The 576716-nt window shown below is 40.7% G+C and overlaps 2 protein-coding genes across 13 annotated transcripts; one reads left to right on the forward strand and one right to left on the reverse strand.

The window, feature by feature from the left end:
- Nucleotides 1–29399: 29399 nt before the first annotated feature.
- On the reverse strand, nucleotides 29400–390317 carry GALNT13 (polypeptide N-acetylgalactosaminyltransferase 13). Of its 12 annotated transcripts, none has more exons than XR_016280866.1 (17): nucleotides 390087–390317; nucleotides 362434–362680; nucleotides 252538–252706; nucleotides 219949–220115; nucleotides 214489–214696; nucleotides 210990–211160; nucleotides 183756–183873; nucleotides 164158–164338; nucleotides 130113–130252; nucleotides 120271–120369; nucleotides 109757–109891; nucleotides 100181–100210; nucleotides 88345–88528; nucleotides 71009–71076; nucleotides 64672–64786; nucleotides 59151–59307; nucleotides 33481–33554 (listed from the first exon to the last, which is right to left on the reverse strand). XR_016280866.1 is itself a non-coding variant. In XM_089520000.1 (15 exons), exons 2-13 carry the CDS (start codon nucleotides 362573–362575, stop codon nucleotides 96707–96709), a joined length of 1746 nt encoding a protein of 581 aa, XP_089376126.1. In that variant the 5' UTR covers nucleotides 362576–362680; nucleotides 390087–390317; the 3' UTR covers nucleotides 88439–88528; nucleotides 93790–93822; nucleotides 96694–96706. The 12 variants fall into 12 exon arrangements, 7 of the variants coding, with proteins under 7 accessions (XP_089376132.1, XP_089376127.1, XP_089376128.1 ...); XR_016280867.1 differs by lacking the exon at nucleotides 33481–33554 and adding an exon at nucleotides 57270–57354; XR_016280868.1 differs by lacking the exons at nucleotides 33481–33554; nucleotides 59151–59307 and adding an exon at nucleotides 29400–29795.
- Nucleotides 390318–567477: 177160 nt separating this feature from the next.
- Nucleotides 567478–569145, forward strand: RPRM (reprimo, TP53 dependent G2 arrest mediator homolog). The gene has a single exon (XM_089523313.1). The coding sequence runs from the start codon at nucleotides 567538–567540 to the stop codon at nucleotides 567943–567945; it is 408 nt and encodes a 135-aa protein (XP_089379439.1). The 5' UTR covers nucleotides 567478–567537; the 3' UTR covers nucleotides 567946–569145.
- Nucleotides 569146–576716: the final 7571 nt, after the last annotated feature.

The raw sequence follows: 576716 nt of genomic DNA on the forward strand, positions 1-576716 counted from the left end.
AACAAGGCTGCCTCCCTGTCCTCGGCACAGCAAAAGAACCATGAGAAATCTGGGAACAGGGAGAATCTGGCACATGGTTTTCAGGCTGCTGAATTATGTGGGTCAGCCAGAAAAAATCAGCAGTAGCAGAACATGTTACAAACCATCCTGGGCATAAATTACTGTTTAAAAACATTGAAACTCTGGACCATGCCAACCACTACCATGTCAGGATGCACAGGGAAGCCATTGAAATCCACAAATACCTAGACAATTTCAACAGGAAAGAGGAAACCCTTAAAGTAAACAAGATTTGGCTACCAGTCCTGAAAAATAGGAAGAAGAAGACTCAACAAATGTAAATGAGAAATCTCCCAGAGTCAGGGGTTTCCCAGCAGACAATGAACACTAATCAAGCAGACACTGATCCTCTTTTGCAGGCCCACCCTGTGGCCTGCCATCAGCAACAGAACAATGCACATGCAAATCACTCCTGCCTTTCCAGGTCACACAATTTATATTCCCAACTCCTTTCCAGGCAAGCATTCTCTGAAGATGCCAGCCACAAATGCTGACAAAATGTCAGGAAGAAATTCTTCTAGAACATGGCCACATAGCCCGAAAAACCCACAAAAAAACTAAAGAGTATGTTTCAGCAAAATAAATAAATAAAAATCAATAAATAACAACATGTATGGTTGAACTGAAACAACTAGATTGGGAAGACTTTGCATTAACAAAACATAATATTTTGAACCTTCTGGAGATTATCTAGACGTAGTTTATTATTTCACCAGCTTCTATTTTTCTTATTACACTTGTCCCTTCACATTTGATGGGGTTAGGGGCACAGGACCCCTGTGATTGTGGAAAAACTGCAAATAACAAATGTACTATGTTTTTACCTGAGAGAACCCCTCTCTAGGAATCTCTACGTCTTCCAGTGCAACTCTGTGGTCAACATGTGCCAGACATTGACCATAGAATTGTGCTGGAGGAGCTACAAATGCCTAGTGAAGTGTTCTCTCTAGGGGCTCATTCCCACATACATATAAACTGGTTTGCGATTGGCCTTCACTCCATGTTAGTAAATCAATTCCAAAAGGTCCGTCATTCCCACTATGAAAGTGGATCTTTTCATTTTCCCCTTGTAATAGCTTCTTTTTTGGCACGATTGCCTTTTTGACTAGTTTGTGCCACTTCAAAATGCATGTCAATCATCTGTGCGTCATCAGTGATGTAAGCAGCAGCCCAGGCAGCCTGGCTTGGGAACTATATATAAATTGATAGAAGATTTGATTCATGGGTTTTGCAACTACTTGCCTCGCTAATTACAAGTAGTTGTAAAATCAATGAATCTGATCTTCTATCAATTTTATTTTGTTAAAACATAAAATCACGTGTCCATAGGTCACACCACAAGGACAAAGGCAGCGCTGAGTGGGGGGGAAGGTGGGTCTACCAAAAACTGAGGAGGGATGGTAAACACCCCTCTGCCATTAGTCCCTCCTTCTAGAATGATGTGATTCAGATCTGTCATTCCTACCTGTTGAACACGCTTTGGAGTTGATTATTTTCGCAAGAACCACCATAGAAATAGTGTCAGGAAAAAGTGGGGGGGTTGTGTTTGCCTTGCTTCTTTGAGATTGAAACCCATCACAGTAGGATTGGAACCAGTTTCCAAATGGGAATGACAATCATATAACCCAATCAGCAATTCGCTTTAAAATATAGCCTAGGAATCTCTAGGTCCTTCAGTGTGACTTTTGGTTAAAGTTGACCATAAAGTTATGCTGGACGATATAGATATTCCTAGAGAGAACATATTAATAAAATCCGTGAATAATCGAATTTGCAAAAATCAAAGCTGCAGATTTCCATTTTTCCCTCTATTTTTCTGTTCATGCAGATCAGTAAGGGATTCTGGAGTCAGCTGCTATTTATCTTACTGGGCTTAGGCAGGCACACAGAGTGAGATCAGCTGGAGCAGGATGCCATTCTTTCCCAGCTGAAGCTTTATTGTATTGTTTACTGCAGACATGCTCCTGCACCCTAACACCAAAAGCCTGCCTTTTTTCAGCTCTCCTGTACCATCTTCCCAATGCTACAAAATGATGTTACTAAAAAAACCCCTTCCAGCTAGACAGAGGATGAGAAAGAAAAGGTGGCTGGGCTGGCATAAAATACTTTGTAAAAAGAAGTTTCTTTGTCAGAGACTTTATTAAGTGAGGTATATCTGTATATTATAATAAATTATCAGATACTAAGTTTGAATCATATTTTATATGCAGATCTTATGGAAGATATTAATTTCATTTTGTTGGTGCTATCCCATTAATGTTTTTTTCTTTTTCTACAGGTCTTTAGATAATCTCTGGCACCTCAGGGGCATCCCCACCCCTGGTGTCACCCGGTCCGAGGGGATGTCTGCCGGGGGTGGCGGGGGCCCAAAAGGTGTGCTCACCCGTCTCCTTTGCTGCAGAGGCAGCCTACTCCTCAGGGAGGAGCACACTTGCCCTTTTCACCCAGCAGCAGGAGGCATGCCCAACTAAGTGTCACCCCTCCTCTGGGTTGTCACCCAGTGTGGCACAACTACTGCACTCCCCCTGTGATGTCACTGTGTCAAATGACAAATATAAGATGTTCTCCAATGCAGTTCTTTCAGTGTCGTATGTCTGTGGCACCAACAAATTCTATCCCTCAACATAGAGTTGTTGGTTTTTTTTAAAAAAAAATTAAAACCCAGTTCACTGTTTTTCATATTATTTCTTAGAGATTAAACAGAGAGCCATGATAAATAGCTGTTACATTTGCATCACTAATTTAAATTCATTTCTTCCACGTTGCACAGAACAAGAGCTAAATGCTCATTTACCACCTAAAATGAAACAAGCAGATATTTTGCTGATAAAATAAAATGTTTATATGCAGTGTCTACAAATACAAGCAAAAGCATGGCTAATTATGCCTTGGATACATCAGTCAGTGAGGCTGTGCCATCAGAGGGCACAGTTGTGCTGGTGAAATCCCAAGTGTAGCATTGCAACAGGACTGAAGCCCTGAGGCATTTCATGCTAGGTTGCCAACAATTCTATCAGTAGAATTTGTGAGGAAATGTGGAGTTCTAACAACCAAAAACATATTCTAGAAGAGCAGCAGAAGTACAAAACTCTGTATTATTCTTGGCAGATGGTTTTTGTTGTTGTTAACTGCCTTCAAGTTGCCCTCGACTCATGGTAACGCTGTGGATGAGACATTTCCAAGTCTCCCTATCCTCAACTATGCTCAGCTTGTGCAGGTTCAGGCCTGTGACCTCCCTGATTGAGTGCAGTCTTTCTCACTTTCTGCTACCCTCCACCTTTCCTAAAGGTAAAGGTAAAGGTTTACCCTTGACATGAATGTCTAGTTGTAACCAACTGTAGGGGGCGATGCTCATCTCTGTTACTAAGTCAAAGAGCCAGCATTGTCTGAAGACAACTCTGGTGGTCATGTGGCCAGCATGACTGCATTGAACCCTGTTACCTTCCCACCAAAGTGGTACCTATCTACATGCATTTGTGTGCTTTTGAACTGTTAGGTTTGCAGAAGCTGGGACGAGTGACAGGAGTTCACCCCATCACGTGGCACTTGGGCATCTTAACCACTAAGCCACCATGCCCCACCTTTGCTAGCATTATTGTATTTTCTAATGAGTGATACCTTCTCATGACGTGACCAAAGTATGACAGTCTCAGTTTGATCATCTTGGCTTCCAGGAAGATTTCAGGCTTGATCTGTTTAATGAGCCATTTGCATGTCTTTTTAGCTGTCCACGATATCCTAGAATCATAGAGGAAGAGACCACAAGGGCCATCCAGTCCAATCTCCTGCCATGCAGGAACACAGAATCAAAGCGCTCCCTATGGATGGTCATCCAGACTCTGTTTAAAAACTTCCAAAGAAGGAGATTCCACCACACTCCAAAGGAATGTGTTCCACCATCAAACAGCTCTTACTGTCAGGAGGTTCTTCCTAACGTTGAGTTGGAATCTCGTTTCCTCTAGTTTGAATCCATTGCTCCAGATCCTATCCTCTGGAGTAGCAGAAAACAAGCTTGCTCCATCCCCAATATGATATCCCTTCAAATATTTAAACAGGGTTACCATATCATCTCTTAACCTAGCAGTTTATCAGACAAGGGAAATTGGAAGTATAATCCAATGGCAATCTGAATGCAATCATGGGGTTTAACATTATTGCGTGATAACCCACTACACACAAAATCAGGCAATGGGAAGTCAGTCCAAACACAATCATGTGGTTTCACTTTATTGTGTGATAGACTGCCACATGCAAATTCGGGCAATGGCATGCTATTTTCGGACAATGAGAAGCCAGTTCAAATGCAATGCGTATTCACATAATTGCGCAAAACTTGCGACTTTAAGTGAATGCGTTCTGGCCCCACTTTCTTTTCATTTGAATTTAAGAGAAATTCCTCCCGTTTGATAAACTCCCACCTCTTCTCCTTCCTCAGCACTCTTTTCCAGCACCACACCTCAAAACAGTTTGTTTTCTTTCTGCCCACTTTTTCATTTTAGTTCATATTATATTAAATGTGTATAGAGAAAGAGATTTATAGTAGATATGTTTTCTATACAAAGCTATGGACTACCAGTTTTCAGAATCACCAGTGACAATGGGAGTTGTTATGCCTGTACTGCAGCCACTCACTTGCAAACCATAAGGGCTCAAGCTCAGCTCAGGCTTGCATCTTTCTGAGGTCACTAAAATGAGTACCCAGCTTGTTGGGGGCAATTAGCTTACAGTTGTAAATCACTGCTTAGGTGGTATGAAGTGGTATATAAATGAAGTTGCTATTGCTATTTCTAGGTAATAGGCTTGAAGTCAATTCATTGTATTGGAGTGGGACATTTAATGGAAGCCTGCTGTCTTTCTATAGTCAACCATACTCTCTTACTTGGAAACTACAATTTTTATCGATTTTCATTGGGAGAATACTAGAGAGTGTTATAAAGTTGCCCCTGAATTCCTCCTAGAATGTAAGTGTATTAGAAATTTTATGTTTGAAACATTTGTAGGCAGCCTAACTGGACTGTTCTAACAAGATTTCTTATATTTTCAAGGTTTTATCCAGGAATTTTTAAAAAAAGTATATATGGCAGAGCAACAAATATTTTATGCTTGTATGAGTAACCAGCTAGCGTAATGAAATGTAACTTGGAGTTCCAAACACATACTTAAAAACTTGGTGTACAGGTTGAGCATCCTTTACCTGAAATGCTTAGGACTGTTAAGTGTTTCAGATTTGGTCCCCCTCCCCAGATTTGGGAATATTTGCATATACATAATTGGAGATGGGACCAGAGCCTAAACATAAAATTCATTTATGTTTCGTGTATACTGTATACATATAGCCTGAAGATTATTTTATATTTTAATAATTTTGTGCATGAGACAAAGTTTGTGTACACTGAGCCACCAGAAAGCATAGATATCACTATCTTATGAAAAAAGTTTTGGATTCTGGACCATGTCAGATTTTCACATAAAGGATACTCAAGCTGTAGTATTTTCAAGTAGATCGTAGACATTTATATTTCCCCTTCTTGTCTCTGAGTTACACAGATTCATGCTTTTTTAATTTCCTTTGTGTTCAGACAGTGTCTAGAGATTGCAAAATAAGGAAATCAGTAAGATAGCTTTAGTAATCATTCAGAGAAGGGAAAACGATGTATCCTCCTACCTCAACCCCCCCTCCTCAGTTCTAGTAAAACACATGAACAGGATTTCCATTTAAGGTTGTTTATTCACAATCAAAGCTTGTAAATTGGATTCTTAGAAATGCATCAGTACTCTTACAGTACTGTTGTCATAATGACGTTGTTTTGGAAATATCTTTAAGCATACCCTTTTCAGGCAGTGGCTTGCTCCAGTTTTCCCTTCTGTTGTTGATGTGCTTTAAGATGATTAACTGGTTCATAATCACCAGTAACTGTTACTTTGTCAAAATATAAATCCATTTCAGTGAAATTAAACTCGCTGTGTTTTTGTTTGTTTGTTTGGAGGGGGAGTTTGTTTGTTTGTTTTACAATAAGATAATGTTATAGACTTGAGATGGATGGAAGAACATTTCCCATTTTATTTAGCAATAGCTCCTGAGAGATTGCAGAGCCAATAAGGAAGTAATAAGCAAGCTATGCTGTGAAAAATTATTCATTCCTATGAAGCAGAGCATGGAATTTGCAAAAGAAGAAATGGCTCAATGAATGGGAATTATAGAACATTTCTTTTGTCCAAGATTATATGGAGTCCAGTGTCTTCATTTACATTCACAAATCAGTGTGCCTGTTGAAATGGGCTCTCCAAAGAACTCAACCTTAGAGAGGCTCATGTAAAAGAAGGTAGTTTGTCAAATAACAAATTACAACTTTCTGGCATGGATTTTGATGATAAATATAATTTTCAGCTGTGCCCAGAAATTATTCATTAGCAAGTAATGTGTTCCCTATTTTTCAAGGACCTGCACATTCTTGTTACTATTTGTTAAATCTTAAGATGCTGAGCCTCATACAGTACATGCTGAGAAACAAAAAATCAGATGTAGGCTGAATCCTTGTGGTTCCAGTCTTGTATGGTTTGTTTTTATAGTTTAGTTATCCTTTGTTGTTATTAACAGCTATTGAATTGACCTCAGCTGATAGTGACCCTGTGAATGAGACACCTCCAAGACCTGTTCTCAACCGCTCTGCTCAGCTTCTCAGGTCCAGGCCTGTGACCCCTCTGATTGAGTGCGGTCAATCCTCTCTTTCTACTACACTCCGACTTTCCTAGCATTATTTTCTCATGAGTCATATTGTCTCATGATGTGACCAAAGTACAACAGCATCAGTTTAGTCACCTTGGCTTTCAAAGACAGTTCAGTCTTGATCTGTTCAAGGACCCATTTGTTTGTCTTTTTGGCTGTCCGTGTTATCTTCAGTTCTCTTTTCCAGCACCACATCTCAAATGAGTTGCTTTCTTTCTATCCGCTTTCTTCACTGACCAGCTCTCACATCTGTACATGGTGATTGGGAATACTGTGACTTAGATGATTATACCTTTAGTGTCCAGTGTTATATCTTTGCACTTTAGGATCTTGTCTAGTTCTTTCATAGTTGCCCTTCCCATTCCTAGTATTCTTCAGATTTCTTGACTGCAGTCTCCATTCTGATCAATGTTTGATAATGATAATAACAATAGCAATACATTTTATTTATTTCTCAGCCCACCCTCCCTTAAGGATTGAGGCAAGAATTGACTGGATGTATCTGCCAGATCCAAAATATGAATATATATATATATAATTTTACTATTTTGATTTCCTCATCATTTAGGATGAATTCATGTACCTATTATGTGGGCCTTATTTTTGTTTTCCTAATGTTCAGTGTTAAGCCTACTTTAGCACTTTCTTCTTTGACTTTCTTTAGTAATTTATCCGAGTCTTTCATGTTTTCTGCTAGTAGAATGGTGTCATCTGCATATCTTAAGTTGTTGGTGTTCTTTGCTCCTGTCTTCACATCTCCTTTCTCTGAGCCTAAACTGCTCTGTGTATGGTATTTTCTGCATACAAGTTGAACAAGTAGGATGATAGAATGCAGCCTTGTCAGACTTTTTTGCCAATTGGGAACCATTCTGCTTCTTCTTATTCTGTTCTAAGAGCAGCCTCTTATCCTGAATACAGGTTCCACATGAAGACAGTCAGATGTAGTGGCACTCTCCCATTCTTTTAAGAGCATTTCATAACTTTTTATGATCTATCTAGTCAAAGGTTTTGCTGTAGTCAATGAAGCACATGCTGATTTTCTTCTAGAATTCTCTGATAAGCTCCATTATCCATCATATGTTTTCAATGTGAATTCTCTATAAATTGTCCTTTACACAGAATTTAATTATGCACCCAATGGATGTGGCTCATTATGTACATGTTTAATAAACACTGGCCCACAGACTAGTCATAGCAGAGCTTCTGTACCTCACAAAGCCTTATGTAGATTAAATTTGATAGACTTTTACATGTTGAAAATCTTAAGGCTGAGTTTCTTATTGTGAAGATACTGTACACTATTGATGTCTCATAGAAAAAGAAAATAGGGGAAAAAAATAAAAGTACAAGAACAGGAAGAGCATACATTATCACAATATTGATTTGTTTTTAAAGTGAAAACATTTGCTATATTGGCAAAGGATAATAATAAAAATTTGCATCTTTCTACCATATAATCCTTTGTCTCATTTTGGCATGATGGCAATTGAGAAACCAAAGTCAGAGATGCCTAAGTTAGGAGACGTAACAGAAAACCTCTGGAAGACACTGGAAAAATAATTGGTAGGACAAAAATCAGCAAGGTTGCTGATTTGCAAAGCTTGGAAAACATATTTTGACTACTATTCCCCGAATCCCACAGCCAGCATTTCTTGTAGTTCAAAAAAGTATCTTTTCCAAGCATTTCACTTTGGAAGTTATAATGTAAGCAGAAACATGTGCACAAATCAAGTGTGCACATGTAGATAGTGGCTGCAGCTCAGGACGTTTGTCAGTGTAAATGCCACCCAGTGAATACATCTGACTTTACTGCTGTTGCTTCTGAATCAGTTTATCTTTTAATAACCCATTCCAAACAACCTAAAATTACTTGGTTACTAAGGGCTAGACTTTCTTGATTATGTCTAATGTTTCAGCCTTTGGTGAAAAGGGCATTGTAAATAAACATTATTATTATTATTATTATTATTATTATTCTGGAATGGTGCTACAAGAATTGATTATAATTCAGTGGATATATTCAATTTGGCTTGTCGCAGCCACTGTTTTAATAATCGATATCCGTTTTTCTATTCTGGCTTTTTCCCATTAAGTCACATAAGTCAAATTCATCTAAACAGAGAGGGAACAAAATCAAAGCCATACATCTCTGCTAGCCAGAGTTAAAAGTTATTCAAATAGGGAATTGAAGCCAGGAATATAAAATACAATTTTAAATGTTTATCAAAGTATGTAATCTATGCAGAGATTTCACATTCAGCAAGAAAGCAAAAATTTGATGCTTGCCAACAGTTTTTTGGTTTAGTAACATGAAACCATTGGCTATCATTGTCTCATTCTCTCCATTTTGTAGAGCGATCTAGCTGGAACTTTGAGATATCAGAATGAAATTTAGTCAATAGCTTCAAGACATAATTCTGTATTTCTTGAATGAATGCCAGCTTGACCCCTCTACATTCACCTATACACACAGAGTCATTTTTTAAAAGTTGGAGGGTTATACAAAATATAATACAATATGCTATAGAAATCTAGATAGTGGGAAGCATGTACCAGATTTTCAAACTGGCTCCTAAATTCATAAAGTAATTTCAGCTACAAGTCAAACTAAGCTACACTCTAAAATTTAGCTCATCATGTAATAAGCTGACCTTCAATGACAACCAGCCTTAGTCTTGGGGTGTCCCTTTCCACAAACATAGAGGGAGTAGAAATGGTGGGTGGATAGAGCAGCAGAAAGCCCATTATTTTGTTCACACATTTATGGAGGTTTTTGAAAATTTTCAACAGTCTCTAGTGTGCCAGTGAGATCTGTAACTAGGGAGGGGAGAAATATTTTAAAATGGTTGAAAAATGGTTGAAAAGCATGTTACTAGAGTTTTGAAAATCCTGACAGGAGGGAAACTGTACTGACAAGAATCTTTGCTGTTTGGGATTTTGGACAAAACCCAGGCATGGTTATCTGGGCAAAAAAACTGTGTGCATTTTGTGCAGTTTAAGTCTCCAACTGCACATTTTCCTTGCCAAAACATTTTCTGAGAAGAAAATGCTGTTTCCTACATAGAAAATGCTGGTGGCAAGGACAGTGGAGGTAAGTGGAGGATTGATGAATAAGCCTAGTCTCCCTGAGCTATCAAGGTGCTCTTGAGAATTTTCTGATAAAGAAAACTGCACTCATATTAAATTGAAATCTAAGATCGGTCATCTTTAAATGAATGTTCAAGACATATCTCTTAGTTCAGGACATATCTCTTAGTTTCAGCTGGTAAGTCAAGCATCAGCTAGGAAGGCCTTTGGAAAGATCTGAAATACACTTGGAATAATTATAATATTGCAATAAAACTATAGTAATGCAAGACTTCTTGAACATTGTGCTATAATTAGTAGTATCTCTCACAAGTCTTTTGAAAGCATTAGAATTCTAATGACTGAAACTCTAAGGATTTAGGGGAGGAATAGAAAAAAAAATCAAAATTAGAGTCAAAACAAAAATGTTTTTCAAAGAAAACAGAAGCTTTGGGAAAAAAAGCAGTCATTCCTAGTCATAAATGCATCCATATAAATTAGAAGTTCCACTAAAGTCAGACTAATGAGAAAAGTTTTTGATTAACAATTTCAACAGCAATATGTTAAGTCAAAAATAGATGGTAGGAATATTTTTTTAAAAATAAATATTGATGATTTACAATGCCTGTAATGCAGATGAAAAAAGAAAAAGTCTGTAAAGAATGTAGACATGTTGTTGTTTCTGTTGTTGTATGACTTCAAATCATTTCCAACATGGCTATGAGATTTTAAGGAACAATTTGATCCAAATGATTATTTTGCCTTTTCTTTTGCACCAGAAATGGTGTGGGGAGAAAATACCAGCAAAGTTTTTCTTTTTTTAGTTTTCAGCTTTACCTCTTACTGGCCCAGCCTGCCAAGGGAATTATTTAAAAGGTGAATACTAAAAAGTAACAAGATATTACAAAAGGAGTTGTTGATGTTAACGTTTGTCCTCAAGTCATTTCCAGCTTATGATGATCTTCAGACAATCCTATCACGGGGTTTTCTTGGCATCTTTTGTTCAGAGGGGAGTTTGCCTTTGCCTTCCTCTGAGGCTGAGAGAGTGTGGCATGCCCACGGTCATCCAGTGGGTTTCCATGGGTGATCTGGTTCAAACTATGGTCTCTTGGAGTCTTAAGGGTTGTACAGATTGTCCCTAAGGGGCAGTGGGAGGCCACCCCTTTGCTGGATGGATAGGGGCCGCAGCAACCTCATGCCATGGCCTCAATCCAGCCTCTGGAAGGAGCAAAAAGGAGCTGCAAAAAGTGGCTCCTTTTTGTGCCCTCCAAGGGGCACCATAGCCTCAGCAGTAAGGCTCTATGGTGCCCCTTTGGCACTGTGTCATTTGGATTCAATGCTGCAGGTGCGTCATGATGGCGCAAGCCGTCTGGAGTGGCGCATGCCATCATGATGCCATGGGGCGGAGTTAGGGAAAGTATCTTCAGGATGCTGAGCCTGACTCCACCCACAGGCCAGCACAAAGTGCCGGTTTGTACAGGACCTTAATCTGAAAATCAAAAGGACTAAAAAGGTAATGCATCCAAAATCTATGGTTTTATGTTAAATTGTTGAACACAGTGTTTTTTGGTTTTTGGTTTTAATGTAATACAACAACATTTCTTCTTTCAAACTCAAAGATCAATTCATATTCCCAGTTGCAAGGCGACTTGGCTCTTGCCACTGTGGCATCACCTGGCTAACTGGCTGGCTAGCCCCACATTATTCACCTGTTTCTTTCAATACTGAACAAATCAGCCACTGAAGAAAACTGCATGCTCCAGGAGAAATACCATCTTATATTTCTCTTAGGTTGTTGTTGTTGTTGTGTGCCCTGAGTCACTTTTGACTTATGGTGACCCTAAGGCAAACCTGACATAGGGTTTTCTTTACAAATTTCTTCAGAGTGGGTTTGCCAGTGCCATCCTCTGAAGCTGAAAGAGTGTGATTTGCCCAAGGTGTTTTTTTTTTTTTAATATTCAAGTGGGAATTTGAACTCTGGTCTCCAGAGTCATAGTCCAATGATCAAACCACTACACTACCCTGGCTCTCCCCAGCTGCTCCATAGAAACTCCACCACTTTATCATAAACCTTTTTACTTTCTAAGTAAGGTCTATGCATCCCTGCATTCTGCTCAACTTATAGGTTGGAGCCCTTGAATCATTTCACTCATTTGCCATCTTGCACCCAATCACTTCCCCTTTCAAAGAGTTCTCAGTCCACCTATATCTGCTAACAGCTCACAGTTGGAGTGGGGAGCAGTTCACTTCACCTTGCTATTTGGGGGTGATATATCCATCTCCTTAGACCATGGGCTGCCTGGCTTTACTTCCCCAAGTCCTCTTTGGATCGACCACTCCTTTGCACCAAAAGCAAACTATCTTCTACAATCTCTTTTCTTCTCAGTTCCACCATTAACACACTTTCGTTGATTTTTGTCTTTATTAAAAACTGTTCTGCATCTGACCTTTCAGCTGTGGTATTTATTTATTTATCTATCATTGGGAAAATGTCCATGCTGTGTGTCTCTATTACATAGAAATGCTTTAATTGCTTTTGTCAGAAAAAAAAAAGGAACGTGTGACCCTCCAGGTGATGTTTGACTAAAAATCCTATCAACCCCAGATAGCATTGCTAATGATGAGGCATAGTAGAATCCCATCCAAATACATCTGGACGCCTCATTCTCCATCCTCTCTTTGTCCTCTTTATCAACATTTAACATTCACACTACATTCTGATTGTTGTTTCTTCTATAGATGAAAAGAAAAGGACATGAAAATTAAAAGAAGGACAGAATATCAGAGAGGGCCAGCCCTAGCTCTACTCTGTAGCAATAATATTATCTGTTATTCCTATTCAGGCGAAAGTAGCTGCATTACTATTGTGACATGTCTTTATTCTGCTGTAGAGTATATTGCAGAATTATGAAAGTTGCAACCTGCAACAGAGCTTGTAAAACCCAACTGTTTTGTATTACAACTCCCAAAATATTACAGCCAGCATGGTCTTGGGTTACACTGCTAGCAATTCTTGAAACAATGACCCTAAAAGTTATGTTCTGAAACTTTTGAAAACTGGAGGTCTCTTAATTCATTCTGTAACTGTATGTACACTATAATGGTATTGTACCTGGATGGTTGAAATGCACTATCATTTTAAGCACCTTTCCACCTCATATCAACAGCAGCAGGAAGTAGCTAGGAGACTTGCAAGACCTTCCTTATAATAAATGTGCTTTTTTACATAAGCTCAAAAGGTAAACATTATTAACTTGGTCTGCTTTACAAGAAATTGCATTTACTATATCACTAACAATATCAACATGCAGTGAACACTATGACAGACTCTCTTGTGAATGAAATGATACAATGAAGTCAGTATTCTCCCTGAATTATTCTTAAGAGATGAGTAATGCAGAAGAAAACTGAGGTGGTGTCAGAGAGACTACCTTATGGGTATGTGAAACACAACATACTAGCAGACAAGGCATTGAATAAGAGTGCTCTAGAAACCAACCATCACAGGAACTAAATGGTGAACATATGCTAAAATTCTTTTAAAATATGTATTTGTTTTAAGATTCATTGTTTGAAATCAGAGTAACAAGAATCTATTAGCAGGGAAAACTCATGCCAGAAAAAAACAATTCACAACCTGTTTTAAAATGGAAATTAATAAATGGAATAGATTGCTATTACAGTGTGCAAATATGTTTCATATTCAAGCACTCATTAATCCTCAGAGCACCCCAGGGAGATATTGTAGGTAAATAGACCCTGTTATCCTTTCACTTAAAAGTTGCAGAAAATCAAGCAGAATATTAGAGGGCTGCTAAACAGGCTTGGCTGAAATTGAGCATCAAAAATGTTTCACACCTAATATAAAATGTTTTTGGACTAATGTTAAATTTATTAGGAAAACTCTCACTTTCAGTGAGGCTTTTTGCTTGGAAAGGTCCATGTTGGATGATGACATAAAAAGAAAAAAAGCGGCTTTCACCCAATGTATATTGCCTCTTGGGAATCAATATGACCCAAACCCCATACTGGACATCTCCAAGAGGGATCCAGGAGAAAAAATAATGTTGAGAATATGTTAATATTGGGTCCCTGTATTAGAATCTGTTAATATAAACACAGCTGTCAATATTACATCCACATTTAAGAAGGGGAAGTTGGAACCATCTAAACATCAATATATCAAACAATATCCTTTTTACTATGAATAAGTTAACATGCTGGTGCACATTGGAAAACACCTCTGCTACAAGTGGGAGTACCTAAACAAATCTGGGATCTTTCATCCATAGCTTATTTAGCATACACCCCAAGAAGTACCCCCCCCTCCAGACAAGCATGAATACGAAATGTGGGTGTAATGCTTCGATAAGATGGAAGATTTATCATTGGCTTAATCACACTCCCTTGCACTGATACTGACTGGCCAGTATGCCTCTTGCACCAAAGAGGTGACAAGTTACAGTATTTGCTCCATGCAAGCTCACAAATGGATAGAGAACTTCTTGTGTAAAGGGGGAAAGTGTTTAATTTCTGATGCCGACAATATTCAGTGGATAATATGGAGGTCATTGGGTCAGCAAAATGTAGCCAGCAAAATAATCCATGTTGACACCACTTTAACTGCTATGGCTCAATGCTATGGGATTCTGGGATTTGAAGTTTTGTGAGATATTGAACCTTGTCTGTCAAAAAGCAAAGAACAAACTACAATTTCCAGAACTGTACAGGGATCTGGGAGTCCAAGTGGACCACAAGTTGAACATGAGTGAACAGTGCGATGCGGCAGCTAAAAAGGCCAATGCAGTTTTAGGCTGCATCAATAAAAGTATAGTATCTAGATCAAGAGAAATAATAGTGTCACTGTATTCTGCTTTGGTCAGGCCCCACCTGGAATACTGTGTCCAGTTCTGGGCACCACAATTTAAAAAGGATGTTGAGAAACTGGAGTGTGTCCAAAGGAGGGTGACTAAAATGGTGAAGGGTCTGGAAATCATGTCCTATGAGGAACGACTTAGGGAGCTGGGGATGTTTAGCCTGGAGAAAAGAAGGTTAAGAGGTGATATGATAGCCCTGTTTAAATATTTGAAAGGAAGTCATATTGAGAAGGGAGCAAGCTTGTTTTCTGCTGCTCCAGAGAACAGGACCCGGAACAATGGATGCAAGCTGAAGGAAAAGAGATTCCACCTCAACATTAGGAGGAACTTCCTGACAGTAAGGGCTGTTCGATAGTGGAACGCACTCCCTTCGAGGGTGATAGAGTTTCCTTCCTTGGAGGTCTTCAAACAGAGGCTGGATGGCCATCTGTCGGGGATGCTTTGATTTGCATGGCAGGGGGTTGGACTGGATGGCCCTTGCAGTCTCTTCCAGCTCTATGATTCTATGAATTCCATAGCATTGAGCTATGACAGTTAAAGTGGTGTCAAACAGGGTTATTTCTGGAGTGCAGATGAAGTCCCAGTGCCCAGCCCTGAAACAGATGATCATGACCTATGGCAATGTATATTTGTACTTGCTATCCAGTGTTCTGAACTCTGTCTTCATCTTCAGCACCTTGGAAAGCACCATTGGCATGGAAGCCTCCACATGGCCCTTATACGGTCAACTAGGGAAGGTCCAGCTCCTCATTGATTTGGTCTGGCCAGTCTGGAAAACAGGGAACTGCAGCATATCCTGAGTATATCATGTACATTATGTCCACTCAGGCAACAGTTTTCCAGAGTCTCAGGCACTTTTTCACATCACCTGCTATATAAACCCTTTAGCTGGAGATGTTGGAGATTGGGCTTGGAACCTTCTGTGCACAAAGCATGAGTTCTGTCACTGGGCTATGGCCCTTCTCAGAGGACAAATTAACATGAATTGAGAGTTAAACCCACTCACTACCACTCAGCCATTGTGGGTAAGGTGGTTTCATCATAGGCATCAGTCACAAGAAATTTTTGTGTTGAGAGTGTGCTGAGGCACAATCTTGATAGTGGACTGGATCTCAGATTAGACCCCAGATTTAGGACACAAGAGTATTAATTCCAGAATCCAATCTAAAGGGCAAACTAAGAACTAAAGGGAAAAGTCATTCGCTTAGAGTTTTAAAGCTCCAAATTAATAGTTCCATTATATAGATGCTCAACTAGCAGACATTGCTGCCATTCCCTTAATTTAAATTTAAGCAGATCTCTTAGAGCCATGGACTAGGGACACAAAAGAAGAATCATAGAATCGTAGAGTTGGAAGAGACCACTAGGGCCATCCAGTCCAACTCTCATCCAGTCCAACTATACATCTCCCATTTTTTCTGTGAACTAACACTATCTCCTCCATGCAGCTTCATATACATATGAGTTCTGTGAGTATATAGGGTTTTTAATGTATGTGTGTATGTGTGTGTTTGGATTTAAAAGTAGTAATAATATATGAAAGTTGTCTCAGTTTTGGAATGTAAAATAGACCAATTAATCCAGCAGGCACTTTTCCAAATATTTTTTAACAAAAGGTGAGAACTTAGCACAAGTGCTGAGAAAATGAAGATTTTCAAGAATCTTTTAAATGACAAGCAATGGTTTAAGCAATACCACAGCGGGCAGAGCTCATGTGTAAAACCTAGGTGGGATACAACTACATTGTTCTGCTTTGCATTTTACTTTGTTATGCTCAATGGCAATTGTCTCATTCCTAAGCAGTTTTCTGAAGCAGAGCTGGACCAAGCTGATCCAGCCTAAAACAGGTTGCGTCCACACTGCAGAAGTAATCCAGTTTGACACTACTTTAACTGCCATGGCTCATTGCTATGGGATTCTTAGAATTTTAGTTTTGTGAAATATTTAGCCTTCTTTGTAACAGAGATCTGGTGCCACAACAGACTACAAAACCCAGAATTTCATAATACTGAGCCATGGCCGTTAAAATGGTGTCAAACTTGATTATTTCTGCAGTGTGGATGCAGCCCCAATTTTTGCTCTCCAGTTGGATTGCATTCAGGATTGGCTGCATTTGGATTGCTTGGGTAACATCACAAGGCTTTATGAAAGCAATGGATGGACATAATTGCAATGATTTTTATAGATGTCTGTCAAAAGCTTTCACAGGGCCCCAGCCTTGTCAAATTGAAATGTGTTGTAAGAAAAAGTTTATCCTTCTCTTAGGACACTGCTGAAATAATCCAGTTTGACCCCACTTGAACAGCCATGGCTCAATGCTAGGGAATTCTGGGAATTATAGTTTGATCTGGCACCAAATCAGAGCTCTGGTGCCACATCAAGCTACCGTTCCCAGAATTCACTAGCATTGAGCCATGGCCATTCAAGTGGTATAAAACCAGATTATTTCAGCAGTGTGGATGCAGCCGCAGCTCCTCTTGTTTAGTTGCAAATTAGGTATTTGGTTATTCCAGCCATTGGTCACAAACTTGAGTGATGAAATGCCTACCTCACAAGGGTTATCCTCCATTTCCTCATGTTGCCTTAATGCAATTCTCAGATACTGTAAAATTCTGATGAGCAGGAGGAATTTACTGTCTGTCTTTTTTTAACATCCAAAGAATGAGACTTAATATTGCAACTACTACTACTTTTAAATGTCAACAACTGAAAACACAATTTCCCCTAGTGTAAAATCAGACTTCATATTTGGTGGCTATGAATTGCAAAGATTTAACTTGTTACTAATAGCAACCATATTTGTCGGTGTCAGAGCTTGGAAGCTATCTCTGCTATACCTCCCACAGTGCAATCTATTCATTTTCTAATCCATGTTATTCGCTAACCAGATGTCTACTGGGTCAATCTTGTTTTAAAATTGTTTGACAATCTGTACATATAAATATAGCTTTCTGTAAGCTAAGTATTTTGCTGTGCTCCCTCACCCAGTTCCATTTTAACGGTTTCAAAATTTCAACCAGTTATCATTTTGGTTCCTGAAACAAGAGAGATGCCTATTCAGAACAGCACCAAAAGCTCTCCGTTGTTTGTGCAGCTCCAAACCATTACACAAGAACCTCTGAAGATTTCCAGTTAAACCCAAGAAGTGTCAGCATTCAGTGTACCCTGATTCTAAGTGCCATATTTCAATGATAAGGCAAAGTGTTCCCTAAAACAGGACATCTCAAGTTGTTTGAAGTGAGGCACCATTAAAGGTCATATGCAAGTCAGTCCAATTATATGACACCTCATTACACTTGTCCCTAATGTATTTAGTGGTGGCTGAAACTGATGTGGGGAGTAGGGATGTAATACTTCATTATATTTTTGTTGTTGAAAGAAACAATTTTAACAATTTTGTTCATGTTGTAAGAATGCTCCCCCCCCTCCCCGCACATGAAGTTTTCAAAGCCTATTTGCAATTGAGGACATTCTGTACAAAACTGGCATGTGGTAGTTTTGCACACAAAACAGCATTTTCTGTGCAGGAAACAGTATCTTCTGTGCTGCAAATAATATTTCTACATAGAAATATGCTGTTTCCTGTGCAAAAAAATTGTTTTCTGTAAAAAAAAAATCAACCATGTGTGAATTTTGTGCAGAATAAGGGCCTATACAGATGGGTGGCTCCACACCTCCTGTTTTTACCGCAGAAGGAGGCTGCAGTAACCACATGCTGCAGCCTGTGAAGGGAGCAAAAAGAACCCATTTCTGGGTGGGTCCCGGTAGAGGTACCATAGGCTCGCTCACACGCCATGATGCTCCTCCTTGTGCACAGCACCGTTTCGGTGCTGTGCCTCATGGACATCATCATGGCACATGCCATGTGGACAGATCCATGCCATAATGGCAGCTGGGCAGAAGAACAAGGGCTTTGAGCGTGTGAACGCTCAGCCCTAGCTGAACCCTAGTGCATGTACAGGCCAGCAGAAACTGCTCGTCTGTACAGCCCCAAAGTCACAAATGAGAAGTTTCTGATCAGTCCAGGATTCTTCTCATCGGGCTTTCTCAACACTTGAAAAACATGTTTTTGATATTTTTTAAAAAATATTTTTTTAATATTCTTTCCCTCCACAGTGGGGAGTTCCAGTATTATCTGAGTCAATGTGGAATGTGCTTACAAACATTCCTCTTGTCACATGGAGCACTGCCATGTTGAAGCATTTGTTGGTTACTTCCACAATGGTGAACAAAGAGTGACTCTACAAAAGATTACACACATTATACTGCTGAGTTGTCTGTGTTACGAAAAAAAAAATCATAATTACAGTAATACTAAGTTGCAATATCAGCTGTGTTATCACTAGCCAGTAATAACTCAACAATTATTGAATTCAAATTGTTTATTATTATTTTTGCATACAAAAGAGAAGGCCACCTTTAGCAGAAGAATGCATTTCTCCCCAACCCAATGTCACTCAAACTTTTTAAAAATACAGGAACAATATGGAGGTCAGGATGTTAGCATTTTTGTTGCCTTCATTATTTTCTGTAGGGTAATTTTCCTAAGGCTTCAGCTTTTGCTAAGGAAACTAAAATATTTAAATATCAAAAATGTCAAAGCCAAGCCTGTTAGGGTCTAGCTTTAAAATAGCAGAGTAGCAGAAATGTGCTCTTGTCTAACTATGCTTCCCTAAGAACTGAGACTGACTCAAAAACAACAAACATGTAGCTTGTAGTTTAAAACAAAAGTTTATTAATGGTTTTAATCTATATATACATAATGGCTATATCCTAATCTAGCTAGTGAATAGTTTGTGTAAAGAGTAATATTGATCTCACCATCTTTCCAAACAAAGTTGAGAGAGGAGGAAAAATGGGAAGCAACAGCTCAGTTGAAAATATTTCAAGAGAATGTTGGTTAGTCCTAAAGGGGGAATGACCTAAGTTACATGGTTAGTTTGAATGAGAGAGAATGTGGGGAGAGTTTGCATGCAGGAATATCTATCTAAGGAGGGGGAAAGAGAATGAAAAAATCTTCTAACATCTCCCCCTCCCCTTCAGTTATTTTCCTGCCCCCCTCCCCCAAGAGGGCAATGGCAAGCAACAAATGTGATGATCAGCAAAGAAAGGAGAAGAATGAGAAGGAAGGAAAGAGCAGGAGAAGTTTGCTGTATGGTGCTATATATGCAGATGTGAAAATGACTGAGTCTGTGAGAGACAGGGAATGACTGGAAATATTCTGAGAGGCTCTGCTGGCTATTTTCTGCAATACAGCGCGTTCTCAGCTTACGCGGGGATCTGTTCCGGACCCCCCCCCCCCCCACATAAGCTGAATTCCACGGATGCTCAAGCCCCATTGGAATGAATGGGGCTCATGCATGCGGTGGTGTGGTGGTGCGTGCGCGCCACAGACACGTGCCCCATTCATTCCAATGGGACGCACCACCCCGCGCAGCTTCCCACATATGCTGCGTATAGCGTACCCGCATATGACGCGGGCGTACTGTACATTATTTTACAGATTCTGAGACTGATCAAAAAGAGTTGTAAACATGATATCAGAATTTAGTTAGCCTTTGGATGCCTATATTCACTGGTTGTTAGCTTGCATGCTTGCTTCCATTTGCTTTTCACACCCTCTTTCTTCCTCCATAACTACAACGTACACTCATTTTTCTCTTCTCTCTCTCCTCCTTTGCAGCGTGTATTTGATTATGGGGTGAGTGGGGCATGATCATGCTGTGCCAATATGTCACAGCACACTGATGTGCCATATAAGCAGCCGATCAATCTTGTGATAGAGCAAATATTGTGCTGGCAGCTGGGCAAGGCTGTGGGTGATTGGCAGTTCCATTCTAGCCTTGAAAAAACATCTGGACCAATCCAAGCTAAACAAGTTTGAGGCCATTCCCAAGTGCCCAGTAGTTCTCTAGACAAATGCTTGCCATATTCATATTATGGTTTTGGAGCATTACAGACCTAGAAAGCCTGGCCTAGGTTGTCTTTACGCCTCTGTATGTTTTCTGAAGCTTTAAATCATTACTTCCTTCTACAGTGAACTTGAAACTTTGACAAGGACCTGCTGTTCAGTTCTTATTTTGTAAAATATAGGCTGCTAAAAATATAGTCCATTATTTTGGAGTGTAGTAAGCCTCTGCAGAGGCAGGCCTGAAAGAAATCATTCCTTTTGTGTGTTTTCCTTCCATCTCTGATAAGTTACCTTTAGCTCTCATTTTACTGAAGTTTTTTTATTATTTATTCAAGGGATCTAAAAGAGAAATTTAATAACAATCCTATTAGGTTAGGATTATGTGGCATAAAGAATAGTGTTTGGCTTTATATTCCCTTTCCCTGCGTAGAAATACAAATGAGAAGGTTATCACAGAAATGAGAAACCTATAGTCTCCCAGATGTTGCTGGATTATTGATCCCACAATGAACTCCAATGAACCATTGGTCTGATGGGTGTTAGAGTTCAAAACAAGGAAGGCTAGAGGTTACCCATCTCTGTTTTTATTGGACTAAATGAGAAGAACACAATAGTAGACCACAAGTACCCAGTTCCAGCCACATCATCTTTTCTGAACCATTGGAGGGCTTTGGTCAGTCAGTGCAAATAATCATAATACTGAAGAAGATGGATCAATCGTCTGACTAGATGTATCCATGTCTAGTGAAACTGTGTGTCATTTTCGTAATACAATGGGCCCTTGATATCTGCTGGGGTTTGGTTCCAGGATCCTCCATGGTTACCAAATTCCATGGATGCTTAAGACCCATTAAAAACAATGGCATAGTACAACAGTGTCTCTTATACAAACTGGCAAAATTAAAGTTTGTGTTTTGCAGTGTGTGTGTGTGTGTGTGTGTGTGTGTGTCTGTGTGTGTGTGTATCAAAAAGCAAACCTTGATTTTGCCTATATATATGATGTTTTCAAGCTGTGGATGGTTGAATCCAAGAATAAAGACTCTTTGGATACAGAAGGCCAATTGCATTACTAATATAAGGTAAAAGGAGGGTGGGCATGATGTTAGAATTTAGCCTTTAGTTATCCTTTGGATGTCTATAATCACTGAGTGCTAGCTTGCATGTTTCCTTCCATATTGCTTTTTGCACCCTCTCCTTCACCATAACTCCAAGTTACAGTTATTTTTTTCTCTTCTCTCTCTCTCTCTCCTCCATTACACCATGTACTGTATTTGACTGGGGAGAGGGACACCATGATCATGCTATGCCAATGTGTCACAGTGCACTGATGTGCCATACAGGCAGTCGAGGAGAACAGTCTTAGGGAAACAACCAAGCCCATCAATAAAAAGGCTTATAAGATACCATCAGTCTTTGAAAAAGTAAACAGTACATTAAATTTTGGCCAATCCACTTCAGAAATTCAAATGCCATTATTGTCTTCTGAATAGGTCTAAAACTGAAGGGGGGGGGGAATACACCACTATTCCTACAAACCTCCCACTTAGATTTTGTAGAGTGTGCTTCTGGTTGAATAGAGAAGCCAATGATTATTAAAGGCCCCACGATATAAAGCAGGCTATCCCAGATTAAGGGAAAATACCATTCCCCGTACTCTGAATTAAGAGCACCATTTTCCTCCAAAGGGGATGAAATATCACTATATTTTGAGTTTCCTGGGTTACATATTGGATACTTATATTCATACAACTGAGTCTTTCTTTTACAGAGGTTCAACAGTGGCTTGTTGTGTGCCTTCAAGTTGTTTCCAATTTATGGTAGCCCTAAGGCAGCCCAATAACAGGGTTGGTGTTCATGTTTGCTTTCAATCTACCTGTACTGGATAAATCCATAGTGAGTTTTCCTGGGGCATTTGCTCCTTCTTCTCCCATTATACACAATGAAGCACAGCTTTCTTGTTTACCTCATTGTGCTGTGCTGACTCCATTTAGAAGAACTCCTGCTGTTGAATTCTCCTCCTCCTCCTATTAGAATAGAAACCTACTACCCTGTAGCAATTAATCAGCTTTGAGAGACCTTTTCTCAGCCAAGCACATTGAATGGCATGTTGAAAGCATATGTGGAATGCAACTTTGCTTCCATCCTGGTACACCCCCCTAAACCTCCAAGGTCCCATATTTCCCATGATGCCATGCTGCAATTTTGCCCCATTTGCTTCCGGTACTCTCCCCCACTTCCATTGCTGCTGAGGGAAAATGTGGTTGTTTCCGGTGCCACTGGGGAAAGGGCAGAGAGCTACTGGGGAATGAATGTATTCACGTTTTAACGTGGACAGGAGACATGCTGGCGAGGAGAGGGAAAGCAGCTGTTTCCGATGCTGCTGGGGAAGGTTGCTTGTGTGACTGCAAAAATGGACCATATCTCCCTGAAAAAGAGTGCTAGTTTGGGTGCCAAAAGGAACCATATCTCCCATAGAAAGGCTCCTTGTGTGACTGGAAAAAAAACGGACCATATCTCCCAGAAAAAGAGTGCTAGTTTGGGTGCCAAAAGGGACCATATCTCCCAGAAAAAGAGTTTGAGTTTGGGTGCCAAAAGGGATCATATCTCCCAGAAAAAGAGTGCTAGTCTGGGTGGCAAAATGGACTCTAAAGCCCATAGAACCTGAAGCTGTCATTCACATGAGGCTTGCATTCACATGGAAGTGGAACTAGGAAGTGGCCCCCTTCTTCACCCCGGAAGTGCAAAGGTTCACGATGCGTTCAGACCCCCACTGAGCCTGTGCAAGGGTCCCAATTAAAATTGTTTAATCCGCATGGTATGCACCGGTGTGGTAATACAATTTGCACTCACTCCACTTTGCGTGAATCCGTGACTTGCCTTGGATTAGATTCCTTCGATTTGGAAGGGCAACGGAAGGGCAAACAGGTGTGATAAAATATGTGCGTTATAACGTGAATTCGCATCGCTGAAACAGAGTCACGCCAGATCTGAGCTGCAAAAACCTCAGTGTAATAAAAGACAGCTGCCTTCAACAGCAGTTTGTCACACAACTTTTCTATGAGAAGCAAACATAGTGCCTAGTGGGATAAGTATATTATGAAGATGAAAATGTTTTCCTTTCCTCCACGTATCTCACAGAAAATGTAACTTGCATTTTTAATATACAGAGTCTGTGACAGATACGCAGTCAACTGAATACACAGGAAAATATGCTTCAGAAGACTCTGATTATGGTTCTTCAGGAGTAGTGTTTTGTGGCTTTTCCTAACTTATTGTTGCTTCTTCCTATTATGTTCCCACATTCCTGGCCTTGCACTAAATCTTTACACAGTCAAAGCACTCCCAACAGATGGCCATCCAGCCTCTGTTTACAAACCTCCAAAGGATGAGATAAGATAAATATTTATTATGGTCACAGACCAGCATAATCTAAGGCTGAGACTCCACCACCCTCCAAGGCAGTGTGTAACAGCTCTTAGCCTCAGGATGTTCTTGCTCTGTGTCCCAGCTTCTGGAGCAGCAGAAAACAAGCTTGCGCTTCCAAACAGAATTCTGCCCTCCACAGTGAAATTTAGGTTTTTCTTATTCAGATAATAAAATATGGTGCTGTACACATAATAGTTAAACAACTTTGGGAACTGCAGATTTATTAAATGTCTGTAGCAGTGTGAATGATAAGCTGCACTGGCTGAAATGTCCTTATGTACATAGTGTTGAGAGTCTGGCCATCTCTGTCCTGTATCAAGCTTGCCTTTATCCTTAATATGCATAGACAGGAATGAAAAGGAAGAGTTCGGTGAACTGGTTAAGTAAGAACTAGGCATAAAATGGCAATTTCCATAACAATGTGTTAAACTGAAGCATATAAATTTCAGATAAAACCATGCCCATCTGACCATAAATGGCAGTCTAGAATTTAATAGTAATGTCCAGAATGTCTTCAAAATGTAAGAAAGATGATAGGGATTTTTTTTAATGCTCTCAGAATTTAATTCCAAGTGTGCTCTGCTGCTCTTTATTCCCCCCCCCCCCCCAACTGTCTCTACCACTGAAGGTTTAATTTCATTTCCAGGGGTATGTTTAGAGGAGCATATTATAAACATAGAAAGTTGCCTTGGAAGAATGAATGAAAAGCTGCGATCTAATCAGTATTTCAGCTATGAATTCCACATTAGAGTCATTAAACAATTTTCTCCCTTGCTAATGCTCAGCACTGGGAAGCAAATTTCTATGTTTTGATTAACCAATGTAACTTTCACACAATTGCTTAAATTGTAATAAAGCTGATTACTCATCACAACAGATTAATGGGATATCGATTATGAGACAGGGTAAACAAAATGGCAAATTGCAAAAGACTTTCAGAAAAGGGAGAAATGAGGATACAGTCTATACACAGCTATAACTGCAAACCTATGGTCCCTGAAAGCCTATCCCAGATGCTATAGAGTGAAGAGGAAAGTCCACCCAGAGAAATCCTCTTTGAGCAGTGGCAGAGATCTCAACTGTTCAGGCTATTCCATCACTGGTATCTCATCATTACTGAGACTGAACAGGGCAGTCTGGAGTCTGTTGGGAAAAGCCAAGGCTCTACAGATACTTAGCTTCTTCCACTCTCCCTCCCTTCAAAACAACAGCTTGTCATGTTTCTGAGCAGGTGAAACTGCCAGGTATAGTCTGTCTTGTTAAGGAAAATGCAACATGGGACATACAGTAAAAGAAATAAAACATGTATGTGAAAGTCACAATGACTAAGCAAGAGCAATTAAGAAGCCACACAGGTGAAAAAGCTAATGTAATTTAGAAGTCTTGAATGTCAAAGACAGAATTATAGAATGTACAATTGGAAACACCTGAGATTCATTAAGTGTACAAGGTGAAATGATGAAACTCTTAAGTATGGGTTGAACTATGTGAACCAATCAAAATGAATGTACGCGCCCACTGGGTGGAAACTGACTAGTGGGTTGTGATTAACAATGGCTATAATAATTGCTATGTTTGCCAATGTATTTTGTTGGTAGTTGAGTAGTTTGGAGATATTATTGAAGATTGTAGAGATTGTGATTTATAGGGCATATAGTATCTGTATATAGTAGAATAAAGTAGATCTTTTATATAAGACTACTGAGTTGTCTGGTGTCTTGGGTGAAGATACAAGTGTCAGCAGAATCCTGGAGAAGTTTGGAGACATCTGAGGAAGAAGAGTGAGAAGGCTTGGAGAGTTTGTCAGGGTCTTCAGCCTATTCTCTGAAACTCTGCTGCTTGGAAGAAAAGCATTAACCACTGACCAAAGCTGGTCAGCTCTGCTGCATAACAAGGTGGTGAGTTAGAGCCAGAGGTGAAGAGCAACAACTCCCATCATCCCTGACATGTCTAGTTCAACATCATAAAGGATTAGTCAAGCAATTCTGTCCAAATCCAAAAAAGGCCAATCCAGATATAGGTTTGGTCAGGAGCCAAGTCCTATTTGGAAATAAGTACAAAGTGGTGAATTCTAACGTGTAGGTGCAAGTAGTTTAGACTTAGCAAGCCAGTTGGGAAATACACTAGCAGTATATGGTGAGCCACACGTGTTTGACTTCAGGTGGTTCCACCTACGACAGAAAGACTCTTAACCTGAAAAAGACTTCAGTTCCTGAGGAGTCTTTTGCTTGAGCCAACCCCTTGAATTGACAGCCTCCAGGAGAGTCCATTCTTTTACTAGGAGGGGACTCAGCCTCCTCATCTGATTCTGGTAGTGTACCCCTCAGTCCAGGGGTGCAGTATCCTAAACTCTTGAGGGTTCCTGTTCTCATGGATACTCAGCTCTTCACTTTCCTTGGGCTCAGGAGGCCTGAACTGTTTTTTTGCTGAGCAAGGAAATGGGACAGCCTCTTGTGAACCAGCAGGGCTTAAGAGGAGGAGATTCCTCATGGACTCCCTCACCACAGCCACCAAGGAACTGATCTTCCCAAGGCTAACAGCCATTATCCCTCCCCAGTCTCAAAGCATCCTCTCTCAGATAATGATTTTCAGTTAGTACACGTATTAAACTCTTATCACAGAAACAGTTTTCAAACAGATATTTTTCTTCTCCCTGATTTCTTAACTAGTCATGAAAAATGTTTCACCCCTGGGGTTTTGAGGAAGGTTATTTGGTGAAATGATTCACAGAGACACACTTCCCTGAGGTTTTGTGGCTAGTCAAATTAGCAACTATGACTTCTCCTCGGGAACATTATAGACTTTTAGAACAACATATTGAAAGCTAAACATTTTTCACCTCCTCTCCCAGTTCTTAACTCATCTGTCTTGTCTCCCTCTTCCCATCCCTTTCCCCATTCATTTTTTAATAATGGAATATACTGAGGAAGAAGTATGGTTGTTATCCCTGCACTCCACTTTCATTTTAAATATTGAATGTCTGCCCAGCTATGTCACCTGAAATGTCCACACAGCTCTAGGACTTTCATGAAAAATTCATCCCTTGCCACAGCAATTTGATAAAGCCCCAAACTGGCAGCTTTGTGCACAACACAATTGAAAACCTCTCCCCACTCCTCCAGTAGCAGAAAGAAGAGCAGCAAATGCCAAACAATTTCTAAAAGGGAAGTATGCCATCTCCTGTACAGAGAGAGAGAGAGAGAGAGAGAGAACATACCCCCCCCAGTCTTCTTTTGAAATGCATACTTTTTCTACAACTCAGTTACGAATCAAGTGCAAATGAAAAATAGACATATGAAAAGAATCCCATTTCTTATTAGGTAATCGGGTAATAAAAAGAATGTTCTTGTTAATATTTTGGAAGCCTGGTCTGAAGCATCTCTTGTAAAGTAACAAAGAAATAAGCTGACTGAGAAAAGAAGTCAGTGGTTATTGTTTTGCTGGTCTGTTTTTTGGACAGTTAGAAAAACAGAAGTGGCTCAGCACATTATATTATTCTTGAGTCACAGCTAAGAGTAAGATAAGGTATTCCAAAATCCCTTTCTTATTGCCCAGTTAGACCAACTGTTGTCACTCATACAGGAAGTTACATTCCAGGAATTGTACCATTAGCAGTAATGATACTTCACTCCATTGGTGTCATGACACACCAGTGAAATTACTATATACAAAGATAAACACAATAGGTTGACCAGTCAGTAAATCCATTGAATCAGTGTGATTTATATAAGTTCTTTCAGGGGCAAAATAGATGGCGGGTAAAGGATGGCTTAATGTCACCCCTTTGAGCCCTGGATCAGGGCTGCGGCAACTGCATGCTGTGGCCCCGTTCCAGTATTTTTCCAGGCCAAAAAGAAGTACCAAAATGCTGCTTCTTTTGGCCCAGAAAAAGGGAGCCCTTGCCACTGTGACGGCACTTTTTGGTGCTCCTTTTGGTGTATGGCATGTGAATGCAACACAAAAGGAGCACCACAGCACCACCTGCCATGTAGTCAGGTGGGTGGCATGATGCAGGCATTGGGCGGCATCAGAGCATGCATCATCCAAATGCCACACTCCCGATGCTGGCGTTTATTGCCAGTATGTACAGCCTCTTATTCACATTGGACAGTTGATTCAGTGGGTCTTTTCTATGTAAAATTCAAGCCATACTGTGCATTTTCTATTTTGTTCTTGAGAGAGCTCCATGTGGGATGCAAATAATTTTAGAAAATCTTTCTGTTAAAGCATAAGAGAAAAGTTCTCAATACTTAGGTCTTTTCTGCATGGGCCAAAAGGACCATTCCTTCTCCCCTGGTTTTGGCAGTGTCCTGTTCAGACAATGCTGGCCTCAACCCTGATTCTGGTGCAAATACACCAGAACTGGAGTATAACACTTTTAACACAAATTATTAAACTTACTTCTTATTCCATATCTTCTGGAAAGGTATGGAGTCTTCCGTTCCTGCACTAGGGCAGTTGTCTGCATAGGCACCTGCTGAGTCATCTGCCTATCTTTTACCAGTAGCTTGCTCTGAGATCGGTGGTGATGGAGGTACTACGAAGTTCAGCGGGATGCCCATGCAGGCAGCCACCATGTTGTGGGAATAAAGGGCCAGGTCACAGAGGAGTTTGGAGCAGTTTGGAGCCCAGGATACTCCTGGGTAGAGTATGTTGGCCAGTGCAGACAAGGCTTTTGTTTCATTTAGGCATGATCAAGGACCAGAATTGAGATTAGACATATAGAGGCAGAAAGCAGGCATCACATACAGTAACTGGAGTCGCTAGAACCCATCACTATTAGTGAAGGCTGGACTCTCCAGTCTCAAAATCAAAGCTTGAAAATATAACCTTTGGGACTACAAATCCCAGAATCCTTGGGTGAGTATGGGTACTACTCAACTCTGTGATTTGTAGTCTAAAACTCTAATATCTTGAAGCTCTGCTGAAAGTTAGATGATAATTTTGAAGTTGAAGGCTTTGACAGCCGGCATCCAATTTTTGTGGGTTTTTCAGGCTATGTAACTCTTCTGTGGGAAGATATTTCTGATGTTTTACCAGCATTTGTGGCTGGCATCTTCAGAGGAGAAAGCAAGTTATGGTATTTGCGTCTTTGCAGCATAGTAGAAAGGTTAGTAAGCAGAGTAGATGTCTCACATAATCTTTAATGCTTTTTATAACTTTTTGTCAAATAGGTCTTAGTGGTACATTGTTTTTAATTTAATGTGATCTGTTGTAGGCACTGTACTGTGAGCAAGGTGAGATGAAAATTAAACAGAGACAGACAGACAGACAGACAGGCCCAAACTACTGTGAATCCAAGGACTAGTCATAGTGTGTAGTAAGCACTGGATTCAGATTTTAGTTATTCCTGCTTTTCTGTTACAGTTCTGAGCAACAGCTTTTTTGTCTGATCCATTCAATGCTTAGGAACATGAAGGGAATAACAAAGAATGATGAAAAGAATAAGATGAAACAGAGCCAGCTAGAAGGTTTACTGAAAACATGCTTGATGGTAGAAAAGAACTGTTACAGAAGCTCTTTCTGTAATTTTAAACTCCTGTGGCTTTGAAGGAAGCCAACCAAGCTGCAGTTGACTGAGCTGTAGTGGATTATTTCTGGTAGTGCTCTCATGGCAAGACTTTGGGACAAATGTTCAGGGCTCCATCCAGCAGAATGATCATGAGAGTCTGCAAATGCAGCAAGACTTGATTGCCAGGTTTCTAAGTGAAATAATTAATATTGTGATCTAAAGAGAGACAAACCAGAATATTAGGTCCATAATATAAAATTATCTAAAGAGATTACTAGACACTGCTTTTAAACTGTGATTACACCTGGGAAAAAAGGGCTTTGGCAATACTTATCACATGAGACGGCCTCCAATTCATAGCTGCTGCACCCCCCCCCCAACAACAACAACAACAATTAGGGCATCCGTTTTCATTAATGGAGGGAACCTATCAATGAGTTGTCAATAGTGTCAATAGTACAAATTCTCAAGTGCAAAACATCACTGCCAGGGCAGTTGCGTTATGTTATTGCTAGTCACATGATGTCAGCGTGCCTTCCTCTCCCTCTGTCCTCACTCCCTCTCACTATTCCCAAGTAGCCCAATTATCATTTTGTCCTTATTTCTTTTCTTTTTACAATTTTCTTTACTGACTGCTGTAACAGAGCTCTGGAATTGTGTGAGTTAAAATAAACATTACCAAAATGAAGCATGAGGCAAGGTGACAAGGTTAAAAGGGACTCACAAAGAGAGCATGATAGTAGCCCCAGCCCTGCAATTCTAAAGACATGTGATATTGGCTTCTCTGAACATGGTATGTTTCCATTTCTTTTCCCCAACACTATTGCTGTGAGAATGGGGTTTGTGCAGTAAAGCCCTAAGTGTACTACTGGTAATTTTCTTTAGTTAAAACAAGTTTCCTATTTTGGATTACTGCAGCCCGGAGACCTGAAATTAGTTTACTTTTATAAATGTTCTTTAAAATTGACCTCAGTGGTTAAATAATATTCATTGGGCAGAAAGAAAACTTAGGGGCTGAACTGACCTCCCCTTTCAGCTCCAGATTGGGGCCATGGCAACTACATGCCATGGCCCAGATCTGGCCTTTCCATGGCATGAAATGGAAGTGCAAAAAAATGGCTCCTTTTTGCACTGCGGAAAGGGTGCCATAGCTACCAGTGCTGCAGCTTTTTGGTGCTCCTTTGGTGCTGCATTATCTGGATGCAGCACCATAGGTGCGCCGTGATGCCACCCATCAAGTGGTGGGGTGCATGGCATCACAATGCTATGGGGGTGGAGTCGGGGTGTGCATCGTGTGGATGCCACGCCCCCATACCACCCTGATGCTGGCCTTTGGTGCTGATCTGTTGTGGCCCTAAGTGAGAAAGTTTTACTATGTTACATTTGCACTAAAAGTCTTTTTTAAAACACTGCATATTAAATAGGTTTACATTTGAGAAGGGACATTCATGATAATTACAGTCTGCCCTCCCTATCGGCAGACTTTCCATTCACAGATTTAATCATCTCCGGAAGGCAAGTTCCCATTTTGGTTAATGGTGGTGTGTGCATACAACCACTCTAGTGGGTGTACATACACCACATCACCATTGCTATCAATGGGACTTCAGCATGCATGGATTTTCATATCTGTATGAGGGGGTCCAGAACCGATCCCCCACACATATGGAGGTCCAACTTTACCTTAATTCCAACCTGGTGTTTAAAGCTTTATTACATTATTGCAGTACAAATGAAAGTGAAAAATCCTATCTTTGATTTTACTTGCCTCTGTGCCTGTTTGAGCTTGGGAGAGAAGTAACCATCTGTGTTCATTATGGAAAATCCCATTTCAGAATATGTGTCTGCCCCTTACATGCAAGAATTGAGAAATTTCAACACAGGACTAGCAAAAATTCTCAGCTTGTATTTGGGCCATTGGTGTTATATCTTTGATTTTAGTATCTGATGTCCTCTACCTGGCTTTCTAATCACCTGTAGCATAAATACTTGCTTTTATACAGTATAGTCATTATTTAAATAAGCATAATTGGTACTATTGTATTTAAATCAATTGTCCTCTTCCAACAATTCCAAACAGATCTTCCCTTTATCTGGAGTTTGCTTTTTCTATTTCTTTTTTTACTTGATTGGAATGAAACATGAGAGAGCAACCTTAACCTTAGCACCAAAATAAATCTGGCCCTTTCAGCATTGCATTGAAAGCTCAAATCCTACACAGGGTTTAGGGAGGGAACTAGTGGTTTTGCATATTTGAAAAAGCTCCCTAGGGAACAGTTCCTTCTCTTACTTGATGTCTGATAGGTGGAAAAGCTTGAAGACCTACAAACAGCAGGTGGTAAGGCAATAAAGTATTCTTTACAGGGCCTCCTTGTAAGGCAATAATGTCTTCTTAACAGGGTCTTTCCTTCTTCTCTTCACTGTTTTACAGTAAAGATGTGTATGGCACTCTGGTTTCACTTAAGATAATGTTCTGCTTTATCTCAGACCAATCTGAAGCAAATCTGCATTGACTCTGATTCTGAGCCAGGTAAATGTCCAGAAATCCAAAAGTTCACATCTCCCATAATGAGAGATACCTATAACATCTTTATCATGATTGGCACTGTTTTCAGATATAACCTGCATCCCAGAAGAATAGTAAAAAAAATAATTAAAAAAGTTGATACAATAAAATGTATTAAAATTGAGATGATAGCTAGACAGACAGACAGACAGAATACAGTAACCATTGGCATTTGGTTCCAGGATTCCCCGTGGATACCAAAATCCATGGATGCTCAAGTCCCATTAAACAAATGGTGTAGTTAAATGTTGTCCCTTATATAAAATAGCAAAATCAAGTTTTGCTTTTTGGAATTTATATCCTATTGGAATATTTTCAAACTATGAATGGCTGATTCCATGAATGAAGAATACATGGATATGGAGGGCCAGCTGTATATTCTTTGTGGACAATTGCTACAAAAATGACTGTCAGCACTCAGATAGCCCTGGATAACACATCTGCGAAGTTTCAGAAGGACACATATAATAGTTATGTGGTAGAGAAATTTTTGCAGGTGTGGAGGGTGATTTAATTCTTCTTCCTTCACTTTGGAGACTATTTGAATGAAAATGGCATGCATCTAAGAGGTGTCCCCAGGCAAAAAAGTTACAAAGGGAAAAGTGCAGGGCCTAGATAGGTATGGTACATGCAAACTGGGAAGCCCCCAGTTATACAACAGGTTAGGACTGTCAGAAACTGGAATTGGTCAAAAAGAAGAACCCATGGAGGGGATATGACAGACTTATGATGGCTTGCTTGACTGCCTGCACAAACCTGCATCCAAGCTTGTTGCTTTCCCCCAATCTCAACTTGCTTTACAAGCAACTCATGCATGCACAATCAATCCCAAATAATCCTCTGTAGGCAAGAAGAACTTACAAAACAGTGAAGTCCTTGTTGGATTAATGGAAACTGTTCTTAATTTGCAAGCATTGAAACAAGAGGTCATCAGAGTACAGGATGCTGAAAGGTGGGGGGTTCCTGTACTTCTTTAAAAGACTTTCACATTTATAAAGCATGGCTATATTGGGAAAGGAAAACTGTCAAAGCCATCATCAGTCCCCAAAGCAAGGCCAGGGATTAGATGGTGGATCTGACAGTCAGTTTCCCCACTCACCCCATTCTCCCTTGCTCTGGGTGTTTTTGATGTGAAATAAATGTTACAGGGGACATTTACTAAAATTCAAAGCCTGAACAAAACTTCAGAATCTTCAGTTGAAAGGAAAACCTACATCTCCCAGGAAGTGCCCAAAACAGTCTAAAGAATCCTACTTCTCTTTGAACTTTAGTTGAATCCACTGAAGTGGATATGTTCATGTGTTCTTGGAATCACCTATTCTGTGATTTGAAAGCCTGTGGTCTTAGAAAACTTCTGAATTATGCCTTTCTTCGAGGTATTAAGTATGAAAGACTTCATGTAGAATTGCCTAGACAAAAGAAGCAATAATGAAGTTTAAATGCCAGAACATAAAAGCAAAGTATTTTTTTTCTGTGAAGCTAGATGTTCAAAGTGGAAAGAGAGTGTGTGAGAGATAGAGACAAACATACACCATTTACTCCCAATCACTTCAACTGTAGGCACTCATATCAAAATATCTTGTGAATACCAAAGTGTGGTACAAATTATCCAACCACCCACAAGCTGTTTTGAGAAACAACAGCTCTTTCCTGTTGTTAGACCCTGACCATCTTGTATGCAGCTACAAAAGGGCAATATGGCTAACCCAAGAAACAATAGGCCCTTGGTATCCACTGGTGTATGGTTCAAGACCCCCTTGGATACCAAAAGCTATGGATGCTGTAGTCCCATTAGATACAATGCAAGTAAAATAGTGTATATAAAATGGCAAAATTAAGGGTTGCTTTTTGGAATATATATATTATTTAAAAAAAAATATTGTCAAACCATAGATAATTGAATCTATGGGTAAAGAATCTGTGGATACAGAGGGCCAAATGTATTTTGCTGATTGAGCCAAATGAATAAATGTCCCAGTCCCCAAAGAGAAATTGACTGAGGGCATAAATGTATTATGTGAATTGCTACAGTTTTTTGCACAACCACATCGATACTTAATTGTCTTACCTTCCTTCTGCAAATATGCATTTATTCTCTCCACCTCTGCCGAAAGTGCTCAGCCATGGAAATCCATTTTAATCAGATGGGTGGCCATACATTTGATAATATAGATACTCATAGATACCTACAAATACTTTGGTAAAAACTGCAAATTCTTCTCTCAGTTTAGTTTATGGATTTTTCTGCCCCCCCACCCCCACCCCCAGACCAAAATCTCCCAAATTGCATGTAGTTGGATCACAGTCTATTTAACTCGAAGTATTTTAATCCTACAGACAAGCCCTGAATTGGCAACTGAACTTTATTTCAACATTGACTACAGGACAGCATCTTCTACTGGAGGACAGCAGAGTTTTGTAGGGCAAACATGGACTCCATCTAAACTGAAGAATTAATGCAGTTTGATACTGCTTTAACCACCATAACTCAATGCTATGGAATTCTGGGATTTATCGTTTTGTTAAACATTTAGTCTTTGTCAGAGAGCTCTGGTGCCATAGCAAACTACAGATCCCAGGATTCCATGACAATTAAAGCAGTGTCAAATTACATTCATTCTGCAGTATGGCAGCAGCCATAGAAATATATAGCAGTACCATCATTATCTGCTCATCTTCCATGGTCACCTGCCAACTGAGTTGGCTGGTTGATTCTGCCTAATGGTAGGGCCAGCCTGTAGAAGGCAACATCTCATGAAATATGGTGGTGAACTAGCTGACACAGCTTGGTTTGCTAAGGGGAGAAAAAAGAGACACATAACACAGAGCCCTGTAGAACAATACTGATCAAAGTAAAAGAATGCACTTTATTCCCTTGAATATCCCCATCCTGCAGACACATGCTGGGATGAGTGGCACATGAACACAATGGCTACTGCTTGCGTTGCTATGAGAACATTGATTGTATTTGTTGTCGCTTACGTATTGCAAGCTTTTCACTTGTTGGCATTAATGGGGTGGAAAGAATAAATACAGTCCTCTTTAGTACTCCCTAGTACCCTTGATCTCAGCAGGAAGGATCCGTGAGGATTTTGTGCATCAAGGCTTTTGTGCATCAAGGCTTTTGTATATTCTGTGGAAGGAGGAAAAGGTGCATAAAGAAGGTGGTCTCTTAAACTTTGCATAGACTGCAGTGTATGCCAAATATGTTGACTGTGTTGACAGTCCAAACCCCAGAGGGGAAAGTGGGATTTGCATTTCCTTCAACATTTTTTTATCATCTCTGAACTCAAGAGGATATATATACTGTTTGCCTAGCAAGAGCCAAACAAAAAGTGGTATGAATTGTGTGGCTGTAGTCAGTCCAAGCTTTTTAAAAGTCCAGATAGCAACCATGGTGGGAGTTGATTGTTATCAGCTTTGCACTTGCTGTGTCTCTCTGTGTTGGTGTCTATGTCTGAGGCAGGGTAATGTCTTTCTATTCTTCCCTTACCACAAATGCTGTTGTAGAGAAAGATTGCCCTCCTGCATTTCTATCAAGAAGGAAGGTTCCATTGATATTAGCTTCAGCAAGGCAATTTTTCAGAGGGCAGAAAGGGTTAAATTCTGCTTTTTCATCTTCTGTGGTCCCGCTGCTCTTTGGCAAGGGGTACACTAAAAACCCTGCACATTCATTTCCTTCATGCAATTATCTTCATGTCTAGTTTGGTCCAGCTGATGTTATTTTTAGCCTGCAGTTTGATCTGCCATTCCTGCATCATTCAATTTTGTTTTAAAAGGGGGGGGGGTGTTGAATATTTATTTATTATAAGCTGCCCTAGAAATATTTGTAAATCAAAGGCAGAGAAATTAGAATAAAATAAAAATCTATGTGTGTATGTGTGCACATACGTACACACACACCTGTGGGGGAGATCTTTTATGCATCGTAGAATATGGGTTCTGGCCACATTTTTATGATGTGACAAACTGCCTTTTAAAAAAAAAATCCCAAACATAGCTTGTAATGCCACAAATTATAGTTTTACAAACAGCTGTCCCTGTTAAGTCCACATTCACAAGTCTGTTTCTTGGTGGAACTAGATGCTCATGTGGAGCTAGAGAAAGGAGTGGGAATTAATATCCAAAGAACTAGGACCTCTCTTGACCAGTTCAAGAAGGAGTTAAAAACTTACCTGTTTCAACAGGCTTTTCCCCAGCCTTCCCCGATGTAGCCCTCCCCTCTCTTACTGTATGTGTTGAAGTATCTCGAGCTAGCTAGATTTTGTAATTTGTAATTCGTAATTGCTATTGCAATTTTTAATGTAATGTATTTGTTGTTTTTATTGTGTTTTATATTGTATTGCTATGCTGTATTGGCACGTGTATGTAACCCGCCTTGATCACAGGAAAGGCGGGCTAGAAATAAATATTTTATTATTTATTTATTTATCACATGGAGGAAACTGGGGTAAAAACAGGGATTTAAATGGACATTAGCCTATGAATTTCTTGCTGGTTATTACCTGTTTATTGTCAGGATAAATCCTCTTTAATCGAGACGTCATGTGAAAATCTTCACCACAATCTCGTGATTTTCTCAGGCTAATGTCTGTTTAAACCCCCACTTTTCTCTAATTTTCCCCTTCTGATAAATTCCCTACTAATCACAAATGAAATTTGATACGAAACACCTGATTAGTAAAAAATGAGATATCTGTGTTTAATAAAACACCAAGCATAGATAGTTGTAATCAAATGTTAGATAAATATTTCCATGCCATGAATTTTCATTTTTTCCAGCATTAATTCCATTTATATAACTCTTTAATAGCTGCTCACATGCTCCTCTGAACTTTCTATTTGCATTTTTAAACACCACAATATTAAATGCATCCAGATGGAATGCTGATCATAGAGAAGAAGAAGTGAGAAGTATCTACATATGTGAATGGGGAAAACTATAATTGTTCATCCTTATGTTTCTTGACAGCCAGAAAATCCCATTGGAAAAGCATTTATTTATTTATTTAACACCCCCCCCCCCCTTTCCTTCCTTCCTTCCTTCCTTCCTTCCTTCCTTCCTTCCTTCCTTCCTCCTCCTCCTCCTCCTTCTTCTTTTGCAAGAAAGACAAACCTTTCTGCACAGAAAAGGTGGGGACGTGTGTTGTACAAAACTACATACTTTTCCTGCACAGAATAATTCCTTTGCAACACTTTGGAATACTCAAATACAGGGACTGATACTAGGGAAGAATGCTTAGTGTGGAGAAAACTATTGTAATTATGGACAAAATGGTGGAGGATTTACATCCCTTTGCACAAAGTAATGCTATATATATATTTTTTAAAAATAGCTCTTTTAAAAGTTCTGCATTCAAAACATGTTTCCTGTGTTCAATCCTTTAGGTCTGCTTGGTTTTAACAATCTGTATTTTGGTTTCATGAAGGTTATCAGGATATTGGTTATGTGCCCTTAGCTAAAGATGCAATTTGTGAAGGGGTTATGGCTGAATAGCTCTAAATCAGACCCAGTAATGACAGGTATCACAAAGTGTCCTGTGTAATAACAGTAATCACATTCAGTGAGAGTGAAATGGTAGGTTCAGACCGCCGGTGTGTGCATGAATCTGAAAGGCCATTGGGGCAAACCCTGTCATCATTGTAGCTCATCAGATGACTTGATGTCTAAATAAATCAAGTGACTAGTCAAAAATGAAATGACTAGATCAGTCCAATCATAAATCAAATGACTAGAGTTGCCTTGGGTACCATTTTGGGAGAAAAGCGGGATAGCAGTAAAATAAAATAATCACTGGACTAATAATTTATAAAACATTCTTCAAGCTTTGCTGCATAGAACTTCATACTACTTAAGTAGTTAATTAAAATCTGAGACCAGATAGAGTCCAGAAAAAAAAAAGGGGGGGGGGGGGAAGGCAGCAGAATATCTGTGCCTTTTTGAAGAGCTGTACCTTCAAAAATCATCTCAGAATCCAAACACATTTGTATTCTCCTAGCTCTGTCAATAGGGATGGGACTATCTAGAGCACCAAACTCAGATCTTGGAAATGTCACTTTGTTTATAACTTCCAGAAATCTCATGCCATTATGAGAACTGCAGTCCAAAAAGTAACTTTTCCCATGGTTGTGTGGCACACCACAGGGCTTCTCTGGAAGTTCTGGTGGCTTTCTTGCACCAGAAGAGCATTTCTATTTCATCCTAGTCAACTATAACTTAATATAGTTGGATTTGAATTATTATTTTTTAAAATGAATTCTTCTACATTATATTAATCTCTACTGGCCACTGATTTTTAGCCTCTTGTGCTGAACATTATTGTTGCTTGCGGTGAATTGCCTTAGTGTTTTTCAAACTGAAAGAATGATCTATGTGTTTAAAAATGTAAATCAAGAAATGTTCTTTGTATTCCTGGATATATTTCTATCCTGTGCTGATGTAAACAATTTTCTAGAGCAAGGAAATTGGATTCTATTGCCCATGTATATCTTGCACACATTACATTGTATTGCATAACACACTGAGGTTGTTTGTATCAAGGGGATGGACTAGGAACAATACTTAGATATAGCATGCATTCACACCATACTTTAAATCCTTTCTTTGTTAACTGTTAAGAGCTGGTAACTTTTTTGTGCATACACAAAAGCAGGCAAGCTAGGATTCATAGGAAGCAAGCTGAATGCTATGTGCAACAGTACGTTCAATGCTTTTTGTGTACTTGCAAAGGAAGGAAAAGGAGGGGGTTGCCCCATTTTCCCTTGATTTTCTAACCTGTTTGCACATGTCTGGGCTGCTCTTTAGTGGTTATCCTTGCTCTGCTGTGACTTTCTACAAGCCCTTGCTGCCCTTTCACAGTTAGCAGGAATTGGTAGCACTGTGTTGCCTAGCAATCCACACTGCACAGCGGCAATAAACAGAGCCTTTCCCCACATGCATCTCAGGCAGGACCAGCATGAGATAGACACCTGCAGCAGCCTCTATTAGGGCCCCAACAGATATTTCAATTAAGTTTTAAGGTTAGGCCTGCATTTGTATTAAGTGACCCTGATGTTTTGCACAGACTAGTGAGTTCAGAGCAGCATTGGCTCCAGTGTAGTGGCTGTGGGACAAATGGATTGGAAAAGCAACCATGGCTTACCCATCAGGAGTATTATCATCAGCTGTCCCTCATAATAAAATATTTCAAAATGTCACAGCTCCCAAACTCCCATAAACACAGATAGGGGGAGAGAGGGAATCAGAGATTGAGGCATGAGGCTTTCCCCACTCCACTGTAATTCCTACAAAGCCTATGAATGGCATGTCTGCATGGACCAATTAAACCAGTTTCTTCTTGCCCTCACAACAATCTGTCTATACAACACAGGGCCATATCCCCAATTCAAATTCATAGTATCGTCACAGTATGAGGCCAGTTCTGCACCAAATCCACCCTATCCTTGCCTAAAAGCATTTTTTAAAATTCCCATTTTGCTCTGGATTTTTCAGGAAAATCTGGGCACTTGAGAGTGACACCAGTTCACTGTTTACACATAGTTCCCATTGTGCCACGTAGCCTCTGAGGTCACAATGAGGGGTCCAGCCATGTGATGGAAACTATGAGGGAGTAAATTATACTGGTGTTGGTGGTGGCAGAGTGGGATGTGTGCTTAGACAGTTGTCTGACATTGCTCTGGACTGCAGAGGTGACTGGAAGTATCCAAGGCAGCTCCAATGCAGCCTGGAGCATTCTGGTTGGGGAGACAAGCCCAAAGTTGAAGGCAATCTTCCTTCTCCTCTGTGGATCTTACATCTGAGTAAACATGCACAGAACTGAACTGCAACATGGTGCAAAGGCTGTGTAAAAGACTCAGATGTTAAATGGCTTCTGAGCTCAGTAGACCAAGAAGGCCAGCACTGACATTGTTTCTCTAAAACAAAAATTGTCAACAAAAGTTGCTATATCTTAGACTACTTACACTGCTAAGATTCTTAGTTTGTCAAAGTTTGCAAAGGAACAAGTGTCCCTTCAGTTTGTTAAGCCAGATGAAGCTAATTTAAACCCCAGTATTAAAGATTTACAAACCCACACAATTCAGTGTGACAACAGAAGAATTTAGAAGAGGCCCATGAAGCCCATGGGAATGGGTTTATAAGATAATTGAACTATTCTCTTCTAGACTGATAACAATCCAGACAAAACACTCTCTGTCATAGTCTTCATATTATATTTAGTGTGAATTAATGCAAGTGGAATAGGATATCTGGAGTGAAAAGAAAGGCAAACATTAAGCAGCTTAAAAAGGAGGAAGGGAGGGAGAAAAAAAATGAAGTGTGGCAGCACCTTTAAGACTAACTAGATTTTATTTTAGCATGCACTTTCATGGATATGAACCTACCTCTTGGGATACAGTATCAAGTGATATTTAAGTTCATATTTATATGGTTGTGGGAGTGGGGTAGAATGTAATACAGTTCAAAAAGATGCAAATCATGCCCTAAATTTTCAGAGTGTTGTGGGAGGTGATACAGGTCTTTCAAAGCTTTTTCGTGTTAGTGTTGATGTGTGAAAGTAATAAATCTGCTTACTAAAAGCAGAGTTACTTTGTAATCGATACTGTACCTGTTAACACTAAATCCAAATCCAAAATGCAAAATAGAATCCCCCAGCCAGTATGGCTGAGTTTGGGAATCGTAGTACAAAACATATAATTTTTCCAAGCTCTGCTCATCAACCCCAAACTCAGAGATAGGTGAACACTGATATGTGCGTAAATTTTGTTCCTGCGTGGCATTTCCCAGCCACTCCAAAGGAGCAAGATGATGTCTGATAGGAAAGGAATCCATATTTGCATGGACTTTCAATTAAAATAATGGAGAAGCCTTTCTGGAATTGACCTGTTCAGTGTCCACACTGGAGGTTCAGCTTCTTTGGAGCAATTAGTGCTCTCTCTCTCTCTCTCTCAAAATTTCTTCTTTTTTAAATAAAGCTAAAGAAAAGCTGGTGCAATTAGGTTTCCAAGGATCATTTTAATAGCACAAATAAATGAAAGCCAACCTTCTATCTGCAGTCAGGTTGTTGAAAATGGAAAAGTGAATTTATGTCTGAAGCAGTACTTGGCACTTCACATTAGCAGTACAATTACTATTTGCATGTGTATGTTTTACTCATTCTGCAGTGTGTTGGTGATTAAGGCAGCCACCTGGTTCATTTATTCCTGGCTCTGCCCAAGAATAAGTAAAATTTCTATATGCAAATGAATGCAATAATATTTTCCCCCAGCTGAGACAGCCAACAGCCCTAGTTATGAGCCTTTGCATGTCATGGATTCTTCAAATCAACAAAGCATTTGGTTCCACAAGGATTGCAGAGATGCTTCCTGAGAAAGGAATCATTTTTCCCCTCATTTCAGTTACCTTTAATTTATCATTTCTTGCTCTTCTAAATTTTATGGCTATTATTGTTGTTTTGGGCATTTCCCCCCTGAAGTATCTGGGGTAATTTGTCAAAAAATTAGCAGTGCATGCTGAATAATACCAGTGTGCTGGCATCTCTCTTTGGGTTCATTAAATAATGTGGCATTCTGACTGGCACCCAGATCTTGTTGCTTACTACTGAAGCTGGTGCAACAATTCAGTTGAGACTTCTGATTGCATTATATTGTGTGTATGTGTGACTTATGGTAGTGAGTGTGTACCCTGAAACAAAAATGGTCACTGCTTTGCACTTTTAGTGTTTGATATATTAATGATAATTCCTCTTGTCACTTGAAGAGAAAACCATTTTTACTATTGCTAAGTAAGTGGTATAGTAAGTACTATAGGTTGCTTTTTGCATAGCACAAGTATGTAATGTATTTGTTGTTTTTTCCTGTTAACTGCCTTCAAGACAACTTTGACCTTTTGTGACCCTATGAACAGAGACCTTGAAATCACTGTATCCCCAACTGCCCTCCTAAGGTCATGCAGACTCAGGGCTGTGGTTTCTTTGATTGGGGCTGTCTATCTGGAATGCAGTCTCCAGCTTTTCCTATTGGCCTTTACTAAACATTACGGTCTTTTCTAATAAATCCTTTCTTCCTATAATATGGCCAAAATGCAACAACCTTAGTTTAGTAATCTTTGCTTTTAGACAGAGTTTGGACCTGATTTGCTCTGGTTTCCCCTTTGACAAGGTTGTCAAGTCATGACCAACTGTGGAAGGCAGAGCTCATCTCTGTTCCTTAGCCGAACAGCCAGTGTTGTCAAAGATGACTCTATGATCATGTGGCCAGCATGACTGCAAAGAATGCTTTTACCTTCCCATCAAAGTGGTATGTATTTATCTACTTGCACTTTTACATGCTTTTGAACTGCTAGGTTGGCAGAAGCTGGGACTAGTGATGGGAGTTCACTCCATCACATGGCACTTGGCCTCGAACTGCTGATCTGCCAATCTTGCAATCATCAAAGTCAGTGTCTTAACCGCTGAACCACCATGTCCCAGATAAATATGTACCACCTCAGTGGGAAGGTAACAGCGTTCTGTGTAGTCATGTTGGCCACATGACCATGGAGTCATCTTTGACAACGCTGGCTCCCTTGACTTAGAAATGGAGATGAGCGCCACCCCCTACAGTCAGACACAACTTGACAATCTTGTCAAAGGGGAATCCTTTACCTTTTTCTTCACTGCCCAGCTTTCACAACCATAAATAAATATGTGAAATATGATACCATGGACAACCCTAAGTTTAGTATTTAATTATGGACTCTATTGCACCAGCTCCGGTGCCTGACTTTCCTCTTCTGAATTTGAACCAAATTTGGAAGTTAGGATGATTTTATCGCATGGACATTTCCCTCAAAATGGATTCCTGTTACCTTCAGTGTTGAATTTGGGTTCCGTAAGTAGCTTTGGTTCCATTTTTTCCAATTTCGAAAAAATGGCTGCTGAAGTGACTTACAGGGCCTGAATTCGACACTGGAGGCAATGGGAAGCCGTGTTGAGGGAAAAGGCAGTGTGATAAAAATCAGCCTAACATCCAAATTTAGCTCAAATTCAGTAAGTCAGGCACTGGAGGTGGTGTGATAAAGTCCTAGATCTTGACTAGTTCCTACATAGCTGCATAACAGCATATTTACCTGTAGTGTAAATCATCTGTGTTATGAAGAAACTTTCAGACATGTTATTGGGACAGAAGTTGAACAAGTAACACTGAAAGAATATACAAATACTCTACTAACAAAGGTGAGAGTAAAAACACCACCACTAGAACAGATGAATGAGGACTGAGCATGCTCAGTGAACATGGAATGATACTGAATGTGGGATAGATAACTAGGGAGGGAGGAAAAGAATGGATAGAACTTGAAACCCTGGCTGGCATCCTGCATTGCAGTTACAGATCCATAACTCTTCTGTATTCACCTAAGGTACATATTCACAATTGTGGCACTATTGCCAATATCGGAAATAACCCACAGAACCCATCTTAAACCCAACGGAGCTCTTGCATGCAATGGAAATCTGTGTTGCGGGCAAGCAAGGTGTTTCAAAGTGATGTAGCTAGGCCTTTGCCACCCAGAATTTTCTGCTCATTGCAGCACAGCTTGGGGCAAGAGGGGATTTGTTGAGCCATGGCTCGAATGCAAGAGAGTGTTAGCTGCTCACCATGTGATCCTACCCAAGAATTTGCACTGGGGTACACTACAAGCTTATGGATAAATTTCTCCTTGATTGCATCTGCACTGCAGAAATAATGCACCACTTTAACTGTCATGGCTCAATGCTATGGTATTCTGATAGTTTTGTAAGATATTTAGCCTTCTCTGTCAGAGAGCTTTGGTGCTACAACAAACTACAAAACCAGGATTTCATAGCATTGTACCAAGACAGTTAAAGTGGTATCGAACTGCATTATTTCTGCAAAGAGAATTTTGTCCATAAGCCTTTAATGTACACCAATGCAAATTCTTGGGTAGGATCATATGGTGGGTGTGGATCAAACTAAATACATGCATGCCTTATGTCATGTCATACCAGAACAGATATTGGGATGGGACTACTTAAGGCTGAACAGCAGCCATTTCTGGGTCTGCATCATAGTCTCTCCCTCAATGTATAATTTGTTCCTCTTTAATCTCCTCAATTAATCATTTTTGTTAGGCTCCTTTATGAATCTAGGAAAAACATATCCAATTACTGATTTAAAGAAGAGGAATATCTGACAGCCCTGCTGCTTGGGAAACTGTCTTCCACACTTATTACTCGAATAAATTTCCAGTACCCTAAAGGCACCAGATCCCGTCTGATCTTGGAAGCTAAGCAGGGTTAGTCCTTGTTAGTACTTGGATGAGTTACTGCCAATAAATAGCAGGTGCTGTTGGCTATATTTCAGAGGAAGAAACTGGCAAAACTACCTCTGAAGATTTCTTGCCTAAGAAAACCCTATGAAAAATGCATGGGGTCATCATAAATTGACAAGTGATTTGAAGTCTCTCTCTCTCACACACACACACACATAAACACAGGGAACCCACTCCTCTCTGTTCTTCTCCCTTTGGTAATGGCAAAATCTTCACCAAGTCCAAAGGGAGCAGAATACACCTTGATGTTCCCATAAAGTGATTTATGGTTTCTACTTGTCTTATCCTCCAACCATTCAAAAATCACAAAGCAGCAGTCAGCTCTGTAAGTACATGACTGTATAATCCAATTGGGATAATGCTAGCCTGAAGATAGCAGTAGGCTTTAATAACAACCTCATTATATTCCACACTACCGATTAACAGGACAGCTTCATAATCAGTCATGGTGCCCACACTGATCATTCTTTCATTGCTTTTGGGTAACTATCTTTGGTAACAATTCAGGAGTGTGTGCTCAGGAGGGAAGAAGAGAAGATCAGATGGCTGTATACTAATTTTGATTTCCCCATCCTGTGCTTAATATCATATTGAAACAACAGTCCTCCTCCTCCTCCTCCTCCTCCTCCACATTTCAGCAAACCCAAATGTCTTAATTTGTGTCCCTCAAAAAATTGTGACAGGAAGTCATGCCATTTTGAGGGGAGCTGCAGAGGAAAATGAAGGTTGGGGGGCAATGCAGGGTCCTGGGGAGTTCAGTGAAGTGGAGGTATTTTCCCATTTTCCCAACACATCCCATGATATGTTTCAGAGTAAAAATTGCCAGAAGAATACACCTTTCTTTAAAAATGATTTAGTTATGGAAAATTGATTACTTTGTGGAGAGCCCAAATAACCTAGTGGCAGCTGTGCAGAAAATAGTTCAGTTGCACCATGAGGACAATTGTTGGCCCAAATTTTTTGCCACAGTGATTTCATGAGGGCTTGGGTCACCCCAGTGTAGTAACTCATGCTGTCGTCCGCACTACAGGTAAGTACACTATGGGTAAGTGTTTTCTTGCCTGGCCAGTAGGCTCACCAAACCTGGAAGGCAACCCTTTCCCACCTGTGACCACTTGAGAGTTGGGCTTCTACTATTGTCTGGCAGCTTTTTCCAAGTCTGGTGGGTCTGCTGGGCAAGCAAAAAAGGAAGGCAACTCACTTTCCTTCCTGGCCAGTAGGACCACTAGACCTGGAATAGCAATAGCAATATCAAGTACATTTCTTTACCACTTGTCAGTGAACTAACACTCCCTAAGCAGTTTAAAATTTGTAAGCTATTTGCTTCCAACAAACTGGGTACTCATGGAAGATTGCAAGGCTGAGTGGGCCTTGGAGCCCCTGACATCAAACTCACAACCTTGTGGCTTGCAGTACAGGCATTTAACCACTGTACCACCAGGGCTCCCTTCCATTCAGGAAATACAAAATCCCTTCCCACCAGTAGCACTGCTGGGGGTGGGCTGCTCCTGCCACCCAGCAGCCTTTTTCCCGTTTGGTCAGCAGCCCCATCAGACCCAGAACAAGCTTGCAGGTGACAGCAACATCCCACCAAAACCTGCAGCCAATATACACATCTTTGAAGTGTCATTTGATGTGGTCCTCAGCCCCCGTTCTCTGGTAGTGATGTCCCTAATGGTCTGCATTGCATACCTTTGCACATACTTAGCTATGTAACAGAGGAACTAAGAAACATTGTTAATAAACTGAAAATATGTATACCAGGGCACCAACAAGACTTTCCTGATGAGCACTGGACTCTGCCAATCCACATCAGCATTCCCTAGCCATTGTCCTAATGCATGTCAGTCCCATTGTACACTGTTCCCAATGTGCATCAGTCCCATTGCTCATTGGTCCTGTTTTGCATCAGTCACTTCACTGACTTCCCTACATAGTTATGTAATAGCAGGCCCTTGATGAATACTTACATTATGGAACTGCTCAGTTCTATCTTCCTCAGATGTTACGTCCATTTATGAAGATATAAGTCCCCAAGTGAATTCGAGCCATGCTTGGTAATCCTCCCAATGACATTAACAACATACCTACAGTTGGATGCTATTTAAATTCCTGTGTCTCCATGGTACAGAATCCTAGGATTTTTTTCGTTTCACGAGACACCTAACATTCTCTGCTGGAGAGTTCTAACACACATTTCTCTGAACTACAGTAGTAGAACTCTCTAGCAGAGAATTAGACTACACAGTGACTCCACGGTGTTTGGTTTGCGTCCAGGTTACCTACAGGATCACCTTCTCCAGTATAATCTGCCCTGTACGCTAAGATCCTCTGGCAGATATTTACTCCAGTCAGCCAGGACTAGGTTGGTGACTGTCAGCCAGAGGACTTTTCTTCAGCTGCCTCTAGACTGTGGAATAACCTGTCAGAAGAGATTTGACAGCTGAAAATGCTGTCTGAATTTAAAAGAGCTTTAAAGTCCAGTCTCTTCTGGCAGACTTATTCAGATTGCTTTTAAATTGTAAATTTTAAATGATGAATTTTAAATGTGGATTGTTTTAATATATGTATATCTTATTTGTCCTTTTAAACTGATGTGTATTGTAACTGATGTGTTTTATCTGATGTGGTGTGTCTGTTAATTGCTGTTGTTTCCCATTTCAATCCATAGGGAGAGGCGGGTAATAATAATAATAATAATAATAATAAGTATTAATATTATGTGCAGTTGTGTAGTGTGGTGTGTATATACCTGTGTAGTGTAGATATATTCTATAGTCCTCCAGGTGAATATGCCTCACTGGGTTTCATGTGCTTAAAAGTAGACTATTGTGTTTTCTTTCATTAGGTGTTGCATTAAGGCCAGCTTGGGGGTGGAGTCGGGGCAGGATGACCACACAACGCACACCCTGACTCTGCCACCATGGTGACATGACATTATACACCACACCACATGGCACACAGCATCACGACATTCTTCTGGCACTGTGTTTAGATTCCGCAGTGCCAAAGGAGCACTGTAAAGCTGTGGCATGGCAGCTATGGCACCCTTTCCAGGGTGCAAAAAGGAGCTCCTTTTTGCGGCTCCTTTTTGCACTGCAGAAAGGCCAGATTGGGGCAGTAGCTCCAATCTGGCTCTAAAAGGGGTGGTCTGCACAGCCCCTTTGTTCCTAGCAGCAACAGAATCATTTATATTATAGAAAATTACCAACGGTCTAGTGACAAGTAAGGTTTTGAGGATGCCAAGGGCTTGGATTTTTTTTTTAATGTTTAACTCTGAAATCATTGATGCATAATTCTGGTGCATAAACAAATCTGACAAATACCCTGACATTCCAGTAATATGGACAAGCAACCATATGAAAACTATGCCCTTTGAAGAGGGATTTAGGGAACTGGGTATGTTTAGCCTAAAGAAGAGGTTAAGAGGTGATATGATAGCCCTGTTTAAATAATTGAAAGGATATCATAATGAAAATGGAGCAAGTTTGTTTTCCGCATCTCCAGAGAATAGGACCAGATTCCACCTCAGCATAGGAAAGAACATCATGACAGTAAGAGCTGTTTGACAGTGGAACATGCTCTCTTGGAGAGTGGTGGAGTCTCCTTTTTTGGAGCTTTTAAAACAAAGGTTGGGTGGACATTTGCCGAGGGTGCTTTGATTGTGTATTCCTCCATGGAAGGAATGACCCATGAAATCTCTTCCAACTCTATGATTCTATGATTCTAATGTCCAGGAATGCTTTTACAGTACACAAATAATAGCACTATGACTCCACTTTAACTTCCATGGCAACATCCTGGGGTCTGTAGTTTGTTCAGAGGAACCGGATCAATACTCTGGCTGAGAATTCAAAAGCCACCTCCCTATTTAATATTTGATGTATAAGGGAATAAGAATGGAGATGTATTGATATAATAATATTTGTACATTTTTATATATTAATAAAGTTTTTTTTAAAAAAGCCACCTCCCTAAAATACCACTCCCAGGATTCCACAGGATATAACCATGACAACTGAATTGGAATTATAGTGCCATAAGTGTGTTGTGTGAAAAGATCCTTGGTCTACAGCAAGTGGAACCAAATACTACATGTTTTTATCTTCAGGTTTTTCACTCATCCTAAGGTTAAAGTAAATATTTAAGGCTTCAGTCTTAAGAAGATCTCATACATGAGTGAGTCCCACTAAAGAAAGTGCATAAGAAATGGATAGAAAATTCTCTGGGGCAACCGGATGCAAAGGGGCCTCCTTTGAAGCAGCCTGACAAGCCATTATTTTGGGTTTTTCTTCCTCTGAGTGAGGACAGGGTAATGATTTTTTTATTGCCAGCTAGTCCCATAATGCATGAAAATTCTATTCAGACCAGGAGTGATTTTCTGCACTTTAGCTTGTTCCAGATTGTTGGCGTAAAGCAGTCAGAAAGGTATTCAAAGCCCCTTACAATCACAAAATGGCAATCATGTTATTTCTAGAGGTTAGGAAACAATTTCTTACATATAATAATGGAAGCCAAATTCAATTACAAATTGGGGCAAGAAAATTGTGGATAGCGAAGTCATTAGACTTTGGACGTGGGCTGGGCTTTTTTCATTTTTCTTTTTATCCTATTCACTAAGGACCTGGCAGTTCACTGACAGCCTTTACACTAAAGCCTTATGAAAAATCATATGTATTATTACAGCAAAGTTCAATATGCGCCTTACACATTTGGTGCCAGTAAGCCCTTTTAGTTGCACATATGCTAAATTCTGATTACTTCTGTTGTCTGATAAAATGCCCCTTTCCCCCAGACTTTCTGTTGGAGCTTTCCAGAAGCATTGCAAATATTCCTTTCTGTTCCAAACGATAAGCTGTTAAGGACAATGCACCTGGCAAACAAAACTGTTTCCGTGAAGGAATGTCTGCAATTACAAATGCAAAGAGTTATATAACACAGCATAAAATGTCCAAAAAATCCTAAACAAACAAATCAAAACCCATGTACCTCTTCTCTATGGTTGGTTTACATTTGCTGGATGTCCCATGTGAACACCTTGGGAGTCCATGTAGTACCAGGGAACTGACAAATGGACAAATCTGATCAGCATGTCCCCTTGAGAGAACCAGGGCTTCCAAGTGCAGCTGAATACATGTGGTTGCTGCAGTTTCCATGACAGTAAAGGTTCCTTCTTGAATTGTTCTAATGGAGTCATTTGATGAGTATTAGTAGGGATAAAGAATATATTGCAATTTCATTTCATTCCTATATGAATTTATCAGAATTTACATATTTATTTATATTTGAGATGGGAAGAATTTGAGATATGGAAACTTTGACTAAAATGAAACAGACAGATTTGTCCTACCAAGCAGAGGGCTGAACTCCTAAAAGGCCTTGTAATAGATCCCCTTTCTGGGTTGTTCAGTGACACGTACCCTGGGCTCCTCTTACCCACCTTGACCCTAAAACCTTTATATCACTCCCTCGGTTCAATATTTGGGCCCTAAGATAGCTACTGTATGAGCCAACATAGTCCAGTGACTTCAGTGGCAGACTAAGGAGAACAGAGTTCAAATCATCGCTCATTGACAGAAACCCACTGGGTGACCTTGGACAAGTCCTGATCTCTAAGCTCTAGTAGACTTTATTTTATTTATTAGGAGTATTTATGTCCACCTCTTCAGCCATAAAGGCTCTCAGAGTGGCTTACAAATGCTTAATTAGACATTTTTCTGCCCTCAGGCTAACAGTCTAGTGGTGCTACAAATTTAACTTACAATCTAGTGGAATGGCAATGGCAAATCTTCTCTAAATACATCTTGCCAAGAAATTCCTGTGATAGGGTTGGCATAGGTCAGAGTCATTGAAGGATAATAACAACAAGATGGCTAAGCCACTTCACAAGGATATGTGCTTTATGTTGGGTTGGAGGCTCTAAATTTATGACAACTTCTTTCCTTTGAAATCTTTATCTCAAGTGGTATATCCACACTGGTTTGACACCACTTTAATTCTCATTATCCTACACAATCCTGAGATTTGTAGTTTGGTGAGGCACCAGACCTCTCTGACAGACCAGGCTGGACACTTCTCCAAACTACAAATCCCAAGATTCTACAGAATGGAGCCATGGCAGTTAAAGTGGTGCCAAACTGCTTTCATTTTGCAGTATGGTAACATCCAAGATTTCTCAGGTAGAGATGTAAAAGCAAACCACAGCAAAGATTCATTGAACAACACAAGGTTCAAACAACAAATATGTAAGCTGGATCTATACTTATTTCAATGTAACAACTTATTTTAAATTCAGTGTAAGCATTAGCCTGAACTCTTTTCTTAGCCATAGGGGCTATACAGACAGCTCCCAAGGGGCAGTGAAATGCTGCCCCTTTCCTAGCTGGATCGGGGCCATGGCAATTGCAAGCCACAGCAACTACATGCCACAGCCCCATTCAGGCCTTTCCGCAGCACAAAAAGGAGCCACAAAAAGCAGCTCCTTTGTGAAAAGGGTACCATACTTGGCAGCGCCATGGCTTTTCAGCAATCCTTTTGGTGCGTGTCATCTGGACACAGCGCCAAAGGAGTGTCATGATGCCATCTGCCATGTGGTTGGTGTCAGAGCAGTGTTGGGCCATGCATCATGCAGACACTACACCACCACTCTGTCCCAAGTCCGGCATTTAGACTTCATCACTAACCACTCCCTGAAAGCTCCCAGCAAATTAGAATCTACCATCCTACCCCTATTTCAGTCTAACTAGGGATGGAAAACATTTTCAATAATATTTGAAAAATGGCCCAAACCCATGTTTTTAAAGGTTAAAAAAAACAACAACAACCCTGACACGGAGCATCTTGGAAAGCTGAGAATCTTTGCAACTCCAAACTTATTCTGTACAATATTCACATATGATTGTCTTGTATAGAATTGGTTTTTTTTCCTGCACAGGGAACAGCTTTGTTTTGCGCAGAAAATATAACAACAAGAAAAAGAACAATATTTTATAATATTATTTGTATAATATTGTGCACAGGAGAAAGCTGTTTCCTGCAGGGAAAATGCTTTTTTCTTTGCAAAGCAACCATTGTGTAATTTGCATAGAATAAAGGGCTAAACAGACTGGTGTTCTACACCGGTGTGGAGCATGAGGCATGCATGACGACTATCTCTATGCTGGTGTCATGCTCCATATCCAACCACACAGCAGGGGGGAGGCATCACAGCACTCCGTTGGTGCAGTGTTTAAATTGCTGCACCAAAGAAGTGCCAAAAAGCCGCCACTGTGGTGTCAAGGGCGCCTTTTGCCAGCGCTAAAAGGAGCAGCCATTTTCTGTTTCTTTTAGCATTGGCAAACTCTCCCCTCTCCCTCTCGCTATTCCCAAGTGGCATGATTGCCTTTATTTTTTGTCTATGCCTTTGTCTATTTAAAAACCCTTAAATCACATTAATATACTTCATAATTCTTTAAAAATAAAAATAAAATAAAAACTGAAAGGCGCTCTGGGTAAGGCATAGGGCAGGGAAGTGGAGTTAAGGAGGAGTGCAAAAGAAAGTGCAATAATATGCAATAATAGCTGCTCTGAAACTTACAATCTATGTTTCCATTTCCTATAACTAGTGCTATTGTGATGAGAATGGGACGCATGCAACAATGCCCTTCACCTTTGGGAAAGAAAAAGACCCTTATAGTTTAAAAAATTCAAAAGAGGAAGAAGTTGAGATGAGCATATTTCCCCATCTTTAAATACAAACTATCTCACTGCATGATAGGACTCTAAATGTTTAGCGAGTTTGTGAGGTAGCACCCAGGTAATATAATATTACCTGAAATTCAGATATCTTGGAATATTGCAGGAAGCTACATGCCTCCTATGTCATTGCAAGATTCATTTCTTCAGTATTGAAATAATTGGAGCTTCAGCTCTGACAGTTTTGCCTCTGCCAGGCAGAACCACATACTGCCCTTGGCTGGTTCAGAAACAAACATATCCAAAGGAAGGGTTAGTTGTCACTAAAGGGGAGAAAACCATAGTACTGGAGGCAATGAAAAACAATATTTAACAATGTTATATACCACTCCTGACCTCAGGAGTCCAGAAATACATGTGAGCATCTCAGCAGAACCCAAAGGTTCAGTGTGCACTTCCAAAAATGTCTTGTATGACACCTCTACAAGCCTCAGAGTGACTCAGGCCCTAAAGTGAAGTCTGGAATTGGAAGAGAAAGAATATCAAGTCTGTTCTCAGATATCAGGCTTCCTTTGTGCTTTATAGCTTATGTGGGCACAAGGGAAACATAAAATTTTGCCATTTCCATCCAATATCAGTTTCCTGGAGAGCTCCATGCCAAGTTGGAAAAGCGTCAGAGATGAAAGTGATAAAGTGGTCTTTCTATCCACTTTTCTTTAGTTCTGATATCAATTGGGGCTGAAACTATGGACATAATACAGTATTTCCTACTAGAGGTACCTCTGGGACCTTTTCTCCTCCCCAAAGCTCCCTCTAAACCCCCCCCCCCATCTTAAAGGTTGAAGAATCACTGCTATTTCCAGACAGAGATATATTCAAATCCTGGGGCTCTTTCACTACACAAGTATGGCCTTGTGATTCTACTGATTTTACTTTAATTGCCATGGCTGCATCCTATAGAAACTGGTTTTTCTAGTTTAGAGGCACTAGAAGAGCCAGAATGGTGCAGAAGTTTGAGTGTTGGACTATGACTTTGGAGACCAGAGTTCGAATTCTGGCTTGGCCATGAAAACCCATTGGGTGACCTTGGCCAAATGACACTCTCAGTCTCAGAGGATGACAATGGTAAATCCCCTCTGAGGAAATCTGCCAAGGAAACCCCATGACAGGTTGATCTTAGGGTCACTATGAAGGTTATCGCATGGGGGCAAAAAAGTCCCCCGATGTGTTCTAACGAGCACGAGCGCGGGCACGCATGGAGCGTGATGGGAACCCGATGGGGCCCAGAACCCTAGTTTACCGCACGGTGGAACGCCGCCGCTGCCGCCGGGTATTCCCATCGGGTTCCCGATGTGTTTCAAACGCTTTTGAAACTGTTCCCAGAAATGGCGCCTCCTGGAACACATCGGGAACCCGATGGGAATACCCGGCGGCAGCGGCGGCGTTCCACCGTGCGGTAAACTAGGGTTCTGGGCCCCATCGGGTTCCCATCACGCTCCATGCGCGCCCGCGCTCATGCTCGTTACAACACATCGGGGGACGGTTTTGCCCCCATGCGATAACCTTCTATAAGTTGGAAATGACTTGAAGGCACAGAACAACAACAATAACAACAGCTCTCTGGCTGTGAATCCAAAATGCCTTTCCCTAAACTGCAAATCCGAGGATCCCATTGGATGTTGTTAGGGTAGTGGAATACATGACTATAGTTGTGTAATGGGAAAGATCCCCAAGAATGGTGGTGGTGGTGGTGGTGGTGGTTCTGATCAGAGTGAGGTTTCTTTTCATTGAATTGCACTGTTTTCCTTCCAGAACTAATCACCACATTAATTCTCTCAAATATGCACCTGTCTCAGCAGACACACCATTTTAGCCTAATGTACACAGTTTAGGCAAAAAATCTAATCCAGACATGCTTGCTGTACTAAATACATGATTCAGTAATATCACACTGAATTCAAATTGGAATAACGGATTACAAATTAAGTGAAACATACAGACCACTGGTGCATCAGGCCAATTCACAAGTGTTACTAAGCTGTACCAAATGACTACTTTGACTTGTGTATTCTGCTTGTGTATCATGAAATGTGCTCATAATACTCTTATTATCCTTTATTGTATTTGATCATTAGCCACTTGTAAACTTTTGTAAAAAATATGGAACGTAAATATGTACATAATGTATTTGTATATGCAGTTTGATTAACTTTTAGTCAAAGTGCTATTCATGTACCAAGTGGACACCTACTTGGGGGGAAAATCCAGGTAGAATCTAACTTGGGTCCTGTCCACACTACACAATTATGACACTACTATTCTCCTTTAACAGCCATTTTGTAGTTTGGTCAGAGGCACTAGAGGAACTCAGTATGTTCAATATCAGATATTTTTTCTAAAAATGTCTTACATGTATTATTGCATTTGATACTCAGTTGCACAACCTCTTGTGAAGATAATGTTGCAGGGGATCTGGGACAATGTAAACTATTCCTGTGTGTGTACATTAGTGATGTAAATTCTTGATTGCTTTATCTTTGTACGTGAGGATAAATAATATCTGTAGTGTTTTCCCTACTGCCAAATTCAGTATTTTTGTGCAGTTTACACCCAGTATTCATGTATACCAAGGTGTTTCAGGAAATCATTCTCTACAGAAATGTACCTGCGGTTTTTGCACACCCTCCCCCCCGATGTTCAGAAGAACATGATTTTGTGCAAAAAGTCTTTTTGTGTCTATGCAAAGCACCATTCTGCACAAAAAAGAACCCATATATGGCCCCGGAAACATGAGATGGGTGCAAAACTGTATCTTTTGCAAGAAAAACAATTTGTAAAGCAATCACATTAATGTATTTGTATGCAGAAGGCTTTCCAGTGTGCATCATCTGCAAAATTCTCACCTCTACGTTATTCGTCCTGAACAGATTTTCCAAGTTTTGGGAAAGCCATTTTCAGTGAATACATGAATAGGTAAATATTTTGCATCCCTAGTGTACACACACACACACACACACACACACACACACACACACACACACACTATGTAACACATTTTAAGTGTACTGTTAAAATAAACAAAGAAAGCAATCTGAATTTTACATTTCTTAGGGAAACAACTATACTTTCAGTCAATGGAAAACAGAATGCTATATATACATGATTCATAAAATGTGATGTAAGACATTACCCACTTGGGTTTTTCCTGTATTCTGTTTCAATAAAGCTAAGGTTATTTGGCCTTTAACATACAGATATTGCTCAGTAATTCAACAGGAAAGAAAGCTTTATCTCTCAGTGAGAAGTGTTTAGAAGAGAACCTGTAGGCAGAATTCTTAGCATTCTCTGAGCCAGCCATTTCCATTTTCAGTAATTAGGTTTCATATTTATTCAAGACATTAAGATGAGTCCAGCAAGGTTTTCTGGTAATAATAATATTCTCTAATTATATTAGAAAAGCTTGGAGATCATTCACTATGGTGATGATTTTGTGGTGTTTTATTCTTAATCATGGAAAAAAGGGGGCTAGCAATGTTTTGTTTTAAGTGACATTAATTTGCATCAAATTAAAAGCTTTCACCATCCACTCAACATTCTAATGGATTCAGACTTTCCTATGTATTAGTACTTCTCAGAAAAGCTCTTTATGTGAGATTCAACATTCAACTGGCACTTCCATGAATGAAAAGCGGCTGGAAAACTCCTCTTTGTTCATGGGATAATGGTGGGATTATTGCGATATTGCATGGCGTCGTCTAAAAATCTTCACCAAATTGCGTGACACTGATGGGAGCATCGTGCTATGCTCCCATCTCTTTTGCCCATATGAAAAAGCCCTAAGTCTTGAATTTAACATATAAGTCTACGAAGTCCCTGCTTCAGTATTATAAAGTCTGCATCCGCACTGCAGAAATAATCTTGTTTGATACCACTTTAACTGCCATGGTTCAATGCTATGGAAATCTGGGAATTATAGTTGGTTGTGACACCAGAGCAGAGTTACCATTCCTAGAATTCCATAGTATTGAGCCATGGCAGTTAAAGTGGTGTCAAACCAGGATAATTTCTGCAGTGCAGAAGCAGTTAAAGTCCTTTTTATTATCCTAAATCTACCACCATTCAGCTTCAGTGGATGGCCCCTTTGAGTTGTATGTAGGATTATGAGAGAGGCAGAATTTTTTTTTCCCAGTTTTGCTACTTTCTCCACAGTATACATCATCCTATACACTTCTGCATGTCCCTTATTTCTCAGCAGAGCTATATTAACATTACAGCCTATGCTTACAAGGCAATTGCTCTGTTCTCTCCATCACTCTGGTTGTTCTTTTTGGTGAACTGTAGAGGAAGAAGAGGGAGTCCCTGATGCTTTTTCTGCCACAGTGGCAGTGCCATGGCCTTGGCCACTACCTGGAGGAGTGGGTTTACACAGGCTGCAAAAAGCTAGAGAATTACCTCTTGCACCCTTTTCAAAACAAGACATAAACATTCAATAAAGCTCATATATGTTACTAGCAGGATCCTGGCCAACATGTGTGAACAATATACCTTCATATAAGCTTATGTTATAATAATGCTAACTTATGCTTTAATAAATCTGTTATCTTTAAGGTGCTACATGCCACTTTGTCATTTTGGGTGTTCCAGTCAACAGGCTAATGCTTCAGATAATAATCCATTGAATTTCCTGAAGAAGAAAAAATTGTTCAACTAGTAGAGTGCTTTTTTGGATTTAGACAGCAGCTTTGCATCCCACTTGCCACCTGAAACAGCAAATCTCCTGCAGAGTAATATACTTACCAAGATGACTATGAACCCCATTCCACCAAATTAAGATGTAAATTCAAGATGTAGCAGCATAAATGGTGTTCTGTTGCAGACCTCATATGGTATTAAACCTGTACATTACAATCCTGTTTTAACTTTCTTCCACGGAGATAGTTAAAATTCCCTTCACGTTTACTACTCTGTTAGTTAAATCATGCATTTGACAGCCGTACAAGAATGGCAGAGAAGGCATCAACAGAATACATGGAAAAAAACAGAAAAGGAATTTTTTTTTAAAAAAAATATCACTTAGAATGCAGCTTCTCTGGATTTTAGACAGAAGTAAAAGAAGCCCTTTGATATTTTGAAAGGTAGAGCTGAGTCAACACAATTGTCACTGACTGACCCAGGATAAAATCAGTTGCCCTCTTGTGACAAACCTGCCAAAAAAAATGACACGAAGAAATACGCTTAGACAACCAGCTGAATGTGATGTTTTTAGACATGGCCTGACATAACACATTGGCTTGAAGAGATTTTTTTAAAAAACTATTTTGCCAAATTTGAGCCCTGTTCTTTCAACAGTTCACATCACAGTCTGTGCCTCTTCTCTACACTCACTGTCCTGAGAGAGTATATGCCAAATTTGGCTTTTCCTTTTCCCTACATGAAAAATAATTCTATTAAAACTAGCACTCCTCCTGTTCGCTTTGTTGCAGGTTTGATAAAGGTCTGGCTACACAGGATTGTTTTAAAATAGAAAAACTAGGGGAAGGGACTGCAGAGAAACATAATGGAGCCTGCTGCTATCTGGGTTTGAGAGCAGAGAAAAATATAAAACTATCAAGAAGGAACACCTTCCACTTCAGCTGGCCCCCATTTTAGGATTAGCATCCATGTCTGTATTTAACATGTATACCTTTGGAAAACCAGGCATGAGAAAAGAGGCTTTTTTGACACTGGCTATATTTCTACGGGCACATTAAGAGCTTGTCTAAACAGGCCGAATAAAGTGGTTTCATCTTGTTTTCACGTTGGGCTGTCAAGAAGACATGTGAGACAATTTGGGCTGAATCTGGGCCTTTCCAGTACCTCAGAGCTTTAATCTGGAAGAATATAAGTGGGGATTTATTCTGGACTTGATCAGAAAATCTAAGCATGTTGTGTGTGGACTGCACTTCATAATGATGTCTTTGGTGGGGCTGAAAGTGGGATGATTCCTTGGTGGGCAGAACTGGTGAGGTCTGGCCAGCTTGGTATGTGTCATCATATTTTCCTACTGCAGTATATGTCCAGCCATGAGATCAGTGATGAGGGGTTAGATTGGGACACCCCTCTCTCTTTCTCCCCTTCACCCAAATGTCACATTCATGGTTATTGCATTTACTCTTCCTCCCTCCTCCAATCCCCTACATCATTTACTCATTCACTTGTATGGAGATCTCACATACTACCTCCCCTTGCCCCCCTCCCCCCACGCATACATTGCAGATATCTGCATGGGTGAATGAGTGAATGAGAAGGTAGATCATTGGAGGGGGGGAACTAAAAGCAGTAACCATGAATATGACTCATGGAGCAGGGGCGGCGGAAGAAGAAGGAGGGATGTCCCAATCTAAACTCTTACTGCTGATCTCATGGCTAGACATTTTCAAACATAAAAGATACATGAAGTACAATTTTATATTTTCTTCCTTTCTCATGTGTATGTACATTTAAAATTCCCTCCCTTATTTGCTGGTGTAGCAAACGGGGAAAGGGAATTGGATGGGGAAGTATCTAATCAGAGTGATCCAATAGATTGGAAGGCAAACCATAGGGGCTATTGGCTGTGTTAAAGTGTGCAAAAATGCAGATATTCCCTTTTGCCCAATATGTTAGCCAAAAGATTAGGCAAAAGCCAGAGGACTGAAAACACAGGACCAAGGCTTTATTTCTTTTGCAAAATCAAAGTGACCAGGCAGAGTATATAACTCAAATTAGCCTGGTGCCAAAATAACAGCCTTTCAACTCTTTTACACCCATGGAAGACCCATTTTACATCACTACTATATATGGATCTCCACAGAAGTACACACTATATATGGATCTCCACAGAAGTACACTACAACCATCACCATTAAAGGAGATTCTATCATACACACACACACACACACACACGATAGATAGATAGATAGACAGACAGACAGACAGACAGACAGACAGACAGACAGATAGATGTAGATATAGATATTACCAAAGAAGGTGTGGAAAGGAAACCAGCAAACAGAATACATCATCCATGGATCAGAAATACTCCAGCCAGTTGTCCTTCATGGAAATAGTTTATGGAATTTTCACCCTTTATCTCTTTGTTAGACAAAAGATGACTTCTGGTTCCAGTTAGACATATCCTTGAAAGATAACAATTTCAACATTGTTATTCTCATGACATCATGACATCATCTGATAGGTCGATGCATACTTGGAAGGGGAAACGAAACAAGTTTACCAGGGTCAAATGTGTAGGCGGTTGGGCTAATGTTGCTTTGAACTGCTTTGTGGTCTCAGCAGGGTCCAGAAAACTGCAAGGGGAGATTGATTTTTTCATAGGTATCTACATACCCTAGGAACTCTTTGAAAGAGGCATGCTAAGAACTGCTGATAATACTTTTGGATATTAACTCTATTCTGATTCACATTTTACTTTAATTTGACCTACTGAAGTCTTTTTACACTTCGTTGCTGATTTATTGTGGTTTTCCATTCATTTCCACCATAGTTTGCAATACGTACACACACACTTTTCAATTTAACACTCATGTTAGGTTTTACGTTTAGGCTCTCTTTGTGGCTGCTCACATAATCTGGAAGGAGGCTAAGGTGGTTCAATCTTCTCTGTTATCCTTGTATTGGCAAGCACAAAAGGCCTTCCATGGTAGGATTGCCAGATTTTAGGACACTGCCTTGAGACCCTAATGTCATGGGTTACCTCTGGGTATAACATATGGGAGTTCAAATAATCCATTTTTGTGATGTCACTTCTAGGCAGAGACCAAGGCTGCATGCAAACCTCTTTTCACTCAGAGTGACTTCTAGCTGGCTGTGCAGGTTGCTGCACTTTGCAAAAGTAAATTAGTTTAAATCAAACATTGCGATTTGCAAAGACACATAATTTAGAACTTAAAAATATGCCTTCTCTATGTGTGTGTATGAATAATAAGCTTGAGCTATGATGGGTTAATGCATAATAATGCTTAATGATATTGCCAGGACCTATATCCATGACATCGCAAGGGGCTAATCCTAGGTCTCAGGTTTTGACCCAGAAATCTCAGGGCTGGAATATTTTTAACCTGGCAACCCTATTCCATGGACCTTTGGCTACTGGTCTTCTTCATTCTGGAAGGGTTTTCTAACTGAGTAGGTGCTGCATTTCCCCTGTGTTTGGATTGTGTTTGAAAGTTTTTATGGTTTTATTCATTTTTATGGTTTTATTCATTATCTATTTTAAATGTATTTGTTCCATGCTGTTCTATTCATGGGAGAAAGGTTGGATATACATCACACAAAATATCTAAATGTATCAATAAGAGTTTTTCATGCTCAGTCAAGCTTCAAAATGTCACACAGTTGCAGCCATAAGAACAATGCATCTAACAGATGCATTAATTATTCAACATGAATATGCTATACCATGGTCAATTTCCAGATTCACCAATAATTTAGAGCTGTTTGTCTCTTGGTGTCAAAGTGGAGACACTAAGTCTCAGAGGTGTCATTTCACTGGAATATATAAATGTACTCTATGCAATGAAAATTATAATTCCATATTGTAATTACTCAAGAAATAAATCTGTGTGTAAAACTGTACATAAGGCTCCTCCACTGCAGGACTTTGAAATGACCCAGAAGGTTTGTTTGTTCTTTATTGCCTTCTCTAGAAGAGGTTTTTATTGGGCTGTTGAATGTATGATTTTTGTCTGTAACTATAATGATGAATAGGATTTTTTTTTGACCAGACTGGATGGTTCTTGTCAGTGTTATGTCTGGCTCACATCATTTATTAACTGAATAATTATGACTGAATTGCTTTGAGATTATTGGCACATATATTGCATGCTGACTTATTAGAATCCTCTGAAGGGTGTCATTTTATCTGGAGGAATTTAAATGTCAACTGGGGAAAAATCAGTTTATCCAAAGTAAGTAAAGCCTATATTCTGTGAAAATAATAGAGACAAACTATTTTGAAGTGTATACACAGAATGAAATGGACAAAGAGATACAAACACACCAATTTTATAATTACATTTTGACTCCTTTCTAATTTAGGGCAGGTTCACCCATACATGTCAATCGCATGTCACCTCATTGCCTCCTCCACTGAGGACAGGGATAGGCCACAAATGTCCAAAGGACTGTATGTGTCCTGCTACCCATTTTTGCAGACTCCCAGAAAACCTGCCACTGCTGCTACTGCTGAAACTAACTCTGAGAGGAAAAAAATGATTTCCCTTTAAAACAAGGTGCACACTTTCCATGCAACTGGTTTACAATAGAGACATGCTCCCTAACCTTAACCCTAACCCCAAACCCTAACCCTAACCCTAACTCCCTGAAACTTCATAGTAGTGTGAGCCTAGCTGTAACTATGTGGTTTTACTGAGGGATGAGGAGGTTAATTTTAGATTATTATTTTAAACTTTGTATATTTTAAATTTTACATTTCTATTTTTAAATTATTATTTTTTTTACTATTTTAATTGTATGGTTTTAATTGTTGTTTTAATGTGTTTTATATATGTTGTTAGCCGCCTTGGGTCCCACTTTGGGATAAAGGTGGGATAAAAATAAAATAAGTAAATAAATAAATATAAATCACTAAAATTCTTCCCCCCTCCCCCAAAAAAATGTCTTTTCCCACATTTGAGGAACATCGTAGGTCTGGGGAAATGACTTTTTTTAAAAAGAAGAAAAGAAAAATAAATGAACTATTAGTTGACTTCTGGTTGACTTGCATTAAAAAAGGCCTCTCTGGGGTAAACTCAGAACCTCTGGTGAACATTTATTTCAACTCTCCAGGACTAGGCTGGCAACTGTCACCCAGAGGACATTTTCATCAGCCGCTTTCTGAATTTAAAACAGAATAAAAGGCCAATCTCTTCCAGCAGGCTAGGGTGCAGCGCTAAAACCAGTTAAACTGGTTCTCCCAAATCCACAACATTCCCTGCATCTTTTAAAATGAATTGATTCAGCGCAAGTGTGAATGTGCTGTTGATTGGATTCAGATCCCTGTGGCACAGTCACCCCTGTGACACAACTCCATTTTGATTCGATCCTATTCATGAGTGTGAATGTGAAGTGGAGTAAACTGAAATGGGCAGATTCGACTGCGGTTTGAATAGTGTCAACATCTATTTGGCATTAAATCGCTTCATCACTTTAACTCAAAAATCAGTTTATTATGTAGTGTGAATGAAGTCTATAGTTTTTAAATTAGGATATTTTAATTTATGTTGGATGATTTTAATGTGTCCTATATTTATGTGTTCTTACAGTGTTTTTACAATTTGGCCCCATTTTTTTAAAAGATAAAAAGGATCAGGGGTCCTTGATATTCCCATGGGGGTCATTGTGGTGGCTCACCCTCTGGCAGCTTCCCACCTCTGTTTTAAAGGGGAAATGTGTGAGGCTTGTGCGTGCGTGTGTGTGTGTGGTGTATTCCACTTCTGTCACAGAAATACACTGCAGACAAGGCGAGTTCCATCCCCTAGAAGTTACACACCCCTGGATTGGGATAATGTAGAGACATTTTATGTGAGTTTGCTTAGTTATGGTACTGATGGTTTCTAACTTTAAGACAATTGTGTATTTTGACCAGCTTTTTCAACTCCCCCCTCCCCCCCCCCCCCCCACACACACCAGGTTACTACTTTGTTGATACATTCTAAGCTCAAGGGGCATCTCAGGAAGCCCTGGGATGGCCTCACCAATTTGCAATTCTCTTCTCATTCTGACATCTCTACACATGGAATTTCTATACTGATAAAGCATGTAATATAAGACATGCTGGCTACTGCCACAGGCTGTGTAGTTTTCCTGTCCCAACTTCAGCTCCCCTCCTGCATTCTCCCTCGTCATCCCTTGATGTTTATTTCCTCCCTTTTCATGCCTCTTAGGCTACATCCAAGAGATGAATAGACTGCTGTACAAAATAAAAGAAGAAAGTACATTAAATATTTTATTTTTAAATTACAAGCAGGTTTGTGAGGAAATTTTAAATAGTTTGTCAGATCATAGAATGGCCGCAAATCAGGAGAGGGGTGAGCAAGGCAACAAATCATTTTTTAAAAAAACACAGAAGTAAATATTAGTATGCAAAAAAGCCTTTGTCTCTTTTGAGAGTATCGAACGTTCATCTCTGCAGTCTTCCACCAACATTTCTTTATACCAAGGCTGACCCAGGCTGACAGGTCTTGTCCTGCAGGATGTGAAGCTACAACTAACTCTAGGCTGCAGTCACTATAATATGATGGGAATTAGAATCTGTTTGCAGATAACTACATCTTTCCCTGTAATGAAAATAAAAACAGTACCCAACATTTCTGGTTTCAGAGTACCTGTAGGAAGCAGTAGTTATTTTTTTTTAAAGTAACATTATTATTAGAACTGAAAACTATTATTTCAGCTTATTCAAATATAGTTTGCCTCTCTGATAATAATGGATTGGACAACACCAGCCATTCTAGTAAGGCAGACACTGAGGCTGCATCTGCTCTGCAGAAATAATGCAGTTTGACACCACTCTGACTGCCATGTCTTCATCTGTGGAATCCTGGAATTGGAATTTGTTGTTACAGAGAAGGCTAAATATCTTACAAAATCACAAATCCCAGCATTCCATAACAATGAGCCATGACAGTTAAAGTGGTGTAATTCTGCATTATTTCTGCAGTGCAGATGCAGCCTGAAAAATAGTATATGTTCTTAGGTATCTATTCAATTTACTCTTTATTTATATACTATCTTTTAAGGTAAGGGTTAAACCAAACCGTTTACAAACTGGGAAGTTATAATAATAAAATGCAGTTGACTAAAATCACATAAAATATTTAAAATAACTACACTATAAAAGATAATCTTTAGGTCTTTCATAAACAAATAATGACAGTACCTCTCTTGCAGATTCTCAGAGTCTGTGTGGATTTCATGCTGTTAGTCAATTAGACATAGGACACTGTAATTATTTCATATTCTCATTTGTGACCATGAAGCTATTATTATGACCACAAATGGTCCTGAAACCTACCTAAAAAGCCAGTCTGCCATCAGGAGCAGTGGACATTTGTTCTGCTGCTGAGCAAGGTGTTGCAGGATGACATGACCAGGCCTCTCCTGCCAATGGACATTGATGTGAGGAGTAAAAGTAGGAACCTCTGAGGGAATCATTCACCATTGTTCATTACAGCATCACTTGTTGGTTGGAAGGAGCTGGTTACATGATCTTGAAGCAGCACATACCTCCATCACTCTGGCTGGCCGTCTAGCTTTTAAGTTGGTTTTCATGGGTCAGATGGGGAGTTAAAGCACACCTATAACATAGTGGCTACACATTTGATGCAGGACCTTAGTTATGTGTATCAGCATAAACATGAAACCTCAAACCATTACAATTTCTTCCTAAGGTTTTACAATATTCTTTCTCCCTTGATTTACATTTATATCTTGCCCTTCCTCAAATGAGCCCAAGGCAGAGTATGCCATTCTCTTCTTACCTGTCATGATGAGAGAAATTGTGTTTCTGTAGTTTCCTGGCCCAGTGGGGACTATAACCCAGGCCTTTCTTTTCTTTTCTTTTCTTTTCTTTTCTTTCTTCACCTTCTTTTTTATCTGTGGAAGGTGCATTCAGTTTAGCATGAAATGGAAAAGCAACAACAAAAGTGTCATTGCAAGCAGTGGCTTCAAGAGGACCTCTGGTTTTGTACGCATGAAGTTTCAGACCAAAATGTACTTATAATGCTATTGTATCCTGGCTGTTTTTATGACTTGTGGGCTTCCTGCATACCTGCCATACCTTGGTTTCTGAAGCAACTATTTGCCACTGTGGGTGAAGTGATAAACAATAGTTTGCTGAAGCCAAGAACTCAGAAAAGGAATTGGAAGGTGCAAAAGTAGAGGGATTACAGGAGTCTGAAGTCCTTATATGTGACCCAACCCAGTGAATTTGGAGAGCTGGTGGAACTGAGTGGCCGAGTGCAGGCAGTTCAAATATTGGCTCACTAGATAACCTTAGGTAAGGAAGGTTTTTCCCCCACCTCAGCAATAATTTCCACTTACTCAGTCAACAATGTGAGAGTTAGTAATCTCTTAGTTAAAACAAAACATTCTTTCAATTAACCTTGTACTCACAAATGTTGTAATGGCTGCTGGAACAACATGAAACAGATGACAAGGATCTCAATGGTGTTATTCTGTATTTTTTTGGGATGCTACCTTCTGTGGAAGGACAGTGGTTGAACACCCATCAGTTGAACACCTTTGTTTTGAATGGATGGCTGGGTGAAATAAATAGAAACCTTCAGTAGGTGGGGAACTGCAAACATTTTTTTGTGGCTGGTGGAGTTGGGCGAGGATCAGAGCAGTATGTGGGTATATCCAATAGCCAGACGCAGACTCGTGACATGTTCTGTGGGGATCCACAAGCATCATACCGATACTTAATTTCCCCCCTCCTTCACTGTCCACCAGCCACAGAATGGGTGTTCAAACGGGTTTTCATAGCAAAACCATGAATCTGAAGGGAGCTGGGATTTGGTTGTTGGGGAAAGTGGAAGAGAATACTAACCTCAGTAGTGAACCAAAAAAGATATACAGAAATATAAGATAGATGTATGCCTGCATTGTAACTGATCCTTGTGGGCTTGTGGATTTAGATCAGGATCTGTCCAGTCATTAGAGTGAGACAATTGCTTCAGGTGGCAGGTTTTGAAATTGTAAAAATGTAGGAAATGCACAGTTAACAAAGCCTCTGTCAGTGATGCTCCTATTTATAAAGTCTTGTTATACCCATTTACACCCCCCCACACACACTTTCTTTCTTGCCTTCTGTCTGGAAGGGTCAGGTTGCACCACCTTGTCTCCAGCTTTGAGCTGGGAAATAATGAGGCCCCCGCTCATTGGAATGCTCTTCCTGAAAAGATTAGACTTTGTCCCACACTCAAAGCCTTCAAAAAGGCATTGAAAACTTATCTTTTTCAGAAAGCATACCCCCCTGATTCTCTCTAAAGATAGAATACCCTAAGGAAGATCAGGATGTCTAATTCAGTCAATTGTTTTTAAATTGTTGTATAATGTATTAGATTTTATGAAATTGTTGATGTAATTGTAGATGTAATGTATTTTTGTAATCTACTGTTTTGTATTGTGACATATGTTCACACAATTGCCATATTGTGAACCGCTTTGATCAAGAAGGAAAAGTGGTATACATATAAAGCTATTATTATTTTATTATTATTATTATTATTATTAGTGTGCAAAGAGAACATTTTAGGGCAGTAGAAAGATGGAGTAATTCTCTCCTCCACCTTCTACCACTTCTCTCTGTCCAGCTTTGCCATTCAGTTTTGGATCACTGAGGGTGCAGATGTGTCCATACAGAGATTAGAGAAATTTGTCCCTAATATTTTTAAAGTAAACCATAAAACTTTCTGTCTTCATTTTATCTGTGGAAAAAACCCTCCTCTGAATGTACAGCATTATTTATACATATTGGAACGGCTAGAGAGAAGCCTTCCATTTCTTTCTGCTGGCCTAATTCTTTATGGATCAAGGTAATTATATTTATTCCTCCCTTCTTTCTTCTGTTTGTTGAAAAGAGGATTGTTTCATTTCTTTTACTCACTTTCCTTATGAAACTGACAAGGTGGCAGATTTCCCTACACAAATGCAACTCCACAAATGGAGAGTGTGTTTAAAGAAGGGCAGAAGATAAAATCTATTGCTTTGTATTTTCTTAGCCACTCAGATTCTGTTAGGCACATTCTCTTAGAAAATTGAAACAAAGGAGTTTATACCATTAATAAATAAGCCAGTTTACCTCTTCTGACTTGAATTCAGAATCCAGGATGCCGCCAGATGTTATCATACCTAAATTGCCGCCTTTCTAGCTGGGATGCCACTGCCTGGATGCATCCCAGGTCGAAGCCTCACTCAGCCAGCCAATTTTTGAAGTCGGAAGTTCCCCAAAAATCTGGCAGATGAATGGAACGGGAACTTCCGGCATCATCGGTGGCATTCTGGTGTGTAGTACCATAGGTGATATCCCCATTCCGTTCCCTTCCCGCACCCTTCCATTCCACGCCGGGCCCGTTCCCCAAGGCCTGTACGATGAGGTCCAAACTTCCTTGGTGTTACATGGAAATCAGAAATAGAGTTGGGTGTCATCAACAACTATACTAGTGATACTTGATTCCAGAACTCTGGACAACAAATCTCAGCAAAACATCACTGGGGACAAAACCTGAATGAATGGAACACACATGTTTATATTAATACAGGGATTGCATGCACATTCTTTATATCCCAATGGCCATGGAAGGGGGAAATCAGAAGCTATATTACAAGTCTTTAGTGGTTGGATATGTTGAACTATTATGCTATGCTGCACCATACAGGATTCCAGCCTTTGTGTGTTCCTACCTGAAATGCCATTAGATGGCAAGCAACCAGGGAACATATGGACTAGAATAAATTAAAGAAAAGCTGGGGAATTAGCTTCTCCTCTAATGAGCAGGTTTGCATATTGTGCTATCTGCTGACACTATTGTTATTTTCCCAGCTATGACAACTTCAATGTGACAACTTTAGATACAATCCAGCAAAATAAAATATAGTATCTAGATATGTTTGACCAATTGACAGCTGCAAAGTTCAGGAAGTGAACGGTTTTTTTTCCTGTTAATGAAAGATGACCAGAAATATGCCCACTATAGAAATTGTGATGATGATTAATATCAGAGAGCAAAATGGCCTGGCACAGGTTGGGGGCATCTATATATCACTATAACAGCAAAGATGAATTGAATTGCTAAGATTAAATATCTAGTGACATTGAACAGATGGTGTGGCTTAGATGGACATAAGTGAATTCATTACATACAGCAGTCAGGTGACAGGCATCAAATTAACTTCACTAAATTGTGTGTGTGTGTGTGTGTGTGTGTGTGTGTGTGTGTGTGTAAGAGAGAGAGAAAGCAGGGAGAGGAGAAATCAAGGTCCCTGTGTGAACTGGTGTCTGTTTTAAAGGACTGCAAACTTCATGGTTTATTATATTTCAGGAGTACATTGCTGGCAACCTGTCAGTGAATTACAATGGCATAAATCAGATTTATGATCATAATTCACTTTTTTCATCACTGCAGAGATTAGAATTCTTTTCTGACTGTATAACAACCAACATCCTTCCAAAATTTTACCCTGAAACCAGTGCAGCTCCTCTCAGCACAACTATTACTGGCTGTGCAAGAGTGAGGAGATAAGCAAGGATTCATCCAGCTATTGTCCTGTAGATGGATATACTGCAAGGACATTATCTACAGATAATTCCTCAGGACCTCTGAAGGTCCCTGCAAATGCATGTTGTAGTGTGTCTAGCTATAGGAAAATAGCTGGGGGGGGGGTTTCCTACTGATCTCCTCACTATCTGACAACACAGAAATAACCATTTTGGGGAGGGTCACACTGCTTAAAAGAAAATGTGGGGGCAAAGCCTCAGAAAACATAGCTATAGAGACATGTGTGGATATCTCTAAGTGCAGAATCTTGGCCTATGTTAGAGCAAAATTAAAACCAGAACTTGGAAACATTACATTTTTTGGATCAGAAGTTTTAGGATCTCCAGCTCTAAATGGCTTGGGTCCAGGATACCTGAAGGACCGCCTCTCCCCATATATTCCGTCCCGCACCCTCAGAACATCTGGGCAGCAACTCCTGAAGGTGCCAGGGGCTAGGCTTTCTTCCGTCACTAAGCGGACGTTTTCCATCGCCGCCCCGGCCCTCTGGAATACGCTGCCCGCTGAGCTCCGCTCGACTACCTCCCTGGCCCAATTTAAGAAGGATTTAAAGACCTTCTTATTTCATCAAGCATTCCCCCCATGAACATCTTTTTAGGGCCTCCCTCCTCTTCCGTGGCCATGAGGAAGGGCTAATTGGGGTTTTATCCTTTTTATTGTTTTTATTGTTTCTTTGATGCACTGTTTGCGCGCGATTTGTTGATTTATGTATTTTTCACTGTTGTAAACCGCCCTGATCTATGGAAGGTTGCGGTATATAAATAAAACTTTTATTTATTTATTATTATTTTAAGTTAAAATTAACTGTAATATATATCAGGGTGTGTCAAAACTGGCCACTTTATCCAGGGCCAGTCCTGAGCATTATGCCTCGGGCCAGCCCTGAACTGACCACGATGGTGTCCATATGCACCAGACCAATTCCAGTGTGATGCCACATCAATGTGGGCCAGCTGAGGCAACACTACATTGGCACTGCTGGCCCATCCCACTGCAGCCTCACCAGCGAAGCAGCTCCCTGTGAGAGCAATTGCTTCTGCTGAGGTCTGAAGAGGGTCCTCACCATATGGTCAACAGGCAAGGGGTTGGTCTACTTCATCTTAACTGACCACACAGATGCCCTGATGGTGTTACCAGAAGTGACAGCTAGATTCTTGCAGGAAGCTATTTCATCAGCAAGGCTGCAGCAGTGCTGACCTGTTTTCAGAGCCTCAACTTCCTCGTGGGCAGGAGCTCAGAGTATAGCTTGCCTGGCACACTGCCACTTCTGCTGAGGACAGAAACAGGCACCTCGACTCCTTGTTGATCACATTTCCAGGTGCCCATTTCTGTCCTCAGCAGAAGCAAAAAAATTTCTGGAGGGAGGGAGGGGGGAATATATGTGACCTTTCAGCTCTTCCTACCCGTAGTTTAAAAGACATAGTGAGTTATGGTGACCAGTGGGGTCTCTCACTTGATGCAGACAGTTTGAATTTAGCAAGTTGTGAATATAAACACTTTCTGAAACACTCCATCCTAAATAAGGAAAACTCAGGACCTCTGAAATGTATCAGGAGATAGGCAGGAGAAGCAAGGTCAGTCTCCCTTCCTCTGTCTGGCACCTAACTATGGCAGCAGCATTTTGTGTAGATGTATCCCTGGGCATTATAATTAGTCAGTATTCCTGAGCTCACAGTATCGTCTCTGGAGTCCTGGGACACTACACTTCTTAAGGCTACCAAGGATGCATCTATTGTGGCATTTCAGATGCTGAAGAGAGGGATGGAGAGAACATGGGAGGCAGTTAGGAAGACACTTCACCAGGGTTCAGGAAAGGAAGTCTTTGATGGCAATTGTACTGTTGGCAATCACCCAATGCCAGATATGTTTGTAAGAAGGGAAGGAAGTGATATGAAAGGCATCTAGGGATTCACAGGGCTTGCATAGGAGGCAAATTTCTTAAAAACAAATGGAAAATGAATTGATCCAAGGAAACGTCACCCATTAATGCCTAAAAGCTACTAGGGATTCAGAGTCCTCACTCTCTTTCCATGTCTTTGTGCTTGTTCTCCCTTGTTCTCAGGGCACTGACATTTCCCATCTGCTCTTTTGCCCTGCTGCTTTCATTCCAGTACACCCCAAAGCCCTAAGGGGGTATGTTTTACTTCAGGATTTATATTTGTGATGTATCACTTAGAACAGTTCATTTCAACCAGTGGGACTACCGACTACCCTCTGTCACACTGTGAAGTGCTGCTGTGTGAAAAGTATTGATCTAACTCTGAACCATTCCTCGTCATCTCAGAGTTGTTGTTATTAACCACCAAGTCAACTTTGATTTAATGGCAAACTTACAAACCTTCAAGATCCCTGGTCAAATTCAGGTCTTGCAACTGTAGGGCTGAGGCTTACTTTTATTATGCCCAAATGACTCCAGATTTCAAATACCATTGAACTTCATAAAGTGAGATAGTGTTTTTGAAAAGAAAAAAAACTTTTGGGATCCAAGACATTTTTTTTTTGGGGGGGGGGACTTCTAACACTTTCCCCTAAAACTTACTTCCAACTAGAACGACAGGTGTGTTGCTGATTCTTTTGACTTCAGTTGATCAAGTTTTTCCAAGGATCCTGTAATGAAGATCATAAGGGAAGATACATATGGTGAGAATGTCATCCATCTTTCCTGGCAACAAAATAATATGGGAGTGAGTATGCTTTTTTTTTTTTAAAAAATCTATACTAAGCTGAACTCTGCAGAAGGGTGTTGTTTTTAAATTTTGAATAGAGTGTTTATCCAGGAACAGCCATTATGTTATAGCGGTTTGAGTGCTGAATTAGGACTTTGGCAAAGCAGTGCTCATGAAATGGAAAACCACTGGGGGACTTCAAGCAAGTCATACTCTCTCAGGCTCAGAGGAAGTCAATGGTAAACATCTTTTTCTTTTATAGAGAGTGTACATATACAGCAGCTAGCTACTATGGTTAAGGAGCACTGACACCAATGGCTGTAGGAAGTAAACTAAACTTTTATTTTAGGAACTCCATTAGAGATAAGAAAGCTCTGTAGGGATGTTAGGCTACACTAAGCTAGAACAGGCAGAGGACTAGAGTAGTGAAAGATGAAAAGGGAGGCAGAGAGAAGAGGTGGAGTGATCCCTAAGAATATCAGTTTAAGGTCACATCTGCACTACAGAAATAATGCAGTTTAACAGACTGCTTTAATACATATGGTTCAGTACAATGGAATTCTGTGAATTGTCATTTGTTGAGGTGCCAAAATTCTCTGACAGAAGCCTCATACAGACAGGCCAAAATAAATAAAGCTGCTTTGGGTCACTTTAGAGGCATGCTGTTTCAATGATGCATGCGTAGTAAGAGTCCGGAAGCCGTGCCAAAGCCAAGATCCAGTCCTAAGGACTAGAGCACAGCTTTGACACAGCTTCCGGACTCTTAGGACACATGCATCATTGAAACAGTATACCTCCAAAGCAATCCGAAGCAGCTTTATTTTGGACTGTCTGTATGGGGCCAGAGTATGCTAAGTATCTCACAGTATTGTGCTATGGCAGTTATGGCGCCGCCTCCCTGCAGCCTCCTCCGCCCCAGGCCTCGCTGCCCTCCTTTTCCTCCGCGCAGCCATGCGCGGTGGAGGAGGAGGAGGACAGCGAGGCCCCAGGGTTGCCCAGCGGCCCTGCTGCGGCTGGGCTTCTCCCGGTTTTTGGCTGCACCCGTGCCGTGACCAGGCGGGTGCAGCCAGGACCGGGAGAGGCCCGGTTGCAGCCGGGTTGTGGCGGCCCTGGGGCGGGGGGGAGAGGCAGGCAAGCTCCAACTGCCTGCCTGGAAGAAGACAAGCCCTCCCCCTTCAGCCACCATCTTGGGGGGGGGGGAGAGGCAGGCAAGCTCCAACTGCCTGCCTGGAAGAAGACAAGCCCTCCCTTCAGCCACCATCTTGGGGGGAGAGAGGCAGGCAAGCTCCAACTGCCTGCCTGGAAGAAGACAAGCCCTCCCTTCAGCCACCATCTTGGGGGGGGGAGAGGCAGGCAAGCTCCAACTGCCTGCCTGAAAGAAGACAAGCCCTCCCTTCAGCCACCATCTTGGGGGGGGGAGAGGCAGGCAAGCTCCAACTGCCTGCCTGGAAGAAGACAAGCCCTCCCTTCAGCCACCATCTTGGGGGGGGGGGGAGAGAGGCAGGCAAGCTCCAACTGCCTGCCTGAAAGAAGACAAGCCCTCCTTCCGACAACCATCTTGAGAGGGGGGGGGGAGAGGCTTGTTATGTTTTATTTTGACTTTGTTTTGTACTTCCTGTTGTACACCGCTTTGATCTAATTTGGAAAAGCGGTATATAAATAAACTTTATTATTATTATTATTATTATTATTATTATTATTAAAGTGGTGTCAAACTGCATAATTTCTGCAGTGCAGATTATACTGTATCTAAGGGAGATTGGGATGGGTTGATAAAACATAGGAGATTGTAGGTCATTGAAACACTTATTGACCCTATCACTGCTGCTTCTAACTTAGACACACTTAACTCTTTAAATACTAAGCTTTGTTGCATTTCCAACACTTTGAACAAATCTTGACAAGAAAACTCTGCAATAGGTTTTCTGTAGAGTTGCCATAAGATGCAAATGACATGAAGACACAGAACAACAATTTATCCATGAACAATAACCACCAGTAGATTCAGAGGATAGTACAGTAGTTGTAGTTGCTTCCCCATTGCAAGTATTCCTCCTGACATTTCACTCTTTCTTGGAGCTCAGATCTAGGTGTGGCACACATCTTGGAAGACAAACCAACATACTCCTCTAAACTGCCCTGCTGCTCTCAGTGTTAATATATATTTCAATTGCTCTTCACATAATTCTGCATATGGAGTGGAGAGTGTGTGGGACATCTATCCTTTCCTTAGGCCAGGCTCAGGACACATATTTTTATTTATTTCATTTGTAAGGTGGCTCACAGATAAAAATATTTTTTTAAAAAAATTACAATACAATTTTTATTTATTTATTAAAAATCTGAGTCTTAAAGTGAGTCTTTTGAGAGAATCTGTAGGCAGTGACAATTTGACAGAAAATGTATATATGTGCTCATTTTCATTTCTACCCCCAAGGTTTGGGAAAAGCACAATTGTACAAAACAGCAAATGGACATTCTGTCAATTTAAGCAAAAATTCTTTGCTTGAAAATTAACACATGCTGGCACCTCTGCTGACAGTCACAAAAAGCCAAGGAAAGCCTCAAGAAACCAATGGAAATACTTACCTCAGCTGTTTCTGAAGCAGTGGATTTTACCTTGAGGGTTCTTCATGGTATTCTTTTACATACTAAAGTCTTTATTTGCTATTGTGGTGTGCTTTCAACTCATTTTCTGACTTACATCGACTCTGAAACAAAGTTATAATGGGATTTTCTTGGCAAGATTTGTTGAGAGTGGGTTTGGAATTGTTTTCCTCTGAGGCAGAGAGAGGTCACTTTGGGAGATGTTCCCCCATGCCCAAGTACAGATTCAGACTCTGATTTTCAACATTATAGTCCAGTGTTCAAATTACAACACCGTGCTAGCTCTCTAAGTCTAAGTCTCTCTAAGGCTGCATCCACACTGCAGAAATAATCCGGTTAGACACCACTTTAACTGTCATGGCTCAATGCTATGGAATTCTGGGATTTATAGCTTTGCTCTGGTGCCACAACAAATTACCGTTCCTGCAGTTCTGCAGTGGAGATGTAGCCTAAGTCTTTTGTAAGGATTGTGAATGCAAAATTTTAAGTGGCTTTTCTTGAACTTTATGTCAAGAACCAACAATATTCAGGTTATTCAAGGCCAGGATATTTGGGGCTTCTTTCACTTCTCAGCCTTCAATATGACAATGGCTGTGTTTTAGATGTGCTGCTTAGGAGATAGGTTTGAGGGACATTTTGGGCATTGTGTGGATGGTAGAATATTTTGATTACCACAAAGACAAAAAAAGTGAGCTGCAAAGGTATAAGTATTATTTACACCATCATAGGATCCAGCCATCATTTAAGGGGTCATTCCCACTGGCAGGGATTCGCTTCTGCCCTGGTTTTGAAAGCGATTCAAAAAGGCCCCCAGTTCCCACTATGAAAGGGGATTTTTCCTTACCCTAGTCCAAGTGATGTAATTTGCCCCGATTTTAATCCCCACTCACAGCACCGCTTCATAAGCCCCTGTCAAACATCTGTGACGTAAGTGGCTTGGAAATTGGGGGGGGGGGGACAGGTTGGAGGCTGAGAGAGTGTGATGAGTCAAGCCAAGTAGGAACCAAGTCGTGGAGCCCACCACCTGCCCCGCCCAGCTGAGGAGCCCTCCTCCTTGGCCCAAACCCACCACTCCTCTACCCAGAGTCAGGGGGTTCCAGCCCCGGAGGGAGGCAGTGGACTAGGAGCCCACCCTGTCTGGCCTCCCACACGCTGGTGCCAGAGTCACACCGCACACCTGTTGGAACAGGACCCGGCTCTGGCACTTCTGGCACCTGCACCTACAGCACCACTGCCCTGCCGCCTCCTGCTCTGCTGAACCCTCCGCTGCTGAGGAGTTTGCTGCCTTCCCTCCTCCTGGCCAGGCACATGCCGGAACTTACGCCCACACTCCCCCTTGTTTCCCTTCTTTCCCAACAGGGTCCCAGCCCAGCCAAAGTGCAGCTTGACTCCAGGACCGGCATGAGGGAGGCTGCACTGGCATGAGGAAGGCTGGGCAGGGTGGGTTCCTGTTCCACCACCTCCCTCTGTCACACCGGTGCTGGAGTCAAGCCGTACTCTGTCTGGACCGGGCCCCGGCTGGGATAGAAGGGGAGGGAAGCCATGGGCGTTGGTTCTGGTGTGCACATGGCCAGGAAGAAGGGAGGCGGCAAGCTCCTCAGCGGTGGAGGGTCTGGTGGGGCAGGAGGCAGCGTGACAGGTGGTCCTGGACGTGTGGGTGCTGGTGGAAGTGCAGATGGGAGTGGGAGGCCGTGGCGGTGGAGAGCTGCTGAGGTCATGGCGAAGGAAGGCAGGAAGGGACACGGGAAGAGGACGACGACAGAGGACACAGCAGCATGTTTTTGTTTTTTCTAAATGATGAATCATTCATTTCTCGATTAATCATTAGAATGGCTTAGCAACTATCTGCCTTGTCGAGTAGTTGTTAAGCCATTTAAATGATTTTCCAATGAATTATATTTAAAAAAAAACCAAAATGCAAACACCCGTCACACCAGCAAAGGCAGCACTGGTGCTTGGTGACATGTCAAAAAATCTGGGAGGGGTGGCAAACACACACCCCTTGTCCCTCCCCTCCACCATGAATCGATTCTGATCCGGTGTTCCCACTTTTTGGAATTGCATCAGAATAGATTCTGATGGAAAAGGACCTCTGAAAATCTAGTGTCAATAGCCCAGTTTTTTTGTGTTTCCTCCGCGTTTTTCCCCACTGGAATCAATGAAATGAGGATCGGATTGGTTTTCCAGTGGTAACGAAGGTCATGAGCCCCAAATCGGGATTCGGAGCTTATCGTAGTGGGAAGGACCCGTAAGAGAGCATTTCTAAGCCTTATGTTTTAAGCTGCACTTTAATCAGAGCATTGTGGATTCAGGTTGTTCCTACCCAGTTCTATAGGTCAGAAAATCAGTCAGTAGCTTAATTTTAATTTTAAAAGTGTGTAATAAACCTGGAGAAGTGCAGATTGCAAACCGTTTGCATACTGCCAGCGCAATAAAATCCATTTTTGACTGTTAAATGCTGTGTCTATCCTGTGGGCAAATTCATGGTGCAATAATCTCCCTATATGATGATATAGGATTTCGGTGATTATAAATGAAGATCTATATCTAATCCTGCTATTGCAGGAGTAGCTGATAACAGAGCATCAGAAGGTTATTTTAGATTATGATTCCCAGAATATCAGTAGGAACAAGATGAGTAGGATTCTGGGCATTGTATTTCAAAAGAGTATATTTTCCAAGCTAAAAATGGTCCATCAAACCTATCCACTTACACAACCTACACTGCACCATACACTAACGCAAGTAGTTCTTTAATTTACAATGGAATGGGCAGCACACACAGAAAACTGTGCTATGTATTAAAATAAATTGACACATGCCACAGTTACATCCCATTTGGATTACTGTAACATGCTCTACATGGGGCTGCCTTTGAAAAATATTTAGAAACTTCAACTTGCCCAAAATTTCAGCCAGATAGTTAACCAGGGCTGGATACAAAAAGCACACAACTCCCTTATTAGAATAGCTCTGCTGGCTGCCAGTCTGCTTATGGGTACAGTTCAAAGTGATGGTTATGACATACAAAGCCCTATATGGCTCAGGTCCAGGTTATCTGAAGGACCATATCTCCTTATATGAGCCTGTCCATGTCAGATGGCTTTAGATGGTAGACATCAGAAGCTGTAGTTTTTCACTTGAATCTGCTGCCTGGGCATAAAATGGTGTCAGCTCATTCCATTCTCGAATTTTTGAACCCACCCTTCCTCTGAAGTATCTAATGAGTTTGATATAGGTTAGGTGCAAGTTATTTGAAGGACTATATTCTCCCATATGAGCCTGCCCATGTTTTGAGGTTTTATGGTGAGGCCCTTTTTCTCTATCCACCATCCTTGCAGGTATACATGGTGGGAACTCAGGAGAGCATCTTCTCAGATGCTGGGCTCTGGAGCTCCCTTCCTAGAGAAGCAGGCCTGACACCTTCCTCATAGACAGGTGGGCTTTTGTTTCAGGAGGCCTTTGGGGTTGGATGCTCAGATGGAAAGGGTCTTTCATGTGCTGGGTTGTTTATATTTGCTGCTCTCCCTTTCGATGGCTATGATTTTAACTGCTTTTAATTTTATTGATAATTATATTTTTAATTTTGTAAGATGCAAGCGTTTTTAGCTGTATCTGCTTGAATTTTTGTAAGCTGATGAGTTCCAAACTGGGGAAAAGGCAAGAAGTAACAACAACAACAACAACAACAACAACAACAACGATAACACTCTCATTCTAATGATTTTTAAATTATGTTTTCACCATGCATATCCCCAAAGATTTGGCCTCAGTCTAGTGCAGGGTGAAACTTATTCAGAAGTTCAGAATTAGTGTAAATATGTGGAAAAGGAAGAAGACTCATGCTTGCTGACTCTCCCCATCTTCCATGGATTGATCAGTCCTTTGTGCACTGAGATACAGGCTCACAACTGTCTTACACAACTCTGACTCCAACAAATCCAGAACTGCCAGTTGCTGATCATCCCACACAAGACTGTTCAATGCATGATGGCTGGAACAGACAGGACAGGAGACATAACCCCTCACTCCTCGTAACTATGCACAGATCCCAAATGTCTTCAGAGACCTTAATTTTTTCTAAGTCCTTTGAAAATAATGAGATTTAGAAATTAGTTGCAACTTTAAAATTTGTGTGACTGTGGGACTTTATTGTGGATATGTTCTACCATATAGTGGAATAAATAGTCTTTCTGATTTTTCACATACTTTTTTTGTTTTGTTTTGTAAAGTGAAGTGAGCTCACATCTTCAGGATTTAGGTGACAATAAATACACTAAAAGCATCTATATTTTGTTTCAGAGTAAATAAAACTGGAGCTCTAATCATTTTAATATCATGATTGGCATTAAATACATTTTCAGCGTGACAGAGGAGGAAACAGTTTCTACATTTGCTGCCCCAGATAGATTATTTTCTGAGTCATCAAATGATATTCATGCTATAATTAACAGATATCTTCAGCTAATTGCTTCTTTTCTAAGTACATTAATGTAGTGATTCAAAATCACCCATCAGCCTCATTCATGGGAGGATTACAGTATTTAAACTTCAACTCAGCAGAAATAAACATATAGGCAAACACCTTTTCATAATGTATAATAGTGTTTTTCTTTAACTGAAGCTGTTGATTTACAAAAAAGCCCTTCTCCCAAGAATTGCACAATCAAGGCTGTCAATCTGATAAAATTATGTTCTTAAGATATCAGCACAGTTGGTTTTATCGGAAACAAATTAAAAAACTGAAAGCAAGGACCTCAACATAAAGGAAAGGATAAATGAGGTGGTGCTGGAAAAAATGCTGCTGGAAACCTGCAGGAAGAAAAAGAGTCTGAAACCAATTGCTGGCCCCAGCTAGGGGAGACTGATTGAATAAATGGGATTTATGTATGTGTTGATTTACCATCCAGCAGTTTATTCAACAGGTCTGTTCTGGCCGGGAAGAGAATCAGATTTTAGTACAGGTTTTCTTTCTTTTATGAATCTGAAATTTTACTTGTGGCTACCTATGGTTTTTTATGTGATTGTCTTGATGCGCAACCTGTACTCAGAACAAGAGACTACTGTAAAAACAGAATATGAAGAAACAGCATATTTTCCAATAGGAAAGCAGGTCTGGTGGGGTTGCATTCTATCACCATCCCTGTTCAACTTGTATGCCTAAAATATTATACATAAAACAGGATTAGATTCAGAGGAAGGAGATGTGAAACTTGGAGGATGGAACATCAACAATTTGAGATATGCAGATGACACCATACTACTAGCAGAAAATAGCAAGGAATGGGAACGATTACTGAGGAAAATAAGGGAGGAAAGTGCTAAGGCAGGTTTAATGCTGAACATTAAAAAAATTATTACATAAGAATGATTTTCATAAGCTTAATACAGAGATGAAGAAATCTAAATAGTCAAAGATTTTCCATACCTTGGATCAGTCACTGATCAGAATGGAGACTGGCATCAAGAAATCAGGGGATGAGTAGGACTTGGTAGGGCAGCTATGAAAGAACTAGACAAGATCTTGAAGTGTAAAGGTGCATCTGTTGGTATTTAAAACCTTTTTTTTCTCTTTTGAATAGGGAGTCAGCATGGTGTAGTGCTTTGAGTGTTGGATTATGGCTCTGGAGACCAAGGTTTGAATCCTGCTCAGCCATGGAATCCCCCTGGTTGATTCTTTCAGCCTCAGAAGCAGGCAATGGTAAGCCCTCAAACAAATCATGCCAAGAAAAACCCATGAGTCGATATAAGTCAGAAATGACTTGAAGACACATGACAACCACCTCTTGAATCATACACTCCTAGACCACATGCAACATAGAAAAAATGCTTCAGGAAGTTCAACTCTTTTTAATAGAAAGGCAAGATGATTGTAATGGAAGTACTAGAAATCAAGTGAAGGTTACTGTGGCCTTCCAAATGATTTTGGCATGCAACTTCCGCCAGTCTGAGCTGGCATATTCAAAATGGATTGTGAGAATTGCAGTTCAAAAACATGGAGAGGGACACAGTTGTCCACCACTGCCTTAGGAACATGGAAGTAGTTTGGCCCTTTAGATCCCCAGCTAGGAATGTTTTTGTAAAGTTCATTTTTTAAAAACATCTCTAGCCAAATCCAAAATGAGTAGAAAATAACCAGAAAATGTTTCTTTTTCTAGAAGTGTGTGTGTTTGCAATTCCCAGACTTGTCCTTCCACTCCAGTCCCCCTCTCTCTGTTGTCTTCCAAAGACTTGCTAATGCTTAGTATTGGCTATTGCAGAAATATAAGGGATGCACTGACTGGAATTGTTTACCATTGAATCTAAATCTCTGCGCCTTTTGTGCAGGTCAGTCCTAAACAAGCAACTCAACAACTGTATTCTGTTAATAAAGATTGCACTTGGGCTTATCATACATTTTGAATCCAAAGTGTGAAATCATCTAATCAGAGTTTGTCATTGTTCATTACAATATCCCTTTTTTGTTCAGAAGCATGCTGGAATGGACTCATTTTGTCTCTCACCCCGGGTCCTTTCAGTCTCCTGAGACAGATTCAATTTGCATCCTATTCACGCACTAATCTTTTATTTTCCCAATACCCCTTTTCGTCATGAGCAGGAATTATCCATTCAGAGTAGAATATGGAAAATGGCTCCATGGTGTATATGTGTGTGTGTGTGTTTTACCTTCAGCTTATTAACATAAATTGTCAGTTGAGTGTGTGTTAATTTTAAACATGGAAATGTGACAAGATTTTATTTTTTCCACATTTTTATGTAATTAGAGAGTATTGTTACAAGGCTGTAGATGAAAACCACCCAAAACTAAGCGTCCTGATGATTGCTTTATATAATTATCAACATTTGTATCTTTGCCTGTTCACAGGGAAATAAAAAGAACATTGCACATCTTTCTAAAAATACTTCCACTGTTTTGGACAGTTTATATCTCTGCTGTGGTTACAGATTTGAAGTGATTATTGATCAAAAAGTTGATTTTACAATAATGTCTATGAAAATATTTGTCTAATCTACCTTATGGACAGTGCCTTAAGTACAGTTGGCCCTCCTTATACACAGATTTTTTATACACGGATTCAAGCATCCATGGCTTGAAAATATTAAAAAAAGTATAAATTTCAAGTATCAAACTTTGATTTTTCCATTTTATATAAGGGACACCATTTTGCTATGCCATTATATTTAATGGGACTTGAGGATACACAGATTTTGTTATTCACGGGGGTTCCTGGAACCAAACCCCAGCAGATAACAAGGATCTAGTGTATATGGCTGGGCATCATGAATATACAACAGGGGACCATGAGAACCTTGGCCTTCTGCAAGAGTGGAATTACCTTTTTTGTCATCTATAACTCCCTCCTTCACGCTGCATCACGACAAATCCCCCCCCCCCCCCAATGTGAGGAACCCAAAAAGCAATTTTCATGTGCATGCTGTCATATACCTTCCAACTGTCCTGAATTGGCAAGGACAGTCCCAGTTAATCATCTGTCATCTCACTTTTCCAGCTACTTTTACGCTGGCCTTTGAATTTTAATTATGGAGCAGTTTGTTGTTGTTGCTAACTGCCCTTGAGTCAATCTTGACCCATGAAGATCCTGTGGATGAAACATCTTCAAGACTCCCTTGTCCTCCACTGCTCTGTTTAATTCCTGCAAATTCATACCAGTGATCTCCATAATAGAGTCCATCCAACATATGGTCTTCCTCTCTTTCTACTTCTCTCTACCTTTCCTAGCATTATTGTTTTTTCCTGTGAGTTGTACCTTCTCATAGTATGTCCAAAATATAACAGCCTAAGTTTGGTTGTTTTGGCGTCTAGGGACATTTCTGGCTTGATCTGTTCTAGGATTTATTTGTCTGTCTTTGAGGAATACAATGGCCTGTATGATTCTAACTTTTGTGCTTAGTTGTATATCTTTGCATTTTAGTGTGTGTGTAAAGTTGTGTGTGGTATATTTTTTAAAATATATATTTTTAATATCTCACTGGAAATTTTATTTCAAATATGTTTTAAAACTTATTTTTAATCTTCTGGCAGGCCTACCCAGTCAATTTTAAATCATGACTTTTTAATTAGCACTGTATTTTAACTTGGTTTTATGTGTTTTTTAATTGTGTTTTGTGTTTTTATATGCTGTACACCATCTCAAGTGTTGAGGAGAGATGGAAAAGAAATAAAATTTATTATTATTATTAATATTAAATCACATTCAAAATAGTTTTGTTATTTAATCTTTTTTTAACTTTCATGAAATAATGTTTTACCTTTATATTTTTCAAAATATTGTAATCCAACTTCAATCCCATTTTGGGAGAAAGGTGGGGTATAAATTCACTATATAAAATCGCCTCCTTCCCTGTTAGTTCAGACATATGCAAACTGCAGCATCCACTTCTAGCTTATGTGTTTTCTGAATTAATAAGTTTTGACTTCTTGAAAACAACCTGATGTTACGGGGCCACATGTGTCCAGGAATTAATCCATTAAATATTGGAGGGTATGCATTTGTGTGATTAGATTCCTGTACACTTGATAACTGGAAAAAATGTGGATTTCATTGAAAAGTACTGCATTTTAGATGATGCAGAGTTTTTCTGTTGGGGTAGTACAGCTAAGATAGCTTGCTCACCTATTCTTCACATCACAATACTGCAACTGTACCAGAAACACTGAATTGGGCCAGCATTTCTTGACAAAAAAGAATGCAGACTCACAATACTCAAGTCCCTCTTTCAATCAATACACCGTGTTAACAACTTACACTTCATACACTTCAGCTATTGAGAATGATTTGGAACACACTCAGATAAGGAGTAAATTGATATAAAGTACAGCTCAAGGCCTAGAACAAAGACAAGTGACACTAGAATAAAACTAAACTGGCATATTTTATTTCTACAAAATGTATAAATATTTAAAATTTACAGCAGATTTAACATTTATTAACTGTTACAACATCAGAAATGGTGTAAATCTTGATCTGCAGCCCACTGTTAAAATGTAATAACTGTATTTGTGTCCCAGGCACTGACTTTAGAAAGATTTGAGCAATTCCTTGAGTAAAGGCTCTCAGTATAACATGGGAAATACAATACACTGTCAAGTCCACAACTGTAATTTAAAGGACCACCTTATATATCTTTTAGGCATACACTTAAGATATTTTATATCTACACCTAAACTTGTGGGCATGTGAAATATGAACATGCACATCATACAAGTATACCCATCAGGAGGCTAGGATTAGCAGTTACTCCCTGTGCGAGTATACTTGAGGCAAACCTGGATTTGCCACCCTGTAATACATATTATGGCTCAAATGAAGAAATAACAGTGATGTTGAGAAGGGGCCCTATTTGTGAAGTAATGTACTTATCCAAAAATCTGCTATTTGATAGAGAAAATGGACTTCAGTGTACCTGCAACAATGAAAATGGGATTTCAGAAGCATATGTGCATGTCTGAAAAACATTTTTACACTAATAGTTCACATAAGCTAATTCAAAACACATTGCTGGCGTTCATTCAACACCTTGAAATCAAACAGTAGCTTATACTGAGCGGCAGTTTAGATGTGGTGTAATCTCACCAGATGTGTTCATACAGTAATAGCAGCAGACTGTTTTTAAAAAATCTATTCCATACATTGAAATACAAGAGAACGTGTATGATGGCTATTCAAATACATTTGGAATTCACACGTCATTGCTACCACAATGATTAACAATTTGGATGTCCTGTTGAAAATACAAATGTGTTAAAATTTTCCAGTTTATTGTGATGCAGAAAGACTTAGAAGATAGTGACATTATAGAATTCTATTTCAGATTCAGCCCCTAGACCAGGGATATGAATTATGTTGTCTTCCAGATGTTGTTGGCTGACAACTTCCACTGTTTATCACTGTTGAGATTGCTGGCTATGGCTAATGGGATTTGTAGTTCAAGAACAACTGGGGGGCATATTTTATGCACCCTTGCTACAAACCATTACATCCTAATATGTAGCTTTACACATAAGCACGTTCACCATTATTTGCCTCATCTGAGACTGTATTTAGCATCTACAAATGAGATGCAACTAAAATTTATATGATCAGATATGATCTTCATTACTTTCAAGTAAAAGAAAAAACCCTAGACCATGTTGCTTAGCAGTACGGTACTAATCTCAAAACATTATTTAACTTGTTTTCAAGCTAGATAAAAATACAGTATTTGGGTCTCAAGAATCCAGAAATACTCTTGAAGATAAACTGAATTCATTAGCACTGGCTCAAAAGTCCTGTCTAAGCACAATACCTTACCCAGGTGGACCACGGACAGAGAATGTATAGCCCTCTACATATTGTTAGACTTCCAGCATTCCGCACCATCAACTATGCTGGCATTGTGGATGTAGGCTGCATGCTCTCCATCTCCAGAAAAGACTAACATGAGGATGAGAGATGGGGCTGAGCATACCAACTGTCCTCCAAAGTCTTTGTGCGTATCAGGCCCACTTCCCCATGTTGAATAGCAAAATTTGCAGAAGTGTACTACTCATGTTAGTTTGAATGCAGAAGTCTCCACTTGACCAGAAATCCTGTTTTGTCAAAGCTTCTGATCATACAAGTGATTCTGCTCATGTTCAAGTGAGCACAGACCTCTTTATACAGGGACCGAGAGTTTCATGAGAGTTATTTGGGGAAGATAGTCAGGTCAGAAGTAGAAATCAGTTAGGTTCAGGATCAGAGTTAACTAGGAGATGAGTGTGTGAGAATGAGATTTGAATACACTGAATAATCAATCTGTGATGGTAGGTTCAATTCCTGTTTGACAAATAATTATTTTTGTATTCTACACTTGAGCCTTTGAGAATGCTGCACAAGGAATACTAGAAAGCTTGAGTTCAGACACATGATGTCTGTGGTGTCAGCAGTTAAGCAAAAATGGTGTCTGGAGTTTTGTCCCCCAGTATAGCTTTCCCCCCTGAGGCTTTGGGTATAGTACAGACAAAGAGGGAAACTGGATTGGCATAGCCATGGGCTATTTTCATCTGCGAACTAGCCTTTTCATCTGTTTTAAAAGGTTAACCATTTACATTTCTAAAGTTCAACTATAGCTCCTGATCAGTGGTGACATCCCTTTTTACACACTCATGTGAGTAGAAAGTTGAGTGCTGCTGGGCTAATCCTACTCAGTTTCCACACCTTTACTTGAGAGGTGAAGGAATAAATTTTCCAGGATGCTAAGCCAGGTGCAGAGCAGAAGCAACCAGACATGGTGGCTGGGTTAAAGAGAGGAAACAGCTCTTTGGCCCACCAAGAATATAAAAATTACAAATGTGGGCAGAGGGGGGAATCCAATTCCTGCTGGACTATGGTGAGATTCATTGTTTTGAGTAATCTTCAGTGAGGACAACCTAATAAGAATGATGCAAAGCTCCATTGCTGCCTTTCTACTAGGGACTTTCTAAATTCATTATTGAACAGAATAGTATTAGAGTACACTATTTTGTGGCAATGTTTTCTCTGCCTTCTGAGTAGGTCACAGGTCTAACTCTCTAGAGATCTGTCATCCATTTGCAAGAGGCCTTAGTGATGTAAATATTGTTAGTGTTGGCATATACGTTGGTGGAATGGACCTTCAGGAGCCAGCCTCCAATACATTACTGCCTCTCATGTGCTATCAATGCTTTGCCATCACTGGTCTGGTCCCAACCAACAGCCAAGGTTCTGAAAGCAGACCCCATATTATGAAAAACTGCCCTCAGGAGCTAAAAGAAGTGCCCTAAAATCATCCTTCCAAATCAAACCCTAAGTCTGAGCAACTTTCTACACTGAATATCAGTAATGACTCTGCTTGCCATGCTTCATCTTGTATCAAACCTTCTGTGACTACATCTACTAGATCTCCTATTTGACCGTTGCTTACCTATGCCAGATTTCAACTCCACTGCAGCTTGTTGCAAAGGAAGATGCAGAGCAAAACTACTCTAGCAAGATTGATAGTCAAACCTATGACCAACTTAAAATGAAGAGACCTGATAGACAACTCTAAAGGTACAGAGATAATCTCACACCTCATCTTGTGAGATTTTTGTCTTTTAGAGGAAAACATTGGCACTTCTCTAAATATTAATACAAGAATTATAGAGACCTACCAAAAGGTTATCCCCATCAATGCTATCTCTTAATCCAAATCAGGTTCCCTCCCCGAAAATATGCAAGGCCCTTAGCAAAGGCATTATTCTTTTTCCAAATTCCAGAAAATGTTTTCTATGGGAATAGGATTAATTTATCTGAACCTTAAAAAGGTAAAGAAAAAGGTTTTCTGAACCTTACTGCTGCCAATATCTCCCTGTGAGTGCCAAGTGAAGAAATCATAACAGGTCAGTTTGAAAATTTAGGTACCGTGCACTACCAATTAGGGTGCCACTGGTCCTGTGTGAGACTGCTACTAAACTTGGATCTTTCATTTGGGCATCTGGTTTGTGAGATCAGGTAAAAGAGAAATTCCTGCCATGCTTTACTTCATTCACTCTGACTAGCAACCCCTCATCTCTTTTGTCTTTTTCCCCCTCTGTATCATAAGAATATCTGGCCACAAGCCCTGCTCAGACTGTGGAGATTATTGCACCTGCAAATCCCGCCAGGATAGACTCAGGATTGAAAAGAAAAAAAAAAACTGGTGTTATTGCATGCAGCTGAGCATGGGTGAGTACAACTTGTCTGCAGCCTGGTCTCCCACCGTACTTATCAGCTGCTTTTCAAAAACTGGAGCTGGCCGTTTTGGAAAAGCTGCCGGATAAGTGCAGCTGGGGTCTGGACTGTAGACAGATTGCACTCGCTTGGCCTTGGCTACATGCAACAACACCTGTTTTTGACTTTTGACCCGCACCTATCCTGGTGGGATTTTCAGGTGCGATAATCTCCTATGTCTTCTGCCTCCAACTCATCTGTTTCCTACTGATTACTGGCCTGCTTTATGTAGACAGATGTTTTGCCTTTCACTCCACTACCCTGTAACACTTAGCTTGCCACTCTGTATCTTTTACTATCCTAGTATATTGTAATGGTGAGTGAATGAATGAGAATGGGCAATAGGCATGTGAATATTCCAGACAGATAATATTACTAAAGGACAAAACAACTTGGCAGGTTTCATCCATAGGAAGAGTCTATATGTGATCTTCTCCCAAGGTCTAAAGCCTTGTGTTTTAGTGAGAAAGAAACAGGTCCAGACAAACACTCCTCTACACCATGGTAGATTGATACCATTCAGCTGAGTACGAATCACTTTGGCTAGCTCAGTGTGACATGTAGCGTTATTAGATAAACCATATGTAAATTTAGCTGAAGTGACGCATCTTTTATGCATTTCTACACCTAATATCACTTGTGACAGACCAACATGGAAACTACTGCAGATTCCAAAGTCACAACCAGATTGCTCTTACAATGAAAAAAGGCATAAAGTTATGCCATATAATTGGTTTTCTTTTCAAAGAACATCCTGTTCATTATTTATATTTCTACCAAGCCTTCTAGGTAAACATGGCTTTCAAAGCTATCAGTTTATTATACCATGGTTTTAATTAAAGCACTGCTGTCACAAGTAAAACTTTCATACTTGCACATCTGTTTAACTTCATAATATTTGAAGACTTAATAAGGATTGAAGGGTAGACATTTTTGGGCAGGATCTTCAGGTATTGTTATCTGCTGCATATGTCAACAATAATAAAAATGATATTAAAGAAGAATTGTTACAATCATTAAGGAATGGGACTAGTTAATATAACAAGGTTCAACTTGAACTCAAGTGTCCAGTGTAAACATGCCATGTTTTCAAGATATTCAAGAGAAGTAGACTGGCACTACTATTTTTCACAATGGCTTATACTTTGCCAGTGGTACATGTTATTTCTGGACAATATCAATTCCATTTCATGATGTGATTTTTTGCTGCTATTTTAGTTTTACATCCCATCTGCCAGCATATCCTTCATTAAGTATTGATTTTACAAAGAATAAAAAAAATCAGGAATGACTTTTTTTCCCTGCTACTATACATGAAAAACATCTGTTATGTACAGAAAAATTACCATCAAGAAATCCTTTCCTATATGCTGGTTATGTCCGATTAAAAATACTAATTCTTCCTTTGTTGCCATGAAGGACCAGTACACGCACATCATCTTAATGAAACAAATGATATAATCTTTCACAACGCAAGTGAATTTCATAAGGCATTTAACATTGTCACTTTCAAGCAACATTACATGACAACCAACAGTTAGCCCACTATCCCACCTTAAGATCTTGGAGTTCAGCCTTTCAATGTTTTTCGTGAATCTGATCTTCTTTTGAATATGTCCTGGTAACAGTGTATGTCATGGTATATAAAGCGCTCATGTGTTCAGCTGAATGAGTAAAAAAGTTTGAGGGGGAAAAAGTGCAAACATGCTTTTAAGCCATTAAAAAAAATGTTCTTCCAACAAGTAGGCTTTTAACCAAGCATTCAAAACCTTTCACTTCATCAACAAGAGAAAGGAATGTATATCCTTTTATCTGATCTAAATGAGTGAAGTATAAATGGTCTAGAATCTTACAAGGCCTGAAGAAACACAGAAAGTCTCTCCTTCCCTCTTGGCTTTAGGCAACCAAGGTCATGTTACGGAGGAGCCACTGCTGAGATCGGCTTTCGCTGCAATCTTTCATGGTAGGAACCATTTTGTCATCCTCAGACGGCTCATCAAGACACTGGTTGCTGTTCACATGTCTCAAGGTAAGCCGCTGTAAAAAAATACAATCATCATGAAGAAGATGATTTAAGTTTTGGACAGTTCACATATTTCTCCAGAAACTATGACCACCTTGCCAATGGAATACGATTGCTCCCCTACAACCCAGTGTTTCTCTTTCCTGTACTACATTCCCAGAGCACAAGTGAGCCATCCAGCTGCGGCTCCTGATACAGAAAGGTAATTTTAAAAAGGATCTTGGGATGAATGGATGAGTGATGGGTCAAGTTTAGGAATATGTTGTGTACCACAACACTTCCAAGCATAACTGGTAAAAATAGCCAACACAGATCCGTGAAGGTACAATGCTATACCTTCATTCTGATCAGCATGACATCAACGTTTTGGAAAAGCTGGTTCCTAGTTGCTTAAGGTAGACTTATGGCTACCTTAAGGCCAACCTATTATGATATTTTCTTGGTAAGATTGGTACAGAAGGGTTCCTCATTGATTTCCTATATGGGTGAGAGTGTGTAACTGGCCAAGATCATTGAGTGGGTTTCCATGGCTGAGCAGAGATTTGAACCTGTTCTCTCAAAGTCCTAGTCCAGCGCTCACACCTCTACACCACACTTGGTCCTTATTAAAGCAACTCAAATGTTATTACAGTATTGATAATTTAGGTCTGATACAGATGGGCAAAAAGCACTGTCCTGGGGCTGAAATTAGGGCTCAGGAGAGTGGAGTAAATTCTAGGTGACATATCACCAGCTGTAACTATGGGATAACTACTCCCCATTTTAAAAACTGGAAAGATATTCAGTAGAAATATTAGATTAGATTTCAGAGTTCAAAATAGTATAACTCTCCAAAGTTGGGTTCAAATAAAATATTAACATTAATTTAATTGATATGTTTTAAACAGGGAATATCAAAAAGACAATGGTAACTGATACTTTATTCTATTGCACTGTATGGTTTTTAAGATGTTGTAACCTGCCTTGATTCCTTGAGAAAAGGCGGGCTATAAATATTATTATTATTTATTATTGGCATTATTTTCTTTCTCAACAAATTTTTAAAAAAGAGTTTTCTGATAAGCAACATACATCTTTTGATCCCCACCTCCAGCTTCACTGTTGAAATGATCAGTTATTTCTTTACAGTTACTCACTAAAACTTGAGGCACATGTAAAAACAAATGAAATATTATTTCCATTTTCTTATTAAGTGAACTGACATGGTTCTGGTCAGTTCTCAGTGAAATGTATTGCCTATGCCCTGTTTTGCTGTTTTTAGATGAAATAGTGTCAGCTTGTCTGGTATGGAAGAATTATCTCTCTTCACTAAGTCTTATCTCACCTATATCCATATCACTGAGGTCTAATCTGGACAAAAGAAATGGTGCAGTTTGACACTGCTTTAACTGCCATGTCTCAATGCTAGGGGATTCTGGGATTTGGAATTTTGTGAGATATTTAGCCTCCCTTGTCAGGGAGCTCTCATGCCAGAACAAACTATAAGTATATTTACTGAACTTGTCACCTCATCTCCACACCCACAAAGTTTTGATTTCTATGGACATTTTCACACACATAGTGCTATATAATAATAAATAATAATAAAAATTTTATTTGTATACCGCCCTTCCATCGATCAGGGCAGTGAACAACATAACAAAATCATATACAATAATAAATGACAGCCAAATAACAATATACACATATTAAAAACAAATTAAAAACACAATCAGCCGACCATCTTGCCGACAGGAGAGGAAGGAAGGCTATCTGGAGCTTCATTCGGGGAATGCAGCCCGAAATAGGAAGGTTTTTAAATCCCTTCTAAACTGAGCCAGGGAGGAAGCTGAGTGGAGCTCTGTGGGCAGCGTGTCCCAAAGGGCCGGGGCTGCGATGGAATATGTCCTCCTCGTCGTGGAGGTAAGTCTAGCCCCTGGAACCCTGAGTAATTGCTGCCCAGAGGTTCTGAGGGTGCGGGGCGGAATGTATGGGGAGAGGCGGTCCTTCAGGTATCCTGGGCCCAAGCCATGTAGGGCTTTATAGGTAATCACCAACATATAAGTCTGTCCCTTGACTTTTCATTCCACTCTATGCATCTCAGGAAGTAGGCTCAAGTCTATGAAAGCTCATGCTACCAACTTCTCTCTTTCAGTTAGTCTCAAAGGTGCTACAAGATTCCTTTGCATACTGATTTTTCATACTGACACAAGTATGAAAGGCACTGTTACTGATACCGGATGTGTGCTTTGGAATTGCTAAGGAACAGGAGAGGTGTTTTTAGATATTCTGTACTGGGACAGTGTCCTGAATCTGGGCCTTCTATGTGCAAAGCATGTTCACTACAACTGATCTGTGGTCATCACTAGGACAGAATGTGTTGAAAGGCAGAACATAACAAAAATGCTTCCTGTAGCAACCACTGTATTCAAGGCCATCAGTTCCATTTCAGAAAGTATTTTATAATTTATAAAACACTCAAAGATCTCAACAGCATTATGTACTTTAATCTGTTGAGTTGCTGTTCACACTAAAAATAGTAGGAATGAGATTTATAAATCAAATCTCTTTTGTACTGTGGTTTTGCTTTGTATAATAGTGACACAATGCTGAAAGTAGATGGTGGCATAGGAAGAAACATACTAGTGCCTGAATGTTGTAATCAAAATGTCAGCTCAGTATCTACCTTGCTCTTTAATCTCTTGCAGATACTCATTAAGACAGATTTGTATTTCTGACCAACTAAGTACTTGCTGAGAGCCAGCATGGTGTAATGGTTTGAATGTTGGACTATGACCCTGGAGTTCAAATCGCCACTCAGCCATGGAAATTCACTGGGTGACCTTGGTCAAGTCACACTCTCTCAGCCCCAAAGGAAGGCAAAGAGACCCCCCCCCCCAAAAAAAAAAAACAAACCTTGCCAATAAAACCCTACCATAGGTTTAGAGTGGATATAATACACAGAACAACCACAACAACAAGTTTGTTTCTTCTTTGCCTGTTTGGGACTGCAAGCATTGGTGGGGGGTATTATTCACCTGGTAGGGCCATCATACAGCTGTGACTTTATATGACTTGACAGCTTAGTTGTTGCCACAGTAATATGAAGTCACAAGCTTCTTCATGGCTTATAACAGGGATGGACAACACATAGGCCATGGATGACATACAACCCCAAGGATTATTGTGGCCCCACAAATGTTGAAAAGAAAACCCCATGATAGGTTCACCTTAAGGTCGCCATAAGTTGGAAACAACTTGAAGGCATCAAACAACAACAACACATTGTCCTTCTGTGACTGCACCACTGTAAATGGTGGCTGTGTTGTTGCCATACCTCTAAAGTTCTGCTATTTGTGCTTCTCTGCTTGTTTTTGCTTCTTCTGCAAGCATAACTTTCCTACAAGTATTTGTCAACTACCTTGTTTGCCTTCTCTGTTCCTCTTCCTTCATATTGGCTTCCCGCATCATAATTTCTTATGGGACAAGCCTGACAGCTTTCTACACCAAACAGCTACTGGAACTGCTGCTGAATGTCAGTAATAGCAGCCAAGGGGTGAGGAAGTGCCACACTGAAGGGCAGAGGAACAGTAACCAGCCTTAAGACAGTGCCCAACCTGGCTTAAAAATTGCCAGGGGGCTTGTTCAGATATTAGTTCACGGAAATACCATTGTTTTTCAGTCTTTGAGTCCAATGGCTTGCTAAGATCTTCACTAGGCAAAAATCAGTGAAGAACAACAGGTGTACCCATCCATCCTCAAAACAAACAAACAAACAAAAACCAGGGCCAATGGCAGCTGCAGTGGAAATTTTGATTGGAAATATAATGTGGAAATAAGGGTGAGTACTGCCTCATCAGTCCACTAACATTGTTTCTTTTATGTTTTGAAAAAAAGAAAAAGAAAAATACACCAAGGGATATCTGTTTAGCTTATCCCAATGGTTTATATTTGCTTAATTTGCAAAGATTTCCAATAGCAAAGATCTGTTTTCAGAAAAACAGTTCAGCAAAATTTTGGTGGGTGTTTTTTTTTATTAAAACCCAGAAGCAGGTGGATGTGTAATGTTATAGATAGTGTTAAGGAAAGGTGAAATCACATATTAGGATGCCACTGTAGAAATATTTTTTCTTTTCAAAATGAGACCCTTACCTTAAAATAGTTCCAATGACAGGACTGCACAAAGACCTAACCTTTCGTGAAATGATTACACTTTATTTTTCACTAGACTGGCAAGTGTCACATTTTGCAATTTCATGTGCTGTGCAATTTCTACAGGGAAAGCTCTTTAAGGAACATCTCCCCTGAGGTTTGCCTCTTACTTTAAGCAAACTGTCATTCAATTCCCAAAGAAAAGCCTACATCTGTTATATTAAATCACTCAAGGCCATTTCATATTTTTTGCAGTCCTGTAAAAACGGCATTTTCCCTCTATTGAGAGCTATGAAAACAACTTGTTTGCCAACAATTCAAGATATCTTAACATAACTATCATGTTTCAGCTTTAAGTTCATGAGTGAAATCATGAATCTTCACCAGTTTTAAGTAAGCTTACAGACTAAGAAAGCTCATAGATGCTGTACTGTCTCCCATTAATTGTCTCTTTGGATTTGTCGCATAATTTCATATTAGACAAATCTGTTGCTGGGTTTTTCAGTGATCTTCTTTAAGCACTCATTTTTCCAGTTCTGTCATTACCACAAAGAACTTTCTTTGTCTGGTCAACAACTGATTACATTAGGAAAATGTTACCAACAAAACCACCCAATCTAGAATTTTTCATTTTTCAGTATCAAAATTATTATAGTACAGACACCTCAAGCTGTTTAATAATAATAATCTCTGTTCTCATACTCAAATGGATACAAGATTGTGCAGAAGAATACTACTATTATATTACAACACAAAACTATTGCAAAAGAGTTTAATTATTCCCACTGTTTTAGCAATATATGTTCAAGTGTTTTTATCTTTATGTCTTTGTGAGAAGAGGCTGCAATGCTTTTCTATACTGAAACAAAATTAGAAGACAAATGAGCACTAGTTTAATAAAGAATATTGTAAATGCTTTTGAAATTTTAATACAAAAATCAGAGTGATAACATATGAATCAAGGTATACATCTATGGGGAAGCTGGGTTTTTTAAATACACCATTAGCCAGTGCTTTTCCTTTATAAACAACATCAGCATTGTCAGTCTCAAAAAATATAAAAAATTATCAATATTTATATGAGACACCTTTCTTCTATCTATCTATCTATCTATCTATCTATTATTGAATTATATTTACTTACAGGATGTCTTGGCTGCTCTCCAAATACTGCTTCCTGAGTGGCACACATAACAATTCCACAAAACATGTTTTAAAAAAATCACATTAAAACTGATATTAAAGTAATAAAGCTAAAACAAGCACAAGCTAAACATAAAGCAAGGACCTACTAAAAATGATGGGCCAGCTTCCAAAGAGTTTCTTACAGGCTTCCAAATAAACTATGAGAAACCAAACTAAACAAACAGTTTATGGAGGAAAACAGGAGAACTTTCTACCAAACACTGAAAATGCCTTTCTTGGATGAGGTTAAACGGGTTTCTACTTAAAACTGCATTGGAAACACAACTTCACTGATGAATCTCAAATTTTTGGACACATTTTCTATGAGAGAAAGTGTTCTCTGAGATATCTTGGTCTTAGGGTGCATGTACACTGTAGAAATAATGCAGCCTGACACCACTTTAATTGCTGTAGCTCCATCCTAAGTGCTGTCATTCCAGCCTGGGATTTCTAGTTTTACAAGATCTTTAGCCTTCTCTTCCAAAAATGCTGATGTCTCACAAAACTATTAATCCAAGGATTGTGTAAGATGGAGCCATGGCAGATAAAGTAGTTTCAAAATGCATCACTTTACAGTATAGATGCACCCTCAGACCAGGAGTGGGAAATCTGGCCTTCCGGATGCTGTTGGACTACAATAGTGCGGAATGCTGGGAATTGCAGTCAAAGAACATTTTGGAGGGCCACATGATTCTTACCCATTTTAAACCTAGGGCCTAATCTTAAGGTATCGGTATCTTGAACTGGACTGAAAAGCACATTGGCAGCCGATGGAGCTGTTTCCATATAAGTGTCACATGCATATGCCAAACAACCCTCATTATTTGCTGGTTTTTTTGGTAGCATTCCTTATGGGCAATGTCATAGACAAACTGTAGATCAGTTAGGTATTGATATAAATTATCTGGTCACTATCTTCAAGCAGATATTACAGCCAGAGTATCAGCTAAAAGCAGAAGCGGACATTCAATGACATAGCTGTCCCTTGTGCATCCTGAAGAAAGGCTGTGTCCAGAAGTACCCCTGTATATTGGATTTCATTATTCAAAGACAGTAAAATACTGTTTGGAAATAGCCTCTCCCTTATATGTTATTCCACAAGGGTTCCCCCCAATACCATTACTTCATTTTGTGTGAAATAAGCCATAAAAGGAATTCAAGCAAACAAGTGGTTGTTAAAATATCAAAATAGAGCAACTCTTTAAAGGGGGGATCCTGAACCTTTAAAAGGACAACACAAACAGATACAATTGCATTTTGGTAAATTCTTTTCAATGATATATTAACATTTTTCATAATCTTCAAACTCTTTTTATTCTGTGATTTGGCAGGCCTAGCTCTAATGATTGTTATTTCTTGTATGGTGATTGTTGGAATGAGTTCACAATAAGAAGCCTGTGGGAGTCTCAGGAGCAGACTGATAGGAACTCTCAGCAGATGCAAACCTCTGGGGGGAAAGTTGTGAAGCCATGTTTTTAGAATGCTGCTTTTTCTATAGCAGTTAGCCAGTGACAAATAAAGTGGTCTAATGGGTAAATTTATATTTTATATGCAAAGGGATCTTGTAACACCTTTGAGAAAAACTAAGTGAAAGAAGTTATCACATAAGTTTTCACAGACTTGGTCTGCTTCCTCAAATGCATGGAGTAGGAGGAAGTACACCAAGTCTATGAAATGTTATGCTCAGTTAGTCTCAAAGGTGTAACAATTTTCCTTTCTATACTGATATTCCAGACTAATATGACTATGTCTTTGAATTTTGTGCATTTTATAGTTTGCATACTTTAACTGAAGTTCCATAGCCTCAGATTTGAGTCAAGCCAAGCTCTTATCTGGTTCATACATTTTTAAATACAGACTGGTCATTGCTTCTACGTGGAACCACCCATGACTGTAAAACTAAACAACATTGCTACTGCATAGGCTAAGGTAGCATGTAATTATCTTCTTGGTTCCATTGACCCATTCACATCTTTTGTAAAATCAATAACCTTCAGTAAATATGCAAGCTGACCCACATTGCTCCAACATGGCAAATAATGTTACCAAGCAACAAAATGTCACTTTCCATATCCACTAACACCTTGGCCTTATGTTCCACTTTGCAGCATCAGCAGACCATGTGAAAGAGTGCAAGATTCCCAGGAGAAGCGTGTTTTATAATTTTTTGCACAGCTGTATACATCAATTTATTTATTTATTTAATTTATACCCAACCTTTCTCCCAGTATGGAACTCAAGGTAGAAAATAAAGTATATGCAAAAGACTATTTATAATGGTTTAAAAAGCTTTTTTCCAGTGCTGCTGAACTTGTGCTGAACAACAGCAGTGATTATTGTCCTTTAAGTGGTTCTCACTGTTTGTTGCACTCTCCTGCAGTGTGTGCAGCATTGTATGGGCTGTGGTTCTTGACACCAGTGCACTGCAAAAACAAATGTGAATATTACCTTCCCCCCTCTCCAATGGAAAAGGCAAAGGATGTCATTTTGATTCTTAAATCATGGCAGCAACAGCAGAGCATAGGACTGGTCAATTAATAGCAGCTGCTACTTACTAAGAACAACGTATTTTTAAATACAACACAGAACTACACTTTCTAGTTCACAGACAGTGTTTGGAATAAAGAAAGATGTGGAGGGAAAAGGGGAAAGAGGTATGGCACAGAAGGCAGTTAACAGATGGTTTTCACTTCAGCTGCTTTTAACAAACTCAGAGTTTGGGAACATCAAACAAATGCCATGGTTAAGCTGCTATTTCTATGTCTTCACACTATGTATAAACTAAACTAATCATGGGAAAGGAAAAGAGAAAGAACAAAAATCAAATCAGCTGTCAGATTATTTTTTTCCCCTTGATACCAACCTCCAGGCATGTACTAAAGAAAATAATCAGTGGGGCTGGAAAAAATATTCCTAAAAACCTCCTGCCGTGTGTAGTTTCTCAGCAGCCACCTTTGGAAACGGCTGCCATTACAAGTCTCCACAGTGGGGCCACGAGTGCCATCTTCTATTCTGCTTATGGTTAGACATGACTGGGTAATGATATGAAGAAATGTGTGCGTCTGTATGAGAGAAAAAGGGCAAAATGAACAGTAATAGCAAAACCAAGGAAAGGAAATCTCCATCAAGCCTTAGCAATGAAAAGGTAAACAAACCAAAATAAAGTTATGCTGTTAGGTAAAGCTGTAAGGTAGGGCCTAAATACCCTGAAGGCTCCTGATCCCTATCTGATCTTGGAAACTAAGCAGAGTCAGAACTGGTTAACTCTTGCATGAGAGACTGCCAACCGATACTAGGTGCTGTACACTGTATTTCAGAGGAAGGAACTGGCAAAACCACCCCTGAGTATTCCTTGCCAAAGAAAACTCAGTGAAATTCATGGGGTCACCATAAATTGACAGGCAACTTGAAGGGATATGCACACAAAGCTGCAAGGTTTCATCTCTAAGTAGTCCCAGTAATTAAAGGGTTTCAACACAATTGTTAGAAATGAGAAGATTGAATAAATGCAAGAAATCCAAAGATCCTGAGAGCCACATGCAGATTTCCATTCTCTCTGGCTGCCATCCAGGTGGCCTCATTTCAAGTGAAACTGTTATGTTATTCTAGCTGAAAATCAAGTTGCTATTCAGCAAAATTATGTAAGAGAGAGTAGGTCTTGACTCTAGGATTTTTTGGCTTGCATTGGTTAAAACACCAGGTGGGAAATCATGAAGGGTGGTGGTGGTGGTTGCAAGTATGTTTTCTCTTGCTTTCAGAAAGAGGGTACATTTTATGAAAGCTCTTCCATGTAAAAATTCCCTACAGATAGGAAACAAGGGCATAACAGAGAGTATTTCTGCCTAATGTTTTTATTTGGGTTATGTGGAGCATTTGTTAAGATTAAGGCACACTCAAAATGTTCTTGTGGTGTGCAGAACAGCCTTCACTGTCTTCTGTCCCACCAGCATTACCTTACTTGCTAGAGAAAAAATCCTAGAGAGTGGATTCTCCTTGTCATTTTCAGGCCTCACTCTGTCTCTCCGAGACAGCAGGAAGCCAGAAAATGATGCTCGGGAGAAGGCATGTGCCTCTGGTTCCTCCTCCTGGCCCTCTCCCGGCCTGTCTGAAACAGATGGAGGCAGAGAAAAGGGTGGGGAAACGAGGAGCAACTGGCACATGCCAGTTGCGCCTCCGCAGAGACCTTTTCTGGCCTCCAGCTGTCTCCAGAGAGACAGCTGGAGGCACTGGGGCAGGGAAAGGTCTTTGGGGAAGAGAGACGGCCATGTGCCCAGTCCTCTTCCTCCCTCATTGCCTTCCCCTTTCCCCAAAGAGTTCCTTCCAGGGATGCATCAGGTCTGACAAACCCCCTCAGAGAGGAGAAGGGGTTATGGGCCCATTGCTCCTCCCCTACGGGCCCCTACCTGCCCCCAGCTGTCTCTGACAGACAGCTGGAGGCCAGGGGAGGGGCATGAGGAGGAGGAACGACGACACACCTCAATTCCCCCTGGCTTCTGGCTGTCTAGTGGGGAGGGGGGAGAAGTCCTGGCCTGGAACAGCATGGAAGTTTCTTAGTGGTTCTGATAGAAGCATTTCACCAGAAAAAGCAGATTTCACCCACTGTATCTGCATCTTAATCAACTGAATTTTTATGCACTGTTTACTATATATATTCAAGACTATGTGAAGAGGTTGCACTGACAGTTCACTGCACTTTTATGTATTACTTACTTTTTGTAAGGAAAGCTAAATGGAAATAAATGAAGCAACCCCTACCAAGCAACATTGAAGAACACTGTTCAAGAACATTAGAGCTGTGTTGCAGTGCAATCTTCCCACAATTTTTCTAAATAAAACACATTTTATTAAGTCTAATAAGTCACTACACCACACCATTTGTTTTACTAGAGTATGTTGTAGAACAATAAGAAAACTGAGAGACCACTGTCCTTATAATGTCACTTTGAGTCAGCAGCTGGAACATCAATTTTCACTTTTATTTCATTATGTGTCTGAGGTGCATGTTCATGTTTTTTTTTCCTTTTTCCCTTCCCACTAGTGGAAAAGAAATCTCATGTGAATAAATTAATGGGAAAATTTAATAACCTACTGTATTTAAATATTGTACACATACATTCAGTGTATCCAAAAGATAATTATAAACACAGTAACAATAATTTTGCACAATACTTTAGACTGTAATGGGGCATAATGAAATTTTCTGACTCCATTGAGTTGTAGGGAATTAAATGAAGCCCATCTCAGATCCATATATAGTCCTCTTACACTGTTAGCTTAATCCTGCCAATTCAGAGGAAATTATGAATCCATGAAATCACTGAACTTTCATCCTAAAGATAAAAGCAATGTTACGGAAAGTAAACAGACTACATTCGAGGTGAAGTACTAAAATATATGCCAGATTTATCCACAATCTTTATGCCCTGGCTATTTTAATTCAAAAACCAATACAGAAGCGCTGTCAGTTATTTCAGTAATTTTCATCATTAGGTGCATAGCTAGTTAGCACATGAGCCAATGCAGTCAGTCAGCCAGTGCATGCTTACCAAAGATTATTGACTAACCTGTCTTAACAAAAATAACAGCTGGTTGCTTAAAGTAAAAAGACGTGTTGGCACAACCTTTTCTCCACTAAAAATCTATTAAAAACACTGCTAAACTTCATTTGCAAGTACCCTGAGTTGTAATTAAGATAATCTTCTGATTTGCCAGGCATTTTCACTTACAACTTTTCTACACTGCTATACTGTCAAGCAGGTATCAGTGCTTCCTAAACATGATGGGACATTCTGGCTAATTGCAGAATCCATACAAGTGTTATTGGCATTACCATTCTGCTTTCTGAATTAGAGAAATTTGAGTTTATTTCTCCAAAGCTCATGCTGCGAAATTTGGTGTTGATGTGCTCAGCAAAAGGTTTAATCTGCATGGTCAAAATCTATAGAAAATTTGCCACGCATTTATTTCTGTGGGTGCAGGAAAAGGCCATAAATGAACCTTTCCTTAGTACTTCTGATTACAGATTATAGAAAAAACAGATCTGTGCAGTTCAAAATGAGTATAACCCTAAAGCCTAATATGTAGTGCATGATTCTTGTCACTTGGATGACATCTATTTACAAACAAATATGCTTCCTTTTGTGACTCAAAATCCAAATGTACTGAAACAAAATATTTTCAAATTCTGGCACTATGCTATGAATAACAGGAAATCTAAAGCCTGCCACCATATAAGAAAGTCTACAGAAAGCAACTATATGAAGACCTTATGTACCACTACAGCAGTAAACATACAAGCACTCTATACTACTCTAGAATCAATTACAGGGGTTGCCAAATTTCACACTTACCTCAAAGTTGTATTCCCATTTACCTATGTACTGGCAAAAGTAAAACACATGACACACAGTCAAACCATGACTTGGGAAAATATACAGAGAGCTTATGTTTCTTTCAGTTTGATACACTAACAACTCTGTTTAGACAATCAGCCAACTGTATGTAACCCAATGTCTGTCAAGCTCGCTCACTACCTCAAAACTCACTTTCTATGAAATCTTATATTTTTATTAGTACAGTCGGCCCTTCTTATACAGTGGATCCTTGTTATACGCTGGGGTTTGGTTCCAAGATCCCCCGTGTATAACAAAATCCGTGTATGCTCAAGTCCCATTAAGTATAATGACATAGCAAAATGGTGTCCCTAATAAAAAATGAAACATCAAGGTAAATTTATACTTTTTTGGAACATTTTCAAACCGTGTATGCTTAAATCCGTGTATAAAAAATCCGTGTATAAGAAGGTCCGACTGTACACGGATTGTCTATACACGGATTCAAGCATCCATGGTCTGAAAATGTTCAAAAAAAGTATAAATTTCAAATATCAAGCCTTGATTTTCCAATTTTTATAAAGGACACCATTTTGCTATGTCATTACAGTTGAACCTCACCTTACGCGGGGAATCCGTTCTGGACCCCCTGTGTAAGGCGAATTCCGCCTATGCTTGAGCCCCATTCAAGTGAATGGGGCTTGTGTGCGTGGCCGTGCAGCAGCGCACTGCAGGCGTGCACCCCATTCATCCAAATGGGATGTGCTGCCCCTTGCGCCTGTGTATTCCTGCGCGGCTTGAGCACGTAAGCTCAAAGCTGCATATAATGCAAGTGCACTGTATATTTAATGGACTTGAGCATCCACAGATGTTGCTATCCATGGGGGATCTTGGAACCAAACCCCAGCGTATAACAAGGGTCCACTGTAGTAAGTTCAAAAAATGTGGCGAGAGAGAAAAAAATCTCCCTCAACCTGTAGTCATATTTTCCATAAGAAAGCAATAGCAACAAAATTACTCTCTGACTTTATGTGGGCAAATTGGCAGTAAGATCTTGAACAGATTCATAAATATTGTTTGACATAAATTTTGACTGCCTCGCTTTGTATGCACCGATGAAGTACACAGAAGAGTTGTTTTTCCTTCTGTCTAAGGTAAAAAGAAATTTGTTAAAAATCATTTCCTTGCCCTCGATCCATTAACATCTTCATCAGATCAATTTAAAATCTATATTTCAATGATTAAATACCAAAACCTTTGATTTTTGAGCAACAATCAAAGTATCAAATTATTTTTCTACTTTTGAGGGTAATACTGGGTTTATTTTGGCCATTTTTAGTAATTTAATATTTTTTTAGATTTAACAATTTAAGAATCAACAATTTTGTCAAGGATTAATCCAAACCTTTTTTTTTCCCTAATGTTTTAATGTTCATTAATTAAATTTACTTTAAGATGTTAACATTCGTGCCATAATGTTTATGTTTACATCACTAAGATGTTGGCAGGGGATCCTTATGAACATCACAAAGCATGCCATAGGCAGGCATACTCTATAGTTACCAGAAAGTTACTTTTAAATGTAAAATCTCTGCTCCTAAAACTCACCTGTTTCTGAATATGGAAAAGAACATTTGGTAGAACTTTTAATGGCTCACAAAGAATAAAATAAAGACTAAAACTCCTAAGTGTAATAAGCAAAAGAAAACGTTTTCCTAATATGGGATCCAAAGCACCTTGCAATATAAGTTAAAACAAGCTAGCTAAAATACTATATACCATATATACTCATGTATAAGTCGACCTCATGTATAAGTCGAGGGCAGTTTTTGGATCCAAAATCATGGATTTTGATATGACCCGTGGATAAGTTGAGGGCAAACACTGGAGGATGTTACAAAAGATCTAAAGGGGGGGGGGGGGACAAAGCACCACTTCCCTCCCTATATCTCACTTTCTGGACCTCTCCCAAGCATCAGTCTCAGCATGGAAAGTGGGAAACAAACCTCAGTGTGCACGTGCGCGTGCGCACGCACACACACACACACACACACACTCTTCCCTTTACCAAAAGCATCTCCAAGGCACATGGCTTGTGAAAAGGAGGACAGACCCCACTGTCTCTCTGCTTGTCACCCCCAGGACTATAAGGTTCAGGGCTTGAAGAAATAGAGGACAGGCCTTTCTCTCTCTGCTTTTCACCCCCAGGACTCCAAGGCTCATAGCTAGCAGAAATGGAGGACAAACTTTTCTCTCTCCCTCCTTCTCACCCCCAGGACTTTCAGGCAAAACGGGGTACAAGCCAGGGCATACTTTCTGTGTGTTCCTTTCCTCAGCAAGTCAGCAGCAGCTTGTTAGGTCTGGCTGCGCGTAGGGTAGGATAAAATGTAGGGCAAATTGTAGGTCAAAATTTAGCCCAAAATATAGGACATTAAAAAAATGGAGGACACAAACAACTAAAAGCAAAAAATTAATATATATTAAAAACATTAATATAAATCTTTATATAATGGAGAGTTTGTTGCACCTCTGAGACTAAATGCATCTGAGGAAGCAGACTCTTTCAGTTAATAATAATAATAATAATAATAATAATAATAATAGAATTAAGGGACATGTAGATTTTGGAGCACCTCTGAGACTAAATGCATCTGAGGAAGCAGATTCTTTCAGTTAATAATAATAATAATAATAATAATAATAATAGAATTAAGGGACATGTAGATTTTGGAGCACCTCTGAGACTAAATGCATCTGAGGAAGCAGACTCTCTCAGTTGTTAATAATAATAATAATAATAATAATAATAATAGAATTAAGGGACATTAGGAGGCAGTGGTAGAGAAAGACCAGGGTTTGATCTGTTGCTTGGACATGAACATACCCCACTGGGCTAAATCACACTCTCTCAGCCTCAGGGGTGGCAATGGCAACCCCTCTCTTTGCAAAGCCCTAGGGAAAGTCCTTCTCTCTCACCCTCAGAGGATGCAGTGGCAACCCCTCCCTGAAGAAACCTTGCCAAACCCTGGGGAAACCCTTCCTTCCTTCCTTCCTTCCTTCCTTCCTTCCTTCCTTCTCCCTCCAGAGAGAGTCCGACTCCTACCAGGCTCTGCCTCTCTGCCTTCCTCCTCCACAGCTCTCCCTGTAGTCCTCCTGGCATGGCTGAATGGAAAGCTCCTCCTCCTCCCTGCCTGGCCAATGGGGATGGAGGAGCTGGGAGCTTGGCTGCAGCCTCTCCAAAACCGAGGCTGGCGCCAGGGCTTCAAACAGGGAGCCCTTACAAGGCTACAGAGGAAGGTGGGCACTTCTTTCACAAAATTTATTAGCATTAACTCATTGACCCTCCCATAAGTCTACCCAGGATTTTGGAGTTCATTTTGGAGCATAAATTTTTCGACTTATAGTTGAGTATATACGGTAGTAGAAAATTTAAAGAAATGCAAACTGAATCTCAGAAGTCCTTCATGCCAAAATCTGGTCAAAAATAGAAAAGGTAGCAAAACTCTGCATAAGCACTGCAACACTTCATACTTGGCACCAGTCACAGTCCACATATAAAATGAAAATACAGAGAACAGTATAGATTTCAGTTTGATATGTTAGTTTTCAAACAGGAGAAGTGTTCACCTTTGTGAGCCCTTCCACAGTCTGATGAAGTATATAACCCAGATAATGGGTATAATTAAACAACCAGGCAAAAGAAAATCTAAGCCTTCTACAATTAGTCTTAATTTTATCAAAACCAGTCTTCAAATCCCATTTCAGAGACACTGATTGAAGCCCATGTTTTATGCTGAGTTTGATTATAAGTTATGTATGAGACCAAATGTTTCAACGACATGGTACACTATACATAAACTTCCCTGATTTGTGTGGAAAATCTACATTCTCATTCTATAATTAGTGTCCTCATTCTTTTAATATTTTTAACAGACATCTTTTTATTTGGGAAAATATGATATATATATATATATATATATATATATATATATATATATACACACACACACACACACACAATACATTCCATATAAAGCCTAAGGAGTTCATTGTATAATGAGATCCATATTTTTCTGCCCATTTCAAATCCCAACAGGGATATACAAGCTCTCTTTAGCTCTCAACAGACAGTTTAAGAATAAGATATATTAGGTACCCCCTAAAATGGACAAAATCAAATCACAATTGACATCCTTCTAACATTCTTAAAGCTTAAAGACATTCTTAACAGTTCTTATTATCAGGATGTTCTTTCTGATGTTCAGATGGAATCTCTTCTCCTGTAGCTTGACTTCACTGCTCCATATCCTAGGAGATTATCACACTGCCTTTTTTCATCCTTCCCTCCCAATATAGTCACAGGCTGAAACCTTTTAAGCACAGATTTTATCGCACACCTCCGTGCCCAGGCTGGAGACATCCCATACCCAACTATGGCATCCAATCCTGATCCAGACTTCTCCAGCACTTTTTGAAAGAATGGGGCTTTCCTGTGCTTTGCAAAGTATGAGAGAAGTCTGTATCGGCTACAGGATGTCATGCCTCCGACCTGGGCACAGAGGTGTGCAATAAAATCCATGCTTAGGTTTCAGCCTATGCCTAGATCAGGAGGTAAGGATATAAAAGGGCAGTGTCTCTGGTGCAGCAGAAAACAATCTTGCTCCATCCCCAATATCCCTTCCCTTCAAATATTTAAATATGGCTATCATGTCACCTCTTAACCTTCTTTGCTCTAAGCTAAACATACCCAGCTCCCCAGGCCTCATAGGACATTGTTTCCAGTCTTTTCACCATTTTGGTTGTTCTCCTTTGGACATGTTCCAGCTCCTTCTTGAATTGTAGTGTCCAGAACTGGACACAGTATTATAGGAGAGATTTGATCAAAGCAGGCCTTACTAGTGGCACTTGAATGTCACAGTTTTGACTCCACAACAAAGTTGGCTTGCTTTATTTTTTACTTTGCCATCTTGTCTTTCTTCCGGTGACTCTGAGATGAAGTCACTGGCCCAAGACAGCAACAGTGAGTTTGATGGTCATGTGGGAATTAGAGCATGGATATTCAAAGTATCACTTCAGTACTCTAACAGTTACATCACACTGGCTTTCACAAGACCGCAACAAAACATATACACAGCTCTCACATATATCTGTAACATTGATGTACTTAAGTTGCACTAATGACATTTAAAAGTACTTTGAGTTTCTTGCATCACTTCAGTACTGAAGTAAATTGGACTGCTTGTAAACAAATAACAATGTAGAATACTAAATATAGAGAGACACTCCCATTGTCATGATGATCAGATACAGGGACGTAGCCAAGGGGGGGGGGTTCTTGGGGTCCGGACCCCCCCCTTCCATTAGAAAAATGAATGGTGTGTGCTGCTGCGCTGCTGCACTCAAGCCCCATTATAATGGTGGCACTTAGTCTGGACCCTCCCTTCCCAAAATCCTAGCTACGTCCCTGTCAGATAAGGTGAAATTTTTAGTTTTGTTAAACTTTATTTACATAGTATGTACCAATTAGGACCTAAATACCCAAAAGTCCTGGTTAGTATTTGGATGAGAGCCTGCTAATGAATATTGGGTATTTAGGCTATAGTTCAGAGGAAGGATCTTGCAAAGCCACCTCTGGGTATTCCTTGCCTAAGAAAACCCTATGAAATTCGTGGGGTTCCCATAGGTTGACAGGCAACATGAAGGTACTTACACAATCAAATACTCACCCACACACCAACATTCATGTACATGTACACACATTAACAGATCACAATAAGAACTTGGTATTTGCTATTTCTTATGGCCTAATTATAATGCAATGCTTAGTTGTTTGTTTGTTGTTGTTGTTGTTTGCCTGTCTTTATTGAAGCCCTGTCTGATACAAAAAACCCTGTTCTGGGCTTTTTTGCCAGCCCCCTGGACAGGTTGTTCTCTGAAGGTCTGTGGGGGAGTTTGTCTCTACCCTTTTTAGAACAAAGCTGAAATTCGGAAAAAACTATTGCAAAAGTGAACAAAAAGATCACTATCATAGGAATCCAAGAAGCATGCATTTCCACAGATATAGCTTCCCACGAAATATTGGGGATTTTTATTAAAATATTGCCAAAGTAGGAGCCCTTTTAATAATGCAAATTAATAATAATTCAATAAAAGGAATAACATCTTACTAAATAAAAGAAATAATGAACTGTTTCTGCAGAGATCTCTTAACTACTGGAGTGAAACCATGTGAGATTTCTTTCCTCCTGGCTCCACCTAATGGCTAACACTCATTTTACAAGACAATTGTTCATTCTTTTCGCTGAAACCTTTTAAAACATCTTAAAACAACAACAAATCTACAATCAAGTATGTTTTCAAGTGTTTCCATCAAAAGTATTTTCTGTAAACTCTTTCTGATAATAATTTCAAATGAATCTAAACATTAAAATCTCATGGTATTATTAATAGGGTCCATAGAAAACATAACTGCAGCCAACATTGCTATATAAATAGGTGCTGGTACGAACAACCTATTCACATCAATCACAAAAAGGAGATGCCGGGCAAGTGCTGGTTCTCTACTGTGGCCTAAATAAATAAATAAATAAATAAATGCCTACCTACCTACCTCACAGTGAAATACCACTACAACTGTATTGTGTAAAATGGTTAATTTTTCCTGTCTTTGTTAGTCGCAGCCTGTGACATGGAAACAGTGTATCTGGCTACATCCATATGGCCAGGCACTGCCTTTCCATATCATAGGCTGCAATGGCGGTCTTCTTAGTAGTGATAACAGTAGATGTAAGGCGTGGCCGCGCATGGGACCATTCAGTCTTCTAGCTGTTGCTGTGGAGTTTCAAGGAAACTCCGTGGCAAACAGTTTGTCTTTGTAGACTGCATTAAGGCCCCTTTGACCTGGGATTAGGCTAAATCTACTGGATCCATGTTTACTCTGCCCAGTCCTGGCCTGGGGCTAATGGCCTGCATTGTCCATACAGGACAATGCAAGGCTGGGGGGAACACGGCCCATATGGACAGCCCCATAATAATAATACAAATTTTTATAGGGATAAAATTGTACAATGTGTGTCTGTGTATGCGTGGTTGTGTACAAAGAGCTACATTTATTGCATTCCAAGTACTTTGCAAGTATTTGATCAAAAATTGGAAAAGCGGGATATAAATAAACTATTTATTATTATACTATTTGTGAGTGTAAAATTGCTGATCCACTCACAGAGGTTTTATTTGTAATGGTGTTACTTACCGTATATACTAGTCTATATGTCAAAACATTAAGCCCAAAAATGGGCTTCAAAATCCTAGGAAGACTTATATATGAGTCAGTATGGTAATACTGCTCTGTGAGCCTTGGGAAAGCTGTGGAGAGAGGAAGGAGGAGAGAGAGAAAAGGAGAGAAATTGGAGGACTGTGTCCTCCTTTTTGCAAGCAATCAGCCTTGGGGAATGTTGTGGGGAAGGGAGGTTAATTGGAGGTTTGTGTCCACATTTTGCATGCCCACACTGTGACCCTTGGGAGAAGTCCAGAGAAGGAGAAGGAGGAACTGGTGTCCCCCCTCCCCCTGTTTAGATCCTTTGTTACATGCCCCTGAGTTTGACCCTCAACGTATACACGGGTCATATCAAAATCTATGATTTTGCCCCCCAAACCTGCCCTTGAATTATTCATGAGGTTGACTTATGAATGTTTTCTGTTTTGTAATCCGCCCTGATTCCTTCGGGAAAAGGCAGAATATAATTTATTATTATTATTATTATTATTATTATTATTATTATTATTCTCATGTATAAGTCTAGAAATTTAGGTAAAAATAATTTACCCCAAAAACCTGAGTCGACTTATCCATGGGTCAATGTAAGTATTGTATCTTAACTCTTATTTAAAAGAAGGAACCATCTCCTGATGAAAAGCAAGAGTATAATATGTGAAGCTCCCGACCTCCTTTACTCTCTCATCCATCCAGTCTTAAGACTAAGCGCAAAGAGTTATGTCTGCTGGACTTTTGTAAGTTCTTTGACATTGTTTTACTTTGCCTCATCTTTTAGATCCTTTGCTATATGCCCCTAAATTTTATCCTTGACTTATCCACAGGTCATAGCAAAATCCATAATTTTGGTCCCAAAACCTGTCCTCGACTTATACATGAGGTCAACTTATAGTCGAGTATATACGATATATAAGGTGTTCTATTTTGCAACAGCCTTGAAATAGTAAACAAGTGTTCATTTATTATGGGCTTATTGATAAGCATGTAGGGATTACAAACCTTAGAAATTATTGGGTGGATCTATTTTCAGCATGTATTAGAATGCATAGTCCTGCTTTCAGGGTTTTTTCCCCCTGGTGTCAAGTATGCAGTTCAACATTCTCTATCAACTAGTGAAAACATATTTCCTTAAAATCTCACTGTGTGTGTATATGAAAAGCATAGCCAAGAAGATGCCCTCAATCAATTTTAGAACTTGTAGTAGAATAAAAGAGAAAATTTTAAGTCTGTACCTATGAAAGTATCAAGGCATTTATAGATTCATAACTCAAAAAGCAGCATCTTCCGCAGTGTCTGTACAGCTATGAGACCAGCAAAGATGCTGGGGCACACAGTTCATATACTGTATGCCTGGTGAATCAAGATCATCAGGGGGATGGAGCACCAGTACTTTTCACAATAGAACGTTCCAAACATTTGACCCAACTAAGAATATATTACAAAATATTACAATATATAACTGTCAGTCCTCTATATCCACAGATTGTCCACCCATGGATTCAACCAACCATGGTTTGAAAATATTTATTTAAAAAATTAAATAAAAGCAAACCTTGATTTTTTTCATTTTATAGATGGGACACCATTTTACAACAGCACTGTAATAATGGGACTTGAGCATCCACAGATTTTGGTCTACATGGTGTGTGTGTGTGTGTGTGTTCTGGAACCAAACTCTAGCTGATACTGAGGGCTTTCTGTATTACAATAATATATTACAATGGTGCTTGGAGAGCTGAAAACCTCAGATACAATCATGAAATCTGATGTGAGAAAAAGACTTGCAGAATTTTATGGGATGGAACAATGGAAATGTTCCTGGCCAAAAACTGCAAACCTAACAAATAATGGTTCTACACTGGCCAGAATACTCCAGACTGATCCTGGAGTATTCTGGACCCAGAGCTGCCCTGAATTCCACCCATTATCTCTGCACACACATGCACCCTTAGACTCAAAATTAAAAGTCTGAATATATATGTCCATCGTAAAGCAGGCAATGCCTTAAGGGTTAGATACATCCTGAAAGGTTTGTATTTAATGTGTGGTCTGAAGGAGTTAAATGTCAATGGTAAGGTGGGGGTGGATACAGGCAAGGTGGGTTTTTTTGTGAATATCTTGAAATCCTGAGAGTGGTTCATGGTGCCCAACCACAGTCTTTTATAAATTAACACAATGAAAGCTGCTGCACATTATTTCAAATGGTTGATTCTGGGTTAAAGAACATTTGGTACTATTAACTTGAAACCCACAATACAATTTGAATAGGATTAATCTCAGTAAGTTTGGTCTCCTCCTGCTGTATAAGGAAAAAAAATTACCTCAGCATCATATTCCCAAAGTTGATTTCCTCTCATGTGGTGGCACTTCAACATGATCACAGGGCCATTGAGCCTGGAGACATCCAAGCATAAATCATCTGTACGAATCTCTTTGTCAGCAGTGTATGAAAATACCTGGAAGAAATAAAATGATGATTTTGGCAACATTATGTCAGTGTGTGTGTGTGTGTACCCATATATCCATTATATGCCCATAATTATACTTAAAACATAAAGATAATAAATGATAGTTCTTTCCCACTTAGCCTGTTGCCCAATCATGACGAATGAAAGACAGTGTAGATAACAATATCTCTGATGATTACTCATGTTCATTTAATATATTCTCATCTAATAATCTAATACTGATCTAATAATCACTAGGGATATACAGCTTCCTAACTGTGAGTCCTCCACAAATGCTTCCTAGAGACCTGCATTTGGTGAGCATAAGGGTAACATTGTCCTGCCAACAGAACTACCTATAGTCAGGTTGCCTTTGGAGAATAATGAGCAATTTCCTCAGTACCAAGAGGACTGTACACTGCAAAATGTTGCAGTGAGATGTTTAAATCATAAGGGTTATAGACATTTTAAAATGTCTACTTTGCAGTTTTGAATAAGAAGATCCTCAAAGCACATTTCAACATAACTAATATATGAATACATAAATAAAGTATTTTAAAGGAAAGCTGTGATTCTTAATATACCCAGCTTGAATCCACAGGCAATACATGTCAGGGAATATGTATCGTCATAGTTGTTACTCTTGGTTTACTACTGTAGTACATTTCACATACAATCCTGTATCTGAAACTGCGTATGAAAGCCAGTGTAGTGCACTCTAGTGGACCCTCCAATTTGAAAAGTTAGCTGTTGTTTTATGAAGGCTGACCAGGGGCTTAACTCTGTGTAAGCCTTATTAATAAGGACTAAGCCTTATTAAACTTAATGAAAGAAGCTCTGGACTATTTTCAAAGGCAAATATATATGGAATCCACCCGAGCCATTTAACTTTGAAGTAAAGAAAATGTGGATGTTTTACTTCAGTTTTGGACACCTAATCTCTTCAGACTGTGTTAAAGATGAAAAATACTCAAGGCCACTATTGAAACTAAGAATTAATGTGATGAACACTGAGAACAGGAAAATCAATGTGAATGAAAATTACTGGAAATTACTTTCAGCTGAATTCCACTGATTATAGGTATTTCTATTACATCCATAGATTTGGGAAATTGCTGTAATTCAATAGTACATAAACAAAGGTTCAAACTTAGGGAATTGTTATTGTGAGGATAAAATACAGACACTTTTTGATCCAGTGTGAGACCTTCAGGTCTTCCAGGTCTGCAGTAAATAAAGCAGTTTGAAATCACTTTAATTTTCATGACTCCATCCTGTGGAATATTGGGATTTGTAGGATTTGGTGAGGTATTCAGCCTAGTTTGTTAGGTGGCTCTGGTGCCTCACTGAATTACAAATCACAGGATTCCGTAGAATAGAGTTATGGGAGTTAAAGTGGTGTCCAACTGCTTTATTTCCGCATTGTAGATACACTCAATGTAGATGGATACACAAGTACAGTTCATGAGTGCTAATCCTAAGAGTGGCACAATTAAGAATGTTACTTCACTGTTTTCTTGTTAAACTTAATAGTCTAGTTAAATGTGCAACTTAACTGTTATGCGTATATGATATGAATCATTAGGGCTCGAGTTTAAATCTTAACTTAGCTATGGGCATGCTAAATGAGCTTAGGCAAGTCTAGATTCTTCCAGCCTTGGTACCCCATATAATAATACTCATAATATTATGAATACTACTGACCTACCTTAGGAGGCTATTTGTAAGGATAACATGGATCATGCATTGTGTATCCTTATGTCAATAGCAAGTATTTTATGTCAATACAAAGTATTATTATACAGGTCCCAAACAGTCTACTTACTCACTTTCATATTTTGTTTACTGAAGAATTTCAGGAGTAGTAACAAAGATAATACATGTTCAAGGAATAAAAGGAATGTGTCTGTGGCAAATGGGTGGGTGTACATACATTTATTTTATTTGGTCAATGACGAAGAAGATTTAAAAAGTAAAAAGCATAATATATAAGTGCAACAATAAATTTCAAGTGACCCACAATAAAATAGAATAGAATAAAAAGATATATAAAAACACTCTCCTGTGATTTTGTAAATTTCATGATTACATGAAAATAAAATAAAATAAAGTGGACCCTTGTTCATCATCATCATCTTTATTATTAATGCTTGAGCCAAAGGCCATTCGCATGATAAAATATAAAATATAAAATATAAAACCAGTAACAGCAATTTAGAATTATAAAATGTTATATGCTGGGGTTTGGTTCCAAGATCCCCCGTGTATAACAAAATCCATGTATGCTCAAGTCCCATTAAATATAATGACAGAGCAAAATGGTGTCCCTTATAAAAAATGGAAAATCAACATTTGATATTTGAAATTTATACTTTTTTTGAATATTTTCAAACCATGGATGCTTGAATTCGTGTATAAAAAATCTGTGTATAAGAAAGGCCAACTGTAGGCTAAGATCCTTTGTACAATTAGCAGTGAAGCAACGGCAGTATTTTAGGGATGCCAGCTTTACTATGTCCATTCTTAAGTGTCATCTTCGCATCCCTTGTGCTTTTACAGTAATGTCTAGAGGCAACATGCTGACTAAGGGCCAGCATGGTGCAGACATGGGCGTAAAACTCATAATTATGAATATATATATGTCATGATGTAGTGGTTTGAGCGGACTCTGGAAATCAGGGTTCAGTTCCCCATTCACTCAGCCATTGAAACCCACTGGGTGACCTTGGGCAAGTCACAAACTCAGTTCCAGAAAACCCCATGATAGGTTTTACTTAGGGTCTCCATTAGTTGGAAATGCTTTGAAGGCACACAAGAACAACAAAATAACTGCTGTACACTTATTTAAAATATTTACAGGTTGCCTTTTAGTGCAGAGTTCTCACATGGCAAAGACATAGTGAGATGAAATACTTTAAGAATTTGATGAATAAACACTACAAAAAGATGTTAAGGAAAGGTACCCTGGCACAGATAAGCTTTGTGGCTTCTTTGAAGGCTTATTCTTCAGGACTCAGCCACTGTTCAGTCACAACAGAATTCCATAATTGTGGGGTCACCAGTCAGAAGGTGCTGGTGGCATAGTGGTTAAATGCTGGTACTACAGCCACAAGATTGCAAGTTCAATCCCAGGAGCTCCAAGGTTGACTCAACCTTTCATACTTTTGTAGGATGGTAAAATGAGAACCCAGTTTGTTGGAGGCAATTAGTTTACAGATTGTAAACTACTTAGAGAGTGCTGAGTTCACTGATAAGCGATACAGAAATGTACATGCTATAGGTATTGCTATTACTCATAAAATATTTTCACACTTGCCTGCATCATTGCAAAAACGTCCTCCAAACGGAGCTAAAAGGGAAAACAAGCCCCTGTGTCTGAAAGCCTGGAACGCTCCTGAATTGCCATGGAAATGTGCCTCCCTCCTTTGCGTGCCTGAATCGTTCCTGGGGAGAGGAATTCTTCTGAACATTAAGTTTGCGTTAAGAGAAATTCCTCTCCCTGTGAGGCGATTCAGACATGATGAGAAAACATCAAGAATAAACTCTTCTAGAACATGGCCTCATAGCCCAAAAAATCCACAAAAAATATGTATAATGGTTGTCCAAATTTTTCAGGTTAAATCTTGATTTTAGTGAGGGTCTTACTACTGCTTTCTTAAGGGCCCTTCCCTCAAGATGCATTTGGAACTTCTAAAGTCCAAGTCCTCAAACCTATCCAAGCAGCTTTTAATAGGCAGGGGCCTGAGAATGTTCTGTTTGTTGCTTGATCTCAATTTCTGAAGTGACTTATTTTCCCTTTATTCAAGTGAAACAAAACAAAATTTATATGAGTAAACAAAGCCCTACAAAAATAAAATACGATAGGAAAATGTAAAATGTTTCTTTTAAGAAAAATTTATAATCCAACAGAGCATGGATATAATCCTATGTTATAAGAATTGTTATTGTGTGCACCAATTGCTTTGTATTGTGGAGGTTTGAGCATTGGACTATCATTTGGGAGACTAGGATTCGAATCCCGGCTTGCCTATGTAAACCCACTGGATGGCAATGACACGCCCCACCCCAAAGAAATGTGCCAAGAAAACCCCATGATAGTGTCGTCATAAGTCGGAAACAACTTGACACAGCACTAACAACAAGAATTGCTGGGAGAATCCTCAAAGAAAAAAAGTCTAAAGACTGACCAGAATCCTTGTACAGTCAGTCCTCTACTTTCAAAGGTTTCAGATTTGCAGTTTTGTCTATTCGTGACTTTGTAACTGCTGCTTATCAAGGCCAGCCTCTTCACCCTCTGCTGCTCACCCTTCCTCCATTGTGGCAGCAAGCATGAGATTCAGAGTGGAAAGACTTTGGAAATGAGGAGAATGCAAACTTTGTTAAAGTGGGGAAGATATAGTGTTGCTTTTGTCTGGCTGGGATGAAGGGGGAATAGAAGGAGAAGAGAAGGTGGATACTTTGCAGCAGTGGTTGCAAACATCACATTGAAAGTGGAAGTGGAAGCACTTTGGAAATATGGTGGGAGAGGACTTTTTATCATTTATGTTGGAGGGGTGCTAACATATTTCTAGTTTTTCCACTTTCGTTGGGGCCTTTGGCCCCTAATCCCTATGAATGTGGAAGGGTGACTATAATGCTGTAACAAGGAACAAATTTCCCAGAAGAATGTAAACACTGTTTTGGAACATTGTACAAGGAGGTATTGAACATCTCCATGTGCAATGTTTTTCTTCAGTCTGAATAATGGCAGCCTGCTGGTGTGGAACGAAACTCCTCCACTCTATTGACCCAAACAGCCACTGACTGGGGGGCATGTAGCAGAGCTCTACCATACCACTGCCCTCACTTTCAGTTTAGAGCTGTCTGCCGCTCTTTCCTGCCCCTGCCAAAATCACTGCTTTTCACTGAGGTGAGCATGGAGAATGTCAAACTGTTCACAAAAGTTTATGTTCCATTATCAGCTTGCTACAATAGGATTTTGACCAATACACCCCAAGCTGCACATCAGAGTTAAAGATGGATCCTAGTCAGAAAAAAAGTGAATACAAATTAAAGCAACCTATGTGATGACTATTTTAATTATTTACAAGGCTCCCAATTAATGTGAATGCACCCCTCAATTGATTTAGAGTATTCTAATCAAAGCTACAGGAAAAGTGTTCTCTCTTAATTGTTGAGAGCAACCTTTTGCCAGTTAATTGCTGAATGCAGCCTTTGGCAAAGCATGAAAATTGAACTTGATTGCATTACCAATTAGAAAGTGCATGTAAATCATACTAAGTTACCAATTAGTGTGTGTGAGAAAGGGGAAAAGTTAAAAAGCAGCTTTAAGCCTGTTCTACTTGCTCATGCTCTAATATTTGTTATAATTCCACACAGCAATCTACAAAATATTTTTGTGCATGGTGAAAAATGTATATACTTAGATGAAATGCATTTTATATTGGTGCCTAATACATATCAGCATAGCAAAATGCTGCAGTTCCTGCATCATCATTCATGCACAAGATAGCAAGCTGTTACATGAATAGGTTTATACAGAGAAGACCACTGTATCTTTACATATGAGGGGAGAATTTTAGCAATAGCTACTCACCTAGACAGAGTAAAACATGTAAAGGAAAAAGCCACATTTAATACAATTCTCTCTCTTGCATATTTTGAACCAGAACCATGTGTAAGATGGAAACTGTGGTGCATAAAGGCAAAAGGATACCAGGTCTTTAAAAATCATCTGGCTGTCATTGACTCCCATTTCAATTACATGCTGCTTATTTCAGTTTAATCATGCTTGGCAATCGGTGCTGTGGAAATACATCGCTTCATTTCAAACAAAGCTATATATATTCTTTGCACCTGTGCAAGTTTGCATATAAGTATGGTGTTTCTTGTATTACACTAAGTTTGGTAAGATACAGTTCTTAGGTAGGAATTTTTTATCACTGATGTACAGCAGTATGGAATACTGTAACATAGAGTTACAGTATTCCACACTTTAACACCCAACACAGGATTGTTGACATTTCATAACTACTACTTTCCCCTTTCTAAACTGAATGTACCTTTGGAAAAATTCCAGGCCCCACCTGGAATATTGTGTCCAGTTCTGGGCACCACAATTAAAAAAGGACATTGAGAAACTGGAGCATGTCCAGAGGAGGGCGACTGAAATGGTGAAAGCTCTGGAAACCTTGCCCTATGAGGAACGACTCAAGGAGCTGGGGATGTTTAGCCTGCAGAAGAGAAGGTTAAGAGGTGATATGATAGCCCTGTTTAAATATTTGAAAGGATGTCATATTGAGGAGGGAGCAAGCTTGTTTTCTGCTGCTCCAGAGAACAGGACCCGTAACAATGGATGCAAACTACAGGAAACGAGATTCCACCTCAACATTAGGAAGAACTTCCTGAGAGTAAGGGCTGTTCGACAGTGGAACACACTCCCTCGGAGTGTAGTGGAGTCTCCTTCCTTGGAGGTCTTTAAGCAGAGGCTAGATTGCCATCTGCTGGGGATGCTTTGATTTGGATTTTCTGCATGGCAGGGGGTTGGACTGGATGGCCCTTGCGGTCTCTTCCAACTCTATGATTCTATGAAAAAATTAAAATAAATTGAATGTATCTTTGCTGTCTAACAGCCTGCAATATCTCTGTTTGCATTTTTAATATTATGTAAGGAAATTATTTTTATGATAGTTTTAATTGTTTTGAGAAAAGGATGTATAGGAAATGAGAAAAAAAAATCTACAAAGCTCTCATAAAAACAAACCACCATATGCTGATTCCAACACAAAACAAGGCATGTGTCATATAACTCCCTCCCTTCAAAGTGGCTGGAAGCTTCTTTATTTTGCCTGTCTGTTTCACCCCTAAGAAAGACATAAGTTTATTGCAGGGGCCCTAAAATGGGCCAGTTGTGTTACAAAATGTGCGTGCGCGGGTGCACATGGAATGGGATGGGGTTAAGAACTGTATTTTACTGCATGAGGGAACACCGCTGCTGCAGCCAGGCGTTCCAATCGCGTCCTCCCTCTGTTCCAGAGGGTGCGATTTCTGAGAACTGTTCCAAAGCATTCTCAGAAAGTGCGCCCTCTGGAACGGAGAGAGGACGTGATTGGAATGCCCGGCAGCGGTGGCAGTGGCCCAACGTGCAGTAAAATGCTGTCCCTAGCCCCATCCCGTTCCGTGCACTCCTGCGAGCTCACACGTTCTCTAATGCAATGGGCCCATTTTAGGGCCTGTGCAATAAACATCACAGACTGATTTAATTTATTGATTTAAATTGGTCCTCTGGGAAGAATCTGCTACAACCTAAGAAGACCAGACTTTCAGCGGTGACCCAGAGGAGCTTCTCATCAGCTGCCCCCAGGCTCTGGAACGACCTGCTGGATGAAATTCGCCATATTACCACTTTGGAAGCCTTTAAAAAGGCTATTAAGATAGATCTCTTCCGGCAGGCCTTTCCAGATTAGGTTAGATCCATTAGATTTGCCTCTCCTCTATTGATACCGATATCAAAATTGATTGATACCATCGCCCCCGTCCTCCCTCCTCTAGAGGAAGACTCATTTCTAGCGCTAATCAGCCCGAAATTATAGTGTATTCATATTGGACAGTTTTAAATTTTTTGATGTTTAATCTTTTTTTAGGGGTTGATCACTTTTTTATGATTGGGGGGAGGGGTTGGGTTTGAGGGTTCTTAAATTGTAATTTTTAACTGATGTTTTATTTATACTGTTGGAATCCGCTTTGATTCCTTTGTGAAAAAGTGGAATACAAATAAATATTATTATTATTATCATTAAATCAAGATTCCTACTGCAATTTCTTCAAATATTTTCTAATAATAGTGCAAATCTGGCCATTAAATCATCCCCCCCCCCCCAATTAAACATAGTTCATTAACTTTTTTTTTACCTACCTTTGTTGTGTGGTATATACATTGAACATGATTTTTCATCCTTTGGGAGGGAATACCTTAAAAAATATTTTTACCTTTTCATGAAAAGCAGCCATAACAATTCATGAGATTTAATACTGGTAATATAGGAACTTGTGCACTAGAATCTTCTCCTTTTAATAATAAAGTATTAATTTATATCCCGCCTCTTCCTCTTTGGGGATCAAGGCAGGTAACAACAGAGGTTAATACAATACAAAATAGGATTTAATCAAAAAATCAGATTTGTTCTAGTTTGGACAAAGGTCAGTCTGGGAAGGCCTGCTGTAAAAGAGTTGTTTTTATCACTTTTTTGAAAGCCTCAAGAGAGGTTATTTGCCGAGTCTCTTCTGGCAGGTCGTTCCAGATTTTTGGAGTGGCAGTGGGAAAGGTCCTCTGGGAAGTCATCACCAGTCTGGTATTCCTCGACAGCAGTAAATTTTTCCCAGAGGACCTGAGTGTGTGAGAAGGATTACATGGGAGGAGGCGTTCCTTCAAGTAGGCTTGACCTAGGGCTTTATAGGTAATAACCAACAACTTGTACTGTGCCCAGAAGGTAACAGGCAGCCAATGTAAAGATTTCAGGATAGGTGTAATTTGGTCAAACCTAGATTTTCCTGCGACCAGTTTGGCTGTCATATTTTGTACCAGTTGGAACTTCCAAACATGGCACAAGAGTTGTCCCATGTAGAGCGCGTTACAGAAATTGAGATGAGAGGTTACCAGCACATGTACAACTGTTTCTAGGTCCCGCGGCTCTAGGTAGGGTCATACCTGGCGTATCAGCTGAAGCCGATAACAGGTGCTCCTGGCTGGTGCATCAATCTGAGATTACAGTTGAAGTGATGAATTCAGGAGCGAACACAGTCCTTTAGGGGAAGTGTGACCCCATCCAGGACTGGATTGGGGTTGCCTATCATGAGTACCTCTGTTTTGTTTGGATTCAGCTTAAGTCTATTTTCTCTCATCAAATCCATTCCTACCTCAGACAGTCATTCAGAGGGGAGATGCCCTCCTTGGTCACTGAAGCAGTCCGAGATATAGATAAACTGTTTCCAGTACTGCTGTTCACTTCAGCCAGTTTCATTAAAAAAAACAAAAACGAAAACGAAAAACACTTCCAATTGCCATGAAATGATGTCGCCACCATAGTTACTGACTTATGTGATCTTACAGTGAATTTATTATGGGTTTTTCTTGGAAAGATTTCTTCAGAGGAGATTTGCCACTGCCTTCCCCTGAGGCTGAGAGCATGTGACTTGCTCCAAGTCACCCAGTGGGTTTTATTCTGCACTGGGAATTGAACTGTGGTCTCCAGGGTTATAGTCCAGCACTGCTTTGCCAGGCTTGCCATTTGGTCTTGATGCTAAAACATACAGGATTTATGTGAGGAGTGGTATTGTCAAGTGGGTTTTATGAAATTCTGGATTCCATTTACTTCTCACTACATCTTGAATTTCCTTTGTCCAGAATTCCAAAATCTGAAATATTCCAAAATCCAAAATAGTGCACATGGTTGGCTGAGATAATGACATCTTTTTTTTCTGATGGTTCTGTGTGAATAAACTTTGTTTCATTCACAACATTATTAAAAATAATATGAATAAAATTACTTCCAGGCTATGTGTATAAGGTGCATATGAAAGATAAATTCCATACTCAGACTTGGGTTCCATCTCTAAGATATCTCATTATGCATCTAAAATATTTCAAAATTTGAAAAACTCCAAAATCCAAAACATTTCTGGTCCCAAGCATGAAAAATTGGCTCAGTGGAAGACAGAATAAGCACAATACAGAGAACTGCTAATTCAAAGAAGATTCTCGGAATGGAAAGTGGGAAGCCTGTTCAAATCTAGGGCTGTATCCAACAGCAGATGTTTGAAGCCCTTCCCCATATGTAAGAACCTACTTGAGAAAGCTTAGAACCTTTCTGGAGTAGGGTTTGGGGGCGCAGGAGTAAAGGGAAGAAAGTCCTGTTTGTATTGTGAGAGTAGTACTGGATTCGGCCCTCAGTAACAGGAAAGAAAAGGAAATAATGGTTTGCTAAACATAGGTTGTTACAGGGGTTTTAGAGCCTAAAAAGCAATTATATTTTAACAGCAATAGGACAAACTTCCAAAGAAGAATATGGACTCTCATCGGAAGCTTTCAAGAGCGGCACAAGATATCCCATGGGTCTTTTTCACAAATACTAGTAATTCCTTGCAAACCACACTGCCATTTTGATGGTGGCGGTGGCAGGCGGGGAGATGGGGGAATCTTAATACATGAATAATTTTTTCCTCAGTCTAATCCAGAATTTAGTAGGAAATATTGTGGTCTTAATTTCTATGTATTAAGTTGAACCAATACTGCTTTTGGATAAGCACCTGCTTGATTTCACATTTGGCTACAAGTGCTGAACCTTGAAAGATATTTAAAAATTTATTTTCAAAACAGGTTTAATTTTTACCTGGTTTCCTCCCATGCCATGGCAGTTGAATATGCCCACTTTTTCATTTTCTTTGCGTCCCATGTTATCCAAGCATTGGTTTGTTTCAACATTTCTGATCTGAGGGGAAATGTAACCAAGGAATACAAAATTTAAAATGTTTATAGATTTAGTTTTTTTAAAACAACAACAAACAAAAACAAAAATAGTAACTAACCCACCACTGAAGTAAGGGTAAGAAATGTCATAATCCTGTCATCAAGATTAAGATGTGTCACCAGAATATACTAACCTATTCACATAGAGGTTATTGTTTTAGAAACTGGTACAAAAGAATAAAAAGCCCACCAAACAGTGATACCTTTATTGGCTAACCAAAATGCACAATATACATGTTGCAAGCTTTCAAAGCTTCACTGGCTTCTTCATCAGGCAAGGTGTTACAAACCAAACAGGAGGGAGGAAAATGATGATGCTAGTTATAGGCCTGCATTTTGCTGTTTTTCTTAGTTAAGATGGTATGGAGGGGCATGTCCTACAGGCTAGCAGCTCCTCCTTATGGCCATGTGGCAACTGGTAGATTCTCAAAGTCCAGGAGATTTAACATATATTTGCATCACAACAAAGACACTTCATTTGCAAAGATTCTTTACAATTTTTTACCAAAAATTATTTACAAAGAATGTTACTTTGACAATAAAGACAGGGAAGGAGAGTGGTGGCAGGCAAGAAGGAAAGTGATGTGCTGCATCTTTCTTGCAGGCACCTCTTCCACAACTTCAGAAAGCATCATAGCAGGACCCAGATCACACATTTTATCCAACACAGCTGGAGGGTTTTTGTTGTTGTTGTTGTCGTCCCAGCATCACTGTTTATTGCCATTATTCTGTATAGAACACTTTGTCACTGTGCTCTCATGAGCCATGAATATTTTCCATGAGAAAAGCTGACACCATCATAAAAATTTAGTACAGCTGTGAAAACACTTCATGCAGTTGTGATGATCTACATGGCAAAAAGCTTGCACATGAATGAGTTATGAAAATAAGTGTATCCTTAAAAGATGCACCTCTTCATTCTGAGATTCTCAGATGAAGCCAAGATTATTGGTGTGGCCCTATAGACTGGTTTAGAATAGTATCTTGTGAACCACCCAATACTTGTCATAACAATATTTTATGTTCCAGATGCTCCTACGTCTCCTACTCACTAGTGCAGCTCTAATGCTGGTTTCAGGCCAGGGAATAGTCCTGAAATGTCCTTGGTTGCTCTTACTGACAATCAGCTCTAGGGGAAAGATAGAGTGCCACCTATTAGTCATCCTGGGATTCTCAGCAATTTTTGACTGTTGTGATCACAACACTGTTGTAGTGGCTCTGTAGTTTGGGAAATTGAGTCACTTTGTTACAGTGGAGTCACTCCTACCTAAATGACAAGCATAGGTAACACTCATAGTCTCAGAGAATGCACTGTGGGAATCCACATAATTGTTATACTGAGGAGTGTCACTACCCCCCCTATGCTACTTAATATGATGCTGCTGGGAGAAGTAGGCCTGATACAGACAGGCCAAAATAAAGCTGCTTCAAGTCACTTTGAAGATATGCTGTTTTAATGATACATGCATCCTAAGAGTCCAGAAGCCACACCAAAGCCATGCTCCAGTCCTAAGGACTAGAGTGCAGCTTTGGCATAGCTTCCAGGCTCTTAGGAATCATGCATCATTGAAACACCATACCTCCAAAGTGACACGAAGTAGCTTTATTTTGGCCTGTCTGTACAGGGCGTAATTAAGATTTTTGTGCCTGGGTGCTATAAACATGTGATGACACTCAACTGTACTTCTCCTTGCCACTGAAGTTAACTGGGACATGTAGGTGCTCAACCAGTGCTTGGATGCTGCAAGAGGCTGGTAAGGGGATATAAACTAAAGATGAGTTCCAGGACATCAGCTCTGTGGACTTATAATTCTCAGGAAACCCTGGATGGGATAGTGCTCATGCTGAAAGATCAGGTGGACTGCTAAGGAGTGTTCCTGAATTCATCTTTGTCACCAGAGGGCAATACGCTGTGGGAAGACATGAGACAGGGCCTTCTCAGCTGTGTTGAATGCCCTCTCCTTAGAGGCCTGATTCAAACCAACACTAGGTTCATTCTGCTAACAAGTTGCTGTGGTTACTGTTGTGTTTTTTCAGGTCATTTCTGATTTATGAATCTACCATGGGGTTTTCTTGGAATGATTTGTTCAGAGAGAATTTGCCTTTGCCTCCCTCTAAAACTGAGACAGTGTGAATTGCCCAAAGTCACCCAGTGGTTTCCATGGTGGAGCAGGGAGTCAAACCCTGGTCTCCAGAGTAGAAATCCAATATTCAAACCACCATCCCAAGCTGGCTCTCACAGACACACGTGGACTGTTATAATTTTGTAGAACTGTTTTAACCTGTTAAATTGTTTAAAGTGCTTTTAATCTTTTTAAATTGTATTGTTTTAAATTTTAAATTGTTTTAAATTGCCTAAATTGATTTTTGTTGAACATTTTCCTTGGAGTTCAATATATAGCATATAAATATTTTTCATAAATAAATAAACAAGCAAACTAATAAATAAATAAATGCTGTTCAAACTCCAGGGGTGCATCTACACTGAGGAAATAATGCAGTTTGACACCACTTTAACTGCCGCGACTCCGTTCTACAGAATACTGGGATTTGTAGTTTTGTGAGGCACCAACACTCTGGCAGAGAAGGTTGAAGGCCTTGTAAAACTACAAATCCTAGGATTCCTAAGAATGGTACTATTGCACTTAAAGTGATATTAAATTACATTATTCCTACAGTGCAGATGCACCCAGTCCAGTCAAAAGATCATGACATAGAAATGTGAAGAAGGGCTGGTGTTACCCCTTTCTACACAGCTGTATTAAGATGGCTGAAACCCTGGAGTTCCAAAAATTGGGGTCTCTTTCTGCACATGTGATCTATTCTGGAAGTGATGACTCGGAAATTGATTAAATAAATGAAATACAGAATGTAACTGATAGTATCATAATGTGTGTACCCATTTTCAGCTCTGCAACTTCAGAGAGATTAACAGCTTGATACTATGTAGTTTTCCTCATTTATTCAAATAACACACAATGTACTGATGATATGAGAAACATTGGGAGATTTAGGAAGTGAATGGAGAAGAAAAGACTACATCTTTCTTCAACACTGTGATCCCCTAGTTTGTGAGGGGCCTAGGGCAATTTCTCAATTTGAACCAATTTGAGGTGGGGTTCCTGCCCATAGGGCACCATGCTGCATGTCTTCTGAGATATTGCCTCCATGTTACCTATAGTTCTGACTGTATAATTATAACCATGCCAAGGAAAGGGAAAAATAGCTTGAAAGGGGAAATTTTAATGAAAATCTTTACTACTTGATCATGATTTGCTTATTAAGCAAAAATTGGACAAGGTTCATTAAACTAGTTAAGGACGTGTTTCCATTCAATTTCATGGTTTTAGACACCTTGCTTTAAAAATGTTCATTTCAAAATGTCAGAGAGATATGCAACAAGCTAAAATGACAAACTACCATGTGATAATTTTTCTGACTATCTGGGCAGTGATAAGCCAATAAAAACAGACTAGCTTATCCTGAATAGGCTTTTAAGAGACCTGTAAATTATGATAAGTGCTGCAAAGCAAGGGAAATTAAGTATACTTTTTAAATGTCCTGACTGCATACTTTTCAAATCATCAGACTGAACCTTTGGTATAGAAATGATTTGTAGTGTGGCATGTCTACTGGATATGCAAAGTGAAAATCAATTGATTTACAACATCAGATGATGTTGATACAACTTCAATCTTCTATTTTACTTTTGGTTATACATAGCCACAGTATTAACAGAGAAATCTTGGGTCCATTCACACTATAGAATTATAGCACTACTGTTCCACTTTAACCTCCATGTCTGCATCCTATGGAAGTCTTGGATTTATTGTTTGCCAAGGAATTGGAGTGCTCTGGCTAAGAGTTCACAGTGACTCTCCCTAAATTTTCAAACCCAGGATTCCACAGGATGGAACCAAGTGGAATCATAGTACTGTACAATAATTCTGTAGTGTGTTAGAATTGTCTCTGTGTTGTCTCTGTATAGTGACAAAATGCAAGACAAGTGTAAGATAGGCAGGAAGATACTAGTGATCATAGCTCCTTGCAAACAGATGGCCAAAACCTTTGCCCCTAGTAATTTCAGATAAGAGAAGTAAGGTAGCAGATAGTGGTATGAGAGATAATTGTGCAGTTGGATCTCCTACTTTTTTCTGTAGACCTAGGATATTGTTGGAATTAACCTTCCAGCAGCCCTGGCTAGTATGGCCATTGCATAGAGATGACTGTCACAAGCAACCTCCTACTTGGGGCCTGAATATTTGAAATACACTGTTTATCCATCTGAGCCTGCATGGAATCCTTGGCAGAGGCCCTGTTGGGTGTTCCACTACCCTGAAAGGCTGTGTAGCACCCAGGTTTTTAAAATAATAATAATAATAATTTTAAACATCTTTTAAAATTTTCTTTAAAAACATCACAACTTACCAAATTTTCACTTTAACTACATGAAACTATGTACATGTAAATACATTTAAACTAAGTACATGATACTGTAATTTAAAGGTATAATTTTAATTTTGTTAGTTGTTTATGACCCAACTACTGCCATAACATTCAGTGATATATGGGAATTACGATTCATGAATAACATTAGTACAAAAACATTACTAAGGATTCTGTATGGTGTGATGTGGCAGGGGGTCAATGGGGCAGTGACACTATGAGTTAATGCATCAGATGATGCCAATCCTAGTGAAGACACTGGTTCATGGAGATTATAGCCTAAAAACATCTGGATGGCCACCCATTCTGCATTCCTCTCCTAGATAAACACATGCTAGTATGATTTATTCTATGGAAGAAATACAGTGTGCTGTACAACATTCTCTCTGTTTATTGCATCCTCTCTTTTTGGCATAGCTATCAAATATTCAAATATAATAAAAATTAATCACACTGGAATTCAGTGTAGTTAACAAACAGGCTGCAAAAACTGATGTTATACAGACAATGGAGTCCTCACTACCTCCAATCTATATCATCTATTTAAATCTTGACATATTTTGTTATAAAATAAAGTAGGTGAAATTGCTGAATTTTAACAGGAAAGAGGAAAAGCAAATGTATACATATCTATTCAGATGTAAGCTCCACTTATTTGGGGATAAGCATAACATGTAACATATAGACTGGATAGCAATAAGACAAAGGAGAGCCAGACCAATATCTCTTGAACAGGAAAACAATTACAATAATTATGCATAATGTTCCTGTTCTAATTTGGGTCAATAAACATTCTACTATAAAACTGAAAACAAGAATAATTGGGTTTTAAAACTCAAAAGTAGGACAAACAACAGAAAACAGAAAAATAATTGATAGAGGGTGGCTTGAATCTTTACTACCTCTGTCTCCCAGCTACAGTTAAGTTTTTATTACCAGAAAATACCAGAAGAGAGGACCAAAACAATTTTAGTGTGAGTTGCCTGGAGTATTTATGGTTGTGATTAATTATAGACATTGTGGTTGATTAACGCACCTTCCCCCCACCCCCTGTGTCTGCTTAAGAGAATGGCTGGTTTTGAGTTCAGGAGATATTGAAAGCTTGTTCACTATTTTGTGATCACATATGTTGTGAAAGATCAGTAGTTTGATGGAAAGCATGGCACGGTGTGTTACAAAAAGCAAATCGTCTGGTAGGGTAGAGTTATATCTCTAGCTTGCAATGGACGAGGGTATTCTTGGTGGATAAGGCAAATGGCTTTACCCAGCCTTTTAATGGCTGTACCCAAGTTGTAGATGTGTGTGACAAAGAAGACCCATCACACACCTAATGGCCTTCTGTAGGAAAGATGTACCTTTACATTTTAGGGAGGCCTTTGAGTAAAAAATGATTGCTCTCTTCTTGAAGATGTTTTAATAGTTGCCATAAAATAATTTTTGATGGTTGCTCACATTTTGTAATTTCTTCTCCTGTTTCTTTTAGTATTTTTTCAGCCTTATTGGTTCACTGTTATAAAACTATATTTAATTGAAAGTGAGTCAAAACACTGCTGTCCATACAGCCCACTCCCATGGTGGGCCAAACATCCATAGGCTGTTCACACCACTTGCATCAAGCCATGCTGTTTTTTTTTTTGTTTTGTTTTTTTTTTTGGTTGCCTCCCCACCATGCATGTACACCATCACACAAACACACCACTTGTAGCCAAATTACCTCTCCCTTCTTGCCCAGATGCCATTCCACTGGACGCCCCCCTGTATGATCAGCCACATAGTTGCACATGAAATGCACTGCATGTACAGTGCATCAGTGCCCTGGTGTGCCCAGTGATACATTGGCAAAGCACAATCATGGGGCCCCCATATACATTCACCCCCACTTCATCCCATGCCTCCTCTTGGACTGTCTGGTTTGTGTATGTTGTAATTACATCCACGGCACCATTGGCAATCACATTTTTGCTTTGTCCTAGTCCTGTACTGGTACCGGCTTTTTATATGCCTGTGCAAATGATGTGCATTTTCTATCTTGAGCGAGAGTACCCAGCTTCTTTTTGCTCTGGTTTTTAGCCTAAAAGCTTCACTTTGCTTTCAACCCACTTTTGCCTCATGCATTGTCTAAGCACCCTGCCTTCAAAGCACTTGGAAGCAGCTTTATTTGACCAGTGCAGACTACACCCCGTGCCCCAATTCCCTCTTACCTGGACATAACTGCATTTAACTCAAATGGGACTTACAGGCAAGAATGCATGTATAGGATTGTGCTTTGCAAGTTTCTATATAATGCATATATTCTACATATAAAGCTTGCTCACATTTCTTCTTCTTCTTTTATTTGATTCAAAATCCCTAAACCCTATAGCTGTATTGGAGAGAGGGAAATCCCCCATAGGCTTCATGGACAGATAGCAGCTGAAACTGACATCCAAACCAACGCTTACTCTACAGATGCTCCTTGAAATTCTCCTCCTGTTTCCATGGAAACCCAGCCCTCACTGGTAAAAATAAGGTGCTTTAATGACTGTTTCATAACTCCAGTTACCTTGGTTTTGCCCATCTGACTGTTATGTGGCAAAACTCTGATTATTTCACGGTTGGTAAGCATGTTTTTATAATTTTTGCCAAAATCGTCTTGAAATATTACTAGGGTTTTTGTTTTTTTTAAATCTGCTTTGGCTGACAATCACAGTGTATTTGACCTAGCACTATAAGTTATAATTTCAAAAGTAGAGACTAATGTTAATTGTGCAATAAAAGCATGCCTCCTGAAATACACACTTTACTACTAGAAGCATGTATTCTAATTTAAAAATTGAAGAACATAAAAGACAGCTGAATATTACAATACCAGACAATATTGGCCTCATCTGCAGTGCAGAAATAACCCAATGACAGTGGCGTACTTATATTTGGTGTCACCTGGTGTGGTGGGAGCAGGGCCAAAAGTGGAAGGGGTGCCCCCCCCCCCGCACCCTAATACTGCTTGCTTTGGCCTGGCTTTCCCTCAGGAGAAAGCCAGGCCAAAGCAAGGAGCCAGCTGGAGTGCTCCTGTGCCCTGGATGGCCGTTTCCGCAGCTCTGTGGCCATTTCCAGCTGGCTCCTTGCATTGGCCTGGATTTTACCAGGGTGAAGCAAAAAGGATAGAGACGTGGGTACACTCCAGCCGGCTGGAAATGGCTGTACAGCCGCGGAAACAGCCGCCCCAGCCATAGGCTCCTTTCCCAAGGCCTGTGTAAAGCAGCCACACAATCCGGGAAAGCACTGTTTAGCTGGGGAAACAGCCATCTGCCGCTTACCCAGACTGGGAGACTCCTGCAGGGGGCAGACCAGGTGTCACCCTCCTTTGGGGTATCACCCAGCGCAGTTCATACCCCTCCGCACCTCCCAGTGATGCTACTGTCCAATGATACTGCTTTTACTCCCAGGGATCAAATCTATGGAATCCTGGGGTTTGTAGTTTGCTGTGGCACAAGAGTTCTTTGGCAGAGGTGGTTAAATGTCTCATAAAACTACACCTCCCAGGATTCCATAGCATTATGTTGTGGCAGTTAAAACTGTGACAAACTGAATTATTTCTACAATGCAGATGCAGCCTTTGATTACTCTAAAATGGGAAGCAAATTGACAACAGGCTTTGGCAGTTTCAGCCAGATCCAGAAGATGACAAATGCTATTCAGAACTTAGAAAAAATATTAATCTGCAGGGGGTGGCAATGAAGGCTGGAGACAGGGATATGGGGGTGCTATATTAATTTGAAATCCCAATTAAAGAAATTCATTCAAGCCAGAAGACAATTGGGCCCATTTCTGTGAATTAATGTAAGCCCAGGAGACTTTACCTATCACTATCTGATATAAGAAATATACAATGACTAATGTTCCCTTTAGATAAGCATTCAGGAATTTGGTTTCTATGGAACCATTTCACAGAATCATAGAATTGGAAGGCAGGGGAGAGGGCCCCCAAAAAGTATGTGATGTAATAATGCTAATATTCAGTTAAAAAAGTATTATATATATTGTATACTATTATGGACCATAAAACATATAAATAAAGGGGGAAAAAGAATTGGCAGCAACCACAAGGGCCACCAGTCCACTCCTCTGCCATGCAGGAATATACAATCAAAACACCCTTGGCAGATAGCCATTGAGCCAAAGAAGGAGACTCCACCACCCTCCATAGGAGTGTGTTCCATCGTCAAGCAGCTCTTATTGTCTTCCTAATGTTTAGGTGGAATCTCTATTCCTGTAGTTTGTCTCCACTGCTCCATGTCTTCTCTGGGGCAAGCTTGCTCCATCCTCAGTATGACATGTGGGACAGGGCTATCATATCACTTCTTAACATTCTCTTCTCCAGGCTAAACATACCCAGTCCCCTAAGCTGCTCCTCATAAGGCATGACTTCAAGTCCCTTCATCATTTTGGTAGCTCTCCTATGGATATGCTACAGCTTGTCATCATCCTTCTTCAACTGTGGTTCTCAGAACTGGACACTATATTCCAGGTGATGTCTGACCAAAGCAGAATAGACACTAAACTCCTACTGATACACCCTAGGAGGAGGAGGTGAAGATGAATTTTGGCAGAGGTACAGTATATAAACAGAAATACAGTCTATAAGTTTCCAATGCTCTAGGGTTATTTTTGTTTAAGGAGCAGGTCTCTATGGGTTAAAATACATTATATACTACAAGCAGTAGTAGCTGGTGGCTTCTAAGTCAGTAAGTTGATGAATTCAGTCCAGATTTAACTCATAACCTTATCCAAAGTGCTGAATCCAATACCCAAGTTTGGTTCAGCTTCTGAGTAGATCCTTCAACATTTGGTCTAAAAGCCAGAGTGGATTCATGCCCCACTAATGTGGAAGCCATGCCAGTGACCTCATGAAAATAAAATCTGAACACACTTGCAGGAATAGAATTTTAATTTATTTTATTTTTTAAAAAAGGTTCAAATATACATTGTAATTAAAATGTAAAAGACTAAAGGAATATAAGTAAATATAAGTATTGTTTAAGATAAGGTTTTTAAATATATTTTTAATGGATGGTATTTAACTGGATTTAATTATTATTGTTAAGGGTTTTTTTCTAGCTGTTGTTGTTTTAGCACTGTGAGCTGCTTTGGGTACCACATCGGGAGAAAGGTGGCATATAAATGGAATAAATAAATAATAACAAACTTAAAAGGTCTAACATGTCTGAGATTTTTCTTCTTTTAAAAAACGTATTATTACACAAAAGAAAAATTTCATACCTCTCCAAGGGAGAAATATCGTCGTGGAATCTGGGAATCCGGATAGACATTTTCTAGATACCATGAAAATGGTTTACATTTCAGGTTCTCTCTAAGTGCTTTTCTGACTGATACATCTCCATAGTCCACTTTGACAACTCCTGGGTTTTTTTTGGAGAAAAAAAAAGTAACATCAAGATACTTTCATACCAAACTGAAATGACAATTGCTTTGCTTTACTTTTTAACAGTAACCTGTAAACAAATTGGTACTGCTGACTGAGCAGTTTGAGAAATTGAGAAATGCATGCACTCATTTCACTCTCTGTTATGTTCTTTTACTGTCCAAAATACTTCTGAGAAGAGAGGTCTTTTATAACCAATTTCTTATTCATAGATTGCATGCTATAATGACAAGTTGTTTTGTATTCCTTTCTCAATGTCTCATTCCAACTGGCTCCCTTTTTTTTTTTAATTCTCAGTGCATCCCTACATGTCAAATGTATTCATATGAGCTTATTCCTAGGAAAATGTTATAGGACTGAACTGGAGCCTGAAGTATATTCAACTCTTAAAGGTCTATCATGATAACTTGCAGTTGCATGCTCTATCTTGATACAGATATCAATTGGATCTAGCTGCTCTAGGGTGCAATGTGAAATAGCTGTTACACAGTGTAGTGCCACAGGGTAAAGTGCATCTTCAGCTCCTAAACCCAACTAAATAAAATTACTTTAATTGCCAACATAAAGTACTTGTCTGGTTGCACCTCTAAGAGGACAACCAGTTGTACAGCGTAATACTAGTATAGTTGCCTGGTAAGATGTAGGCTATTGCTAGACAGGGATACAAAACCTCTACTGATACACAAATTTTGTAGTGGTAGCAAATCAATAGATCTAATCTGTGCTGAAATACTGAGGATACGTTGCATAGAATCTTAGAATCATAGAATTGGCAGACACCGCAAGGGCCATCCAGTCCAACCCCTTGCCATGCAGGTACTCTCAATAAAAGCATCCCTGACAGATGGTCATCCAGCCTCTGATTAAAGACCTCAAGGGAAGGAGACTCCACTACACTCTGAGGGAATGTGTTCCATTGTCGAACAGCCCTTACTGTCAGGAAGTTCCTCCTAATGTTGAGGTGGAATCTTTTTTCCTGCAGCTTGGATCCATTGTTCCGGGTCCTGTTCTCTGGAGCAGCAGAAAACAAGCTTGTTCCCTCCTCAATATGACATCCCTTCAAGTATTTAAACAGGGCTATCATATCACCTCTTAACCTTCTCTTCTCCAGGCTAAACATCCCCAGCTCCCTAAGTCGTTCCTCATAGGACATGGTTTCCAGACCCTTCACCATTTTAGTCGCCCTCCTTTGTACATGCTCCAGTTTCTCAATGCCCTTTTTCAATTGTGGTGCTCAGAACTGGACACAATATTCTAGGTGGGGCCTGACCAAAGCATAATACAGTGGCACTATTACTTCTCTTGATCTAGACACTATACTTTTATTGATGCAGCCTAAAATTCCATTGGCCTTTTTAGCTGCCCCATCACACTGTTGGCTCATGTTCAACTTGTGGTTTACTTGGACTCCCAAATCCCTTTCACATGTAGTCTTGTTCAGCCAGGTGTCCCCCATCCTATATCTGTGCATTTTATTTTTCCGCCCTAAGTGCAGTACCTTACATTTCTCCCTGTTGAATTTCATTTTGTTAGCTTTGGCCCAGCTTTCTAGTCTATTCAGGTTGTTTTGAATTTTGATTCTGTCCTCTGGAGTATTAGCTATTCCTCCTAATTTGGTGTCATCTGCAAATTGGATGAGTATACCCCCAATTCTGTCATCCAAGTTATTGATAAAGATGTTGAATAGCACTGGGACCAGGACAGAATCCTGTGGGACTCCACTGGTCATATCTCTCTCCAGGATGAAAAGGAGCTATTGTTGAGCACCTTTTGGCTTTGGCCAGTCAACCAATTACAAATCCACGTAACAGTTACCTTGTCTAACCCACATTTTACAAGCTTGTTTGCAAGAATGTCATGGGAAACCTTGTCAAAGGCCTTACTGAAATCAAGTTCTACTATATCCAAAGCATTCCCTCCCTCTACCAAGCTAGTAATTTTATCAAGAAAGAGATCAGATTTGTCTGGCATGATTTGTTTCTCTGAAACCCATGTTGACTCTTTGTGATTATGGAATTGCCTTCTAAATGTTCACAGACTCTCTGTTTAATGATCTGCTCTAGAATCTTTCCTGGTATTGATGTCAGACTAACTGGACAATAATTGTTGGGATCCTCTTTTTTTCCCGTTTTGAAGATGGGGACAACGTTTGCCCTCTTCCAGGCTGCTGAGACTTCTCCTATTCTCCAGGAGTTCTCAAAGATTATTACCAATGGCTCTGATATTACATTTGCCAGTTCCTTTAAAACTCTTGGATGTAGTTCATCTGCTCCTGGAGACTTATATTCGTTTAGATTAAGAGGGTATTCCTGTACTATCTCTTTGCTTATTCTGTGCTGAAATTCCCCTATTCTGTCCTCTCCTCCATTATCCTAAGGTTGAGCACCCTTTGACTTTTCTGAGAACACAGAGGCAAAGAGGGTCTTGAGTAATTCTGCCTTTTCTCTTTCTTCTATTAGCATTTTGCCATCTTCTCCATGTAGTGGCCCTACCATTTCCTTTTTCTTCCCTTTGCTGCAGACATATATATATATATATATAAAAGCCCTTTTTATTGTTCTTAACCTCTCTAGCAAGCCTGAGTTCATTCTGCGCTTTAGCTTTTCTGACTTTACCCCTACATAGGCTAGCTATTTGTTTGAATTCCCCTTTGATGATTTCCCCATTTTTCCATTTCTTATACAGTACATGTTCCGTTTAAAAGTTAGCTCAGTTGAAAGTTCCTTAGACATCCCTCCTGGTTTCTTGAGACACCTCCCATTTTTCTTCCTCACTGGAACTGTTTGAAATTTTGCCTTCAGTATTTCCCTTTTAAGAAACTCCCATCCATCCTGAACTCCCTTCTCTTTTAGTATTCCTGACCATGGGATCACCCCCAGTATTTCTCTAAGTTTACTGAAATCAGCTCTCCTAAAGTCTAGAGTGCATACCTGACTATGCCTGGCTTCTCCTTTCCACTGTATTACAAACTCCAGGAGAACATGGTCACTTCCACCTAATGATCCCACCACTTGCACCCCATTAACCAAGTCATCCTTGTTGGTTAGGATCAGATCTTAAAATAGCTGTCCCCATTGTTGCCTCTTCCACCTTTTGGAAAATGAAATTGTCTTTGAGGCAAGTGAGAAATTTGCTAGATCTTGAGGATTTGGCTGAGTTTGAATTCCAGCAAATACCAGGATAGTTGAAGTCGCCCATCACTACTACATCTCTCCTTTCTGAGTGTGTAGTCATCTGTTCTAGAAAGGCATAATCAAATTCCTCCATCTGACTGGGGGGGTCTGTAGTAGACTCCCACCATAACATCCTTTTTGTTTCCCTCCCCTTTAATTTTTATCCAGATGCTCTCCACCTGGCTTCCATGACTGATGTCCTGGATCTCTTCATTGGTGTAAATATCTCTGACATATAGTGCTACTCCTCCTCCTTTCCTGTTTGACCCATTTCTCTTAAAATGGTTATACCCCTCTATTTCTACATTCCAGTTCTGAGTCTCATCCCACCAGGTTTCAGTGATGCCTATTATATCATATTGGCTTTTTTGTACTAGGAGTTCAAGTTCATCTTGCTTATTTCCCATGCTCTGTGCATTAGTGTAGAGACATCGCAGACCATCATGGGTCCTGTTTACTTGCTGCCTGTGCAACTTTTTGGTCTCCCACTGTTGGATCCGCGCACTATTTGTCTTGTTTCCTATATGTCAGTTTGACTATTTTCTCCATCCCTTTTGCCTTCCATAATATTGTCTCCCTCCCCTACGAAACTCAGTTTAAAGTCCTCCTGATCAAATTCTTGAGATTGTTCGCAAAAACATTTCTTCCAACTGGCATGAGATGCAACCCATCTGTTGCCAGAAGTCCCTCCTCATGGAACTGCAGCCCATGATCAAAATATCCAAATCGTTCTCGGCGGCACCATCTGTGGAGCCAGTTGTTTACATCTTCTATTTTCCTCTCCCTTCCTGGACTATGCCCTTCAACTGGCAAAAGAGACAAGATGACAACTTGTGCATCCATTTCTTTCAGCTTCCTACCAAGAATCTCATAATCCCTTCTGATGTTCTGAAGGCTGTGTCTTGCAGTATCATTTGTTCCCACATGGACCAAAAGGAAGGGGTACTGGTCAGTAGGCTTGACCAGTCTTGTCAGCCTCTCTGTCACATCACGGATCTTTGCCCCAGGGAGACAACACACCTCTCCAGACATCTTGTCAGGCCTACAAATCACTGCTTCTGTACCCCTCAGCAAGGAGTCCCCCACTACGACCACACGCCTGCTCCGAGGCTTAGCAGCGGCTGTTCCTTCTGGTGGAACTCTCAAGCTCCCCTGCTCTATCCCTGAAGTCTGTCCATGCTGCTCTTCCTCATCCTCCTTGATAAGGGAATGAGCTTCAAATTGAATCTCTAAGCTGCAAGCTCCCAGAACAATCCCTTGTTGGCCTATTTCTCTGTGTGACATTCCTCCAGCTGTCTACCTCCTGTGTATGTCATCTTGTGGCCTTAGAGGGAGCGAAAGGACAGGCCCAATGTCACTGGGCCTGAAGAGAAAGAGCCCTCCCCTCCCTCCTTCCAACTGTCATCTTCTGGCCTGGGAAGGAGTGAAAGGACAGGCCCAATGCCATTGGTCCGGGCCTCGATTAAGAAAAAGAGCCCTCCCTCCAGTCTATATATATCCCAGTTATCTAGTGAACTGAATAGTTTGGAATGAGCAATATGTACGGAATTCTGATGACACTGTATTTTAACCTGCAAAATTGATGGCATAAGAATGTGTCTCTGTTTACAAAAATAATTTCCACTGGGATCCCATTATCTTTACCACCAGACTATTCAATGTTGTCTGAATCTGGACTAACACTGGAATCTCACAGGATGTGGGGAAGAAACACTTCTAATTGCTATATTTGCGAAAACACTCAAGACCTTACAGAAAGCTTTGCTTGCATGCCTGTTTATTCTTCGAGTTCCACTGTATATAATTTCCTAATTGGAAATGTGTTTTAGAAGTGACGGTACGAGAACAGACAGTCAAGTATTGTAGCTTTCACACCACCAGGCACTGTTAACATAAACCCATTCTGTTACACACACACACACACACACACACATATTTTCCACCAGATCAGCTTTTTGACAGCATGTGAACCCTGATGAAAAACATCAGCCTGACAGATCTGATGTAGACTAGACTACTTTGGAGGATGGAAAAAACATTTTTATTTGAAATTGGAAAATGTATAAGTGCATATTTTCCCCAAGTTTCATACTGACAGGGCAATACAAAATGATATAAGCCACAAGGGTGATTTTACAGATGGCTACAGATGCATCAAGGTTATAAAAAAGCACTTAGTCACAATAGTACTCCATAGAGTGGCTATACAATTGCAAGGGCTCTTAGCCTGTGCAGCATGCCAAAGACAAGCAAGACCAAGTGGAAGCCATACAAGTGTGAAAATACCAAAACTGTTGTTACCCGCCTAGATCCTCGAAAGGGAAAGGCAGGATATAAATAAATATTTTTTTATTATTATTTATTAGAAGACCCCAATTGCACTGAATCTTAATAGCGAAGTACATTGTTGGACCTTGGCTTATATGCTTATGGAAACTGGCAAATCACAAGGGAGATAAACAAGTAGGCAGATAAACCAAAAGCATTTAAAGGTAATTTTGCTAAGGTCAATGGGATGGGACTCACAAGTCATTCTGCATATAGCTGTATATCTATTTGGAAAAGATGATCAAATGGGATAGTTATCACACCTATCACCATGAATTATATTTTCTGCTAAACAAAATCCATGAATGATAGAGTGATTTCCACAGGCATTTTATGTTGGCACTGTAGGGATCTTTAAACAGAAGAACAGCTTGTTCAATTTCAGTTTCAATTTCCACCTGTAAATTGATGAAGATCTAAACTAAGATGAATTCAAGAAACTGTTCTTTCATATAGTATGATTAGTGGCGATCAATTGATAAACCAGCTCTTGGAGATTATCATATTTGATAGGATTTGTCAGCTAGAAGGCAGGAGCTATTTTCTACATGCAGATACCTTGATTTCTGAAAAATGAGCAACCATGAGTAATGGAGGGCCAGTATGAACAATTCTTTAAAAAACTGAAATTTACAAAGTTACTAAAACCAAATGCAGGAAACAGTTCTGCCTGATTTGGGATTAGTGCACATAAATTGCACAAAATACTTGTATACTGTGGAAAAGTTCAAAACGAAATTGAAAACCCTTGACAATGAAAATGGTAAGCCCTCAAATAAGTTGTTTCAGCTCAGCTCTAGTTAAAAAAAAGAGAGTAACTTGCAAGTAATTCAGTGTTTGGAATTAAGATTACATATACACAAGGTATCCAGCAGATGGAGCCGTTTTCCCACAAGAAGCCAAGATCAAGCAAATCAAGACATCTAAAATTTTCTGATGATTTTTGATAGCAAGTATAAATGGTTTCCAGCAAAGAATGAGAATATATCTCCACATCTTGCTTATGAAATAGGTTCCAGTGAAATTAATAAACTAAATACTGCAGACTCTTTTGAGACAAAAGTTCTGCATCATTTTGTAAAAGAAATGTCAGGGTATACATGAACATCTACTCATTTCAGATTCAGATATTTAGTCCTGTAACTAGTATTAATAATAGCACCTTTGTTAGAATACTAGTAGGCATTGTAACAGTTGGGAAATATACCTATCCTAGGTTTCATGCTTCCAATATAATATGCAAATCAATAGCCTATCTTCTTCATTAGAAATGAACAGACATCAAATACCCATCCCAGCATATCACACATGCTTTGAACATTAGCCCAGTAGCAACAAATTCAGATCAGTTGCTTATCTACTATCTCCCTTATTCATAAAATGCAAATCCAACCAGAAGGGTTCCTGATGTTAGTTGCTTTCTTCCATGTATGAACTAACAACAACAACAACAACTTATTTATTTACAGCCCGCCCAATCACAAGGAATCTGGACGGGTTACAGCAATAAAAAATACATACAGAATACAATAAAAATTCAACATTAGCCCCTTCCTGCTCCCTCACTCCCTCCAGGCTCGATGATAGTATGTTGCCCTTGCTTACCCAAACCTATATTAGGTACAAAAACCTTAACAAAAGCTTAAAATCTCAAAAATAACACACCCACAGATGAATCACTTTTTATTTTTGGCTGTCTGAATATTTCATGGGCCAAGGAGTGAACAGATAAATATAGGGCAATTTTGTTGAAGAGTTATTTCCAACTTATGGTGACCTATCATGGGGTTGTCATTGCCATCTTACGAGACTAAGAGAATGTGACAGTGGGTTTCCACATGTGAGTCAGGATTTGAACCCTGGTCTCCAGAGTCATAGTCAAATGCTCAAACCACTGTACCATGCTGGCTCTAATGGGGCAATATAGACGTTAATAAGATGCCCATTAGTTTTTCAATATGATATCATCCTTGAACCTCAGCACTTCATGTAACTCAGATCATAATCCTACGTATATTTCATGTTTTTCTTGCTAACTGCCATCAATTCAACTTCAACTTATTGTGATCCCATGAATGAGAGCCAAGGGAGTTCATCAGACAAGTGAAATTGGAAGTATAATCCAATGGCAATCCGAACGCAACCATGGGGTTTAAGGTTATTGTGTGATAGACTACCACAAGCAATTTTGGGCAATGGCAAGCTATTTTCGGGCAATGGGAAGTAAGGTCGAATGGAATTCGAATTCACGTAAATTCGCTGAACTAGTGAATTCATGTGAATGTGTTCTGGCCCCACTTGCTTTTCATTTGAAATTAAGAGAAATTCCTCCCATGTGATAAACTCCAAGGCTTCCTCAATTGAGTCTATGCATCTGGAATGCAGCCTTCTCTTTTCCTACTGCCTTATCAAGCATCATTGTCGCTTCTAGGGAGTCATGTATTTTCATGATATGGCCAAAGTACACCAGCCTCAGTTTAGTCATCTGGGCTTCTAGGAAGAGTTCAGAGTTCATTTGCTCTAGGACCCACTTATTTGTTTAAGCAAGCAATAATTGAAAGGTCATTACTCTCAGATAAATAGATAAAGGACTGCAACCTGTTTTTTTTAAAATCTGAACAAGGTTTATTAGGTATATTAAGAATTAACATCATATTATAAAAATAAAATTCTTTTGAATCTTACATGGTCTTGACATCTATTCCAGGGCCTACCATATGGTTCCCATGTTTCTGCTATGGGAATAACCTATTCTGCCTGTTTCTCTTTGAACTGCATAGACATCTCTGCTGCATCTCTGCATTTCAAATCTCATTCCACCGATTCCAAGTCTAGCTCAAACAAATAGGAACGCACAATAATTTCATATGGTTTCTTTGTTGATAACGATGTTTAAAAAGGCAGCAAATTTCTTCATTGAACACAATGGAAGAGCTTGATTTTTTAAAAATAGGAAAAAGCAGAACTGACAGATTCGCCCACCTGGCTTGAAATTTTAGCTCTAAAAATAATCTGTCTCCAAATCCATCTTTATCCAGCTATGTTGTGGGTGGAATTAGAGCTGCCACTCTATAATCCACTCTGTACTGGGAATAATTTTACGTATTAACTTTGCCCTATAATATCTGTAACTATTTTAATAATTATATATACCAAAACTTAACAAATTCACAGATTTCTTCCAGAATTCTCAAGAAAAAACTCAAGAGAACTTTAAAAATAGAGAGAAAGTCAAGGTGCCAGTTTGCTCATCCCAGTGAACAGATTTGATATCACTAATTTTACTGCTCTACCTAAATTGGTTTCCATCACATAAAACAAATTCAATAAAAGTTTAATGACAACTGTATGATCTATTATTAGTGATATCTCATTAATCTAGTGACAAAAGGCATACTCATACTGGCATTCTCCCTAGATGTGCTCATTACTTTTACTGCCATTGAACATACTGAATGACTAAAAAAACAAAAACCCTGCTTTATTCTTCATAGGTTTGTACCCACCTAAGTGCTGTTGGCTTTCCGCATTTGCAGCTTTGACTTTTGTAGATTTGATTATTCATTGACTTGATTAATATATTCTCTCTGAGAATCTACAGGTTCAAGTGTGACACTATGGTCAATATCCACCAGAAGTTGTGCTGGAGGACCTAAAGATGCCTAGAGAGGTAGGCTTTTTTCCTGCAGAAAGTGACCACAGAGTTGTGCTAGGGATCTAGAGACTGCTAGAGAAATAAAAAAAAAGTAGTGCCTTTTTAATTTGCATTTTTTCAACTTTCATGGGGGTCCTGTGCCACTAACCAGAACAAATGCAGAAGGCCCACTTTATTAATGAAAAAGTACCACTTGTCTAGAGTTACTTGCTGGAAGACTGATTAAGAAATGTCTAATTTACTGAGCTATATTAGTCCAGTTTTGCTCTGAAACCAATATTCCAAGTTCTTACCATTTGCTGAAAGGCCCGCTGAGAAGCCTATGAAATTTGCAAGGCACCCTTTGGAATCTTCACTCAAAATTGTTCTCTTAAATCTAACCAAATGCTTAATGTGATTTCTTCCTTCTAAATCATAACAACTAAACAAACTGTGAAGTCGAAGGCTTTCATGGCCAGCATCCATATTTTTTGTGGGTTTTTCAGCTTGTGTGGCTATGTTCTCGAAGAGTTTTTTCCTGATGCTTCACCAGCATCTGTGGCTGGCATCTTCAGAGAAGATGAATCTGTCAGCTCTGCTTTTTTTCTATTTTTTAAAAATCAAGTTCTTCCATTGTGCAATGAAGAAATTTGCTGCCTTTTTAAACATTGTTACCAACAAAGACACGATATGAAATTATTATGCATTCATATTTGTTGACTGCTGTTTAAGCTAGACTTTGGAATCGGTGGAATGAGATTTGAAATACAGAGATGCAGCAGAGATGTCTATGCTGTTCAAAGAGAGAAACAGGCATAATAGGTTATTCCTATAGCAGAAACATGGGAACCATATCAGAGGTCCTGGAATAGATCTCTCAAAAGAGTTTTATTTTTATAATCTGATGTGAATTTTTAATATACTCAATGTCCAGAAAGGAAGTCTACATGGTTTCTCTTGCCCCATCTCTAGTTGCTGTGGTTCCCTAGTTGGTCTTTTTTTTATGGAGTGAATTGAACTTATCCCTTTTTGCACTTCTACAGAGTTTTCTTGCTATCTCCTATGTGCTTGCAGAATAACCTTTTTCCCCCTCATAAATAATGATGTTGTTTCAAGCAGGTCAATTAAACATTATTTTTCTTCAGAAATCATTCTGAAGAAAGATTCTCCTGTTCTTTGTTGAAAAAATTTTGGCTGAAACAATAGAAGACCCTCATTTTTAAGCCTGTAAGTCCACTCTCAAATGTTTATTAAGCCATCTTTTGTGTATTAAGATTTTCCATGGCAATTTACTAAACATAAGTGTTTTTTTTAAATATCTGTGATTGCACATTGTAACTGAAACCCCAAACAATTTTAAGGTACAAGAAAAACAGACCCATATGTTATATTGTGGATCTGGAACACCTTCTGTGTGGTCTGTTTATGTGACACTGATCATCTTTATAAAGGGAAACAAAGTGGGCTGAAAGCGTGATGTAGTTTCTTATTCAGCCATGCTGGTGTGGGAAGGATACAATGCCATCTACCCAACCCACATGGGGTTTTTTCATTTTTTTAAAAAAAACAAACGAATTTAATGGAGAGGCTTTATCCAACATAAGATGCTGAGGCCTAAAGTACATGTGAGACCACACAAACCTGTGTATTACCTACATTAAGGAATACACTGCCAAGGGAGTGGAGGTGTGGTTTAAAAAACATGAGGGGAGGCAGTGGTGAGCAGGGTTCAGCACCCTGTCTGGTTATACAGTCAGCCCTTCTTATACACGGATTTTTTTATACATGGATTCAAGCATCCACAGTTTGTAAATGTTAAAAAAATATATAAATTTCAAATATCAAACCTTGATTTTCCATTTTCATAAGGGACATCATTTTGCTATGTCATTATATTTAATGGGACTTGAGCATCCACAGATTTTGTTATCCACGGGGGATCTTGGAACCAAACCTCAGTGTATAACAAGGGTCCGCTGTAATAGGTTCAAAACACACTGCAGAAGTAATCCAGTTTGACACTGCTTTAATTGCCCTGGCTCAGTGCTAGGGGATTCTGGGAATTGTAGTTTATTGTGGCACCAGAGCTCTCTGACAGAAAAGGCTAAATGTCACACAAAACTACAGTTCCCAGAGTTCCCTACCACTGAGCCAGGGCAGTCAAAGCAGTCTCAAACTGGATTATTTCTGCAATGTGTTTTGGACCTTACTGCTTTGTCCATCTCTGCAAAGGATCTCTCTGCCTAAATGGTCTGATAACAAGAGTAAGTCTCATTAGAAGACAAGGAATTGAGAGGAAAGGCTGTAGCCCATAAAAATATTGGCACTTTAATTGTCCCTTCCGTTTGTTTTCATTGTGATTGGGTAAGAGCAGGAAAGCTGCTGCCTTATGTAGAATGGTGGCCAATTTCATTTCTGATGCTTAACTTCACAAAATAATTAATTCTTGTATGACAGTTTGTTACATCAGCCTTTCTCACCCCATTTTACACACACACACACACACACACACACACACACACACCTGACTGCAAATACATGCATTTTCAAGCATCGTTCTCAAGTCATTCCCCGTTATTATAACTACTACAAGAATCTCTCTTTTTTTCACTTATAAGAGCCTGTACAATTATTTTGATTTGTAAATTAGAAGGGTCCCCAGAAGGAAGAAGAAGCAAGGCCAGACCATTCCTCTCAATTATTACCATCTTGAGGTATTTTTTGTGCTGTTACATTCTGTAATTTTCTGCAGTGAATCAATGCACACAGGGCAAAAATGCAGTTCTTAGCATAAAGTCAGGCCTGCAACCCTGTTGACTTCCAAAATGGGGTTGTTTTTTGTTTGTTGTATTAAGTTTTATTTGATGGTTCAAGAAGAAGATAGAATCTTGGAATAAGATAATTTCCCCTAGGATTTGAAATTCTTTTAGAAAACAGAGTATTGATATTACTTATTGGCTTATTTATATTCCACCTCTTCACCAGCTTTTGAATTCAAGGTAGCTTACAAAAGTGAAGACAAATATAGATAAAAATTCATAATACTAAAACATGTAAGCATGATGTAGTGATTTGGGAGCATAGGACTAGGACTCTGAAGACCAAGGTTCAAATCCACCCACAGCCATGAAAACCTACTTGATGACCTTGGGCAGAAAACCATGCGATACGTTCAATTTAGGGTCACTATAAGTTAGAAACAATTTGAACACACAACAACAAAAAAACATGTAAATGTTAAAATATAATTAAAGTAATCATAGAATTAAGAGCACTTTAGTGTAGACAATACAGCAGATTATCAAAAACTCTTTCTCCATAAACAATCAGTTCCCAAAGCCTTGATGAAACATGTTTTTGTCAGCTGCTGAAAGGATACCATGTGGCATCAGTCAGTGGGGTCCCTAGGGTTGGTGTCACCCGGTGCAATAACTCATAGTATCAAACCCCCCCCCCCAATTGACCTCCTAATTTCACACCATACAGAATTTTTAGTCATGTTTTTTGCACTAATGTTATCTGTAAATCATAATTCCCATATACTACTGAATGTAATGCTAACAGTGGTGACATAAACCACTAGCAAAATTAAACCACTGCTGCTCAAAAATCTGCTGCATAGCCTAAAAGTATTTACATATACATAGGGGATTATTACACGGAGGCTTACCATTGCTAAAACATGGCTAAATCATTCCCAAAGCACATGGGTGTGACAGCCAATCATGTTTGCCTCCTGTGATTTATTTGTCATTGAGGCGTCCTGCTTCTTTCCCATCATCAAAGCGTTCATGGAGCAGCCATTTTTCAACAACGGAAACTTGTTATTGGAGTGCCTTTCATAGAATGGCTTGACTGGTGCCAGTGGCGTCACTAGGGCTTTGATAACAGGAGAGGAGCAGGACAACTCAGTGACAATTAAATCACAGGAGGCAAGCATAATTGGCTATCACACCTGTGTACTTTGGGAATGATTTAGCCACATTTTAGCCACGCTAAGCCTCTCTGTGATAACAATCATCCTGAATATTTGGTTAAAGTGCAGTGTTTTTAAAGAAAATGTAAAAAGAATGTTTTTTTAAAAAAATTCAAAAACTTTTAAAAATTAAAATTTTGAAATTTTGAAATTTTAATTTAAAAAAATTCTGGGGGCCCTCGTTTCTTCTTCCACAGAGCTTCACCTCACTCCCACCATCTCTTAGAGATTTTTTAAATTGTGGCAAATGCCACAATGTTTCTGCCAAAACAGGTTTTTGAGGAGCAGTGATGTCACCTGGTGCGGTCTGCATCCTCTGCACCCGCTAGTGACGCCACTGGCACCAGTCAAGCCATTCTATGAAAGGCACTCCAGAACCTGGGGACAGCCACCGAGAAGCCCTCTTCCACATTTGCTGTTGTTGTTGCTGTACCTTTAAGTAATTTCTGATGTACGGTGACCCTAAGGTGAGCCTATCATGAGGTTTTCTTGGCAGATTTCTTCAGAGGGGGCTTGCCATTGCCATCCTCAGAGGCTGAGAGAATGTGATTTGCCCTGGGCGATCCAGTGGGTTTTCATGGCTGAGCAGGGGTCAAACACTTGTCTCCAGAGTCGTAGCTCAATGCTCAAACCACTACACCAAGCTACTATCACATAAATCTCTGAAGGTGCTGGAATTGACAGAGTGGCCTATTTTTCTGATTAAAAGAGACCAACAGCAATATATATTTGTCAGCTGCTGAAATATACACACACACACGCTGCAGGAGAGATCACACATTATTCTGGAGAGTAACTATATATATAAACCCCAAAGGCAAAAAAGATAAAGGTTCTCAGTTTGAAGGTCTTGGTTTACTAAAATGAGATCCTATAGTTTTTCAGAATGACATGCTGTTTTGTCTTCATGTCATTTATTTTCATCATGTGACTTAATAATATCCAGTTATCTACATTCTCAGGCTTCATCTGCACTGCAGAATTAATACAGTTTTACACTATGTTAACTGCCTTGGCTCCATGCTTTGGAATCCCTAGAATTTGTTATTTGTTGTAGCACCAGAACTCTCCGACAGAGAAGGTTAAATATCTCACAAAAATACAAATTCCAGAATTTCAAAGTATTGAGCCATGGGAATTAAAGCAGTCTTAAACTGCACTATTTCTGCTGTGCAGATGCAGCCTCAGTTCGCTCTTGCCCACAGACTGGGTAAAAAATTCTATCCATCTGAATTAAAAAACTCTAATGGACTTGCTTTCACTGGGGAGGCAGTGGAGATGAAGAGTGCCACTAAGTTTTGTAGAAGTTAAAGCACTTCCTTTATAAGATATGACTAGGTAAATATGTCACCCAACCAAACACACTATTTTGACTTGTTGAATCAAGGAAAATTGGTTGCATTTATGAAGATCCCATCCAGTCCCATTTAGTTAATAAATACAGTTAATAATAAAAAATGTGCCCTACATTTGAAAATGTTGTCCTACATTTGTCCCGGTTTGGAGGTCCTGACTTATGGCAACCCTACCCCCAGGGCCATTTTATTATTATTATTGTTATTATTATTATTATTTGTGTTATATGCGGATGCTACAATCAGAATGCCTGCGCTACATTTCCCTTTCATTTCCAATTGTTTCCATGGGTCTACTTTAGTTGGAACTTACAGGTCACTCGCTCTCAGCCTCAGTGGAAGGCAATGGCAAACCTCCTCTAAAGAGACCATAAGCAGGACGAAGGGTCAATTAAGGGCAGGTCAGAGGGAGGGCAGGAACGGAGCTCGCACCAGGCACCTCCCCCTTTTTATATTTTTACATTATTTTTGGCAGTCTATGTGCATGATTTTTGCTTGAGGTAGATATATAAATAGATAGAATGTGGCTAGCTGCTTGTTCACTTTCCCTTTCATTTCCTCACTTCCAGCAAAGGAGATGTTGCAAAGAGTACTTTGGAAGACTTTTTTTCCTTTGCGAATGAATGCTCCAATGCGAATATTACAATGTTTCTCTTTCCAATTTGGCAAATTGATACATGCTTTTGCTACTGTCTCTAAGGAATTCAGGGGTAGCCTAGAAAGCAAAAAAGAATGCATGGCATCGCATCCTTTTCTGGCATTCCAAGGTGAGGAATTAATTAATTAATTAATTAATTAATTAATTAATTAATATTATTGCATGTGTATGAGGCATTCTGGGGTGGCAAGGAGGGGGGTACAGGATGCAGAGATGGCATTAGCTTGCATTTGTGGGTTGAAAACGGGGCCAAGGGCAGATCATAATCTGAACTGACCCAAATGCCCACAACACACACACACACACACACACACACAGAGGAGGTTTTTAATTTGACAGAATCTGTGCATACAGGTGCCTTTAAAAAAAAAAGGAGGGGGGAAGGACACTTCCGATGGGCCAATGAGTGCAGGATCGTTACCTATAATGATTGCGGAACTAAATTTGATTGACAGGAAAGGCGCCTTCAATTTAACCTGCTTTTTCTGAGAGGGCATTCAGGGTTAAAATACCCTGATTGGTAGTCAGCACTTGCTTCCAGAGGGATTCGGGGAGGAAGAAATCGAAGCTTCCCAGTTCCTTCCAGTGCAAATAGCTCAGTGTGAATAGGCCCTAAGAAAAGACAGTCCAGAAAAGGCATCTACTTAAGAACAAAATCTTCCCTGTCTTTAAAGAAAGACACTCATCCCTCCATATTTGCGTCTCTGATATTTGCAGATTTGATAATTCATGAATTTGATTAATATGTTCTCTCTAAGAATATCTAGGTCCTCCAGTGCAACTCTATGGTCAACTTTAACTAAAAGTCACACTGAATAACCTAGAGATTCCTAGAGATAATACACTAGGCATCTGTAGCTCCTCCACTGCAGTTCAATGGTCAGTATCTGTTGGACGTTGACCACAGAGTTGCACTGGAGGACCTAGAGATTCCTAGAGAGGTGTCCTCTCAGGTAAAAACATGGTGTTTTTGTTATTTGCATTTTTTCCATATTCACAGGGGTGTTGTGCTTCTAACCCTAGCGAATATGGAGGGACAAGTGTGTATGTGTGTACACACACACACACACGCACACACACAACTTATCCCTCTATATTCACTAGGGTTAGAAGCACAAGACCCCCGTGAATATGGAAAAAACACATATATAATTGCTTGAACTCTTTGGTTCTACTGGCATCATTTGTCCTTCCCCCTCCCCTGCTTTGTACTGTCAGGGGGTAAGCAGGGTCTGAAGGAATGTAAGGCTCCAGTGCAATCTTGGAGGGTTTCTGTTTCCATCTGGAACTGCCCAAAGTGCTGCAAATTCAGACTGCATTGTCTCAGCATGTTCTATAGGCTTCTTCTCAGTGTCAGGACAAGAGAAATCATTAGCAAGGACAACACAAGAATTAGGTTGTCACTCACAAGGATTGTAAAGGCCTAAGGCTGGATCTTTAACCACATCCAGCCTTCAGAAGTGATTTGACAGTTAAGTGAAAGTGCTACTTTGGTATCTCCATGGATTTTAAAGTAGGTTACTGTCCAGACAGACCTCCCTAGCTGTTTTGGAGCACTTCCTGATATTAAAAAGTACTTGGTAATCTGAAGATATCATAAATCCATCAGGTGAAACCTTTTCAAATGATCAGTTAAATCTCAGAAATTATTGGACTTGACTTATTACTACATTCTGCTTCCCATAATAGATGCTCTTGCAATCAGAGTTTGGTAATGAACTTTAGACTTTCAACATCTTATTCTCTTTGTTGACAATATCACAGGAAGTGAGTGGGGCCAGACCTGTAGTGATGTAATGAATAGATAGTACTGGATAAGAGTAGATATAATTAAAAATATGAGCTCTTTGTGAGTTCAGTTTTCATTCCTTTCTAGATTCTAGGAAAGCAAAGTATAGTTTCAACAGATATTCACCACTGCAGAATAGGAAAAGAAATACATCAAACATAGCACATGTTGATCACATCTGATATTTGGGACAGTTTGTTCCTCCTTAGGCCTTCACATTGACCGTGAGTCAGTTGTTGCTGTTGTTTGTGTGCCCTCAAGTTGTTTCTGACTTATGGCAACACTAAGGCAAACCTATCATGCCCCTGAGGCTGAGAGGACGTGACTTGTTTAAAGTCACCCAGTGGGTTTCATGGCTCAGTAGGGAATTGAACCCTGGTCACCAGAGTCGTAGTCCTACACTTAAACCATTATGCACACTGGCTCAGTATGCCTAGTTAATTGCTGATGCTATGACAAATTTCTGTTTAGATATGTTCTCCCTGCCTGTTCAACTTAGCTGGAATAAGCATTTCTTTATTATATATTTCATGGAATATTGGGTTACAAGGATACTGATGTAAATGTAGAGATTTGCATTTCAATTTTATACTTATACTTCAAAAGAACATACAGAGTACGTTTACAAGTAAAAATAAGAATTTTAAAAGCATCAGAACTTATCCGAATGATGCATAAAGTGAAGCAAATTTAAAAGATATGAAAAAATGCTGAAGCCAATGCAATTAATATTTAGCAGCATGTAAATTGTTCACGGAAAAAAGGGTGGAAATATTCAATGCAGTTTGTGGCAGATACTGATGGCTTAGGAGAGATCATTTTCATCAAGCCTAAAGGACAAGTGCATTTGAGACATGATTTGAAAGCAATTGCTTGAAGAAAGCCTGTTTCAGCTTCCCAAATTCCCAGGCACAGTATTTCAACTTACTGTAAATCCCCAGTTTGGACTAGTTCAGGTTAATGAAGACAAAATTTACATTTAGTAGCCAGAGGGGAAGAATATATCAAGCAGGAAGTCACTCATTTTGTAAAAATCTAGTTAATAGCAAAGACGTCCTTCCCCACACCCATCACAAGGCAATGAAGTGTTTAGTATAAAATGGTAACTAGAATTGGATGAAGAGGAGGGTGGGGAAGAGTCACAGCTAATGAACAAGGTCACCCTTTTCTCTGGAATAGGATGTTCATGGCCCAAACTGTGTTACATCTTTATTACCTGAGTGGTAGTTTCAATGTGAACAATATAGAGAACAACAATTTATGCAATATTTAAAATACAATTAAACCAGTAAAGGTTAGCCCAGGAGCTAGCAACCTGGTGCTCTCCAGATAGCATCACAATATAAATGAAGCCAAACAATACAATACAGATACTTTAGATGGATGTTCTTCAGACATTTTATACAAACAGCTTAGGTTTATAGCTATAAACAAATACAATAAATGTCCATACAATAAATGTCCAGTTAGAATGAGCAATGGCCAGGGAATAAGGGAGTTGTAGCCCAAAACGTTTTGTGTAACCAAGGCTGCTGCCATACTACAAAATTCATGCAGTTTGACATCACTTTAACTTTCATGGTTCCATCCTATGCAATCCTGGGATTTGTAGTTTGTTGTGATACCAGAGCTCTCTGACAGAGAAGGCTAAATATCTTACAAAACTACAAATCCCAGAGTTTCATGGCACTGAGAAATGACTGTTAAAGCACTGTCAAACTGCACTGATCCTGCAGTGTATGTAAATGCAGCCCCTATTGCTGCGTCTGTGTCCATAAAATATAGAGAAGATAAAATGCTAACCTGAAAAAACACAGTTAAATTAAACAATTAATTTCAACTAAAAACTTTCAATGAAATGTTGAATCAAGTTCTTTAAATCAGTTACTAGGCAGGGAATTCCATGGTTGGAATACAACAGTATCTCTAATAACTGTAATTCTGATGGCAGCAAGAAAGCAGATACTCAAAAATTCATTTCATAACCCTAGGTGGATTGATATGGGTGGAAGCTGTGGATTGTATTTAATTTCAAACCACTTATGGCTTTAAAAAACTTCAAATTTGCTTGGATTCCAAGTGATTAAGCAGAATATAAATAATAATAATAATAATAATTAAATTGAGCCTGGGATCAATCACATATCCAGCACAGCTGGCACAAAATGGGTATAATATAACCATTTATTCCTCAGTTTGAATGTTGAACACTATGGACACAAGGTGACTTGCCATCCTTAACACCATCTTTGAAATAACCTCTACTAGCTCAGGTTGGAAGGACTGTTAGTTGTCCCAATTCTATCTAATAATCGAAACACATCAGGCACACAAATTGGTATCGAAATAAACTGTTCTATCATACTAAATATTGGTACATAAAGAGAGTAGCATGGTATAGTGCAGTTCTGGAGACCACCTGAATTCCAGCTAGGCCAGGGTAACCTACTGGGTGATCTTGGGCAAGTTACATTATGTCAGCCTCAGAGAAAGTCAGTGGTAAACAAAGAAAACTGCATGATACAGTTATCTTAGGGTCACTATAAGTCAGAAACAAACTGAAGGCAATCCACAAAATAACAACAACAACAATAATGACAGGCAACAATTGGTAGATTGTTGGATGGTAGATAGGTATCCTTTGGACAATAGTTTCTTCTCCTTACAAATGGCTGATGCTGCACCTGAAAAATTGGTACATGCATCTACACTATGCCCTCTATCAAGTCAGCTTTCTGTTGGATATCCTTCCTGAATCAGCTTGCAGAAGTAGCTTCTTTTTCATTTCCTGACTGGACATTTTTGAGTAGCACATGTTGATTTAGAGGGACTGCAACATGTCCAGCAAGAGGTTTGACGAAATGGGAGAGGGAATGAAAATAAGTCAATGTCTACTCAATATGCCCCTTATCTGAATCACTTCCCTGCTGTAAAGCCCAATGCTTCTTAATACTTTTGGGTGGCGCCTTTGGCCGTCAGTTAAGTACTGTACCCAGTGACTTCTGAAACAGTCTGAAGAGACCTTTTAGCTAACTGCCCAATGCAACTCTATATTTCCTTGAAGCAAATACCAATTTTATCACTAACTGCATCATTAACCACTTGGATAGGCAACTGCTTTGTAATGTCCCTCATCTCAGATACCAACCTGTTCCTCATTGTATTATTTTCTTTCTTTCTTTCTTTCTTTCTTTCTTTCTTTCAGATAGTCTATATAAATACACATCATTTGACACAGTATACACTGTGAGCCCTGGATGACTAGCTCAGTTGTTCATTTAGTATTTCGAAGTCCACTGGTCCATCTCATATGTTGTAACAAAATTTGGAGGCTGTTCCCAATAGGGTTCCCCCAACCTTAATTTAAATATCCATACTGAATGTTTAACATTTTTTCACCCATATACACATTCAGACCATAAAAAGCATGCATAAATGTATTTCCAAGGAAAACAATCTTTCTTGAAGCTCTTCAGTGAAAATCAAATTTAATGAAATTCTAACTAGATAAATACAAAAGGCTTGGTTTATATTGAGACTATAGTTTAAGGACTCCCCAGTTTTTCACACATTTCCCCCTCCATGCACATGCTAGGATGCATGCACAGGCTATTGATTCTTGCAAGATCTAAGGCCTATTTCCCATATCATAACCATGATTTCCCCCTTTTCTTGAAGCTATATCTAATTCAGAGCATGTGCAGCTTTCACTGCAACAACAGGTGAGCATGAAAATTGCACATACTCTTCTCAGTGGCCAGTTATCTAGCAGTGATCCTGCAGGTGGAAGAAACATGAAAACAGGTGTCTACAGAGCATTAGAGCTGCATCTGTGCTGTGAGCAAATCAGCCCCCCCCCACTCCCATTTTAGTACACTGAAAATGGAGCACTTTCTTATCTCAGGCAAATGTTACAAAATTGTGTGTGTCATCTTATTATATGGCTTACATGGCAGATAAAGAATCAAACTCATACACAAATCTTTCATACTTTTGAAAAACACAGTTCCCTGGAAGAGCTGGAAATCAGTTTCAGGCAATGTAATTTCATAAAATGAAGTGAAATGAAGGAAATTGTCATACACTTTTCAGTCTCTCTGTATTTTATAGGAATGTATGATAGCTGTTCACATGAAAGAGAAAGTGTAACAAATAGATTCGTAGTATAAAAGAGAATTTTGACCAATGCAGTTTTCACACTGGCATTACAAAGTACTTCTAGTCTTGTGTGTGAACGAGTCGCATGCCATCAGATTGCAAAGCTATTCACTTTGAAATTCATACTTTTTCATGAGTAATGCACTCAATCCAGGGGACCACTGCAGTGATATACTGAATGTGGCATGTTTTCCTCTCCCAAGCCTTTCATTTCCATCATCAGCCAAACTCTGAATATAAAGTTAATTTTAATAAAAAAAAAATAGCATGAAACAGGAAAAGGTGTTTTATATGCATTAACTTGTTCTTATATCTACTTTCCATTCTGGGAAAGTGAATAATAGTTTTTTTTTATAATTTAGAAGTAGGCAATGTTTTGTCTTCATACATTCTACCTACCTAAAATTCTGAATTCTAGTAAATAAAACTGTTTGAATATTACCATGCAGCCTCCAGCTATGCTAAAAACCAAATGTATATCTAACCAGGTTTTTCTCTCTTTTCCCTCTTACTCTTGTGTCTTCTTTCATGTCTCTCTACATTTTCACCAGATTCCTTAGGCTGTTGCTCATCTACTCTCCCTTTTGTGGGGGCATGTCTTCAAGCAGATGAGAGGTCTTGTCCAGGAGGCCAGACTACAGTTGGCCAAATTCATCTCATAGGCTAGTAGTTCCCAAGCCCTACCATCTTTTTCCTTGATGCAGTTTTAAAATTAGGGATGAGAAAGCTTATGCAATCTGAGGTCCTTCATATCCCTCAGAAAGAAAGCAGCTAGGGAATCCATATGAGATGTGGGTAATACCAAAGCCAAAAATAGGTCAGTACCCCCCATTCTCACACATCTATACACATCCCATTTATCATCAGCCATACCCACTCACACACATCCATACATGTCCTTTCACATTCATTTATCCATACATGCACTCATTCTTATTAGTCTCTGCTATTTTCTCTCTGTCTCTCTAATCGCCTCTTACTTCATGACTTTTTTTCCTTTCTTCCATTTTTAGTGTTCAATTTTCTCCCTCCTACTCTTCTTCCCAGAAATTTAGGCTTCTTCATGTTATTACTTGGGACCTTTTCCTTCTAAGCCTAACTGTTGCATGATAGAATGACAGACTGTTGACAGTCATAATACAACATAAATAAAGTACTACTGGCATTGTTTTGAAAAGAGATAATTTTAATTGCAATTAAACATTGTTTTCCTACACGTATCCACAAGGGAAATGCTCAGCAACTGCTCAGCAAATAAATTTTGAGTGTGTGTTTGGAACAAGTGAGTAATATGTTAAACAGGAAACAATAGACCAAATCCTACTCTGTAAGAATTCCCATGATCCTAGCAGCATTATTTGAAAAGCCATGTGATACATACACGAGATCTCATCTTACGACTAACATTTTTGATGCAGTGAGCCCGCGCCATACACAAGCTTCCCTTCTGTGGCTTTCAGCATATGCTGAAGCTGTGGCACAACGTTATGAATAGCATGTGTACGCACCTTATTATTTTCAATGGGGTGCGAGCACACGTGATTTTCCCCTTACGTAAGGGAAGGGAGGACTATACTTGGGATTGCTTGCATGCACAAAAAGAGATTCTGTATGAACAATCTTATTTATTTATTAAAATATTTATATGTCCCAATTACTTTAGGGGTAGCAGTTAGTTTAGAAAATGTAATTATTCCAATCCCTACCCCATCCTAGAAATTCCACAATAAGCTATTAGCAAAATAAGTAGAACACACATAAAACAGCTAGCTACTTCATGCAGCTTAATAAACCAATTTAAAATTAATCTTTCCATTGATTTTATGTGTTTATTTTTCCAGGCTTCTGATTAGGACATTTGAAATCCTTATAACTGTCCTATTAATATACAGTAGTTATAAACATGTCCCCATGTGGTATGACACAGTTTCTCCCATCCATATCTCAACTGTTTCAAAATAAACACATGTACCATCATACCAATAAAAATTAAATCAAGTACCTACTGTGCAAATAGAAGGTTATAATAAAATTAACATTAATGTGCCTCATGAAATATTCTAGAAGATGGGAAATGTCTTTAAAATGCACTTAGATTCTAGACTCTGTAGCACTATATCAAATTTACAGGCAGAGGTAAGCTTCCAGAAGTCTTAAGATACAAATCCCTTGCAAGCCTTAAAGAATAAGCCATCAGTTCCTTCAATCAGTAGAACATCAGCAAAACAAGAGATCAACTCCTTTCACACATATCTTTACTTTATTTTGAAAATGGACGTCAGCAAATTTAACTTCTGCCTTTAATTCATGAAGCAGACTGGTAAATTACAGTTAATATGGATTTTCATTTTCCCCAGTTAATCTAAATATACCTTTCCCAGATAGCTTAATCATACTAACGTAGAGTTAGCATGCGCTATGGGGAAAGTGATAAATATAGATGCTTGTGCTAGGCAGGGTAATTGCTTAGCTCTTGCAAAAGCTAAGCAAAGTACTGACAGTCCTCAAGCAGCTTCTTTTTGCAGCTTTCATAAAAGTAAGATTTAAAAGGAATTTTCTCTATGGTAGTCGTGCCAACCTATTAATAGTCAGTCAACTTAGTGCTTACTATTTGTTTACAGGGATTAATTCTAAACCTCTAGAGATTGTAAATCCTCAGGCTTTCTAGTCAATGGCTTGGACCCAGATTTTTTCTTCCATTAATGAAAATCTCTACCATTCATGGAGGGAATTGGAATCCCATGGAGATTTCCTTCTAAAAGCATGGACAAAGTGTAGCTCTGAAGCCACACATACCCTGCCCCCCCCCCCAAGTTGCTTTGCAGCCTTGACATCCTCAGACTGCCTTTTTTCACACATAAAGGATAAATTAGGTCTCCTGAAATTCACCAGAAAAGGCAGGAGGCCCTCTCTTCATACTGTGCTTTTTTTAAAAGCCAGTTTTTCAAGACTGGAATTGGCCACTTCTATTATTATCTTCTTTTTTAATGGCATTATTTGCCAGAGTCTGTGCAGCAACCAAAGGTTGTCAGGGCAAAAAACTGGCTCCTGGACTGAACAAAACTGCCCATGTTTGTGCTAAATAAAGGTGGGAGGGGTGGCGGTTTTCTCTGATCTGTGCTGTTCTACTGAACCCTTTAGAAGAATATGGGATGTGGCACTGAGGGCTGCAGTGTTGGGGAGAAGGAACTGAAAACAGTTTCCTTTATCCAACATCAGCAGAACTTTGCTGAGTCAAAGTCTGGATCCAATCCCATAGTCTGAACTACTCAGCTACTGCTGTTTTTAGTAGTAGAGTCCATGAATTTCAATTAAGGTGAGCTTTTTACAGTTTACACCAATCTCATCACAGTGTACAAGTGTATATATTCTGTATGGCCTAAATCCAACAGCCAGTCTCCACTTACATAGACCCAGAGAATCAATGGGATTTATGTAAATATTGACCCACCACTCAGTAATTCATTCAATGGGCCTACTTGACCTGGAACTAGTGATTGGATTTAGGCCACTGGTTTCAATTTAAATGCTTAATTTTGGGAGACCCGACAGCAGTGGTATGATGTTTTCTGTACAGGTATGACAGGTTAAGTGCTGGATACATGTACTTGACCATGGAACATAAATACTATTTCCAAGGAAGATTGGATTCTATACTGAAACCTGCCTCAGGTTTTTATACAATGAAGCCATAACCATATAACAGTACATTTCCAACAATGATAATTTCAAAGTCACACAATTTTCAGAAGGGTCTTTCTGAAATCTTTGAAATTACGCACAAGCACAAGCTAAAGGAACAAAGATTGCTTTGAGACAGGCACAAGGCATTCCAAGGGAATATACTGTGTTATACACAAGTAATGAGGGGGAAAATATGCCTACACATTCACCAGCAGAAAGCAGAACAGATATAGAATCAGAAGGAGACAATTATCCCAAGCACCCATTTCCCCTTGAGTTATAGTTTCAATTTCTTTTTCTCTTTTCACCATCCAGTCTGATAGAACTGCTTGCCTCAGAAAAGATTTGAAAGAATAAACGTGCAGTAGTAAAGACTGCAAAGAAAAGATCCTTGCCTAGAAGACTGCCTCTACAGTTTCTGGAAGCATCTTAGAAGAATTGCAATAACAAAAATAAAATAATAATAATAATAATGTATACTAACTTTTCCAAATATAGTAATTTTTCAATCCATAACACAGAAAGTCCAAAACAGTGACTGGAAATCATTTTGAAATGAAATGACAAGGATGAAAATGAGCAAAGAGATCCAGCACTCCACTCTCCTATTGTACGTATAAATCTGACAGGATTCTATACAGACACCCACCTCAGGTTTTTATGCAATGAAGCCATAACCATATAACAGTACATTTCCAGCAAAGATGGTTTCAAAACCACAATTTTCAGAAAGTTCTTCCTGAGACCTTTGAAATCACACACATACACATAGAATTATCTGTTTCTCTTCTCTTTGCTTGCTCTAACCAGTGTGTGCCTTTTGTAGGTATGTGGTTTTGTGAGGCATGAAATGTAAACAATTCTGGTTAGTTAACACTAGCCATTGTTGTTATTGTGTGCCTTCAAATTGTTTCCAAGCTATGGTGACCCCAAGGAGAACCTTGTCTGAGGCGACCCAGTGAGTTTCCATGGCTGAGAGGGGATTTGAAACATGGTCATCAGAATCATAGTCCAACACTGCAACCACTACACCATGGTGGGGATCAGTATTAGTCATAATGTGCCCTAGCTACATGCCAGTCCAAGCTAGGGTTGCACAAAAACAGGAAACAAAAGAATAGATTAGATCCTGCTTAGCAGAGGAGGGAACTCAAATCCATGGCAAGTTTCCAGTCTAGTATGGGTAGGGATCATGTGGCCCTTAAGATGTATTTAGATGACAATTCCCAGCCTCAGCAGACAACATAGCCAATGCCAAAGAATCTTGCAAGCTGCAGTCCTGTCACATCTTGACCACCATATGATTCGCACCTTTGCTCTAATCTGTTGTTCTTGTTGTGTGCCTTCAATTAGTTTCTAAGTTATGGTAATTCTAAAGTGCTAATCATGGAGTTTTCTTGGCTAGTTTCTTCAGAGAAAGTTTGCAATGGTCTTCCCTTGAGCATGTGATTTGTCCAAGATCACCCAGTGGATTTTATGGCCAAACCCAGGAAACAAACCCTGGCCTGTGCATTAACAATTGGGGAACTTGACCTTAACACCATATTTAGCCATTTATGTCCCAGAACAGATGGGCAGGAAGGAGCAGCCCAAGGCCATTCCAGCCATAAGTGGTTCAGGACCACAGTGACCTCACAACCCACTCCAAAAGTGGGTCATTGCCACTGGCCCCAACCCACACTGCCATTATCCAAGCTCCTTTTTGCTTCAGTCTAAAGGATTGGAGCATGGCCTCAGCATGGCTTCTGGTCATGTCGGAGACATGAGGTGTATAAATGGTACATGTCCAAAAGCTGCTTCTTTAGGCTTGTGTGTTTTGGGCCTAAGTTGCCTCCCCTCCCCCCTCCCCAGCAAATGAATTACCCACAGAGAAGGAAAGTAAGCATTTTGTCAGGAATGGACTGAGAAAATTAATTTTATAGCATCACCTACAGTATCCTGTGATACAGGATTCTATGTGAAAAGTGGGGGAATTTTTTTCCAATTATGTGATATTCAAAGTAATCTATAAAAGCACTGTGAAATATTGTTGTTGCTGTTACATGACTCTGACTTCAACTAATGACGATCCTGTGTATTAGACACCTCCAATCCCCCCCTGTCCTCAAGTGCTCTGCTCAAGTCCTGCAGGCTCAAGCCTATGACCTCCTTGATTGTCTTTTCACCTAGTATGTAATCTTCCTCTCTTTCTACCACCCTCCACCTTTCTTAGCACTATTTTCTTTTTTTAATGACTCATGCCTTCTCACAATGCAGCTGAAGTAAAGCAGCCTCAGTTTAGTCATCTTGGAGTCCAGGGTGAATTCAGGCTTCATCTGTTTAAGGACTCATTTCTTTGTTTTTTTGGCCATCCACATTATCCTCAGCACTCTTCTGCACCACATCACAAATTAGTTTATTTTCTTTCTATCTGGTTTCTGCACTGTTCAGCTCTCACATCCATAACATGGTGATGAGAAATATAATGGATTGGAGAATCCTCACTTTAGTGTTTTATGTCTTGGCACTTTAGGATCTTGTCTAGTTTTTCCATAGTTGCCCTCCCCAATCCTAATAGTTTATCGCACAGGCCCTGGAATGGGCCTGTTGTGTTACAAAAGGGAGCGGGATGGGAATGGGAGGCGGCATAGAATGCAGTTTACTGCACAGGAGAATGCCGCCACCACCGGATGTGTCCATTCTGTTCAGGATGCATTCCTCAGGGACCGATTTTTGGGAACTGTTTAGAAGCACTCCCGAAAATTGGTCCCTGGGGAATGCATCCAGAACGGAATGGGAATTTATGACGGCGGTGGCAGCATTCTCCTGTGCAGTAAACTGCATTCTATGCTGCCTCCCATTCCCATCCCACTCCCATTTGTAATGCGCCAGGCCTATTCCAGGGGCCTGTGCGATAAACTTAATTGTCTCCTTCTGATTTCCTGACAGCAATCTTTGTTTCGATCAATGGGTGATCCAAGGTAGGGTCATTTTTAAAGCTATTTTAATTTCCTCATCATCTAGGTTGGACCTGTATAAATATTCCATGGTACTGGAGAAAAACAAACCTTCCAAATATTTTCTATTCATCTTGTTGACAAATGAAAGATTGTATGTTTTAGGAATTATGAATCTCCTATCTAGAAAGAAAATTTGGTATGCAATCAACAATTTATTTGTGTTCATAATGACTATTTTAAACACATCTTTTTGGATAACAATGTTTAAAACAAAATATATTTTATGGAGCAAAATCCCTACTCAGATATAAAATATGTATTGTAGACATCTCGCTGGCTGAATATATATATTTAAGGGTGTGTGGGGGGGGGGGGGGAGGAAATATTCAGCATGACTCATCTTCTTTTCAAATTGTTTTTAATATTCTTACTAGAGTTGCCACTGCATTTTGCACCAGGGAGAACTCAGGGTATGTATAGATGGCGTCTTTGCTAAGGCATGTAAAGAGTTACACAGAGAGACCCTAAGGATAGAATGAATATTCACCAAATATTTGAAAAATTTGTCAAAACCATGGTTCTTTAGTGTCTGGAATCCCTGAAGAAGAGAGTCTTGGAGTGACAACAATCTTTACAATTCTGGCTTCATTCTGCAGAAAATTCAGAGGTATGTTTTTGTGCATGTAATTTCTTGTCTTCTGTGTCTACTAGTTGATTAAAATCCCTTGTTCCACCATAGCCATTTCTTCACATCCTTCTGGGCTTCTTGAAAATTGGCTCTGTGGGGTTTCCAAGCACTCCAGAGACAATTTGTGGGGATATATTGGGAAGATGCCATGGGGAAGGAATCATACCTATTCTTGTTCCCCTGGGTTTCACTGTACTACCTGGAGAAGTCAACCACTGCATCATATTCAGAGTGCTTAAATATGAGACTAATATATATATCTAAAATTAGGAATTTAGATCTATTTTATTTGAAAAGCATTAATACAATTGAAAGTGTAGTTTTAAGTATTGGAAATGATTCCCACTTTGTGTCGTTAGAGGCAGGCTTACACAAGGGCTGACAAACGTGTTCAAGGACTGCAGCAGCAGTCCTGCACATTTTACTTGGGAGTAAATACAAACAAACCTATTGAGATATACTTCTTTATAAGCATGTGACTCTAAGGTGGAAAAGCAAGGAATAAAAAGGGGAAGATAACAAGCAAAAGATTGAGTGACATTTACTTTAATTTACTCATTGTAAACACTTTCAAAGGAACATGGTTTCATAATTAATCATTGTCTCAATAATCCTGAAAGTTTTTTTTTTTAAAAATGTTTGGTATCTGCTTTGTTAGCTTAAAGTGTTTGCTTTGTTTCTGAAGTAATTATTGAATATAACCTTTGCCCTATGTCTCAGAAAACTGATGCTGTTCTAAACTAAGTATAATTAAAAACTTAATCAAAATAGAAAACCATCACAAAAGCAATTACAATTGAACGTTGCATTACAAAACGTGCAGTTATTAGCTGAACCTACTTTCCTAGCACAAAATTAATATTAAATTGAAGCTTTCTGATAAAGGCCTCAAAGTAAACAACAAAATAATATCTACATTTGTGAAAGAGAAATACATAACAATAAAGAATAAGAAAATTAGTTTTGGCAGATTAGGGCCAAATGAAGCGGCTTCTGGCTGCTTTGTGGGCATAGCGTTCAGACAATGCACGTCCCCAATGTGGCCAGAAGCCATGGGGAGAGTTGGAAAAGCTGGCACAAAAAGGAGCTTTGAGATCAGGCCATGTGGTCACCACAGTCTCTGCCCGACCGTGGCCAGAGCAGCCTTTGGCTGCTCCTTTTGGCCAGTCTGTTTTGCCCCAAAGAATTCAAAATCCTTCTTTTGTATAGCGGTAAACATACCTCTCCAATGAAAATAATAGGCTAAGAAAAAATGATTATCATAGGAATTAAATCCAGAACAAGTAGGACTGTGAAGCAATATAATTCAAATTCAGACAGAGTGGCATTGCCCCCAGACAGTGAAAGCAGAGTATAATCCTAAATACATATGTGTGCATGAGATACAGTTCTATAATCTTGGACATCTGTTGCTGGACAGGACTATTGACATTTTAGCGCTGATCAGCATTAAGCTTTTGAAGCTTTCATGAACACAGAAAAATGTTAATAATGTTCAAGGGGGTTCTTCACTTCATGAGAGAAAGTTTATGGCTGTATTATATTTGTCTTCATGATGGCTGCAGAGAAACATAACAAGGCTATGCTTTTCTTTCACATATTCACCCACTTATTCTTTTTTAAATAGCCTTGGTTCATAAAGCTTGTTACACGTTATAAAAATTTCCCTAAATTTCATAGCTTCCACTAGTCAAGAAGAAAGCACCAATTATTAGAAAGCCAGCTGTACAAATAAATATAGTTGCTTTATTTCTGATCAAAGCTACAATTTGAAGTTTTAAATTCTTGACTTTGATCAAGGCAAGAAAACACCTTTTCCATTCGAAAGAGTGAAAATTCAGTAAAGAGCCATTTCAGCCTTGAGTCACTTTACTTCAAATTATCTACTACATTAGTTAGCTGGAAGCTAAAATAACAGTTTTAACAGAAAACTGAACTTTCTTCAGGTTCTATAAAATGAATTCCATATTTATAATAATCGCCAGTGTAACATAGATTAAGCTGATAAGTAACTGAATACAAAAGTAAATACCATATTAGCCATTCAATCATAGGCATATGGTCTCATTAAGGAGGTCCCATTAAAAACAACTTAGGCGGGATACAAACCGCCGCTTTGCGGCGCTTCCCCGCTGCCGCCGTTTGCTCCGCGCGGGAGCTGCAGCAGTCAAACTGCGCGGCTCCCGCGCGGAGCAAAAAAGAAGCTCCATTTCGGAGCTTCTTCTTGCGGCGCCTCTATGACATCACGAGGCGCCTGGCGGGGACTCGCGATGTCATAGGCGCCGCGACACGTCTGGACGCTATGCGTCCAGTACGTAAAGATGACGGCGCCCATGTGGAAGGGGCGCCGCCATCTTGTACATATTGTATACGTACTAGGGTTAGGGGGGTGCGGAAGCACCGCCCCTTCCTAACCCTAGTACGTATACAATACGTACTATGTGGCGGTATGTATCCCGCCTTACTATCATGTATAAATGAATTTAAAAGGAAGTTCTACAACTGGCCACAGGCATTTGTTATATCTATACTTTTCAGTATTTTAGTCAATACTGCATAAAAATGATCACTTACATCATTTATAAATATTTTTACCCTCATTTCTTAGACCAAGTCACTGATTTTAAAAATTAAATATTAAGGTTCCATATGTTTTATTGGACCTTTTATATTTGTATGCGGTCTCTCATAGTAATGTTTATCCTTCTCCTCCCTCACTACATAACTGTCATCCTCCGGCCTATGAGGGAGTTGACCAGGCAGGCCCAGCTTCATCAGGGCTAGCCTGGAAGAAGAGACTCCTCCTTCCATAATTGCCATCCTCCAGCCTGCAAGGGAGTTGACCAGGCAGGCCCAGCTCCACCAGGCTTAGCCTGAAGAAGAAGAGCTCTCCCTCCAGTCCATCTGCCTTGGTCCAGGCTCAGAGGGAAAGAATGGTAAATGAGTTCATATATTTTCCCAGGTCTTACTATCAATTGAAAGGGAAAGTTCCCTTCTCCTTTTGTGTCATGTCTTTTTAGATTGTAAGCCTGAGGGCAGGGAACCGTCTATTATCCCCTCTATTGTAAGCCGACCAGATTCCCAGTGATTGGGCAGCATATAAATAAATCCTATTATTATTATTATTATTATTATTATTATTATTATTATCATTATTATTATTATATTCAAGGCAACTTTTAAATTAGGAATTTAATACAGTCGCCCCTCTTTTTTCGCAGGGGATCTGTTCCTGACCCCCTCCCCCCACAAAAATGGAAAGTCTGCAATATTCAAGCCCCATTTATTTGAATGTGTACCACGCCATGGGTGTGCCCATTTTGTCCCCCTCCATTTACTCTCCGTGAATGGGTGAGGGACGCGGATATCATGTCCGCAAAAGCGGAGAGGTGACTGTACATGCTATATGGATGTGTTTGTAACTATATGGTACAGGATACAAATGCTCAAGCCATGCTTGTGTGGGTACTATGTTTGCAAACTGCATATATTTTCTTTCAAAGATTTCTTGTTATTTAGAAGCTTACTAAAACCTCTGCTTCTTTACGGGAGTGGGGAACCATGTAGAAATAGCTTTAAAGCAAAGGCATGTGAAAATAGTTGTTCCTCTTGAAAAATACAACTCCCTCTAGTTGTCCAATGATTGCTATCCCTTTGTGGTTACTTGCAGAATAGGATAGACATGTATGTAGATTGCACCTAACTGTACGTGGCAGTCATATATTGTAGTCACAGATAGTTAATGGTGTTATCACTGATAATGGCCAACCTCCTCTGAACAAATCTTGCCAAGAAAACTCCATAATAGGTTGACCTTAGGGTCGTTGCAAGCGGGAAATGACTTAATGGGAACAACAATGACAATATTGCTTTAAATATTGCACACAATTCAACTACCCATCCAGTGAATTCTTGTGCCTTACATGGAGAAATATGGGACAAAACCTAACTAGCATCTTACTGAGATCACAGAAATGGGAAAAGAAATTTAGACCATGGGTGCAACATTCCTGCCCTGTTACTTCACAAATGCAGTAGATGTTTGTTTATAACAAGAAGGTCTGATGTCACACAAACAAAAGGAAAAAACAAACTTCTCAAGAGTCCAGTCATGAGGAGAAAGGAAGAATTGTTCAACAGAAGTGAATCTGAAGCTTGTAAAGCTATGATACTGAAGACAAAAACTTTCTAGAATTGCCAGTCACTGATTTATTTTGTGAGTTCATCCCTAGCTATAGAAATACATTACCAGATCTAAGTCAAATGCATAGCCAGAACAAGAATGTCCAATGCAAGCATTGCTTTAAAATTATTTCATCAAAATATACCAAATCATAGCCATATTTTCACCTAGCAAGGTACAAGTAGTGGAATACAGTCAAATATAGTGTGATGGAAAATGCTGTTTTGGTTTATGTGTTTCCAGGTCAGTAGAAAAAATGCTAACAGTGATGAAAGCAGCTTTACTTATAACATAGCCACAAACTGGAAAAGTTTTATTTTGATCTGGAGGAAAAGCGGTATACAAATAAAAAATATTATTATTAAAAATATTATTATAATGATTTAGGACTGAGAATGGAAAACAAATTCAACTGGATTTTCCAGCTTCGGGTTAAAGTAGCTTTTTGGCACTTCCAGAGATTCATGGTGGGAGAAAAAACATACCCCAATAATTTGCACATGTGTGAGGCTTATGGGGAATTTCAGAAAAATAAAATATACACAACACTCTGAGTACTTTATGAAAGGCCAACTACTAAATGTTCATATAATTGAAAAAATATGCACGTTAACTGAAATATGTAGAGAAATTCACACATCAGGGAAAATGTGTTTAAATGCACAATTAAATTCCATTATTTATAAATAAATAAATAATAATCAAAGTTTCACAACCGGATATGAAAAAAGAAAAAAAATGAAAGTGAGCTTCAGAGAAACAAAACAAAACAAAACAGAGCTTTCCCCATCCCTGAGCATAAACGGATAAGATCAGAAGAGTCCACAAAGACTGCATGGTGCCTTGAAAGAGTTCTAAACAAATCAAATTCTGTCTGACATATTTATTAGTTTAAAAGCCTTTTTCTTTATTGCTTTTCCCTCTGCATTTGTTATTTGGTTGGTTAGATTTTCTATGTGAAAACTAATTACAGAGCCTATTTTAACTTTATCAAAATCAACAGGACTTTTTAATGATGCACTGTTAATATTAATTATACTTAATTCTTTTTTTTAAAAGTCTAGCTCATGGAACAGGGCAAGACTATCCTTAAATTGCCCTTTCTGTACTCCCAAGACCAACAAATTCAGGTGTCTCTACTGCATCCTTGAAATATTGTAGTGTTTGTTTTATCTACAAAATTATAAAAGTTGGTAGGAACAAAAACTGAAGTATTAAGTACCATTTAAATTCAAAACAAATATCTTTCAAGGCACATATGACACATTTACTTTATTATATATCTTTCATAAAAATTATTGAGACATATTTCCTTACCTGGGGATATTATGTAGAAGAAGTCTTTAAATTCATCCATCCATACTTCTGCAAGTCGTCTATTGTTCTTATTAATTACATGACCAGTACCACCAGGAAAGGTATAAGGTGTAGCCTTTCGAAAAACGTGGCCAACATGTGAACATGTTACAATCTCAAGTGAGCCTCCACATTGCCAGATCTGAAATTTAGGTAGTAAATAAAAATCAATCAACCTATTGTCAGACATACAATGAAGGCTTAAGTATTAAGATATTCATCATACTAGGATAACATTTAGTAGGCAAAGCTCAAGCAATATCCTTGAGACATCTGAACACATTACACTATATTTACTTGGGAATTATCACTCTAATTTTTCTAGGACTTAGCGACACGTAAATTGACAACTTAAGAGAATGCTGCCAGCAAATTCTCAACTCAGGTCCAAAACACACTGCTGAAACAGTCGAGTTTCAGACCGCTGTAACTTCCCTGGCTCAGTGCTAGGGAATCCTGGAAATTGTAGTTTATTGTGGCATCAGAGGTCTCTGACAGAGAAGGTTAATTGTCACACAAAGCTACAATTTCCAGAATTCCTTAGCATTCAGCCAGGGCAGTTAAAGCAGTCTCAAACTGGATTATTTCTGCAGTGTGTTTTGGACCTTAACCATAATTTAACTTTTGAAATCTCCAGATACATGAGTCCACTTCATGTCCCTTTTACCTATATGTTGAAAGATAAGTCAGGTAGAAAAAGAGAGGGGTGGGGGGTTGGGGGACAAAAAACCCAGTGTTCTGTTGAAGGAAAGGGTCCAGCAGTTAGCCAAATATTGTTCACTTTAAGGGTAAGGAAAGAATAAACCCTTAAAGTAAACAAAATTTGGCTACCAGTCCTGAAAAACAGCAAAATCAGGACTCAACAAATGCAAATGGGAAACCACCCAGGGTCAGGGGCTTTCCCAGCAGACAATGATCACTAATTAAGCAGACACTAACCCTCTTTGCATGTCCTCCCACCCTGAGGCCTTGCCATGAACAGAACAGTATACAGATTATCACCCCTCCCTACCCAGGGTCACACAGTATATATATACACACACACCTAACTCTCTTCCATGCTAGCATTCTTTGAAGATGCCAGCCACAGATACTGGCAAAACATCAGGAATAAACTCTTCTAGAACACAGCCACTTAGCCCGAAAAGCCCACACTCCCTACATATTTCCTAGTTTAGAGGCAATGTAGGGACTGTGAAAGTCCTTCAGTTCCTCCTTCCTGGACACCAGCCACTACCACTGATAGGAGGTCTTTTCCCTTGTGGATGGGGAAGCAGTTGTCTAATGGTCCCACCTGACCCCACTCATGAAAGCAATCTCCAGTGCAAAGGGTAATTGCGATTTTAGGCTGCATCAATAGAAGTATAGTGTCTAGATCAAGGGAAGTAATAGTGCCACTGTATTCTGCTCTGGTCAGGCCCCACCTGGAATATTGTGTTCAGTTCTGGGTACCACAATTCAAAAAGGACATTGAGGCCTGTTACAGACAGGCCAAAATAAAGCTGCTTCAAGTCACTTTGGAGGTATGGTATTTCAATGATGCATGCGTCCTAAGAGTCCAAAAGCTGCACCAAAGGCACGCTCCAGTCCTAAGGACTGGAGTGCAGCTTTGGTGTGGCTTTTGGACTCTTAGGACTCATGCATCATTGAAATACCATACCTCCAAAGTAACTCAAAGCAGTTTTATTTTGGCCTGTCTGTAACAGGCCTGAGAAACTGGAGCGTGTCCAAAGGAGGGCGACTAAAATGGTGAAGGGTCTGGAAACCTTGCCCTCTGAGGAACGACTTAGGGAGCTGGGGATGTTTAGCCTGGAGAAAAGAAGGTTAAGAGCTGATATGATAGCTCTGTTTAAATATTTGAAGGGATGTCATATTGAGGAGGGAGCAAGCTTGTTTTCTGCTGCTCCAGAGACTAGGACCTGGAGCAATGGATGCAAGCTGCAGTAAAAGAGATTCCACCTCAACATTAGGAGGAACTTCCTGACAGTAAGGGCTGTTCGACAGTGGAACACACTTCCTCGGAGTGTAGTGGAGTCTCCCTCCTTGGAGGTCTTCAAACGGAGGCTGGATGGCCATCTGTCGGGGATGCTTTGATTTGAATTTCTTGCATGGCAGGGGGTTGGACTGGATGGCCCTTGTGGTCTCTTCCAACTCTATGATTCTAGGGGCTCTGCTTCTGCCTGTCATTCACTGGAGGGAGTGGGAATATCAGTCAGTTGCTTCTCAATCAACAGGAGAATAGATCCTCATCAATTGCAGCAGCTGCTGCCTGGTAAGTATGGATGGGAGGTGTGATGACTGGTCCTCCAGTCACCTGAGGCTTCTCCTGAACTACAAAGGGTTAATCTGGGAGGAGGTACATGCTAATAAGAGATGACATCACATGCTAATGAGCTGTGGCATCATAGCTGATGCAAGGTCTAACTGACCAATCAGAGAGTAGGACCGCGAGATTCAAGAACTTTCTATGGGAAATCTTCAAAAAGGCTTGTGCAGCCATGTGGGCCCTTGATCCTCTCCTGAGGGGGGGACCAGATGATGTCTCTTGGAGTCTGGGGGACACAGACTCAGGGGAATGCAGGTCGAGCGGCAAGGGGCCCTCCCTGCATCCAGGAACTCAAAAGGACTATAAATCCCATCTTCCGTGAGTAGTTAGGAATGTGGTAGCTAGTGCGTTTAGGCCTTTTGTTATTTTCAACATTGGCTTGTGTGGAATGAACTCTATAACTATGTTCTTTGGACCTGCAAGGCAAGGGGGCTTTGCAAGAGTGATATAAATTCTTTCTATCCTATTCTATCCCTTTTCAAAATAAACTTCTTTCTTAAAAAAGCATCTGCTGTCTCTCTGCTCCTATACACGTGCCTTAACTCGGCTACTGATTGCTCTGGGTGAGCAAGAAAGGAAACTAGATCTCTCTCTGTCTATCCCTCACAAGTCCCAGTGTGTGTGGGGGGGGGAGGAGTTCATTCACTGGGTGGTGGCAGCGAAAAGTTCCTTTTTTTTTAAGGGATCCCCTGAGAGTAATAGTCACGCACAGGGCTTTGCCCTCAGGGTTCATCACAGGAGGGCAGGTAGACACTGCATAGCTATGGAACTAAGGTGGTTATGAATTTATATCAGGTTTAGTGAATTCCACCCATCATCATCATTTCCAATTTCTTCCTGAGTTCAACACTCAAGGCAGATTGCAAAAATTAAAACAAATACTCCTAAAAACATCAAACAAAATGCATCATATAAAAGTTTAAAGTTTAATCAAACTACCAGTAGTGATAAAACCAGCTAAAAACATTACCATTAAAGAGATAAGAAATAAGCATTATGCAAGAATTTTTCTCCCTGAGCAAACAGTCACTGAAGGTCTGCACAAACAAAAATGGTCTTTTCCAGCCTATGGAAGGATAGGAATGAGTACACCAGTCTAGCCTCTCTAAAAAGCGGGTTCAGAGCCAAGGAGCAGCCATTTTCTATGTACCACGAGATGTATCGGTGACGATGGTGGAATGGGGAAACAGCCTACCTTGAAGATCTGAAAAATATTGACAGACTCATATGGTGGAGTGTGTCTTCCAGATAACTTGTACTTCAGCCATATCAAACACATCAGACACTTCAGACAGAGGGAGTGTGGGTGCTAAAGTTTTAGAACAAAATAGATGAGGTCCTTTTATACCCAGAAAGCAAACTGGAGTTAAGCCTGTAGCTTCCAGGGACTACCACCTAAAATCTGCTCAAGAAACTGGCCAAGCCTCCTGATCGGTTAGGGTGAGGAGGAGCTTCCAGTGATAACAATAAGGACAACATCACCAGTCACAATATGGCTGTACTCTCCATCTACTCTCTACAAAACAGGGAGCCTGGGTAAGCAGGGATCATGAACTTCTTGTTATACATATGTTGTAGAAAAAACAAGGTACACAAATAGTATAGATGACAATGCTTCTGAAAGAACAGAAGTGCTGTAATTTGCAGACTTTAACCCCTGATCTCATATCTTTGATGCTGAGTATCACAGATTCTGTTGACAGTTTTCAAAGCCCTGCAATGTTTGGGCTCACAAATCACATGGAAGTTCAGAACAATGAGTTTCACATTATAGCAGAAGCAGGCTGATATTGTTTTTACTTCTTTCTCAAGAGTACTTTATTAATAATCCAGCCTTCAGACAGCTGTCACTTCATGATTTTGTCCCATTAGAAACTGTGTCAATGACTGCCTCCTATGCTGGAATATATCATAATGTATCAGAAACAGATTATGAGAAAATGAAAGGTAGTCACACCAAATACTACTCCAGGGATGTACAAATTCTCAAATCTGGTGGTGGGGAGTTGCACAGGATCCTCAAAACTCACGGGGCCATTGGAGTGTGGTTCTAATGATGGCATTGCTTGAGGAGCAAATTGTGCTAAAGATGTGTAATGTATTTTGCTATAAATTTCAGAGAGAAAAGAGGAGCAATTTTGGAGGCTTTTCAAAAATGTTCAGTTTTGTCATCCCTGGAAGATGAGCAACCTGACAAGGCCTGCAAAAATGCCATTGGGGCACATTAGGCTACATGGTGTCCACTCAGTGACCACTTATATAGTTGCTCAGCACCTGGTTCATGAAAAATTGTGTTTCTAATCACAAAGATATGGAACACTCCAATGGAATTAAGTACTGTACACTGTGGAAACCCAAATGGTTAATGTCACTGCACCATGTAACAAATAGAATAGAACTTGATGGTTCTACCAGATTTAGAAGAAATGTTTCTTCTCCCAATACTCCTCTCATTATCAGTTATAGATAGCCCATATGGCTTTACAGTATGTCCCACTTTTAACCATATCAGACAAAAAGCCATGAGATTTATGTAATAACATCAACAATTGCTACATAGCCAAAAACAGAAAACAAAAACAAAAACACTGCAATATATTGGGGAAAACAAACTTAAGCACAATTGGAGCAGAGCCATTGAAAACAATGGGACTTCATTAAGACCAATAGATTTCAGTAGGGTTACTTTAAGTATAACTGGGTCTGATTCAACCTAATATTATACAAATAACTCTATTTCATATTTTTCATTCATTTGTTCAGTTTTAATATCCCATTCTTTTGCCAGAAACTACATTTCTTATAGAGCTGCCAGGTTAAGTTGATTACTATTTAAGAAACCTGTTTTATCTGCTTGACTGACAGGGCATATTTAAAAAAATAATTAGATTTTAAATTCAAGAATTTACAAAAACTGTAGTAGATGTAAAACCAGTAGAAGCATTTCTCTGCTCTGTGAAGATAAAACGTTTCTAAAATGATACCTACAGCAACATGTACATGCATAATGTAAACAAGAGATCTTATTTATTTCAGAAATACTCCTTTTATTCATCCATACTCTTATAAGACATTTACTATGTTTGCATAATTGCAGTGTTTAACTCCACACAGAAATAGAGAACAAAAACCCTTTTAAAAAAAGTCTTATCAGAAAGCTGATCTATGCTCTTAATGATTCTTTCTGTACTTTTCTACCATCCTGTTGCTACAGAGTGATGAATAGTGTGCCTGTACTACTGAGAGTATTATGACGACAATAATATGATGGAAGATATAATAGGTAGTGGCTGCACTGTCAGCAGATGCAGTGAATCTACCTTGGGTTTTAGTCTGAATTTTAAAGGAGCACTGAAGGTGCTGGAGCTATTTTGGGGATATTTTCAGGATCCTGGATAGCTTCTTCAAAGTTGGGAATAATATTTGAACTGAATTTGCCACTGACATGAACGGACGTTTTCAGTCCATTTCCTTCCCCCGTCTCCCTGTTACTGCACAGTGAATAGGTGATTTCCCTGAATTATCCACCAAGAACGCTAGATCTTTTTTCCTTGGGTAGGCATAACCTATTCTTCACACTGTTAAATATAGATACCATTCAGATTTTAATAAAAATAACAGTGTGTCACATTTGAGATCATAGATTGAATTTGTTACTTTGTTGGCCATTCAGTCATTTTGGAAAAATCCTTTAGGAGCTCTTTGCTATTTGTTTTGGATAGTGGTTTGAATGCTGTACTACAACTCAGGAGGCAAGGTTCAATACCTTCCTCTGGTGTCACAACAAACTACAGCCTCATTCCCACTGATGGTATGACCCGCATTCGATCCCAGGTCTGCCACGGGGAAAACTCTGATTCCAAAAGGCCCCCCGTTCACACTATGAATGACAGTTAAAGTGTTGTCAAACAGGATTATTTCTGCATGGCGGATGCAGCCTTAGAAATAATAATAATAATAATAATAATAATAATAATAATTTGTATCCCGACTCCCGAGGCAGGTAACAACAAACATAAGAACAATAAAAACAGAACACAACAAACCACAAGTAAAAATATAGCAAAGCATATAACATCCAATTCCCTATCTCCCTCCCACCTTAAAATAGCATTAGAAATAATAATTCCCAACTGGAGAGTGAACATTCTGAGGAGGTCAATTTGAGAATGCCAGAACATATAAACAGAAACATATAAACAAGCCTGGACTTCTCCTAGGCATACACGCTGCCTCCTTCCTTCTCTCTTTCCTCATGAAGGACAAATTCAGAAACTTTCACTATTGTTTTTAACTAACCCTGATTTTCCCTTGGCCAGTTTTTAAACACAAGCTATTTTTTTATGAAGCCAACTCATGTAGACTGACCATAGTTAGTGGTTAGTTGGTTAGTGGTTAAACTAAACAACTAACACATGTTGGCAAAATGTACACCTATTCTTGTAGCAGATATGGAGGAAGATGCTGCAAAAGTGAGAAGTTAATTGCTACAGCTGGCTATTGAGTATGATCAATAGCTAAACTTTCACAGGACAGAATTAGGCATAGTTGTGAAGGTTCTCTGTGGTCCCTCTCTACTCCTGCTGGATAGGATCCCTCGAGGCCACCTTTTTATCTAAAAACAAATCTTGCTGCCACCACCTGATGGTTAACTGATTATACCTTAGCAATGCATGAGGACATTGACAGGAATTCCACTAGTATTTGCAAACCCAGTGAGGAACTACCTAAGTTAAGGCATGTGAAGAGGAATGCAAAGAGGCAGTGTACTTTAAAGAAAAGCTTTATTCTAACTAAGGAAGTTCTATAGCAACAGGTTATCACTACATGAAGGACCATGTACATAAAGTACAAGTTACAGAATACCGTATGTTCAGCCAAACCAGTAAATCAAATCAAAATCCTGACTTCACTGACTAGGACATGTTCCTAACCTTACTCACACCCCAGATGGAAATTGTAGTCCTTTGTGTTTTTGGATAGCTGGGAGTCTGGACTTCATAGTTCAGCTCCACCAGCTTCCTCATGGTTTGCTTCACAAGAGTCAGAGACTAACAGCTGCCAGACAAACAAAAACCTCGTGTTGCATCCAGCCTTTTTCAAACCTGTCTCTGAGAAACATCTTGAAAGTTCACACTTCTCCCCAACTGCTCATTTCAATGGACACTTGCCATCGCATCAGTTGTGATGTAATCCCTCATTAAAATATACTTCCTCAGTGAAGGACAGGAGAGATCCTTTTATGGCTGCAGGAGAATACTGCATACAGTGCAGCTGTGGACAAGTACACATAGGGACCACCAAACAGTGTTCACACATGAATCAAGGAACATGAAAGACACTGCAGACTGGGTTAGTCAGAAAAATCAGCAGTAGCAGAACATGTTATAAATCACCCTGGGCATAATATGCTATTTCAAAACACTGAAATTCTGGACCATGCCAACAACTATCAGGTCAGAATGCACAGGGAAGCCATTGAAATCCATAAACACCTGGACAATTTTAACAGGAAAGAACAAATCCTTAAAGTAAACAAAGTTTGGACACCAGTCCTGAAAAACACCAAAATCAAGACTCAGCAAGTGCAAATGAAAACCACCCAGGGTCAGGGGAGTTTCACAGCAGACAATGGATCACTAATGAAATAGACACCCTGAGGCCTTGCAATTCACTTCCATGCCAGAATTCTCTGAAGATGCCAGCCGCAGATGTAAATGTCAAGAATAAACTCTTCCAGAACACAGCCACATAACCCGACAACCCACAAAAAACTATGGTTATTTTGATGCTTGAAATTGAGCCAAGTAGTAATGTTGCTGTTATAAGTGACTAAAGATACAAATTAAAAATAAATTTCACACCTTTCAACATCTTCCTACTGGATTACCTCTAGGTCTACTGAAATGCTGAATATAGCAAAGCATCTGTTTTCAGCTAAATGCTGATCTGTGAAAGCCTTAGACATCCAATCTGAATGTTGTTATATTTAAGTAAGAAAAAGCCTGTACAGTTAAAGTTGATTTGCATTAATGCAAATTTTGCTATAGTAACTGCACAGTTTACTTAATTAGGCCTAAGACAATTCAGCATATGTTCATTAGTATACCAAGAAAACACTGGGATAGCCATGACAATATCAAAACCAGTATTCACATCCCACAGTGCCTATCTCTTTAAATTGTTGCTTATCTTTTCTAAACTTTACTTGTTTATTTTGACTTTGCAGTAATAGACTTTTGTCTATTACTAATTCCATTTGTGGGGTTTATTTGCTTTCTCTAATAGATCCTGTTTCTTTATTTTTATTTTATTTTATTTTTGCCAACATCTCATTTATAATGGACCAGTGTCTCCATCTCCATAATGCTGCTATGGAAATCTCTCAGTGAATGATTTGTTACTTCTAGGTGATGGATCCACCCAATGATTTCAATATTATCTATATTTGCGCAGTAATTTGATTATGGTTCTGTTATTGCTACAGGTAGTTTTTCTTTATTTTGAGTTGTTGAAGGCTTACATGCCCTTTTGAAATATTTGATTCTTCTGCTTAAATTAGGAAACCTTACCAGCATGTATAGTTACTTTTAAGATGTGTTTGAGATTAATTAATGTAACTGACCAAAAATTACTGAAACAATTTCTAACATCTCTACAGTGTTCATCTTTTCTTAGAGCCAGCTCTCCTAGCTTTCTGGAGTTGGGCCAGTTGGACTGGAGTTAGTACAACCTTGTAGATTGAAGGCAACATTAAACAAACTGAAGCACTATACAATAAAACCCATCTATTGGTGTCTGGCTGCATCTGCACTGTAAAAATAATGCAGTTTGACACTGCCATCATTGAATGCTATGGAATTCTGGGGCTTGTAGCTTGTTGTGGAACAAAAGCAATTTTTCATAGAGAAAGCTAAATAGCTCACAAAACTACAAATTGCAAGAATCCATAGTATGATGCCATGGCAGTTAAAGTGGTGCCAATCTGTATTATTTCTTGAGTGCAGATGCAGCCTATGAGGTGTACCCACTTCTCCTTTAAAAAAACAAACTAGCAAACCCCTTTTATTTGTGGGTGAATCTGGAAGAAATCTGAATGTCTAAAACACTTGTTCTGAGGACTCTACCCTGACAAATTTAAGGTGAACAAGTCCAAGAATTATTGAGTGTTAAACAACATAGAAAGAATTTCAGCAATGGAATACAAACGATTGTGCCAAGACACTTAAAATGGTGCTGCCTAATATGCTATACAGAAAGACACGGAAAACACACTAAAGAAATACGGTCATGTGAGCACAAGAAAGAAAAACATGAAATGTAAGATTGGAAGAGATTTTTTTCAGAGTTGAAAAGTAATTTTACTCCTAATTCTAGGAGAAAAGTCAAAACAGATTAAAGTAAACATTAAGGGATGTGCCCAATCAAGAAACTTATTAACATGGGTTTTAAAGGATAAGCCAATGGAAGACCTTTTGAAAGACTGGAAACTGTTTATGGACTTTTGGTACAATAAGAAATCTAACAATATAACTATTTGTGGCTATGGCTATTAATAATTTTAGCAGGATTATTTAGTTGGATCTGTAATGGTAGAATAATTTCCCCCTTTTAATTTTTATTACAGTTTCAGGGTAGAGGGGGGTCAGAGCCCTACAATTTATCAGTTTTATGACTTTTTTCTTGTTTTTTGCTCTTTCTATTTATTTATTTTCTTTCTTTCTTCTTTTTCCTCTTCTATTTCTGTTCTTCTTCTCCCTCTCCTATTTATTTTGATTGTATAGTATTTTATTGTACGTTAGTGTTTGTGTTAAAAATAATTTAAAAACAAACAAGCATAGGCGCGTTACAGACGCGCCAAAGCGGCGTAGTAGGGTTGACTCGGTGCATATTAGGGTTGAGAAGGGGCGTCCCTTCCGGACGCCTCTAACCCTAATACAGACCGAGTCCGTACAAACTGGCGGTGCCCGTTCCACACAGGCGCTGCCATCTTGACGTAGCAGATCCGCACGGCGCATATGATGCCGTGAGTGTGCGACATCATAATTGCACCGCAAAGAGAAGCGCCATTTTGGCGCTTCTTATTTGCAGTGCGGAGGAGCTGCGTGGTTTGGACGATGAGGCTCCTCCGCGTTGCAAATGACAGCAGAGGCAGACCGCCCGTTTTGGGTGATCTGTAACGTGCCATATAGACCCAATCCCATTGCTATCTTGGCAAGGTTTATACAGAGAAGTTTGCCATTGCCTTTTGCTATTGCTTTGCTGACTGAACAGTGATCCAAAACTACTATACCAATCTGGCTCTTTGTCCAAAAACCTAAATTTATCTCGATACTTAACAGCCCTGACAGGTCTAAATACATTCACAGTACTTTCATACAAAGGGAACTATGGCTTCATACTGGAGAGAGGCAGGCATATTTCTCTGAGGGAGGGGCTTTGTAACTACAAATGAACAAGTTAATTTTTATTGCCTGTCCATTACTGCCTTTGTCCCCAGTCAAGCTCATGGTCATAGGTGATGTGGCCTAACTTTTTTATGTATACAGAGTGTTCCTTAATAGCATTTCTAGAAAAAATGTAGATCATCATATGCTACCCAATTCCTTCTCCTATAGAACTCTCATCTCAGTGCAGAAGCCTATGAGCTTCAAAAGCCAGTGTTATGGTTTATTTTCTGTCTTTTAGCCACTTTACTTAGGCTTTTACCCCACATGGACTTTGGTTTTATGGTCAAAACACAGCTACTGCTATAATTCTTTTGAACAATACTAGTACCTTTCACTTTTGTTAAGCAATGCATAAACACACAGCAAACATAGGACAGGATTATTGCTAAAAGGTACTAACAACACATCCAGTAAAACCATTTTTAAAATTCCATGAGTAAAGTCTGCAGAATAAAAATCTGCATTTCCAACTACTCAAAACACAAAAACAAACTCTCAGTCAATGGGGATAAAAATTCTGCATGAGAATGAACTAAGCAAAGATTTATATGCCTAAGCTTATGGATGAACTGCATTCATTCTTAGGGATATCAGATTTGAAATGCTTAGAAAATGTTGTATTTTGACAGCACTTTCAAAAATACAGAGAATTAGGATATTTCACATTTTCTAGTACAGGGATATGTCAGTTAACAAACTTTGAGTTCCAAAACTGGGAGGGAGGCAGAATACAAATAATAACAAGATTTTTCAAAGGCTTTTTACATCTCCCTACCCCTTCCCTTTTTCCCTCATCATCCTTGGTCTAGTTGAAAGTTTTTGAGCATCATCAACCTTGAAAGGGTGGTAAAAGGAGGGCTAGAGAAACACATATTTTTACTGTTTGGTTGCAGCAATGTCTTTGTAGTAAATTATGCAGTAAACTTAGAAATACAGTTGGCCCTCTGTTTTTGCGGGGGACCGTTCCGAACCCACACACAAAAACGGAGGCTCATTCATATCCATGCCCCATAGGCTTGAATGGGGTGCATGTCCATGAGCGTGCCCCATTGGAAACAATGGTGGTCACCTCTCTGTGAGTATTCAAGATTGTGGATTCCAGATCCGCATGTTAGGAGGGGTGACTGTAGTCACATTCTACACCCCTATTCTGTCATTTATGACTCTGGTACAAAATTTTCTTTTAAAGACTAAAATCATACAGACACCCCCACCCCTCCAAATGCATGAAAACATTTTTAAAAATACCTATCTTCAGTACAAGATCCTAAAACCTTGTACTACTCTCAATATCTCAATTTTCTCCTTCAAAGATGCTCAAACTAATGACAGGAAATGAAGCATCTTCATTCTATGTTAAACCCATCCCATTAGTGGACGAACCATTATGTATGTGGGAAGGCAAATGTGCATGCAGACTAAAAGGTTCTCATGGAGTTGCAATTTACCCAATTGGCTACAAAAGCAGTAGGCTATATTTAAACTCTGTTTTTTTTCTTCTTTCTCAGTTCTGCTTATTCTCATTGTTCCATCCAGATCCCAAAACAGGCACTTTTCACAGACATCTCTATGAGATACATTTTAAGACTCCCACTGATAATTTGCTGTGCCTCTCTTCTTTCATTTGATTGAGCTGTTTCTCTCTCTCCAAGAACCAGCCACTGTGCTTTTGTATTCCAGGTGTAATTTGTTGCTCTTTTTAAAGAAAAACAAAAAGAAACCTGGCCACTGCAAGGAGGACAAATGTTTCCTCTCCAGTCAATTTATTACTTAGATTCCCTAGTCAAACAAAAGCACAACTAGGCTGCAGCCCCTGCCAACAACTCACACTGTCACCGAGCAGACAAGGAAAAGGGAGGGACTGACAAACTTTGGTATATAATTTAGTTTTGCTAAACCCACATGGAATAAATTTCATGCAAGGGCTTTTATATTTTTAGGGTTCTTAAAAAAAAGCACCACGGTGAATGCCTCTAGAGCTCCACTTATCCCAAACTTTTGAAATGATTTAGGTTCCTTGCCCTGAGAAAGAAAGTGAATTACATAATTCACCCAATTACAATGCTCTAGTGCTTAAAATTCTTGTTAATGCATATAATACACAGTGTTTTGTTTGCTGTTGCACAGCTCAATGTTCTGCTTTTGTTTTTGCATACTGCAGTAAGACATCCAGGAAATAAGCTGCTTGTTAAACTTCCCTAAAGGTTTCAACCATAGGATTTTGGAGATAAATCAATGGTGATGCAAAGTAAGACACACACACACACACAAAAAGACATGGCATTGAGTGAGTGGGTCTGGGGCTTCAAAGCACTTCATGAGGGCACATGAGGGCCTACTCTTCCCACAGTAATGTAAAGTAAAACTGCAATCCTACCTCTTGCTTATCAAAATCCCACTGAATTAACTTGGTGGACAGATATGCACTAAAATGCAGTGTAAGTTACCATGACCCTTATTGCACAAAGAAACAAAGCTGAAATGAAACCAGAGAGTAGTGGCTTTCCCCATGCCTTATTGCATGACACTGTAGCACTTCAGTACTCTCCCCAAAGTAAACAGTTGTCAAAGCGAGTCTTTTTATCTAGCCAGAAGAATCAGTTTGACAAAGGTTTCACTGTGACAACTGTCTCCTGTGGCAACAGAACTGAAGTGCTACAACATCATGCAGTAAGGCATGGAGAAAGCTGCTACCCTCTGGCTCAGTTTCAGGTTTGTTTTCTCATGCAATAAGGCGCCAAATCTTCAGTACAGAGGCTTTAAAAAGATGGTATATTTATATAAATAAGAACATATTTCAATCAACAGGCTTTTTTTTAACTATCAGTTTTAACATTCATGTTTTGTATATATTTTTACTGTATTGCTCTTTTAAACTATAAGCCACCTTGAGTTCCAATACTGGGAGGGAGGCAGAATACAAATGATAACAAGAACATCAACACAAGCCTGCAGTGATTTTTTTTTATTGTAGCTGTTTTAATGTATATTTGGGTGCTGAATTCTAAAAGCACAATAAAAATATTGAAACACACAGAGCTCCTTCACAAATTTGCTATTTTTATCAATTCAAATGTCACTGAGCTTGATAAAGTGCAGACACTGATGTCCCAGTGCAATTTCTTTTAGTGCTTTTGAAGGATTTTTCTGTTCTTGATCAGCAAATTAAAGTGTTTTGGAAATTAGTTAGAAGACTTTAACCCCTTTCTGACTCTTTACAGGATCATTTCATTCTGTCACATATCACAACATAGATACATTAAAGCAAGTTGTGAAAAACCTGTATGCGATACAGCAAATCTGAGTTCATTTTTGGATTTAGAAAGCCAAATTCCAATAAAACCAGCATAGATGTTTTAAAGATTTCCCCCCTCAAATTTGCAGGCTTTTGTAATAAATTTGATTGGAGCAAATATGGGGATTTACAGAGACTGATTGTTGATAGCTGATGGCTGATAATTCATCTCCAAGATTTTCTATTTTCTCTAAGGTCTTTCATCAGCGGTGTGCATGAATTCAGGACAAGGTCAGTTCAACAGTGAAAGATTATCTTGTACAACACCAGAATGTATCCTCTTTTCTTTATTCTAAATCCTTGTCATAGACACAGGATACACATGCTATAGAAAGGTCAAATCTCATCCCCCAAAGTTGTTCACAGATCACATTTGACTAGGATCACAAATGCAATGCATTCTCCACACACCAGCAGATACCTGTACTCTGCATGTCTAAGAATGTGAGGAAAGGTCTGTTGGATGAGTCCAAAGACCAAGCAGGTCCAGCATTCTGTTCCAATGTGCCCATTCTGTCCCCAAAATTAATCAAATAGGGGCTGTGCAGACAGCCACCCCTTTCCAGGGTGCAATAGCTGTGGTGCCACAGCTTTAGGACACTCCTTCAGCACTGCGACATATGGACGCAACACCGGAGGAGTGCCATGACTGTGTGGTGTGGCATGTGGCATCACACCGCCCTGGGGGCAGAGCCGGGGCATGCATCATATGGATGCTACGCCTTGACACTGCCCCCAACCTGGCCTTTAAGGCCGGTTTGCATAGGGCCATAGATACTTATGGGAAACCAGAAGCAGAAATATGGGGAGGAATAGTGAACTGAATCAGTCACCTAAAATATTTAAATAAATATAATACTCTCTGTGTATGTGCATACAACATGAATAACAATAACTATTGCTTAATGCACTATTTTAAAATCAAAATATTTTCTTTCAGAATCACTGTATGAAATTTGTTCATAACCAACCTCTCTAGGCAATGTATTATAGAGTCAAATCCCAGCATCCTCATAACAGAAGACTCATGTGGTCATCTTGAGCCAAATGTAATTTTTTTGCCTAAACTATTTCACAAGGTTGTTCTTACAATAAAAATGGGGTGGGAATGGATAAAATAATGCTGTTCAAATTTACCTGGGATTTAGTCCCACTGAACTGACTGGGACTTACCTCTGAGTAGATAAATGTATAATTGCATTGTTGATGTAAACAGAACATTATTCTGCTGGAGGGGAAAAAAACCCTCACTTGAAGTAAGCAGACAGTAAAATCTCTCTCAATGTTCAACTTGTACAAATTACAGGTTTTTTCCTATGACACTATGTAGCCCTGGCACATGTAGAGGATTAGTAAAACAAAAGGAAAAGGATGGAGAGAAGAAAATAATAAACTAAGCCATTAGATATAAAGTTTATGCAAATCTCAGAAACAAAAGATCACTGATGAAAAATAAGAACTGGGGGGGGGGGGGGGGAGAAAAAATTAAAAGCAGAATCCTCCTCTGCAATACTGATCCTATTTTAGGGAAATTAGAGGTGGGGGTAGAATCTATGTGTCTATGAAAAAGAGACTGAAAGGGTGCACAGTTCTAGCGGTGCTGTAAGACAATTTCCTCAAGGAAAGCCTCTCTTAACTGGCAGAGCTCTCACTTCCCCCTATTTTTTATGGGGAGTTTAAGTTATTTTACTTATCTCAGGAAGAAATGTGGAGTCACACAGCACAGAATGTTTTGTTCCAAAGCTAGGAGAGGCTGCAATAGTTTGCTTTTCCCTGGGTCTAATGGGAAGTACAAGATTCAGCATAAGACAGAGAGAAGGCTTCTCTTTACTTGCTTCTGAATATCTGGAAATTTGACAGGCCTTTGGTTATATTCAACATGACCTAGAGGCAGGACAGATGCACTTTTTGGCAACTAATTGTCTTAGGCCAGCTCTGAGTTTACCACATGATCCAAGATAAGACCTTTCAGACATCGAACTATACACAAATCAATCTAGCCTAAAGAATCACATACCCACACTCTGACAGTCTCATGCTGTATCAGAATGAGAATAAGGAAGGCTTAACATGCCAGAGCTATCTTTCTTGGTCAGCTACATTCAGATTCCTCTACTGTGGTACCTGCACAGTTCAGAAAATACAGTATTTTTCCAGTATATCAAAGGTATGTCTCAAAAGATGAAGTCTGCCTGATTTTATGGTGTTTAAGTTCCTCAAAAGGTATTTTTACAGCCTAACCACCATCCACGTACAATAATTTAAAACGTTGATTAAAATGTCTGGTCAAAATGGAAAGAAAATATGGGAAGGACTGCACAGTAGGAATCTGACCCTCAATAAAAAGCTTAACAGAAGGATACAAATGCTAGTCCTCCAAGCAAATCAGCACAGGATTAACTATAATAAGACACAGGATTAGCTACTCTTCTAAGTGGCAAGCAAAAGCTGTTCTGCCAAAGAAGAGATGACTCAATGCTTCTCCTTGTTGTAGGTGATAATCTTTGCACATCTTTATCATTCTGTGGCTGTCTGTCCACCAAGAGCACAATGAACTTTCTTTAGAACTACAGGACCGACTAATTCAGTGGTCAGCTGGGCCATGAACTGAATTCTCTTTCAGTAAAGTCCAACATTAATTGATTTGAAAAATTAGAAAATAAATTTATATAATTAAAATAGCTGTATTTCTACCAATACCTAAAATGATAGTAACTATTATTATTAACTATAAGAACAGCACCAAAAGATATATGGATCTGCTGACTAAACTGAGTGCAAAATACTTTGCACAGCAAAAGGGATATTTTTATGCTCAAGGGAGTTTTAACAGAAATGTCCAATACAAAGTCAGATAAGTGTACGTGCATTTGATAGCATTCAGGGCAGTGACACAAAAATTGGTTTGAAAATACGGTTCTCTTTGTGGTGTTTCAAGATGAAAAAATATTTTCCAGACAAAATACCATTCAGGAACTCTCACCCAGACAGATATCTAAATGTTTGGGGGGATGAGTTGGATGGATCTAGAACATGTTTCCTATCTGCATCCCTGGCACTGCATCCTACAAACTTTGCCGTAGATGACAGACATCTGTGAAGGTGCACCTACTCCTATCTAACTAAATATGCATAGCATTCTACTCATATACATTCTGGTGTCCCAACTATTTCAAGAAAACCAGTATGACCCAACCACCTAATTTAAAACATCTCTTGTAATCTTCACAGCTACAACCCATTGAAAGACCACTCCAAGCTAAAGCATTTTTTACTTCTATGTACAGTGGGAGCTTGTTATCCACTATGGTTTGGTTCCAGGATCATTTTTAAATATGTATTTTAACCTGTTTTTCTCAATCCCCACCCATACAGTTGTAAATGTATTTTATGTAAATATATACTTTTCTAAACGTATTTTACCCTATATCACAGTTTTAATTATTATTTTTGTCTTTTTGAACTAAGAACTTATACATAACATTTTGAAAAGTGTAAAAGTCTGATCTTTCAATCCTCCCCTCCACATCTGTGTTGTGCTGCCCAGATCAATTCATATTAGAACCTACAGAAATCTAAGTCTTAAGTGTACCTAATTCTATAGAGATATGAGAACAAGGCACTGCCAAAAGGCATCAATTGACTGTTTCAATGAGTCATAATATGTTCTTCAGAAGTTTGCCTGAATACTAAACTTCTGACACACAATTAACTAGCGTAGTAATTTTTACTTATCAAGCCAGAACATATTCACTCAGGCTTCAGTACAGTCAGCCCTTCATATCCCAGGATTTTGCATCCACAGATTCAACTATAAACCACTTGAAAATATTTTTTTAAAAAAAATCCAAAAAGCAAACCTCTATTTTGCCATTGTATATAAAGTGGACCATTTTACTATGCCTTTATATTTGATATGACTTGCATATCTATGGGGGAACCTGGAATCAAACCCCAGCAGATACCAAGGTCCCACTGTACTGTATGTATGAAGGGGAAATTGGCCAATGCATTAGTCACAACAGACATACCAGAAAGGTAGAATATTGCATGTTGCATATTTGTCACACACACACACACACACACGTTTTCTTATTTCTTATTTATTTTATTAGCTACACTTACCATATACTCATCTATAAGTCTAAAAATTTATACCTAAAACTGATCCCAAAATCCCAGGTCGACTTATTTATGGGTAAATATGGTAATGTGATAGCAGCTCTTTCAAATTTCTCCATGGAGAGTGTTTTTTGTTTTATTTTGGGGTTTTTTGAGCCAAGCAGAAAGAGTTCTGGGTGATTAACTGCTGGAAAACAAACAAATAGTCTGAGGAGTGAAGGGTGAAAGCAAAGTTGAAATCCTGATGCAAAAAGCCTTAATTAGAATCTCTCTTGCTTTGCGCACACATATACACATTGAAGGAGCCTCCAAGTTTTACCCTCGACTTATCCGCAGGTCATGGCAAAATCCATAATTTTGGCCCCAAAACCTGCCCTCAACTTATATATGAAGTCAACTTATAGTTGAGTATATAAGGTATACCTTGCCTTATCCACCAATGAGCTCAAAGCACTACTGATCTTCCACTCACTTCACTTTATCCTAACAACAATCATGTAAGGTAAGCCAGGCTGAGGAAGAATGACTGGCCCAAGTGAGTTTTATGCCTCAGAGCAGACTATAGGCTAATTTTTCCAACACACCACCTTACATGCCACACTGTTTCACACTACTATGCCTAAAGTTCGGTTTTCTAATTTTCATTATATTTAAGAAGTTTATTTGTAAAATAAAGGAATATCCACCACATAGGTTACATTTTGTTAAGGGAAGTAAGCCTACTGATGACCAAAACTGAGCCCATTTGCTCCAGAGTATGAATGAAATCTGTTTTTAACCAATGATGCAATATGTAAAGCACAATTTTAAAATGTCCTTTATAAATCTGTAGACACATCAACAAAAATATTTGGAAACTTTGGTTTCAGGAGCATGGTGGGTTTCAACATTTTTTATTTAATTACTTCAAGAATACATTGCTTTTTTCCTTATTTAAGTGAAAGCTTTGATAACACAATTATATTAATCTGTATCATGCAATTTTCAAGTAACCAAAGTTTCCAAAGGTCCCACTACATGCATAGAAAACCTAAAACACACTTTAAAAATATGGATAAAATCCAGATGGATTGAAGGGATTGTGATTCTCTACCTTTCAGATTTGTTCTGGAGAGTTGGTAGATCCTCCAGAGCAAAATTTAAGGGTGAACAGAGGGCAGGGCTAGGAGGGCATTGGAATCACCAGCCCCCTAATATGCCGATCAAAGCTTCTGTAAACATTGATTCGATTCCACCCATAACTCTGAAGCAAAATAAAAATTTCATTTTAGATAAAACAAGGATTCCTGTCTTTAATTCTAATATCTTTACAGGGAAAAAAAATACTATTCCAGTTATCAGAAAAGGAAGTAAAATAGAAAATTACCCTAAAAGACATTTCAAGATTTTCTCCACCCCAGATATCCATTCCTGCATCGTAAGTTCCTATCTCTTCAAAGTAGTTTCTGTCAATAGAAAATAGGCCACCAGCCATAGTAGGGGTCCTAGTTGAAAACAAAAGAAAAATAAGAAAGGGAAGGAGAAGAAAAAGAAAAAAATACCTTTTGAAAGATACGGTGCAGAATTTTGTATGTGATATTACACCACAGCATATATTTTCCAGACATTTTAGACATCACCATATTTCATTTGATGTAAGTGGATGCTGTATTGATAAGTTTTATCATTTTAACTGGCAGCATGTGGAATCTCTGGCCACGAATGTATAAATATACACACCAGTAACTGGCCAAATAATGCAAGCATTTTGATTTTTTTAAAAGAAAGAAAGAAAGAAAACCTTATTTCTGTAAAATATATATCATCATATGTTTGGGCATGGAATGGCATGCTGCTAAATGCAATCTACAGCATTTTAGAGGGTTCAGAGGTGAGGGTGTGATGCCTTTATTTCTGTCCTCAGTGTTCTTAAGATTGCATGCACAAGCATTTTAAAAGAGCATCAACTTCTTTCCGCAAGAGATAAATCTAGTTAATGTGTTTGTCTCTAGAAATGTCAATGTACCAATACCTAAAAAAATCCATGATATGTTTAAACAATTTAAATTTAGTTTGATTTCAAAATATGTTTAGAACTGCATGCTCTGCAATAAATACATTGATTTTCTGTTTAAAATTCCCACAGTGGAGTAATTAAATGGGGCACTAATGTTTTAGTCCAGTGATTTGGTTGCTCAATGATTTGGTCACTTGGGCAACATAAACATGTACAGTTGAGGATGCACTAATCGGCCTTAGTCATGTGATATTTCTTGATTATATTCATTGATCTATCCAAATGAACACACTATACCTTTTATAGTATAGCATGTTGGACTGACTGAAGCTTTGGTACTGGACTGACTGAAGCTTTGTTATGAACCTGGATTTTATTATATGACCACTGCTTTTGCTACCAAAGGCTTGGTAAGACAAGCTTCCTTTCTCCCTCTCCTTCAGTGCTTGAAATGCTGAACTTGTAGACTTCTGGTTTGGTTAGCCATCCAAGACCAAAACAGGACAACAACAAGGAAGCTGGATACAGCAGCAGTAAAGAGAGATATTTTGACATTATGATGATTCATTGCACATGCTTATCTATGAAATGGCGGGGTGGCGGTGGGAGAAGAGAAATCGAAGGTTGATGTATATGAGTGAGTTGTTATAAGGTGACAGTGCTCTCAAAACAGCTTGCAGCCAGAAAACTGGACCTTTTTACAGGTCTGCAGCATTATCACTGCAAACAGCCTTTGGGCACATACTACAGTTCTCCAGCAGAATGCAGCACCCAGAGGGTCCAAGTTGATATCACTATTGTGAATTTAATACACTTTTATTTACCATTTGGAACATAATTTATAAACTATCAGAATATAAACAAACTTGTAATGTGGCTCCTATGTCTGACCAACTTCATTGCCCTGGGCACACTGAGCTGCTATAGTACACATGGTAGTCCTTCAAGGAAGTTCTAGCTTAACCTGTTGAAATAACAGTTTACCTCAAAGCTGCCAATCCTGGCAATCATCTTAGAGCCTTATTGCATTATGACAGTATAACAGCATACCAATGCAATAGCACCATCAGCAAGCCCACCATACTACATGACACTATGTGCCCTGGCATCATACCAGCATTGCAAATCCACATTTTTGCCCTCTGAAAATAATCTGTCTCTCACGCTTCCAAACAGTAGGGTTTTTTGGTGTGGAACTCTGATCCACTTTCCTCCATGAGAATTCCATGACTGGGTGGGATATGGGTGGGTTGGGGGTGTGGCGAGCTAGTTCCTCCCTCAGATTTCCCCAGGAGAGTTGAGCAGGTGATCCACAGATTACTTCCAGTGTTTGCTCCAAGAAGATCAAGTTGGCATGTTTAAAATACCCTCCTGTTCTGTCACACTAGCATCTATAGCACACATTTAACAATGTCATGGGGGAAGGGAGGTACATAGTAGGATCCAACAGGATTTGTACTGTTTGAATCATACTGTGCTGGTTTACTTTGGTGGATAGAATGATGTTGCAGAAATGAAGCAAGAGGCAGTACAGTCACCCCTCCTTTTTCAAGGGGGATCCTTTCCGGACCACCTCACAAAAATGGAGTTTCACCTATATTCAAGCCCATTGGCTTGAATATAGGTGCGCAGCTGTGGGATTGTGTGCATGCGCCTCATTCACACACCCCATTATTTAACTCTCCCTTGCGCATAAGCGAGGGATGCAGTTTCCAAAACCACGAGAAAGGAGGGAGGACCGTACAACTCATATATAGTACATACCGTGAATTTCTTAAGCAGATTAACATGGCAAAAAAGTAAAATGCAGTAAGGCCCTTAGTATCTATTAGTTTCAACCCAGACTGTATCACTCCCAAACATAACAACATTTTTCTAAGGACTGGCTGTTTCCTCTAAATCCTACTGTAGCTCAGAGTCAGCAGCAATGCAACAATCAAAACATATGAAGACTATTCAAGAACTTCTATACTCCCATGAAACTCATCTATTTTATTTATTATATATTTTAAAGAAAGGCTGACAGGATATAAATTATAACAAATAAAACGTTTAATTTAATGGAAAAAAATTACTTCTATCACATATGGGCCTTTCACACGATAAAATCATAGCACTTTGATTCCACTTTAACTATCATGGTTCCATCCTACAGAATCCTGGGATTTGCACTTTAGAGAAGGATTTTTTTAATTTTATAAATTTTTATTTAATATTCTTAAGGTTATACTGTGTGTGTGTGTGTGTATGTATTATATATTCTCTTACATTCTTACATTCTAATACACTATTCTAATACACTATATCTAAATACCTTTAATATACCACCTCAGTGCTCCTCTTCCCTAGAACAATTCCTATCCTTATATTCCATCCAAAATTTCAGCTCCTTTCACGAAGGTAATTTTCCGTCTTCTTTTCTCAGTACTTTTTCGATAATTTTTTTCCATATATGATCAAAGTCATTTCTTTTCCATAGTCCTTTTTTCATGTTCAATATACATGTTAATTTGTCATTAATCGCTTTAATTTCCATATTTCTTTATACCAGTCCTCCAATTCTACATTCATTTTCATTTTCCAGTGTCTTGCTATAATTAATCTTGCTGCTGTAAACAAATTTGTTACCAAATCTTTTTCTTCTTTTTTCCATTCCTTTTTTCCATATAATGACAAAAAAAACCCTATATTTGGTTTTCTATCTATTTTTATATTCACAATATTTTCTGTTTCTAATATCACTTTTTCCCAAAACAGTTGCACATATTTACATTGCCACCACATATGGATATATGACCCTATTTCTTGACAACCTCACCAACATTTTTTTTAGTTATTCTTATCAATATTATGTCATCTCACTGGTGTCAAATACCATTTCCAAACCAATTTGTAATGCTTTTCTTTAATCTGAACTGATAGATTTTTTCATATGTCTTTGTTCCCAAATTTTATTCCATTCTTTATCACATAGTTTAGATCCTAATTCTTCTTCCCATATTCCTTTCAGAATATTTTCTTTTAACTTCTTTCTTTTATTCTCAGTCAATATTTTCTAAATTTTACTAATTATTCCTTTCATATTCTAATTTTCCTCAATTTCTCTTCCTTTTTGAATTATTTGTTCAAACTGTGTATGCTTTTTCCTTTCTACATTTCTTTTCTTCCAATTTTTAAACCATTGTTGTATTTGCATATAGTGAAACCAAGACATTTTTATTCCCATAAATTTTTCTTTTATATTTACTTTTTCTACCCTTATATCTATCCAATTTTCTATTCTATCTATTTTCCTTTCCTTTAATTCCTTATCTAACAAACCTCTCAAATTCTTTGGGAATTTCTTTTCCATTATTATTGGTATTATCATTAAGTCTTCATTCATTAATTCTTTTTTGTATTTACTCCATATTTCTAGTATATTTTTCATAAGTGGATTTACAATTTCCTTAATTTCTTTTCTAGTAAACTACCTGAAAAAATATTCCACATTTTCACATCTATTTCCTCTCTATCTAATTCTACCCATTCCAAATCTGATACCCCTAACGTACCTTCTATCACATATCTCAATTGATTGGCCTCATAATAGCCTCTTGTATTGGGAAGGACTAACCCTCCCTTACCAAAATTGTTTGTTTAGTCTAATTCTTTTCCCTCCGTTACAATATATATTCAGTAATTGTTGCCATTTATTCAGTTCGGTTTCCGACACTTTTAATGGTATCATTCTAAATAAAAAAAATAATTTTGGTAATATTTTCATCTTAATTAGTGCTATTCTTCCAAACCATGATAACTGGATTTTCTTATATTCTATCAATTTTTTCTCCATTTACTTCCTTAATACTGTTAAATTTTTCCCTTCCAAATTTCTGATTTATTCCAATTAATCTGAAGCCCTGTCATTTCTCCAGATACTTTTAAATGTTCTTTTATTTTCCCCATTTTATCCATTAAATCTTTAATAGTTAATAATATGTCATCAGCAGATAAACTAATTCTATGTTTTTTTCCAATCCTATTCCTTCTAAACTATTATCTTTCCTTATAACATCTGCTAACATCTCGATCACTGTTGCAAATAATATTGGTGATAACGGGCATCCTTGTCTTTTGCCTCTCATTACTTTTATTTCGTTTGTTATCCCATCGTTAATTATTACTGTTATTGAATTATTTGAATATAATTGATCTATTAATCCACTTATTTTTCCCCCATTCTAAATCTTTTCATAATTATTTTTAATGTTGGCCATTCCACACAATCAAATGCTTTAAATATATCTAATGCCAAAATCCCTGCTCTTGATTTTGTTTCCCCCATTACATGTATTTTATTTAAAACTCTTCCTACTAAATTAAATATTTGTCTTCCTTTCACAAATCCACGTTGGTCCTTTCCTATATACTTATACATACATTTATTCATTCTACTTGCTATTATCGCTGTTAAAATCTTTGTGTCTTGATTTATTAATGATATAGGTCTATATGACCCTGGGTCTGTTTAATCTTTATCTGTCTTTGGTATTAATATTACTAATGATTGATGCCACAATGCCAGAATCTTCTCCCCATTTATTATTCCATTATACAGCTCTAACAGTTTTGGAATTAATATCTTTTCAAACACTTTATAATATTCTGATCCCAATCCATCCATTCCTGGAGTTTTCCCATTTTTCAGTTTCTTAATTACCTCTGTTATCTCTTTCTTCTCAATGGGTTGTTCCAGTAATTCTTTATCTTTTTCCTTTATTGTTTGCCCCCAATTTTCTTCCACATACTTCTCTATTTTATCTATGGGATTCTCTGCTGTTTGATATATGGTAGTTCTTTATAAAATCCCTCAAAAGGTTTTAGTTTTTCTTTCAACAATCTACATATTCTACCAGATTTATCCTTAACCATGTTTATCATACTTTCCATTTTCTTTTTCTGTGTGGACCTGGCCAACGTTTTTGAATTTTTATTACTATATTCAAAAAATTCCCTAGAGAACAATTTTTGTCAGAAAGTCCTAGTGCCTCCCCAAAATTTGCTATTGTTGTTAACTGCCCTAAAGTCAACTTTGACCTCAAGCAATCCTATGAATGAGGCATCTCTAATACTCCCTATCCGCAACTGTTCCTACACACTGTGTCCTCTTTGGTTGAGTCTTTCCATCTAGCATGTGGTCTTCCTCTCTTTCTATTGCCCTCTATCTTTTCAAGCATTATGGTCTTTTCTGGTGAATCGTGTCTTCTCATGATGTGGCCAAAGTACAACAACCTCAATTTGGTCATTTTGGCAGTGTACAGACCACCAGAAAGAGGCGCCTCCCCGGTGCTTCTTTTTGCTCTGCAGAAGTGCCGCAGCAACCAAATTGCATAGCACTGCTGTAGAGCAACAAAAGGAGCGCCTGGAAGCGGCTCCTTTTTGCGGCACTGCTGTGACACCGCAAAGCACCAGAGCCGGTGCGATGACGTCACGGCTGTGCCGCACCGTCTGGAAGCAGCACAGCTGTGATGTCACCGCTATGTGCCCCATCTGGTGGGCATGCCGCAGCTGCAGCACCCTCGTCACGTGCAAGGGTTGCTGTGCATGTGGGCGCTCTGACCACCAGGCAACCCTCACATGTGACAAGGGCGCCACAAAGGCCCATCTGTTCTGGGCCTTTGGCTTCTAGAAAAAGTTCAGATCCAATTTGTTCTTGTATCATTTGTTTGTCTTTTTAGGGATCCATGGTACCTGCAGAACTCTTCCCCAGCGCCACATCTCAAATGAGTTGATTTTCTTTCTATCAATTTTCTTCACCGTCCAGCTTTTGCACCCATACATACTGATGAGAAATATGCTGAACACCTCCCCAAACTACAAATCCCATAATTTCTTTTTATTTCTTTTAGGTTGACTATACCTGCCTGTTTTGCAGCTGTTTCAGAAAAAAATGCAGAGAATGGCCTAAATTTTAGTCCTAACTAGAATAAGCTCATTTTATCCACTGGATTTCTCTTTGTGTTGATACACCACTCAATAATTAAATGAGTGGGTTTACTCTGGTTGGGACCCACCCACAGGATGCCAGCCAGTAACTACTGAAGACTGATTTAGAAGAGCCGTAATGTCTTTAACAAAACCATTTTAAATGTAAGTGATTTGATTATTTCAGACTTTGTTTTAGTTAACAAAGACTGAAATAAAAGAAGACTGATGCTAAATAGCAGTGAACTGCATAGTCTTGAGTTGAATTTTAAATAGCAGAAATGAATTTGCTTTAAATGAATTTGGAATCTTTGTTTGCAATCTTAAGTATTACTCATTAGTTTTTTTTTTAAAATGACATCCAGTAGTTTCTGTGCACTACAGATATGATAAAGGAGCTATCTGTCAAGCTCCCTGTACAGGAATAGATGACAGAGAGTTCTGTTTTACAACTGTCTCAGCTGACAATTACCTGCAGGCTTTTACAATACAGTCACTGAATTAATTAACCTTTGCCATAAATTCTAGCAACTTGAGCAAAGTCTGATGTTTTTGCTGCTAAAACTCTTCAATAGTACTATATGACAAATGAAACAGCTGCTTGTTATTCCTAAGGCATACAATGGCTATTTACATCGCCTTTCATTCTAAATGAAAGTGAATCCCATTGTCTCCCCCAATGGTCATGAAGAAGCCATAGTATGCTACTAAAAATTGCTCATATCTATATTTTTGAATTACAGACTACCCATGCATAAAATACTGTATTTATACAAATACAGTGAACTAATTTAGAGAATTATCACTGCAGGTGCATTAGCAGTGCAAATAACTGCTTATGACTGTGATGCATTTATGAAGTTTGTATCATGGAAGCATAGGACTTGAGGAGAAAGAAGCATCACTCCTCTTCACCATTACAAGTTATTTTTGTAGTCCTAGAAACACAGCACAGTATTCCATGAGTTCCCTTCTCCTTATACTATACCAAATATGCAGCAGTTATTTGTCTGGTAAACCAGCTCTTTTGGATATGTCTGCACAATTCTGCCATAGAGGTGCACTAAAATTTCCCTCATCTGATGCACCAGATCTACTAAACCAATGGTGCTGAACATGGAGCACAACATTTAGAACAGGGTAGGCAACTCTGAAGGTCAGTACTAACCCATCCCCACACTGCCATACCCCTGAAGTTTGTCAGTTTGATAGCAGCACAAGAGCTGCTCTTAAATTTCCTCTTGAATGAAGCAAGCCTGGGTAAAAACAAATGATGCAGAGAGCATACATATTGTTTTAAAGCTGTTCAACAACAGTTCTTGGAGGCTTCCAAGAGTAATAATTTGTAATAAAGCAAGATACACATGTGTCATGTACCTTAATGCAGAGTTGCATTTATGCAGATAAGTATTCCCAGGCCCCATCTGGGCAGGCCAAATAAAATGTCCTCCCCCTGTCTGCTTGGTGGCAAGACTAGATGACACACAACCCAAACCCTGATTCTGGCGCAAACAGACCAGACAACATCTGGCCTGCTCAGCATCAGAACTGGGATATACCCATTTTACAATACATTATAATACCTCCCTATTTGCTCCTGGAGGAGATTGGGGCTGCTCTGTGGGCAGGATACTATGGACGGACCCCAGAGTATCCTGGCCAGTGCAGACAGGTCCCCAATGGCTCCTCCCAGACTTTGAAACTGCCTTACTAGGGAGGCCAGGATAGCTCTGTTCTAGCAATCTTTCTGTCAGTAAGTTGAAACATTCTTGTGCCATCTGGCTTTTAGAAGCTGAATGGGATAGAATTTTAACAATGTGCTGTGTTGTTTTATGGTCTGTGTAGTCTTTTAATCAATTTTAATGTTTTAACTATATAGAATGTTTAATCATCTTTTAAATAACTTTTATATTTGTACTTTTTTGAAGTGTGTGTATGGGTTTTTAAAATCTGTATTGTTTTTAAATATGTTGGAAACTGCCTTGAAACTCATTATAGGGGGGAAAGTGGGCTATAAAGGTATTATTATTATTATTATTATTATTATTTGTTTTTATTTATATAGCACCATAAATTTACATGGCACTTTACAGACATCATCAATTGAACATTAAAACCTGTCAATAGTGCACAATTTAAAAATCATAAAGTATAAAACTATACAGTAATTAAGAAAATTATACAATTAAAATACAAAATTATAAAAACAGATAATACATATTTATTAAAATCTATGTTATACAACAATATTAAAATTAATTTCCAAATAAATTCTTCAGAGAATAAAAAAGTCTTTAATTCAGATTTAAAGCTAGTAAGAGAAGAGATAGTCCGCAGATTATTTATTATTATTATTATTAACCTTTATTTATAAAGCACTGTAAATTTACATAGCGCTGTACATACAGTCTTTTTAATTAGACAGTTCCCTGCCCTCAGGCTTACAATCTAAAAAGACACCACACAAAAGGAGAAGGGAGTAGTGGTGGGGAAGGGGATGAGGTCCAGCAGTTCCTCTCTACCTCTAAGGCCTGGACCAAGGCAGGTGGACTGGAGGGAGGGTTTGGGTTCATAATGGATGGTTAATCTTCATCCAGGGAGGCAAGCGACAATTAAGCAAGGCCTGGGAATGCTTTTCTGAACAGAACGTTCTTCAACTCCGTTTTGAAGCTGGTTAAAGAAGTGATGGCTCTTGTTCGTGGGGGAAGAAGGTTCCAGGAGTGAGGGGCATCGAGTGAAAAGGGGCGAATCCAAGATGGGGCAGAGGAAATCCTGGGCTGTGACAGCAGACCTTGACTACCAGAACGGAGGGCCCTAGTAGGAAGGTGAGGAGAAAGAAGGTCTGATAAGTAAGGAGGGGCCAACCCATGGAGGGCTTTAAACGTGGACAGCAGGAGCTTATACTGAATGCGGAAAGGGAGGGGGAGCCAGTGAAGGGATGCCAGCAAAGGAGAGATATGGTCACAGCGGTGGGCGGATGTGATAATGCGTGCAGCTGAATGCTGGACAGAAATTAAAGGACGGAGGTGAGAAAGAGGAAGCCCTGCCAGAAGGATGTTACAGTAATCAAGTTGTGAGATCACTAAGGCATGGACCAGGATCTTGGCAGCAGAGGTGGAGAGAAATGGTTGGATTTTGGTAATATTGTACAAAAGGAATCTACAAGCCTTGGCTGTGGTCTGGATCTGAGGGATACACAACATAGAAGAATCAAAGATAAAACCAAGACTGCGGGCTTGCTGGACTGGTTGAATAGAAGTGTTGTTCACAGAGACAGAAAAGGAGTGTTGAAGGGTGGGCTTAGGAGGAAAGACAAGAAGCTCCGTCTTGGACATGTTGAGCTTCAAACGCCAATGGCGCATCCACTGTGAGATAGTTGTGAGACAAGACGAAACTTGCTGTTCAAGCCTTGGAGAAAGGTCAGGGGCGGAAAGATATAACTGGGTGTCATCGGCGTACAGATGGTAGGAAAAACCAAAAGAGCTAATGAGTTTACCTAAGGCCAGTGTGTAGAGAGAAAACAGAAGGGGACCCAGATGATTAGGAAGGTGGTTCCAGGAGTACAGTGCAGCAAGTGAAAAAGGACGAACCCGAGGTAAGGAAGAAGAAATCCTCAGCTGGGTAAGAAGTGTCAGGAAAAAGCCACATGGGTTATATAGTCACAAGAAATATAATATGTATATGGATATATTTGAAAGTAACATGACACAGCAAAAGCAATTGAAATGTCACATAGGTGTTGCATATAATGTAATTAGAAGGTCCTAAAAGCCAAGGACATATGTGGCAAGGACAAAGTGAAAAGGTGCAAATTGATATCACCTGAAAGTCATTGAGTGGACATTAATGTATGATGCAATGTGAGGTAAAGATTGAGCCAAGTATTGTATGTCAATCATAATGTATGTACACGCCCAGGAGGTGGCAACTGTATAATGAATAGAGAGACAAATGTCTATATAAGCAACAATGTATGGCAATACTTTTTTGTGGGTATTGAGGAGTATAGTAGTGTGGGTTTTGTGAGTAGTGAATTGTTTTGTGCATAGTGTATATATTAGAATAAAAGTCGTTCTTTAAAGAAGACTACTGTGTTGACTGGTGTCTTGAGAGCAGAACAAGAACCAGCAGATTCCAGAGAAGATTAGAAGACATCTTCAGCCAATTCTCAGAGCTACTGGTCAAGCTGATTGTTCTTCCGCTAACCAGGGGGTGAGAGTGAAAGCCAGGAGAAGAGCTGCAACTCCCATCATCCCTAACAAGAAGCCCTGAGCTTCTGGACCATAGATCTCAAACAGGATGATAAGATGAAATAAGAGCTGACAGATGGGGAGGGAGGTAGGTTGTGTAAAGTTTTAAACGTTAAGGAGAAGCTTGTACCAAATCCTAAAAGGAATGAGTAGCTAGTAAAGAGATTTCAGAAGTGGGGTAACATGATCAAAGTGGCAAGCCAAAAAGATAATATTAGCAGCAGAATGTTGAATGGAGACCACAGAACTAAAGTGGGACAATGGGAGCCTTGTCAGAAAAAGACGGCAGTAGTCAAGGCGGGAACTAACCAGGGCATGAACTAAGATCTTAGCAGAAAAAAGCCGACAAAAAGGTCTAATATTTGCAATATTATAAAGAAAAAAATCGGCATGACTTACCTACAGCCTGAATCGGGGGAGCAAAGGACAAAGAAGAGCCAAGGATAAATGCTTCCTTCACAGGATGAATGGGGACATTATTAACTATAATAGAGAATGTATAGTGTAAAGTAAGTTTTGGAGGAAAAATGAGTAGTTCTGTCTTAGCCATGTTAAGTATTAGATGGCAATGAAACATCCATGATGTGATAAAATAATAATTGTTTAAACACTGGGAGCTTTGCTGATGACGTGCAGCTGGGATCCTCAGTGCAACATAAAGTTCTTCTATGTGGCCTGCAGGACTGGTGTTGCCCTCCCTAGTCTAGACTTGTCTTGCTAGTTGCGGCCACCTCATGAAAGGTTCTTTTTGCTGTGTGCCTTCATATTGTTTCCAAGTTATGGTGATCCTAAGGTAAACCAATCACAAGGTTTCCTTGTCAACATGTGTTCAAAGGGGGTGTTGCCTTTGCTTTCCTCTGAGGTTGAGAGACCATGACTTGGCCAAGGTCACCCAGTAGGTTTGACCTAGGATGGATTTAAACCTCAGTTCCCCAGGATGTAGTGCAACATTCAAACCACTACTAACTACACAGATTAGATATCCCATCAACATTGTAATGCTTTAGGAGGTACGTTTTTAAAATTACAGCCTTCAGTACCCCTCAATGTTCTGTAGCCCTTATGGTTTGTGGCCATATTTCTAAATTTATTGTGGTCATCATTTATATTTATTTGGGGTTTCATCATTTTAAATATATTTTTCATTTTGTTTTTTCACTGCCTTGAGTTGTCTTGCAGAAAAATAAGCGTGATATAAACTTTTAAACTCAAATTTAAAAACAAGAAAGACAATGTTTTGGTAGTTCCAGAACACTTCAACGCCTGAGATTTGCTGAATACACAGTTTACAACCTGAAAGAGAATAATTTGAAAGTGGGGGTAGTGTTATTATAGATCTTCGATTATCAGTGGTGATTCATTCTCCTAATGTTCCATATAGGGAATATCTGTGTACTTCATTCTTTGATGTTTATAAATAGCATTCTTATTTTTCAAGGGATTTTGGAATAATTCCAAAATCAGCATCCGTGTGTGTGTGTATGGTTTGTGGGGTTTTTTTTTTGGTGGGGGTGGGATTATTTTGGATCCAGCAGTTAAATTTATGATTATATGGCTAAGTTGAAAGTATGTCAGGGTCTGAAAATAGCATGTAGTGTCTTTAAACTCCAGCCCTGAATTTCCTGAAAGGATTTAAAGATTTTAAAAGAGACAAAGCAAGTAGTAGAATATATTTATTTAGCAAAGAGGAGGAGGAATGGAGAGAAACTACTTAGATAAATGTATAATTTAAGATAAACCTCTAACGTTTAAAAAGGAAGCAGGGGATGTAATGCAGAGAAGAATACTTCCAAAATCTCCTGAGCAAGAAGGACTCAGAGTGCCTTCTAGTAGTTTCGGGAATTCCCTAGACAGATCCACACACAGATTTCCAGTTGATTATCTGCAGCTCTTCCCTCTAATGTCTACCCATTGCAGTTGTTTGGTCTTAATCCATCTATGGAAGACTCAAAGAGGTGGTATGCATTTTGAGGGGGAAGGAAGACAACCTATGATCCAGTTACATGACTGCTTTTTAATGGATAAACATTCACTCTCTAAAAAACTAATAGGTATATTTCATATGGTTGCAAACAGAGATAAACTCACAACAACAACATATATGCCTTTGAGGTGACAGCAGAGACAACTAGAGGATCCATTTGGGACACGTATATTCATTCTTGAATTTTCGGCTCATCATCCTGCACCTATAGTGGCCCCTTCATATTTGCTGGGGTTAGGGGCACAGGACTACTATGAAAGTGGGAAAACAGTAAATAAAAAACACTATTTTTTTATCTGAAGAACACCTCCCTAGGAATGTCTAGCTCCTCCAGCGCAAGTGTGTCAACAACATCTGCCAGAGGCTGACCACATTATTGTACTGGAGAACCTACAAATGCCTAGAGAACTTCTCTCTCTATGAATCTCTAAGTCCTCCAGTGTGACTCTATGGTCAACAACTACCATATATACTTTTGAGGTGACAACAGGGACAACTAGAGGATCTATTTTGGAAGAAATTTTGGGAGTCCCACTAGAGGACCTAGATATTCCTAGAAAGAACATATTAATCAAATCTATGAATAATCAAATCTGCAATAGTCAACGTCACAAATCTGTGAGGCCTGTCAAATGTTCAACGAAAGAAGTTAACATCAGCACAAAATGCAATAATAACACACAGATGGCAATCCAAAATACCCCAAATAACCCAAATCATCAGATAAGTTCACAGCTTCACACTATTTTGATGATATCATTTACATTTTAACCATTTTAGGTTGTTTGGTTTCTGACTGTTTAGTATAGCTACATTTTTCAATTTTCCCTGTAATATTGAAGACTTAAATTTGGTTTTTAAATGTCAGTTGGGGTCTTGTAGTTGATAGAAGCAGTCATATATATATTAAATCCCCTGAACTGGAACCTGATTACCTTGGGGATTATGTAAACCTGTGAATTCAAGATAATAGCACTCATGAAGGCACAGTTGCATGTTACTTTTACTCATCAAATTTTCACCACCTCTCCAAAATGAGTAATAAGCAATGCCTTGTCTGACTTGTTCTTTTCTTTCCCTCTCCCAGGGAAGGCTGTGGATACCTTTAGAAGCTCAAAAAACTAATGGTAACCAATGTACAGATTATATGTGTGGCTCTCTTGAAAAAAAGTTCTTTTCAATGTGTAATCATGGCTAGGGTTGTATGCATGCAAATCACCTGCTGCTGAGAAGATATTGCCCTTCTTCTGTATTTGGGGGCAATTTGAGGGATACTTTTAAAAAGTTATATTAGCATGATGATAGTATAAAATTCTACAGAATTGGCTGCCTCTATTTAATATTCACAAACTAAATTTATCATAGATCACTTTACACTCCAAAGTCATGACTACATGAACATATGTAGTCTGCCAATGGAAGTTAGAAAAATGTTGACTTGGTATTTCTGGTGATGAGTTCTGAACTCTTGGACTAGCCTCCAAGAAGGTCTTCCCTCAAGTTCCTTTCAAATATTTTTCAGATACTAATATTAGAATACCATTTCAAAACTTGAGCAGCTTGCATGTATTTGGATGAGAGGGAGAAGGAGACAGGGGTGGGGTGGAATGAAGCTGAGTGCCACCAGTGTATTGGTAACTCCTAGCTCGAAACATGGATGACCTCCCCCCCCCCCCCCATTTTATGCAGATGTTAAACACAATGGAACCCTAGAAGTTACCACAGGCTCACTGACAAGGTACTGACCAATAATTCCCCCTTAAAAAAACATTCTGAAAGGAGGAAAGGAATTGCCATAATATGATGACTTCAAGTTCAATTCCATTTAGGGGTTCAGATACTAATGGGAACAGTATGAAAAGCTTTGAAAACAACTAGCACAACCAATAAGGACAGAGTCAGCCTGTGGGCTAAAAACATAGATCATGCACCAAGTTGATCAAAGCCATCCCTTTGACACTAACAGGACTGAAGCCATATTGATATAGATATTCCAAGTAATACACTTCAACTAGAACCCAAGAATGGAATATTGAAGATGGACTGGAAATTATTCCATACTTTAGCCTTTGAAGAGATGGTTTAAAACAACAAGAGTAATCCAATGACCACCTCTTAAGGAAAACAGAGTCTGACACTATATGGTACAGAAGTACTCATTTCAGCTCTTGGTCACTTTCTTCCCCAGTCCTTCAACAGCTTTTATAAGCAAACACACAGTATAATCTTGTCAAGAATCATCCCCAAATCTTTGTGTTGTACAAACTGAAAACTATTGATATAGAACTGGAAAAGCAAGTGCCACATGTACATCAAATGCAAGAGTCAAGATTACATCAAATGGACTTCTACAAACTGTGCCATCTGGGTCAACACAACTGCAGATAAATCCATCACAATAGACCATTAATTGTTCTTCACAACTACCTTGTGTTCCTAGATGTATCAGTCCTGAGGTTATTTAAAAAGGCACTATGGCACAGGTCCATGCAAAAACAATGCTGTTAGAGGAGTGTAATTTCTCCACCGTTGTCACTGCTATGGAATAGGCCTTCATATGGGATACAGCCCATCTTCACTTAGTCCATCTTCTAATTCTCACACAAGGATCACTTTTGTCCTATTTATTTTCTCATCCTTAGCTTTCTCCCATCAAAACTGAAAGCCAGGTGGAGAGCATCTGGATAAAAATTAAAGAGGAGGGAAACAACAAGGACGTTACTGTGGGAATCTGCTACAGACCTCCAAGTCAGATGGAGGAATCAGATGATGCCTTTCTAGAACAGATGACCACACACTCAGAAAGGAGAGATGTAGTAGTGATGGGTGACTTCAACTATCCTGATATTTGCTGGAATTCAAACTCAGCCAAATCCTCAAGGTCTAGCAAATTCCTCACTTGCCTCAAAGACAATTTCATTTTCCAAAAGGTGGAAGAGGCAACAATGGGGTCAGCTATTTTAGATCTGATCCTAACCAACAAGGATGACTTGGTTAATGGGGTGCAAGTGGTGGGATCATTAGGTGAAAGCGACCATGTTCTCCTGGAGTTTGTTATACAGTGGAAAGGAGAAGCCAGGCATAGTCAGACACGCATTCTAGACTTTAGGAGAGCTGATTTCAGTAAACTTAGAGAAATACTGGGGGTGATCCCATTGTCAGGAATACTAAAAGATAAAGGAGTTCAGGATGGATGGGACTTTCTCAAAAGGGAGATACTGAAGGCACAATTTGAAACAGTTCCAATGAGGAAGAAAAATGGAAAGTGTCTCAAGAAACCAGGATGGATGACTAAGGAACTTTCAACTGAACTAACTTTTAAACAGAACATGTATACGAAATGGAAAAATTGGGAAATCACCAAAGGGGAATTCAAACAAATAGCTAGCATGTGTAGGGGTAAAGTCAGAAAAGCTAAAGCACAGAATGAACTCAGGCTTCCTAGAAAGGTTAAGAATAAGAAAAAGGGATTTTTTGGGTATGTCTGCAGCAAAAGGAAGAAAAGGGAAATGGTAGGGCCACTGTGTGTAGAAGATGGCAAAATGCTAACAGGAGACAGAGAAAGGCAGAATTACTCAATACCTTCTTTGCTTCAGTCTTCTCAGAAAAGGCAAAGGGTGCTCAACCTGAGGATAATGGAGCAGAAGACAGAATAGGGGAAATTCAGCAGAGAATAAGTAAAGAGATAGTACAGGAATATCTGGTTAATCAAAATGAATATAAGTCTCCAGGAGCAGATGAACTACATCCAAGAGTATTAAAGGAACTGGCAAATGTAATACTCCCGGAGAACAGGAGAAGTCCCAGCAGACTGGAGGAGGCCAAACATTGTCCCCATCTTCAAAAAGGGAAAAAAAGAGGATCCCAACAGTTATCATCCAGTTAGTCTGACATCAATACCAGGAAAGATTCTAGAGCAGATCATTAAACAGAAAGTCTGTGAACATCTACTGTAGATGGCAATTCCATAATCACAAAAAGTCAACATGTGTTTCAGAGAAACAAGTCATGCCAGACAAATCTGATATCTTTCTCTGATAAAATTACCAGCTTGTTAGATGAAGGGAATGCTGTGGATATAGTATATCTTGATTTCAGTAAGGCCTTTGACAAGGTTCCCCATGACATTCCTGCAAACAAGCTTGTAAAATGTGGGCTAGATAAGGTAACTATTACATGGATTTGTAATTGGTTGACCGGCCAAACCCAAAGGGTGTTCAACAATGGCTCCTTTTCATCCTGGAGGGAAGTGACCAGTGGGGTCCCACGGGGCTCAGTCCTGGGCCCAGTGCTATTCAACATCTTTATCAATGACTTGGATGACAGAATTGGGGGCATGCTTATCAAATTTGCAGATGACACCAAATTAGGAAGAGTAGCAAATACCCCAAAGGACAGGATCAAAATTCAAAATTACCTGAATAGACTAGAAAGTTGGGCCAATGCTAACAAAATGAATTTCAACACGGAGAAATGTAAGGTACTGCACTTAGGGCAGAAAAATAAAATGCACAGATATAGGAATGGGGGACACCTGGCTTAATGAAACTATGTGTGAAAGGGATCTGGGAGTCCAAGTAGACCACAAGTTGAACATGAGTGAACAGTGCAATGCGGCAGCTAAAAAGGCCAATGTGATTTTAGGTTGCATCAATAAAAATATAGTGTCAATAAAAGTACAGTGTCTAATAGTGCCACTCTATTCTGCTTTGGTCAGGTCCCACCTGGAATATTGTGTCCAGTTCTGGGCACCACAATTCAAAAAGGACATTGAGAAACTAGAGCATGTCCAAAGGAGGGCGACTAAAATGGTGAAGGGTCTGGAAACCATGTCCTATGAGGAACGACTTAGGGAGCTGGGGATGTTTAGCCTGGAGAAGTGAAGGTTAAGGGGTGATATGATAGCCTTGTTTAAATATTTGAAGGGATGTCATATTGAGTAGGAGCAAGCTTGTTTTTTGCTATTCCAGAGAACAGGACCCAGAACAATGGATGCAAGCTACAGGAGATGACAAGAGGTGTTACAAAACTCCTGATCTATCAGCTTTCTCTGGGTAGCCATTTTAACCATCCCCCACAATCCTGCAGAGCTTCAAGAGTCCTAGGAAGGTAGATCCCCACCAGGTAAAGTTCCTCCACCAGCATCCCATCCCATAGGATCGTCAGATCATGATTTCCCCCTTTTGAATAAGATTTCAACATCATATGAAGACTTTTTTTCCCTTTTAAAACACCTAGTCATAAAACACCATGTCTCGCGTGGGGGCCGGGGCGCTAGTGTACCTGGCAGCGGTGCTGGAGTACTTGACAGCAGACGTGCTGGAGCTGGCCGGGAATGCAGCATGTGACAACAAAAAGAGCCACATCGTGCCCAGGCACCTCCAGCTGGCTGTCCACAATGATGAGGAGCTGGGCCGCCTCCTGGGCTGTGTCACCATCGCCCAGGGCGGCGTCCTCCCCAACAAGGACCAGCATGCAGAAGCTGGTGCCGTAGGGACCGGGAAGAAGAAGCAGCTGCCCAGCCAGGCCTTGTAGGAGTACTGAGTGGATGGAGAGGAGGACTTTCCCAGAGGAAGAAGCCCAGCCAGGTCTCAATGGAACGCTGAGCGACAGACGGAGAAGAGGACTGACCCCATGCCCCAGACAGGACTGGCCTCCTGTTTGTCTGTTTGTGATTCTCTGCTGCCTTCTATTTTGGCTTTTAACATTGTTGCTCTACTATTTACATTCTTAACTATATTGAAAGGCACTATATTGAAAATTTTAAATACAGGCTTATGAATGCAAAATGTTAATATATTGCTTCCTTCACACACATACACACTATATGCATCTATTCAAATAGTAGAGGTTGATCAGAGTGCTTCAGCTATTATAATAAATAGCAACATATCTACTGCAATATTAAACATTCTATTAAACTTTATCCAATCAGACAAACCACTTTTATTTCAGAATTCAGAATTTATTTCAAAATTCACAAAGAACTAGATACTAGTTGATACTGTCATCAGAAAAGTTGTAAAAAATTTTGGCCAGAATCCAGTATCACTTACTTAATTAAGTACAGAATTCAAATACATAGCTGTATTAGTCTGGAATATCAGTAAGCAAAGGGATCTTGTGGCACCTTTGAAACTGTGCCTTTGAAGTTGTTAGCATAAGATTCTGTAGATTTGGTCTCCCTCATGAGATGCATGAAGTAAAATGATGACCAGGAAGGACTTTTTAAAATCAGACTATATGAATAGTCATAGAAACACAAAACTGTGGGTATGGTGATGAGGTGACATGTTAAGATTTAAATATGGCCATTAAGGTATAAAGACAGGAGGAAAGATGTTGCCTAAGGCCAGGGTGGGTGGTTGACCATATTAATGGTGGAGAGTGTTTTGGAATTTGGTGTGTGTAGGGGTGTGTGTGTGTGTGTATGTTCCTCTCAGTTTGTTCAGGGACCACTGCCCTGAAGTCAGGGGTGGAATGCCCAGGAAGACTGAAGTGTTCTGCAACTTGTTTTTGTATATTCCCATTCCTAATGTCTGATTTATGTCCATTTATCCTCTGATGCAGAGACTGGCTGTTTGCCCAGTGTAGAGTGCTGAAGAGCATTGTTAACAGAGAATGGCATATATCATATTAGTTATGTATAGCTAACTAAACAATCTCTCCTGGCCCAACAACCCCCCCCCCCCCCCAAATAAACCTGATGGAAATGCCATTCACTCATGCTTTGATTGCTGGTAGAATGAACCTCTTGGTAGAATGAACCCCTTGTAGCTGTTGCATGATAAAATAGGTTGCAGGTAATAGTGTTAGTCAGGACTGTTCCTGAATATACAATAGAAACATTACCCAGATTTACTCAACCATAACTGTTTTATACTCATGGTTGCTATTTAGTTGCAATTTTGATGCTACTGCCACAGTGCCCCCCAACCTATTTTGTTGGGTATCAGTTGCTTGGGAAGAAGGAGGCCCATTCTGTGACCAGAGCATGAGTGAATGATGTTTCCCATAAGGTCGGCCGGGGGGGGGGGGGTGTTGAATCAGGATAGGGTTTTTAGTCCAGTATACTTCGGGGCCATTCAGACTACACTTTATCCCAGATCAGAAATCGATTCTTTCACATGAAGTTCATATTGGCTCCTAATCTCCCACAAGCGAATCAGAGGCTTGCACAAGTGTTTCATGGCAAATGCCCTTTAGCGCGGGTCATTTGCAATCAGGGCAAAAGCCATCTCTTTTGAAAAAAAATGGGTTCTACTGAATATGGACTTGCCCTCGATCATGATCGGGGAAAGCTCAGGGGAGGGATTTAGATCAGAGGGAGGGCAGTGGGCAGGGCATTCCTTCCCCTCATCGGGGCAAATGAGGAGGAAGGAGCCAGAGGAAGGATGCATCAAAGGGGAATCTGACAGGAGGCAACTGACAGGAGGTAAAAAAGAGGGAATCGGGGTGACTGATGGGGTCAATTCAGGGCAGGTCAGAGGGCCAGAGCAAGCCAAGCCTCTGCTCTCCAGGAGGGACCTTTCCCTTTTGGTTTTGATTTTTTAAAATTATTTTTGGCAGTCTATGCGCATGTTTTTTGCTTCAGGTAGATATATACTAGATAGAACGTGGCTAGCTGCTTGTTCACTTTCACTTTCATTTCCTTGCTTCCAGCACAGGGGAAATGCTGCAAAGGGCACTTTGCAAGACTTTTTTCCTTTGCAAATGAATGCTACAATGTGAATGTTACAATGTTTCTCTTTCCAATTTGGTAAATTGGCAAATTGATACACAGAATGCTTTTGCTACTGTGAACTTTATCGCATGGGGCTTAAACCATTCCCCAGCGCGTTCTAATGGGGGCGAGCAGGGGCGCACATGGAACGCGATGGGCCCCGGATGGGGCCCAGAACGCGACTTTACCGCACGGGGGGCCGCCGCCGCCGCGCGTTCCCATCGCGTTCCAATTCGGTTCCAGAGGGCGCCATTTCTGGGGACGCAGTTCCCAGAAATGGCGCCCTCTGGAACCGAATTGGGACGCGATGGGAATGCGCAGCGTCAGCGTCGGCATTTCCCCATGCGGTAAAGTTGCGTTCTGGGCCCCATCTGGTGCCCATCGTGTTCCATGCGCGCCCCCGCTCGCCCCCGTTAGAACGCGCTGGGGAACGGTTTAAGCCCCATGCAATAAAGTTCCGTGTCTAAGGAATTCAGGGGTAGCCTAGAGAAAGCAAAGAATGCATGGTATCGCATCCTTTTCTGGCATTCCAAGGTGAGGAATTAATTAATTAATTAATTATTGTTGCATGTGTATGTGGTATTCTGGGGTGGCAAGGAGGGGGGGATACAGGATGCAGAGATGGCATTAGCTTGCATTTTGAGGCTGGAAATGGAGCCAAGGGCAGATCACCTGTAGCATTCAGGGGATTTTGATTTTGTTTTTCTTTTAAAAATAATGGATGGGACAAAAATTCTGCTATTCTTTTTGTATTGGTTACATGTTTTGGGATTGAAGTTGTTATGAGAAATGCTATGAAAATTGTTTTACTTGTGTGTGTGTTCCCTTACTATGGCCCTGAATGTACTCTCACTGCAAGCAGCCGTGAGGCATATCCCACCTGGTCAGGTAACCAAGCTGCCATGGACCCAAAAGCGAGATTTGAAACAGAGATCAATCAAATAGTTTGGGAGTTGCAATAGAGAAGAATTCACACTTCCAGAAGACAGGAAGAGGGAGCTGATTTACAGAAGCAAATTAGGTGTTTCCTGCCCCCAAGCCAGAGAGGGCTAATTTACAACTCTATTCCCCATCTTTGAAACCCTGTTTTAGTGACACTTTACCATGCAGATTTGGCCTTTGATGTATGATAGACAATCATTTTGCCTAGCCTATAAAGGACTTTAAATTTTCTTTGTCAGAAGAAGAAGGAAGGAGCTAGTATGGAGTGCAGGGGACCTCACGTCTCCCTGTATTTCAAACTAGTTCCACCTCATGCTGCCTTCCAAGAAGCAGGTGAGTTCTACATTCATCATGAGATCGCATCTTCGGAGCACCCATGTCTTTAGGTAATTATCCCTTAGGTGAAGGCTGTTCTATCACTCCATAGATTGCATGCGTGAATGTGTGTGTGCTTGCATGTGTGTAAGCGTCTTTTTTTCCTTTAATAAAATACAATTCATCTGAAGAGTTCTGCCTGTATTCCTCTATTCCAGCAACCTCTGTATAAAAATGGGAAACGATTCCAAAAGGGTTGCTTAAAATTGAGCTAATAAAAATTCCCCTAAAGAGACCCATTGCTTTTCTTTTCTTCCTTTTTTGTCTTTGCAAACAACTTTGATTACAATGGAAAACCAAAGTTCCACTGCATGGGAACATGTGTTTATTGATGTTGGATGTTCAGCTATGCTGGATGTAAAGTTATACTGTCCTATTTAAAAGTTTATGATCTTTATTAGGTTGTATAAAGTAAGAGATGTGTTACATACTGTGGTTCCACTAAAATGTCTATGCATGTATATAATGTTACATAACTCAAGTGATCTGTTGGGAATGGAGAACCAGCATGTAGGACATTGGGGTGCAAAGGGTGACTGGAGGTGGCTGACAGGTAGGCACTGATACTGATACAGGTAGGCTTGGTGGTCAGGGAGGTAGTCAGAGGATGATTGTTGGTAGTAAAGGTTGTGGGGTCAGCACTGGTTTATTATTTTGGAATTTTGATTGTGGGAGTGGAGTTAGACTAGGAACATCAAGGTGGATGGGATAGGCATGAATATATCAGTATACATACACTCTGTAATTTAAAAGAAAGAGACAAAAGATCTATATTGTAACCATATGCTGCTGAACACAAATTAAATCTGATTTTTCTGAAGCACATTTGTTAAAAATATATTAATAACTGTTTCACATCTACATACATCCTAAGGTATGCTTCAAATTTAGCCAGAGTCATAGTATCTATGATGGCAGCTAATACTAAGGAGGGAGAAAAACTTTACAGGGGTTTAAACTAATAGCTGTGAGCTTTATAGGGAGAACGGATTACAGGGGAGTTGAGCCTTGTCCTGGGATCTAAGTCAAATAGCTAAATTGTTATAGGAATATATAAAGGAATCCCTGACTTGCATTGCCATTCTGTTCGATGGAAAATGGAAATAAAAATCCTCTTTCTCCTAATGGAAAAGTGTTGGTGAAAAGTGAAATTGCCACACTGGTATTCTCACTGGGGTGAGAAAATACAGCAGATTAAGATGCTTGGTGAAAGTTTTATTTGCCTTCATGAGGGTTAATTACTAACATACTTTATTTTAAAGTAAATTGGAATGGTCAGTTTAGTACAGACTCTGCTTGAACACTAAGTGAATATAACATTTACTTGTATGGAGAACAAGTTCCCCAATTGTTAACAGAGGTTTCTGGCAGCCATCCAGAAAAACATCCCAGTTTGGTTTTCTGAAATGTCAGAAGAGAGGATACATTTGCTCCTACCCTCTCCCAGCTGCTCTTGCTGTAGCAGAAGCAGTCTGTTATGGGATAAGTGGAATTTGAATTCTAAAATTCTTCCCCACAGACGAACTAGCATTTACTAGATCAGGCAATATCTACAAAAATTAAAATTCCCAAGAGACATGAAATAGTTCCAATTCCATTCTTTTCAGTGGATCAGATTGTTCTCCATATCCATGTGTTCTGTATCCATGGATTCAACCAACCATGGATTCACATTTCCCCCCAAAAAGCAAACCTTGTTTTTTGGGGGTTTTTTTATTCTTTATTTTTTTGTCATTTTATATAAGGTACACCATATTACTACACCTTGTATACGAGGGGATGCTGAAAAGTTCTCACCCCAACTCGCTTACCAAAATCTGAGCATAATTTTGTCACTGTATCTTGAAAGAGTGTTTTTCTGTATTGTAAATTTCCAATTTGCAGGAGCATACCTCTAATTTCTGAATTTTATTAGACCATTGATGGAACCATATTAACAAAAACAACTTCCTCTTCCTGCAGAAGAAAACTCCAAAGGAAATCCATGAGACCACGATGCAAACATTGAGTGACAAGTGTCTGTCATACTCAATTGTGAAGAAGTAGTGTGCCAACTTACAATGTGCAGATTTTGAGACCCAAGATGCAGCTAAGTCTGGGAGGCCTTCAACAGTGTCAACGTCTGAAATTGTTGAGCCTGATTTTGGCATATTGGTGAACCTCACCAGACATTAGAGCAGTGATTCCCAAAGTGGGTGGTACACCCCCTGTAGGCAGTGAAAGGATCTAGGGGGTTGGTGAGGGGGAACTTGAGCAGTAGGGGGGTCATGAGGAAAAAAGGGGAAGCAGGGGAGCCTTCAATCAAAGTATTGTTACGCAAGAAAGACAAGGGGAAAACATCCTTTAGAGCCATGGTGGGGATGAGGATTGTGTGAAGCTTTTTTTCAAGGTCCCTTAGATCCACTGCACAGCACTGGATCATGTGGTGGTGTCTCCCACAGTTTGCCTGCCTCCCATAAGCTCGCTCCCTTAGCTCTTTCACTAGTAGTGGTGGTTGGGAAACTCTCACGAGGCTTGGGTACAGGGCATCATTTCTGTGTCTTGGGAGTGGTGCCATTTTGGGACAGACTATAGAAGAGTTAGAGCACATGGCAGTGGGAGAGAAGTAATGGCAAAAAGGAGCTTTCAAATTGGGGACCCTGCTTAAATTCTGTGAGCTTTGCTGAGACTTGGCTAGCAGGTTGGAGTTGCACTGCTGCTCCTGTTTTCTTTTATCAGGTAGGGTGAGAAAAGAGGTAGCAGAAGAAACTATTTTTTAAAAAAAATTTTAAGGAGAGAGGACACTTGAAGCTATGTGGGGAAGACATGTGTCTGGGGATCTTATCACACAACTTTTATAACGTGACTTACTGCTCCTGAATTAAAGCCTAGTCCTATCGCATGGATTTTATCTCCCAATCCGCCATCTGAGTACAGCCCAGCTGCAGACCATATCCCTTAACATGCTTTGGCAGCCATTTTTCAAAGTCGGGAGCTTTCTGACTTTGAAAATGGCCCCCAAAACACATTAAGGGACATGGTCTGTGGCCAGGCGGTACTCAGATGGTGGATTGGGAGACAAAAGCCATGCAATAGGAACAGGATGCAGCCTGAATTTGGTTTTAATTTGGGAACAGTAAATCACATTATAAAGCTGTGCGATAAGCCCCTGGGAAAGGAATATCTGTGCTTGATTCTTGAATGGAGTGGCTCCTGTAGTTAAAATCTCTCCCTTTCCCTGTCCACACCTGTCTCCAGTCCAGTGCATGTGGTTTCTGAAAAACCCCTACACCCAAACCGACTGTACCCTTCTTGTCAAAGGATTGAGAGTTCCTCATTCCTGAGGAGAACCTTTTCCTTTGCACCTGGTCACCCTGGGAGCAGCAACCGAGCAGTGGCTGAGCAGCAACTGAGAGGCCTTTCATCAACATTGGCCTTTGCCACAAGGCTGGCACAGATGAAAGGCTACTTAAACGTTGCTCAGCCAGCTGCTCGGCTGTTGTTCCCAGGGTGACTAGGTGCAAAGGAATCAGCAACTGAGTTTCCAATCAAGCAGCATCCGAGAAGCCTCTTGCCTGCACTGACCTTTGCTGCAAGGCCGGCACAGGATTTTTGCTCATTATTCACCCAGCTGCTTGGTTACTGCTCCCAAAGTGACTGGGTGCAAAGGGAGCAGAGACAAAGATTGGTTGTTTTGAATTTGCAGAATAAAAGACCTAATATCAAAAAATATGCACTGGGAGGTGGTAGGGTTGTTGCCCAAGAGGAAAGGGGGTAGTAGCCTGAAAAAGTATGGGGAACTACTGCACTAGAGATATCCCAGGAACACACACTGGGTTTATAATTCATGAGCAATTTGCTATGTGCAAGCAGTCAGCCAAGCAGGTGCCAAAATGTTGGAATGCTGACCAAAAACTAAATTGAATGTATATATCCAAGTTGATTTTACAGCATTTTGAGTGATCTAGTGATAATTTTTTGGAACGAATCATCACTGTTCATGAAACATGGTTACATCACTATGACCTGGAGACTAAACAACAGTCCTTGCTGTGGCAGCAATCAGGTACTCCACAGCTGAAGAAATTAATGACTCAAAGGTCAGCAGGAAAGGTCATAGTTTTGAGAGATAAGAAAGGTATTTTGATGACTATCATTAGAAGAGCCAGCAGTTAATGCAGAATAGTACTCTAACTTGCTGTGTTAATTTAAGGAGGCATTGAAGGAAAAGTGGTGAGGAAAGCTCTGGTTTTCTTCTTCTGCAGGACAACTCACCTGCTCACAGGTCTTGCAAAACGGTGGATGTCTTGAATAATTTAGGGTTTGAGTGCATAGGCCATGTACCCTACTCACCAGATTTTGCACAATCTCACAATTTTGAAACCTTTAAAAGCATCTGAAATAATTTTTTTTGAATGATTCAAAGGTGACAGCAGCAGCAGAACAGTATTTCAGTGATCAGACATCAGATTTTTTTTTTTTGGAAGGGTTAAAGAAACTTGAAAAACAATGTGCCAAGTGCATCAGTCAACAGAGTGAATACGTACACTTCATGGCTCTAGGTCATTCCTTTCTTAGGCTGAGAACTTTCCAGCACTTTCTTGTATAATAGGATTTGAGCATTCATAAATTTTAGTATCTATGGTGGGGCCTTGGGATCAACCCGCAGCGGATATGTATGTTTATGTATATACACATATATATTTGCATATGTATTAGGAATACTGTATATACTCATGTATAAGTCTAGAAATTTTAGTCAAAAAATTGAAGTCAAAAACCAGATTTGACTCAATGTCAGTACCGTACTTTAACTCTTATTTTTAAAAAGGTACCACCCCCCGTTGAAAGGCAAGGGTATAATCTGCTCTGGAAGCACTGACCCTGCTATAGTCTCTCATCCAGCCAGCTTTTAGGATGAGCACAAACAGTTATGCCTCCTGGAATTTTCTTAAGTTCTTTGGCATTGTTTTCCTTTCTTTCATCTTTTAGGTCCTTTGTTACATGGCCCTAAGTTTTACCCTCAACTTAAACATGGGTCATATCAAAATTCATAATTTTGGCTTCCAAACTGCCCTCGACTTGTACATGAGGTCGACTTATAGTCGAGTATATACGGTATTCTTAACAGTGACCCTGGCATTAATCTTCCAAAAAAACAGTGAAAATGTTTAACCAAATGCAATTGTACAAGGTAATTTAAACCATCTTTGACAACGTAGCAAATTCATGTTCATCTTCTTGTTTTCATGGCCTATGTGATGCAATATCCTGTATGCATACAACTAATTAGATTTATAAACACACACACACAGAAGTATTTCTCACAAGCACAGATGAAGTAGGTTGTGATTTAAAAAAACATATTTATCCCTACCTCTTACCTCACAGGCAATGTTCTGTCTCCTTTCCTTCTGTCCATTTCTCTCTGAGGAACAGGATACCAACGAAAGTTAAGTTTCCAGTTAAATCCTCCATAAGTCATGTCTGAGCCAGCCATATATTCAAAAGTGTCATCGCTGATCACATCAATAATGGGGCAAACAACAATTTTCCTATTAAATAAATAAATAAATAAATAAATAAATGTGCAAACATACAGTTTCCACAGAAGGAATTTTCTTTGGCCCACTAATGTATATGAACAGTTGCCAGCAATACTTTCCCAGAGCTTTCTTCAAAAACCAAGAATCACTTGATTGACAATCTACTTCAATCATCTTTCTGCCTTTAGACAGAACTGCTTACAATTTAGTAAGAGTAAAAAAAGAAGATAAAATAAAGATATGTATCTGTGTGTCTGTGTATTTTACTTTTTCCCAGTTTAGGACAATCTGCTTCTCACAATTTTTAGCAGGGGTACTTAAAAATTTTAATTTACATTGAAGTTTCCAAACTCTAGTCCTCCAAGAGTTTTGGACTTCAGCTCCCAAAATCCCCAACCACTGGCTCAGTTGCTGAAACTGCTGGCAGTTGAAGTACCAAACACCTGAACAACTAGAGTTTCAAAACCACTGCTTTAACATCAATAATAAAATTCAGATGTAATCTCCTGACAACCAGAGCAAATAACACCACCATTCAAGTGCGGTAAGGACAACACTCTTCTAATAATTGCACCACTATATCTTGTAGACCTGTTCAGTGGGATGAAAGAAGAGGACAAATCTCATTGCTACCTTCCCACTCCCTTGCCTGGTGCTATATTGTTATAACTTTCAGTTATACTTTTCTCTGAAGAAGGATCAGTGCACATAGCCTGGCACTCCCAAAAAAGGAAGCTCTTTCACAATACAACGTGCCCACAGATTGCCATATGAGGACTTGAGGTCACGTGGGTGGCGAGCCCTAATAAGGTAAATGGGGCACGCTCCACAGGGGCACACCCCATTCAAATGAATGGGGCTTGAGCATACTCGGGATGTGACTTATGCAGGGGGGCGGAACGGATCCCCCACATAAGGTGAGGGTACACTATACACAGCTATAATACTATGATTCCACTGTAACAGCCATGGTTGCATCCCTCTCTCCATCTTAATTGCTACCACCTTTGCCTGAGAGGGAGAGAAGAAGAGGCAAGCACAGCTCCACCATGCCTAGGTCCAGAGGCAGATGAAAGGTTGGCCCTCCATTTTAACTGCTATTACCCTAGTCTTGGAGTGATAGAAAAACCACAGTACAGTGTGCCCTTCTTTTACACGGGGGATCCATTCTGGACCCCCCCTCCCCTGCGTAAAAGAAATAGCACATATGCTCGAACTCCATAACAAGTAATGGGGCTTGTGCTTGCAGCGGGGCGGGGCGGGGCGGGGTGAGCATGCCATGGGCACACGCGCATTGTTTCTTCCGGCACACGGCGCCGCTTTTTACGGTGTATAATGCGCCCATGTATGACGTAGGCGCACTGTATCTACAGGACTTAATCTCCTTCACCACTGCCATTTCCTTCTCCTTTTCTGTCATGATCTTTTAGATTGTAAACCCGAGGGCAGGAAACTTAAATCATCAATCTGTAAACCACTCTGAGAGCCTTGGTGGCTGAAGAATGGGGGTAAAAATACTCTAGATAGATAGATAGATAGATAGATAGATAGATAGAGGAATCTTTTGGTGGAATGCTATGAATACTATAAAATCCTCTGGTGATGCTCTAGGGGAGCTTCTTTACAGGAATTTTAAATGCCCCTCCTTAAATGACAACCCCTAGGATTCCCTAGGATGTTTAACTCCATTGGCAGTGAAATCAAAGTGCTATAACTGGGTAAAGTGTGTCCAGGATATGTTCAGAATCATCTAGCAGTAATGATTCTTCATCCATTTAGGGATGCCTGCACTTTACAAGCAGATGTTCCCTACTGGTTAATGATAAATATTTTATGTATCATCCAGCTGTACTGGTTTAAACAGAAATGGGAGTATTTCTTTTTTTTACCCCTTCAAATTTAGCTACACCTGCTAGACAACAACCAGAAAGTCTAATAAGGCCAAACAAACTTGAGTAACTACACGTAAAAAATCCAGGTTATAAAATGGAAGGTCAAAATGCAGTGATCATGAGGAAAAGTCATTATTTACGTATTAGTTACTGGTTGCAAAAAACATTTTGCAAGAGCATCATTCTTTCCTCTGATAGCTCCTTGATTCCCTAAAAAGAGGCTTGCTTGGGCCCTTCTCCCTTTGTACTGGCAGGCAAAGACTTTTTTATTCAGATAGGCCTTTGGCTCACTGTTAATATGGCAGAAAGGGTATTTTAATGGGGCTGTGCTTTTATCTTTTCTATTATATTCTAAATGGGTTTTATAAATTGCTTTAACTTTGTATTTTTCAAATAGAATTGTTTGTTTTCTAACTTTTCTTCTAACAGGTCGCTGTTGTTGTTTAGCTATAGCTTATTTTAAATGGGATGTTAGATGTCACATTCCTTTTGAATTTTCAGTAAGTAATATACATCTGCCTTGCTCCACCCACCATCACTCCTGTGCCTCAAAAGGCAATGGAGGGCTCAGGTGGAGGAGGGCTGCCATGCTCTGCCCACCATGATAATGAAGGCTTTACAATCAACAACAACATTAATTAATAGCCACTCATCCTTTAAATATAAAAAAAATATTATCTAATATCTCCGCTTCCTTCTGTTTTGATTGTTTAACTAATGGTTTTAATGAATTATTTTATATTTTGACCATGTTATATTTAGATATTTTGTCATACAGTCCGCCCTTCCTTTACACGGGGATTCGTTCCGGACCCCCCCCCCCCCCAGCATAAAGGGAATTCTGCCTATGCTTGAGCCCCATTTAAAAGAATGTGGCTTGTGCATACGGTGGCACAGTGGCACACGCATACCACAGACGGGTGCACCATTACCCCTTATGGGGCATGCCGCCCATTTTCAGCATATGCTGAAAGTCACGTAAGGCACGTCCACATATGATGCGGGCTCACTGTATATGTAAAGGGGGGGAAGATTTTTGTAATTTTGTAAACCACCTTGATCTTTTGGAAAGGCGGTATATAAATAAAATTTATTATTATTATAGTATTTAAAATATTCAGCGTTTATTTGTTACAACACACTTTGACTACATATTTAAAATAAACAAACTACAGGTGAAAGAAATCTGTATAATATATTTTACAAAATTAACCAAAGAGGCTAAAGACACACATCTGTACTTTGGTTAGATCAGAAGAGAACCAAAGATGATTTGATCTTGAAGTGAGGCTTATATATTCAGCCTGGAAGACAATCTCTACAGCTAAATCTTCAATACCATAAAATAAATGGCTTAAAAATAAGCAGGTTCTTCTAATTAAGGTTTTCCTCTCTGATGGGGCCATAACACAAAGTGTTGTACAGCACCAGCTCTTTATCCTTACCTGTCTTCCTTTATCCTTGCCAACAGGGGTTCCAGCCAACCCAAAGTGCATTCACAGTGTGCATCCAGGAAAGTGATGACTTGTCCTTTGGAAGCCGCTGCTCCTCGAAGCCGAGCTCGAATCAGTCCCGACCGCTGTTCCATCCTAATAATTTTTACTGGCACTTGCAAAGTTTTCACATAATTCTCTAATGGGACCTTCAGAAAATCTGCCAAATGCAATTAAGGAAGGAAAATACAACAAAGTGTTTGTTCAAATTAAATCCACAGGCCAAAAGAATAGAGAAAAAAATTATGTAACTAAGATGCTTGGTGAAAGGGTAACCTTCCTTAAACATGCTTCAAAATGTATATGAAAAGGTCAGAGAATTCTGTGTGCAGGGACTAAAAAAAGTGGGAGATATTCTATGATTTCATATAATAGAAAAAGGGAAAAAAAGTTGGCTCAGAAAAAGCAGAAATCCAAAAAGCACTGTGCAACAGCTGAATTGAATTATGAGCACTGATTTGTTTTATAAGTCTGAAAGAACCTTGATGTACTAGTGGAAAAACAAGAAAACAGCTAGAAGAGACTTCCCCCCCCCCCCCCCAATTGTGTGTTCATGTTAAAAAGATATCTTAACCCTAAAACCTCCTTGTGTTCTGTATATTGTAGGAAGAGTACTTGGAAACGAAAACCTAAGATTTATTGGATACTCCTTCTAAAGTACAGTGGAAAAGGAAAGCCAAGCATAGTCAGATATGCATTCTAGACTTTAAGAAAACTGATTTCAGTACATTTTGGAAAATACTGGCTGTGATCCTGTGCTCAAGAACACCAAAACACTATGATCCTAAAAAAGAAAAGAATTCATGATGGGTGGGAGTTTCTTAAAAGTGAGTAATTGAAGGCACAATTTTAAACAGTTCCGATAAGGAGAGAAAGTGGGAGGTATGTGAAGAAACCAGGATTGATGTCTAAATAACTTTCAAGTGAAATTAGATTTAAAAGGGCCATGTACCACAGTACATTATTGTACATTAGATTTGAACATTATCTAATGTGCATTAGATTTAAGAGACATAGAAAAGGGGAATTCAAATGAATAGAAAGAATGTGCAGGGGGAAAAGTCAGAAAAACTCCAGCTTACTATGAACGTTAAAAAAATTAAATAGGGTTATGTCCAGAGGAAAAGGAAGAACATGGAAATGGTAAGGCCACGATGTGGAGAAGATGGTGATATGCTAATAGGGGACAGAGAAAAGGCAGAACTATTCAACACCTTCTTTGCCTTGGTGTTCTCTGAAAAGTAGAACAGTGCTCAACCTGAGGAAAATGGAGCAGATGATGCAGTAGGGAAAATGCAGCAGAGAACAGATAAAGAGGTAGTGCAAGCATACCTGGCTACTTTAAATTAATCCAAATCTCCAGTGCCAGATGAACTACATCCAAAGGTATTAAAAGAACTGGCAGAAGTAACCTCGGAACCACTGGCAATGATCTTTGAAGTTCCAGCAGACTGGTTGAAAGCTAATGTTTCAAAAAGTGGGTGGGAGGGAGGTCCCAAGTAATGACTGCCCAGTCAGCCAGACATCAATACTGGCAAATATTCCAGAGCAAATCATTAAAGAGACAGTCTGTAAGCACTTAGAAAAGAATGTCGTAATCACTAAAAGTCAATATAGGTTTCTCAGAAACAAGTCACGCCAGACTAATATTCTCTCTTTTTTGGATTGAGTTACAAGTTTGGTAGATGAAAGGAATACTATGGATGTAGTTTACTTTGATTTTAGTAAGACTTTGACAAGTCTTTAGTAACACTGATAAGGTCTCCCAACTGATCTGTAAGAGTGCTCACGAATGTTTAGCTTAGGGAAGAGAAGGTTAAGAGATGACGTGACAGACATGTTTAAATATTTTAAAGGATTTCATATGGAAGGAGGAGGAAGAAGCTTGTTTTCTGCTTAGACCAGGGCACGGGGCTGTGGATTCAAACTACAGGAAAGGGGATTCTACCAAACATTAGAAAGATCTTCCTGACAGTAAGAGCTGTTGGACAGTTGAATATGCTGCCACAGAGTGTGATGATGTCTCCTTTGGAGGTTTGTAAACAGAGGCTGGATGGCCATGTGTTGGGAGTGCTTTGACTGTGTATTCCTGCATGGCAGTGTGTGTGTGTGGACTGGATCACTGTTGTGACTATCCAATTGTATAATTCTATAAGAAAGAGCTGTTCTCACAACTCAAAGAGTTTGTGATATTTCGATGGTGGGAAAGAGGCAGACCGTTTAAGATGAACATGAATAATATGGTATGCTAAATCAATCCAAAACTGAAGAATAGCAGGAAGATGCTCCTGGACTTAGAACATCATCATTAGAACATGTATTTTTGTTGTTATTTATTGCTATTTTTGTTATTTATTGCTATTATTAATCGCTATCTTATTTTATTGTTATTGTTTAATGCATTGCTATGTTACGTTTGTTTTTCACTTCATGTTTATTGTTATTGCCTTGTATTATCCCCTCTGTTGTAAGCCGCCTGGATTCCCAGTGATTGGGCGGTATATAAATAAATCCTATCATCATCATCATCATCATCATCATCATCATCATCATCATCATCCTACCACTGATCAGTTAGAGAGCGCTTCATCATGTTCCCATATACACACTGTTCTGCAAACTAACTTCCCATGGTCTCAACTTCTCATTTTTTGGGTTGCAAGGAATTTGTTCTGCAATTAGAGCCTTTAGAGAATATAGGTTTTTCCCTTTCCTCAAATCTGAGGAAGTTCATGGCACTCATGTCTTTGAAAACCTTTAAAAATAGAGAGAAAGATTTATCCACTGTGACTGGCTGCTGACATCACTTCCTTTAGGAGATCATATTACAATGAACCAGAAGAGAAATCAACTAGCAAAAGACTCCTCCTACCAAAATATAAAGTGTTGGATATGACTTTTACATGTCAGAATTTAATAATTAATAATTAAACAATTTCTAGCACACATTTATGACATGACTGATATAATAAGCAAGTACAAGATTGAGATTTTCAGCTATCTTGTAAGAAAGACAAAAAAAGTAATTTTATCAAACATAATAAAAAGCAACATGCCCCTAGCAGATTTTTAAAAACCCATCAGTGACAAAAATTACTGCATTTTCAAACTCTTTCCTGATAAAAGGAGCTTATCACACAGCCCCTTGGGACACTCCCGGTGTGGAAAGAAAGGGGGCAGGATGGGAAAGAATGGGGGCTATCACCCATTTTATCGCACACCAGAATGCCGCCGCTGGAAGTTCCCATTCCGTTCCCGATCCACCCCAGCGGAGGCAATTTTCAGGAATTATAGCATTCCTGAAAATCGCCTTCTGTGGGATGGAACTTCTGGCGGCAGCATTCTGGTGTGTGATAAAATGGGCTATAGTCTCCATTCTGTTCCCATCCCACCCCCTTTTGTTCCACACCGGGAGCATCCTAAGAGGCTGTGCAATAAGCTCCAAAGAGTGTTTACCAGGGAATTCTAGCAATTGGGAGCATCTCCTTAAAAATGTCCTTTTCTGTATGCTTGTCACCTCCAAAGCAAAGAATAGTGGAAGGTCTCAGTTGAACGGAATGGACAGGTTCACATGGGAGGTAACAACCCTGCTCCAAGGCTACTGAGGCCTCTAGGAGGTTAGAAATACTTGGAATTAAATCCACCAACAATCTTGAGGACAATGTAACTGAAGTATCAGACTCAAACACTCAAATGATGATTACTAATTGGGATCCTCATAGATGCATTTTGGATCATATTGTTTTTGAAAACTCTACAAGGTCAGACCTATAGAGAGTAAGGTATCTAATTTCTTTTTTAAAAAAAATAATCTTTATTCATTTCCTCTTTAAAAATCACATGCATACATACAAAGAAGCAGAAATGTTGTTTAATTTAAGCATAGTACCTATAGTAGTGTACCAATGAAGTGGACAAGCTCCTTGGAAGCATGAGGAGAACAACTTGCCCCCTCAAACCTTGCTCTTCATGGTTGACCACCCAGGGAGGTGACACTGTAAAAACTCTACTACAGCTTATAATCAATACATCATTCAGGGACGCCATAGTTTCATCCAGCCTAAAACAGCTGGTGGTTAAACCACTTTTGAAAAATCCTCCCTGGACCCCTGGTGAGAGAGAACTATAGATCTATAGATCGGTCCCCTGTTACCTTTCTTGGGCAAAGTGATCGAAAGGGCAGTTGCCTCCCAACTCTAAGCTGTCTTGAAGGAAGCCAATTATCTAGATCCATTTCAAACCGGCTTCAGGGCAGGATACGGAGTGGAGACAGCCATGGTCACCTTAGTGGATTATCTCCGTCTGGGCGTCGACAGGAGAAGTGTGACCCTGTTGGTGCTCTTGGACTTCTCAGCAGCCTTCGATACCATCGACAATGGTATCCTTATGGAATGCCTGAGAAAGTTAGGAATCAGGGGCACTGCTTCATAGGAATATTATTTTATATACATAAAATGCTGAAAAACATCAGAAAAACATCTTTTTCTGTGCAGGAAGCAGCATTTTATGTATATAAAATAATATTCCTATGAGCCAGCATGGCATAGTGGTTTGAGTATTGGACTAGGACTGTGGACACCAGGGTTCAAATCCGTGCTTGAGCATAAAAATCCACTGGGCAACCTTGGGCAAGTCACAGTCTCTCAGCCTCAGAGGATAGCAATGGCAAAACCCCTCTGATGAAACCTGCCAGGAAAGCCCTATTATAGGTTCCCCTTAGGGTTGCATAAATCAAAAATTACTTGAAGGCACATACCACCACCGACAAAGAAATATTATTTCATGTCAGAAAAAAAAACCCTTTCCTGAGCAGAAAATGTTGTTTTCCATATAAAACAATCATAAGATAATTTTGTACAGAATAAACCCTAAGTACAAAATTTTCTGCACAGAAATCAGATTCGTCTGTATGTAAAAAAAAGAAGCCATTCTGTCTCCTCTTGGCAGAAGCAAGTTCCTCACTGCTCTAAACAGCTTCTTAATACAACAGTGAACACATCAGACATTAGAAGTTATCATTTGGACTACAACTCTCTGCACTGTCCAGGTAACACAGCCACAGGTCATGATGGCTAACGGACTCTCCTGAATTATATCTCCCCCCCCCCCAAAAAAAAAAAACCTTTCCCAAGCACTGGCAGAGATATAATGCTGGCAGAAGTCCTCTTTGCTTATGACCACCACTGAGTAGGCATGTAAAATGTCCTTTTCTCTCTGTTGCTATTCATGCTATTGTACCCAGAACACCCCGAACAATGCCACTACAAAGTTTGCACAGTACCACTACAGAAATGTCTTTTAAAAAAATAAAAAAATAAAAACATATTTGCAGTTCTAGAAACTTGCTGTAATACTGCTCCATTATTGTTATTATTTACTTCTTGATAGATTTTGATTTATGTTCATTCATACCTCTTTCACTGGCATCATCTACCAAGATAATCTCAGAAAGTAGATAGTGTGGAGAACGATTTATAACGCTGTAAATAGTACGAAGCAAAGTGCTCCAGGCTTCATTATGAAATACTATGACCACACTTGTGTTTGGTAGTTCATCAGGGTAGACTTTTGTCTTGCATCTGTCAAAGATGAAAAAGAAGGAAGCTAATTTATTCAGAAATTCATTCTGTGGCACTAAATAATGACATACAAGTTAATCAGGTTCCAGAAGCCAGGCCCCAAGGTTGCTGCACTGAAAGGAGAATGAGAATGGAATATTAATCTTCCCCAAACTGCAAGAAAGATTCAGAGGAGCAACAAGCAGAGCTGCACTGTAGGAAACCAGGATATGAGCATAAAGCCTCATGAAATCTACCTCTTAAGATATTTTATGGCTCTCAAATACTAAATATTACATTAATAATATCTTTGAAAAAGAAAATAAAAATATCTCAGTCTTGAAAATCTGCATAATAAACAAAAGAATAAATTGATACATATGTTTCTTCTGCAAAACTCTGACGTATACTGCATGCCTGCACTCTCTCATAAATATGTCCACACAAGCACAAAACACTTCTAGATTTTTCTACTCCCTACTAAAAGTGGGACTGAACTTCCCCCAGATTTGACTAGCAAGGCCTTGAGCTTTGCCGAACATCTCTACTACTACAAATCAATACCAAAGGAAACAGTTTCCAGTTTGACATTTATAAGAGCATTTTGTATGAAGAAAACCTTGGATCATCAGCATGTAATCATCTGCATGTGAAATTTTTACTACTGTAAAAACATTAAATCCAGTATGTAATATTCTTGCTATCAAATTGGAGAAAACCTGGGAAACTAGTTATTTCCTAGTGAATAAGGTGAATAAAAATTGAATTCCTACATAAATAAAGTGTCTACCATAAGAGGAATAGAAACCGTTGGTCCTCAGTTGCCAGAAGATGTTTACCACTTATACACACATAGGTTTTCAAAACATTGATGCTGTATTTCAGCATTACAATAAATCATGGTTTAGCATGACAGGAAGAAGCTGAGATGAGCCTTAGTTTCACATGTTTTCCACCCTGCATGGAAAACAATCTCTTCAGTTTTTAATGGACACTATTATCGCATTATGCCCAAATTCCATCCCATGGCTATTCTTAACTATTACTTTTGAAACAACTGTGGTTGTTGGAACTCAGGGCAGCTTACAACATTAAAAAGAACCCATACAGTTAAAAACATACAAAAATAGTATATTAAAATAGAATTAAATTGCTACAATAATTAAAGTAAATTCAATGCTAAAATCAAGTTTTAAAAGATTAAAATGCTTAAAATACCTTAAAACAATATAACAACACCCCATCACATGCCTTAAAAGATTTCTGTTTTAATAGCCTGTCTAAACAAGTAGGTCTTACCCTGTGAGTGGAAGAATAACAAAGAAAGGGCCATCCTGGCCTCCCTGGGCAGGGAGTTCCAGAGTCTAGGAGCAGCCACACAAAAGACTCTCTCTTGTGTCCGACCAACCGTGCTTGTGATGGTGGTGGGATGGAGAGAAGGTCCTCCCCTGAGGATCTCAGAGCCCAGGTCAGCTCATATAGGGAGATATAGTCCATTACAAATGTCAGACACTGTCAGACAATCCATTATATCTTATTGGATCTAGACAAATAAATAAGTTGCAATTAACCTCCCACCCAAAAAGAAAGGTCCAGACTCTTCCTCATGGATATGTTGAAGGAGAAAGAAAGGAGGGAATGAAGGTCAGAGATTCACCTAGGCATTTTCCTGCTATGATAAAAAGGCCAGTATGTGCTTTCTTACTTCCCTTCCATGCCTTTTCACTCCTGCTAAAGTTCTGAGCAGTTGTATACCAAGGGGTATACAATATGGTGGCTCTTCCTTAATGCCTACAACAATATATGGTTGTTAAGGAAGAATAATTATGCACTCATGCAAGTTTTCCCACTGCATTCCTGGATACTGTTTGCTGCTCCAACAATAGAACATAGCAAAAGAGAGCATTTCCAGAAAGTCTGGAAAATGCTTGGGATTCACCAGAGCCTTCACAGGCCATCTAGAAATGGGGAGGCACAGTATGTCAAGCCTAGGGTCCATGGACTTTATCCCACATGGCTTTTAAACCTTGATACAAGTTGGATATTTGGCAATACCTATTCCAGAATGCCATCTCCTTCTTGTTGTTGCAGCAATCATGGTTACCCCACCCCTTGCCACTAATGATGAAAGCCTGTCAATAAGCTCCCAATTGCACTGGTATATAGTAGACCTCAGGTATAATAAGTTGCTCCTGTGGCAGTTCCATGATTGTGTGGTCATGTGGTATCAGTGTCTCCTCCTCTCCCTTGTTACCCCTCCCCTTCACTATTCCAGAATAGCATTCATTCATTCATTCATTCATTCATTCATTTATGTTAAAGTGCATTAGCAGAACTCCAGAAATTTAAAAACTCAAACACAGAAATACACAAAAGGTATGCTGGGTAGGGCTTATGGCAGGGAGCCGAGATTAAAGATGAGGGCAGAAAGGAGTGTGTGGGACAGCAACAGCTTGGTTATTATTCCACTTTAAACAGAGGTGCAGATTGCTCCCAAACCAGTATATGTGCACTTCCTTTCATTAATGCAATCACAGCAAGAATAGGGGCCATGTGATAAAGTCCTATGCATTGGAACATCTGAAGGAAACAACACAAAACTGCTAAAGGTGAAGGGGGAATGAAACAACAAGAGCCCCACTGTCTCTTAGTAGAATTTTGGCTTTGGAGATTCCTTTCCTTTGTGTTCTCTCCTTCCCACTCCCTCAGGATTGTGCAGTCTTTCATTGCACCAGGCACTGTACAGGAGGTAGAAAACACATGTTTCTGTCTAGAATAATGGGTGGAAAGTAATTACACTATCAGGAATGCAAAAATTCCCAAGAATGCACACATGTGGATAACTGTTAGGTGTGCTTCTAGAACATTTTTTTCAATCCTAGCTGGCACCTAAAAATTCACTGTAGGTTGATTTATAAATGCCTAAGCTATCTGTGTTGATTTATCAATAGAGATGTAAAAATAAATTTATATTTTGAGTTACTTAAAATATTATAATAATAATAATAACTTTATTACGGCCATTTGGCCAGCACAATTAAAATATTAAAGTAATTTATTTCCCCTGTTTAGAAGAGTGCTACAGTAGAAAAAAGATGACTGTTTAATAGAGTGTAACTAGCAGTAGCCATAAAACAACGGAAGTAACAAACAAGAGAAAACATTATTTTTGTCTTCCTCAGGACATAACAATGGATTTTGAGTGGAAGCAATATTCTAGTGATTGAAGTTCTTTTCTATGGAAATCATAAATTTGTCAGATGCAGATTTATGAATACACATGAAGTAACTACAGCTGTTTAAATGTGAAGAAAACACATTTTCCACAATCAATAACATGAAAACAGAGTGCACTACATACCTATTTACTATTGTTCCCTTTGGCTATGTGCAAATTATGTGACCATAAACTGTTCCATTGTGATTTTATTCCTCTCAGAAATGTATTGATGTTTTTCAGCAATGCAAGGCTAGATAATACATCACATGAAGAGAACCAAAAGTTGGAGAAATGAGAAACTGCAGTGACGATGGGCAATTTAAGTAGTAACTGTTATCATTTTGGAACCAAACTGAACATGGTGGTTGAGGTGACTTGTTGGATTGTAACAGGATAATTTAGCTGTCAGTATTTTATTGCTCTACATTAAGAAAGTTAACAGCAGCAATAGGAACTAGGACCACAAATAAAAGGTTTGATGTACTCATTCTCTGAATGCTCTTTATAATTTACTAGTAACAAATCTACTATTAAGTCAATAATGGATTTAATGCACCTTAGAAAATGCTAGTTATTTCCCAGACATCTCAACTGTTAGGTTTCATAACTAAAGGAAAAATGTATACAGTCAGCCCTCCTTGTTCACCAATTTTTTATCTATGGATTGAAAATATACAAAAAATATATAAATCTAAAAGGCAAACCTGGATTTTGCTATTTGATATAAGGAACACCATTTTGCTATGCCATTATATTTAATGAGACTTGAGCATCCATGATTTTGGTATCCATAGGGGCTCTTGGAACCAAACCCCAGGGCATAACGAGACCCACTGTAGTTCTTTCTTTGAACCCTTTTACACAACAGAAATATAGCACTATGATTCCATTTCAAGTGCCATTGGTGCATCCTATGCCTTCCTAGGGTGTGTAGTTTGGTCAGAGGCACCAAAGAAGCTCTCTAGCTGAGGATATGAAATACCCCTCCCTAAATTGCCAATCCCAGGATCCCATAGGATGGAGGCATGGCAGCTAAGGTAGAATCATAGTGCTGTAATTGTGTAGTCTGAAATGGCAATTTGAAAAACAACAGAGAGAATCAGCTCTTGTCCTATCATTTACATCTGCTTCAGACATGTTGCTAATCTATTTTATTTTATTTTTGCCTTGCTCTTCTGCCATAAAAATCCTTTCAATTAGAGTTATAATGATAGTTAGGAGATATGGGGCTCATTCACACTATACAATTATAGTGCTATTGTTCCACTTTAACTGCCATGTTTCCATGTTATAGAATCCTGGGATTTCTTATTCAGAAAGGGGCATTTAGAAATTCTCACCCAGAGTGCTCCAGGCCTCGCCAAACTACAAACCCCAGGATTTCATAGGCTAAAACCAAGGCAATTAAATTGGAACAACTGTGCTATAATTGTGTAGTATGAACAGGCCCCAGAAAGAAGTAATGAGAACTCTACCTATTGCTCTGTGCTATGGATTATCACTTGCCTGATCTTGATGCCTTTAACTAAGATCTAAGCTGCATCCACACTGCAGAATTAATGCAGTTTGATGCTGTTTGGATTATCATGGCTCAGTGTTATGGAATTCTGTGATTGGTAGTTTTGTGAGATATTTAGCTTCCTCTGTCAGAGAGCTTTGGTGCCATAAAAACTACAAATCCAGGATTCCATAGGATGGAGCCATGACAGTTAAAGGAGTGTCAGAATGCACAAATTCTGTAATGTGGTAGAAGTCCTAGTCATTTATAATAATAATAATAATAAATTTATTTATATACCGCTATTCCATTCGATCACAGCGGTGTACAACAATTGCAATAACGATACAATAAAAGATAAAAATTGCAATAGATAATTAAAACTTACAAAACAGTGCACAGTATACATAAAATCAGCATTAAACCAAGCCAGCAATATACTCGAAGATGTTAATCATATGGGGGGGGGGGGGGCACACATATCACGAAACATCAGGGAAGGCTTGATGAAACAAAAAGGCCTTCAGTCTCTTTTTAAAGAGATCCAGGGAGGTGGCGGTGCGGAGCTCCTCGGGGAGGGTGTTCCAGATCCCAGGGGCCAAGATGGAAAATGCCCTTTGAGAGGTTGACCTATATCTTGTAGAAGGGATCCTCAATAAATTCTTCCCAGATGACCTGAGTGTGCGCGGCGGATTATATGGGGAGAGGCGGTCCTCCAAGTACCCTGGGTCCAAGCCATTTAGGGCTTTATAGGTTATAACCAACACCTTGTATTGTGCCCGGAAGCGAACAGGCAGCCAATGGAGATCATACAAAATTGGTGTTATATGGTCAGCCGTGGAGCATCCAGTGACCAGCCTAGCTGCCATATTCTGTACTAACTGAAGCTTCCGGGTTTGGTACAAGGGTTGCCCCATGTAGAGCGCATTACAGAAATCCAACCGAGAGGTTACCAGGGCATGTACCACTGTTTCAAGGTCCCCCCGGCCTAGGTAGGGTCGCAGCTGACGTATCAGCCGAAGCTGATGAGCAAATCTGATTCAAATAATGATTAAGATGGTAACCTTTCTCAGCATTGGTCATTGCTAATTGTACCAGTTTAGTTATAACACAAATTCATGGTTAAAGCCAACAAGGAAAGGCAAAACTGATGATTCATATCAGAGATGGGAGGGAGGAGAACTCATGGTCCTTTTCTAATTTGCTAACTACAATTAAGAGACTATCAGCATGATTATGATCTTGCTGGACAGTACCAAAAAGATCAGTCATGTGAATACTCTTTTACTTTTGAGGCTAAAACATAAAGTGAGAGTATTTATATAAAAACAATTCAAAGGAAATGGACATTGCCCAAGGCCAAGTATTTTAAATTAGGTTTTGCACAGTTGTTCTCAGAAAATTATGTTAAGAAGCAGAAATTCAGAACTGTTTTCAGTACCGGGAGTGGGGGGGGGGGGGGGGACTCAAGACTAGCATACAGGTCACTATGTATACAGTATGTATACTTTTTACACAGTGCAAAATCAAACTGTGGGATTTGGTACCCTAATAGTGATGTGTGCCAGTCTGGAGAGTGTCAAAAAGGGTCCAGATAAGTTCATGGAGATTAAAGTCATCAGTGATAACAAGGATGGCTATATATCCAATATCAGAGGTAGTATGCCTTTGTGCATCAGCTGCTGAGGAATGAGAGATGGATGGTGAGGTGGATAGTGTAGCTAAACATATGCCCTAGGACCTTATCGTCATGGCATCATTTGCGGGGAAGCCAGGAGGAGCCATTTTCTGAATAATGGGATATCCCGTTATTCAGAAAATGTCTTCCCCGAGAATGATTCTATAACGGGAACATAGCAGGACGCCTCAATTACACTTTAGAAGCACCAGGCATGATCAGACCCTGATACTTCTGCAACATTTGGATGACATTTCGACCACGTTTTGTAAGACGAATGAGTGAGTTCTGACTTAAACCCAGAGCTGAAGAACCGAAGAACCAAGGAATTGTGCTTTAAACATAGCTAAAGGAACAAACAAGATGGTTCCGCGCAAAGCACTGATGTGACGAAGGTATTTGGCAACCGAGGTGAGGAAAGTCTGAAAACTTGGAAGCTGAAGCGGGGTGCCGTCCAGGTGTGACGAACCATGACCGGGAAGAACCTTATCTCCTGAGTCGCCATGATGAGGAACTGACAGGACAATGGAGAACTTTGAACAGAACGAGTTGCTTTGAACATGGACTGATCTGAACAACCTGTCTGTCCTCCCAAAAGAGGAAGTTGAGTAATGGGCTGCAATATTGCAAGACTTCAGCAGCCAAAAGCCAGAGAGAAGAAAAAGTATAAAGACCCTGGACTTTCATCTCCATTTTGTTGGCACCATCCGCGGCAACGGTGTCATCCCCAGCCTTCGAGAACAACTGATCAATGTTCGGCGGAAGGAAAGTGTGTGTGAGTATTGTATGAATGTGTGAGTGAAAGAGCTCTTGATAATCAATGGTTGTGTTACTTGTGTGATTCAATAAATGTTACATGCATGGTGTTTAAAACCAAATTTGGTGTCTCAATGTCTTTCTCAGCCTTGCTGTGAATAGGTCCACAGGGGGAGAGGTTTTCATTACACGCTCTCAGGATAAACAGGTTGCCCTTACAATCTTGGGCATAACATATTTGGTGTCAGAAGTGGGATCCTAGAGCGTGGTGAGACTCTTTCTTTCTGGGGACTCTCATAGCTGGGGGGACAGATCTTGAGACTTGGTGCAAGGGGACGCCCTTGCTGGGAACAAGGGGCAAAGAGGGAACAGGTGGAGGTTTGGAAGCCTGTTTACACAACTTCTTTGTTCTTTGAGGGAGGAAGTCGGCGTGCTTCTTCCCGCAGTTGTAACAAAAAGTTTGGAGCCAAGGGCAAAGGGGGAACAGGTGGAGGTTTGGAAGCCTGTTCACACAACTTCTTTGTTCTTTGAGGGAGAGAGTCGGCGTGCTTTCTCCCGCAGGTATAACAAGAGCAGAGGGGGAACAGGTGGAGGTTTGGAAGCCTGTTTACACAACTTCTCTGTTCTTTGAGGGAGAGAGTCGGCGTGCTTTCTCCCACAGTTGACATAATGTTTGGAAAGAAAAACAGAAGGGGGACGGGGGAAGGCAGGAACTCCGTCTTGGATAACCTTTTTTGTACTGTGGATGGAGAGATCAGGAAGGTTTCTGCTGCCGATGATCTTACTAAAGAGAGTAAAGATTGGGGTTCGTTTTTAAAGAGGTCCCTTTTGAAGGGAAATAAGTACGAAATAGCTTTGAATAAGGTTTCAGAATGGTTTCAACAGGCATTGGAAAAACATGATCCCTGGGAAGCTTTATATAAGGGAGTTGGGATGTTTTCCTTTTATACGGCTTCTACTGACATGACAGAACAAATGAGGTTTGGATTGGTGTTAGCACAGGTTGGTCTCAATCATTTGAAGCTGCTAGTGAGGCAGTCTGCAGAGAAAGTGCGGGAAGAGGAATTTAAAAACTCCTCGCTCACCTTGCAGAACATTTCTAGAATGCAGGAGAATATTAAATTGGAAGATGAGAATAACAAGTTGAAAAGGGAAACAAAGTTGTTGCAGGCCAGTCTGGGTGCTTTGGAGGAAAAAGAACAGGAATGTAAAATACAGAAGCAAAGAGTGGATGTGTTGAAAGAAGTTTTGGTAGATAGTAAAATCCCATTGAAGAAAACTAAATGTGTAGCTTGTTGAGGGACTGGTAAAGACAAAAAGAACCTGTTTTGCTGGCAGTGACAAAACACCTCTTGCCACCCCTGACAAATGGGCATCACGGACAGGAAAGTTATGATTCTATGCTTCTCACAGAAAATTTGCCACAGCCACTGATCAAAAATGAAAAGAATATGTTACTTTAATGGACTCAGGAGCCAATGTTAGAACTTGGTTACCAGGGAGTAAATCCCTGCAAACAATATTATTGGAAATTGCCTTTGTTTTAAAAGAATTAACTCTTTCCTCCCAGCCAGCTTTCCTTCTGGACAGTGAGAAACTTAAGAACGCTATACAACCCTGCTGATAAGTTAACAGATCAGCAGAGAACATTTTAGCCTCATAGATGGACTTTTGATAAAAGTATAAAGGATAAGTCCTCCATGTGGAAAAGAAGGTGCTAATATATAAAGTTTTTTTTAATATGGTGGTTAGAAGAATAAAATAAAAACAGAATCCGCATTTGAACTTTGTTTGTCTTTGTCTTTAGTATAAGCTAATAAGTGTTTTTATATAATGAATAAAAGGCTGTTGTTGGTTTTTGTCTCTGTGTGTGTTTCTAACAAATTGTGTCATAAATGTGGGTTTGTGGTAGAGAATTTAAAAATGGACATGTGTGTGTTTTATGTTATTTATTGGAATTGCTTTTGTGTTGTTGATATATGAAAAACCATGGGCTTGGTTTAAAAATTGACTCTAGAGTATTATGTTTTACCTTGAGAAAATGACAGTGTGGCTGTGTGTGTGAGTGTGTGAAGTTAGCCGGCTACAGTGTGTGAGTGTGTGAGTTTATGGGTTTGTGTGTGTTCCCCTTTCCTTTGATATATGTTGTGAGTAGGACAAATCCTATTTTAAATTGCTGCTCAGTTCAGGATATGAAGATAAGACAATCGCATCAGAAACAAAAGGAAAAAAAAGGGAAATATTAATAAAGATATGAGGGCACAAGACGCTGAAATATAGACAGTTATATAGATGTTCTTTTGATGTTAATGTCAAAAGAACAAGAGGGGGAGGGTAAAGATGTGATACCCCTCCATATATATATAGTAATAGCAATTATAAAAAAGAGAGAAAGAGATGGCTTAAAAAAGGATTTGAAATTGTAAAATATTTATATGGATGGTATAATTTAAAGGTATACAAACACATAAATAAAATTTCCTGTTTGGGATAAAGTTCAAGACAAGGGAGCAGAGGCTCCATATTCGGTTTTAAAGACATAAAAACATACTTTCACTTTTTTGTTATTTCTTTTGTATTTTTATATTTGCTCATTATAATGTTCTTTTCAGAATATAGAAGGTACCAGGACATCTGATCTATTGTTGCCTCAACAGGTTTTGTTTAAAATGCAAAAGATATTTTTCTTGGATACTGTATAACCCATTTGATAGTTGTATTAGAACTTCTTACTCAAGTACAGTCAATTTAATCATTCAGTTTCTATGTCCTCCAAAATGCGTCCTGCTTGCTTTCTGCTTGCTTCTTGCCTCAGCTGTTCTTGATTTTCAGCTCCTGGTTATACTTGCTGTTGCTGCTGCTGTGCTGAACCTGAGCTGTTGATAAACCTGAGATGTGTAGCTTTATATGGGAACTATAGAAAAATATTTGTAGAAATAAAAAGATTGAAATGTTGGGTTCATACAGATTTTTAGTCTGGATATAAAATTTTGGGTTATAAAATAAAAGAATCAATGTGGCAGATAAAATTGATGGCATTAAAACAGACGGAAAAGAATGAAAAAAATTAGAAACCCTATTTGCAATCAAAACGTACAATTTGTATGAACTCAAATATAGTAAGAACAAATGAAACTGTAGATTTGGATCATGAAAAAAAAATGAGTTAAAAGAAATGATACCATTTGGAACTCAAGTGTTGTACCTCCATTTGGGACCAAAAGAGCATGCTCTGAGACCCAAGTGGAAGGGGCCATATATCATAATGGATCATATATGGCCTACCAATTATTTAATTGAAAAAGATGGAAAACCGAAATGGGTCCACCGAAACCAGATAAAAGTATATTGCGTTGAAAAATAACAAGCGTGTTTGGTTGTATATTTTCTTTTCTAGGATTAAATCACAGGAAGCAAGAGATGGAAAGACCTCCAAGGGGCAAATCGGGCTTAGCCCTTCAGGATCCAGAACCTATGAATAAATTTTATTTGTATAGAACTTATAATCAAAGTTATATGCCAGAAGACTTAAATCAAACTGAATTGAATGAGAGGTATCCAAAATACCCAATGTTTCGTGTAAATGGGAGTGTTATGTTTGGGTTGGGACAGGGAAGCATATGTTCGGGTGGGCAACCTCGAGACCTGAACATATGGTTCTTCTTTGACAAATGGACTACCAATTTTCATCCAAGAAGCTATCAATGTGTAGGGGTGGGATACTTAATTTTTCCAGTTCTTGTATATAAGTCTCAGGATCTCCAAGTTAGGCAAAAGCGGGATGCCTGTGGTGGGGTTTTAGGACCAGACTGTTCTGACACTATGATCATAGATATCAATTGTCAGATGGTACATCAATTGGGAGGGCTGTCAAAGGAGCTTTCACAGGAATCCTCACTTTGGGAGCATATCTGGGAATGATAGCACAGGAAAATTGGAAGAGCATACTGTGACCTGCCTATGGACTGGAAAATTCAATAAATGCTACTGGAGAAATAGTATGAATGTTACAATTTGAAATTGAAGAATTAAGTGAAATGATAATGAAGCACAGATCAGCCTTAGATTATTTGTTAGCTTCAAAAGGAGGTGGTTTTTTTTGTAAAATGATATTGAAGGAGATAAAGGAATAGAAGGGAATTGGTCTCTTTTCGGATGGCTAAGTGATTTGCGGCCATCTGCTGTATGGGTAAAAGGAAATCCTTATGGTAATAGCTATGGTGGTGGTTATGATTTGTGTGATAACTTGTTGTTTTCCAATTTTAATTCGCATATGTCAATGTAGTATCGTTTCAGTGATACCCAAGAAGAAAGAAGAAGAATTTGCCTTATGAATTTGCATTATGAATCATGATTGGGTGTGCTATTGTTTTCTTTTCTCTCTTTCTTTCCTTTTCACACAATATACCTTATAGTATTATCACACATACCTCATTATTACATTTAACCAATTTCTGTAACCAGCTTATGTAACCTTTTATAGCAATAACTTTGTGACAATCAATTTTGAATTAATTGATTATCAAGAGGGGGTGTATGTAAGACGAATGAGTGAGTTCTGACTTAAACCCAGAGCTGAAGAACCGAAGAACCAAGGAATTGTGCTTTAAACATAGCTAAAGAAACAAACAAGATGGTTCCGCGCAAAGCACTGATGTGACGAAGGTATTTGGCAACCGAGGCGAGGAAAGTCTGAAAACTTGGAAGCTGAAGCGGGGTGCCGTCCAGGTGTGACGAACCATGACCGGGAAGAACCTTATCTCCTGAGTCGCCATGATGAGGAACTGACAGGACAATGGAGAACTTTGAACAGAACGAGTTGCTTTGAACATGGACTGATCTGAACAACCTGTCTGTCCTCCCAAAAGAGGAAGTTGAGTAATGGGCTGCAATATTGCAAGACTTCAGCAGCCAAAAGCCAGAGAGAAGAAAAAGTATAAAGACCCTGGACTTTCATCTCCATTTTGTTGGCACCATCCGCGGCAACGGTGTCATCCCCAGCCTTCGAGAACAACTGATCAATGTTCGGCGGAAGGAAAGTGTGTGTGAGTATTGTATGAATGTGTGAGTGAAAGAGCTCTTGATAATCAATGGTTGTGTTACTTGTGTGATTCAATAAATGTTACATGCATGGTGTTTAAAACCAAATTTGGTGTCTCAATGTCTTTCTCAGCCTTGCTGTGAATAGGTCCACAGGGGGAGAGGTTTTCATTACACGCTCTCAGGATAAACAGGTTGCCCTTACAATCTTGGGCATAACAGTTTTGCCCTTCGTGTGATAAGGTCCCTACTGGCAGGCTTCTTATAAGCAACTATTGCCCACTTTGTGAAAAGGCTGTTGGATTAGATAAAGCTTTGGACCCATATAGCATGATTGTTTCTATTTTCTTACACCAGCCCAAAAGTTGAAGAATAAAGAATCTTTGTGAGGTTCTAAAATAACTTTCAAAACTAAATATAAACCAGGAATAAAGACAAATATAGTTTATGCTGAAGCACAGCTTTGAGAAGAGTGAGGGCATCTTCCTGATCTAATTAAAGATCAGCAAAATACTTTTTTCACTGCTCTGGTGGAATTCCCAGACCTCCTTATAAAAATGTATTTCTGTAAACAGGGCCAAAAAGGAAAGAAAAAAGGTATCCCTATATTTGGGTCCCTTGTTAATATAAAGCCTCTCTACCATTCAGAGGTTTCTTAAAGTCCATTTGGTTCTCATATTGGTTCTGTTAGGAAACTGCAAGTTAAGACTGCTTCTGTGTTGATTGATCAAATTATCACTGCAATTATAGAACAAACAATGAATGTGAGATAAAGGCACAGATGGGAATAATGTTGTCCTCTAGATGTTGTTGAACTACAAATCTCAGCAGCACCAGCCAGCAAAGCCAATGGTGAAGAATCCTGGGAGCTATAGATCAATTGCATCTGAGGGATGCTTGGTTGCCATCTCTGAACTAAGGGCTTATGTATAACATATTAATGAACTGTACAGTCACTTTTGCTTATATCATGCACAACGACACTGAGACAACTGTCTTGGAGGTTTGGACCCTCTTTCAATGAAGGGTAAATTGCTGTCTCTCAGGACTGCTCTGGGTGGGCCTTAGGATCCCTTCTAGCTCAATGACCCTATGACTCACATCTGAGTCATCAGTGTTCCAAAGCCCTCAAGAACTGAGAGAAACTAGCTAAAACATACTGAAAATCTAAAGAAACATGACAGGAAAAGAACACATCTTGTATATGATACTTACTGGAGGATAATTCTGAGTCATGATACTGTACAACTTCCTCTTAAGGTTTTTCACTACTATGCAGATTAAAAGGCTGTTGCAAGCTACCTCCTTTCTCCTCTGGCTCATGCTTAGTGAAAGCCCATGCTCCATGAAACAAGGAAAGAAAATGGAGTTTCCTAGGACCACTGAAGACAGAAAGATTACCTTCTGTTGTGATCTGGATTTTCCAGTCAGGTAATCACAACAAATATAACAATCAGAGGAAGAGCAAAATTCTATCTCCCATCAATTACAGTGCACCTGCGTTATATGTGGGCATGACTTACGCTGCTTTCAGCATACACTGAAAGCCATGCCGGAAGAAGGCTTGGCACGCCCTGGAAGGGGTAATCCCATGCACGCCTGTGGCATGCGCACCGTGCTGCAGGAACAAGCCCCATTATATTGAGTGGAGCTAGAGCATATGCAGAATTCCCCTTACATAGGGGGATCTGGAACGGATCCCCGGTGTAAGGGAAAGGCCCACTGTATTATTTAATCAGCTTGATTATTAATATTTTCCAAGCATAGTATCTAGTTTCCTCCTTTTGTTCAGTGGAGCTTATTCCCAAATTAATGTACATTGGACAGACTGCATAAACCTTATTTAATGAAATATCCAATAGATGCCTTTGTGTTTGTGTGCATACTCATTGAGCATACTTCTAAATAATAATTCAAAAAGGAAATGTGTCATGTCCTGCCTGTGCTCTGAGTAATTAGAGGAAGAGGATGAGAGCCTGAGGGCATGGCAGTGCAGTCCCATAAGGTGAGCCTGCAATCAGCACTGGGACCTAGCTCCCAGAAGCCACTAGTGCCAAGTTCACCATAGCTTCTTCCCCAGCGAAGATGACCCAGACTTTTCAGTACCTAACTCAGAGAGATGCCAGGAAAGGGAGAGATGTCAGCATTCTCTGTGGTTAAGTAAAAAGCAGTCCGCTAATAGGGAGCACCTGTGAGACCTCGATGGGTTATAAATGTCCCAGCACTTCTCCCTTGGTCCAGCATGGCTATTATCCATCTACTTTGGGAGAAGCCTTACTGTCACCTTGTTGCTGGATAGTTTGCCATCTGCCTTGAATTCTGCCTGGACTCTGGCTTTTCTTTCTGTTTAACACTTTGGACTGCTGTATAGGACATACTGCTGTCTTGTGAAGGACCTGGACTGAATTAAACAACCACTGCTTTCTTTGCAACCTTCTTGGAGCAAAGCTATTTCTCTCTTTTCTTTCTTAAGAGATGGAAGCTTGCAGCTGGGAGTTTAGCTAGTTTCCCAAGGGCAAAACAGGACAAAAGCTACCACACAGAAACTTTGATAGTCCTGATCAAGTCATGTGAAGGCATGCTCATCCCCTTTAGTCTAGTCTCGTGGGGTTGAGTCCCCCTTCTCCTCTCCATTCTGGGGTCCATGCATCTATACAATTCTTTCTGTATTACAGTTTCAGAAGAGGGAAGATACAAAAACAGATAACAGCTTTACAATAAAAAGTTTTTAAAGAAAACTCTTTTTCATATTTGTCTCCTTGCATCATAGGTAACAATTATTATTATTTCATAAACATTTTAAGTATTCCTCTAGTTATATTCATGGTAATCAGATCTAGTTGTATACATGAATATAATAAAAAGAAGATGAAATCCCACCCAAGTACTAAGGAAAGAGGATCCTCTGTCTAAAACTAAATATGCCAAAGCCAGAAGAACCAGCAGATTCCTAAGAGGATAAATGAATGTGAAAGTGCACAAGTTTTTAAAAAATAAAGTGAAAATAAATCCTGGTTGGTTTGAAGGAAATGTCTATTCTGGTTTTGTTTTTTAAATGAAAACCAAGTTGGGGATTTACAAGTTAGAATTTCCAGGCCTACATCGACCAGTAGCCCAACTAAAATGTAACAAGTGAATCTGTTAATAAATCAACACTTTTTTTCTTCTTTACTGATTCAATGGTCCCACTCTGCTTGGGAATAGGAATTAGATTTAGATTAAAATTCCCTTTACAGGTGAATAAGCCTGACATTAAAAAGGCCAACCAAGTATCTGTCGTTCCTCATTTAGTATGTAAGTCTATACTATTTGAAATGAAAATGTCCAGAGTCTACAGAACCATTATTTTTGTTGATACTTTAATGTATTTCGTTCAGCAATAGTTATGACAGACAGTAAGAGTAGTTCTTTGGAAACAGTAACTTCAGAGCTTGGAATTACTAAATCTTGCATGACCCTTCCCTTATTAACAGCACTATGTGGGGGGGGGGGGAGGCTGGGGGGATGATAAGACTTGCAAATCTTCACTAGGATATACCAGGACGAGGCTAATGCCAGGGCACATTCCCTAGTAGGGGAAATGATGCTTAAAGTGTTATTACCCAAACCATTTAGAGAAGCATGAGTTTGGATCACTATGAAAAACCCACACCCTCCAATGTTCCACACATGAAAACTAGGACATATGTGGCCAAGCAACACCAGAGTGTGGTTAAGATGACAAAAGTTATTAATGAGGAAGACCATATATGCTAGGAAATACTACAGCAGTTTTCTTTTGCCTGAGTCCCCAAGGAAGAGCAAGAATCTAGAAGTTTCCATTTCTTCATCTCCTCTCCTCTCATTAAGTTAATTGAGTGCAAACTACTTTTTCACTTTAAACCCATTTTACAGCAGCTAAAGTAAGCTGAGGACAAAGGGGAAGGTGAGAAAAAAGTGGAAAGAAGAAGGAGAGAAACTGAAGCATTTTAAAAGCATCTGAAAAAGTGGAACGCCAAAGTTGGAGGTTATGGGAACCAATTCACTTACTGCTACAAAGACATAGCATGGTTTCAGTGGTTAGATTACAACAGAAGCCTTACTGATGCATTCTGCAGAAATTCTGAAGATTCTTCAAAATGTAACCACAAAATGCAATAAGCCAATCTGGATGTAACTAACCAGCCTGAGGCACTACTGTCCACTACCAAAACTTATGTATTCATTATACAAAGCTAAATCTACAAGCACCTTTTAATTGTAAACTATTTTTCAGGATGTATACGAGCCTGTCGAAACCAGGATGATACTTTCTCATCATTGTCAGTGTAAGCGGGAGCAGCTGAACAAACTGTGACTATTCCATCCAAAGTTTGTTTACACTAGCATCTGAATCCAGCAATCATCCTTTTGGGCAATTATATTTATTATATCTTTTGAATCTTTATGCAACATTGAAGGCCTTTTGGCATGGTTTTTGGTTCTTATGAGAGCATTATAGAAATAGCCATCTATTTCAAGCATGTACCCAAGGCAAGAGTTAGTAATGTCTATTATATAAGAGGAAACTGTTGTAATATTTTAGTGATGAAACGTTAACATGTACATTGTACAATAATTTTGTTCAAACCCCAAGGATTACTCAAATTGCAACCATTTGTATTTTAAGCAATAATTTGCACACATGAGCAGAAAGGGAATTTAAAATAATTTAGAATCACCATCCCCCATTCCTCCCCATTTAGCCAAAAGTGGCATTTAAAACAAGTATATCAACAGTGACTTGTTGGATTTTGTTGAACCAAAATATGCAGTAGCCAATCAATTTTTATATCTAGCAAGTGATAGATGGAGAAATGTGTCATGAAAATGGCTCTCTTGTGATCTGTTATGCAGTATAAATAGGTCTGCAGTTTGAAAGAACAAAGAGACTTCACTCACACCCTCAGCTGTCACTGTTCATAACAATGACATACTACAAATGTGGGCTTGAATATCAAGCTTTCCTTAGGGATTTTTCAAGTCTAAATGCAGCATTAATTTTTCAGAAGTTGCTCTGTGCAAGAATTTCATTTACTTAAAAGCTCAAAAAAGCTTATGTGCCAGAATATGAACAAAGTAACAGATGAAGGAGTATTTCCAATTTTTAAAAAATAGAAAAAGTACCAGTCTTTAAGAGAATATATTCCTTGCCTCTGTGACATAACTGAAGTAGATAATTTAAAGATTCTTTCCACATTTTCTCAACCATATTGCTCCATAAAATAAGGATGGGCCTTTGATCTCAACAACACATACATCGGAAGAGATCCTCCTATTCATCAAATTAAACATAGGCCTGGTACAGACAGGCGCAATAGGACGCCTTCATCACATGTGAGGGGCGGCACTTCTAGACGCCCCTCACACAAGACAATGGCGTCAAAATGGCAGCACCCTGTACTGATGGGCGTTGGCATAATTACGTGCCGGACGCCTAGCGTACGCACGTCATGGCACCATTATGACAGCGCGAGTGCGCCATTGGCGCACTGCAGTGTCATAATCGTGCCGCAAGAAGAACTCACTTTTTGCGGGTTCTTTTTGGTCCGCGGGGAAGTCCTGCAGTCTGGAGGCTGTGGCTTCCCCACGGACCAAAGCTAGGCACCGGGAGACTGTCCTTTTTGGATGGTCTGTCCCACGCCATAGATGCTTAAAAAGAATAAAGGAAGATGGCACATTCAATGCTGGATTATACAGTTAAGAAACAGAGGGGAAGCACTTTTATGATAATATTCAGGCTAGTAAATGGTTAAGGACACACCTTCTTGTTTCACTTCAAATGTGTGGCCATACAACTGAATAGATACTAGTGGCTTATATAGGAGAGAAAGTAGGCAAGTTTCAATCAGGGAAACGGTTGGGGGAAGAAAAATGTTCATCCTTTAAAATGAAGATGACAGAGTGGGGAAGGTGAAGGCTGTCCCCCCCCCCACACACACACACACAGCAGGTGACACCACTGCCTCTTATGGTGATCCTATGAATGAGAGACCTCCAAGTCACCCTGTCATCAGCAGATCTGCTCAGGTCTTGCAGACTCAGGGATGTGGCTTCCATGTCTATCCATCTAAAATGTTATCTCCCCCCCCCACCCCACTTTACCAAGCACTACAGGCTTTTCTAATGTAATGAGGTCTCATGATATGTTCAAAGTACAATAGCCTTAGTTTAGTCATTCAGGTTTCCAGTAAGAACTTTGGCTTAATTTCTCTTGTACCCATTTAGTTCTGTTTTTGCAGTCCTTGGTATCTACAGAACTCTCCCCCAGCACCATATTTCAAATCAGTTGGTTTTTTTCCCCTATGGTATACAAAAATACCAGCATAGATGATGCTGACTTGGTATTCAATGATACAACTTTTTTTACTTCAGGATCTTATTTAGTTCACAATGGCCAGTTACAGATGGGCCTTTTAGTACGGAGTCAGTCCGTACTAGGGTTAGTAAGGTGCGGTGCTTCTGCACCCCCCTACCCTAGTACGGACTGAGTCCGTACAAAATGGCAGCACCCCATCTACATGGGGGCCACCATGACGACGTCACAACTGCGCCACCTCTATACGGGGTGGCGCGGATGTGACGTCGTCGCTCCACACGAGGGTGCTTAGTGCGCCCTTTGCGCAGAGCAGGAAGGAGCTCCGTTTCGGAGCTCCTTCCTGGTTTGCGGCGCTGCTTTGCGTCGCTGGGCGCAGCCTTCACACGGCTGTGCCCAGCAATGCAAGGGAGAAAGGGGCCAAGCGGCCCCTTTCTCCTCCTCCCCGCTGCCGCAGGGTGTCCTTGGGGCTTCAAGCCCCAAGGACACCCCTTTCCAGGCTGCGGGGAAGCGGCCTTTTGCCGCTTCCCCACGGCCTGGAAAGTGGCGGATCGGGGCCTCAGCGGCTGCCGTTCTAGCCACTGAGGCCCCAATACCCCGGAGAAAGGGGTGGGTACAGGCCACCAATTTTTGGCGGTCTGTAACGCACCAATGTATAGCAATCAGTGTCTTCACTGATTAATGTACATTGATTAATGTACATGTGTGGCCACTATTTTTTTTCCTTAAGTATTCAGCTCTAACTCTATTTTTGCATTTTCTTCTTTTACTAGTAGTCATTCCATTGCTGTTTTCTACTAATAATATGGTGTCATCTTCCTATCTTGAATTATTGAGGTTTGCTTTTATAGTTTTCACACTTTCTCCTTCTAAATATAATCCTGATTTCTGTATGACAGAAAAGTTTACCTGATGAAATTCTATGTGGCTGTCCCCCCCCCCCCCCCCCAGGCTGCATTTTTGATCACACTCGAACACTTTCTAAAATTCAGGATGGAGCAGGTTTATTTTCTGCAGCTTCAAAGAATAGGACCTGGAGCAATGGATTCAAACTACAGGAAAAGAGATTCCACTTTAACATTAGTAAGAGCTATTCTGACAGTAAGAGATGTTGAATAGTGGGATACACTACCTCAGAGTGTGGCGGAGTCTCCTTCTTTGGAGGTTTTTGAACAAAGGGTGGATGGCCATCTGCTGGAGGTGCCTTGATTTTTTTATTCCTTGGTGGCCCCTGAGGTCTATTCCAACTCTATGATTCCATGAAATGAATTTCAGGAGCCAGGCTAGAAACAACTGGCTAATGAACAAAATGCTGTGCCATTCTAAATAAAGCATGGCAATAAGCTTTATTTTCTTAGCACTGGTATCCTCACCTCACCCCAAATTTAGGAATAGGTTTAAGGCAGCACTCAGTGTTGCACTTCACAAACCAGGTAACAGATGTGTTGGTCTCTGAGCTTCCTGTAGAAATTGGATTTCTGTCATGGAGGCAAAAGCAAGAATCAAACAAAAATTCTGTGACAAGTGTTTTTTCAATCTGTGAAAGGAAGAAATGGGTTGATTTCAAACATGGCCATAAGCTTTCACTCAGAGATCTTAACCACTGTTTTTACTGTCTGCTAATGTGTACAGTTAACATATTTATTTTTTAATCATGAGTGCTATATCCTAATCTTAAAAACTGGAAGGACTAGACTAACAATAGGACTAACAAATTGACACATGCCGAAGTCACTTATCTATACAAATCTTGGGCTGAATAATTCTGCCTAATGTCTAAAGTATCCAACCAAAAGTATGCAATTATGCTTTGATAGGTATGGTCCAATACATACCCTGAAGACAAATGTGCTCAAGGAGAATCTGTATTACAGCTACACTTTTCTCACATTTGGCATAAGAAAAACAATAGCACAATTGTTAAGCCAGGTAAACTGCTATGAATTTAATAACCAAACGTGTACCTTTCAAAGCATGCTTTCTCTCTTACCTTAATCCAAAGGCCTTTGCAATGATTTTTATGTGTACAGGAAAAACTAGTAACCTTCCATTTTTGGAAATAACATCTCAGGTTGCCAAACAAAGCTTATGGGGGGGCTGTCCCCCCCCACCCCAAATAACTTTAAGTGACACACAGACCTCTGGGTGCATTTAAAATACTCTGATTACAAGGCTATACAATTCTGATCAAGCTGGTATAATATAATTTTCAACATGTAACAAAATGTGATTGAAAGCTACTTCTGATAGGATGTCTTATACACAAGCACTGATACCCACAGTACAAAATACATGGAAAAGTCCAGCTGACTACTTTCTTCTCTACTTTTTTCTCACAAGAGGAACTTTCCAAGCTATAACTCCCTGGTAAGTTTGTTTATTTATTTATTTATTTATTTATTTATTATTATTATTATTAACCTTTATTTATAAAGCGCTGTAAATTTACACAGCGCTGTACATACAGTCTTTTTAATTGGACGGTTCCCTGCCCTCAGGCTTACAATCTAAAAAGACACGACACAAAAGGAGTGGTGGTGGGGAAGGGGCCTCTCTAGTAGGATAATGCATATAAAATACATAGCAATACAGGAAATGATTCAATAAAACAGACAACAAAAGAACATCAAATAGCAAGTGACAATTATGCAATGCCTGGGAACGCTTCTCTGAACAGGATGGTCTTCAACTCTGTTTTGAAGCTGGTTAAAGAAGTGATGGCTCTTGCTCGCGGGGGAAGAAGGTTCCAGGAGTGAGGGGCAGCGAGTGAAAAGGGGTGAATCCGAGATGAGGCAGAGGATTGTATTGTTTAATACATTCTACCTTTTATGGCGATTCTTTTAAAGTAAAAATGTTGTTGTTCTTGTTAACTGCCCTCAAGTCAACCTCGACTCATGGCGACCCCATCCTCCACTGCTCTGCTCTGGTCCTGAAGGCCCAACTACAGTCCTCTCTGATTGAGTCTAGCCATTTGCAGCTCCAAGGAACCACAGCCAGCCTAGCCAATGGTGATGGATGTCGGGAGTTGCAATCCAACAGCAACTGGTGATCACATGACTCCCATCCCTGTTGTCAAGCCTTGAACCTGCATATCAGCACTGCCCAGGACTATGTTTGCACAGCTAAGGCTACTTGAACTGTTTGGGTGCTGTTTACTCCCGATGCAGGGATTTATCTGTTATAATAATAATAATAATAATAATAATAATACGTTTTATTTATATACCGCTATTCCAAAGATCATAGCGGTGAACAGCAAGTAAGCTAATTAGCAAGTAAGCTAATTTGCCCCCAACAGTCTGGGTACGCATTTTAGCGACCTCAGAAGGAAGCAAGCCTGAGTCGAGCTTGGGCCCTTTTGCTGGTCTTGAACTCGCAACCTTGTGGTTTTGAGTGAATGGCTGCAGTACAGGCATTTAACCACTGTGCCACCAGGGATCCTTTAGAATTTCCCCTTTATCCGATCTTCTCCAGAAACCCTTATTCTTTCATGTTGCAGCCTAACTGGTTATAAGATTAAAAGAGGAAAGCCAGGGAAGGAATTGAAGTTTGCTGAATGAAATAGGAGAAATATTTTCAAAGAGAAAACAGAAGTCTTTTGAGAGTTTGAGATGTGCTCTGGAAGTAGAACAGGGAGCATTATTTGTTCAGGTGAAACTACTCTACTGCAAATAATAATAATGATCCCTCCCTTTCTTTCTTGGTCCTAACAGAAAATTGAATTCAAAAGCTTATGTACTCTTTTATGCCATTTTGATTGGTCCTGATAAATATACTGCCCAACTATGGATTTTTTTCCTGTTTCCTGTATCTGCCCCAACTATGACAATAAAATTGCCTCTGTCTTGATTTTGTTACATTTCTCCAAATCCCACCCATTTTCCTTGTATCCCTTTTTTGTGTCATATTATTTAACTTTGGGGTTTGTTTTGTTCCTGCATAGAACTCTCTATACATTTATTTTATTTTCCTAACACTTACACTATCCAATATATTTTTCTTAGTCTGCATTTTTACCTATTCTCCTCATTGAGTGGTGTACTTATTTCTAGTTGTATACGTGTATTTGTATAAAATTTGAAAAAAGAAAATAAGCAATCCTCCTGATTACAGGAGAACAATAACAATATTCACATATGTTCATTAACAGTCTCCAAGATTATGAACTTGATGAACACATTTAAAAACAATGTATGCACATTTCTTTTTTCACCCATAGTTCCAGCCAGGGAGAGACAAGAGAACTGTGGAAATAGACGAACGGGCAGAAAACCCAGATGTACAAATGAAAAACTTTAAGCCTACTCAACTTCCTGCAATTTTGTGGATCACACATCTTCTGAGAATTGTTTGATGTACATCACAAGCCTGAATTCATCCAGCTGTTCATAGGAACAGCATGAAATGACACCATGACTTCTCACAGACATGAAATGACACTATGGCTTTCTGGCTCAGTATAAAGATGTTTCATATTTTCAAAGGGATGAAAACTTAGAGCCCCATCAGACTGCTGGGAAAATGAAACAAATAGGAGGAGGATTCAGCTGTGATCAAGATAAGATAATCAAGGTTATTAAGAGGGTGTTGTATATTTTAAAAAGAAATAATTATATATAGAAACAGCTTCATTTTCACATAGTACTGGCCGATCAGGCTACATACTGCTGTCCATAAACATTATTTCTTTGACCTTAAAATCAAAGTGTGGCTGAAAACAAGTATCACACATGAAAACGTATTCCTGTTCCTAGCATGAACTGGTCATCCAGTTGCTGTGTTCACTGTCACTATCAAGTTTTCTAAGCTGTGACAATTCAAACAAAAAGGGCACTGCACTACATGAAGGAAGCAATTTCATGGTTGAACAGCCTTGCACCATTAAGTCAGAAAATAGAGTTACAATCAGCTTGCAAGCTGGATTCTACTGCCAATGAGAATCACCATCAACTTCCTCTATGCACATGGGGAACTTTGTAAAAAGTAAGGTACAGTAAGAGTCAAACCCACCCCCTTCCCAACACCATCCTTTTAAAAAAAATTACCCTACCCTACTCACAGAGAGAGAGAGAGAGAGAGAGAGAGAGAGAGAGAGAGAGAGAATATATGCTTCTTTAACACACATTTGTTAAAAAAATCTCTCTTAAATTTTCATTTTCAAAAAGCCCTTCAAATATCCCAGTGGTATCCACAACTGATCATGTCTAGCATGTCATAATGCCAATCCTAAAATGGTGGTAATAATGGAGACTTAGGCTCAGAACGGACAGACCAAATGAAACAGCTTCCGGCTGCTTCAAACGATGCAACCTCCAAAGTGGGCCAAAGCTGTGCTCCAGTGCTCTGGACTGGAGCAAAGAAGACCTAGGATAACCCAGCTCCTGGCGGTTCAGGTTGGGTCCTGCAGCCATAGTTCACTTTGGGAGCAGGCAGTGAGGTTTGTGTGGTCCTGACCCTCTTGTGGCCAGAGCAGATTTGGGACACTCTATGCTTAAAATAGACCCACTGAAATCAATAGGATAACTATGTAATAACTAACTTAAATCCCATTGTGCTAGAATTCCCATTGGTTTAATGTGCCTACTCTAAACATAATAAAGTCTGAGTCCATTCCAAAGTAGTCAGAAATGTTTTTTGAATGTTCAAGGTATCCTCTGTTGTTTTATTAATACCTCCAATAACCCTATGCGGCAGTTGGTATTATTCTATCCTGTGCTGCGGATAGAATCCATTTATGAGATAGCCAGTCTTTTGTTTAAAATTACTTGGCATTACTCAAGGTTGTTGCTGACATTTATCTTCAGTGTGAGCTAGTGACTGAAGCTCTTTTCCCTAACAATAAATTTAACTACAGAGAATGGAGTTGGAAATGTTTGCTCTATAGCATTTTATGCATGTGTGGGAAAAAGAATGGAGTGGTACTGAGAGCTTGAACACAGAAAGCAAAGCCTGTTATAAAGAGGGAAAGAAGGCAAGCTGGAATTCCTAGAATAGCCATAATTTGACTATCAAAGGGCTGCTTATTCAGCAAAGCTTAAATTTACAGAACTTAGGCAAGCTTTCACAACTCTTCATTTTCAAACCATCCCTACGGTCATAAGCAAGCACAGATGTTCTCATTCTCCATTTATGCATTAGTTGGACTCCAGAAATTGAGGATTTGCCACATTGTTTTTTGTTCTTTTTTTTTGTTATATTCTGTGTTGCTCATATTCTAATGCTGCTTCAGAAAATATTTTTGTTAAAATCTTCTGTCTGATATTGACTCTATGGTAACTCACAAAGTTTATTTTTTTTACCTATTGCAGCAACAAAAATTGAGGAAAATGTATTGCTGACATCATCGTTGATTGATACAGGATTACTCTTATCTAATCACAAGATTGTCTTCATTTTTTGATATGTTTTAATCTTAGTGATTTTTTAAATTTTCTAAATCTATATGTAATTTATACCATGCTCTACTTTTTTATTGTACTCATTTGTTTTGTATGTGAATAGACGATGGCACAAGCATTAATAAATTAACACTGCTAGAATTGTCACATCCATGAGTTACAGTTTTTCTTTAAAAATCTAAAGCAGAATGGGAGTTTGTGGTGCCCATTCAACAAGTCTCTCTTCTGTATATACATATACAAACACATAGTCCAAAAAAGGATGCAAAGAATTCTCACAAATTGGTTTGCACTTGATGTGAAAGAGCATCTTGACAAAGCGAGACACCACCCCCGCAAACACATACACAAACTGTGGAAATGATCAACTGATGTAAGATTTTGCTATCCAAGGAATTTTTGCTTTTAAAAAAGTCATTAACCAAGAAAAATCACTGGTACAAAAACTCCTTTAATCTCACCCACAGAGAACAAAATTTTCCACTTATACATTCATGAATGCAAGAAATTTTAAAAGATGTATATACCTAATGCAAACATATAAGTCACCATTCCTTTTCTTGTATTAAGACAAGACCTGTAATGTGACCTTTTAACTTACCACTGTTCAGGGAAGGGAAAGGAAGAGAGGAATGCAATACTTGAGGATCCATTGTGAGGTTTTAACTTTAGCAGCCCAGGGAAATTATGGTTACAGGGACATAAGAAACAAGGACTTTTTGGCTGTACTGTAACAGCCATTACAAAAGTTCTCATCAGATCAGTTTTGATCCAGTTTCTTCACTAAATACTTAGATCAGCTTCTCTCAGCCTTTTTACCCTGGAAGAACTCTTGAAACTATTTACAGCTCAAAATAAAAGGTTTTTTTTTTCTCAACCATGATCTTTTGCAGAACCCCTAGTGACTTTTCTCAAAACCCCTAGTGACCTTTTGGGGAATCCTAGAATTTCAGGAAACTGTTGGGAAAACCATATTCTAGATATATGATACAAGGTATATCCAGTCCACAATGCAGAAATAAAGCAGTTTGACGTCATTTTAACTGCAATTAACCTACAGAATCCTGGGATTTGTATTTTGGTGAAGCACCAGACTTTACAGACCAGGGCTGCATCCGGACTGCAGAAATAATCCAGTTTGATATCACATTAATTGCCATGGCTTAATGCTATGGAAATCTGGGAACTGTAGTTTGTATGAATGCCTGGTGTGCTTCTTCAATCGTCATGGAATTGTCGCTCCCTCTAGCGTTCCTGAATTCTGCCAGTTATGAAAATCCTCACTGTTGCAACACAGAGCAGAATGCAGACAGAGAAGTTTAAAAATAAAAATGAAAGTAACATATGGAGCACCACACTGCTGTCTAAATCCCAGGTGACTGCTGTCCCCCAGAGAGAGGCTGTCCTTTGCTGTCAAGCTATCCTTAGACAAGCCTGATCCTCGCCCAGCTGGTCAATTTAGCCTTTTTTAGGCTCAGGTGTCTTGGATGTACACAATGAGAAGCATACTCAGAAGATTACATCTGCCACTAAACCACCTTGTTAATTCTTTCTTTACTGAAACTGCCTGTTTTCAACATGAAAGTCGGCATTATCTAGTTCCCCACGGTGAAAACTGAGCAACTTGAAGGCCTTCCTAGATGTTGCAGCTAACAAGGAGCAAGTGGAAGTAGTGCAAATACAGCTCACCTGCAATTTTAGCAATGAAGTAAGAAAAACAGCAGCAAAATCAGGCAAAGTAAGATAAAATACAGCTTGGGTGTACTGACAGTTCTTCCTTCCCTTTCAGAATTTTGTTACCAGTGAAGCAGAGGTAAAGACTGTAAGTCAGTAATAATAATACATAATGTCACTTGTGATATATTTACATGATGCAGAGCTTATCAAAGAGGTGTAGTCGGGTTGGGTAGAGCCTTCAAATTGTGCTCTTTTGTTTCTATGAAATCATGGCTCTCATTACTGGTTGTCTTCCAATAAGGACTGGAGAATTTCAAAACTGTCATATATGCACACCTGACTTTCCTTATAAGAATATTGCTTATAGCTTTTTTTATAATTGTCTTTCTCACATAAATTCATTAAGTTTCATTTTTAAAAAATGATTGTTTTTTCCACATTTATTTATTTATTTTCCCCCACCTCTCCCTACAGATCGATATGTTCAGTTAGTACCCCCTCCCCAAGAAATATGGATTCTAAAGCTCTAGTCATGCAAAATTTCAAACTTTAGAATGAAATCTGGTAGAAAAAACTATTTGTTGTGTGTTTTCAAGTCATGTCTGACTTATAGAGCCCCTAAAGTGATGCTATCATGAGGTTTTTTTGGCAAGATTTATTCGGAGTAGATTTGCCATTGCCTTTCCCTGAAGTTGAGAGCATGTGACTTGCCCAAGGTTACCCAGTGAGTTTCATGGCTGAGCTGGGGATCAAACCCTGGTCTCCCGAATCCTAGTCTCACATTCAAACCACTATACAACACTGGCTGTCACAGAAAAGCCTATAATGATCCTTACTCCTTGTTTAGATAATTTTTTTCATCAGTTTACATGTTACAATAATTGTGTCAGAAAGAGAACTGTATTTCTCAGGAATAAAAGAGGGATATTGGCAATAGCTTTTCCATATTTCTGCACAATTTCATCCAACTGCTCTCAGACACAATGCCCACACAGACACTAAAGTTACAATTGTACACGTACCTACTTGGAAGAAAGTCACATAGAACTCTATAGGATTTAGGTCTGATCTGCTAGAGAGGATTGTTAGTAGACCCACAAAGAAAGTGTCTACAAGGTATTTAACCCAAGTTTCATGGTACCACTTTTGAAAAGGACAAGACTGCTCAACCATCCTGTAGTTAAACTAAACAGTTCAAGCCAAATTTGTCTTAAGGCCATGTTGCTGGCTAGCACTCCTCCTCAAGCAAACACTTCTCCTCCCACTGCACATCATTAGGTATCATCCTCATTTCTATAGCTGGTATAGTGGAGCTGGACACAGAAACTTCCATTTTTGAAGAGGGGGTACAAACACAAGCTCAGAAGGCACCTACATGTAATCATCACTTCCTGCTGTAACCAGAAAGCAACAAGTGAAGTAAGCATGGTTACTAGACAACCATTCATCTAGTTCCTCCCACCACCACCCTCCCCTGTTATTAAGCTTTGTGATATCAAATTAGACTGCAAAATGTGAAAAAAGGGATAAGGAATGTCAACAAGAGCAGAATGTTAGCCACTCCCATATGTGAGGAACAACTGAAATAGAAGGTCTGTTACCAAAGGGATCTGGATTTGTATTGATTTGTCCATTGGCTAATCTAGCTGTTCACAGAGTTTAAGAGGTATGCAAGGGGAAAACTACTTTGAAGCAGACAAAATGACACCTGACAGGAACAACATGTGTAATTTCTTCCTTGCAAGCCTGATTTACTTGTATGATTCTTTAGAATGCATGCTGACACAACAGATTACATAATGGGATTGGTATTAAATGATAATGACATGGTGATTTTTAAAAATACATCCCCTTCTCTGTCTGTTCCTGCTGATCACACTATCTTCTTAGTCTGTATTAGCCGAGAAAGAATGTTCCTGTGACATGCAATGAATGTCTAGTAAATAGCAAAATTATCTCTCTGCAGATACAGGACACCTGCACTAGAGTTACTAATTTTTGATGGCAAGAAGAGTGTGCAAAGTGTAGCCTATATTATAGATGTATGTTTTATCTGGTTTAAATTTTGTATGATTTTAAATCAGTTTTGTAGTGTTTTAATCTGGTGGTTTTAAATTGATTTTAAAACTTTTTAATTTCTTGTTATGGAAACTGCTTTGGGTTCCATCCTGGGAGAAAAGCAGCATATAAGTAAGTAAGTAAATAGGACTTGTCAAATAGCGATGGAAGAAAGAGACAGTGCTGCAGGAGTGACAGTGGAGATGGCATTGGAACAACATGAATACATGGGGGCACTTTAATCTGCATTCCACACTGCTGGCATTTAATGTTCATGTTAAAAATATGTTCTTGTTGTTTTAAAGTGCAATGCACTGTTACTCCAATATAGTCTGTATACAGAAGGCACAATTTCAAACAGTTCCAGTGAGAAAGAAAAACGGGAGGTGTCTCAAGAAACCAGGATGGATGACTAAGGAACTTTCAACTGAGCTAAGTTTGAAACGGAACATGTATAAGAAATGGAAAAAGGGGGAAATCACGAAAAAGGAATTCAAAGAAATAGCAGGCATGTGTAGGGGTAAAGTCAGAAAAGCTAAAGCGCAGAATGAACTCAGGCTTGCTAGAGAGGTTAAGAACAATAAAAAGGGCTTTTTTGGATATGTCCACAGCAAAAGGAAGAAGAAGGAAACGGTAGGGTCACTGTGTGGAGAAGATGGCAAAATGCTAACAGAAGACAGAGAAAAGGCAGAATTACTCAACACCTTCTTTGCCTCAGTCTTCTCAGAAAAGGCAAAGGGTGCTCAACTTGAGGATAATGGAGCAGAGGACAGAATAGGGGAATTTCAGCACAGAATAAGCAAAGAGATAGTAGAGGAACACCTTATTAATCTAAATGAATTTAAGTCTCCGGGACCAGATGAACTCCATCCAAGGGTATTAAAAGAACTGGCAAATGTAATATCGGAGCCATTGGCAATAATCTTTGAAAACTCCTGGAGAACCGGAGAGATCCCAGCAGACTGGAGGAGGGCAAACGTTGTCCCCATCTTCAAAAAGGGGAAAAAAGAGGATCCCAACAATTATCGTCCAGTTAGTCTGACATCAGTTCTAGGAAAGATTCTGGAGCAGATCATTAAACAGAGAGTCTGTGAACATCTAGAAGGCAATGCCATAATCACAAAAAGTCAACATGGGTTTCAGAGAAACAAGTCATGCCAGACAAACCTAATCTCTTTCTTTGATAAAATTACCAGCTTGGTAGATGAAGGGAATGCTGTGGATATAGTATATCTTGATTTCAGTAAGGCCTTTGATAAGGTTTCCCATGACATTCTTGCAAACAAGCTTGTAAAATGTGGGCTAGACAAAGAAACTGTTAAATGGATCTGTAATTGGTTGACCGGCCGAACCCAAAGGGTGCTCAACAATGGCTCCTTTTCATCCTGGAGAGAAGTGACCAGTGGGGTCCCACAGGGCTCTGTCCTGGGCCCAGTGCTATTCAACATCTTTATCAATGACCTGGATGACAGAATTGGGAGCATACTTATCAAATTTGCAGATGACACCAAATTAGGGGGAATAGCTAATACCCCAGAGGACAGGATCAAGATTCAAAATGACCTGAATAGACTAGAAAGCTGGGCCAAAGCTAACAAAATGAAATTCAACACAGAGAAATGTAAGGTATTGCACTTAGGGCGGAAAAATAAAATGCACAGATATAGGATGGGTGACACCTGGCTGAATGAAACTACGTGTGAAAGGGATCTAGGAGTCCAAGTAGACCACAAGTTGAACATGAGTGAACAGTGTGATGCGGCAGCTAAAAAGGCCAATGCTATTTTAGGCTGCATCAATAGAAGTATAGTGTCTAGATCAAGAGAAGTAATAGTGCCACTGTATTCTGCTCTTGTCAGGCCCCACCTAGAATATTGTGTCCAGTTCTGGGCACCACAATTCAGAAAGGACATTGAGAAACTGGAGCGTGTCCAAAGGAGGGCGACAAAAATGGTGAAGGGTCTGGAAACCATGCCCTATGAGGAACGACTTAGGGAGCTGGGGATGTTTAGCCTGGAGAAAAGAAGGTTAAGAGGTGATATGATAGCCCTGTTTAAATATTTGAAAGGATGTCATATTGAAGAGGGAGCAAGCTTGTTTTCTGCTGCTCCAGAGAACAGGACCCGGAACAATGGATGCAAGCTACAGGAAAAGAGATTCCACCTGAACATTAGGAGGAACTTCCTGACAGTAAGGGCTGTTCGACAGTGGAATGCACTCCCTCGGAGGGTGATAGAGTCTCCTTCCTTGGAGGTCTTTAAACAGAGGCTGGATGGCCATCTGTCAGGGATGCTTTGAATTGGATTTCCTGCATGACAGGGGGTTGGACTGGATGGCCCTAGTGGTCTCTTCCAACTCTACGATTCTATGATTCTATGATTCTATGATTAGGGATACAAATCTTTGTTCAGTTAATTGTCTTGTCTTAAGTTCAAAAGTTTTCTCTCCAGTGCACAAAATGTGAGAGCATTTTTCAGTTATTATTATTTTATTTTTATTTTTTGCACTTCAGGACATCTTTGTGAAAAACTTGTTTGCAACAAAATAACTTTGTGTCTGTGTGTGCACATGCAAAAACACATTTTGGGGCAATTTTTCACAAAGTCCTAAAATATGAATTTTTTTCCTGTGAGTGATCATCACAATCCTCATTGAGAATGAGAAAATGTGCTAGTATTGTTTACTCTTGCAAATACATAGGTGTAGGTATAGAGACAGACAGACAGTGACATATGTATTCTTGGATATCCAATAATTGTTCCAGTCAATCGCTAAAGCAAAGCAAAGGAAGATGGACAGCCCACACCAGGTAACAAACAATAAAAGTATACCTTCATCCTCACAACTATTTCCAGATCTGTATATTCCCACTGTGTTGCCTGTTCAGCACCATTCAGTCATGTGTCTCCCACAGCCCAAGTTTCAAATTGGTCAACGCACCTTTGCTCTCTTCACCTAACCTGATCTCAAGCCAGTATTACCATGACCCATATAATGCAAGGGAATGGCTATTACTTTCATACAATATATGAGACTTCACTGTTAAGTGCTTGCTTGCTTAGAAGCAAGTTCCATTAGGTTTAATGGGATTTATTCATGTAATGCCTAAATCCAGCATTTTGTCCCTCCCAGTGAAGCTCTTGGCAGTCTCTTACCCTCCCACAAGCTATTTTGGGAGCACATGGGCTTTAAGAAGAAGGGAAGAATAATCCTCAATTTCTGGCAGCCTATGATTAGCATGAAATACTGCCAAGAGTCTTTTTAGGAATGTAACTTGAGACTCGTGCTCTACAGGAATTTTGTGAACTGTTCCCGGAAAGTGATTTTGTGATGAGCCAGAAGAAAGTCCAGGTTTTCAAACAATTACTTTGGAAGTAGGTCTTGATATCAGATTGACACTTCCAATCAGAAGTATCAAAGGATGGATCAATTTCTGAAACAAACTGGAAAGTATTTTATTGTGGCTTGATTATTGTAATTCACCAATGTATCTAGGAAAGAAACTGAAATCCATGTAAGGTCATGCAAAATGTTTATTTTTAAAAAATGCAAGGGTTTATATCCCACCTTTCTCCCACAATGGGATTTAAATAGACCACTCAGTCTTAAAAGGGCCACTAAACTATTCCCCCCATTTTCTTTTTATATTATAATACACAAGTTACCTTTGCATACCTATAATTATACATGCAGGCATGCAAAATAACATAGCTATGCATTGTCTAGATATTAATTCAATGTCAATGTGACAAATTTCAGGGGCAAAACAAATGCATAAACTCACCCCTCTAGTCTTACATCGGGCAAACTTCTGTTCAGCGCAATCATATCACTGGCCATAAGGTTAAACTGGTTGATTTTAAACAGCTCTTTCATTTTTTCCTGATCATCCTTGGGTATGACGACTGCCTTCCCCATCTCTCCAGGTCCTTCTTGGCTTCTTGACATAACAGCTATAAGAGAAGAAATTCAGTGAAAAGTGTGTCTTTAACTTTGCCATGCACAGATGTCACATATTTTTAGATTTTAGAACTCCAAAGTGATAACAGGTAATTTTTTTTACTGTAACTTTTGGCTTTTGAGCCAATATTTCATTAATATACAGATCAACACAGCTTATTTCGAAACCAGAGTTTTGGAAACACACTCACTGTTTCCAACATTGTGTGATGATGTCATGTCTGAGTGATTTATTTGCCACATCTATTTCCCACTCTCTACCATCAAGGAGCTGAAAATTCTATTCAAAAACATACTTTTTATAATTGCAGCATGTGATGTCCACTAGGTTGAATACATTGACTTTCCCATCTAACATAAAGTGCACACATGATGAGACAGGAAAAGCATGTCTACTAGCCCCGGCCCAACTTCCATACACACTCAGCATGAGTATGAAAGAGGCTAGTTAGGCACAGAGCTCCTCTAATGGATAAAGAAGCCTGATTGATCTAAGATTCCTATTCACAGGGAAATGTGCCAATATCAGTTCAGAATGAGTGGACTTGATCCCACATCTCTCCATGATGATCAAGGCCTTTATTTCCAGGGCTAATAGCAGCTCTGAGTGTTGTGGGAATCTGTTCTTGTTATTAAGTACCATCAAGTCAATTCTAGCTTGTGATGGCATGAATAAGAGGCCTTCAAGATACCATGTTATTAACAACCCTGCTTGAATCTTACAAACTTAGGGCTGTGACCTCCTCAACTGAATCAATCCACCTTGTGGTCATCTGCTTCTGTGTTCCACCAACTGGATTGCAAGTTACCTGGTCACTTTGGGGTCACATACATTCCCCCCTTTATTGGGTTCTCTTGCCTACTCCACACTAGATCTGGTGGAAAACTGGCTATGGGTCTAAAATAGGTTCTCACTTGGCAGATTACAGGGGAGAATTTATCAGATCAGTCTATACCTTGACACCCTTTTCATAAAGGGTTGTTGGAACAATCTCTATAGGTCCTGGGTGTGTGTGGAGAAGTAGTATTGATCTGTTGATTTACTCTCTCTTATAAACTCAGGATTTCTTGGGGGAGAGCGTACTGGTTTGCCTTCCAGTAAATGACCGTCCAGGCAGCAATCAATGTTTTTTGGATTCCACCCCCCCCCCCAAGTGTGGTCTTTGGCCAGAAAGGAAGGCTCGTCACAGGTTAATGCCTGAACCTCAGGTGGACCCACATCAGGTTTCTCCCCCCCCCCCACTCTACTTTGTTTATCTCCAGGTCCAAATTCAGTTAAATATGGAATAGGTCAATAAAGTAGCCCTTATTCAAACAATTTACTTGTGCCTGGTTTCATTATTTCATGGGTGGTCATCAATCCTTCTGCCTTCAAATTCTTCCTAACATTATCATATGTTCTAATGAGTCATATATCCACAAAATTCTTCAGCATCACAAGTGAGTTGATTCTCCAGCTTTCACATCCATATATTGAAATTCAAGATATTATGGTATGAATGGCCCTGACTTTAGTACTTAACAACATGTTTTTATACTTCAGAATTTTATCTAGCTGCTTCATAGCAAGGTGTTTTTATTTATAAAATATTTCTCTTTTCCCCCCTGTACTGCATATAATTAAATGCACACACACACAGAGATATATCAGTTACTAAAAAGGGTAGCAGTAATTTTATTGATTTACTAATTTAGTCATCTGCTAAACTGAATATATGGCATTGAACCCAGAAATTCAATAGCCCTGTTTTTGTTTACTTTAATCCAACATTAATCCAACATTGTTAGATAAAGTGGTATTGAATTACAAAACTCGGGTGCATCACTATCAGCTAACAGGATGGCTAGCTAGCAATATTTTTGACAAAATCACATAGTTAACACCAGAATCTTCACATTCTCCCTCTTCCTCAATATATCATTAGAGCTACCCTTCTATAAAGATAGTCAAATCTTCACTTTTGCTTTCTCCCACATTTGCATTTTTTTACGTTTCATGGTTTGTCAATCCTGATAATGAATAAAATGTATATTTTGGCAAGTTCTCAATAAAACAAAAACAAAAAAATCTCAACCATCTGTACCAGCCAGATTCAATATGCAGCTAATCCCAGCATGGAAAGGATTGACTGTAAAAGATGAGAATACTATCTGAAAAAAAATGAGACAGCAACTCTAATTCATGGTACAGTAGGACTGAAAGCCAGATTTCTAAGGGCTAAATGTCACAGGCAAATCTGTCCATTTTGCTCTCTTTCACAGAGTAGGCCCTTAGTATTCACTGGAGTTTGGTTCCAGGATCTCTCATGGATAAGAAAAATCCATGGATGCTCAAGTTCTATTATATACAATGGGGTAGTAAAATGGTGCCTCATACATAAAATGGCAAAATCAAGATTTTGCTTTTGGGGGAAAACATTAAAAAGTATTTTCAAGCTGTGGATGCTTGAATCCTTGGATACAGAGGTCTGACAGTACTCATAACATTTCAAAATTCTTTCCATGGAGTTTATCAATCAGTCTGCAAATTTTACACATTCCCTTTAACATGTAGTTTGACCTGAGGCAGCTGGGGAGTGGGGTGGGGGTGCACTCCACAGATTTTAAAGGAATGATCCAAGATGTTGAACCCTATCCTCAAAATAACTTCAGCAACCTAAATTGGTCCTTTAGAGTTTGGAATAAAATCCAGTGTGTTCACTGAACTCCTGACATGGAGGCCACTGATTATGATCATGAGTATGGACTATGTAGCAAAACAAATTATCCACCCATGAAAGGAAGGTATTATTGACCCATGAAAAGAAGGTATTAGAAAGCGTGAGGAAACCTTAACATATGAAAAGTACAGTACAAAGAAATATGAAAATACATGAAGATATTTATTGTGGGGGTTTCAACAGATTAGTCCAAGGAAAACTGACTTATAGTATTGCTATACTAATAGAAGGCAAGTGTGGTATAGGGATTTGAATGTTGGACAAGAATTCTAGGAGTAATAGTTGTTGCTGGTGGTGGTGATGATACTGGTATGCCTTTTAAGTCATTTGCAATTTATGACAACCCTAAGGGGAACCTATCAAAGGGTTTTCTTGGCAAGATTTGTTCAGAAGTTGGTTGTCACTGTTTTTCTCTGAGGCTGAGAGAGTGTGACTTCCCCAAGGTTACTCAGTGGATTTCCATGGTCTCTGATAGTATCAGCTTAGGGTTTCCATAATTCAGAAACAATCTTAGGATTGTCATATGTTGGAAATGATTTGATGGTACCACAGCATCAAATTACTGTACTGACAGACCCATACAACAAAGCAGTTCTCAGTTCCTCAGCTGTTGATAATAAACATCTCAGAATCCAGCTGACCAAAACTGTCCTCTGCTAAAAATCACAGCCAGAGGAAATATTTGATTGTTAGACAAGCGTGAAGGCTTCTGCAGCCTTTTCAATAGAAAAAGTGTTTCCTCTTCCAGACAACAGTTATACCCAACATCTTAAAAAGGCTGAAGAAGCTGTGTTTCATTAGGCTTAACCTTTGGCTTTATAATATGAAGAGCTGCATATATGAAAATTCTGAAGGGTATATTTTTAGGGAAGGAGTCGGTCAATAATAAATTTTGAGGGGAAACAAACAAAGCAGCCTAGAGAAATTTAAAAATTCCTCTAGTCTCTTGTTGCAAAAGTCAGTATTGTCAGCTATATTGTAGTTACAGATATTGCAACTGGGAATAGAATACATATATCCAAACTCCTATGTTAGAATGTCAGCTTGTTCAGGAATCTGTTATCCATTATCTGCCAGCTCAACTGCTGACATCTATTTATCTGTACAGATAAACTAGCCGATCACAGCAAACAGATACAGACTGACTGAAGTAAACCTATGCCATTGTTAGAACCTTTCAAGTCTCTCCACATTAGAGCCTAAGGCGGGTTACAAACCCCAGGTTGCGGCGGTCTCCTGCCGCCGCCGTTTGCAGCGTCCGGGAGCCGCAGCTGCCACACTGCGGGGCTCCTGGACGCTCCGAGGAAGGAGCGTGGAAATCGCGCTCCTTCTTGGGCCCCGGAAGTGGCACCGCAAAGCGCAAGGCGCGCTTTCGCAGCGTCACTTCCACCGCGACACGTCTGGACGCTATGCATCCAAGACGTCAAAATGGCGGTGGCCGTGTGGAACGGCCGCCGCCATTTTGTGCGCGCAGAACACGTACTAGGGTTAGGGGGTGCGGAAGCACCGCCCCTTCCTAACCCTAGGACGCGCTCCACGCGTACTTTCTGGCAGTTTGTAACCCGCCTAAGATTACTTCAGAGATTTTTTCTTTTTAAAAAAACACACTTATACAAAACTTCTAAATTCAGATGAGAAATATATTATGATGCAGTTTCACTGTTCGAAACCAAAACTGATTATATGGAAGAAGTAGAGACATGATTGTGAATGGGGATAACCATATTATCGTATCAGACTAGACTATCAGATCACCACATGTTCAATAATACTCACCCTTGCAGACAGGTTGGGGAAAACCTCGAATCCTTTTTCAGGAGAGTTTTTGGAGTGTTTTGGGAGGGGTGTGTGTGCATAAAGCCTGAATTCCTCTGAATCACTTGTGACTGGATCACAGCCTATTCAATTCAAATGAGGAGTATTTCAGTTGTGTAGTCAAGCTCTCAGATAAGTTGGGTAAGCAGGTGGGTTAACTCAAAACCTCAACATGGTAACAATGTTGTGGGTATTCTGGACTGTGAATCTGGTCCATTCATTAATTAAGTGTTAAGAATGAGCACAGCAGAAATTGCTCTTTCAGGTATATTGATCGCCATGTCTATTCAAAAAAGAGCTTTCTAAATCAGAAAATTGTTAGAGATATAATACTGCTAATGCTTCCTTAACACGTATGGTTTGGAGTTGTCCCACAGTAGCTATATTTTGGGAGGAAGTACCAGTAAATTTGATTTTGGAACAAGTACCAGTAAATTTGGTTTTGGAAAGTTCCTTCATATTCAGGGATATGCATGTTCTTGCGAATAATTTACCTATTCTTGGAAATTAGCCAAGGGCCAATAGAAGTTAATTTCTTATGCCCTTTTGACAGCTAAAAAATTAATACAGTGGTCCCTTCTTTTATGCGGGGGATCCGTTCTGGACCCCCCCCCCCCCATGTAAAAGAAATTCTGTATATGCTTGAGCCCCATTAGAAGTAATGGGCCTCATGCTTGCAGTGGCGTGGTGACATGCGCACCACGGGCACACACGCCATTGCTCCTTGCAGCACACGGTGCCGCTTCTTCCATCGCTGCTTTCGGTGTATGCTGAAAGCGGCATATAATGCACCTGCATATGATGTGGGCATACTGTGCTTCATTACTGGAAAGACAATTTTTCTCCATCTGTGATCCAATGGGAAGGACATCTAACAACATTTGCAATGTTGTTGGTTTTATTAAAAGATGTATAGCTCAAATTTACAAATGGATTTATATCTGGACAATTGGTCAGCTTTTAAAGAAACCTATGATTAATGTGTTGCCCTTTTGCATTTTTATTTTCCTGTTTTTGTTACATTATTATTCTAACAAAAGGAACATTATTGTATGTAACTGAGATCTTTTTTGGATGTAAATATATTTTAATAAAATATTAAAAATTTTAAAAGAAAAAAAAAGAATGAACACAAGTCAGGAATAAATGATCCAATGAGAGAGCATGATACTGTGTTGCCAGGAGGCAGAACACAAAGCAAACCAATGTCACCTGACTGACAGACTTCAGTGTGATATTAAGCTGCACCATTATTTTATTACATATTCATTTGGGCCAAATGCTGTGTCCAAATGTCCCATGGTCCTCATTTTCAGGAAGCAATTGCCTCAGTGGTAAAAAGGATACTTCAGCTCTTTTATGAACAATTCTGCGTTGGATCAGAAATATTCTAGTACTGCTTTATTTCTGTTGGAGATTCACTAATTGATCTTGTGCTAGTTACATTACTTGTTTTGGGTATCATCCACATTGCAGAAATAAAGCAGTTTGACACCAATTTAGCATATTCAATGCTATGTAATTCTGAGATTTGTAGTTTTGTTTGATATTTAGCCTTCCCTGTCACAGAGCTCTGGTGCCACAACAAACTACAAATCCAAGAATTACACAGCATGGAGCCATGCAATTTAAAGTGGTGACAAACTATTTTATTTCTGCAGTGTGGCTTCAAATAAAACCAATGACTTCTACAATCTGGAGGCTCAACCTTTAATGAGCATCAGATTCAGGACTCCTCTTCCTTCATATGAGGTCTTGGAAAGTTACTTTCAGGAAGAATGTATATAGTGACACACTGAAACTGTCCAAAATTGAGCAACAGTAGGATGATGGTGCGGATCCCAAGTTCTGCTTTAGATTAATGCATCATGCCAGTGAAATTGTTGCAAAATACATCTTTGGCACCCTTAATTTTTTTTTCCTTTTGTCTAGGACCACAGATCTTTTTTCTCCTAGTTCTGGGTAGGGATGAATAATCATGAAATAAAATACATACTTTTTTGTCCATAAGGTTTTTATCTTGTAGGCCATAATGAGCAGACAAAATAATTAAAAGCACAATAAGGACTAGCATAACTATGACATTTCTCCTCAGTCTCCCCCTCCAACAAGCATGAATTGTTATTTCTTCCCAAACAGAATTTCTGATTCTGCCTTCAACATGCTTTAATACTTATGAGAAGGAGGTTCCCCCCTCTGTTTTTATATCATCAAATCCTCAGAAAACATTCTGCTATCATCAAAATGCACAGCCTTCTGATTGCTGAAGTGTGAAAAGAAAAGAAAAAAAAATACAGCTCTCATCCTTGTCTTTCCCTTCATGCTAGATTTTTATTCTGTAAATCTAAAAGATCTTTGTTTCTGGGTAGAAGAAACCTTTGACTACAGTTCACCATCCCAGTCATAAAATAATTAGAATCAATACATGCTGTTGTGGTTGTCAGAGGGACAACTTTAAAATAATGATGTAGCAAATGCAGTATATTTAATTGTATGTAGATAGGAGTATGCACAAGATGCCTTTGTATACTCAGAGCATATTATTTTCCCACTTACTCTTTTAATTAAGTAAATAAACAAATAAATAATGTTTTTGCAAAGAAAGGATGAATGAATTAGACTTAATCTGCATCAGATTTTTAAAAGCTGAATCTTTACACTACATGTTTGCTATACCAAACATTTCCACCTTCCAAATTTCATTTTTACATCCAATTCTTCAAAAGAAAAAGAGGAGAGAGTGTATGTATTACCATTCACTGCCCCGCACAATCATTTGACTTTCAATATACATTAGCAGTAAAAATAGCTTTAAGGTAGCTTTAACTACTAGATAAGATTAATTATCCTGAAAAGAAAGAAGAAAAAATATTCTTATGAAACTGTGTTGATTCTGCCAACGGGCTGTGAAAAAATTGTGAGCTACTTACAAGGAGACATCAGAATGAAGATGAAGCAAGAGAAAAGGTTGTGTGTGTATGTGTGTGTGTGTGTGTGTTGGGGGGGGGGTTGTTTGTTAGGTTTGTTTTTGGCCAGGTTGCCAGGATGTTGGGAAAATGAAGGGCAAGTATGAAGTATAAAACTATCCATGGTAACCTTGCCAAAGGCAGCTAGAATAAATGTTAAGTAGGCCACAAACCCTAGAGGTTTGTAATCAACTTTAATTTTCATCCCTAACACATGCAATTCAGGCAAAGAACAAAAAGTAATTTACTTAAGCAACTGGGACATAGTTCTTGGGTAGAACACTTCTACTGTTACAGAGTGAAAAAGAAGCAAAATTTTCTCTTGGAGCAATCATGATACAAAATCCTATTGGCTAATGCAGTAGGAGTGGAAGCTGTAGCCTTTTGTATTACTTCCTTTCAGTTTCTTCTTCCTTCTCCTCCTGGCCCTACATCTACAATGAATGACCACAGAATTAACTATGGCGGGATACAAACCGCCATATAGTACGTATAGGATACGTACTAGGGTTAGGAAGGGGCGGTGCTTCCGCACCCCCCTAACCCTAGTACGTATCCTATACGTACAAGATGGCGGCGCCCCTTCCACATGGGCGCCGTCATCTTTATGTACTGGACGCATAGCGTCCAGACGTGTCGCGTCCTTTGTGACGTAGTGAGTGCGCCCCTGGCGCCTCGCTACGTCGCAAACGCGACTCCGAAAGAAGCTCCATTTTGGAGCTTCTTTTTTGCTCCGCGCGGGAGCCGCGCGGTTTGGCTGCTGCAGCTCCCACGCAGAACAAACGGCGGCGGCCGGGAAGCGCCGCAAAGCGGCGGTTTGTATCCCGCCCACAACAGGATCACCTTGATTAATTTCAGGTCCTGTTTGGAAGTATCTAAGTGAAACAAGGAAATTCCATTGACAATCTCTGAATGACCCACTTGATCTCATTACTTTCAGAACACTGCTGACAAAACCTCTAGTTTGTCCTTAGCATGAGGAAGGCAGGTAGAGCCTGATCCCTAAAGGATAAGACTCCAGGCTTCCATATACATGGAAAAACTTGAGAAAAGGTGGCCTACATCTCTGTAAGTGGTGAAGAACCACTTACAGGGGATGTCATGGATTTTTATTGTATTCCGTAGCTTATAGTTAGATCCAAGATGTCCTTAAAATGCAACTTATTTCTTGTAACTTGGCAGGGTGTTAAGCTATTGTCTGAAGAAGGATGTTCTATTATATGATAACCATTGTCCTACTTACTTTAGGATAAAACTTCTTTAAACTCTTTATTAAACCTAAGAACACATAGGTCTCAAGGGGGAGAAGGGACAATTTGTTTTACTTTGGTTTACTCATTATTCAGTCTCTCATTTAGAGAGGATGGAGAAGAGTTTACAGAGGGTTCATGGGTAGTCACTGGGAGCTCCTAGTTGAGCTAGCCCTCCATTTTTTCCCAAAGACCTTAGAGTGATTGGTGATCTACAAAGGCTTTGCCATCTCACCAGAGGATCTGTTGCAAGTGAATGCATTTGCTACATTCATTGTTATTTCAGTTAGTCTCCATGAGAAACTAAGGTCGGGTCCCCAAGTCCATACCTGTTCCTTTATAACAATAAAATATGTTTGTGGCTGTTCACTCTCTCTTTCTCTCTCTCTCTCTCACACACAGATGGCTTTCACACTGGTGCTTACCATGGGTTAAGCACCAGTAAAGCGCCAGTAAAATGTCCCTGAAAAGCAAGGATGTGAAAGCTGCTTCTGAAACATCAGTGAAGTGTCTCCTCGCTTCTACCATCCTTGAACAGTTCATGGAGCAGCCATTCCTATTAACAGGAACTTTGCGTTCACTGACGTTTCAGACGCACAACCAGCTTTCACATCCTCATGCTTCAGGGATGTTTTACCGGCGCTTTACTGGTGCTTAACCCATCATAAGTGCTGGTGTGAAAATTTTCAACGAGAGAGCGAGCAGGGGGATGAGAGGGATGTAATGGAAAAGACTTGTTTCTGAACAGAGCTCAGAAAAGCTGCTCTTGGTCTTTAACTCCGTAAAACACACAGCTGGCAGATTCTGGAAAATATAGTCCAAAAAGTAACTGTTTGATGTCCTTTTTCTGATTCAACATTTGCAGCACTGCTCACTTAATCTCTATCATATACAGCTATAGAAACATAGATAGAATTAGCTGAAAGTGAAGTGAAGCGAAACAAGGAGATTTCTCCAAAGAGGGGTGGACCCCTTTTCTTTAGTACTACTGATCCGCCTTTCACAATAAGTGATTCATACAAATTCCTCCATTTACCACTCTAAATGTGTCTCGGAATACACATGGAGCTCTGGATTTTGTGGACAGAGAAAAGATATACAATGGATACTTGATATCCACTGGGGTTTGGTTCCAGGACCCCTGCGGATACCAAAATCTGTGGACACTCAAGTTCCATTATATAAGTGGTGTACTAACATGGCACCCTTTATATAAAATGGCAAAATCAAGGTTTGCTTTTTGGATTTTTAAAAAAATATTATCAACACAGAAGGTTGAATCCATGGATGCAGAATCTGTGAAGGCCAACTGTATAAGACCTGCTGGCATTTCTAGCTCATAGTTCTGGAGATGTAGCCATTGGTACTTGTCTATAGTAGTTGTTTTAAAAAGGAGAGAATCTAATTCACAAGTGGAAAATATTTTATATATAATTAACATCTGACAAGTCAAGCAGCATCAATCTACACTGTAAAACAAACATTAGCAAAGTAGGCTATGGATCAAACTAATTTTTTCCAGGTTACAAAGGACAAACCGTACATATATTGGCCTCTTGGGAGAAGCCATGGAAGGGTCTATTGCCTTATTTTTCGAAAGGACTCAGCAAAAAAGAGGCACAGTTCACAGAGGCCTCTTTACAATCTTGAAAATCTTTTCAGGGATGTTTGAATTAGAATTGTGGCTGAATTTTAAGTAGCGAAGACTAGCTTAAATTTAAATTCTAGCCCTGAGTAGACCTATTGAATCAATTAAATTTACGTAAGTGTTGATTTACCATTTAATATTTGGTTCAATAAGAATATTGTAGTTCAGTCCTAACTCAAGTTAGGACTAAAGTACTGGAAGCAACCAAAGACTGTCTTTGTTAGTTCAAATCAAATTATGTTCTTTCCTGTCATCATTTTGTTTTGGTGCTCCAGGTCACTGCTCCAGGTTGCAAGATTACATTACCATAATGACAGAATACGGTAAAAGGATCCAGCCTTGCACTGTATGTCCAAGTGTTATCTGTGGCCAGGAGTCCCTTTGCCCAGCTGAACCCAGTACACCAGCTACCCCCCCCCCCCTGATTTTTGAGAAGTATTTTAATCATGTAGACAGTCCCTAAGTTTTTAACTGTGGCTGCATATATGGAACATGTGAGTCCTTATTGAAAAAACTGCTCTGGTTTTCAGTATGTCTCCAGGACCATTCCCCCTCCCCTCTCTATTTTTCTTCTTCTTCCTCTACTGGGAACAGAAAATGAAAATCTTCCTCTTTAAAGCTAATCAGAGATATCAGCTTGGGTTTCATTCAGTAATGGCTACACAATAGGACAAAGATGATTTTAATATTACTACAAATTTCCAAACACTTCAGCAGTGATTATATGCTTACATCAAGTACTACATTTTTGGTTTAGCGGGGGGGGGGGGGGAATGGGACACGTCTTAATGAACTCTGAAATATCTGTCCCTCTAGAAAATCTACTGCAAACTTGGATGATGTGTAAAATAGCTTTATTTTTGATTGCCTAAAATTCTTGTACAAAATGAGATAAAATGTTACATATGAGGTACACCATAGTTTTTTCTAATAATTTAATAATGTGGTATGTGGAGGTTTTATCAACACCTAGCCACTTTCTGAATCCAGAAAAGGAAATCTTTAAAGAAGTATTCCGCCTCCTGTTTAAAATGCATATCTTTTCTGAGTAGACTTCTACATTATTTTATATTTTTGGTTTAAACAAAATGTTAAGATCAATGGTTAAAAACTATACACCCCTGAATATGTTGTCCCATTTCCTCAGTAGCAAAAGAAACAGTCTTTCTAGCACTTCAGTCGTCCATCTGCTAGGAGTAATTAAATGTGCCTCTCCACAAATACCTATCTAAAACTGCATATATTTTTTCAGACTGTCTCATTATCTTACAAAACCTCTGATTTTTACCCTAATAGCAGGCATACTGTCTTTGTAATTTGAGAACTCAATGGATTCTGCTGTGGTATGTGAATCCTCGCTTTTCTCAAATCTTGGTAATGAGACTGGAAAACTGTAACAATTTTCTCCTCGCCTATGATACAGTGAAATATTTTCTGATGGTATTGATAAGAATGCTCGCCCAACAGTGCAAAGGTGCAATCATGTCTGCTTTATTGTGTGCACTTTAAAAAATTAAACAATTGGGGGGGGGGGTTGTTTGCCATCTTTCTCTGCTGACCATGGCCTGATACAGACGGACAAAAGGCGCCATCATAGGGCTGATTTTTGGGCTCGGGAAAGAGGAGCATCTGCACACTCCTGAGCTCTACCGCCCAACAGGCATCCACATGGGTGTCGCCGTGATGAGTTACATGCAGCACCGCCTCCAAATGGAGCAGCACTGCACGGATGTCATAATTGTGTTCAAGGGTGGCAATGGCGCTCCAAGCGTGGCCTAAAAAAGAACCCGCCAGGAGTGGGTTCTTTTTAGGGCTCCCAGAGGCCAAGTGGTTTGGTTGCTGTGGCCTCCATCCAGGGAAGAAAGGGGTGGCGTTTCGCCTCCCTTTTCTCCCCATCTGTCGAGACCCTATGTTTTAGTGCTTTGCTTCATCAAGGGGAAAGAGATAATTCTGTGCAGAGTTTTTCTGCATAAATTATGGAAAATCTTTCACATTCTTACACTATAGGTAAGATCTCTCACGGATGCTGGCCATTGCTCAGCATGCCACTGCTGAGCATTGTAAATGTGAAATTTTGTAAATATTCTTCACACAGAATCATAGAGTTAGAAGAAACCACAAGAGCCATCCAATCCAACCCCCTGTCATGCATTGGTGTATTTTAATATATTCAGAAAGAACTGATTACTTTTACAGCACTTGGAGATAAATGCTTGCTACTTCTGCTACTTCTGCACCAGCAAATGACTTGACATTATTTGTAACATAATACCATCATTAGATAAAGTGAAGATTCCTTGGATGGGATCTCTCTTAAAATACACCCACAGTATGCCCACCAACCATGTTCTTTGGACTTCCATTGGACAGTCCAGCCTCATATTGTAAAAGATCCACCTGTATTTGTTGTTCTTGTGTAATTTCAAGTTGTTTCCAGCCTATGGTGTCCCTAAGATGAACCTATCACAGGGTTTTATTGGCAGGTTTGTTTAGAGGGTGTTTGCCATTGTATTCTGTGGTACGTAGAGAGTGTGACTTGCCCAATGTCACCCAGTGGGTTTTCAATGGGGATTTGAACCCTGTTCTCCAGAATCATAGTCCAACACTCAAACCACCATGCCACACTGGCTCTCATGTATTGCATGGATATATCCTGCAATACACATTGCATGAATTAATGCTCCATTAATGCAATGTGTATTACAGGATATATCCAAACTGACAACAGAGCTGGCTATTCCCCCATTCATCACACCTCCCTGGCTGCTTATTAAAGAGGGTAGAATTCAGAGATACAGCCATGTTAATCTGAAATATCAGTATGCAACTGGATCTTAAAGCACATTTAAGACTATCTGAGCAAAAGAGGTTATAGCACAGTGGGGTTTTTTTGGTTGACATAGGGGCTCTGTCACCCTAAGGGGTGGCTCCATGTCAGTCTGTACTACAGCCTCATAGTCTACTTCCTCAGATGCCTTGGATCACTCTCACTTAGTCCATAGCTTGACAGAACAAAGTAGGCAAGAGGACCCAGATAATCGCTGAGAATTCAGAGTTTATTAAGCCGGCAGACCCCAGTGGTATTCCTATTCCAAAAGTCAAACTGGGGGCCCGAACAGAATAAAATGGCTACCTTTATAGTAGTTCAGACAAAGAGGCCTTTAGCATACATTCTATTGGCTTGTTCAAAGTTTAAACATACAGATTCTTCTTACAATCAGAGCAAAGATACATATAAATAAATAATAAAACTTATTTTTATCCTGCTTTTCTGTGATGAGACAATCAAAGCGGCTCACAACATATTAAAATATCCACATTTACAACATTATGTCCCAAATTCCACCCGCCCCCCCTTAAAACAGGATTAAACATGTTACAATTAAAATATCTATTAAAAACACAATAAAAAATACAACAAGGACAGAGCGGTGGGCTAATACATGATGTGGGGGGCAGTCATTCTGTGGCCGGGCACTTTTTATTCAGGAAAGGCCTGCCGGAAGAGATCCATCTTGACAGCTTTTTTAAAGCTGTCTAAGCTGGCAATTTGACAGATCTCATCTGGCAGAGCATTCCATAGTTTGGGAGCAATTGCAGAGAAGGCCCTCTGGGAGGTAGCAGTTAGTCTGGTTTTTAAAGGCTGCAATAGATTCCTCCCAGAGGACCTGAGGGTGCAGGGCGGATTATGTGGGAACAGGCGTTCCCTCAAATAGGTTGGGCCCAAGCCATGTAGGGCTTTAAAGGTTATAACCAACACTTTAAAATATACTTAGAATCATAGAATAATAGAGTTGGAAGAGACCACAAGGGCCATCCAGTCCAACCCCCTGCTATGCAGGAAATCCAAATCAGAGCATCCCCGACAGATGGCCATCCAGCCTCCGTTTGAAGACCTCCAAGGAGGTAGACTCCACTACACTCCGAGGGAGTTTGTTCCACTGTCGAACAGCCCTTACTGTCAGGAAGTTCTTCCTAATGTTCAGGTGGAATCTCTTTTCCTGCAGCTTGCATCCATTGCTCTGGGTCCTAGTCTCTGGAGCAGCAGAAAACAAGCTTGCTCCCTCCTCAATATGACATCCCTTCAAATATTTAAACAGATCTATCATATCACCCCTTAACCTTCTTTTCTCCAGGCTAAACATCCCCAGCTCTCTAAGTCGTTCCTCATAGGACATGGTTTCCAGACCCTTCACCATTTCAGTCGCCCTCCTTTGGGCACGCTCCAGTTTCTCAGTGTCCTTTTTTAATTGTAGTGCCCAGAACTGGACACAATATTCCAGGTGGGGCCTGACCAAAGCAGAGTACAGTGGCATTATTACTTCCCTTGATCTAGACATTATACTTTTATTGATACAGCCTAAAATTGCATTGGCCTTTTTAGCTGCCACATCACACTGTTGACACATGTTCAACTTGTGGTCTACTTGGACTCCTAGATCCCTTTTACATAACACTAAGATTGCCTCCTGATAATTTAATAAATAAACCACAAATATTTGTACACAGCTTTTGAAGTATCAAAATAAAGTGGCCCACAGAACACAGAATAAAAATGCATACAACTTAAGTGAAAATTTAATAAAAGGGTGAAGAGAGAAAACAGCACAACAAAATGGTATGCAAAGAAAAAGATTTTTACAGAGTAAAAGCTAGCAAAAATTACAAAAAGCTTGTAATATCATCAACTGATTTGATTCTAACATCCCGCATATCCCTCCAGCTTTTGAAGTACAATAACTGAGTCAAGAGGTAAACTTCTATATCCAGTCAGGGGAATAGCTGAACATGTGGAGGGTATTTAAAAACATTTAGAGTTTATACGGGACTGGTCCCTACAACCCTACCATCCCAAAAATGGTAAATTTGTGAAAAGTATGGAAGTGAGGAGAAAGAACACTGGCAGAAAGAGAGTTTGGGTTTGGTTTCTAAATGGTTTGAGGACTTCAGACTGGGAGATGACATCTCTAGTCACCCCTACACAAAATCCTGAAATTCTTTCAACCTTTAGTATATCTGAGACCCAAGCTGAATGCTATTTTTAATATATAGTATTCAGCTGTGTCTGAGCTTTTTTCCTCCTTCTTATTCAGAAACGTACTCTATAACTGTGCTAATTTGGCAGGGACACTTCCAAATAACCCTGCAGTCTCCCACTTTTTTCATCTGCTTTTAAAATGCCTCAGTTTCTCTCTTCTCCTCTCACTTCCCCTCTTTGTTCTTCCCCTATTTCAATTGCTGCAAATTGAGTTCAATATGCAAAAATAATTTGCCCTCCATTACATCAGCATTGGGGAGAGGAGGGGAGGGGGCAGAATCTTGCCCTTCCCAGGAGGCTCAGGCAAACACAAACTGCTGCAGTCTCTCTTACCTTGTGTGTTCTTCCCCATTAATAACTACTGCTATCTTGACCATTCTCTTATGTTGATTCACCACATATGTCCAATTTTCAGCTGTGAAATATTGGAAGTTATGCAAAAGTTTAGAGAAGCTGATATCTAAATTGTGGGTATGAGAAGTGTGTTGAATTTACAATGGAAAAACAATTCCAATCAAATGGATTGTGTTTTCTAATGCACAAATTGCAGGCACAAGAACTCCACAACAAAAAGGGGGCAAAGCCTTCCCCTCAGTTTGTCCCCATGCTAGGATTCTGATTCTATTATGCCCTCCAAACTTACTTTTGGGTAGGGAAAAAAGTGCTGTAGCCTGATGCTACATAGCAGTCAATTTAACATTCAGTTTTGCCTTCAATGTGAAGTATTTATGAACTAGTTGTACCTATGAAATATTTACCCTGACTATTAAGCCTATGGCCTAATTTCTTTATTCACAATACAAAGGATTTCCTTTTATGGAAAAGAAAATCCCTTTATATGAATGCAACTCTCCTTCCTTTTGCAGAACAAAAAAGTTAAGATCCAGGCTTGTGTCATCCTCCAAACAGTAAATGCTATAATCAATTCTGAGAAGGTTTAATAATTAAACAGATACATTTTCATCTAGCAGTTCTCTGTCATGACAAACTATGTGGCAAATAATGAAAATAACTTGCATTACTCTTTGTAACAAATTGTTATCTCAACGATTTATTAAAATAAAATAAAAAGTTTGTTATCACTAACATTTCCCCCACAAAGTACAGACATACATCCTTTTCAAATTCCTATCATCTCAAAAACATTATTATTTTGTATTTTTAAGTGCTAGTGTGAAATTAAAAGAATGCAAGCTGTACAATTTAGCATGTAGTTTACAAGTGCAAGTAGTCTTTAAGATCATTCCACTAAAACATCCTCATCTTCAACAGATTATAACAGCTCAAAACAGTTTATAACAAAAACATCAACACAGGTTACAGCATGGAAGACCTATCTTCATACTGCCATAAGAATGATGTCACAGACTTTATACTATTTTCATATAAGGTAAGACCATGGCTTTTGAGCATATCATCCTCTTACACCTCAGCTTGGTGATTTCTATGTGTAATCCATTGTGTTTGTGAACCTATTATCTATTCATCTGGAAGTAAGCACAATGAAGCTCATTAAGATATTGGAGTAGATGCACATAGGATTGCTCTGTAAATACAGTATGCTGCTCACCATATACATTCAATGTAGTGCACCAGACATAAAAGAAAGGCAAACTAGTGTAGTGGTGTGAGCACTGGACTACGACTCTGGAGATTGTAGTCTCTCCGCTTGGATGTGGAAACCCACTGGATGATCTTGCATGAGTTACACATTCTCTACCCCAAAAACACCTGTGTTAAGGTTTCCTTAGGGCCACCATGAGTCATAAATGACTTGGAGACACACAATAATAACAGCAACAACAGCAACAACAAGAGACAAGGCATGTTTTAAAACACAAGAGATCTATTTTCAAATCCCCAGTCAATCATGAAAGTCAATGGCTGATCACCAACATCTGTTTTTTTCAAGCTATGTCGCTATTATTATTTCTGAAGAACAACAGAAATGTGTTACCTTTTAATGCTGCAGTGGCACCAACCCCCACCATGGGTAAACCGATAACTCACCCCAAGGCCTCTCTGTTGTGAAGAAAATATATTCATTCTCATCTTAATCCCTAATTGTAATCACTTCCTTCTGTCCTATACAAAATCAGAGGAATGTGAAATTGACTAAACTTGATCGAGAGCAGCTTTTTGACAAGTTAATTTACTACTAAGGGAAACTTTAAAGTAAATACTGGGGGGTACAAGAGGCCCCAGGTGAAAACAGAGTAAAGCTCTAACTATGTTTTATTTAAAATTACTATATATGCAGAATTATCCACATAAAAACAGCCATCCTTTCAAAAGAAATATTTTAATACCCTGCAAATTCACATTCGTATGTGAAGAGCTATATTATTTGTCATAGGCAGGATCCTCTAGATAGGTGTGCAATTACATCAGTCAAGTATATGCAGGCATATTCCTACAATTCCATAGTGTGAATGGGGCCCATATAACTGGGAGAAATTTTAGGTGGGTCCCCCCCCCTTCTGACTGAACTGGTACTGTATCTAAATGTGATTAACAAGAGACTGCAGGAATGTCCTCATTTTGCTCTTCTCATAGCTACATCCCTGAGTAGGGTGTGATACTGGGAAAAAATGACTTCACTCTACAAGATTTCTTTAGCTGTAGCACTGTATAAAATCTCAGTCTAATTTAATCAATCCAGGATGGAATCCTGTTGGGTAATATCTATGTGTACATACAGTAGTTATGGTGCTATGCAGTGGATCCCATCTCCATTTACTAGGCAGCAGTTGCTGCAATCAAGGAGGGGATTCCTTTGTTGATCGTAGAATGATAGAATCCTAGAGTTGGAAGAGACGACAAGGGCCATCCAGTCCAACCCCCTGCCATGCAGGAAATCTCAATCAAAGCATCCCTGTCAGATGGCCATCCAACCTCTGCTTAAAGACCGCCAAAGAAGGAGACTCCACCACACTCAGTCAGCCCTTACTGTCAGAAAGTTCCTCCTAATGTTGAGGTGGAATCTCTTTTCCTGCAGCTTGCATCCATTGTTCTGGGTCCTATTCTCTGAAGCAGCAGAAAACAAGCTTGTTCCCTTCTCAATATGACATCCCTTCAAATATTTAAACAGGGCTATCATATCACCTCTTAACCTTCTTTTCTCCAGGCTAAATATCCCCAGCTCCCTAAGTCGTTCCTCATATGGCATGGTTTCCAGACCCTTCACCATTTTAGTCGCCCTCCTTTGGACATGCTCCAGTTTCTCAATGTCCTTTTTGAATTGTGGTGCCCAGAACTGGACACAATATTCCAGGTGGGACCTGACCAAAGCAGAATAGAGTGGCACTATTAGACACTATACTTTTATTGACACTATACTTTTATTGATACAGCCTAAAATTGCATTGGCCTTTTTAGCCGCCGCATCACACTGTTGACTCATGTTCAACTTGTGGTCTACTTGGACTCCTTGATCCCTTTCACACGTAGTCTCATTCATCCAGGTGTCCCCCATCCTATGTCTGTGCATTTCATTTTTCTGCCCTAAGTGCAGTATTTCTCCATGTTGAATTTCATTTTGTTAGCTTTGGCCCAGCTTTCTAGTCTATTCAGGTCATTTTGAATTTTGATCCTGTCCTCTGGGGTATTAGCTATTCCTCCTAATTTGGTGTCATCTGCAAATTTCATGAGTATGCCCCCAATTCTGTCATCCAAGCCATTGATAAAGATGTTGAATAACACTGGGCCCAGGACAGAGCCCTATGGGACCCCACTGGTCACTTCTCTCCAGGATGAAAAGGAGCCATTGTTGAGCACCCTTTGGCTTCGGCCAGTCAACCAATTACAAATCCATGTAACAGTTACCTTGTCTAACTCACATTTTACAAGCTTGTTTGCAAGAATGTCATGGGAAACCTTGTCAAAGGCCTTAATGTAATCAAGATATACTGTATATCTACAGCAGGAGGCAGCTGACTGATTGCCTTTCCCACCAGAGATTGCTTACTCAAGTGGGACCATCAGCCATCTGCTTCCTATAAACACAGGGCTGGTACATAACTCCCCGTTCAGGCCAGGCTGGAGGTGTACGCTTTGCCTGTGGAGGGAAACCCCAAAAAGAACCTGGAAAAACCAGGTTCTTCTTGGGATGCCACGTGCACATCACCAGTGTGCCATTGGTGCACTCATGATGTAAGCGATGTGCAGCAACGTCTATATGCAGTGCGTCGCTTACGTCAAGATGGTTGCCCCCGTGTGGGGGTTCTGGAGCATGCAGATACTGTGCGCTCCAGAACCCTAGCATCAGTGGTGGCACACCACTTTTAGCCCGTCTGTCCCGGGCCATAGTAACTGCTTCCTGGTAAGACGAGCTCAGGGAACTTTCACAATAGGGGCTATGTAGAGACTGTGAATACAAAAGAGTCACAAGAGTATGACTCTAGGCTGCATATTCTTAACTACCCTACAGGTTTCTACCCATGATTAAACAATAAGCTGCTTTTAACATGTGTGGTAACCATGAGTCATAACACAAAAAAGTCATGGAAACAAAAGCAGCAGCAAAACACTTGAGATCTCTCACTTCAAATAGCACATAACCTTGTCCAAGTGAAAAGGAATCAAGAATTGGCTTGATGTTCAGCCATAAACCAAATCTTCTGATGACATCATTGAAAAATATCAATTTCATTGTAATCTCTCAAAGCCCAAGGGACTCTTGGAAATGGATGCAGCACTGATGCAGTGGGTGTTCAAATATGACATGTGGGACTTGATTGTACAAAAACATGTGTCATCCTGTTTCAGTATTCAGGAAAGAGCAGTGGTATCTATTTTACAGCTTTTTTCTACCCCTGGAGAAAAAACAGGGGTATGCATGTGTAGCAAAGTGAGGTTGAGATTGGTCTTGAATTTGTAACACATAAATGTTGGTACTTAGATGGTATAAGGCCAAGGAATACTAGGTGCTGGAGATTATATTTCAGAGAAAGCTAACAGCAAACCGCTTTGGAATATTAATTCCCTAAGAAAACCCTATGAAATTCAGGGAGTCACCATAAGTTGACAAGCTGTTTGAAGGCATATACACAGAGAGAGTTAGATAGGAGCCAAACTGGATGGTGGTTGAAGGAAATAATCCCTCAAAAAATCAAATTCTGGTTTAAAGTGATATGTACTCTTCTGCTTCAGGGTAAGATCCTAGTACTGAAAAAACAAGCAGAAACTATTTTGTTGGTCAAAAAGCTCATGGTCTGTAAAGCAATTCACAAAAATGGACTCAAATCTGCTTATTCAATGGCCAATGTCACATCCTCAGCTTCAATTGTCCCATCACACAGACTGAATGAGAACAACTATACAAGCCAGGTTATTTGGATGGGTTTGTCAAAATATTTGATATATAGTGTCAGCTAATATAATGCAGGAAACCATTCAGAATGTATTAGATATGTCATGGTTAAAAAAAGCCACTTAACATTGGAACTCCTCTAGAAGAGAGAAAGAAACCTTCTTCATAGTAGAAGAAGCACCAAAAGGCTTGGTAGCAGCACCTAGCAGCATTTTTACCCCACAGCTCAAGAAATTTTTTCTCTAGGCCCTCATAGCTTCAAAGAGAGCATCCATTATCAATTCTCACTTCTACACATATTTGTATTTACTGCACGATGCCTTGTTGATCCTTAGATATCCACTTTGAGATACTAGCTGCCTGTCCTGTCTGAAAGTTTCCCATTAAGACCATCATCTTAATACTAATAATACCACTAGTAATAGTAACTTTAACTTACAGAGTGTCTGAGCTGAACATCCTCAGTTTTTAAACGGTGTTGTATCTTTCAGAAATACAAACAAGCTTCCACAAATATATTTTATGTACAATTCCATGTGCTACAGGTTACAAACGTAACTCCAAATTCAACTGCTAGTCCCATCTAGTACAGTGGTACCCCGGGATACGAATTGATCGCGTTACGAAATTTCCGGGGTACGAAAAAGTTAGATTGGAAAAAACTGTTCCGGGTAACGAAAGATTTTTCAGGTTACGAAATTCATTTCGGCGCGTTTCGGCGCGAAATTCAAATGCGAAGCGCGGCTAGCGGCTTTCCAGCGCTAACGGAAAGCCTTTTCGGGTTGCGAAATGTATCAGGTTACGAACGGCGCCGCGGAACGAATTAATTTCGTAACCCGAGGTAGCACTGTATAGACCAACTGACGTAAAGAGATTTAAATAAGTGTTGACTTACCATTCAGAAGTTAATTCAGAGGGTCTACTTCACTTGGAACTAACCTTTTGGATTTAGAGCACAGTGTTACCAACTTTCTCTTTTTCATCGTCTTACCCAAATGTGAGGGAAAACTATTATTTGTTTCAATGTCTTTTTATACACAAACTGAAACTAAAATCAGTTAAAATAGTTTAAAACCATGTACCTCTACAAACAGGAGAAAACTATAAGACCTGCAAGGCTTTAACAAAAGACATGTTTTAAGCAGGTTGGAATGAAGTCTGTGTCAAGTCTGCAATGGGAGAGCATTCTTCAACTCTTGGGCCATTCAGACTACCTTTTACCCCAGTTCAGAAACTGGATTAAAAGCGGGAAGTTCATACTGGCACCAGTTCTTTTACACTTGAATTTGAGGCTTGCACACCCATTCAGGGGCAAATCCCCCTTGGTGCGGGTCTTTTGAAAGCTGAGTTTTTCCTGTACCTTTTGAGAAAAACCGGGTGCTGGCAAATGTGAACTTGGCCCCGGTCATGACCAGGTCAAGTTCAGGAGAGGGATTAGGTTAGAGGGAGGGCAGAGGGCAGAACGTGCCTCCCCTTTGGAAGGCAGCTTTTTTTCTCTCTCTTTTTTTTGTAATGTTATTTTTGACAGACTATGTGAATAGTTCTACAGGTTGATACATACTGATAGAATGTGTCTGCTTGTGCTACATTTCCCTTTCATTTGCTTGCTGCCGACACGGCACCTCACTTTGCAAGTGGCATTTTTTAAAAATTATTTTTTGTGTGTGTGACAGAATATGCGAATCTTTTTCCTTTTAAATTTGACAAATTGATACAATGTGTGAATGCTTTTACTACATATGTATATGTAAGGCATTCTGGGGTCGCAAAGCAAGAGGATGCAGAGGTGGCATTCTGAGGTGAGGATAGATGGCATTTTGGGGTGGAAAACGGAGGCAGAGCAAGGAGATCCAAAGAGGATGGAAGGATAGATGGCAATTGGGGGTTTAAAATGGAGGCAGAGCAAGGAGATCCAAAGAGAAGGGAAACAGGTTGTTTTTGTGCTAATATATTTCCTGCACAAAAAGCACATTTTCTGCACAAGTAACACATTTTCTGCATAATTTGTTTGTGTGTGTGTGTCTGTGTTCAAAACATCATGTGTTTCTCTGTACAGAAAAATCACAGAACACTTTGAGTCCTTCGAATACTGGGAGAAAACTGTGCAAAAGGTATCACTGCTTATGATTTTTCCTGGCAGGGTTTTCTGGCTGCCAAAATAACAGAGCAAAAGAGAAACATGTTCTACTGTAAAATATTGACTAAAATCCTAATGATTACTATTTTAAGTGCAGTATATTGGACAATGTACCACTTAGTCACTTGTAGATAGATTTATGAATTTCAAAAACAACTACATTATTAGACCATATTGCTTTGAACACACACACACTCAATGCAATTTATCATAACGTAGCCCAAAAATGCCTTTTTGTGCCTTTCAGGTCATGTTATGATAGGTATTGTATATAAGCACATACACACTGGGAATAATATTTTGGCTACTGTAACTGAGGTGCATGCTGGATTCTTCTGAAGATTTTCTGGATATCAGGAAAGTTGTATTTAAAAAAATAATAATTGGGAAGTGAATAACAGAGAACATTATTTCCATCCTGGTCCCACTCTCATACCACTGAGACTCGGACAAAGACATAGAGCATATCTTTAAGGTAGCCACAATATCTTCTATTTTGTAGAATTCTTCTTTCAAGCATACTCTCAAAATAAAACACCAATGAGTCAGTACTTTGTGTATTTCCATGGTTTAAGAAAAACCTCTGTCCCCCTTTCCCTTAAGAAATTACACATGGGGCTCTCTGGAACAATAATAATGCAACTAACCAATGGCCATAATGCAACCACCCAACAGCTATTATACATGATACCCAAATGGAGCTTTTAAGTTGAGATGAATGCCAGTTGCCGAGAAAGCATTCAGAGGCCCCGTTCCCACTTGCCTATTTGCCCTGGATAGAACTCCGCAGATCCGGGTCCCCCCAGATCGAATCTGCTTGGAAACAAGTTCGTACTACCCTTTACCTCGATCGGGGCAATTTGCCCCTCTGAAGTTCACATTTGCAGTACCGCTTTAAAATGGAGCCTCCTTTGTTGTAAATCAAATTCACTTCCGCTTTCATCAAAGGTGACATATCCTACAACCAATCAAATGAGTGCTTCCTCCACCACCCGCCTTTTAAAAAAAAATGGTGGCAGTGTGCACATATTCTGTCAACTTGTCAAATTTAAAAAACCTCCAGGTGTATGTGTGTGTGTTGTGTGTATTTGGGTCATTACAGAGGTTAGCAAACCTAAACCGACCCATCCTAGGGTTTTCTTGGCAAGATTGGTTCCAAGGAGATTTGCCATTGCCTTTCTCCTGAGGCTGAAAAAGTGTGACTCCCGCAAAGTCATGGGTTTCCACAGCCCTCTTTGAAATCTCTTCACTTCCCTTCCAGCCCAAAGCATTCGCATAATCTGTCACAATAATAATTATTATAATAACAACAACAAATGTCGCTTGCTGGGAAGGCCACCTGAATGCCATCTCTGCATCCTCTTTCTTTGCTTTCCCTCTGATTGCCACCCCAAAATGCCATCTATCCTTCCCGTCTCTTTGGATCTCCTTGCTCTGCCTTCGTTATCCATCCCAAAATGCAATCTATCCTTTTCTGTTCAGAAAGGTCTTGAATACAGGGAAGATACATTGTAGAAATATCATCTTTGCATGTAAGGACAAAAGGCAACCTTTTTGTCTGTATTTCCTCTGGCTTGGTTTATGACATCTAATCCTCAGGCCTACAACTGTTTAGGTGAGCCCATGTCCTTTGCAGCTTCAGGCCTGGTCTAATAGCACCCTGAACACACTGTCTTTTCTTCTGGAAGTCAATAAAGATCTCAGCACTTGTAATAAGCCCTTGTGAATATGATCTTTCATTTCAAAGGGAGCTTCTCTCCTGTGACAGATGATGAAATGTGTCTGCAGGCAGAGAACAGGGCAATAACATTTTCATTCTTTGTAAGACATACTATGAGTTGGTTCTGTTATCCCTGCATGAACTGAAAGGGTCACTGAAGAGAAGAACTTCTAATTTTTGTTGATATTGCTCTGGGGTTATTTCTTAATGACACGATTTGTCCCCAAAGCATATTTTCAGAGTGCCTGAGGCATTTTTCAAAAGCACGCTCAGATGAAATTTAAGTTTTGCAGTTAGGTATAAAGATGACAAATTTGCCAATTCAAATGATAGCTTGTTTTCACACAGTTTTATATTAAGTACTACTGATTGAGAAAAGTGGCATTTTTAGTTTAGCATGCCTACTCACCTGTTCAACTTTTGTTTGTAACAAAATAGCTCCCATGAGTGTTACAGTAGTCAATTTTTCTTTCTTTCTATATATTTAAGACAATGTCTGTTTATTAAAGTTAACATTTGTTATAATGCAGTATGTGCCATGAAGATTGAAACAGCAGAATAAAAGTTGTGGGGGCTAAGCGGGTGGAGTAAGATATGGTTATGTGTGTGTACATGTGCCTTCAGTCACCTGTTGACTTATGGTGACCCCATGAATTTCATAGGGTTTTCTTAGGTGAGAAATGCTCACAGGTGGTTTGTCATTGCCTTCCTCTGAAATATAGGCTGCAGCACCTGGTATTCCTTGGCAGATTCCCACTAGTTCTGATCCCTGTTTGGAGAACAATTTGTCTAGATATGATGGGCATCTTGCTTTTGAAAATTATTGGTTTTAACTCCTATTTTGCCAGGGTAAACAGATATCCTGGTACCACATTCAATGGCTCTAATACATGACATGATGAAAGTCCACAAATAAATAGTGGCTGTATTGCTCTCCTATAGGTAGAAAGCTGATGGAGAAGTGAAGAGTTGAGGTGGACAGAACTGTTTATCTCCAGTTCCTGTGTTGTTATTATTCTATTAATTTCATTTGTTCCTGCCTGAATCTCAAGATGGCTCACAACTTATCTAAAAACAATACCAGTTTTAAAAAATAAACATCAATTACATACTGATTAAAAACTATACAAAAACTTCAGCACCACATACCATTAAAAGCCTATCCCTGCCAGTTTGTAAAAGCCTGATGGCATAACGTTATAACTTGCCCAATGGAAGGATCCTGACCTCCCTTGGGAAATGGTTCCAAAAGCATCAATTTTACATGCATTCATTAATTTCTGTCCCAACTCCACATTAAGTATTTACAATTTCTTTGTATTAAAATTTGCATGAAAATTTGTGTTGTAATGTAATAAGCATGCATTGTCATAAAATACACAAGTACACATATAAAGAGATGTACTGTACATTGTGAAATCGAGTGTGAAACTGAAAGACAAACTACATTCTAAACCACACATTAGTCCAGGAAGTGTGGATTTAGTCAGCTCTCTCTAAATTGCAAAGACCCTGAGTATTGTGAAGTCAAAGGCTTTCATGGCCGGTATCCATAGTTTTTTGTGAGTTTTTCGGGGTATGCGGCCATGTTCTAGAAGAGTTTCTTCCTGACATTTCGCCAGCTTCTGTGACTGGCATCTTCAGATGCTGGCGAAATATCTGGAAGAAACCCTTCTAGAACATGTCCACACAGCCTGAAAAACCCACAACCCCCCCCCCCCCAAAAAAACCCTGAGTATTGTTGGAAAAAACAAAAGGTTTCCTGCTGGGGTGACAGTGTGCTGGGGAATAAGAAGCCTTAGTTCTTGGAACCACCTCAGCCTAAAACTGATTCACTGGTGTCTGGGGGGTGGGTGAAGCAAATGGATGGCAAGGAGCAGCTTCGGCTCCTCTAGCCGCAATCAGCCAAGGACCACGGCGACCGCACAGTCCACTCTCAAAGCAGACTGCCACTACAGTCCCAAGCAGAACACTAGGAATAGCAGATTAAATCCACTCTTTTTTTCCAGAGGCTTCAGGCCACCTTTGGCGGCCTCAGCGCAATTTCCAGCTGCTTTGGGGGTCACCTGAGCACCATGCCCCTGTAGCAGCCACAAGTCACTTCTTTTGGCCCATATGTTTCAAGCCTTTTTCTCTACTTAATTCTGATATAGGTCCAAAATACACTGCAGAAATCAACCAGTTTGAGACTACTTTAGCTGTCCTGCCTCAGTGATAGGGAACTGTGGGAACTGTAGTTTTGTGAGATCTTTAGCATCTATGTTAGAGAGCTCTTGAGCCACAATAAACTACAATTCCCAGGATTTTCTAGCACTGAGCCAGAGCAGTTAAGGCAGTCTCAAACTGGATTATTTCTGCAGTGTGTTTTTGACCATAGAGACTGACAGAATCATTTGTTCATCTTCTTTGACCTCCTGGTACCACTACATAAAGATGCAGACAGGAATACTACACACACAATAAAGGTCATTATCATTTTAAAGATAGGGAGTTCAGAACTCTGGTAAAATTTGGATGAGGTAAACTCTGAAATTATTCCTACTAATTTACAGCACAGACATTTGTATATCTGATCAAATCATCCTATTTGACTCACTAGATAACAGACCCCAAATCATGTAAATAGCATGCAGGTGTAAGTATTCTGTATCTAGCAGAGAAGGTAGTACCAAGAACATGCACATAATTTCTTCATTTTTGGATGTATATTTAATAGGTGGTGTAAATTTAAGCTATTTAAAATTTCTCATTCTATACTACTAATCAATGGCGTGCCAGGGAACTGCAGCAGATAAACTGCACGATTCCCTGGGGCAGCAAAAAGAACCCACAAAATGTGGGTTCTTTTTGCGGTGCAGTTATGACGCCGCAAGGCGCCAATGGTGCACTTGCTGTGTCATAACTGTGCCGCGATGTGCGGACACTAAGCGTCCGTGACGTCAAAATGGCAGCACCCATCTGTATAGGGTGCTGCCATTTTGACATACCCAGTACGTCCTAAGGATGAGGCCTGATTGGACGCTACGTCCTTGGCCAACCCCTAAGATGTACTGAGGGCGTGGCAAAGGCCCGTGTAGAACGGGCCAATATTTCATCTTTAACTGGCAAATAAATGATGATATGAACTGAAAATAATTTCAGTGTACATACCAACTACAATTAAGCTGGATTTTTGTTCATAAATTAAACCAATAGCGATGATGCATATCAAGAAATGTTAATGCAGTATTGAATACTAGCTTTTATTTTAGCCTCTTCTATTTCCCAGTTGCCTTTCTGTTGTTCCAAGCACTGTGTCTTTCTTGACACTGCTTATGCATAATGCAATTCCTAATTATCATCACTGATTTATTTCATTTTACTCAAGTACTAATATGAAGCACAAAATCAATCCTTCCTTATTCATTCTCAAAAAGCACTCAGACAAAAATCCTGAATAGACTTATGTGATGTTGGGCTCAATACACACAACCCCAAAAAGGGGAGGGAGGAGAAAACAGATACATTAAACTTTCAACTTCCACATAACTGTGCTTCAGCTCCTCTTACCTATGTGAACAGGCAGCTATCAGTTCCAGTTATTTAAAAAAAAAATGGGGGGGGGGGGGGGAGACAGTTTCTAGAGAAGCAACCTTCCCAGACTTGAAGTTTCCTGTCAATCCCCACAACTGCAGAGGGGGTGGGATCATTTTCACCATCATCCACCCATTGCCATAAGTGGGGAGGAGGGGGTTCGGAATGGATCCGCCACATATACAAAGGGCCCACTGTAATAGCTTTTCCCATTTGAAATTACAGTGTCAGAAGAATGACAGTGGACAGGACCAAGGCTTGTGGGTTGCAGCCCACATTTGACTGACTAGCATAATCTGACAGATCTTTGAAAGCTTATTTTTAAAAACCTATAACTGCAGATATGCTGACTGGATGAATCTAGGAGTAACTTTTCCAAGCTCTGTGCTCACCCAATGGGGTTAGTTGTGAAGCCAGTACCACAGTCCTGTTAAGATCCAATATGTTTTCTTATTGCATTATCTTTGTCTCAGTGTATGACTTATTAAATTTCAGGAGAAGGTAGGATCAATGAGAAGTAGCTGTCAAATTAATGCAGTGGGTGGAGAGGAGGAAGAGAGTCATTTGTATCTCTTCTGTTGAGTACTAAATGGCACCAGGCCATCCCTTTTGCAGTAAGTAGCCCACCCACATCATACAGCAAATTGTCACTAAGTATGCTAATTTAAGCCTCCACACTGTCATCAAAATGAATGTTATGCAAGGATATTATTGAACTTTAATTTCCAACTTTGAATAATTATCGACAGGAGCTTGAAGAAAAGGAAGTTGTGAGACAAGACTTCTAGGCACCACTGATCTTCAAAATCTAGTCAGTGAGATATTTCCAGCCTTCTAATGGCCCTTATGCCATTTCTAATTGAAGTGTTTAGTTTCAGCTCCACTTCGCTCAGATATCATTTCTAGCAACTAGCCATATGGCGACATTTTGCAGTCACTCATCCTTCAGAACACTCACTCCTGCACTCTGATTCCAAATTTTGATGGCATGAAAACAGGAGGAAAATTTCCTTCAAGTTCATATCAACATCTTGCCAGATGGAACAACTGAATGAAAAAGTGGTTCTTTTTCATCATTTTTTGGGGGAAACTTAAAAATAAGAAATTAGTGAAAACAGAGCATTAGCAATATCACAAACAATCAATATTATTCTTGTGAGATGGATTCTGCAGCTTTTCCCTGGCAGCTAAAGAGGAGAATAAGAACAGAAGTCCACAGCAGCACCTGAAAGCATTGACAATTTTGTTGCACAGTTCTCTTGTTTTCCAGATTGGCAATAGATGTGAGGCCAGTATCACAAGCACAGTTGGTGGGAACAGAAGAGAGGCCCTTCTCAGTGGCTGCCTCTAGACTCTGGAACTCCCTTCTAGACTGGTCCCCTCCTTGTTAACTTTCTGTTGGCAGGCAATTTTTTTTATATTTCAATAGGCCTTTAATATAAAAAGTTTTTAAAGAACAGGGTAAGGGATGCTGTATTGACTTACACTCAACTGTCTTAAATAGTATTTAACTTTTTAACTGTTTTTGAGTAAGTATAGTTCTGATCTTGTTCTAAGACTGTAATTATTTTAATTCCATTTTAATGTTCAGTTTTTGTATGTTTTTAGTTTTATGGTTCTTTTCAAATTGTACGCTGCCTTAAATCCCAAATTTTGGGAGAAACACAGGATGATGATGATGTGTCAGAACCGTCACTACCTTTTCTCATCTTATTGCCTTTTCTTCCTTTTGTTTTATCTGATTAAGTAGATTCATCTGTGCTACATTATATTATAGCATAATATATTATGTTGTGTTACACCTTTTCTTGTGTCCATGTGGAATTACTACTTAATAAGCCCAAGAGAGAGCCAGCATGGCATAGTGTTTTATGTTGGACTATGATGGTGAAGACCAGGGTTCAATACCCTACTTGGCCATGTTTATCCTCTGGGTGATCTTTGGCAAGTCACACTTCCTCAGACTCATGGAAAGGCAATGGCAAACCCCCTTCTGAAGAAATTTGCCAAGAAAATCCCTTAACAGATCTGCCTTACAGTAACTATAAGTCAGAAATGACTTAAAGGCACACAACAACAAAATGCCTATGATACAAAATGTTTAGTTTTTTAAGGTGCCACAAAAGCATACACATCTACAGAAAATGAATACTATGGAGTGCTACTACATTATGCAAATTAAGTTAAGCCATTTGTGCAAAATCAGGAAAACTAGAGTTACTGATTTAAAATCTCAGTGTTTTATTTGCCTTGTGCCTAAAAACAAATTTCTCAGTTGCATTAAGGCTTAGGATATGAATGTGGCATTGATGAGAACACTTAGAATCCTATTACTGTTTAAAATAATCTGCTTGCCACTTCAATAGATCACTGCATGCACGATTAATAGCAGGTTTGCCCCAGTATTTCATAGAGCTGGAAGGCATTCTGATTTTGTCCTTTGGCATATTAGCTACACCCCTCCAAACTTGGCATTATCTGCAAATCTAATGGGCATTCCTTCTATGCCATTATTGAAATCATTTATAAAGTTGTTGGAACAGCACCAATGCCAGAACAGAGTCCTGAGCTACCATACCCCTCACCTCTTTTCAAGACGAGGAGGAGTCATTGTGGAGAATTCACATAAGTAGAAATGTGTGCTCCAAAAAAACAGAAAGATGACCAAAGCAGTAAAATAGAATGTCTAAAATGCTGTCAGTTATCTCATAAGGAGCCATTCTTGGGGAAGGTGATCGAGAGGGCGGTTGCACTCCAGCTTCAGGCGGTCTTGGATGAAACGGATTATCTGGACCCATTTCAAACTGGCTTTCGGGCGGGTTACGGGGTTGAGACGGCCATGGTCGCCTTGGTCGATGATCTCCGTCTGGGCATCGACAGGGGAAGCGTGTCCCTGTTGGTGCTCTTGGACATCTCAGCGGCTTTCGATACCATAGACCATGGTATCCTTCTGGGGCGCCTGGCAGAGGTGGGAATCGGGGGCACTGCACTCCAGTGGTTCCGCTCCTACCTCTCTGGGAGGTTCCAGATGGTGCAGCTGGGAGACGTGTGCTCCGATAAGAGGGCCCTCACAACTGGGGTCCCTCAAGGAGCCATTCTGTCTCCCATGCTATTTAACATTTACATGAAACCGCTGGGAGAGATCATCCGGAGACATGGGCCGCGGGGTTATCAGTACGCTGATGACACCCAAATAGTCTTCTCTATGTCTCCGACTGATGCAGTGACCGAGGATGGCGTCTCTCCTCTCGTGGCATGTCTGGAGTCAGTAATGGGCTGGATGAGGAAAAACTGACTCAAGCTGAATCCAGAGAAAACGGAGGTACTTGTGATAGGTTCCCCTGGTCCAGGAATGGCGGTGGTTCCACCTGTCCTGAACGGGGTCACGCTCCCTGTGAAGGACTCAGTGCGCAGTCTGGGGGTGCTTCTTGACTCGTCCCTTCACCTGACTGCTCAGGTGAATGCAACAGTCAAGAGCACCTGTCATCAGCTTCGGCTTATTCGCCAGCTGCGCCCATACCTGGCCCAGAGGGACCTTGAAACTGTGGTACATGCTCTGGTAACCTCGAGACTGGATTTCTGCAATGCACTCTACATGGGGCAACTCTTATACCAAACCCGGAAGCTACAAATGGTACAAAATATGGCAGCCAGGCTGGTCACTGGTACTTCCAGGGCCAGCCACATTACACCGGTGCTAAAAGATCTGCACTGGCTGCCCATTCGCTTCCGGGCGCAATATAAGGTGTTGGTAATGACCTATAAAGCCCTAAATGGCTTGGGCCCAGGTTACCTGAAGGACCGCCTCTCCCCATATATTCCGTCCCGCACCCTCAGAACATCTGGGCAGCAACTACTTAGGGTTCCCGGGGCCAGGCTTGTCTCCACGACTAGGAAGACTTTTTCCATCGCCGCCCCGGCCCTTTGGAACACGCTGCCCATAGAGCTCCGCTCGGCCACCTCCCTGGCCTAATTCAAAAAGGATCTGAAGACCTTCCTTTTTGGCAATGCATTCCCCGATTAAGTTGTCCTACGGACCTCCTTCCGCCGCACTGGCATGAAGACTGGCTAACTCGGGGCTTTTTGTTTTTTATTGTAATGTTTTTAATGTTGTAATGTTGTAATTGTTGTATGATGTTTTTAATATGATGTACACCGCCCTGATCTGAGGAAGGGCGGTATAGAAATAAAATTTTTATTATTTATTTATTATAAACCTGCACATAGTTTTGCAACAGATTACTTGAATTTAATTATACTTACTTTACTGGTATTAAAATAAACAGAATAAAAAGGCCTGAATCAAACACAGATGTTCTAGAGCTGTGCAATATTGCCATTGTAATTATGGTGATGTTAGAAACAGTTTCTTTGCCTCTCCTCATTTTTTAATATTATCTTCATTTTTTAATATTCCTCGTAGATTCAATTAATTAAAAAGTTTTATTTCTTAAACAAGTTCTACCCATTCTTGTTCCTATGACATGTAAAATTTGTATTAATTTCATTCACACTGACAATGTTAAGAGGTGGGGGAAGAAACATGTTTCTCTTCTTCAGTTGAAGAAGTGAGTAACTGACATATTGGGTTAACAAATGCCACCCAGAATGAAAGCTGGCATTTTGAGTGCAATACATCAAACACAAACCCATACAGGATATAAGATAACAGAACTGGATTTTCTCTCTCTCTTTTTTTTTTTTTTTTTTGCACATCACCATCATTGAACAAGCCAAGTAAGAAGAGTCACAAGAAGAGTGAAATGCAGACTTAAAACAGGCCACAAACACTTTCTAAGCTGAAAGAATGTGAAGAAGGTAGCAGATGAAGAAATGTAAAAGAGTGAACTAGGAAACAAAGAACCTCCACTACATCATGAGAAAGCGCAACTTATTAGGAAATATAATGATGCTAGGGTAGATAGAAGGCAGTAGAAAGAGAGGAACACTGCATGCCAGATGGATAGACTTAATCAGGGAGGCCGCAGGCGCAGACCTGAACCACCAGGACCTGAACAAAAAAGTTGAGAACAGGGTTGAGTCTCCCTTATCCTGAATTCAGATATATTCCAAAATCCAAAACCTTTTTCATGGGTGGTTGAGATAGTGACACTTTTGCTTTCTGATGGTTCAGTGTACACAAACTTTATTTCATGCACAAAATGGTTTAAATGATGTATAAAATTAACTTCGAGCTCTGTGTATACAGTATATATGAAACATGTATGTGTTTTGTGTTTACAGTTGGGTCTTATCTCCAAGGTATCTCATTATGTATATATATGCAAATAAAGGTATTCCAAAATCCAAAACATCTCTGTCCCAAGCATTTTGGATAAGAGAGACTCAACATGTACTTATCTTTTGTTGACAAAACTCCCAGAGTAGTTTAAAGAAGTCAAAATAATATCATGTACATCAAAACCACCAAAAACCACCAAAAGAGAAGCCCAGAGAAATTCAGCATTGCAAACTCATTAGAAGCTATCAATAAAAAACAGTCTTCAGTGTTATGTTGGTATGGCACGGTGATGTGGACGAAAGTAGGTATCTCGGTTCAGTGGCATCACTAAGGAGTGTGGGGGATGCAGGCACATTGGGTGACACCCCAGAAGGAAGTGTCACCTGGGGGGGATATACGCAGAGGGACTGGCATGACTACTGGGCAAGCAAGAAAGGGCACTTTCCCACTTGCTCAGCAGCCCAAATTAGTCCTAGATCCTAAATGGTCCCTAGGAGTGCTGCCCTCTCAGTAGCAGCTGCTGATGGGGACAGGGGGCAAAGGAGCCTTCAAGAGGAGCCACAGAGGACTCCAAGAGCCTTGGGGTGGGTGGAGGTGCCTTCAGAGGCACACACACACACACATTGCGTGTCACCAGCCGGAGCAATGCCACTGTCTGTGTTCTGATGTTATTCAGGGCAATGAAAGCAAATATTGCTACTTTTAACTATGCTCAGAAATTTCCTGGAAGCAGCCACCAGTCTCAAAAAGGAAGACTAACCATGGCCACAAAGGAACTATCTTTTCAGGCTGCTGTGGAGCACTATGTGCCATACATGCCATATGAACAATATTACAAGGCTTTCAATGAGCAACTCTCCTCCAGCCTGTGAACATGATCCTGTAAGAACACAACTCTGTCCAAATTGGATTGAAAACCACCAATTCAAAGCAGATCTCACTACAATTGCCCTATGCCATCATCTTGTTTGTCACAACACATATTATGTTCCTCTACAAGCTACTGCTACTTTTTGAATTAACCTAATAATTGCAGTTGTGTGTATTAAAAGGTGACACTAGTCAGTGCAAAAATCAATACACCTACATTCTCAAAACAAAACAATTAACTTTCAGTGTAGTGCCACAGTCATCTTATGCTGCATAACCACAAAAATTGTTTTTCTCCCAGGGAAAGAAGTTGTAACTTGGTCAGTAAAGGTCCATTGCAAGCTTGGCTAATTTTATGCAGAAAAAAAAGAATCACATTTGCATGCACAGAGTCTGTCTTAAAAGACAGCAAAGAATGATACTGCACATATAAACAGAGAAATCAGACAAAAGGAGTGTATCACTAAAAAAGCATACAAAGCAGGATAAAATATATATGTATACATTTAGAAATAATTGTGATAATTAAACAGCATTGTGTTACAGTGTGGAAAACTGACCACATGATTTGTGTGCCTGCTCACTCTGTTCCCTGCTCTCCAACTGGGCAGCTCTTCTTCATTCTTATGGTTCTTTATCTTTTAACTAAACTTCGGGTGCATCTACACTGACAGGAAAATCCAGTTTGCCTTTGGGTTATCCCAATATGAAGTGACCACAGACTTGTCTACACACACCAAGATATGTTATTGGACACTCTGGTCCAATAAATCATGGTATACATGGCCACATGGCTGTGGCTGATCAGGGTATTTTTTTTCTCTGCCTCTCATGCATGTGAATGTAGACATTTCTGAACTCCTCCCCCTATCCTCACACCAACGTCACTATGAACTGCAGAGTCACTATCAACACACACACACAATACAAATATCCTTATTTTCTGCTCAAAATCAGGATAAATCCACACTTTTTCTCTCCAGATTAAAGCCCTGGACAGCTCACTATGTAAACCAGGTGAGACCATTTTATTTGGCCTATGCAGACATGCCCTTGGTCTAGACAGTCTTGTAAACAAAGAATGCATGTAAACAGAGAACTGTTCTCTAGGACAAGGGTGTACAAGGAGTATCCTCTGGGCACATATGGCCCCTGAAGGCCCTGCCAATTTTTCAACATTTTTTTTACCCCAAACCCAGCCAAAGCAACTAAAACTGGCCATAAATTACTTCCCCCACTGCCCAAAACCTCCCACCCACCCCCCAAAAACACAGAAGATGCCTAAAATTCAGCCAGAATAGCAACCAGAAGTGAAACATCACTTTTGTTACACAAAACATGATGGTATGTCACACTGAGACAGTGTAAAGTCCGAACTTGGCCCCTGCTCCTATGCAGTTGCCCAGCCACAGTCTAGGAGGATAGATATCCTAAATAAAAGTGTGTATTACATGGCTGGAAGCACAGATTTGTTTCCTTCAGTTATATGTTACAGCTTTCTCACTTCAGAAATCAAGGTTAATACCTTACCCTACAGCATTTGATACCACAAGACAGTCTAAAGACCTTTGCAGCTGAAGAATGCTAGTGAATTCTGCTCTTACTTTGGCAAATAAAAGCAAAATTATAGCAACTACTCTAAGCAAATTACAAATTTAATAGCATGCTTTTCCATTGTTTCTGTCTAACCAACAACAGCAATGCATGGTATCTATAAAAATAAAATGGGACATTATTTATACTTAAGAGGGCCCTACAGAGTATAGGTTAGCTTTTGACCACCTGTTAGCATATTTTATAAAGTGTACAGATTGGACCTCTTGGAAACAGAAAAAAATGCAATTATTTCAAGGCCTATTTTCCTTATACAATTAAAATGCAATACAGTAGATCAGTAGTGTTTTCAGGAAAGAATTTGGCCAGCTGCAAAGCCTTATTCTATTAAACCCAATATCTTACCTAAAAATCATCATCTCCAGTTCTATATTAAAAAGGGGAGAGGAGGGACATTACAGGATCCAAGTATTGCACAAGCTATGTTTGTTTCAACATTTATTAGTATGCTAGTAATTAGTGTTCTCTCAGCAGAGCAAAACAAAAACGCTCCACACAAAAATTCAGCATATTGGCTTTTTTTTAGGCTTCCTTGGAACAATCATATTTAGAAATAATGGAATCTTGTGTTGAAATGTACTATATTCACAGGAGCTCAAGCAGAGCACCTCTTATTGCTGCTGGCATTACCCACGAAGACAGAGACGGAATACAAACTCCACATCAAATTTGGCAGGGAATAACAGGGAAACTAGTCAGCCTTCTGTGCAAACTGCAGAGTTGTCTGACCAAGTAAGAATGTGGCGGGCTTAATTAGAGTAGCATGCCCTCACAGGGAGAGAGCCTTGCTGTGTAGCAGGACTGCTGAGCTGAATAATAATAAAATAATAGAAAAACTTGAATAGGTAACCAATGGGATATGTAAGAAATTGGGTCCTGTGGGAAGAGGGGGAAAAATGCAACTCATTATATAACCTGAACAAATGTTAACCCCTGCATGACTTCTTTCTAAAAAAAAATGAGGGAGGGGCAAGGATTTTTTAAAGGAGGGGGTTAATGATTTTGCAGCCTCATTTGTTTTCTCTGCATCGTTCTTGAAGCTTCTCAGTTAGAAAGACAGAAACTGCATTTCAAGCAAGTCATAAGTAAGCACAAATATTGACAGCCATTAAAGCTGGGATTTTAGTTTTGGGAAATCTTAATTCTCATGTTTTCAAGAAGAGTAATTCTGGATGTAATGCAACCAGAAATAAGAAAACAAAGCAATACAGGCATAGCCCAGTAAGAAATCCTCCAACAAAGAAATTTCTTTTTATAATCTTTTTATGCCTCCCCACTCTCCTTTTTCCTCATTCTCTATCTTGCTGGAAGGCTTTTAACAGTATTGACATTGGGAGTATGGTGGAGCAAGGCAAGAGAAACACATGGGGGTGGGGGTCAGGTTGGGATATTTGAGTCTCTCGGTATTCAGGCTCAACCTCCATAGTGAGAGAATATGTGGAAGAACATCAAAAAGTAATACTGGGATTTAAGAAGCTTCTTCTACTGCTAGCAACTAATGCTAGAAGGTGCAACTGATGGGGGAGTTTATTGCATTGGCTTTGCTCCTGCCACAGATACAGGAAGTAACTTTAAAAAACTGGGTCTTATCTCATTTCCCCATCGCTGTGGAATACACAGTCTGTTTGCCACCTGGATTTCTCTGGGCTCCTCCCGCATGTTTTAAAGAACAGGATTTTCCCATTCTTGAAAAGATGTGGCAGAAGCCTGGGTTGCAAATGGGCTGCATACTCCCCAGCGACAGGGAAATGCGATAAGGTTCACTTGCTTAAAGTTACATCCCGTGTCTATCGTGGGAGCAAAGCCAATGAGATAAACTCCAAGATCAAACAATGAGTGTTTTCAATGGCACTTGAAATCTTTTTACACCACACAATTGTAGAGCCATGGTTCTGTTTTAACTACCATGGCAACATCCTATGGGATCCTGACATTTGCAGTTTAAAGGAGGGCCCTATAAGGAGCAACTTAGGGAGCTGAATATGTTTAGCCTGGAGAAGCCAAGGTTAAGAGGTGACATGTTTAAATATCTGAAAGGATGTCATACTGAAGATGGAACAATTTTCTTTTCTGCTGCTCCAAAGAATAGGATATGGAGCAATGGATACAAACTACAGGAAAGGGAATTCTTCCTCAGTGTTTGGAAAAACTTCCTGACAGTAAGAGCTATTTGGCAGTGTGGTGGTTTGAAGGTTTTTAAGCAGCGGCTGGATGGCCATCTGTTGAGGGTGCTTTGATTCTGATTTCCTGCATGGCAAAGGATTTGACTGGATGACCTTTGAGATCCCTTCTAACTATGATTCTATCATTCAGAATTAGCCAGATAGCTCTTGTGCAGTGGCTCTCAACCTCTGTGAGAGAAATGGATTTGAATCAAACACATAAGATTTAATAAGAGTTAGAAACACATGAATAGAATAGAAATCGTGTTAGACTATATAAACGTATGCTATAATTAAATTACATATATAGATAATATGAAACTACATGTATATTATTACAATCAATATATCTATTCTAATAGGATTGAGTAAAGGTCAGCTGAGGCCCTTTAACTGAAAGGGAATTTTATAAAAATATATAAGTTATTAAAAGAAAGAGTTTTTAGATAAGCTTTTTATAACATTGTTATTTATTAAATATTAAATATATTGTTTTATAAGAATAAAGGGGGGTTATATGTTTGATAATAAATAAGATACACTTATAAAATATGCTGGACTTAGTTATTTTAAATAGTTTTTTTTGTCTCTGTTAAGATTATCAAAATGGCTAAGTGTTCTGTTTAAATAAATAAATAAATAAATAAATAAGACTGCACCTGGAAGTCAAGGACAACTTTGCAAAGAAGGAGGCAAAACAGTTTTTGGAGCCAACTGATAAGAGAGCTCCATGCTCATTAAATGTCAAGAACACTATTTTTTGGGTGGGGTTACTAAAAGTCAAGGGATATCCCCTTTTGAGCATGCGTAATAGGGAGTGATGAATATTAGAACACACCTATGAATCTATAATGACTAATTTAAATGGTCATGAGATGTATGATGAGATATGTTATGGGTGGAGTTTTTACATACATGAAAAGGTGGTCTTAAAATTGATCACAAGTCTAGATCTGGCCAATAAAAAAATGAGATAGAAATATTGTAACAGAAAATGTCTTATAAATACTGTGTAAAACTTCAGATGGTGTGCCTCTTGCCTGAGACACCCCTTCTTGCAAGATTGTAATTAATAAATTGGAAATTTCTGCTTCACTTGTTTTGTCCTGATTAATTTGTTTTGGTACTTTGGTACTTAGAAAAAATCTGTATCTCATACTCTGGTCCTCCAAGTGTGTTGCACTTTAACTCTCAGAATCTCTGGCCTTTAGCCATGTTGACTTGGGTTTCTAAGAGTTGAAGTCAAAAACATCTGACAAACCAAAACCTTAGAACTAATGCTCTTGTGCCTCCAACCAAACTACATACTCGAGGATCCCATAGGTTATAGTGATGGCAATTACAGTGGAATCATAGAACTATGTTAAAGGTCCCCAGCCAGTGGGACTGATGATACTAAAAATATATCCATACAGTTGAAGACTCTGTTCCCTCCTGTCTCGGTTGATATTTGATGGAAGGAAAACTTAAGATCTGGCTCTGGAAGTCAAACTCCATTCCCACTTGGTTCATACATTCAGTCCCAAATTACAGGAACAATGTGCATGTGAACATGGCTGTACCATACTTTGTTTTCAAGAGGGGAGGGCTATGACTATACTTCAAATAGTCAAGGGCCACTCATAACTGAAGTAGTCAGTGTTTAATTGAAATCAGTATTGTTATTCTTTATAATTAGTTCACACTTTACTTAAACCATGTTGATATTGCTAAAATGGAGGAGTAAGCTATGTTCTCAAAACTGATTAGGAAAATTTTAAATAAATATCTCTTTATATCTAAAAAATATTTGTAAGTTTAAGAAATTATATTAAAAAGTCCCCTTTCTTAGAACTTCTAAAAAGGTGTGTTCACTGAAGTTTTGAAATGTGTGCTAGAATCCTCTATTATGGTCTATATTATATAACTTTATATATATTTAGCTGCATACTAGATATACTAAGAAACACTGTTAGTGAATGTCAAAGATGCATAACAGGACATCAAGCTTTAATGATATGCATCAGTACTCCCTAAGTGGTGTTCCAATGCACAGTGGGACCAATGTCCATCTGTCACATTGTGCATCAGTCACTTTGCCCCCTATATAATAACATAACAGCAGCTCCTTAGTGGATACTGATGTAATAGAACTACCCTATTCAAATTTACTCAGACTTAAGTCCTTGAAAGGATTATGGCCATGTTTTAAAAAAGTCTGTTTTGAATGTGTGAATTAGTCAACAGTTTAGCAGCTTAACAGTTTATTTGCCCTGTCCACAATGTATTATGAAAAATAAACATGCATGCTTATTGTGTATTAGGAGCGTTAACGTTTTGTGACTGAGAAATTAAATGATTTCAGTTCTGCAAAGAATATTTGCAACTAACAGATACTCATCTGAGAGATGGTGACTAGCAAACTTCATTCATCATTCATGTCATGCCAGCCTAAAATACATTATGCCATTAATGCAAATGTATTAAACTGTGGTTCCAATTATAAGATAGATGAGTAAGTAAAAGAGCAAGAGTGAATACATGGGCCTAAAATCTGCATTCTTTTACAGGCTTTGGAGGGGGGGAGGTGCTGTCCAATCATCCCCAAGAAGATCTGTATTTAAAATTTTATCCTGTACACATCATTCATTTCTTTTGATTAACTTGGATTTCCTCCCTTCATTTCATTGCCTGAATGAAGCTGCTGACATTGAGCTATTTAGACTCAATATTAATTGCATTAATTACTTATAGGGTTTCCAGTTCAGGATCATCCCAGTCTCCGAGGCTTCCAAGCCAAAACCAGAAACCTTGGGATGGCTACTGGCAATATTGTTAAGCTATAATAAGTATTATTATTATTATTATTATTATTATTATTATTATTATCCCACCCCTCTACACAACACAATCGGGGCAGCTTACAACATTAAAAGTACATTCCGTAACATAAATCCAAGCCCACCCTCCTTAAAATACAATTAAACCATTTATAATTTAAAACATACCTAAAACTATAACAATAATAACAAATAAACAGTGACTGTAGGCAAATCAGGGGTCAACGAATTAAGTTTTCTTTTGGTGGCCGGGCATCTATTCAGGAAAGGCCTGCTGGAAGAGATCCATCTTAACAGTTTTCTTAAGTATGGTGGATCTCTGTGCATTAAGCACAGTAGCTCACAGCTTGTCATTCAAACACACACAAAGAGAACTTGTTTTCCTGTTTGGAAATTAAGACAGAAATCTTAGTTAAAGGGGCTGTTCCCAGAGCAATGTGAAATGAGGGCATTATTTGTTCTTGTTAACTTAGGAAGAAAGGATAGGAAATATTTCATTTAGCCTATTTGCTTCTAGGCAGAAGGTGCATGCAAGAGTGAGCCCTGCTGTTGCAGTGACTGAAAGGAACAGAGAAAGCTAATTTAGGGATGAAACAGGCCAAATTAAGCAGTTTCCACCCACTTTGAAAGTAAGGCATTTAGATGACACATACCTCCAAAGCGGGCTGAAACCAGATTGAAGCCATGCTGTGGGGTTAAAACCATAGCAAAAAGAAGACACTACAGTCCAACTCAAGGCGGAAAATGTGCATCTTCGACCCTGCGTATTAATGCCCCAATGCAAGAGCAGTTCTGAAGGAGTGATACATTCTACCCCTAACTCCAAAGCTGTATATAAACACACCAGTGCAAGTGTGCATTAAAATAAGATGGAGCTGGTTCTTCCAAGTGGTCAGGGCAGCAACACAAAAAAGTGAAAGTATGGTACCTCCAATGGATATAAATGCAACATATACAACCCAGACAGTCCAAGAGAGGGCATGGGGTGAAGGGGGGTGAAGAAGGCATAATTGGGGGGCATAATTGTGCTTTGCCAGTGATTTACTGGGCACACTGATGCTCCAATACCTTGCACCAGTGGAGGATTGCAGGTGCAACTGTGTGGCTGATCAAAGGTGTGGTCATCCAATGGGATGGCATCTAGGCAGCAGGCAATCACCAGCGGTGTGTTTGTGCAACGGTGCACATGCATGGTGGGGAGGTGACAAAAAAAATTACCCAGCAGCATAATGTGGTCAGACCATGTGCATTCGGAGTGGCGAGTGCAGACAGTGGGCTTTTAAGTCACTTCCAAAAATGCAGGTTCGAGCCACTTCTTTCCTGCCCATTTGTTCTGAGCCTAAGTACATAGAGCCCACAGAGAGTCTTTACAATAACAAATCAATTAATCCTAGCAAACTACAGCAAGCTGGAGAGTTGCACACAGACCTTTCCTCTTACCCAGAGCTGAATAGTCCTAAACTGGATAATTTACACCCTCAACTCCTACCTGGAGATGACTCATGAAAACTGGAGACTCAGAGCCAGACCCTGAAATTTGACAACCCTACCTAATTATCTAATTAAGGATGCCGTGGTTTAGTGATTAAGATGCCAGTTCTGATGATCGGAAGATCAGAAGGTTGGCAGTTCAAGGCCCAAGCGCTGCATGATGGATTGAGCTCCTGTCATTAGTCCCAGCTTCTGCCAACCTACCAGTTCAAAAGCATGTAAATGCAAGTGGATAGATAGGTACCACTTTGGTGGGAAGATAATAGCAGTCGATGCAGTCATGCTGGCCACAGGACCACCAGAGCAGTCCTCGGACAACGCTGGCTATTCGGCTTAGAATAATAATAATAATAATAACAATAATAATATGGTTTACTTATATTCTGCCTTTTCCCAGAAGAATCAAGGTGGATTATAACAGAAATGATAATAAAACAATTAATATTACAACATAGAATAAAAATACAAAATATAAGCAATAGTCACATTATACTGTCCCCATACAACCCCCACCATTACATAATAATAAAACACAGTAACAGTTAATAGTTAAACCATTAAAACAATTTAAACAATCAAATGAAATAGGACAGCTAAGGGCAGACGGGGTTATCTTTCTTTATCATCCTCCTCTCACCTAATCACTGCCTAGATGACGTATCTCCCCTCTGAGTCCCACATAAAATAAGGGAGAAAGCAGCCTCCTGACTCCTCTGTCACCATTGAATCTGGCCCAGGTGGAAGAAGGCTCAACATGGAGAGAAGGGCAGGCTCAGCAACCTTGGAGCTAGCAGCCAGGTGTTAAAGGCTCCTTTGCGCCCTCTCATCTGTGCTGGAGAGTTGTAGACCAGCAAGGCAGCTTTTAAAGGCTCCTCTGTGCCTACTCAGCTGAAACGGAGATGAGCACTGCCCTCTACAGTTGGTTACAACTAGACAATCATGTCAAGGGACTACCTTTGTTAAGGAAAATGCAACATGGGATATACAGTGAAAGAAATAAAACATGTATGTGAGAGTCAGGGTGACTCAGCAGAAGCAATTAGGAGCCACACAGGTGTAAAAGGTAATGTAATTAGCAAGTCCTAAATGCCAAGGACAGAAATGCAAAGTGGATAATTGAACACACCTGAGAATTGTTAAGTGGACAATGTGAAATGATGAAATCATTAATTGTGGGTCGAACCAAGAGAACCAATGAAAGTGGATGTACATGCCCACTGGGTGGAAACAGACAACAGTGGGTGGTATTTTGCAATGACTATAATAATGGCTATGAATCCCAATGTATTTTGTGGGTAGTTGTGTTGGATAGTTTTGGAGCTGTATATAGTAGAATAAAGTAGATCTTTTATATAAGACTACTGAGTTGTCTGGTGTCTTGAGTGAAGATACAAGAGCCAGCTGGATCCTGAAGAAGTGGGAAGACTTCTGTGGAAGCAAGAGTGAGAAGGCTTGGAGAGTTTGTCAGGGTCTTCAGCCTATTCTCTGTAACTCTGCTGCTTTAGAGCAAAGCTTTAACCACTGGCCAAAACTGGTCAGCGCTGGTGCGTAACAAGGTGGTGAGTTTGAGCCAGAGGTGAAGAGCTACAACTCCCATCATCCCTGACAATTTAAATTTGTCATTTAACAATTTGTCATTGACAATTAAAAAAAAACCAATTTAAACAATCAAATGAAATAGGACAGCTAAGGGCAGACGTGGTTATCCTTCTTTATCATCCTCCTCTCACCTAATCACTGCCTAGATGACGTATCTCCCCTCTGAGTCCCACATAAAATAAGGGAGAAAGCAGCCTCCTGACTCCTCTGTCACCATTGAATCTGGCCCAGGTGGAAGAAGGCTCAACATGGAGAGAAGGGCAGGCTCAGCAACCTTGGAGCTAGCAGCCAGGTGTTAAAGGCTCCTTTGCGCCCTCTCATCTGTGCTGGAGAGTTGTAGACCAGCAAGGCAGCTTTTAAAGGCTCCTCTGTGCCTACTCAGCTGAAACGGAGATGAGCACTGCCCTCTACAGTTGGTTACAACTAGACATTCATGTCAAGGGACTACCTTTACCTTTTACTTATCTAATTACTTGTTATTTGCTTAATTTTTCTGAGTTGCAATCAGGGCACATAGGCAAAATATGGAAGCACACAGTGGAGTCTTTCATGATATCAGATTCTATAGAATTCTATGTATGTGGATGTCATGACCATATGGTCACAGAATTACACAGCTCATAAATCATGTGAAACACCTTAATATAGCAAGGATGAACAATATATACACATCCTTCATTAGAAAATATCTACAGCTCTTCAAAGAAATAAAGATGTTGCTGAATCAAGATTCTGTCATTGACCTTACCTTCTTACACATGTGTTTCTATTTTCAAAGCTACCTAATGCATGTGCTCTTTACATACAGCTAGGCTATACTCTCCATTTTTAGAGGGTAAGTATCCTACAATAGGCCTCAAGTCTGGTGCCCTCCAAGCACAGGATGGCCATTCATACTGTTTCAAAAAAAGAAGAAATTCACTACCAAAAAAGGGAACAGAAAAAGACGGGGATCTGCATAAAATTTGTGCATACATAGATGTGAAATTTGAAATAATTGCTATAATTTAAAAACACTTCTACATAGGATGGGGCCAAGTCTGTTCTCCAGGTGTTAAGTGTTGGTGCACCATCTCCATGCTCCTATTATTTCTCCATAAGGTTCTTTATCTTTAAAGTAGACTTGCCCTTCAAACTGAAGATGTACCAGAGAGGACTATTTTCTGTAAATCTAGGTACAGAGCCACTCTTTCAGAAAGAATCCCAATCTCCCTGCCCTGTAATTATTTATAAACAAAATGGGGCCACTGTTATGTTTTGATAGTAAAACAACTGTTTTCTTGGGAGAATACTTCAAGATGTGAAACTCATCCACAGAAGTATGTTATATTTCTTTTCAAACACGAATCCCATGGCTGACCCTCTGGTTAGCTGATTTGGTACTTTGCTTTAATAAATCCCTTACTGTTTACAACAGGGCATATTGTTTTAGTGTCATGCGGTTACTTTTCCAAGAGTTGCTTTGTTTTCTTGCTCTTCTGGTCCTGCTGACAAGTGATGATATCTTTTGAGAGCACAGCATCACAGCTTGAAAATCAAAGCTGACATATTTGAAATTCATGGCACACTTACAAAAGGAAACAAGGGAGAAAACAGAGATGAAAAGTTTGAGTCCTAAGAAAGAAACAGATGCCACTAGAAGAAAAAAAAGAGTAAGGGGGATATATTTGGTCAGGACAAAATGTGGGATTAGATTTTCCTTTTTAGTGAATATAAAAAATCAAGCATATCCTTAGAAAATACATTAATAGAAACAAAATGATTGGAGGATGACTGGGAAACATAGGCCCATAACAGATGGACCAAACAAAGCAGTTCCAGACACTTCAGGGGTGTGGCATTTACATGACATACACCCTCAAAGCAGCCTGAAGCTGCTCCAACACTGTGCCCCAATCCTTTGGACCAGTGCAAAAAAGAGCCAGGATAATCCAACTCTTGGTGGTGCAGGCTGGGGCCAGTGGCAGCAACCTGCTTTTGGAGCGTGGTCACCACAGCCTTGGGTGGTAATCTTCCCAGCTGTCTGTCTCAGGCCAAAGTGAATGAACTGATGATGACTAGGAAAACATGGCATCTTGAAACAAGCAGCCAACACAGATGGATAATTATCCAACAATAGCAAATGTGGCCATAAAAGTACATGCCTTAGTTACATCATATCTGTATTATTATTATAATACAGTGGTCCTTCCATGTTCACTTGGGTTAGGGGTGCAGAATCCCTACGAAAGTGGGGAAACCACAAACAAACAAAAAAAATTTTAACTTGAGGGAATTTCTAGGTCCTCCAGCACAAGTCGGTGGTCAACAAGTGGTGGCAACTGGCCAGGGAATTGTGCTGGAAGGGCTAAAAATGCCTAGAGAAATGTTCTCTCTGGGAATCTCCAAGTCCTCCAGCATGACATCTGGTGGACAGTGACCACAGGGTTGTGCTGGAGGACCTACAGATTCCTAGAGAGAACATATTAATTAAGTCCAGAAAGATGGCTAGCAACAAGGTTAAATCATAACACTACCATAAAATGACACAATATAACAATAACATGATAGTATAGCAATATAACAACATAACAGTCAGCAATACTGTAATGCCTTCCCAATGATACACGCCGGCAACTAGTTTTCAGAGAGAGGAATGCCATATTAACAGCTATAAAACCAAGTGCAACTTCAAAATAATTGTGTTTCAATACACAGAAGATATAAAACAAATGAGAAGTTGGTGGGGAGATAGGTAAGAAGGATGTAGTTAATATTTACGGTACATTAAACTGTAGCAGACACTCAACTATACAGCTGTAAAGTCCTACATTTTCATGCCGCTTCGAAACCTCAAACTTCCTATTATCTCTATTATATTTACTAGCAGAATCATTTTAATACTGTTTCAAGAGACCTAAACCTAATTCTCTTCACCAACATTAATCAGCAATAAGCAAGTCTCTTTTGATAAGAATAAAAAGGAACAAAAATTTAAATTTAAAATGCACGAACTGTTTGTGGTGGAGTGGTTCTCTCAAGAGGCACTAAATCATGGCATAAATTTTGCACAAGTTAAACAGAATATATTATCAAAGTATCAGCATGGCAAAGTTTTCAGCTGGGATCTCATCTTTTAAAACATTTAATCTAGGAGTTGTATCAAAATTTTCATTTTTTGATAAGACGCAACCTAAAAAAGGTTTTGTAACAATCTAGCAAAATATTTATCACTAAAATATGACTATAGAAGTAAATTTATAAATTTGCAGCAACATTTATTATTTCAATTTAAACTATGCACAGCTAGAATATAGGATATTATAAAATTTCCTAAATAAAGTTACCTTCTCTATGTATTGTTCCCTATAAAAAGTGGCATTGTTACAGGGCACAACTCTGAGGCCCAGCAGTTTGGGTGAGTTACCAAATGACTGCCAAGCCCCAAAGAACATCCCTTTGGCGGCCTGCAAAGGAAAACTGATTTTTCAAACTGCCTGAAAATAGGAATTTGTGGATTGCAGCTAGCAAGTCAAGGCTACAACCACATCATTTTGAATTAGTATATTTACTCAAGTCTATTGAGTAGCAGCAAGCTGAACTAATCAGACTATGCTGTGAGAGAAACACAGCCAATGATGGTGCCAGTGCAGTAAATGTTACCTCCTCACAACTCCTCTGCTCGCATTGAGTATACAGCCTTTCAAAGGAATGCCTGGTTGTTTGGCTTACTGATACAGTACTCACATGATTTGTGAGGATATACTTTAATTTAAAATGGCAACTGACCAGCTGCTCACCACCACAATTTCCTTTACAATGAAAGAATGCTAGGCAAGGAACTATTCTTAGACTGCATCTATACTGCAAAATTAGTGTACGGTAGTCTGACACCACATTAACTGCCATGGCTCAGTGCTATGCAATTTGGGATTTTGTAGTTTTGTGAAATACTTAGTCTTGTCAGAAAGCTCTGGTGCCACAACAAACTACAGATCCCAGGATTCCAAAGGATGGAGCCACAATAGTTAAAGCAGTGTCATGCTGCATTAATTCTGCAGTATGGCAGCAGCCCTAGTCAATAGGGAGGAAGAGTAAAGCTGCTGTCACCACTGCTGCTGTCACCACTGCCCAACCAGATTAAAATAAATCAGAGCATGTAGGCTTGTAAGAAATGGAGAGGAACTCTGTACTCCCAAAAGTACTTGGCATTGTCAACGGTGGCTGTGCTTCAAAAATAAGTTTTAACACAACCCTAAGGAAGCAGATGAGTGTTACTTGTCTGCATACTAAAGGTAGACAACAAGTACTAGAAAAAAGCATTCTGGCAAAAGGTATTATTTAATGTCTTTTAAAGGATAAAGTGGACTAACACAGAACATTATAAATTCAATAAACAGGATTTTTTCAAGGTGAAGAGCAGAAGTAGCTGACTTCTTAGGATGCAGCTGTAAACATATATACATACATTGGTATACATTCGCACACACATTCACAGGTCAAGCTGGTTCATCTTGTAGCAGCAACACTGGATTTATTTGTTAACCATTACAAAATCATCACAAGTAGCCAACACACATTTTTAAGATTTTCACAAATAACTTCATTACGAGGTTCAAAAGCTCTTATTCATAAACTTCTCCTGATCCCCTTTGATTTTAATTTCACGTCAAATATATCAATACTTTCTGCTTTAGATACCTAAATGCTCCAATTGCCTTGTCTAGGTGCTATTATTTTTTTAATCTAATAACCCTTCTGATTAGTGAAATGTTTGGTATACAGTTGGCCCTCTGTTTTCACGGGGGATCCATTCCACCTGCCCTCCCCTTACGAAAACGGAGATTAGCCTATATTCAAGCCCCATAGGCTTGAATGAGGCGCATGCCTGTGATGGCACACCCCATTGAAAATAACAGAGGGCACCCTCTCTGAATATTCAAGACTGCGAACCTCAAGTCCACGAGGAAGGAGAGGCGACTATATATGTAGGAATTAAACACGTATATGAATACAGCTGTTAGGAAAAAAGCATGCTGATTGTTTATAGATTATACATATATGTCTTTCTGTGAGTATCATTTTAGAAGAGACATTCTTTTCCATGTGAGAAAAGTAGAGGAATGTTTTATGAAGGTAATATCTAAAACCTTTAGAAGGTTTAAAAAAAACAGCCTTAATTGCTCATGTATAACAATAGAATGAAGGTATCTTACAAGATTCATTTTAAAAAAGAGAGAGCTTAAAAAGGTCACTATTAAATGGCCACTATTAGAACTATTTTTTCTACAAGTTATTAAAGCCTCTTCCTCAAGACATCAGTCAAGATTCAAATAAAACCTGTTATTGTGAATGTAGTCCCATAATACCATGGAATACCCCAGAAAAATGGAGATTGACCCAGCATTGCTTCTCAGCGTTAGAGGGTGTACCGACTGGCATCTTTGGACAGCCTGGGGGCGGAGTAAGAGCATGGCATCCACATGATGCATACCCTGATTCCACCCCCAGGCTGGCATGATGCTGCACGCTGCACCACATGACGGGCAGCATCACACGCTCGTCTGACGCTGTGTCTACATGCTAACCAGACTGTTTCTATTATTATTTGTTTAATTTATTTCATTCATATGCCACCTTTCTCCCAGAGCAAGACCCAAAGTGGCTGGAAAAAAAAGAATAAGTTAAGACCTAACAAGAAAATTTTAATCATAATTAAAAACATTAAAATGATAGGTTATATACAGGATATAATCATTAAAAAGTATACTTCTGTGAAAAATAAAAAAAAATAAAAGCCCTCCATAAGAAGCCTCATTGCACAGAATTAACATTAAAAACCTACTTGAGCTAAAAGGTCTTTGCCTGACAGTAAAATGGGAACAGTAAGGAAGCCGGTCAAGCCTCCCATAGAGTGGGAGCAACCACTGAGAAGAATCTCTTGTGTCTTCACAAAACAAGGTTGCAATGGTAGCACAACCTCCACGTAGGGCCCTGAGCAAGCCCAGCAACTGCTCTCCTAGTGAGCTATGGATATAAAACCTTACAAATTAGGGCTGATTCATGGAATTTAACAGAGATATAGCTCTCACATTTTCACTCATCATTCATGAACAATGGAAGCTGGTGGAACACCAGAGTGACTTTCCTTGACCAAGAAACATAGGCCTGAAACAAGCAAAAAGCACCACTTTGGGGCCAATCCAGGAGCATGGCATGCACATGGCGGATGCATCTGGATTGGCCAGAAGCCACGCTGAGGCCAGCTAATGCAGCCCAATGGTGGCCACAAAAGTAGCACAGAAAAACCACTCCTTGTTGGCGGTCCATTACGGACCGTAGCAGTAGCTCTCCATGAAACCACAGGGTCCGGTTGCTGTGGTCCAGTGCCGATCGGGGGTTGACTCAAGCTAGAGTGGCATCTGGCCACTCCGAGCTGCTAGTCTGCTTGATCCCTTAGTTTACTTACAAAACCAGCCCAAGAAGGCAATATCAAGGATCAAGCCACAACATTCCCATATTTTTTAAGACAGCTCTTCTCTGGCAAGGATATTTCCTATTATTTATTTGTTGTGTCTTTCCCCCTAATATGTATGTTCTCTAAAATAAATCCATAAAACAGTCCAGTACAACAAAAAAGCAGTCACAGAAACTAGGCAGCCAAACCAAACAAAGAATAATCTTATGCACCCAATGCTGGGAAAGTCCAGGGACCATGTAAGATAGGGACTTCTTCAAAATATTGGCTTTTTCTCAGATCTATTTTTTAAGTTGAGATCACCCAACGACAGAAGAATATAAATTTGGAAAGCATTAAAACTATGTTGAAAGTTCTGTTGCACTTAATCAGGCATCTGTTCTCGGATTACACACAAGACTCCAAATTACTTGTTAAGAGAATTCCATATAGATCACATCATGTGGTATTTACAGGATGTCTGGCTATAAGGTAACAGAAAAGATTGAAGCCAATTCCTCAAGGGTTGCTCTCACTAAAGGACACCCCTCAAAGGTCTGATCTATTCTTGTCTATTAGGGAAAGAGAGTGGATCAACCCATCTCAGGATGTTATCACTGCTGGGAAATGCCATATAGGCCACGTTATGTGAATTTATGTGATTTGGGTCACCTGTATATGCCTATTTAGAGAAGACATCTTTGATACTTGCTAGTGTCATTCCAGCACCAGTGAAAAACTGTTTTTCACTCAAGCCTTTAGGTCAGCTGATTTGCTGTATATACTCAGATATAAGTCTAGAAATTTTAGTCAAAAAAAGTTGACTCCAAAAACCTTGGTCAATTTATCTATGGGTCAGTGTAAGTACTGTGCTTTAATTCTTATCAAGATAAAAACCATTGGCCCAGTACAGACTGGCGCCTTGTGCTGGCCTGAGACCAATTTTAGGCCTTAGGAGAGTGGATCGTCCACACACTCCCAAGCCCTGTCCAGGCACCATCATGGCTCACCCCATCCACAGGGGGCTGCCATGATGACATACTCACATGCAGCATCCAAACGGCGCCATGCCACACATACGTCATTGGTGCATGCAAGGGCGCCAATGGTGCCCTGGGCACATCCCAGAAAGAATTTGCTGTATATACTCATGTATAAGTCTTTTTACTCCTTACAGAGGCCATGCCGTTTGGTTGGTGCAACCTCCATCCAGGGTAAAAATGGGAGGCTGCAGGCCATCCTTTTGGGGTGGTCTGTCCAGCCCCATAATTCCTATATGTGAGCCGAGTGGCAAAAGGTGAGAACTTAGTGACTAAGTGAGTAAGCCTTAGTCCATCCTGGGAGCACCTAAATGAAGTACTAATGCCAACTCTACTGTCTCTACTGCAGCACAGCCGTTGGCTGTTCATACATGCGTCCTGCTGTGCCACTCAGTGCAGCAGTGGTGATGGTGAGTCACTCTCTCCTGAGGTCAGAACGAAGTGCCCACCCTGAATCACATGGCTGGGCATCTCATTCTAACCTTAGAGTGAGCGGCATGTGATAGCTGCAGCCATGCCAGGCAGCACAGCAGGACAGGAGTGTGAACAGCATCAGAACAGAGAGCTCAGGATCCTCTTGAAAGATCTGGAGGAAACAGTGAGTTTTCAAAATATTTTCCAAACATTTTCAAAAATGTTTTCCAAACATTCCCTGGTTTGGGGGCTGAATGGGGCAGACATCATCTGGCCTGTTTGCGCCTGACTTGGAGTTTGGGCCATGCATCATCTGGGACTCCCTGCCGAGAGGATGATGGAAGGCCGGTTTATCTGGATCCACTGTGACAAATTATCAGAGCTGAACTCCTCTTCAGTTGCACCAGAGGATCCCACTGAGTGGGACAAAGTAGTGGAAGCTGCATGGGAAGTGGGGATTGTCAAAGGGAATCATGGGCAGTGTTGCCAATCACCCTCGAAGAAAATTCCCTGATTGGTTTTCCGGAATGTCCTCCCCCAAAATTTCTCGGAATGGGGGGAGGACTTCTGTGTCAGGGGTGGGACTTCTGGGTCAGAGGGCAGGACTTACGGGTCATTGGGCGCATGACACTATGGGAAGGCTAAAGGGGCAGGACTTCCAGGATGGGAAGTATGTCGGGAGGTTTTTTTGGGGTAGGAAGGTATTTTTGGCTGGTTGTTTTGGGCAGGAAGTTTGCATTTCCTTGAAAGTTGAATTTCCCAGAATCTTCCCAGAAATTTAGCAATCCCGGAAATGACACGGAAAAACTTTTAAATTCCCAATTTCTGGGGGAAATCCCAGAAATTGGCAACACTGAATGGGATACCCCTTGTATCAGTCCCCAGTTTTGCTATCCAGGGCAAAATGCAGTCCTCTAATTTATGTCTCACTGACACCAAATTCTGCCTCCAGAGTTATGAGACCTTACAGGGCATTTCTGAGAGCCAAAGTATAAAGTATTTTAAGTATAAACACAATGAAGTCTATGTAATGAAAGGAATAAAAGCCACTAATCAGCAATATAAGAATTAACAGAATAGAGAGGAAATATGTGTGTTATGTACGTTATGTGTTGATATGCTGGTATGTTACAAAACTGTTATGATTTTATTTGTTTGTTATTGTTTGTTATTCATATTATGTGTAAATGCTATTTATGTTTGTTTATGTTTGTTAACTTATGAGTATGTTAAAATAAAAATAATTTGGGGGGAAAAAGAGGGAGTCAAAGGACATAATGAGGTCCCAAATCTTCAGTAACTCAAGGCAGATTTAATTAACCAACCACAGCCTGAATCAACATGGAACTCCCACACCCAGCAGCTGCATGTGTAAAAGACATGCCTTTCCCAAAATCATTGGAGGCACAGAACGTAGTGCCATAGGCACTCTAGTTTACTTCATAGGGATCACTTAAAGAGTTCAGCCTACTTTTCAACATTCTTCCTTTCTCAAGCATTTGGAAAGCATTTTGTGTAAGGGGATGGTAAAGCTGCTGTGCAGAAAGAGCAAGAAAATCTGCTTTCATCATCCCTACTAAAAAATGCACCCAACCCGTAGGGATCAGTTGGACATTTCTGGAAAGAGAGGAAAAAGCAAGGTTTGAGAGAATTATGCAATCTGAGTTAACAGCAAAATAAAATGAGCCAGTAGCTGCCAGGTTCCGTCAACTTGTCTTTCTCCCATTAGCATGTTCTGTGAGTCGTGCCATCATCATCAGGAAACTGTATTGGGAAAAAGAAATCACTCACGTTGTTCCTGCTGCAAGTATGTAGTGAAGACCACTTTTTCCAAGGAAATGCATTATATGGTTCACATTGCAGAAATAATTCAGTTTGAGACTCCTGCTCTGGCTCAGTGCCAGGGAATCCTACGAATCATAGTTTGTGATGGCACCAGAGCTCTCTGACAAAGAAGGCTAAAATGTCTCAGAAAACTACAATCCCTAGAATTCCCTAGCACTGAGACTGGGCAGTTAGGCGCAAAACAGACTGGCTAGAAGCATCGACATCAGTGTGGAGTGTGGACGTGGGGACTGCACAGTGCACGCCCCCACACCGGCATCATACCGCCCACTTGACCACATGGCAGGTGGCGTCATGGCACTCCTTTGGCACAATGTTTAGATGACATATGCCCAAAGTAATGTGCTTAAGGGAGCAACGAAAAGTGCCCAATTGCAACAGCTGACAAAGTATACCTTTGGCTATATATGATCCCCCAAGGCTGTTGTGGACGAAATTTACAACAAACAACACATACAACGAATATGACGCTCTGGGTACCATTTTCTTTCCAAGCTCTACCTGAAACAGGACCACACTCAAAACTTAGCATCATAAACTGGTTCTTTTACATTCTCAGTATCTTGCATTTTAGCATCATCCCTGTGTGGGTGGGTTGTTCTGTGCAGCCCTTTCTTCCCCAGACCCCGATTTTTTAAAAAATCAGCCACATTCAGGGCCAGAATACTGTGGACTTCTCCCAGAGTATTCTGGGCCATGCAGTTATCCATAAAGAATCAATGGTAATCCAGTTTTCTGTAGAAAACAGATCCTTATTTTGGAAAAAAAGACTTTCTGAGGAGTAGCACTGCCAGTTCAGGACTGTCCAAGGCCCTAGTTTTCAGAGACAAAACCTAAGGCATAGAGATAGAACCGGCTCATATCATTAAATATTATTCATTAAGTACTTACTGCATTTGCTCACCTGTTTGAGAGAGGTGGTACAAGAAACATTTAATCAGGACTACTTGCTTCTAACCAGAACGGGGATGCAGAGCAGAGCAAAGGGTGCACCCTGGCACTATAAAAACTGGGAGGGAATGAGAAAGCTATGCACAGACACAGGAAAGAAGGGGGAATCTTTGCAATTTGCAGCAGCAAATCAATTACAGTACAGTATTAACAAACTGCTATAGTACTACCTGAGCTGAAAATGAGCATACAACCCTTTCATCTTTCCTGAAGCTGAGCCCACAAAAACTGGAGAATTTTCACCCTCATCCAGTGGAGACTCAGGGCCAGGCCCTGAGATCTAGAAACCTTTCTGAGGTGATTTGAGCACCAAACCTTGGAGCAAAATCCATAAAATGTGGATATAGCATTCTTGACTCACTGAAATACAATCAATAAGGCCCTGACGTGGATCATCATCACAAGTCATCTGATTTTCAAGGTCAATGAGGAATCCAAAGAGCCTGCATGCAAAGTGATATTTTCTCCTATTAATTTTAATACTTTACATTTCTGAATGTTCAACTGTAACGTAATTCTAATGAAGTAAATGCTTCTTGTTCTGGGGTATTTTACCTGTGGAAGTGCATTGTTATTTTTACCTCTTCAAAAACAAGTTACAGACACTGTAGCAGCACATACATATACAGCATTTCTGACACACAAAGTGTCCAATTCATTAATGCCTTCACCACCCAAACAGATCAATATTCCACCATATCCAACAGTGCTTACTACTGGGATGAACAGACTTATGTTTTCATTTCCACCCTTGTAAATGGATCATAAAGTTTTATCAGTAGTGTAATAACCAGTCTGTAAGCCTATCACTTTGATTCTTAATGTTACACTTGTCTAAACTGATAAAACACTATGAATGTGTTTTCTGCCAAGAATGCCAAGGAACTGCGATAAGACACTGTTAATTTCTTCATTTCTTAGAGCTGGAAATGCTTTGAAGGAGCATCAGCCAGATATAGGAGCATTTCAAAACTATCAGTCAGGAGATAATAACAGTCTGTCTTTCACAGTATGAAATGCTGGCAAAGGGATTTGTATAGAGAGGTGTGTGTGTGTGTGTGTGTGTGTGTGTAATAAAAATAAAGAGCATAGTGGGTGTTTCTTTCAATTCTTTCACAGGGACAGCATGTCAGAAGCTTGTCAAAAAGGCAACTAAAAATGTAATGGCAGCACTCAGCAACTGTTTAGCAATGACTCCTTATTTGTTTCCAAATCCCTCAAAAGTTAGTTAATAGTATACAAAAGATAACATTGAGCCTCTCTCAGGACAGCAAACCAGTATGCTTCACATTTCATAGGAAATAATGTAGACCTAAGGAATAGCCTTTAGTTCTTTCACTTTGTACAATAAATTAAAGACTAAAGTGAAAACACTAAAACACTGTGTTCATTAAACAACCAGTTATTAAATCTCATTATTAATCCAATTTTATGTGGTATACACACAGGATTAATCCTAATTTTGTCCTCACATCAAGCCATTGAGACAAAGTAAGACAACTGCTATCTTCGCAAGGCTGCTCTAGGATCCAAACCTAGTCAAACATTTTGTCCACTACACCATTCCATCCACTACATCTCTGCTGGAAGACATTTGACAGCTGATTACACTGTCAGAATTTAAAACAGCATTAAAGACTAGTCTCTTCTGACAGGCATATCCAGATGATTTTTAAATTGTGAATTTTAAATGATGAATTTTAAATATGGATTATTTTAATATGTGAATGTCTCATTTGCCATTTTAATTGATGTGTTTTTTAACTTATGTATTTTAACTGATGTTGTGCACTTGTTAATTGTTGTTATTCCCCACCTTGATCCATTGAAAGAGGCAAGCAAAAATAATAATAACAACAAATTCTTTACAAGCTAGGGGAGGGGAATCCCTGGCCCCTATACCTACTAATGTTTCATACAGATTTACCATCCAGACTATCCCTCAAGTCCTTCCTTTTTCCCTAAAGCTTTTTGGAAAGTGGAGATCTCATGTGTGCTACAGTCGGTCCTCCATATCTATGGAGTCAACCATCCCACCCACTTCCAAAAAATTCCTAAAAGCAAACCTTGATTTTGCCAAACAATTTTACTATTCCAGTGTGTATAATGGGACTTTAGCATCCACAGATTTTAGTATCTGCAGTGGGTCTTGGACCCAATCTCAGCAGATACCAAGGGCCCACTGTATTTTCTTTACCAATGGGAAGAGGCAACAGCATGCCAAAAAATCCCATTCCTGTCACTGATCAGAGGTAACAATGCAGCCCCAGTTCCCATCTGACTGGTCACTGTCCCAGTTGTTTAGGCAAAGATACACTAAGTTGAATATGCCCTTCCAATCACCAATCAGAAATAACAGCAGGATTTCCCCACATATTGAGGATAAGGTAATTAATTTCATGCACCATCCAAAACTGGGACAATTCCGCTATGCAATGGAATGCAGAATGAAACATGGAATCACATACAAAAGTTAGAAATAGGGAGAGAGAATCCTGCTATTATTTCTGACTGAAAATGAACTCCAATGACTGGCATCAAAAGGCAGTGGCATCATTGAACACTACCTTGAATCATTTTGCAATTTGGTGTCCCACTTCTAAAATCCCTCAGATGGTTCCCACCCTTTGCATAAACAGTGAGATTACAGTCTCTGATCTGTAAATATATTGCTACTCCATACAAATCATCTGAGAGTCATTAAGCACTGCAGCTGGAACTCTCCTAAAACACCTTAAGCAATAACATTTAAACATAACAGATAAAACAGACTCTAATTTACAAAGCCTATGTCGCAATCTAAAAGGTAAACTGTTTTATAGTGCCACAGACCCTTAATTGGTTTTGCTATGATATCCACTAGGACTTTGTGACCACTGAAATATAAATCTGAGACTTCTAAAAGTGTGCCATGGCCTTGGGATGAACAATAAAACTGAATGGGAAGAAGTTTTCTGATTTTTATATAAGCATATATTGAAACAAATGGGCTGTTTGTACATGAAAAGAGTCAAGATCTTTGCACTATTTTTTGACTTCATGTTTATAATAAGAGAAGTTCAGATTACCTCAAGGGTTTTTATAAAAAAACATTTTAAAGCTGCCCTTCAAACATTCAACATCACTTCAAATTACATTTCAGTATATGTTCCCTTGCAAACAATTTGTAGCTCATATTTCATTGAACTCTGGCAAAACTTTCACTTTACCACAGGCACCTTCACCACACATGTTTCTAAAGTAGCTGCAGACATCAATGAGACCATCTATCCCTGCTAACCACACAAGAGCCTCCAGAAGTTTCAAGTCACCCACTGCTTTCTCCATCATAGGCTTTCAAATTGGCTGTGAATTTTATTATTTTTAAAATGGCTATCAGACACATTGGGAACTCTCAAGATAGTCTCTGAAAGATTATAAAAGCCCTACAGACAAAGTAATCTTGTCACTTTTTTCCTCACTTCACTCATGGTACTATTAGTCACCAGATTCAAAATTCAAATCTCAGGTTGAAAAATCACTTGTTAACAAACATTTGTTATCAATACAAATGATGCCCTCTCACTAAAACTGAGGTAGTGTACCCAGAGCCTTCTCTGACTATTGCTTCTCCCCATCCTCTCAGTTACAATAAGGGATGAATAATCACTACATGACTTCCTCTGTCAATAGGGAAAGAGGTTTTACATGCAGAAGACCACATGTTCAGTTTCTGACACCTCCAAGAAGAAATGAGAAAGATTTCTGTCTGAAATCCTGAAGAGCTGCAGCCAGTCAAAGGCCTGGAACAGATGGGTGCTTTCTGGCACCCTAGGGCCACAACTAGGGTTCGTGAGGGCAGAGCAACCGCATGCTCTTGAATCCTAGTATGTAACGGCACCACCATCATGGCAGCCTCCCATCCACACAGTGGTAGCCATCATGATGCAAGCGCACCGCAGCATCTGCACGTCACGGCGCCACACTTGCATCATCAACACCACTGAGACATAAATATTTTCCCATCCATTTCCTGGAAACTCATTGTTTCCATTTCCTGGAAACTCAGACTAAAACCAATGTTGTTCCTAACTAGAGTAGATCCGATAAAATGAATACAACTTACTAGATTTCTAGACGGTCCATTCTGGGACTACTGTAGTTAGGACTAACATTATTAGCCAAGTGTATTTTATTACAAATATAGGCTACCACTGATATAGGAGATTATCGCACTGCGTTCTGAGAACGTTCCTATCATCACGTGATGAGAACGTTCCTGGAACAGATATTACTGCATTAGTAAACTAGAACGTGATCAGACCGTGATCAGAACTGCATTTTACCGCACAGCGATTCCTGAAACCGTTCCGAGAACATATTCCACCAAGGTCGCCTCCGTCTCCTGATTGGCTGAAAGAATGACAGGCAGGGAGGCATTGAAGCAGGCAGGCGAGCGACTGCAGTGAGGGAAGGGGTGTGTGTGAGAGAGAGGGGGGGGAAAGGAGGAGGGAGGGAAGGGAGGGAAGAAGGAGGGATCGGGAGGAAGGCAGGGAGAAAGAGAAATGGGGAGAGATGAGCCTTGCAAGTTACATCCCAAACCTCCTTTGCAAGGCTGGGAAGAAGGAGGAGCTCCATGCAGGTCTCTTCAAGCCGAAGAAAAGCAAGTTGCCAGGGAGGGGACTGGGCCAAGGGCAGAGCCCCGGCAGCCATAGCAGCTCTTTAAACCGGTTAGAAAAGAAGAGTCCTCTGCTGTCATCCCAATTCCCCATTTTGGCTGCTTGTCAGCCTTTTGCCTCCTGTGTGTGTGCGCATGTAATGTGTGCCTTCATAGAATCATAGAGTTGGAAGAGACCACAAGGGCCATCCAGTCCAACCCCATTCTGCCATGCAGGAAATCACAATCAAAGCATCCCCAACAGATGGCCATCCAGCCTCTGCTTAAAGACCTCCAAGGAAGGAGACTCCACTACACTCTGAGGAAAGAGTGTGTTCCACTGTCGAACAGCCCTTACTCTCAGGAAGTTCCTCCTAATATTGAAGTGGGATCTCTTTTCCTGGAGCTTGCATCCATTGCTCCGGGTCCTAGTCTCTGGAGCAGCAGAAACAAAGCTTGCTCCCTCATCAATGTGACATCCCTTCAAATATTTAAACAGGGCTATCATATCACCTCTTAATCTTCTCTTCTCCAGGCTAAACATCCCCAGCTCCCTAAGTCGTTCCTTGTAGGGCATGGTTTCCAGACCTTTCACCATTTTAGTCGCCCTCCTTTGGACACGCTCCTTTTTGAATTGTGGTGCCCAGAACTGGACACAATATTCCAGGTGGAGCCTGTGAGCTTCCCTCCCCGCTTTAATTCTTGTCTGGCTCTTTGCTATGGAATTCTGGGAGTTGTTTGCTTGCTTTTGTGTGTTGCTCCAAACAGAGGAGCTTATGTGGGTTCCTTCCTGGAGGGAAGGAGGAGAAGGTCCTGGGCATCCCTGCCATCCTTGCCTCCTGCAGGCTGCCAGCACAGGAGCCCCGCTGGACATGACACTAGAGGCCCCCGCAGAAGCAGCCAGACCCTCTCCCTCTTGCTCTCTGCTCTGGCCCCCCTGTTTCCCTCTCTCTTTCTCTCTCTTTCCCTTCTTTCCTCTTCTCTCACTTGTCCCAACTTTCCTCCCTTCCCTCCCTCACACACACACACCTTCCCTCACTGCAGTCGCTCGCCTGCCTGCCTCCCTCCCTGCCTGTCATTCTTTCAGCCAATCAGGAGACGGAGGAATGCCAGAACGGATTTGAGAACACATAAGAATATCGCACACACTTCTGTTGGAACGTTCTCATCACGTTTCAGCTCTCTGGGAACACATTCATATCTGTACCCTCCTGGAACACATTTGGAACACATTTAAGCGTTCTGAGAACCCGATTGGAACACATACGTGCGGTATACTCAAATGCGTTCCGTTCTCATCACGTGATGAGAACGGTCTCAGAACGCAGTGCGATAATCTCCATATAGTTTACCCAATATATGAATATAAGGAAATCACTCCAGTGAATGCCTCATTCTTTAAACTTGGCCACATCCCCAACTTTGTACAGTTTCCAAATGTTTCATTCACACATCATAGCTCATTTTACTTCACAATCAGAAATGCATTTCAGTTTGATGCCTAAATTAAAAATGAAATATGTTTTCAAATACCATTTCTATACAACAGCAACATGTCACCAATTTATAGTATTCTGAAAGCAATGACATTTCTGGATATGTAAGCCTTGTCAATTCTAACATATTCCAGCAGCTATCACAATGTTTTTCCAAATACATGCCCATTTGCCATTATTCAGCCAAAAACTAGATGGGGAAAACTTTCAATTCTACTTTTCTATGGAACAGATAGTCATTAGCAGAGACTGTTCATTGCAAAGAATATATCTTGTATAGAGAATAACTTAGATAAATCCTTGGCATCAGAAGTGGGGAAAACATTGGCCCTCTAGATGTTTTGGATTTCAGCTTCCACAAACTCCACCAACACAGCCTATAATTAAGGGATGGTGGGCCCTGTACTCCAAAATATCTGGAATGCAAAGAGTTCATCAGCCCTGACTGAGGCAGATGAAAAAGCATTTTGAACCACATGTTTTATTGTTGGTAACAGGTTTCAGACTTTTTTAAAGATACCTTGATGTTTGTCTTTCAGTGTAAAATATGGTTGCCAGATGAGATCCAGAACTGAGCTCCTTTAATCCTTAAAAGATCCTAAATTAGGATTACATACCATAGAAGACAGTCAAGGAGGTCTGTCCTCCCCCAAACACCAAGTTTCAGTCATGCTCATCTCATCTCAGTACAGTTATTGCTTTGCTGGAGGAGAGGGCAGAGGGCACCAGCAACAAAAACAGACCCAGACTCCTTTGTACATCCTCCCCCTGCACCCCCCGCCATGGCAAGGATAGCCATGTTGGGAAAGGATGACTACAACTTAAAGCTGGGGTGTGGAAGGTAGGAGAGGATAGGTACCTTCATCCAGCTTTGCAGTACCTCAGCCTCTAGCCTCGTCTATTACAGGGGTTCCACCCCAGTTCTAATACTGTGACACTAATGCAAACCTGAGAACCAGTCTCATACATATTTCAAAATGCATTTTTAAGTGTATTTGTTGGGGAGAGGGGGCTGAATATACAATTCATGTCAAGAACATACAATCCAAACAAAATCACTCTTTGTACAGATGTCATATAGCATATGATGTTTGTACAGGGGGGTTGTAATTTGTGATCTATTATGTTTTAATTGTTGTATTATTGCTGTAATTTGTGGTCTATGATGTTTTAACTGTTGTATTATTGTTGTTCACCGCTATGATCCTTGGAATAGCGGTATATAAATAAACCATATTATTATTATTATTATTATTATTACAGGGAAGAACCCATTGGATTCTCCAAAGACTAGATTAAGATCAACTTCCCACAGGGCATTCACTGTGATGGCTCCCAAACTGTGGAATGGCTTGCCGGAGGAGAGCCGTCTCATTACTACCTTAGATGCCTTTAAGAAGGCAATCAAGACGGATCTCTTCCGGCCAGCCTACCCCCCAGACCTGATTTGACAGCTTAAGATGATACTCCACTCAGAACTTGATGAGGAACCAGAATTTGATATTGCACATGTACAGGTATTTTAATGTGTTTTTAAAAAAGAGGCCTCTCCTTTCTCCTCTCAGTGAGCCTTGCCCTCTTCTGCTGACCTCCAGCTTTTTAAAAAGACACAGGCTAATGCCACAGCCCGTTTCTGCCCAAAGGCAGATGTTTGGGGAGCAGTGGTGTCACCCCCATTTACTTCATACAACCCACACTTTCCATGCCCTGCTAGTGGCGCCCTTGCTTGCTCTCTACCTTCCTCTCTTTGAAATTGGTAGCTTTCTCCAATCTTCCAATCCCCAGCAAAGCAACATTCCTGCATCCAGTTTGCTTAACAAGAGCTATAGCCCAGTCAACATTATTAAACCCATTTTCCTTTAAAATCTGTATCTTCCTGTATACCTGTGCATGGGTTTTCGAGCTCCTCATCAAAGAGTGGAAATCCACATTTACCTTGCCACAGCAGCACTTCCCTGGCTTTACTGTTGTACTTCTCTGGTTGTACTTCTGCCACTGACAGCTATAGATTCCTATCAGACAAAAGATGAAAGGACGGTGACTGGTCTTATAGACCGATTTCTTGGGAACTACTGTCTCCTTCCCAAAGCCGGTGCTATTGACGGTGATGGGGCTACTGTCCATAGGCAGAGCTTCTACCTTATCTTCCTCCTAAAAGCAGAACAAAGTCAAAAATGCTTGCCAAAGAATGTGCAAATTCCCTCACATAGAATCATAGAATCCTAGAGATGGAAGAGACCACAAGGGCCATCCAGTCCAATCCCTGCCATTAAGGAACTCACAATCAAAGCATCCCCAACAGATGGTCATCCAGTTTCTGTTTAAAGACCTCCAAAGAAGGAGATTCCACCACTCTCCAAGGGAGTGTGTTCCACTGTCAAACAGTTCTTACTGCCAGAAAGTTCCTCCTAATGTTGAGGCGGAATCTCTTTTCCTGTATTTGAATCGTTTGTTCCATGTTCTAGTCTCTGGAGCAACAGATAACAAGCTTGCTCCATCCTTAATATAACACCTATTTAAATATTTAAACAAGGTATCGTATCACCTCTCAACCTTCTCTTCACCTGGCTAAGCACACCCAGCTCCCTAAGGCATGGTTTCCAGAACCTTCACCATTTTGGTCACTCTCCTCTGGACACACTCCAACTTCTCAATATCCTTTTTGAATTGTGGTGCGCAAAACTGGACACAGAATTCCAGGTGAGGTCTGACCAAAGCAGAATAGAGTGGCACTATTACTTCCCTTGAGCTAGACACTATACTTCTATTGATGCAGCCTAGAATTGCATTGGTAGTTGTACCATTTGGGCCATTGTTCAATTCATGGCTGCATACATTCCACTAGTGTAACCATTTCCCATCGGTCTAAATCCTATTGCTAACCCCACTAAAGGGGAGGCATTGAATCAACTGGATTTCTCTATGGGTTGATCCCCATTCAATCATTGATTCAGTGGATCAGGTCTGGTCTAGACTAGCCGACAGGTTTTTATAGAGTACCACTTCATCCACTGGGATTGCAGAAACAGCTGCCATGCATTCTCCATTGCTCATCTGGAGAGCTGGTTCCCAATGGTTCTGACCTTTGGTCCTCCACTTGCTCCCAGAAGCCACAGCCAATTTGGCCAATAGTCAGCAAATATTATTATTATTATTATTATTAACCTTTATTTATGAAGCGCTGTAAATTTACACAGCGCTGTACATGCAATCTTTTTAGTTGGACGGTTCCCTGCTCTCGGGCTTACAATCTAAAAAGACATGACACAGAAGGAGAAGGGAGTGGTGGAGGGAAAGGGTAAGAGGTCCAGCAGTTCGTCTCTACCTCCGAGGCCTGGACCAAGGCAGATGGACTGAAGGGAGGGCTTGGCTTCATAATGGAAGGTTATGGGAGATGTAGTCCATCTGGAGGACCCCAAAGACTGGGAACCACCGTAATAACAGGATGGTGAAACATGACCATCTGATAACTACCTGAGTGAAGATTTACAACATACGAGGACAATGTAGGATAGAATCCTAGAGTTGAAAGAGACCTCAGGGGCCATCCAGTCCAACCTTGTGCCATGCAGGAAGACACCATCAATTATTATTATTATTATTATTATTATTATTATTATTATTATTATTATTAACCTTTATTTATAAATCTTTTAATTAGGCGGTTCCCTGCCCTCAGGCTTACAATCTAAAAAAAAAAAAAAAAACCAGGTGAAAATGCACCCCATGCATGCCTTCAAGTGCAGTGGTTCTTAACCTGTGGTTTGGAGACTCTTGAGGGGGCCACAGTGTCCTCACAGGGGGTCCACAAAGAATTGAAGGTCTATCCAGCAAAGCCTGTGTAGATTACTAGCTGGCTGGGCCTGTGCATTACCATTCAATACACTCCAGCTAGAAACTGGTGGGGAAAAACATGAAAAAAATCTTCCCTCCATCTCTGGCACCTCTAAGGGAAGGAGTAACAGAAGGTGTAATTGTTAATGGTTCAGTGTTCAATTATTATTACTATGATTATTATGATTGCTTAAATCTTAAGTTGGAAGGTCCATGGCAACAAGAGATATTTAAAAAGGCTCCTTGGTAAAGAAAAGGTTAAGAACCTCTGTCCTTATGAGCATTTGGGGAGCATTTGAATACAAAAATACCTTTGAAAAAAATTGCAAAAAAAATTCAAACGTTGTAGAAATGCCCTCCATACCTCCTAGCGTGCATTTAGGGGCATTCTGGAGCAAAGAAAGGCAAGATCTCTATTCTGCTCAAGTGATGATTTTTAAAACTGCAAGGTCCTGCTTCCTTGATAAGACAGCACCTTCATGTACACATGCTTCTGTTTTTGTAAAAATCATGATATAAACAGAGGAGAGGTCAGAATGAATTGAGAATGAAACTGAAAATACGGCCAGAATGAGTCTGGGAGCTGTTCATTTCATAATATTTTTCCCCATGTAGCTTTCATGGGGAATGTTGCCTGTGATTTCTTAAACAAATTCGGTGGCAAAATCCTTATGTTAATATCAGGATGCCGCTAGATTAAAAATTTAAGCCAGGCGAAGTAAATTCATTTTAATAAGCAATGCGATAAGCTCCCTAGAATCCTACAATTGGAAGATACCCCAAGGGCCATCCAGTCCAACCCCATTCTGCCATGCAGGAAGATACAATCCAAGCACCCCCCGAAAGATGGCCATCCAGCCTTTGTTTAAAATCCTCCAAAGAAGGAGACTCTTCCACACTCTGAGGCAGCGTGTTCCACTGTTGGACAACTCTTGCTCTCAGAAATGTTCCTAATGTTTAGGTGGAATCTCTTTCCCTGTAGCTTGAATCCATTGCTCAATGTCCATTGATGTTCTCTCTGTCGTGCAAAGATGAACAGACAGAATATCTCCAGGTACTGTACTACTTTCAGCCTCATAAACTAAGGAGATTATTGCACCAGTTGTTTTCTCCCGATCTGGGCACAGGATGAGATTGTGTAAAAATGGATGTTATCGCACAGCTGCATGCCCAGATAGGAGGCATCCTGGACCCAAATCAGGACATCTCCTGTACTGAACAAAAAACAGTTCTTTTTTGTTCGTTGCTCAGTACAGGAGAAGTCCTGACCCAGGTACTGGATGCCGCCAGTTTGGAGACAGCCTCTGCCCAGATCAGATAAAAAAACCATGTGATAATCTCCTCATTAAAGATTTAACGATTTTATTCCTTCCTGCCAAGCACTCAGTAAGAGTTCTGGATCCTTTACCCCTTGCAATGAGTGTGGGTGTCCTTTTATGTGCTACAGGCCTGGAGAGCAGTAAAAATCAAATAGTTGCACCAAGGCTGAGCAGTTTTGAGGTACAACAAAGCAAAATAAAGGAAAGGACCATTCTCAGACATAAGCTGTGATACTACTCTTGCAAAGAGACTATCTTCCTCAGAAAAACAAGTTTCACTATTCAGACAGAAATGGTTGCCCTACTGCAGCTTCTTCTAGCTTGTGTGCTGTTCTTCATTAATAATTTTTGCCATCTTGACCACAACTTACATGTTGCTTGGCCACGCATGTCCCAATTTTCATGTGTTTAATGTTGCAGGGTATTTATGCTCAAACTACAATGTGGAGACCAGGGTTCGATTCTCTGCTTGGCCATGAAAATGCACCAGGTGACCTTGGGCAAATCACACACTCTCAGCCCCAGAAAACCCACTGAGAAGTTTGCCTTAGGGTGGTGGCCGTAAGTCAGAAATGACTTGAAAGCACACAACAACAACAACAACAACAACAACAACAACTTTGTTATACACTAATCATGCTTTGGTTGTTGTTGTTGTTGTTGTTGTTGTTGCTGTTGTTGTTGTTATGCACCTTCATGTCATTTCCAACTTATGGCAACTCTCAAGTGAACCCATCATTGGATTTTCTTGCCAAGATTTGTTCAGCAGAGGTTTGCCATTGCTTTCCCCTGAGGCTGAGAGAGTGTGACTTGCCCAAGTTCTCCCAGTGGGTTTCCATGGCCGAGATGGGAATCAAACCCTCATCTCCAGAGTCTTAGTCCAACACTCAAACCACTTGTTTTTTGAAGTTTTTGCAAAAAAGATGATTGTTCTTGGTAATGTTATTATAGGAAATTTCACTCTCCAAGTTCAACAACCAGGAGTCAAGAGAAGACAGGAACCTTTGATTTTATTTCACAACCCACATGATGACTGCTGCCTCTTTGGGGAAGCATGATCTTTGTGGAAATATGGCCTATACATCTGGTTCCAGGATTTCTGAATGACTGTATTCTCCCCTATGAAGCTGGTCATGTTTTGAGGTCTTCTCAGGAGGCCCTCTCTCTGTCCCACCACCCTCGTGCCATCATATTTCCACTTTCTATGTATGGCTGCAAAACCTGGACAGTTAAGTGGATAGGAAGAGAATCATTTGAGATGGGGTGCTGGAGAAGAGTTCTATGGACTGCTAAAAAACAAATAAATGGGTCACAGAGCAAATGAAGCCTGGACTATCCCTAGAAGCCACAATGACTAAATGGAGACTGTTGCACTTTTCCATATCATGGGAAGACATGATTCACTAGCAAAGATAATAATACTTGGCAAGGTGGAAGGCAGTAGGAATAGGGGAAGACTGCATACAGATGGATAGATTCAATCAAGGAAGCCACAGCTAACCTGAGTCTGCAAGACCTGAACAGGGAGCCAGATGACAGGGGGACCTGTGGGTCTCTCACTCAGAGGGCTGCTATAAGTCGAAGTCGACTTGATGGCAGTTAACAATAAAACTGCTAAAACTGCCTCTGAGTATTCCTTGCCTGAGATGACTCTATGAGGTCTATCACACGGAGATTTTTAGAGCTTTTGCAGGTCAGGTCCGACGTGACTGCGCTTCCAATGATGCAGATTCACGTCACAATGTGAATGTGTTATCAGACGCCATTCCTTTCTATGGGAGCTCCTTCCGTGGCGCTTCCGCAGTGATTCCAAAGTGACTCCTCATTTTGATGAATTCAGAAAAAAAGTGAATTCACAGAATTCGCATTCAAGCTCACTTCGATTTCACTTCGAATTGGTCTGGTGTGGAAAACCACTCCGATGTTGCCCCCCTTGGCCCCCTGCATCCTGCTCCGCCATTTCCCTCCTCCTCCTTCACCCCATCTCGCCCCCTCTGCCACCCTGGCACCCATCCCATCATCCCCTGCCTTCTCCTGCATCCCAATCCTAGTCCCAGCAACCCCTTGCAACCTATCCCATCATCCCCTGCCTTCTCCTGCAACCCAATCCTGGCCCCAGTGACCCCCAGTGACCTATCCCATCATCCTCTGCCTTCTCCTGCATCCCAATCCTGGCCCCAGCAACCCCCTGCGACCTATCCCACCATCCCCTGCCTTCTTCAGCATCCCAATCCTGGTCCCAGTGACCCCATGCCACCCATCCCATCATCCCCAGACTGCTCCTGCATCCCCACCTCACCCTCTCTGCCAACCTGCCACCTATCCCATCATCCCCTGCCTTCTCCTAGACCCCGATGAAGGATAACAGCTAAGGAGGGGGCAGGGAAGGAGGACAGCATCCAGAGCCCCACTGAGCATGTGCAAAGGGGCCAATTTGAATCATTGAACCCTCCGGTGAGGTAATACAATGTGCACTCACTCCGCTTTGCTTGAATCCGTATCACGTGACTTGCTTGGAATAGAACTGACTCCGCTTCCCCCTCAGTTCGGAAGGGCAACAGAAAGGCAACCAGGTGTGGTAAAACATCATGTTTTACCCTTAATTCACATTGGTAGACAGAAGTGACTCTGGATCTGGTGTGAAAAAACATCACGCTTTGCCTTGCTAGAATGGGAGTGACTGCGGATCTGAGCTGCAAACCCCCCCCCCCCCCCCCATATGTGATAAGGTTCCATGAAATTCATGGAGTTGTCATAAATCAACATAAGACTCGAAGGCACATACACACAAACAGTAGTAATGGTCATAGTAAGGATCAAACCAGAGCTTTCATAGTAGCTTTCTGGAAGGAGATATACATATGACAATCCCTAGTAGTCCAGCTGAGGTCTGACTAGCAGAGAACAAAATGGAGTTTCATTTCTTGTAACTTGGAAATTAGGGTTCTATTTATCCATCTTAAAAAAGCTTAGAGGGCACTGTGGCAGATAGACTAAAGGCAGCTTCACATTTTGATACGAAGAACATGAAAACATGATAGAAGGGAGACAATCTTTCCTAAATTATGTATATTTATTTAACAGACTGATGATTTTTGTGGTTGTTATTTAATCTGTAAACTCCATTGAGAGTTTTACCTATGAGCAGAGTACATAATTTACCTTGGAATAAAACAATGCCTTCACAAGTACTCAGTGCAGATTGCCTTCCTTCTATGGGCAGAAAAAAAAATATGTATTTCTTTATAAACTCCATTGAGAGCTTTACCTATGAACAGAGTATATACTTTACCATAGGATAAAATAATGTTTTTACAAGGAGATTACCCTCCTTCCATGGGCAGAATCAAGATTTATTTCTCTGGAAGAAAAGCAATATCATTCCCCACCTAAACCCAACTTACCTTAACTGTCTCTCTGCCCAAAATCTCAATTTCTCTTCCTGCCAAGAACTCAGCATCTCTGTACAACAGGCTTCTGGGTGAGCCCTCAACTGCCATGGAACTTTCTATCGTCACCCTTCTTTCTGTGGAAGAATACTGCATTCCCTCTCAATACAGTAGCACCCTTTTAAACAACTGAAACAACCTCTGCCTTGTGGAGAGAGAATATCAGCTGTCATATCCAAAACCTCCTAGGGTTTCTTCTCCATCGATGCTCGGTATTCCCTCCTTGCATGGTAGGATTCCAGATTATTTCCAAACTCTTTCGTTGCTGTTGTCACGGAAGGCCTTCCTATTTGCAAGGCTGAATGTACACCCCTCAAATGTGACTGGGGCAGATATTACAGACTCTGTTTTTTAATCATACATGTCATTGTGCATAAGCTCCTGACATTCTTCTTCATCTTTTATTGTTTTGTCCACTGTATATAATTCCTAGGGGAAATGTTAAAATATTAAAATGTAAATTTCAAGGAGGTTATTGGAAATGAATATTTGTTTGGATGGGTTATCAGTGGAGTATTTATTAGAAGATCGGAACCAGCATACTACCAGGTTAATGTCCAGTTTTCTAGTGGAGGCAACCAATTTATGGCTTACATTTCATAACAATGATCCTGAAGTTTTATTGTAAATGTATGGCGTTGTACGCCTAATAAAGGTTGAACAAACAAAGAAAGAAGAACAATCAAAATACCAGTGCTCTTTTTTGCATTATCATGCAATTGCAAAATGATAACAAGTTGGTGACAAATATTATCGTCCACCATCCTGTTGAATGTTAAACTTGCTCGATTATGGCTTTAAAATAAAAAAAGGAAGCTCAGAAAAGTCTGCTGCTGTAGAGAAACAAGGGCCTGTTACAGACTGCCAAAATAAAGCTCCTTCGAGTCACAGTGGAGGTATGGTGTTTCAATGATGCATGCGTCCTAAGAGTCCAGAAGCCACACCAAAGCCAAACGCCAGTCCTTAGGGCTGGAGTGTGGCTTTGGTGCAACTTCTGGACTCTTAGGACACATGCATCATTGAAACACCATACCTCCACTGTGACTTGAAGGAGCTTTATTTTGGCTGTCTGTAACAGGCCAAAGAACACTATGTGGGATCACCAATCTCCAATATACCCCTAGATGACATTGCGCCCAGATCTTCAATGCTGCCTTAAATGTGGGAATGACAGCTATTAACACAATTTTCCCATTGATTAAAAGATGCAGGAGAAGCATGAATTGGCTGCAGAATGGGGTTGGCCTGGATGGCCCTTGCAGCCTCTTCCAACTCTGCAGGAATTTAACTAACACACAGGATAGGCAATGGTGTTGCCATGGGAGAGAACAGGATAGGCAGTGTTTGGTAGACGTGGTGCTGCTGAGCTGATAATGACCAGCCAGAATGACCTCACAAGGGAATCCAGCTGAATTAGCCCTCAAGCCCCCAGAGTGTATTCAGTCTGCCATTGAAGATGGCGGATTTTACTGCCCTGAAGGTCCTTGCCTTGCTATGGATTTGGTCCCAAGCAACTGGTCAGAGCCCTTTCCAGGTGCTCCAGGTATTGTATTTCAGTGGAGGACTCATGGAATCAACTGCATACTCCAGCTACCACCTGTTTTGCCTTGGATTGATCTATCTGGTGGCCGTCAATTTCAAGGCCGTGGTGGAGTTTCAGTTTGAATGTTTCGATGCCATCGCAGAAGTAAGCATTGCCCAGTTTCTTCACTTTATTTGTGCAATTTCATGTGGTGGGAGAGAATAGGGGACAGTGCTTTGTTGATTTGGGTTTTATTGCTGTGTATATATTCATGTATAAGTCTAGAAATTCTAGTTAAAAGGAGAAGGAGTTGAAGAGAAAGGTTTAGAGGCAGAACTATAAGAAATTTGATAAGAAGCAGAAGGAAAGGGGGAAGCAGGGACGTAGCCAGGATTTTGGGAAGGGGGGTCCAGAGTAAGTGCCACCGTTGTGAGAGCCTAAGAGCCTCCCACACACACAAAGAGGAGTGGGAAAAGGGGGGCTGCGTTCCTCAGGTTCATTTAGGGGGAAAGAAAGGGAGGATTCCTGGACTTCAATCTACTTTCTCAGATGCATTTAGACGCAGTGCTAAAAATAACAACAACAATATGTAGAGAGATCTTGTAGCACATTTGGGACTAACTGAAAGAAAGAAATTGACAGCATGAGCTTTTGGAGACCGTCTGCTTCTTCAGATGCAATAACTACAACATGTAGAGAGATCTTGTAGCCCCTTTGAGACTAACTGAAAGAAACACATTGACAGCATGAGTTTTCCTGGATGTCATTTTTCCTAGAGTTTTCCTCAAATGCATTTAGATCCAATAATAATAACAATAATAATAATAAGTGGAGAGATATTGTAGCACTTTTGAGACTCACTGAAAGAAAGAAATTGGAGCATGAGCTTTCTTAGACTTCAATCTACTTCCTCAGATGCATTTGTGGCTTACAAAAGATCACCAGTGGCTTTGTATGGTTCAGTTGGGAATCGAACCCTGGACTCCAGAGTCACAGTAGTCCAGTGACCAAACCACTATGGAGTAAGAGGATTAAATAGGGCAGCTATGGGTCATTTGTGGCCCTGGGTCATTGTTTTGTGGTCCTCCCAGCCATCCTCCCCAATTCCAAAATTATTATTGTTATTATTATTATTATTATTATTATTATTATTATTATGTTATAAAAAGAGGAGAAGGATTTCCTGGAAGCCCCTGTGGTTGCTAGCACACCATAAACTGTTTAACATTTATACATAGATACAGATATAGATATCTGGGTTTTTTACCAATCTGGAAGTGGATTTCCTCCCAGTCACAGTTTGCTTTTCCCATCCAGGTTTTGGAAGTAGCCCACAGATTGATTGATATTCTGCCTCTCTCCCAAAGTAGGACCCAAGAGAGAGGAGAGAAAAGAGTCTCTCTCACTCCCACGCACCCACCCACTCCCCATCTCCAAATGCTAAACCAGAGCTTGGGGGACGATAACTCCCAGAATCCCCCTGCCATAGGGTTGCCATAAGCCGGCTGGGGGCGGGACAATCCCGGGTTTTGACCACTAGGGGGCGTCCCTGCACGGTTTCCTCCTTGTCCCGGGTGGATGAGGTTGCCTTTGCTGGCCCTTGCAGAGCTGCGCGCAGGGCTAATGAGGAGGACTTCCTCCTCCTCAGGCTGGGTCCTCCAGGCCTGAGCCTGTGAGGGCTGGCAGGGGGCGGGGCTGTTCCAGCCCCAGTCTGCCCCCATTGGCCAGCCAGACTCAGGAGGAGGAGTTCCTCCTCTGTTGGGCTGGGCTGCAGCCAGAGGGGAAAGGAAAGGGCCATTTCCTTTGCCCTTTTTTGGTGCCAGGGAGGAGGAGGAGGAGGAGGATGAAGAGGAAGAGGAGGAGAAGGAGAAGGAGGAAGTACTGTATGTGTTTTTTAAACTGTATTTTTAAAGTGCATTTTAAGCTGTATTTTTAAACTGTATTTTTAAAGTGCATTTTAAGCTGTATTTTTAAACTGTATTTTTAAAGTGCATTTTAAGCTGTATTTTTTAAACTGTATTTTAAAGTACATTTTAAACTATATTTTTAAAGTGCATTTTTAAGCTGTATTTTTAAACTGTATTTTTAAAGTGCATTTTAAGCTGTATTTTTTAAACTGTATTTTAAAGTGCATTTTAAAGCTGTATTTTTAAAGTGCATTTTTAAGGTGTATTTTTTAAACTGTATTTTAAAGTGCATTTTAAAGCTGTATTTTTAAAGTGCATTTTAAAGCTGTATTTTTAAAGTGCATTTTAAGCTGTATTTTTAAACTATATTTTTAAAGTGCATTTTTAAGCTGTATTTTTAAACTGTATTTTTAAAGTGCATTTTAAGCTGTATTTTTTAAACTGTATTTTTAAAGTGCATTTTAAAGTGCCTTTTCTGTGTATTTTTGATGCTTTTAATGCTAACAATTGTCCCTTGCTTCGACAAGGATAGTGTGGTGATGATGTGATTTGAGTCAGCTTCTGAAGTTGAGAGAGTGTCACCTTCCAAAGTGTGGTTTTGGTGTATTTTTTGTGCTTTTAATGCTAACAAGTCTCCCTTGTTGTGACAATGATGGTGATGATGGTGATGATGGTGATGGTAATATTGATATCAGCAAGCCTCTCAGGCATGGCCAATGTTAGCTGCTCTGATTTTTACAAACTCATGTGCAGTGAAAAAAAATCAAAGTTCCTTGACTAAGTACACACTTCTGAGAAGTAGAGTTGGTGCAAGAAACCTGAAACGGCAAATCCACTTCTTGTGAAACCACCTTGACATGTTCAATATGCATAGCCACGTTAAACCATGCTAAGTGTTAAACTCAAGGGGTTTGATTATGGAATAAGCCTCTGAACTATGCAAGAGGCCATGTTAAGTAAAGCCACGGGAAGTGCCCAAATGTGCTGTTGTGTGTGTTTTGGAATGGAGGGGGGTGGTTTGGGCAGAAAAGGAAGTCCATTTCTGCCATCTGACTAGGAATAATGCCCAAATGTCCTCCATTTTGATCATGCCTAAGAAACATGCATTTATATTAACATTTTTAAAAAGCATCAATTTTTTCCGCATGTCCTCCATTTTTATAAAATGTGCCCTACATTTGAAAAGGTTGTCCTACATTTGCCCTACATTTGTCCCGGTTTGGAGGTCCTGACTTATGGCAACCCTACCCTGCCAGAGCTGGCTGGGGGATTCTGGGAACTCCCCAGCTCTGCAAAGAACTGCATTCCAACTTCTGAGCCGAGCTAAGAACCCAGGCTGCATCCACACAACATTTCATTCCCACTTCCAAGAGGGAATTTTAATTCCAAGACAGACAGACAGACAGACAGACAGACACACACAATTTTTAATTCCAAGACTCACTCTATCTATCTATCTATCTATCTATCTATCTATCTATCTATCTGTCTATACGTTCCTTTCTTTTTATAAAAAACAAACCCCTTTAAGAGAATCCTATTTTGTGAGAAAGGCAGGATATAAAATTAATCAATAAAAAATAGTTCATCAGTGCATGACTTGCATTATAAGACTTTATTACTTTAAAACCTTATAAATTTAAAAACAAAATCACAGTAAGATAAGAGTGCTATAGAATCATGGAATCATAAAGTTGGAAGCGACCCAAAGAAGGGCCCTGATCCAGTCCAACCCCATTCTGCCATGCAGGAACTCTCCAACAAAGCATCCCCATTGACATGCTGAAAAGGGGCCAGCTAACTGTATTTCATTTTATTTTTCTTTTAAAAAAGAGAAAAAAACAAGGCTGGAAGGAAGTCTCTTGCCTTTTTGCATTGCAGACTCTTTTTTGTTGTTGCAAAAATCCAGAAATGACTGTTTTTGAAAACCTGAGTCCATTATCAGAAGAAATGTTCAGAGTAGAGCCCCAGTCTCCTTTATCTGGTCTTCTGAAATCTGAATTATTCCAAACCCCAAAACTGACCCTGAGAGCATCTGGTCTGACCCCAACTAAAGGAAACCTGGGCATTCTGAAGGTTTAGATCAATTACTGAATTATACAAGGGAATCTGCCCTTAAACCTCCATCTCATCTGTCCAGTCTTTAGAATGGGCTCAAAAGCCCTTGGCTCCCAAGGCTTGCTCCCTGCCTTCCCTGGTCCTAGCGTCCTCCGGGAGCTGGAGGACACAGGGATCAGAGATGGTCTTGGCTCCCAAGGCTTGCTCCCTGCCTTTCTCTAGACCCAGCGTCCTCCCTGTCTTATTATTCTTTTTTGTCTTTGACAGAGGAGGTTGCCACGTTTCTTACAGTATCCCAACCATCAGCCCGCCAGACCTCAGGCCGCTCAGCAGAGGAACCAAAGACAAGGGCCAGGAATGGCTCAAAGAGCTCCTAAGCAAGGCCTTGATCACCCCCAGAGTGTTCCTGCTCAGACCTTTGAGATGGCCTTCCCTCAACCAGCAAGACCCCATAGTGTTCCTCCTCAGACCTTCCAGATGACCTTTCCTCAGCCAGTCCGATCCAAGAGTGCTCCACCAATAATGATGACTGCACCAAGAGGACAAGAGGGAAGAATGGCCTTAAGGCGAAGTGCCCGGATCGTGGCCAGGGATGCCTGGAAGACCAACAATTTTTAGGACATTGTAGAAGATATGTAACCTATAGACTTTGATAGTTTTTTTTAACATTTTTTTAGACATCCATTTTTTATGTCTTCCCTGGAGGTCCTGAAAGCTGGACAGTGTGCAACGTTCAACCCCAGCTCCTTTCCATGCTCCCTCCTCTTGCTCCTTACCTATTTGTTCTCCACACACACACACACACACACACACACACACACATGCCCCCCCTAGCTTTGCCTTAGAAGATAACAGTCCTTGGCCTCGGAGATGGGGTTCAGGCAGCATCTATCTGCCAGCATCAGGAACCTGCTCTGCTAGCAAGATGCCACGGCAGCCTCCATTCCCATTGGATGTGTTCCTCACACTCCTCTGCCACAGCCAGCGTCCCCCTGTTCGACCCCCTCCCTCCTTTTCGCAGTAGGGCTGGATTGGCTCTTCCAAGGCAATGGGGCTCAGGCCCTTATCACACAAGCACAATTTAAAGTCATTCCAGGGTCAATGTGAAGGCAATGCAGGGGCAATCATGGGGATTCAATCAGGAGTCATGTTAAGCCCAGTCGGGGCTCATTCCAGGTTTAGGTAACTCTTTTCCCTTGAATTTACCTAACCCTGGAATGACCCCCCGATTGCATTTAGGATGGGTCCTGATTGAAGCCCCATGATTGCCCTTGCATTGTCTTCACATTGCCTTTGCACTGACCCTGGGATAACTTCAAATGTTGCTCGTGTGATAAGGAACAGAGAGAAGCAAAGATTCTGGTTTTTATAGGTGAGAAAGGAAAGGAAATGGGGAGAGATAGAAGCACTTTGGAAATTAAAGGGAAGCAAAGACAGGCAAGTGGAAGGAGAGGTAGAAGCCCCATTGCAATGGGGCTGGTTCAGCTGAGCCTTCTCAAATGCAATGGGGCTGAGAGAGAGATAGAAAGGGGCGGGGGGTTGCTCCCTTTCTCAGTCCCATTGCCTTTGAGTAGTTGATACAGCCATATGGCCATGGGGCTAAGAGACAGAGCTGGGGGGGGGGCTGCTTTCTCTATGAGCCCCATTGCCTTGGAAGAGCCAATCCAGCCCCACTGCGAAAAGGAGAGAGGGGGTCGAACAGGGGGCTGCTGGCTGTGGCAGAGGAGTGTGGGGAACGCATCCAATGGGAATGGAAACTGCCGTGGCATCTTGCTAGAAGAGCAGGTTCCTGATGCTGCATGAACCTCATCTCCGAGGCCAAGGACTGTTATCTTCTAAGGCAAAGCTAGGGGGGGCGTGTGTGTGTGTGTGTGTGTGTGTGTGTGTGTGTGTGTGAGGAAAACAAAGAGGTAGGGGAGGGGGAATGGAAACGAGTAGAGGGGGAATGAGAGGGAGATAGTCAATATCACGGGTTCTCTGGCTGACTCCAAAGGGACGACTGTACATTATATTAGAAATAAAGCATTTGTTAACTTTGAAATGGATTCCTGCCTCCAGTTTGTGCCTATGTCTCTTTTTCTGGTTTTCCATCATTGAATGCTGGCTGACCTCACTGAACAAACCAACCCTCGGCCCGAGAAGCTTCTCTTTACAGAATAGCTGCTCTTTCCAGAGTGTTTTTCATATCCTGGCGTATAGTCCTGGGATTTGTAGTTGGACAAGCCTCCTCTGCCAAAGAGGGCAGGTGCCTCACCAAACTGTAAATCTCCGGATTCTGTAGGATGGAGTCATGGCAGTTAAAGTGGCACTGAAACTACGTTGTTTCCTCCGTGTCACTCCCAAACATTACCAGGTTGGAGTAGCGCAGAAAGCCAGGCAATATAGGGCCTGTACAGACAGACCAAAATAAAGCTGCTTCAGGCCACTTTGGAGGTATGCTGTTTAAATGATGTATGCGTCCTAGGACTGGAGCAAGGCTTTGGTGCGGCTTCTGGACTCTTAGGATGCATGCATCATTTAAACAACATGCTTACAAAGTGACTCAAAGCAGCTTTATTTTGGCCTGCCTGTATCAGGCCAGTGTGACACAACTTTAAATCCTACGTCTGCATCATAAGGAATCCTGGAATTTGTAGTGTGAAGAAGCTTGAGCCCTCTGAGAATTATAATTCTTCACCAAACTATGAATCTCAGGATTATATAGAATGGATCTGTGGCAGTTAAAGTGGTACCACAGTTCTACACTTTGTAGTGTGGGAAAGAGTGTGGAGGAGATCAATTAGATCCTAAAGGCTTTGATACATAAAGCCTTGTTTCTACCTGGCACAGAATGAAATGGCTGTTAATGCCAATCAGGCCTCTCTCTCAGAGAGATATTCCACAACTGGGATGTCACCATAAAGAAGCCCCTCTCTGATTAGTTGTTAATTGTATTAGGACAAGATTACTTGTTCTAGCGGCTTGATATTAAATGGTTATCATGCGCAGTTGGGAATGTGACTGTTACTATCGCTACGCTAGGAATTATATTAATTTTTGAAAATGATGTAACATGATGCAGATGAGTAAATGTGGCTGCTCAGTTCCTAGGAGTATTTACAATGCATCCGTGTGGTACTATCATCACTTCTTGGGTCAGATGCCTATTGTAATGGTAACAGATAATGAAGATTCGATCGAGCAGCTCGGAAGTGAGACGGAAGGTGTCTTTGTGATTTCAATCAAGGTAATTTTTTAAAAAATCAACACATTACGTTTAATAATATAAAACAACATACACTGGGTCCTCTGCATTCACTGGGATTAGGGGTGCAGGACCCCCATGGAAGTGGGAAAATCACAAATAATTTGTCTAGGAATATAAATACCTGTCTAGGAATCTCTAGGTCCTCCAGTGCAATTTTGTGGTCAACCTCCATCTGATAGTGCTCCCTGGCACATTAGGGGGAAAACCTGCCAGTCTGCCACACCAATACTGGTCTAGAAAATGTAACTGCTCCTGGGGACTTGTCCTTAGTCCAAGGATGTGGTAGGGTTGGGGTGGGAATAACCTGGCCCACCAAAACCATTTCTTTGCTGTCCTCCTGAAGTCCTGCTTGCAGAGTCCCCTATTGTGGCTGTGACTCTCCACATCGTTTCCAACTTATGGCACCCCTAAGGCGAATCCATCATAGGGTTTTCTTGGCAAGATTTGTTCAAAGGTGGTTTGCCGTTGCTTTCCCCTGAGACTGAGAGCATGTGATTTGCCTAAGGTCACCCAGTGGGTTTAATGGCTGAGCAGAGAATCGAACTCTGGTCTCCAAAGTGGTTAGGTTTTGCCCCAGGGATGCAACTATAGAGGGTGCAAAATAAGAATGTTACTGAATAAAAATTGTTCCTCTTCATGCAGTACAAGAAAGTGCCTTCTTGTGGCTGCTCTCATCTTGAAATGCCTTGCTAGGCGTTCTGGGTAACCAACCTCTTTGCTGTCTTTTCATTAGCATAGGAAGACCTTTCTGTTCCAGCAGGCATTTGGGAACAGATTGTTTTCACAAAGAAGGCTTTCTGTTGAAGTGTGCTATACAATTTTTATTCTGTGGGTTTCAGTTAATATTTTGAATGGTTTTAATTCTATAGGCAGTTTAATACTGTTTCCATCTTGGTGGGTGTGGGTGTGTATTTGAGCTACACGTCATTTTGTTTGTGACTCCAGAAGAAGAACTAAAACGCACAGATCTGAGGGATACACACTTAGAATTCAGCATTGATCCAAAAGGCTGGGAAGATGTGGACAATGCTCTGTCAATTAGAATGCTGCCCAATGGAAATTTGGAACTAGGGGTCCATATCGCAGATGTCACTCATTTTGTGGCTGCAGGGTCTTACACTGACATTGAAGCAAGAGCAAGGTGAGTTTTGTTTCTTTGGTTACAAGCCATCAGCCAACTGTACTAAAAAGAGAAGAAGCTGCATGCAGCCTTATTTCTGTAAGAACTTTGTGAAAAATAAGACGCAGAACATTGGTGTCATTATTGCTGTGTACGCTCAAGTTGTTTCCAACTTATGGCAACTTCAAGGCAAACCTATCATGGGGTGTTCTTGGCAAAAAAAGTTTAGGTGTGCATGTACATTTGGTTGTACAATATTTCAGTTCATAAGCAAGCAACCTGTACAATGGTCACACTCCCTCTCTTCTGCAGTTACCTTACTTGTACCTTTAGTGTGTACTTTTTAAATTGCTGCCCGTCTTATTTTCTTTACAGTAGGCATAAATATAAATAGTCCACAGCAGAAGGGATGAAAGCTTTTTGGTTCACGTTTGTGCTTCACTGAACCTAATATCCAGTGATTACATAAAAGTCCCATTGGAGTATAGTGTGTCCTGAATGGTCAGATATACATGTCTGTCTGTTAAGCAGAAAATGAACGATAAAGATAATTATTGCTCTTCTTTTCTCAATTTCTCAGGGCCACCACTTACTATCTACCGGATCACCATTACGACATGCTGCCTGCCATCTTGGGTGCCAATTTGTGCTCTCTTCTCGGAAGTGTTGACAGGTGAGCGCATACGTTTGATCTGTGTCTAAGGCTCATATGGTCTTGTGCTTTCCTCCAGCACTTAAGTCTTTAGGAAGCAGATTTGTACATAACCTTTTGTGGTATTCAAAGAAAATGGAGCTCTGCACCTTTGAACTGGCTATAAGTAAAATTCACCAACTATAATCCGGTTAGTGCAATATTCCAGAGAGGTGCATTACTAAGAATACAAGTAGGTTTTGTCTGGCTGATATCTATAGCCCTGTATGTATCACAGAAGCAGTATTAAGCGAATGAAACAGTCTGACTGTGTGGGTTTCTCTTATGTTCAAAATACTCTAGCAGTTGCACCCAGTGAAAAGTTTATTTGCTTACTAAACAGTGATGATGTGTGTTCTCAAGGTATGCCATGAGTGTCATGTGGGAGCTCGACAAAACTTCCTACGAAATTAAACAAGTCTGGTACAACAGGACCATCATTCGCTCTTCCTACAAACTCTTCTACGAGGCTGCACAGGCTTTGCTAGAAGGAGACTTGACTGCTGCAGATGAAATTCCAGAGCTCAAAGACACAGATGATGAGACAAGAAAACCGAAGTTGGAGGAGCTGCTCTGGGCCATAGGAAAGCTGACCAATGTTGCCTGGCACATCAGAGCTAAACGGGACAATTGTGGGGCACTGGAATTGGAAGGGGTTGAGGTCAGAATTCAACTGGATGACAAAAAGAACATAGATGACCTTGTCCCCCAGCAGCCCCTGGAAGTTCATGAGACTATCGCCGAGTGTATGATCCTTGCAAATCACTGGGTGGCAAAGGAGAGTTTCCTGCATCAAGCTCTCCCGCACCAACACCCGCTGCCACGGCAGGAATTTTTTTCTGAGCTCCGAGAATGTGCAAGTGCCAAAGATTTCACCATAGACACCCGCTAAGTAGAATGGGAAATGCTTCAAAGGCCTTGACTGCACAATATTTTTGTTTGCATTTCTAGACCACAAGTACAGCCAATCTAAAGAAAGATTAATAATCTCTAAAAGATTATTAAGGAACTGAAGACCTTTTTTATGGTAACATTTATCCAAAACACATTTATCCTCTCAGCTCATACATTTTTTCCACAGCAAATGAATAAATATTCAACCTATAGAGGGAGAAAGAGAGAGACAAACACACACATATACATAGGATATATATATATAAACATATTCATACATACAAACATATACATTGAAGCCCTCAGGATAACAAATGCATGAAGCAGGCCTGACTCTCCTCTTCTGCCCCATTAACAGGGCTTTTTAATGGTGGCTTAGGCCTGACTGGAACCGACCGCCGCCCAAGACTCAATCCTACTCTCCGCGGACACTTTTCCCTCAGAAACCGTGTGTAAAGAAAGAGAGGGTAGTAGTCGGGTTGAGCGGACGAGCGGAGGGCTTGGGGACCCTGAAGGAGAAGCAGGGGAGGAAAAGAACTGGCGAGAAAAGAAGAAGCAATTAGGGCTTGCAGCTGGAGGCGGGGGTGGAGTTCCTGGGGCCCTAGAAAGGAGCGAGGGAGAGGCGCTGAGGGGGAGGAGATTGGCCGGAAGAAGGGGACGCGGAGAGGAGTCGGGACGAGGGAGAGGAGAAGGAAGTGGAGAAGGAACGGGGGAGCGCCGAGGCCGTGGAGACCACCCGCTGGGAGGAAGAGTCCGCGTGGGCCCAGTCCTGGTGACTCACCCTGCCTGCCCTCGGGGAGGAGGCGAAGGACACGGAGGGCAACCCTGGAACCCCGAAGTAAGCAATTGGAGAGAGGGGCTGAGGCCAGGAGAGGAGCCGTGGTGGGTCGTGAGGGAGCGACGCCGGGCTGAAACAGCACCCGGTAGACCAGGAGCCAGGGGTAGACCAGAGAGTCCATTGTGGGTCTATCGTCCGCTCCGGGCCCGCACTTTGTGAAGAAGCCCGGGACAAGCGGGGCACCAGGGAGAAGAGCACAACCGTCCGTTGGACCCAGTGACGCAACTAGGGCCGAGTTGGGACATCGGAAGTTTATGTTAAAGGGGCCAAACCCAGTGCTGTAACTGGAGCCGCCTGGTGCTACTGTGTGACTGTGTTTAGAAATAAAGTGTTAGTTCTTCTTTTGGCAAAGTTACAGCAGTTCTAGTGTTTGTTTGTAACAATCCCGCACTACACATGGAGCAAGTCCCAGGTGCGACACCCCGGGGAACACCGGCCCCGCCCACACCGTGTTTTTCTTTAGTTCTAGTAGATGTATGGTTATTTTATATATAGTGTTTTCATGTACTGTTTTAATAATAAAATAATAAAATATTTAAAAAGAAAAAAAGAAACTGGAGGCCCCACTTCCAGTCGGAAGGGCCAAGAAAAGCTGAGGCGGCGGAAGGAGTTAAAAAGGCGCCAAGGGGAAAACCCCAGAACGCGCATGCGCAGAGCCCCGGCGGGGCCTCGGAGACTTCGTCTGAGGCCTCAAAGCGGAAGTGCCTGGCTGTTATAGCCGCCGCGCATGCGCGTTGGAAAGCTTTCGGCGGCCTCTCTCTCACACGCGAGTTTGGCGCCTCAGTTGTTGAGGTTTTGAAAGCCGGAACCGTGTAATCTCGCAACAATACAGAAAGGGCAGAATGCTGGAGCCGTGTAATCTTGCAAGAACGACATCTCCTAGACTACATAAAATATAGCCGTGGCATATGACTGGAAAGCAGAAGTGGTGTAATCTCGTGAGAACACACAGAGGTGTTCTTTCACGGAAAAACATAGTGTTTTTGTTATTTGCAGTTTTTCCACATTCATGGGTGTCTTGTGTCCCTAACCACAGCGAATGTGGAGGGACAAGTGTACTCAGATTAGCCACTGCTGACCATGTATAAAAATAACACAGTAGTCTGACTACACATCTGATTTCTGTTCAGTCAGAGTTGGGTTCCAAACTGCAGCAATCAAATTTAAAGCCTTTAATATTCATTTACACTCATATCCACCATAAACAATAGATCTGAAAATATGCACAAAAAACCCCAAACCACCATACTTTGCACTTGCACTTCTAATACCTCCTCAAATTATACTTACCCCACCTAGTCTGAATTGGATATGAACCCCTGCTGCAGCTTCTAAGTATTCTGCCTGTAATTAAGGGGAAAGTATGATGCCTTTTGACATTAGGTTCTAGGAAAACAGACATGCCAAAACCCTCTTTGGAGTCTAGACTACCGTTTTTTTATTTATCCCTTTTAAATCTTGATTACTGCTTTGAAATGTATTGTTCTAGTCCCAAGAATGGCTAGTTTTAAACTTGTATAATTAATTGTACTGTGTTTTTAGAATGAGCTGGTTTGAGTTTCAAATTTTGGGAGGAAAGTGGGGTACAAATAAATATAATAATATAAATTATTATTGTTATTGTTATTATTATTATTATTATTATTATTAGTGTTATATGCGGATGCTACAGTCAGAATGCCTGTGCTGCATTTCTCTTTTATTCCCAATTGATTCCATGGGTCAGTTGGAACTGACAGGTCACTCTCTCTCAGCCTCAGTGGAAGGCAATGGCAAAGCTCCTCGGAAGAGGATGTAGCAGGAGGAAAAGAGTCAGTTCAGGTCAGGCCAAAGGCAGGGTAGGAACGGAGCTCCCATCGGGCACCTTCCCCCTTTTTTATTTTTTAAAATTATTTTTGACAAAATATGCGCATGTTTTATTCTTGAGGCAGATATAGATAGATAGAACATGGCTAGCTGCTTGTTCCCTTTCCCTTCTATTTGCTGGCTTCCAGCAAAGGGGAAATGTTGCAAAGCGCAAGACTTTTTTTCCTTTGCGAATCAATGCTACAATCCGAATGTTACATTTGTTGCTCTTGTCAATTAGGCAACTGGCAAAACGATACATGCTTTTGCTACTGTCTCTTCAGGGCTAGCCCTGAATTGCTTTTAAAAGCAAAAAAGAATGCATGGCAATCGCATCCTTTTCTGGCATTTCCAATTATTATTATTATTATTATTATTATTATTACATGTGTAAGAGGCATTCTGGGGTGGCACGGAGCTGGGGATACAGGATGCATTAGCTTGCATTTTGGGATTGAAAATGGGGCCAGGGGCAGATCATAACCTGCACTGACCCAAATGCCCACAACACACACACACACACACACACACAAAAGAGGTTTTAAATTTTGACGTGCGCACTTTGGGGCATTTTGTACATGGCTCTTTAAAAAAAAGGAGGGGGAGGACACTTCCGATGCCCCTGCAAACATCACCTATGACTATCGCTTGATTGACAGCAGGTGCCTTCAAGTTAAACCCGATAAGGCATTTGGGTTAAAATGCCCCATAAATCTAGTGGGCACTCGCTAACCGAGAGATTTGGGGGAGGGGCATCTGTACGCCGATGATACCCAGCTGTACCTTTCCACCCCTAATCTTTCGCCTGAGCTAGAGCAGCAAGTGTCATCCTGGTTAACAGCTGTCTCCCACTGGATGCACCATCGGCGCCTGAAGCTCAATATGTCCAAGACTGAGCTTCTTGTTTTCCCTCCTAAGCCCACCCTTCACTACTCCTTTTCTATTTCTGTCAATAACGTCTCTATCCAGCCGGTCCAGGAAGCCCGCTGTCTCGGTTTCATCTTTGACTCCTCTTTGTCATTTATCCCCCAGATCCAGACTACAGCCAAAGTCTGTAGATTTTTTCTCTATAATATCGCCAAAATCCGTCCATACCTCTCAGCTTCTACCGCAAAAACACTGGTCCATGCCCTAGTGGTCTCACGATTAGACTACTGTAACCTCCTTTTGGCAGGGCTTCCCCTCTCTCATCTCCACCCATTAATTTCTGTTCAGCATTCAGCTGCACGCATTATTTCACTCGCTCGCCGTTATGATCATGTCTCCCCTCTGTTCTCCTCCCTTCACTGGCTCCCTTTTCTTTTCCGCATCAGGTACAAACTTTTGCTACTCACCTTTAAAGCCCTGCATGGGCTGGCCCCTCTTTATTTAACCGATCTTCTCTCTCCCTACATCCCTACTCGCACTCTCCGCTCTGGCAGCCAAAGTCTCCTCTCTCAACCCAGGATCTCCTCTGCCCCATCCCGGATCCATCCCTTCTCTCTTGCTGCCCCTCATTCCTGGAACCTTCTTCCTCTGCATTCACGGCTCATCACTTCCCTAACCAGCTTTAAGGCTGAGCTGAAAACCATATTGTTTAGGGAAACGTTCTCAGGGAATTTGTGATTGTCATCTGGCTGTCTGACAATATTTGATGTGATGTGATTTGTTTTATATTTGATGTTTTTAATTTGTTTTTTCTTTTCTATATGGTAATTTTAACTATTTCTCTTTTAATTGTTATTATTTTAGAATGTACGCCTTGGGCAGGCTTTTATATTCTCTCTAATTTTACTGCCTTTGTACAGCGCTGTGTATAATTACAGTGCTTTAGAAATAAAGTTTAATAATAATAATAATAATAATAATAATAATCATCTACCCAGTTCCACCCACGTTAACTGGGCCAGTGGGAATGGGGCCGTTGTCTTTCCTCATAAGGCATGGTTTCCAGACCCTTCACCATTTTAGTCACCCCCCTTTAGATATGCTCCAGCTACTCAACATCCTTCTTGAACTGTGATGCTCAGAACTGGACACAGTGTTATTCTAGGTGAGACCTGACCGAAGCAGAATAGAGGGATGCTGTTACTTCCCTTGATTGAGACGCTTTACTTCTGTTGATGCATTCTAGTGCATTGGGCATTCCTACTGTGTTCCAACTCTTCCTAGCTGGTGTCCTGACATGCATCAGGGATGGTAACAAATGTGCATTGGGGACTTTTGGGAACTGGGCCATTGTACATCAGTCACTCTGCTGGCCACCCTTGCAGAAAGGATGCTTGTAGGTTTTAATATCATAGGAGCCTCGAGGTGAATATGGGCATTATGAAACTACTCAGTACTCAGCACACAAGTCCACTTGTTGTGTGTCTTCAGTTTGTTTCTGACTTATGGCATCCCTAAGACAACTGTATAATGGAGCTTTCTTGGCAAAAATTTGTTCAGAGGGGGTTCACCTTTGGCTTCCTCTGAGGCTGAGAGATTGGGATTTGCCCAAGACCACCCAGTGGGTTTCCACAGCTGGGTGGGGATTTGAATCCAGGTCTCCAGAGTCGGTGTTCAGACCACTACAGCAGGCTTCCTCTTTGTCAGAGAGATAAATCTCATATTGAATTCCAGGCAAGGTTGGTCCCTTTGGAGAACTCCTTGCAGTTCAGACTAAAATAGTGAGTCTCAAACTTTGGTTCCTAGATGTTTTGGACTTCAACACCCAGAAACCCCAACAAGCTTAGTCGATGGTTAGGAATTCTGGGAGCAGAAGTCCAAAACATCTGGAGGACCAGAGTTTGGGAATCACTCTAAGCATGGACTGGATTCATCACCTTGGAAATGACCAGCCACCACTGGGTTTGAAGAGGAAACTTAGGAATTGACAGAAAAGGGGGGAACTTTGTACAAGTTTTGTTTATTTCATTAGTGGGGTATTTCTGAATGTGCCAGGTGCAAAAACCCATCCCCTAAAAACCACTTGTGCCCCCCTGTTATAAGTAGTTGCACGCTTGCAACAGCATGCTTTCAATGCCAGATTGTGGCAGAGAGAAATCCCATTAAACATGCATACGCTTACAGTGTGGGCCCAGGAGTTAAATGGAAGCAAATGCTTGTAAATGAGCACCATTAAGCGCAAGGTGAAGGAAAGAACAGACTATGTCCAAAGCTGCTTAAAGCGCACAGGCAAAGTCTCACCCTGGGAGGCCTGTAATGGATTCACGGGAACACTGATGGGCAGACATCCCACTGGTAATGCACATTAGGAGTTAGAGGGACCCAGCGGGATGGTGTCGTAAAAGTGCGCCAACTGCCATGTTCCTCTCCACCTGGTGGGGCATGCAATGGATCTTGCCTTGGTATAGCATCAGTGCATGGTTTGTTATTTTCAAGCACAGGAGGGGGGTACAATGTAAGCATTTATTTTCTGGGGAGCAAATGAGGCACTCCATGGGAAGGAAGGGGAGGAGGCGATGGGAAGGAAAAGGCTGGAATGCTCTAAAATACTCTAGAATCCAAGAGGAGAGCTGTTAAGCTCCACTCGGTTTACCTAATGCTGTGTCTGTACTGCAGAAGTAATCTAGTTTGACACCACTTTGACTGCCATGGCTCAATGCTATGCAGTTCTGGTAACTGTAGATGGTTGCTGCACCAGAGCAAAGCTTTTGTGAGTATGGCCATAGAGAAAATAAGTAGAACTTGACATGTTGACCTGGGCTGCATCCACACTGCAGAAACACTCCAGTTTGAGAATGCTATATAGCATTGAGCCACGGCAGTTAATGTGGTGTGAAACTGGATTATTTCTGCAGTGTGGATGCAGCCCTAGTATTGAAATGTGGTGCTGGAGAAGAGTTCCATGGATACCATGGAGAAAATAAAAAGACAAATAAATGGAGTTGAAACCAACTCAATCCTAAATTCTTACTAGAAGCAAAGATGACTAAACAGAGGCTGTTGTACTTTGGAAACATCATGAGAAGAGATTTTGGATACCATGCAAATAGGGGCTTGCCATTGCCTTCACCATTGCCTTCACCATTGCACAAAGGGACAAGAAACAAGGACAGGGGAGGTGAACTATCCATTAAACAATGTTGGTATTTGGCAGAAAGGTGGTGATGCAGCAGCCAAAAAAAGCCAATTCACATAGGAATGTAGTGTCCAGATGGAGAGTATGTTATTACAAATCTATTCTGCTTTAGTCAGACCTCACCTGGAATCTTGTGTCCAGTTTGGGGCATCACAGTTCAAGAAGGATGTGGACAGGATGGAGCGTGTCCAGAGGACAGCGCCCAAAATTATTGAAAATCTGAAAACCAAGTTTTATGGCGAATGACGTAGGTGTATTTTGCTCGGAAAACTGAGAGGGGGCATGATAATTATTTTTAAATGTGTAAATGGGAGTCACATTGAGGATGGAACAAGCTTGTTTTCTGCTGCTCCAGAAAATAAGACACAATTGAGCAATGGATGCAAGCTCCAGGAAAAGAGATTCCACCTCAACATTAGGAGGAACTTCCTGACAGTAAGGGCTGTCTGACAGTGGAACAAACTCCTTCCTCGGAGTGATCTGGATTTCCTGCATGGCAGAATGGGGTTGGACTGGATAGCCCTTGGGGTCTCTTCCAACTCTATGATTCTGTGATTCTATGAACAATGGGTACAAGCTCCAGAAAAAGAGATTCCATCTCAACATTAGGAGGAACTTCCTGACAGTAAGGGCTGTTGGACAGTGGAAGATGCTGCCTGAGAATGAGGTGGAGTCTCCTTCTTTATTGTAGAAGAATTGTATTGGTTTTCAACAAATAGAGTAAAAAAGAAAAAGAAAAAACTGAAAAAATAGACAGCAGTATAAACAATCTTCCTCTTAATAGATATACAAATATAGTATCATTAATATATTAGTGCCAGACATTAATACTCTGTCTAATATTTCCTTATTTCCTCTAGATATTAAATGTATTATTTTAAACATACTTTTTATAATTCTGGCATATTAATCTCTATATTAACATGTTGCACTATTACATTTTAAACCACAATTTGCAGCTCTTACTACTGTATCAATATTCTAATTTATTTATAAACCATTTTTATTTGTCATATGTCTATTCAAACGCAATAGTCGTATAAATTTACCCTTCTCTTCTTCCAAAAAATCGATTGCTGGTCTCCAGTCTTTCTTAAACACATCAATCACTTTTCCCTTGATCAACTATGTTAGTTTATCTATTTCCATAAAACCATATATTTTTAATAGCCATGCCTTGATGTCAGGAGTTCTTTACTTTTCCAAAAAGCTGCGTATAAGATACTTGCTGCAGTTATTGCATAAAATATTGCCTTGCCATATATCTTTTCCAAATTCTTGTCGTCAATCGTATTTAATAGATACATCTTGGAATCTGCTTTCTCGTTTATCTTGACTCTCTTCTTCATCAAGGAATGTATCGTTGTCCAATATTTGGAGGTTTTTAAACATAGGTGGGATGACCATTTCTCAGGAGTGCTCAAACCATGCGCGGCACAATGAGGTTGCACTCCATGACCCTTGGGGTCCCTCCCAGTTTTAAGATATTATGATTAGATGGCCCTATGACCCATTATGGAATACAGTGAGTGCTGATTTGTACTAGAGGAGCACAGTGAGGGATCTCAGCCAGCGTGTGCAGGAGAATGGTGTTAACAAAGATTTGATCTAGACCAGTGATTCCCAAACTCTGGCACTCCAGGTATTTTGGACTTTGGCTCACAGAATCCAAGACCACTGGCCAAGATGACTGATGCTTCTGGGACCTAAAGCCCAAAATACCTGGAGGACCAGAGTTTAGGGATCTCTGATCTAGACTCAGGGGTGTCTTGTGGCTCCCATGGAAGTAGGTTGGGGTGAATCTGCTCCAGATTTCACACTGAATTTTAAAGGAACTATAGAATCATAGAATCTCAGAGCTGGAAGAGACCACAAGGGCTATCCATTCCAACCCCATTCTGCCAGGCAGGAAAACACAATCCAAGCATCTCTATAACAGATGGCTATCCAGCCTCTTTATGAAAACCTCCAAGAAAGGATACATTACCACCCTTTGAAGCAGTGGCTTCCACCATCCAAAGGGCCAAGCCCAGTCCAGCACATTTGATCGTTCCTTCATGGTTCAGACTAAAACTGGGAGCCATTTCAGCTCCCCACAGAGATGGGAGCTGCCAGAGGCCTCAACACAGTCATTTTTGCCTCTCTTCAGTGGATGTGTTTAACTGCAGTGTAAACGTTTTTAAAAATTAATTTGGAAATGGAAGGACAAGCTTATCTTTTCCTCCCTTGTGCAGATTCAGATCTTACATGCTTTGCTATTAGGTTCAGTCTATGTTTTTAGTGTGTATGTGTATGTGTGAGTGTGAGAGAGAAAACTGTGAGTGTGTACAAACTACACAGTTGTACCAGTCTGACACTAGGATATGTAGTTAATGCACTACTCAGATGCATCTTCTGGACAACTAGATTTTATTTCTGGAGAGTGGGCTACAGCTCTTTACCAGAGAATTTCCTATATTGGGAGAAACGTGGGATATAAGATAATAATAATAATAATAATAATAATAATAATAATGATAATAATAATAATAAATTCCAAGTACCTTAACTGTTGCTATGTGCCATCATTTCAGCTTTGACTGATGGTGCTCCTATGGTCTTGCAAACTCAGGGGAGGCATTGTTTGTTTCAAGTCAGTTAAGTGGGGGGGGGGGGGGGGCATCCACACCACACATCTATAGCTCTACAATACCACTTTAACAGCCATGGCTGAATTTTATGGAATCCCATAAAATGTGGTTTGGTGAAGCCATTGTAGGTCTCTGGCTGAGAAATCTAAACTGCAAATCCCAGGATTTGTAAATGCTTATGCATAATTTAGATGGTGGAATTGAAGGCATGCTTGCCAAATCTTCAGGGATCAGAATGCAAAACAACCTTGACAGATTGGAAAGCTGTACCAAAACTAACTAAAAAGAATTTCAGTGGGAAGAAATATAAGTGGTTCCCAAACTTTGGTCCTCTTGGTGTTTTGGACTTCAGTTCCCAGAAGTCCCAGCCAGCGTTGCCAACATTCTGGAATTATGGGAGCTGAAGTCTAAAAAACCTGGAAGATGAGAGTGTGAGAACTTCCGAAGTAAAGGGGAAGCAGAGTCAGTTCGAATCCAGGCAATTCACATGATTAATTATCTCACATGAAGAGAGAAATTCTGGTCGTTCCTGAGGCAAAGCGGAGTGAGTGCAAAATAAATTCCCACACCAGATAGATCCAACGACTCGAACTTGCACCCTTGCGCATGCCCTGTGGGGCTCTGGACGCTGTCATTCTTGCCTGCTACCTCCGCTTGCCCCCTCCTTAGCACCAGGATGCAGGGGGCCGGGGGGGGGGTGAGATCAGGTGAAGCAAGAGGAGGAGGAGGAGGAGGAAGCAGAAGGATGCAGGGAGCCACTGGGGAAGATCAGATCCCGGATGAGCCCATATTTTGGTTTTCCTGGTGGGAGGGCTTGGGTTTCTAGTTCTCTTCTTTCCCCACTTCTTTTGGGGGTTGGGCTCCCTGAGGGTGGAGGGCCCCTTTCCCTTGTTCTTGTTGTTTTGGTTCCCTGGCTATCTGGTCCGCTGGCTGCCTCTCTCTCTCTCCCCTTCTCCCAGGATTTACATGCCGGCTACCCACCTTTTGCCTCCGTTTGGCTCCTTTGTTTGCCTCTCTCTCTCTGGACGTTATCAGACAAGGGAAATTGGAAGTATAATCCAATGGCAATCCGAACACAATCATGGGGTTTAACGTTATTGCGTGATAGACTACCACACGCAATTTCGGGCAATGGCAAGCTATTTTCGGGCAATGGGAAGTCAGTTTGAACGCAATTTGAATTCACGTAAATTTTCTGAACTAACGAATTCACGTGAATGCCTTCTGGCCCCACTTTCTTTTCATTCAACATGAAGAGAAATTTCTCCTGCGTGATAAACTCCTCTCTCCTTCTCCCAAGCGTTTGGCTCTCCTTTTGCCTCCGTCTGGGTGCCTTTGGTGGCCTCCCTCTCCCTCCCTCTCCCAGGAGCTTTTGTGCCAGTCTCCCTGTGGCCTCCGTTGGCTCTGTTGGCTTCAGTCTCCCCATAACCTGTAAAGGAGGAGGAGGAGGAGGAGGAGGAGGAGGAGGAGGATCAGGATGCAGGGGGCCAAGGGGGGCGAGATCGGGGTGATTTTCCACAGCAGACCAATTCAAATTGAAAGTGAGCTTGGAAACAATTTTTGTGAAATCACTTGTTACCAAATTCACAAAAATCAGGAGTCACTTTGGATTGACTGTGGATCTGCCTTGGAACTGCTCCCCATAGAAAGCATTCATGTGTGATAATACATCATGTTTTAACGTGAATTTGCATGGTTGTACCAGGAGTGACTTCGGATTTGAGCTGCAAACCCCGTCGTGTGATAAGGGCCTGTGATTCCATAGGACTGAACCATTGCTGTTAAAATGGAATCATGGGGCTATAATTGTGTAGTGTGAAAGAGCCCAACATTTCAGGCCAGTACTAATCACTGCACTCTCAATTGACCATAATGCCTGTAGAGTTGGCCCTCCACATTTGTAGTTTTGACTTTTGCAGTTTTGATTATTCATAGATTTCATTAATATGTTCTCTGTAAAAATCTCTAGGTCCTCCAGTGCAACTCTCTGGCCAACTTTCACCAGAGGTTGCATTGGAGGACCTAGAGGTTCATAGAGAGAACACTTCTCTAGGCATTTGTAGGTTCTCCGGCACATTTCTGTGATCACCTTCCAGCACATGTTGACCATAGAGTTGCTCTGGAGGACCCAGAGAGTCCTAGGCCCCATTCCCACTGCCTTATAACACGGATCAGGACATGAATCATGGGTGCATCGTTCTCATTTGCGCGCGCATTTGATCAGCATTGCTTCACTATCGTTCCCATTGGAATTCGAATCTGACTCCCATGTAATCGAATTATCTTGAAAAAAAACGAATCAGTGGTTGATAAAGCAGTTTAATTTAACAGTGCATTTTTAGCGAATTTTCCTGTGCCTCCCGAGTCTGATTCGGGGCAAATGAATAGGAACGACAAGGGTGTCTGATTGGGAACTTGGGGATGGGAGGAGCAGTGCTCAAGGGGCTGGCCTGGGGGTGTCACCCACTTTGTTCACTTTCCTGCATCGCCGGCGCCATTTTCTTCCATTTGCAAAGCCTTTCCCCCGATGGAGAGGAAAGCAGGGTAAGGCAATCGCGCTACATTGAGCTCCAAACGCAGTAAACATGTTACGCCCCCTGCAACCTCCTTCTGCTCCACATTCACAGACCGATGTGTGAGGAGAGCCATTGAACACCATTTTAAACTATTATTTTTCTTTTTTCACCTCTGCCTGAGCGCCTGAGCAGCAGATGGGCTTTGCAGTACATGCCTGCTTGATGGCCCCCCAGACAGCCCAGGGAGCAATGGGGGAGGCAAAGGGATTTGGGGGGAATAGAAGCGCCTTCTCTCTTCCAGGGATTTGGGGTAAATAGAGGCTCCTTCTCTCTTCCAGAGAATAGATTTTAGGGGAATAGAGGCTCCTTCTTCATTTCCCAGAGGGGAAAAGCGCCTAAGCGACTGATTGGCTGCGACGTCAAGCGCTTAAGTACTTGATTGACAGCTGCTTAAAAAAAAAGAGGTCCCAGAAGGGCAATGGGAATGGGGAGCAAAATAACCCACTTCAAATTACCACAGGGAAAATACCAATGGGAACGAAAACAGGGATAAAAAACCCTGGGTCTGTTTGCACCCGTTTTTAATGGGAACAATGGGTCAGATTCGATTACGACTCGGAAAAAAAAAAATCCGAGTCCGAATTGCAGTGAAATACGTCTCTTTATATGCCCAGTGGGAATGGGGCCCTAGAGAGGTGCTTCTTAGGTAAAAAAAATATTGGGGTTTTATTTGTGTTATTTCCACTTTCATGGGTGCCTTGTGTCCTTAACCCCAGCGAATGTGGAGGGCCTGCCGTAATTGGTTTTTTCCGCTGCAATATTTAGAAACAAGAGTTAAGGAGACTGCTATGACCACTTTACAAATTGTCCATCCCTGAATGTCTCAAAAGCTTGACAAATGGAAGATCAAAGAGGCAATTGCAAGAGCTGGCAACCTGGAGTTAGTTATTTACCTCTTGGATTCATGTATCCATCCGGAACATGGATATTCTAATGATAATGGCTACCTTCCCGGAGATGTTGTTTAGGATTAATGAGATGAAGAACTCTAAAGTACTTTCCAAGCTCCAAGTGCTGAGTAAATATATATTATTATTCATAGTGTTGTAAAGCAAACATAGCAGTGAAGGGAGAAGTGTTAAGAACAAGGCACTGGTTTTACTGGTTTGGAGGGGAAAGCTCTTCCAGGCACTGATTCTCTAATTCTTACAGAGTGAAGCCTTTCAAAAATTAACCAAAAATTAACCAAAGTGACTCCAAGTAAAAATGAGGCAGAAGGACAAACTAATTTTGAAATTAAAAACCCGATGATTTCTTTATTTAAAGGACAGCAAAAGACAGCAGCAGGAACCAACAGAAGAGTCTATATTCAATGCGAGCTGTTTTTCAAAGCAAAAAAGGGGAAGCATGGAAACTAAAAGTCCTTCTCCTACCCATAAGGAACTACAGGCTAAAATGCACAAATGGATTTTCTCACCCTCCGACATGAAGAAGATGACTGGAGCAGGTCTAAGAGAGGGGAGCAGGTCAAAAAAGAAGGATTTTTGCTCTCTGCCTCTGGGGTTGGTCTCCTAAAAATGAAGGGAAGACCTCCAGTGGGGCAAAATATGACACCAGTGTTGTTCAAAACAACCAAAAACTTGTGCTTGCAAAAAGGCGGAGGTGAATGTTCTCTTCAGGCACTGATAATGAAGCTTAGATGGTCTGGGCAGTAGAGAACAATGGGCTGCATACACCAGACAAAGCCAATGAAGTCTATGTATTTACTCTTTTGAAATCTAGATAGGGTTTCTCAATCTGGAAACCGGAGAGTACCTCACAATGGGTGGTGTACCAGTCTGAAGGCCAGTGTGGGTTGACCGTTGGACAGTGGGAGACTAGGGTTCAAATCCCGACTCGGCTGTGGAAATCCACTGGATGACCCTGGGCAAGTCACACTCTCTCAGCCGCAGAGGATGGCAATGGTATCTCTGCTCAGAAGAAACTTGCCAAGAAAGCCCTATGATACCTCAGGGTCTCCATAAGTCAGAAACACAGTATGAAAAATTGGGCAGCTCTCCATTCAGTGGAGTTAAGCAAGGCAGTTCAGTCCTGATTGCTTTCATCAAAAATTTATTTCCTTCTCAACAGGAGGGGAGAGAGTTTAGACTTCAACTTCCAATTTGCAGTTTAGAATAAGGTTTGGCTTTTCCACGATGGACAAAGAGTCCAGGCAACCACCAGCCCTTCCTATTCAGCATGCTTTCTTTCCAATTTGTGCAGACTTTGGCAACAGAGAGTTTTCCTGCCTTGTGTATCTAAGGGGCAAAACAGACTGCCCCTTTGGAGCGGTATCCCGCTACCCCTTTCCTAGCTGGATCGCAGCTGCAGCAACTGCATGCCACAGCTCTGATCCAGCGCTTTCCTGGCGCTAAAAGCAAATGCCGCTCCTTTTAGCACCAGCAAAATGGTGCCCTTGCCACCGCGGTGGTGGCTTTTCGCCACTCCTTTGGTGCAGTTTGTCTAAAAGATGCACCAAAGGAGCGCTGTGATGCCTCTGTCATGGGATTGGGTGCACAGCATGACACTGGCATTGGGGCATGAGGCATGTGGATGCCATGGCCCCACTCTGCCCTGTGGCTAGTGTTAAACACCAGTCTGTTTAGCCTCTAAGTCTAATATTTATATTTATTTAGCGTAACTGGTATCAAGACACTTCTCTTCACTGAGGTCAAAACATTGTTTCACACTAATTCAAAACTGGCCAAATATATAATTTATTCATAAATGCAGGAAAAATGTAGGATATTACAAAATAAAAGTTTTAAACACTCATAGAAATGTAAATTATTGTTTCTAAGGCATGTTCAAAATGGAGGACATTTTGAAATTCCTCCTGGACTGGACAGAAGGCTGAAATGTAAGACATGTCCAGAAAAAGGAGGCTGTCTGGTCACCCTGACCAGTCGCCCAAAAGTTGGACGCCTCTAAAATCATTTCACAGGTTTGCTGAGCTAGAAGTTGTAGAAGGGAAGAAAGCATAGAAGCATTTCCTCCTCTTTTATTAAAGTCAGGTGCAGTCCCATAAAATGTTTAATTTACACCAAAGCATTCATCTGCTGTGAGTCTGACGTCCTGACAATTCATTTGGTCTGATTTACGAAGCAGCACCATTTCTGAGGTCAGGCAGGAACAATTTGCTGTAAATATTTCCAGACAGGTAACCACTAGTCCTCAGCTCCACCAAAGAGCCACCCCTTTGCTTCAAAAACCAAGAGGCATTTTGTGGCTAGACCTTTCCCTGCTGGGAGACAGAGAGACAAACCGTCAGGAGAAAGAGCTGCACCATTTCCTAGGTTTGGAAATGCTGGTATTTCTTTGGAGAGTTTAAGCCAGGGGTAGGCAACCTTTTTGAGCCGGGGGCCGGGTTGGTGTCCCTCAGGCGACTGGGGGGCCGAAGCCGAGGGTGGAGCTTCAACCCTCCGGGGCGGGGCCACATGCGGGGGGTGGAGCTTCCAACCTCCGGGGCGGGGCCGTGTGCCGGGGCGGAGCTTCCACCCTCCGGGGCGGGGCTGCGTACCGGGGGCGGAGCTTCCACCCTCCGGGGGCCAGGCCTCCCCACCTTTGCTGGCCCCTGACGGGGCCCCAGGCCCCATCAGAGACCGGCAAAAAAGCTGGTGGGGGCCACCAGCGCTGGAGGGCCCCCTGGAGGGCCCCAGCGACAGCACCGGGCCTCCCAGAGGCCCCCTGCCGTCCCTCGGAGCCCTCCTGGAGGGCCCCAGGGATGGCAAAGGGCCCCCCAGAGGCGACCTGCCGCCCTCGGAGCCCTACTGGAGGGCCCCAGGGATGGCAAAGGGCCCCCCAGAGGCCCCCTGCCGCCCTCGGAGCCCTCCTGGAGGGCCCCAGGGACGGCAGCAGGCCCCCCAGAGGCCCCCTGCCGCCCTCGGAGCCCTCCTGGAGGGCCCCAGGGATGGCAGCAGGCCCCCTGCCGCCCTCGGAGCCCTCCTGGAGGGCCCCAGGGACTGCAAAGGGTCCCCCAGAGACCCCCTGCCGCCCTCGGAGCCCTCCTGGAGGGCCCCAGGGACGGCAGCGGGCCCCCCAGAGGCCCCCTGCCGCCCTCGGAGTCCTCCTGGAGGGCCCCAGGGACAGCAAAGGGTCTCCCAGAGGCTCCCTGCCGCCCTCGGAGCCCTCCTGGAGGGCCCCAGGGACGGCAGCAGGCCCCCTGCCGCCCTCGGAGCCCTCCTGGAGGGCCCCAGGGACAGCAAAGGGCCCCCCAGAGGCCCACTGCCGCCCTCGGAGCCCTCCTGGAGGGCCCCAGGGACGGCAGCAGGCCCCCTGCCGCCCTCGGAGCCCTCCTGGAGGGCCCCAGGCATGGCAGCGGGCCTCCCAGAGGCCCACTGCCGCCTTCGGAGCCCTGCTGGAGGGCCCCAGGGACGGCAGCGGGCCTCTGAAAGGCCCGCCGCCGCTGCCGCCGCAGCTGCCCATCGCAGCTTTTCGCCGCTCTGGGCACCGCCATTTTGGGCGGCAAAATGGCGGCGAAGTCTCGCGCGACCTCCCCCAAGGTCGCGCGAGATTTCACCGCCATTTTTTCAGCTAAAATGGCCGCGAAGTCTCGCGCGACCTCAAGGGAGGTCGCGTGAGACTTCGCCGCCATTTTGCCGCCCAAAATGGCGGCGCCCAGAGCGGCGAAACGCCGCGACGGGCGGCGGTGGCAAGGGGAGGCAGGGGCCGGCCGCCAGGCCTCCGCGGGCCGCATCCGGCCCGCGGGCCGGAGGTTGCCAACCCCTGTAATAGATAGAGACACCTGTCCCGCAGTCAGGATTACACACTCTGACACGGGAAACAGCCATACAGCATCTCCAAAGCATAATGTTTTCAAGCAAAGGAACACTGAAATTTAAGGAGTCACTGCACTGCATTATTATAAATATAAAATTCTAAAATCTTGGTTGAATTTGAATAAAAATCTACTTCATTTTCTAGTTGTCTTACACACAAATGCAATTTCAGTACAAAAGCACAAATATGTTTTTAAAAGACTGTTTATTCTCCAGATGCTAGAAGCTTTTGCTGATTCAGTCTTGGCAACTGAGCTGGCTGAATAAGTTCAAGAAATGACAAACTGATCATTCTATCCTGAAACGATTCATCAACTTTTAGCAAAGACAGCAACTTGATAAAATGAGATACAAAACAAAATAGTGGGAAGAACTGAATAATTTTCCATATTTGGTCTACAAATCATTTAATCAATTGAGGTGAAGATTTATCATAAAATTGTTCTTGTGCACATTTCAGAGTGGTATTTTAAATGCAGCAGTTAAATAAGACTTATTAAAGAGAACTTGCTCTGATTCCATTAGAGGCCCCAAACTACTTTGTTTTCTACTTTGCCTTCTTTTATACAGTCCATATAAAGAGTTGGGGAGAACAACTGCTTATTTCATTAATTAAACAATTATCACAACCATTTTATTTAGTAAATCAGACCATTTAATTAATTTAGCTTATTTATTTATTTATTTGTTTTTGTTTATTTAGCTACAGAATGAAAAATGTGAAGTTGAAGGCTTTCATGGCCGGCATCCATAGTTTTTTGTGGGTTTTTCAGGCTATGTGGCCATGTTCTAGAAGAGTTTCTTCCTGACATTTCGCCAGCATCTGTGGCTGGCAACTTCAGATGCTGGCAATACGTCAGGAAGAAACTCTTCTAGAACATGGCCATATAGCCCAAAAAAACCACAGAAAACTAAGGATGAAAAATGTTTGCATATCTTGCATGTTTTCAGTTCTGATGTGACCCTCAGGAAAAAAAACAGCATTGATGCCCTGTTTCCCTTCATCTTCAGCCCCAAAGCCATAAGACATCTCATATAATCTCGCAGTTTTCCAGAATGCTGAACAACTGTATTTTCCCCCTTTTGGATGATGCTTTTCCAGAAAATATGATCACACACTCAGAAAGGAGAGATGTAGTAGTGAGGAGTGACTTCAACTATCTTGATATTTGTTGGAATTCAAACTCAGCCAAATCCTCAAGGTCTAGCAAATTCCTCACTTCCCTCGAAGACAATTTCATGTTCAAAAAGGTGGAAGAGGGGGGTCAGCTATTTTAGATCTGATCCTAACCAACAAGGATGACTTGATTAATGGGGTGCAAGTGGTGGGATCCTTAGGTGGGAATGAACATGTTCTCCTGGAGTTTGTTATACAGTGGAAAGGAGAAGCCAGACATAGTCAGACGCACATTCTAGACTTTAGGAGAGCTGATGTCAGTAAACTTAGAGAAAAATTGGGGGTGATCCCATGGTCAGGAATACTAAAAGAGAAGGGAGTTCAGGATGGATAGGAGTTTCTCAAAAGGGAGATACTGAAGGCACAATTTCAAACAGTTCTAGTGAGGAAGAAAAATGGGAGGTGTCTCAAGAAATCAGGCTGGATTACTAAGGAACTTTCAACTGAGCTAACTTTTAAACGAACATGTATAAGAAATGGAAAAATGGGGAAATCACCAAAGGAGAATTCAAACAAATAGCTAGCATGTGTAGGGGTAAAGTCAGAAAAGCTAAGGCGCAGAATGAACTCAGGCTTACTAGAGAGGTTAAGAACAATAAAAAGGGCTTTTTTGGATATGTCCGCAGCAAAAGGAATAAAAGGGAAATGGTAGGGCCACTCCGTGGAGAAGATGGCAAAATGCTAACAGGGGACAGAGAAAAGGCAGAATTACTCAACACCTTCTTTTCCTCTGTGTTCTCAGAAAAGACAAAGGGTGCTCAACCTGAGGATAATGGAGCGGAGGAAAGAATAGGGGCATTTCAGCACAGAATAAGTAAGGAAATAATACAGGAATACTTGGTTAATCTAAATGAATATAAGTCTCCAGGTCCAGATGAACTACATCCAAGACTATTAAAAGAATTGGCAAATGTAATATTGGAACCATTGGCAATGATCTTTGAAAACTCCTGGAGAACAGGAGAAGTCCCAGCAGACTGGAGGAAGACAAACATTGTCCCCATCTTCAAAAAGGGGAAAAAAGAGGAGCCCAACAATTATTGCCTAGTTAGTCTGACATCAATACCAGCAAAGATTCTGGAACAGATCATTAAATAGAGAGTCTGTGAACATCTTGAAGGCAATTCCATAGTCACAAAAAGTCAACAAGGGTTTCAGAGTTATAAGTAACCAATCTCTCTCTCTCTCTCTCTCTCTTTTTTTTTTTTTTATAAAATTACCAGCTGTAGCAAGGTAGAGGCGAATGAGGAGAGAGTTGAGGGAGGAGGGAGAGATCAGGTGGAGGAATTAAGGAGAATAAGCCCAGGGGCGGAGCCAGAGGGGAGAGAGGTGGAGCAACAGAGAGGTATAAAGAGGCAGGAGCAGTTGTGCGTGGGGAGAGGGTGCAGGTGTGGAAGAAGTGGACGCGGAGAAGGGGTCGAGTTAGGGACAGCTAGGGTAACCCATAGCCCTCAGCGGGTTGGAAGACCAGTGTCCCTACAGACTGAGTCCAAGACCTCTGGGCCCACATGAATCTCTGAAACTAAGAGACCCTAGGGAAGAGGGGGACTTCCCTTATCCGGAGGAGGGGGACTGGCGGAAGGCGGATGCAAAAGGATTGGTGAGCAAGTGGTGGGATAGTAAAGGCAGGCGGTGAGAACAGGGGCCCGAACCCCAGGACTGGGAGAAAGCGGAACGGGAACCCCTGGAGAAGCATTCTGGCAGAAGAGCCCTCGACTCCAATCTGGACCCAAAGGTCCCTGAGACCTAATTCCCCAGTCTGAGAAGTTGGAAGAGTTTATTTTGTTGTTTGGGACTGAGTTGTTGGTCGGTTAGACCTTGTTTTGTTAACTATTGCCAATAAAAGCACCATTGTTGCAGCATACACCGACTGGAGAAAGTTTGTTGCGCACGTGTTGGAGGGAAGGCAGAAACTACAACTCCCATCATGCAGCCCGCCGCACCGGCTCCGCCCACACCAGCTTAATAGATGAAGGGAATGCTGTAGATATAGTACAGTGTGTCCATGTTTTACGCGGGCGCGGCACATGCATCTTTCAGCATATGCTGAAAGCCGTGCTGGAAAAGCCCCCCCCCCCATGCATCCTGGAAGAAGTAATGGGTGGCGTGCCAATGGCGCATGCACACTGTTGTGCACCACTGATGCAAGCCCCATTACTTCTAATGGGGTTCCAGCATGTGCAGATTTCCCCTTACACGGAGGGATCCAGAACAGATCTCCATGTAAGGGGAGAGCCCACTGTATATCTTGATTTCAGTAAGGCCTTTGACAAGGTTTTCCATGACATTCTTGCAAACAAGCTTGTAAAATAAGGTAACTGTTACATGGATTTGTAATTGATTGACCAGCCAAACCCAAAGGGTGCTGAACAATGGTTCCTTTTCTTCCTGGAGAAAAGTGATCAGTGGGGTGCTACAGTATGTCCTGGGCCCAGTGCTATTCAATGACTTGGATGACAGTATTGGGGGCATAGTTATCAAATTTGCAGATGACACCAAATTAGGAGGAGTAGCTAATATCCCAGATGACTGGATCAAAATTCAAAATGACCTGAATAGGCTAGAAAGCTGGGCCAAAGCTAATAAAATGAAGTTCAACACAGAGAAATGTAAGGTACTGTGCACTAGGGTGGAAAAATGAAATGCACAGATATAAGATGAGGGACACCTGGCTGAATGAGACTACATGTGAAAGGGATCTAGGAGTCCAAGTAGACCACAAATTGAACATGAGTAAACAGTGCGATGCAGCAGCTTGAAAGGTCATTGTGATTTCAGGCTGCATGAATAGAAGTATAGTATCTAGATCAGTGATGGAGAACCTTTTACAGACTGAGTGCCCAAACTGCAACCCAGACCCCACTTATTTATTGCAAAGTGCCACGTCCCTCTGGCTTTCTAGTAAGAAACTCTGGCAAACTCTGTGCTAGGGCGACAGCATGTGTGCCCACAGAGAGGGCTCTCAGTGCCACCTCTGGCACGCGTGCCATAGGTTCGCCATCACTGGTCTAGATCAAGGGAAATAATAGTGCCACACTATTCTGCTTTGGTCAGGCCCCACCTAGAATATAGTTTCCAGTTCTGGGCACCACAATTCAAAAAGGATGTAGAGATACTGGAGTGTGTCCAAAGGAGGGTGGCTAAAATGGTGAAGGATCTGGAAACCATGCCCTAGGAGGAACGCCTTAGATAGCTGAGTATGTTTAGCCTGGAGAAGAGATGGTTAAGAGGTGATATGATAGCCCTGTTTAACTATTTGAAGGGATGTCATATTGAGGAGGGAACAAGCTTGTTTTGTGCCGCTCAAGAGAACAGGACCGGGAGCAATGGATGGAAGCTGCAGGAAAAGAGATTCCAGCTCAACATTAAGAGGAACTTTCTGACAGTAAGGACTGTTTGAGAGTGGAAGACACTTCCTCAGAGTGTGGAGGAGTCTCCTTCCTTGGAAGTCTTTAAACACAGACTGGATGGCCATCTGTCAGGTATGCTTTGATTGAGAGTTCCTGCATGGCAGGGGGTTGGACTGGATGGCCCTTGTGATCTCTTCCAACTCTATCATTCTATGAGACTGCTATCCACTGACAACATTGTAATCCAGATAGGCATTTGTCGAATGGGCTTCTTAGTGTTCTGACATCAAGTCACTATACCTCAAACACTATACCTAGACACTAAACCTCAAACATTTCTATGACTTCAGGCCTTCCTACATCCAAAGATTTAATTATTGAAGTGTGAATTACTTTCCAGAAGAATGATGAGTGTACAGTGGGTCCCTGCTTTATATGGCGGATCTGTTTCGGACCCCTCTGCATAAGGCAAAAAGTGTGTATGCTTGAGCCCGATTGGATATAATGGGGCTCGTGTTTGCTGTACAGCCATGCGCATGCGCCGCGGACACATGCACCATTCTCCCTTTTGCTGGATAGCTTCAGCGTAAGCTGAAAGCCACCTATATTGAGCCTGCATATGGCACAGGTTCACTTTAATTTGGGTGTAAGGGGACATTACTGGGTGAGATATGTGGTCTTGCAAAGTAGTTGAGTCAGCTCAGAATGTGCTTCTTTATGGGTGCATTGCAAGGAGCACTCTTTATTGCACTACATGCTAGCATATGGAATCCCTAACTTTTACAATCCTTTTGAACTAAGATTAATGTAATCATCAGATATCCACTTTCACTGGCAATGCAACCACAGCCATATCTTCACTGGATCCCCAGCACACTAGTAATAATAATAAAATAAATAATACAATTTTTATTTATATTGACCCGCCTCTCCTATTTTTATTCCAGATATTGCATATTGTTAGTGTTTGTCTAGTTGAGGGTCTTCCATTCAAAATGTATGTAACTGTCACTGTACTATTTTATAAGAATTTATCTTGCAATGTTGCCACGATCTGTCAGGATACGCAGGACATTGTATCAACCAATCTTCAGGTTATGGGAGAACGTTCCTGAGTGCAGATTCTTTTTTAGCAGTTCTGAGGAGAAGTGATTTATTATTTTATAGCATGGTCACATCTGCTTGACACAAAGTAAGAGGCACTGGCTTCGGGGGGATATGACAGCTCTCCTGACATCTGTTCTTGTTGAATGCTAGGCACAGTAGTAGTTCCATTAAATATCTTTTCACCTTGGATTCAACTACCTTTCCATCATATTTATTTTTGCTTCTGAATGCTCCTTCTTCTGCCTATTTTACACCCTGTAATTGGGTTGGAAAAAACACAACAGTTTCTCATAGCATAGTTCAATACAGTTGTTGTGAGTTTCATTTCTAATATGGAATATAACAAAAACAGCTGTAGTGGCTGATGCAGCTTCCCTTGAATGGATGCTACAAAGCAGTGAAGATTTGATGTTTGCATTTAATAGATTTAGACTTTTTTTAAGTCATTACAATGATGCTGTTCCATGGTGCACAATCTTTTCTTATGCTGGCAGGTGGCAATTCAGCAGCAACATCTTCCTGTTTGAGAAAAAGACTCTTTGTAAGCATCTTATGCTTATGAAATGGCATCATGATCATCTTTGGAAGATATCGAGTCTGGAAGTGTTAAAACTCCTGTTAGATGATCTGTAGAATTACCACTGACTGTCACATCAACAGAATATCTTGATAACCCATTTCTTGTTCAAGTTATTGACAGACAGTTTTGCACAAAGGAATTCATAATGCAAGGAGGAGTGTGCTCCATTTTCTGCATATTGTCTTACAATCTAAAAAGTAATCTTTCACAGTTTGACTGTCAAAGTCAAAGAACAAGCAGGATGCAGCAATATCTTTAGCCGTGAAAAGACCTCTAAAACAGGTGAATTTGAGGTAGGTAAATCAATGGCCTGTTACAGACTGCCAAAATAAAGCTGCTTCGGGTCTCTTTGGAGGTATGCTATTTAAATGATGCATGCGTCCTAAGAGTCTGGAGGTTGCGCCAAAGCCACACTCCATTCCTAAGCACTGGAGTGCAGCTTTGGTGCAGCTTCCGAATTCTTAGGATGCATGCATCATTTAAACAGCATACCTCCAAAGAGAACCGAAGCAGCTTTATTTTGGCAGTCTGTAACAGGCCAATGTCATAGAGTTGCCTCACCCTCACTTGACTCAGTTTTCCACATGTGAATTAATAACACTTCCTCATCCTTATTTCCTCAGCTAAATTTTCCTTTCTGGTAGCTGAAGGCAACTCACATAAACAATGAAGCTCCTCAACTATTTCTGAAGAGATGTAAGAACTAGAATAGTGTGTATTAAAATGTAAGATTTCCACAGCTGTGTTTAGGAAATGGTGCACCCTTTTCCCCCTCCTTGTACTGAGTACCTCGCATGAACAGATTCAGTGATCCTTCAGCATGTACTCTAGTTTCTACTAGGGTGCAGGAGCCTCCACATGTTTAACAAACTTTCCAAGTGCTTCTAGATGTGAAATTTACCATATATTATGAAGAAATCGTTCAATGTTAGCTTTTTGTCTGTTTGCATTGGAAGGGCAAATTTTACAAAAGACAAATCTTTTGTTCCAATGATGTGATTCCTCTCGCACCTTCTTGGCTATTTTGAGAGATCCTTCCACCATTTCTTTATCAACATACTTATATCTTGTGCCATATCATAAGCTCTCTGGGTAGCCTATTATTTAAGAGGGTTAAATAATTTTAAAATTTGAAAGAGGAAAATTTAAACATTTTTAAAGTATATTAAAGAATTTTGAAAATTCTAAAGAGTTAAAACAGTTTAATACCACATGTAGCTACAGATTTGAATGAAATCATTAGGTTCCAAAGACTTTAATAAAAAGTCGCATTTTAACTTCTCATGAGCCAAGAGGCCCAGTCCCCTGCATTCTGGTATTGTCCTGGTTGGTTGATGCACAGCCCAAAGTCCAGTTCTGGTAAGAGCAGTATGGACAACATCAGGCACATTCAGGACAGAACAGAGATATAAAACATTAAAGCAATTTAAAAAAAAACATATCTCTGTTTCCAGGACACACATCCTGCTGAGTTGCCCTGCACATCCACCACTTTCACCAGTCTCTTGCTCTGAGGTCAGAACAAGGCACCCAACCATGTGATTATTACTAAGTGCTTCATTTTTACCTCAGAAGTGAGCTACTCACAGTGGTGGCAGACAGGGGAGTGGTTAACCAGGATGCTCATGCAGACAGCTACTCAGTGTGGAAACAGTGGGCCAGGTAATGGGGAAAGGTCAGAGCAGCTCCAAGACCAGGATACTCCAGGCTATTCTCAGAGTATCCTGGCCCTTTTGCCAAAATGAAATGTGTATTAATGGCTCCCCTTCTACACACACAGAGGGCATTTCACAGCCAGGACCATAGCAGAAAAGGTCTTCTTCCATGCCTTCCTGTAATGTATTATTTCCACTGGTGGGACACAGAAGAGGGCCACTCTATCAGATATATAGGGACAGGACCTCCTTCAGCTAGCAAGTCTCAAACCATTTAGGGTTTTAGGCATCATTACTACTATCTTGAATTCAGAAAGGAAGCCTATTAGTAGCCAGTGCAATTCCTTAAAAATTGGCAGACAGAACAGTTCCTTTAAATTTTTGTTTAGTGCTGTTGAGACATAAATATAAGTGATTATTTGTTGAAAATAAGGAATTTGAATTCCATGTTGTACAGCTGGAAGGTGAGGGTGAAAAATGTTTTGTTAAAATTGCCGAAGGAGCATTGGATTCTGTATGCCATAGTTTCAAGGAGGAAGTCTTTTCCATCAAAAGTGTTTATTATTATTATTACAGCCCGCCCGCGCCATACGCGGGCGCGCCATACACGGCCTTGAGCATATGCGCTCAAGCCGCGGGGCACGCACGGGGCGGAAGGGGCGGCGCATCCTATTCAATTGAATGGGCGCGCGCGCCCGTTGCGCCCCGCGCTCTCCTGCGCCGCCGCGTACGAGCCCCATTGTTTCCAATGGGGCTCGAGCATAGGCAGAATTCGCCTTATGCGGCGGGATCCGGAACAGATCCCCCGCGTAAGGCAAGGACGGACTGTATTATTATTATTGTTATTATTATTATTAACCTTTATTTATAAAGCGCTGTAAATTTACACAGCGCTGTACATACAATCTTTTTAATTAGACGGTTCCCTGCCCTCAGCCTTACAATCTAAAAAGACATGACATACAAGGAGAAGGGAAAGGTGGTGGGGCTAGTAGGCTAATACATATAAAGTACATAGCAATACAGGAAATGGTTTGATAAAACAGGCATCAAAAGAACATCAAATAGCAAGCGACAATTATGCAATGCCTGGGAACGCTTCTCTGAACAGGATGGTCTTCAACTCTGTTTTGAAGCTGGTTAAAGAAGTGATGGCCCTTGTTCGCGGGGGAAGAAGGTTCCAGGAGTGAGGGGCAGGAAGTGAAAAGGGGCGAATCCGAGATGGGGCAGAGGAAATCCTGGGCTGGGACAGCAGACCTTGACTACCAGAACGGAGGGCCTGAGTGGGAAGGTGAGGACAAAGGAGGTCTGATAAGTAAGGAGGGGCCAGCCCATGGAGGGCTTTAAACATCGACAGCAGGAGCTTATACTGAATGCAGAAAGGGAGGGGGAGCCAGTGAAGGGATGCCAACACAGGAGAGATGTGGTCAGAGCGGTGGGTGGAAGTGATAATGCGTGCAGCTGAATGCTGGACAGAGATTAAAGGACGGAGGTGAGAAAGAGGAAGCCCAGCCAGGAGGACATTATAGTAATCAAGTCGTGAGATCACTAGGGCATGGACCAGGATCTTGGCAGTAGAGGCGGAAAGATATGGTCGGATTTTAGCAATATTGTACAAAACGAATCGACAAGCCAACCAAGGCAGCGTCCATTATTGTTGATAATATGGTTTAAAATTTTACTTCTTGGTTACCTATTACTCATCCGGATGCATACTCTGCTTCCATTTCTCTTTCTTGAACACAGCTGTAGTTAGGACAGTGTCCTAGATGCTGAAAAAATAGCAAAGAACTTCCTGCAGCTAATGATACTTTTAACTGTAGCTCCAAGAGGAAAATGCTCTAATGGCTTCAGTGTCTATTTGTTAAGCCAGACACAATGTATTGGTGACTTATTGCTGTGCCTATTCATGGTATTATTCCCTTGCAATTTTGCTGCTACTGGAGTCCATGTTCCCTTTTCAGGTGGCTGCTGAAGACTATGCAGGCTGCTTTTCAAAGAAAGAAAGAAAGAAAGAAAGAAAGAAAGAAAGAAAGAAAGAAAGGGATCCCAGAATAATACTACCAATAGATTTCTAGAGACTCAGTGCAAACTATGCATTACTTAATTCAGCCCTGAAATCCCATGCTATAGCTTTGGATGTAAATATTTCAATACAATAAATTAATAATTGTTAAGGCAGAAAACATTAAGGCTCAAATCATATCAAGTGGACCAATGTGGGACAAACCCCATGTAACACAGTCAAAGACAGGTTATTTTAAAATGTATAGAGATCATCTTAAGCAAGCTATACCACCTTCAAACATGTTCCATGATCCTTGCATGATATCTGTGCTCCCAAAGGGCCCAGGGAAGATTGTCATGGAGTTACACAGGCCAATACGTACTTGTGTACTTAGTAACATAACTGTTTTGACATAGGTTCTAGATTATCTCTTCCTTCAGATGGATGGATAAACTACATTCTAAACTACTTATGCTAATAAGCTGTTTAAAAGGAGTTGTAATCCATCAGATATGGTGCTTTCTGGAACTCTTTTAAGTCTTAAGAAGTATAAGCTTTTCATAACAGCAATATTAAAATAGTTAGCAATGGCGGGTTACACACTGCCAAAAAGTACGTGCTTGGCACGTACTAGGGTTACGAAGGGGCGTCCTTTCTGGACGCCCCTAACCCTAGTACGTGCCGAGCACATGCAAAATGGCAGCGCCTACTCTATATGGGTGCTGCCATTTTGACGTAGCAGACGCTTAGCGTCCGCATGTCACGGTGCGGAAATGATGCCACAAGTGCGCCATTGGTGCCTTGTGGCGTCATAACTGCGCTGCAAAAAGAACCCGCTTTTTGCAGGTTCTTTTTGCTGCGTCAGGGAATTGTGCAGTTTGTCTGCTGTGGTTCCCTGGCGCAGCAAACATGGGCGCCAGCAGAGCACCCTTTTTGGGCGCTCTGTAAAGCGCCATTTATTGGGTTGAGTGGGATCTTAGGAAAAAAATTATTCCTTAACTATAGTTGTTTCTTAAAACAACACCATAAGATGTTTTAGTTTCATAAGAATTTTTTTTTTACTAGGACTATGGAGAAATGTTAATGGAACATAAACTGTAAATGCATTATGTGTATCTATACCTTTTAAAATCTGTGTCCATGAAAACTTTCAACTTGCAAAATAATGGTCTCTCTTCAATTTTATTGTAGAATGGGAATGTAATTATTCATGCCTGTAACTTTGTTTGAATGGTCATTACTGAATTATCAAACTGAAACTTGAAATTGAAGAGTTGCTGTTAGGACCTCATAAAATTCTGATAATGCCCTAAAGTAGAATTTACCCTTAGACAGTTGTCTATACACCAGTCTTGTTAAACCATTATTATGTATTATTATATATTATGGAAACTGGAATTTTGGTGCAATAAGTCAACAATCATCCAAGGTAAGAAAGAGTAAACTCCAGCTCCCAACAGCCCTAGCCAGCATATCCAATGTTGAGAAATAATGGAAGCAGCAGTCCAGTAACATCTATAGAGCTGCATCTTACCCACCCCAAGTGGGAGTTATATATTCTCAAATGCCATCTCCTGTTAACAGAAGAGGGAATAGTGTAGGGATAAATTCTGAATTTGAGACTGCTGTCATAACACCCTCAAGGAGAGTCCAAAAATGCTGGTGTCAAACTATGTAGAAAATAAAATTCTTTCACCTTTCATCTCTGTTAGGAGCAGGTCTTTTGCATAGTTAATTATTCTTGCCCACTCAAAACCAAGCCACCCCAAAACACTTTCAATAATAAGAGGGGTAACTCATCAGAGCCAGCATGGTCCAATGGTTTGAGTGTTGGACTATGACGCTGGAAACCAGGCTTCAGTTCCCAGCCCAGCAATGGAAACCCACTGGATGATCTTGGGGCTGGGTGAGTCACACACTCTCATCCCCAGAAAACCCCATGATAAGGTTGCCTAAGGGTCATCGTAAGTCAGAAATGATTTGAAAGCCTACAACAACAAACTCATAATAATACATTGTTGAGTGAAAATCCACTTCCGCTCCAACTACAGTGGGGATTACAGCTTAAAATAAAGGAGGAAAGTCCAAAAGGAGTCCAAAGGGTAAAGAATCATATGTAGATGTGGTCCTGCTAATCAAGAAGTCCTGGTACTTCAATCTTGTGAGGACTGGTTCCACTACACCATAAATGACTGATCAATAATTACCATAAAAGAAGTCCAGCATACCACTGAGTAGAAATTAATAATCATCACAAGAGAAGTCCAAAACGCAAGTAAATAATACCAGTTTTTGCTTACCCCTTAGAGCTGGTAGCAGGGACCTCTCTTTCTTGTCATCACATTTGTTACATTCACTGAAGTACAAGAGCAGAAACACATCCACCAGCACCCACATCAGGGAGGTGGCAAGAACCACCTTGCAGTAGACAAATCTCCTCATTCTTTAGTTAGTTTTTAGTTACACACTGTACTAAAGGCAGGTGTTGTTTTGATGATGGATCCAATCCAGTGGCACCAGCATGGACACAAAGATGAGAACATCCCACTGAAAATTAAAGAGAAGAGGAGAGTGGAATTAATTAGCAACAAACTGCATATGCAAAAAAGAAAAAAAATCTTATCCCAATCTATTTTACTGTTCCCTTTTTCATAAATTAATGACTCCAAGGTATGCCAAAATAAAATCAGAAAACAAATCAACTTGTTTTCCAGAGAGAAACAAAGTGCAGAACCAGTGTTAACCAATGGTTGTTTTTTTTTAAATACTTTGATTTGGGTCTACCATATTTTTTAAAGCAATAACAAATGTTTATAAACAGGTAATGAATATTCACAAGCCTAGTACTATTACTGTCTAAAGTGGAATACAGTATCACAGTGACACCTGCTCATACATCACAGTTGCAACATTTTAGACCGTTTTCAACAGGTGTGATTAAATGTGCCAATCCAGATGCATTGTCTCTTACACTTGCAATTTTACATCTTATGATCACATGAAAGCAGACAGATGTGACATTTTAAAAGTAGGGGTGAGCATTATATCACGCTTCCTTTAATGACCGTTTCAGCATTTGATCAATTTATTGTCAAATATTTATTTTTGTTGATGACCATATGACTGAACCACACCAACAATGCATTAGCCAATGGCAGCTATATCTGCCCTACCCTGCAGAAATAAACCAGTTTGACACTACTTTAACAGCCATGGGTCAATGCTATGGAAGTCTGGGATCTGTAGTTTGGTGTGGCACCAGGATACTTTAAGAGAAGCTGAATACACACTGCAGAAATAATCCAGTTTGACAGCACTTTAACTGCCATGACTCAATGCTATGGAATTCTTGGAACTGTAATTTGTAATGGCTCCAGAGCTCTCTGAGACAGAAGGCTAAATGTCTCCCAAAACTACAATTCCCAGAATTCTATAGCACTGAGGCATGGCAGTTAAAGTGGTGTCAAACTGGATTATTTCTGCACTGCATATGCAGCCAGAGAAGGCTAAATAACTCACAAAACTATAAATCCCAAAATTCCATAGCATTGAGCCATGGCAATTAAAGTGGTGTCAAGCTGCATTGTTTCTGCAATGCTGACAAACCCCGGCAAGCACAACTCCCCCTTTCAATAGGAAGAAGTTTTCAGAAAGACATTAACTGTCTAATTAAGATATACATATATTGATATCCATGGAAATGTGAATAATACTAGGGACTGGAAAAATTCAAAAATATTAAAAAGTGGTTGAAAAACAAGTTCTGAGTATCAAGAAATCCTGTTGAATCCTGACCTGAAAAGAATCTTTGCAGTTTGGGATTTATCCTTTAAAAATTGATATGTGTTTGTTTTGCATGAAAAATGGTACCCTCTGTGCAGGAAACAGCATTTCCTGCATAGAAATAAAAATTTTGTCAGAAAATGCTGTATTCTGTTCAGAGCAACGATATGCAATTTTATTTATTTCTTTATTGTAAAATAAGTCTCAGATTGTGAATAGGCTTTGAGATCTATGTGGTTTTTGAAGACTTTGTTGCAGTGGAAAGAGAATTACTAAAATTATTCATTGATTCCTTCCAGAAGAAAATGAGGCCTGAAACAGACGGGGCGAAAGCACCGTGTCAGCACAGAAATTAGGGTTCTAGAGTGTGCAGCAACCGCATGCTCTGAACCCTAATACATATGGGCAGTGCCATCTTTACATAACACTGTCCATACATGGCGGGCGTGCACGATGCAAGTGCAGCACTGCATCCACACCTCTGGGTGCCGCGCTTGTGTTGTGGACATGTCACAGTGCGACAATGGCACACTGATTTCTATCCTGCTGATGATGTCCTCCCGCATTCCCAAATGAACCCGCTTGTAGTGGGTTATTTTCTTAATGGAGGGAGCCCGCATGGTTTGGTTGCTGCAGGCTCCCTCTGGAGGGAAAATAGGCAGCTCCAGATTAAGAATTGCATTCCTAAATAATACAGAACTGTAATAGCATATCCACCTTGTTTAGGTAGGTTTATATATTTTAATACATGATGTGTTACATTTATATGTCTCCTTTCCTCCGAGAAAGCCAAAGTAGAACTGTATACATAGGTGCCCTCCCCAATTCTATCCTTCCAGCAACTGTGTGAAGTAAGTTAAACTGAGATAATGATTGGTCCAAGATCACCTTTTGAGTTTCATGAATGCAGATATAAACCTGAGCTTCTCCAAGAGGAAGCTGCTTGAGCTATTTACTTTTACCATTACACTTGTTCTTGCACATTCTCTGGGTTAGGGGCACAGGACCCCTGTGAATGTGGAAAAATCACAAATAACAAAAACACTATGTTTTTATCTGAGAAAACACCTCTCTGTGGATCTCTTGGTCCTCCGGTGCAACTCTGTGGTTAACATCTGCCAGACATTGACCATAGAATTGTGCTTGAGGAAATATAAACGCCTAGTGGAGTGTTCTCTCTAGAAATCTCTATGTCCTTCAGTGTAACTTTTGGTTAAAGTTGGCCATAGAGTTTCGCTGGAGGACCTAGATATTCCTAGAGAGAACTTATTAATAAAATCTGTGAATAATCAAATCCTCAAAAGTCAAAGCCGCAAATATGGAGGGATGAGTGTATTATCCTTTACAAATCCCTTTCTAATACAGTAAAGGCAATTCTAAAAAATTAAGTCAGCTATCACAACATTATAAATTATCTCTAATGCACATCCCCAGTGAGCCATAATATTGTAAGGAATGAGAATATAATTGGGATCTTTGGAATAATCCAAACAGTGAGAAATGTTTCAGGACAGAGCTATGGCAGTAGCTATGAACAAGAAGAATAAATGTGAACAGTATAGTCACTTGTTTGAGTTACCTTAGTAACCATTACAGGAACCACAGGTTAGAAAAGCCAAAGTTATTAGACAGACAACATTTTAGGATTTGTGACAAAAAGAAGGGAATGGACAATCCAGCAACATACTAAGAAAATTTCTCCACCAGTGAATGCATTTCAAATAAAATATCACTTGTGATTTTTAAAAAAATACCACATAAAGACCACAGCTTGTGTCTTTCTGGTCCCAAAGTTACTTACACAATATTTTAATTCTAAAATGTCCAGGCAGTAACACTGCACCCCATATTTTAAGGGTCCAAATTCTACAGCAAGTAATCCTTACAGCAAGTCTACCCTTCCCTCATAAAAGTTTTGTATAACTTTCTGGCATAGCTCTCAACACAGGCAGTAACAGGATTTATGCCAGTCCACAGAAAGAGAAAAGGAGCACCCTACTTAAAAACAGGATGCTCAGTTCATTCACTGAGTCTGTACACACCAGCCAAGTTGTTAGTGGAGCAAGAATGGCATATCAGGTTCCTTTCTGTCTTTCTGCATGTGCCACACATAGAGACAATTCAAGAAAATGAGGATTCCCAGGCAATCTTCTGATCTGGATATCACTTGTCCCAGTCATTAAATTCTGTTGCTTGATTTTTTTTTATCTCCAAGCTATGCTGGGGTATCTTTTGTATTATTTAACATGAGTGTGTATGTAAGAGATTGTGTATGTCTGTGTGTTTTGAGAAGGGGATGCATCTTTTGTATGGCTTCTTTGTTGGGTATGAGAAGATGTGTGTGTGTGTTTTCTGTTTCTTGGGGAATATGACATAACCAAGGTAGACTACACTTAACCTATCCTCTGGGAACCTATCCACCATTTATGAGCCAAGTTCCTCATATCCCATGTATTTTTAATTTTTTTTAGTTAAAAAAAAATCAACGAGTATGTCCAGAAATTCCCAATATTGCTAATACTGCATTTTGTAATAGCCCCAATTAAACAAATAAATAAAATTAAGGATGAAGCCTAATATATGCCTAGAAAGAAAGGAACTGAAATCTCCGTGAGTCTAGGAGTTGTGTCTGAGTCATGCATTTGGAGAGGTTCATTTCTAAAACTCTTCAAAAACTATATCCTAGTTCAGTCACTACTTTCTCCCTGCAGAAAAGAGAACCCCAAGATCTATGCCTTATCTCATCACTTGCACTTGAGTAACATCTGGGGGGGGGGGGGAATAGAGAAAGAGGGAGAAGAGAAAGAAACTAAGGAATTTATCACATGCATTTTAAACCACAATAGCTCTTTGGGCAATACCTATCACATAATGTTATCCTCCTCTTGTTGCTGCCATGTTTTTCAATAGTTGTTAGCCTGTATTTTGCCATTTCCCCATTGACAGGAAACACCCATCAGTGAGCTTCCAATTGAGCTAGTTATCAGATGTGGTAAATTATCCTGTTGCAGTTCCAGTATTGTGCAGTCATGTGCTGTCAGTGTCTTTTCCACACAAATGAAAGGCTGGGTAAAGCATAGGGTAAGTAGGGGGATTAAGGACAAGAGTGGAAGAGAGAACAAGGGGCCAGCAACAGCCCAGTCACATTAATGAAGGGACATATAGTAGGGAATGCTCCCAAACCAATATGTAGGCACTTCCCTTCATTAACACAATTGTGAGAACTGGGATGATGTGAAGTCCTGAATCTGAATGGCCTTTAGAAAATAAAACCAAACAAAGGTAGAAAAACCCAAGGTAAAAGAGAAGAGAAGGGAAAAGGGAAGGGAAGGGAAGGGAAGATAGTTCACAGAAGTGCAGTTTACCATTCCCACATCCTGCCAAACCTTCCCAGAGGTTTAGTGGGTCCTCCTGAACAATGTGGGGTATGATGCAGAGGAAGAGGCAATGGGAAAGTGTCCTTCTGTGAACTTCCTTGATGTTAAGGTTTTAATATCCAAGTCTAATTTGGACTGATTTCGCCCCGCCTTAGCAATTTCCTATCCAACAGTGTTCAGGAGGGCCACAGGGTCTTCTCAGAGATATTTCAGGGAATCAGATAGGTGCAGGGAAGGAGAAATGGCAGGAAGTCTTCCTTCCACAACCCTCCTTAAGTTCACTTATCTAAGGATCCAAACTAAATTACCTTCACAGTGCTACAACAACACTTGCCTGTCCCTATGGATGGAGGCAAAGAACAACAGATTAAAATACATCAACAAATAGACACATAACACAGTTGAAAACATGAACACCAATTAAAAATATATAATCAGTTAAAAAAACATAACCTCAGTTTTAAAAACATACTTATTAAAAACAATCAATTTATAATTTAAAAACTCTTAATTTAAAAACCATCTGAATAGGCCTACCAGAAGAGATTGGTCTTTATTACACTTATAGATTCAGACAGCATATCCAGCTGCAAAATCTCTTCCAGAAGGCCATTCCACAATTTGGAAGTGGCTAAGGGGGCATTCCCACTCGTCTTTTAACACGATGTTTTTTACAGCGATTCAGATTCGGGGTTTTTTTTCGTGTCTGATTTGATTTTTGTTCGTCGATCCCATTCACGTATAGGGTGCAAATTGATTCGTGTCAATTTACCCCGCATTCGTTCCCATTCCTTTTACTTTGGTGTTATTTTACATCGGTTCAATTTGCTCCTCATTCCAATTGTCTTTTTTTTAAAAAAAAAAAAAACAGCTGTCAATCAGCATGACGTCAGCATGTCGTCACTCAATTCGCATCATTTTGGGCTGGGTTTTTTTGCTCCCCTGTTCCCATTTGTGCCCATTTTGTTTCTCACTTTTTGGGGGGCAGGTTTTTTTTTTAAACAGCCAATGAGAAGCACTTAAGTGCTTATTTGCTTAGTTTGCCAGGCGGCCCCGTGGTTTCCGGCTAGTAGTCTTCTTCCGGTCATTGTCATTCTACTATCATGGACACTATCCAGGCTCTGCTTATGTGCATGAGATCAATTTGCAGGCATGCTTGTTGCTTCAGAAATGGTTACAGAGGAGAACTGAAGTTCTGGGAATCCTTGATGCTGGCTCTGTCGGCTCTGACTACTCTGGCCATGAGTTCACCACGTTATTTGATATTTTGGAACATGATTTCCTGTCTTCCTTTTTGCATGCTGTTCAGATTTGCTATGAACCGATGCTGAGAAGGTGGTGGGTGTACCCAAAGAGCGATGTCCATTGGAACGTCTTTGCAAGAACTGTCTGGTCAGACAGAATGTGGAAGCAGTACATCCGAATGCCGTGTGGGGTATTTAATATGATTGTGGAGGGGCTGCATCCTCATCTAACCCAGCAGGACACACGTCTGTGAAAGGCTGTTCCAGTGGATAAGCAGGTCGCCATCACCCTATATTTCCTTGCCACAAGGGTTCCTACTCAATCGTTGCCACTTTTTTTGGAGTGGGGAAGACTCCAGTTTACAAGGCAATAATCCAAGTGGTGCTCTGTATGGAAATGGTGCTACTCAGGAAAGCAGTCTATCTTGGTTATTTCAGAAAGGTATGCCTATTTATTTGTTTCTTGTCTCCTTTTCAAAAGGGTTACATTAGAAGTCCTCTGCTTAACAGTTGCCAACCTATTCCTGACTGATTGAAGTAAAAATCACCCATGAGACATGAGTGCATGGGGAGGGCTATACAGAAGAAGGCAATCCCACATGAAACCTGGACCAACATTTCGTACTTTGTTTGGAAACCAATTGGCAACCAGTGGAGTGGTTTTAATATAGGTGTAATAGGATCGCCCCTAGATGCACCAGTAACCAATCTGGCTGCCACGTTTTGCATTAACTGAAGTTTCCGAAATTGGTACAGAGGCAGTCCAATATACAGCACATTGTAGAAGTCCTGCCTCAGTGTTACCAATGTGTGCACTACCATCTTTAGGTCTTCCAGTTCCTGGAAGGGACACATAGAAATATTATAATGAGACACGCATACATTCTTGAAGAAAAAAAACAGCAGAACAGAACAGAAATCATAAAAACTGAGCAGGACGAAGGGACACAATGGACTACGAAATGCCTGAACAATTTCACAACAGCAAGCAGCCTATTAAGTTCATGACTCTAATTTCCACTCTGCTACATTATTAGTTGCCTTGGGCCAGCATCCCAAGATATACTGGCTTTTAGCCCAAAGGTTCAATATATCCAGTCTTTGGCTTCAAACAATATTCTTTTTTCAAAATGTCTTTAAATGCATTTTAATTGAATTGTAATGGGAAAGAATGTTACTTTTTTTCTCACATGTGAAATATTTGGGCAACTAGAGGGTTGCAAATTATCCAGGTCAGAACCACTCTGAAAATAGAACATATGAGGTCAGACCATTCTAGCCATGAGGTATGAAGTCAAAAAAAAAAAGGGGGGGGGATCTCTATTGGCAATTTAACAGCTAAATTAAAAGTGAATGTGGCTGTCTTGGGAATTTGGTGCTTTGTAACTGACGATGGTAACATAGAAAAAGTGCATGAAATGGGGCTTTTATAGATCTCATTATTGAAGACCAGTAAAACCATTATTGGTTAAGAAGAGTTGTTGTTAACAAGGTAAAAAGACTGATATATATAGATTATAGAGAAGAGATAAGTAATATGCTTTACATTCTGTCTGTAAAATGGTTCCTGCTTATAAAAGAAATCAATTTGCAGGCAGCAAGGCCAAGTATAAAGATCATGTAAATCATGAGTCCTAAACCAAGGACAAGGGAATTACAGGAATAAATTATTACTCACTGTATTGCCCTAAAAGAGGATTATAATTGTTCTGGATTCATGATTTAGTAATACTCTAATAGAGAAAATGTAACTTCTGGGTTAAAGCAGGGCATAATCCTCCTCGGTTAGTTTTCCAGCCTCACAGCAATTAAACCTCACTGCAAATGTTTCCCTCAGATTGTCTGGCTCAATGGTCCAGGAGGTTCATCAAACTGAATGAGCTGAATTGCAGGATCACTCCTTTTCTAAGGATGTGATAAACACATAGACATTTTACTGCCCCCTTGAAAACCAGTGAAATCAAGAGCAATTTTGAGGCTAAAACAGTTGAAGGAACTTGTGGTCTCAGTAGTTGGCAGCCATGATTTGATCATGGTAGTTGGCAGCCTTGATTTTTCCAAGTCAGAATTCCTAATTTCTGCAAATTAACTCTGTGCACTTATCTTCTTGTTGCTGTTGTCTGCCTTCGAAAAACAGCTCTTGCCAAGCTGTTTTAACTGATGTTATTCCAGTTAAATGTTTTTATTGTTTTTATTTTGTATTGATGGGAGGGAGGGTAGAATGGTGGGGGTTTTCAGGGACTGTTTCATTATTATTTTCTGTGACTTTTGTATTTGAAATTTTCCTTGCTGTTACCTGCCTCGATCCTCAAACGGGAGTGGCAGGATACAAATAAATATTTATTATTATTATTATTATTATTATTATTTGAGTCATTTCTCATTTATGGCAACTTTAAGGTGACTCATAGGGCTTTCTTGACAAGATTTGTTCAGAGGGATTGGTACTGCCTGCTTTTCACCCAGTGGGGATTCAAACCCTGGTCTCCCAGAGTCCTAATCCAGCACTCAAATCGTACCACACTGGATCCCACTGACTACAATTAGTACCAAATCATTATGTAGGATAACAATGGTGTTGCTCCTGAAATTCTCAACAGCCCTAATCAACATAGCCAATATCAGAAATGATGGGAATTGCAGTCCAAAGACATCTTAAGGGCTGCCTATTTCCTATCTCTTTCATAAAAGTATCACCCTTCCCCAGGTGATTTGTCATAATCATGTACAGTGGACTCTTGTTCTACGCTGAAGTTTGGTTCCAAGATCCCCCGTGGATAACAAAATCTGTGGATGCTCAAGTCCCATTAAATATAATGATATAGCAAAATGGTATCCCTTATTTTTTAAAAAAAGGGAAATCAAGGTTTGATATTTGAAATTTATACTTATTTGGAACATTTCCAAACCACGTATAAGAAATCCATGTATAAGAAATCCATGTATAAAAAGGGCCGACTGTATCTTGTAGGCTATATTTAGAGGAAGGTCATTCTAAACCACCTCTGAGTATTCTTTGCTTAAGAAAACCCTATGAAATGAATGGAGTCAACATGTGTCAACAGGTGATTTGAAGTCAGATGCACACCACCACCAACACCACCACAACAATGGTGAGTTTTCAGCTGTCATACCAAATTTTATCTGATATAGGTGTGGTACATAGTGCGAACAAGTGGCGTACTGGCGCCAATTCTAGGGTTAGGGACCGCATGGCAACTGCACAGTCCCTAACCCTAATATGTGCGGGCAGCGTAACAATGGCGGTCTGTCTCGCGCCATAAGGAATTATCTTACATTTCTAGAAGGAGAACAGAAATGGTAGTCATAATAAGTCCACACATCACAGGGTAGAAAAATTCATATTACAAACCTGTCATTCTGAATTTTAGCAAGATTACTATATTTTTCATGTGATAACTAACTATAAGTCAATATCTCCATGTAGGGTTATTTAAAAAATGCCCTGAAGACAGGCAGAGAAAAACGGAGGCCAAAGTAGTCCTGCTGGCTGCATTCAATACACAGATTAACATGGAAATCACTCCTCCCAGAGTCATATATATATATATATATACTGTATACCCCACTATCTTCCATGCCAACATTCTCGGAAGATGCCAGCCACAAATGCAGGAATAAACTCTTCTAGAACATGGCCACATAGTCTGAAAAACCCACAAAAAAACAAAGGTATGAATAGTTTTGTAGGTCACATGAATTGAAATTAAATGTGTTTCTATATGTGACTTTTATTGTTCAATTAGTATGCTTAATTTGAAGAATTTTATAGGAGGCACAGATGACATCAACTTCTAATTGTGCCACATTTTGTCCCAGATTTTCTCTTTCCATTAAAAAAAAAGTGTCCAAGAGGGAAAGGGCAGAATAGCTGCTCAATGTCCTCTAATAGTTCAGCACTAATCATATGGAAACATCCAGGGTGCAATAAGGGTCTTTTAAAAAACACTTGTATTGACATATAAGAGGGTTCTTTTGTCTCATAAAATTAGCATAATTTTTAATGAAGTATCACCTTATTCATGTCTCTAAATATTGTCTCTATTTGGAAGCATGGACAATGAACCTTAGTGAGCCTCACCCTTGCATGCTTCCTTCTCTCTAGTGGCATCATTAAGGGGGTGTGGCATGTGGGAACCTTAGCAGGTGGTGCCCTAATGGGGGAAATGACACCACTTACCTTCAAACATTTGCCTTTTGGCAGAAATGCACTGAGCAGTCTCCTGTGCCACTTTAAAATGAAAGCTTTGTAAAATACTGTGAGTGGAATGAGGCTCATTGGGAAAAGAAAGGGGATGACCCAGGTTTTTTTTAAAAAAAATCAAAATTTTAATTTATTTTTAATTAAATAAATAAATCTTCTTTTAAAATTTTCTGTTTATATTTTACCAAATTTTCATATTAACCACATGAAATTATATATATGTAAATACATTTAGGCTGTGCATATGATATTGAAATTCAAAGGTATAATTTTAATTTTGCAAGTTGTTTATATCAGTTGTCTCATCAAGTAAGAAAACTATTTAATTACCAGTATTACCGTTACATTCAATGATATATGGGAATTATAATTTATGAGTAGCATTAGCACAAAAAAAATTACTAAGGATTCTATATCTTTTGGTATGGGAGGAGGTCAATTGGGGGAGGGGGTGGCACCATGGTTACATCCTGGGTAACACCAACCCTAGTGTCACCACTGCTTCCCTTTTGTCTGCTATGGTAGCCCTAATAGAGATTTGAAGCTCTGACTTCCATTTTAGGTTAATCACATATTACAGTATCATCTGTAATCTGCTATTAATCTTAACTATGGTTTATTTCAAAAAGTCTTTACAAAATAAAGTTTGCAGTTGTGGGGGGGGGGGGGGGGTTTCCCAGACAAGCAAGATTTATGAACTAGCATTTAAAGTTGGCTGGCTTCAATAAGCTATAGTAAAGATTAACCAGTCTATCAAGGTTTGAATGTCACAACAAATCTCAGTAAAAGCTAAAGTAGAAATGAAAGCTCCTACATTCAATTTCCCAAGTGTGATACAAGAGACATTGGGGAGTGGGGCAAATAAATCCAAGGATGACTTCAGCTAATTTTCATAACACTGAAGTATATTCTAACCTAATATCCAAAAAAGTCCACCGTATGTAAAACTAAAAGCACACAAGTGTTCCACATTCCACAATGTTGGCATACATTCTCCCGACATTGTAGTAGTCCTGTTTCCATTTTCTGTTCCTTGCCTTAATGCCCAGTATCAAAATTCATATCTAAAGTTATGCTACCTATGCATCTGGCACCAATTTAGAAATGGACAGTGATGAATAATGTCATAAATAGCAATGCTGTCCATTTCTCCCCTCTTCCCCAATATATTTTAGGTATCTATCCCAACCTTAGATTTTAGGCAATAGTACTTATGTAAAATGCATGACTGTAAAGTATTACTGAATTGAATTCAGCAGTGTTATTGCCTTCCTTCGTATGCATTTAACTTTCCCCAGCTGAATTCATCAACCATTTGACTGTGAGCCACTGCGTTTGACAGCAGTTGCTTGGCAACAAAATTAGTAGTCCTCTCCATAGTACCTGTGGAGCCTGCATTCTTATATTTTGGTTGAATTCTGTGACACTTCCAATGCATGAAGCTGTACAGCCACTTTGCTGAGCATGCATGATGATTCATATGAAACAGACACAACAAGAATTAGGTATATAAGTTGCAAAGGACTGATGAGCTTCAAATAGTTCATAAGAACACACGTAAAGTAATAGCTAAGAAACTGAGGCTACATTCCTACACACAGTTATTTGGAAATATCTTCTAGTGAACTTGGTGAACTAGGACACCCTCAAATCTCACCTAGAGCACAATATCCTTTAAGGTGGAATCCTAGCCATTCATATCTGGAAGCAAGTTCAACGACACTTAGTATAGCTTGCTCTGAGTAGACTTGCATATAACTGCACTGTTAATAGTTTCAGGCAAGGCACTGTTTTCTGAGCCTTGCTTTCTATTCCTGCATAACAAATGTACCAGACAGCACTGGGACATTTCAACAAACATAATTTGCAGGGCTGTCTAAGGATTACTTTAAAATGCACATAATTAAAATGGTTGGATCCAAGAAATGCACTTATATTCCTTTTTCTCCTCCTTCATATGAAAATGAAACAAAATGCACAGATCTCCTTCCACGTGTACAACTTCTTGAGAGCATAAGAATGGCTGCAGAACCTACCTTTAGCCTCTGTGAGAATGGCTATAGAGCTTAGGCTCAGCACAATGTAAATGCTCATGCAACTTCTTCTGTTTAATTTCCTTACACTCACAGTTCCTCATATCCAGCCTATTCAGGGATTGAAAGGGAAGTGGAAAAAATTTAAGCCTTCTTTCCAGCTTCTTTAGGAAAATGTTGCTGCATTTTACATTTAATTGGAGTACTAGAGTGCATATAGTGTGAATACAGTGGGCCCCTAGTATCTGCTGAGGTTTGGTCCCAGGACCCCCATGGATACAAAAATCTCTGGGTTTTCCAGTCCCACTATATACAATGGGGTAGTAAAATGCTGTTCCTTACATAAAATGGCAAAATCAAGGTTTGCATTTTGGATTTAAAAAAATAATCAGGTCATAGATGGTGGTATCCATGGATGCAGCATCTGTGGATACAGAAGACCCACTGCATACAACATCAAACCCCTGTTATCATTTTTGGCACAAGGAATGAGAGGGCTCATCTTTTCACAGATGACACTTTAGTCATTCTGTCTACAATGTGTAAAATTAGTTTAGCAGAAACTACATTTTAGTATATGGCAGTAAAACTATCCTGTGTGACATATGTACATTGAGTTGTAATATTGTATGTTCGTTTGCTTAAAAATGCAGTTTTAGGAACACTAGTTGATATAATTAGTTTGTATTTGATGATGCTGATCAACACAGAAATACATTCTGTGGAAGATGTAATTTAATATATAAATTAAATCCACCACAGATTGTACAGTTTGGATCGAGAGCCACTATGGGTTAAAATCCCAGCTTGGCTGTAGAAACCCATTGGGTGACCCTGGGAGAGTAGCATATTCTCTGCCCCAGAAAACCCTAAGGTAGGTTTGCCTTAGGGTCATCATAAGTCAGAAATTACTTGAAAACACTCAACAACAATATATAGTCTATATCAAAGCAGAGCTTTCCAACAAATGTTGTCATATGCAGCAGGAATAATTTTGCTCTATTAGCTGAACTGAGATAGGAAGGCAAAATACATAGCCAACCCTATTACCTACAGCAGAATCTCTCAGCCTCATGCCTCTCATCTTCTTTAGCCAGCACAGCCAACAAATCTGAAGGATGATACCAGACTGGGGAAGGCTAACCTACAGACAGGTTTCATAGAATACATTCATTACCTCCACAATGCTTAAACAGCCAGGCTACAAACGCAATTAGACATCAATTGTTTTTGTGGGGGAAGAGAAATTGTCCCAGAGCTTGCATATGGATGTGACACTCTATGACTTGGGGGGGGAAAGGCTAGAAGAAAGGCCTCAGTTAAAAAAATCAAAATCTGTCTTCAAAAGATCCTCAGTGAGATTGCTGATGTGCACAAATGTCATTACTACCTGAATCAGTACAAGAACACATTTTCATGTGATTTGAGGATTGTTTTCCACTGTTATTCTAGTTACAGTGAACTTTTAACTATCAATTATTGTACGATCAAAGTTTTGATCTTTAGAGGAAGGAAGATCAAGTAAAGATGGATGCACCTTACTGAGCAGGTAATATTTGGTACTTAGTTCCTTATCCATCCTCCATGGTAAGAACATGTGGGTAGCTGAGGTTAGCAACATGGTCATGTGGTCCCAGAGACTCCTTCAAAGAGTCTGGCTAGGCTAGAGACCTGTGTTCTCGCATACAATGAGACATATGGAAAGATATGGCCGTATCTTTAAGATCAACTCAAGACATGCACGCAGGGTAGGGGATCTTTTATGTGACTGGAGGAGAACAGGTGGGGTGTGACTCCACTACTTTCCTAGGTTAACAGCATTTGCCCTAATTTGAAAGACTTAGGCCTTGTAAGAGTCCTGGTGGTGCAGTAGTTACATGCTTGTAATGCAGCCACTCGCTCACAAACCATAAGGCTGCAAGTTCAGTACTAGCCAAGGGCAAAGGCTTGACTCAGGCCTGTATCCTTCTGAAGTCGTTAAAATGAGTACCCAGCTTGTTGGGGGCAATTAGCTTACACTTGTAATCCATTTAGAGACTGCTTAGGTGGTATGAAGCAGTATATAAATGAAGCTGCTATTGCTATAGCTTGGGATAGGCTGCCACATTCTATTAGATAGCTGAGTATTTGTAGCCAAGTCTCTAGCTCAGGTCTTGTAGGTACTGCCATAAGTACAGAACTGGGACCCATTCAAGACTAGTTTGGATCTTGAACAGGTCCCAGTTCTATACTTATAGCAGTTTTAGAACATTGTACGCTGTATAAACAAAATTACTGGCATCTATGATTGGTGTCCTACCCTATGTTTCTAATGTTGCTATCCATCTGAAGATGGGTTTAGTCTTTCCAAAGTTCACACTTGGAATTATATGATTTTTGCTGCTGTTCTTGAAGCATTTTTCACTCGTAATGCTCTGCTAGCAAAATATTTTGTTAATTTAACATTTCCCAAATTTAGAAAAGCATTCATGTTACCCCCACTTTAATGCCCTGCTATCTGCAGTTTTGGAAGCAAGATATCATGGATTTCCACATCAGGAATACAAGTGCCCATGAAAAGGATGGAGAAATAGGTTGCTATTTTTTATGACATTGTTCTGTTGTTGTGCTTTTTAAAAATTACTCTTATTCTCCCCCCCCCCAAAAAAAAAAAAATCCCTGGAAGATCAGGTGAGTTTTATTTCTTTTCTTCCTTTCTCATTAAGATTCCCCAATTACAGATGAAGTGGCCAGATTCCGTGCAGTTGCCAGTGCCTACTGTGGACTCTTTGTAATTATATAACTTAATGGAATCTATAAAGCCTGGCACTGATTACAGTATCATAACTGATTAAAGTATGCTCCTTTACGTACTGTTGTATTGTGCATTTTAATAGTATCACTGTAATTTACTGTTTATTTTATGGACTACCCTTTGGGGATTATTAAAAAAAATCACTTACTTCTTAGGTACAGGGACAATGCTAGCAAGCTTTCCTGTCCAAGAGCTTAATAACAAAGGTGTTGCTCCACAATGCTCCAGAATGATATTTTTGAAAGCAGCTGCTCTAAATGATTAAGTGATACCGTTTCAGGCGTGTGTACTATTTTCTATATGCTCATTTCCTGGCAAACCAATGCTTCACGGGTCAATCTTATTTTTCAGTTTTATCTGCAGCAATATAAATCAGAGTCTGTGCAGCTGCAGCTCAAGTACAATCTTACGGCTGTCAAGCAAGACACAGCCATCTGCCTCTTCTTCAGAAGCACAACAGTCACTCCCCCTTCCCACCTGCCTCCTTATCATTAAAAGTCTTCTATTCACTCGCATTATATTTCAAGGACCTTGGAACTTCTCATTGGTGGTATTTGCATGCATCTGTTGTGTTATTCATAGGGGATTTGGTACAGGGGAAAGGAAAGAGACAGCTTAAAGCAGAGGCAGGAAATACCTGGTCCTCCAGATGTTGCTGGACCGTAACTCTGCATCCTGACTATGACACACAGAGATATTATAGACCAACAATATCTGGAGGATTACACATTATTACCCCCCTTTTTAAAGTGAGCAAGTACCACTCCAGAGACATAGGGGCTGTGCAGATGGGCGGCTCCATGCCTCCTGTTTTTGCCCCGGAAGGGGGCCATGGCAACCAGATGCTGCGGCCTCCGGAAGGACAGAATAAACCCTATTTCCCAGTGGGTTCTTTTTGCATCCTCAAAGAGGTGCCATTGGCATGCTTATGTGCCATGATGATGCTCCTTATGCATAGCACCATTTGGGCACTGTGCCCAAGGGACGTCATCATGTGTACAGGCACATGCCAAGATGGTGCCCAGGTAGTGGAACTAGTGCTCCAAGTGTGTGCACACTCTGCCCTAGTTTAGCCCTAGCTCGCAGTCAGGCCAGTACAATGTGCCGGTCTGTACTGCCTCTATATAGTCATGCAAGTCTGAAATATCAGTATGAATAATAATAATAATAATAATAATAATAATAATAATAATGTTTATTTATATTCTGTTTAATCTCAGGGAATCCAAGCTGATTACAGCATTAAAATACAGTACAATTAAAAGATAGATTAACAATTCCAAAAATCCCCCACTCCCCCCTCACATAAAAACATAATCAAGTCCTAAAAAGAGATTAAACTGAAAAGAGAGTTAAAACTTTAATATACAATGCACTAAAATGAAATAAAAATTTGAAGTGGAGTCCAAGTAGGGTACATAAAGATAAGAGATGGAAGATGAAAAGGGAAAGGGGGGTGGTGAAGCAGGTCAGCAAGGTTGTTCTAGTCTGGAAAGGCCTGCCGGAAGAGATGCATCTTAATAGCCTTCTTGGAGGTATCCAAGGTGGTAATCTGATGGATCTCGTCCAGCAGGTCATTCCAGAGTCTAGGAGGAGCTGATGAAAAGGATCTCTGGGTCACTGCAGTAAGTCAAGTCCTCTTAGGTTGGAGCAGATTCTTCCCAGTGGAACGAAGAGTGCAGGGTAGATTATATGGGAGAAGGTGCTCCCGCAAGAAGTCAGGACCCAAGCCATGTAGGGCTTTAAAGGTTAAAACCAACATCTTGTTTCTTGCCTGGAAGCTAATAGGCAGCCAGTGAAGGGATTTTAAAACTGGTGTGATGTGGGTAGATCTAGGTGTGCCAGTAACCAACCTGGCAGCCATATTCTGTACCAGTTGAAGTTTCCAAACTTGACTCATGAATAGCCCATGTAGAGTGCATTACAAAAGTCAAGCCAAGAGGTTACCAGCGCATGTACCACTGTTTCAAGGTCTCCCTGCTCCAGGAAGGAGCGCAGCTGGCGTTATCAGCCAAAGCTGATAGTAAGTGCTCCTGACTGTCGCATCCACCTAAGCTATCAGTCTAGGAGCACCCCCAGACTGCGAACAGAGTCCTTCGGGGGAAGTGTGACCCCATCCATAACTGGCTGGCATAACACCATTCCCGGATTGGGGGGTCCTATTACAAGCACCTCCGTCTTACCTGGATTCAACTTGAATTTGTTTTCCCTCATCCAATCCATTACCACATTAAGACAGACATTCAGAGGAGAGATGCCATCCTTAGTCACTGCATCAGTCTGAGACAGAGAAATATTTTTGGGTGCCATCAGCATACTGATAGCACCCTGCCCCATGTCTCTGGGTGATCTCACCCAGCAGCTTCGTGTAAATGTTAAACAGTATTGAGGGACACCTGACCTAAGCTCCCTCTTGGTCAAATAACTGTCCCCAAGCGACACTATCTGGAATCTACCGAAGAGGACGAGCAGGGTCACACTTCCCCTGTTGGTGCCCAGACAGAGATCATCGACTAAGGTGACCAAGGCTGTCTCAACTCCGTAGCCCGGCCTAAATCCAGTTTGAAATGGATCTAGAAAATCTGTTTCTTCCAAGATTGCTTGGAGCTGAATGGCAAATGCTCTCTCAGTTACTTTGCCTAAGAATGTAACAATGAAACAGGCCTATAGTTGTTTCTGTCCAGGGGGTCAAGGGAAGGCTTCTTTAGAAGTGGTTTAACCACTGCCTCCTTAAGGCAGGGTGGGAGGTAGCCTTCCCTAAAAGATGCACTGATTATGTTCTTCAATAGTAACCTGATGGTATCATTCCCCTAGACAGCCAGCCAAGACGGGCAAGGGTCGAGAGAGTGAGTCATCTTTTTCACGCAGCCAAGAAGCTTGTCCACATCCTCAGTACTGCCAAACTCAAATTGATCCAGAATAACATTATAGGCAGAGATGCTGGATACCTCTCCTAACGACTCAGTTTTAAAGCCAGCATCCAAGTCGGCTCTTATCTGAGAGATTTTGTCTGTGAAGTGATTATTAAAAGCGTCACAGCAGGCTGTTGTAGATTCTAACGAAGGATTCAGGGTGGGGGGTAATTGAGTTGTTTTTTGAAAGAGGTCTTGTAGCACCTTTGAAACTACCTGTGCAAAGTAAGCTGTAGCATAAGCTTTCATTGACCCTTTGCATACAAGTACTACTGCAGCGATAGTTGATAACTACTACAACAATGGTTTTGTGAAGAAAAGCCTGAGAAGCCTATCAAGACCTACAAACAAAACAATAGCAGTTCCAGTAACAGCAGACACTTTGGGAGCAATCTCAAACAAACCGAAAGAACATCTGAATGCTATAGCTATAGACAAGATCACACCAGGACAATTTAAAAAATGATACTACTTGGAATGTGCCAAATTATCTGATAATAACACACTGATTCCTAGATGCTTGGATAGAATCCAAACCAATGATGGCCCAAAACTCCTGTCAGTGACATCTGGTAAGACTGTGGGTAGTTCAAGTCACCACTAAGCATCCAGGGATAGTTTTTTATTCAACTTCAATCCTTAAGATATCCAGCATGAAAGTGCTGTGTTCTGTCTGAGATAGACATAATGATTCCTTTGATATTCCCTTGCAGCCAGAAAACCACATCTGGTTGCACAGAAGACTGGTTATTCTCTAAAAATCATTGGTTAGTCCCTTGATATAATTCTGGAGGCTGATCACTTGTCATTCTGAAGACAGGCATTTTGCACCTCTGTCCTACTACAGGAAACATTGCATTTTCATTACCCATGGTACATACTGTGACCTTCTTCAGACATAGGATCCAGTCTTTTACAGTGTCAAGTTAATCCATTCCACTGAGTTCAGCGAGATTTAAGTAGCCTGTTGATAATCAAGAAATATAGCCTACTCCCTTCACAGTTAGAGCATCCAAACAGTTTACAGGTTGACAAAGTTTGGCGAAACGAGGCTAGTCATTATGCAATTAATTCAGTCTTTCACACAACTGTTTTCACTTTACTTTCCTCTACGCATTTTCACAGGGGATGATCCTTTGTGCACCCAGCAAGATTAACATGTTCAGGGTTTTTTTTTTTTAAAGCAAAAGATTAAATTCAGAATAAAATAAGAAATAAATCTGTAATTAAATTGTATGTTCTAGTATTGTAAATTTTCAATTTCTTAAACATGCCAGACATTCTGGTAGCTACAATGGGTCTCATTTTTTTAAAATAAATGCATAAAATCCTTTTCCAGTTGTTTTGTCAGATTTGATTTTGAAAAATGGCATGGAGACACTGAGACTACAGACCCATAAGGCTTGTACTATATGTCTGTCAGCATATTTGATTTTTTTTTGTTAGAGAAGGATTGTAAAAGGTTATTGTAATAGAAGAATATATTAAGCCCTGCTTTGTAATAGAGTCACAACTTATTGTTAACAAAGAAACAAGGGGTTTGACAGACCGTTCTTAAGGGGCGGCCTGCAGCCGTCCCTTTTAGTGCCAGATTGGGGCCACAGCAACTACATGCCTGATTTTGTCTTTCCACAACACAAAAAGGAGCCACAAAAAGCAGCTCATTTTTGCACCCTGGAAAGGGTGCTATAGCCACTGGCACATGGCTTTTCCACACTCCTTTGGTGCTGCGGCATGTAGATGAAGTGTCAGAGGAGCACCGTGATGCTGTGCGCCGTGTGGTGCAGCATGCAGCATCATGCCGGTATGGGGGCAGAGTCAGGGCATGTGTCATGTGGACACAACACCCTGACTCTGCCCCCAGGCCAGCTTTAATGGCCGGTCTGTACAGATCCTAAATTTTGTTGGTGTTTGTTCATTCATTACATTTTGAACAATATACTAGGCAGTAAACAGAGAAAAATTCTCTTCATAAGTTTACAGAAGACTGGGCAATGCAAACATGCCAAAGAATAAACAAGATTTTCTGGGAAAATTGCATTTTTCTTTTCAGTTTTTAAAAAAGTTTTGAGATCTTTACTAGGTAAGTGTGTCAAGTCCAAACTCAAAGTCAAGTGCATATATGAATCTGTCTATCTATGGTATCCAGCTATGATATTTCTCTATTTTCATACCGTGACATCTTTCAGCAATACATTTAAGGCATGTTTCCATTAATGACTAAATGAAAATGAATGGTTCTTGCAGTGCCACTAATACTAGTTGTGTACCTTCAAGTCATTTCTAACTTAATACAGCACTAAGGTGAACCTATCACAATGTTTTCTAGGCAAGATTTGTTGAGAAGGGGGTTGCTGACATCTTTCTCTGAGGCTGAGAGAGTGTGACTTCCCAAGATTACCCAGTGGGTTACTGCCCTCAAGCAGCAATTTGAACCCTGGTCTACCAGAATCCTAGTCCAACACTGAAACCAATATATGACACTGGCTCTATAATATTTCTAAAAAGAGAGAGAATTTCAGTTTGCAAAACATGTGGTCAGCCTGTTTTTTTTTTTTAAATGAAGAAGATATGTAAGATCAAAGTGGGAGCCTTTTAAAGACATGCAAGCAGATATTGTGGGAGTGATGGAAGAAAAAGTCACATAGGAATGCTGGTCAAAAGGCTTGCACTAAATATCCAAACTAATTTTTCTTAATGCAGACCAAACAACAATATATTTTGTTGGCAATCACTCTGTATCACAGGTACTGAGCTAGTATCCAACCTATAGTATGAATCAAACTGACAAAAATAATTAAATAAATAAATGTGCTTTTTTTAACCTTGAACTGGATAGTCCCCATTAAAAGCAAACCCACTGATCCAGTTGTTAAGTTTATTGTTGCTGCATGTCTCCAAGTCATTTTTGATTTATGGCAACCCTAAGGCAAACCTATCATGGGGTTCTCTTGGAGGTTTCTTCAGAGGGGGTTTGCCACTGACATCCTCTGAAGCAAAGAGGGTGTATTGTTAAGTCAAAATGGAGCTAAACTGCAGTGATTCGATGGATTTGCTCTAGCTGGAATTAACAGTAGGATTTTGGCTGTTTGTGAAGCAAATAAATTTGCTAAATATGGCTAGAAATCATGGCCAGCAATATATAACCTTTATTTTTTCTATTATTTTATTTTCTTATATCTCACCTTTCTTCCAATATAGGGACTTAAAGAGAGGAAGAGAGAGTACTTTATCAGTGAGCACTGCATATGTACCTTTTTGTGGGGAACGAACGCTTTGAGTGGGTAGAGGTCTCAAGAGCATAGATCTGAACTTGCTAAATGAATTTAAAACTTTTGTTTCCTTTACAGTTTCTCCTAAGATGCTGCAAAGGTTTCATAAGGAGGATGTCTACTTCACCTGCTGTTCTTTGGCTGATAGTTCAAACATGCATATTTACAGCTGAACTTTGTAAGACAATCAGCTAAATACACAAACCATTGAAGCTGCCAAGAGGTTTTATATCCTTCAGCAATGCTAATCATTTGGGAAATGGGTAAAGCCCACTATGCACATGCACAGAAGTCATCTGACAACTCCACTGGAATCCCAAACAATGTTTGGAGTTTTTGTTTATTTCCCACTTGACACAGTGGGAGTTTTTGTTGATATCCCCAAAAGGCAATTTCTGCATACTCCAAAGTCATTCTGCTACTATTGTTCCCTTATTATCACTGCAAACAATACTGTTCAAGCTGAAATACCAGCAAAACAAAATGAAAGCTGAATAAATTTCATAGGAAGGGGCTGCTTGCATTCAAAATTAAATTATTAGCTGACCAATATTTATTTCCTTTTTTCAGCAGGAATTCATTATGATCATGACTATCTTTTTACTTTTTTCATCTCAGTATATTCAGGCAAATATTAAGCTTAGGGAGCACCCAAATATTAAGCTTCCCTTCATTTTGCAACTAATTAAGTTTAATGACAGCTCCAGCTGCTGATTCTGCTATTTAAGACTGAATGCCTAAGACAAAAATTAAGTTCAACACTATGTTTATATCTAATTATCTAGAAATGGCCATGAACCTTAAGCAGACAAGCATAAATATCTAAACTCAAAATCTAAATTTGAAATTTAGAAGATGTACCTAATATAAGAAGGTATAATATACAGGAGGTATTTATATCCTGTTTTCCTGCTGCAGAACAATATCCAAACTGGCTCACTATTCACATGCTAAAACATAATCCATAAAATATGAAGACAGCACGATGAGTGTATGTGTAAAGAAGGCACAGTACAGCTAAATCAAACCCTTACTAAAATTATTCTAGAAATGAGATGTCATCATGGAGAAGGCAACAAGAATCTCCTGGTATTCAGCATCTGACCACTATTTGCAGAGAACACTTCTGACAGAAACAGATCATAGAGATTACACACACCACACACAGTGACCTGTGTGAATGGGAAATCTGTGAGATATATCTACAGAATGCTGAGATTTCACATATTATTATTTTCATTATCATCATTATACTTATTTGTATCCCACCTTTTTCCCAGAGTGGAACTCAAAGTGGCTTACAATGATTAAAAACATTGTTAAAAATCCACAAAATACAAGAGTTAAAACACAATTGGAAAAACCAGGGTAAAACATGCAGCAAACCTTAATTTGGTGTTAAGGTTATATGCAAGGAAGCATGTCCAATTACAACTCTGCTTAATAGGGTATTTATATCCTTCATGTGTATTCTACATTATGCTTTACGTCTACATATAAGCAACTTTGGGCAAAATACTTAGGACATGTAATATTAAAACACATTGCCTCATACTTTTCTAGGGCAGCTCAATACTGTGTTTATTTATTTCAGATTTACTGTACTCCCAAGTAAGTATGCAAAGAATTACAGCTTTAAGCTTAGGCTTAGTGGGATCCGTGACAGAATAAATGCAGTTAATATTGCATTTTCAATGTCATTATATTATAAGGTTAGCTTCCTAAAACAGAGAGGCGGCAAGAAAACTTTGAACATTTTTTCTTTGCTAGGTGCAACCATTTATGGATCATAATCAAGTAGTTGGTTTGAAAGCTAGATTCTTCAGAAATTAACTAGGACTTGGCCTGTGATAACTTCGAGCCTTGAACCAGGTTGTTTGTGGGGGTGGGACTCCCAGTCTCACATCCGCTGTGTTTCTCCAAATCCCACCTATCTTTCAATCCAATGTTTTGATTGAAATCTGGTTATGAGTCAGGTCTGTTTTCCCCTTCCCAAATGAAAATTTGCATGCTTTTTTTTTTTTACATGTTAGCATTGATGCAATGCAGAGATGGAACTCATCCAGCCAGATGCTGTTGAACTGCAACTCCCATCATTCACCACCACAGGCTATGGTTAGCAACATCTAGATGGAGGGTCACATGACTCCCAGCTCTGATACAATATAAGAATTTATCTATGCTCTTTCCCTAATATTTGCATTTTTGTTCGTATTTTCCCCATTCACTAAATCTTATTTTGCCACTGGGTTTGGTTCCAGGATCTCCCGTAGATAACAAAATCCGTGGATGCTCAAGTCCCATTAAATACAATGGCATAGCAAAATGGTGTCCCTTATATAAAATGGCAAATCAAGGTTTGCTACTTGAAATTTATACTGTTTTTTGAACATTTTCAAGCTGTGGATGCCTGAATCTGTGGATTAAAAAACAGTAGATAAGGAGGGCTGGCTATATTATTCAAATGTGCACACTTTTAGCTATTCAATAATTTGTAAGTGTATCCATGACTTTGTGTATGCAGTGCATACCAGTTTCTTAGACATCAGAAGAAGTCTCAGGAGGTGGGGAATGGACGATTTTGGTGAAAACCCTGCAGTCACCAAAATACTGTTCCAACCCTCTCCCAAAGTAAACAGGTCTTATTCTTATTCTTCAGCACACATCTTGCTCTCCCTTCCCCAAAATATTGAATCCATATGCAAAGATTGCCCAGGAGAGAGATACAAAGTAAAGCAACTGTCTTTCAACATAAGGTCCACAAATCAAGTCCATGGGAACATTCCACTCCCACAGTCGACTGGCACAGAAAAGGATCTCCTGCATGGAGGGCTGGGAGATTTTCTCTGGAGAATGAACATGACTGAAACTGAACATTTAGGAAAACCATATATGACATGTGATCACATTTTTATTTCCAGCTCTAGAGGGCTAAAAAATAGCAGTTTCTGAGCTAGTTTTCCACACACCTCTCTTCCAAGGCCAGATACACTGTATTTAATTTTATCATTCTACACCTCTCTTTAAAACAAATAGTAGTCTCAAGCCATAAAATCCAGATCCAAAGACTTAGACAATCACTGTGTTACACTGCATATTTTACACTTCCACTTCTTTAGAACGATGACTCTCATCTAATGTTTTAAAACCCAGATTTACTGTCCAGCATTCACGGCATGCTATTGATCTTGACTCCTGTTTAGTACACAGAAACCTGTTTTTGAAAAGAAATGTAGTCTGAATGAAAGCAGGTGGTTTTTCTGTTACAGAAAGCAGTAAAGAAAATTAGAACTCTAAGAATAAAATCCAAGCAATGCATCAGTCAATATGCTTCTACTTTATTATCAATTTTCAAGGAAAAGGAACCCAAGAGCTGTTAAAAAATAAACAACTATGAAACAGTTGACCAGTATGAGGTCCCAATAGCTTCACGCACTGCCTATTTTAATATTCAGATGCCTCAAGCTGTTCCTACTAGGTGAATACTCTATTATTTTCAGCCAAGCAGGGTTTGAAATAATTGATTTTTTATTTTTTTAAAAAAATTGTCATGCCCGAGGACCATTTTCCCAAGGGCTCACTTAGACAATCATTGTATTACACTGCATATTTTACACTTCCACTTCTTTAGAACCATGACTCTCATTGAATGTTTTAAATAAGTTACAAAGCTCTTGTAAAAGAGAAAGGAGGTCAGACAGGAGAGGGTTGCATTTAGCTGCCTCATGTTTGCATGAGTACTCATGAGTGAACTCCACTGAGTTCATTGGAGATTACTCCTAACGAAGCACACATCATGCCACAGCCATCTCCAAGCAAGCATACATTGTCAGTCTGTAATCCCAAACACACTTACTTGGAGTTATGGCATTCTTAGAAGTACTGCACTACAAATTTCGGTATGCCTGTGCAGAAAGGATTGGGACTATTATGTGCCTGCATGCACACACATATAAGAACCATCTCTGCAAGCTTTCTACAACATGGTAAGTGTTTAGCTGTATTGTATTATAACCTCCACCATCTTCAACTCTAGGATAGGGTGAATACTACTCATGGGGTTTAAGCAGGGCATACAAAGGTTTTTAAAAGTGTCCAAAATGTACAATGCCATGTTTCCAAAAACAATATCACAGTCTAAGGCTGGACTCCTGACTAAAGTACACCCAGCCAATGAATTGTAAGTCAACACATAGATAAATCTCATTGACTCAGTGGGTCTAGTTTAGGTAGGACTAGCAACAGAATTCAGGTCCAAGTTTGTGTGTTCTCCATGGTGACCTTTATTTACAAACAGGATCTCCATTTTACTATTTGCCACTGAAAGCCAAGGAAGAATGATTTCCAAAACCAGAATGGAACACATAATATTTTGAAGGTGACATGAAAACAAGCATCATTCACATGGTTAATCATGTCTTAAAAAGATGACTAGTATAGATCAAGCATTACAGTGTGAATCCAGGTCCTCCTCCCTCAGCTGGAAATTCTGGCTATAGAAATCCCATTCACCTGGAGGCTGACTATGTTTCCACCAAAGGGGGGGGGGGGACACTTTAAATATGCTCAAAGACATTTTGACGTACAACAGCCTTAGACAGAACAGCACTGTCAAAAACAAACTCCATGATTCTGCATATCAAATCCAGGCTAGGCAGAGAGAGAGAGAGAGAAGTTCTGAACAATTCCTAATTATCTGTGGAGTTTATCACAAGAAGGAGATTGGGAGTTGATCCAGTGAACATCCCTGAAAATTCATGTAATGATGCAAAACAATTTCACAGGACATCACACAAAACCCACCATTAAAGTGGTCACAAAGAAGCATTAAAACACATCTATTTTCTTTTGGGATTTCAGTCATGATGCATTTCCAATATCGCTTTATTTGCCCAATTGCGTGTGATAATCACTTGCGCAACTATTCACTGCTTTTGCTGTGTTTGCAGGATGCTTTAAATGCGCTTTAATCTCTCTTTAATGCCGAAATTAGCCCCAGCGTGATAAACCCTGTGCCTTGTTGTTGTTGTTTGCCTTCAGTCATTTCCGACTGAGGGCAACCCCTAACCCGTCATAGGGTTTTCTCAGCAAGCTTCCCCGGAGGGGGTTTGCCTGGCCATCCACCGGGAGAGGGTGGCTCGCCCAAGGTCACCCAGGGGGTTTGCATGGCTGAGCTGGGATTTGAACCCTGGTCTCTTCCACCTCCAAGACTAGCCTTATCACACAAGACGTCCGGGTCTTTTTCTTATCCCTCCTTTAACAAGGAAGGAGGCGCTGGAGGGCTCTTCCTGAGGATACCCCTCAAGCCAGAAGCTCTCCCTGGGGGGGGGGGGGGGGAGTAAGCTCTCAGCACAAGAAAATCCCTAAGCATGAAGCCTGCTGGGATGCCCACACACACACAACACACACACACACAGACGCCGGGTCTTGAGCTGAGCCAAAGCCAAGGAGGCAGGCAGAGGCAGAGTCACTGAGGGAAACAGCAGCAAGGCAAACCCTGGCTGGGCTTCTTGCTCTCCGGCCGGAGGTAGGCGGGAAGGAGCAGGAGGAGGAGGGCGAGGCGAGGAGACAAGAGTGCCTCCTTCCCGGTCCCCTTCCTCGCCCCAGAGGAAGCCCCTCCAGAGGAGAGCAGCATTGGGAACACTGGGAGGCAGGCAGGCTGCCTCCTCCTCCTCCTCCAGGACCCGTCCTCCATTTCCACCTCCTCTATCTAAGAGGAATCCCCAAAGGTCCTCCATTTTGAGCAGGATTAGGAAGCACACATTCCTACCTTTTCTAGGAGGGTTTCGAGCTTTGGGGTTTCCTCGGCCCTGTCCTCCCTGGGGGGGGGGCGGTTAGGGGGAGCCCTGGGCCTCCTGCCGACGGGGCCAAAGGGAGGCCTGGAGCCTGGAGGGGGTGCTTTGTAAGGGTTTGGGGCTGGAAGGGCAAAGGCGCCTTCCTTTGGGGCCCGGCTCTTTCCCCCAAGGTGGCCCTTGGCGCCACAAAGATCTCCCCACACAACACACACACACCCCTCCCTCACACAAACAGGCGTCCAAAGCAAGAGAGGGACGCCGCAGCCTCCCGCCTCTTCCCTTTGGCTGAGGAAACCCTTCAGAAGAAAGTTGTCGCCAGTCCCCTCCACAAAAGGCCACCCCACAAGAAAACAGCGGCAGCAGCAGCAGCAGCCCGAAGTGGCCCAAAGCAGGACCTTCCTCCAGCCCCAGCCCAGGGCAGAGCAGCCCCTCTCCCCCCCCTCTGCCTCCCCCAATTGATGACTGTTATTATCATGATTACTACTAAAGCACAGCCCCCCCTTTTTTTCAAGGCTCACCTGCGAAGAAAATCAAAACAAGAATAACACTGGCAGTAGAAGCAGCTTCGCAAAGGGCTCCTTTCTTGGCACGACGTCGCCTCAGCTGCAACACCCACAGGGCTCCTCTCCACCAAATCCTCCGTTTCAAGCAGCAGCAGCAGCAGCAGCAGCAGCAGCAGCAGGAGGAGGGTCAGGCTTCCCAGGGGCAGCCCCCCGCCGTCGAAGGCGGCTTCTTCTCCATCTCTCCCCCTCTTCTTCCCCCGCCAGAGTCCTCCTCCTCCTCCTCCTTCAGCCGGGGATGGAGAGGGAGAGGGAGAGGGCGCGCGCCAAAAGGAGCCCTGTCTGCCTCGCGCGCCCTGCTCCAGCACAGCGCCAGGAGGAGGAGGAGGAAGGGGGTGAGGGAGAAGATGAAGGCCAGCGCTGATAGGCAGGCCAGGGGGAGGTCACGCCCCTCTCCCCTTTGGCCCCTCCTCCTCCTCATCCTCGCTCCACTCAGCCTCCTGGAGGTCTGGCTGGAGGCTTTACGTAACCTAGTACTCAGCCTCCTCCTCCTCCTCCTTCTCCAGAGCGGGAGAGGGAGAGGGAGCAGGGAATAGGTGAGGCTCCTCCCGCGCCGCCAAGCAGCCCAGGGAGGCAAGGAGGGAAGAGAGCCTTCTGCCTCGGCCTGGGCTCTTAACGCAACCAGCCCGCCCTCCTTGGCCTCTTTGGGGGAGCCTTGGACAGCAGAGAGGCCAGGCTAGGTCCTCCTCTCCGTTCTCCAGGGCCTTGTGCCCTCCCTTTCCGCCTTCTGTCCAGGAGGGAGACCACAATGCTCTTCATTTTGAGCAAGACCAGAGGTCCTCCTCCTTTTCCCAAGACCTCTCCTCCATTTCCACCTTCTTTTCAGGAGGAAGCCCAAAAATTCCTCTATTTTGAACATGGCCAGAGAACCTCCTTCTTTTTCCAAGACCTATCTTCCATTTCCACCTTCTGTCTAGGAGGAGTCCCAAAATGTCCTCTCTTTTGAGCATGATCAGAGGTCCTCCTCCTTTTCCCAAGACTTGTCCTCCACTCCCACCTTCTGTCCGTAAGGAATCCCACAACACCCTCCATTCTGAGCATGATCAGGGTTGACCAGAGGTCCTCCTCCTCCTTTTTCCAGGGTCTGTCCTCCATTTCCACCTTCGGTCCAGGAGGAATTCCAAAATGTCCCTTTTGAGCATGGTGAAGTAGGATAGATTATGAGGCCCCCCCTGTCACCCTGGCCTTGAAGCAACCACTGGTTTTGCCTGGAGAGAAAGAAGGTGGAGGAGGAAAAGAGAAGGGGGGGAAGGGGGAGTGGAGGGTGACTTCACTGAAAAGGAGGGTGAGGCATCACAAATGGAGGACCTTCAAGAAAAATGGAGGACATGACCCAATAAAGAGCCCTCAGAAATGTGAATCCGTGCTTCTTAGTCTTGCTCAAAATGGAGGACATTTTGGAATTCTGGACAGAAGGTTAAAATATAGGACACGTCCTGCGGATGAAGGACATTGGTCATCCTGCCAAGCTGTTTCTTCTGTGCCCTCTTGAAAGGAAAATTCATAGAAAGCAGTGGGGGCTTGCTTCCTTAGTGGCCCTGGGAATCTGTGAGGGTGGCTGCGAGAATCCCAGTAAGACACATTTGCAGTTTAGCTTTTTCTAACCTGAGGGCCGGCATGATGTAGTGCATAGAGTGCTGAACTAGACCAGGGTTGGAATCCCAGTTCAGCCCAGGTCACACTCTCTTAATCTCAGGGGATGGCAGTGGCAAATCCCCTCTGAAGAAACTTGCCAAGAAGTCAGAAATGACTTGAAGGCACTCAGCAACAATTTTCTTACCTGGTCTAAATGCAGAAATATTCATCTGCATGGTATGAATGACTCTGACCTTTTCTTTCCTCTTCCCCTCCCCTCATGGTTTTTTTATGGGGTGGAGGGGGAGCTTTGGATCACAGCTTACAGTATTGTTGTCCAGTGAAGGGAAATTGTAAATAGAAGTGAAATCCCAGACATACTTGCTATGCAAACTTATCTGCCTGTTTACCCAACGCTCAGTGGGATCTGTTGTCTTATATTCCAGCATTAACAGGAAGTTACTTCAGAGTTAAAACTGGAAGTGTTATTATAGTATTTATTTGCATTATTTGTATCGAGGTTTTGGAACACATTCTGAAAATGGCTCAACCCATTCCTAAAACACAAGTGTTCCATTACAAAGCATTTCAGTCTCCCTATCTGCCCTTCAGGTGTTTGCCCTTCAGCCTGGGCTGGTGGGATGGCTCCCAAATCAGGAAATTCACCTTCTAACCAAGCTTTAAAAGAGCTGTCCAGGGTACTGGAATCTATCCTTAAATAGGTTCAGCACATTGGACAGCTCCAACACTCCAAAACCTGGAGTGGATTCACTGGCCCACTAATGCAGGAGATAACACCATGATGGCAAACCTATGGCACGCATGCCAGAGATGGCACACAACGCCATTTCCCTCCTTCCCCACCCTCCCCGGCCTAGAGTTGCTGGAGGCAGCTGAACGCAGGGGATGGCATGGAGGAAAGATGAGGAAGAGATGTGCGCCTCTTCCTTCTCCTTCCTGACCCTCCCCGGCCTGGAGTTGCCTCTCCCCCCCCCCAACCCCTGGGCTTCAGCTGTCTCTGGAGGGGCTGCTGAAAGCCCAGGAGGGCAGGGGGAAGAAGCCCGGCCCCAGAGGGCAGAAGTCCTGATGGAATTCCTGCCCCCAGCACTGGGTAACACCTGGTACCGGATGACCATTTAGTTTGGGCACTCAACCCCTAAAAGGTTTGCCATCCGTGAGATAACAGCTATAACTGATCTCAGTTGTTAGCATAACGGATTCTGGGCACTACAATTCAAGAAGGATATTGACAAGCTGAAGGTATCCAAGGGAGAGTGACCAAAATAGTAAAAGATCTGGAAACCATGACCTATGAGGAATAGCTTAGGGAGATGGGTATATTTAGCCTGGACAAAAGAAGGTTAAGAGGTGGCATGATAGACATGTTTAAATATCTGAAGGGATGTCATACTGAACATGAAGCAAGCTTGTTTTCTGCATCTCCAGAGACTAGGACCCTGAGCAATGGGTTCAAACTACAAGAAAAGGGGTTCTATCTAAACATTAGGAAGAACTTCTTGACAGTAAGATCTCAGTGTGTGCCTCAGAGAATGGTGGAGTCTCCTTGTTTGGAGGTGTTTTTTTATAGAGGCTGGGTGGACATCTTTTGGGAGTGCTGTATTCCTGCATGAAGGGTTGGACTGGACGGCCCTGGTGGTCTCTTCTAGCTCTGTGATTCTGTGAGTTTAATGGCTGGGGTGGTGGGAATTATATCCAAACAACATCTACAGGATACCAGGTTGGGGAAAGCAAGTTGGCTCTTTACACAATATGAAACAGAGTGTTTTACAAAATGTCTTTCATACAGTTGCCTAAAATGGATGTTATTTTGGTACATGGCTAGAACAGGGCATTCCTCCTGTTCTACAGAGGAGGGGAAAATTCTTCTTCACTAATTTCCACTCTGAGGTGTATGTGTCATCTAGAAAGAGAAGAAAGAAATTATTGTTTTCATTCATAATTGCTGGTTTTGTGTGTATATATATATATATATATATATATATATATATATATGCAAATATAAGCAATTGCTTAATTGATTAAATTCTTAATGATTAATCTACCAAATTTAACTGGATGACAGCAATAGTAAATAGGCTGCATGACAAGACACAGTCTACCATCTCAGAGGGCAAAATGAAGACATTCTTTAGACTGAATCATGTTTACTAGCACAATTTGGCAGGGGTAGTGGTGATATGTAACCACTATATATTGTAGGGAAATGGATAGGGTAATGAAGAAGGAATGTTTCCAGATTTTGGGGGGGGGGGGGGTAAACCACCACCACCACCACCACCACCACCACCACCCCCCCCGTATAAGTAGCTGTAGCTAAGGTACTATGTAGCTGTTGTATCCATTTTCTGCCTAATGGATTTTGCACTGTATGAAAAATAGTGGAGAAAGATGCAGGAAAACAAGGGAAGATTATGCATGGGGGATGAGTTCTGAAGTCCCCATAAAATCAGTGAATAACACAGGATGGTGATGTGATAAAAGTCTCATATGAGATGTAGGATTTTTTGGAACATTTTTTTCTTTGGTTTTGGGCTGGAAGGTTCAGACACAAGTAGTCACAAGAACAAGTACGTGATAGGTAGTTAAGGTTATAAGGCCTACACAAAGGCTAATAAATGCCTTACTTATATGATAAGATGGTTGCTATGCTTGCTATAAAATTCAATTTTTATATAAAATGGCAGAGAGGGACTCTGGGGCACTCTGAGTCAAACCAAAAGAAAAACTGAAATAATGAAATATAACTTTATGTACAGTAACTGGTCTCATTGTTGTTGTTAACGGGTGACCCTATGAATGATTTTTAAGCAATCCTGTGCTTAAAAATACGTGCCACAGATTATTCCCAAGTAAGCATCCCTAGTATTCTAGTTGAAATAGGAGAGTTCTGTTGAGAACTGAGACCTCTCTAGCAGCACTAGGCAGGGAGAGGTGGTACAGAACATACACATCACTTAAGCCACTTCTTACTTACATCAACATTTCTTGAAAGATGCTCCATTTTAGGTACAATTACCACAAACACCACAATATGTATAGATAACATACTCCAGCAAGATATTGAAGGTAGAATTGAAAGATTATAGCCATGTTTGTCTGTAGAATTAGTATGTAGAGAGATCTTGTAGCACCTTTGAGACGAACTGTAAGAAAGGTGTTCCATTTGAAGAAGCATTTGCATCTGAGGAAGTAGATTTTTGTCTATGAAAGCTCATGCTGCCAGTTTCTTTCTTTCAGTTAGTCTCACAGATGCTACAAGATCTCTCTGCACCCAACAAGATATGTTCACATTATATCATGTCGATACAAATCCTTGATTTAGATTGTGCCCATAATTATATCTTAATATGAACACATAACCTCTGTTTCAGTGTGGCATGTTAGTAATTTCATTAAAGTTACTATTGCAGTCTAAATGATGGGTTTAAATTGCAGAAAGTATCTCACCAAAACTTCAATCTAAGATGATGTTTTAGCAAGGAGATTTCAATGAGCAGTTATTCTGGATTAACTGGAAATATTAGTTTAATTAATTTCATTTATTCATTTGTTTGTAATTCTTATACCCAGAAGAACAGAGTAGTTTACAAATACAAGCATAATAAAAAGTATTAAAACCATATTACTGCAATAAATCAGTTAAAACATGATACTAGAAAGCTAACAGAAGCAGAAGAAAGAACCAAAGACAAATGTTTGAGCAAACAAAGACTATAACTTTCATTTGAAAATGCTCACAGTGGGGGCTCATTGGAGGCATCCACAAGGTCAAAATACTTGGATAGATATTAGAAGAATTATTAACAACTCTTTAATTTCAGGTAAGTATGTCAGAAATAATATATAGATTTTTTTTGTGCCACTTCAGCTAAGGTCACCTTGTCAACAGAATAAAAACAATCAAAGACATATTTCTTCAGTTATTTCTTTTTTAATATTTCCTGAAAACACCACATTCTGTTTATTCATTTTATTACATTTTTAAAGCTGGAGAACTACAGGTAATCCAGGCTTAGGCATCAGCTATAAACCTTACAACTTGTGATTTTTATATTTAAACACCACTGCTGCTTGTTATTTCTGTGTAGGTCATAGAAAAATGATTTTCTGGACGGATAACATGCTACTTCTGTGATCAGGTAGGGATATGTTAGTGTTTATTAACTGATAACTTTGACAAGTTACCCCCTTTTCCCCCGTCACATACACACTCTCTAGAAGGTTGAAGTAACCTTGCATTCAAATATTTTAATGAATTATAGTTCCCTTCTGTCCCTCACACAAATCTTAGTGCCTTTAAAAAAAAGGATAGACAAGACACTCAGTCCACTGTTCTAATATTGTGGCTGTGTGCAATGATAAACTATGTATTTTTGGCAGTACTCCAGCTCCTTGAAGACTACAGATTTTTCAAGACTCTCAGAGAATACTATCTAGTTCATGTGATTTATCACAGTATAATATCTTAGCTATTTTCTTGGGCTCTTCAGCACTGGATGCCTCACCTTTATAGCCTCAGAAGAGTAAATCCAGTGTGTAGAGAGGAACGGGGAGGGAGGTAAATGGTAAAAATGTAAGGTCACATTAGAAGATGTTGTATTTCAGTATTGACCAACTTTCTCCTTTCCATGTATCTGAGACATAGCCTCTCTTATTTCTGAAGTGTTCCCACTGTTTTATGGGGCAGGTTTTTAAATGTTTGTTTCCATGTTAGGGCATAAGTACACTTATGGTCAAAGTATTCTTAGAAGTAATAGCTTTTAAAAGAAAAGTCAAAAGGAAAGCAACTTCTTTTTCCACCATGCTGAGCTACTGTAGTAAAAAGAAGAAGGAGTTTCTTAATCTCTTTTACATTGATCCCCTCCCACTAGAGATTTAAGCCCTTTCTCTTCCTATATACCAGGGTTGGAAGTTTGACCCACTTGCTATGTGGAAGTTGGTCAGAGAAAGTCAAGAGAATTAAGAGTAAGATATACTTGTGTAATGGTTTGGTTTGTTTTATTTTGAGATGCCACTGCAAATCAAGAGTTGACACTTCTGGCAGATGGAGTAGAGAAGCACCAGAGTATAATAAAATGCACACATATTTCCTGATAGGATTATATGGTTTTACAGCAAAAAAGAATAGTGTTCTTCAGAGAGAACCTGTATGAGATAACCTTGTTGTCTTATGGGAGAGAAGCCGATTGGCTTCTTGCCACTGGGTAAATCTGTGTATTCAAACAAACTGGAATTGATACTAGGGTTCATCCAGAAAAATTGGGGTGGGGGGGGAATTCCTCTGGAAGTATCAAACATTTCCAGTTCTTTTTGTTCTGATTTTACATGCATATTCCCATGTTTGCATCCAAATTCTTTTCTAAAATATTGTGGGTTCCCCTCATGGCTCATCTTCCTTGATCATGTGTCACTTAGGCAGTGTATCAGAAATTCTTTTCACCACTGTCCACTGAGTCACTTTGAGATCATGTGGATCTACAAAATAAAACTGGTTTGGTTTGTGCAGGAATAAAACCTGGGACTTTCAATGCTATTTTTTATTTATCTGGAGATGTCTTCAGTTGATAGAAAGACAGGAACATTTGGATTTGGTAGCCAATTATAGTCTTATCTTGCCACAATCCCATTATACTGTCAGCATATACAGAGAATTGTGTTGATAAAAAGGAAAATAATTTTATTTGTGTACATTTTTATTTAGTAATTAAAATGATTATATCATAAGATCTTAGGGCAGCATGTTGACAATGTACATGCTGCAATTTAAAATGCCCTAAAATATAAAAATCAGGTGAAGCATTTTATAACTATATGCTTATACAAATCCAAGATAAAATATGTGAAGTCGAAGGCTTTCATGGCTGGCATCCATAGTTTTTTGTGGGTTTTTTTGGGCTATGTGACCATGTTCTAGAAGAGTTTATTCTTGACGTTTCGCCAGCATTTGCGCCAACAGCTCTCCCAGCAGACAGTGATCACCAATTAGCAGACACTAATCCTCTTTGTATATCCTCCCACCCTGAATCCCTGCCATCAACAACAGAACAATACACAGATTAACATGGGAATCCCTCCTCCTTACACAGGGTCACACAGTATACACACACACACACACACACACACACACACACACTTTTCTAGGTCAGCATTCTCTGAAGATGCCAGCCACAGATGCTGGTGAAATGTCAGGAATAAACTCTTCTAGAACATGGCCACATAGCCTGAAAAACCCACAAAAAACCAAGATAAAATACAGAGGCTGCATCCACACTGCAGAAATAATCTTGTTTGACACCACTTTAACTGCCATGGCTCAATGCTATGGAATCCTGAGATGTGTAATTTGTCGTGGCCCCAAAGCTGTGACAGAGAAGGCTAAAATGTCTCACAAAACTACAAATCCCAGAAATCCATAGCATTGAGCAATGGTAGTTAAAATCATGTCAAACTAGATTATATTTGCAGTATGGGTGCAGGCTCTGAGCACAAAGGCATTTCAACTTGGACTAAAAAATGAAGCCAGCATTGGTGTAAGTCATTCCAAAGCAGGAGTGCCACAGCAAAGAAAGCCCTTTCCCATGTCTCCATGTTAAGCATTGCTTCCACTGGTAGAACCCAGAAGAGGGCTTTTCTAACAGGTTCCAATCTTCAGACTGGCATACATAAAGAAATGCCTCCTTCAAGTATTGAGATCCCAAGCCATTTAGGACTTTAAATGTCATCATCACCATCACCTTGAATTCAGAGTGAAAGCCATCTTAAAATGTCAGGTTTTGTTTCTACTTTTTGTTTTAAAAAAAAAGTCATGTAGATTCATTCTGATATAGTTTCATGAGATCATCATATAGCATAAAGAATGTTCTACAACGTACCTCAGAGTGAGTTTGCTGCTCTGATGTGGTGCGGATTGTTGGGAGCACCAGGCAGCAATGGAACAAGGCAGTCATCTTATTCCCTGAACCCTGTGCAATTTGTGTAGGCTTTGGATCGAAGTGGGAAGCCTTCAGCCTATGAACCAGTATTCATTGGTTGGTAGGCAGTGACAATAGTGAGTCCCCATGTAAGCTTCACTCCAGTCAAGTGCTGCCCTATAAGAGGCATCTCCCAGTGCTCCAGCCTTGAGAGTGTCATCCCATCTATCCTCTCTCTAAATTGGTTTGACCCGTGAATCATTTTGTAGCCAATAGCAAATTTGATGATATACTCTACTATCACAATTTGGCTGGTGGGTTTGGCCAAAAGGAGGATATTCAGGGCCTATATCCTCATAAAATATGACTGGTGGTCCCCCTATGGGACTTTGGGAATGTTGGCAGATAAGATCATGCCAGTTTGGGGACTTCTGCCTTTGCGACCCCCCCCCCCCCCGGTGTCAAGGGAATCACGCAATGGCATCTGCCTATGTGGAATCCTATATCTGCCATTCCAGAGGATGTCTGGCAAGTGGGTCGGTGGATGGAGATAGGTCAGTGCCTGGATTCAGACTCACACAAGCACCAAGCATATGTGCAACTTTAACTAATAAAAGTTATAGCCCACTTTGTTGCAAAAATACAGATATGTTGGTGCTTTTTATTTGGTAGGTACATGGTGTGAGATTCACCTTTGAACATGCAAGGCATTTCTTCTCCATTTCTACAAAAGGAAATTGTTTTGTTCTTGAATAGATAGTTTACAATTTAAAAGAGAACAAAATTGATCAAAAGAAGGAGAGACTAGAGGGGGGAAATCAATTTTCCAAGGTGCTCAAGAAAGCATTAATTTTAAGTTAATTCAGTATCCAATCTAATCTGGGTTTTAACCCTGAAGCACATGGGAAGTATTTTATGTCCATAAAGAACAGACATGAGAATTTGCACTGAAGTATTAAGGGTCTAAGCCTCAACCTTTAAAATTTAGCATAACTTCTGTAATGAATAGTTATTACACTGTGATCATGATTGATTCTATTGACTATTTTATTGGGAGCATTTTACTGGGAATTGTTGTTTTAATGCTTGTGAAGAGGGGGACAAAGGGAGGGTTGGATGGGCAAAGGAGGAGGGAAAAGGGGGAAGAGAGGACCCAGGGGCGGAGGCAGGTTGGGAGAGGAGGAAGGAGACCCAGCTGAGCGCAGGGAGGGAAGAGTTGCAGCTGGCGCCAGGAAGGCGGCCGGAGGAGGGCCCTCAGGAGGAAGCCCATATAAGGCTTAGGGAACAGGAGGAAGGGAGGAGTGGAGCACGTGGAAGAGGGGTTCGAGGAGGTGTAAAGGGACGAAGAGAGGGAAGTGGGGGGCTGACTCTAGAGGCATCTAGCGCCAGCTGGAACTCTCCGACAAGGGCTGGGAAGATAAGGGCAGGACTCTGTCACGTGTCCGTGCCAGTCAGCCCGAGACGCCAGGGAGCCGAGCGGGGTGAGCCTTTTAACCTTGAAGCCGGCCGCGGCGAGGGAGCTGGCGGGAGGTTGGAACCCACTTGGTGGGAGTGGCGGAGCCGAAGTCACCAGGGAGCGGTGGCGGTTCTAGTCCGAGGACCGGAGTAAGAGCAGCTACAGGCCAGGCACACCTACCGCCCGGCTTGCCCTGGGGGACCTGCACTTGAGTGACCAAAGGAGGAGTCCTGTGAAAAGGGGAGGCTGTGCTGTTAACAGCTGCCCCCAGACCCAGTGAAGTAACTAGGGTGTGGGAAGGGAACCCCCTGAAAGAAGTTGGCTACTGACTGAGAAGTATCGGAATAAAGTTGAACTGTTGGTGCATGCAAGACTGGCTTGAGTTGTAGCTTATTGAGGAGACCTACAAGTATTGCTATGGATCCTCAGAGGGTACTACCACCCATGGGATCCCAAGCCCCGCCCACAATGCTATTCTAGGATGGGAGGGAGATAGGGAATTAGAATTTGATATGTTTTGCTATATTTTTACTTGTGGCTTGCTGTATAGTATTTTTATTGTTCCTTTGTTGTTACCCACCTCGATCCAATACAGGGAGAAGCAGGATACAAATAATAATAATAATAATAATAATAATAATAATAATTATTATCATTATTTAAAAATCAGTCTATGGAAACTTTTTAGGACTGCCAAAAATAGTCAGTTTAGGACTGATTTCCCACAAATTCAGTTGATCTGCAAATTATTTACTGGAACAGAACATTATTTCTAGTGCTAAACGTATCCTACATACATTTTAAAAGTCATGCAATTGAACTTCCTACAGCATCCTCTCCTTTCCATGTCACAGCTCTATGTGCTGTTTTATGCTTGTGAAGGAAAGAATGGGCAGAAGATTGAAGTTTTCCTTCCTGCTGCCACCAAAGAAGCATGGGAGAAATTCATCATCTTGAAAATACTAAGAAAAAGACTCAGGAAAGAAGAAACATGGGAAAACAATTCATTGATCAGAAATTAAGGGAGCTGCAAAACAAAATGATAATATAGAAATGACAACTGTGCATTTTTGTTGCTGTTGTTGTGGTGTGTCTTCAAGTTGTTTCTGTCTTGTGGCAACTCTAAGGCAACCCTATGACAGGGTTTTCTTAGCAAGGATTTCTTCAGAAGAGATTTGTCTTTGCCTTCATCTCTGGCTTAGAGAGTATGACTTGCCCAAGATCACCTAATAGGCTTCCATGGCTGAGCAGGATCTTGAACCCTAATCTCCAGAGTCCTAGTCCAGCATCTTAGCCACTATACCACACTTACTCTTTTTTGAAAGAATAGTACTTTAATACCTTGATTTTTTAAATTGCAATTTTGAAAGTACAATTTCAGTGGGGCCATTTTAAAAGGATAATAGATGAGGACAACCTTAAGAGATGGATAATTGATGGGGGTGGAACTGAAGAGTACTTTTACATGTAGAACCTGGATCCCAGTAGATTTAATAGGCTGACAGAACAAAGGCATCAAACATTTTGGCTTTTGTTTTCATCAGTAATGTCAGTTGGAACAGGAGAGAGAAAGAGCATCCAGTGGCACTTAAAGAATTCCAAAGATCTAAGAATGGAATTCAGTGGGTGGTACAAGAGATAAGGACGTATGCCTCCAGAGATGCATTCACATTACACAATTACAGTGCTATATTCCACCTTAACTGCCATGGCTGGATCCTATGCTATCCTGAGGTTGGTAGACTGGTGTTGCACTAGAGGGGCTAAACTGCCAAACTCAGTACTCCATAAAACAGAACCATGGCAGTTAAACTAGATTAATAGCACTATAATTCTGTAATGTGAATGAGCCCCAGGCATCAAATCAGTAGAGCCAGAAGAATTTCACTATTGGACATATAGCAATGTTGGAAAGGTTTTTGTCCCTCAGAATTAAAATGCTCAGGGGGAAAAATAGGTTGTCCTAGCATTGTGGTGGTGATTCTTGATTTCTGAATTTTGTGTGAAGATCTATAATGTCCTCCCCCAGTATTTCATGTTGCACTCAGGGTGCAGGCATTCAGTCACATGCAAGACATTAGTGGGATTGCAAGTCATATTTTCTTTACTGTGATAGATGTTACCTGTGTTTCATCTTTTAAAAGTTGTGTGTGTGTGGTTTTTTTGTTTTGTTTTGTTTTTTAGATATGCACAAACAATGCAATGTTTGGATGCAATTGATGTGGTCCTAGGTCTTCAGTTGCTATTTTTATTGCAGGTATCACCAGCAGCTTACTAGGTGGTTGACAGAAAGCAAGAATAGGGGGCTTATTGGTAGATTTATCAAGACATGGTGAATTAGATATCAAGGCCTATTTATCAAGGGAGATGATGTTAAGGGCATGGGGAGGGGGGATGCTGTAATCTGTTTAGATGCTAAAGTGACACTCCTGGAAGCTTCCAGAAGCAATCCATTTTTCTTTTGACAGAAAAAGAGGAACATGGTGGCAGGGGGATTTGGGAGGCTTCTGGAGCTGCAGTAACAGCAATACTCTGGCCACTCCTAGTGTGATCACTTGCAGGATCTTGTGTAACTTTTAGTGCAGTTTTAAAACAGATAGGTTTCTTCAGCTAACAGTCAGGGTTGGAAGAAATTTCTGTTTAACTTCTCATCTTGACAAAAATGCATTGTGTAGCTTTAATAAAACATTTACTTAATGTAATACGATCTATGAATTTTTCAACATAAGTTTATTTTTGAAGCAATGACATGGAAATCTACAAAATTTGATTAAGGAAAGGAACATAAAATTTTGGTTGCAACCCTGTTTAGGCTTTGCATCCCTCTGACTCTAGATTCATATAATACTTTCAGCTATATTTGTTATTGGGAATGTGGTAACACCTAATACTAGAGGTCCTTAACATTCTGGTCTACAGATGTTTTGGACCTTGTTATTCAGGATCCCTATTTTTTTTTTGCTATGGTGGCTTGGACCTCTAGGAGATGAAGGCCAAAGTACTAGACTGTCTTCGTGTTTTTTTCTTTCAGATTCCCACTGAGGCACAGTGGTGGGGAATCTAGTGTCCCCATGCTTTGTGACACTGGGGGTGGGGGATCAAAATTGCATGGTGTTCATAATTAATTAACAGACATTCTTGGGTCAATTCCCGGTTGTGATCTTCAGTAGCAAAGACCTAGTAAACCATGCACAGGCTGCAGCTGCACTGCAGAAATAATCCATTTCGACACCGCTTTAAGCACAGTGGCTCGTTGCTATGGACTTCTGGGAACTGTAGTTTGGTGGGACACCAGAGGTCTCTGTCAGAGAAGTCTGAATGTTTCACAAAACTACAATTCCCAGAAGTCCATAGCATAGCAATTAAAGTGGTGTCAAACTGGATTATTTCTGCATTGTGGATGCAGTCATAAAGATGCACTTATGAAATGGTGAAGTATGATAGCCAGCTGGTGCAAGAGCTGGTGCAAGATGGCCAGAATCCTCTATAGCATTTACAAACGTGTAATCTAGAGTTACATACTTGTGACTATTATGTATTCATGGTCCCTATGTAGCCACTAGTTTCGGAGTTACATAGAAAATGTGAACGTCTCCCAATCCCCACAAACCAGGCAGCAGCTGCTGAAATCAATGGGGGCTTGTTCCCCTGTCAGCTGGTAAACAACTGATTGATATTCCCATCCTCTTTCATGTAAGCAATTTCTAGCATGAGGAGAAATTACCCCACCTTCTCATGGGTGGGGAGGAAAAGATCCCACTGCTGCCTGTCACCCCAGAGATTGCTCACCAGAGGGATGGAAATGGTAGTCAGATAGTTCCTGAGTGACAGGCAAACAAACAGTGGTGGCTGCCTAATAGGTACAGATTGGGAGTGTCAGGCTTAGATTTACTGTGTAGCATCATATCTACAGTGCTTACACATGTGTAAGGATTCTGACCAAGATTCTGGCCAGTAATGCTAAAATACTAACGATTCCATTATAAACAGCACATATTTATTAGGTGCTCCCTATGTCTAAAGAAGATTGGCTGGCATTCAAAAGAAGCCACCTTTGATATTAGCAGATAGCTAATTTACTTATCACCATATTTCTTCATGTTCAATCAAAACTTCATCCTCAGAGTAAAAGATTTATTGCCTATTTCTCCCCAATATGCATTTTCATTTGTATAACTGACAGGTTAAGAGGCTGAAAAGACCATGTGAGTGTTTTTTTGTTTTTTGTTTTTTCAATCAAGGTACCCATCTTGGTGACATTTATTATGAGTTTATTACTTCCATACTCATAACAAGCACAGCTCTGTCGCTCTTTGTGGGAGTGTCTTAAACAGTTTTTCATTACCTGTGACTTCTCATTAATGTTATCCTAACTTTTCATTTAGAGCAGCTCTTTCAAAAACAACCAAGACTTATAAACTGCCTGTGCCAATTAAGCAGTATGTGTGTGTGTGTGTGTGTGTGTGTGTGTGTCTAAGTCTAGTAGAAAAGGGATAATATGCATACCCACATCATACTATATACAATATGAATTATTTGCTTTCTTCAAAATTCTATTGACGTTTTAAAATCTCAAACACAACAAGGTTATTTCTTAGGGGGGAAAAATCTAAAGTGAAAAGCAAGAAATTGAAATTCTAATATCAAACTTTTAACAGCAGCACAGGGAACAGATTTGTGTGGCTGTGTTGATATGAGATGTGAAAGAGATGTTTCTCTGAAGGCATGCGATTTAGAACAATTGCCTGGCCAGAGGGAGATGGGAAAGGAGAAATGGTCTTCTATGGTTTGTGCCTGTGTGGGGAGGGGAGAGCAAGATAGTAAGTTATGATAATCACAGCTGGAGGAACCAGAAGGCTTTTTTCTGTACTTTTCAATACAGTAATTACAATACAGTAATAGTAACAGTAATCAAGTTACTTTTTGGATTGCAGCAACAGCAAGAAGCAATATTGCTGTATGATGAGTGATGTAACTTTAAAAAAAATAACATTCTAAGTTCTGTATTTAGTGAACCTTTTCAGAGGCTGAAAAGTAACTGAAAAAGAAGAAGCCATGTTGAAGCCATCCATAAATGACTACTGATGATCAACCATGGAATGAGTCCAGACACAGAGTGTTGGGTTAAATAAGGGCCCCTTTATTAACCTTGAACCTATTTAAATTGTGGTGAACCTTGAAAAGAGCAAGAGGAGCAGTAATCTGATGTGGGATCAGCTGAGGCCAGGTGTCACCCCTTGACTCAGACTTCCCTTGGGCAAAACATCTGAATCCTGAGGACAATCCAGTAACCGAATTACTCAACAATCAGTTATCTACTGGAAGGCAAACCCAGGACACTGTCCCCAGCCCCAAGACTTTATGAGAGCAAAATCCCCCAATTTGTCTCAAGGGTGGACTCTATTCCTGCACCCCAGATCCCAGGACCTAAACAAGCAATTCCAGCACCCTTCCTTTCACCAAAAGGGTGCCAAGGTGTACACAAAAACTCTTACACCCTCCCCTTGCTACCTGCCACAGACAAGAAACAGGCATCTGCTTAGTCTGTTTTCTCCAGCAGGCCAACCAAAAGGGTCCTCAACCACTGTAGCAGATGTCCCAGGAATAACATACTGTATTTTCTTCTTCAGAAAGAAGGATGCCATCAGCTCTGTGTGGTTCTGTGCACCAAAAAAATAACACTATTGTGCCATGTGAAAGAAAGTGGTCCAACTCTCTGTTCAATGCATTATGCATCTCCCTATTTTCCCTTCTCTGGGCAAGATCTAGACATCAGTGATCCCTCTTGCAATGCTAAATTTGGTTTGGCAAATAAGCAGACCATACCATGAGTGCACCCATGCAGAACATTTAAAGCTCTATATTTAGTGAACCTTTTCAGAGCTTGGAAAGTAACATTGGTGAAGAGAAAACAATTCCATCTAGGAATGTCTTTAACCATCATTTTACCACTGTTCTGTTAATGAAATTAAGGGCTGGTACAGACTGCCAAAAGGAGCTGGCTTCCTGGCAGCTTGGGGGCATGGCATCTGCACGTCACATGTTCTGACTCTTCCCCCAAGCCAGCCTCACGCCACATGCCCAACCAGATGGTGAGCAGCATTGCAGCATTGTGGCAGCGCAGTGTTTAGATGCCACAGGCAGCTGAAACACAGAAAAACCACCGTTGCAGTGACAAAGGCACCCTTTTCCCAGCACAGAGGAGCAGCTTTCTGCTACTTCCTTTTGCACTGGGAAAATACCAGATTGGACCCACAGCATGTGGTTGCTGCGGCCCTGATCCAGAGCTCAAAGGGGTGCCCAGAAGCTGCTCCTTCGTGGCAGTCTGTTTCACCCCTAATTTTCCAAGCTTTGCTTGGGTGGCCACCCTATAAGATTTATGAGGTACATTCAGGTCATTAATGTCATCACTGGAGGGTAGTGAAGATTTCCTGCCAGCCATGGAGCTCACTGGGTAATCTAACCTTGGGTCAGTCATTATCAGCTTTAAAAAACCCCAAAAACATAGATTTATGTGAAGAAGAAATGGAGGAAGGAAAATTGTATATACAAGAGCCAGCATGGTGTAGTGGTTTGAGTGTCCAACTATGGCTCTGAAGAACAGGGTTCAATTCGCATTCAGCCTTGGAAACCCATTGGGTTACCTTTGGCGAGTCATACACTCTCAGCCCCAGAAAATCCTGTGATAGGGTTACCTTAGAGTTGCCATAAAATGGAAACAACTTGAAGGCACACAACTACAACAAAGTTGTATTGGCTGCCCTGAGTGAGGACGGTTAAGACAAAAATTAATATATATATATATTGTGCAGCTCGCTGCCACTTTATCATAGACATTCTGAAGACATTCAAAACTGTCATGCACGCCCCCCCCCCCCCTTTACCTAGATGCATATTCCAATGTTATGTGAACTTGGTCAAGCATAGAGACATTGAGGTTGACGTCAATGAGTTTTGGAAGGTGTAGATATCCAGACCCAACACTAATAAAACAACATATTGAAAATAAAATAATTTGCAAATTGTGCTATAAAAATGACAGATGGGACTCACAAAACAGATTAGACTGAGATTTATTCTCATTCTCACCTCACAGACATAACATTTTAGAGTATATGAATAGAAAGGAAATGAATGGCAAGCTAAGGTAATTATAAAAATATTTATATAGTGAGATGGAGATACAATTGTCTCAGTATTCCATTGAGTCATAATTTTAGAAAATCACAAGCGAAATGAAAGGCCAGCTTTAAAAGTCAGTCTTGAAGATAACATCATGAATCAAATTTTGAGAAGGAGCCATTTCCTTTAAGATCAGTATATATTCCCTGTCATAAGCATTTATGTCACATGCAATAAGATAATTGGTATCATACTCTTGTTCTAATATAGAGATTCCCAAATAAGTTGAAAAAAAGTCTTAAAAGAAAATTTAAATAGTCTTTCTTCATATGTGTTGGAAAACATTTCTTCTTAAAGGCTATGATTTAACTGTGAAATACTCATCTCAAAATTAAGTGAAAGGAGAATGTGTAAAGACAATCATTTTTTTTAAAAAAAGATATATCTTAAGGCTGCAGTCCTACAAAAAATTATTTGGGAGTAAGTCCAGTTCAATTAACTGAAATTTGTAGACACGTACAGGACTGCACTCTTAGAATGCAATATGACATTCACTTATTTAGGACTAATCCCTGATGAATTTACTTCTGAGTAAATGTGAAGATTTGTGCTTGCTTTCTACAAGAAAGAATTATTTGCAGATCAGAGGATAATGCAGTGTATATTACAATAAATAATTTATGCCAAAATGAAATTGAAAAATTAGAGTCTTATTAACAGAGAGGCATCTGATATTGTTTGGAGAGGCAACAGCAACTTCATTATGCCATGTCAATTTTTTTTTTTTTTTTTTAAAAATCAAGCTAAGCCCATTTCTCTCTAATATATTGTCATAGCACAAATCATGCACAGCTGGAATAGAAGAGCTGTGGCATTAGAGAATGGGACAAAATAAACAACAGGTGCTGTAGGTGCATGATACTGGTATATGCTATTTGTGTGTGTGTGTGTGCGTGCACACACACACATGCATACAAGTACACTGTGCATACAATACCTATGGAACTGGAATAATAATAATAATAATGATGATGATGATGATAGATAGATAGACAGACAGACAGACAGACAGACAGACAGATGTTACAACTCTAAGTAAACAATCCTGCTAAATATACTATTAACTATAACCACAAATTACAATACTGCTGAAACTTTAAAAATTGCCTTTGATTCAAGAAGGCAATTCTTAAGCTGGCTTGGTCCATGAGGGTCATTCTTGAGTTTTACTATGTATAGAGCCCTATACTGCTCAGGCCCAGGCTAACTGATAGCTTGCTATATATGTCTGCTTGCGCTCTAAAATTTTCAGAGGAGGCATTTCTGTCTTTCTCACTGCCTTTACAGGCACATTAGATGGGAATGTGAGGGAGAGCCTTCTCCGTGGTTGCTCCCAGACTTTAGAACTGCCTCCCTAGGGAGGTTAGAATGCACTGGTGCCCCTTGTCACCCGTGTGTCTGTGGGCTCCAGAGGGTGGGGCTTCTGTGGGCAGCACTCTCAGCCTCCCCCAGTGCCACCTAATCCCCCTCATGAGTAGAAGGATGGGCTGGCATGGGGAAGGGAGCACACTCAGACTTCCTCAGGGCAGCCTTGTCCTTCTCAGGAGGAGAAAGACAGGATGGCATGAGGAGGAGAGCCCAACTGGGTGTCAGCTTCTTCTGGGATGTCACCCAGTCAGTCCACACCACCGCACTCCACTAGTGCACTATTAGGATGGCTACTTCTTTGCTGTCTTCAGCAGCAGGTGAAGACCTTTCTATTCCAGGAAGCCTTTAGGAACTGATTGCTAAAAAAAAAAAAAAAAGAAGGACTTCTTTTAATGATCGAGTAGTGTAATATGTTAACCATTTTATGGTTTTAATTGTGTTCTTAGGCCCTGTCCATACCTGCCTGAAAGGCCTCCAAACAGCACGTGGCATCATGATGTGGCTCTGGCATTGCACCCAGATGATGCAGTGCTGAAGGGGTATGGTACTGGCCTCTGTCCTGGGGCCAGTACTGTTCAACATCTTTATCAATGACCTGGATGACAGAATTGGGGGCATACTTATCAAATTTGCAGATGACACCAAATTAGGAGGAATAGCTAATACTCCAGAGGACAGGATCAACATACAAAATTACCTGAATAGACTAGAAAGCTGGGCCAAAGCTAACAAAATGAAATTCAACAGGGAGGTACTGCACTTAGGGTGGAAAAATGAAATGCACAGATATAGGATGAGGGACACCTGGCTTAAGGAGACAACATGTGAAAGGGATCTAGAAGTCCAAGTAGACTACAAGTTGAACATGAGTCAACAGTGCGATGCGGCAGCTAACAAGGCCAATGCGATTTTAGGCTGCATCAATAGAAGTGTTTATTTATTTAGGTATTTATATCCCGCCCTTCAGCCCTAATGGCTCTCAGGGCAGCTTACAATTATTTTTAATCAGACAGTTCCCTGCCATCAGGCTTACAATCTAAAGTGTCTAGATCAAGGGAAGTAATATTGCCACTATATTCTGCTCTGGTCAAGCCCACCTGGAATATTGTGTCCAGTTCTGGGCACCACAATTCAAAAAGGACATTGAGAAACTGGAACATGTCCAAAGGAGGACGACTAAAATGGTGAAAGGTCTGGAAACCATGCCCTATGAGGAACGCCTTAGGGAGCTGGAGAAAAGAAGGTTAATAATAAATAAACATAATAAACAATTTATTTGTATCCCGCTTTTCCTAGAGATCAAAGTGGCTAACAACAATCAAATTATGACCGAAGCCATAGTACAGTATAAACAGTTAAAAAATACAATTACAAATACACTAAAAAACAAAACAAAAAACCCCTGAGTACTCCCACCGGCTCCTCCTCCTCCCCTTCAGAAGGGGAGCGGCAAAAACAGAGTCTTGGCGCTCTCTGGGCGCAGTCCCTGGTGTTGTGGGGGGTGGCTCTGGCGTCCCCTACTGCACAAGTGTGCCACTGCACAACTGCGCAGTGGCAGTGCTGTAGATGGTCCGGCAGGGAGTCCTCCAAACTGCAGAGTTGCGCAAGACACAACAGCCAAGGCAGCAGAGGTACAGCCCAGCAAACAGCACAGTCCAGGGGCCTTTCTTGGGGGGCATGGACGAGGAGGGAGCCGGCAAGCCAGTTAATAATATGCTCCGCTCTCACCGGACACACACCCCCTCGTCCTTCCCCCAGGTGTTCCTCAGATCACAGGCAGTGCTGTAGATGGTCCGGCAGGGAGTCCTCCAAACTGCAGAGTTGCGCAGGACACAACAGCCAAGGCAGCAGAGGTACAGCCCAGCAAACAGCACAGTCCAGGGGCTGTGATAGCCCTGTTTAAATATTTGTAGGGATGTCATATTGAGGAGGGAGCAAGCTTGTTTTCTGCTGCTCCAGAGACTACGACCCGGAGCAATGGATGCAAGCTCCAGGAAAAGAGATTCCACCTCAACATTAGGAGGAACTTCCTGACAGTAAGGGCTGTTCAACAGTGGAACAAACTCCCTCGGAGTGTAGTGGAGTCTCCCTCCTTGGAGGTCTTGAAGCAGAGGCTGGATGGCCATCTGTTGGGGATGCTTTGATTTGGATTTCCTGCATGGCAGGGGGTTGGACTGGATGGCCCTTGCAGTCTCTTCCAACTCTTTGATTCTATGATTCTACCCTTTTGAGGGCACAAAAAGGAGCCACTTTTTGTGGCTCCTTTTTGCATCTCAAAAGGCCACGTTGGGGGCACAGTGTGAGGTTGCCACAGCCCTGATCCAGCTGAACAAGGGGCAGCTGGAAGCCACTCCTTTAGGGCTGTTTGTACAGCCCCTTAGTTTAAAACAGTTTTAATCTCAACATATGTTATATGTTTAACTGTCTTTAATTTTATGTGGGTTTTTGGTTTTGTAATTCCCTGTCTTTTGTAAGTAGCTTTGAGTCTCAGGGTGCATGTATATTTGTAAAAACCATGCAGTTTGGCACCATGTTAATGGACATGGCCCCATCCTACAGAAACCTGGGATTTGTAGTTTTGTGAGGCACCAGCGTTCTTTGGCAGAGACGTATAAAGGTCTGATAAAACTACAAATCCTAGGATTCCATGGGAAGGAGCTACAGCATTTTGAGTGGTGTCAAATCACATTATTTGTACAGTGTAGATGCACCTCTAGTTGGGGGCGGGGAAGTTAGAGTATAAAGGGAGGGATGGGTGAGAGGCTCTCTTCAAAACTAGATTATTTGGGGGGAAAGATACTTAGCCAGTCAGACCTATAAAGGGTGCAGTTGCCCATTTGGGGCTGCATGGAGCTTCAAACCTTTGGGATCTACTCAGATCATGAGGGTTTGGAGGGGTGTGTGGCCCTCTGATATCCTGGGGGATAGAAGGCAGCCCAGAGGCCTCTAGATGCTGGTCACTTCTGGACTATAACTTCCACTAGCATGATCAGCAGGTATGCATTCTGAGTTTATGGTATTTGTAGTCTAGCACATATGACACCAGGTTGGAGAAAAATGGTGTTTATGTTAATAGACTTAGCTCCTAAAGGTCTGATGGCACAGAAAACATTTTACCTGGTCTCTAAAGAACAGAAGCTACCTGATTGTCTTGATGGATCTGATGCAACACATTTTGATGTTAATAGTCATGACAGACTATGTTATAATTATCTGCCAAATTCTAAAATGCATTTTGGAGACATTTCAATTAGAAACAAAATGAATCTGGGGAGAGGAGGGGGGTGGAATTAATTGCAATAACGTTTAGCATCTCTTTTGTGATGGTGAAGAATATCTGCCCTAGTGTTATGGCATCTTTTGTATGGAATTTAATATTTTGTATAGCCATAATCTATAAACAGATGTAGGGGCAGCAGTGCAGGTTCCTTTTGGACTTTAATCTAATCATGTAATTGCTGCCCAGAAAATAATGTTCTTTAAGGTTCATTTCTTTGTTATGTCTAACATAAATCAACCTAATTCCCTGCCCCATGGCCTTAATCTTTTCTGGGAGGCTTACTTGTGTTTTTCGTTGTTGTTGTCTAATGCTCTCATTTGTTACCTGCCTGAGAGGTGTGAAGAAAAGAGAGATTATTCTTCTATCCCTTTGCAAATGTTTCATACAATTGGCTGCCATAATACACACACACACACACACACACACACAGAGAGAGAGAGAGAGAGAGAGAGAGAGAGAGAGAGAGAGAGAGAGAGAGAGAGATGGGCAAGATAAACCACTGCTTGCAATACTTGAATAGCTGATCTGTTCTTGAGCTCAAAAGGAAGAAGTATTTGCTTCCATGGCTCAATAATTGTAGTTTTGTGAGACATTTAGCTTTCTCTGTCAGGAAGCTCTGATGATGCAACAAGCTACTGTTCCCAGAATTTCATAACACTGAGCCATGGTGGTTAAAGTGGTGTCAAACTGGATTATTTCTGCAGTGCCTATGCAGCCTTGGATGTCAAAGACTGATCAGAGGCATGAGGACTATTCTTGCCCAGGCAAAGTTTTAGCATTTCCTGGAAGGTTTTTTTTTTAAACTTTCTCTAAACCACATGGAGACTGTTTCTGAACAGGGTAGGAGGAGTCCTTTCAGAGCCTAGGACCACTTCAGTGCTCAGGAAACACTCCAACCTGCAAGCCTGGAGATTTACAACATGACAGCAGAACCACAGATCTATCTGTTCCCATTATAATTCAGAGCTGGAGAACATGAAGCCTTCCAGATATTGTTGGTATTCAGTTTCCATCAGATCTAAGCCAGTGGCATTAAACAACGAAGGTAGCATCTGGGGAGGCAAACTTTTCTTATACCTTGGCTTGTTCCAGAAATCTTTTCTCCTAAAAGAGAATAGTGTGTCCTTGTGTCATGAGAGGAAACAAGGAGGGATTCAGGTTGCAGCTAGAGTTTCTCTGTCAAACTCTGTAGAGTTTCTCCTTACCCTTCAATACCTGGGCTTGTATTCTTATCACAAGAGAGGCTTCAACATCTCTAGATCCTGAGCTCAGTGTTGGATACAGTCAAAGTAAAAGGAAAGAAATGTGCACACACAATGAGAGTCAAGATAATAGCTTTTGTTTGCAATAATCACACTTCTGAGATCTAAAAACAATGAACTTTTGTAGTGTAGCCAAAAAAGGAAGAAAAAGTGGGAGTTAGGATACCTTCCTCTTTTCTTTTTCTTTTTTTAAAATGCATCTTCTAGTTTTGGTCCCATATCATTAGACTACAAAAGGTAATAAAGGCGGGGTACAAACCGCCGCTTTGCGGCGGTCTGCCGCCGCCGTCGGTAGATCCGCAGGGGAGCCGGAGCCTCCAGACGGCGCGGCTCCCGCGCGGAGCGAAAAAGAAGCTCCAAAATGGAGCTTCTTCTTGAGTCGCGTTTGCGACGTAGCGAGGCGCCAGGGGCGCACTCGCTACGTCTAAACCCCCGCGACACGTACGGACGCTCAGCGTCCGATACGTAAAGATGGCGGCGCCCATGTGGAAGGGGCGCCGCCATCTTGTACGTATTCTATACGTACTAGGGTTAGGGGGGTGCGGAAGCACCGCCCCTTCCTAACCCTAGTACGTATAGAAGACGTACTATATGGCAGTTTGTATCCCGCCAAATTCCATCAAAATGGTCTTGAGTTACTTTCTTTGCCAATTCTCAGGCAGATCCACTTCCCCATAATTTCTGGCCCTAAAATGGAGAAGTGATTTTTCCCCTTTCTTTTAATGCACTGAAAAAGAAAAAGAATGTGGAGAAAAGCCAAGCAAGGGAGTCAGTTTAGTAAAAGTGCAATTAGAAGATTGATGTACTCCTTGTAACCATTTAAAGTAAAGAAATTTCTCAAGATAAGGGAGCTGTAATTGATTCCACACCACATTCAACTCCCCCCCCCCCACCTCCAGATGTCATTATGTATAAATCTTCCATTTGGTCATCAGCCATGCATTAGAGCACAAAAAGTAACTTTAATTCCACATATGACAGTTCTTGAAAATGCAACAGTATACTTTTAGAATGACACTGTAAAGGTACATTGGTGCATGGCACTGGACTCATCTCTTGAAGGGTGCACTTTTTATGGGACTAACTGTAACATCCAGTACAACAAAATGAAATATATATTTATATTTCACAGGTCCTTTTGTGCTTTGCATGATGTGAACCTACTTTGCTGACCAGTAACCAAAATGGACTTTTTTAAAAAAATATTTTTCATTTTGTTGTGACATTTAGGTATTGGTGGGTTGGGCTGTTGAGCTGAGTTATGAGATAAATGTCAGAGATGTAATATTTGCTTCCTTACATGCCTGTGAAAAGTAAATTGGAAAAGATGAAATATATGTTTAACATTTGAGCCACAAATAAGCAAAAATATTAAATAAATATATGACACTAGAGTCAGCAAACCTTCTCTGAACAAATCTTGCTAAGAAAAGCCCTGTGATTAAGTACATCTTAGGGTCTTCATAAGTCAGAAATGACTTGAAGGCACACAACAACAAAGATCCTTAAGTAAGTCAATGTCATGCCCATGATCTTTTAAGATGTATTTTTCATTATGGTGGCTCTTTAAAAATATTTAATATTTATCTTTGTTTTAGTTAATTGTATTTTATATTTTATTGTTTCAAATATTTACTTTGTTAACCAGCTTTGCTTCCACAGGTGGTATACAAATTTTTTTCTAGGTCTGCCTTCAGTCCTTGACAAATCTCAACAGATTTCTGCCAGCCCTCATACTTATTGTCAATGGACCTTTGCCACAATGTTGCTTGAGGCTGAACACATGTTTTCTGTCCCCATATTCATACCACAGATCTTTACTAAGCTACTGTCTTATAATGGTCACTAGCTAGTTGGATGTAATATGCTGTTTTATATTCCAGTCCAAGTTCATTCCCTGTTGCCTCAGGCAAGAATATATTGTTCAACAGAAGCAACTATCAGAATCAGCTACAAAATTCCTAACTGTAACTATGCAATTGACTCTATAGAAGCAGGAGGAACATCCAGAGCATACTGAGAGAGGCATCACTTCTTCACTGTTTCCCATGTGCAGTGGTATTTGTCGGCTCCAGTGTCTGTAGGCTGGTGAATCTATCACTGGAGCTGTTCAAGGTACTGAGTATATAAAGGAGATAGTCAAAGTGATGAACCTTTTCTAGAGAGAGAGAGTGCAGCACCATGGATAGTTCCTTTCAAGGAGCAGATTCTCTAGTCCAGGGGTTCTCAAACTGTGAGGCTGCCCCCTCCCCATAAGGGGTACAAGAGTTGCTCAAAGGAAGCTCAAAATATGGAGGCTCTGATCCCCAACTCCTCCTCCTCCTCTGCTTTCCAAACGTCTTTTGTCCTGGAGGGGAAAAGAAAGGCAAGGAGGGTGCTTGGAGCCTCTGCCTGAGATGGGGAAAAGGAGAGCTATTTCCTTATAAAATGTTAGCATATGAATATACATAAATGTGTGAATGACAATATGCACACTAAAGGAAAAATATTTATATATTATGTTGAGCGGGGGGAGTATGACAGGCACATGTCGTTGTAAACGGACTCACAAGGGCAACAGTTTGAGAGCCACTGCTCTAATCCACAAACATGGAAGCCATCAGTTTGCATCTCTGTCGCTGTATGAGATTTTCTGAAGTGTGACAGAGAGACAGAAATGGGATCAGGTGATAAATCACCATCAACTGAGCAGTAGTCATTCCTGGAAGATGGGACAGCTCTCCTGGCAAATGTATGTGGCAGGGAGAGACTTTGCACCATCTTGTTCCTGCTCATCTATTGCTCTGGGCTTTGAAAAGTACTTTTTTGAACTACAACACAAAGAATTCCCCAGCTAGCATTGCACTATGTACCTCCAAATCACTTGGCAGCATTTCCCATTTGGTATCAATTGCCCTTTTTTCAGCAGATATGGGAATGAAGTGACCCTTCAGATGTTTTTGAGGCTGTCCTCTAACAGACCTAGCCATCCTCAATGTTGAAGCATAATGGGAATTGCAGATCATAAAGACTTTCAGGGCCACACAATTCCTACCCCTGTTTTATGGTTTGAGGGGAGAGAATTCATGCAAAATGCTTATGACCTTACAGCAGCAAGAGATAGATCCCATTACTTCTTCTTTCCATTAAAAAGAAAAAAGGCCCATTAAGAAGCCAATCTCCAGGAAGTCCTTAAAAGAAAGTACTTTTAAAGTTATTTGTTTAGAAAGAGGAAAAAATTGCAGCTGAAGAGCAAAGCAAGATAAAATACTACATATTGCTGAAGCAAAGTTGCTGCAATTTTATAAAAAAAGAAAAAAAAACAAGGATGGAAGTTGACTAATCCCACATCTTTCAGTTAATTGCTACAGTTAAGTTTAAGATATTTTGCTTGTCGATGCCAAAAAATGAGACTTGGCTGAGGCAAGTAGGAGTTTTGATTTGCTAGAAGCTTTATGCCATTTGTGTATGTGTGCATCCGCATGAATGCAAATACACACACAGAGAGACATTTCTTTTGTACTTCTGTTGAGTTTGGTTAAATGGCTATTGTACATTTTGCATTGGACTATGACTCTGGAGAGCAGGGTTCAAATCCCTGCTTGAGCATAAAAACCTACTGGGTGAGTGACTTTGGGCAAATCACACTCTCAGTCTCAGTGGATGATAATGGCAAATCCCCTCTGGAGAAACTTGCCAAGAAAACCCATTGATAGGGTTGCCTTAGGATTGACATAAGTTGGATACGACTTGGAGGAACACAGCGACAACAAGAAGAACATGTAAACATGTAGAAATCTATCAGATGTAGCACTGGGATGAGATACCAGAGACTGAACCTGGTACCTTCTGCCTACAAGCCATATGCTCTGCCATAGAGGAATAACCATTACAAAAGTAATATTTTATAGTTAACTTTTAAAGGCATTTTTGGAGATATTTCACATATAAATAAATTAATAAGGAACACAAACATACATATAGAGCTCTGTTCCCCATGCTATTTAACATTTACATGAAACTGCTGGGAGAGATCATCCAGAGACATGGGGTATGCTGATGACACCCAAATATTTTTCTCTGTGTCTCCGACTGATGCAGTGACCAGGGATGGCATCTCTCCTCTAGATGCCTGTCTGGAGTCAGTAATGGGCTGGATGAGGGAAAACAGACTCAGTTTGAATCCAGAGAAAACGGAAGTACTCGTGATAGGTTCCCCTGGCCCGGGGATGGAAATATGTCCACCTGTCCTGAACGGATAATTATTATTATTATTATTACGGCTGTTGACTGGCCCCTATCCCCCCTCCAAATGTACAGGTACAAATTACAGATCCAGGAAAATGCCAAGGTAAAGACATACAGTAACAGAAACATAGGTCCAAACACACACACTGCAGAAATAATCCAATCTGAGACCAATTTAACTGCCCTGGCTTAATACTAGGGAATTCTGGGAACTGTCATTTAGTGAGACATTTAGCCTTCTCTGTCAGAGAGCTCTGGTGACACAATAAACTATACTTCCCAGGATCCCTAGCGCTGAGCCAGGGCAGTTAAAGCAGTCTCAGATTTGAATATTTCTGTAGTATGTTTTGGACCATAGCTGTCTTCAGTGAGGAAGGTATTCGATCCTATTTGTACTGATAAAAATTATGCAGAGGCTCCAACCAGTGGATTTCTATCAAATAAACCAAAACACAACATTTTTCCACCTTTTATGTAATTTCATTGATAGAGTTTGAAAGATAAAGGTGTAGAATAAAAACAGATTTCCCTGGAAAATGTGCTAAAATTGGGGTAGCATATTAAAAGCAGATGCCTTATTATACAGACACTAGAGACGCACATGTTAAACTGTTTTAACCATGCTCAACTGACAAGGGCAAGCACTTTGGGATACCTATTTCCCCTTTAAAAGGGCTGATAGTAAAGCATTAAAATGACCCAAGTTGAAGGCTATACAGTATGTAATTAGCTCTAGGAACTAAAGATACAGTTGGATGAGACAAATTTTTGCTATAATTCCTAGCTGCTGAATAGCTTGAAATCCATACCCTATTTTACGGAGAAGGTACATCTCAGATCTGTTGTTTGTTTTTCTCTTTCGCTCTTGAGAATCCCAGTTGTTGCAGAGTCGGGAAGAAGTGGGGGCCCATACTGCTGTACTTGGTCCATATGTATTTTTTGCAGCTCTTGAAAGCATAGGAACACTGTTAATCTGTGTGCCTGCACATCTGATCACTCTAGTTCACATCCAAATGGTGATAACTGTGTTGATAATCTAATTTTGGTGTGAGGGTAGCCTCTGTGTCTGAAGGGAAGAAGAAAAATATGCTTTAATAAAATTCTATTGATGGTCTTTGCACTTTCCAAACATATCCCATTTAGCTATGCCTCTCTGAATATCAGGCAAGTAATAATCCTGGTTATAAAGTGCTAGCCTAAGCAAATAGATATGGGATTTTATACCAAGCTTTTGAGCTAATGCCAAAGATGAACACACTGTGCTGGACTTCCACAAGCTGAAATGTGCCAATCCCAAACAAGCCAAACAAATGAGATAGTTAAAATGTGAGAAATTAAGTTAAAATGTGCAATAAGCCTAGGCCTTATCATTTTGCTGCAGACACAACTGTGGAAATTTTATTATAAAATAAATCAGAACAATAAGGCTGTGCTCAACACTCAGGCAGTAAAAGATGAGAGTTCCACATCATGCTGTCACCTCAATAGATTTCTTTTTTCAGAAAACCATTTATATGCTGTGGTTTTTAATGTAGTTTCAAAGGATACAGCACTCATTCTGCATCATGCAAAGCAGTTATTAGTTCATCAAGTACATGACACAATAAATAAATTAATGACAAGCAGACATTCTTGCATGGAACACTCTAATTTTTATATGATCAAGAATTCTATAACCTGGACCTCATAAGAGATAGAAAGGTCAATTTTTCATGTCAATACAGGGTACAATGTAGCTTTGTTCAGTTCTATGGAATTCTGGAGTTTGTAGTTTTGTAAGATATACAGCCTTACCCAGATTCTAAAAAGTGAGGTGGAAACGGCAATAAGAGAAATAGTGAAAAGCAAATCACCAGGAACAGATGATATTCCAATTGAACTGCTAGAATCCACATTGACAGAGTCACCTCTAGTGCTAACCAACGTATGTCAACAGATATGGAAAATAAAATGATGGCCAACAGACTGGAAGTGATCAATATACATCCCCATCCACAAAAAGGGAGACACAAGAGACTGCAGCAAAATCATGCTAAAAAATTTGCAGCATAGAGTTCAACCATACATGGAGAGAGAAATCCCACAGGTTCAAACAAGGTTCAGGAAGGGAAGAGGCACTAGGGATCACACTGGAAACATATGATGGCTTATGGAGTGCACCAGAGAATTCTAAAAGAAAATCAACATGTGTTTTATAGACTATAGCAAAGCCTTTGAATGCATAGATCATGAAAGGCTATGAAATATCCTAAAAGACATGGGAGTGCCAACACATCTGATAGGCCTGATGAGGAATCTGTACTCAGGACAAGAGGCTACTGTTAGAACAGAACACGGAGAAACAGAATGGTTCCCAATTGCCAAAGGGGTCAAACAAGGCTGCATTTATCACCCTACCTGTTCAACTTATATGCAGAACATATTGTAAGAAAAGCAGACCTGGACACAGAAAAAGGAGGAGTGAAAACAGGTGGAAGGAATATCAACAATCTAAGATAGACAGATAACACCACACTACTAGCAGAAAACCTCACACATCTGGAACACCTACTAAGGAAGTTGTTATTATTATTATTAACCTTTATTTATAAAGCGCTGTAAATTTACACAGTGCTGTACATACAATCTTTTAGTTAGACGGTTCCCTGCCCTCAGGCTTACAATCTAAAAAGACACGACACAAAAGGAGAAGGAATGGTTGTGGGGAAGGGGATCAGGTCCAGCAGTTTTTCTCCACCTCAGAGGCCTGGACCAAGGCAGATGGACTGGAGGAAGGGCTTGGCTTCTTAATGGATGGTTAAAAGGAGGCTTCCTGGGTCATGGAGGGCTTGCCTCTGGGAACGCTTCTCTAAACAATATAGTCTTTAACTCAGTTTTGAAATTGGGTAGAAAAGTGATGAGGTGTGCATGTGGGGGAAGAAGGTTCCAGGAGTAAGGGGCAGCAAGTGAGAAGGGATGAATTCGGGAGGGGGCAGTGGTAATCCTACACTGGGACAGGAGATCTTGACTACCAGAGCGGAGGGTCGAGTAGAAATATAAGGAGAAAGAAGGTCAGATAAGTAAGGAGGGGCCAATCCATGGAGGGCTTTGAAAGTCAATAACAAAAGCTTGTACCAGATGCGGAAGAGTAAGGGGAGCCAATGAAGGGAGAATAAAAGAGGAGAAACATGGTCAAAGCGGCGAGCAGATGTGACATTACGGGCAGCTGAATGCTGGACAGAGATTAAAGGATGGAGGTGTGAAAGAGGAAGCCCTGTCAAAAGAAGGTTACAATAATCTAGTCGTGAAACCACTAGGGCATGGACCAGAGTTTTGGCAGTTCAAAGTTCAAAGAAGAAAGTGCAAAGGCAGGCTTAATGTTGATCATAAAGAAAACAAAAATAATTACCACTGAGGACCTTCACAAGTTCAATTTAGACAATGAAGAAATAGAAATAGTAAAAGAATTCCCATACCTGGGATTTGATAGAAATTTGATAGACACATTGATAGAAATGAAGACTGCAGTCAGGAGATAGAAGAAGATTAAGAAAGGGGAAGGTGGCTATGAAAGAACAAGAAAAGATTCTAAAATGCAAAGATATACAACTCAACAAAAAAGAATTATACAAGCCATAGTATTCCCTACTACCTTGTATGAATGTTAGAGCTGGACAGTTACAAAGATAGGAAGAAAATCCATTCATTTGAGATGTGGTGCTGGAGAAGAGTGCTGAGGATTCCATGGACAGCCAAAAGGACAAACAAATGAGTCCTAGAGCAGATCGAGCCGGAAACCTCCCTGGAAGCCAAGTTGACCAAACTGAGGCTGTTGTACTTCAGGTACATCATGAGAAGGAAGGACTCATTGGAAAAGACAATAATGCTGGGAAAGATGGAGGGAAGTAGGAAGTGAGGAAGGCCACATGCCAGATGGATGAACTTTATTAAGGAGGTCATGGGTATGGGGTTGCAGGAATTAAGCAGAGCAATGGAGGACAGAGGGTCTTGGAGAGGTCTCATCCATAGGGTCACCATGAGTCAAGAGCAACTTGAGGGCAGTTAACAACAACAACTGTCAGAACTCTGGTGCCACAACAAACCACAAATCCCAGAATTCCATGGCATTGAGCCATGGCAATTAGTCATGTTAACCCTCTCACAGCCGTAGAAGTTTACCACATACCATGCAGCTGCGGACAAGTCTACATAGGGACCACCAAATGCAGTGTTCAACACAAATCAAGGAACATGAGAGACACTGCAGATTGAGTCCGCCAGAAAGATCAGCAGTAGCAGAACACGTTATAAACCATCCTGGGCATAAAATGATGTTTGAAAACACTGTAATTCTGGACCATGCCAACAACTATCAGGTCAGAATGCACAGGGAAGCCATTGAAATCCACAAGCACTTGGACAACTGCAACAGGAAAGAAGAAACACTTAAAGTTAGCAAAGTTTGGCTACCAGTCTTCAAAAACACTAAAATCAAGAGCCAGCAAATGCAAATGAAAACTACCCAGGATCAGGGTTTCCCAGCAGACAATGGATCTCTAATTAAACAGACCCAAATCCTCTTTGCATATCCTCCCACCCTCAGGCCTTGCCATTCAACAACAGAACAATACATAGATTAACATGGTCACACAGTGTATACATATCACTTCCATGCCAACATTCTCTGAAGATGCCAGCCACAGATGCTGGTGAAACGTCAGGAACAAACTGTTCTAGAAAATGGCTTCTTAATCTGAAAAACTTCAACAACATGGCTTATCCCATTGCAAATATATAATGGTGGTAATTTATTCTGATTATAGAAATCAGAAATTTGGAATTTTGGAATGAAAGTATATACAGTCATCCCTTCATATTTGCGGTTTTGATATTTGCGGTTTTGATTATTCACGGATTTCATTAATATGTTCTCTCTAGGACTGTCTAGGTCCTCCAGTGCAACTCTGTGGTCAACTTTAACTAAAAGTTTCACTGAAAAGCCATTTGTAGCTACTCCAGTGCCATTCTATGGTCAGTGTATGTTGGACATTGACCACAGAGTTGCACTGGAGGACCTAGAGATTCATAGAGAGGTGTCCTCTCAGGTAAAAACAGTGTTTTTGTTATTTGCAGTTTTTCCATATTCATGGGGGTCTTGTTCCCCTAACCCTAGCGAATATGGAGGGACAACTGTACAACTTTAGATATGGTCTATACAGAACTGCTGGATGTCATTTAGACATTATATCTTTGTAACTCAGTACCTAGAATGTCCTGCCTCTAGATTTTTTTTAATTTTATTTTACTTAGTTTTATTTGATACTCTGAACCAACACTTTTCTGCTGAGATTTCTTTTTATGACACTACATCAAAGTTTGCATAGCATCATGTTTTACAATTCACCGGCTTGATATTTCCTATCTTCTACACTTATCTGCTGAAGTAGCAAATCTGAAGATTGTGCTATTGGGCATACAAAGAAGATAATATCTGATGCAAAACATATTGAACATATTGGAATACATCCTAATGAATTTCAGTTGGCCTTGGGCCACACAAGTCTTTCAGTGCAGTGTCAGTTAATAATATGTATGATGAGAAACGACAACAAAAGGAATGTTTAAATGCATCATAATTTGTGCTTTACAGCTATTGATTGAAAGACATTTACCAAAAATATGTGTGTGTGATACTGATGCCTGGTTGAACATATACAAAATTAGTGATGGAGCTTCTAGTTCATGGAGGTTCTACCTCTGGCCTGCTACTTCGTCTCCCACACCTTATAGTGCTGAGCACTATACAAAAGTCTGCCTCTCTGGAATATGGAACTTTGCCCAAGAATGGAATGTTAGAGACTGGCTGATAGTTATTCATAATGGTGGGATCCAGGGAGGCCTTTTTCAATAACGGCCTCACCAAAACCTCCTTTAAACAGGATGGAAATTTCCCTTCTTGCGGTGAGGCATTCACTACTCCCTTTACCCACTCGGCCAATCCCTCTCTAGCTGCTTTCAGAAGCCAGGAAGGGCAAGGATCCAGTATGCATTTGGTGGCCCTCACCTCCAGGGACATAGCCAGGGGGGGGGGATCTTGGGGTCCAGACCCCCCCCCCTTCCATTAGAAAAATGAATGGTGTGTGCTGCTGCGCCGCTGCACCCAAGCCCCATTATAATGGCGGCACTTAGTCTGGACCCCCCCTTCCTAAAATCCTGGCTACGTCCCTGTCACCTCTCCAAGGAATCTGTCCACATTTCAGGCTGCACAAATTGAAACTTATCCAATAATACAGGACAAGCAGGCACCAAGATTACATCCACTGGACCTGTGCCAACTAAAACGTCCAAGTCATTTTCAGGCACAATCACCCAAAAAGCATATCCAACCCTTCCATACATCCATTGTTTATTTAAATATCTCCTTTGTTTCTCCCAACACAGGATTCAAGACAATTTATAAGCATGTATGAAAAAAATGCCCTTCCAAACCCCTGCTGGAAGCAAAGAGGCATCAACACCTGTACAGAGCATTTAGTAACAGAACAGATTCTAGAGGTGAAAGAAAGTATTTTGGTACATTTGAATGGCTATGCCCTGCAGGACAGGTGAGGAGGAAACCAGCATCTTTCCTCCCACACAGTTGCCCACAACTTTTCTAGAGCCACTACAAACACAAAAAACAAAACTCATTTCTCTGTGATGTGGAGCAGTACTTCTTAAGCTATTTGATGTTGGGTGCTGGTTTTCTTTTTTAACCATTGTGCCAGGGACCACTACAATATTTGTGCACATTGGTTACAACTATTTCTTCTCTGGAAGCTTTTTAAGGACTGGTAGTAAACAGTTCAGGGACCAGCACCAATCCACAGACTACCACTGTGAGTAGGACTGATTAAGAAAACAAGTGTCTGTACTGATTTGTGTGGTCCTAGAAGCCTGTGTGTAGAACATGTGCCAAGCTGAGTTTTATCTTGTAAGTTAGACAGGCTGCATGTTTCACCACAGAAGGACATCCCTCTGAAGCAGTACTCAAAAGCAATGCCAATTATGGCAGGCAATTTCAGAAAAATAAGGACGGAACACTGCACAGTTCAGTTTAGCTATTAGCAGCTCTGACGAAGTATCTGTGCTGAATCAAACATGATGTCAAAGAAGAGAGACTTTTCTTGAAAGGTGAATGCATTTACATTCTCCTCACATGTTAAACAAGATGGAAATGAAGACAAAAATGTAAACAGTCCTTGATTTATGCAATGGCTACAGGGGCCTGACAAACAGACATCAAAGCTGAAAACTCTTGTTGTTCTGCTGCATATTGAGGAAATAGTCTAAGAGACAGATAACTGTGCCTGAAGCTAGCAAACAAGAGCTTCTTCCAGGACAAGCACTATTGAAGTTAGAGAACACTTTAAGGATCCTGGTGGTAGGAAGAAAGGAATTCTAGCAATGGAGACTACAGTGCCTGGTGAAGGCAATGGGGGTTGCCAAATGGTTCATAGCTGAATGACATTTCTGACATGCAAAAGCAATTCTAGTCATCTTAATATGTCATCCAAAATATCCCCAAAATCAGGCAACATATATTCCTGCACATTTGCAGGGCATTGATTTTCCTGAATCCTCATTTTTCTGGAGCCCACCTCCCTCAACAAGGGAGAATTGTCACTCCTAGAAGATTCCAGGAGCAGTAATTCTTGTGTACAAGGTATAGGGTTTCCTGAACCTTATCCCCCTAGCTGAAATGTATACTATGCTATTTGTACACACTGTACAAGTCGATCTCATGTATAAGTCAAAGGTTTCAGGGCAAAATCCTGGGTTTTGATATGACCTTTGGATAAGTTGAGGGTAAAACTTAGGGGGCTATAAGGAAGGATGGAAAGGGAAAAATACGACTTCCGTCCCTCCTTCTCCTTCTCTGGACCTCTTCCAACTGATTCCCAGGTACTGGAGGAGAGATTTTAACACTGGATTGAGAAAGGAAGCAAGTGGATTTAAATGGAGAGTTGTTTCCATAAGAAGCCAGGTCTTGCAAAAGGGAGCAGAGAGATAAGCAAGTGATTTTAAATGGAGAGTTGTTTCCATAGGAAGCCAGGTCTTGCAAAAGGGAGCAGACAGAGAAACAAGTGGTTTTAAATGGAGAGTTGTTTCCATAGGAAGCCCAGTCTTGCAAAAGGGAGCAGAGAGAAGAGCAAGTGGTTTTAAATGGAGAGGGTTTTTTTGATAGGAAGCAAGGTCTTGCAAAAGGGAGCAGAGAGAGAAGCAAGTGGATTTAAGTGGAGACTTGTTTCCATAGGAAGCCAGGTCTTGCAAAACGAAGCAGAGAAAGAAGCAAGTGGATTTAAAAGGAGAGATATTCCCATAGGAAACCAGGTTTTGCAAAACAGAGCAGAGAGAGAAAGAAGTGGATTTAAATGGTGACTTGTTTTCATAGGAAGCCAGGGCTTGAAAAACGGAGCAGAGAAAAAAGCAAGTGGATTTAAAAGAGGAGTTTTTCCAATCAGAAGCAAAGACTTGCAAAACAGACTGGAGGGGGAAGGAATTGGTGTTCACTGGAGATTGGAGCATCAAGCTTGCTTGCTTTAGAACGCTTCTAAGCACAACTGATGTATTGACCCTTATATAAGTCTACCCAAAATTTTAGGAGTAATTTTGGGGCATAAATTTCTTGACTTATAGTTGTCCCATGAAGACAAGGATTATTCTGCATGAAGCGAAGCATACCTAAGTCCACCAAATATATGCCACAGTAATTGATTAACGAGTAGGAGGGTGGTATATTCATCATAAACTTTTCAAGGTAAAAGGTTCAGGAATGGTTTACCATTGCCTTCTTCTCCACAGCTTGTTGTTAACTGTTGTCAAGTTGACTTCGACTTATGGTGACCATATGAATGAGTGACCAAGTCAACAGCCCTGCTCAGGTCTTGCAGATTCAGAACTGTGACTTCCTTGACTGAATTTATCCTTCCAGAATGTGGTCTTCCTCATTTCCTACTGCCTTCAACCTTATGAAGCATTATTCTCTTTTCTAGTGAGTCATGTCTTTTCATGATATGCCAAAGTATGACAGTCTCAGTTTAGTCACTGTTCATTCTTGGTTTGTTCTAAGACCCATTTATTTGCGTGTGTGTTTTAGCAGTTCATGATGTCCATAGAACTATCCAGCACTACATCTTAAATGAGTTGATTTTCTTCCTGTCAGCTTTCGTCACTGTCCAGTTTTCACACCATACATAGAAATGGAAAATGTGCTGGAACGGACAATCTTAACTTTAGGATTCAATGATATATCTTTATATTCCATGTTCTTGTCTAGGTTCTTCATCACTGCCCTTCCAAGTCCTAGTCTTCTTCTGATTTCTTTACTGCAGGCTCTGTTATGATTAATGACTAAGCCAAGATATAGAAAATCTTTAACTATTGTATTTCAATGCCTTCTTTGTCTCATTTTTATAAACAATCTGTCATTTTTGTCAGCTGATTTCAGCTATAAACCTGTCTTTGCACTTTCTTCCTTGATTTTTTTCAATAATCATTCTTATTATATGATATTTTCTGCTAGCAGTGTGGTGTCATTTGCATATCTTAAATTGGTGCTGTTCCCATATTCATGCCTCCTTTCTTCCATTCCAATCCTGCTTCACAGATATGTTTAGCATATAAATTAAACAAATAGGGTGATAAAATGCATCCTTCCCTCATGCCTTTTGCCAATTAGAAACAATTCTGCTTCTCTATATTCTGCTCTGATGGTGGCCTCTTGTCCTGGATTGGTCTGCTGAAAGAGAAATTATGTTTTAACTTTGGACAGAATATCCAGCAGTCACATCTCTTCTGGCAGGTCATTCCACAGTCTAGAGGCAGCTAAAGAAAAAGTCCTCTGGCTGATAGTTGCCAACCTAGTCCTGGCTGACTGGAGAAAATGTCCACCAAAGGACCTGAGCATACAGGGTGGATTATATGAGAAGAGGTTATCCTGTAGATAACCTGGACACAAACCTTGTAAGGCTTTAAAGGTAATAACCAACACTTTGTAGCTTATCCAGAAACGAATTGGCAGGCAGTGGAGTGACTTCAATACTGATGTAATGTGATCATTCCCAGATGTCCCAATAATCAATCTGGTTGCCATGTTTTGAACTAGCTGAAGTTTTCAAACTTCGCATAGAGATAACCCAGTGTACATACAGTGCATTGCAGAAGACCAGCCTTGAGGTTACTAGTGTATGCACTACAATCTTTAGGTCTTCTAACAGCTGAAGCTGATAGTAAGCACTCCTGACCGTCACATCTATCTGAGCTGTCATTTGGTGCAATGGATCCAGAAGCATCCCCAAGCTGGGAGTGTAACCCCCTCCAGGACTGGTGGACACACCTCCAAACTCAGGTTAAGAGCATCTCTGTATTTTCTGGATTTAGCTTCAATTTGTTTTTCCTCATCCAGCTCATTACCTCCTCCAGGCATTCATTCAGAGGAGACATAGTATCCTTAGCTGGGGTTGTTTTTGAAGGCATGGAGAAATATATTTGGGTGTCATCAGCATACCAATAGTACCCCATTCCATACCTCTGGAGGATCTGTCCCAGCGGCATGGGACAGTTGATATTCAATAGCGTTAGGGACAGGATGGAACCTTGTGTTATACCATAGAACAGCTCCTTTTTTGAGGAGCAGCTATCCCCAAGCACCACAATCTGGAACCTGCCTAAGAGATAGGAGTGGAACCAATGAATGACACTGCCTCTGATTCCCAAATTCCCCAGGAGTTCCAGAAGGATACCATGGTCGATTGGTATTAACATTCTTAAAAAGAAAGAGGAGGAGAGAACAGTGAAGTTTTAAGTTGAGAACGGGTGGATAGGTGGGTATAAAATAGGTAAATAATGAATTCAGCAAGTGAGGAAAGGTGGAAATATGGGAGGGGGAGTCTGACCTTGTGTGAATTGTATCTCTGATCAGCCAACGATAGGACAAACGTGTCTCCCTAAGAGATAACAAGAGATCAAGAAGCAAGGAAAATGAAAAGGGATGTCCCAAACCACCTGACCTAGACAGAAAAGGTAAGAATACTAATGAACTGGTGTGTGTTGGGGGGGGGGTGGATATTAAAAGCAAAGGCTGTTCATTTTGTTTGATTTATCATTCTAGAGCTGTAGAAGTTGTTATATTGCTTCAAAAACATGGCTTTATCAGAGCATTATTTGACCTCCAAATCCACAGCACACAGTGCAAGTTTAAAAGCAACTACCAACACAGATGATAAACTAGTACAAGTGGCACATTTGGAACATGGGATCAGGAAAAGGATTCTCATCCTTAAAGTCATGATGCAGAAAGAAACAAAAAAAGATTAACCCACCCATCCATACCCACAAAGAAAGAGTGCATTGTGCATATGCATATTACAGGGATGAATATACTGTACTGAATGTATTTGTAAAAGATTTTTTTAATGGGTCAGGAACAATTATAGTTGGATTAATTTTTAGGCAGGCAGTTTGGAATGTCATAAAATGGTAGCAAATGGTTAGTTATTTACTTTGTTACTTTTACATGTCAAAAAAGGTGAGAGGTGCTCATGAGATTCTCAAAAATAACTTGCCTAGCTTTGGATGCACTTTTCTGGTGTTACTCTTCCTCAGTGAGTAAAGTGTATTGGATCAGCCTAGGTAGCATGCTCAGATGGACAATTCATTGTGACCTTGTCTGTGATGGGAAAATATCATCCAGCAACCCAAAAGAACATAGAAAAGTGTTCTAGGAAAGATATGATTGTATTTAATGGTCCTCATTGTAAATGACTATACAAGACTGAGGCCTTCTACAATGTTGTGGGTTTGCCTGACCAACAGGTCTTGCTTGGAAGAATTAGGAATGTCCCCTAATGAAATTTGGAGCCAAAACTACTCCAGACTCACTTGTGGAAAACTACATAATTTCTACATAAGAAAGGCTGGCAGCCATTTTAAATAAACTGCCTTTTCATTTATTCTTCTGACTCTATGATTTCCTGCAATGTATGTGTGTGTGTGTGTGTATATATATATATGTGTGTGTGTGTGTGTGTGTGTGTGTGAGAGAGAGAGAGAAACACTGTCATTACTCTGTACCACCTTGGGTATTTGTTGTTACTTTTTCATAATGGAAGTCACTGTGAGAAGAGGTGATGGAGGAAAAGGGCCATTGTCACCACAACCAGCCACCATTTGACAAGATTATGTTTCTTGACAACTTCTTCAGAACCTCCTATCTTATTTTGTCAAGCCAGATCCCTTCTTATTGCTCTGAAGCAATTACCAAATTCATATATACTGCAGAGGATTCCTTCCTCTCCTATAAAGTGATACTGATTCCAGTCTAATCCCAATCTGACTGTATTCCAGTCATTCCAGTCTAATCCCAATCTGACTGTATACAGAAACAAACTTATTGGGAAGCATCTCCCATTAAACCCAATGGGACTAATTCATAAGAGTCCTGCTTAGTTAGTGCAATTGAGATGTAAATAGATCTTATTATTATTATTATTATTATTATTATTATTTATATTTCCTGCCTCTCCCTGCAGATCGAGGTGGGATTACAACAGATAAAATCGAACAATACAGTTACAAAATGTCAATAAAAGCACACAAAAATACATGCACAGTCATTAAAATAGCCAAATTGTCATCTGTTTCTGTACTATTGAATCAAGTGTGGAAGATTCTTTAAGATCAGTTATAGAAGATCAGATGGGTAGGTCCGCTGGAAGAGATCCGTTTTAAGTGCCTTCTTGAAGGCATCTAAGGTGGTGATAAGACGGATCTCTTCCAGTAAGTTGTTCCAAAGTGTGGAGGCCGCTGCTGGGAACGCTTTATGGGAAGTTGTGATTAGTCTGGTCTTTGTATATTCCAGTATCTTCTTCCCCGATGTTCTGAGAGTGCGGGGAGGATTGTGTAGGGAGAGGCGTTCCCTTAAGTAACTTGGGCCCAAGCAATGTAGGGCTTTAAAGGTAATGACCAACACTTTGTATTGGGCCCAGAAGCTGATTGGCAGCCAGTGTAAGGATTTTAATATTGGAGTGATATGGTCAGATCTGGATGTACCTGTGACCAATCTGGCTGCAGTGTTTTGGATCAACTGAAGCTTCCAAACATGGTACACTCTTACCTCGGGTTACGAAATTAATCCGTTCCGCCGCCATTTTCGTAACCCGGAAGTCTTCGTAAGCCGAGAAAGCCATAGGCGCTAATGGAGAGAAGCCGCGATTTGGTGCGAAATAGCGCCGAAAAGCACCAAAAGGTTATTCGTAACCCGGAATAACCTTCGTAACCCGGAAATATTTTTTTTTTTTTCGTAACCCGAAAATTTCGTATCCCGGCGCATTCGTATCCCGAGGTAAGAGTGTACAAAGGTAGCCCTATGTAGAGCACATTGCAGAAATCTAAACAAGAGGTGTACCACTGTTTCAAGGTCCCCCTGGGCCAGGTAGGGGCGCAGTTGACGTATCAATCAAAGTTGGTACCAAGCGCTCCTGGCCACCAGCACTCCCAAACTGTGAACTTTGTCCTTTAGGGGAAATGTGACCCCATCCAGGACTGGTTGACAAATCTCCATCCCTGGACCAAGGGTCCCTATCGCAAGCACCTCCATTTTCTCTGGATTCAACCCTCATCCAGACCATTACCGACTCAAGACAAGCATTTAGAGGAGAGATGCCATCCTTAGTCACTGCAACAGTCGGAGACATAGAGAAGTGGATTTGGGTGTCATCAGCATACTGATAACACTGCACCCCATGTCTCTGGATGATCTGTCCCAGTGGCTTCATATAAATGTTAAACAGCATGGGAGACAGAATGGCGCCCTGAGGGACGCCAGATGTCAGCTCTCTTTTATGACAGAAACTGTCTCCCAGCATCACCATCTGGAATCTACCCGAGAGGTAGGAACGGAACCACTGGAGCCCAGTGTCCCCGATACCCAACTCTAGTTCTGTAGATACAAGTAAGAGAGGCTGCACTCAGGAAGGGTAATGAAAATTATTTTCTTTTTCTAGCTGATGTGTTTCATTTTAGCATTGGTTTCTGACAACATCTAGGACCTAATTAAACAAGGTCTACTATCTCATGGAAAAGTAGCAGCTATATGGTGGGGGGAGGGAAGGGATTGGGATTACAACACTACAAAGTTGTACAAGATTGTACAGTGTTGGGGAGATGGAGTAGATCTGAACTAAACAACAATGCTGGGTATAAATGCAGGGGAATGCTTTTTTAAGATACTGAAAATTAACCTGAAAGCCACTCAAAATAATTGTTTCATGTGTACTGACCTTCTAATGTAATCTACACCTGTTCATATGTATTGATATTATAATGTGCTTCTACTAAAATGCAGACTTCCTCACTAATGATTTACACTGTGATTTAAATAATTAATTTTGAATCTATCAGAGAGACCATTTAAATCATGATTCATACCAGTACTGTTCTACAGGTTATCTAGCATCATTTTTGTTAACTATTTTCTTCCTATACTGTATGTAAAACAATTTCATATAGGTTACAGTAAGCTACTCTGAGACCCTTGTGGTTGAAGAGGGGTGGGTATAAATATTCTAAATAAATAAATAAATAAGCAAGCAAGCAAGCAAGCAAGCAAGCTGACAACTGGGGTGATTCACTAGCAATTTGACCTATCAGTAGACCTCTATGTGACCAATTGCATTTGCTACCCAGGAGCACTGGAAGTGTAAGAAACAGCATGCTGGACAGATATGGATTCTGTCACAACCTGCCATACTCAGTTCCGCACTAATAACATTGCATTACCTGTAACCTAGTGAGTGTGTGACTGAGATCCAAACACACATTAGAATCAACACAGCAATTAAAAATAATAACGAAGATATCATAATGATGAGCACAAAAATGATGGACTCTGCTCATGTGGCCACTTATAAACTCTGCATATATCTTTTTTTTTTTTTTACATTGTAACATCCCTCTGGTGGATTTCTGGGGAAGGTCAGCTGTCAGGTTCAATTGCCATTTCAGATCTTAGGCAATGGCATTTCTTCGTGCAGAATATTCACTACTTATTAGTATATATGGTTTGTTTTCTGGCACACGAGCTTGTTCTGACATGGTGGTCTCCCAAATAAAATTGTCCATGCCCTGTTTTCATTAAAAATGAAGAGCTGAAGCATCAAAACAGTGTTTTTCAGGCTGCATCCCATTAGTGTTGGTTAGATGAAAAAGAGGGAAAGATCCCTGCACCTTTAATATGTGTGTCATTGTGAGAATTTCAGCAGATGCAGCTTGTCATGCAGTTAAATGTTGTTGTTGTTGTGTGCCTTCAAGTGATTTGAGACTTATGGTGACCCTAAGGCAACCCCATCATAAGGTTTTATGGGGCTCAGAGTGTGTAACATGCCCAAGGTCACCCAATGGGTTTCCATGGCCGAGTGGGGAGTTGAGCCCTGATCTCCAGAATTTGTGGTCTGATATTCAAACCACTGCACCATGCTGGCTCATGCAATCAAACTACAGTGGGCCAACTACATCAGCAGCCTAGTGATCAGTGGATTTGACCACCAACAAATTGCCACACTTTTTTTATTCAGTGGAGGTGTACACATGTAAATATGCTGAAACAGGTGAACACGTCACTGCCCATTGTATAATATGGGGTATGGCTGTCTGTGTTTTTTCCCCATTTGAGAGGGCAGGGCTGGATGGGAAGGGTCCACTGTACCTCTACTGAAATAAATTCTTCTATGCAGTTATAAATGGTGCAGGTCCCCTGCCTGCTTTTTCACTCATAAGTGTTGTTCTTCATATTGTCCATGCAAGGATTTCAGTCACAGCATTAGCTGGTCCTCCTACAATATAATGCCTTTGGGGTTTGATCCTATTCAGCAGCTTTCCCAAGTAACTCCAGATGAATTTGAGTACAACTCCCACACACTATCTTTTCAAGCACTGCCCTTGTAGAATAAGACACATGAAAGGCATCACTAGGGTAGACTTTTTCTGGTAGTTGTCAAGTGTGACATTCTTGACAAAAGCAGCCTTTGCACATGCTCCAAGACCCATTGTGGGAAAATCTGCACCTTGCCTTGAGCCTTGACATATTCTCAAGGCTCACAGGACTTATATATATATAGAGAGAGAAAAATTAAGAAATTGTCAAAAATGTGCATAACTGAGTAATAGACAAAAATGGACTGAATCTAGTCAAGAATGCATAGGAAAGTTACAATATGTCAAGGATGCATAGGAAATCTACAACATGAACCAATGTTAGTCCCACAGTACTTCTTTAACATCTTACTACAAAGTATAAGTACACAATGCAGTACCTATTCCATGGACTGGATTTAGCTTTAGACATATACAGTACTGTAATTAATCATTCAGATCCACAGATTCAACCATCCTCCATGGCTTGAAAATATTTTCTCTCCCGCCCCCATCACCACAAAGAACATCCTAAAAGTAAACCTTGATTTTGCCATTTTATATAAGAGATATCATTATACCACTGCATTGTATATAATGGGACTTGAGCATATGCATATCCTGGGACCAAACCACAGTAGATACCAAGGGCCTACTAATCCAGTGAGGTCAGTAGGACTTTAATTCAAGGTTAGAAATCATGCATCCCTCTAAATGTTATTTATAACATTTATATAAAACTAGTGGTGATGAATGATGGGAGCTGCTATCCAAGAACAACGTGAGGGATGTATGATTCTCTACTTAGTTACAATTAACTTAGCCCCTCCATTTCAATTTATCTGCTGTAAAGGATTCAATCTATTGTGTCAAATGCACCTCAGAATTTTTAAAAAAGGGATCATAAGAAATATTTAAGTATGCATAGTTCCTTAGAAGTAACTGTGTTAATCTCAGCAGATATCTAGTAAAGTCAAAAATTATCCGTATTATACCTTGTATGAAATTACAATGTTGGACAGGGTAGCACAACAAGAGTATGGTGCCAGATTTCACAATGGGAACAAACAAAACTGAATTTTTCTCAAGCATCACAAGTTGGTTTAATCTGCTTAGGAGCATTCATTAACCTGGTAATGATAAACCATAGTTTGAATTTCAACTATATGCAGTTTTTGGCTGTATCTGAATTGGAAACTTCTGACTAATTTTAACTACGGTTTATCTGAAAAAGCTCAGAACATAAACTATGGTATGAAGTTGGCTTGTTTGAATGAAAAGAACAGTTGTAGTAAATGGAAACAAAGGTGGATGTTTTTGATTTTTGTCCTCAAGGCCAAGCAAAGGAAAGTGGGGAGCACATAAGCGAGAGGCTCATTTTGATAGTACTGAGCTATGTATTTCCATATTACTAAACTCTCTGAGTTTAGCAAATGCCCTCAAAATAGACAAAGTGACCTAAGCCCACACAATGCCTACATCATATGTTGTATAAGACCAATTATTTTAACTTCCCTGGAAAAAACATATCTCTTTAGATGGTGGGGGAGAGTCAATCACAGAAAATACTTCTGAAATTATATTTCTCTCAGCCCTTACACCTTTTAATAATATGTAGCAAATGATATCCTGCTCTGAAGTAGAATTGGAAGAAATTATAATTTCATCAAATTTAAAGTGTTTGTGACCTAGGGCATTCCATAAAAACCCTGATGTTCACATCAGACACCCTTCTCACTTGGAAATGGTGCAATAAGTTGTTGTCCATCTCTTTCCATTTCTTTTCTCTTTGCTTCATGACCTCCTGCCTGAACCTACCTTTGCTATAGAGCAGAATAATGAATTGCTGCCATTTAGCTCCAGGCTCAGGAATAGCGAATGAATCTTTGAGACGAAGACACCATAAGACATACACAAAAGAGGGCCAAGAATAGAAGAATCTTTGACATTTTGCGCAGATCTCAAATCAAATTACAGGAAAGCTCCTTTCCACTTTAACTATTTTGCCAAAAGAGATTTATTTCATTTTCCTGCCCCTTGAGTAGTTCTCCTCCCCCCCGCCATGTTTTTCCTTTTCTATTTTACATCAGAAATCAACTTGGAAAGTAGTAGTAGTTGTTATTTTGCTGCTTTCCTCTAGTACTGCAGTCTTGTTTCTGCTGGAGGGAGTGCATGTATTTCAGACTGCAGCCAAGGGAAACTACAGCTTTCTCTGCCTCCCACTTCCATACTGCTGTCATAGGCTCTCTCTAACTGTGTGAATGAGATGATAAGAATCTTTCAGTAGCAAGATGGGTTGCATCACTTCAGAATGGAAAAGAAGGAATCATGTTTGTCCCCCATGGAAAATCTCCCACATGTAGAAAGCTACAAAGCAGGCTGGGCTGGAACCTTTCTTCTGGACCAAAATCTCCCTGATTTACTAGGATTACCTTCTAATAATAATAATAATAATAATAATAATTTGTTTTATTTATATACCGCTATTCCAAAGATCATAGCGGTGAACAGCAAGTAAGCTAATTAGCAATTAAGCTTGTACTCACAAACATAGCCATGCTAGTCGGGAATATCAATATGCAAAGGGTTAAAAAGTGAAGAGAAGTGGGCCTCCCACTGTGAAGAAGTAATTTGATTATCAATAGGATCATGTACATTTCTTGTCCCTTTTGCTACCAGGGCCCAGAATCTAATTGAATCCCTTTGAATGAATGCCTGGCTTAGCTCCATCCAAGTCTGATGTATATATTCTGCCAATCCAGGGGGATTTTAATTTAATTTATATTAATGTTGATTTTATATTTTTGTATATTTTTGCATCACTTGCTTGTTACCTGTATTCTATTTTAAATTTATTACTGTTATGAATATGCAAAGCACCTCTGAGACTGACAGAGCAAACGAAGTTGTAGCATAAGCTTTCATAGACTTGGGGTGTATTCACAGTGTAGAATTAAAGAAGCTTGACACCACTTTAACTTGTCAGGATGCTAGCCTACAGAATCCTGGGATTTGTAGTTTGGTGAGGTAGTCAGTCTGGTTTGTCTGAGAGCTCTGGTGCCCCACCAAACTACAGATCCTAGGATTCTATAGGATAGGGTCATGACAGTTAAAGTGGTGTCAAACTGTTTTAATTCTGGAGTTCGGATACACCCTTGGTCTACTTCATCAGATGCATACTTACTCAGATGTATCTGGGGAATTAGACCAAGTAGATTACCACACTACACTCTTATAGTGCTGCTATTCTGCTTTTACTGCTCTGGCTGCCTCCTGTTGCATTCTGGGGCTTGTAGTTTAGTGACTACTAAGGGTTCTCTGGCTGAATATTCCTAAATGCCTCTCCCTTAACTGTAAATCTCAGAATGTAACAGGAGGCAGCCAGAGCAGTAAAAGTGGCACTATAAGAACGTAATGTGGTAATGCAATTTGTCTGCAAAATCTTATGCTACAACTTCACTTGCTCAGGGCTTGCTTACACTGGCCAGAATACACCACAGTGTTCCTGTAGCCTTGGAGTTGTTCTGGATTCCCCCTGTTCCCTCTAGTGACACCTGGTGGCACATGTGTCCCCGCTTTGTCATCCAGCACTGCTGCCACTGGGCGTTTTGCTCCCTCTGAGGTCAGACTCAAGGCACCCAGCATTGATCACCTGACTGGGAGTCTTGTTGTGATGTCAGGGAGAACAGCTCTCACCAGCAGCGGTGGTGCCAGGCAACACAGCAGGGACACCTGTGTAGCCACCCAACATCATTACAGAGTTCTCTCAGTTTTCCTGCAAAATCTGGAGCAAAAGATAAGTTTATAAAAATGTTTTAAGGGAAAGATAGGGCAGATTTGGTGTCAAACTGGCCATCTGCACATGAATCAGGGATTTGACCCTGCAGCATGAAGACAGGTCACTGTGAGGGCAGGGTGAAACTGTGTCATTTAGCTTGTGTAGATGAGCTGTTTGTTAGTCTCAAAGATACTATGAGACTACTACGAGATCCCTTTCCATACTTTTAGGAGATTATCACACCCAGGAATCCTGGTGGGAGATCTAAAAGATGGAAATAGATGTTATCGCATTTATCATGTCTTGGCTGTAGGCAGCCTGTATCCACTCAGGCAGCCTGTCTGCAACCTGGAATTCTCCCGCACTTTTTTTAAGAATGGGAAAATCTCATTCTTGAAAAAGCCATGGGAGACGTCTGGGTTGCAGACAGGCTGTTCGAGTGGATATGGGCTGCCTACAGCCCAGACACATGTAAATGCAATAACACCCATTTTTGTCTTTTAGATCCCTCATCTATCCCACTGGGATTTCTGGGTGCAATAATCTCCTGTATCACAAGTTATTCACATCTGCCTTGTAGTCACCCAAGCCCTTGCCTCTCAGTTTTTCTGAGGTAAGGAATATTTACCAGGGAATAAAATATGTGCACTATATTATGAAGAAGCTCTGTATTTTTAAAAAATAACATTTTAATTGGGTTTTTTTCTTTGTTTTGAATAACTGATAACTGTCCTTAAGCTACCATGTTCACATATTTTCAGTAGCACTCAAGTATGTCTAAAAATATCCTCCTAGATCTGTTGCTGGGGCTTTTTTCATAGAAAGGTCCTTCAGCTGCCTCCATTACTTAGGCTCCCCCCTCCCTAGCTTACCAGCAAGGATTCAAAGATCTGATTAAGATAATTATATATATATATATATATATATATATATATATAAAATCAAAAGCATTAAAATCATCATCATCATCATCACCACCACCACCATGTCATTTTAATTGGAATTCTGGGATGGAAAGGGTTAAACTCTCCATCTACAGCTCTCAATGTTGGTCTCTTCCCTCCTCCTCTGGCACTGGTTTTTTTACCCTTTTAAAACCAGCACATTGATTGCATTTTGGTAACTATGTATTTGCCTTGGCTGTGATGCTTCAGAGGAATACTTCCATGCTCCTTGTGTTTTTCTTAGGGTGTTTTGGGCATCTATGAAATCTGGATGGTGCCATCTGTTAAACAATAGTTCTGACTAGAAGACTCAGTTGCATTATGACAGAATGTTTCATAAAGACTGTAACAACAATCCCTTATGGTCAGAATTTACACCTCCCCACAGTATTATAGCATAGCTACAGCCCTAGTATTATTGGGCTAACTGTAAGCATCCCAGAGTTTCAGATGCTTCACCTGGCATAGCTGTGTGGCATTAAAATAACCAAAATAACAGGGCAATAGATCAACAACAAGATAACAATGTAAAATACTGACAAAAGTCCCAAGGATTACTATTTTTAGTGCACTTTATTGGACAATGTACAACTTAGTCAATTTATAGTTTTGTTTTAGAATTCCAACAAACAACTGTACTATTAGACTGTATTGCTGTAACAATACAATAATTATATATACAATGTCATTTATCATAACATACCCTGAAAGGCCTAGGGAGGGAGGAAATTCCTCCAGCTTCTGATGATAATATAAGTGCTTTAAAAAAAAATCCTACACTGTATAACAGTATAAATGTAGAATACCTGAAAAGCACAGACATACAATGCTGCAGTTTCAGCTATCATAGTTGAGGTGGGTGCTGGATTTTTCCCCCTGCCATTAAAGTAAGCCAACATACTCCAAAGCAAAATAGTGTACGAGTGGACTATGTTTGTGCCTTTCCAAATGAGGTTATTGATCAACTGTGGAAAGGGAGGAGGAGTTGGACAGAAATGTCTGAGCTTTTGATTGGATTACTAGAGTTTAATCTTCTGAGGTTTGAAAGCTTTTTGCCACATGTTTAACAAATACTGCCTCATTCCACGGAAAACACAGTGTTGTTGCCTATTTTCTGGCCCTCGTTGTGTGCAACCAACACAGTTCAAGATCCCAATCTTCAACAAAGCATAAATGAACACTTAAAAAAGAAACCCAACCCTTAACTGACAAGCCCTTGTGGAACTAAGATTTTGTGTCAGCTGTCAGACGTAATTAGCTTCCAACCATCTGGCGGTATAATTCCTCTGTGAATGGAAGCCTTTTGTGAACATTGGACTGTGATTGGATTCCTGTATGGTCTTTACATATGTGTAAACACTGTACATACAGTGCTATGCAGTGAATTCCAGCTCAACATCCCCTTAATTCCTAGTTACCAGGAAGCGACTGCTGCGATTGATGGGGCCTGTTCCTTTGGAAGCATCTGGCTGTAGTTTCTACCCACTCCCATGAGTGATTGACATTGTGACCAGTGGAAAAACTGTAACTGTCATTGTCACAATTCCTACTCAGACTGAAGATTGCTTACACAAGAAGGATGGGATCATGAGACAGCTGTTTCTTAATCAATGGGAGACAGACCCCTATGCTTCCCAGTGTGTGGGGATAAGGGAACCTTCACAGTTTCTAAATAGCTAGTAAACTAGCTTGCACTGAGGGGACCAGAATCAGGTTAAAACAATGCCAGAAGCTCCTAGGACTAATGATGTGCCTATAGGAAGAGTGGGTCAAAATGTCAGAAGGAAAAATTGTGCAGTGAAATTTATCTAGCTATTTCACATCACGTTTGGATCAGAGATCTGGCAATTCCACACAGCCAATCAAATGTAGGAATAGGGAATATTCTTAGTCTCAATCTTGTGTTTCTCCACATACCAACTGCATTCCTGTCTTATGGTTTTGGTGCACATTTAATTTCCTCTGGAATAACTCCACAATCCTCACAATAGTGCAACTTTCTGAGGCAACAAGTCACCAGAAAGAATCTCAACCAAACTTAGGAATCATTGAATAAAATTTTGTTGGTCCTATACAGGAATTTCACAATTAAATCCAGCCTTAGTCTCAAGCACTAAATTCATTGTCCTTTTATTTTGTACGTTGTGCAAGACTTCCAAACATGATTTATAACGAAACATGACACAGAGTTATGCATTCCCATTTTAACTTTTTGTGCACAATTGTGAAACAACAGGAAACAGTTCCAGCAAAAAGAACAACAGGAGTGTATGCAAGATTTTCCTGCTACCAATATTTCATTTTCTTGATCCCATGTGCATAGACAGAGAATTAAGACAGACTGTGAATTAGCATAGTGTGGCACTGTAGACTGGGGCTGCATCTACACTGCAGAATTAATGGTATGGAATTCTGGGATTCGTAGTTTTGTGAGATATTTCGCTTTCTCTGTCAGAGAGCCTTGGTGTTACAACAAAGTACAAATCCCAGGATTCCATAAAATGGAGCCATGACAGTTGTAGTGTCAAATGCATCAATTCTGCAGTGGCAGCAGCATTAGCTGATTGAACCAGCAAACTAAGACACATACAGTGGTACCCCGGGATACGAATGCGCCGCCTTACGAAATTTCCGGGTTACGAAAGAAATTCACTTAATTAATTGTTTCCGGGTTACGAAGGTTATTCCGGGTTGCGAAAGAAATTTTGGTGCTTTTCGGCGCGATTTCACACGGAATCGCGGCTTTCGCTATTAAAGCCTATGGGCTTTTTCGGCTAGCGAAAGTTTCCGGGTTACGAAAGCGGCGGCGGAACGAATTACTTTCGTAACCCGGGGTACCACTGTACCTGCTTACAAACTTCTATGAGAAAGTGGCTTTAGATACCAGTTTTCACCAGCCTTACAGCTAGCTCTGTTACAGTTAGGGTAATAGGTAAAACCACAAACAGCAACTTAAGAATTTGTTGTGAAATCTGGCGTAAACCACAAACATGTTTGGCTGCTTTTGACTAGGCACTTTATGCCTCAGTCACTACCAGCAACATGAAAATAGTGGCACACATTACAGGTTAATGAGACCACAAGGATGGTGCACTTTGGAAGATAGTATCCCACACATTAGGATGAGGAACCTGTTGCCATACAGATAAACTAACACTCACTTCATACTTCACCACTTGGCAGGCTGGTTAAACCAAAAGGGAACAGGGGCCCTACAACACTGGGAGGGCTACAGGTTCTCTTCCCTGCTGTACACTTTTTCCTAGGAGTGTATCTGTTTGAACTCAGTGCGCCTTACTTTTCAGTTCAGATACAAAGGACTGTGGTATAAATGCTACATCCTATTATTATCATGAATGATTTCATTATTTACAGCCATTTCCATTCTGTATACAACTGACCTTGTTCTAGACATGGAAACAGATGTTGGCATGTGAACACATTTTCTTCTTAGCTAGTTAAAGATAAGACAGAATTCCCCCTCCCCTTTTTAAAGGAATGAGGCAACTGAAATCTCATCAAAAGTAAGCACTGGCTTGCCCTGAGATTACAGCACAGCCTTAACACATAATAGTATTTCTCTTCTCTTTCTGTCTCTCACCTATGGTCTTTTTCTGACTATTTCTGTTCTGTCTCAATGAGTTGAAGAATGACCCTCCCACCTGCCATGAATATCTCTGTGCCCTTGCTTTGTTCATAGATTGAGGAACTACTATTCTTCATTCAGACTATGAACAGCTCATTTTATAGGTTCTGACCTCTTTTACATTACTGTTCTTCAGTACTCTGGAGGTACTATACTAATAAAGTTCAGGCTGACCTACATTTTTCACCTTATGCATCCTTGTTTCAGGGAGTGGAGAGATCTAAGCTGGGAAGAGGCAATTTTCAGTTCAGATTGACACACACTAATTTATACTCTGAATTATATTAGAGAATGGACCGGGGGAAGGGATAACATGACATTCGTTTCGATTGCCCGGGTTATGTTTAAGATGAACAATGCTTTTACTGTATTTCTGATCCTATCAGAAAGCACCATTGTAGGAGTTCCTATTTCTGAGAAAAGCTTTGCTAATTAATAAATTCTTCTCAAATCCTGTGTAGCCACATCCATCTTGAAGTGGCATCCATGTAACCTCATAATAATAATAATAATAATAATAATAATAATAATACATTTTATTTATAGACCGCTATTCCGCAATGATCATAGCAGTGTACAGTAAAAAATTGCGGAGGGAGGGGCCTCTTCCTTCAGGCAGTCTCTGATGTTGCTGGGTCTGCCTGATGGCTCCCTCTGAGGCCGAGATGACAGTTGTTTTAGAATTAATTGATTGGATCAATCCAATTAATCAAAAGCCCATTTTGGACTTTACAACCTTACAAACAGAATCCACTTTTCAACATGTGCTTCTGGTTGCATTTTCCACAGAGCTTGGAAATATAGCTTTAAGTACTACAGGTGAAAACACATGGATTTTCTCACCCTCCAATGAGGATAAGATAAGAAGAGATTGGAGAAGCAGAAGTCAGGGAGGCAGGTCAAAAAGAGAGATTATATCTATGTTTCTCTGCTTTTAAGGTCTTTCTAAGGGGCAATACAGATCGGCACTTTGTGCCGGACTGACTGTGTGCTAGGGAGCCCTAGTTCTGCCACACATGCGCCATTATGGCATGCACCCATCCACATGGGACATGTCATTATGATGCACAGGCAATGCAGCATGCAAACAGCACTGGCTGGAAGGGGCATCATCGTGGCATGACAGCCTTTTGCTCCCGAGAGGGAGCAGATTGTTGCCATGGCATGTGGTTGCCACAACAATGATCTGGGGTTAAAAGGAGCAGCGTTTAGCCACCTGTCTGTCGAGCCCCTAACTTGGGGGCTGGTCTCCTGAGAGTGAAGGGAATGCCTCTGAGTGGAGCAAATATAACCTCAACATGTGCTTGCAAAAGGTTCTGATCATGGCTCTTAAGCAGTCTGATCAACCAAGGCAATGGAGTTGGGTATACACAGGGCAGAACCAATCAGTATAGATATTTACTTTTTTTGAAATCCAAAAGTGTTTGCCAGCCTCTCTGAAGGCTGCAGGATACCTCACCATGGGATGTGTCCCAGTCTGAGCCAGTTTGCGAGGGTCTCCATTCAGCAGGGATAGACAAGACAATTAAATACTGATAACTCTCAACCAATGCAATTATTTCCTTGTTGGGGGTGGGGTGGGTTTGAGGGAATTTTGCAGTTTGCAGTTTGGCTTGGTTTTCCAAGGTGGACAAAGGATCCAGGCCTGCATCAGCAGCCCTAGTTTGTCCACTGTGAAATCTTTAGACTCTGGCAACTTACAGCTTTCTTGTCTCATGCATCAAAGTCTAATATTGATATTTATTGAGCAGACCTCATAACAAGGAGAAAGGGCTGCATTTGGTGATAGAGAACATGATTCAAGTTCCCACATTTCTGCCCCCAATGGCAGGTAAAAGGCCCTTGGAGTGCAGCTGTTGTTTGTCAGTGTGGGTACAATTGGGTGAAGCGGTGAAGGGAAACTAAAATGGCTTCTATACATTTTAAATTGTATGCCTTTAGGTGCATCCGCACTGCAGAAATCATGCAGTTTGACACTGCTTTAACTGCCACTGTTCAAAGCTATGGAATTCTGGAATCTGTAGTTTTGTGAGATATTTAGCCTCCTCTGAGAGCACAACAAACTACAAATCCCAGGATTCCATAGCATTGAGCCACTGGCAGTTAAAGTAGTGTCAATCTGCATTATGTCGACAGTGAAGATGCAGCCTTGGTCCTTGGAAATTTCTTTTTAAAAAAAACCAGGCAAATACTATGAAATTGCATGGTATATGTTTTTCACAATGAAGCTAAGGGACTGGAGGAAAAATTACTTCACAAAGACTAGGTAACAGTTGTTTGCCTTGAAAGAGGGTGTATATGACCAGCTGATGCCTAGCCTGTGGCCAAAGTTTCTATCAGTTTTCCCAGCACATGCACACTGCAGTAGTAACTTGGCTGGCAAACTTGACAAACTATGGCCCGGTACATACCTCTTGGTAAGTCCAGGCTGGCGGCAGCCTAATTTCCTCCAGAGGGAAGCTGCAGCCACCAAACAGGTTCTTTTTCCGCCACCATAGTTATGTCACCAGTGCGCCAATGGTGCACTCGTGATGTAACTAGCGAGATGTGATGTGCGGACACTATGTCTCTGTTACGTCATAATGGCAGCCCCCATGTATACGGGGTGCCACCATTATAGCGCCACCAGTACGTGCTAGGGTTAGAGACTGTGTGGTTTCCGCATGGTTCCCAACCCTAGTTGCGCTGCCGCCACACCACAAAGGGCCCGTCTGTACTGGGCCTATATTAAAATGTAAAGATGCTGAACTCAGGACCCTATTCTATTCAGATTCTGTTCTATCAGGATGTGGGACAGGATAACATTTCCTTCAGTAGTTGGATCCTCAGTTCACCAAACCTGGTCTTCCAACTTCTCCTAGAGTTACTGGTGAAAGAAATTCCTCTTCAGACAACTAATGCTCTGAAGCAGCAGAAGGCAGGTTGCTGAAGCATATTTTATCATTCCCTCTAGAGGAACTTGAGATGCCTTCTGCCCTACTTGTGACCTTTGAGGCCCATGGGAAGCATGGAAACTTTTTCTAGAGCAGTGGTTCGCAAGCCAGGGTCTCCAAGGGTGCTTTCAAAGTACTCCATTATAAGTCCATGTTAACTGCAGGATTCCATCAGATGGAGCCATGGCAGCTGAAGTGGAATTGTGTCAGTTATAACTGTGTGGTGTGAAAAGGCCTCAGGAATGTTGTTTGAATATAGCTCTCTGACTAAGCATTTGCGTTCCTGCTTGGGGCTTCTGGGTGCTGCACTGTGCAACACCATTTGGTGATCCAAGAATTAGAAGCACTAGTCTAGTGCACTGAACACTGTTCTTGAGGAGTGGAATTGAAGTAGTCCATAGCACAGGAAGACAATCAAAGTTGTTGTTCATGAAACACATGGAACAATCCAGCTCAATTAATTTCATAAGGGAGAGGGATGAGAAACAATTGGTACTGAATTTTCTAGTGACAATAATATGCCAGGACTGTTTTCTGAAAGTGAGATTCACTTTGGCTAACCAATTGCAATAAATAAATAAATAAATAAATAAATAAAATTAAAGGATGGGATTTCAAAGTGGGAGATATGATTCTGAACTCCTGCTGCATGGAATTTAGAAATGCAGACTAAACCTATGATTTGACATTATTAAATATTCATCAAGTTTCTCGGGATTGCAAATATGGGTTTCAATATTTCTTATTAGGCACAACCATGGCAACTTGATTAGCCAAGTTAAAAAGCCCTCTTAGCTCTTTGTGCTAATGTAAATATCAAGTTATGCAAAAGCATCCAATCAATAGCATTTTAGTCACTCTAAGCCATAAAGGTTTTCAAAAGAGTGAGGCAGCTTTTTCATGTTTGCTGTCTCCTCTGACTGTAATTACAGCCTCTCTCCAGCATCTTTCCTTTCAAAAGATTAGCTATTTATGATTGATCAAACTGTGATGAAAACAATCTCTTTCATTTGAACAGCAACAGCATCAAAGTAAATCAAGGGGGCGACAAAAAGAGATGTTACTTGAAGATGTGATGATTAACAAGTTCTGTTTAAGCAAATCACTTTAAGCTTTTCTTCATTACATTACTACCTGGAATTGCAATGCTGTGGTACAATGCAATTAAACTATATAAAGTATATATGAAAGAACAGAAACGTTAGCAAGCCAGCAAAACTGATCTGGTGGTGGAAACTGGTGCAGGCTCAACTCCTAGATTTCCCATGTTGCCTGCACCATCTTGATTGTGATCTCACATTTGTTGTTTATTGTTATGTGCCTTCAAGTCATTTCCAACTTACAGAGACCCTAAGGCGAACCTATCATACAGTTTTCTTGGCAAGTTTCTTCAGAGGGTGTTTGCCATTGCCATCCTCTGAGGCTGAGAGAGTGTGTGACTTGCCCAAAGTCTCCCAGTGTGTTTCCATGGCTGAGCTGAGATTCGAAAACTGGTCTCCCAGTGTCCTAGTCTAATGCTCAAACCACTACACCACACTGGCCCACATATTGAATTCAAGAAGATGCCTTGTCATCTTTTAGAACAGCATTAGGATAGGGCAGAGGCAGCCAATTTTATGGGTGATAAATCCATTCTTGGTTTTATGGCTATTACTTTTGTAATTGCGCTGGGTCATATAGGTGGCTTCCCAGTACTGGACCTCTCTTGGGTCCAGCACCCCAAGATCTCTTACACAACCTGGATGAGTTCTGTAAAGAACAGCTGTAAAACCAATAGATCTACCCCTGCCCCCACTATCTAGGGCAGAGTTGGGAATTGCGGTGCTCTTCAAGTGTTATTGCAGCTCTCATCAACTCTAGGTAGCATAGCCAATGGTAAAGGATGCTGGGATTTATAGTCCAATGACATCCAGAAGGCCACGGGTTGCTCATCCCTGGGATTGGGAATGGACATAGGTACTGGGTGCCTTTTATTTATTTATATTGCAATCCCATCCCATCTTTCCACTACAAACTAATGCTCTAGGACACTAACAATAAAAAGTATAGAATTATAGTTAAACCATTTTTTAAAAAACCCAGTCCGTCTCCCTTGTCCTTCACATACCAAAGGCAAAGACATTTTCATTCAAGCAGTCTCTGGCATATCAACTTATCTACTGTTTAAGTCTGTGCTGGGGAGGGGAGCTAACCAGTTGGGTACTAGATGCATCATTCATTGTTATATTTTCCAGTTTCTTTTTCTATAAAGAAAATCTTCTGATTTTGTTATTGTTAGCCACCTTGAGCCACCTTTTGAGGGTAGAAATATTGATATAAATTAGATCTGAAGGAAAGAAGCAGCAGCCACCTGGTACAGACCTGCTTCAGCAGCCAAGCTAGTCTGAAATCCAACAGCCTGACTGAATTGCAGTGTCTTTCCTTGTTGGTGGAAGGACAAAGAGGTGAACCTAGCTTGCCTGCCACTGACAAGTTGCAGAGACCTCTAAAGCAAGCCATCAAGAAGCCCTTGTTCTCCCAGCCTGCAAATGTTGGTTAATATAGCTTACAGTGGCATTCCTTCTTTCATACGGGAAGATTATCTCCAAAAGTTATGTGCAGAGATTTCTGGAATGGGCTTTCTGTTTTGGACTGTCTCATGCCCCAAATAAATAGCATCTTCTAGTTAACCTAGAAAATAATTTCTTTCTGGAACTGATCACAATAGATAGTTTTTAAAAAAATAAGTATGATCACTGATTCCCATCATCCCAATCCTTTTGTTTTCCTAATAGAAATAACAATTTGGGGTGCAATCCTGAACAAACTGACAACATATTGGGTGAGTAAATTGCACTGAATTCAGTATGGGTGACTTCTGATCCCAGTTTTACTAGTAGGCTGTGAGAGGCATGAGAAGGATGGAGGCAGCCAGCTCTTAGTTCTTTAATGTGCTCTTACTTTCATGAACAGAGAGAAACCACTGCAAGAGCTTTTGATCTCTGTTATGGCCAGATGGATTTTGTGCACCTTGACTGGGAGAGAGAAAGCAAACTGTTTAGCGTTGTGCCCCAAGCTGTAAAATGTCCTGGGAGAGATTTTGTGTTAAGGAAAAAGCAACATGGGACATACAGTGATTGAAATAAAACATGTATGTGAGAGTCTGAGTGACTCAGCAGAAGCAAGTAGCAACCACACAGGTGTACATGGTAATACAATTAACAAGTCCTGAGTGCCAAGGACAGAAAATGTAAAGTGGATAATTGAACACACCTGAGAATTGTTAAGTGGTCAAGGCTGAGATGATGAAATCATCAATTCTGGGTAGAAACAAGAGAGCCAATGAGAATGGTTATACACGCCCACTGGGTGGAAACTGACAAGAGTGGGTGGTATGATCCAAGGACTATATTAATGACTATGATTCCCAATGTGTTTTGTGGGTAGTAGTTGGGTAGTATTGGAGTAGTGAGGAGTATTGTTGTGTTGGATAGTTTGGAGCTGTATATAGTAGAATAAAGTAGATCTTTTATATAAGACTACTGAGTTGTCTGGTGTCTTGAGTGAAGATACAAGAGCCAGCAGAATCCTGAAGAAGTGGGAAGACTTCTGTGGAAGCAAGAGTGAGAAGGCTTGGAGAGTTTGTCAGGGTCTTCAGCCTATTCTCTGTAACTCTGCAGCTTTAGAGCAAAGCTTTATCCACTGGCCAAAACTGGTCAGCGTCGGTGCGCAACAAGGTGGTGAGTTCGAGCCAGAGGTGAAGAGCAACAACTCCCATCATCCCTGACATTTTGGTCTAGAGCAGTGATTCCCAAACTTTGGTCTTCCTGATGTTTTTCACTTCAGCACCCAGAATTCCTGACAGTTGGCCAAGCTGGCTGGGGCTTCTGGGAGTTGAAATCCAAAACATCTGGAGGACCAAAGTTGGGAACCATTGGTCTAGATGATTTTGCAGCTATCTGATATTTACAGGCTTTATTTTTATTTAAATTGTATGGGTTACACTCTCTCCATTCACTTCAAAGTAAGTAGTGAATTTAAGTAGTGAATTTCACTTAAGGTAGGGGTGGGCAACTGTGGAAGACTAAGGGACTGCATTATTGCCCTAGGAGTTCATGGAAGTCCTCACCTGCTCCCACAAAAAAAAAATGCCCAATGCTTATAGGGGCAGGGAGGTTCACTACATTTTGGGTTTCAACATGGTCTCTTCTGGGTCTGTATTAGCAGAAATTCTACCACCAGTACCTTCTTGCTGTCGCCAGACATTTTGGAGCATTTGGGGACAAAAAAAAATGGGAGGAGAATTTTTGCAAAAACTAAACCTTAGAGTGCATTTGGGGGCAAAAAACATTTTTGTCCTCTGGAGGCCCCTGTGGACCACAAAAAGATACCTGAGAGGTCTTCATGCTGCTCATGAAACGCACTTTGCCCATCCCTGATTTAAAGGTAGGAGCAAAACATGAATTGTCATTATTTTGGAAGCCTCAAGTAAACAATGGTGGCGCAGTGGTTAAATGCCTGTACTGCAGCCATTCACTCGAAACCACAAGGTTGCGAGTTCAAGATCAGCAAAAAGGCCCAAGCTCAACTCAGGCTTGCATCCTTCCGAGGTCGCTAAAATGAGTACCCAGACTGTTGGGGGCAAATTTGCTTATTTGCTAATTAGCTTACTTGCTGTTCACCGCTATGATCTTTGGAATAGCGGTATATAAATAAAAATAAAACAAAAAAAATACATGATTTATGACTTAGTCCTAAGTGTTCCCATATAATGTTTTTTTTTTTTTAAATGTGTGAATTCTGACTCCAGTTTGAGTCCCCCTTATCCAAAATGCTTGGGACCAGAAGTGTTTTAGGTTGGAGGGTGGGGTAGATTTTGGAATAGAATCATAAAGTAATAAGAGACTATAAAGGTCATTCAATCCAACCCCCTGCCACGCAGGAATACACTGTCAAAGCACCCCTGACAGATGGCCATCCAGCCTCTGTTTAAAAACCTCCAAAGGAGGAGACTCCAGATCCTGAGGGGGCATATGCCACTAATTTGATGTCCTCTGAAAATGTGATAAGCATGCCCTCTATTCCTTTATCATTGATAAAGATTTTGAATAGCACTGGGCCCAGGACAGAAACCTGTGTGACCCCACTGGTCACTTCTTTCCAAGATGAAGATGAAGTGGAGCCATTGCTGAGCACCCTTTGGGTTTGGCCAATCAGCCAATTACAATTTCACCTAATCGTTGCATTTTCTAGCTCACATTTTACTAGCATAATCTTGGAGATGGGACCCAAATCCACAAATTTTGGTTTCCACAAGTGATCCTGGAACCAAACCCCAGTGGATACCAAGAACCCACTGTAATGGGAAGAATGTAAACAAAAGTGTGGTTGTATTTTTATTGTTGATTGTTTGGTTATTGATTGTTCTTAATTTTTAGTGTTAAAAGAGAAATAAAAAATATTTGCAAAAAAATAATTTTGTTAATTTTGGCCCAGCTTTCAAATCTATTAAGATCATTTCAAAGTTTCATCTTGTAGCCTGAAGATAATTTTATACAACATTTTAAATAATTTTGTGCATGAAACAAAGTTTGTGTACATTGAACGATCAGAAAGCAAAGATGTCACTGTTTCAGTCACCCATGCTTTTTGAATTATTTCATATTTCAGAATTCTACATAAAGGAGACTCAGCTTGTATTATCATGGTATGAGCCAGTGTGGTGTAGTGGTTTGATTGTTTGACTATGACTCTAGAGGCCAGGTTTCGATTCCCACCTCAGCCATGAAACCCACTGGATGACCTTGGGTAAGCCACATGCACTCAGCCTCAGAGGAAGGCAATTGCAAACTTCCTCTGAACAAATCTTGCCAAGAAAACCCCATGATAGGGTCATCTTGGGGTTGACTTGAAGGCACACAATAACAATGAGCTGTCAAGGAGCAACTGAACAATTTATTTATTTACATGTTAATACTGTATTAAGTCTAGAAAAGGTCAAAAAATTGACTCAAAAAAACTGAATCTTCTTATCCATGGGTCAGTGTAAGTACTGTATCTTAACTCTTATTTAAAAGAAGGAACCATCCCCTGGTGAAAAGCAAGAGTATAATCTGTCCTGGAAGCACTGACTCTCTTTACTCTCTCATCCATCCAGCCTTAAGACTAAGCACATAGAGTTATGGCTGCTGGAATTTTGCAAATTCTTTGACATTGTTTTATTTTGCTTCATCCTTTAAATCCTTTGCTATATGCCCCTACGTTTTATCCTCGACTTATCCATGGGTCATAGCAAAATCCATAATTTTTGCTCCAAAACTTGTCCTTGACTTATGCATGAGGCTGACTTATAGTCGAGTATATACTGTAAATACAGTGGGCCCTTGCTATCTGCTGAGGTTTGGTTCCAGGATCCCTCGTGGATAACAAAATCCATGGATGCTCAAGTGCCATTCAATCCAATGGCATAACAAAATGGTGTCTCTTATATAAAAAGGGAAATTAAGGTTTGCTATTTGGAATTTATGCTTTTTCTGAATATTTTGAAGCATGGATGCTCGAATCCATGGATAAAATATCTGGGGATAAGGAGGGCCAAGTGTATTCAGTTGGATCATCCAAACAATATCAGTAGGCTGGGTCCAGACATATTTAAAGCAGAGTGGACCTATACATATAGAATGGTATATCCACTTGCAAGAAAGTAAGCCCACTATAATTAAATGAAACTTACTTTTGGGTAGATATGAAGAAAATCACACTGTTAATCTATACTAGGCTTTGGTATCCTATAGTGCCTTTCCAGGTGACTCCAATCAGGGATTCGGGCACCTAGACACAGATATTTCACTTCCTGTACCACTGGAATAGCTCACAAACTGAAGAAATTTTTGGCTTGTGTTATCACCTATATAATAACTAGTGAGGATACTGCTGATCGTTACTTAGCCAAATCAGGTAACCTGAGGTCCAATAGAGGCTGCTTATCGCTATAAGACTTGCTATAGTCTGAACGGTTTGGTCACAGAGTGGTCTTGCTTTACCTCCTGAAATATACATCCCAGTCTACCTGTTTTAAGTTGTGTAATTTGCTTTGGGCATTTTAAACTTGGTCTGCCCATAACAGAGCAGAAATACATCTGTGGCTTGTCTCAGAACTTAGTAAAAGCATGACAGAATGAAAGACAGAATTGGTGACAAGGGGAGAAATGTGAACTAATAGAAAAGATAGCCACTCAGTTCACACAGTATTTGAGCAGCACCTTCATTTATATACTGTAGTAAGTATACCAAACCTAAGATTAAGATACTTGCCTTGCAACCTAGCAAAAAAAGAAAAGGAAAAAAAAAGAATGAATTATTCTATCCTAAATATGTTTTACATAATAAATCTGCTTGGTGATTAACCAAGCAACAAGGCAAAACTGTCCCATAGACAGAGGATTTCATTCATGTGCCTATAAATATTCAAAAAATGACCTCAAAGAAATTCTGTTAAGAAGTTAGAAAAGTAATCCTCTGATTTGGTGACCTACTTAATATCACAGATGAACAATGAAACAGATGGAGAATAATCCAGTAAAATCTTATACTCAGAAGTGTAATTCAGCTCTGAGGAGTAAAATTTTGATATGGATGGGAAAGGGATTATTAATTTGTTAAACATGCTCATTTGATGGAGCTTACCTTCTACTTACTTCCACTAGGATATATCCTGTTACTAGAAGGTCAAAGTGTGCCTCACCTGCAAAATACTGACTTACAATTAAGAAATTTTCTCATCTTCAATGTGATCACCACAGCACCCAAATTTGTAAATGCTAAATAGATACTAAGACAGCCCTTTCAAGGTATAAGTATGATCATGAGATGCTTACAAAAGTTGCACAGACCTCCTTCAGGGCTGCAATGAATCGGTACATTCATGATGAAACTTGCTTACATTGTTTGAAATAGTCCAAGGGGTTGTTCCCACTAGGTGAAACCCCGCGTTCTGAATCGAATCCAAGGAGTGGCGTTCCTATTAGGATCCGATTTAAACCTAGAACGGTTCTAGAGCAACCCGCAATTGTCCCCACTACAAATCGAATCGTAGAGCGGGATAGAAATTTAAATCGAGCTTTCCTCATTTAACGCGTGTTAAAAAAACACTAGGGTCCGACCTACGTTTTTCCATTGTTTCGAGTTAGGAACCGGAGTATTTAAATAGGAACGACAGCCTTTGAATCGTGTTAGATGGATGGGAGGAGCGGACTGCGATGGGGCTGGCCTTGGGGGAGTTGCCCTTTCTGTCCCCATCTGTCATGGCTGTCGCCATTTTTGCTTCCCTCACCCCTTTGTCCGCTGTGGTCTTTCAATAAGAGATAAGGATTATTTTTATTTTTTATTTTAATGGTTTACAGGCGCTTAATCTCTTCAGCGCTTTAAACACCTGAAGTCCCGGCGGTGGATTGCAACCTCCCCTCTGTGTGGGGAGAGCCCATTTCTAACGGAGGAGAGGCAGGAAGGGAAGGCTCCTCTCCAAGAGGCATTCCCTGCCTCTGATCTCGCCCAGACAGGGAAGGGAAGGCTCCTCACGAGGAGGCATCTGATCTCACCCAGGCAAGGAAGGGCTCTGATCAATGGGGGGGGGGGGGATAGAGCCTTTCTCCCTCCCTTTCTCAAACGGAATCTGCCTTCTCCTCCAACTCTGGAAAGAGAATCTTTGGGAAGAGTGCTCCCTCCCTGCTTTTCCAGCAGCCTCCTTCATTGATCTCTGTGCTCTCTGAAGGGATTCTCCCTGGCTGTCTAGGGAGACATGAAGAGGGGATGCTGTCATGGAAAACCTATCCCATAGTTCCTCTGGAAAGAGCTTGGGTTTCTTAAATTCGCTTTGCCAGAAGCCTCCCCCATTGATCTCTGTGCTCTCTGAAGGGATTCTCCCTGGCTGTCTTTTGGGAGACATGAAGAGGGGATGCTGTCATGCAAAACCTATCCCATAGTTCCTCTGGAAAGAGCTTGGGTTTCTTAAATTCGCTTTGCCAGAAGCCTCCCCCATTGATCTCTGTGCTCTCTGAAGGGATTCTCCCTGGCTGTCTTTTGGGAGACATGAAGAGGGGATGCTGTCATGCAAAACCTATCCCATAGTTCCTCTGGAAAGAACTTGGGTTTCTTAAATTCGCTTTCCTAAATTCGCTAAATTCACAAACAGTCAATGAAATGGAAATGATGCCAAAAGATAAATCGCTTCCAAATATTCCGGATTAACGTTACGTCATTCTGACGTACTATTGATTGACAGCTCCAAATAAGGTATGGAGGAGAAGAATCGCTTTATTTAAACACCGATTTCATGCCAAGTAGGAACGCTTGCAGGTAAAAACTTCGATTTAAATAACCAGATGGGAACGATGAACAAAGCGATTCGGATAGCGGGATAAGAACAGTGTTATTTTGAATCGATTTTATTAAAAACGTATTTTAAATCGTTTCAAATCTTAAGTGGGAACAACCCCCCAAAAGTCCTTCTTGTGGCAAATTACTGCAATAGCTTTGAGTTGCCTGTAGAAGTTGTCCATACAAAAGCAAGTCTGGAGAGTTTTGATGGTGTAGAAAGGGAAATAATCTTAGGCAAAATGATGAGTTAGGAGTAAAGAGGTTGCCATATTTTTCATAATGGTGGCACTGGCTCTTTGCATTTAGATGCAACATGTTATTATTATGAAGTAAGAACATATAATTAACTAGGTGCTGTGTAATAATGCACAAATCAATCTGAACTTTTTTCTCCTCACCTCTTTTTTTCTTATCCAATTCATTCACAGCCATAAGTATTGATATTTCATTAACTTTTCTGCTTTGTACTTTCCTGCTTTTTTGAAGAAGCGAGTCTGAATAGAATGATCCAAAGACAGGAACAGAATCCACTGATTTATAAAACATTAGCACAATTGTCCAACAAATTCCTGACTATACAGGACCTCTATAGCTATTTTCAAGTGACTTCAGATGACCTATGAGCCAAATCAAAACAGCTGTTTATTAAGTAGAGAGATCTTGTAGCACCTTTGAGACTAACTGAAAGAGAGAAATTGGCAGCATGAGCATTTGTAGACCTCAGTATATTTCCTCAAATGCATCTGTGGAAGTAGACTGAAGTCTATGAAAGCTCATGCTGTCAATTTGTTTCTTTCAGTTAGTCTCAAAGGTGCTACAAGATCTTGCTACATAGTGATTCTACAGATTAACATGGCTATATCTTTGAATTCTACAGCTATTTGTTACATTGTCTTTTGGGTTCTGCCAGCTACATTTTATTTTGCAGCATGCTTGTTATTCTAAAGGCACCAGATCCCAGCTGATCTTGGAAGCCAAGCAGTGTCAGCCCTGCTGAGTATTTGGCTGGGAGATCACTAATGAATATCAGGTGTTGTAGATGCTATATTTCAAAGGAAGGAACTGGCTAAACCTTAGTATTCCTTGCCAAAGAAAACCCCATGAAATTCGTGGAGTTGCTGTAAGTCTACAGGCAAATTGAAGAAACATGCATACATGCACACATACATGTTTCTTACATCTCAGTAATGTATAGAAGGCAGACTCTGCTTAGACTAATAGCTTTTGTTTTCTAGACAGCAACTGACAGTGTGTTTTTCTCGACAAAGCAGAAGACAAGTGCTGCCAATTTTAAAAGAAAAGAGCAAACAAATGAGTTTATATAATACGAATGAATAAAAGATTCATCATCCCCCAACTTCCATTGTACAATGCATGATGTAAACCCTCACCATGGAGCCATATACACATCAATTCAGAAATGCATCCATTCCATCTACAGGGAATTGCTTCTGTTCCCAGTTAAATGTGTGTAAGACTGAAGTTTCAAGTTGCTTTCAGATGGAGAAATCTTCACATTGCTCAGTCAACAAAACAGCTATTCTGTTACGTTTTCCTTAATGGATTTTCTGTGGAGAGAAAAAAGGTTGAAGTAGTTTTGGGAAAACATGAAATTACAAATGGAAGATAAGGTTGAATGAACTGTGCCCCTCTGCAAAAAAGGTTCTGTGCATGAAGTTTTGTGAGTATCTTGCAGATATGATTATGGCAAAATAAACATCACTTTCTTCTACCTTCTACCTTGGTCTCTGGCATCTAGCATATAACATATAAAACTAATCATATCTCAGCTTTAGTGTTACTACTTAATCCTCCACCCAGTGTGTGGCTCTTTGTGTTTGCATGCAGAAATAATGTATATGGTTTCAAAAACAGAGGTCTGTTCCAGGTAGTTACCATATAAAACAGGACTATTTCTCCTAGTAGACTATAGGATGCATGAGATTGGCAAGGATATCTGACACCACTGTGCTTAACAATGTTGACAACAAAATGACCCCCCCCCCCTTTTCAAATCATACTGCTGAAATAAGTAAAGTTGGAGTAAGATTTTGTGTGAAAGGATTGTGAACTCTCTTTAGATCTGGTGTGCAAAACCAATTCCTAAACTCATTAATTCTAAGTTTATGCATTTTACATGAAACTCAAGTTGGTGGATTTGGGGGCTGAAGTAATAAAACAAATAAAGCATGCAAAATTGAAGGCCACCCACCACTGATCTAAATCTAAACAAGTGCTGATAATACACAACAAGAGGAGGATTAGGGGAAGTAGACACTGAAATTATATAAACAAGACTATAAAGAAATGACATTGTCCATGCACTTTGTGAATAGTGTTGGTTTCTGCCAGATGCAGTATTTGTTTACAATGCATACAGAATATCTGTGTCTATTAGCTGCTCTTTCAAACAATATTGTACTGATCTGTTACCCTATTCGGAGGCAACTAAGCTGCCCTTAGAAAAGAATGCACACTATTTGTTTGTTTGTTTTTTAATTTGAAATAATACAATGATCCCATGAAACTGGTATAATTACATATTAATAAAGTGCCATTGTACTTTATTAATGTGTCCCAATCCAGTAGAAATTGGGAAGGACAAGCGCTACAATTTCTGAAAAAGCAACTCACATCTGTTGTAAATCCTACTGTGAGTACCAAGGCTTATCATTGCATTTGATTTCCCCAAGTTTAAGTTTTATCTTGCAGAAGTGGAAGTTGAGAACATCAGTCTTGGGATGAAATGGTAGTGTGGGGAAGATCCGCAAACCAGCAAAGTCATTGATAGAATTAAATGAATAAAATTATATATAACAGTCTAAGTTCAGCCTAATTCCTAATGGAACAATTTCTGTCAGGGGGGAAATCTCCCCTTCCCATTGCAACTCCCTATGCACTTCAAAGCATTCTCTGGAGGGCAGAGAAAACTCAAGAAATTGTTTGACTCTAATGGCCAAGAAAGTGGATAACAGTCATAGAAATGAATTGATAAAAGGTGCAATGTGACAATTGTAATATTTGGAATTGTAGTCAGAGACATAAATTCAAATTTTTGTTCTGTGAAATTGCACAACTGGTTGAATTAAATACATATCTTCAATTTACTTCCTCTCATCTCCCCATTATTTCACCTTCTTAGACAAGACCACCCAGTTTTTAATTTGCCTCCAAAACATTATGCTTAGTAGGCTGGTTCAGCATCAGTCTCAAGCTGGAGATTTCTAGGTGTCACACAACAAAAACATGGCATTCAGCTCAAATGCATATGAAACACATAGACCCAACTATTGGGAATCCCTTCTGGAGCATGGCTTAAACCTTGGTCTGAACCACAAGGAAACTAATATAGAAGATTCAGTTGTGCCTCAAGCCAGAAGAACTTCCATTCCAATCTATAACACATAATTTCATTCAATTAGGCATGACTGACAATTTCTTTCCAAGAAGAAATGAGAACCTCCTTGGTAAGGAGAACGAATAACTTTTCTCACATAGCAAAGACAGCTTTCCCCAGGGCAAAAGTGAGTTAATTAGTTGAGCAAAATTTGGACAATGAAGTAGATACTGCTGCTGTCAGTTGCTGCCACTTCCTTTATTATCATAAATGGAAGGATCTCCCCCACAATATGAAATGGCACAAGGATACATAAAATTGGTCTTTTCAATTTATTTTAATTGGATAGGATTTATGTCTCAAGATTTCCAGGTTGACACTCCAAATGTCAATCAGGTCCTTACAGCTAATGAAATTGATCTCTTCGGTTTCAGATAAATGGGAAATACCAAGCCATTAGAAAGCTTTCTCCTCTTTTTCTGGTCTGATGCTGCCAACATGAAATGGAGATTTATTGCCTAAAAGGTATAGGAAAGCTTATGTTAACAAAAAAAAAAAAAAGACTTCTGTGACATCAGGACCCCATATATTCTGGCATAGTCACATATAGGCACTGACTAAGACAGTGGTCTGCAGTGTGTACTGCTATCTATATTGTAGGATGGCAGCAGCCACATTTGGTATCAGTGGAATTTATTGCATTGCCCTTTCCTGTCCTTTGCTCCCAGGCTAGACACAGGGTGAAAACTTTTAAGCATGGATGTTATTGTGTGCCCAGGCAGAAGGCATCCTGTACCCAATCCAGATTTCTCCCAGACCTTGCAAAGAACAGGAAAATCTTTTTCTTTCAAAAAGTGCTGGAGAAGTTTGGATCGGCTATGGGATGCCTCCTGCCTGGACACAGGGGTGTGTAACAACACCCATGTTTAAATGTTTTCATATCGTGTGTAGTTTGGGAGGAAAGGATGGGAAAGGGTAGTGCAATAAACTGCCATATTGTAGGACAGCAGCAGCCACATATTAGTACAGTATCACTGGATGCTATACAATTCAATGGATACTACTAGAAACGTTTGTGTACAGTGTCTGTACATGGTTTTCAAACTTGCAAAGACCCCTTGCTGCCTCTGTATGGTTGCTTCCATGCAAGAATTCACAACCATATCTTTCTTCTATATTGATTATATGAGCTTTCATTGTGTATATGTACTCATACAACAAATGTTAACTGGTCGATTGCAGATATGGGAATAATGAAGAGGAGGAGGAGACTTGTCCTTGCACAAATGAAAACAAAAATGAGTGTGGGGAGGATAGATCTTTATTTCTTTCTTGCATACAAGAATCTCAATGCACCATATGATTTGTCCTTGCTGGATGAGATTATGTGTGCATCCAGACTCGTTAAAAAGACTAGAAAGTCCCAGGTTTTGCTCCTGTTCTAATTTTATTTTGGAGATTAAAACACGTTTTGTTTATCTCAGAATATTTTCTGTCAGCTTCCATCACAATCCAGTACAATCAGAGACTTTTTAATACCAGCAACTCAGGCCAGTTTATGTTCCCTAAGAAGAGTTTTGTGCACTTTTTGTGGTCATTTTTCACATTTTCACATTTTTGTGAAAATTTCATGAGGGGGAGGGTTGGTGCAAAAAACAAATTTTTGTTCATTTTTGTAACATTCTGTACAAAATTAGTGGATTTTGTGCAAAATATTTTTTGTTAACTGCCCTCAAGTCGATCTTGACTCATGGTGACCCTATGGATGAGACATCTCCAAGACCCTCTGTCCTCCACTGCTCTGCTTAATTCCTGCAACCCCATACCCATGACCACCTTAATAGAGTCCATCCATCTGGCATGTGGCCTTCTTCTCTTCCTCTTTCCCTCCACCTTTCTCAGCATATTGTCTTTTCCAATGAGGCCTTCCTTCTCATGATGTGTCCAAAGTATGACAATGTACGACAGCCTCAGTTTGGTCATTGTGGTTTACAGCGAGGTTTCCAGCCTGATCTCCTCTAGGACCCATTTGTTTGTCCTTTTGGCTGTCCATGGAATGCACAACACTCTTTTCCAGCAACACATCTCAAATGAATGGATTTTCCTCCAATTTTCTTTCTTAACTGTCCAGCTCTCACATCCATACATGGTAATAGGGGATGCTATTGTATGATTCTAACTTTTGTGCTGAGTTGTATATCTTTGCATTTTAGAATCTTTTCTTGTTCTTTCATAGCCACCTTCCCCATTCTTAATCTTCTTCTATCTCCTGACTGCAGTACCCATTTCTATCAGTGTTTGATCCCAGCTATGGGAAATCTTTTACTACTTCTATTTCTTCATTGTCTAAGTTGAACTTGTGAAGGTTCTCGGTGGTAATTATTTTTGTTTTCTTTATGATCAACATTAAGCCTGCCTTTGCACTTTCTTCTTTGATCTTCCTTAGTACATATTCTAGGTCTGTGAAGTTTTCTGCTAGTGCTATGGTGTCATCTGCATATCTTAGATTGTTGATATTCCTACCTCCTATTTTTAGTCCTCTTTCTTCTATATCCAAGCCTGCTTTTCTTATATGCTCTGCATACAATTTGAACAGATAGGGTGAAAGGATACAGCCTTCCCTGACCCTTTTGCCAATTGAGAACCATTCTGTTTCTCCATGTTCTGTTATGACAGTAGCCCCTTGTCCTGAGTATGAATTCCTCATCATGACTATCGGATGTATTGGCACTCGCATGTCTTTAAGGGCATTCCAGAGCCTTTCATGATCTATGCAATCAAAGGCTTTGCTAAAGTCTATAAAGCACATGCTGATTTTCTTGTGGAATTCCCTAGCGTGCTCCATTAGCCATCTTATGTTTGCAATGTGGTCCCTAGTGCCTCTTCCTTTCCTGAATCCCGCTTGAACTTCTGGGATTTCTCTCTCCATATATGGTTGGCATCTATGCTTTGTACAAAAATGTATTTTGTAGGGGGAAATGAAAAATTTCATTTCCATGTGGGACAAAAAAAGTCTTACAATGGATGAAAACTAATGAAAAATCTTGGAATAGTTGGAAAAACACCTTTTCCTTCCAAAGAGACAGAAATGTGTAAATATTATGTGTGTGTGATCTTCCTTTTAAACAGGAGTAGGAAACCACAAGCCCTCCAGATGATTTGTACAACTCCCATGATCCCTTACCATTGGATATGATGGCTGGGGTTTCTGGTGGTTGAAATCCAAAATATCTGGAGGACCAAAGGTTTTTTCATCTCTGCCTCAGAAGAGCTTTAAAATTACATAGTTCTCTGGCACAATAATTTTGATCATCTTTCTCTTATTCAGCTTGATCTGATTGTTTAAGATATAGAAATCAAGCCCAGGATGGAATGTGCACATATTGATCAAGGGCAGGAAATTCAAGTTATAAGACATTTAAGCATCTCAGTAATAGACCTGTAATAACAAGTAAAGATTGTACTGAAGAGACATTACACAATTGCAAAGGATCATAGAGGAAAAGAAAGAGGCCAGCAAGCAAGACAGGCAGGCTGGGCAGCAACATATAAAACATACAAATTGCCTGGAACTATTCAGTCTGGAAAGAGGTAATAAAATGTACAGAGCTTGGCAGGCAAGCACTAGCAGAGATACAAACCATTTTGTTATTTCAGTGCTTCTCAAATGGGGGCCAGCCAGAAGGAAGGCTCAGTTTTGCATGAGTGTTTCCTATCTGTTATGTTGCAGTGTCCCTAGGATCACTTTAAAAATGGACTAGTCACATTAAATTCCTGATAACTGCAAGTTCAGTACATGAGGCTGGGAGTGGGGTGTGGGGGGGTGGACAACAGAATGCAATAGCATGGGTAGACAATCAGGTGAGATATTCTGTGCTAGGGGAAGAGGTGCAAGAGCTAGGTAGTAGGGATGGTAATTCTTGAATTTCCTTATCCTGATGGGTGTTGGGGGGGGGGGGGGGAAACATCTATTTTTCTTGTCTCCCTGCTTGGAGGTGCTGGAAACCCCCAATATAACAGGAAACTGTGCTGCATTTTCTCTAGAAACTGTGCAGTTTTCATTGAAAAGCACATAGCTTTTTTACCTGACATGTACTGTGTACTTTCTGCAATTTTCCCCTCCCTTTCCCTTCAGCCCCAAAATTGTGCAGAAATAGTCAGCTGCTGAAAAATGTTACAGCCGAGGGGGAGGGAAACAGAGGTTGCTGAAATGCTGACAGTTCTTGTTTTATTGCTGTAGCCTCTAGCTACGATTTTGGTGAAAAATTGGGGGAAGATTCATAGAGGGAAGGTTTTTTTTTGGGGGGGGAGTTGAAAATCTAGCTTTTGTTTTCCCATAATTTCCTTCCCTCCAAGCCCCAATGCTGACAAGAGGCTGTGAAAAAATGTTTCAACTATCAGAGTAGCTGGGGGAAAGGAAACGGGGGCGGGTTATAGACCGCCGCTTTGAGGTGGTCTGCCGCCGCCGCCGTTTGTTCCGTAAGGGAGCCGTCGCAGCCACACCGCGCGGCTCCCTTGTGGAGCAAAAAAGAAGCTCCAAAATGGAGCTTCTTTCTGCGGCGCCCTAATGACGTCGCGAGGCGCCGCTGGCGCACTCGCAACGTCATTAGCACCGCGACACGTTTGGATGCACAGCGTCCGATACATAAAGATGGTGCCGGCCGTGTGGAACGGACGGCGCCATATTGTACGGACAGAGTCCGTATTAGAGCCAGGGGCGTCTAGAAGAGATGCCCCCTTTTTAAAATGGGACGTCCTGCGGACGTCCCAAGTGCTGGTCTGTAACCGGCCCGAAACATCTTTTCACAGCTTCTAGTTAGGATTTCTGTGGAAGAATGGGGCTGGAGAGGAGGGAAGTGGCAGGAAAAACAGAAATTAGATTGCCAGCTGACAAACACCCACAATTTCACCCTCTATCTTTCACAGAAATCCTGACTGGAGGCTTTGAAAAAAAATGCAGCTGTAAAACCAGCATGAGGGTGGATGGGCTGGAGAGAACACTAAAACATCTTTTCACAGCTGTCATTCAGGATTTTTGTGGAAGGTGTGTGTGTGTGTGAAGTTGTAGATGTTTGGCAGGGAAGTTGTGGGAAAAACACAAACTAGATGTTCAACTGTTCAGCACTCACAACTCTTTCCCTCATTTCTTTCCCACAGAAATACTGACTAGAGGCTTTGAAAAGAGGCTGTTGGGGAGGAGAAAACTGAAATATATTTTCATAGCCTCAAGTCAGGATTGGAGCTTGGCTGGAGCTACAGGGAAACAGAAACCAGATTGTCCAAACAGCTACAACTTCCCTCCACAACTCCCCCTCCCCATCTTTCACAGAAATCCTGGCTAGAGGAAGCAGCTCTCAAAAGAGAGTTGTCAGCTTTTTGACAACTTCTTCCCTCTATCCTTCCCTCTATTCCCTCTATCCGCTAGTTGGTTTGTAGCTGTTGAATTCTGTGCACGTTTCAGCTGGGGGAAGGGGAGAAGGGAGGGGAAGCTGTGGGGAAACCAGTACCCAGTATGTGTCAGCTGGAAAAACTGACCACTCCTTAATGAAAGCTGCACAGCTTTGGGTTGGGAAGAAAAGAACATCCCAGAAAACATTGGGAACTTACTGGGGTTTTTTTTTCCTTCCTGCACCAGCTTCTGAAGGTGTCAGGAACTCCAGTTTCAACCTCATTTGAACCCATCTCATCCCATCCCTACTAGGTGGGAATGACCATTGTTTGGTGTCTCTTTAGATTGCTTCACCAATACTTTACACTCAGCTTCCAAACAGAACACTAGCTTTTGACTTTTTCTCAGCAAGGACCATGAATGACATCACCCATCCACTCAGATCCAAGTATATAATGAAGTAAAATTAAGCTATGGGTGATAGAAATGGAAGCTTTACTGATTTCAAATAAGTAGGGGGAAATAACAGTGACAGAAATAAAAAGCAAAGAAATTTCTTTTACATCTCTTCATCTGAAACCAGGAAGAGCTGGTGTGTAATTAGTCTCCAGAAATACATAGGATGCTTTATGGCCCTGGAACTACTGGGACTTCTAGACAAGTGCCACTCAAATTGGTAGTCGATGGAACAGTGACAGCCCATGAGCCATTGGCTGCCAGTCCTTGGCAAGAAAGAAAGAAAGAAAGAAAGAAAGAAAGACTTGTAGGCAATAGGCACGTACATGGTACTGGTCCCATTTAGAGGAAAATACTGGTTCCCCCCACATCCAGATAGCTTGAGATGGTCTGTCTTAAATATAAGGCACTTTCCAGGCCGCCCAAAAAGACGGTCTGTAAAGTGCCCTCATTTGCTGCATGGAGGAGGCTCAGCAGCCAAACCATGCGACTCCTCCATGCAACAAAAAGAAGCCGCAAAAAGCGGCTTATTTTTGCTGTGCGGTAATGACGCTGCAAGGCGCCAATGGTGCACTTGTGGCATCGTTACCATGCTGCGACATGCGGACGCTAAGCGTCCACTATGTCAAGATGGTGGCGCCCATGTAGAATGGGCTATCTGATTAAAAATAATTGTAAGCCGCCCTGAGAGCCATTAGGGCTGAAGGGCGGGATATAAATACCTAAATAAATAAATAAATAAATAAATGTTGTGCGTGCTCGGCACGTACTAGGGTTGGGGGCATCTGGAAAGGATGTGGAACGGGCCATAGATATCCTTTTTCTAAGACTGTGTCAAAGTAGTACCCCAATAGGCATGAGCTATAGCTTCCATTTGGACTGGCTTTGTAGAAGCTAGAGTGTTGGGAGAGGAAATGTTACCCCATTCTGTGATCCTTAGGGCTAAGAGAGGAAAGGATGTCTCTCTCCAGGGGAAACATTTTCTTCTTAGTAGAGAAACTGTCATGGCCAAGCACATCTCCACAAATGTTTGAGTTATGTCATCTCCATCTTACACAGCTTGTCTGAGGACCCTGCTAAATTCAAGCATAGAGAAAGAGGTCTATCAAATTAACCCATATATGTAGGCTTGCCATTTGTCCCAGAAAACTGGGGAAGTCCTGAATTAGTCTAAAGATAACCCAGCTAGCTAGGTTGGCTGAAACAGCATATTCTGGATTCCTCCCTCACTGCAGAGTGTGGGTGGGAGGAAGCCAAACTCACCCACAAGCCAAGGGCTAGCAAAATGTGAGTGAAGCTCTTCTATGCTTGGCTTTGCCTTGCCTCAGTCCTAGGACAAGCTGTCTCTTATGTGACCTGTCCCTCTGCTTAAGGAGGGAGAAGAAGAGCTTCCCTTCCACAAGTCTCTCTTCCCACCCCACCTACACAGTGGAATAGTCATGTTGTGAAAGTAACACCTTGATACACATCTCCAAGCAACTGAGATAGAGAAGGGAGGAAAAGAGATTGGGAAAGAGAATTATGCATCACTAGTATGTGACAGATTGGAAGCCCATGACTATGGGTTATGTTCAGAGCAAGAGGAAAACACAAGGACAGAGAAAAGGCTGAATTATTTAACATCTTTGCCTCAATCTTCTCAGTGATTTGATTGGTGAAAATGTAATATATAATGTAGTAAGGGGACTATAGCCCACAAAAGGTTCAAAAAGGTTCAAAAGGCAGTGAAAGAATACCTAGCAACTCTAAATGAATTCAGATTTCCAGGGCCAGATAAGATGTATCCAAAAGTATGCAGGTGTAATCTCAGAGTCAATGTCAATCATCTTGGAGAATTCCCAGCAGACTGGAGATGGGCAAATGTTATCCTCACTTTCCAAAAAAAAAAAAAAGGGGGGGGTGGCCTCCACACCCCATGCAACTTCTGATATCAAAACCAGGAAAGCTTCTAGAACACATAAATAAACAGTCGGTGCATGTTTGGAAAGAAATGCCGTGGTTACTAAGAGCCAGCATGGATTACTCACAAACATGACAGGCCAAAATACCTATCTCTTTTTTTGAGAGAGTTAGATCAAGGGAGTGTTGTGAATGTAATATATCTTGATTTCAGTAAGAGCTTTTGAGAAGATTCCCCACAATATTCTTGCTGGCAACCTGGTTAATTGTGAGCTAGACAGTTAGAAGATAGAGCAAATTTATTTTCTGCTGCTCCGGGGACTAGGACAACAACCAATGGATTCAAATTACAAGAAAAGAGGTTCCTCCTAAATATTAGGAAGATTTTTTAATTTTTTTTTTATAAAAGTTGTTCAATAGTAGAACAGATTGTATAGGAGGAGGATAACTCTCCATATTTGTGGTCCCTTCCAACTCTTAAGATTCTATAATTCTACTCCAGTTGTAAACTGCTTAGAGAGTGCTTAAGTGGACTGATAAGTGCTATAGAAATTAACTTGCTATTGCTATACAGCATCACAGTACAGTACCTTCAGATTTCCATAAAGGACTCAGGCAAGTGCCACTTCTGTATCATACTACCATTTCCAGTAGAAATATTTTGGGATTTGTGAAATGAACAGAACCATCTTGTGTGATCTTTTGTGCAGCATATTCCAAGAGCAGTCCCCTGCACACACAAAAATATATGCTAGATTTATATACCATGCCACTGAAGTTCAGTCAGGCTTTGGACATCTTTAACAGCAATTCCATGTACACCCTTTGCCTATGTATAGCAACTGAATACATTATTGTAGAGTCTGTGGGGAGGACAGAGAACTCAGTGATCATCTGAATTCATCTGTAGGTCATAATATACCAAACACTTGTCAAGGCACATTATGTCCTGTATAAAAATACACTATATGCTAGTGGAGAGACAGGTTCTTTGACGCATCAGAGGCCATTAGACTGGATTTGAAGTGGCCTTTAAAACCAGCCTTGAGAATGTTGATGCAGTAGAAATGCACATCGCCTCGGGCTTATAGCGTACCTTCATGCAAAATTACCTTCATGCAGAATTAATCTCTCAAACTGACCCCAGAAACTAAAACCAGGCTTGGAAAAATTGTTGGGGGGGAGGGGTTAAAATCATTATATTTTAGTTCAGTCTCCTCTTAATTCTCATTCTTGCAGCAATGTATAGTAGCTCCTTATGTCATCTCTGAAACTGGCACTCTTGATACTGCTTGAAAACATATTTCTTTCTCCATAGCTTTTCACAGTGGCAGCTGTTGGTTCCTATGTTCATGGGATGTTAAATCTACTCTTGGGTTTAAGCTGAATGTTAGAGCAGCCATCCCAAGTGCAGAACCTATTTTGAGAACAGGGTTTACTACTTAGGAAAGTTTATTTAAAGTATGAAATAAAACTGAGATTGGATTCACCACTCCACTGATATGGGGGCCACAATCTGCCATTTTAAAATTTTTATGTTTTGCAATATACAGCCTTCCATATCCCCTTCACATTCGCTTTCTTAAAAATAAATTATTAGCTTCTCCTTCCACTGCAGAAAGCAGAGTTTAGGAATATTGCTCATCTGTGAAACTGTTTGATATATTTACATGTGTTTTTAATAGGTCACGAAGGAAGGTGTGACACACATTGCCACTTCTCCAGATGAATACCTTCAAAGTATTCTGTGTAGAATCACAGGTACATTTTCATTGTATTTGGTTACCAATAAAGAATTTTTAAAAAGGTTTTAAAGAACACTAAACAGAAATATTTGCCATTGTTATAGCAAAACAGATTTACTTCTGTCCCACTGACATACCTCCTCCCAACCTTCCCTTATTGCCTTTCTGTGGTTTTCGTGCCAAAGGAGATGAAAACAAAAGAGGTTTAAAGTTATTTTTCATTCTTCATAAACCCCAAACTAAAAGTTTCTAAATCTCTTGCCTAGCAACACCTGTATGTCAAATACCACCTTTATAGAAATTACCTTTAAATATCCACTGGGCAGGTCAGGAAAAGGTTAATCACTTTACACTTTACACTACAATTTGAAGACTTCCACCCAAAATGCTGCATATGTGATCCTACAATTTTTCATTTTCTTCCACGCAGGAGGCTTTCTTCGGAAGATGGGAGGGGAACCCTAATTGGGTTAGATACAAAGACTTAATAAAAATGGAGCACAATAACATGATAAAATTTATCCCAAGAGAAGACCTAATTGCTAAAGGAAAAAATATGAGTTGGTTTGGATACTATCAGATCAGGCAAAGGTTCAAGGAAGACGCTCAAAAAGAAGGATTTGAAAAAGAATCAAATGACTTAGATAAAATTTTAGGAACAAAGGAAAAAGGGAAAATCGCGAAACTATATAATTTGTTTCTAACCAGGGAATTGGAGCAGGATATTATATCCACTCATATGATAACTTGGGCCTCTGAAATAGGTCATGAAATACCTCTTGAACACTGGGAAATTGCCTGGGAAAGAGCTAATAAATTCACAATTTCACAGGAACTAAAAGAAAACTGTATGAAGGTCATTAATAGGTGGTATTATACCCCCGCAAGAATTGCAAAAATATACAAACTAAGGGATAACAAATGCTGGAAATGCCAAAAGGAAAAAGGGACATACTTTCATATGTGGTGGACATGCCCAATAATTAAAAGATATTGGTTTAAAATTCATAAAAACATTAAACAAATTTTGAATATTGATTTTCCACTCATACCAGAAGTGTACTTATTAAACATGACTTCATTTGTGGATATGGCAAATCAAAAAAAGCATTGGAGAATACTATTGAACCTAATTACTTGTGCTAGAATCCTCTTGGCAAAAAATTGGAAACTACTCTATATACCTACTATAGACGAATGGTTGCTAAGGGTCCTGGAGGTTAAAGATATGGAGTGTGCTACGTTAACATACAATGAGAATTCCATGGAAAAAATGGAAAGAGATAAGGAATGGGACCCTATCCGGAACTATATGAAAAGAAAATGGGATGTGGAGCTATGAGGAAATTATATAACATAATAGATATACAGGGGTATGCATGTATGTATAAGCATATACATCTACATAAGTGTGTGGAAGATCGTATAGATATCTATACATATGGGTAGATATTAGTAACTGAAGGAGTTTTTGGGCAAACATTTGTAGTTATGTAGATGTATACGTAAAAACAAAACAAAATCAATCATAAATGAAGGGATTTTTATTTGTAAGAAATGATAGTAATGTAAGGTTTAATATTAAAAAGAAAGAGATATACAAGATAAAACAAGGATAGAAGACAGAATGAAAAGATTCTTTTTCTTAACGCTTGGAAGGTAGGTTTTCTTAATGTATTAATTATCGCTCTGAAAACTGTTGAAGAACATGGATAAATATACACGGATGTGGAGTATGATTCAATGATGTATAGATTGAATTATGTTTTGCTTTGGCTTATTTTGAATATATTTAATAAAGATTATATTAAAAAAAAATTTCATTTTCTTAATTAAGGTCACCTCAGTTGTATATATCACTGTGATGATGAGTGTACACACAAAACCTAGAGAGAGAAGCATAACTACTACAGTCTCCTTCTCCCCCTCCACTCTCTAAATTGTAAAAATCTGCCCTTGCACAAAACATCTCACGTGCATCTTGTCACATCTCACAGGATTTCAGGAACCTCACTTAAAGAAACATTGGATTAGTCATCTTAAAGTCTCTAGAGCACATTCTAAACACAATGTAAAAATTATGTTTTGGGAAATGAGAGAAATGTAATGTTCTTCATCTTGAATCTTTGTACAAGTGTCAAAAGATAAATGTCAAAGTATGCACACTTGTAGTACCTTTCCTACAAAAAAGCAATCAAAACGATGTGCTGAATTGCTTCATCTTTTCAATTTGGAACATATCCGTTCTCAAGAGTGACTTGAACTGAAGTATTAAATTAATTTGCTTCTCTTATCGTTACTCTTCACCAATATACTGTTGTGGAGTAGCATGTAACAAGATGTTACCAGTTCTGAAAGCTGTAAAATACTTTCAACTTAACTGTATTTCACTTCTATAGCTTAATCTCGTCTCTGTAGCAAAATCATACAAAGTACAATGGCATGGCTTCTTTCTCTGACAAAGGGCCTCTTGAAATCCTTGCACAATTGGTATCTTTGATAACAGCTCAGTCCAGGACAGGTTGGAGGGTACCCAGTTGAGGCAACTGGCATATTTGAAAATGTGAAAGGAACATCCCCAGACTGGCACGTGGAGCTTACAGTGATGTCAATTGTGCCTCTGCAGACCAAGGGCTTCAGTTCACACTACAGAAAATGTGGGAATCTAAGGCTTAGGAAGTATCTGTTCTTCACCATTAAATCAGTTTTTATCATTTTAAATGCTTGGGGCTCCATTCTATGGAATCCGATGATATGTAGTTTGGTGGGATATTTAGACTTCTCAGCTACAGGGTTCTAGGGGTGCAGTTCAGAGCAATGCAGAGAATTAAGCATGACAGTTAAAATCGTGTCAAAGTGATATACATGTATCATCCAGATGCATCCTTAATCTCTGGAATGTTCATTGTCCTCCATTTGAAACCCTCTCTTATTTTCCTAGTATTTTTTCTGACTTCTTTTCTTAGCAGAAAAGTAACTCACTCCTCAAGAGAGGAAAGAGGGCTATCTTCTGAGTGGCACTGCCTATGGAAACCTTTTGAAATTTCTAATTTGGTGACATATTTAGAATTCTCAGCTAAAGTGGTGTAGCTCAGAGCAATGCAGAGAATTAAGCACCACATCAAACTAAAAATCTCAGGGATTTGAACCATGGCAGTTAAAGTGGTGTCAAAGTGATATAAATGTATCACTTAGATGCTCCCTTGAATCTCCAGGTCCCTAACACTGTCCTTTGTCACAGAACCACAGGACCAGGATTCACTTGGGAACTTACACCGATGGAAAGTGGACCCTGGGAGACCCAATTTCTTCCAGGGTCCACTGCCCCCCCCAGACACACAGTGACACACACGTGCAGCCCTTCAATCGTTGCCATGGAGGGCTGACATACCTAACAAAATTATTTTCGATCTAAAATCCCATCTGGTTCTTCATTTTGTGTCAGGCAGTGAAATGTTTTGAATCAGCCTTGCATGGTGACCTAGAAATCTGACATGGAATGGGAACAGGGCTTTAAAGGGCAACACCTAAAAGTTGAATTGTGCTCACAAAATGATCATCAAACACTTAACAGCACGTTTTCCAGCTCTAGGGATAAAAGTACTATGGGGCTGACATTCTGTAATACAAGTTGATGCCCTACACAGAAGGGTAATGGGAGGGGTGGGGGTTTTGGACATTATCTTGTCTGAAATAGTTCTCCTCAGCCATCTCACATTCTCATATCCGCAGTGTGCCTTAATTGCAGGCTACTACACTCTTGGTAGATACAATATGCAGATTTAAAAGCTGTCAGTGAGACTGCTTCCCTTTCTCATCCCTGCCTAACCTATGAAGGTAAGTGAGAAAATGCACCACTTACCATTTATTCAGTTTGACTCCTCTTTTAGAAATTCAGTATTTCAGACATGAACAATGAAAGAAAAGTGTAAGTATGTGTGTGAATGTGTGTGGATTTGCTGGAGTTCAGAGAGCAAGGGTGTTGTGATGACAGAATGTCTCTTACTGCTGTGATGACAGAATGTCTCTTACTGCAACAGGTAGTTTATGCCTGATTTTCTCCTACAGACAGTTGGAAAGGTAATTGTGAGAACAAACCATACAGAAGTGGAATTTATTTTTCTCTGCTTTAAAGGAAACACACACATACACATATTCAGCACTAAATGCTACACTCCCTTACAGTCTGGCTTGCTTCTCTGAAATTGCACTTTGGTGCTAAGGCCATTTACTCAGCCCCATAGCATTTCAGAAGCAAAGTGCACCATATTCACCATGTGAAAAGGCGCATTAGCAGAAGGTTTATAAGTTCACTCCTAAAACGGATTCTGAATGTTTTATATATCTTACCATTTTGTAATAATTTCATTTCTTCAGTAACTAGAGAAGTGCCTAGCCGGAGGTGTGTAGGGAAGAACAGTGTAAAATAGGAAACCAAATTGAACATACAATACAAACATAATTAAAAATCCATCTTCTTAACATTCAAGCAGATAAAAGCAAATTAGAATCTTTGTTCTGACAGAAGAAGCAAAAAGGAAGGAAGGGGAAAGAAATCGATAGGGAGCCCCAGAACTGTATTACAGAAGTTAGTTGTAGAACATCAAATGCCTTGGTATGTGTAAGATCAAATATGCAACTCCATTGTCTGTGTGTTTGTTTGAAATCTTGTAGAACAGTCCAGGATTGTTCACTAATACTGATGGTCCTCTAGTCGTGTTGGCCAGGAGCCTACAGATTGGTTCTATCTGATGGAGTTGGGTAACCTTCTCTCTGTGTGTAGTCCCCTACATCCCAAAAACTTTATCTGGAGGGTTTTCCAGAGGTGACTTAATGGGAATACATGTTGGTGGAAAGTGGGGAAAATATCCCATTGTGCCACCAATCAGGTACTATTTTGCAGTTGAATTTAGGACAAAACCATTTCAGCCTTTTGCTCCAAGGTTACATACCAAATACACAGGACAAATTTTATTAACCAAGCTCTATAAATTGATGGTGCCTGAAGGTACATCTTGCCTGAAAGAGGCTAGGCTCCTTTTGTCTTCATCCATAAAATATAGGAATCTCCTTTCCACTGTAGGAATCAGAGACCCAGTGTTTGAGTGTTGGACTGTGACTAAGGAGTGGTTTGAGTGTTGGACTGTGACTGAGGAGGCCAGGGTTTGATTCCCAGTTCATCCACAAAACCACTGGGTGACCTTGGGCAAGTTACATGCTCTCAGCCTCAGGTGAAGTCAATGGCAAACCTCCTCTGAACAAAGCTTGCCAAGAAAACCCCATCATAAGTTCACTTAGGGTTGTCATAAGCCAGAAATGACTTGAAGGCACACAACACACACACAGTACCCAAAGCACTGTATACCAATTTATGTGCGATCCAGCATGGCATAGTGGTCTGAGTGTTGGACTACAACTCTGGAGACCAGGATTTGTTTTGTAGCTTGGCAAGTCATATGCTTTCAGCCTCAGGGGAAGGCAACTACAAACTTCCTCTAAACAAATCTTGCCATAGGTTCATTTTAAGGTCACCATAAGTCAGAAACTACCTGAAGGTATACAATAATAACAGCAACAACAACAGCAGCAACAACAACAAGAAACTAATTTATAGCTAGCCATAAATCAGCACAGCTAGCAGAATTACCTCTGTGTGTTCCTTTTCAAGGCTTTCCCTACTAATAATAATAAATAATAAAAATTTTATTTGTATACCGCTTTTCCTCCAGATCAAAGCGGTTCACACATGTCACGATACAGCACATCAGCAATTACAGATAATACAATAAAAATTTTAAAACAGCATATTAAAACAGTCGGGCCATCAGATGATCTTAATCTATTAGGGAATACTTTCTCTACAGCGAATCGGGATGGTATGCTACCCGGAAGAGATAGGTTTTCAATGCCTTCTTGAAGGCTTCCAATGTAGAGCTAAGTCGGATCTCTTCCGGGAGTGCATTCCAGTGGGTTTGAGCTGTCACTGAATAAGCTCTTTGGTGAGTTGCTGCTAATCTCACCTTTGGGTATTTAAGTACATATTTCCCTGTTGTTCTAAGGGTGCGGGGCGAATTATATAGGGAGAGGTGCTCCCTCAAGTAACTTGAGCCCAAGCCATGTAGGGCTTTATAGGTAACGACCAACACTTTGTATTGCATCCAGAAACTAATTGGCAGCCAGTGTAAAGATTTTAGTATTGGTGTTATATAGTCGGTTCTTGAAGTTCCCGTGACCAATCTGGCTGCATCATTTTGAACTAGCTGAAGCTTCCGAACCTGGTACAAAGGTAGTCCCATGTAGAGCGCATTACAGAAATCCAAACGAGAGGTTACCAGTGCATGTACTATCATTTCAAGGTCCTTTTGGTCCAGACAGGGACGCAGCTGGTGGATCATCCGGAGCTGATACCAAGCACTCCTGGCCATCGCATCCACTTGAGATGATAACTGTAGAGATGGATCCAAGAGTACTCCCAAACTGTGAACCTTGTCCTTTAGGGGGAGTGTAACCCCGTCCAGGACTGGATGGCAAATTTCCCTGTCTAGATTAGGGGCACCTATCACGAGTACCTCTGTTTTCTCTGGATTCAGCTTGAGTTTGTTTTCCCTCATCCAGTCCATTACTGACCCCAGGCAGACATCCAGAGGAGAGGTGCCATCCTTAGTCACTGTATCAGTCGGAGACATGGAGAGATAGATCTGGGTGTCATCAGCGTACTGATAACACTGTGCTCCATGGTTCCGGATGATCTGTCCCAGTGGCTTCATGTAAATGTTGAATAGCATGGGGGACAGAATGACACCCTGAGGGATGCCAGATGTCAACTCTCTTTTTCGAGAGCAACTGTCCCCCATCCTCACCATCTGGAACCTTCCTGAGAGGTAGGATCGGAACCACTGGAGTGCAGTGCCCCCGATACTCAACTCTCCCAGGCGTTCCAGAAGGCTACCATGGTCGATGGTATCGAAGGCTGCAGAGATGTCCAAGAGCACCAACAGGGTTACACTTCCCCTGTCGATGCCCAGACGAAGATCATCAACTAAGGCAACCATGGCAGTCTCAACTCTGTGTCCCGCTCTGAAGCCAATTTCAGCCTACAACTCTCAAAAGGATGAAATGGCTCAGCATCTGACTCATGTTCTTGAGGAGCATCAGGAGCTTCAGGAGTTGGTCCAGGCTCTGCTTCCAATAGTTTCAGAACAAGACTGTCAGCCATGACCAAGATAATATGAGTAAAGCATATTATCTTGGTCATCCTTTCCCCCATTTTTGTGTGAGGAGGCCCTCTTCCTGGTAGGACATGACATCCCCAGGGGTTGAGATAGAGGGACTGGCTTCCTACTCCTTGTACCACTAGGGCAGCTGGTTGATGGAGTGTGACAGTAAGCTCAAGCCAAGATAACGAAGACTCTGAGCTACTTATTGCTATGAGTAGCTAGCTGGAGATCCCTTGATGCTTTTTGCCACCTCCTCCTTTCCATTTACTCCACTGCTCCAGCTGTTGAGGGCCGGACCTTTTCATCACTCAAGACCAGGACACAGGACCATGAAAACAGAGAATTGCTGATGCTAATTTTGTATTCTTTTTCAATCATTCACATCAGATTCAAGCATTCAGATGACTCATTTGTCATTGATTAATTTCTGCCACACTATTCTTCATCTCTCCTGGGACTGTATATGCCATTTGAGAGGTAAACCCACACTGCTATTCATCATGTTCCAAATGCTTCTGGACTTCTGTTTTCTTTCTTTTCTTTTTTAACTATCCACAAATGGGCAGTGAAGTGACCCTTTCATATTAATTTTTTGTAAGTTTCTTTTTTTTTTATCCTCTAGCTTTGCAGGATTTGTAGCGTGGGCAATTTGTCAATCTGTCAGCCAAATACTGGAAGCTCTGCTACATCACATCTGACATCTGCCAACAGAATGAATGAAGCTAGTGATCTTTAATATCAACACAGCACTCAAAGGGCAACTAATGAGATTTTTAAATCTTTAGGGTCCCTAGGACTTGAAATAAGACATCAGGAATTATTAAACCCCAACAGAGGGATAATGCTTTGATTCTGGTTTATTGATTTCAGCCGAGTTCTTTTTTTAAAAAAAATGACATCTTAACCCCAGAGTGCAGTGTTTTTCTAAGAACAACTCCTAAAGGCTTGCTAACTGGCTGAGTTGTAAAGGTCCTTTAAAGAAAAAGAGCTCTTATTTTCAAAACCACCCAAGCATCTGCCTTCTCTGCTCTTTGTCCCACTATCTCTCTCCCTCTCTTTTATCACTACTTTCAAGTTTATCCTTTCAGTGCAAAATTAGATGGATATTTCAAAGTTCCATACAATAGCATATGAACTGAAGAGAGTATCTGTCACCTGATAGGGAGCTTCATTTAACTTGACCCTGTACACAACATGCCCTTACAAAGGACAGAGGCACATACATCTTTAGTAGCATAAAGCGATAAGTGGAAATGTAGGCATTAAAGCTAGCTTGTCCACACTGGTCTTAACCAAGAGAAATATAGTTATCCTGGCCAATAGTCGTTCTAGTAATGTTTAGAGTAGAGGTAGGAAACTGGAGAGCCTTCACATGGCATTGAACTACAACTCCTTTCAGCTGTAACCAGTAAAGTCAGTGGTGAGGGATGATGATAGTAGGAAGCCAAAAACATCTAGAGAGCCCAATTTGTCCAGTCTTGCACCCTTGTTCTAGGAACAAAGCTTTACTTAGACACAAAATGAGGAGTAGCCCATGGTTTGAGAACTTGGGGAACTGCATACATCTGAAGAATGTTGAAAGAAAAATAATATTTAAAAAAGAGGGTGTGGTGCAGATCTCCAGATCTATGCCAAGAAATCTCTCTCTCTCTTTCATGCTTTCCCACCAAGCAGTGCAGACTGTAGTGTCCTTGAGCCATATCTCAACATTTGGTGTGTGTGTGTGTGTGTGTGTGAAAAGAATAGTAATGTTTATCAGCTCCTAGATCAGAGGTTGAGCAACTGTGACAGGCCTTAATTTTGTGTTCCCAGAATGCTCTGGGAAACCACAAAAACAGCCACCCCCCTCAAAAACCCCAAGAATCACAGAGAATCCAATACTTTTTGGAAAATTGCCATTTTAATGGTTAATGTTACCAGAATCTCAGCCTTTTTAAAGGGTGCATTATTATTCCTAGATACTTCCAAAGGAGGCATCTTGCCTCTCCCAAAGAGTGTCCACTGGAGGGGAGAGGGGTAACCCTGGTACTTCTCTGAGTGCAGTGCAATTCAAGTATTTGATAGCCTCTGAAAGATGCAACTGATTGCAGCTGGATTATTTATACTATACTCTGGTTTGACTTCCTGATAATGCATAGAATGGTACCTCCTTCAGAACATGATAAGTGGAAGTTTTTGCCTCAGGATGGATGAATCTTACTTTTCCAGCCTTAGAGATTCAAAATTGGGATAGGTCAGACTAAAATAAAGATTAGCACACACACATCTCATTTCATTACTGTAACCCACTCCCCACTTGTAGCCAAAGGTGAATTCCATTTCCTTTCTGCCACCATGTCTGGGAACAGTGCTATGCTACCACACAGCCCCAAATCTATTTTCTAGTTCAAAGTAGAGTAGACCCATTAACTCAATTTCTGAAAAGTAAATCAACACATGTTGAAATCTACATTAGTTGGGACAAAAATAAATAGATTTAGTGTTATTTCCAGTATGTTGGACATTGCTAAAAAGAGTTCTTCTTGATATCACCAGAGCATAACCCACAACTTCACCACTGAAATGGATTGTGAGAGATTACTTTCTTCTTTCTTCTTATTCTCCCAATTTTGTGTCAAAAAATCTTAGCTAGAAGTTTTGCCTTTTCTGTAAAGTTTGTTTCTATTAATTATTTCTTTTTTTTAAAAAAAATAGTGGTCTGCCTATCAGACATTTGGAAGCACAAGGGTATACAAAGTAACATCACAGATTGCCTCTGCTGTGAAAGGATTTTCCCTCTGCTTTGCTATTATGTCATATCTTATTTGCAAGCTATTTGTTTTTATTCCAAGCATGATATCAGTATCTGGCATTGTTGCTGGATCTCAGGGACCTAATTTTAAAAGTGAAAAACAAAAGTTATAAGCTTATTGCACAGCACTTGGAGGAACAGGAATGGAACAGAATGGAATGGGGGAAAATGTGTGTCACCGTATAGGAGAACACAGCCGATACCACCGGGAGTCCTCAAGCTGTCCCCCAGCTGTTCCATGGCAGCTGATTTTGATGTACAGTTCAAATTGTCCTTCAAAATCGGCTGCCATAGCAGGGATGGAGAACGGCTTGGGGACTCCCGGCAGCATCAGCAGCATTCTCCTGTGCAGTAACACACATTCCCCCCCCCCCCCCTGTTCCATTCCCATTCCTCCAAGTGCCATGTGACAAGATTATTAATCTCACAAAGGACAACAATCCTTGCTTATATCAGTCTCATTGGGGGGGGGGGGGGGCATCCTCAATGTTTTCTCACTGCTGGGTAAGACATTGGGAAGCTTTTGAAATATTTGTATGTGTGGAACAAAGTTTTACCCAAAATGTGCAAACACGTTTAGCACAAATGATGATTGCTGCTGCCTCATTGCACAAATGTAAGCTTTTGGAGGGATTATTTGTGTCTTTTTGATCAATAAACCTATTCTTCCATGCTTGCTGTGTGTGCTGTATGCTTTGCTTAACAAAGAAGAAAGGGACTAGCTTTATGCAGAGTCTCCTTGTGTGAATTCTAGGGGAATTCATAGGGGTAACTGCTTGTCATTTTGTTCTCCCGCAGGAGGTGAGAAACCTTGCTGTGGCTGGCAATCTTTTGACAGAGTCTTTCCAAATTTAGCTTCCCTTTCTCATTGAGGGCAAAGGGTTTAATAAACATTTTTTACATCCTGAGATCCCATAAGCCTCTAAAGTCAGCCTGTCAGATCATCATTAATCATTCTCATTTCCTTCTGTACCATTTTGAAGGGGCACTTGGGGGGAATCTGTTAATATCAGCAGAGGAAAGAATATTTACTAGAAACCTGGTAGCCACAAACACAGATTCAACTAGCTAGAGCACAGCAGTCATGATGCCATGCTGTGCACTTCACGGCGATGTAGTATATCAAGGCTTTAATGATAAGTGTAATGGAAAACACAGCTTGCTAATGTTTCTCAGCCCAGAAAGATCAGAGCTGTCATTGGACACACAAGCATCAGCATGCCGTTTCAGAAGCCTGATATACAGAGGGAAGCTTCTGCTTTGCCTGCACATTTGATTAGGACACAAAGAATAAGCATTTCACGGATGTGTGCCTGCAACCAAAATAACCCTAGGAAAAAGTATGAGTCTCTAGAATGAGAAGTGAAACACATCTTTGAAAGCAATAACTCTCTCAGTTTGCACTCTTAAATCACACCCAGCAAAGGAGCCAGGAAATGGCACCAACGTTCAAGATTGTAATGTGTGCATAACCATGCTGGACTGTCAGATGGATTAAAAGCAAATACACTTGACTGGGCATGAATCTTAGCTTCGACCATCAGATAGCTCAGGGATGCTCTCTTGAACTCACTTTTCTGGACACTTTTATCCAAGGCTGCTCTAAGAATACAAATGGAATGGGAGAAGGCAATAGACTTGAACTTAAAAGCATGGGAGAAAAACCCATCTGACTAAGAGGATCTTGTAGCACCTTTGAGACTACCTGAGAGAAATAAGCTGGTAGTGTGAGCTTTCATACTTGTGTTGACTACCTCAAATGCATGAAGTAGGCTCAAGTCTATTAAAGCTCATGCTACCAGCTTCTCTCTTTCAGTTAGTCTCAAAAGTGCTACAAGATCCTTTGATTCTGATTTTCAGACTAACATGGCCATGTCTTTGAATTCTACCATCTGGCTAAAGTTGCACTTTTCTAGTATGTCTGGATTGATTTTGATTTCAGACTTGAAGAAATATGTAAGAAGAGGCAAAATATGATTAACAAAGCTTGCAAATTAATAGGCAGTTCACAATGGCAAGCTCTTTGGAAAGAGTTGCTGCTATACAGATGCTAACACAAACACACACCAGAATCTTGTGGTGATTTGAAGTACAGTGGAACCTCGCCATACGCGGGGGATCCGTTCTGGATCCCACCGCGTATGGCGATTTCCGCCTATGCTCGAGCCCCATTGTAAACAATGGGGCTCATGTGTGGCGGCACGGCGGCATGGCGGCGCAGGCACGCGCGGGGCGCAACAGGCGCGCGCGCCCATTCAATTGAATGGGATGCGCCTCCCCTTCCGCCCCGTGCGTGCGCCGCGGCTTGAGCACGTATGCTCAAGGCCGCGTATGGCGAGCGCGCGTATGGCGAGGTTCCACTGTAGTCATGCTTGTGTGGATGGCCATAGTGTTTAACATTATTACAATTCTATCTGCTTTTCACTTCTTTGGAGGGCGAAACGTCCCATGAGGACTGAGCTTTTTTCCCCTTTGATTGACAGAACACTGGAAATGTATGGTAATTTCAATGGTGTAAAAGGAGTCACAGGTATGAATTTATAGGAATTAAACAGAGCAATGGAGGACAAGGAGTCTTGGAGATGTCTCATCCACAGAGTAGGCATGGACTGAAATCGACTCAAGGGTAGTTAACAACAACAACAAAGAACAAATCAAGCTTGAACTCTCCCTTGAACCAAGATAACCAAACTGAGACTGTCATACTTGGGCCATATCATGAGAAGACATAACTCAGTAGAAAAGACAATAATGCTCAGAAAGGCAGAAGGCAGTATTATTATTTTCTTTTATCCTGCCTTTCTCCCAAGGCAGCAGTAGAAAAAGAGGCAGACTGAATTCCCGATGGATATACTCAATCTAGGAAGCCATCACTCTGGATCTCCAAGATATGAGCATAGTTGTGGATGACAAGGTGACTTGGAGGTCTCTCATTTATAGGCTTGCTATGAATGAGTTTAAGTTTAAGTCGACTTGAAGGCAGTCAACAAATTTCAAAATAGTTTCATCGCCTTGGAAAAGTCACTGCTACTGAGTATTTCTGGAAACAGCTCTTATTTACATATCTAAAAGCGGCAATTAAGTGGGGGCAGAAGCAGGGAGGGAGATGTAGTGGTTTGAGCATTGGACTATGACTCTGGAGAGCAGGATTCAAATCCCCACTCAGCCATGGAAATCTATTGAATAATCTTGGGCAAGTCACACTCTCAGCCTCAGACAAAAGCAAAAGGCAATCTCCCTCTGACCAAATCTTGTAGAGAAACCCCCATGATAGGTTTTTTACCATACATCAAAGGAGTCACAAATTTTTATCATACATCAAAGGAGTCACAGACACAATAGGGAAAGTGGTGAGGAAACACAACATCCAAATGGTTTACAAACCGACCAAGAAAATCTAGCAAATGCTGCGCTCAGCAAAGGACAGGAGAGACTCTCTCACAGCTGCAGGAGTTTACTGCATACCTTGCAGCTGCGGACAAGTCTACATAGGGACCACAAAACACAGTGTTCAAACATGAATCAAGGAGCATGAGAGACACGGCAGACTGGGTCAGACAGAACTATCAGCAGTAGCAGAACATGTTATAAGCCATCCTGGGCATAACATGCTGTTTGAAAACACTGAAATTCTGGACCATGCCTACAACTATGAGGTCAGAATGCACAGGGAAGCCACTGAAATCCACAAGCACTTGGACAGTTTCAACAGGAAAGAAGAAATGCTTAAAGTTAGCAAAGGCCGGTTACACACCGGCAGTTGGGACATCCGCAGGACGTCCCATTTTAAAAAAGGGGCGTCTCTTCTAGACGCCCCTGGGTCTAATACGGACTGTGTCCGTACAATATGGCGCCGGCCCTTCTACATGGCCGGCGCCATATTGACGTATCAGACGCTGAGCGTCCGAACATCGCGCGGTGCTAATGATGTCACGAATGCGCCCTTGGCGCTTCGCGACGTCATCAGTGCGCCGCGGAAAGAAGCTCCATTTTGGAGCTTCTTTTTTGCTCCGCGCGGGAGCCACGCAGTGTGACTGCTATGGCTCCCGCATGGAGCAGGCGGCGGCGGCGGCAGACCGCCGCAAAGCGGCGGTCTGTAGCCCGCCAAAGTTTGGCTACCAGTCCTCAAAAACACTAAAATCAAGAGCCAGCAAATGCAAATGAAAACCACCCAGGATCAAGGGTTTTCCCAGCAGACAATGGATCTAATTAAACAGACCCAAATCCTCTTTGCATATCCTCCCACCCTGAGCCTTGCCATATATCCCACTCACCTCCATGCCAGCATCCTCTGAAGATGCCAGCCACAGATGCTGGTGAAATATCAGGAACAAACTCTTTTACAACATGGCCACAGCCCAAAAACACCACACACACACACACACACACAAAAACTATGGATGCTGGCCATGAAAGCCTTCAACTTCACAAGCCATGATAGGGTTGTTGTTGGGTTGCCATAAGTCAGAAATGACTTGAAGGCATGCAAGAAAAATAAGCATGGACTGGCATAAGCTATCAGAGTCACAGAGAAAGGGAGAATTTCAGCACCTCAAAAATACTTTCAGCCAAGTCATAGGTCTCACTGCCTGCTATTCCAACATACAAAACTGTTGTTTCTTTACACACACACGTGCGCGCACATACACACACTTACTTTAGATGTGAGCTATCTCTTTCAGCTGAGTAGAGAAACAATCACCATCTTCTTCAAGCTCTGGTGAATATGATCATTCAAACACACAAGTTCTTCACTTAACAGGAAACTGTCTCCTAATCATTAGCTCCCATCAGCCTACCATTCTATTCTATTAACCAGTAATTTGCCTAATGAAGGAAATAGTTGGTTAAATGGCCAAAGCAATGCTCTTGCAACAAGGTGTAGAGAAACTGATCTTGGGTGAACTGTTTAAAGAGGAAATTGCAATATGATGGAGGGGGTGGTGGTGGTCCAGGAAGAATCAAAATAATAATAATAATAATAATAATAATAATATGCTTTATTTATATACCGCTCTTCTGAAGCGATCAAAGTGGTTCACAGAATCATTTAAAACTTTTACATCATAAAAGCAGCATCTCAATGTATATATCAATAAAAACCAATAAAAACCAATAAAATTGAACATCGATAAAACATGCAAACAATAAAACAGGCAAGGAATCTATCAATTGTGGTTAATCATTCGTATCAGGGGAGACAGTCTCTATGAGGAGTCCGAAGGAAATGCTAATCGGAAGAGGTAGGTCTTTAAAGCCTTTTTGAAGGCGTCCAATGTAGGGATCATACAAAGCTCTTCTGGAAGTGTATTCCAATACATTGGTGCAGCTGATGAAAATGCTCTCTGATGGGTTGCTGTTAGTCTCACCTTAGGGTGTACTAATAAATTTTTTCCTGATGTTCTGAGAGTGCAGGGTGGACTATATGGGGAGAGGCATTCCTTCAAGTAACTTGAGCCCAAGCCATATAGGGCTTTATAGGTAATAACCAACACTTTGTATTGAGCCAGGAAGCTAAAAGGCAGCCAGTGTAGAGATTTTAGTACCGGTGTTATATGGTCTGACCTGGAAGTTCCAGCGACCAATCTGGCTGCAGCATTTTGTACTAGCTGAAGCTTCCGAACCTGGTACAAAGGTAGCCCCATGTAGAGCGCATTACAGAAGTCCAAACGAGAGGTTACCAGTGCATGTACTACAGTTTTAAGGTCCTTTCGGTCCAGACAGGGACGCAGTTGGCGTATCAGCCGAAGCTGGTACCAGGCACTCCTAGCCATCGCATCTACTTGAGATGATAATTGCAGCGATGAATCCAGGAGTACCCCCAAACTGCGGACTTTGTCCTTTAGGGGAAGTGTGACCCCGTCCAGGACTGGATGACAAATTTCCCTGCCTGGGCCTTGGGTACCTATCATGAGTACCTCTGTTTTCTCCGGATTCAACGAGTTTGTTTTCCCTCATCCATCCCATTACTGACTCCAGGCAGGCATCCAAAGGAGAGAAGCCATCCTTAGTCACTGTATCAGTCGGAGACATGGAGAGATAAATCTGGGTGTCATCAGCGTACTGATAACACTGCGCTCCATGTCTCCGGATGATCTGTCCCAGCGGCTTCAAGTAAATGTTAAATAGCATGGGGGACAGAATGGCGCCCTGGGGGACGCCAGATGTCAACTCTCTTTTTCGAGAGCAACTGTCGCCCAGCCTCACCATCTGGAACCTTCCTGAAAGATAGGATCGGAACCACTGGAGCGCAGTGCCCCCAATACCCAACTCTCCCAGGCGTTCCAGAAGGATACCATGGTCGATGGTATCGAAGGCCGCAGAGATGTCCAAGAGCACCAGCAGGGTCACACTTCCCCTGTCGATGCCCAGACGAAGATCATTGACTAAGGCGACCATGGCGGTCTCAACTCCATATCCCGCTCTAAAGCCAGTTTGAAATATAATCAAATGTCTGTTCTGTTCAGCATTTTACAAAAGGATACCACAAAACCAACAATTCCTAATGTGCTTAGAAGTCAAAATTGGAAGAAAGGAGAGAATTTTCAACAATAGTAAAAAAAAAAAAAAATAGGGGAAGGATTTGGCTTTGTTTGTTTTTTTAGTATCTTTAATATAATTCCCAAGTGGAAGTGGCGACACTGTTTGTTTTTTAAAATGTTTTCCCTTAGAAGTTCTTCTTAATCAACATCTTATTTAAAACAAATTTGCATTAAGAAAGATTTATGTGGCTTTTCTTTCTGTCTAATTAAGAAAGTAAAGCTGTGACACTGTCTGGGAAAATACCAGGATAAGCAATCCTTTCTTCTGCTTCCTGCTGCCATTTACGTAGGCTTCTATATTGACAGACTCATTATTGAGTCAGTGGCAAATACTACTTAATCCTTCCCAACTTATTAAAAAGTCAGACTCTTGTAATCACCAGAAAATAAGAATACTCAGAGAGCTAATTTAATGCAGGTTAACCTCATCAGATGACAAGCTTACAGTCCTTAAACACTGGGGGCCATTGAATGCATGCATGAGGAAGCAACACTCCTAATGGCAGTGGCTGGTATCTTCCAAGTCCGTGGGTCAGTGAATCCATCCAAGATTGATCGTTTTCTCTGGTGCGGGAACACTGAACCTCATTTACCCATCTTCTAATCAAATTCTTCCTTTCCACTGCATGGTGATCAAGCAATGGAAGCTGCTTCAGGGCAGAAGTTGAACAGGCAAAAGAAAAGAAAAAAAACCCAAAACATACAGCTTCACTTATATCCTAGTCATCATGACCATTGGCCATTCTGGATCCCATTCAGCTCCGCTTATATCCTAGCCATCATGATCATTGGCCATTCTGGATCCCATTCAGCTCCGCTTATATCCTAGTCATCGTGATCATTGGCTATTCTGGATCCTATTGTAAGTGTCACAGTGACTCTCCTAGTGACTCTGATCTGAACCCCCCAATCCCCACTTACTAGCTGCAATTGATGGGGATCTGTTTGCCTGTTGATCAGGAATGATGTTCCCCTCCCCTCCCATGAACAGTCACTTGCGTAATAGGCAGAAGCACGGCCCCTAGTGCAATTTCCTCTTGCACTGGAGATGACCTGCACAAGGGAGGTTGGCACCATCAGCCATCTGCTTTCTGAATTATGGGAACAAACTTTCATCAGTTGCCGTGACTGCTGTCTGGTAAGTGTGGATTGGGGGACTTAAATAGTCCCTATGTAGTTCTTAAACTAGGGGCTCCGTAGTTATCATAAATACAAGTCATGAATGCACAGGGTTGCCATAATTCTCTTCCACAAAACCAGGACAAAATGTAGGACATGATGTAGCACAAAATGTAGGACAAATTGTAGGATGTTCAAGAAAAATGGAGGACAACAACATTAATAAAAACAGTATAAGTTCATGCTTCTCACTCATGCTCAAAATGGAGGACATTTTGACATTCTTCCTGGATAGAAGTTTGGGATGTAGCTTTGTGTGTTGGATTAGGAATCTGGAGACCAGGATTTGATTCCCTGCCTATCAGGTGACCTCAAGCAAGTACATGCTCTCAGCCTCCTCAGCAAAAAGCCATGGCAAACCTCTTCTGAACAAATCTTGCCAAGCAAACCCCAGGATAGGTTTGCTTTAAGGTCTCCATAAGGTAGAAAACAACTTGAAGGTACACAGTAACAAATAATAAATAAGTACTGTACTTTTAAGTGCAGTGGAGGGTCCAATATGGTGTAGTGGCCTAGGACAATTTGAACTAGGGTTCAAATCCCAACTCAGCCATACAAACCCATTGGGTGACTTTGGGCAGCAAGTCACACTCTCTCTGCCTCTCAGGGGAAGTAAAGGAACCCCCCACTGAAGAAATTTGCCAAGGTAATTTTGCAGGGTTGCCATAAGTCAGAAAGGAGTGTAAGGCACACAACAACAACAGCAGCAGCAGAGAAGGAAGAGGGGATGGGAGGAGAAAAAAAGAAGGAGAAAGAAGAAAAGTAGGAGAAAGAAGAAGAAGAATAGGAAAAAAAGAAGATAAAAAGAAGAGGAGGAGGAGGAGGAGAAAGAGGAAGAGGGGAAGAAAAAGAAGAGGAGGAGGAGAAGAAAAAGAAGAAGAGGAGGAGAAGAAAAAGAAGAGGAGGAGGAGGAGGAGGAGGAGGAGGAGGAAAGAAGAAGAGGAGGAGGAAAGAAGAAGAGGAAGAGGGAAAGAAAAAGAAGAGGAGGGGGACAAAGAAGAAGGGCCCAGCTAGTTGGCAAGGCCTTCTCTGAGGTGGAGGACACACTACGTGGCTCCTCTGCCTTTGAAGAAGGCCTTGCCTGCCGGTTGGACCCTAAAGAAAGGCCGCGGCGGCAAGGCCTTCTCCAGAGGCAGAGGAGCCACATGGTGCATTCTCTGCCTCTGGAGAAGACCTTGCCATTGTGGCCTCTTTCCTTGGAGCCCAGCTAGCCGGCAAAGCCTTAACCACACGGCGTGTCCTCCGCCTCTGGAGAAGGCCTTGCCGCTGCAGCCTCTCTCTTGGGCCCAGCCAGCCTGCAAAGTCTTCTCAGCGCCAGCAGGCTGAGCTCTGAGGAGAGAGGCCACAGCAGTAAGGCCTTCTCCAGAGGTGGAGGAGCCTTGAGGGGCCTCAGCCAGCTGGGCCCTAAGCAGGGAGGCCCCCACAGCAAGGCTTCTCCTCCACCACTGCCTGCCGTGTGGCACAGAGCCTCAGGCAGCCGGCTGGCCCCCACACAGCTCTGCTGCCACTGGAGGAGAGGCCTTGCCAGGGAGGCTTTGCTCCTCAGGGCCCAGGTGACTGGCTTAGGCTCCACCCCGTGGCAGACGGCGATGGAGGCCCCGCCCTGAGCCCCATGCAAGGTCAGCGAGGCCTAGTGAGGCAGCTAGGCCTCACAGGCCACCGCTACTACATGGTTGCGGTGGCAGTGGTGGCAGGAGCCATGACTGGGCTTAAGCCCGGGCCAGGACATTCAAAACAGCCAAAAACCATAAATGTCCCGGCAGAATCCAGGATATGGCAAGCCTATGAGTGTACAACTTTAGATTATGGATTCGTGATGGCCCAACAGGATTCCAACCTGTTACAGAGATGTAATTAAATAAGGTCTCCTGGCCTTCCCCACCTTAACAGCCAGCAGCCAGATGGGGTGAAGGAAGTCTGTTCAGCTTCCCATCATAGTACAAAGGGAAATCACATTTCCAGCCCAGTGAGTGAGACTGGCACAAGGAGATGCAATAGGAGTCCTGCTTCTGATTGCCACAGCCTCACTCATTGGCAGAAGGGGTTGGAAACATCATCTCCTTCCACCCCAATCAGAAGCTGAATGGACCACCTTCACTCAGTCTGGCTGTCCTCTGGGTGGTGTGGGGTGACATTATGTAGATGTATAGTAAAGCTATGTAGTCATGTTGAATACAGATCTGTTACAGATCCACAATACTAGGGATGCATCTACACTGTAGAAATTATTATTATTATTATTATTATTATTAGCTTTATTTATAAAGCTAATTATATAGAAATAATGCAGTTTGACACCACTTTAAGTTCTATAGCTCCATCTTACGGAACCCTGGGATTTGTAGTTTTACAAGGCCTTTAGTCTTCTCTGCCAAAGAGTGCCGGTGCCTCACAAACTCCGATCCCAGGATTCTGTAGGATGCAGCCATGACAGTTATAATGGTGTCATACTGCATTATTTCTACAGTGCAGATGCACCCTTGGTTACAAATCTGTAACTGCAGTGCTAGGTAACAGCCAGAGTCTTAAAGCAACCAACTGAATGAAGCTTGAAATTGTTATGTCCTTCCGTAAATTTTCCTCTTTGCCACATAAACTGAGAAATCATTGCATATCTGACTATTATAAAATTTCCATATCAGAGAGTGAAATCAGAGTGAAAGCTTCATTTTTGCTGCCATTACAACATAGACTAAAGTCTTGTAGATGCTCAAGTGCCTGCCTCTTTATTATTTGTGGAGACCTAGTTTTTCATCCTGGCCAAAATGAACTCTGTTCAAACTTAATTCTAGTTTGAAACATTTTGTTATTCCATGATTTTTAGTAAGAAAGTTTAAAAGTAAGACTAACTTTTCTGAAAGCTTCCTGGACTTACATTATTCCTTCACCACTCCATGCATCATTCTGGGTCAAAAGGCCAAACAATTTGTGAGCGATATCAAATAAAGACAGTTACAAAGAGTACAAATCCTCCCACTTACACAAAGTAGAGTTGCATTGATTCATTTCATACTGCATTCAAGTTCTCTTAAGATTACTCGAGGCAACCGCACTTAAAAACAGCAACAGAATGAATTTAAGTGGACAAGGTCAAACACAAGAGCTCAGTAACTTGGACTAATTTCATTTCATTTGAAATTCCCCTAAATTTCAGGAAGAAGGGTCAAATGGACACTGCTAGGTGGGTCTCAACTATAAAGCTTTATGTAAGCAAAAAATCCTCTAAAAGATGAAACCTTAAATTCAACTAAAGCATTGCCAGGATCAGAACTGCAGAATGGGGTCTTTAGGGCACATTTTAAATGCACAAGATGGTAACATTAAAATTACAGTACCCATAACAGCTGTAACTCAGTTCACCACTGATATATAAAATCATAAACATGATATATAATATAGTTGGGCTATGGTCCTTGAGGGAACCATAGCTTTTGAATCTCATGATTTTTCTGCATTTAAAACTGGATACTCAGTGGAGTATTATTGTTTACAGCTTGGAGTATTTGGCAACATCTAACACCCTTTTAGAGTCACATTTCCAGTGCTGAAGACTTCCCCTTTATTCTTAATTCCACATTTATTGGTCTGCCACAGGGGGCTCGCTCAGAAATTTATAAGGGGTCCCTCAGATCTTTTGTTGCAATAGCAACAATATTACTTTGGAATGTTGTCTGTTGCATTCTATGTAATTTTGTTTACAACGATAAATACAGTTAATGGAGATGAGGATGTATCCTCTGAAGGGTTTCAGTTTAGGAGATCCAGTTTGCAAGAGAAAAGTAAATTGTAAGATTCAAGACATGAGGAAAAGAAACAAGGGACTAAATCAGAATGTTCACTGAGATGAACATTTTGTGAAAATCCCATTAGTACTATAAATGTGTAGCTTAGAACTGAAATGAGCAATGGTTAAAAAAATTTCCAAGAGCTCTGAGACACTCAGGATGCAATCCTCTTGGTGACATACACAGGTGTAAACACCTGTTACAGTGGGCCCTTGGTATCTGTTGGGGTTTGGTTCCAGGATCCCCATGGATACCAAAATCCCATTAAATACAATGGCATAGTAAAATGGTGTCCCTTATATGGAATGAGAGAATCAAGGTTTGTCTTTTGGAATTTATATTTTTTGGATTTTTTTTTCATCTGTGGATGATTGAATCTGTGGATAAAAAAAATACATCGATATGGAGGGTTGAGTGTATTATTTACTAATTTATTTAATTTATATGCTTCCTTGCTTAATAGCAAATTAAATTTAAAAACATTTACAATAACATTTAAAAACAATTAAAATCACCTTATAAAACATTAAAATCATTTTAAAACAACAAATGTTTAAAAGATAAATCAAAGATCCCTCTCCAACAGCTTTCTTTCTTTCTTTCTTTCTTTCTTTCCTTCTTTCTTTCTTTCTTTCTTTCTTAGTTTGTTTGTTTGTTTGTTTGTTTGTTTGGGGAGTAACATGTTCCCTTCTACATCTTATCATGGATTTTGATAAGGAATCTCAAGAGCAATTAATACCCCCTTTTTTTGCTTTACCACAATGAAGATCTTAAAAGGCACTTACTCAGCATCTCTAGTTTAAGGGTGTGGTATTGGTGACCCTCAGAAGTTGTTGGACTATATCTCTAGTCAGGCCTAACCACTTTAGCCAGTGCTGAGAGCTGATGGGAGCAATAATCCATCAACACATTGTATACCCTTACAGTTGACTTTTGATAAAGGTTAGAAATACCCTGGAATGTTCATTTACAAGGGTCAAAGACTCAAAACAATGCCAGAAGTACACTTTCCCCCATTCCCATACAGAAAAGTTTCCACAAATCTTCTCAAAGGAGGCACATCCATATGAAACTAGTTCCTTCCAAGGCCAGTTAATTTTGTTCATCTTAAACCTTTAAGCACAGAATGTTGAGCTAGCAGATTTTCACCATTTTACAGTACTGAAACTGAAAGAGGAATTTTATTGACAGAAAGCCGAGGGGAACCAAGAAAAATCAAAAGTATAGTCAATCGGGAAGAAAACAAAAGATAAAACAAAGGGCTAAATTGTTTATTCTGACTCAACATTGATTGAAGAATGCTATACCTGTCTCTGAAATAGTATTTTGGCCTATAGATTTGGCATCTGGATTTATGCACAAGCAAGCAAGGTTGTTGGGCTGCATCAATGTATCAGCACCATGGACAGGATCTCTTTTTTAAAGAGACAAAAACAGCCAACCTGACCTTTCTTAATAAAAATTTATTTAGAGGCTAGGATATGGAAGGAGCTTTGAGATAGAATGAATCTCAGCTAATTACACTTGTACTGCAGAGATCAAATTCACCTGCAAATTTTGATCCAGTCAATAGGAGACAGGCTTTGAAGCTGACCCTCTGATGGTTTTTTGAATTAGCTGTCAATAACCAGGCAAGGAAAAAGACAGCAAACAAAAGGATAAGGATCTAGGGAAATCTGCTGTTTAGCTACAAGCATCATTATATATGTAGCTCAGGGTGGGATGAGGATATACGTAGCCACTCTCCTTCATGAAGAATAACCAAAATGAGCCAATTGTTATTCATTCATTCATTCAATAAATATCCTGCCCTTTCTTCCCAGAGCTGGACTTCAGGAAGGTTTACACAATTAAAACAGAAACAGATTTTTTAAATTATTTTTTTGTTAAACAAATAAAATTTTAAAATTTTACATTCAAACAATCACATTTAAACCAATTTGTGCATCAAATACAATATCATAATATCAGTGGAAAGACAAGATACACACACACCTGTATATATTTTAAAACAAAAGCAAACAAGCACAACAAGGATGAAGGCAATTCCTGGGTGAAGGGAATTCCTTGGATTTCTTAGATTAATACTATCCAGCTACCAATCTTCCTAGTATTGTGATTAAACACATTTCTTATTCAAACTTTCTCTTTCGCACTTTATCCTCTCTCTATACTTTCCTTTCTATAATTCCTCTTCCAAAAATCTTTCTCTTCTCTCCATCCTTTCATTCTAAAGCACACTCCTTTACTTCTTTACATCCATCCTTTTCTTAACTTTCTTTCTCCTCCCATCTCAACAACCTTCCTTAAACCATTCCATTCTTATACTACATTAACTCGTCCTCTTCTTCTTCCTTATCCCTCTTTAACTACTAAACACACTTCCCCTCTTCCATTTTCTTCTTCATTCATACCAATCTCCCTTGACTTCCTTCACACCCTTGCTGGATTCTATCTTAATTGATACAGACCTTCTTATTTATATTTCCCCATGTAGCTGTTATTAATAATTAAATAGAAATGTTATCTATCAATACTTGATCCATTAGTGTAATTTCCCATATATTTAAATCTAACTTTCGAGTATAGTATCTTCAATTTCTGCATCTACGTTATCTGTTAAGCCAAACTCACATATTTTCTGTTAACATCTTATCCTAGTTTTATTACCTTTCAAATAAGTAAAACCTTATTAATTACTTTCAATAAGCAACACTGATTCTATCCAGACTTCTTTTAAATATCGACAACTTTTTGGGTGTGCACATCCCCATCCCTCTCAATCTCTATTTTCTCATAAGATTATCTTCCTTGCTAGTTTTAACTGATTTTCTGCTTCTTTTCCTATTTCTTTCTTCTCCCCCCTCCTTTTCTCTCACCTTCTCATCTTTTACCATTTTCTCTTATGTGGTTCTCAGAAACTAATTGTAGCTACTTTCCCCCATTCTTTTTCCAAATGGGCCAAGGTCATTGCCCACTCCTTTTTTCCATTGTTTGTCATTTTGGATCTTAAAAATTGTGTTAATTCATCCATTTCAATTGAATCATATGCTTTAGTTAACCATTTTTTTTTTGCTTTCCATTTTTTCACCAATGTTATTCTTGCAGATAATAATAATAATAATTTTTATTTCTACCCCGCCTTTCCATAGAAATGATCAAGGCGGCTTACAAAAGTTAAAACATTACAATACAAGATAAAACAGTTACAATATAAGGTTAAAAACATTGCTACAAAAAATGGGAACAGGAATCAATAAAATACACATGTCAAGAGCAAAAAATGGGAAGAATCAATTTACGATAGTCCGGGGTCAAAGGAAAAAGGACAGGGGCAGAAAAGAAACAATTAACTAAGGTGGGAAGGCCAACCGAAATAAATGCGTTTTTAAGTTTTTCTTAAAAGAGGCTAATGAAGCGGCGGAGCGGAGTTCTACAGGGAGCTTATTCCAAAGAGAAGGGGCAGCGATGGCAAAAGCCCTCTGTGAGGTCTTCACAAAATGTGACCTAGGGACCTCCAACAAATTTGTCCCAGATGTTCAAAGAGTGCGGGGCGGATTATATGGGGAGAGGCGGTCCTCCAAGTACCCTGGGCCCAAGCCATTTAGGGCTTTATATGTCAAAACCAACACCTTGTATTGAGCTCGGAAGCGGATGGGCAGCCAGTGAAGATCTTTTAAAATGGGTGTTATATGGTCCGACCTGGAACTACCAGCGACCAGTCTAGCTGCCATATTCTGCACCATTTGCAGCTTCCGGGTTTGGTACAAGGGTTGCCCCATGTAGAGCGCATTACAGAAATCCAATCGAGAGGTTACCAAAGCATGTACAACAGTTTCAAGGTCCCTACGGTCCAGGTAGGGACGCAGCTGGCGTATCAGCCGGAGCTGATGACAAGCACTCCAAACCGTCGCATCCACCTGAGATGTCAGCTGGAGCAACGAGTCAAGGAGTACTCCCAAGCTGCGCACCGAGTCCTTCAAGGGGAGCGTGACCCCGTTCAGGACCGGGTGACAGATCTCACCACCTGGAGCTGGGGAACCTATCACCAGTACTTCCGTTTTCCCTGGATTCACACTGAGTTTGTTCTCCCTCATCCAGCCCATTACCGACGCCAAGCAGGCATCTAGAGGAGAGATGCCATCCTTAGTTACTGCATCAGTCAGAGACACAGAGAAGACTATTTGTGTGTCATCAGCGTACTGGTAACACCGCGCCCCGTGTCTCCGGATGATCTCTCCCAGCGGTTTCATGTAAATGTTAAATAGCATAGGGGACAGAATCGCTCCCTGAGGGACACCAGATGTAAGGGCCCTCTTATCGGAGCAACAGTCCCCCAGCTCCACCATCTGGAATCTACCCGAGAGGTAGGAACGGAACCACTGCAGAGCAGTGCCCCCGATACCCAACTCCCTCAGGCGCTCCAGAAGGATACCATGGTCGATGGTATCGAAAGCCGCTGAGATGTCCAAAAGCACTAACAGGGACACGCTACCCCTGTCCATGCCCAGACGGAGATCATCAACTAAGGCGACCATGGCAGTCTCAACTCCATAGCCCGCCCGGAAGCCGGTTTGAAATGGGTCCAGAAAATCAGTGTCATCCAAGATCGACTGAAGCTGAAAGGCGACTGCTCTCTCGATCACCTTCCCCAGAAAAGGCAGCAGCGAGATTGGCCAATAATTATTATGAATCAGGGGGTCTAAGGAGGGCTTTTTTTAGCAGGGGTTTAACTACTGCATACTGATTATACAGACTAACAACGGTTATATCTTTGAACTGTGTTAAAATCTAAGGTCTAAAACACACTGCAGAAATAACCCAGTTTGAGACTGCTTTAACTGCCCTGGCTCAGTGCTTGGAATTCTGAGAACTGTAGTTTTGTGAGACATTTAGCCTTCTCTGTCAGAGAGCTCTGGTGCCACGATTCACTACAATTCCCAGGTTTCCTAGCCCTGAGCCAAGGCAGTTATAGTGGTCTCAAACTGGATTATTTATGCAGTGTGTTTTGGACTTAAGTTACCCATCTATTATATTAAAAACTATTCAAAACACATAGGTTAAAAAAAGTACCACACCACAGTAGTAAAAGCAATTTCTTAAAAAAAAAAAAAAGCCAATTTGTTACTGAAATTCTATTGAAATAAAATATCCTTAGGGTGTGTGTGTGCGCGCCTTCAGGTTGCATGTCAATTTATGGTGTTGCCAGTTATGCTAATTAAATATGGATATTAGACTTTGATGCATAAGACAGGAAAGTGGACTGTCACCAGAGTCTGCACAAATTGTTAAGAATGCATACTGGACAAACTAGGGCTGCTGTGGCATCGACCCTGTCCATCTTGGGGGGAAAGCCAAGCCTTATTCTAAAGTGCAAGATGGAAATTCCCTTATGCCACCCCCTTCCTGCTGCCAAGGATATGGTTCATGGATGAGTACTATCACTGCTTAACTATCTTGTCTACCTCCACTGAATGGAGACCTGCCAAACTGACTCAGACTGGGACACTCCCATTGGGAGGTATTCTGCAGCCTTCAGAGAAGTTGAGAAACCTATCTGTATTTGAAAAAGGGTAAATACTAATTGGCTTTGTCCTGTGTATGCAACTCCATTATTCATTAGTGGCCAGACTACTTAAGAGTCATTATCAGTACTTGAACAATACATTCACCTCTCCCCTTTGCAAGCACATGTTTTTGTTTTATTTAACAACATTGAGTCATGTTGTGCCCCACCCAGAGGTATTCCCTTCTCTCTTAGGAGACAGCCCACAAGTCAGGTTAAAATAACAACAACACAGAGACGTAGTCTTTCTCTTAGACCTACCTTCTGCTGTTCCCAACTCCAGTCATCTTCTTTACATCAGAGGGCGAGAAAATCCATGTGTGTGTTTTAGTCTTTAGTTAAATTTAGCTACTCCATCTTAGCTTGATCAGGAATAGAGTTTTAGGTTCTATCCCATTTTTTTGTTTTCTCTTCATTTGATAAACAGAATAGAATAGAATTGAGTATAGACTGTTCTGTTGATTTCTGCTAATATCTTTTTCTATCTTTTAAATAAAGAAAGAATTGTTTTTGCTGCAAAATCAGTTTGTCCCTCTACCTCATTCACACTTGGTTAATTGGCCATTAAAACAAAAACAAAAACTTCAGCCTATAAGGACCTGCACAAGGTTACTGCCTGCAAGAGCTTTCCCCTCAAACCAATAAAACCAGTACACTGCTCTTAACAAAGCAACCCCATGTAATTCATAGGGTTTTCTTAGGTAAGGAATACTCAGAGGTGGTTTTGCCAGTTCCTGCCCTGATGTATAGCCTATGTAGCCAAGGGTCCGTTTAGGGGAATTTTATTATTATTGTTATTAGCTCAAATATTGCAAGAGGAGGGCCTGCTACGACGGCCCTTGCAGAATCGTCTCCCGATATGTATACGGAGTAGACCAGGGGATCCCACTAAATAGAGCTGAGACAGACTTTTAGAATTAATAACCAATTTATTTATAAGGGGAAAAGCACATACGATTCACTAGCATACACACACACATACAAGGCTCAGGAAAAGCATAGGTTAGCATGGAATAAGATTTTAGGCATCACTGGGGTGATACATACCAGAATGTAGACTCCCTCCAGGAATCCAAATGGAATATGATGAGGATGGCATGAGGCTCAGCCATGGAATGACTGGCCAGGAGCCAGGAGCCAGGAGCCAGGTCAGGGTTCAAGGGGACAGAGCTTCCCCCTGAAATCCAGACTGGCCCAGTGAACAGGCAAATCTGATGATATTTATAGGCAAAATCTTGCCTCTGGCAAAGGTGCTTGATGGTGAGAACAAAGGTGTTTAATTACTTGCTTTTCACATGGATGTCCCTGTCTGATTGTCTTAGTGGTCTTAAGCTGCTCGGACAACAGACCCTGGGAGGGGGCAAGAGCCTCAGGCAAGGCAAACATTTGCTCTTCCTGGTCATATGATAATCCTCTTATGCGACTCTCTAGATATGATGATGTGGGTGCCCCTCAGGGGTGTGTGTCCTCATGCCTTGCTGGCAATGGTGGACAGGCTGTTAGAGTTCATCCAGGGGTCATCCAAGGGTTATCATTGATTCCAAAATTTATATTGCAGCATGGGTAACACCTACAGTATCTGGTATTCCTTGGAGAGCTCCCATCCAAGAACTAACCAGAACTGACCCTCCTTAGTTTCCAAAATCAGACAGGAACTGGTGCCTTTAGGGAATTTAGGCCTGGGACCCATTTAATCTTCTCAGGAAGGACCATAGCATGTGAACAGTCCCTGAGATGGCCATTTCCAGTTGAGTAATACTTTTATTAGGAGCAACCAAAAGGCCACAAAGGTGTATAAGCTCCTGAGTTCTCCAGAATGCTTCATCAAAGTAGATGTTTAACACACACACACACACACACACACACACACACACACGGGTAAAACAATTCAGGAAAGTAAGAAATAGCAATCCCTATGTTGTGGCTGTGAGGTCTGGAGCTAAATTTAATAACGTAATTCCAAGAAAGAAATTACAGACTGACTAAATGGCTGGCTAAACAGGTGTCCATGACATCTTACAATGCATGTTGGGAAGAAACAATGGCTGTTCCTCATTCTTCCAGATGCAAAGCTGGCTGCAGCTTCAGGTTCTGTCCATGGCTTTGTGTCAAATGCACACATACACAGTCCCAAGTGATCACAGAGCAGAATCACAGAGTAATAAGACAGTCCTTAAGTCAGCAAAGGTACCCCTAGTGTCCAGCAGTGATTCAGTTGGTTTGAAGAGTTCTCGAGAACTCAAACCATACAGACTTTTGTTGTATTTTAATAGTACTTATAAAAATATTGCCCAACCACTGGATTTAGATTCAAAAAAGTTATTCAGTTTTAAGGAAAGCAACAGATATTAGCGGTGGTTGTCAAAGATTTCCATGACAGTAGACCAATGATTCCATTCTGGGTTTTAGTCCAAACTTTAGAGGAACTATTCAGGCTAAATATCTTCAGCACCTCAGATTGCTCTCTAAAACTCTTCATAAAGGCATAAATGGCATTACTGCCTTACTGACATAGAGGTCACCATCTGTCACTGAACAAAGTAAGTGACAGAGCTCCTTAAAACAAAGAACAGATGGAATTTTGTGTATCCAAAATATATCCTTAACATTTTGTATCACAGCAATCAGTGCAGACTTTTCCCTCACTGAGCACTGAAACTTGCTGAGTGACCTTCAGCTAGTACTATCTTTCAGTTTAATCTATCCCTAGGGTTTTGATAAAGATAAAATGTGGTGGGAATGACAGCAAGGAAAACTCTGTACCCTGCCCTGAGCAACTTGAAGCAAATGTGTGGGGAAAATTCCTCTACAAAGTAATAAATAACATGCAAGCACAGTTTAATGGATTAGAGAGACAACAGGAGTTACTGCAGCTCTGTGTATTAGTAATGCCTTCTATCTGCCAGTATCTAATGTACCAGCTATGGTCCCTTTTCCATAGCAATATTATTCTACCTTAAGTGCCATAGCTGCATAGTATGAAATCCTGGAATTTGCAGTTTAAAAGGAAGCATTTAGAATAATCAGCCACAGAGCTATCATACTTTACCAAACTTTACTGCTGTAAAGATCTGATATAACTATATCTCCTTAAGCAGTCCTTCTAACCTTTAGGGCATGGATCTTGATTTACATCTTTGTGGATACACATAAATGCACAACTCTCTCTGTGTGTATATGCTTTATATATGAGCATTTATTATCACTTTGTAAACATCCTAAGAAGTGGATTTATATCCATGAAAGCTCATCCAAAAGGTTTTTTTAAAAAAAGGTTAAAAGTGCTGCTATATTCCTTCACCCCCTTTTCCACTTCCTTCTTCCTTTTCATACTGCAAGAGACTAATGTAACTCCTTCGTTGAAAACTGTTTCAGAGGAGAATTTTCTAAGGACCCTATTACATGGGGCTTAAAGGAGCGGCTTACCTTCCAACTTCTAAAAGTGGTCATGGAAGTGGCTTAGATGACACTGGCTGCATCCGGGATGGACCTGGGTAGCAATTTAGGTGTGATAAGAACCAGCTGCCTCCCTAATTAATGATCACTTTGGGAAAGATAAGCTGCTCCTTTAAACCCATGCAATAGGGTTCTAAGTCTGCTGTTCACAATTCACTTCACTTGAATATTGTGTTGTTTTCATATCAACCCACATTTTAGAAAATGAGAGCTAGGTCAATGTGAAGTCGAAGGCTTTCATGGCCGGCATCCATGGGCATAAAATACTGTTTGATAACACTGAAATTCTGGACCATGCCAACCACTACCATGTCAGGATGCACAGAGAAGCCATTGAAATCCACAAACATCTGGATAATTTCAACCGGAAGGAAGAAACTATTAAAGTGAACAAAATTTAGCTACCAGTCCTGAGGAATAGCAAAATAAGGACTCAGCAAATGCAAATGGGAAACCACTCAGAGTCAGGGGCTTTCCTAGCAGAAAATGATCACCAATTAGCAGACATTAATCCTCTTTTGCATTAGCCTCCCAGCCTGAGGCCTGCCATCAGCACAGAACAATACACATGCAAATCACTCCTGCATTCCCAGGCTCACACAGTATATACCCACTTTTTCCACGCAAACATTTTCTGAAGATGCCAGCCACAGATGCTGGCGAAACGTCAGGAAGAAACTCTTCTAGAACATGGCCAGATAGCCCGAAAAACCCACAAAAAAACAGAGCTGGGTCAATTCCCCATTCTGTTATTCATACCAATTTAACGGTTTGGTTCTGTGTATATAACAATGACTTCAACTAGAGTAACTCACACACAGAGATATGGTGACCTCTTTGGCACCCTGAGCAGGCTATCGCATATCTCAAGGAATGGGCATCTGAAGATTTCAATCACAGTAGTTCTATGTGGCAGTTTATTCCCTCAAGGAACCTTAAAAGAAAGTGAAACGGTCAGTTTGAATGATGGAAAGCACAAGGGAGTTTGAGACAGAGAATTCATTGTGAATGTTTCCTTGGCTGCAAGCAATATTTGCAGCCTACTTTATATTTTAGAGTGGTGGAAGAGAGAGGGTTTACAACAGTCGAGTAAAGAACATATGCAGAAAAGATGACAAGGAAAATAGCTGGTGCTAAGATTTCAGCTCAATGGAAAGGAGATAGTCAGGTTTAATCTCACATTTAGAGGTAGAAAACAGAGCTGAACAAAGGCAAAAAGACATTAAGTGAGGGAAGAAATGCAATATATGAATCTATTAAAGAGACAAAAAGAGACAACATTCAGTTCTCACAAAAGCAAGAGAAGCACACAAATGAATGGAAAAGCATTTAAGGGGGTGATGTAACTAAACTTGCAACATATGTAGTACAATAATATCCAAACTCCAGAAAACAGTAATACTTTTTGGACCAACCAAAAATGTAAAGAATATATGATGCAACTTTTTGATACTGAAGGGCCCAAACAGACAGGCCAAAATAAAGCTGCTTTGGGTCACTTTGGAGGTACTGGAGCATGGCTTTGGCATGGCTTCCGGCCTCTTAGGACACGTGCATCATTTAAACAGCATACCTCCAAAGTGACCCGAAGCAGCTTTATTTTGGCCTGTCTGTTTGGGCCCGAAGTTTCTCTGGCTTCTTCAGCAGGGAAGGGTGTTAAAAATCATACAGGAGAAAGAAAGAAAAATGATGATTTTATAGTCACAGACCTTCATTTTGTCAAGATGTTACTTTTGTTGTTCTCACTTAAGATGGTACAGAAGGATAGCCATATAGGCAAAGCCTAGACTCCTCCCCTTTGGTCTTATGGGCTCTGAGAGACAGAGCCTCATAAAGTCCAGAAAATATAATTTAAACACCTTTGCTACTGAAGAAGCCAGTGACACTTCAAAAGCTTGCATCATTTATTTTGTGAATTTTGGTTGGTCATAGAATCATAGAGTTTGAAGAGACCCCAAGGGCCATCCAGTCCAACCTCCTGCCATGCAAGAACTCTCAATCAAAGCATACCTGACAGTTGGCCATCCAGCCTCTGCTTAAAGACCTCCAAGGAAGGAGACTCCACCACTCTCCAAGGGAGTGTGTTCCACTGTTGAACAGCCCTTACTGTTCAATAAAGGTATCAACATATGGTGGATTTGGGATGTTATTGTATTTTGCTCTATGGCCAACTTGGCTACCCCGAGATTTGTTTGCAACATACAACATTCAATTATGATGCAGCATAACTGAATGTTGCAAAAGCAACATAAAGGACTCCATTGCATTTACAACAATAACATGGCCTCATTAAGCATTCAGACCCACAAATGGTGAAGTGCAACAAGCAAGTGGCTGGCAAACAATGCCATAGCAAACATTGTCAAATCTGATGAATTGGCAACATAGAGGGGGAAACCAGGTGGCCCCATTCAGCTATAAGAGAGCTGGTACAATATTGGGTAGCAACATCACCTCGGGAGTCCATTTGATTTCTCCTCTTAAAAAACCAAAGGACCCCCCCCCCCCATGGCTCTTAAAGCTGTTTCCAAATCTCCCTTTGAAGGGACTCCCTTTACTCTCTTGATGTTGTTTGGAAATGAAGTTCCACTATGCTGCCTAGCCCTAGGCTCAAGCTAACACCACAATCATCACACAACACAAGACCATCTCCACTGTTCTCCTTTCTTTCCCACCTTCTGGGCTGGTCAGGAGAAGCAGGAAGAGAATGGAAAAGTAAAGTGGCAATGCTATCCCCAAGCAGTAGCAACTGGAGCCTATGGGGTGGGATGAGATTTCTGCCAGTGCTAGTATTCTTACATGGTTTCCTCCTTCATTGCCACTACTGCATTTTAATTTACCCATTGGCCTGTGACAATAGAGGAATTCAGGATTTACTGCTTCAACTGGCCCAACCAGCCAGGATATTTTTAGTTCCTTCAATACTGGATTTTCCAGGTTTTCCGGGACAGATGGTAACCCTACACACAATGCCACACCCACACCAGAAGTTGGAGGGTATCTGGGATGCTCACAAATTCAGATTGCTTCAGAAATAAGCCACATAGTATCTCACCTTTTAGAAAGTAGCTCTGCTTAATTCCCTTTCCAGTCCCAATGCCATAGCATTGAAACATGGCAGTTAAAACAATGTCAAATTGTGTTATTTCTGGAGAGCAGACACAGCCTTAGTCTCTGGAGCATCAAAAAACAGACATAATCTGTGACATCCTTTCAAATATGTAAAGTTTAAAATTAAAGTATTTAATGCCACCTCTCAGCTGTGTGAATCTAAGCACTACATCACCTGGAAGTATCATGGGAGGACAGTCACCTTTAAGAGAATCCTGACTGGGAGGGCCTAATATATGAAACAAAACATCACTTGCTGATGGTGCACTGTTAGGTATGTGACCGAGTGCAGATGTACAGTATAATATGAAAAAATTATAATGCACCTATATACATGCTTCAAGAATCACAAGCCTATAATCTTGACCAGGAAGCTGGAACAACCAGTGGCTAAATATTTTAAGATGGAGCACCACAACCTTTCTGATTCACCAGTGTTTGCAACTGACATTCCATCTATTATTCAGTTATTTTGTAGAAATTGAAACATTTGTGGATTCATTGATTAAGAACCTTAAAACCACATGGCCTCAACTTGGTGGATCACACTTAGAATATTATCATCCACTTTGGATCACTCCATCCTCTACATTCTTAACTACCACTTTGGATGCTGCTCACATTTATTATCAGCAGCTACAGAAGGCAGAAACACATTTTGCTACAATGCTTTCAGAGTTCTGTCACTCTACTATAGGTACAAGTATAGGCATAGGTATAGATATTGAGAGCCAGTGTGGCATAATGATTTCAGTGTTGGACTGTGACTCTGGAGACCAGGGTTCAGTTTCCAGTTCAGCCATGAAATCCACTAGGTGACTCTGGGCAAGTCATATGCTCTCAGCCTCAGGGGAAGGCAATGACAAACCTCCTCTGAACAAATCTTGCCAAGAAAACCCCATAATAGGTTCACTTAGGGCTTGCCATAAATTGGAAACAACTTGAAGGGACACAACAACTACAGTGAGAGAGAGAGAGAGAGAGATAGTAAGAGATTAACTGCCTCTTTCTGGCATCTAGAACAGACTTGCCATAAATTCTGTTTGTTTCTTTAAAATCATCAGTGTATGCATGTGTATGGACATAGATAAGGAGAGGATAGAAAGAGAGAGAGAGAGAGAACAAGGGAGAAAGGGATGGGTATGTGAGAGAGATTTCATATAATGTAGATCTGCATTCTGTCTTTGAGATTATACAAGAAGGAGTGACAAACATAGAATGGGCAATATCTGCAGTGCAGATAAGAATACACAGTGTTTGGCTTACCAAAGAATTAAGACATCATGTTGGGTTTTATAGAAGCACTCAGAGACAGTCAGCAAAAAGATTACTGTTTGTTAATAAGAGAAAGCAAAATATAAGAGCTGCAGAATCTTTAATAATGACAAAGCCATGTTCAGAAAAAGGCAGAGTGTAGTTCTTAAGCTGTGCTTCTAGTCAATATTCTTTCAACCACAGGGACAAGTTTTCATAGAATAAATAAAGTTATTTTTGCTGAGTTCCCTCTTATTCTTCCTAGTATGAACTTCTACACTGTGTTCAAGGGTTACCCAGTCATTAGAACAGATGTCTAGGGGATGGAGGAGGAAGAGAGAAGAAACAATTATCCTTTCTCTTCTCTCTTTCTCTTCTGTTAGCAGTGATATCTCCTCGATCAAGAGTTCATCCACGACTGGAAGGTTCAGTTTCATGTAACTCAGGATTATATAATATACACAAAGGGATCATCCCCAATTCCTGCAATGGCCAGGCCTAAAATAAGTGCCTACTGTCAACACAGAACCTCAGGTGACATGCATAGAAACCACAAACACAAATGCTCTTATTTCAGAGTTTGTAATGGTTTCTGGCTCACCCAAGTAGTCAATACAGATATTTCACCTTGGAAATTCTGTGAAAAATGCAAAAAGCATTACAAGGTATCCCTTCCCTAAAAAAAAGTTCCTATCCAGATGTCTGGGACTACGGTCCCATCACACAAGGCAATGGTATATGGGATTTCTGTCTTTCTAAATTATGCAGTTTCTGTTGGATTTTCAAAATTCCTATTATGGCTGGTCAATTGATTTTGTTGAATTCTGATTAGTGAAGCAGTCTGGGCTGACTTGGGCTTCAACTCATAGCAGAATGGCCCAGTTTAGTTCAAGAGTGGAATAGTGGTGCAATTCAAACAATTGTGATTACACCAAAGATATGGACATAAAAAGCAACTGGGGAGGGGGGAGAAAATGTATCTCCAACACAATCAATAAGGAAAACACTGAGGTAGTGTCGTGCAGAGAGAGAAGACAGTCACTGTGCTGTGCTCATTAACATTCTGCAACCTTGGTCCAAAAGTCACTGCAGAAATATTCCAGTTTTAGACCACTTTAACTGCCCTGCCTCAATGCTATGGAATTCTGGGAGCTGAGCCAGGGCAGTTAAAGTGGTCTCAAACTGGATTATTTCTGCAGTATGCTTTAGACCCTAGACAAGAATTTCACCAACACCCTTTGGTTCCAGTACTTATGGGGGAAGACTATGTGAGGTCACTGAAGTTGTAGAGTTGATCTCCTCTGGTGTATCTTCATGCTATGTGAGTAGCAGGTCATGAAAGGGTCATGGTGGGGCATGCACATTTGTTAATTGTCATCTGAGTTGGTTTCAGAGAGTATTTTAATTTTCTCTCCTTTTGCAGCTTAATCTTCTGTTTGCTTTTCTTCTTAATTTATTTCTTTTCTTTTTTTAAATTTTTTTATTGTTTAAAAAAAATACAAACATTAACAATAGAACAAAAAAATAAAACAATACACAATACAATACAGTACAAAAAAACCTAGCAAAAGAAAAAGAAAAAAAGAAAAGATATATATACATATAATTACATGCATATGTGGTGGAACTGTGTTAAAGCTAAAGCATTTTGGACTAATATTCATTCAGAAACAAAGAAAATATTTGGTGTTAAAGAAGAGATGAAGAGCAAAATGTATCTCCTGAATATGATGGAAAATATGAAGACAGAAAGAAAAAACCAAAAGGTATTGCAATATGCTATTATAGCGGCTAGAATGAGTTATGCTAAATATTGGAAGAAAAGGGAATATCCCACAATAGATGAATGGAAGTTGAAAATGATAGATCTATATGAAATGGATAAGCTAACTTTTTTGGTAAATAACAAATCTTTGGATAACTTTTATAATAGTTGGGAAAGCTGGAGAAATTATATGCAAAAGGGTGATATAAAACAAAAGTATCTTGTATTAGATAAATAAGATTTATATAGATGTGTGTATTGATTATAGTTAAGAGTGATATTACTTATTTTTGAGAACTAGAATTTGAATATGGGATATGGGATATGTGTAAGTAAGGTTTAAAGACTTAAAATAGTGATAGAAATATTATAGGAAAACTAGAAAGCAACTAAGAAGTAATAAAGGGTTAGAAAGTAGTGAAAATAGATAAGGTTAATGGCAACTAAATGTATATATAAGTAAGAGCTTAGTAAATAAGAAGGAATATAAAACCGGAGAGAAGCAGCGTATAAGGAAGTCAGTTAATTTATTTCTTTTTAATGAGTCTAAATGTATTTTAGATAGCAAAACCTATTTTCCTCACTGCTTTCTAATTGCATCCAGGTTTTGTTACTTACATGTTCAATGGAAGGCAGGCAATATGAGTCACCACAGAAAGGAGACAGAATTATGAGAGACCAATCTGAGGAGGGAGCAAATGCCAGGATTACTATCTGCCTTAAATGTAGCAGCATATGAGCTGGAGCAAACCACTTTACAGCACCAGAAGCCAGCTCAACATAAGGCAGCACCAAGCAGGCTTGCTTGGGACATGGAGAGAAAAGTTCCAGCAACCAGGCAGCAGGGACAAGAACACATAGGGCAGGAACTAATGGTGATGGCAGCAGAAGTTATGATTCCTCCCACCCCACCACATAAGAAGCTTAGGCAGGCAGCTCTGTTGAGAATGGCATGGAAGAGCTTGGGACTGTGGAAGGTTTGTTTCTTAGATCAGCTAAGGCACGCTACAGACTGTCCTTAAAGGATGGTCTGTCAGTGGTGCCGTTTGTGCCACTGGCAAGCCGCAGCGGATATACCACGCAGCTTGGCGGCAGCAAGAGAAAGCTGCAAAAAGCAGCTTCTTTCTGCAGCGTGCCAGTGATGCCGCAGTGCACCATTGGTGCATTCGCAACATCACCTGGGTGCCGCGACGTGTGGACACTAGGCGTCCATTACGTCAAAATGGCAGCGCCCGTGTGAACAAGGTGCCACCATTTTCTACGTACTTTGTATGTACTAGGGTTGCAGGCGTCTAAAAGAGACGCCCCCAGGCAACTCTAGTACGTACAGAGTACGTACTTGGGTGCCTGTCTGTAGCGCGCCAATGATAATCAAAGGAGAAGGAAAATTGTCAGGGGGATTTCACCAACTGAGCTACTTTTAATAAAGAAAGCATGTTCTCATCACCCACTCCAACTTCCTTATACTACATCACTAAATTTCATCAGTTTGCTTGAAGCTAAAAGAAGACGCTTTCTCCATTTTATTACATATCTTAAAAGTTTAGGTTATATGATAATGATAATGAAAGTGATCTCTTAAATTTATCTTTTGAAATTTATCTGAATTAGTTGCTTAATGTGGTGGGAGGGCAGCACCAAAACAAAAACAACATAAAACAAATCAGATCTGAGCAGCCAACAACAGATTTTTAAAAGTGTTTTGTTTTGGGGCCAACAACAAACATTTCAGGTGCCTAACAGAGTTACCTGTCTGAGATTGGGCAGGATCAGTCCCTTTTTTAGAGTCTATCATATCTCCAAATGTTATGTGCATGTGTGAAAAAAATAAAATAAAAACCTATAGCCATTTTTGATTTCTCAGGGCCTTATCACACGTGAAACTGGAACTCCAATCTGGGGCCCTTCTGCAGCCCTTCCATAGCGAAAAGCAGGGTCACTTCAAATCCAAGGCAATTCACGTGATGTATTATCACACGTGAAGAACGAAATTGTGGTGATTCCTGAGTCAAAGCGGAGCGAGGGCACTTTGAATTACCACACCGGTACATACCATGTGGATTCAACTATTCGAATTGGCACTCTTGTGCATGCTCAGTGGGGGTCTGAACGCATCGAGACCTTTTATGCTTCCGGGGTGAAGAAGGGAGCCACTTCCTGGTTCCACTTTCACATGAATGTAACCCTCACGTGAATTGTTCCTGTCATTTCTTCCCCCAGCCTCCGATGGCCCCCTCCTTTGCTCCCATTTTGCCTCCAGCCTCCTGTTTCATTCCCTTCAACCCTGTCATCTACATCTAAATCTACCCTCCATTTCATTCCCTTAACCCCTGTCATCTAGATCTAAATCTACCCTCCGTTTCATTCCCTTCACCTTTGTCATCTAGATCTAAATCTACCCTCTATTTCATTTCCTTCATCCCTGTCAGCTACATCTAAATGTACCCTACCGAGCACCAGAAGGAAATGGAGCAAAATTGCAGTGCAGCATCATGGGAAATGTGGGACCTTGGAGGTTTGGGGGGTGTATCAGAATGGAAGCAAAGTTGCATTCAACACCAGAGCAATTCAGAGTGAAATCAAAGTGAGCTTAGAAGCAATTTTTGTGAATTCGCTTGCTACCAAGTTCACTAAAATGAGGAGTCACTTTGGATTGACAGCGGAAGCGCCTCGGAACAACCCCCCCCCCATAGAAAGCAATCATGTGTGATAATACATCATATTTTAGCATGAATCCGCATGGTTGGACCTGCAGTCACATTGGAACAGAGCTGCAAAACCCTCCATGTGATAAGGCTCTAAGTGTAAATCAATGGGAAAAGACTGGAGATACAGATACCCAAGTTATGATTTAGGAGATTATCGCACCTGCAAATTCTGCCACGATAGATGCAGGATTGAAAAGTCAAAACTGGGTGTTATCACACACAGCCAAGGCCAAGCAAGTGCAACCCGTCTGCAGCCCGGACCCCAGCTGTGCATATCTAGGAGCTTTTTAAAAATGGCAAGCTCCAGTTTTTGAAAAGCTCCTGGATACGCATGGCTAAGGTCCGGGCTGCAGACAGGTTGCACTCGCCTGGCCTTGGCTGCATGCAATAACACACAGGTTTGACTTTTTAATCTGGCATCTATCCCAATGGGTTTTGCAGGAGCAATAATATTCATAGATTCAGGGTCCAGATCAGAGCTTGTTTGGTTTGGATTGATATAGAATGAAACAGAGCCAAATCCAGATTGTTAGACTGGATTGTAAATTGGAACAGGTGACCAAAGCTAAGTCCTATGATTTTGTATAAACTGCTGGACCAACAAGGTAGCCATTTTCTTACTCACCAGGTACCACAAGGAGTCTCTTTTGTGTTCTCATTCTTCTCTTTTTTAGCATCAGCATCAGTCTCTTTCTTTTCGGAAGAAGAAAGGAAGGCAAAGAAGGGAGGCAAACATTTTATAAGAACATGTTTTCAGTATGTCCCCCATTCTATCCCTTTGCTGCTGGCTCTCCCCCCTCCACCTCCTTTGCTCATCAGGAATTATACAACATCCTACAAAGAGACAGCATGAGGCATCCACACAAGTGAGCATCCCTCCTCAGCAATGAATAACAGGCAGAAACCCAGTAATGTCCCACTATAAAGTAGTGATTTACAGCCATGGTCATTAGACAGAGGAACTAAGTAACACAGTTCTGGTTCATTACTGCAAAAAGGAGCAAAGTTATTTGTTAAAAGAAGTTACTTCCTAGCTCTCACAAATTTACAGAAGAGTCGCTACATATGGGCTAGGAATACTAACAGCAGATCTCAGTCCATAAAACATATGGCTAAGGGCCTGCATCAGGAGAAGCCAATGTTATGGGTGAAACAGCCCCAAGATCCAGCCAGTAACTACCTAAAAAAAACCCCAAACCTTGACCAATATTCTACAGCTACTTAGTTAAGTATACAGAATGGTTACAGATGAATAAAGCTAGGTAACTGTTCTGTATTCAATTACTACATAGTAATAATTAAAATTATAGAATCCTAGTTAGAAGATACCCCAAGGACCATCCAGTTGAACCCCCTGCCATGCAGGAAGAAACAATCAAAGCACCCCCAACAGTTGGCCATCCAGCCTCTGTTTAAAAACCTCCAAAGATGGAGACTCCACCACTCTCTGAATAAGTGTGTTCCACTGTCAAACAGCTCTTACTGTCAGGATGATCTTCCTAATATTGAGGTGGAATCTCTTTTCCTGTAGCTTGCATCCATTGTTCCAGGTCCTAGTCTCTGAAAGAACAGAAAACACACTTGCTCCATCCTCAGTATGACACCCCTTCAAAGGGCTATCATATCACCTCTTAACCTTCTCTTTTCCAGGCTAAACATACCCAACTCCCACTATTGTCACAATAATAGTTCACATACACCCAACATATTTTCAGATGCATGAGGAGATCCATTCTGCTGGTGATAAGAGCATGGGTTTGAGGAAGCCAGGCTAGGAGAGGTTACTTAAATAAGTATATTTATATTAAGCAGCTGATGTAGAATGCTAGCTGTTGTAATCTACAAGGCAAAGAGAGGTATATCTAGAGTCCCAGTTGATATTGCATGTCTTTTTTTTAAGTTGCTAATTACCTTTATTGGAAGGGCAGAGCAAAACAAACCTTGAATGAAATTACTTTTTTTTTAAATAATTAACTATCTTCATAGCCAGGGGAGACATAGTGGATGTTTTTGATTTCTGCTGTTGCTGCTTGTTTTTTAAAATGAAAGCTACAGAAACCTCTACTGAGGTGGGTGGGTGGGTGGGGAAGACACACTCACGCACACAAATAACTTTATCTGTGACCCAGATTCTGTCACACTGCTAAAGTGGGAACATTTAATGACAACTGGCTCAAGTGAAATTGATTTTTTGTCATCAAACATTTCGACAGGAGAAAATGGATATAATTTAATTCACTTTAAACCAAAACACTTAACACAGAGTACGTTCTAAGACGACTGAGGAGATCTGGAAAGGCTGTACTGTTTTTATCTAATAGACAGAAACTTGTTATGTTACACCAAAGGTACATGGAAATCTCAAAGGGTAAAATACATTTTATATGAGTAACTATTTTGGTAACTAGATAACCCAAGTATCTCTAACCACTGAAGTGAGAATTCTGCAACTCATGAGCCACTAGAGATTCTCAAGGCTGTATCCACAACCGCAGTTTTCCATTTTGATTCCTCCTCCCCATAAAATAGAGACTCAATCACACTTCTGGGGGGGCATGCCTCTCCTCTAAAACAAGGGAAAAGGTTTAGAATTCTATAAAAGAAGAAGCAGCTTTTTAGAAAAATCAGAAGTGACCTTCCAGACAGTGGCTTTATGTTTCATTGTGAGGAACTGGTGAAATTCCTCGAGGGTCCTGGGACTGAAATACAGTCCCTGAAGTCCTGAACATTGCCCATTACTGACCTAGAAGTAATTTCCATTGCACTTAATGGGGTTTATGTCTTAGTAGGCATGTACACTTTTTCACTATAAATGGGCTTAATGGTACTTCCTCTCAGCCCTGGCAGTAGCATCACTAGGCACAGGGCACAGGGCACAGGGGGTTCAGACCATACCAGGTGACACCCTAGGAGGGTCATCCAGTACGATGGTATGTCATGAGGGATGACACCCCCAAGGAAAAGATAGGAACTGCCGCCAGTGCCACTGCCGTCACCACCACAATTACAGAGGTGAAGAAGAAGTGGAAACTTCCTGGCACCTTCATGGGCTCAGGAGGTGGAGTTTCCCTCTCCCACCTGTCCCTCTCCTCACCATGGCACCAAAGCAGTGTGTAAAAGCCTGCAGCGTCTCTAGGCAAATGATCTTCCAGCAATGGCTGCAGGGGCAGATGGCTTGGAGGGAGCGGGTGGTGTGCATGGTGACGGTGGGGGAGGGGACTTACAGGGTTTCAGCCAGAGCCTAGATCACTAGCTGGCCCTGATGCTGTTGGTGCACTCACTCCTACTGTGTTTCTGCAAGGGGGCCCTCAGGCTTCCCGCTGGCACCTGCCCACCCCTTCAAGCCTCCTGCACTGCCCCTTTCATTGTGACTCCCTGAGCGGGCCCGAAATCGTTTCTCCTCTTTGATATCAATTACAACCCCTTTACAACCCATTATATGTGAAGGCCTCCATAAGCTCAAAACAGCACCTCACATCTGTAAGGCTTACCTTGCCCCCAGGAGATGTTCCTACACACACACAGAGGAGGAGGAGATGTTCCTACACACACAATAAAACAATTAATGGCATCTGGCATGGGAGAGTAAACATCTCCATCTATCTTGTCATCCTGTCTCAGAAACAGGTCTAATTTACAATCTCCTTTTCTGGGAAGATCGAACTTCAAAACATATAAGATACATATCAAAGACTTCTTTGATCGGGACTATTCAAGCTCTGGTCTCTTTTGCACAGAGCATCCAGAACTTCTATTTAAACCCGAGGCCTTCCTTTGTTTGTTGGTTTAGTTTGCTTCCAGGCAGAAGTGCTGCCAGATTTGTTATGCCCCTCATTGCTTCTCTATCAAAAGAGCGAATGAGTCTCTATTGCCCATCTTAACATCAGCAGCAGAAGAAGCAGCCATCACCTTCAGATCATATGTTCCTTTATAAAGCCTTTTCCATTCCAACTTCAGTCTTTGTTCCCTGTTCCTAGTGGTGCTATGTGAGTCTGTGCGTGCGTGTGGATTTTTCTCTTTTAAATAAAACTCAGAACTTGAAGTTGTTTCTGGACTTCTTTATACCTTCTCACTCGGTATACACAGGTAAAGGGTCCTAATTAACACAGCCAGTTCCATTTGAGCTAATTATAATTTGCCCATGTATACATTTAAGCTTTGGCTGTGATATCATCCTAAGGCGTGCCTCCCTGGTTTTCTCTTCTGCATTGTCTTTTATGTTTGCTCCTTCTCTTGCTTCAGAGCCCTAGCTTCCTCTTTGCTCTGTTTGTTGCCTTTCATCTGCCTTTGCTGGCTACTTCCCCCCTACCCTTGTTGTTTGCAATAAATAAATAAGAGAACTTTGCAATCGACAGCAATGACCTGACTGGCCTCTCCTGAGTCACTGAGGAGGAAAAGTTTGAAAAGGTGCTGGGGAAGGGATCTGTACACCCGGCCTAAAAGGAGCAGCAAAAGCTGCTTGTCAGTCATCTCACTGCCTGATTTTGCATTGGCAAAAGTGGGGGGGGGGGGGAGCTGCTCATCTCCTGGTGAGAGAGAGAGAGAGTATATCCATCCTTTTCTCCTTGCTTTGCTTTGGTGAGTTAAACAGGCATCCATTCCTCCTTGCCCCTGAATTTTGTTCTCCACATGGGAATGGTTGTCCTTGTTGCTTCAATTTACTCTTAATTTTCTTTTGCTGCTCCCTTTTAGTTATTTGGGTGCTGTCTGCTCCAGAAATGGTATAATTCTCAGCTTTTTAAATTGGGTGAGAAGAAATATCATAACCTGCCTCATTTTATTGACAGGCACTTAGCCAGCGGAAAAGTGCCTTGGAAGGAGACTTGCATGCATATGCACCTTCAAGTCACACCTGTAGACAAGGAAGACTCAGAAGCAGATTGCCATAGCCTTCCTCTGACTAAAGCACCTGGTTTTCCTTGGTGTTCCTTAGCCCAGGACTAACCCAGGACTAATTTTCTGAGGTTAAATTTTTAGGGAGGATCTGGTACCTTCTGGTATTTAGGTGGCTTTGGGGGAGGAATGCCCTAAAGGCACCTGATCTCATCTGAACTTGGAAGCTAAGCAGGATCAGCCGTGGTTGATACATGGATGGGAGATCTACCAACAATTACCAGGTCTGGAAGCTCTATTTCAGAGGACAGAACTACCTCTGAGGATTCCTTGTCTTAAAAAACCCTATGAAACTCATGAGGTCAACACAGGTTGACAGGAAATTTGAAGACACATAGACACAGTTTATACAACACTGCATGACAGCAAAAATCATGTAAGTAATTCCGTAGTGATTAACAACAGTGCCTATCTCTAAAGGAGCATAGGAGGAAGTCTGCTGAAACCAGGGGCAAAGTTCCCAAATAACCTGAACAAGCTTGAGGTCTATGGGGGCATTCCCACTTGTCTATAAAGCGGATCATGAAGCGAATTAAGAGGTGTCTTTCCCATTGATGCCCAAATTAGTTCCTCAGTGCCTTGGAATCGTTTCCACTGTGATTCGATTCAAAATCGAATTATATCGTATAATTAGAATTAGACACCTATAAACCGGTTTTAAAAAATAGTAGGTTATAATGTGGGTTATTTTTGAAAGCGGGGTACGATTCGCGGTATCCGAATGGGAACGAAAGGGTGTCTGATGCAGGAACCTGGAGATGGGAAGAGCAGCGCTCAAGGGGCTGGCCTGGGGGTGTCACCCTCTTTGGTCTCTTTCTGCATCACCAGCACCATTTTCTTTCTTCCATTCGCATAGCCTTTCCCCCGGTGGATTGCAACCTCCCCATTGCTCCTCATTCATAGACCGATGTGTGAGGAGAGCCATTGAACACCATTTTAAACTATTATTTTTTTCTTTTTTGACCTCTGCCTGAGCGCCTGAGCAGCAGATGGGCTTTGCAGGACATCCCTGCTTGATCGCCCCCCCCCCCCCAGACAGCCCAGGGAGCAATGGGGGAGGCAAAAGGATTTTGGGGAAAGGAGGCTCCTTCCACAGGAACTATGGGATGGGCTTTGCAGGACATCCCTGTTTGATCGCCCCCCGACAGCCCAGGGAGCAATGGGGGAGGCAAAGCGATTTTGGGGAAAGGAGGCTCCTTCCAGAGGAACTATGGGATGGGCTTTGCAGGACATGCCTGCTTGGTCGCCCCCCAGACAGCAATGGGGGAGGCAAAGCGATTTTGGGGAATGGAGAGCCTGGACGCCCAGGGATCTGAGGGGGGGATCGAGCCTTATCTTCTCTCTTCCCCAAAGATTCTCTCCCCAATAATGAAGCCCGCTGCCTTCTCCTCCTTGATCCGATTTGCCAAGCCTCCTTCTAGTCTGGGGAGACACAACAGAAGAGCCTTGGATGCAGCCAATTTTCATTGGCTGCCCTAAAAATAAAAAATAAAACCCTAGACTTGTGACGTCTGAAGCCTAGGCGTTTGATTGACAGCTTGTGGACACAAATGGGAACGGGGAGCAAGTTAATCCGCTTTAAAATAAAGCGATTTAAAATAAATGGGAACGAAAACAGGGTCTAAATGAATCGAGGTAATTTGCCCCTTTTGGTAATGGAAACGATGGAAAAAATTCGAATTATTCCCAGAACATAATCCGAATTGGAATCGGGCCAATATAATCTGTTTTATCTGCCAAGTGGGAATGCCCCCTTTAAGCACAACAGCTTGACATGTATGCTAATGTATCCCTGTCTTAAATCAGTTCTGTATGTCCTGCAAAGATCTGCAAGACAGCATCAGTATCTCTTTTCCTCTCCACGGTTTGATATGTCTTGTAACTTCTGTGTGTTCTAGCCAAAGTAACTTGGGCATTTAAACTGTTCAAAGAGGGAGGTATTTTTCTCTAACAAGCTCAAACAACCATGATTAAACTTGCATTATCTTGTGGTAGAGAAATCTGTGGCTGTCAGTTAGTTCAAACCAGATTTTTTTCTCCTTTTTACATTCTCTATTGTTTATATTGGAATTTGGAAAAGATACTTGGTTGAACTATAGTTCACAGAATTCCACCACCCAACATGGAGATCCTGGCTGAGGGATTGTGGGACTTGTAGTCCAAGCACTAACTTTTCAAGATTCTCTTCACAGCACCATACACCTCTATCACACTCATGTTTTATAGAATCTCAATAATATAATAATAATAATAATAATAATAATAATAATAATATAGTAAACATTACCTGTGTCTCTCTCCAGATTGAGGCAGGAAACAAGAACAACAATTAAAATAGCATATAAGATCAATTCATAGTAAAACAGTCCAATAACATTCATAATTTAAAAATCATCTGGATAATAGATGTTAAGATATTCTTTAATCTATCTGCTAAGATATTAGCAAATAACTTATAATCATTGTTGAGTAATGATACTGGGCGATAATTTTTCATCAGTTCTGGGTCTCTGTCCTCTTTGGGCAATAATATTATTGTTGCTTCTCTCCAGGTTGGTGGAAATTTTCCTTCTCTCACAGTATTCATTACTTCTTTCAAAGGTGACAAAAGTTCCTCTTGTAGTTTTTTATAATATATTGCCGTAAATCTGTCAGGGCCCGGTGCCTTGTTTAGTTTGCTTTTCTGAACAGCTTTCATGATTTCTGCAATAGAGATAAGCTGGTTCAAGATCTCCCTTTGTGCTTGACTTATTTTTGTAATCTTTGATGTTTCAATATATTTCTTTATTTCATCTACTTGGATATCCTCTTCTTTATATAATTTCTGATAAAATTTTTGAAAGGCTCTCATAATTTTATCCTGTTCAGTAACGGTTTTCCCCCCGTCTTGAATTCTGGTTATTAATTTCTTTTCTCTTTTTTCCCCTCAGTTTACATGCTAGCCATTTACCAATCTTGTTAGCATGTTGAAAGGACTGTGCTTTGATATATTTCATTTTTTTTTCTATTTCTACATTTAACATATTAGATAGTTGTCTTTGCAAATTTTGATTTTCTTTCTGAAGTTTGGGGTTATATATATCTTTTTGGAATCTGTCCTCTTTCTCTTTTATCTCTTCTGTTATTTTGTTCATTTTTTCTTTATGTTTCTTTTTTAGCTTGCAGTTTTGTTGAATGAAAAAGCCTCTCACAATTGGTTTGGAAGCTTCTCAGACTGTTACATTATCAGTGCCTTTATTTAGATTTTCTTCAAGGAATAGTTTTAATCTTCGTTTAGCTTTTTCAGTCTCCAATTCCAGTCTGATTTGCCTCTTAACTTTAATTTCAATACAACTGGATTATGATCTGACAGTGTCCTTGGGAGAATATCCATTTTCTTGATTTCGTTGCTCAAACTTTTGGTGACCAGAAAAAAGTCTATTCTCGAAAGAGATTTATGAACATCTGAGAAGAAAGTGTAATCTTTCGCATTGCTATATAAAACTCTCCATACTTCTACCAACTCAAGATTATTCATTAGATTAAAGAAGGCTTGAGGGAGTTTACCTTGGTTTTTCTTCTTTTTTAAATCAGATTTTCTATCCATTTCTGGGTTTATGACCCCATTCCAGTCTCCCATCATTATTGCTGCTTTATAGTCCTTCTCCTGTAGTATGTTCATTAACTTTTGAAAGAATATTGCTTTGTTTTCTTGCGGAGCATACACTCCTACTAGGAGAGTTTTCTGGTTTTGAATTACCACTTCAACTCCCAGAAAATGTCCATTTTTGTCATTAAATATTTCTCTTGCTGGTATTGTATCTTTAATATAGATCACTACCCCCCTCCTTTTTTTCTCAGAAGCTGATATAAATTCTTTTCCAAATTTTTTATTTTTAAGTAATCTTATGTCTTTTTGTCTAATATCTGTTTCTTGTAGGCATATAATATCATTTTTAAATTTGGCCAGATAATGGTAGATTTTTTTTCCTTTTCTGCGGGGAGTTTAACCCTTTCACATTCCAAGAAATGATATTAAGGTACTTAATTCTATTTTCATAGGTGTTATCCATATTACACTTCAAATTTGTAAATCTTATAAATACCCCTTTCCTCTTGTCTTACCTTTCATTTACTTTCTCTTCTAAGTCCAATAGGTCTTCTTCCTCTGTTAATACTCCTTCTTCCTCCTCTTCTTCTCTCTTATCCAATGATTCGCCTGGTAAGTCTTTATCTTCTCTGGGTTGTTGTTCGTTATCTTTTCCTGCCTGGTTGTCCCCCTTTTTATTTTGTTCTCTTTTCCTTCCTCGATTTTCTATGTCTTCTCTATTTTTCTTCCAAAATTCCTTAGCTTTTATGATTGTGTTCAGTTTATACCATTTCTGACTCCATTTTACCGAGATCCCTTCTAGTTTTTCCCATTTGTAAAGTACTTGATTCTTGTTTAGTCTTGTTGTGATGAACTTGTACTCCTATCTTTTTTAAAAAATCCTCTTTGGAATATCCTTAAAAATTTTAAGCTCCTTTCCATCGATGATTAAAGAGTTTTGATAACTGTTAAATAAAATCTCGTCTTGAATTTTTTTCCATACAAAGTAAACTATAACATCCCAAGGAAGACTTTTTTCTTTGGCAATTTGAGAGTTTATCCTAGAGGTATCATTAATTTCTTTAACAAATCAAGTCATGTCTGGGTGCTAGAGGAAAAGAGATTTCACCTAAACATTAGGAAGAACTTCTTGAGGGTAAGAGCTGTTTGATAGTGGAACACTCTCCCTTGCAGTGATGGAGTTTCCTTTGGAGATCTTTAAACAGAGGCTGGATGATCATCTGTTGGGGATGCTTTGATTGTGAGTTCCTGTATGGCAGGGGTTGAACTGGATGGCGCTTGTGGTCTCTTCCAACTCTATGATTTTATGACTTATGACAACCCTAAGGGGTTTTCTTGGCAAGATTTGTTTGGAGGAGGTTTGCTATTGCCCTTCCCTGAGGTTGAGAGCATGTGACTTGCCCAAGGTCAGCCAGTGGGTTTTATGGCCAAGCTGGGAATTGAACCCTGGTCTACAGAGTCAGAGTCTAACACTCAAATGGTCTTTACTGTTGTTTTAAAGTCAGAGAGTGTATCCATCTGGCAAGTCATTCCACAATCTAACTAACTACATCTCTGGCCAGGCACATCTCAGGCAGGATTTTTGTTTCTAGAATTAAGTAGAGTCTAGGTATGTTCTGAGAAGGATTCAGAATCTATGGTATATTTGACCTTTGCTGTTTTCAGTTAATGTACTACTCTGAGGGTTTCAGATATGCTGGGTTATACTCAACAAAGGGAGACAGTGTGGTGCAATGGTTTCAGCTTTTGACTCTGGAGGCCAGGGTTTGAATACCCCTCTGTTCAGCTGTAGAAACCCACTGGTTGACCTTGGCAAGTCACAGTCTCTCAGCCTTAAAGGAAGATAAGGGCAAACCCCCTCTAAATAAATCTTGCCAAGAAAACCCCATTCAGGTCTCCATAAGTTGGAAGTGACTTGAAGGCACACTGAAACAGCAACACACTCACCAAAACACACAGCCAACATTGTTGAATATGATTACATTTAAAACTTAACTTGCCTTATACTGAGTCAGACAACTGGTCCCTCCAGCTCAGTATTGCAGCAGCATTTTGAGGTTTCTGGCAAGGTTCATTCCAAGACTAACTTAGTGATCCCTGTCTATCTGTCTGTCTGCCTAATCTTTTGAAATTAAAATGGGTGTATATGGCCCGGTACATACGGGTCTTTTGTGATGCCCTCGTCACATGCTAGGGTTGCCTGGAGGCGGAGCGCCCACATGCCCCACAATCCTAGCACGTTACGAGAACGGTGCCCTGTATACATGGGCGCTGCCACTGTTATGTAAGCGCCGTGTGGCGTCCTCATGGTGTCACACAGCGCTTACATAACCAGTGCACCAGTGGCGCACTCGTTACACTGCCACAGCGGCTTTAGAAGAACCCGCTTTTCATGGGTTCTTTTCCCGCTGGCAGGAAGCTGTGCGGTTTGGCGGCTGCAGCTTCCCTCTGGCAGAAAAACAGGCACCGGGAGTCTACCCTTTTTGGGTGGTCTGTCCTGCGCCTATATGCCTTCAAGTTGCCTGTTGATGACTTTCTTAAGCATGGAATACTCAGAGTATTGTGGGGGGGGGGGGGTGCATCCCATTGAATTCCTGCAAAAATGTGTTCCGCACATGCCATACAGCACATTAGTACAAAAAAATTGCTAAGCATTCTGTATTATCTAGAATGGGAGGAGATCCATAGGAGGTGTGTGTGTCTGTGTCTGTGTGTGTGTGAGACGCCATGAGTTGCCACACCAGGTGACACCAATCTTAGGGATGCCTCTGTTATCTTTGTGACAGTGCTGAGAAATCTGTTAGGGAACCTTTGTTGCTTCCCAGAATTCCTTGGTTGGGAGCAATGCTAGTTTAAATTGTCTAAAATTCATAGATAGTGCTGACATTTCTTTCTTGCAAAGTTTGTTTGGGCTCTATTTTAGTATTAAGGAAGATCTACAGTATAAAGACAACTTACAGAACACACTGACCCTCATTCAATTAATATCACAACTGAAAGTGATTTGTTTTCTCCACTAAAGCTTGCTCTCAGTTATACATATTAATATATGGATGTTTCAGACATAGGTAGTATCAGCTTAAATAATTTGTCTGTTGTCACATTATTTCTTTGAAGCAGCAGAATGCTGTTAGGTTTGTGTTATAAATGAGGAAATAAACTGTTTCCACTTAACAAATTGGGAGCTAGGTTAAAGAGGAATCAAGATGGGTGGAACCAATAGCCTTTGCAGTCTTGAATGAAGTCATGCAGAAGAATGATCATGGATAAGATAATGAAATAAAAACATCTTTTGCCACTTGTAGCCTGAGTTTCTTGATTTATAGTTGAAAGTTCTTTCTTGTGTTACAATTTGTATTCATCAGTGTGATGCTCCTGGAAGTCTCTCCAGTGCTGAAAATCCTGATAATATGAGATGATTTATACCAGTTACTCATACTGGACTGCATGTCAGTATGCCAAACTATTCTTTAATCCAACTTAATGTAGGGCGAAGTATAAATTTAAATCAGCACTTGAAAATGTCAAGTATTAATGCTAACACCTTAACAATAAATTGTCATATAAAAGTAATTCATTAATGTCAAGCTATTAATAATTATAAAATAAATTCGGTTCGCTAATCATCACTCATGCATTACAGTGGGTCGTTGGTATCTATTGGGGCTTGGTTCCAGGACCTCCCATAGATACCAGAATTTGTGGATGCTCAAGTCCCATTAAGTAGAATAGTGTAGTGAAATAGTATCCAGTATATAAAATGGCAAAATTGAAGCCTGCTTTTTTGAATTTATACATTTTAAAAAAGCCATGGATGGTTGAATCCATGGATTTAGAATCCATGAATAAGGAGGGCCAACTGTATTATTATATTCAGTTTAATTTTTTTGAGGACATGTCTGCACAGGCCATTTGCATCAGTTTTCCCCTGCCCTCTCATTGCCCTGTTCAGATGACACAGGGCCAAAAGTTCAATTCAACTGTTGACTGTCCACACATGGGAAGTAAATGAAAGAAAGAAACAGGCAGCATGAGCTTTCATCTGAGGAAGAAGGCTGAAGTCTACGAAAGCTCATGCTGCCAATTTCTTTCAGTTAGTCTCAAAGGTGCTACAAGATCTCTCTATGTACTGATTCTACAGACTAACACAACTGTGGCCCAGTACATACGGGCCTTTTAGGTCCCCTCGTCACGTGCTAGGGGTTGGCTGAGGGCCCACATGCCCCACAACCCTCGCACGTGATGAGGGCGTAACAATGGCGGCGCCCTGTATACATGGGTGCTGCCATTGTTATGTAAGTGCCGTGCAGCATCCACATGCCTCTGCGTGGCACTTATGTAACAAGTGCGCCAGTGGTGTATTTGTTACGCCGGCGCCACAGCTTCAAAAGAACCCGCTTTTTGAGGGTTCTTTTGAAGCTGGTGGGAAGCCTCACAGTTTGGTGGCTGCAGCTTCCCTCCTTTTGGGGCAGTCTGTACCGCATCTAAATTTTTGAATTCTACCACACATGGGAAGGCAGTCTCTAAGACCCACCATTTGCTCGGGATAATCCCTGAAAACCCAGAGCACTCAGAAATGACACCAGGCAGCTGTCTGCATAGCATCCCACTGTGCTGCCTGCCTCCACTATGAGCCACTCCTCTGAGGTCACAATGAGGCCCCCAGCCATTTGATCAATGCTGGACCCCTCATTTCTGGCCTCAGAGGGATTGACTCACACTGCTGGTCATGGTGACAGGCACCACAGCAGAATGCTGTGTACACAGCCACCTAGTGTCGCTCTAGAATGCATAAATAACGCATGGGGGGGGGGGTCAGGACAGCTTCAATGGGGTTCATCTGTGGGGCACGTACAGCCACTGAGCCACCTCCAGCTCCAGCGGTATTTTGCAGCCTCCTGCATTCCTCCTGAAATGTCAGACATTTTTGACAGACCTAAACCCAAACATTCCAAATTCAAACCAACTCCTGGAAACCCCCAGAAGAGGTTTACATTTAAGCACCCTCACTACCAGGACAGTGTCAACCACACCAGGAAAAAAAAAGCCTGGAGGAACTGGACATCACAGTTGCAATATCCTGATCTGCATGGGCCAGAATACTCTGGGAACAGCCCTTCCAGAGTATTCTGTCTACAGATCTGCCCTGGTGTCTTCCCATTACCTTGGGTACTCCACTCTGGTGCCAGGTGACTGTTCATAGAGATGTCCCACTGTGCCATCCAGTGCCACTACTGTTGACATGAGTTGCTCACTCAGAGATCAGAACAAGGTGCCCAGCATCAGCATCACATAACAGCAGCAGCGGCTCCATGCAGCACAGTGGGATATGTTGTAAACAGCCTCCCGGCGTTGCAACAGATCTTCCAGGAAGATTTGGAGCAAATGCTGAGGGTTTTTACATTGTTATAAAGAAGTATACTGCAGGTTTTGTGCTGAACTGGCCAGATGTCATCAAGACAGTTTGCACCCAAACTGGGATTAGGCCCCATATGAACAGGACTACTTGCCATGATAACAAGGCCAGTGTTTGCCAACTCTTCTCAGACACTTGGTAATCATTTCATCATCAGTGAGGATTTTAAATACTTCAGTTAAATGAAGGAGGAGGAGATTGAAGAAGAAGAAATGATTGACGTACGTAAAGACTAAAGTACTTGAGTTTTAAACCAAGTAAATTAAAAGCACCCTGTTTGGATGCTAAACATATGCAAATGAATGAGTACAGTAAGAACCCGATTACCAACCATCCTACTTGGTTTTGTGTGAAATCAGTGGTGCATTATCTCTTCCATTGGGAGACTTTGTATAAACACTGGCTGCAGGTTGTTCTTGCCTTTAATTTAAAATAAATAAATAAATAGCAGAAGCAAAAAACAAACAAACAAAAAAACAAAACTGTTTTACAATCACAAATAACAAAGCTTCTAACACATCTAACCACACAAAAGGCTGAGAATGACTAGAGCAAGCTGATGGCCATTACCCAAGTTGCCTTTCAAAATATTAAAGCAACTGTGCAAATATTAACTGTGCAAAATATTAATGCAACTGTACACATATTGTGAGTGAAAACATATAATTTATTATGGGGAGACACTGGAGAGGGGGGAAACACAACTGCCTTAGTGAATAGCAAATTATAGTGTAGTCCTTGCAGGAAAAAAAATCTCCAGCTATTTAAAAGAAAAGACTATGCCTTCCAATGGTAATGAGGGCTGGAATTCCAGTAACTTGGGAAGGGAGGCATTCTTTTGTGCAACTCTCTTTTCTCATCTTTCTTTCTGCATCCCTGTCATTCACCAAGAGAGGCTATAGTTGCTGGTGTAACAACACATATATCCTATCAAATTGTGTGTTTTTTAATTAAAATATTGTTTGGGCAAATCAGTATAAAGTAGGCAGGTTAAATAGATCTGTTTAATCTCTATCTGACTGAACAAGATATAATCACTGGATGTACAATCTGGGAGATTCTGGAAGTTATAGTTTTAGAAAATAATGACTTCCCCAAGTTCTGGTTATCAGTCTTGCCTGAAGAGCTGTGTGTCAAAAGGAAGGTCCTTCCTCCAAAACAGAATCATGGAAGGGCAGAAGAGAGAGCACAACTTCCTTGATAGTTGGGATTTGTAGCAATCAGCTGAAAGTTGGATTCAATCTAAAGTTGTCCTTGTCCTCCATGCACATATAGCTATACAATTCTCTAAACTAAGGGTCAACAAAGTATGGTCCATGTGCTGAATGCAGGCCTTGGGACTCCAGCTTCCTGTCATACCTTATTCCCAGGACCCAAGTCTTAAAAGCCCAGTTTACCTTTCCTAATTCAGGAGGCATCTGTGTTTTATCACACATAAATCGCTGTCAAAATTGTTGTTGGGGTCCATCCCAGATGCAACCCAAATCCTCTAAGCTGCTTTGGTGGTCATTTTGTAATGACAGAAGATTCCAACTGGAAAAATAGCCCAGATGGGTGCAGTTTCAATGCTGGCTGCATTCTGGGCAAAATCAGGATAAGGGCCCAAAGCTACTTATGGAAGTAGTCATACATTGTGAAGACTGCCATCACTGGCTTCAGGGTGAGTATAGCATTTTCATTGGTGTAGACAAGCCCTCAATGGAGATCCAGTATAAGCACCTTGTTCCTTTTCTCCTTTGCTGAAGCTGCATGCTGCTGGTCACCTTCCCTGTTCAATAAAAATATGCAGCTGTAGCCCCTATAGTTTGATGATGGCTACCTGAGGAGAGTGTTTTAAATTACTCCTTGTGCAACATCCAAAAAGAGACAAATATTCATGTAACTGCAAATAACACAGATGTACATCATGAAAAGGATTCTAGCCTGTAAGGCCTGTATATGGATATTTGTTTTAGACCTCAAAAGTTTGTTGTTTTTTTCTATGAATCAATATGCTCTATTTTAATTACCGATCCTTCATGGACTTTCCCCATTATGTCTTATGCTCAGTACTATAATTTGGTTATGAAGATCAAAGGTGTTGTTGTCAGCCAGAGAATTATGGAAAACAGAAAAAGTGATGGGGATACTGCTGCCTCAATAGACCATGGGTGTACTGAGTTATTCATACCAACATTGTAGGCAGGCACCATGTATCACAGGTCATATGAGTAGTCCTAAGATAGGAAAAAGAGGGAAGAAATGGTTTGTCTACTCTAAAATAACTCAGTGAACTCATGGCAGGAGCAAGAGCTGAAGTGCTGTAGGTCAAATCAAACACTGGGTTGTCCTGAGATAATAGTACAAATGAAATGAATCCAACATTACTTTTTATCTTTTAATTGCATTTTACCTTTTAAAGTGTAATTTTCAATCATTTTAATATTGTGAACAGTTTAATTCCATTTTAATGTTCACTTTTTGTATGTTTTTAGCTACATTTTTCTTTTCTTAAGATGGTAAACTGTCTTGAGGGCCAACGATGGGGAAAGGGTGTGATATAAATAAACATAATAACAACAATAACAACATTGGTGGGTTGCTTGGAGGGTTATCAAACTATGACATGTTACCACTACCACTGTAAACTGTTCCAGTATTGAAAGAGGAAACCATGTTGGTCTGTTGTAGCATATTTTATTCCCTTATGTTTGTAAGTAGTTGCTATAGAAAGGCATGAGGCATGATACCCAGGATATACTTCTTTGAGGGGAAACAGCCTTTCATGTAATCCACCTGCACCTTGAATCTATATATTCCCACCTTACCCCCCCCCCCCCAAGCCTTGCATCAACAGTACAAGGAGAAGAAAAAAGCACAATTTATTTCCTTTGCCTTTTGCCTGCAGGATCCTCTACTGAACTTCAGTCCTACCTGTGAATGGAAAGAAATTTTCTTTTTACAGAAACCCAATTAACATCCAAACCTACATGTCTGAAGTCCTACTGTAGGTAGTCTTTATCTGAGTGTTTACAATGTTTTGTGGAACAGACTAATTTAAAATGGAGTTTAAAGGATGGGAGGATTAGTCCTGATTAATGTCTGTTATTTATTTTCTTGACATAAATATTATTTGGGGTGGCTCAGTGCGTAGGCTGATGGGAAGGAAATAATAACATATTTCATGTGGATGATCAATGTTTCACATCTTGTGTGTGGCCAGATTTTCACAAACTGAAGATAACAGGGGGGTAAAAAAAAATCTATTGCAGAAGAAATACTGAAGATTCATTTTGGGAGAATGTGGTAGAGTTTTACATCATTCTTCCTCAGATGATTTACTGTTTGCATTAATGTTGGCAATACTGAGGGGGAGAGGTGTTAAGCTGGGGGGGGGGGGGATCCTTAAACTTTCATGTGCAAGACTTTTCAGCATGGACCAAGATGTGTGTCAAAATCCACCAAGTGCCATTTTTTAAAAAAAGCATAGTAACAAAAGATAAATTGTCATTACCAAATTGTTTTAGCAACAGGAAGGCTAATGTCAAAGCTGCCGCCAAGTTCAGGGATTCCAAGCTGGATGACAATGTGTATGATTTCTAGCATCCATCTAGGCCATAGAATGAAATTATTCCCTCTATGTATTATTCATTCTTCATCACCACAGATCTCAGCTGCTGGAGGTTCATAAAGCAAAATTTCTTTACTAGAATTAAAGACCTCTGTCTTGGCTACTGATGAAGAAGGATGTCGGACACAATCTGAGTTGGGTTCTTCATTATAGGTGAAGGAAGAGGCTTGTTTTGTGCTTAAGTGACTTTGGGAAGGACACAGACTACTAAAAGAAACTAGCAATATTGCATGCTTCAGTGCAGATGTAATATATTTTTATTTCAGTCTGTGCTGTCTCTTTAAAACTAGACTGAAAGGGAATGACATTGTGGAAATGAACCCAGTTTATCTGCATGTGCAGCTTGAGATATTGCAGTTGACTTCCACTGACAGAGAATGTTTGTGGGTGGCAAGGAGTTGGGGGGGAAACGCACAGACAGCACAGCAAGCAGTTGCCAAGGAAAATAACATTTCTTTTTTCCCCTCTCCATGGGGAGAACAGCTAACTGCCATATTTCTTAATGATTAACTAGTTACCAGTGTTGACACTGGGAAAAACTATTCAGTACTTCAGTTTATTCTTATCATACCCTGCAAAGGCTTTGTCTGCTTTGTTTCTACCCAAAATCTACAGCAGGTTTTGAAAATCCATGTTGCTTTGAATCAAAGCATTATTTACAATATTTCCCAGGTGAGTCAACAACTATACATCAGTGCAGACCTGCATGGAAGCTTTCTTTATGTTTTCCACATAAGAAAAAAAATCAATAAAATCCCACACTGATAAAACATGGAATGATTGAAATGGAAACCTGAAGGTAGTTAAGCACTGAGGGACAGTACTTTAGAAACAGATTTGCAAGTGTTTGGTTATGTGTGCCATTCTATTCCTATAAGTGCATGTGTGCATGCTCACATGCTTCAAACAGTCTTTTTATATCTAATTTTCACTGTTGTTGAAATGGGATCCATCCTGTTGGGTGGCCTTGCTTTTTTTTTATATAGATTATGTGGTTTTGCTTTTCATTGTTTTAGAAAATTTAATCTGTTTTGATGTTTTAATTGTATTTGTTTTTATTTGAACTTTATTACTGTCACCTACTTTGTGCCGCTTTCTGGCAGAAAGGTGGGGTATCAACTAGTCAATAAATCTGCTCTAAACGAATATGTAAACGTTATCACATTCTTTCCTAAAGTCAGAGATGACTTTAAGGAACCTAACACCAACAATAATAAGTGTCTTGATCAGCTGTGTTCTAGGTGGTAAAAGAACGGAATGAGTAATAATTTTCATCAAGTTAACTCATCCATCTCCCTGAAGTCCCATGAACTTTTAACATTTCTCTAGAAGGTCTGGAGACAACTGCATGGAAGAGGGCGCTAGGGAATGGGGCTGTAGGAGGAATCAGAGAAATCGATGCTGTACTTCCTTATTCATCATGGGTCTTAACTGGAAGGAAGCTTCCCTATCTTAGTGTAAAGATCTGAACTCAGCCCACTGTAATTAGGAATTTTCTACCACAGATCTGGCCTTAGACGAGTTGCCTTTCTTAAATCTGCTTTAAGTTACACAAGCACAAACACACTGTTGCTTCTAAAAATAAGAATGAATGGACTTCTTTCTGGCATCAGAATGAAGACCATTGCAGTCCAACATTCGGCATCAGACATTTTGAATATAAACTGAAATACTAAAGTAATTTAAAACTAATAATGTTGGCTTACAAATATAATTCTCTACCTCTGAATTTTAATCATTACTATACCTCACACTGTGGCTTATTAAATCATGTTTTCCCCTTGCTTTAATTAAAAATGGGGATTTACTTTTACACACTCTTATCCGTTAATTTAATCCTCAATTTAGCAGCCATTTATATATTAGCAGGAAGCTTTCCAATTACATATGCTACGAATTGTTTCATTAAACTGTCATTTGTAAATTCAGCATCTTAACATAACTTTAAGCTTGCAAACTGGAAAAGCATTTTTAAGTGTCAGTTATTCACATTATGCATGAGGTGTGTTGGTACTTGTTCTAAGCAGGGGGACACATTTTCCTAAACAGGAAAAAAAATATTTGTTCTAAGCAACAGAACTATGTCTCAAAGCAATGGTTGGTACAGATGCTAAAACCAAACCCTAAACTCTCATGTTAATGGGTGTCACAACTTCAACTTTATGAAGTTCCATTAAAGTAGGGCAAAAGATCTGGTTAAGATGAACAAGCCCAGCTAGTAACTTGAGAGCACATACTGCTATACTAAAAGTTTTTCCCACCCTCATTCATTCACCTTAGTGAATATCTATTGTTTGACTTTCTTTTTCCTTTATTTAAAATGCTTTACTGCTTTAACAAAGCAGCCCAACAAGGACAAGAATCATCTTGGTTGCACCAATGACATAACTAGACTGGCAGAAATGAAGGCAGTTGCAGCAACAAGATGTAAAGGGCTGTGGGTCCATTGGCAGTAAGAAAAGAGATAAAAGGTAAGCAGTGGAGGGAGAAGGCTGCTAGCTCCATACTGTCTGATTTCTGAAAGCCTGGCTTCCATTCTGAGAAGTATGGCTCAAACAACTGTCTGTTCTATGGCACTGACAATTGTCTAAGGCCATCATGCCCAGATTGTCCTGGCTCTGCGCTCCCCTCCCGTTAGGCAGGCATTTGGGGGAACATGTGGCACAGAGCCAACACTCCTGCTCCTGACCTTCAATGAGCACTGAAAAAATCCATAATCCAATTCCATAAAGAACAAGTGGCACATCCCATGTGCAATGATAGGATTCTCACCTCAGATCTATCTCAACCAGATATAGGAAATTTAGGAGAATATCTTGCTGCATGTACTTTCAAGTCTTTTTCAAATTACGATGACCCTAAGATGAACCTATCATGGGGTTTTCTTGGCAAGTTTTTTCAGAGGGAGGTTGCTACTGCCATCAGCTGAGGCTGAGAGAATGTGACTTGCCCATGGTCACCCAGTAGGTTTCAGGACCAAACTGGGGATCAGACCCTAGTCTCCAGAGTCTTAGTCCAACATGTTTAGTAAATCATTAATTAGCTAATTCAATCGCATTTAAATTAGAAAGGGAAAAAATTCACTATTATGTTTGCTAACTTGCCATTCATATTAAAAGCCTTCACTAATATTGTTAAATCTTGTGATATAGTAATTCCCCAATACTGTGGGGCTAACAAAAACCAAGGAGCAGTTTTCAAATATCCAAGAGAAAAAGGGCTTTGATAAGTAACCAGCTACGAAAGGTGAAATGTGTTGGCTCTTTCACATAGGCTGCATCTGCACTGCAGAAAGAATGCTTTTACCACCATGGCTTCATTTGTAGTTTATTGTGGCACTATACTTCTGACTTAGGATAGATACCTTACAAAACTACAAATCCCAGATTTCCATAGCACTGAGCCATGGCAGTGAAAGCAGTGCCAAACCGCATTATTTCTGCAGTGCAGATGCACCCACAGTCTTTCATTTAATTAATTAATAACTTCATTGTGGAAAGATGTAAATTCTAATAATAATAATAATAATATAGTTTATTTGTAACCCGCTTTTCCAAAATTTGATCAAAGTGGCAAACAGTTATGCATAAGAACATTTCAATAAAATCAATTAAAAACAGCATTAAACCCAGCATAATAATAATAATAACAACAACAAAAGGGCCAGATAGAAGGGGAAGTCGAAATATACATTCCAGGGCCATCACTGAAAAGGGGTAAGAGGAAAAGATTTTTCACGGTGGGAAGGCTTGGGAGAAAAAATACATCTTCAGATTCTTTTTAAAAAGAGCTAAGGATGTGGTGGAGCAGAGCTCATCTGGGAGACTATTCCAAGATCTAGCAGCCACGATAGAGAATGCCTTCTGTGAGGTCCTCGCATAGCGTGTCGCTGGGACCTCCAACAATTTCTTCCCTGTTGATCTGAGTGTGCGGGGCGGATTATATGGGGAGAGGCGGTCCTCCAAGTACCCTGGGCCCAAACATAATTAAGATGTCTTTTCACATTAGAATTTTTCTGGCTCAATTGGTAATTTTATTGATTTTAATTAGTTAGTTCCTATCACTTCCAAAACTTCACTAATATTATCAAGTACATAGCTACTTTGCAACATACACACTGACAATTATTTCAGATAAGGGCAGTGTTGAAGGGGAAGATCTTCAAAGCTTGCCTAATTACCTAGTCAGATGAACTAGGACACAGATTGATATACATTTTGTGTGTTGTGTGTATGAACATCCCTCCACAAAGCTCTGTATTTTGGTAAATGCCAACCTAACCAATCTTAACAGCAGAACTCAAGAAAGACCTATTTACCAAAAATGAGAATATACACACCCTTCCTCCAGTTTACTGAAAAGCCCCTGAAGTTGCATGGCCATTCTATGTTTCATGCCAAACAAGCAGGATCAAAGAAACATCTGGCTATGTCCCCATGGCCAGATGCAAAATCATGACATCAGCACTATAATTCGCCATGGTCTCACCGGGGTCTCAGTGATGATGCTATCATTGTCTATTGGGCTATGGGGATGTAGCCAGATGCTCCTCTCACTCTCCCTGCTCACCATGAAGCATAGAATGCTGTGCTAGTCAGATTCACAGGCTTTTCAATAAGATGGAGGAAGGGTATATACGCTCACAAATGGGTGTTTACGCTATGTTGAGGGGGGAAGCATTTGGCTCATGATTTCATCATGGTAAGTGCCTCGTGCGATAAGTGCTTAAGTTGTAATGTATAGTGTAGAATTAGAAGCGCTCTCTTCTCATTATGAAACACTTGGCAAAAGATTGTTCTACCATGATTGTAGCCACAGAATGTGGGCATATAGTGAGAGAAAGAGAACCATTCCTTGATGATAAGCATGTTTGAAAACATGTGTTTGGAATAGGTGTTGGGTGACATATCAGTAAGTTGTCAAATGTGTCCTGGATGATTCAGTGAGCAAAAAAACACCCAATGGCCCTACCAAGAACTTTGATAATTCATTTAGGTTTAGACATTTAGGGTGTAAGCACAAATGGTGTGTAAACATAAATAAGTGCATCATTCCCTAAAAATGATAATTCTGTCAGAGTGACCTACACAAGGTCCCCTTGTCATTCCTAACTAGAGTGGACACATTGAACCCATGGTGATGTAGCAAAAGCAAAAGCAGTCAAGGGATATAATGCAAAGTCTGACCAAATAATATCACTAAGACTTGCAATGTTTATTGTTTAGGTGGTAATATGTTAGTATAGGTTTGGTTTTATGTGTTCATTTGTGTATGTGGATTAATGGGACCACCTGCCTTGGCAGGCTGGCCCAGTTGCCGCACAGGGGAGCCCCGTGGCACGCTGCCCAGCTCTTCTGGCTTGGGCGGCCCCATCAGCCTCGGAGCAGGGCTGCTCAAGCCTTGATTGGCTGGCTTTGGGGGCAGAGGGAAGGACTTCCGCCCACCCCACTGGGACTACCGGTCCCAGAGGGCTCCGCGGGCAGAAGTGCCTCCTGATTGGGTGGTGTCATCAGGTGGCGCCGCCCGGGATTGTCTGGGATGTCAGGAGGCGGGTCCTCCTCCCTATCCCTGCCTCCCATTGATACAGAGGCCTTTTTAAGGCCATGAGGTGCCCGGGTCAGCACCATTGCTAGCTCGGCTCACCCTCCCACTCTCCCTCTGTGGATTCAGAGTTGCTGTCACAACTTTGAGCGGCGGTTGCATAGGTCTTGGATCTGGTGTGAGTGGTTTCCAGGGCTGCATAGCGCTGGATCAGGAGTCCAATTAGGTCACGGGGGTGCTGCAAGCGAGGCGGTGTTGTCATTGTGGGGGCAACATCGATACAGTGTCCCCTGTTGACAAGGGATAGAGATGCGATGATGCGCATATGCGGAGATGTAATCAATCGCATGATCGATTGTCGGAACATGGGCATTAACCAGTAATCCCTTGCCATCCTGAAGCTTAGCCGAGACCAAGCACTTTGGTTCATCCATTCAGTAGTGGGCTGATGGATGAAAGATCCAGACCTCATGCATCAGAGCCAACCCTACGTTTCTGGTTGTTGTTCTGTTTTTGTTGTGTTAATAAAGTTGTGGCCTTTTACATCCAATTGCTGTGTATGGTATTTGTTCCACGGCGGCTTCCCTCTTAGGCAATTATGTATATTATTATGTATGTGTATTATTATGAGTATGTGTAATATATGGAATATTTTAGAATTTCAATAAAGAAAAAAAAATAAAAAGTTAGTTACAATATGCTCAAATATATATCTTTGCTCTTTGCTATGTCTAGTTGTTTCATTGCTTCACTTCCCATTCCTGGTCTTCTTATCTCTTGACTGCAGTCTCCATTTTGATCAGTGTTTGATCCAAGACACTGGTACAAGACATACTGCAAAAATAATCTAGTTTGAGACCACTATAACTCACCTGGCTCAATGCTAGGGAATTCTGGGAATTGTAGATTGTGAGAGATTTAGCCTTCTCTGTTAGAGAGCTCTGGTGCCACAACAAAATGCAGTTCTCAGAATTCCAGAGCACTGAGTTAGGGCAGTTAAGTGGTTTCAAACTGGAATATTTCTGTAGTATGGTTTGGCCCCAAGATACACAATCCTGCTTGCAGCATAGTTAACAACCTGTGCCATCCACTCTTTAATACAAGACTGAGATGACATTTGACAGACTGTGGACTTGAAATGGGAAGGTTGTATTTGAAGGAGGATGCATCTCAAATCTTCCTTTTTTCACTTCAGCACATTCCATTGGTATAGTGTTTCTCAAAAGGTAATGGCTGGTGTTTTCCTCTGAGCAAACAAGTGATGGTAGGATGCACTGCCCTCAGGGACGTAGCCAGGATTTGGGAAGGGGGGGGGGGGTCCAGACTAAGTGCCACCATTTTGAGAGGCTAAGAGCGCCCCCCCCCCCCAGACATGGAAAGAGGGTTGAGTGTTTACCTCAGAATGGCACCACTTTAACTTCCGTTATGGCTCCGTGCTATGGACTCTTGGGATTTGTAGTTTTGAGGAGCTGTTTAGCCATCTCTGTCAGATGCCACAGCAAACTACAAATCCCAGCATTCTATGGAGCCAAGGGCAGTTAAAGTGGCATCAAACTGGATTATTTTTTCAGTGCAGATGCAAACTGAGTCCTTCCTCTGAAGGTGTTTACATCAGATAAATTCAACTCGATAAAGCAAAGTGTAGCTGCTCAAGCAATGAGCGGCAGCCACTCTGTTCATGCTCAGAGACACTCTGTTCATGCTTTGAGACACTGCCTTCCAACTTCTGAGCTGAGCTAAGAACCCAGGCTGCATCCACACAACATTTCATTCCCACTTCCAAGAGGGATTTTTAATTCCAAGACACACACACACGCACACACAATTTTTAATTCCAAGACTCATCTATCTATCTATCTATCTATCTATCTATCTATCTATCTATCTATCATAATTTTTAATTCCAAGACATTATACGATCCTTTCTTTTTATAAAAAACAAACCCCTTTAAGAGAATCCTATTTTGGGAGAAAGGCAGGATATAAAATCAATCAATAAAAAATTATAGTGCAATAGTCCATCAGTGCATGGCTTGCATTATAAGACTTTATAACTTTAAAACTTTATAAATTTAAAAACAATTAAAATCACAGTGGGATCAGAGTGCTATAGAATCATGGAATCATAGAGTTGGAAGAGACCCCAAGAATGGCCATCCAGTCCAACCCCATTCTGCCATGCAGGAAATCTAAATCAAAGCATCCCCAACAAATTATGTAATGGGGATGTCCATCTACATTGTAGAAAGATATACTATAGATTAATGCTATGGAAAATCACCACCTTGAGTCCATATATTGGGAGAAAGGAGGGATATAAGAAAATAACAACAACAACAACAACAACATCTGGGTATTGTAGTTTTGTGAGACATTTAGCTTTCTTTGTCAGAGATCTCTGGTGCCACAACATACTACAAATCCCAGGATTTTCCAAAGCATTAAAGTGGTGTCGAACTGGATTATTTCTGCAGTGTGCAGCCTTATAAGTCTGCAGTTCCCAGCAGTCTGTGGTGCTGCTGGATGATGGGACCTGCAGTCTAGCATTGCCTGGAGCAGGGCCATAGGACTCAACAGCTCTGATTCAACATCTGGCAGAATTTGGGGGAAACTCCTTTAAAAGGCGAAAATAAAGAAAATAAAAACTCCTTGCAAAGTAAAACCCAGAGGTCTGCCAATGGACTTTGCTTACAAGGCAGGAAGGCAGAGAGGCCCAGACCTTTGCAGCACACCTTTCACTGGTGACCCACTTAGATTGATTCCGTATGTTAATTAATTAATCATAGAACCATAGAGTCAGAAGAGACACCAAAGGCCATCCAGTCCAACCCCATTCTGCCATGCAGGAACTCTCAATCAAAGCATCCTCATTGACATACTGAAAAAGGGCCAGCAAAGTGTATTTTATTTTATTTTTATTTTTAAAAAGAGAAAAAACAAGGCTGGAAGGAAGTGTCTTGCTTTTTTGCATCACAGACCGTCCTCTTTTTTGTTGTTGCAAAAATCCAGAAATGACTGTTTTTGAAAACATGAGTTCATTATCAGAAGACATGTACATATTAGAGTCCGAGCCTCCTTTATCTGGACTTCTGAAATCTGAATTATTCCAAAATCCAAAACTGACTATGAGAGTATCTGGTCTGACCCCAACTCAAGGAAACTTGGGAATCCTGAAGGTTTAGATAAATTACTGAATTATTGAATTATACAAGGAATAGTGGTCTCAGGATTTCACTGACTGCTCAGTGTACAGAAGCACAACATTATTTTAAAAATATTGTGTATTAAATTACCTTCAGCCTATGTCTATGAGATGCATATGAAACATACATGGATTTAATGGCTGAACTTGGGTCCCATCTCCCATTATATCCCATTATACATATATAAATATACCAAACTCTGAAAAACTCCAAAATCCAAAATACATCTAGCTCAGCATTTTGGGTAAGGGATATTATTATTATTAGTATTAGTATTAGTATTAGTATTAGTATTTTACTATATTGTATATGGATATAACTGCTGAAAGGAAAGTCAGAAGTCACCTTTTCTTTCTTTTATACTTCCTTTTAGAGCCTGCCTTCCTTCCTTCCTTCCTTCCTTCCTTCCTTCCTTCCTTCCTTCTTCTTTCTTTCTTCCTTCCTTTCTCTCCTTCCTCTTCCTTCCTTCCTTTTCCTTCCTTTCTTTAGTTCACCCCCTTCCCTTCCTATCATTCTTCCTTCCTGTCCTCCTTCCCTTTTTCTTCCTCCTTCCTCCTCTCCTCTCCTCCCTCAGGAAGGGAGACATTTTTCTGGCAAAAGCGAGGAGGAGGAGGAGTGGAAGGACTCGGATGGAGAGGAAACGAAAGGGATTTTAGGGATAGAAGTCACAGGGAGGGACCCCCGCCCACTCCCCCTCCCTCCCTCCCTCCCTCTCTCTGGGCCTCCCTGCTCCCTCCCTGGCTGCAACTTCTGTCTTTCCCCTTTTCCTTCTCCAGCCGAGTCCTCCGTGCTTTTGATGGAGGGGTGGAGGAGGGGGAGGAAGGAGCTTGAACGTCCCCAAGCTTGAAGGGGGGGTCCGGACCCCAGAAACCCCCCTTTGGCTACGTCCCTGCTGCCCTCACTCTAAACTAGCTTTTTAAGAGTTGACATCAGGCAGAGGCCAAGCAGCAGGAAAGAAATACATCATGCCCCCACCCTGCCTGCTACTCCTCAAAATGTGAAAACTGACAATTATGTACACATCACACTTTCAACCCCTCCTCCTGAGAATAAGTAGAGAAACAGAGAAAGAGCATTTTGATTCAACCCTCAGATTATGAAGTTACTTGTAGGGAGGTGAGGGGTTTTGATTTTTCCCACACTTGGTTCTTTCAGTTCCAACTTTTGGCCATTAAATGAAGTGAATACTGCAAGTGTGCATTATTTATGATGAACAAAAATTGCATGATCATTTTCCTCCACTTCATCTCTGCACAGTAATTTTACCAGAACACCCATTGACATTACATAGTGTTCAACTGGTTGCATTTGCAAAAAACGATACATCTTGGTAGAGAGCATTTTTATACAAAGCCATCAATATGAACAGAGTTATCTTCCAAATGATGGTGCTCCCAAATTGATTTTTAAGCCACCTGACAGCCATGAAAAAAAGGGCTAGTAAAATGTATGCTCATGAATTCATTAATATATGCACTGCATAGTATCAGGAGAGAAGAATGCTTCTGAAACATGAAGGCGTACCTCATCCTTTCAAGTCCTTGCTTGATATTTTTTTATTACTTTCTCTCACTCATTAACCACATAGCATTTCAAACTGTGAGACCCAATACGCAGTCTAAAGAAGGACACAGTCTGTTCTACCTCAGGTCTTGCTACCATCACATTCCGCTGCATGCGTAGACCAATGTGAGCTTACTGCATGAACTTTAAAAAGATCTCAAGCTTCCCGGGCTGGAGCTGGGACACGGGTGGATGCAGGGATTACTGCATGCTAAATCACCACCTGCCATTAGCCTGGGTCCAAATCAGGTCCCAGACATGCTCCGCCAGCACTTTTTTGAAGTTGGAAGCTTTCCAGAGCACAGCTGGGACCTGGGCTGATGGTGGCTGGTGATTAAGCAGTGATTTAGCATGCGATAACCCCCACCTCCATCCCGCATCCTGGCTGCAGCCCGGGAGGCTTGTGATGGTTTTAAGGTTCATGTGATAAGCTCCCACATGTCTCATCTCTGGCAGCAAGGTAAGCAGAGAAGAATGAATTGGAGAACAACAAAGGATTGCAAAACTCATAGTCAGTTTCATGCCTTAATCTAAAGGGCAATATCAGGAAACATAGGGGAGGCCACTGTCAATGAAAAGCTAGCTAGACCAGGGATATATGAATCTGGTTGCTGATGTGAAGATGTTGTTCAAGGACTTCATGCATATGGCTGAAGTCTTTTAGGCCTGCCATTTCAGTGTCTCATCTAACTGCCCTCAAGTTGACTTCAATTCATGGCAACCCTGTGAATGATGCCTCTCCAAGACTCCCTGTTTTCAACCTCTCTGCTTAGGCCCTACAGGCACAGACATCTGGCATGCAGTCTTCCTCTCTTTCTACTGCCTTTCACCTTTCCTAGCATTGTTTTTCTAATGATTCATTTTTACTCATGATGTGGACAAAGTATGGCAACCTCAATTTAGTCATTTTGGCTTCCAGGGATAGTTCAGGCTTGATCTGTTCTAGCACCCATTTGTTTGTCTTCTTGGCCATCTGTGGTATCCTCAGCACTCTTCTCTATCACCACATCTCAAATTAGTTGATTTTCTTTATATCAGTTTTCTTCACTGTCCAGCTCTCACATCCATACACAGTGATGGGGAATACAATGGCTTGGACAACCCTGACTTTAGTTTTCAGAGTTATGTCTTTACACTTTAGAATCCTGTTCATTTCGTTCATAGCTGGCCTTCAGAGTCCTAGTCTTCTGATTTCTTCACTGCAGTCTCCATTCTGATCAATATTTCAACCAATAGATGGGGACTCTTTAACTATTTCAATTGTCTCGTTGTCTTGGATGAATTCTTGTAGATCTTCGATGGTAATGTTTTTTAATATTCAGCAATAATCCAACCACTTTTCTCCTTGAACATTTTCAGTAATTTCCCAGGTTATTCTTTGTTTTTACTAGTACTGTAATATTGTGTCATTACATATCCTATTGAGGTAAGCTCATGTGTGGTTGTGATAACTAGTTCTGTTGATGGTTTGAAGTGGAGGTGGCATGGGAGTGGGAAGACCAGAAACACCCAATAAATTTAAGGTTAAGTATGCATTATTGTTTGCTTCAAATTAGTGCTGGTAGACTTCAGTTTTTCCAGTTCTCAACAGATGTTGAAAACAATGAGTCAGTTTTTCATCCCATTGCTGCTGGGACACTCAGGAATTTTTTCCCTCTGCAAAGATAGGAAACCGTGCAACTCACCAGTAAACCACATAGCTTAGGATGTGAGGATGAGACACTAACTAGGTGCAGATAGATTTTTCTGACAAGACAAAAACTTGTGTATCTTCATTATTTTTCATGTCTAATAAACACAACTACCGTGAAAGTGATATACATGCTAAGGGCCTTTATCACTGTGCAGTTCATCTTTGGTCTCCTCATGTTGTCTTGGCTGCTTTCCACATGGAGTTTAATACATAATACCTTCTCAGTTCCCCAGCCCTCAGTGAGATTTGTGGCTGTCTTTCTTGCCCTGGACCAAGGGTGGCTCACTTTCTCCCATTCTTTGCAGAATATTTATGTTGCACAACATTCTATTTAAAATCATCACAACTACAGCATCAGTCACCCCTAGCATGGCCACTGTCCCCATAGGGTTTATTACACCAAGATATGATGCACAGCTTTTCCCACCTCAACCAACGGTTCACTCTCCCCCATTCACTCAATATTCAAACCAGCAAAAGCTGCAGCTTCAGTCAACCTAAATTTCTCTTCCTGCTGCATAACATTGCTTGTCTTCCTTTCATCCTGGCAATTCCAGTTCCAACTCAAAGTGTGTATGTGACTGGAAGCTCTTAAAAATCACTGGAATTCTCTCTCCCTCTGTGCCCTTCTCTGGCTTGCCATTATTTTCCCCACCACCCAAATATTTCATGACGTTGAACCATTCAGCATCTTGTTTGTATAGGGCTGTTACTGAACCATAATTAAACAACAGCTGAAATGGATCTAAATGCTCCCTGTCATTTGTAAACACGTGTGTAACATCATAATCACTTGGCTAAGCATCAAAGCTAGGGGTGGGCAAGGGACCTGTGATAGACCAAGATCAGGCACTGATGCTTAGTTGGAAGACAATTCACCCAAATTGATCTTTAGATATAGATACAGGGATTTGACATTTTGACCATCTCTTTCCAAGCTCAGCACCCTCAGGTAAACTGTTATGTTTTGTCTTCACTGTCTTTGGGTGTGGATGGATGAATGCAGCAAATTAGGATAATTGGGGGGGGGGCGGTAAAAGGCATGATGATAATGATGATTATGATGACAACAACATCACATTGCCTGTTAAGGTACATCGAGAAAATGAATATGTCATAATATACCCTTGTGGTAGTCTGTTTGTGAGTAGTCAATAGCCAGTTAGCTGACTAAAGCTGGATTTGCCAAGAAAGCCTCTGTTCTTGAGGAATTTGTGGACCTTGAAATCATTTGAGTGTTTGTGTTTGCAATAGCCTGATTGGACTAAGTACCCCATGATGGTACCACTCATCCAAGTCCAAAATCCCATCTGAAATTAGGACTGGCTGGAGCAACAGAGAATAAATTCAACTGTTTGAAAGTGTTTCTTATTAATCAAACAGAGAACAAATGCAATTATCCTATCACAGTAAATACAAGCAAGTTGTTGGTCAAGATACAGTCTCCAAAAGGTGGGGGGGATTCAAATACATTGATTAAAAAGTATCTGTCATATCAAGGTGTGGTAGGTATGATGCAAGGTTTTAAAAGATCTTGGTTTAAGCTTGCACTCTGAAGAAACATGAAATAAGAAAAGTGTGTGTGTGTGTGTTTGTAGACACAGAAAGTTTGTCACAGAATAGGAAGCTTTCTAAAATTTGTCAAATGTGTTCTGGAAAATAGGGACATGTTTAAAGAAAGTCTCAAATAGTTAATACAATATTGAATGCTGGAAGAGTAATGTTGTAATCTTTTAAATTGATTATATTTGATATATTAAAATCTCAGGGTGAGAAGCTGGCTAACTTGGACATTCTCTGAAGATGCCAGCCACAGATGCTGGCAAAACGTCAGGAAGAAACTTTTCTGGAACATGGCCACATAGCCCGAAAAACTCACAAAAAACTTTGGACAAATAAGCATTAGTTGCAGTAACAAGGGAGAGAAAATACACAGAACATCCAGCTGCTCACAAAGAAAACTTATACTGTAGTTACCAAGATAGAGTCAAACTGAGCCTAGCAGAATTTGCCCATCACCAACGTCACATAAAGGGAATTCAGATTTCCCCCCCTGTGCAGATCAATTCTATGAAATTATTTAACACCAAAAAGTTTTTTTAAAGAAGTCTTTTTCCCCAGCTCCAAGTCAAGTTAATATAATTCAACTCAGCAGGACTCAACTCTGTAACCTGCTTCCAAGTGAAACAAGCTATGAATATGTGTGCCTTTCTTTATTAAAGTGTTGTCACCCCAATTCACCTTTTCTAAATGTTCTACAGAATTCTGCCTAGTTCACAAGTTGGTCCCCTTGCTGTATCCAAATAGCATCCCGCTGTTAATGAACCCAGTTTTCTCTTGCAGCTTTTCAAGTCTACAACTGAAAAAGAGGCAAGGCTTCCTTACCTTTAGACAGAGTGAGGCAGTTAATAGATGACAGATGCAAGAAGCACCAGTAGACCTCTCCTGGCTGGTCCTCCTGAGCCTCTGGCCATTCACCTCCTCTGGAAGGCACAGCTGTGTACACCACATGGCCTCCCTTCCCAAGCCAGCATGTTGCCACCAGTGCCCTGACTGACTCTATGCCATTCCCAGTGCTGAACAAACATTCAGCTTGCCAGTCCACTTTGGTAAACAGAAGAGGAAGGAAGTTGGTATACTTTCCAATTGTCCCAATTTGCCTGGAATAGTTCCAATCAGTTCCATCATGCCATTTTTTCAGCTGCTTTTAAAATGTCCCAGTTTCTCTCTCCCATTTTTCTCCTTTGTCCTCAGCTTGTTTCAGTTGCTGGAAACTGAGTTGAAAGTGCAAATTAACTGAGCGGGGGGAGGGGGGAGGAAAAGAGGGGGCAGAATCTTTGGGGCCATTCAGACTACATAAAAAAATGGGTTTGAAATTGATTCTTCCATGTGAAGTTCATATTGGGCCCGATTCTGTCACAATCCATGTCGGGGCTTGCACAAGGAAATGCCCCTTACCCCGGGGTATCCAGATTCGGGCTAAAATCCATCTTTACCTATAAAGCCCTAAATGGCTTGGGCCCAGGGTATCTGGAGGACCGCCTCTCTCCGTACAATCCGTCCCGCACACTCAGATCATCAGGGCAGCAATTGTTAAGAGTTCCAGAGGGGAAATATATTTCCACTTCTCGGAGTGCCTTCTCCATCTCGGCCCCCACCCTCTGGAACTCGCTGCCCTTCGAGCTCCGCTCAGCCACCTCCCTAGCCCAATTTAAGAAGGGGCTAAAAACCTACTTATTCGAGCAGGCTTACCCCTGATCTCTGCCCCAGAATACTTTCCTCCCCCCCCCCCCCCTTTGGTCAGCACTGTTTTGCCGGCATGAATTTGAATTTTATTATCTTTATTGAATTGTTTTAACTAATTTTGTATAGTTGCATTGTTGTATTGTTATATATTTGTTGTACACCGCCCTGATTCTAAGTATATAAATAAAATTTTTATTATTTATTATTATTTATTTTCTCAAAAGACTCGGGTTGCGCCAAATTTGAACTTGCCCTCGATCATAATCGGGGCAAATTATGGAGGGATTAGGGTCAGGGGGCAGGCAGAGGTCAGAGCATTCCCTCCCATCATCAGAAGGGAGGGGAGGAGGAGGAGGAGGAGGAGGAGGAAAGAGCCGAAAAAAGGGAATCTGGATGCAAAGGGTGACAGGAGGAAAGGGGGAAATCAGGGGTGACTTTTGAGCTGCAGAGGGCTGTCAGAGATAGGTGGGGGGTGGAGAAAGTAATGAAGGAGGAGGAGGAGGAGGAAGAGGAGGAGGAGAAAGGGGCCGTGGCAGGAAGGGAGCCATGGAGGGGATCCTAAAACGGAGCAGGAGGAGGATGAGGATGAAGGAGCTGGGGGAAAGGGTCAATGGGCATCCCCGAGGAAGGAGAGGGTCTGAAGGAAGGAGGAGGAGGGAGGGATTTCCAGGGGGAATTGGGTTGTGGGGCTGCGCTGGGGCATGTAGGGAAATCAGGCTGCTTGTTCTACTTTCATTCCCTCTTGCACCTGGATTATTGTCAGAGGGGGGTGGGGTGGTGGTGGAGAAAGCTGAAAGGGAGGAGAGGGTCAGAAGGAAGGAGCATTGCCCAGGGAAGTAGGGCTGTGGGTCCAAGCTGGGGCATGTAGGGAAATCAGCCTCTTTTGACAATTTATGCGCATTAATTTTTGGGTGCTTGCTTGTTCTACTTTCCTCTTGCTCCTGGATTATTATTATTATTATTATTATTATTATTATTATTTGTGTTATATGAGGATGCTACAGGAATGCCTGCGCTGCATTTCCATTTTATTCCCAATTGATTCCATGGGTCTACTTTAGTTGGAACTGAACAGGTCACACTCTCTCATCCTCAGTGGAAGGCAATGGCAAAGCTCCTCTAGCAGGAGGAAAAGGGTCAAGTCAAGTCAGGTCAAAGGCAGGGCACGAACGGAGCTCACATCAGGCACCCCTCCCCTTTTCATATTTTTTTAAAATTATTTTTGACCAAATATGTGCATGATTTTTTTTCTTGAGGCAGATAGAGCAGGGCTAGCGGCTTGTGCAAGGGGTTTCTCTGCTCGCTTCAAGCAAAGGGGAAATGTTGCGAATGCAAATGTTACAATCCTACAATGCGAATGTTACATTTTTTGCTCTTGTCAATTAGACAAATGATACATGCTTTTGCTACTGAATTCAGAGGCAGCCCTGAATTGCTTTTAAAAGCAAAAAAAAAAAAAAAGGAATGCATGGCAATTGTATCCTTTTCTGGCATTTCTGAGGTGAGAAATTTATTATTATTATTATTATTATTATTATTATTATCATCATCATCATCATCATTATTTCATGTGTAAGAGGCATTGTGGGGGGCAAGGAGTGGGGGATGCATTAGCTTGCATGGGATTGAAAATGGGAACAGGGGCAGATCTGACCCAAATGCCCACACATACACACAACACACAAAAAAGAGGTTTTAAAAAATTGACACCAGGGCATTTTGTGCATGGCTCTTTAAAAAAAAGGAGGGGGGAGGACACCTCCGATGCCCCTGCAAAAAGTCACCATGATGATCGCTTGATTGACAGCAGGCACCTTCACAGCAGGCACAGAATGCATTCGATTTAAAATGCCCCTCTTTTTGTAGTGGGCACTTGCTAATGGAGAGATTTGGGGGAGGGGCATCCGAATCAGCCCAGTTCTTTCCAGTTTTTTGATGCCAGTCTGAATGGGGCCTTTCTCTTTCTAGTAGGCCCAGTCAAGAGCAAACTGCTGCAGCCTCTCCTAGCTTGTGTTTTTTCCCCCTTATTAATGATTTTTGCTTTATTGACAACATTTTGATATTGCTTGGATACATATGGCCTGGTTTTCATCTATTAAATTTTGAAGGTTTGGGGTGGACTACCTTGTTCTTTCCCTCAGGCTGTAAAATGTCTTTGGCTAGCGTTGGCAAGTCTTTCCACTTGTGCTTGACACAAACAAACTGTTCCTAAATATGGTGTCAGACTTCAGCTTTGAAGTTCTCTTCCTGACCAAGAGTCAAGCTTTTATGCACATGTAGAGCCACTGTAGTGTAGTGGTTTGAGTGATGGACTACAACTCTGAAGATCAGGGTGTGATTCCCAGCTTGGCCATGAAACCCACTGGGTGACTTTGGACAAGTCACATGCTCTCAGTTTCAGAGGAAGGCAATGACAAAACTCTTTTGAACAAATCTTACCAAGAAAACTCAGTTCACTTTAGGGTCATTATATGTCAGAAATGACTTGAAGATACAAAACAACAACAAAGGTTATTGCAAATGCCTTGGGAAGACATAAGCCCCTTTTCGAAAATGGAAGCTTCCAACTTGTAAAAATGGCCAACAAAGTGCCTTACAGGACACAGGCTGCATCCGGGATGGACCTGGGCAGCAATTGGGCAGAAATTTCTGTGTGATAGGACCCTGCTGCCTCCTGAATTAGCACTGAATTTGGGAAAGGTAAGCTGGGGTTTTAACCTCATGTGATAGGGTCCATAGACAGCTTTTAATTTTTCAGAGAATAGCCCAAGAGTAGTCCACCAGCCATCTGGGATTATTCAAAACATGCTTTGGGCATTAGATGTCATAGTTTCCAAACTACATTGAACCCCGAACATATTGCCAATGGCAGGGGTAGGCAACCTTTTTGAGCCGGGGGCCAGGTTGCTGTGCCTCAGACAACTGGGGGGCCGAAGCCAGGGGGTGGAGCTTCCACCCTCCAGGGGCGGAGCCACATGCCGGGGGGTGGAGCTTCCACCTTCCGGGGCGGAGCCACATGCCATGGTGGAGCTTCCACCCTCCAGGGGCAGAGCCACACACTGGGGGTGGAGCTTCCACCAAAGCATCATCATCATCATCACCACCTCCACTATCATTGTTACAGCAGACCTTTGTTACAGCACTTTGGAAAGTCACACTGTCTCACCTTCATAAATAATAAAAATAATGAAATGAAATAAAAAGCAATAATAAAAATAATGAAATAAAAAAACAAAAATAAGTGTTATATATTTTTAAAAATTAATGGAAAAACCCCAAGGCAGACCTGAAATGACTCACCTTTCCACCTCCTCCCCCTCTTTCTCATCCTCCTCCTCCTCCTCCTCTTTCTCATTGAGAGGGCATTTTGCAGAAAGAACACCCAGGGCAAGTAGTAATAAGAATAATACTAATAAAGTTACAAGCAAGGAAATTACTAAAATGCAATTGAAAATAGACTGCAGCAAGCATGCACACAGTTTCAACCCAGAGAAGCCACAGGGTGCTGAGAGGGGATTTTGCACAAACACCACCCAGCTAACCCCCTCCCCCAAGGAACCAACCTCTTGCCTCGCTGCGGCTCTGGCTCCCTTTCTCCCTGGCTCTGCACTCCTTCTGCCTCTCCTCCTTTCCTTGCTCTTAGGGAGGAGGAGGAGGAGGCTGGAGGGTGAGGTGGAGCCTGCTGCAGGCCCACTGCAGCCCCTGGAGCCCTGTTGGAATGCTCTAGGGGCTGCACCGGGCCTACTAGATGGGTGCCGCCATTTTGTTTTTCAAAATGGCGGCCGAAGTCTCGCGTGATCTTTGCCATCCAAAGCGGCACGAAAACGGGGGAAATCGGTGGCAATCGGCGGCAATCGGCGGCAGGACTGCACAGGGGCTGGCAGGAAGGCCTTGGCGGGCCGGATCCGGCCTGCGGGCCGCAGGTTGCCGACCCCTGGCCAATGGCTTTTTAAAAATAAATAAATACAATCAATAGAAATGATGTTTTGTCAGCCAAAAATATCTGGGTTGTACATGTTACGGTATTTTCTCATATGCCCAGATTAACTGAGGATAGACTGTGACAAAAAAAAGTAATTAAAAGAACACTATACATCTGAGAACTGAACAGAAGCATAGGTAAATTTAAAAAGTTGTCTCTATAATTTAATTTCCACCCTGGCATTTACAGTACAGTTTGAGTCCTCCCCATAATAGCATGACTCCCTGCTCTCCAAAGCTGTTTTCTTGTTGTTAATTAGACATCATTATATGATATACAAGGAGGGAATTACTAAAGGAAAAAGAAAAGAACAAAGGGTACAAGATGGAGGCAGAAAGGCCAGCCATGTCCAATCAATTCCTTGACATTAAATGTTAAGTTCAAACTATTTATTTATTTATTTATTTATTATCATTATGATTTCATTTTGAGACTCATTTACACTAAATTACCCCCTTAACTTAAGAAAAGTTACATTTTGGCACTACAGCTGTGAGAATTGCTAAGCCAGCCTGGCCATGGACAGAAACAGCTGGATTACCCTTTGGAACAGGGTTTATCACTGTATTACACTGGTTTTATTGCAAAAATAGAAATGATAATGTGTTTCCAAGTCCAGTGCTGGTTGTTTGTTGTTTCAGTTTTAAAGTTTTTCATGTCTTAGCACCCTTTCACATTACACTATTTTAGCACTGTGATTTCCACTGCCATGGTTCCATCTGGTGGAATCCTGGGATTTACAGTACAGTAAGGTATACATCAGAGTACAAATCCCAGGATTCCGGATGCAACCATGGCAGTTAAAGTAGAATTATAGTGCTGTAACTGTACAGTGTGAAAGGACCTTGGCTGTCTAAAGAGGCCTTGCAGTGGCTTCAGTTATGGAATGCTCTTCCCTGGAAGGTCTGTCTAGCAACTTCTTTGGTGTATTTTCAATAGCATAGAAAGGTCTTTCTACTTCTCTCTTGTTTTAAGTTCTGTTTAAGACTAACTCGGTGCCCATTCTTATGTTTCCAAAACAGCATCATCCATTCAGTAGAAGGAAGTGTCACAAGCAGTTCACCTAATCTGGATTGTTTTTTCAGTTCTGAAACCTTGTCTGCATTGATCAAATAAAATGGCTTCCCCCAGTCCTCTCACCAGGGGGCCTGGATGACACTGGGTCCAAACCCTGCTTCTGGTGTGAACAGACGAGATGATGTCTAGCTGGTTCACCACCAAAACCAGAGTATACCCTCCAACATTGTGTTGCTGGTCTCACTTATTATCACATTATAGTGGTGAAAGCTTCTCATAAACCTAGGGACACAGGACTAACCCAAGCTAGAGAACTTTGCAGCAGCTTTTATATTTCTATAGTGGTCCATCTGATCTAGGTCACACCTGGTTAGTACAATCAGCCCTCCACATTTGTGGGTTTGACATTGCGGTTTTCGTTATTCACTAATGGAAAGGCTTGGGAGATGCTTCTCCCAAGGTTTTCAGGGGTGGCAGGAGCCAGAGGAAGGGAGTACTCCATTCCCACAAACCCCTGTGCCCTGGAAATGGCTGCTGTAGTGGGACGGGGTTATTATTCACAGTTTTTCCACATTCGCAGGGGTCTTGTTTCCCTAACCCACACGAATGTGGAGGACCAACTGTACTGTACTTGGGAGGGAAACTACCAGAGAATGCAAGTGCTGTAGACTGTTGCACTGAATGCACAGGCAGGATACGATGGGCCACCTCCATTGCATTCTGTTTGCAGATCTGGCCATTCCAGCCCCTGGCACCTACCTGGTTTGGAACAGCAATTGGTGGGTGTTCAGATGTCCACCCAATGCCATGAAGTGGACTCACTGTCCCCACTTCCACTTCACCCACCACCGCTACTGCTGTTTTACCAGCAGGTCCCCACTGCAGCTTGTAAGGGTAGAGAAGGGGTTCCTGGATTCATCCACATGGCCAGGTGCCCTCTTACCATATCACGGGACATGACTGGGTCCTTCAAGTAGAATGGCAGCACTGGTGGCAGGTAAGAGGGTGTGAGCTGTCTAGCTAGCCTTGGGAGGTCTCTCCACTTTTGCTTGGCATAAACTGATAAATGTTTCTAAATGTGGTGTCAGGACTTCAGCCTTGAAGTTCTCTTCCTGACCAAGAGTCAGGCTTTTATACACATGTAGAGCTTAGCTGTAAATGGCAGAGTTTTTAAAAACTTCACAAGGGCCAGTTGAGCTAGGGGCAGGCTGTATCCACCAGAATGGCATCTGGCATGCTCATCCCCACCCAGGGCACGGTGCAACAGCCTGGGGGGGAGCATGGGCCTTTCGGCTTGTGCATAATAATAATAATAATAATAATAATAATAATAATAATAATAAATAGTTGTTATTATTATTATTTGTATCCCGCCTCTCCCTGTTTTGGATCGAGGTGGGTAACAGCAAACAAGAACAATAAAATCAAACATGAATATCAATAGATAAAAGCATAACAGGGCATAATAGATCCTAGTTCCCCATACAGACTCTATTTCAGAAGACATAGGCGCATTACAGAGTGCCCCAAAAACGGCGCTCTGCCGGCGCCGCTGGTTGCTGCATCCGGGAACTGCAGCGGACAAACCGCGCGATTCCCGGATGCAACAAAAAGAAGCCGCAAAAATCAGCTTCTTTTTGCGCCCTGGAAGTAGCACCACAAGTCGCTAGTCGCGCACTTGCGGAATCACTTCCGCTGTGTGATGTGCGGACGCTAGGCATCCGCGACGTCAAGATGGTGGCACCCGTGTAGAACGGGCACCACCATTTTGTACGTGCCAAGTGCATACTAGGGTTAGAGGCGTCCAGAAAGGACGCCCCTTTCTAACCCTAGTACGCGCTTGGCGTGTACTTTTGGCCCGTGCGGAACAGGCCCTAGATTGCCTTCCTGTCTCCTTGAGCATCTGTTTGACTACTGTAGAAGTAATAATACTAGACCATTTTGGACAAGAGTGAATAGCTTTGGTAGGTATAAGGCCCAGTTTGACTCACAAATGCAGGATCTGCCTTGTGACACACATTCACATGGCCACACACAAACACCAAAAATGTGGACAGACATTTGTTGTTGTTGTGTGTCTTCAAGTAGTTTCTGACTTATGCTGTCCCTAAGGATTTGCTCAAAGGGTATTTGCCATTGCCATCCTCTGAGGCCTAGAGAGTGTGACTTGCCCAAGGTCACCCAGTGGGTTTATATAGTGAGCCAGGATTCAAACCCTGGTTTCCAGAGTCATAGTCAAATGTTCAAACTACACCATGCTAGCTCATGTTGGTGTACCCTTAAAGGAGAATCACTGCTTCCAGAGATGTCTATGACCATGATTCTCCTTGATAGGGCCAACCTTGCTTTTTCTAGCAGCAGCAGCAGGGGAGAAGAACTCTAGCAGTTGCAAAAACAAGCAAAGCCACACGCAGCCAAACTGTTTCTGTACCATCTGTGTGTGTATAGTGTTTGTGCTATGACTTGCATGGCGTGGATGTCTTATATGTAAATTACTGGTTCAGCAGGAACCTGTTTGGAATAGCAAGAGTCCCCAGGACAGGAAAGGGCTTAATCAAGTGACTGAAAGTGACTCTGTTCCTCAAGTCGGTTTCCATGGAAAATGACAGATGTATACTTCATAAACAATAAGAACAGTTCAATACTGAACATTCCCAAAATGCAATAATTTCAGCATAAAGTGTAAATACCATGTTGACAAGGAGATTTGTGTACAGGTGGACATCCTACATCTAGGCAATAGTCATTCCAATGTGGAGATCCTCTCACATGAGTAATTGTCAAGTTAAAGAACATGAAATACCCCTAGAAACCAAGATGATCAATTGAGGTTGTTGTATTTTGGCCACATCATGAGAAGGCAAGACTCATTGGCGGGTTACAAACCGCCATTAAAGTACGGACTCAGTCTGCACTAGGGTTAGGAAGGTGCGGTGCTTCCGCACCCCCCTAACCCTAGTACGGACTGAGTCCGTACAAAATGGCGGCTCCCCTTCCACAAGGGGGCCGCCATGATGACATCACAACCACGCTGCCTCTACATGGGGCGGCGCGGACGTGACGTCGTCGGTCCGCACCAGGGCGCCTAGGGCGCCCTTTCCGCAGACCAGGAAGGAGCTCCGTTTCGGAGCTCCTTCCTGGTTTGCGGCGGCCCTTTTCAGGCTGCGGGGAAGTGGCGTTTTGCTGCTTCCCCGCAGCCTGAAAAGCGGCGGATCGGGGCCTCAGCGGCTGCCATCCTGGCAGCTGAGGCCCCGATACACCGGGGAAAGGGGCGGGTGCAGCCCGCCCCAAATGGGCGGTCTATAACCCGCCATTGAAAAAGACAATAATGCTAGGAAAGGTTGAGGGTAGTAGAGAGAGAGCAAGACTGCAAGTGAGATAGACTCAATTAGGGAGATCGTGAGTATAATCTACAAGACTTAAGCAGAGCAGTGAAGGACAGGGGCTCTTGGAAGTGTCTCATCCACAGGGTTGCCATGAGTCAAGGTTGATTAGCAGGCAGTTAACAACAGCAACAAATGTTTCCATCAAATGAGTGGGTTTTTTCAAACATTGCTACTTTTTTTTTGGTCAGGTCAAGTACCAGATAATATATCCCCCAAAAGCAGGAAGGGTACCCAGGTGTTCTGTTGGTTCCTTTGGCTCATAATATCTTCTTCAGCACAGAGGAGGAGGAACAGTCCCATCCAGAATCATCATAAAAATGCACATAGATGTCAAGACCATTCATTCTCTGGTAGGAACCATATTAGGGCAAGTGCTTTGGTCCCTGGAGGTCTCTTGCTGATTGCTAAAATCACTGGCTAGCACTCTGCCTAGTCCTTTTTAAAGATGCAGCCACTGAAACCTAAAACTGAAGTTGTCTGAACTCTCTCTCTCTCTCTCTCTCTCTCTCTCTCTCTCTAACCTCCAGAATACATAATTTTACCCAGAAAAATCTCATATTATTTTCTCTTAAAGTTCTAATTCTAGCCCAGATGGCCTCCTTAGTTTGTCTTCTTTTTCACTGCTTCAGTTAGAGGTGCACTACAAAGTCAACACAATCCTCTTCTGAGAAGCCTATATAGATTAAGGTCATATGATCTGTATCACCCCTAAATCTATTTTTAAAAGTAGTTTCTCAGCTCCCTCACCTGTTCCCTCTCTAACTGGGGGTGTGATTTAGCCTTGAATTTTATCGCCCCCACTTTTAAATCTAGCTTCCATCTCCTCTTAAAAACACCTGAACCTTTGATTACTTACCCCAAGCCATGCTCTTCTTTCAATCTGAATCCAGCCTCCTTCAACATCCCTATACCTCATATTAACAGCTTGCATTTAAGACACTTTTTTGCCTTGTGAATTTTCTCTCTGAGTTAACATTTCCTCATTTGGAAGCAACTGTGAGGGGAATAAGATGTCTTTCTTTAATGCAGTCTGCATTGTTCCAAAATACCTTGCCCGCTGTTTCATATTCCTTTGATCCCTCTCATTCTAGGTTCCCTCTCCATAGTACTTATATTCCATGTTATTGGGATTCCCTGCCATTTTGCAATTAACTGCTAAAGCTGTTAACAATATTCATCCAAATGATAGTTATTGATCTGCTTCTTTTAAAAAAGTGTGTGGGGAGATGATATAGCCCACCTCATCCAGTCTTTCTCCTGGCTGAGCCTTCCACCAGAGTGTGCAATCCCTGAACCAGCCTTTCCCCATTACTTCCTTCATTGATCAAACAACTCAAAATGTGGCTACTGTGACTTTAAAAAGCAAAGTAAAATCAGCACAGGTGTTCCAAATCTGGAAATCTGACTTTTTATAATCAAATTCAACCTAAATGCACGAGTGCATAAATATATGCATGAGTGCCTGACTATGTGTCATGCTTTGGCAGTATGTGTAGATGATACTTTGTCTCTCAGCTAATGCCATGCCAGCCATAAAGCAGACTATGTAAATTGTTCAGCATGTCTTTGTTTATAATTATTCAGAAGTGGCTACCTGGAGGAGATTGGGGCCTTGAGAAAAGTGGTTTATAATAGTGCAGACATCTTTCACAATTTATTCCATGTGCATGTGTTTTGTATCCCAGTACCTCAGTCTAAGAACAAACCACTGTGCAAGAATACAGCTGCAGGGAGCTGCAGCTATTCATCAAACAGTGCCTTAATCCAGGCCTTGAGGCAAATTTCACCTCTACTGCTGATTATTGACAGACCTTTTTTTTGTTTCATTAAAACATAAGCATCCCTCTCCATTATTGACTCAACCATTCCAGGGCATTGTGGGAAATTATGATTTGGCTACATCTGCCAAGAAAACTCTTTGATAGATTTGCTTAGGGTCACCATAAGTCAGATATGACTTATGCAAACAACACACACACACACACCCACACACACACACACCCAGCTGCCCAGTATGTCAGCTAATGAAAAAAAATGAAAAATAAAGTTCAGAACTTGGAAATGTTACTATTTTAGACAATTTCCACAATACTACATTCTCGAAGTTATGATGCAGAAAAGTCACTTTCAAAGCCTTGAGAGAGTCCACCAGAGGGCACTTTCCTCAGGGCCCTCTGAGACCTGAAGCCAGCCTTGCCAAATTCTATATGCAAACAACAAAAATAAGTACACCAAGGAAGCACTGCAAATACAGAGCACTGTTCTTGGCCTGGGGTTGTCAGTCTGAGAAATGATGGCCACATCAGTCATTCACTTGCAATTGAATTGTGTGCATTTTTAGTAAATTATGACATAACAACAACAACAACAATAATAATAACAATAATAATTTTTGTATCCTGCCCAATCACAAGGAATCTGAGTGGGTAACAACAATAAAAAATACATTAAAATACAATAAAATTCAAAATAATCCCCTCCCAACCCCCATCCCAGTGCTAAAATGAACATATCAATAAACAATATAAAAAACATTAAAATGCGGTTAGCTAAAAATTGGGGAAAAAATTGGGCAGACAGAGAGAAGGACAGTTAGCAGTCCCATTCATATATTCTTGTTCAGGGAGGGGAAGCTAATTCGTATAAAAAATGTTGCATCTGATTAATGGCACTTTGTAGTTTAACTCTTGCTTGGACAGAGGATATGACTGTGGCTTTGAACTAATATGTCTAGAATGTGGTGCTCTATTACACAATATGATAGAGTTGTTTGCGAGGTGATGGCAGCCTACTTATTGTTGTGTGTTTGCCTGATCATGCAGTCCTATCCTTGCTTTTTATCCTTACTTTTTATAAACTATCATTTGTTTATATTCTCCAATCCACCTGCATATGAACCTATGGTATAAAACTAAGTTATGTTTTAAATTGGAATTTTGTAATTGTGCTGGCCAAATGGCTGTAATAAAGTTATTATTATTATTATTATTATTATTAAAAATGAATTAAAGTTTTTAAATTCTTATCCATCTTTAACAACTGCAAATCTGTCAGTTTTCCTTTCTTTTGCATTTAGATTTGAGAATTTCATAAATTCTGATTTTTAAAAAATGAAATAAAAATTCTGATCTATCCATAGTTGCAACCTAAAATCTCTTAATGGTCCTCAAACTCACTTTACAGAGCATTCCTTCTTTGGATGTTCTCTGGAATCCTGTTGGCCAATTACAAATGCATAACCTACACTTACACACTTGTAACTGTTTCATATTCACAATCCCTACATAGCCTCTTGTTTAGGAGATCCATAGAGATAGTGAAAGTTCTCCAATCCCCACTTAAAGGGCAGCAACCATTGAGATTGAAAGGGACCTGTTCCCCTATCAGTTGGGACACAGCTGGCTGAGGGACCCACTACCCTTTGTGAGGGAAAATTGCAGCAGGGACCCCCCTACTGCTTGTCACCATGGAGGCTGCTCATAGGATGAGGTGAAAACTTCAGTTAGCAGCTTCCCAAGCAACAGGGGAACAGACCTCCATCAACTGCAGTGGCTGTTGCCCATAAAATAAGGATTGGGGGATCAGGATGGGAGTCCCCGTGTGGCCCCATAACTGTGGTGCTTGCAAATTCATAAGTCCGCAGCAGGATCCTGGCTGTTATTTCTAGCAATACTCAGGAAGCAAAAAGGACTAGTATTACCCAGTAGAAGGGAAGAGAAGAAGACAAACTCTCAGTGTGATGAAAAAGGTGATTTTATTCTTGCAGTTAGCCTGACATGTTTCAGCCTAGTAATATTTAATCACATCCTTCAGGGGCAAAAAGAAAAGGGGCAATACATAAGCAACAAAAATTATAACTGGAGACAATTTGCAATATCAGCTTTCTGTACCTATATCTTATATCAAGATGCATGTGAAATGTCTCAATTTAAAAACACCTATTAACCGAAATAAACTTCTGCAAGTACAAAATATTACTTTTAGTGCAATTTTAAAACTACCTGCAGGGATTTGAAAGAGAGAATTTCCAGAGCTTATCCCTGGAAATAGGCATACTGTTCCACTTTTTTCCTGTGTACCAAGGATATCCTTATCACAGCAATTCTACAGCAGAATGGAATGTTAGGGGTTATGTGAAAACTCAAGTTTTAACATAGATGCATGTACTCTAAGTCCACATTTAGACCAGGGTAAATATCTGTACTGATTGGCTTTGTCCTGTGTATACAACCCCACTGTTTGATCCTGCTCAGACCACTTAAGAGTCATTATCAGAAGCTAAAGCAGATTTCACCTCTGCACTTTTGCAAGCACCTGTTTAAGTCATGTTTTGCCCCACTCAGAGGTGACCCTCCCTTTTATCTGCTCTCATCCTTTTGACTTGTTCCAGGAACATCACTAGGGGGCTGCAGGCTGCAGCAGGTCACACCCTAAATGGGGGGTGATGCCACTGTGCCACAAACAACTTCCCTTTGGCATAAATGGACTGTGGTGTTCACCTGTATCCCTTTCAAATGCTGGAGGAGAGACCACAGGGTTTCTAAAATTGAAATAAATGTAATTCTTTAAATTAAATTTTAAATTATTTTTTTAAAAAAATTAAAAGTCTTTAAAAATTTCTTTAACAGCATCACTTCTTACTAAATGTTCACTTTAACCACATGAAACAATGTATATGTAAATACTATTAGACTGTGCATATGATATTTTAATTTAAAGGTATAATTTTAATTTTGTTAGTTATGTCACAACTATTATCATTATATTCAGTCATATACAGGAATTAGGATTTATGAGTAACTTAGTACATAAAACATTACTAAGGATTCTTTATGGTGTGGTATGGGAAGAGGTCAATGGGTTACTACACTGGGTGACGCCAACCCTTGTGACACCACTGATCTGCTCCCATCTCTTAGATCAGCCTCTCCCTCTCTCTGAGGACTGCTTCCCTGTTCTAGTCTCCACTCATCATCTTCACATCAGAGTGTGAGAAAATCCATCTTTTAGACTGTAGTCCCTTACATTTAGCTCTACCCCCTCCCCGTCCTTAGATTGGTTAGAGAAAGGTTTTTAGCTTTCACGTTGGTTCTCTTCCCGCCCCTTACTTTGAAAAACAGCTTGCATTGAGCACAGACTGCTCTGTTGGTTTCTGCTGCTATCTTTAAGACAAATAAGACAGAAATATACTCATCCCTCCACATTTGCTGGGGTTAGGGGCATAGGACCCCCATGAATGTGGAAAAACTGCAAATAACTAAAACACTATGTTTTTACTTGAGAGAACACCTCTCTAGGAATCTCTAGGTCCTCTGGTAAACTCTGTGGTCAACATCTGCCAGACCAAAAAATTACGCTGGAGGAGTTACAAATGCCTAGTAGAGTGGTCTCTCTAGGAATCTCTAGGTCCTTCAATACGACCTTTGGTTAAAGTTGACCATACTGTTGCACTGAAGGACCTAGATATTCCTAGAGAGAACATACAGTATTAATAACATTTGTGAATCATAAAGCCACAAAAGTCAGAATAGCAAATGTGGAGGGATGAGAGTAATTGGTTTGGGTGTCAGTTTGTACTTCTGCCTCATTTTTACTTGGAATAATTTTGTTTAATTGTCTGTTTTTAAAACCTTCACCCTGCAAGGTCCTACTGACAGCTGGTGCCTGGGAGAGCTTTCCCCCCAATGCATTGCTCATAATAGAATTTCCCCCAAGGTTTCCTGTTTCAACCTTTGGAAGCAAATCAAAAGTGTGCCTCTATCTCCCCATTAACCTACGTAATCCTTCTAAAGAGAGGCAGATATACAGCATGCCCTTACCATACGCAGGCTTGCCATATGCAATCTCAAGGACAAGAGGACAGCAAGCCCCCAGAGAATGAATGGGTTAAGTGTCTGTGCACCAGTGAGGTCCTGGGTTTTTTGTCTTATGTGGGGGTTGGGGTGGGGCAGAACAGATCCCCTGCCTATGGCAAAGGTGGACTGCATTATCCCTGTCCATGATACTTTCTTCATCACCCCCACCTGTTTCTGACAATTAGTCCCATTTGTAGTAGATGATGCAAACATTTGAGTACACAGTCACAGAACAATACAGCCTATCTGCTGGCCTATGGTCTTTCACTGTTATTCTTAAACAAAATTTCATCTAAAAACATGCCCTTATAACATGGCGTGCTCGTGCTGATGGTTATAGTCAGAATGACTCTAAGAGCAAATTCTTTGAGCCCTGTGATGTTGAATTGTAAGAGTGGGATGAACCAGTAGAATTAAATGGCTCTGGCAGAATGGCCAAGTGTCCTTGCTTTGTTGAGGAGGAATCACTGGAATCTCTTGGATGGAAAGAGGGAGCCATTTGAGAATCAGGTCTTACATTGTTGTTATTGTTAACTACTCTCGAGTCAATCTCGACACATGGCGACCCTGTAGATGAGACATCTCCAAGATACTTCCACTCCGCTTAGTTCCTGTAAACACATACCCATGACCCCCTTAATAGAGTCCATCCATCTAGCATGAGGCCTTCCTTTCTTTCCACTTCCCTCTACCTTTCCTAGCATTATTGGTTTTTTCAATGAGTTGTGCCTTCTCATGATGTGTTCGAAGTACAACAGCTCTAGGACCTATTTCTTTGTCTTTTTGGCTGTCCATGGGATTTTCAGCACTCTTCTCCAGCATCACATCTGAAATGAACTGATTTTCTTTCTATCTTCTTTCTTAACTGTACAGCTCTCACAACCAAGCATGATAATAGGGAATGCAATGGCTTGTATGATTCTAACCTTTATGCTGATTTGTATATCTTTGCATTTTAGACTCTTTTCTAGTTCTTTCATAACCATCCTCCCCTGAAAGAGGAGCCCACTCCTCCATCTACCATCATCCAGAGAGGGAGAAGGGGAAGCCATCCAGCCTGGAGGGAGTGAAATGGCAGGCCCAATGCCATCGGGCCTATCCTTAAGAAACAGAGTCCATCTGCCTTGGTCCAGGCCTCAGAAGGAAAGATGAACTCCAGGACCTGATCCCCTTCCCCACAATCATTCCCTTCTCCTTTTGTGTCGTGTCTTCTTAGATTGTAAGCCTGATGGCAGGGAACCGTCTAATTAAAAGACTTTATGTACAGTGCTGTGTAAATTTACAGCGCTATATAAATAAAGCTTAATAATAATAATAATAATAATAATAATAATAATCTTCTGATTACAAAACAAAAGATTTATATAATCTAAAGAGAAACCAGACATCTCTCCTCCTTTCTCCTTGGGAATAAGCATTAGAACAGCCTGAGTAACAACAAGCGGCTTGCCATTTGATGTAGACAGAGAACAGTTTCAGAGAGATATATTGAACATTTTCAGGCTCTGTGGGTATTTTTGGGTGGTTTAAGCAGCAAACCTCCACCTACTTTTATATCTGAAAATAACCATATATATATTAGAAAATAATTTATAGATATCATCCTACAGCAAGGCTGGGGAAAATGTGGTCCATGGGCCATACTTGGCCTGATTTGTCACCCAAAGCTCCAGACTGTTCACCTCCATTTTTTTTCCAGGAAAAATTGGCCAAAAGCCACATAGCAAACTCTTTTTCTTTTTAAAAATACTTCATTTTTCTGGTTTGGTCTAAACCTATGGTTATCAACTGATGCACAGAATCATCCATTTCATAATTTCAAAGAGCAACTGTGAGTTTGTATTCCTTGTGCATGATTTTGTTTTGATATTTCGAAGTTCAAACTGCCACCACCATCTATACATTCAGCTTTAAAAGCCCTGTCTACTGCCTATTGTGCCTCACGTACACTAGATGTCACTGCATGACCTAAAATGTGTTCTGTGTTGATCTATTCCTTTCTTCTTCCCAGACTAAATATTCCACAAAGTGGGGAAAGCAATTCAATCATACTTCTAAAAAAAATGAAAATATATATGCAGAATTCTAGCTTAGACTTTCTAGTATAAACTTTCTTGCTCTGCTCAGTATATTTATCTTGATTTTTATACCTTTCATTCTTTTCTCTGGTTGGATTTTGAGAAACTGTTTGCATCATCATATACATTTCAAAGATGATTGTGAGTCTCCTTTAAATGCTGACTTCAGCAGGACTAGTTCTGAAATATTTCCAGTTGCTAGCCAGCAGAAGACTGAAGATGGCTGACCTGAATGGTCTTACAATATATTTAGACCCATTTGTGTATTTCACAATTGCACCACTAAAAATTGAAATGTGGTATCTTGCAGAGAAAAGAGCTAACAGAATTGTTGAGGAAAAGAGGTTTGGGACAGAAGACATCCTCAGGTACACCAACACATCACCAACATGCATCATTTCCCATGTCACAGCCAGTGGAACACAGTCATCTTATGTCCATGGATACATTGTTGTCTTCCACTAGTAGACCTTTTTCTCTCTCTGCTAGTGGACCAAGATTCATGTGGCTTCCCATGGCTCTTCACTCAGTCTTTGGCTGGCTTTACATGTGCACTCTAATGCCTCATTCCCACTTATTAAAAAAGCGGTTTGCGATCTAAATTGATGGATCAATTCGACAGCAGAACGTGGTTCCCGCTAAATTTGCCCCAATTGCATTTTTCCTCTGTAAAATAACCCACTTGTGGTTCACATTCACGAATGAATTTGTTCAAATTGGACCCATTCCTGCTGTCCAAAGGGCAAATTTAAATGGATTCCGATCTGCATCTAGTTCAAACTTGTGCTGAATTGATTTATCCAAAAGGATGTGGAAAACATCAGCATCAAAAAGACGTGGGTTAAATGGGTCTAGTGCTTGACCTCCCTCACTGAATCGTTTTAGCGATTCAATTTAAGTGGGTACCAGGGTCATTTGAACCAGTTGAAATCGAATTGCAATCTGGTTTAACAGTTAGTGGGAATGAGGTCTAAGTCAATTTAAAACCAGTAATTTGGACAATGATAGTGCTTCATGTCTCTTTCACATTATATAGCAGTGGTTCTCGAACAGTGGGGCAGGACTTCAGGGTGATGTACATGTAAAGGAGGTCCCAAGGGTAAAAGGTTTGAGTACCCCTGCTATACAGTTATAGCACTTCCATATCACTTCAACTGTCATGGCAGCATCCTATGGAATCCTGAGATTTCCTATTCTAGTCTCTGCCAGAAGGTTCTGTTGCCTCACTAAATGACAGATCCAAGGATTCTGCAGGACTGATAGTTAGTGTTTTATCTTTGCAACCATCGACAGATTCAAAATGTAATCCAGATCTGTAGAATCAACATTCTCTTTAATTCAAAATGATGACCAGATTCCTATTGGGTAGTTACCAACACGACTGCTGTATGTTCACAATCTTTATTTGGGGAGACATAGGGATCCCCAGTTCTCCACGTACAGGTTACCTAGCAGCTGCTGCAATTTGTGGAAGTCTATTCTCCTGTCACTCAGGAAGTGGCTGGCTATTGTTCTCAGCATCACACACACACACACACACACACACACACACACCCGATGTTTTACAGTTCTGGAATTAGAGGATTCAATGTTTTTAGTTTTTATTGTATGGCTGTGCGACTGGTTTAATACCTGCTGTAAAGCAAAACTCAAAGTAACCCCCATTTTAAAAAAATATTGCAAAACCAGAACACTTGTGTTGTTTAACTAGACGTTCTAAGTACTGACTTTTTGCATTTTAGAGTTTTATATTTAATTCATATTTAGTGATGGGGAAACTGACTAGTAAAATTCTTACTATGCTAGCAACCTCTGTAAATGTATTTCAAGTTGTATTTACTGTCTGTTTGCTTTTTAAAACAATTTTTCCTGAGTCCAAATGCCACAGTTTGTAGGTCACGGACAAGCTTCCATATACCAATCATTTGAATGAGAAAGCAGTTTAAGTTGATCTCTGGAATGATGAAATGCAGGGGGTGTATATGATCATTTCTGAGCAAAACTAGCTGGTCTGCTAGGGAGCTGCAAATGAGGAGTTCTGAAAACGGCAAAGTAAATAGCACCCTCCTGCTATTTATGTTCAGGTTCTTCATAATTCTCTGTTAGGCTAGTGTTAACACAAGTTGGGTTGGGGAATCTGAGGGTAGTGTACTTGCTGTCTAAGCCCTTGCATTTTAACAGCCTGGAACTAGAGGGGAGAATTAGATTAACTGCTCAAAATACAAGAAAGGTTGTAAGATCCACGCACAGTTGTTGGAGCAAGAAGAGGAGAGGGGGAGGGAGATAGGAGAAGCAGCAGCGGTAGCAGCAGCAAAAAAAAAAAAATTAAAAAAAATGCTCCTGCATTGTTGAAAATGTTTATTATTATCTTGTGCTATTTTATTTGACCTTAATAAATGTATTAGGAACACAGGAAACTGCTTTAACTGAGAGGATCATATGTGAAATCCATGCTAGGTTACACACAGGTTGTAACCATCAGCGATGGATCTTATCACATTACACCAGGCCCGTTCTTGAAAAGGTGCCAGAGAAGCCCAAACTGGATATGGGCTGCCTACTCCCTGGGCATGGGGCAATGCGATAAGACTGGATGCTGACAGTTACAACCCACATGTAACTCAGTGTGGATTTTGCATACGATAATCTCCCTAGTTAAACTGACTATTGGTCCATCTAACTCAGTGCTGTCCATTTATATTGGCAGCCTCTCTCTAAACCTATCTGGAGATACTTGGTATTCATCTCCCAGCCAAACAGTAAATCTGGTTGGCTTCCAAAATCAGAGAAAAATCAGATGTTTTGTCAGTGATGTGGTGGAAATACCCACCAGTGGATTTCCTTGTCATGGGATTTCTCCCCTAATGTACAAATGAATTTCCTCATTTTTTCACGAGTGTTGGCAGTTTCAGAAGAACAGCAGTGTCACTCATCTGTCTGTCTGTCTATCTATCTGAGTTTCAGTGTGCTTTTTGAGGGTTCAAAAGAGAGCTTCAACTATAATGTGCTATGTACACCTTTCACCTTTCAGATACCATTCAGACACATAACAGTTACATTAGAGAAAATGGGCTATATTTCACAGAAGCTTATGCTAGCATATCTTTGTTAGGCATTTTTGTTTGTTTGTTTGTTTGTTTTTGTTATTTCTACCCCAGAAACAACCTTTTGGAGATGATTACAGTTCATTTTATGTTGAATATTCTGCCCTCCTCCTGCAACAGAGGTACCTTTAAAACAGAATGGAAACTGAAATATAAGAAGCCACCATATAAGGAGGCAGACCAGTAGGTACTAGCTCAATTTTGCCTATGCTACCATTCCCCAACCTGACACTTTCTAGATATGTTGAGTTAAAACTTTCACTTTCCCCAGCCAGCATGAGTAACAGAAGATGGACAGAAGTGGTGGTTCATAATGCCCATGCCAGTGGGTTGATTAATCAGTTCTGGGTTTCAGTCTGAATCTTAAAGCAGTTATTGGAAGTGCTGAACCTGTTTTGAACAGGGGATGATTCAGAGCTTGTGGGCTGAAACCTGGAGTGGATTTGCTGCTGCCCCCTATGTTGAAGCCACCAGCCACAACTAACACCAAGTTAGAAAATACTGGTCTACACAGACTGGCAATACCTCCCCAGTGTCTTAGACATAGGTCCATTCAAGGCTTACATGAAGATTCCAGGGAATGAACCTGGGACTTTCTGCATTCAAGGCATGTTCTCTACCACCAAGTTGTGGCTGACAGATGTAAAGAAATATGCACAAAATAACTTGGATTTGATTCAGAGACATAGCTGTGTTAGGCCCAGTACAGACGGGTGGGAAACACTGTCCTCGGGCCAAAATTAGGGCTCAGGAGTGTGCAGCCCTAGCACACGGTGGCAACACCATCATGGCGATCACCCATCCACACAGGGGCCACCATGATGACTTAAGCGTGGTGGAGCATCCACATGTCAGGGCACCGCGCTTGCATAATTGACGCACCACAGTGTGCTAATGGTGTACTGATGGCAGTGGCCATGCATGCTTTTAGCAGGTTCTTTTTGGTGCAGAGGGAGCCCGCATGGTTTGGTTGCTGCGGGCTCCCTCGGGAGCAAAAACGGGAGGCTCCAGCCCACCCTTTTGAGCAGTCTGTCGAACCCCTTAGTCTGGAATATCAGTATGCAAAGGATCTTGTAGCATCTTAGTCTCAAAGGTGCTACAAGATCTCTTTGCACTTTGATTCAATTGCTAATGAAAAACAGAACTTTTCCTAGGGACATGTACCAAATTTTATTCTTCCATTTCAGTGTGCAAGAAGTTTTACGTTTAGGGGTGGGAAAGTCTATCAGTTCTGCTTTCTCCTACATTTGATTTGTGTGTGTTTGTTTTATGTGTTTGTTTATTTATTTATTTTAAATATTTATGTTCCACTTTTCTCTCAACAATAGGATGCAAGGCAGATAACTAAGCACTGAATGAGAAATCTATCCATTATTCTTTTCCCCACATTTTTAAAAATCTCTTCTTCCCCAGTGAAGAAATCTGTGTATTCTTGTATGTTCTTATGAAAACCAAGTTAAATTCTCAACCATAACTTGTGTTACAATCAGGCAAGCACAGAAAGAAAGTCAAACAAGGAACTTCGCCAACAGATGCTACTTTCCTTGAGTAATAATACTGTATAATATACTGTACTAATTTTTAAAATGTTTGTATCATTTTTGCAAATCATTTTCCACAGTAGCTAAGGCTGTTTGATCACAGTTAACATTTTGCACTGTTTGGGAACCTTGGGTAACATTTTCCATTATTCAAATGTTTAAATCCAATTGCCAGAAGGCTTTGCAACGGTAAGGAAGTTGTAGTGGTAGGGCTAGTATAAGGATCATATTCTAAAAAACCTCACTGGGATGTGCATGGTTTGAGATCCATATCTTTGGCTCTTTATAAGAACATTTGAAAAGAGCAGATGTGTTTGTGTTTGCTAGACATACACATAAAGATTGTCCACGTTGTTTGATCTAATTTTCCCCCTTTCATTTTTATTTGCTAGTCTGTTGGATACGCAAGTTCTGTTAATTTGTTATTATTTCTGTCCTCCCTGTATTTAATCCAACTGGCATCCCTTCATTTGTCTTGTTTCTTGACTAGGAACTTGGCACACTGCTTTCACCAGAGTTCCCTGGATGCAGTTGGGCAGAGCAAAAGGAAGCAGGTGCTGTTTTAAACTCCCGGGCCATCTGGCATCTGACTTTGAAACTAGCTAATACATGCATCTAAGCAAAATGTTTACACCTAGTTAGACCTTGATGGGTCTTCTCTTTCCAGTACCCACTTGTGTCAGTTTTCCAGTTTAGACATCTGAAACAAGTAAATGTGTTCCTATTCTACAAATCTCCGCACAAACCTTTGAAGAGAAATCTCTGGAATGTACAGTGGGCCCTTGGTATCCTCTGCAGTTTAGTTTCAGGACTTTCCATAGATACCAAAATCTGTGGATATTCAAGTCCCATTAAATACAATGGCAATCCCTTATATAAAATGGCAAAATCAATGTTTGCTTTTGGAATGGTAAACCCTGCCTCTGAAGAAACTTGCCAAGATGGGTTAGCCTAAATGTCAGAAACAACTTGAAGACACAGAGCAACAGCATATTTTTAAAAATATTTTCAAGCCATGGATGCTTGAATCCATGGATAAAAAATGGATCCGTGGATATGGAGGGCTATACAGTGGACCCTTGTTATACGCTGGGGTTTGGTTCCAAGATCTCCCGTGTATAACAAAATCCGTGTATGCTCAAGTCCCATTACATATAATGACAGCAAAATGGTGTCCCTTATAAAAAATGGAAAATCAAGGTAAATTTATACTTTTTTGGAACATTTTCAAACTGTGTATGCTTAAATCTGTGTATAAAAAATCCGTGTATAAGAAGGGCCGACTGTATTTTGGTAGGCTGACACTGTCACTTGTCATTTTTCACAGGGATTTCATGACAGGTGAGGGGTTTCTTGGCAATATTTCTTCAGAGGTTTGCCATTGCCTACCTCTGAGAGAGTGTGGTCATCCAGTGGGTTTCTGAGGCAGAACTAAGATTCAAACCCTGGTCTTCCAGAGTTTAAGGGTGCCTCTGCAGAGCAGAAACAATCCATTTTGACACCACTTTAACAGCCATGGCTCACTGCTATGGAATTCTGGCAATTATTGTTTTGTGAGACATTTAGCTTTCTCTTTCAAGAGAGCTCTGGTGCCACAACAAACTACAAATTCCCAGAATTCCAAAGCATAGAGAGTTGGCTGTTAAAGTGGTGCCAAACTCTATTATTTCAGCAGTACAGATGTAGTCTTAGTCCATCACTCAGATCACAACACCACACTGGCTCTCTCAGATTTGATCCATGGCTAACACTCTAGGTATTAAATGTTGTAGTGGGATTATATATTTAGCATTTGAATCTTTAAAAATCAAACAAACCCACCCCCTCTCTCTGTGTGTATTGCCCCCGATATTTCACTTTGCCCATTAAACCGGCAGGTATTGTTAGTAATCTTTAAAACCTTGATGTGATCCCCATTAAAAATGTGTCACAAAGATTAGGATTCAGCTTCTGAGCCATGGTAAATGTTAGCCATAATCCTAAAATAATGTTGTGAAAGCTGAAACAGCTGTTGCTCTTCTTAAAAGCATTTACACAAAGGATATATGATTAGAAGAAAATGGGACACTGAGCTCCCCTAGGATTCAGTCGACACTGTTTTGAATCAGGTAAACTACTGTTCTTTCCTCAAATAATGCCTTCACTGTATTGTTGACTGATTAATTAATTAATTAAAAACGTTTTAAATCCACCTTTTAAAGTAAACTGCCCAGTCCATCTAAACATTTATAACTTATAGATTTTCTGCCATGTAAAGCGTATAGCAGTCTTCCCTGCCTGGGTGCCTTTCAGATGTATTGGAGTATACCTCCCATTATCCATGCAGGGAGTGATGGGAGTTGCTGTTTGAAAATTTTAGAGCAAGTCAGATTTGAGGAAGCTGATATACAGTGTATATCACTCCAGAGAATACAACCTACTACACTTAATGGACATTACTTCTGAGTAATCATATATAAGATCACAAAGTAACTGTTCAGCTGCAGCAAGACGTTTCTAAATGTTAAATGACAATAGGTACTCTAATTATGGAATGGGGTGTAAGATTTATTTATTTATTTATTGGCCATCTTGCTAATTATACAGACTTCTTTTTTCCTTTCAACAACAAGGAGAACATTACTAACCAGAGGCTGTCAGAAATCACCTTGAAAAAGAAAGCATACAATGTAAAATCGCCTTTAAACAGGACAGGAGTTATAATTGTGAAAACAAAAAAATTCCATGTGGAAGTGGCTAGGCTCTGGAGTGAAGGAAGAAAATTTTTAAAATGCAACCTTTACTTTCCTGGTTGAAAAAACATTCTCTTTAATCTAGATAGAAGATGCAAATGTCTTATCACTTGAAAGCAAAGCTGCCAATCTTTAAAGCTGAGTAGAAGAGACAAAGGAAAAAAAAGTTCAACATACTTTTAATGGTCCACAAACTTGATTATCTTAAAAAGCCCAAAGGTGTTTTGGACTTGTCACAAATTGGCCTTCTTCAGAGGCTATTGTAAAATGAATAAAAGTATATTTATTATAGTTGTGATCTTGGGACAACACATAAATCATCTCTAAAACATAGTTTCTTAATACATATTATCATATGCTTACCTATTATCAGAGATTTCAGGAGTTGCAGTCTGCATTCTCAACAAAGTGAAAACTCTGAGTATTAGAAGAAAGAGACTAGGACTATCAATGAGTTCATATTTATGGATTTTTGAAGCAACATCATCCAAAAGAACCAATGGGAAGATACTAGTTGAGCCATGTGCCCTAACTTTACGAAGACTAGTTATTCCTTACCCAACTTTAAGAGGACTAGCTACTCCTTGACAGACTTTAAGAGGATTAGTTATTCTTTACCATATCAAGAGATTCCATCTTTTGTGAATGAAATGGGAAGGCTCAGTTCTAGGAACAGTTACTCTGTTACACAGAATATGTACTGCACATAAAATAATCCACAGTAACTATTCCTAGAGCTGAGCCTTCCTATTTCACCCACAACAGATGGAATCTCGACATGGTAAGGAATAACTAGTCCTCTTGAAGAACTACATGCACCACAGGAGTAGAAGAGAGCTAGTGTTGTACAGTGGTTTGAGTGTTAGACTATGTGTTTGGATTTCTTCAAAGGCAACACAGCCTTTGCAGAAACTTGCCAAGAAAATCCCATGATAAGTCACCTTGGGGTTGCCATAACTCCAAAATGACTTGAAGGTACATGAGTAGATGCCAGTGGTGGGGAATCTGGGCCCTCTAGACTTTGTTAGGCCTCCAGCCCCATCAAATACTGCTCAAAATGTCCATTGATCAGAGATAGCCAGGGACTGCTGTTCAATTGTTCTCAAATTTATTTTCACATTTGCTGTATAACCATCTATAAAGGGTAAAGGGTAATTTGTTACCATTATGAAATCAATTGATCCATTTGTTCCTTGCATGTTTTCATTCATGTTGTTGTTTTGTGCCTACGAGTCATTTCCAACTTACGGCGACCCTGTCCTGGGGTTTTCTTGGCAAGGTTGCTCCAGAGGGGGGTTGCCCTTGTCTTCCTCTGAGGCTGAGAGAGTGTGACTTGCCCAGGGTCACCTGGGCGGGATACAAACTGCCATATAGTACATATTGTATATGTACTAGGGTTAGGAAGGGGCGGTGCTTCCGCACCCCCCTAACCCTAGTACGTATACAATACGTACAAGATGGCGGCGCCCCTTCCACATGGGTGCCGCCATCTTTACGTACTGGACGCATAGCGTCCAGACGTGTCGCGGCGCTAATGACGTCACGAATGCGCCCTTGGCGCTTCACGACATCATCAGTGTGCTGCGGAAAGAAGCTCCGAAATGGAGCTTCTTTTTTGGTCTGTGCGGGAGCCGCGCGGTTTGGCTGCTGCAGCTCCTGTGCGGAGCAAATGGCGCCGGCGGGGGAACGCCGCAAAGCGGCGGTTTGTATCCCGCCCTGGTGAGTTTCAAGGCTGAGCTAGAAATCGAACCTTGGTCTCTAGAGTCTTATTCCAACACTCAAAATGTGTTGTCATAAGGTAAACCTACTTTCCTGTTAATTTTAACTCCATGGCTTGTTTTCATTACTTTCCTGTTCCTTTTAAAGACAGACAGGCAGCTATTTTTAAAGCAAACTTTAACAGTACTAATATATTGTTAATTCACTGTTAAAGTTTGCTTAAAAAGAACTCCACAAACAAATCCTTAGGATTGCTCAAGGTCTGCAGGATACTTGAAGAGTGCTGCTTGGAAGCCTCCCCAAAATGACTTTTCTATAAGGGAAAACACCAGTCCTAATAACTCCCTGCCTTGATGGCAAACCATTGCAGGGAAAAACAAAAGTGGGAAGCACCCCCCTGTGAGGTAATTTAGCCCATTGGTTTGTTAGAACACTTTCCTTCCAACTTTTTGGGTTGTTTTCTTAAATCCCACTTGACAAATGTCAAATTAAAAGCAAGATCCCAAACATACTGCAGAAACAATCCAATTTGAGACTACTTTCACTGCCCTGGCTCAATGCTAGGGAAAACTGTAGTGTTTGTGAGACCTTATTGAGCCTTCTCTGTCAGAGATAGCTCTGGTGCCACAGTCAACTACAATCCCCAGGATTCCCTAGCGCTGAGCCAGGGCAGGTGGAGGGGTCTGAAACTGGATTATTTCTGCAATATGTTTTAATCGTGACTTTGAGTGTGTTTTAATGATTTTATAGTGTTGTATTTTAACCGTGGGCTTATGTCTTTTTGTGTTTTGTATTTTAACATGTTCTTCCCAGCAAGCAAGGAGGGGGTCAGGCTAGTCTCCTGCGGAAGGGAGTTCCAGAGGATGGGAGCAGCCACTGAGAAGGTCCTCTCTGGTGTCCTCACCAAGCCAGCCTGGGGTGGTGGCAGAACCAAGAAAAAGCCTTCCCCTGAAGATCTTAGGACCCTTACAGGTTTCTATGGTGGGGATAAGGCCTTTCAAATAGTCAGGACAAACCAGAAAAGAGGCAGTGCAGCTTCAATGTTGGGCTGTGACTCTGGAGACCAGGGTTTGATTCCCAGCTTGGCCACTGGGTGGCTTTGGGCAAGTCACACTCTCTCAGCCCCAGAGGGGGTTAGCCATGCCCTCTGGTCTCCGACTCTGTAGACCAGGGTTCGATTCCTGCTTGGCCATGAAACCCATTGGGTGACCTTGGGCAAGTCACACTCTCTCAGCCTCCTCAGGGGAAGGCAAAGGCAAACCCCTCTGAACAAATCTTGCCCACTAGGATAGGTTTGCCTTAGAATTGCCATAAGTCGGAAAGGACTTTGAAGGCCCACAGCAACAACAACCAGCCCGAAAGAGAGAAGTTGGTATTGTGAGCTTTCCCTGGACTTGAGCAGACTTCCTCAGATGCCGGGGGCGAAAAGACAGAGAACCATGGAACGAAGGGAAAGGAACCAGGCGGAGGCCAGACCGAGGAGCCCCGGCTGCGAAGAGGACCGGCCTTTCCTTGAAAAGGCGGGAACCCAGAAGGCACGGAGGCTCCAACGGGGCTGAGGCAGGCGGCCCTCTTTCCTCTGGCCCCATCCTTTTCCAGGACACGTCCTCCATTTCAGCCTTCGGCCCAGCAGCCATTCCCAAACATCCTCCATGTTGAGCATGAGGAAGGAGCAGGGATTTACATGTATATGCATATGTCACGTCCTCCATCTCTCTTGAAAGCCCTCCATCTTGGGGTGCCTGTCCTCCTTTGTGGGGAGGACATTCGGTCATCCCCGGGGTGGGGGGGGTTGTCACCCGTAGCATCTCAGTAGCTTCTCTGAGGGGACCCCAGGAGAGAAAACCCCGAAGGAAGCCCAAGAAAGGCTGGCCTTCGGGTCGCCAGAAGTCTTTCCCTCCCAAGGTGACCAGAGGTCTTCCTTTGCCAAGACCTGTCCTCCATTTCAGCCTCCTCTGTCCGGGAGGAATCCCCAAATGCCGTCCATGTGGAGCACGACGAAGCAGCATGAATTTCCATTTCTGTGAGTGTCTGGAGCTTCCTTCTTGGGTCAAGTTGGCGGCATGAGTTTTCATAAAGTCTGCTTCTTCGGATGCATTTATTCTCATCATCATCATCATCATCATCATCCATGATTGCTGCTGAGGTACTTTGGGACTTTTTCTTTCTCCTGAGGAAGTGGAAAGCTCAGGCTCCCAGAGTCTCTGGGGCTGCGATATCCCTTGGCATATTATTATTATTATTATTATTAGTATTATTTCGTGTTAAGTTGCTTTGGTACCTTTGCTTTCTCCTGAGGGAGTGGACTCAAGTCGAGGAAAGCTCAGGCTCCCAGGTTCTCAAGGGGGCTGCAATGTCCCTTGGCATATTGTTGTTGTTGTTGTTAGCTGTGAGTTGCTTCCTCCTGGGGAAGAGGCTCCTCTCAGAGCCGAGGGAGCCCTCGCTCACCTGCCCTTCTTCCCACCCCTCTTCCCCCTCCCGCCCTTTCCCCTTCCTCCTCCTCCTCCTCCTCCCATTAAAGAAGGCGACCTTCCCTCCGCGGGCGGCGCCTTCCCGGCTTTCCTTGGGACGCTTCTGGGCCGGCGTTCTCCTCTGCGCCGACCAGGGGCGCCCTTGCTCTTGCCTGGCCGCCCCGTCCAGCCTCCTCCTCCTCCTCCTCGCCCTCCGGACCAGAGAGAGAGAGAGAGAGAGAGAGAGAGAGAGGGACCCAGGAGGCATCTGAGCAGCAGCAGCAGCAGCAGCCCCGACGCCTGGCAAGGACCACCTTTCGGAGCCTCCATCCCCGGGGCCCTGGGCGCTCTCTCCGCCGCATGAGGCTCGCTGGGCCACTTCGCCTCCTCCGTCGCCTCCTCTTCCTCCAGCCTCTGCCTCCGCCGCCTACAGCTCCTCCTCCTCTCTATTCTTCTTCTCCGTCTTCATCTCTTCCTCCTCCTCCTCCTTGTTCTTCTCCCTCTCCTCCTCCCTCTCCTTCTTCTCTTCCTCCTTCTTCACTTTTTCCCTCTCCTCCATCTCCCTCTCCTCCTTCATCTTTGCCTCCTCTTCCTCCTTTTTCTCCTCCTCCTCCTCCTCTTCTTTCCTCTTCCCCTTCTTCACTTTCTCCATCTCCTCCTCCTTCTTCTTCTCCTCTTCCTTGTTCTTCCCCATCTGCCTCTCCTCTTCCTCCCAGTCTGGGCCATGAGCTCCTCGCCTCCCTCTCCCTCTCCCTCTCCCCCTTCCTCTCCCTGGGCGCTGGGCAGCCCGACGGAGGCGCTGGGGCTGCTGCTGGCCAACAGCAGCGAGGCCTTGGGCCGGGCGCTGGCCTCCTCCCTGGCGCCGCCGGGCTCCTCCTCGGGCCCCTCGGTCTCGGGCTCCTCGGTGGTGAGCGACGAGGGCTTCGTGGTGGCGGCGCCGGACGAGCGGAGCGTGTACATCATGCGGGTGGTGCAGATCGCCGTCATGTGCGTCCTCTCGCTCACCGTCGTCTTCGGCATCTTCTTCCTGGGCTGCAACCTCCTCATCAAGTCCGAGGGCATGATCAACTTCTTGGTCAAGGACCGCAGGCCCTCCAAGGAGGTCGAGGCCGTCGTCGTCGGGCCCTACTGACCAAGGAAGCCCGGCTGGGCCACGCCGCCGGGACTGGCAGGGGGCCCTCGGTCGTCGCCTCGTCTTGGAGCCCCTTCCAGGGCAGGACGGCGGGGCATGGAAGCAGCCAGGGACAGCTTCCTCTCCTGCTTCAGCCCCAGCCTTCCTCCCCAAGAGCACCGTCCAGGAAAGGGAAGGAGACAGAGACATCTTCTTCGTCATCATCACCTCCATCCTTCCCAAGAGCAGCAACTTGGACAGGGAAGCAGACAGAGACAACAACTTCTTCTTCATCATCATCATCTTCACCCTCATCCTTCCTTCACAAGAGCACACCATCCAAGTTAGTCACCAGCGGCACGAAGTAGGAAGCCAGGTGGTTTGACTCCTTAAATGGGGGTGTGTTGGGGGGTTAGTTTCTCTGGAGATCTGGAGGAACATTTCCAGCCTCGTCTTTTTTTCTCCAAGGGACAGCGATGGATCCTGCAATGTGGAGACTAGGACAGGCTGGAGTGAAAGACTGGAAGAGGGGTAAAAGGAGAGAGAACAAGTCTATGTAAAAGAGTAATGAAAGCCAGGAAGCCTTTTAATCTGATTTTTGTGTGTGTCTGTGTGTCTTGTAAATAGCAATGTAAATGCACACAGACTAAACATTCCCAACTTTGCTGCTTTGTTTTTCAAGGAGGGGAGAGGGACTGTAGAGTGAAAAAAGGAAGGAAGGGAGCAAATGGACTATGAAGTTGATTGTAGAAAAAACCCATTCAGCTCCCTCCTGCCACACATTTTCCTTCAGAAGGCGAAGGGCAGGGCATGCACATCATCCATCTGGTGGGGATTCAAGTTGTGGTGCTTTTTTCTGGAGTGTGTGTGTGTGTGTGTGTGTGTGTTTTGTTGCCTAGATCCAGTTTTCAACTTGCCTGTGACAGAAATGCCAGTCTTGTGTTGTGTGAATGACATGGTTTTTGAACTGTTGACTTTTTACTGTAGCTCTTTCCTTTTTTAAAAAACGTATTCCATCGGGGTACTGTTTGTATTTTGTACCAATCACTTCTCGATGCTTATTTGCTGCTGCTGCTGCTGCTGCTGCTAAAAGGAAAAGCCCATGTGCTTGATTGCTGCACCCATAACTTGATACATTTCACTGGTTTACATAGCCCCAAAAAGTGCTCTGATGGTCTTTCTTTCTTTCTTTCTTTCTTATTTAATTTGCTTAATAAAATCTATCTGACTCTTCTCACCCGTGTCTGTTGGCATAGCTCTTTCATTGAAATTCACTTTGGGCAAGTTGTGCTGAACATCGAGAGCACAAAGGGAATCTTTACATGTTAGGAGCTCTTTGACAGATAAAAGCTCTTCAACAGATAAAAGATTACATTTGCAAAGGACAAGGTGATAGAAGGGAGAGGCTGAGAAGTTTAACTGTGCAAGACATGTCTGTGCAGAACAGGGTTCATGAATCAGTCAGGCAACATTCACCCCTTGGAGCAGAACACCTATAAGTTTTGATACTAACAAATTGTGCTGACAGGAATAGGGACAAATGCTTTGTTATTTTCATCCCCCCCCCCCCTTCATCCTATTCTGGGATTAATCCCATGCAAATCTCCTCACCCCATGAGCATGTATTTTGTCAGGATTCATGGAGAGAGCTGTGGAAAGATAAAGCTTCTGTCATGGAAATGATCCAGCTGGGAAAACATGTGCTGCTACTAATGAAAAGTGAAGGATAGTGATTTTTCTACTAGTCCAATTATTTATAGAAAGGAAACTGTGATGAGAAAGATGGCATCATCGACTGAATCGGTGTCTGGCCTGTTGATTGAGCCCAGCAATCTGCAACAAGCCCAGGGCTGCCTGGATCACGCTGCAACCTTACATTTGCATCCTAAAGCAGCTGAGAAAGAAGCACAGGAAGGTGATACACGTCTTTCTCTTTTGCAGAACTCTCCATAGATGGCCCAGATGATTTATTTCTATAACTTTGTTAAAGACAGTGGTCTTAGGAGTCAGAAAGATTTATAGCCATTTAGACTTATTGTAATGTGTGAAAACTCTTTTTAAAGATGGGTCACATTTTTAGGAATCCATCTCCCTTGGGTACTTTTCATAACTGATCTCCAAAATCCAGTAAATGGCACCAATTGGTTTTAAAAATTGCTTTGTCCCTTCCACTTTATTTTTTAAAATCATGATCTCATTTCCTCTGAATACTTTATACTTCTCATTGTTGTCGTGTGCCTTCAAATCCTTCCCAACTTATTGCGACCCTAAGGTGAATGTATCATGGCATTTTCTTGGCAAGATTTGTTCAGAAGAGAGTTGCCATTGCCTTTCCCTGAGGCTGAGAGTGTGACTCAGCTAAGGTCACTCTGGGTTTCATGGCTAAGCTGGGAACCGATCTCTGGTCTCCAGAGTCCAAGCCCAACATGTAAACTACTATGCCATGCTGGCTCTCTATTTCATACATACTTACAATATCAAAATAAAACAAGGTAAACTGATATAACAAGGCCAATTGACATGTGTAAATATATATATTGGGGAAAGACCCTTCAGCTTTTTTGTGGGATTTTCAGGCTATGTGGCCATGTTCTAGCCCACAAAAAACTATGGATGTCAGCTGTGAAACCCTTCAACTCCACCCTTCAGCTATTTATCTTTCTCTCTCTTTATATTGTCTTATTGCAGTTAACTACATATGTTAATTCCACAGACAGGGTGCCTGGAAGGATTTGTGAAATACCTGGGTGATCTAGTAGTTGCGTAAAGGGGGGGTGGGGAGCAGAAATGCAATGTATAACATCATTGAGTTTTAGAAGTGATATTGGCACAGACCACCCAAAAAGAGTGGCCTCCTGGCCCCTGTTTTTCCACTGGAGGGAAGCCGCAGCCGTCAAACTGCGCGGCTTCCCACCAGCGGAAAAAGAATCCGCAAAAAGTGGGTTCTTCTCATGCCGCAACAGTGGTGTAACAAGTGCACCACTTGCATATTCATTACCTAAGCATGCAGCACCATGCAGACACCGCGTGGTGCTGACATAACAATGGTGGCACCCATGTATAAAGGATGCCGCCATTGTTAGGCCCTCGTCACATGCGACGGTTGTGGGGCGTGTGGGCCCTCCACCCCCAGGCAACCCTAGCATGTGACGAGGGCATCAGAAAGCCATCAGTTTGTACTGGGCCATTGCTATGTTAGTGGGTGAGAAAATCCAGATAAAGTGACTATTTAAAGCAGGGGTATAGAAGCTTTGGTAATATAGTATTTCTCTTACCATCCTTCACCTGTGGCCAGAAATATCAGATGGGACACAGGTTCCCCAGCACTGCTTGTAAAGGATGGAGATGTTACTAAAATCCATTCAGAGGGCTTGTGTACATTGCTTTGAAAGTCAACTGTTGCAGGTAAGTTCAGTGAGAGTAAATGAGAAAGGGAACAGTAGGACTCCAAACATATATCAATCTCTTAACTGAGTGAAGTTATGTTCCCAACAACTCTCTTCATGGAGTTAACAAACATCACTTGCACTATTTCAAACTATTTCACTGAGTTGGTTGTTTTGGGGAAGTTTTCTTGGAGTAGGGAGAACATATTTCTAACTCACAAAGGAAAGTGCTCAGATTGTAAAAGCTCTCCTTGGGCAGTATTTAATCTGTTATGTAGTCTGTTGTTGATTGTCTTAGACCAACCCACTCTAATGTGGTGCAGTCCAGTGTCTCCACATTGGACTATGAACCCCACCATTCTCAGCATAAGATGGGAGTTATACGCCAACATAACAGGAGAGTGCCAGCCTGTAGAACACCCAGTTCTTTCCCAGTATCCAACACCTTTCCAGCCTCTCTTTACAAATATGGAAAGAAAGAAAAAACATGAAAGAGAAACGTGCCCAGAGTCAAGAGTACCCACAGAAGCTCTAAACTCACCCTCATCTTATTTATGCCAGAATTGTCTCATTACACTAATTTATAGTACAACACCTTCCAAATACAACTTGACTTAACAGAGAGACAGCAGTGGAATTCAGACCATCTTCAGATGAGCTGCAGTACTGGAATCCACTGAGTACCCTCTGCAGGAAGGAAGGATTAAAATAATAATAAGATGGGTAAGTAGTTTACAAGTGATATGTGAATGGGGAAAAAATGACAGGAGATGAGTAAGAATAATTTGGAGGGTATTTGCAAGGGAGGGTGGAAGAGAAGAATATTATTACAGAATTCCCAGCTACAAAGAAATCACTATGGGCAAAGATTTTAGTAGCGATTTCCAGAAAGGGATTATATATAATATCAAATGTATCAGTAATTGCTTGCTGATAATACTAACCTCTGGTTCTTATTGCTGGCATTTGATGAGTGGCTCTGCCTCTGCGTTACCATTTTCTTACAAGGGCAGAATATTTGAGAACCTCTGCAGGAATAGTTTGAGTTCCTTTCCCTTCTGGAAAGAGGACAATGCTTGTTCATATTCAAGTAACGCTCTTCCAAGCATTGAAAACTTTATGTAGACATCATTCCAGTCAGGTTTCCCTGTACAGTTTATTTTCTTTATGAACTGTACTTTTAGATTGTAAGATAACCAGAGTTTTCTCAATGGTATAAGGCACCTTTGGGGGGAAAATGTGGGATGTAAATAAATTAATAAAACATAATATTAGAACAGGAGTGTACTATACATTTTAAAAAACACAGCTGGAATCTTTTTATGGCACTACTTGTTATACTACTGGGTTATTGTTGTTTTAAAAAAAGTCTCTATTCAGTCATATTTATTTAAATATTTATATCCCACCCAATAGCAGGCACCACGCAATAAAATCAGTTTAGAATAGTTTAAAACAATGACAATAATTTTTAAAGGCATGTTAAACCACTTAACGTTAAAGGTGGTTTAAAAGCAGTTCAGTTGAAAATACTGAAAACTGTACCAAGTGTGCAAATTGGATAAAATAATTTAGGCTCTGAAGGTTTTAACAAGAAGAAGAAGAAGTAGAAGCTATGTTTTGAACTGGTCATGGAACAGCATCAGTGCTGATGCCAGTCAAGTTTGTCACTATGGAAGGCATTCTATAACCAGGGTCCAATAGCAATAGCAAGTAAATTTCTATACTGCTTATCAGTGCACTTAAGCAGTTTACAAAGTATAAGCTAATTGCCCCCAACAATCTGGGTATTCATTTTAGCGACCTCGGAAGGATGCAAGCTTGAGTCGAGCTTGAGCCCCTTTGCTGGTATTGAACTCGCAACCTTATGGTTTGCAAGTGAGTGGCTGCAGTACAGGCATTTAACCACTGTCCCACCAGGGCTCTAGCACAGAAGGCCCTTTCCAATGTCTTACCACAGTTTACCAGTGAGACTCAGAGTAGGGCCCCCAATTCTCAACAGTCCCCAGTTCTCAGAAGGTATACAGAGGATGAGGTGCACCTTCAGGTATCAAACTTCCAAGCCATTAGGATGGTATCCAATACCCTCCTACTCAACCTGCATCCACTGCTATGTCCCCACTCCTTAGCCACATGACCTCCATCCTCCAGGGTTAAACAGAATCTTAGCTATAAAATATAAACAGTGAAATTCATAGGAACAGTGTATATTACCTGCATTGCTCAGACAGGAGGACTGAAGGTGGGAAAATATCCCTAATGCCTCCCCCATTCCTGGCTGAACAGAAATTTGAAGCAAGGAAAGATTTTCTAGCTCACACTCTTAAATAACTATGCTATTTCAATTATGAATCCCAATCCCTAAAAAAGTGTTGTTGTTGTTGTTGTGTGCCTACAAGGCATTTCCAACTTATAGTGACCATAAAGCCTATCATGGGGTTTTCTTGGCATGTTTCTTCAGAGAGGGTTTACCATTGTCCTCCTCTGAGGCTGAGAGTACGTGACTTGCCCAAGGGCACCCAGTGGGTTTTTGTGGCTGAGAAGGAATTACTAATCCTTTATTAAAGATAATCAGTTTTTCCAACAAAATATTACAAAGTTTCCTTCTTCCCAACAGCTCCAGTGAACTAGTCCTGCCGAGAATAATATCCATACTCTTCATTTCCTCCCCTTCATGTCTCATTTGCTTTTCAAAATGTGGCTACTGAACATCCTCCAATCCCTTAGGTGTGTTTTAAAAGATTTTGAAGGGTTACTTCAACAAATTTTGGGATTTGGCCATGATGATAGCTCACTAGGCTGGACATACATCCTACTTCAGACACAGCCTTCTCGCTGAAGGACTGTCAGAGGACAGTGCTCTGTTTGGAGGTGTCCTCTACTTTGAAGGGCTATCCAATCTAAAAATTGTTTAAAGATAATAAGCTGCAAGAAGAGAAAGCAGGGGCCTTGAGGTTGCCCAACAACACTTAGCACCTGGATAGCAAACTGAATGGAGACATAGGCCATCTGCTTAGTCTACCCCATTACAAAGTATTCCTGTTTAAATTATAGTAATTATATCTGAACATGCATCTCTCCATATAAATGAGCCTACATATGCTTTCCACAAACCAGTGTCCTCATTTGTTCTCTTTTAGGGTGACACATTACCGCTCTTGAGGTGGGAGGAATGTCTAATTAGCCATATTGTATTTCCTCCTTGTTTCTCAATGGGCTCACTATGGCTATGATCCAGCTGGCATTCACCCTCTGATTTCACAACTAGAAGAACCAAAGGCCCTGTCCTTATACCTACAAAAGGTTCTATGTAAGAGGTTCTTAGAAACTTCAAAACCAAACCAAACTCATGTGAAGATGGTGGATGGGGTGGGAGAGAGGGAAACAGAGAAATATAATTTTAAATTATTTTTCTATGAGCCAAGTGCCTGGAAGTATATTTGATGATTGTTGCATTGAGGCTGCCCAGACATGACTAAACATTGCTATTGTAAAGACTAAAAGGAAAGAACTGCATTTGGTTCTTTCAAAACAGCATGCCTAGCCACTGAAAGTTGCAGATCAGAAGGAAACATCACATTTCTTGTAAGAGTTTAGCTATTACTTAGAGCACGCCCTGTCAACTGAAAGCAACTTATAACAGATTTTATAATGCACTGTACTTGAAGCTAGTTGAATCAACACATAACACTGACCTTCCCCTCAGTTTATCACCTTACCTGCAATTCAAGCAGGATTCTAAAGCAAGGGTATTGGTAACTAGACAACAAGAACAAAAAAAATCACTTCTTTGGAGAAGGGAAGGCATCAGGCTGTAAGAGCCAATTCAGACAATATGCTTGGAAGACTTTAAGCTTGACCAGAGGAACACGTGCTGCTTATTTACATCGTGTGGGGGTAACTGTTATAAACACTGTGGAACTACAATAGGTCCAAATTACAGTGTCCAGGCCATTCTTGCCTGCTCTGGCTTGTCATTTGGTCTGAGCTCAGTTCAAAGTGTGGGTAATGACATTCACATCCTTTAAAAAGATCTGGAACCATGATATTTGTCTTCCCCCTATAGGAACCTATCCATCCTGTCCTGTGTGAACCTGCCTGTCTTCTCAGGTGGTCTCTGGAGGGCCCCATGTATGTTAAACATCCCCAGGACTAGTTGAGAGCAAGGAGTGTCTCAGTGGCTGTACTCAGGATCTGGGACAGACCCACAAGGAAGGCGTGACTGTATCTTGCCCCACCCCAATGGCCTTCTGCAGGATGATCAAAACTTTTCTTAAGATAGAAAACTGAGCCATAAATGGTTTCTCCTTGTTTGGAAGATTTTAATTGTTGCAATTAAATTGTTGGTGGTGTTGATGTTCATTTGTTGATTTAATAAATATTTCTCTATTTGATTTTTAAAAGCTTTTCATAGGTCTTTTGTTATAGGTTTGTTGCAATCTAATTTTTAAATGGTTAAGATGTTCCATTGTATTTTAGATGATGTGAGCAATACTTAAGACAATTTATTAGAGCAAAAGAAGAATCCATCGCCTTCCAAGCCAACTTGTTCCACAGTCAAATTTCATCTGCTTTCATTTCATCAGATACATCAGTTGTTTACACAGCTGCTATCCCTCAAGCCAAGAAAATCCTGTTAGTTTTTAAGAGGCTACAACTTCTTTTGCATCTTTGCCCTTAGGAGGTTTCCCTTAACATTTGCTTCAGTGGGTTGCAATCTACCTCTCTCCTTGATCTGCTGGTTTTCTGTGTGAAGAGAATGCCTTTGTGTGGTGGAATAATACCGGTTATTTGAATCGCTGTCTCCAGTCTGCAGTTGAGACAGGTTTGCTGCCCTAGTGAGAGCCAAAGCCCTATTTGGTAAGAATTCCTCTTTCACTTGAGCTGGCATATTTATTATCAAGGCCTGAAATAATTTTAGTGATTGCATTTAAAGAAGACTAGATTTGAGAATGTCTCTTGAACATAAGGACTTTGGCTGTACAATATAACTGGAGGAAAATGTAATAACTTAGTTTAGAGGAAATCAAAGCATAAAGGAAGGCTTGAATTTCAATACAGATCAACTGCTAATTCATTTATTCCTCAAGCACAGCATCCTTAACCAGTTCCTGTGAGAGCAATTTATGCTGTGGAATGTACTATGAAATGTTTCTGATAAACATTTTTCAAATGTGACACCTGCAAAAGTATAGCCCAAACCTCCAAACTTTTAGCCTTAACTTCTTTGTCACTTGGAACATATGAACAGTCTCAGGAAGCAATAATTCTTGTCTGTATTCTGAGAGTTCACTGGTTTGGAATTGGCATCAGTCACAAGCTGTTTTGAAACCTTTCATACAGAGAAGGACTCAAGCCAATAGGCTTGATTTGCAAAAGGTACATGCTGTATTTATGCAATATCTG

Source organism: Sceloporus occidentalis, unplaced genomic scaffold, assembly GCF_023333645.1.
Source record: "Sceloporus occidentalis isolate IW3139 unplaced genomic scaffold, rSceOcc1.0.p SCAF_4, whole genome shotgun sequence".
In the NCBI taxonomy this organism is placed as follows: Eukaryota; Metazoa; Chordata; class Lepidosauria; order Squamata; family Phrynosomatidae; genus Sceloporus; species Sceloporus occidentalis.

Bases quoted from the DNA above. Each gene is read 5' to 3' on its own strand.
- GALNT13 (XM_089520000.1), bottom strand. From the start codon at position 362,575: ATGAGGAGATTTGTCTACTGCAAGGTGGTTCTTGCCACCTCCCTGATG. The intron at 214,697-219,948 runs GTATGAATGAAC...TGCATTTGGCAG, and splicing joins AGATGATGCCAGTGAAAGAG to ATTTTCTGAAGGTCCCATTA. The intron at 120,370-130,112 runs GTATGAAATTTT...ATTTCCCCTCAG, and splicing joins GATATTTCTCCCTTGGAGAG to ATCAGAAATGTTGAAACAAA.
- RPRM (XM_089523313.1), top strand. From the start codon at position 567,538: ATGAGCTCCTCGCCTCCCTCTCCCTCTCCCTCTCCCCCTTCCTCTCCC.